This window comes from Narcine bancroftii, chromosome 8, assembly GCF_036971445.1.
Source record: "Narcine bancroftii isolate sNarBan1 chromosome 8, sNarBan1.hap1, whole genome shotgun sequence".
Lineage (NCBI taxonomy): Eukaryota > Metazoa > Chordata > Chondrichthyes > Torpediniformes > Narcinidae > Narcine > Narcine bancroftii.
This window is the reverse complement of record NC_091476.1, coordinates 37,940,896-38,405,785: the sequence shown is the minus strand read 5'-3', so window position 1 is coordinate 38,405,785 and position 464,890 is coordinate 37,940,896. Positions and strand designations below refer to the sequence as shown.

Sequence of the window (464,890 nt, the reverse complement as noted above, 5' to 3'; positions counted from 1 at the left end):
GAGTTAAGGGTAAGGGGGCAACACTTTAGGAGAAATATTGGAGGTGACTTTTTCACTTAGCGAGAGGTGGCAGAATGGAATGAACTTCCGAATGAGATTGTTGTGTCAAGATCCCTTCCGTCATTTAAGAGAAGGTTGGATGTGTACATGGAGGTGAGGGGGTTGGAGGATTATTGGCGGTGAGTGGGAGGTTTGAGCTAGTGGAGTAGTTCTAGTGAACCGGTGCAGACTCGAAAGGCCGATATGGCCTGTTTCTACTCCGTAGATGGTTTTATATATATGTGTGTGTGTGTGTGTGTGTGTGTGTGTGTGTGTGTGTGTGTGTGTGTGTAGATATATATAAATATATATATATATATATATATATATTTGAAAATACATGTGGTATGTAACCTAATCCATCCCTCTCTCCCTCTTCACCACCTGCCTCCCTCCTGAATTCCCTTAAGAAAAGAAAGGAGATTATCAAATGGATATATAAATTCAAATCAACCACTGTGAAACCGAGAACCACTACCAGGATGAGCTATTGAGAGCTTAAATTTTCAAACCAACATGTTGTAAATATGGGCTCCATATTTTCAAAAAGAAATGATATTTATCACATAAATTATGTTATTTTTTTCAAGAGGAATACAAGATCTCATTTCAATATGCCATCTCATTGGATCTTGCTTAACTTTCTGATCTCAGTTTCAGATTAGTCCATGGCTTCATGAAGAAATCTTTCATGACAACTGACAGGATTGACGTTTCCCATGTCAGGAGTCTCCAAAAACGGTGATGTGGCCTCAAATTAAGGAGCACTCAGGACAAAATATGAAGAGCTGTCTTCATGCACAGGATACTAACTACAGTATAATACCTGGTATTCAGAATTTAATTAATCAACAGCCTCAAGCAAACGGCAAAAAAAAATGATGGAGAAAAAAATGCAAGTTTAAAATTGGCATGCCTGGCCATTAGTTTGCCAATCCACACAACCACACAATCTCAAACAACCAGAAAATACACTTATCTGGCATCTACCAATCCCCATATGTGAGACACCAGAGAGTTTACTATATTTGGAATTCTCTGTTCAAGAGGGCTGTGGTTAATGAGCAGATTCTCTGACAGAAAACTCCTCCCCTCTCAAAATGAATCTCCTTAATCCCCTTAGTTAAATGAATTCTCCTGCTAAACAGGTGGGGACATTTTTTGACATTAAATGCAAATAGATTTATTGAATTCCCTTTCACAACTTCCAACAGTAGATTCTGGATTTCCTGCTTATGGCAGGAAATGACGGCAAAATTGAAGTTCCCCATCCGAGACTTTGTTTCAAGCTTCAACAAGCTTTCACTGCAAATATTATTTGCTTCATGCTTCATTTGTTGAGTTTTTGGATGATCAATTTATTATTAACAATATAAGAGAACAATACATAGAAAGCCATTTAATTGTGAAATTATTATCTCCACATTTTTCACTTGTACAGTACTTTGCAACTACATCAGAATCAGATTTTATTGTCATGAACCCATCATGAAATTAATTATTTTGCAGCAACAATCACAGGTGAAGATATTCAATACAGGTGCAAATATTCATTACAGGGGTAGATATGCAATACAGGTGTAGATATTCAATACAGGTGCAAATATTCATTACAGGTGTAGATATGCAATACAGGTGTAGATATTCAATACAGGTGCAAATATTCATTACAGGTGTAGATATGCAATACAGGTGCAGATATTCAATGCAGGTGCAAATATTCAAAGCAGGTGCAAATATTCAATACAGGTGCAGATATTCAATACAGGTGCAGATTTTCAATACAGGTGCAGATATTCAATACAGGTGTAGATATTCAATACAGGTGCAGATATTCAATGCAGGTGCAAATATTCAAAGCAGGTGCAAATATTCAATACAGGTGCAGATATTCAATACAGGTGCAGATTTTCAATACAGGTGCAGATATTCAATACAGGTGTAGATATTCAATACAGGTGCAGATATTCAATGCAGGTGCAAATATTCAAAGCAGGTGCAAATATTCAATACAGGTGCAGATATTCAATACAGGTGTAGATATTCAATACAGGTGCAGATATTCATTACAGGTGCAGATATTCAATATAGGTGTAGATATTCATCACAGGTGCAGATATTCATCACAGGTGTAGATATTCAATACAGGTGCAGATATTCAATACAGGTGTAGATATTCAATAAAGGTGTAGATATTTAATATAGTTGCAAATATTCAATACAGGTACAGATATTTATCACAGGTGCAGATATTCAATGCAGGTGCAGATTTTCAATATAGGTGCAAATATTCAATACAGGTGCAGATATTCAATACACATGCAGATATTCAATACAGGTGTGAATATTCAATACAAGTGCAGATATTCAATACACATGCAGATATTCAATACAGGTGTGAATATTCAATACAAGTGCAGATATTCAATACAGGTGCAGATATTCATCACAGGTGCAGATATTCAATATAGGTGCATATATTCTATACAGGTGCAGATATTCATCACATGTGCAGATATTCAATACAGGTGCAAATATTAAAGCTATATGTTAAAAAAATAAATTTTGTGCAAAAAGAAGAGAAAGTGAGGGTCATTATCCATTCAGAAATCTGATGGCAGAGGACAAGAAGCTGTTTCTGTGCCACTGTGTGCTCATCTTTAAGCTTATGTACCTCCTTCTTGATAGTAGCAGTGTGAAGAGGGCTTGGCCTGGGTGGTGATGGTCCTTAAGGATAGAGGCTGCTTTCTTAAGACTCCCCCTCTTCTTGATGTCTTCAATGGAGTGAAGACTGATGCCATGATGGGTCTGGCCAAGTTCGTAATTCTCTGTAGCTTTTTCCTGTCCTGTGCATTGCTACCCCCATTCTAAACAGTGATGTAACCAGTCAGAATGCTCTCCACAGTACACCTGTAGAAATTTTCAATCGTCTTTGGTGATCAACCATATCTCCTAAAACTCTTCACGAAGTATATTAATGAAGCATGATTCTTTGATTTTAAGGATTAGCAGTGATAGTAGCTGTTGCCTTATTGATGACTTTAATGAAATACAGGGGTCTTTCTCTGTAAACAGGCTGCCCAATATAGCCCAATGCATCACAGGCAAAACTCTCCCCACCATCGAGAAAATCTGCATAGAACACTGCCATTAGAGAGCAACAGTAATCATCAAAGATATACACCACCCATCAGGAAAGTGGTATAGGTGCCCGAAACTCGTACAATCAGGTTCAAGAACATTTGCTACCTCTCCACCATCAGACTCCTAAACAACACTCAATTGGGGACTTATTTAAGGACTCTTATTTTGCACATTATTTATTCTTCAATATTAATTTTTTGTATGGTTTATATTCCCTTCTTGTTCATATTTTCCTTCTTTTGTATACATATCATTTCTTGAGTAAAATTTCTTTGCACTACTGATAAGTAAAAATTCTGGATGGCCCGCAGGAAAGAGAATTTTTAGGTTGTATGTGATGTCATGAATGTACTCTGACAATAAATTTGAACTTGGAATTGGCAAAACAAAAGGGCTTCCCAACAGGGATTGTCATAAGCTTGTTTATAATGGCCTTTCGCAATGTCACTTGCGCAGAGCTCATGATTGCACAAAACCTTCAGTATCACATTGCGAAGTGTGTAGTTTCATTACCATATGTCAAAAGCATCTTCTTGTGAGATACACAGATGTCCATGATGCAGGTCTAACGATCAGATCTTGCTCTTAAATAAAAAGAATCCTACTCACTGTGATTTCTGTACTTGCTCTCATAATACCTCTGAACTTGATCATTTTGTGTAGAAATGTCAGGATAAATGCTCGTCTTTCAGTTAATATTCAAAGAATGTTTTTGTTTCTCCAAGTGTCTGACTCCAAAGGCAACTGGTATTATAAAACGTTACAGAATTTAGTTCCTGCTTTTTATCTTCAGTGCCAATTCTATTCCTGTCCTCTAAGCCCTAATCCATCATTTCATTTTTTTAAATTTTAACAATACCACATGGTAAAAAGCCATTCCAGCCCATGAAACCCATGCCACCCAATTACACCCAATTAACCTACCAACCCCATACATTTTTTGGAAGGCTGGAGGAACTCAGATAAAATCCACACAGGTCACAGGAAGAACGTACAAATTCCTTACCCACAGTGACAGATACAAACCTGGGTCACAGGCGTTGTAACAGGGTTGCGCTAACCACCACACTAACGATGTTGCCCACTTTTTATCAGGTTCGCTCCAGTCCTCGCACTATTGGGGCACAGTTAGCTTAACGGTTGGAGCAACGCTATAACAGCACCAGCGATGCAGGTTGAATCCGATGCTGTCTGTAAGGAGTTTGTACATTCTCACAGTGTCTGCGTGGATTTCTTCCAGTGGCTCTGGTTTCCTCCTACCCTTCAAAAACATATAGGGGTTGCAGGTAAATTGGTGTATTTGGCCGGCATGGTCTCTTGAGCCAGGACGACCTGTTACCGTGCTGTATGTCTAAATTTAAAGAAAAATTGAGCTTCCTTTTCCTAGAATTGTAAAATCAAATCATCAGAGAGTTGCACAGCTTGGAAATAGGCCCTTTGGACCTTCTTGACCTTATTTTCCCTCCGTACTTATCCCATTTACCTGCCTTCAGACCTTATCCTTCTGGGCCTCGCCAAGTTCACTGTTTACCTAGCTGTCTCTTAAACAAAGTGATTATATCTGACTCCAGCACCTCCTCTGCCACTGAGTTCTAGATACCCTGTGTTAAAAATAACTCCTTGGATTCTCCTTATTATCATTTCCTCTTACCTGAAATCTACATCCTTTTGTTTTTGTTATCCCCTACCATTGGAAAGAAAAATTTGACTCTCAACCAAATCTATGCCTTTCATAATCTTATTTATTCACTTAAGTAACGTTTCTCAGTCTGTCACCCTGATTTCTTTCTGCACCTTTTCATCTCGACTCGAGTTTAATTTACCCCTTTTTAACTGATTATTTCCTCATTTTCTATGATGAACTGGTGTCTTTACTTCCTCCTTTTGACCTGTATCCTTTTCACACTTCTTACACTTTGCAGCAGCTGACATTTGGCCCTCAATCTCTCCCCCCCACCTCCCCACCCACCTGGGCACAGCAAGATCCCACCCGGTTGGAAAGAAACTGTTCCCTCACCACACAGAAATTACACCAGTTGTGGTGATACAACCACCAGCCTACTGCAGGGGCTGACCTTTGTACCTGTAGGAAGACCTCCTGGGAGGCTGACTCCACCTGGCTGGCTGTCAATCAACCGACCTGGATATAGACCTTGAGCCAGCCCCTCTCGGGCCATTCACCACGTGGAACCATCAAGACTGAAACTGGTGCACAAGACTAAATGGTTTAAAGCCTGTAATACAGCCTTTCTGTGTTTTGTGTCTGCTTGCTGACACACCAATGTAAACCTGAATTATCAGAGATGTGTTTTAGGTGTGGTTTAGTGGTTGGTTCTTTTTTACATTCTACCTGGCTTTGCATGAAGGCGAAGACCTTCTGCTATGACCTCTGTGACACCTTAACCAAGATCATGGGAGTCACCTTCCCAGTCAATCCAGACCTTTTTCTTCTGGGGAACTTTACCACGGTTGGTAGATCACTAACCAATTCTCAAATTAAATTCACACAAATTGCCTTATGTATGTCCAGGAAGTGCATAGCAGAAACATGGAAGTCTGATACCCATCTACTCATGGATAGGTGATCTTTGGAGATGAATAGTTGCATCCCACTTGAAAAGGCCTTATTTAGAGCAGCATATTGGTACCTCTGGCATTAATATAGGGATACCATCAGTACTGGCTATCTAGTAGACCTCTATAAAGTTTTTTAACACTGCTGTATTATTGTGTCTCCGTGTGTTTTACTGTACACACCGACAATGGGATGCTCTTTCCTTTTGTGTTTTTCTTTGTTCTTTCTCTGTTTAATAGAGGGGAGGGGATGGAGGGAGAGGTTCTCTCGATGTTTTGTGTTTGGTATGATTGTTGATTGTTAAATATATTTAAAATGATAACTATTACCAAAAAAGGAAAGAAGCTGTTCTTGAACCTAAAGGTGCTGGTCTGCAGGTTTCTGTTCCTTCTTTCCAAAGATAGCACAATGTGTTACAATATATCTTTCTGACTTCCCAATTGTAATCTGCCATTGGGACCTGTTGAAGGTAGGCAGGAGAGACTACCTAAAGTTCTGGCCAATACTCTCATCAGGCACTTTTTGAAAGGAAATCATAGCACTCTGTTTCATAACAAGCTCGAACCATCATGAACAAACAAATATTATGCAATCACCACAGAAATGATTTACCAACTATATCCTGCCACATTCGCAAGATATTTCACCTTCCATTGTGTCCTCTGTAGTAAGAACTCTATCTCTGAATTAAAATACCATGAGTTCAAATCCCACTCCAGAGAATGGAACTTCATTTCAACACTGATATGCTTTGGTGGAGACTGATAATTCAAGGCTACATCTGCCCACTCAGACGCACGAGGTTTTGTGGTCCTATTTTGAGGAGCTGGATACTGGATTACATTTGTCTTCAATCAACACAGGTCATCATCATTTCCTTCCAGTAAGATCTTGCTGTGCACAAATTGGCTGTTTATGTCCTACAACAGTGGCTGCACTTTAAAAATACTGCTTTGGTTGTGAAACACATACGTTATCCAGTCCAGGTCCTCTATGTCCAAGAACAATTTCTTTCAATGGCCATCAGGCTCTTGAACCTCCCCTTATTACGTTAATCAAAATATACTCCAATACCACACAATAAAGATTACCTGAACTATTGCAAAGTGACTTTTCTTTCCTTGCACCATGGCAACCACTTAATCTGTTAATATTTATCAAACCCTACCCTATTGTAAATAGTGTATTGTAATATTTATCATCGTAATAATTGTATTTGTAATATTTGCATATTACAATCGTGTATGGTAATATTTATCACAGTCTGCTACTTTTCATCCCTTGCAATCTGGTAATTTATCGTTCTGTGAATACTTATCATTGATTTGTTTTATGCATTTATTGTCTACTCATTCACTTTTATTATAGTTTACTCACAAATAACACAGCTGCAGCAAGAATATCAGGGCATAGGTATACTGTACAATGGATATGACAATAAACTCATCGTCATATTCATAACCGCAAATATTTATTATCTGAAGAATCTTCTGTAAATTATTATCAATTTAATTCTTTTTAATTCAATGCATACTTTTGTCATTTTTTTTAACGAAGTACCTGTTCGGCTGCAGCAAGTAAGAATTTTGGTGCATATGTGCATTGTACAATGTGTATGACAATAAACTCATGATCTTTATCCTGAAATGGCAATGGATGAAGGCAAATCTTTCTTTTATGATCTTGCCCATTATTCCCTGATGGTGATTTTATCCATCTTGTTATTTTCCTATCAATACTTTGACATGTTGGAGGTTATAAAATTGTGGGGCGGGAGGGGGGTTTAAAAAGACAGATGAATTTGAAAAGTTTGGAGTTTGGAGGGCTACAGGAAATTGGCAGAGAAAGTAAGATAAATACTGGGACAGATGAGCTATGGTGATGTTGGATGGCAGGGCTGGTTTGAGGGGCAGAGTGGACTCTCCTGCCCACATTTTTTGAAGTCCCAATGTTGTTTTTCTGTTCGTTGTCTTTTGTTCTCTTATCCTTGTGCAGCTGAGATCTGAATGTTGGTCCAATCACTCACACAACTTTTAAAAGTTGCTTTTTAGACCCTTGCAAATCTTTATCTCATGAACTCTCCCTCAAGCACCTGTCTTTCCAATGTTTCAAGTTCAAGTTCATTGTCACAGGCTTCAAACTACAATGAGAATGTTTGTTTGCAATCAGTTCAGCCAGTCAACCCATATATATTACTGCAGAGGGCAGAGTTACATCAGGAGTTCAGCTAGAACAGGAAAAGGCAACATTATTTTATTCGTGTGAAATTCATTCAAGAGTCTGTTAATGGCAGGGAAAAAAAAAACCTGTTCTTGTATCTGATGGCAAGCAATCTCACACTTGTGAATCTTCTTCCTCGAAGGAGAAGTGAGCGTGGCCGGGATGAGTCTTTCAGATACTTTGTCTGTTTATCTAAGGCTGCAGGAAATGTAGTCAGAGTCGACAGAGAGGAGGGGGGTTTGTGTGATGGTCTGGGCAGTTGTTCGTCTATTTTTTTTTAAACCCAGTTTTTAAAAACTTTGAAAAAAAAGCCACAATGTCACAGCTTGGAACCAGTGATAAAAACAGCTGGATAACGCATGTTATTAAAGAGTAAATCAGACTGAATTACCTCACTGCCTCAAGAGTTTGTAGTAAAACACACACAAAAAAAAATGTGGGTCCTGTCAAGTATAAGCCACACTGGGTAAAGCTGTGGCCTACATCAAGAGGACTGGAGTACATGGGGTCAGAATATATAGCCTCTCCTAGACTCCTGTGCTGCAGGGACAAGCCCCAGCCTCTTTTGACTCCCCTCATATCTCAAACCCTCCAGGCACAATCTTGTAATTCATATCAGATGCCTCTCAAATTTAATCCCGTGCTTCCCAAAGCAATAGGAAAGAAGAGGTAAGATTTGCAATTATGCAATTTGTTGCGGAGATACCCAAATTGGCATCAATGGAAAGGAGATCAACCACACCCAGAAAAATTGGATGCAATCCAATTTCAGGACTGGAACGCCTTAAATAGAGGGTGGAAGTCTCCAGGGCTCGGCGTTGGATTATTAAGATGTCAAGCACTGTGTTCTTGGAAGTTGCTTCAAACACAAGCAAGGGACGGGAAGGAAAGGGAAGGGGGTTGTCTTGGTTTTACCAGCACAGCGACCGAGGAGAATGATCTGAGGTCAGCCGCGTGTGCTCCACCAGCCCTCCTCCTGTTGGCCACGGGGAGTTGCCCAGCGAGAGAACAGAGTGTGTGTGTGTGTCTCGCCTGTTCCTCGCTTTCTCGTCGGGGAAGCTCGCCAAGTTCAAGGTGTTCTCTGCTGTTGCCGTGAAGATTTCGGGCCGGCCCGTTGGTTTCTTTCCTCCGGTTGGGTTTTCCGGGTTCTGACTCTTGTGTGGATGCCGGTTTCCTGGCTGCGTTGTTGCAACTGGGCTCCGGCGACTGGTGGCGCAGAGCGAGAAGTTCAGCATGGACTGACAGCGCCGAGGGGACCCTCTCTCACTGCTCGCCCAGGTGGAGGGGGGGGGCAGGGGCAGCCTCTCCTTCTTTCTCTCTCCCCCCACCCCCTCTCTCTCGTCTTAGAGGATCAAAAGTGACCTAAAGATGGCTAGAGACCTTCCAGCCAGGAGCCTCGATAACATTGATCTGTCGTGCTTGCGGGTAAGTTGCATTTAAAAGTTTAGGTGCAGTTCTAGTGAGAAGACCTGAAACTCAACTCATTGATCCGCAAGTCTGTTTCTGGGTAAACTTGAACTGTATCTGCCATGGTCAAGGCAAAGTGTGTGAGATTTTAAGTGAGTCACCCACCCAGGCGTCAGTGTTTGTCAGCAGGCAGCCCTTTCAAAAATGGGGCTCACTTTAATTGATGAGCTTTTTAACAAGGGCCATGCTCTCCCCCCTCTTAGCTTGCAGACTCTTCTCTGCTTTTCAGTGATCTATTAACCTCAGCGATATTCATGTATAAGAGACGACCCACTTTGTTCGTAGAGGGTCCCGACCACAAATTGTGAACAGGAATGCATCCTGGAGGCAACTGAAATCAGCTGTGATTTATTCGCCAGTATTTGCTGGCCATCCCTTATTGCCCAATGACTGTACAGGTGGGTCTGGAGTAGGCTGGGCCAAAATGAGTACAAATGGTTCATTTCCTTTCCCTGAAGCATATTGGTGAACCATGTTTTCCCCCTGCTTGTGTTGAGTGGAGTAGCTTTCAGGTCTTCAAGAATCGTGGCGAACCAGCCTGGTGTTTGAGAATGGGGAGGCCATGCAGTCTCTTAACCACACATGTCAAACTCTGGCCCGCGGGTATATTTGGCCCGCAAGATCATATTAAATATATATTAGAGTTGGCCCGCTGGCCGCCGCGCCAGTATAGCGCATGCACACTGAAGGTGAAAATGAAGACGTCGGAGGTGTGGAGGGATCTCAGAGTCCCGAATCCTGGGGATCGGAGCGCCGCACTCAGCCCGCCCGGCTCCCGGACACACAGACACGGCTGGAGTTGGGGACCATCCTCGCTGGGTCTGCACTTCAGCGGTGACGCCAGACCGAACGTCTCGTTGGCGATGCCTTCCCCCTCGCTCCGTGCGTGGTGGACCCTGCCTCCCGCTCCTTTTGTTGGAGACGAGCCCGGCGCCGTGAGATCGCAGTTTAATCCCTCTCCAACCATGGGAGGGGGGTGGGAGCAACGCGCTCTTCTCAGCCAATTCCTCCACCGCCCCGGACGCCGGCGTTTCAACAGGGGGTTCGGGTGCCTTCGTCAGGCGTCCGACCTGTTGGTCCAAGACAAGGGGAGAGCGTACAAACTCCACACAGACAGCACCTGAACTCGGGTGAATGTGGAACTGCGACCCCACATTCCACATCAGGACTGTGTGTAAGATTGGGAGCAGTGAGACGGAAGCTTATTTTGTTCCTGTGATTTAAGCCTTTCTTGGGGTGGGGGGGGGGGGTCCTTCTCTGACCACTTGCCTAACAATTAACCTAATCAGATGTGGAGTTACCACAATACAACAGTTCTCAACCTTTTTCTTTCCACTCGCGTCCCTGTGCCATTGGTGCTCTGTGATTAGTAAGGGATTGCTTAAGGTGGTCTGTGGGTGGAAAGAAAATGTTTGAAGACCACTGCTTTAATCATCCCTCATTGACTCGTCATGTGCACGGTTTCAGAACGCCAAAGGAAATGGGCAAATGACAATGAAAGAGTTTATCCAAAACTATTATTAAACATTTATTTTAATAAGAAAAAGTTTAACATTACATATGTTGAAAGAAGAGAAAACATGCAGATGTTGTTGAAAATTTTCAATAAATATTTAGTTCGGCCCTCGACTTAGTCCAAGTTTTTAATTGTGGCCCTCCGTGAATTTGAGTTTGACACCCCTGCTCTAAACGATCATGTATTTTTAATAAAAACGCCTTCTTTCTGATTGTCCGGCGACACTCCTGCACTAGTTCAAGTTTATTGTCACCTGTACACAGGTGTCATGATAAGATTTGTTTTGCAGGCATCCAACTACACTTCTCATGCATAATAGAGCAGGTAAGACACTTCAGAGGCGTAGAGTTACAGAGAGATATCAGTTGGCTCAAAGAGAGCAGAATTTGACTCTTGTGAGAATCATTTTGGAGACTGATTACAGCATTTGATATTTGGAAAATTTAACCGGACATCAGGCCTTGGGAATAATAAGGCCATAAGGTAGAGGTAGGCCATTTGGCCCAGTGAGTCTGCTACACCATTCTGTCAAGACATCTTGAAGGAGTAAGGGAGAAAACAAACTCCGGGGAGGGTAGAGAACAGCTGTGGTCACAGGCAAAAGATGCAAACGCAACAAGGACAGTACTGGATGTCAGGATCAAACCAGGGTTGCCTGTGCTATTGCAGACAGCTGGACTACCCACTCAGCTCTGGATTATTTTCCCCTAACTATTCGGCAATTTCCTACTCTCTTCTCCCCCCTCAGATCCCCAGTTATAAAACTGTTGAACTTTTGGCCTCTCTTAAGTAGAATGGCGCTGCATTTGCACTGTTTTAACTAAACATTTTCCTCCGTAACACTGCACTCTGCATTTTTTTTGTCATTTTTCACCAACTCGTGTATTCAAGGATGGGTTGACTTGCATGGATAGCAAAAATAAAAGTTCTTCATTGCATCTCTGTACACCTGACAATAAATTCAATTCCATTCATTGATTTTATTCTTTATAAGTCTTTAATTACATGTATTCAAATTTCCCAAAAACCTGGTGGATTCAAATGTATGAACCTGATTCTATACTTGGAATTCTGGCTTGAATCCAGTCTCACCTTGGTTTGATGTACCCATGTCTGGTAGAGCAGATGTGTGTTTAGTTTTGGTCATGAATTGGGATTATCTATGTCTGTCAACAGATGTTGGTGAATGAATTGTTCTTCCACGATTTAAATGTAGTTTTCTTCCCTCAGGACCCTGCAGGAATATTTGAGCTTGTCGAAGTAGTTGGCAGTGGGACCTATGGCCAAGTCTACAAGGTTAGAGTTTGTTCTAATTTACAGTAAGAGTGTTGGCTGAAGTAGTTTGAGTTTAATCAGTGTAATATGACAGATTCTTACAAATGTGTTTGTCGATAAATCAGCCTATATTGATAAACATGTCTTGATGAAGGGTCCTAACCAAATATGCTGACTGACAATCTCTAACCATAGATGTTTCTTTACCTGTTGAGTTCCTCCGGCTTCTTTGCTCACTTGATTAATTGGGTTTTTTTTGTGTATTTTGCCTTGTTGGTGATTCTGCACGGAGGGATTCAGAGTGTGAGGCAATACACATCCCTTTGACCGTTGACTCCTCAATGCGAGATTGGGCATATTCTTGGCAGTTTTGTCAATTTTTTGCCCTTGTTGGTAACGCATGAGATTTTCCTGTTAATGTGCCATTTCCAATAGGAAGTGTTCAATGAACATGGGATATATTGTCTACATGGCTTGTGGCTATCTCAAAAATCAGAATTTATTGTCAGGAATAGGTCACAAAATTTGCTGTTTTGCAGCAGCGTCACAGGTGAAAATATTGCTATAAATTACATTTCAAAATAAATGTATAGTATAAAATAGGAGAACATGAGGTGGAGTCTGTTTCATGGTCTATTCAGAAATTTGATGGCAGAAGGGAAGAAGCTGTTTTTGAACTGCTGGATGCTTGGTTGTAGTGTGAAGAGGGGATGGCCTGTGTGGGGCGGGGGGGGGGGGGTAGTCCTTGATGAAGTGCTGCTTTCTTACGGCTCCATTTCTTGTGAGTGAGTTGAGGCAGGTATTCTCACAATGTTGAATCACTTGATCCATGTGCTGGTAAATAGGATGGACCCTTCATTGTTGGGATGAAGGGTCTTTTCCTCTGCTCTGAGACCTTATTACTGTTTGTGGGAATCAAATGTTCAATCAATTCATGCCACTGTTTTAATGTGTTTAAATGGCCACTTAATACTTGATGCACACAAGCTTGAGTATGTTTATTGTACTTGTGGATGTGGGAATGTAGAGATGGACCAAAATTCTTACTTGCTGCATCCCAACCAATGTGTAGGATGCACCAATGGCGAAAGTACAGATTAAAATTACTACAATTTGCAATGAGAAAGATAATAAAAAGAAAATGTTGGATCAATCAGCGTTTACAGTTGCAATTCATGCAAATAAAAAGTGCATCGTTAATGCAGACAGATCTTCTGGGGGTCCCAGAGTAGTTTGTTAGAGTGGCAGCACAGTATATCAAAGGGAAAACTCTCGCCACTGTTGAGAAAATCTGGCATTGGAGAGCAACAGCAATCATCAAGGATCGACACCGCCCAGATTTCAGATTTAGATTTATTGTCAGAGTACATACATTACACCAAATACAACCCATGGATTCCTTTTTCATGTGGGCTTGGCAGAATTATCACTAATTGGTTGTGCAAAAAGTAAACTGTACACCAAAAAAGTAAACAATCAAAAGAACTATTAACAGGTAACAAATGTAAACAACTCTCTGTACAATACAGAGAGAGCAAAGAAAAATGAATAAAGTGCACAAGTAAGAGTCCTTAAATTATTCTCTTAATTGACTTTGTTGTTGAGGATTCTGATGGTGGCGGGGTAGCAGCTGTTCCTGAATCTGGTGATGTGAGTCTTGTGGCACCTGTACCTCTTTCCTGATGGCGGTAGTAAGAACAGAGCATGTGCTGGGTGCTGTGGGTCTTTGATGATTACTACTGGCCTCCGATGGAAGCGCTCCCTGAAGATGTACTCAAGAATGGGGAGGGTTTTACCTGCAAGATCCTGGGCTGTGTTTAGTACCTTTTGGAGGGCTTTGTGCTTGGGTATTGGAATTCCCATCCCAGACTATGATGCAGCCAGTCAGCAAACTTCCCACCACACATCTGTAGGAATTTGTCAGGGTTTCTGGTGTCATACCAAACCTCCGCAAACTCCTGAGGAAGTAGAGGCACTGAAGTGCTCTCTTCAAGATGCCATTGGTGTGTAACGTCATGCTCTGTTCTCGCTGCCACCATGAGGAAGGAGGGATAGATTCCCCAAGACTAGTACCAGCAGGTTCAGCAATGGCTACTGCCCTTCCAAATAAAAGACTTGATCGAAGACGTATTTAAGCACTCTCTTTGCACAATATTTAATACTGAACATTCATTTGTTTTTGTATTGCAGTCAGTTTGTTTGCATCTTTCTTTGTTTACATTTTTGTTTTGTATTTGTATCTTGAGTGCAGTTTGATCACTACTGATGAGTAGAAATTCTGCCTGACCCACAGGGAAAAGAATCTCTGGATTATGTGGGGTTGTGTATGTACTTTGACAATAAATTTGAACTTTGAACTGTATGGGGAGACTCAAGATCTTGATAACTGTTGGGAAGGGGAAAAAGTCTTGAACCTAGTGGTGCTGGACTTCTCCACCTGCTTGGGTTGTCTTTAGAGTATAGGAGGCTGAGGGGAGACCCGATAGAGGCATTGATAGGGTGGGCAGTCAGAATCTTTACCTCAGGGCAAAAGCATCACCCTTTAGGGGATGTGCCTTTGTGGGGTGGGGGGGGGAGGGCAGTTTAATGGAGATGTGCAGGGCCAATATTTTGCACAGACTGGTGAATGCCTGGAACGATCTGCCAGGAATAGTGGAGAAAACAGATACAATGATAGAACCTGAGAGGCTTCCAGATGTATCCATGAATATGGAGGGGAAGGAGGGATATCTATCATGAGCAAGCAACAGTTTTAGTTTGACCTGGACATCATATTTGGCACAGACCTGTGAGCTGAAGGGCCTGTTTCTATGCTGTACTGTTCTGTCTGAAGATTGCAGTGGGAAGAGATTGTGACGAGGGTGATGATATTGCCTTTATTAAACTGAACACGTTAATGTACAAGGCACCCAATTGGAGGCGCTTTAGCTTCTGAGTCAGATGATGTCCCTCACGAGCAAGTTGATACCATTTAGGCTCGTGCTGTATGTGATTTCCTGTTGGAAATTCAGCTGATAAAATAACTCTGTTCCATTGAAACTCCTTTAGCCAAATACCAAATATTTGTAGACTGAACAATGTTAATCAACTTCATCAATAAAGGATAGTGTCAGTCTCTTAGAATAACTTATGTGAGAAAGAAATACAAGTAGGAGTTGGTCATTCTGCCCTGCGACCTGCTTCACCATTAAATAAGATTCTGTTTGATTTGCCTGAGCTTAATTTTCCTCCCTTGAACAGCATAGTTAGCTAACCGACTTTGCTTTTTGTCCTTGAACAACTGCGGCATGGTTAACGTCACAGTTAATGCATCAATACTACAGCACCAGTAACTCTGGTTCGGATCCAACACTGTTTGTAAGGAGCTTGTACATTTTTCCAGTGTCTGTGGGTTTCTTCCAGGTGTCCTGGTTTCCTACCACCTTTCAAAATTTACAGTGGTTGTGGGTTAATTGGGGTATTTGGGCAACATGAGCCTTTTACCATACTTTGTATGCAAATTTAAAAAAAAAACTCCAATATCTCCATCCCTGCAGGAAACTAATTTCTAAGGTTCACTATCCTTTGAATATCTCATTTCTTTTCACCTTTGCCCTTTTGGATAGTAGGAGAATTAAGGGTTCTTGGGAACAGGCAGGTAAATGGAGCAGAGTCCATGGGCAGATCAGTTGTGATCTTATTGAAAAATGCAACAGTCTCGACAGGCTAGTTGGCCGAGTCCTGCTCCTATTTCTGGTGTTGCAATGTCCTTTATTGTTCTATCAAGTATATAACTCCAGTAACCAAGCAGATCATTCTCCCTGATTCCACCCCACTAAACTTTTTATAGCATGGTCACCTCATACCTTTCTAAACTCTAAAGAATAGAGGTTTTGCCTATTAACCTTCACTACACATCCTCTTTCTGCATCATGTCCTCATTCAGGTTAAAAGATCATAGAGGTTGTGCACCATGCTCCCATCATGGTCTTTAAAGACATTATTAATGCCCTCCATCAGCTATGTCACGCAGATTATCATTTACATTCTTGATATCAGGTTCCCAAAAGAGACATTCTACATAATGTTTTGTCATAGGAAGAGATTATCTAGACGGGGTGGGGTGGGGTGGGGTGGGGGTGGAGGAAATCAAGAGTTTGTTCAAAGATAAACAGTCTGCTTGAGGAACTCAGCAGGTTGAGCAGCTCCAGAGACTGATTGACTCATTGAGGTCCTCCCAGACTGTTTCTCTCATCTCCTGTGCTTAAACCTGCTTTGAGGAAGTGCAGCACCTCCACTTTCCAGGGATCCTCTTCCCCTGGTTCCTCATAGTGGAGAAGGAGCATTCTGGATGGCTAGGGAATCTCAAGGTTGCGCTTTGGGAGCACAGAGGCTCTATGTAAGCAATGGAAGAAGCAGCGGGTATGAAGCTGGATGAAGTATTTATTTAATTAGTTGTCATTTCTATATCTGCCAATGTAAATTCTCTGATCTCTGTCTGTAAACAACTTCTATTTATCCATGCCAGTCTTTTGTGGTATTGTTTGTAAAACTTGCTTTGCATAAATTGGAAACAATGTGTCCTATTTTACAACAGCTCAGAACTAATTCGCTGACTGTGAAATTTTTAAATTAAACTTAGACGTGCAGCACAGTAACAGGCCATTTCGGCTCAGGAGTCCGTGCAGCCCAATTTACACCCCATTAACCTACACCACCCCCCCCCCATACATTTTGAATGGTGGGAGGAAACTGGACTCGCTGGAGAAAACCCACACAGACATGAGGAGAATGTATAAACTCCTTACAGACAGCGCAGGACTCGAACCCCAGTCTTGTCCCGATTGCTGGCGCTGTAAAGGCATTGCGCTAACTGCTGTGCCAAGTCTGCTGTCCCTTATTGAGACATTTTTAAAGATCCTATGCAAATCCTTCACTTTATTAAATTGTTTTGACACATTGTTCTTCAGGAAATCTCAATATTTCAATACTAAATTTAGAGGTACAGCATGGTAATGAACCCATGGACACAGCCTCACTTTTCCTTTTTTTGCTATATAAAATTGTATTTTATAGTAATTTTGCCCCTTGTTCTGCACAACACTGCTGCCACAAAAGAACAAATTTCATGGCATGTTTGTGACCATAAACCTGATTTGGATAATTGGCCCTTTTAGCCCACGAGCCCACACTGCCCAAATATACCAGCGCAAGCAATTGACCTGTTAACCCTGTATGTCTTAGGAAACTGGAGGAAACCTACATGCTTATGGGGAGAATGTCCAACACCTTAAAGATGGTGGCGGGTTCAGAATCAGTTTTTATTTCAGAATCAAGTTATTTATTTTCCATTTTTCTCACCTGCTTTGCTACTTTCTGCTTGGCCCATATTGGGATATTGTTTCTCTGTTTCATCCGTGCTCCTGGCTGGGTAATTGTCTTCGCTTAACTGCCCTCTCGAGAGCAGATATGCTTGCAATGCTTGTGGCACAGTCATGGCTTTGTAGCTGTATTGCACATGTCCTTCTTTCCTAACCCCTGCCACCCTGGTCCTTTTTTTTCCTTCTCCATCAGCCAAGCACTCACACACCCCCACTATTCCCAAATGGATGCCAGTCTCTTCACTAGCTTTCTGTGGCCTCTTCTTCACCCCCCTTCCTGATTCCGTAACCTTCCACCCTTCGCCCTTTATGTGCTTTGATCTATCACACTCCTGCCGTTATCTCCCAACTCCCTGAAGCCCCTCCAACTGGTTGATCGGTCCATCATCCTCCACCAGTCTTGGGTCTGCTAATCACTGACTGACCCCTCCCCCTCTCTCTCTTTAATAGTGCCCATCTTCCCTCTCCATTCTCAGTCCTGAAGCAATGTTTTGACCCAAAATACTGACTGGCCATTTCCCTCCATGGATGATGTCTGACCCAATGAGTTCCTCCAGCGGTTTTTTTTAACACTCCTATGCACCACTGTGTACATTGATGACAGAGTATGGTCTTTGTAAGACCATCTGTTGTCAGAACCCAAGTCAGAATTTATTGTCACAGACATGCATCATTAAACTTGTTGCTTTATGTGCAAAGATTGCGATAAATTATTTTCGCTGTATGCTGCTAGCTTTCAAAGAAGGGGCAGGCAAAAGTTGTAATCGTGTCAGTGAAAACTAAACCTTAACTCTCCTATTCTAAGGTAGATAGTTGTTAACACTGTAAAAGGTCCCAAGAGACTGGGAGATGATCACACTACTGTTTTATTGTCGGAGTATGGGCTTTGCATTCTGGGGCAGCATTTAATTGCCTATCTCTAATTTCCTTCAAGAAGGTGATGGCTTATTATACCGCTGCATTTCCGGAGGTGTGGGTGCACACACTGCTGTTTGTGAGTGAGTTCCTGAATTTTGACCCAAGGCATGGTAAAGGAAGTGCATTATTGAACATAGAACATTACAGAACAGAGTAGGCCCTTCCTTAATGATGTGCTGATCTATTTAAACCTACTCCACAACAATCTAATTCTTTCCAACCTTGCACCCAGAATCCTAGATTTTTCTTACATCCATATGCCTGTCTACAAGTTTTCCAGCAATGTATTCCAATGTATGCCTCTCTTGCATCTCCCCAAAATTTTCTCCACTTACCTTAAACAGATACCCACTGGTATTTGCTATTAGCACCCCAAGAAAAAGGTGCTGGCTGTCCACCCTATCCAAGCCCTTCATTATCTTGTTTATCTCTACTAAGTCACTTCTTGTCCTTCATTGCACCAAAGAGAAAAGTCCTAGTTCAGCCGAGCTCGCTTCAGAAGATATGTTCTCCAATCCAGGCAAGATCTTGATAAATCTCCTTTGTACCCTCTCTAAAGCTTCTACATCCTTCCTGTAATGAGGCGACCAGAACTGAATGCAAAACTTGCTTGAATGCAAAAGCAGTCTCGTTTTAAATCTGCCTATATTTTTTTAAATTCTCAACTCCTCCACCTCAAAATCTATTTTTAAAAAATAAAATTGGCTTTGTTTCTCACTATGATGTAAGGGGAGGCCATTTAATCCAGACTGGCTTCCTGCAGTTAGACCCATCAGACCCATTTCCTTCTCTTTTCACGCGACAGCACACTCATCCATTCCAAGTTGGTTCTTTGGCCCCTTGCCTACACTCAAGATGTAATACTTTATTATTTAACCAACAAGTATATTGTGGGATGTGGGAGAATGCTGAAAATTAGGGGAAACCCATGCATTTCCATGCAGATGTCAGACAGAGAGCACCCGGTTCTCAGCAGCCATAGAGCTGCGCCACTCCTAAACATCTTTCAGGATTGTTGTAAGTTTCAGTTAAAATTGTTGTGGGTGACGCAGCCAGTCAAGCTATTATCTCCCAATTCTAGTAACCTGTGTTTAATCCTTGTCTCTGATCCTGTCTTGTGGAATTTGCTCCCCGTGACTGCCTGAGTTTCCTCCTGGTACTCTGGTTTCTTCCCACATGACAAAGACATGAAGGATGATGGATTCAATTTTTTTTATCATCATGTAATATAGAACATGTAACATTACCCAAATTGCCTTCTGCCTGCTGTAAGGCAGACAAAATTGCCATTAGTGGCACCTGGTACCCCTTGTATGAGAAAATTAGTCCTTTCAGAGACACTGAGTATCTGTGGATTCACCTCCAGTGCTCTGCAGCTGACAAACTCCTATTCCATTCATCAGGGACCTGAGCTCCAAATCCAAACCTCTGATACAATCAGGAAGCTTTCAGCACCTGAGGCCCTTTGGGAGCCCTTCTTTAGCTCAGCATCCTCTCAAATCCTGGCTCTAATTCCTGGTTCCTATGAGACGGTGTCCTGCAGTCTGTGTGGGTCCTTCAGTCACCGACCAACCCCCTGACCCTCGCTGGTTAGTTTCTGCAGTCACTTTCCCTATAGAGCCGCCTCCTTTGCTCCTTCCCAACAGGGCAGCGTACTCACTGTTTCTGGTGCCCTGCACTGGTCCGCTGCTCCCCTGAAGTCTGCATCCTCTCGTGGTGGCTGATGAGCAGAGGCACCATCATCTTGGGCACAGACACTTGTGGTTGCAGGATTTGACTTACAAGCACTGTCAGCTCCTTCAACAGGCCGCTTAAAGCCTATATGGTGTCACTAGCATTAGCACCAGGCTGTTGAACCCTTTGGAGCAGCACTGTCTCTGCTCTTCTGGGTCTGCACCACTGGCAGTGCTGTCTGGTGATGATTGTAAATTGCTTCTGATGTGTAGGTGAAGAGTAAAATCCGGGAGGGAGAGAAAGGAATGTGGAGAGAATTGGTTAGCATGAACTTAAATGGGCTGAAGGTTATTAAGACAGTGGCATTCAGACTTCATGCCTAAACTTAAATCTGCACATACCCTTTTTCTTTCTTCTGTGAACCATTGCTTCATAGCCAATATACAATAATCTTGTTTTTTCCTCTGTCCTAATTTTAAACCTGATGCTGTGTTTGGAATACAATTCAGTAGCGTTCTGTTTGATTGTTTGCTCAGATTGCTGTTTCCTTTCCCATTCGACTGATTGTTGTCCCCGGGTCTTCGTTCTCCTTCCTGAGTTTGCATTGAGTGAAGTTAAGTTGTTCTGTTCAACTCATGCTCCCATCAAAGGGAATTGAGTGTTGATCACCAGTCTGTGATTCAGACCTGCAACATATCCCCTGAAATATCCAAAAGCCCTCATGAATGGGTGCCCTGGAACTCAAACAAAATAGGTTAAGCAAAGTTTTTGTTACTGTTGTGGCATGGAAGCAAGAAAGGCATTTTGACAAGATTGAGTGGAAACGGGAACACTCTGTCAGAGGAAAAATTTTCTGTACAGTTGCAGGGAATGTTCAGGTTCAATATTATCTAGCTGTCTATTATCTTCATCTTCTTTGGCTTGGCTTCGCGGACGAAGATTTATGGAGGGGGTAAAAAGTCCACGTCAGCTGCAGGCTCGTTTGTGGCTGACAAGTCCGATGCGGGACAGGCAGACACGATTGCAGCGGTTGCAGGGGAAAATTGGTTGGTTGGGGATGGGTGTTGGGTTTTTCCTCCTTTGCCTTTTGTCAGTGAGGTAGGCTCTGCGGTCTTCTTCAAAGGAGGTTGCTGCCCGCCAAACTGTGAGGCGCCAAGATGCACGGTTTGAGGCGAGATCAGCCCACTGGCGGTGGTCAATGTGGCAGGCACCAAGAGATTTCTTTAGGCAGTCCTTGTACCTTTTATTTGGTGCACCTCTGTCACGGTGGCCAGTGGAGAGCTTGCCATATAACACGATCTTGGGAAGGCGATGGTCCTCCATTCTGGAGACGTGACCCATCCAGCGCAGCTGGATCTTCAGCAGCGTGGACTCGATGCTGTCGACCTCTGCCATTTCGAGTACTTCGACGTTAGGGATGTAAGCGCTCCAATGGATGTTGAGGATGGAGCGGAGACAACGCTGGTGGAAGCGTTCTAGGAGCCGTAGGTGGTGCCGGTAGAGGACCCATGATTCGGAGCCGAACAGGAGTGTGGGTATGACAACGGCTCTGTATACGCTTATCTTTGTGAGGTTTTTCAGTTGGTTGTTTTTCCAGACTCTTTTGTGTAGTCTTCCAAAGGCGCTATTTGCCTTGGCGAGTCTGTTGTCGATCTCATTGTCGATCCTTGCATCTGATGAAATGGTGCAGCCGAGATAGGTAAACTGGTTGACCGTTTTGAGTTTTGTGTGCCCGATGGAGATGTGGGGGGGCTGGTAATCATGGTGGGGAGCTGGCTGATGGAGGACCTCAGTTTTCTTCAGGCTGACTTCCAGGCCAAACATTTTGTCTATTATACAACCAGACAAAACACCATTTCTCTAATATAATTTTAAATAAATATTTTTGGTTGGTTTACTCTGTTCCAGGAGAGGATATTGTTCATCAATCTCTCAGCCTACAGGAAAAAGCTATTTTCCAGCATGGCGGTCCTGATTTTTAATTAAATTAATTTAGAGATGCAACACAGTAACAGCCTTTCTGGTCCACCAACCCATGCTGCCCAATACACCCATGTGGCCTCCCTTTGGAATGAGGGAGGAAATTGTCACACCCGAAGAAAATCCATGCAGACACGGGGAAAATATACAAACTCCTTAGACAGGACTGGATTCAAACTAGGTTTGCTGGTGCTATTGTCCCCTTTTTGATGGCCCTGTACCACATCCTTGATGGTAGTGGGTCAAAGATTCTGTGTGCTGGATGCAAAGGGTCTTCTCATTGTTGGAACCTATTGAAGCAATGCTCCTTGTAAATGTTGTCAATAGGGGTAAAGGAGGCCCCAGTGATCTTGGCCATTTTAGTTATTCTGTTTATTGACTTCTGGTCTTATTCTTTGCTGTCATCATACCACACAAAGATGCAGCCACATAGGACATTCTCATTTGTGCTCCTGTGAAATGTTATCAAGACAGGGGCTGGTTGCTTTGTGCTCTTCAATCTCTAGGAAATGTGGGTCCAGGGTAGATCATCTTTTATATGCATACCTGTGATAGTACAGATCTATCACCAATGTATATAGTGTATATAGTTACAGTATCTAGACTGTGCTTACAGCGATTGGCTGAGAGCTAAGCCACGCCTACTGTCTGGGCCTTAAAGGGTTGTGTCCCTAGCCAGGTTGGATCATTCCGGACTGGTCGGTCACCTGTGAAGAGCTCCTGTCGTTTGCTAATAAAAGCCTTGGTTTAGATCAACGTCTTTGATTCTTTCGACGAGCTCTACAACACCAAAGAACTATGTGTAATAGTCATTAATGTGATTTGAGAGAAGAGGGCGTGTGGTTGGAACCCAATTCCATCTCGACAAAGTTTGGAAGTCGAACTCTGCCTTTATAACTGCAGAAAAAAAGACCTCCCATGTCCAAAGTGTTCACTAATAGTGCAATTTCTAATGGAGTTAGCAAGTTAACAGAATGAGTGCTCTTCCAAAAAAATTGTATTCACATTGATGGGTGGCACAGTTAGTGTAGTGGTTAGTGCAATGCTGTTACAAATGAGTTCCATTCCTGTGCTGTCTGTAAGGAGTTGGTATGTTCTCCCAATGTGTGCATGGGTTTTTCCTGATGCCTCCCACAGTTTGAAATGCAGCAGGGCTGGTAGCTTAATTGGGCGGCATGGGCTTGTGGGCTGAAATGGCCTGTTACCGTGCTGTATGACTAAATTTTTTTAAAAATTAAATTTAAAATTAAAATGTAACCGAATAAAGCAGGAGTTTCAATAAGACCATTTTCCTACAAAATTGGCAAGTCCACAGAAGACAGGGTAGTGGTGGAGCGCTGTTAATCCAGCTGGAAACTTGCGGCCAATGGTGTTCCGCAGGGATCGGTGCTGGGATCCTGTTATTTGTGACTAAGTTTGCAGATGATGCAAAGATTGGTGAAGTTGAGGACAATGTCATGGTCTATTACAGAATATAATGGGAGGCATTTCTTCACTCAGGGTTGTGGGCATATGGAACAACAAAGAGATGGAGGCAGATACATTGGCCTCCCATAAGAAACGCTTGGATAATTGCATTGTTAGGAAGGGGTACAGGGCTAATGTGGATGCAGGACAACAAGGCTGTTTCTTGGCTGCATGGTTCTAACATGAGTCTTCCTCTCTGCAAATTAGATACACTATCCACCTTCAACACTGGTTTACTCTGTAAACACAACAGGACATCAGTAGATAGCACTGAATCCCATTGCCCTCTGAGTCACAGTTCTTGATGGAGGATGGCTATGAGAATGAATTCTCACAACCGAGTCCCCCAGAAAAATCACGCAGCATACTATCTTGTGCAATTTGCTTTTAAAATGCTTGTCATCTTGATTTCTCCAGGTAAGATGATCAATATCTTGATTTTAATTTTAACAGACAGCACAGAAGGCCCTTCTAACCCTTGAAACCCATGCCACCCAATTAACCTATGTTTTAGAAGGGTGGGAGGAAACTGGTGCACCTGGAGAAAACCTAAGCAGGTCATGGGAGAAGAACATACAAACTCCTGACAGACTGCAGATTTCGAAGCTGGGCTGCTGGCAATGCAAGGGCATTGTTAAACTGCTACGCTAACTGTGGAAGAGTTGAACCAGTTGAAGAGAAATGAGGAAGGCCCTTTTGCTATTGGTCCCTGATGAAGAATATGTACATTAAAGAGGCTGATGTCATTGGAAAACTTCCGTGAAACCTCTGGAAACCCCCACACCAGTTGCACCTGGGAAATTTATTGCATTTGATAAATAATTATTCCAGAATGGAATCTGCTGGCAAATTTTGTTGCACAGCCCCCACTTTCAAAAGGAAGCATCCCTGTTCTTGAAGGAATAATTAACAAGAGGGTTGTGGGACAAAGAGAATATCTATGACAGGTTGAGGCCAAGATTGGCATTATGATGAGCTGTCAACAAGTACACCCAATGCAAGCACTCTCTACCTGCTCATTACTAGTTCTACGAGGGAATCGGCTTGTTTTGTTGTCAGGTGAGAATGATATTACATAGTTTAGTGCACGTTGAAAGAATCAGACTTGTTGATCCGAACCAAGGCTTTTATTAACAAAAGACTGGAGCGTATCACACGTAGGTCCACCAGTCCAGTTTGGCTAGGAGCAACCCCTTTAACACCTGCCAGTAGGTGTGGCTATGCTCTCAGCCAATCACAGTCATCCTATACTCTTTGGCTTGGCTTCGCGGACGAAGATTTATGGATATACAATATACACATAAGTGATAGAATCCGTACTATCACATAATCCTCTATTTTCTTCTTTATCTAATAGTTGCTGATTATCAGCTGTCTGGGCAAACATTATCAGACTGACTGTGTAGTGCACATTGGATGAGGTGTCACAGGAACATAGAATTATCACATAGGAGGAGACCATTCAGCCTATTAACTTTTTGCCAACTCAAAATAGCAAAATCCCCCTCTGCCACATTGCCTGGGCTGTTCCCAGATTCCTGCAAGTTATTTTCTTAAGATTATCTATCCTGTCAACACTTGAAAGCCCTGAGTGATTCTGTTCCCACAGTCAGCATCTTTATGCAACTGAGTGTTTCATCACTTTCTGCATGTATCTTTTGCCCAAAATATATTGCTGCTTGATCCTTAACCATAGGGTGACATGATTAGAGTAGCCCTTTTGCAGACTGTAAAGGAGTTTGTGCAAGGCCTGTTCCCATGCTTTATCTCCAAATTAAAATTGAACTATTGGGTGATGTGCACAGCTTGCCTCTAGCTCAACTATCTTGCACACCACTATCAACCTTCTTTGCTCCATGGAGAATGCCCCCATTTCTTCTCTTCAGTCTTACTCTGTAATAAAAGGGACCAAAGGTTTGCTGGTGTTTATTGGGAGTAGTTCCCAGCATGGATTTGATGCCCACAGGGAATGGAACGTGTGAATGATATTCCTGACCATCAATTTGTTTGGCTGCAGTTCTAGAGTTCTTCCTTAAAGATCTGACTTTGTTCACAAGAACTGCAAGTTGAATAAGGTTTGTGAGCATTTATTATTAAAATGTCATCAAACTAGCCTGAATTAAACTGCAATGTTCAATGATCCTTTGTTTTAATAAATGCCATAATTATTATAGTTTATTGCAAGAACCCTGGAACTGCATATGTGTTTGTGGAGTTGAAGACTGTGAGCTAGAACCTCAGTGATTTCCTTAAATGTTAGAGAATGTGCCTCAATTGCAGCTCGACATTGTTTGAATTAGGTAATGGCAATGATTTGTGTTGGCAAGCACCATTCACTCTGATGCAATCCTTTGGTTGATGCTCTTAAATTGAGCCATTATTCTTCTTTCAACACATCTGGCACGACTTTCCTTTAAAGGCAGATGAACAGGAAACAAGGGGCGAGCTGTTGGTCACTGGTGACTGTAGAAACAAAAGGGTGAGAAGTTTGATTTGGCCAGGAGGTTCGGAAACGAGCTGAGCGTCAACTGGCTTTATTTTTTTCTGTTAATTTCAAACATAAAGCAATACAATACAGGCCCTTCAGCCTGTGATGTGCTGACCAATGTAAACTTACTCCACAATAATCTAACCCTTCCCTACCTCACACCCATAACCCTCTATTTTTCTGGCATTAATATGCCTATCCAAGAGTCTTTCCTATGACCCTATTGTACCAGCCTCCACTACCACCTCCAGGAATGCATTCAGGTGCCCACCACTCCCTATGTATAAATAAAATAAAAATAATGCATTTTGAAGTCCTTCCAGTATTCTATAACTCTCAATCAAAATTATCAGAACAGATTGGTTTGCCCTTTATCTCCTTGCAGAATTAAAAAAAAAATTAAATGGTATTTACAGCACAGTAGAAGCTGATTCTGGCCATTTAAATCCATACCACATCATTAGACCCAAATTGGCCACGTGCGTTTTAGAGGGCGACTACCTCCATGTTTCATGGGATAGACTGATAAACAGGGCCTAATTACATTCCCACAGCAATGTCAATGGCTGTCTCTTTCACTCTAAGTCCTGAGATCACTAATCTCTTCATCTTGCTTTTTGCCTCCAGTGTATCTAATCGGTGTCTCCACACCAGTACCATGAAGGTGAAGGTGTTTTCCTCATTCCTTTACTGTTGACTTTCCTTGACAAGAAAACTCATGAATTTTCCATCCACTTAACAAGACTTTCTGCTCACCAGTTTGCAGAGCATGCTGTCCTTATTCAGGAATGTGCTTTGCACAAGTAGAACCGGGTGAATGCCTGGAAAGTAAAGATGCCAATAGCTGACTATTAACCAGGTGGGGTATTGGGATATCTTGAGAATGTCCTATCCATAAGCAATTGCTTCTTTAATGTCTTCCTTGTGCTCCATGCAGTTTTTGTTTGCTTTTGTTCCACAAGTTCTTGTATTTCGTATGGTATTATGCAGCTTGTCTATGTAGTTCGTAGTCCAATATTAACATATAACAAGATATTATAATTACCTTAAAATTATGTTATTTACCAATAAATGACTTCTTACAAATGCTTTCACTCTAATCTGAAAAGAGCGATGTTTACATGTTCCTACAATTAAATGTCCACTCTTTGCTTTTGGATTCCTGATGATTAAGATATCAGCTATCCTCAACCATTTTTTGGTTACGGCCTCCTTAGGACTCTGCTCAAAGTTTGAGCCCCCTTCCCTGTGAAGCAGTTGGTTTCATCTGTACTTCTCTCATAGCAACAACATTAAAACATTTAAAAGTATTTTATGATTTCAGTCCATGCCCACTCTTTTACCCCCACCCTTAAATGTGCTGGGGTCCCGGGGGTGGGGAGGCGTTTAGCAGTATAATTGGGCAATATGCAAAATCACCTCCAAATAGGAGGTGATTTATTTTTCCCGGAGTTGAGTATTTATCTGTGAGTGTCCAATTTATTTCCACTGTAACTTGGAGATGCATTTTGAAATTTTGCAACTTTGGAAGCCAAAGCAAATGGCAATTGAAATATTGAGTTTGGCATGGAGCCACTCATTTCATTGCCAAATGGACTAAAGGGAGTGGCGGTTAGGGGCTTAGCATTGATTCAGTGTTTATAGTTTAATGGTGAGAGCTATAATGTAAAGTTTGTCACAAGGAAGCATGATTTAATTGGCACTCTAGCTCAAAACTTAATCTCTAGTAATGCTTATTATACTGGAATGCATGCTCTTTTTCTAAAATGTGCTTGGCACCTTGATTAAAGGCTTGGCACATCAAGATCTTCATGACTATTTAAAAATTTCATTGAGTGCACTGGACAATTTTGAGCAACCCCACAGACAAGAACTTGCAACATTTTTTTGTAACATCTTCAACAAAATAAATGCATTCCAGGGAGTTTCACAAGACTGTTGTCAAGCAAAAATGTGCTACCATTTAGATTGATTGTCAAGGATGGTTGGCATAATGGCACAGTGAGAGGAACCACTTCCTCATAATGCAAAAGACCTAGGTGTAATATTGTCTGTGGAGTTGGAATGTTCTCGTTGTAAGGACATGGATTTCTGTGAGATGGTCTGGTTTCCTCACATATTCCAAAAGATCTACAGCCTTGTAGATAATTGTCCACCTTAAGTTACTCAGCCTTTATTTATGTGCATACTTTTATATTTGTATATCCATCTGTTATCCTCATCTATTGATAAAAGTACCACCAAATAAGTGAAATTGACACTCTCTCACTGGCAGCAGTGTGGCTAAGGGAGCTTGCTGAGGAAATGTCAGAGGCTATGACAAGGGCATCAATGCTGCTCCCTCCAAGCCCAAATAAGATGCCTTCATGGGTGGGGGGAGGGTGGTGGGTGGTCCATGCTGAGGAATAGTCAGTTGGGAGGCATTTGTGACCATGGTGGAAGCTGAGGAAGCAGAAGTTATCTGGTAATCTGGATCAGGGGTTGAGGAAGGAGAACAGATGTGTGCAACCAGGCCTCTGGCACCAATGACTTCCAGGGATTGGGACTGAGGAAATTCATTGGGGTTCTAGCTGTCTGTTGGGGGCAATGGAGGTGGCTTCATCAGAGGAAATGTTGGCTTTGTTCCCTAGATCAAAGGAGGCTGGCTGAGGTGAAGCTTACACGTATGAATCCATGAGGTGCATGAAAGTGAACTTTCAGCCTTTTTTCCCCCAAGGTGGATGATTCGAGAACTTGAAGGCATAGGTTTAAGATAAAAAGGGAGATGTTTAAGAGGGCCTTGAGGGCCAGATTTTTCATTCAGTGTAGTCAGGATCTGCAATTCTGTTCCATTGGCAAATATAGAAGCAGGTACAAATACAACATTCAATTTGCATTTGGACAGATTTATGGGTAGAAAGGGCTTTGAAGGATACAGACCAAATGCAGGTAACTGGGGCTAGCCCAGAATACCAACTGAAGAGCCTGTTCCATGCCAGGTGATTCCATGACTGAGACAACTTGATAAGTGACCACTCATTGTCTTTGGACTTTCTCTCCTCTCCCCACCTCTCTTAGCAAATTGTGCTGAGTGTGGCAACACTGTCAGTATTTGAAAGCATGCAAAAGAAAGGTTGTCTCTGTTTCTCTGTACACAGGCAATAATAATAATATAAATCGAGTTACATTCAGTATTACTACCAATAAAAGGCTAGTTATAAATTTGGTACTGTATTTCACATTTTGTTACAGTCTGATGAAACCATGAGGAAAATTATGATAGATCTACAATTAGACTTGAATGGACTTCCATCCATCCATTTATTTTGGTGAGCCATCTGGAATATCACAATATACCATAATCTAAAGCAATTATACAGGCCCCTGCCCCAACTCCACCCCACACTCCAGGGTAACAGCACATTTCAGGGGGTCCTTGGACTGAAATCATATTTCTTTTGGGTAGTTAGTTGGAGAGAATTGTAGAAGAAACCAACCAAACTTGACTGCTTCACAGTGAAGGGTGTCCATCAAATTTGAGCATAGTCCTAAGCGGACCACAGCGAAGAAAAAAGGTTGAGTATGGCTGGTCTAAAGCACATTTTGTATATACAGGCAGCTTGGAGCATCAGGCCATTTATATTTTACTTTAATTATATTTTGGTAAACTCAGGAACTTGTGGAACGATTTGAGTGTAAAATAATGAGCCAACATTTCTGTTTCAGGTCAGCAATGCCCATTTACAGAGACAATCTGTTTAGGGTCAGTAGAGGAAAGTTTAGGGGAGATGTCAGAGGTAAGTTTTTTTAGAGTGGTAGGTACCTGGAATGCATTGCATTCAGGGGCTGGTGGTGGAGATTGGTACAATAAGGACGTTCAAGAGACTCTTAATTAGACATATGGATGTAAGAAAAAAAAATCAAGAGTTATTGGCTGTGCAGTTGTCAAAGTAAATGGCAGTCAATGTTTTGGGCCTGGATAGGAACAGTTTAGACCAGGGTGGGAAACCTTTTTTGAAGCTGACATGCCACTTTAAGTATTCCCTCTGCCATAAATGTTCTGTGATTGGTAAGGAATTGCTTAAGGTGGTATTTGAGTTGGGTGGGGGGGGGGGAGTGGAGGTTGAGAATCACTGCTCTAGACCCAATTGTTTCTGAAATATTTTGCTTTGGGAGAAATTGCCATTGGCCTATTTTCTTTGAAGTTATAAAACCAGGCACCTAATGAGTCAATTAGGTACAATTAAAACAGTGATTTTTCAAATGTTTTTCTTCCCACTCACATACCACCTTAAGCAACCCTTACTAGTCGCAGGGAATACTTAGTGGTACATCAGTTTTAAAAATAAAAGTTACCCACCCCTGGTTTAGAGGGATGTGGGCTGAATGCAGGAAAATGGGACTAGCTTGGGTAGACAAGTTGATCAGTGTGGAGAGGTTAGGGTAAAGGACCTGTTTCTATGCAATAAAACCTGAAGACTCTTGACAGAAATCTGCTTCTTATGGCTGCACAAGTAATTGGCTGCATTGTGCCATGGCTGATGACTACAGACCTGCAGGATGCGACCCGTTGACTAATGAATCCTTTGTTCTGACTGCTTTCTAATCTTTAAATCCTTCAGAGATGTGTTACAGCTGACTCATTCCTTTTAAAAGCTGAAATATTTTCTCTCAAAGCTTTCAAATGATTCAACAAGTCATGGTCTTTGGGGGACGTTTTTATTTCTACATATAATATACACAAAACTATTAAATTGGTGTCCATGAATCTTACCCAGATCCCATTATATTAAAAAAAGTAACAAGAATTGTAATTGCTGGTGATTATTTTAAAGCCTATAATTTTCTGATACATTTCACTCCTAGGTTTATTACCTTAATAGATTAGTAATTGCATTGATTAATAAAGTTCTTGAGGTAAATCACGAAAGTCTGCCAACGCAGTGATTAAAGTAAAGACACAATGCTGGAGAAATTCAGCAGGTTAAACCGTGTACTTTATATAGCAAAGATAGATCCATAAATGAATTTTGGGCTTAAGACCTTCATTAAGGTATGAGCAAATTGTAAGCAGGCGCCTGAACAAACTGGTGGCGAAGGAGGGTCAGGGGGAGAAACACAGTCCCATAGGCAGACAGTAATGGGTGGATAGAGGGGACAATAGAAAACAGGAGGATTGAAATTGTTCTGTAAATGGAGAGGGAAGGGGTTGGAGAGCTGGAAGAAAGGAGACAGGAATAGGGAAGAGAGAGAGAATGGGGAGTGGGCTAGCAGAAACTGAAGTCTAAATGTCATGAAGTTCCTGTACTGTTACTCCTTGGATTCTTTTTAAATTCAGACAATAGGAGGTCCAAAATATTGTTTGTAGAAACATATAAAATGTTTATGAACCCAAGTCAAAAAGCTTTAGAAAATCATAAAGAAAGTTTGTTATGATGTCAAGAATTTCAAATGCACTTCCATTTTTTTTAAACTGCAAAGATAAATTAGTTGATAATAATGGAAAATACACTTTACAGATTTTTAAAGTATGATGTGATTGATTCCTTTAATGTAAATCTGCCTTAGTTTAACTTGCCAAGTTGACTCTTTTTGATCCTTGACCCACTTTCTCAGTTAATTGCAATATTATGACCTTAGATGACCTCTCTCTATTACATCAACAATTTTGGTCTTGTCTCCAAACTTACTAACCATACTGTTATGAGCCCAGAGAAACCCAAAACCCAGCAGCAACAGAGATGCACTAAGACAAAAGTTGCTTTTAATTATCTTTAAACATGAAAATAGAATCACACTTTAACTTAACTAAACTAACTTAACCTACTTCTAATTCTAAACGCACGAGTATGTAATGTGTGTGTAAGTTAGAAAAGTTCTTTGATTCACAGTCCAAACTCACTTCTCATTCCTCCAAGTTCACTGGTTGCAAGCGATTCTTATACTATGCACAGAATTTAACATGTATCAAGTTCACCAGGCTTTGGTGCTTGAAAGGTAAATGGTTACTGCTCAGGAAGGTTCTTGTTGGTTTTCAGAGAGAGATTGGTTGTTCCTGAAAATCCACAACTGATGTACTTCCATCAGTGTCTTGCTGACGAAACTTGCCTCTTTAGGGTTCTCCAGATGATGACCTCTTTCTTTCAGGTCACCACAGAGTTCCTTTTTGTTTCACTTATTCCAAGTGAAACATTTGACAGCCAGTCCTCTCCTCTTGCATGAACCACAAGAGCTTTAACCATCTTCCAAATGGGCTGTCCACAAGCTTGTCTTGTTTCGGTCCCAGCTACTGTTACTAACTGTAACACTGCTGAACTAGTGTGTGTGTGTGTGTGTGTGTGTGTGTGTGTGTGTGTGTGTGAAAGAAAGCCTGTTTGACTCTGCTTGCAAAACCACATGACCCTCTTACAACAGCAAACTTTCCTCCAGACAATGAAGCTCCAAAAAGCTCTTTCATCTGTTGCCTTTTGTAAACAACAATCCATTAGTGAAGTGTCTTGAGCATTCTTCAAAGCTCTTGAAAAAGCTCTGGAGCCGATACATCTACCATGGGGCCGAGCTCCAGTATTTTAAATAAGATCTGTTTTAGTGTTTGTATGTGACCTACTCTAACAAACCTTTCCCAATTTATCTCCAAAAACATATATACACACTCTGTCACAATACCAACTATGCTTTCATCTAAGTCATTAACATAGAAGACAAGCAGCAGTGGACCCAAGAGAGATTGCTACTGCACACCACTGGTAACAGGCTTCTAATCTGCAAACAGTCGTCCACTACCGTGCTCTAATCAAGCAGCTGAAGATCGAGCAACCCATTCTGGCCAGAGGTAGGAATTGGTGAATAGGTTGCAAGGGCTGTGGTTCTTGAAGCTCACCACTGAACCTGGTTGCAGTTGCACAAAGCACTTTTGGTTAATGAATTGTACGCATGGGACTTGGTTCATAGGTTATAATTCCTCTGTTTTCATGAGATGCCCAAGTGGACTTGTTCATTCCTATACCACAAGGTATCTGGTGCATGCGTTGTGAGAGTTTGGTTCAAGTTGCATGAATGTCACTTGGAAGTTTGTATTCAATTGATCATCTCAGCTTGACCACATGTGATCTTGCCTTCTGGACCAGCCTTGTGGGTGGACCTTGTCAAAGGCCTTGCTAAAGTTAAGTTCATAAACTTGCACAATCATCATTTAATATAGCAAAAACAAAGTGCTGGTGTTGGAAATAGCAGGTCAGACATAACAGTTCAGAGGGAAATGTTGTTTCAATAAAATAGTCTTTCAACAAAAGATATTACCACCCTCCCTTTATAATCGTGTGGGCAACATGCAATGTCGTTTTTAACTCGTTAAATGAATAGTCCATACTAAAGTAGCATTGAGATTTTGTTTTAAGCTTTATGTGATAACTAAATCAATTAAATTATCCTTAAAACAGTTAATAATATGGACAATAAAATATTAATACTCTAATACTTTCAAAAGGACAGTCAAATAAATTATCTGGGCTGTCTACATTTTTGCCCTGGTTCTGAACAGTACAAAAGCAAATTCAAACTAAACTGTTTATTATTAAACACACAGAAAGACCTTGGCTCAAAAATCCTTTACTATGGAGACATACTTTGGAATTTGAAAACAATATTTAGCTGCTTGCAACTTGCAATTCATTTTAACATACAAAAGATACAGAAGGGCAGATAATGGTGCTTGGGCTGGAAATGTTGCTGCTTTATCTTTCTGCTGATGCTTGTTGAGTGTTTCCAACATTTGATGTTTTATTGAAATTTCTGTTAGGATCATGATTCAATTCTTGCTTTTGCACCAACAAAATGGTGACAAGATCATAGCAGATCCAAGAAATCTACTTTGGTGGGGGAGGGGGTGGAATTGTTGTTTGTTCAATGTAGTGGTAAATGTATTGCCAATTTTGCTGGGGATTTTATGAAATTGCTTCATTTACAAGGTCCCAACATGTGTGAAAACCTCCCTCCACTGTCCAGTTTAATTGTCTACCACTTTGTGTCTGTTTCCAACTTCCCTCCCTCTCTCCATTGTCATCAAAGAAAGAAATATTAAAACAAGTTTGGAAGTGATGAATTGATTTCACTCTTCTGGAAATGTTGCATGTGGAGTGTGATTGGAAGAGTTGTTTAGGATGAGTTCTTTTCTAGGTTCCTCGTGTCTTTTGTGGATTGATGTATGATTTTAGACCAGCGTTTCTCAATGGGGCCCATATGGTCCCACTGAGGGTTGTAGCAAATTTAAATGGAGTAACTGACTGATATTGTAAAACTTTTTTAGTTTTTAAATGTCACTTAGAGAGAAGAACAGAAACCAACTAAACTTGACTGTTTCACAGGGAAGGGAGCCTATAAACTTTGAACAGAGTCCTAAGGTGGCTATAGCCAAAAAAAAATGACTGATTTTTAAACTTGTGGAATATTTGTCCTGCAATTTCAAAATAAAATTCAAGAAAATTTGGCTTCATTTATAGAGCATTTTTCACAACACCAGAAATGTTTTGTAACCTACACAGTGTAGAAATGCTTCTCTGAGAATGCAGTGAGGTAGGTTCTTTGGAGTGAACTTTGACTGTCATCTGCTGGTACTGTTATTGGATCTGGGTACTTTTTATTAAATCACTCTTGATGATTATGGTTGATCAGGGAACTTGAAAACTAAAATAAATTTGCCAAATGCTTGCTAAATTGGCACACACATAGCCAAGGTAAAAGTTCCCTCAAAGTTGATCGATCTTGAGATCAGCACATGAAGCTCCCAAAGCTTTGAGTTCTTTGAACAAAGCAGCCAGTGTTGCACACTTGACACTGTCATACAATTCCTTATTATTCTAGTTAATGCTTTAATGAGTGATGCAGTTTTCTCAAAGCTCTTTGGAAGTGGGTTTTTTAAATCTCCACATCTTTGGCTTGGCTTCGCGGACGAAGATTTACGGAGGGGGTAAATGTCCACGTCAGCTGCAGGCTCGTTTGTGGCTGACAAGTCCGATGCGGGCAGGCAGACACGGTTGCAGCGGTTGCAGGGGAAAATTGGTGGGTTGGGTGTTGGGTTTTTCCTCCTTTGCCTTTTGTCAGTGAGGTGGGCTCTGCGGTCTTCTTCAAAGGAGGTTGCTGCCCGCCAAACTGAGGCGCCAAGATGCACGGTTTGAGGCGATATCAGCCCACTGGTGGTGGTCAATGGGGCAGGCACCAAGAGATTTCTTTAGGCAGTCCTTGTACCTTTTCTTTAGTGCACCTCTGTCACGGTGGCCAGTGGAGAGCTCGCCATATAACACGATCTTGGGAAGGCGATAGTCCTCCATTCTGGAGACGTGACCCACCCAGCGCAGCTGGATCTTCAGCAGCGTGGACTCGATGCTGTCGACCTCTGCCATCTCGAGTACTTCGACGTTAGGGATGAAAGCGCTCCAATGGATGTTGAGGATGGAGCGGAGACAACGCTGGTGGAAGCGTTCCAGGAGCCGTAGGTGGTGCCGGTAGAGGACCCATGATTCGGAGCCGAACAGGAGTGTGGGTATGACAACGGCTCTGTTTACGCTTATCTTTGTTAGGTTTTTCAGTTGGTTGTTTTTCCAGACTCTTTTGTGTAGTCTTCCAAAGGCGCTATTTGCCTTGGCGAGTCTGTTGTCTATCTCATTGTCGATCCTTGCATCTGATGAAATGGTGCAGCCGAGATAGGTAAACTGGTTGACCGTTTTGAGTTTTGTGTGCCCCGATGGAGATGTGGGGGGGCTGGTAGTCATGGTGGGGAGCTGGCTGATGGAGGACCTCAGTTTTCTTCAGGCTGACTTCCAGGCCAAACATTTTGGCAGTTTCCGCAAAACAGGACGTCATGCGCTGAAGAGCTGGCTCTGAATGGGCAACTAAAGCGGCATCGTCTGCAAAGAGTAGTTCACGGACAAGTTCACATCTCCACATAACCACAAGCAAAATTCCCCTGTTAAGTCGTGAGTTAATGACAAAAGGATCTTCTTGGTCTCCAGAGTGTTTGCTCAAAGTATTGAACGGGCACAGAGTAAAATTAATCTTTTTTTTTATTTCTTACTCAAAACAAGGAGTTATTTATGAAGGAAATGGCTTTGTATTGTTCTCCTTTTCACCAAAGGTGGCCTCTCCATTACCTCTACATTGCAGTCCAATCACTTCCATGGAGCCTCTTATTAAAGAGTTGGGGGGAATCTTGTATTATATTGTTGCAAGCCCAGAGGACCCATAACCCAGCAGCAATAGATATTCACCAAGACAAATGGTTACTTAAACAAAAGTTGCTTTTAATTCTTTAAATATGAAAATATGAAACTTTAACTTGTCTATTATTAACTTAACCCCTTTCTAATTCTAAGTGCATGTGTGTGCAAGTTCAGGAAAGTTCTTTGGTTCACAGTCCAATCTCACTGCTCATTCCTCCAAGTTTGCTGACTGCAGGCAATTCTTGTACTGTGCACAGAATTTAACATTTATGAATCTTCATCAGGCTTTGGTGCTCAAAATATAATTGTTTACCGCTCAGGAAGGTTCTTGTTGGTTTTCAGAGAGAAGTGTTGTTCCCAGACATCCACAACTGATGTACTTCCATCAGTTACCTCTGTCTTGCTGACAAAACTTGCCCTGTCAGGGTTCTCCAGATGATAACCTCTTTCAGATCATCACAGAGTTCCTTTCTGTTTCACTTATTCTAAGTCCAACCTTAGACAACCAGTCTTCTCCTCTTGCATGAACCACAAGGGCTTCGACCAGGCTGTCTTCCAACAACTTGCCAACTTGTCCTGTGCCCTCAATGAGGACTGGGTAATGTTCCCCTGACTTCCTTCTGAAGTCCACAATCATTTCCTTGGTTTTGCTAAAGTTGAGCGCAAGGCTATTGTCATTACACCATTCAACAAGCTGATCTTCCCCCTCCTGTATATTTCTTCATTGGAGTTTGTGATTCTGCCAACAACAGAGTCATTGGCAAGCTTGTGGATGGTAATTGAATTGTGCTTGGCCACATAGTCATGCGTATTTAATGAGTAGACCAATAGGCTAAGTAAGCATTCTTGAGTTGAGCCTGTGTTAATAATCAGTGAGGAGATGTTTTCATTTCATACTAACTGTGGTCTTCTGATGAGAAAGTCAAGGATCTAATTGCTTAGATGTGAGGCCTAGAATTTGTAGCTTCTTGACCAGTGCTGAGAGAATAATGGTATTGAAGGCCAAGCTGTAGTCAATGAAGAGCAGCCGTATGTATTAATTGCTGTTTTTGAAGTGATCCAGAGCTGAGTGGAGACCCAGCGATATTACATCTGCTGTGGAACAATTTTGACAATAGGTGAATTGCAGTAGGTCAAGATATTTGAGTAGGTATGTGTTAATTCTGGCCATGACCAGCCTCTCAATGAATTTCTTCACAGGAGAAAATAATGCTACTGGATGATAGTTGTTGAGGTAGCTCATAGAATTTGTTTGTTCTTGGAGTGTCACTTGTGTTTCCAGCAGACTTTTTCCAATTCCTCTTCAGTATTTGACCATCCTCCGTTCTGGCATTGTAGGATCTTAGATTTACTTCTTCCAGAAGAGTAGCCTTTTTGTTCCAAGTGTTAGAATCTGAGTCTCACTGTTATTTTGTGCCAGTGGCCATAAATGTCTTGCTGACTTGTCATAGTTTGCCTTTTGTCTCCTTTGCCGATGCTTTTGTTTCCGTTTGACACCTGTTCTTGTTTGGGTCTGCAGAGCAGGGAAGTGTGGTGTGTAGTCTAGGTCTCATCAGGAACTCAGTGGGTGAGATGCCATGTTCAAGTGGTGAACCTCAGTAATACAACAGCGAGATAAGAATCTGAGCCATTGTCTTGTGCTTTCCTGATCAGTTGTTTAATTATGTGAGCTGCTTGACTGGCAATGCAGAGGACTTGAAGTCACATGTCAAAAATCATACTCTTCTGCCAAGTTCCAAAATTCTCTGCAATTGTAGCCTGGTCCATTGTCACTGTAGACCATTTGAGGAATTTCATGTTTTGCAAAGATTGATTTCATATATTTGATCATGCAGGCAATAGCAGCAGATGTTAGGAAGCAGTGCTATCTCAGGATAGTTCAATAGATGGTCAATAAACAGCAGGTAATTCTTTCCATCCAGCTGGAATGGATCACTCCTAACTTTCTGTCATGACTCATCTGGTAACTTATTTATGATCATGGGTTCCTTTGGCTGCTTGGCCTGATGTTTCAGACAGGACTCACAACTTGAGATGATCTGTCAAATGTCAGCATTTATCCCTGGCCAATAAACAGTAGTTCTGACCCTCCTCTTGCATTTTTCCATTCCAAAGTGCCCCTCACGCAGCCTTTTCAGCATCTCTTGTCACAGTGAAGGAGGAATGATAATTTACTGTCTGAGTAGAAGCCAATTGACAATACTCAGCTCTGAGATTCACCTCTAGGCCAACCTTCATTCAGGTTCTTGACTACCTTCTGTAGAACTGTGTCCTTTACTGTTTCAGCTGCAGTTTGCTTGAATTTCCTGTCAGATACAGGAAGCGATTTAGTGATCAGGTTCACATGAAGATTCACATCTGTCTCCATGGAACTCTTAATGTGCGTTTCACTCTACATCATTGCCCTGGATAGTGCATCAGCCAGTACAATACGATTTCCTAGTATGTACACCAATTCAGTCACAATGTTGTAGCTTCATCAGACTTTGGATTTGCGGTGACATCTCACTGAGATTTTTCTTGATTATAGCTATTTATGAATTGTGGTCTGTCTCCGCCGCGAATGTTAGTAGACCATAATGTAGTGAAATCACTTTTGCATGTAAATAACATGACCTTGAATGTTTGACCCTGCTCTCATTGGCTGGCTCATGACTCCTCCCCTTCCTCCACCATAATGGCTGTCATGCCACAAACCTGTCCCCAGTTAGAGCCTGGGTCTGGGTGAGCCAGCTGTCCATCTCTTATTAATAAAAAGCCTTCAGTTCCTGTAACTGCAGTCTTTTTGTTAATTGATGGTGCATCAATTTTATTAGCAAGATTTTGCTTCCTCGGAATATGGACAAGTACTGGAAGTTGGATCGCCAAGAAATCAACCCAAGGGAACCCGAAGCAGCCGACAAATTTGCTTTCTGGCGTTGCTGCTTCAAAAGATTCCTCTCACCCTCTGCAGACAAGATCCAGGAGAACAAAGACGACCTCCATCCACTATTTTCGTACATCGGGCACTGGATGGTCTGGGACTGCCAGACTTGTGGGAACACCAAGGATATCCTTAAAAGACCAGTACAAGGTCTATGGACGACGTGTGCTCCACTCACGCAGGCAGTGAACCAGTGAGACATTTAACAAATTTGTCAGGGCCTTGTAGGAGCTTGTAAGGGACTACAACTGCCAGGGTGTGAGTGTAGAACAGGACGCACAGCTGCTGATCAGAGACTACTGTGTAGAGGGTGCCTGCTCTGACTACATGAGGCAAAGGCTACTCAAATAGAAACAACTGAGCCTACCTCGAGCCATCGAACTGGCAAATACCCTGGAAGTGCGCATCCACAACGCTGAATCGTTCTCCAGCGAGCAGGTGGCTGCCTTGTGGGGAACACTGCCTTCGCTCTTTTGGGAGGCAGGATCGCAAAAAACCCCACCCCTGTTCCGACCTAACTTGCGCCACTGTCAGCGACCACCCAACGTGCTACTTCTGCAGGTAGGGCAAGCATTCGAGGAAATGCTGCCCTACCAAGGATGCCACCTGCACCAACTGCGGGAAGAAGGGACACTTTGCCAAGGTCAAAGTAAAATCAGCCGCAGAGTGTGCGAAAGTGTGTGCACAGGCACTACCACTGTGGCTTCTGGGGAACTGGGATGCAACCCTGATAGTCCAGGGCACACTACACACTGACTTTACGTTCCTCGTACTGCCAAAGCTTTGTTCACCCATCTTCCTGGGGTTGGACTTCCAATGGAATTTAAAGTCCGTCACCATGGAGTATGATAGGCCCCACCCCCTTTCACGATCTGTAATGAATAATTTGTGAACTGCCTGCCCCCTCACCATGTGCTTGACCATGCTTCGGATTCCCTTTCCACCCCTGTTCGCTAATCTCACCCCTGGCTGAGCCTGTTGCCACTAAAAGTCGGTGGTATAGCACTTGGGACAGGGCATTCATTAAGTCAGGTTAGTCGCCTCCTCATTGAGGGGGTGATAGAGCAGAGTACAAGCCCCTAGAAAGCACAAGTAGAGGTAGTAAAGAGCGGGGAGAAGCATGGACTACTCGCACATCATCATCAGGTTCATCCAGCTACCTTACCCCGCATCGCCGACATGATGAACCAGATTACACAATGCAAGGTATTCTCAACCATCAACCTTAAGTCTGCATACCACCAGCTCCGCATTCGCATCTAGGACCACCAATACACCGAGGTGGAAGGTGGACTTTACCATTTCCTTAGAGTCCCTTTTGTGGAAACGAACGGGGTGTCAGTCTTTCAAAGGGAGATGGATCAGATGGTGGACACGGGTTGCAGGCCACTTTCCCACACTTTGATAGCATTATTATCTGTGGCCATGACAACCAGGACCATGACAGGAAACTTCAAAAGTTCCTCCCCACTGTGAAGCGTCTCAACCTGATGTATAACACAGGAAAGTGTGTCTTCAGCACACGTCACCTGGCTATACTTGGCTGCGTTGTGGAAAATAGTCATCAACACTGACTGCTTGCGCCCACTGTCAGAACTTTCCTCCCACTGCCTCAAGGCCCTGAAAAGGTGCCTGGAGCTTTTCTATTATGCCCAGTGGATCCCCAGCTGTGCAGAGAAGGCCCCGTCCCCTCAGCAGAGCCACCACTTTCTCCCTATCGGCAGAAACGTGGGAGGCATTCGACTGGATCAAAGCCTACATTGCAAAGGCCATGATACATGCAGTGGACAAATCCCAACCATTGCAGGTGGAGAGTGATGCATCAGACTTTGCTCTGGCTGCCATACTTAACTAGGTGGGCAGGCCCATAGTGTTTTCTTTCGTGCACCCTCCAGGGTCCTAAGAACCTCCATCAAGAAAGAGGCCCAGACTACTGTTGAAGCGGTGTGGCATGGGGAAATTACCTCACTAGTGAGGATTTTATCCTGGTGACCGACCAACGGGCAGTTGCCTTCATGTTCAACAATCAGCAGTGGGGTAAAATCAAAATCTATAAAATCCTGAGGTGGAGAATCGCCTTTAACTATAACATACTGTACCAGCCCGGAAACCTCAACAAGCCTCCTGATGCCATGTCTCTAGAGAAATGTGCCAGTGCACAGACAGACCAGTTGCAGGCTTCTGCCACCCTGGGATCACTTTTTTCCATTTCATCAAGGCCCAAAATCTCCCCGACCAAAGTTGCTGGGTATGTGTGGAGTGCAAAATGCCCTCCTACTAGCCCAACAGGTCACACCTGATCAAGGCCACTCACTCCTTTGAATGTTTGAGTATAGACTTCAAAGGGCCTCTACCCTCCATGAACAGCAACGTGTACTTCATTAACATCATGGATGAGAACTCATGGTTCCCCTTTGCCATCCCCTGCCCGGACATGACCACTGCTACTGTCATAAAGGCTCTCAACAATCTGTTCACCATTTTAGGATACCCCTGTTACATCCACAGTGATGGGGCTTCATCCTTCATGAGCGATGAGCTGCATCATTATTTGTTGTCCAAGGGCATTGCCTCTCACCGAACCGCCAGCACGGTCTGAAAGGCAGTAGTACTGGTTCAAGGACCTCCTCATCTCCTCTCCCCTCCCCATTTGGCAAGAAGTCCTCCCAGAGGCCCTCCATACTATCCAGTCCCTCCTGTGTTCGGCCACCAGTGAGACACCTCATTAGAGACTCTTTACATTCCCCAGGAAATTGGCATCAGGAGCTACCTTACCCACCTGGCTGACGTTCCTAGGTCCTGTCCTACTTTTCAAGCATGTGAGGACTGATAAGTCCAACCCCCCCCCAGTCGAGAGGGTCCAGCTGCTCCACGCTACCCACAGTATATCTGTGGCTTTGCCAGATGGACGCAGGGAGACAGTATCCATCTGGGATGTGGCACATGCAGGACATCTGGACCTGCACCCCCCTCCAGCTAGCCGTCAGGTACACCCCTCCCTAGCTCTCTGGGACCCCAGATCTCTTCCCCACCACCTTGGCCAACCCTCTGGCCAACAAGCCCACCACCTCAGCGCAACCAAGCCCCCTGGACAGGCCTACTGAGATGGAGCAGCCACAACTGACGGAGATCACTGCAGACCCCAAGATGGGCATGCCAGTCACAACGCCAAAGGAGGCTGCAGGACAGACTGAACTTATGAGGGGCGCCTGACTGCATGACACCCACCACCCCCCACCCCCTGGGACTTCTTTTAAAAAGAGGGGGTGAATATGGTGAAACTACTTTTTTGTAAATAACATGACCTTGAATGTTTGACCCTGATCTCATTGGCTGGCTAGTGACTTCTCCCCTTATCCATCATAAAGGGTGTCATGCCACAAACCTGTCCCCAGTTCAAGCCCAGATCAATGTGAGCCAACAGCACAAGGGATGCTGTTCATCTCTTGCTAATAAAAAGCCTTCAGTTCTTGTTACTTCAATCTTTTGGTTAATTGATCATGCATCACATACACATAGCATTGGAATTTTCAAGTCCATAGTCACTCAATCTGCACGTATTGACATTCAGATGTCTCCCTCAGCCGGAAGTACGAAGGCACGTCTTCCATCTTTTGAAGCAACTGTAAATATTTTTGTCCTCTGGATGGGTCAAGATCGTCAAAAGCACTGGTTCTGTAGTTAAAATTGTCTTCAGTCATCCCCATTCTCCTCATGGTTGGCTGTCCATTTGAATTTACATTTGTCATGTAACAACTTCCTCAGGCGCATGGTTTTGGAAGACAAATTTGGTGCAAATTTACCAATGGAATTGATCATTTCCTGACACTATCAATATATACCCCTTTTGTCAGTGGGTCTGGGCATCTCTAGAATTGCCTTCACCTTGTTCTTGGCTGGTTCCACACAAGGCTCTGACAGCTTATCTCCTAGAAAGGTGATTTGCTTTACACCAAACTAACATTTTGCTCTGTTTGGCTTTAATCTATACTTCTAGATGTCTTGTTGCACTTTGAATAGACCTTTATGTTGCTCCTGTGTGGATCCCCAAAAGATAGTCATCGATGTACTCACGTACCCCATTATGCCTGTTATGATGTGCATTGTCCTGTGGAATACTTCAGGAGCTGAGGAAATTCCCAAAGACGTACTTAAATAGGAATATCGGCCGAATAGTATACTGAATGTATGGTATTTTCTGCTATATTCATGTTGTTTTTATTGCCAGAAGCCCTGAGATGCATCCAATCTGGTGAAAAACTTTGCACCAGACCTCTTGCTTGAAATTTCATTCCTGGTTGGAATGTGATCATGTTTCCTCTTTGTATTGGCATTCAAGTCTTTTGGGTCCATGCACATGCGTAGGTCACTGTTCTTTTTTACGCACCATTGAATCCACACATTTTATGGGCTTCTTCAGTTTATTTATGACCACTAGTGACATCATTTGGTCAATTTCTGATTGAGCTTTTATTTTTAAGTGGTGCAAGAACCCACCTTGGGGCATGCATTACTGACTGTATCTTACAGGTGAATGGTAGAACAGCAAACCCCTTGAAGACATCTGCCAGCTGATCCAGTATTTCCTCTATGCTGTTAATCCTGTACACCCTCTTGAACCAGGTGAGTCATGTCCATCTGGGATGACTAACAAACATCAGGTGGTGATCTTTAACTTTCACCATGTGCCTTTTATGTGAATCTGCTGCCTATTGTAGGCCTTCAGTTGAACAGAATTTGGGTGGATGTGTGGGTTTATCATCTTTGCCCTGATGTCACACTCAGAGATCAAATTGGCCTTTGACCCTTTGATCCAGTTTGAAGAGTATCTGCTCCATTTGCAAGCAGTGTCATAATGTACTTGTTCAACTCTTCTAGCTTGGCTGTTCTGTGTCTGTTGGTTTGAAACCTACCTGTGCTACCATGCCCATGAAGAATGCCTCCCAGAGGGCAGTTTCTTCTGTAGTGTGCCCACTTTCACTTTTTTGTTTCCCTTTGGGGAAAACCATTGCTTTGCATAGTGATTCTGTCCTTTGTATTTGTTCTACACTTTCCATAGGCTGGGCGTTGTTTCAGTGCATGTGAGTACCGAATCGTTTAAGATTGAATGTCTCTGCGTCTTGTTTCCTATGTCTCATTCTCTGTTGATGTGTGCATCCAGACACTGGCCTCAGCTGTGCCTTCATTTTACCGGTGATTGCACTCTCTCCAAACTTATTCTCGTGCTGCAGAGCAACATTACTCATGAGGCATATCTTATATGAAGGTAAGGTAAGCTCCTTTTTTCGTAACAACCTCTCTCACTTATCAATATTTCTGAATACAATTTGATCACGGATAATCAAGTCTTGCAGTGATCCAAAATTGCATGTTCTTGCTTTCAATTTCAAGTCCATGTATATATTTTTTAAAAGCTCTCTGTGCACGAGTGAAATGCGTGCTTCTCGAACATTTCATTTTTTTTGGTGAATAGTGTTCATCAAACATCTTGATAACCTTTTCAAACTTGCCTTGGTCTTCTATCTCAGCAAAAACAAACATGTTGGAAAAACTCTAGTGCTTGAGGTCCCACCACAGTAAGTAGCAATGCAATCTTCCATTCATCCAGTTTGCTATAGAGTCCAATGGTTTGCAGATACAGCATGAATCCTTGTTTGAACAACAGCCACTATTGATTGACATTTGCAGTCCAATTCACTTCATCAGGAGGGCTCACACTTTACATGTCTCCTGCTGATAACCATTCTGGGTACCATGTGATGTTTCTTTTAATGTAATAAAGAAATTTGAATTGTTTTGTAGTAATGATATTTTATTAATAACTCACAACCTTGTGGGACATCAATTTTGCATCTAATCCAAGCTGGAACCTTCAGTGGTCAGGAGAATTGCCAATCATCATATCAATGTAATGCAAAGAATCTGTTTACGTGAGCTGCATTTATGGCTTGTTTTCATCTATCCTGTCTAAGCATGCTCAAGCCTAAGACAGCATTTGCATAGCACCTGCATTGACTGCATGCCCAGGCATGCTTGGACTGACCAAAACAGCTTGCTTGATGGGCAATATATTTGTCAACTTAAAATATGACGGGAAATGACAAAAAATAGGTCATATCTAAACAACCACATGTGTAGGAAATTGTTACGGTGTTTTTTTTGTGCGATCAGCAGCCTAAAATACACCAAAAAGTGTCATTGTCCAATATAACCTCTCATCCTCCTTTTCTCCAAAGAGAAATATCTTAACTCTGTTAACCTTGCCTCATAATAAATGTTCTCCAATCCAGGCATAATTATGGTAAATCTCCTCTGCACCCCTCCATGGTTTCCACATCCTTCCTGTAATGAGGTGACCAGAAGTGAACGTAATATTCCATGTTTGCTCGAACCAGAGGTTTTTTAAGAGCTGAAGCATTCCCTCTTAATTCTTGAACTCAATCCCCTGACCACTGAAGGCCAGCATACCATAAGCCTTTTTAACTACCCTATCAATCTGAGCGGTATTTTTCGAGAGAGCTATGGATTTGGACCCCAAGGTCGCTCTGATCCTCCACACAGTTCAGAATCCTCCATTAACGATGTACTCTACCTTCAGGTTTAACCTTCCAACATTCATCACTGTGCACTTACAGTATCTGGATTGAACTTCATCTGCCACTTTTCTGCCCAACTCCGCATCCTGCCTATATCCCTGCTGTAACCTATGGCAACCTTCTACACTATCTGCAACACCTCCAAACTTCATGTCATCAGCAAACTTACTGAGCCATCCTTCCACTTTGTCATCCAAGTCATTTATAAAAATCACCAAAGAGCAGGGTTCCCAGAACAAATTGCTGCAGAGCTCCACTAGGCACTAACATTTGATGTAACTTGTCAAATGTGTAAACCATTTCTAAGAGGATTCAGCAAATATTGATCCAGCCTTCAAGACTGGGTATTCAAAGGGTGAATCATTTATCTTTTGTACTATATGTACTGCTAATTTTTTTTAATACTCTCCTTGGGGGCTGAGTTTTAGAAACTGGAGGGGTGTGCTCATTCAGAATAATGTGAGTGAAATATATCAGGAAGGATCACAAAGATGTTTGATCTCAATGCAGTAAGATTATTGCAGCCTGGAGCTGAGATCTGAGGCAATTTAGGCTGGACAATGAGGAGTGTTTAATTTTCTCACATCAGGTGCTGTATCCCAGAATCGTAGAACATTGTGCATGTGAAGGCCATTCAGCTCCTCAAGCCTGAATGACCATTTATTACAATCCTGGTTAATCATGAGACTTCAGTCCGCTGTTCTTGTTTTCTTTGCTCTCTATTGAGAAAGTGGTTGGAAGTGCATTCAGTTATGTTCGAGTTTGCTTATCATCCAATTGTATCAGTTCTACCTGATTTTAAGTGTTATTTGATCCACAGTGCAAACACATTCAGTTGAGTACAGTATATGTATACATATTTAAAATAACTATTATTAATAAATAGTGGAGACTCAGTTATTTAAGCATTTTGTCAGTCATTCAGCAAGCTCCCTGCCCATAAGTTGTTCCTCAGCCTGCTTGATTTTGCTCTAATGCTGCTTTATCTCTTTCTCGATGGGAGCTACTAGAAGATGTGTGTGTGGTGGTAGGGGTCCTCACTGATTTATCATGAGCCATCTTTAAATAATGATCCCAGAAATCTCATCAATGGGGGATGGAGACTCCAGTAATCCCCTCTGCTGGTTTTATGATTGACCACTGATCTGATGCTCTTCAGCAACTGGACCAGACTGTGATGCAGACAGCCAGGATGCTCTCGATAGAAGGTTGATAGAATAGTGGGCGGTGCCTTCCACCTTGCCCGCCTCTTCCTTTGAAGAAAATGCTTTTGCTGTTGCGCCTTTGTGACCAGTGAGAAGTTGTGTGTCCAGGATAGGTCACTTAAGTATTCTCTGAGGAACTTGGTCTTCTCTACTTTTTTCACCACTAATTTTTAATGTATAGTGGAGGGTAGTTGTCCCTGGTCCTCCTGAAGTCCACAATCGTCTCCTTCATCTTGTCCATGCTGAGGCTCGGGTTGTTACTCTTGCACCATTTCATAAGATTTCCCACTTCTCTGTGTGACTCATCATTGTTGCTGCTGAGGTCCAATGCTGTCATGACGACTCCTTTGGAGCTGGATCTTGGGTTGCAATAATGGTTTAGTTATTGTCGGCATGGCTTTCCCTCATAGTCGAGGATGATGGCCTCCATTCCATTGATCCGCAGAGGGATCAAAATATGTGTGTATTTCTTTACCGTGTACTTAGTGTTGCACTCAAGAAGCACACAATATACACAAATAAACCAACTAATTCCAATGGCATGAAAACCATGATGATTGGACCTGATGGATTAGTTGCAGCCTTTGTCTGTTCCACCATTGAGGACTTGGTTGAATTGTTCTTTGTTAAGGACCTCACCGTGACCCTACCAGGAGCATGGCTCCAGACGGCATCACTCAGGATCACAGGACCACACCAGTTTCTCCACAGAGACATGGTGACAATCCATAGAGATTGGTTCAGTTAGTTTGAGCAAGAATAGGCTAAGCTTGAGGTCTGCCATTGCTCAGCATGGTGGTTCTCAGCATTGTGCTGCCAACCTGTACAGACTGTGGTCTTTCTGTTAGGAAGTTCTGAATCCATTCAGAGAAAGGTGTTGAGTCCCAGGGAGGACAGCTTCTCCATCAATCTCTGGGGTATAATTGTGTGAAAGACCAAGTTGAAGTCATAGAGTCTTGTATGGGCAATTTGTATCCAGTCAAGGGTGAACACTTGCTGGACTGTGGGAAATGTGGGGCAAGGTAAGCAGTTTTTTTTTATGCCAACAAAGTTGAACTCTTCCTGCTTCTGGTCTGATGAATCCAGGCAAATTCTATTTCCAGAAAATTGAAACATCTAGATCTTTTCAACACTAATTTGAACTGCAGTGAGATACTGAGTTGGGTTGAATTGCATTGACTTTCACTTGTTTTACTCCAGGAGCATGCAGAAAACCTACCAGGGTCAGCACTGTTTTGGGGGGGGTGGGGGCATTTGTGGGGATTGCACCACCTAACCAAATGAGGTATTGTAACCCACAGCTGCTGGTGATCTCAGCGGGTCACAGTGGACGGTTTGGCATTGCAGTTGGAGCAGCCAGCCTCCCATTCGATGAAAGTAAGGGGAGGGGGACACAAAGTAACCCAGTGGTTTTCAACCTTTTTCTTTCCACTCACATACTACTTTAAGTAATCCCTATGCCATCGGTACTCTGTGATTAGTAAGGGATTGCTTAAGGTGGTATGAGTTGGAAGGAAAGGTTGAGAATCACTGCTCTAGACCCAATTATTACTGAAATATTTTGCTTGGAAAAAAAATAGTAATTGGTGCATTTCCTTTGGAGTTGTGAAACTGTGCATATAACGAGTCAATTAGGTACGATTAAAAGCCGTGGTTTTCAAACTTTTTCTTTCCACCCACATACCACCTTAAGCAATCCCTCACTAATCACAGAGCAGCTGTGATTACTTAGTGGTATGTGAGTGGGGGAAAAAAAGTTGAGAACCACTGATACAATCCCAAAGTCGGCTGAAGATCACACCTAGTCCACAACAATCCGCCACACAACAAGTAAGAACTACATTCATCTTCTCAGCACTTTTCTCATCTCGCTAAAAATGAATGTTGTCTGTGCATTTGGAAGCACAACATGCAGACTCGGGAGGGTTGAAAGGGGCGTTGGGGGCTCATCGACTTTGTGCGATCGGGCTAGAGAATGGCAAAAACACAAGTGCCGGAGGGACTCGGCCAGTCTCACACCATCCTTGGGGAGGGTTATACCTGTAACCAACACTTCATGCATACTTCATGAAGGGCCCAGGCCCGAAAATTTGGTTATTATCTGTACCTCCTTTGGATGCTGCAAGACCTGCTGAGTTCTTCCAGCACCTTTGCGTCTACTACAATCGCAACATCTGTAAAGTTTCGCAGTTCACCAGAAAATGCCACGCTACTTTTCCGCAAGGTTTGCGCTGATGTGGAGACCGAAGGATTTCGACCATTGTCTGTTGGGTATGTCCAAACCGATGGACGGTTTCACAAAATAACTCCCACCCCCAACCCCTCCCATGCAACCGTGTCAGAAACCACAGCGAGATCTCTATACTGAGTCTTTCCAACTATTGCATTCCAGTTGGATTGGCTTGTTTGCCATATTCAGCCCAATCTCATGTGCCACCCATACAGATGCGCTCATTTTACGGAATCTTAAAACCATTGGGACTAACCTTGACAAACACGGGAACCAAGATAGAGTTCTGCTAAATAATGTTTGTCCAACTAGCTCTTAAGAAGATGGTCAAGATTGCTCCACGATTCATTAGAAAAGATTTGCTGTTCATGTTTTCCAAAGGGGAGTTTTGAGTTGGTGCAATTTAACGACTTTGGCCACAACCAGAATCGGTCTTCAATTGATGACCAAAGTCTCCTCTCATCGACTTTCACTGAAATGGTCTCATTCTTTAACAAGGTTTTTGTTTATTTTAAAAAAACATGATGGGTACAGTCAGCATGCATCAGTTGCCCAAAGACTTGTAAATGAATAGAATTTGTTTCCAGATAACAATGCCTTAAAGGCACATCATCCTGTTCAGAAAAGCAATCAAGCATTTTCTAATCTGGATGCCCCAGATGTGGGGTCGTGTTAACAATGGCCAAGGTGTAAAGATCTTCAGTTTCTTCTCTGAACCCTTTCATTCCTCCACTGCCTCTCTTACCACCTCTTTCAACCTAGCTTTTTACCCCCCCCAACTGCTGAGTGTTTTTGAACTTCAGATTGTGCCTCTCCCCCCCCCCCCCCCCCACTGCTAAGACTTGTTCTGACACCAACCATGCAGCCGACGACCTGTTCTCTTAAACTAAGTTAAGCAGCAATTCTGATTCATGGTGTGGGTTGAATTGTTGGATCTGATTCATTAATGACTTAATAACCCTTCCAACTTGGATCATTTGGGTGTAGTCAGAACTAATATCGTTGGGACTGCGAGATGTGATGATGTCTCTGACTAAACTTGTTTGGTTCATTGGAAGATTTGGTTTGGCATTGATCTTTTGTACCTTCATCTGGATTTGTAATGCTCCAGATTAGACAGAGAAGAATTACAGTTGGGACATTTGTAACCAAGGGTTCTACAATGTAGTTCTTTGAGATGTTAGATGTGACTTGATTTCCGTCTTCATTTTCTGAGGGTAGATTTTGTTCTGAACGTTTTGTAAATGTTCTTTGTTTTTGCATCGTCTTCTCCTGTTCCTGTTATTTTTGTCCCCCCCGTAGATTAAATTACAAAACCAGGTTTCTTAAACTTTCTATCCTTCAAGTTTGGAAAGTTAAAGTTGAGTTAAAACAGTGCTTTTCAAACTTTTTTTTTTCTTCCACTCACATACAACCTTAAATAGTCCCTTTTGGCATAGGAACTACTGAAAATGGCGTGTGAGTGGAAGAAAAGGTTTGAAAACCTCTGTTATAATCGCACTTAATTGACTTGTTCTGCGCACAGTTTCGTAACTCCAAAGGAAATGGGCCAATGACAGTTTTTCTCAAGCAAAAATTTTCACTAGTTCTCATGCTTCCCCCCCACTCGTACACCACCTGAAGTAGTCCCCTACTAATCACAGATCACCTATGGCATAGGGATTACTTAGGGTTATATGTGAGTGGAAAAATGTTTGAAAACAACAGTTAACTGAACTATTTGAAATGATTAAGGTGTTTAATCTGACAGACACGAAGATGCAACTTCCTCTGCTTAATGGAATCCAGAATGAGGAAGTAATAATTGAAATTCAAACTGAACCATTGACTAGTGAAATCACAATCTACTCTCTCCACGCCATGTATGATTAACACTTCTTTGAGAGCCAACAGTATTGGGAGATTGGGGTAAAATTAGATTATTCCAAAATATTTATTTGCATTATATCTTAATGTATGTCTTTTTTTAATGTGCATGCACCATGGTCCAGAGGTATGCTGTTTGTCAGTTGATAATAAACTTGACCTTAATGGAATTGCTGGAGGAAACTGCTGTGGGTTGAGGAGTAAAGAATTGTTTAAGATCAAGATCCTGCACCAGAGTGGAGAGGGCAGGTGGCCAGTATAAAGAGAAGGGTTGCGCTGAGACCGAAGTGGGTAGGTGATTGGTCAACCATGATGACTGGCAGGAGGAGGGAGGGGAAGGTGAAGGTAGAGACACAGGAGAGGGTGATAAACAAAGGCTGCTGGTACTGGAATCGAACCAGTAAGGAAGGTGATAATGGGAACACACCTGAGAGAGATGAAGGGCAAATGTAATTAGGTGGAGAAAGGGATCCAGGGGTCATAGGTGCTTTGGACTATGGCAGTGGAATGCTGAATATGGGCGATGGTGGAGTGGTATGGGAAAGGAGGCATTAATGGGAGGGCCAGTGTGGATTGGAAGGAGAGAGGGTGGGGGTGAACACAAGAGATGAGAGTTCCTGAAAGTGGAAGGTGTTTGAACAAGACCTCCTATTCCATCAGTGTAGTTAACAATCCAATGATGTGAAGGTTGAATTCTCCAATGTCATAACCCTTACCTCCTGCACCTTGCTCTCACTCTCCCTCCCATTTTTAACCCCCTTCTCAGTTCCATCCATCTACCACCCATTCACTTTCCCCACCATCCCCTTGGGATTCCCAAGATACCAGCCCTAGTGGCTGTTGTGTCCCCACTTGACACCCTCAGCACCTGTCAGGCACTCCCTTCCCTCTCTCCATCTATCTTTTGCTTGCCTCCATCTATCACTCACCTGCCTCCTATTCCTCCATTCCTTGGTCTATCTGCTCATCACCTACACCCCTCCTTGGTCCACCAATTTGCTTACCGGCCCCTGTCTCACTACTTCCTTTCACCTAGCTATCATCCCTCTCCCCTTTCAGTCCTGATGCAGGCTCTTGACCTCAAATATCAGCATTTCCCTCCACACGCCCTCACAGATGCTGCTTGACCTGCTGAGTTCCTTCAACGTTTTGGGTTTTTTTTCGCTCTAGAGTCCAGCTTCTGCCATCTTTCATGTCTGTAAAGGCGTACAAGTCGAGTCGATTCAGAACAGATCTGAATTTTTGGCACAAGTTTTCTCACACATAAGGAAAATGAATAGAGAACCATTTTCTATTTTTTAAAAAAAAAGCTAGTTTTGATCCAAAATTAATTTGGAAAGGGGTGATGAAACTGATAGAGGCCTTCGAAAAAGAGCTAGATTGGCATATGAGGGTGGCATGGCTAGTGTAGCAGTTAGTGCAATGCTCTTACCGTGCCAGTAACCCAAGTTTGAATCTGGCGCTGTCTGTAAGGAGTTTGTACATACTCCCTGTGTTATGTGGGTTTCCTTCAGGAGGAGGAGTCCTGTTGAGAATGGCTGGTGTCTTGTATGGTCCTAAGATGAGGAAAACAGTCCAGTTATTGCCACATCTCTTGGGGACTTTGCCTCAAAATTTAGGGGGTAGAGGAAAGAGAGAGATGAGGAGGAACTGGTTCATTCAGAGAAATAGTGACTATGTGAAATTGTATGCTCAATGAAGCAGTGGAGGCTGCCTTATTGAATGCATTCATATACACTGACAGGGAATGGGGGGGGGGGGGGAGAGAGTTAAGGGTCATGGGGAACAGGAAAGTGAAGATGAGTCTATGTCCAGATCAGACATGAAGTTTGTGAAGAATGGAGAAGGCTTGATGGGCCAAATGGCTGACCCCTGCTCATATTAGTTGTCTGAAGGAAGCTTGATTACCACAGGAATATTTACAGCACTTGGTGATGGGGTTCTTGAGGTGTAATGTGGCTGACACATAGGAAAATTGATAGGCTTTTGTGTGCAGCAAGCACCTACAGGGTGAAGATGAAATAATGACAAGGTTAATAACTGAATAGGATAGTTTGATGCCTTGTGCTCTCCCATGAAGGTGGATAAAAGTAACACCTGATGCAAGGGCTGGGTGACATTTCCTTTGTCCTGCACCAGAAGGCTGGTTTGGGTTTTGTACTCATTCCTGAAATAAGGCTCACCCCTCAAATCTTCTGATTCAGAGGTGAGAGTGCCACTAACGAGCCAAAGTCACTCAACAACCCATGAAATTATACTGCTGGTCAGAATGAATTTGATTGCCAGATTGCATTGAGTGGAGGCAAGGACTTCAACTGCATGGCTGGGATTTGAACTTGACCTCAAGGTTTCCAGATCAAAATCTGGTACATCGAAGTATGATAGCACTGGCACATTATGCATTTGTGCTTCTCAACTGCTTGTGATTCATCTGTAGAATTTGGGTTTTTTTGTTGTTTTGCTCATTTAGGAGGCATTGATGATTTTGGCAAGGCTGATGGGGTTTTTAAAAAAAAAAACATTCTCAGGTATCTAAGAAGGTGGGTATGAGCTGCCATCCTGAATTGCAGGAGTCCATATGGTGAAGGTTCTTTTTCCTGGTCTTCCCCACACACCCCCCACCCCAAGGATCTTGACCCAGCAATTGAAAGGGAGAAATTTTGCTAGGTGAAGCTAGCATGTGACTTAGAGAAAATCAGACAAGTGGGGAAGTCTAAAACTATCTGTCACCCCTGTCCTCTCAGTCAATCTGTTGAAGGAGTTGGTGCAGTACATGCTGTAGACAGCATACCTTTCAGGCACACACAGTTTTGCAGGAATGATAGATGGAGTGTCACCCAACTAGCTTGATGGATTCTGCATGGTGCGATTGGACCCATGTGCATGACCATATAAGCGTGGAGTATTGTGATTGGATCTGTGCACGTGTCCACACGAGTGTGGATTATTCCATCACACTTGTGATTGTGCTTTGCATAGAGATGTGAGGACTCTTTGAACTCACAGATTGACAAAGACATGTTGTTGGTATCACTCTTAATGAAAATGTTCATTGTTCGTTGCAAATTTTGCTTCCCAATATCTGCTCATGCCTGGATACTGGCCAAGTCTTGTTGCATTTGCAGACCACAATCCTTTCATCACCTAGGATGTTGCAAATCAAATTGAACACTGCCATTCATCAGCTAACATCCTCGTGACTTGATGATGGAAGGAAGGCATTGATGCACATTTTTACTCAGTGCTAGGTGCCGGGGTGCTGGTGGAGTCTGGTACAATAGCGACATTCAAAAGACTCTTGGGCAGGCACGTGGATGTAAGAAAAATGAAGGGTTAGACGTGTGAGGCAGGGAAGGGTGAGATTGTTGTGGAGTAGGTTTGCATAGGTCTGCATAGCATTGTGGGCTGAAGGACCTGCACCATTCTGCAATGTTCTCTCTATTCTATCTCAAAGGAACATTGAATGTGACCATAATCCCATGGTCAGGATCTGCTTGCTACTCTGGTCCTGGTTGTTGCTCTGGGAACTGGGAAAGTGGCATGAAAGAGGAGCAGGAGGAGGGAGAGGGGAATGTACTTATTCCAACTCTTGGCTCACTTTTGTCACCTTCCTGCTTAAGAACATGAAATAGGTGGAGTGTCCAATATAGTGAAAGAGATAACAGGAAATCCAGATGTAATGAATCTATCCCTGGCAATATTTGCACAATTTCCTTTCATTACTTCTCCACTATATACTCCCTGAATCATCATTTTTAAACTGGAAACAAAATCTGAAATATTAAGTCTGGAAAAATCAGCTTTTATTTGTTGTAAGTTGTGAAACAGAAAGGCAAAATGGAAGTGTCATTCACTTGAATATGATTTAATGTCAAACCAGGAAATTGGTGATTTCCTTTCATAGTGTTGATCTTGGACTTGGGAAGCAAATGTAATGAGAGGGAAAATAAAAAGGGTCCTCCCTATGACCCCACAATACCTTACAGCCAATAAAGTTCCTTCATGGCATCAGCATAACTGTTGTGCAGGAAAGTTTCCTATTTGCATATAGCCTGGCTCCATGTCTACAAGATGGCAATAACCAGTCATGTTTTAAGTGCTTGGGGCAAGTGTTAGGTAGTAACAGAAATGGCTGGTGCAGTGGAACGTTGAGCTATTGGCTCATGGGTCCAGTGACCCACCTTCAATTCTGACCTTCAATGCCATCTGGGTGAAATTTGCATGTTTTCCCTATCACTGTGCAGTTTCCCTCAGAAGTTTTCAGATGACACCAAAGTTTGGTTCGTGTCCTGAAGAATATCCCAGTTTATAACAGGATCAAGATTGGGTAGGAAGGTGGGCCAAGGAGTGGCAAATGGAGTTTAACCCTCACAACTGTGAGGTTTGCACTTTAGGAAGTTGGAAGATGTGCACAGTATATGGCAGGTCCCTGGTGGGTGTTGTAGAGCAGAGAGACCAAGGGATAGAGGTGCATGTTTCCATAAAGGTGGTCTTTCGGATGGACCAGGTGGTGAAGGGGAAATTGGCAGGCATTGGGTGAGATATTTCAAAGTTTGGAACCACTTGAAACACCTATACAAATCATTGGCGAGATGAGGAATACTGTCTGGTTATGGGCACCCAGCTATAAGAGGGATATCAATAAGCTGGAAGAGGTGAAGAGGAGATTAACCAGCATATATCCAGGATTATAGTTAAAGAGAGATTGGAGAGGCTGTGTCTTAATTTCTCAGTGTAGATGGCTGAGGGATGACCTTACAGAGGTTCATATAATCATGAAGGGCATGGGTAAAGTGAGTTATCAGATTTTTTTTGCCCCAGGGATTCTCGAACATGAGGCCATAGTTTAAGATGAAAGGTGTAACCGGACATTGGTATGTTTTTGGGAGATAAATTTGGGCAGATTTTTTTTTTAGTGTAGGTTACACTTCAAAACAGATTTCATTTAAAATACTGGAGCTCTGCTCAAGCAAGACAGGCTGGCTCCAAGAAACACAAAAGCTTTGGAAAATGCCCAAGAGACTTCACTAATAGGTTGTTGTTTTGAAAAGCAACAGATGAAAGAACTCAAAGGATTAGGTTTGGAGTCGCAGTCCTTCTGGGAGTGCTGTTTGATGTTCTAAGAGGGTCCCGTGGTTTTGCAAGCAAGGAGGGGGAAACTCTGAGAAAGAAAGATCAGTTCTGCAGTTTTATTGTCAGCTGCAACAGCTGGGACTGGAAAAGGACAAGCTGGAAAACTTGTGGAAAAACCCCCATTTGGAAGAGGGGAGTGCTTAATTCAGCCTGGTCAAAGCCCTTGTGGTCCATAAAAGAGAGGACTGGCTGTCCAATGTTATACTTGAAATAAGAGAAATAAAAAGGAACTTTGTGGTGACCTGAAAGAAAGGCATTATCATCTAGAAAGCCCTGATGGGGAAAGTTTCTTTGGCAAGACACTGAAGTGGCTGATTTAAAAGGAATCAGTTGTGGGTGTCCAGCGAACATCAAATCTCTCTCTGAAAACTGGCAAGAACCTTCCTGAGCGGTAACCATTTACCTTTCAAGCACCAAAGCCTGGTGAACTTCATAAATGTAAAATTCTGTGCACAGTATAAAAATTGCCTGGAACCAGTAAACTTGGACGAATGAGAAGTGAGATTGTAAATCCAAGAACTTTTCTGAACTTGCACACACATTACATACACGTGCGCTTAGAATTAGGGGGTTAAGTTAGGTTAGTTAAGTTGATAATGATGAGTTAAAGTGTGATTCTGTTTTCATGTTTAAAGATGATTAAAAGCTACCTTTAAGTAACCATTTGTCTTGGTGAATAGCTGCTGCTGCTGGGTTTTGGGGACCTCTGGGCTTGTAACAAAGGAAAGAGTTTTAAAAATGACCTGAGTAACTTTTTCACTTGTAGAGTACAAAGTATCTGCAAACCACCTCTATCCTCAAAGACCCTCACTACCCAGGCTATACCCTCTTCATGCTGCTAACAGTGAGGGGGGGGCTGGTAGCAGCATGAAGACTAGCACCTAACGGCAAAGGCCAGATTCTTTCCTCTGCCATAAGATTTCTGAATGCACAATGAATGACAGACATGACTTCATTTTTTTTCTCTTCCTTTGCACTAATTTATTTAAATGATGTCTTTGCAGAAATGTAATTTGCAGCAATTTTGCCCCTGTAATTCACAATAGTGCTTCTGCAAAACAATGAATTCAACCCCCCCCCCTTATAACAATGCCCACTGGTTACTATGCAAATTTCTATTACAGTGTAAAACTAATAAATTCCCCAGCCTAAATATAACATACATAATCAAAGTCTAAGCTACACTTCCAACCAGCCCACAGAAAAACTTAGACACAAAACACACAAGACTCAAAACTTCGATCTCAACTGAAGCAAAGATCATAAACAAAATTCAGTTTGTTTGGTAAACTGAAGCCAAAAGATGTTTGAGAGAGTGCACAAAATTCGAACTTCTCTTGTGTGAGAGGAACCACTGGCTTGGTCCGGATCCTTCTGGCTGCCTTCAGAATGTTCATCCCTTTTAAAATGCCCAACATTCTAAACTGTCCTCCAGACCATGACTCATTCTCTGGGCCACCTTCCACTCCACAGCACCAACCAGTGGTGGTTTATCGTCCAAGTCCAGCAATTTTTAGGTCATTTTCTTCACATGCCCAGTCCGTCTCCCACTCTCTCAGCAGTCCACCTTCACCTTGGCTCTTAAAGGCAAACTGTCACTTTTTAAACATAAAACCACAAAACACATAGGTCAATACAGAACTCTGTAACAATGTTCATAACAAGAAATTTGGATACTGATTCTTAACGAGCTACCAGAATAAGCGCAGGAGGCGGGTATAATTACAACATGCAAATAATATTTGGACTGCTATATGGATAGGAAAGACTTGGAAGCATATGGTCTAAATGGGCAGTCAGAATGGATGATTTGGCCATAGGGGCCTTTTGTATGCTGCATGCACTCAATGGCTCTTGTAAGCCTTCCACGATTCTATCAGAAACTCCAAGCAGAATACAATTGATATAAAAATTGAATTATGGATATGAAAGGTTCAGATGGACATGGGCCATATGAAGTCATACAAGGCCAACTTGGGTGGACAACCTGCCAAAGTTGGTCCAAAGATCAGTTTCCATACTGTAACTCTGTTACAGAAACTTGCATCCCAAACTTATGGGTTGGTAGGTCAATTGTCCAGTGTAAGTCAACCTGAGTATGCATGCAATAGCTGGGAGAGGTTGATGTGGAGAGAAGAGGCTTTTCCTGAAAGAAAGCAAAGCCAAGGTGACACCTTTCTATGATGTGCAGAAATATAAAAACATGGGGATGAACTCCTCTGATCTTTGGGCAGTACTATGCAATTCTCAACATCCCTTTGAAATGGAACATCGGGGGCTCGATTTAAAATCCTATCTGCAAGGTGGTCCTTCAGTCAGTTCAGAACACCATTACAGCACGGGATTCTCAGCATGCATTATGCTCTCGTCGGCCTTGAACCAACATAACTCAGACTCTGCACCCAGGAGTACTTCACACTTGAAGCCCAACGGTGTTTACTTAAAGAATAAGTGTGCGGAAAAAAACCCAATCAGCAAGTTTAATATAAGATCCGATCAGTATTTCCTTAGTCAATGTGTTTCCTGGAATGTAAATCCTGAACAGAAGTTTGTGGCAGAGAATTATGGGAGCAACACAACATTCTTTCACTGGTGAATCACTTTGCTAAATGTTTCTTATTCCAACGTGAATTTGAGCCACTCACCAATTTAATGCACCATCATATTTTGAAGTGGCAGTATTCTAATTTTCAAAATTCAAGATTCCTTTATTGTCATGTAATTAAAACATGTATAATATACATTAAGTAAAAACACAAAATGCTGGTGAAACTCAGCTGGCCAGTGTCCTTTACAGAGCAAGGTTTTTTTTTAAAAAAAACCTTTTTACCTTCGATCCCAAAACGTTTGGGGCTTGAAGGTAAAAAGGTATTTTTTTAACCTTCGTTATGTAAAGGACACTGTTTGACCAGCTGAATTTCTCCAGCATTTTGTGTTTTTACTTCAACCACTGTCTACAGAATTTTGTAATTTACTTTTGTAATATTACACTGAATTTACTTTAGGCTACCGTAAGGAGTCCAAGAAAGGGAAGCGAAAGAGTCACTGAGAGTCTGTGCATTCGTCTGCAGCACTCTCGTAGCCTTTGCAGACACGAGGACACCAGTCCAAACGTCAACAGCCGAACACCAGATCTGAACCTCCAACAAAATCAGGAAGCCTTTGGCACTCTTTTGCATCCGGGTTCCAATACCTAGCATTCCTTTATTCTGTTCATCAGAAATCGCCCATGATTAAGGCTGATTGTGAGCTACTTTAATCTTAATCTAGTTCTCTTGCATTTCTCAACTTGCGGTCTGGAGGTTTTAAAGATTCAAATGTTCCTTTACTGTCATGTAGTAATTAATACATTAAAAATGTAAGTACATATGATGTACTTCAACTTTTGTCTGCCGTAAGGCAAACTGAGTCATCATGAGCATTGCCTCGCACCTCTAACAATGGGAGAAAAAGAAGCAAAAGAAAGTCCCTGCAGAAACAGCATCCATGAATTCCCTTCCAGTGCTTCGGGAGCCGCAAGGACTCCATTTCAAACTATCGGCAGCACGAGCTCCAGATCTAAATCTTCAAAAGGATCAGGAAGCCTTTAGTGTCTGAATTCCTTCTTGCTCTTGGCATTCTCTTGCAGTCTCTTGCAGCTTGGTGTGAGTTCTTCGAGTGCAAGCAGCCCGCAGCCTGTGTGGGTCCTTCAGCTGCTCAGCCCCTCGCTGCTCTGCTGCCCTGGTCCCTTTCCCTGTAGGGTAGTCTCTCGTGCTTCTCTATCCCAACTGGGGGGGTGTTCTCCCTGTCTCTATTTTCTGGTGCCCTGTGGCAGTTCATTGCTCTTGGAATCTACAATCCCTTGTGCTACACTTGCCCAGCACAGGTATTGCCATCTTGGTTGAAAGATCACAGACCTTCGTGGTTGCAGGATTTGTTTTTAAAGTGCCATTGGTTCCTTTAACAGGCTGTTTAAAGCCTGAATGGAGTCAACTGCCTAACAACTGCACTCCCTGCTTTCCCAGGGTCCACTGGAAGACGAGGCTGCAGAAAGTGGCAAACCTTGCCAAGGCAATCACAAGCATTGAAAACATTGAGGTGCTGCCTCAAGAAGTTGGCCAGTATCATAAAGGACCCTCATCGCCCTCTCCTTGCTGTTATCTTCAGGTGTAGAAACCTGAAGTCTAGCACATCCAGATTCAAGAAGTTTTTTTTCCCAAAAACCATCAAAATTCTTCAAGTTCCTTTTACTACCCTTCTCTTTGGCTTGGCTTCACGGACGAAGATTTATGGAGGGGTATGTCCACGTCTGCTCATTGGTGACTGACAAGTCTGATGCGGGACAGGCAGGCACGGTTGCAGTGGTTGCAAGGGAAAATTGGTTGGTTGGGGTTGGGTGTTGGGTTTTTCCTCCTTTGTCTTTTGTCAGTGATGGGGGCTCTGCGATCTTCTTCAAAGGAGGTTGCTGCCCGCCGAACTGTGAGGCGCCAAGATGCACATTTGGAGGCGATATCAGCCCACTGGCGGTGGTCAATGTGGCAGGCACCAAGAGATTTCTTTAAGCAGTCCTTGTACCTCTTCTTTGGTGCACCTCTGTCTCAGAGGCCAGTGGAGAGCTCGCCATATAACACGATCTTGGGAAGGCGATGGTCCTCCATTCTGGAGACGTGACCCACCCAGTGCAGTTGGGTCTTCAGCAGCGTGGATTCGATGCTTGCGGACTCTGCCAGCTCGAGTACTTCGATGTTGGTGATGAAGTCATTCCGATGAATGTTGAGGATGGAGCGGAGACAGCGTTGATGGAAGTGTTTTAGGAGCCGTAGGCGATGACGGTAGAGGACCCATGATTCGGAGCTGAACAGGAGCGCGGGTATGACAACGGCTCTGTATACACTGTTCTTTGCGTGTTTCTTCAGGTGGTTGTTTTTTCCAGACTCTTTTGTGTAATCTTTCAAAGGCGCTATTTGCCTTGGCGAGTCTGTTGTCTATCTCTTTGTCGATCCTTGCATCAGATGAAATGGTGCAGCCAAGGTAGGTAAACTGGTTGACCGTGTTCAGTTCTGTGTGCCCGATGGAGATGTGGGGGGGCTGGTAGTCATGGTGGGCATCTGGCTGATGGAGGACCTCAGTTTTCTTCAGGCTGACTTCCAGGCCAAACATTTTGGCAGTTTCCGCAAAACAGGACGTCATGCGCTGGAGAGCTGGCTCTGAATGCGCAACTAAAGCGGCATCGTCTGCAAAGAGTAGTTCACGGACAAGTTGCTCTTGTGTCTTGGTGTGAGCTTGCAGGCGCCTCAGATTGAAGAGACTGCCATCCGTGCGGTACAGGATGTAAACAGCGTCTTCATTGTTGAGGTCTTTCATGGCTTGTTTCAGCATCATGCTGAAGAAGATAGTAAAGAGGTAGCCAAAACACCTATCTGCACTATTCAAACATCACTTTACACTAACTTAAGCTGATTATATTTGTATATCCTTTGATATTTATTTGTTTTGTTTTGGCATATTATGGGAAGTTAATTTATACTGTTGTTGTATTTTATGTACTTGTATTGCAGCAGCAAGGAAGAATTTCAGTGCAGCTCCTTCATACATACATACATGACACCGTCTCATTCATGATGTATAGTCTCATGCATTTAAGATAATTGGTGGATGAAAAAGTTGAGAACCATGAAACAAGAAAATTGCAAAGAAAAACCCATCTGATTTGCAAATGGCTTAATGAAATCTTTTTCTTGCTCAGGTTGGCTAGCTTCTGTTTGTTTAATTTAAAAAATGGAGTATTGTGGGCTATGAAGGGAAGAGATAGATTGACTATGGCGTATGTTTATATTGGTTGGCACCATATAGGTTGAAAGGCTTGTACCAGATCTGCTGTTGTGTTCTATGTTTATTTGGCTTTAAACACTTTATCTGAAAAGGGCAAACGAGTCAATAAGTGCACAGACTGTTGGAAGTGACCAATTAATGAGCCTGGTGCCTGTGAGCAAATCTGACCACCAGAAAATATTTTCAAAAATTTTTTAAAAAGTCCACTGGTTAACTTTGTATGCCAGTTGCATGTAAAATGAAGTTTGTGTACGAAACAACCCACAGGAGGAATTCAACAGGTGAAGGAGCATCAATGGTAGGACAATGGTCAACATTTTGAGTCCAGTGTCTTCAATGTAGACTGAGTGCAAGGGGGTGGTAGCCACGGTAATGAAGACGAGGTGAGAGGGATGTGATAGGGACCAGTAGGGGATTTGTAAATCAGGGAGGGGTGAAGAATAACAGACAACCAGATGCCAGGCAAAAGGACAGAAGAGAGAGAGAGAGCACGATGAGAATAGAGGGGCTAGCTGGAGGAAGATGCAGGGAGAAGAGGCTGATAAGTGAAGACAAAGGCTAGAAGGGGACCATCATGGTGAGGTAAAGGACAAAAGGGGTCAGGTGGAACCATGATGAGCCCACTGTGAAGTGTTTGTGCTCATTTCTGGCTTTTGTTTGCCCTTTGGGAAATTGCCCTATGTACTTCCTGTCATGATGCATCCTACAATTTGAGTCATTTCAGGCAGCAGTTCACAGTGGTGTCCAAGTCTGCTGTTGATGAAACACAGCACCTCATGGGTGGCCAGTTATGGGCTATGTCTCATGTTCTGTTTCTCTGCCATTTAAGATTCATTTTTGCACGGATAGCCCCATGTTTAACTTGACCAGTCCAGTGGGAAAATAACTGTGTACAAATTAGTTTCGGCATGGCAACTGTGACCACAGATAAAAAATTACTGTGGCCGAGCACTTTGAAATAGTTTGAATGGGAAACTGTATAAAATATAAGGCTTTTACTTCATTGAATCATGAAGCAGGATTTTTCCAGTCACTTAAAATGCAATGGAGTTGGCTTAAGTTATTTGTTCTGCCCAAATACATTTCTGTGCAAATCACAATTGAAGGAAAAAAGAACTTGTGATCCATTGACAATAACAAGAACACATTGGCTTTAACCTTACTCCAGTCAGATTACGTGTGTAAAAGAAAAAAAAAACCCACGTTTATTAGACTTTAAATAGAAACATACCAATTTAAAGGTTGTAGCTTAGGAAGTCAATGTATTTGAAGCTTCCGCTCCATATTTTTTCCTCTTGATGTTATCAGCATTTTTTTTTTAAATCTTAATCCTTTGCCATTTGGCACCTATTCAGTCGTGTCCTGCCAAGTAACATTGCAGTCCCTCGTATGGCCACCTTTAGTCTTGTTGATGGAGTACAAGATGTTGACCAGGAATTCCTAGAGGTGGGCATCTTGCAGACAGTGCTGCTGGATTGGATTTCTTTCCTCCTTCAGCTCTACATAATGTTGCCCTGCAGGTTGCTGGAGTTGGTCATAGTGTAGGAAGGCATCTGGGTCCCTGCTTAATAATGAGATCAGCAAGTCTCATCCATCACTGAGATGCAAGGATGAAGAAAGAAATTCAATAGAGAATGGAAAAGGAAATCGGGTCAATTAGAGATGAGTTGGAGGTAGAAAGAGACAACTGGGTAGGGTGGGGTGATGAATCCATTCTACATGTTTGGATGAGACATCCAGAAAAGAAGCTGGAACTGATGCAAATTTCAAGGGGTCAGAGATTGCATTTTTTTGATGTTTAATTGGAACAAAATGCAGTTAGTGCACACTACCTCAGGATCGGTGACCCAAGTTTGAATCCAGTGCTATCTGTAAGAACTTTGAACGTTCTTTCTGGATTTCCCTGCGTGATACAGTTTCTCCCACCCTCTAAAAACAAATCAGGGATACATAGAACTTAAACCAGTACAGTACAGGCCTTTTAGCCCACAATATTGTGCTGACCTTTAGACCCTGCCTCCCATAAAACCCTTCTTTAAATTCCTCCATATGCTTGTCTAAATTGGTAGATTAATTGGGTGGGACCGGTTTTAATGGCAATAATTGCCTTCTGCTGTGTAGAAAATGAATTAAAATATTGCTTTCAAGTGATTAGTCTTGTACAGTTACCTTTGGTGCTAAAATAAAATGCAAACAAGGTGCCAGAACTTCTGTGTGACTCACGGTAAGTAATCAGACTTGCAGTGGTACAGCTTCTCAGGAAACCAGTCTACTTACTTAACCAAACCTGCAGTAATGCCCCATGATAAAATCATGGCTCCTTCACCTGAAGGTTGAAGTGAGCATTGATGCATGATGCAAATTAGATGTCCAATATCTATTCTAGTCTCTGCATTATTGATGAATTAATCACCCAATTATTTGCATGTTCACATGGGGAAAAATGGTGTTATTCTATCCATCCAAGCTCTACATAGAACAAGTTCAATTTCATTGCAAAGTTAAACATTTCAAATTATTCCAATCCAAGATTTTCAGTGATGTAAGGAGTAATTTAATAATGCCCATTTAAAATCTGATCATTGCTTTTAATAAAAAAAATAATTTGGTGTCATGGGGAACTAGAATTTACAAAAATATAAGTTTTATTTGCTCTCATAACACCAGAATGTGTACTCCTAACATAATGAGTATTCACATCAACAAAAATTCACTCTTTGACTTCCTTTAAGCTCATGGTTCTCTCATACTTTTGTTACAGGGCCGCCATGTGAAGACTGGACAACTAGCAGCCATTAAGGTCATGGATGTCACAGAGGTGAGCTTGCAATTTTTTTGATGAGGTTATTGGACCATGAATTGTCGTATGGATTACATTTAAAATGCAGCATTTGATTTCTTTGCATATTATGGAAAATGCAAAAATAACTGTTACATCTCCCAATATCATGGAATAAATTGTGCTGTTTCGACAACTTTATTTTGGAACAGGTCATTTTGGCCATCAAGCTCGTGCCCCCCCCCCCATACCCTAATTAACCAACAAACCCTGTAAGATTTGAAAGGTGGGAGTAATCTGGCCCACCTGGAGGAAACCTATATAGACACAGGAAGAACGTACAAACTTCTTACAGACAGCGCTGGATTTGAACCCGGGTCGCTGGTGCCATAATAGTATAGCGGTTCGCGCGATGCTAATCTTTTACCTGGGATTCCGAAAAATGGCAGCCTTCAAAAAACTGGCATTTTTTTCGGTAGAAGACATCTGCTCATCAAAGATGGAGTTTGGCACCAATCGTGATCCAATGCGACACTCGCTCAACTCTAGTGTATCCTGTCACGTTTCACATTGCTAATTAGTGGTATTATTACTTTAAAAGTACCCCCTACCTGTCAAGCATGACCCATATCATTCTGCTACTTTATAAATGCCTCTGAATAGCTTTATACTAGCGCCCATCCAGTGTCACAACACTTTCAGTAGAGCCGGTGGCAGTGGCTCAATTGCTGTTGCCACTACTCTTAATTGCCCACACAGCTGAAACCATTGTGCTAGTGCAGGGGAACTGAGAAGGGGGCTCTTCCCTTGGCGCTGGTAGTGGTTGGGGGGGGGGGGGGAGGAAGAGAGATGGCAGTGCAACTCGAGCCGGGGGGAGAAATGGCAGTGCGACTTGGGTGGGTGAGAGGAAAGAGACAGCAGTGTGACTCGGGTGGGTGAAGGGTGACTCGGGCAGGCAAGGGGTGGAGGGAGAGAGAGACTAGTGCCACTTGGGTGGGTGGGGAGAGAGACAGTACCGCGACTCGGGCGAGTGGGGATGGAGAGGGATGGCAGCGCAACTCGGGCAGGCAAGGGGGGGGGGAGAAGCAGTAGCGCGACTCGGGCGGGAGGCAGAGCAGAGAGAAGGCATTGCGACGTGGGTGGGTTTAAAGGGACTGAAGTCAAAATGATTCTGAAATTCAGAAGATTTTGAACCACAGCAGGTGTCCACTCCCAATGATCCGGATGAAAGGTTAGGCACCTATAATTCTCAAACGTCTCCCAAAATGAGGGGAGGCAAGCCTAGTGAGAAGAACTTGACTGCTTTATGAACAATGACGTAGTAGAAATTAACTTCACTTGCAATTGAAACACAGAATTCCACATTGCTTCATGTCCATGTGTCATTTCTTTCAACTTAAACCAAAGGTTTTCATTTTGTCTTCCATCAGCATGGAGAGGGGGGATTGGCCAGAACTCTCCCTTGATGCCACCACCTTAACTACCCCCCCCCCCCCCGCGCAGAGAATTTTCAGTCAGCCATTTAGATGAGGAAGGACTGGGAAGGGTTTTTCTCCATGATGATGGAATTGAACACAAAGGAAATGGATTAAAACACAAGTGTCTTCAGATGCAGTATTTGAAGTTAAGGCACAATGCTGCCAAAACTCAGCAGGTCAAATAGGAGCTTCAGCCATTCATCTAGGAATGAGCAAAATATAGGCAGGCTCCTGTATAAATTGCTGGGGGTGGAGAGCACCACAACCAAGAGATGATAGGTGGATAAGAGAGGGAGAGCACGACAGGAATCAGGGAGATGGGGGGTGGAGGGATAGATCTATGATTGGAGGGGGAAGGGGTGGAGAGCTGGAGGAAAGGAGACAGCTGGATAGGGAAGAGGGAGAAAGGGAAGTGGTCTAGCAGAAACCAGAAGTTGATGTTAATGCCATCTGGTTGGAGAGTGCCAAGACAGAAGGGAAATGGGTATTGCGCAGAAAAGAGTTCCGCCAAGTTCTTGCAGTATTGTGGGACGGAGCTGATGGCCAACTCTTGGCTGAAATCTTGCCAAGAACAATTCAATATTCCAAAGGGTGAACATTTGTACAGGCTATTGAGTATGAGATAACTGTATCCAATCTTCCTGTGCCATTGGTATTGAGTACATATCTAGCAGATGCCTTCCATGTGAATCCTTCCTTTATTAACTGCTGCTAATCAATTTTGTTCAAAAGCTTATCTCATTAATGTAACTTGTAAAACTCCTTTTTAAACATGCTACCTCCCTTTCCATCTTTCATTTTAATGAAGGGTTCTGAACTGTAACTCTGACACTTTATCTCCAGCTGCTTGACCCACATCCCACTAGCTCCTCATTTTTTGCACCTAGATTCTAGCATCTGCAGTTCTTATAACCATATAACCGATTACAGCACGGAAACAGGCCATGTCGGCCTTTCAAGTCCGTACCGGTTCACTTGAACGACTCCACTAGCTTCTCCGCAAACTCCTGAGGAAGTAGAGGCTTTCTTCATGATGCCATTGGTGTGTTGGTTCCAGGAAAGATCCTCCGATGTATTCCTTTTCTCTATTATATATACAAGCCTGCGTCATTGCCCACCGTCCCTCCCCCATCTATAAAACAAAATTCGTCCATACTACAATGTCAATAACAATAACAAACACTAACATTAAGGAAATGAATAAGAATGCAAATGATAAAAAGAAATGAGAAAAGAAACAGGGACTATCATGGCTCAATGGACAGCTTCCGGGCTTCTTTCTCTTAAAACGAGAGAATCAATTTCTTTGTGTTCCATTCCAAATGGCTGCATTGTTGGCGAGGCTGTTAATGTAAAGCCTTCACAGGACCAGTGATCGGGACTTGGGTTCAAATCCCACGTTGTCTGAAAGGAGTTTGTACGTTCTCCCCGTGTCTGCATTGGTTTTCCCTGGGGTTTCCTCCCACCATTTGAAATGTACTGGAGGTTTAGGTTAATTGGGTAGTACAGACTTGTGGGCCGAAATGGGCTGTTGTCGTGCTATATGTCTAAAAGTTTTTTTTAATTTCAATGAATAGCCTAGAGAAGTGGAGTCTAAAACTAAAGGGCATAGCACGGAGGTGAGGGAGGCGATGTTTAAAAGGGACACAAGAAGCAATGTTCTCCACAGAGGGTGGTGGGTGTATGGAATGAGCTGCTGGAGAAAGTTTTACAAGATTCATTTTTTAAATTTAGACATTCAGCACAGTAACAGGGCCACTTTTGCCCACGAGTCTGTGCCACCCAATTTACACCCAATTAACCTAAGCACCCGATACATTTCGAATGACATTTTGACGGGTACACGGATAAGAAAGGTTTGGAGAGAAATGGTCAATTGCTGACATGTGGGATGAGCCAAGAGTGACACGGATGAGGGCTTCTGTGTTGTACAGCCCTGTGACTCCTCAGCTGCATGTACTGCTGCTAAGAAGTTTGAAGTTCAAGCATATGGACACATGTACCAGGAGGCAGTCTTGGAGGTTGCTTGGTGAGCAGACAAGTTAGACACCTTAGGCATGGTCAACAAGTAAGAAAGAACAAGTTGGAGAGAGATCAGTTGGTACAGTTCAAAGGCAACATAACATTACTATTTTGAGGTTTATTCAGACGTCTGATAACAGCAAGAAAGAAAATATCCTTGAATCTGGTGGTTTATGATCTCGCCCACTGTGACGCTGCTTATTTTGCACGATGGTGACTGAATACTCATCTTTCTGTTTTAGGGTTTAATATTTTTTAATGTATACCATGAATGTGGTGATCCTTCTGAGCACTAGAGGGTGTGGGAAATGGAATGTCCTACCTCAGGTGAGATGCACAAAATGGATGTCTCACAAGGTCATGAATTGATAATAAAATATAAGTAATCCAAAAGATCCCAAGTTTCTTTATCACAACAGAAGAAACATCACATGGTACCAGGTGTGCTTATCAGCAGGAGACATGGAAAGTGTGAAGCCTCCTGAGTCTCTAAATTGGACTGGGAATATCAACCACGAGTCGCGGTTGTTCATACAATGATTCACGCTTTATCTGCAAGCCATTGGACTCAAAACCAAAGCGGATTCATGGAAGATTACATTACTACTTACTGTGGCGGGACTCCAGCACTAGAGGTTTGCAACACTTTTTTTGCTTTGGCCAAGGCAGCTGACCAGGGCAAGTTCAACAAGGTTATCAAGATGTTTGATAAACAATGCTTACCAAATAAACATTAAACATTCAAGAGGTAATTGTTTCATTCGTGCACACGGCTGCAGGCAGAGAGCGTTAATATTTTTAATGGACTTGAAATTGAACACGCAATTTTGGATTTCTTCAAGATTCAATGATCAAACTGTGCTCGGAATTATTGATAAGAGGGTAAGAGAGAGATTGCTGCAAGAGATGAAGCTTACCTTAGCTGGAGATGTTAAGATATGCAACGCGAGTGAATTAGCTCTGCAGCAGGTGAAAAAGTTCGATGAGAGCAATCACCGGTAAAATGAAGGCACAGCTGTAGCCACAGTGTCTGGATGTATAAACCGAGAATGAGACATGTGAAACAAGAAAAAAATGGAGAGACATTCAATTGTAAAAGATGTGGTACTCGCATGCATCAAAACAACATCCAGCCTATGAAAAGTGTAGAACAAGTGCAAAGGGCAGAATCACTATGCAATGGTTCTCCCAAAGGGAAACCAAAAAAGTGTGTGCACACTACAGAAGAAACTGCCCTCATTGATGCATTCTTCAAGGGCATGGTAGCACAGGGAGGTTTCAAACCAACAGTCACTGAGCAGCCAAGCTTGAACAGTTGAGCAGGACAAGCAGACAGTGATATTGCATGCAAATGAAGCAGGTATTCTTTTCAAAACTGAATACCACCAGATCAAAGGCCAATTTGATCTGTGATTCATCGGCAAAGATGATGCCACGCATCCATCCAAATTCTGTTCAACTCAAGGGCTACAATGGACAACACATTGACGTGAAAGGCACATGTAGACTCAAGGTGAAAGTTAAAGGTAAAGAGCACCCCCATTTTTTTTTAGTCGTCCCAGATGAACATGACTGACTGGTGACAAAGTATGTGAAAACTTAGGCCTGGTCAGGAGGGTGTATCGCATTAACAGCACTAATGAACAGAACAGTATAGGTAGAAATACTGAATCAATTACTAGACATCTTCAAGGTGTTTGGTGTCCTACCATTCACCTGTAAGTTATAGTTAAAGGAGGATGCACAGCCTTTTGTGGTACACACCCCAAGGCAGGTTCCTGCACCAATAAAAGAAAACCTCAAAACTCAACAGAATGACGTCACTAGTGGTCATAAAGAGGGCGGCCCCACAAAATGTGTGGATTCAATGGTGTGTCAACAAGAAGTGACCTATGCATTGTGCATGGATCCAAAAAACTTGAATGCCAATACAAAAAGGGAACATTATCAGATTCCAACGAAGGATAAAATTACAAGTGAAATGGCTGGTGCAAAGTTTTTCATCAAATTGGATGCATCTCAGGCTTTCTGGCAATTAAAACTGCATGAAGATAGTGTAAAATACTGTACATTCAATACACTTCAGCCGATACTCCTGTTTAGGTCTGCCTTTTGGAATTTCCTCAGCTCCTGAGGTGTTCCATAGGACAATGGAGCACATCATAACAGGCATAAATGGATTACACATGTTCATGGATGACATGATCCTATGAAGTTCCACTCAGGAGCAACACAATGAAGGCTTATTAAAGTTTGACAATGCATCCAGAAGAATGGATTAAAGCTAGAGCAAGATCTCAGATTGGTGTGAAAGAAATCAACCTTTCTAGGAGATGAGCTGTTAGAGGTAGGTTTGGAGCCAGACAAGAATCAGATGAAAGCAATTCTAGATGCCTAGTCCCACTGACAAAAAGAGCATATTGAGAGTGTTGGGAATGATCAATTTCATTGTTTTGGAAGACCGGTTTGGTATGAATTTACCAGTGTACCTGAGGAAAAAAAGACACAAATACTGGAGAAACTCAGCAGGTCAAACAGTGCCTTTATGTAGCAAAGGTAAAGATACATTTTCAACGTTTTGGGCTTGAGCCCTTCCTCAATGTACCTGAGGAGGTTGTTACGTGACAAATGTGAACACAAGTGGACGGCCAACCATGAGGAAGAATGGGGACAACTAAAGACTATTCTAACTACAGAACTGGCACTTTTGATGTTCTTTGACCCATCCAGAAGGATGAAAATATCTAAGGGTGCTTCAAAGAATGGAACATGTGCTGTACTACTTCAGGCTGTAGGAGACATCTGAATGTCAATATGTCCAGATAGAGAGAGTGCCTAGTTCTAGTCTATGGACTCGAGAAATTCAACAACTATGTGTATGGTCTACCTACCAGCAGAGACAGACCACGTCATTAATAGCTAAAATCAAGAAAAATCTTAGTGAGATGTCATCGCAAATCCAAAGTCTGATGATGAAGCTACAACATTGTGACTGAATTGGTGTACATACTAGGAAATCGTATTGTACTGGCTGATGCGCTATCCAGGGCAATGATGCAGAGTGCAACACATTAAGAATTCCACAGACAGATGCGAATCTCCACAGGAACCTGATCACTAAATCTTTTCCTGTATCTGACAGGAAATCCAAGCAGACTGCAGCTGAAACAGAAAAAGACACAGTTCTACAGAAGGTCATCGAGAACCTGTAAAATGGCCTAGAGGTGAATATCAGAGCAGAGCTGAGTGTTGTCAATTGGCTTCTACTCAGACAGCAGAATTATCATTCCTCCTTCACTGTGACAAGAGATGCTGAAAAGACTGTATGAGGGCACCTTGGAATGGAAAAATCCAAGAGGAGGGCCAGAACTACTGTTGATTGGCCAAGGATAAATGCTGACATTTGACAGAATGGTTTCGAGCTGAGACCTATGTGAAACGTCATGCAGAGCGGTTAAAGGAGCCATGGCAGACAGTTGGGACTGATCTGTTCCACCTGAATGGAAAGAAGTACTGATTATCGACAATCCTGAGATGGTGCTGCTTCCTACCATGTCTGCTGTCGACGTGATCAGATGCATGGTTGATCATTAAGAGACATGGAATTCCTCTAATCATCTACAGTACCGATGGATCGTACTACAGTTGTAGAGAATTCCAGAACTTTGCAGAAGAGTATGATTTTTAACATTTGACTTAGTCTTCTGCATCCCCAGTCAAAGGAATTCACATAGTTAAACGATACAATAGAATCCAAGTTTCTTTATCACAATAGAAGAAACAATGCAATCAAGTGCCTGTCGAGGTACAGCATGTCAGAACGTCAGCACCAATGTGCATTTTGAAATGTATTTGACAATGAACTGGCTCTCATTTTCACTTTCTTACTGACTGGAGGGGAGTGAAGGGAATGTGGCTAGGGTAAGATGAATCTTTTTGTTGCTTTACCATGGTTTCAGAATAATGATTTTGAATTTTTTAGGCTTGTGGAAGAGCTTAAGTACAACTGTGTTCTAGATTCAGGAGTTGTTGAAATGCAAACCAGAAATTCTTGCAAATGAAAGTTACTTAACTTTAGATCTTTGACAAGGTGGATGCCCATGTTAACAACGGCAACAGTTTGAACTTCTCCAATTTGGATTTCAGATTTATTGTCAGAGTACATGTGCGACATCACATTCACCCCTGAGATTCATTTTTCCCGCAGGTGCAACAGAATTATCACTAATTGGAAGTGCAAAAAAATTAACTACACAGTGTAAACAAAAAAACTAAACATGACAAATGTAAACAAACTGTGGGCAATACAGAGAGAACAAAAGAAAATCAATATAAAGTGAACAAGTAAGAGTCCCTGATTGAATTTGTCGTTGAGGGGTAGCAACTGTTCCTGAACCTGGTGGTGCGGGTCTTGTAGCACCTATACCTCTTTCCTGATGGCAGCAGAGCAGTGAGAACAGAGCATGTGCTGGGTGGTGTGGGTCTTTGATTGCTGCTGCCCTCCAACAGCAGTGTTTCCTGTATTTGCACTCGATAGTGGGGAGGGTATTGACTGTCCTGGGCTGTTTCCACTACCTTTTTGGAGGGTTTTCTGCTTAAGGGTATTAGTGTTCCCATACTAGACTATAATGCAGCCGGTCTATGGTTACCACTGTGAGAAACAGAAGTACCTTCACGGATTTCGCTCGAGACAAAAATTGAGAGCAAAGAACATTTATTGTACAACAGTGCAAAGTTGGGTGCTTCCCCTTACCATGGGAATACACAAACATACTGGGACTCACCCAATTTTTATACAGTTCATTTCAGTGTAGAGGTACCCTCCCCTCCTTAACATTCTTCTGCCTCCTGGATTGGTTTGGCATTTGGTAATTCTGTCTGCCTAAGTCCAGTTTCTGTAAACTTGAAAGACCATGGGGTATCCTGTCTGGGTCCCATCATGTTATTGTCCTTATTAATGAATCTGCCTTTGTCCTTATTCACACATCTCAACCCCCAGGACTTACTAATTCTGCAGAACTTGCTAATTATTTCTATCACTATAAGGCCCTTATTCTATTATACTTGCGTAACCCTTCCTCACCCTCTTATCGGAATTCATCCTTACTTAACTTCCTCTAATCTAGTATTCCTTATTTCATTCACACTAGCTTTACTTCCTATATTCTATTATCTCTCACACCACCACAGCTCAGTAGAAATTTGCCAGGGTTTATGCTGTCATTACAAACCTCTGCAAACTCCTGAAGAAGTAAAGGCACTGATGTCCTTTCTTCACAATGCCATTGATGTGTTGAGTCCAGGGAAGATTCCCCCAAGATGGTGACTCCCAAGAACTCTCTCCACCTCTGATCCCCCCAGTGATCACTGAATTGTATACCTTTAGCTTTCCTGACATCAACAATTTGTTTTAGTGACATTGAGTGCAAGGTTGTTGTTGTGCACCATTCAGCCGAGTTTTCAATCTCCATCTTATTTGATGAATCTTAAGTACTGTCATATTTCCATGTAAAGTATTACAGATACTGAAAATGTGAAAAACTCAGAAAATGCTTGAAAGAAGCAAAGGTGATATTTCCCCTAATATTGAACTTGTTTCACCTTCCAGTAGCAGTGCCTAATCTGCTGAGTTTTTCCAGTATGTTCTGTTTCAGAAAACTTCTGCATTTCCTTCAACAATCTATGTAAAAAAATAAAATCGTGTGCTATTTTGCTTTTTTTTTTGAAAACACTGCCATAAATTTAGAATGACAAACAAGAAACAAATTCAAGAGATCTCATTGGCATTTTGCATTCAACAAGGTGCCTTGTAATGCAGACCATATTCGAATGCAAGAAATTTGCCAACTAATTTACTCAGGGCCAAGTCATAGAAGTTAGTGAAATAAATGGTTAAATGTTGCTCACTCTTCAGGTGGGTCTGCTGAGGGATAAATGATTGACAATGCATTGAGATAAATCTTCTGCTTTCTATCCAAATATTTGTAAAAATAAAACCTCTAGAAATTGGAATCCATCAAATCTATTACCTTATCCAAAGAATGATTGGTCTGCTACATCTCAAATTTTTGGAGTTAGATTTCAACCCTAAATCTTTTTGAACTTGAGGGTAAATATGCTGCTAATGCAGCACCTTAAAAGTATTCCTCAACCTTTCACATCAACACAAGTCCCTTTGCCCAATCTATTTTTTATTCAGAGGTTGATGCAAGATTTTAAGTGAGGTTGGTTTGTGAGGTGGTGGGGCCCAGGTGAAAGTTGGGACTGACCAAATGAAAAGATGAAGCTTCCTCTCCTGCAATGTGTGCAAGCACGAATTGGAGAAAATTCAAAATGTTGAGTTGAAACAAATAGTGCATATTGTTTGCAGGTGTTGATGATTGTTTTAATGCCCATCAAAGGGAACTAGACCATGAAGAGGTTGTGAGATGTGGAGTCTAAGTTGGATAGAGAGAAATGCAGCATGGCAGCGGGCACTTCAGCTTTAACCTCCCAGTTACACCAATTCTTCATTCATCCTCTATATTTTAATCTCTACATTTTCCTTAGTTTCCTGCCAGATTCTACCTCTGACTGACATTACTCCAACCAATTAATCTCTCTCTGTAGCTATACTTCTGTACCATGTCTACTTGTACTGTGTATGAGACGTCCATTGGTCTGCTCACAAAACCTTGATCTCTGCAGTTTTGATATATAAAAACCATAAGCAAGCTATTCTCATTTTTCTCATTCTGATGAAGGGGTCATGAAGCATTAATTCTGTTTCTCTCCTTTCAGATGCTGCCCGACTTTTCTGGCAATTTCTGTTTCCATTACTTCCAGCTTTTACTTCCAACAACTGCAGAGAATCCAAATACTATAAGATCCTTGTGATCTCGAATTCGAGCAACCGGTAGCCTCAAGCAACTTTTTTTTTAAATACAGAAGTTTAAAGTTGGTGCGCCTTGCCATTAGTTCACGCTACATTCAATCTCGATCAACTGGAAAATTCACTCGTCCGTCATCTACCACTTCCCAAAGGTGCCAGATACCAGGAGTTCTACTATCTGTACCATGGCCAAGAGTTGTGACTAAATTTATGGCTTGAAGCCTTTTTATTCCTTTTATTCTTAGTCTGCTTACAGATGAAAGTGAATCATGAGTTACTGCTGCAGCAGATTGCTTCTGTCTCATCATTTCCTCTTGATTGAATGCACATTTCAATGCCTTTGCTCCTCGATCTAACACCGCATCCTTCCTCTCTTTCACAGGAAGCAAGGATCTGGGTCATTTTCTTCTCTGCTGAGTTCATGGGAAAGTGGTTAGATTGGTGTTTTCAGATGATTAATTGCTCCCAATATTTTAATTGCTTTGGACAATGCAAGGATCATTACCAACGAAGAGAAAGGTTGCAGAACCACCTTCTGTAACTGAAGCATCCTGCAGCTGAAAGTGGTTTACACGCATGCATTCCAGTTTAACCTGGATGAGAGTTACTCATCGGCATCCATTTCCAAGTGCTTGACTGCTTGTGTCCGTCATCGTGAATTGAGTGTGACAAGAATGGTGGGGAGGCAGGAACAAGGCATTAATTTAATGCCCTCTTGTATCTCTTCACTCTCAACGATGATCAGTGAGGTAATCTCTTGTGCAGGTCAAACTGAAACGTGAGCGATGAATCCAGTCACAATGCATTTTTATCCAACTTTAACTAGCTTTTGATTATCTCGCTCTCAATTTGGCTTTTAAGCTTTTTAACCTCAAACCTCCAAAGTAAAATTAAAGCCACCATCCAGTTTGGTTATCCTTATTACACTATTGAGCAGAGTTATTGAGAGAATCCAGTTATAATCAGTTGTTGTTTTTGTGTTTTACTTTACAACTGATCAAGCCATGGAGAACCATTGAACATTGTAGCACAGTTATTACTCTGCTTCATCCCCATTGACCTACACCTGGACCATAGCCCTCCATATCCCTCCCATCCATGTTCCAATCCAATTTTTTTCTTAAATGTTGAAATTGAGCTCGCATTCACCATTTCAGTATTTTTTTTACACTCTCACCCCTCTCTGTGTGAAGAAGTTCCCCAAAATGTTTCCTTTAAACATTTCACCTTTCACCCCTAACCCAGGTTCTCTGGTTCTTCTCTCCCTTACTCTTAGTGGAAAATGTATGTTTGCATTTATTTTCTCTATTCCCCTTTGTAGATCAGAGATTTGGAGCACTGATATCCAGTTCCCTGAAGGGAGTGGTGCAGGTAGACAAGGGGGTGAAGGAGGCATTTAAAACTCTTGCCTTCACCTGTCAAGGCAACAAGTACAGGAGTTGATGTGACATATTACATCTGTTGAGGATATTTGTAAAGCCAAGTTTGGATTGCATGGTGCACTTCTGATTACTTTGCTAGTGGAGGGATGTCGTTAAAGCGGGAAAAGTTTGGGGGTGTGGAAATAAAATCACATGAATGTTACTGGGACTGAATGGCTAAATTATAAGGAAAGACTGGATTCAAGAGGACTTTTTTCTCTGCAGCATTGGATGTTCATGTATTGCCTTGTGATGGTATATAAAATGGAGGGAGCATAGATAATGTACATGGTCTTTTCCCTACAGTCGTGGAGCAAATAAGTTTAAGTAATGGGAGAAAGATTTAAAAAGAGCCTGAGAGGCATTTATTTTCACACTGAGGTTGGTGCAGATGTAGATCAGCTGCCAGTTGTCCAAGAAAGGATAGGGTAAGAAAGTATGAGCCAAAAACAGGCAAGTTGGACAAGTTTAGTTTGGCAATTTAATCAGCAAAATTGAGTTAGGCTGAAGGTCCTGTTTCCATGTTGTATTATTGTCAATCAGAGGACAGCACGGTCGGCATAGTAATTAGTGCAAAGCCTTTACAGCACCAGAAATCAGGATCAGGGTTCAAATCCCGCACTGTCTTTAAGGAGTTTGTATGTTCTCCCCGTGTCCAAATGGGTTTTTCCTAGGGGCTCTGGTTTCCTCCCACCATTCGAAACATATTGGGGGTGTAGGTTAATTGGGTGTCAATAGGGCAGCATGGACTCATGGGCCGAAATGGCCTTATTACCGTGCTGTAATTTAATTTAAAAATGAGGCATTCTCAAACTTCTTTAGCTATGCCCTCCCCGCTCCAACCCCCAACCCTGGATTCTGCTTAAATTTTATGGTCTTCTTCCATGAGAAGCAGTCAAGTTTTGTTTTTTTCCATATTCTCTCCAATTGACTACATTAAAAAAATATTTATGTGAGATGAAAAGAAAGCAAAGCTTTTAAATATACTATGACCCCTAGTTGGGGGGGTGGGGTGGTTATGTTGCTGTAGGGCCCCCATTGAGAATGGCTGGTCTATAAGATCCTCCTTCACTCCAGGGAGGAAAGTCTCAGCCTATCATAATTCAAGCCTACCCATTCCATAACATTTCATGGATCTTTTCTGCACCCTTTCCAATTTAGTTGTATATTTCCTATTACTAGGCAACCAGAATGACGCACAATACACTAAGTGTAATCTCACCAATGCCTTGTACAGTTCTTACGCAAAATCCTTGCTCCTGCATTCATTGCCCTGACTGCAGGCCAAACACGACCTTCACCACCCAGTCCACCTCCCTCTCTTGTGCTCCTTCCCAGAAGCACCACTTTTGGTTTGAGTTCACTGCCTTGCCCTATTTCTCAGGGTGGACACTGCAGAAATCCAAGGGTTAAATCTATGCCAGGAACATAAGGAAACACTGATGTGTATGGTGTTTACATTGAGAAGAGGAACAGGATATGACTAACACAGAACATGTTAAGAGGACTGTTCCTTTGGTACAACGTGGTTTGTTTATGAGCTAAGAGGAGTTGAAGAAGAATCTGGAGTAATTCCAGTCCAGACACGTGGTGATTCACCAGATGCATGAGGGAATTAACATTTCATCTGAATAATCCATCTTTTGCATTTTGTGTTTATGGTACTGCCGATATAAAGGATTGAAGTAGGATAGAGTAGATGGTCTTGTTTTTTGGAATTATACATGTGGTTGAAATTACCAATGGCTTATGATTGAGGCACTTGTGAGAGCTTGTGCAAGGATAACTGTATCAGTATTGGTTTCTTTTACTTCAGGAAGGGTGGTCAGTATTTTGGAAGAAATTCAGAGAAGGTATAGATGAGGTGCTGAAGAGATTTACCAGGATGTTGCCTGGATTGGAGAACATGTCTTATGAAACAAGTTTTCCAGAGCTAGGGCTTTTTTTTACTTTGGAGTGATGAAGGATAAAAGGTGACTTAATAGAGATGTATAAATTATAAGGGGCATAGATTGGATGAACAGCCAGCATCCTTTTACTGTGGTGACCATTGCAAATACCAGATACATCCATTTAATGTGACTGGAGGAAAGTTTTTTTTGTTTTATGTAAAGAATGGTGGGTGCCTGGAATACATTGCAGGAAGTGGTGGTGGAGGCTGGCAGAATAGGGGCATTTAAAAGACTCTGAGACAGGTACGAAATGGATGCAAGAAAAATACAGTTATTGGTATGAGCTAGGGAAAGATAAGATTATTGTGGCATAGGTTTACATAGGTCATCATGGGCTGAAGGACGTACTTTGCTGTAAAGTTCTATAAGGTTCAGTGCAAGACTGATGGAATGGGAATTTTACTGTATGAGGAAAGGTTAGACAGCAGAGGCTTGTAACTGGTGGAGGTTAGAATATTGACGGGGCTTGCTGAGAGGTCTTGGCAGGGGGTTATGGAGGGATGGAGAAACTAAAAGTGGGGGGGCACCATTTAAAAAAAAAAAGTTTGGCATTTCAGGTAGAATTGAAAAATTGGTCATGCATTTCCCCACAAAGTTTCAGATTTATTGTCAGAATACACACATGACATCACATACATCCCTGAGATTGTTTTTCTGTGGGGAAGGCAGAATAAAATGAGATGGAAGCAGTGCCTATGAATCTAGATTCTTGTTAAGCAAGGATGCTGAAGGCCATTGAGGATTAGTTGAGACCAACCATGATCTTGTTGAATGGAAGAGCAGGAGTGAGGAGCTGCTTTGCCTACACCTGTTCCAGAGTTGTAGGCTTGTTTGCCTATGTGGATGCTGTCAGGGGGAATACTGTGGAAAAGAAAAATCAATGCTCGTGACTATCCCAAAAGAAGATGCACCATGACCAAGTGGTGCTGAGGAATTTCCTTGAACCAATGTGTGATGAAGGTTGTGTATCTGAGTGTCCATTTCAAAAGCAGTTTAAAAATCAACCACACAATTCTGCACCTGAAATCACAAAGATCAGTCTCTGAGAACTTCCTTTAAGTAACATTGGTGAATAGATGGGATTTACCAGTTCTGAAACTGACCAATAAATACACTGCTATCTCACCTGCCATTCTGGTTGCATTCCCAGAATGAAAGTATGGGTGTAATCAGCATTACAAAGTTTTCCTTGGTGTTATTTATAGGGAGGTGCGTAATTGCTAATGCTGTGGTGCTAAGAACCTGGCTGGGCCCTCCATTGACATTTCTGCAGCAATAAAATGGTTAGTGATCACATTGCTGCATGGTTTGCTGTGGACTGTGCAGAGGCTTCCTGTGTGTGCTGGGATTGGGTAGGACAGCATGATAGTATGAACGTTTAGTGCCAATGGGCTGAGAGCAGTGATTGGCCTATGGCTGAGTACTAACAGTACCTCCTCCATGTGTGACACACCGGTAGGACCTTGCACTCTCCCTCATCAACTCCTAGAAACTCTTGTCTCTTGTTTGCTTGCACAGCTCTTCCTAGCCCAGAGATTCCTGGACTAGAGTACATCAGTGAACCTTGTATCTTGGCACTAGGCAGTTTGCCCCAACTTGCCCAACTCCAGTCCTCCTCTCAGGCAGGCTCTGCACATTGCAATTCTCCATGTGATTAGATCATTGCAGATTAAAGGCGGGGTTTATGATGGGTTGCCCACACTGCAGTTTGTAGATGTACATGAAGACTGATACTAATTAAGTGTTTGGACTCTAGGATGAAAAGTACTGTAACAAATAGTGTTCTGCAGGATATTGGTGTATAGGCTTACACATCAGGATAGGCTTGAAAAAGCTTCAAGATCCACCAGGGAGAGAAGAGAGGACCTAGACTTGATACAGTGTCCAGCAAATAGTTGTATTTTAGTTTTGCAGTTGCTTTTTATTACAAAGTACCTGTTCATCTGCAACAAGTAAGAATTTCTGTGTGTATACTGTATATGAAAATAAACTTATTGTCAACTCTAGCAGTATTTCCCTCTTCAAGGGACATTTGAGGACATGTGAAGTCCATCACATCCCCTAAGTAAATGAAGAAAAATAATAATGTGGGTGATAACGCAATGTGAATGAGCAAGGTGCCAATTGAGTCTATGTGAGATGGGTGTGAGTGGGCAATGAAGGAAATGGGAAGATGCGAAGCCTGCCAAACGTGGGCAGAAAACCTGCTCAGCATACAAAGTAATCGAAGCCATCATTCGGTAACCCCATGCAAAATGCAGCAGTGCAAGGTATTCCAGCATTTCATTACAAACCATTTTAAGCAATACTTTTTTCATTAATGGAAATCAATCCATCTAGGGTACTCTATTTTGCTTCTCTTCTGTTATTGGGGGGGGGGCCAGGCAATGCTCATGGCAATTCTTTGTTTGCCTTGCAGCAGACAATATATCATATGTATTAGATTTTTAATGTGTTATTACCTGACAATAAAAGAACACCGAAGGGTGAGAGAGAAGTGAGAAGAGTGATAGGCCTGGTTCTCGTTACCTGAAAGTGAGATTGAGGTTGAAATTGCAATAATTATCAACACATGCTTCAAGAGTCATCACATACAAAACTAGGGACCAAGAGCTTGAAATTACATTAACCTCATGTTCAATCTTGGCTGGCAGGAACATAATTGGCCAAATCACCTCCTGCAATGTAAATGTCAATAATTTGAATGCTTGTTTTTAACCAATTCTGATATCAAAAAATTAGAAAGCTATAATGGCAGGAGTGGACTATTTGGCCCTTCATGCCTGCTCTACTATTCAATAAGCTTGTAGCTGACCTTTTCATTCCATTTCCTGCATAAAGTGCAATTCCTCTGACTTTATTAATCACCAAGAATAACAGTGCAACGCCATCACAGCACCAGTGACCCAAGTTCGATCCAGCTGCTGTTGGTAAGGGGTTTGTTCTCCCTGTGACCTGTCCTCCCACACCCCCAAAAAAGCACATGGGGCTTGGTAGGTTAATTGGACAGTTTGGGTTTCATGAGTTGGAAGGATCTTCTATGCTGTATTGTTAAAATTAAAACTTTTTTTTTAAATGTAAAAATCAAATTGTTGTAAGGCTGTGAAAAGAGCTCTGTCGAAGGAAATCTATGTGCTTTTGTTAGCAGTTTTGGCATCCAAAGTGTGAGTTTTTTCTGTCCTTGAAGTCATTCAAAAGGTGATGTGGTTAGCTGTGCAGTTAGCGCAACACTATTACAGCGCCAACGACTCTGGTTCGAATCCAGTGCTGTCTGTAATGACTTTTTACATTTTCCCATTGTCTACGGGTACACCACCCTTCAAAAATGTATGGGGTTGTATGGTATTTGGGTGACACAGGCTCATGGGCTGGAAGGGCCTGTTACTGTACTGTATGTCTAAATACTTTTTAAAAACCTGGTTTATAACTGTTATTAATTTTTAATTTCCTTAAATCAAATTATGTTGTTCAAAATGGACATGGGCTTGGATTCTTCTGTAGTGGGTATCATTGCAAGCAGTGGAATTGTAGTGAAATGTCCTTTGAAGAGTAACATCTGCTATGTTCATTTCAGCTCGTCACTCTTATTCCACATTTCAGTCCAGTCACACCTTGGCCACGTTTCCTCGTCCCAGCTCCAAAATCATTAACATCTGACTATTTGTATACAATCTGATGAAGCAAGGTCTCTCTGGACCATGATGCATACACCTATCACACAATATATGGTCCATAATAATCACATATAATCATAGATATAATTGGAAAAAAATACACACATATTTTTCGATGATTTACTTTGTAGTGGGTCAAACATTGTGTGTTGAATGGAAAGGGTCTTCATAATTCTTTTGAGCCTTATGTAAACAATGCTCCTGGTAAATGTTGCCTTTAGAGAAAAGGGAGACCCAGTGATGTCCTTGGCAGTTTTGATGATCCTGGCCCAAATTCCTGAGCCCTGGTTTTGACTCCTCCTGGCCTGTGCTCCCAATAATAGACAACTGATCTCGTAAGTGAGTGCATCATGGGGAAGTTGTCTCAATGAACATTAAATCCGATGGTTCACAGTCAATGTTTTAATCTGGATTTTGTCCATAAAAATCATGAAGTAGAAGCAAGGAAACCGAAGGGAAAAAAAAATACCTGAAATACGTTGGTTTTGACTGTGGAGAGAGTAAAAAAAACTGCTCAAGTAATTGGACACATTTTGCATGTTTTTTGTGTGTGCAATTTTCAAAAAATGTACTACGTTGTCCCTTGCCCATCTGGATATTGGCTCAGGCCATTCCTACTGGGAATCACCTTATCTCCTTGCAGGCTTCCTGGCTCTGGCTGCAGGGCAATGCCATACCCATGCTTTCTCTGCTGGGGAAATGGGAGCTCAGGAAAAATCACCAGTTTCCACAGGATTCAGGTCACTGCGTTGTGCACTGCATCTCCCAGCTTTCCCTCAAATGAATGAGCCGATAAAACATTCAGATGTTCCATGTTAACATGTGGAACCTGCATGTTGTGTGCAGTGACTCTGTAATCAGCCTGCAGAATCACAAGAAATGGGAGTGATAATCTGCCTGTCAAGCCCTTTCTAATCCACTATGATTAGGGAGTGGATTCTACTCCACTTACCTGCCCGATCCTCATAACCCTTAATTCCCCATCTGTGCAAACATCTAGCTATCTGTGCCTTAAATACACTTAATAAGGCAGCCTCTGCTGCTTCACTGGGCAGAGAATTCCACGGATTCACTATTCTCTAGGCAAAGCAGTTCCTTCTCATCTGTCTTTGATCTATTCCATCAAACCATGAGGCTATGTTCTCCTGTTCTAGTCAAGTCTGTCAGTGGAAACTGCCTCCCTGCTTTTCTCTGTTCCTAATCTTGTATATTTCTGTGATTCGTACTTCAAACCTTTAAGTATAGTCCCAGACTACTCGCTCTCTCCTAATAAGCTATCCTTGTCATTTTCTTACTTAACCTGGGGAGCCTCCCACCAAGGCCTTTCTCTAGTTAAAGCACAAGAACTGCATATCTAGTACTCCCAGGTGCCTCTGGCTCTTAAATCCAGTCCCTCTAGTAATGAAGCCCAATCTCTCATTATCCTTCTGAATTACCTGCTCTCCCTGCAAGCCAACCTTTTGCGAATCATATACAACAAGTTGCAGTGCTGTGGGCCACTCACAGTATGGTAATCATATGAGGAGCGTTTGACAGCTTTTGGCCTGTATTGGAATTTGCTCTAATGAGAGGGGGGGATCTCATTGAAACATTTCAAATGCAGAAAGGTGTGGACAGAGTAGATGTAGAAAGGTTGTTTCTCATGGTGGGAGAGATGAGGACACAATTTCAGGATTGAAGGCATCCACTTACAACAGAGATACAGGGGAATTTCTTCAGCCAAGAGGTGGTGAATTTGATGCCACAGGCCATTGTGGAGGCCAAGTCAAAGGGTGTATTTAAGGCAGAAGGTGATAAGTTCTTGATTAGCCAGGACATCAAAGTTTATGGGGAGAAGGCCAGGCAGTGGGGCTGAGTGGGAAAATGAAACTGCACATGATTGAGGGGGGCAAATTCGATGGGCTGAATAGCCTATAGCTGCTCCTATGTCTTCTGATCATGGTCTAATCAAGACATGAATGGAGCTCAGACATGAGAGAGCACCATTCCCTCACCTCCTTCCATGACCACATCCAAAATTTTCTCATTTCCATGCCAGTCTCTTTTTGAATTTGCACTGGCGAGCAGTTCCCAATGATCATCACTGCAATGTCGGGTCTGCAAAGGGGTTCCAAAGGGAACTGCATGGGTGCTATTTCAGTGTATAAATTTGTCCATTACGTGCCATTGGGCACAGAGAGATGAAGAGATATAACAAGAACAAAAATGACAACAATCTATATATAAAGAATAAAGTATAAGTAAGAACTAAGAAGAGAAAGAAAGGGAACAAAGGAAGTAAGGAGGGAATTAAGAGAGTGAGCTTTGATATATATGAAGATTAAAATCTTTTCTGGGGGGCTGGGTGGGGAAGAATAACAGTCACTGCGAAATCAGTTGACGCTTGCGAGTGGGTTCGCAAATCCAAATGAAGAGGGGAGATGTGGTTGCCCAACAAGGGACAAAGGGCAACTCAGAGAGGGGAGGGACTATTAGGGTTAAAGGAATTTTACATATGGGAATAGTGGAAATATTTTATGTTTTAGAAATGTTGTCTTACAATGTGTTCAAAAAAAACCAGAAATGGATAAGAAGGGAAGGTAGTGATGAGGAAATGGAAAGGAAAGATAAACAAAGTATGAAATGGCCATGTTGAACTATATGACTTTAAATATTAATGGAATACATAACCAAATCAAAAGGAAGAAGCTGCTAAATTTACTGAAGAAAGAAAAAAATTGATATAACATTCGAGCAAGAAACACATCTAACTGAAGTGGAACGCAAGAAATTAAAGAGAGATTGGATAGGACATTGGATAGGACGTGTAACAGCCAGAGGAGTAGCTATATTAATCAATAAAAATGTACCAATCAAAATAGAAGAGGAAATAATAGATCCAGCAGGGAGACATGTAATGATAAAATGTCAGATATATTCAGAATTTTGGAATGTACTCAATGTATACGCACCTAATGAAGAAGATCAAAAAAATATATCTTTTTGAAGATCACAGATATGCAAGGGAATATACTAATAGGAGGAGATTTTAACCTTAATTTGAACTCAAACATGGATAAAACTGGAAGAAAGACTAACAGAAAGAACAAAGTAACCAAATTTATAATGAAATTGATGCAGGAAATGCAACTTTTGGATATATGGAGGAAACAACACCCAAAGGAAAAGGAATATTCATATTATTCAGGTAGACATAAAACATACTCAAGGATTGACCTATTCCTGTTATCAGCCCACATTCAAGGAAGAGTTAAGAAAATGGAATATAAAGCTGGATTGTTATCGGATCACTCACCCCTGTTATTGGCAATAGAGCTAGAGGACATTCGACCAAGAATGTATAGATGGAGATTAAACTCCATGCTACTTAAAAGACAGGATTTTAGAGAATTCATTGAGCGACAAATTAAAATGTACTTTGAAATAAATATGGAATCAATGCAAAATAAATTTATACTATGGGACGCAATGAAAGCATTCATCGGAGGACAAATAATAAGTTATGTAACTAAGATGAAGAAGGACTACAATCGAGAAATAGAACAGTTGGAAAGGGAAATAACAAATACAGAAAAAAGAATTAGCAATAAAGGAAGATACAACTAAAAGAGAAGTGACAGACAAGAAAATAAAATATGAAACACTACAAACATATAAGGTGGAGAAGAACATAATAAAGACAAAACAGAAATATTATGAGCTAGGAGAAAAAACGCACAAAATACTAGCGTGGCAGCTTAAGACAGAACAAACTAAAAGAACAGTATTCACATCAAGGGAAAAGGACAAACAAATTACATATAACCCAACAGAGATCAACAAAAACTTCAGGAAATTCTATGAACAACTATATCAAACTGAAAACGAAGGGAAAGAAGACAAAATAGATGAAATTCTAACTAAAATTGAACTACCGAAATTACAAAAAGAGGAGTAAAATAAATTAATAAAATCATTTGAAATAGAAGAAATACAGGAGATATTAAAAAAAACTACTGAACAATAAAACACCGGGAGAGGATGGACTCCCAATAGAATTCTATATTCTAAATAAAAAAACACACCAGATTCATGCAAAACAGCAATAATTATAGTAATACCAAAGACGGGGAAAGATCCACTAACACCAGCATCGTTTAGACCAATATCTCTACTTAACTCAGATTATAAGATAATAGCTAAACTATTAGCAAACAGATTGGCCGACTGTGTACCAAAAATAGTAAAACTAGACCAAACTGGATTTATTAAAAAAAGACGAACAACAGACAATATCTGTAAATTCATTAACAAGGAAACAAAACTCCAACAGTAGCGGTTGCTTTAGACGCAGAGAAAGCCTTTGACAGAGTAGAATGGAATTATTTATTTAAAGTACTACAAAAATTCAACCTACCAGAGAAATATATTAATTGGATTAAAGCATTATATAAGGGACCACTGGCGAAAGTGACAGTATATGGATATATATCAAACCAATTTAAATTAAGCAGATCAACAAGGCAGGGATGTCCACTATCTCCCTCACTGTTCGCGTTAGCTATAGAACCACTAACAGAACTGATAAGAACAGAAAATAAAATAAGAGGGATAAAAATAAAAGAGAAGGAATATAAAATCAGTCTATTTGCAGATGACATTATAATATACTTAACAGAACCAGAAATATCAATAAAAGAATTACATAAGAAATTGAAGGAATATGGAGAAGTATTGGGGTACAAGATCAATGTAAATAAAAGTGAAGCAATGCCAATGAATAATGCGGATTTCACAAAGTTTAAGAAAGAATCACCATTTAGATGGCAAACACAAGCAATTTGATACCTAGGTATACAACTAAATAATAATCTCAGCCATGTATATAAACTAAATTATCACCCATTAATGAAAAAATTACAAGACAAAGAGCACTGGAAAGACTTACCAGTAACACTGATAGGAAGGATAAACTGCATTAAAATGAACATCTTCCCAGGGATACAATACCTATTTCAATCATTACCAATTCACCTAACAGAGAAATTCTTCAAGGAGCTAAAGAAAATAATAAGGAAATTCTTATGGAAAGGGGGGAAAATGAGGATAGCACTAGATAAATTAACAGAATGGTGCAAACAAGGAGGCTTACAACTACCAAACTTTAAGAATTATTTTCGAGCAGCACAATTAAGATACCTATCAGATTTTTATCAAACAATGGAAAAATCAGATTGGACCAGATTAGAGCTAGATAAAATAGGGGAGAAGATACCTGAACATATACTAAATAAGTGGGATGAAAAATTGGTGCAATGTAGGAATTCATCAGTATTGCACCATCTGCTCAACATTTGGAAGAAGATTCACGTAGAAAGGAATAAAATAAATTATCAACTACCAAAATTTATTTTTGACACAAAATCAACTAATCCCTTTCACAATAAATAACCTTTCCTTCAGAGAATGGGAGAGAAAAGGGATCAAAAGCATAGAAAATTGTTTTTCGGGAAATAAATTATTATCTTTTGAACAAATGAAGGACAAATATAATATAACACACGATACAAGGTTTGCATACCACCAACTGAAAACCTACTTGAAGGACAAATCGGGAAACAGTCTGAGGTTACCAGAAGGAAGCAATTTTGAATATGTGATTACAGACACAATGATAATTTAAAAATTTATAACAAACATGTACATCAAACTGCAAGAAAAGGAGAACGAGGAAACAAACTGTAAACCTAAACAAAAATGGGAACAAGATCTAAACATAAAGATAAAGAATAAAACATAGGAAAAGCTATGCTCCGGAACTATGAGAAATACAATAAACACGAGGTTACGCGTGATACAATATAATTGGTTACACAGGCTATACATCACACCCCAAAAGTTAATTAAATGGGACCCAATAGTATCAGACAGATGTTTTTGCTGTAAAAAGGAAATGGGAACAACAATACATGCAATTTGGACATGTGAGAAAGTGAAAAAATTTTGGGAAGATCTAAATCAGATATTAAATAAAATCACAAAAAGCAATATACCAAAAAACCCAGAGATCTTCCTTCTAAGTAATATAAGAAATAAAGAATTTGGACTCGATTTGGATGAAGCACAAAAAAAGATTTGTTATGATAGCCCTAGCTGTAGCAAAAAAATCTATTATGTCACCTGGAAATTAGAAGACAACTTGAGAATACAACAATGGTACATAGAAATAAATAAATGTATTCCATTAGAAAAAATAACATATAATTTAAGAAATAACATCACAATATTCGAACAAATATGGGAACCATACATGAAATACAACAGAGAAATCCTACCATGGACCTCCACCACCTAAAATGACAGAAGGAGAAGACAACGAAATGAACTGACTCAGTATATAAAAGTAAAAGATAAAAATTTCTTGTTTATTTTATTAAATGACGATATTGTTTAACGGATTTAATGTATCTTATAGATCCCATTTGAATAAATGGGATGAGGGGAGAGGGAGGGAAGGGAGGGGGGAAAAGGGGAGAAAATGACACTATATATTCAAGAGAAAATGTCTGTATGTATTTTGGTCAGTATGGTTTATAGTGTGAAAAATAAAAAAAAGTGCCATTGGGCGACGGATAATGAGATGAAAGATTATTATCATACACTGAAGTACTGTGAACAGATGTACTGAACCTCGTTCATTCTTGCTGCAGCCACGCAGGTACCTAAGATGCACCAAAAACAGTAGTAGAAATTAAGTTACCACTCTATGCCAAGGCAGAAAAAGAGATGATACTTTGCTCAATTGTGCACATTTTTATTGTGGGAAGTGCAAGGATAACACTGTACATAGCACTCGGCAAATATGCCAGCAGAAAGTGTTGTTCAGCCTCAAGGCATAAGCATTAATGCTTCAGGGCAACATTCTTCTATTAAAATAGAAGTCACTGACCTGAAACGTTACAGATGGCTTCCTGTACGATTGGCAACAAGCCATTAAAAAGAATCCACCAGATTGTCTTGTTTTAGACCCACAGTGCACACTTCCTTTCCAACTCTCCAACCCTCTGCTGAAAGACCTCGGCTTTATCCCCCCCCCCCCCCCCCCCTCACCCCTTTCTTCATCCTTCCCCATCTGTCTCCTGTTGCATTTATTTTTCTTAAAGCCATCCAAGCCATTTGACTGTAAGTGACACAGTGGGACAGCGAGTGCAGCCTCACTGCAGCCATCGCCTCGATGCAATCCCAAACCTGTACAGTTTGCATGGAGTTATTTCTGCGACTATATGGATTTCCTCCCTGTTCTCCATTACCTACCCACATCCCAAAGACAGAAAGGCTGTTTAGTTATAAATTGTTTCAAGTGTGAATGTGAGTGGTCAAATCTACAGGGTATTGATAAAGAAGTGGAGATCATAAAAATTGAATTAACGTAGGATTGCTGCAAGTGGGTGGATGATGGTCAGGGTAGAGTCGATAGACCGAAGAGCCACCTCTTCCATTCTAGGTTTAAATTTAATTGATTACAATCAATCAAGATTGGAATTTCCAAAGTTTTGGACTTTCTTTTGAACAAGTTCAAAGCCTATTACAGCTGACAGTTAAGTTTCACACCATCAGCTGACAGTCTTGGTAATTATGAAATCCATGCTGTGACCATCATGACGACATTGGAGCTTGCTGCAGCAAGTTGAGCATCAATGCCTCCTTGTTCAGGAATCCACTGGAGGCACTGTGCCCTATTTGAGTTGCAGCGAGAAGGCTGTCTGAAATTCTCCTGAGCAGAAAGAGCAGCAAACGTTCCCAAAGACTCCGTCCGCTCTTGCTGCAACAGGGCCGATAATAGTTTCTGACCTCTACTTGCACTGAGAGGTCTTTACACTTTATTGGCCAGTGTGAATCTTGGGATATCTTGCTGGCCACTGAAACTATCTAATTGATGATCTGAGGACCAAACAGTGGAAATAATGAAGGAAAAGATGTAATTCAATTCAAGCCTCGCATAGCAAAGGAGGAAATTTTGGATTGAAATGAAAAATGAATATAAAACACAGCTTATAACTTGAGCAATCAAAACCTGAAGGAATAAGGTTTCCGATTTTATTAATTATTGTTCTGTCCCAGAAAGGATAATCAGCAATAATGAATGGTTGTCAAATCATAAGGAAAATGTGCTTGTAATTGTACAGCCAAACTATGCCAAGTTGAGTTTGTGCTATGAGCAAGAAAATCTAGCCACAGTACATTGAGCTGGGTGGTAGGGTGCTGTGAAGGAGAGCGGTATCTTCACTCCCTGGGTCCGCACCGGCGGCAACACTGCCATTACAGCCGCTCCGGCAGGGTCACCTTTTTTTATATTGCAGCGTACATCTACACATAAGGGAGGAGAAGTAAATGGCTGCCCAAGCTTTAATAAAGTCACAACTTCACCTCCACATCCTCTCAGTGAGCTTCCATCACTTGCTTCATCAATTTCTTTACCTGCTTATCAATCTTTGCTTTTAAAAAAAATATATTCAAAATCTCTGCTTGCAACTGCCCTTGACAAAGAATGTTCTCAAGACTCAGCAGGCTTAGTGAGAAAAGGTAGACATGCCTCAAATCTGTCAATGCAACCCCTTATTTTTATATAATGACTCCCTGTTCTGAACACTTCCACAAGGGAAAACAAATTCAACACATACACGTCTTTTTATAAAAATGAAATGATTGGATGTCATCTTGTCTATTTTCTCCATTTTCTCCAACCCCTTGGTACAGTATTTGGAATATGTAGGGTGAATATGGAAGACTAACTTAAATTTCTTACCAATGTATTGATATTGATAACTTATCCTAGTGTATTGATTGTGTTGGCAATTTCCTCACTGGTTTACTTTTACCTCTGTCTCATAAGTGATGTTCAGAATAAGAAGGTTCTCGATCCAATATGTTGTCAGAATGGGGTATTTGCTGCATTTTGGAGCAAAGATTCTTTGTCATGTAGCAAGAACACAGGCCCTTTTTGTGTGTATTTTTGCTCTCATTTTACCTTAACTCATTTTATCCTCCCCACATCCCCGTGAATTGGGTCTAGATTCTACCACCCACCCATTGCACATCTCTCAAGGGAACCTCAGTGCTCAGAGGTCATGGGGTCACACAGAGGACATGCAATCTCAGCATGGGAAGTCAAGATTGAGCCCAGGTCACTGGAGCTATGAGGGGAGCGGCTCCCAGCTGTGCCACCATCACACCCTGTACAACTGATTTGGAGAAGACAGTGTGATTAACATAGCTATTGGAGCAACAGTATCACAGTGTCAGTGACAACGGTTCAAATCTAGCACTGTCTGTAAGGAGTTTGTATGTTCTTCCTGTGTCTGGGTTCCCTCTGGAGCCTTCAAGAATGTATGGGGTTGAAGGTCAATTGGTGTATTTGGGTGGTACAGGCTCATGGGCTGGAAGGGTCTGTTACCATGCTGTATGTCTAAATTTTTTTTTTAAAACTTTGAATGCACCTCCCATCAGCAAGTGAGGACTTTTGGTTTATCTGTTCATTGCTCTAAATAAAACTTACCTAGGAGAATTGACATGAGGGAACTAACTTGGCCAAGAACCCTTTCCTCAATGGTCAAGCTTGATGCAATTGCAAGCAGAAGTTTTCCATTGTTCTTTTCCCATCATTGGGTGGAGCAAGTCTAAATAATTATTTCTGATAAATGAAATGAGGAAGTCATTTGGTACTTGTCTAAATGTAAACACTGTGGTTTTGAGACTTCAGCAATTTGGGCCAGATTGTTTGAGGAAAAAGTCACCACTAATTTACTCATTTCATTGCAGGAATGGGAGTAAGTTATTCAGTCTCCATTGCCAGTTTACATGTTGATATATAATTAAGTGTATCAGTGTACAGTGTATCACATGGTATGTCATCAATGCATCATTGCACCCCAAATTATTTTGCAAATGAGTGCCTTCAACAAAATAAGCTCTGTTGCTCACGGTTATTGCAGGGCGAGGTGATACTTCCAGCAATGAAGAAGAAATACACAGGCACTGCACATCTGATTGTTAACTTTATCTATCCTCCTGGCTCCACAATATCATTAGTAAGCAAAAATCTATCTCAGATTTAATATTATTAATTGAGCTCACATCTACTATTTTGAAAGGAAAATACATTTGTACTCCAATTGTTTTCTGAAGAAACAATTCAAATTTTTTTCTAGAAAAGCATAACTTTGATTTTTTATATATATAGGTTATGAATGCTAGTCCAAATCCACCTCAAATGATGGGAAAAGTTTCCATCTACCCTGCCAACTTCACTTAACATCCTGAAAACCAATCAAATAACCCTCTAAGCTTGTATACTTTAGGGAATGCTTAAGACTTGGCTCAAAAGAAAGATATTATGACAAATGCAGAAAAACTGGAGGAACTTAGCAGGTCTGGCAGCATCCGTCAGAAGTAAAGATACATAATTGCCATTGATACTTTGAAGAAGGGCTCAGGCTTGAAACATTGGTTATACCGCATATGGATGTTGCAAGGCCTGCTGAGTCCTCCAGCATTTCTGTATTTTTACTACAGTTGCAGTGCCTGCAGACTTTTGTGTTTCACAAAGATGGGACAAGAAGTTTATGTAACTACTTTTTATTGTCTAACCTTTAGAACTCGAGTAACACTGGACAACATTTTTTTTCCCCAAAAGGTTTGCTCCCTGAAAAATACTTGGAGATTATGAAAGACAACTTCATATCGAACACAAAGATAACTTCAGATTTGCTATATCACGTAGGAAGCTGGAGAAAAATTAAATTAACTTTTATTGAATTTAGCATTAAGCATATACTCACCACATGTAACAGAATGTGTGGCAGCTTTTATGACATTGACAAGACGTTTCTGCTGTATTGAATCAGCCTGATGACTATAGAATTCAGATTTATTGTCAGAGTACATACATGGTATCCGATACCACAATGAGATTTTTTTCTGCAGGCTTTTGGTATTGTTAAGTACTGTAGGCTCACTATGCTATTACCTAAAGAACATGTACATCAACATGTGTTCAATCTACATCAATGTAATGCATGGTATCTATATATGTGAGCTGCTTTTATTGCCTGTCTGCATCTATCCTAACTAAGCATGCCCAGGCTGAAGACAACATTTGCATAGCACCGTGCCCAGACATGCTTGGACTGACCAAAACTCCTTGCTTTGTGGACAATATACTAGTAGGTTTAAAATATGACAATAAATCACAAGATGGGTTATATCTAGAAAATGGGACACAATAGGAAAACTTCAAGGTGATTTGTGATTAGCAGTCTAAAATCCATAAAATATACCCCAAAAGTGCCGAGAAAGCAATATATCTCTTGTCCAGTGTAATTACAGATGGGATAAAACTGAACTTCGAAAGTCCCAGAAAATTGCAAAAAAAAGTTGTGGGATTTCCCTGGAAATTTAGTGCTCTTTAACTGTCAGGTTCATTACTTGCAAGTATTTCAACAGAGATGTTGCTGATGCAATCAATTTTTTTTTTAAAAAGTTCCTGAGATTTTGGAGGCTCTATTGTTTAGAATCGTTTAGTATGGCATGTTGAAGAAATCACCGCAAGCTCACTGTGATCAAAGCTTTGGCTAATTGGTAAATTAATTTAACTTGAACAATATAACCTATTTCCCTTTTGTAGCAAATAGGGTGGAGGCTCTTGTAAGTGCATGAGGTCTGAGTGCCGCTCTTCTGTGGACCTTCACTAGCCCCATGGCAAGCCCCACGAGCCTCTACATTTCCATTGGATCTTTTCTTGTGGGAACTGTTTTTCTGTGAACGTCAAATTGAGATTGTTGGTAGGAAGCCAGGGGTTCACAACAATCTGTAAAAAGGTGTTCCTGAATCAGACAGATTTTGATTACAATGTATTCCAGAAATAGATTACATCAAAACCCCATTTTGTTGTTTCTATGCAGTCATGACTTGAGTATTGTGATACAAATTTGTCGGTTTAAAACTCTATGAATTTTTGGGCTTTCCAGTTTCAATGCAGAAAACAGGCAATGTTTATCCCTGTGCAATTCAAGTTAGCTTCAGGGAACATTGGAATAGAGGATTTCCCTACTGACTGTTCAGTAGTTTCAATTGTTTTGTAGATGAATATCAGCATTGGTGAATGAAGGTCTTTCTCTCCATTTTAACACACTTGGAGAATTGTGTGGAGCTCTGGTAGCCATACTAGAGTATTAATGTGGTTGCGCTGGAGAAAAATACAGAGGAGTTTCATCGGGATGTTGCTTGGATTTAATTTTAAATTTAGATATGCAGCACAGTAAAAGGGACCCTCCAGCCCACAAGCCTGTGCCACCCAGATGCACCAATTAACCCTCAACATTTTTAAGGGTGGGAGGAAACCAAAGCACCTGTAGGAAACTCGCATAGAAATAGGGAGAATGTACAAACAGCTTACAGACAGTGCCGGATTCGACCCAGAAGGCTAATGCTGTGATGGTGTTGCACTAACTGATCATGAGTGGAGGAGAGCAGCAGCAATCATCAAGGATCCACACCACCAAGCACACGCCCTCTATCTTTACCTCCTTTAGATGCTGAGATATCAACTGAGTTCTTCCAGCATCTCTTTTTATTGAAAGATGCAAAATTCTTGAGGAATTAATGGGGGAATGCTGAGATTGCGTTTCTCCAACTGGAGTTACGTTGAGCTAGAGGCATTGTTTCCATATTAGGTATCTCCAATATCAAACAGATATGAGAGGGTATATCTTTTTTTTCAGATTCTGGATTCCTGTGACCCAGAGTTCTGTGGAGATTGAGTATCTTCAAGATAGAGGTTTACAGGCATTTGAGCAACATAAGACTTGTGAGATGTGAATGAGAATGATAAAGTAATGTTGAGGCTATGAGTGTATCATCTATGATAAATTCAGTGCAAGAAACTGAATGACCAGTTCCTGCCAATCCTTTTTAATTCTTTGGTGTGAGTTTCACTGAAGGCCAGCAAGGATCCTGATCTGAATCCTTGACAAATCCTTTCTCTCCCTGGATGCTGCCTGACCCATTGAGTCCCTTCAGCTTCTCGTGGCTTCTTCAGGATTGTCGCATTTGCAGCTCTTGTGTGTCTCGGATATTTGTGTGAAGAATTCCTATTTTGACACTGTTACATCTGGTAGCACTTTCTGTGGTCTTGCCATTCCATTTTTCTTCCCTCCGTGGGAAACATTTGAAGACTCGTGATTTAAATGTGTCCTGGGCCAGCCATGTGATGTGGTGTCTATGACGCATGATGCTGCTTTGTGACATTCAAGAGAAGGTGACTCCTCATCTGCCCTCGTGTGTACATAGCTTATTATTGTTTTCACCAGACATAACAGATGGTCTGGGTTCTTAGACACAATTACAAAGGGTTCAAGCCAAACTGCCTCACTTAAGGCTCAAGCTTCCATTGTTGTACATCCGAGAAGGAACAAAGAAACGTCACTCTTGCAACCTGCAGATAGCATCACAGCTGCATTTTAGCAGTTTGCTGATTTTTTTTGGCACTGAACATAGACAAGATCTGTTTTTTTTTCTCTGAAAGGATTGCCACATTGCACTCGCAGCTTCTCATAAACTAAGAGCGAGGTTATGCAAGGAGATCTAACCCACCATTTACACAAGCCCCTACATAGCATACCCAAGGAACCAGTGTGGATGGAAGTGAAACTGCATGCCCCTTCCTGATCACAGCTAAAGTGGCATCTGCTCCCTTGTAGAAAGCTAAAAGAAAGGAAGTGGAAGTCCTAGGTATGGCAGTTTCATTTCTGTGCATGAACCATGAAAGTTCAAACTTTTTTTTTGCAATTTTCTCATGGGTTGTCCAATTCCATCATTTTTGCCAAGTGTCTGAAAGCTTGAGAGGCAGGGAATGATTGCTATTGCAAAGGTGATCAGGGATCACTTACAGGTAGCCAGCAATATATTGCAGATGAAAAACACGAAAACTGTTGTTTGCTCAACAGGTCAGGTAGCATCCATGGGTAGAAGTGGTCAGTTAATGTTTCAGGTTGGGTCCCTTTATCAAGACCAAAGATCAACACTAAAATCAAGGCCTCCTCTTCCTACTTTCGTCTGGGGTGGCATGGTTAACGTTGCAGTTAGTGCACTGCTCTTACAGAACCAGTGACCCTTGTTTAAATCCAGTGCTGTCTCTAAGAAGTTTGTAATTCTTCCTGAGTCTATGTGAATTCCCTCTCGGCATCTTCGTTTCCTCTGACCCTTCAAAACATACAAAGGTTATAGGTCAATTAGGTGTTACTGGACAGCATGGGCTCATGGACTGAAAAATCTTGTTACCGTGCTGTATGTCTAAATTTGTCAAAACATTGATTGAGCATTTTTAACTATGGATGCTCTCTGGCCTACAGAGTCCTTCCAGCAGCTCACATGTTGCAAACTTGTTCCAGATAAAGGAACCTTGACCTTTGCTTTAGAAAGTAGCAAATGCCACTCTGCCCTCTCAGGATCCAAGTCTGGCAGAAGTATTCACAGCCTCATCGGTTGTCAGTTTGTTAACTGACATAGTTAATAAGAGTTTGGTATGGAAATAACACCCTCAGCCCATTGAGTCTGCACTGTTGGAACTGTTCTTGAACCTTGAGGTGCTGGTCTTCAGGCTTCAATAACTTCTGCCCGGAAGCTAGCAGTGAGAAGAGATGGTAGCCAGGGTGATGGGGGTCCTTTATGCTGTTGGCTGCCTTCTTGAGGCAGAGCTTCACATAGATGTCTTCAATGGATGAGAGAACTGAGTCAGTTTACAAACCTGGTGATGTTTATAAGCTTTTGGAGCTTTCCTAGGTATTTGAATTACCAAACCAGGCTGTGATGCAACCAGTCGATGTGCTTTCCTTGGAGTGCCTATAAATGTTTGATAGAGTATTCAAGGACATTTCAAATAATCTCAGAATCCATGGAAAGCAGAAGCACTGGTGTGCCTTCTTCACAGTCACCTCATTGTGCTGGCCCCAGAAGAGAACCTCCAATGTATGGACTCCCAGAAGTGGCCTTTAAATAAACTTGAATTCAGTGGAAAGAAAATTGAAACATTCATAGAAATTTATGATGCAGAGTGCATAATCCTGCAAACTCTGTGCATATTCAATCAAAAATTATTCACTTTAGTTAATTCTCCTGTCTTCGTGTATATCCCTTTACACTATAGCTCTTCAAGAGTTTGCCCAGATGCCTTTTAACTTCAGTAGAGGGTCTAGACTTCCACTAGCCACTCAGGAAGTGAGTTCCACAACCCATCTCTCTGAGTGACAAAGTACGGTCCTAGTCTTCCCTCCAGTTCTTGCACCATATAACTTAAACCTTCTTATTTCTGCTAAAGGAAATTACTTCTTTTTATTCAGTCTAATTAGATCATTCATAATTTTATAAAAGCTCAATGAAATCTTCCCACTGCCTCTTTTGTTACAAATTTGTCTCCCCTCAATTTCTGGTAACATCTTCATTAATCACCCCAGTGTTGCACACAGTTCTCCATTTTATAGCCCAACCAATGGGAAGGGGTGAACGGTGTTTGGTGAGAGTGATGTGCCAAGCTGTTCCTCGGTATGGCCAGGGTGACCATTCACATGTCTAGACCCATCCACCCTTTCCGCCTGAACTCTTTACAGCATTATGTTCTTGACCAGATGTCCTCGAAGTGGGTGCATGCAATGATCTATGGACGAAGGACATCATCTTGATTCATGTATTTTTTTATTGTTTATTTGTGGAATGAAATAATTAAAACCTTATCTGCACATGCCCTCAACAGAACATGCACTCACTCAGCTAGAACATCACTTCAGTGATAAGGTGACTGATTACCAGGTACCTATCCTTCATCACAGCTGACCCAGCATCCAGCAACAGTGTGAGAGGACTCTCTGATCTACAGGCTGTTCCTGGGGATGCACACAGTTAGACATCCAAACCTGTTGGAAGACGATCAACTCAGTGAAGGACGTTCTTTGGTCTGCTTGAAACCTATTGGTCTTACAACATACTAAAATGTTGGTCCGGGAATGCTGCAGACTGGCTGATTCCAGGCTGCAGGAGTATGGGCTGAGGGATGTCCTGAGGCTTGGCGCAACTAACATGAGAGTGCTGTGGGGAAAGTCCACAGTCTAGAGTCCTCTCATTCATTGGCATTGAGGTTTTGAGACCAAGAAGAAGCCCCTCAACAGCAGAGCAAGGAAAAAGGATGAGATTCTACAGTGGTGGTAAGGCTGTAAATAGAAATGATTGTAACAGTGTAAGTGATCGAAATTCATGGACAAGAAACTAAGGGTGAGAAGGGACTTTGAACTGTTTTCCATTTGTAAATAATTTATTTTGAATGAAGTCTATTTTTAGGACAAAAAAAAATGAAGAATTGAGAGACTTAGTTTGTGCGAGAGAAAGGGTTTGCCTATTAGCGTGGGAGGATTGCACATCCTTGTAACAGGATATGCGTTCAAGGTCTTAAGGGTGTGGTCTTAACACTCTAGCATCTTGATCAAAAACTGATCAGGCTTTTTATTAATGTGGTGAAGTCATTTCTCACTTCATCATCTTTATCTTGGTGTTTTTAAATTTTAGACAGCACGGTAACAGGCCCTTCCAGCCCATGAGCCCACACCGGCTAAATACCCCAAATAACCGACAACCCTGTGCGTTTTGGAGGACAGGTGGAAACTGGAGTGGCCAATGAAACACACGCAGACATGGGAAGCATGTACAAACTCCTTTCAGACACCAGCGGATGTTACCATGCTGTATGTCTTTGTTTTTAAAAAAGGAATTTCATTGACTGCCAAATGCTTTGGAACATTCCAAGTTTTTTAAAAGCACCTATAGAAACATTCTTTCTCAATTTCTTTCTTTTTTCCTTCCTTTCTGTTTCATCGGCATTAAAAGTAACCACTTGCTCTTCAAAGGTACTCATCACACAGTGAATCTTCCCAAGATGCAGCACATTTGTCCCATCAAATTAGGTTTTATGCTTCACTCCTGTGCGAATAATTCTGACTCAAAGTCCTCAGACTGTATAACAGGCTTTAATCAGCTTAAACTTGTACACATCAGGTCTCGGTTCGCTCCTGGGTGTACGTGTCTGACTGCTCCCAAAGGGGCCAGTGATTGGCAGTCGGCATGTTGGGGCCAGCCTCCCAGGTTGTCTACCTGCAGGTACAGTGGATGCCCCCTGCAATAGGCTGGTAGGAGTGCAGCCAGTGTAGTGGTTGCATCACCACAGCTACTTTGGATTTAAGTGAAACACACAAGTCTGCAGATGCCATGATTGTAGTAAAAACACCAAAATGCTTGAAGAACTCAGGTTTCACATCATCTATAGGAGGTAAAGATGTATTATATTTCAGACCTGAGCATACCTTGAAGAGGGGCTCAGGTCTGAAACATTGGCAAGATATCTTTACTTCCTTTGGACATTGGGAGACCTGCTGAGTTCCTGTGGAATGAAAGATGTGGCCTTCCGATAAGAAGTTAGGGTATCTTAAGAAACGAGGAAGCAGTGGAGAGATAGAAAGGATTAAGAGATAAGTATGACTGCACCTAATGGCACGAGTGCCAATGACAGAGCAGATAAAATCAGGTGTTTGCAAGAGAATAGAATTGGAAGAACACAGATATCAAGGTGGGTCACAGATCAGGAAGAAATTGGAGCAATAGAGAGGATCAAAGAAGTTGAGCAAGTTGGAAATAACAAATAGAATTTTAAATCTGATCTCTTGTTTAATCTGAAATATAAACTGAAAATGCTGGAACACACAGCAGCACCCTATAAAGAGAAATACAGAGTAGCAAGTAAACGGTCATCAGTGTGAAACCTTATTTGCTTCTGTTTGCACAGAGGCTGCCTGACCTTCTGAGTGTTTCTAGGGTTTTCTGCTTTTGCTTCATATTTCCAGCCCCTCCGTCCTGATTTTCATATTGCTGAATCTTTGCCCCGCCTCTCTCTCTCTCTCTCTGCAACTGCAGCTGAAGTCATCTGTAAACTGATGTAAAAGACGTGTGTGTTTTCTCCAAAGCCAGCTTGAACAAGCTATCCATCCTAACAGCACATTCAGGCAGCCTTGTGGGCAACAGCACATTGAGTAATTATCCAATCAAAAATTTTGGGCTAATCTCTCAGTAAAAATATCAGCAGATTCATTATTTTAAAAGGTATTTGTGTGTAAGTGCTCTCTGGATCATTTGCTCATTCCAAGAATACATTTAATCCTTGGAAGCGTAAAACCATTAAGCCCTAGTGAATTCAAGCAATCCCTAATAGTATATAATGCTGGAGAAAGTTTACTGTCATAAGTGTCTTGTAATGTGCAATGGTTGCCCCAAAAAACATCATTGAAATGAGCTTCTTGCCATGTCGTCATGACAGTCTGTAGCAGTGCAGCATTATCTTTATACTCAACCAGAAGTGTAGCTGATTGTGTTCACTGACCACTTTTGTAGATGGTGGGTTCTTATGATGATAGTGACACACCCATGCAAGCTCTGGAAGTTGATTTTTGGTATGTCATACTGTCAGACCACAAGATATAGTCACTGAATAATGTTTTTTGGACTAATGTTATTCATAAATTGTAATTTCTGTATCTCACTGAATGTAATGGAAAAGGTAATGAGATAAACAACGAGCAAAATTAAAAATGCACCTTTAAATATCATACACACAGCCTAGCACCGACTATAAAAACACCAGCAGCAACAAAAACAACAGCGTGTGCTTGTAGCGCATGCAGATGAAAGCATGTGATTCGAAGCATCGTTGTGATTGGGTAATAATGGAAGTTCTGACTGGAGTGCATTAAAAGGTTCAAAAAATAAATTAGCATGGAGTTTTAGCCTTGTACTGATACCTGGGGTAACGATAAATGTTTTTATTGTTATGACTAACGACACGGATACTTTTATATATATATATATATATATATATATATATATATGTATATAAATTAATTTCTGCTGAAGCACTCCACAAAAATTTTAGTCATTTTTGTGTCACCCCCTCTGATGATGTCACCTGGTGGAGTCTGCATCCCCCCAGTGATGTCAATATATAGGAGTTTGGAGGTACTCAGCCCATGAAGTTCACTCCGCCATTCCACCGTGACCTGATCCATTCTCCCACTCAGCTCTGCTCCCTGGAACCCTTTTAATCCTCACTATTCAGATACCTCACAATTTCTGCCTTAAATAGAATCAAGAACCTGGGCTCCACAGCTACCTTAAAGATGTCCACCCCTCTCTGGGTAAAGAAATTCCTCCGCTTCTCTGTTTTAAATGGGTGCTGTTCAGTCCTGAACGTGTGCCCTCTTGTCCTAGACTCCCCCATCATGGGAAGCAACTTTCACTCATCTATTCTGTCCAGGCCATTCAACATTTCAAATGTTTCTGCGAAGTCCCCCCTCTCATTCTTCTGAACTCCATGGTTTATAATCCAAGAGCCATCAAACATTCTTCGTATGCTAATCTATTCATTCCAGAGCCTTCTCCAATGCCAGCACATCCTTTCTTCCATAAGGATTCCAAAACTGTGCTATGTACTCTAAGTGAAGCTTCACCAGTACCATACCATCACTAAGGAAACAGACTCCTTTAATTCACTGTGCCCCTGCCAGAAATCAACATCCTATCTTGATTAATCCCAATGAAAATCAGAATAATAAAAATAACGTGCAGGAAATCGAAAATAAGATGGTAAGAGACTCAGACATGAAATATTAACTGTTCCTCTTTCCACAGGTGCAGGCTGGCCTGCTGGGTTTTTTCTGTTTCTGCTTTGTACCCCCATCACCCCAACTATAGTGTTACACACTTTGGTATTTCAAGCAGCTTGGTTAGCATTGCGGTTAATGCGATGCCGTTACAGCACCTGCAAACCGGGTTCGAATCAAATGCTGTCTGTAAGGAGTTTGTTTGTTCTACCCGTGTATGCCTGGGTGCTCCAGGTGCTCCGGTTTCACTCACCCATCATGACGTGCATAGTTGCAGTTTTACTGGGTGTAATTGGGGAGCATGGATGACCAGAATAATTTTCTATGGTGTTTTAAGTAAAATTTAAAATTGAGAGTGCTTATCTAAATGCTTCTCAAATGGTGTGACAGTCCTTGCCTCTCCCTAACCTTCAAGCCGTGCTTTCTAAGTTTTAACCAACCTCTGGATGAGATAAATCCTCAGATTAATTCCAAACTTCCTATCCTTTGCCTTTAAATCTACGACTGCTGACAATTGGCACCTCTGGAATAGGGAAAGGTTTTCTCACTTATCCACCATAATTATGAACTAATTTTTGAAGAATTAAATTGTTTCTGTTATTTCTCTGCCCCTCTTCCCAACTGAGCAGTATTGTTCTGTAGCTGAAGACTATCTTTTAAGAAGACTGTCATCAGCTTACAAATCATATCTCTGTCATTCACATCCAAATCGACAAAGGCCAGATTCTTCTTACTGAAGACAATGTGACTACATCAAATATACTGCTCTAATTGACAAAGTCACTTCCTCAAAAATGTAATAAGATTCATCAGACAGGTCCTCTGATCTATCACTGCCTCTCCCAACTGAAGATCAATTTTATTCCTGAATTTTTTTCCCCAATAATTAATTCAACCTGTAACTACCTGGTACAGGTAGCTACTGATTAAAGGCTTCACATTCATTGACCTCTCGTCATTTGCCGATTTTTTTTTCTCTCTCTCTGTAACCAGATTCAAAACCGTTGGAAAAGATTTGAAAATTTCTGCCAAAGCCCCAGGTCTCCTGGAGCGACCTTTGGACACAACTCATCAAGACCTGGGGATTTATCCACCTTTCGACCCATTAGACCAGCCATTCTCAACCTTTTTCTTTAGGCTACGTCTCTTTCTTTCCCCCCACCCCACCTCCCCAAGGACTCCGCTTAAACTTTCTGGGTCTCCTTCCCTGTGAAACAGTCAAGTTTTGGTTTCTCCCGTACTTCTGCCAACTGCATAAAAAAAAATATTTTTGTTTACGTGAGGTGAAAAGAAAGCAAGGGTTTTACTTAAATGTGGTGTGGCCCTTGTTGAGATTGGCTGGATTTAATTCCTTCCCTTTTGGGCAGCAATTTATTCAAGAATTCCACTAATTCTTCCCCAATGCCCCCCCCCCCCCAACCTTCCTCCAGTATAGGAAACAAAGAAAAGTATTCATTTAAAACCTTGAGTGGAACTCAAAGTGACCTCACCATGAGTTCAAAAGCAAAAGTGTGAAATGCTAGAACATTGAAATAAAGTCAGCGAATACAGGAAACACCCAATATATTCTACAGAGTTAGCATTTTATCCTTTAGCCCATTTGAGAACCTTAAATTATCTTGAAATGTATACACTAGGTAGTGCTTTGAGACATTATTTTTTTTTTAACCTTCCTTTCTGGCTCTACTCTCTCTTCAAGAAAACAAGTAAAATTCAAAGTTCAATGTTCAAATTTATTATCAGAGTACATATGTGACATCACATACAACCCTGAGATTCTTCTACCTGCAGGCCAGGCAGAATTTCTACTTGTTGGAAACTGTACTCAAGAAGAAAGAAATAGATATAAAAGAAGGAATGTAAACAAAAGAAAAAAATGTCAACAAAATGTGCAAATACAGAAAATAAATATTCAGTACCAAATAATATGCAAATTAAGAGTCCTTAAATGAGTCTCTGATTGAGACTGTTATTCAGGAGTCTATTCTTTCAATGAATGAATAATCAGTATATCCATGACTAAAATGCAAACACATTCACTCCTTTAAAATTTAAGTGATTAACTTTGACTTTCATATCGCTGTTTCTATTGTGTTGCTACAGTCTGCATTTATTTGGACCAAAAAAGTTAACGTTCATTACATTCCAAAATGCCATACAGTCCTGGGAATGGAGGAAGTTGCCACTTACACTTGTTGCATGAAGTGACTGCTGTTACAGTTTATCCTGCTTGGTTCAATTTTTCCTGGCCTGTACTTAACTCTCAGCTCTCACTGCTAAACAGATTGGTTTTTCTGATATTTGAAGGAGTTTCTGAATTGCCATCCCTGCCCCACAGTACTTCAGAAATCCTTCATTGGGTAAAAAGTGCTTTGACACAGTTGAAATTGGTATAAGCTCCGCAGAGGTTCAAGCCTTGCAGTTGCATTGCTGCTCTGTTCAGCGAATAAGATTAATTAACTTTGGTGCACTTTTTTTCAATTAAATAGGACGAAGAGGAGGAAATTAAACTGGAGATTAATATGCTGAAGAAGTATTCTCATCATAGGAATATTGCAACATATTATGGGGCTTTCATACGAACAAATCCTTCGAGCCATGAAGATCAGCTCTGGGTAAGTGCTTTCCGGGTTAAACACAGTGCAGTAAAGCTGCCAGAGAAAATGGTAGAAAGGGAGACAATTATAGCATTTAAAAGACATTTTGCCAGGTAAATGGATAGGAAAGGTTTAGAAGGATATAGAAAGATATGGCCCAATTTCAGGCCATAGTTTTGACGGCATGGACAAGTTGGGCTGAAGGGCCTATGGTGTAGAACTCTATGATTCTCAGTACAGGTGATCTTTGATTCCTGACATCTCCACAACTACAGTATGTCCTTGCAGCTGGAATCATAGGAATTTCATTTTCTTCACTGAATATTAAACCTTGTTGAAAGTAATGGTGTTTTTAACAACATTCTAAGCCATGAAAATATTTTTAAAAAATGCCGGAAACACCCAAGGGAAATATTATGGAGTTAATAGTTCAGATCATGGACCCTTCAGAGCAGAAAAGGTTAGAGAACAAGCATGTTACGTTTAAGAGAGAGAAAATTAAAGAGAACAGAAAGAATATTGAATTGAGAACAGTACACACAGGAAAGCAGCACCACCCTCACTGTTTTAAGGGCCAGCCAATTCTGGATATAAACTCACACCTCACCCTGGATTGCATACATCTGCACATTCTGAATCAGCCTACCATCAAACACCTTGCTCAAGTTCACGTGTAACACATCCACTGCCCTACCCTCATCAATTGTCTTTGTCACCTCCTCAAAATGATAAGACGTGACCTGCCACGTACAAAGCTATGTTGACTGTCCCCAATCTGATCCTGACTTTCCAACTGTGCTCAAATCTGTATCCTTTCCTATAGTTTCCCTACCACTGATGTGAGGCTTGGTCAAGTTCAGAACAAGCTGTTAATTCAGTTAAGAATTTTACTTTATTTTTCAGTCACTTTTTTCAAAAACATTCAATCATCGCTGCATCTGCAGGTTCCTCCCTCTCCACAAAGCCACCTGCTCTGCAGAGACTGGACTTGCAGGATCTTCCATAATTGCGGGAGAAACAGAAGAAAGGACTCTTCTGTTCACAATCATCACTCACCCTCACTCCATTATCGTGAAGAAGCTCACAGAGGAAGCAGTAGCAGCACATACAAATTTGACATTCAAAGGACATTTCGATAGATATTTGGTTTGGAATGATTGAGAAGGATATGGGCCAAATGGAGATAAATGGGACTAGCCTAGATGGTCAACTTGGTCAGCCTGGTCAAATTGGCCTCTATCATTCTATGGCATAGGGATTACTTAAGGTGGTATGTAAGTGAAAAGAAAAAGGTTGAAAACCACTGCTCTAGACCCAACTGTTACTGAAATATTTTGATTGAGAAAAATTGTCATTGGCCCATTTCCGGTGGAGTTATGAAACCGCATACATCACGAATCAATTAGGTATACTTACAACAGAGGTCTTCAAACTTGTTTTCCCCCACTCACGTACCACCTTATGTAATCCCTTACTAATCACAGACCACCTATGGCACTTAAGGTTGTATGTGAGCAGAAAAAAAAAGTTTGAAGATCACTGCTCAAAATGAAACAAGGTACCAAACTGGAACTGAAATAGCCTGAAACCTCCATGAAGAGGGGAAAGAAAAGTTGGTTACTTGCAATTTTGAAATTCAATATCGTCTCTGAACCTACCAGAATGAAGATGAGATGTAGTTTATTGATCTTATATTGGGCATGATTTAATTTTTAATTTGGAGATATTGCATAGTAATGTGCCCTTCCAGCCCACAAGCCTGTGCCACCTAAATGTGGGAGGAGACAAGGGGAGAACATATAAACTCCTTACAGGCAATGCCGGATTCAAACTCAGGTCACTAGCGCTGTGGTAACCACCAAGCTAACAGTGGTACCTTGTTGGCATCTTTAGCCCATGCCCGCTTGAGCTTTTGCCATTGCTCTGCTTCCCTTCCATACTCTGAGGGCATACCGGGAGATCAATTGGCTGTTGTAAATTCCCTCTAGTGTAGGTAGGTGGCAGGAGAATTGGGGAAGTTAATGGGCGTGAGAGAATGAACAAGTTGCAGGGTAACAAATGGGATAATGGGTCTGATGAGAATGCACTGCTAACTGGCAAAGACTTGATGGGCTGAATAGCCCTCATGAGAAAAATGGAAACAATGTAGGTCAAAATAAGTGACTAAGGAGTGGGACAGTGAATTAAAATGATAGCCCTCTAGCTCTGCCATAAATTTGTGCACACCTTTATTCAAGGACATGAGCAAATACAATCCCTCCCCTACTAACTACAAATTTCGATATAAAGCTTTGAGAACTAACACTGATCCCTGTGGAGACCATCTAGTTTTAAAGTTCAAATTTTTGTCGGAGTAGATGTATGACATCATATACAGCCCTGAGATTTTTTTTTCCTGTGGCCCAGGCAGAATTTCTAACTGTAAACTGTACTCAAAAAGAAAGAGGTGTATACAAAAGACAGAAAAAAAAAATAAATATTCAGTAATAAATATGATGCAAAGTAAGAGTCCTAAAATGAGTCTCTGATTGAGTGTTGGTTAGGAGTCTGATGGTTGATGGGTAGCCACTGTTCCTGGTGGGGTGAGTTTTGTGGCACCTGCACCTCTTTCCTCATTGGTAGCAACGAGAACAGGGTGCACGCTGGGCGGCGTGGATCCTTGATGATTGCTGCTGCTCTACAGTGGTGGTGGCGGTGTTTAAAGTAGATTTTCTCAGTGGTGGGGAGAGTTTTGCCTGTGACCTACTGAGCTGTGTCCACTACCTTTTGCAGAGCTTTTTGCTCAGAGGTATTGGTGCCCCTATACTAGGCTGTGATGCTTTCCATTGCACATCTGTAGAAGTTGCCACAGTTTCCGAATACAGTAATCCAGTTGTCCCCACTCGCCATTTTCCATGAGTTAGCTTGTTCATGTTAATATATTATCCGATTTCCATGTGGTCCTAGTTGAGGAGATGTCACTTTTGATGTAATAAAACTTTTAAATGTTCAATTAGTACCATGAATCTGAAGATTGCAATAATGCATTTGTCTGTATTGCTTTTAATTACTTTATATCTATTATCACATAAATTATCTGTGGAAATATAGTTTCACTCTTCCCACATCAATTTTGGATTATTGATGCCAATTCCAGGCCTGACAAGTAATAGTTACCTTACAGGAGAAATTACAACTTTGAGACTATTCCAAAATAAACACAAACCTTACATTTGTCATCCTTCACTCTTTCTTCCCATCACTGCACCATCAATTCTACCAAGGGCTCCACTACATAGGGAAGATTGAGCACAAACTGGGATATAGCTTTGTTGAGCTCCTTCTCTCTCTCCGCTGCAACAGCAAGGAGCTGCCAGTGGCCAACCAGTTCATTTCCATTGCCAAATGTCTGTCCAAGGCCTCATGTATTGCCGAGGCCACCTGCAAGTTGAAGGAATAACACCGTTTCAGCAATCTCCAACTAGATGGCATCTATATATCAACTTTTCCAATTTCTGTTAACCCCCTTCCCCATTATCCTTCTGTCTCCCTTCCTCCAGCTTTCCAGCCCCTTCCCTTCCAAAAAAAGAGCTATCATTCTTAGTCCTCAGTCCTTTACTCCCTATTACTTTGAAGTACTTTATCTTCTACCCTCCAACTGACATCCACCTCTTACCTGTTAGCCTCTGCTCCTTCTCTTCCCACTCCTTCCTTTTTAATTCAGATGTCCGTCTGACTTTTGACATTCTTGATGAAGGGCACATGCCCAAAACATCATCCGTGGATGTCGCATGACCTGCTGAGTTTCTCTGGCACTTGTGTGTACTGCACCAGCCCCCTGGATCCACAGACTCTCTTGTTTACCTCCATTAATTCTACCCCTTCCCGTCCCCACCAGCCTCCAAGTCTTGGAACATTTGACCATCCCTTCAAGTAAAAACAAAATGCTGGAGAAACTCAGCTGGTCAAACAATGTCCCTAATATTAGCAAGGTTAAAAAATACATGACTGATGTTTTGGGCTCGAGCGCTTCATCAAGGTATGGAAAATTATTAGCGGGCATCCAAATAAAAGGGTAAAGTGGAAGGTGTGGTCCTCTTCCTTTTATTTTTGTTCAGATGCTTGCCGACATTTTTCCATACTTTGATGAAGGGCTCAAGCCCAAAGCATCGGCCATGTATTTTTATCTTTGCTCTATAAAGGACACTGACCAGCTGAGTTTCTCTAGCATTGTGTTTTAACTTCGAACCATGGTGTCTACAGGCTTTCATGATTTACTTCTGACCATTTCTTTAACCCATTTCTACAGCTACAGCGCCTTGCATCCCTGAATTGTGGCCATTTGACTCTGTCTCTGAGGTTTTAAAGAATAAATAAACAGCTTTCAAAATGTAGTTCTGGTTCACTGCCCTGGAATTTGGTGTATGAATGTCATCAGAGCAATGAAGGAAATTTCTGTGAGGTGGCTAAAAAAAAAATTAGACCTTATTTTCATTCAGCCATCCAGCAATCAAGAACTATTTACACTCAGCGGTTAAATGGCACATTTCTTCCGCAAAATCCCTTTTTGTAGTGCAACCTGCTTTACTTTTCAGGCTCAGATGTGGCCATTTTTTTCATTTGTTAGTGAGCTGAAAGGATCAATATTTTCCCCATTGTTCTGAAAACGAGGAAACATAAGAACTTTATAGATACAACTCCTTAAGCTCCATTATTGTCCTTGATGCCTTGCGACCTGCATCCTTTATTTTATTGACGTGGTCGATATAAATGGCTTTATCTAAATCACAGTTGCATGGTTTGCAACAACAATTACAGCGGTTCGGGGAGAATTGGTTTCAGTTTTTCAAAATATCAGATCAGATCTCCTTCATAAGAACTACTTTGCAAAAGTATACCACTCTGCAATCATCTTGCCTTCTGTTAAACAGATTTTCTTTGCAGGCTCGTTGGCACTCGAAAAAAAAAAATTGCTTTCCTTTTTGATAGTCCCAACTTTCTCAGGAACTGGGCTTGTCCAAAAATTACATGGTGACAAGGCCTTTTTACAGATGCAGACATAGTTCTTCACTGAACTTCTTAAAGGGATATCATGTTTCTGTGGCTGGCTGGATCACATGAGGGAGCTGGAAAATCTTGAATAGTTGTGTTGTCTTTTAGCAAATGCCTACATAGTCATTAACACACTAGCTATGCCCACAGCAAGACCAAGTTTAAGACTTTGCTCATTTTAGGGCTGCAAGAGAATGTGAGGGAGCTCTTCAAAGTCACTGATTTGTCTTTCCTTGTTTGATTACCAAACTTGTCCCTCCATTAGTTCAATGACAGTCCAATCAAAGTCACAAAAGAGACCCTCTTGGACTGATTATAGCCATTGTATCACTGAAGGTAACAGCATGGGAACATAACCTTCAGCTCACCATGTGTGGACCAGCCATTAAAGACCCACCTCACCAAACCTACCTCAACCTAATTTGCTCTCCCCACAGTCAACTCTTCTTCTCCCAGTTTCTACCACTCACCCTCAGATTGGGGGCAATTCACCAACTAATTCACACATTATCATTAGAATGTTGTAGGAAAGTGGGGCACATGAGACATACCCATGCAGTCACAGGGAAAACATGTCATTAATTGTGAGGAGGTCAAAAACTATGAATCTTAATTGCTAAGATACTCAATACAATGTTCAGGTAAAGTGTGTTTCTCAGTGTGCTGTTGAAAAGTGGTATCAGTTGTGAGTTGAGATGAATAGGACTGTATTTAAAGAGTAGCTGGTTCACTCATTGAAGACCAATGGAATGGAAGAATAGAGTTGGGAATAATGGAGGTTCTTCTGGAGACAGCAAAAGACTTCCGATGCTGGAATTGGAGCAAAAGAAAACAATCTGATGAAGAAACTCCATCAGTGGAAGTTAAAAAAAAAAAATCGTCGATGTTTGAAAATAGAGCCCTTCATCAAGACTGAAAGTGCAGAGGGGAGATGCCCCATATAGGGTGGGAGATGTTAGATAGCTGTTAGTAGGAGATTGGTGAATCAGGAAGAGCTGAAGGATGATTGACAGATTGTGAGGGCGAGATGAAGAGTTGGGATAATTGATTGGTTGGTGCCAGACAAAGAGAGAGAGGCAAGAGGAGAAAGGGCAGTGGACGGGTGTCAGGAGCAAAAAGACGGATCATAGGGGATGAAGCTGGTGACAACTGATGGAGGGATAACAAAATATAGGCACTGATGAACAAAGGTAATAATGATGATTTAAGGAAACTATTGGGGAGAGGTTAGAGGTTCCAGATCGATGATGAGTCTACCTGTGCTGCAAATTCTACAAGGTTGTAATTTAATTGTTAAAATTGGAGCTATAAAATACCAAAAACCCTTCCCATCCAAATACACCCATGAGACCAATTCACCAACTAACCATGTACAACGTTTGGATGGGGGAGGAAAATCTGTCCGATTGACATCTCGCTGTACAATTGAAGCTCACTGTTTCTTCCCACTTTTACTTTCTAATTACAGTTAGTCATGGAATTCTGTGGAGCAGGCTCTGTCACTGACTTGGTCAAGAAAACAAAAGGCAACAGCCTGAAGGAAGATTGGATAGCATACATCTGTCGGGAGGTTCTGCGGGTAAGTTGGAGCAGGAACTGGAAATCACGTTGCGTCAAGCTCCTCCTTCAGTGATGGTTCATTCAGGCCTTTTGTGGGTACTGGATACACCTATGAATTTTACCAGTGTGTCTCATGAGGCGTTCCTTACTGGTGCATGAAAAAAAAAACACAAAGCTGGGGGACTCTGCAGGTCAAACAGTGCCCTTTATAGAGCAAAGATAAAGATACATAGCCAAAATTTGGGGCTTCAGACCTTAATCAAATTGTAGGCAGGCACCTGAGATTTGGTACCTCTGATTCATGACTTGTGACCTTTGACGTTTGGTTTCCCGCCACCCCTCCCTATCTATCCCTATTTATTCTTTCCTCTAGCTCTGTCTCTCTCGCTTTCTTTTTCCCTCTACCTCCTTTCATTCAGATCTGTCTTCACAGAACCACCCATTCCCCCCAATCAATTCTCACCTTTCCTCTCCTGCCCTCCTACCATGTCTCAACATCTTTTGCTTGTTGGCCTGTGATCCTCCCCCTCACCTTTCTTCCTCTCCCTAGCCTTTTAATTCAGTTGCCTGCCTGCTTTTTATTCACCCCTTGGAGAAGGGCTCAGGCTCGAAATGTCGGTTATATATCTTTACCTCTATAGACGCTGGGGGACCTGCCGAGTTCTTCCAGCATTTCTGTGTTTTCACTGTGATCTTTGATTTCTCAGTAGATGAGTAATCATTGACGGGCAGAGTATTTGTACTGAGAGAATAACCCAATGTTTGATTGGGGTTGTTGAGAGGTTCATTATTCTTTGGGTGAGCAGAAGCTGTGAAGTAGATGTTCAAAATACTCAACTGAAGATCTTGTTACCAATTAATCCATCTTTCCTGGTTTGGATACTAAAATTATCCCCACTTTAGTTTAAATACGAATCCAGTCAGTCATAAAGTAAATCCTCTTCCACTGATTTAGTGATGGAGTCATATAGAGAAACAACATGCCCTTCAGTGCATGAAGTGTGAACAAACAATTAAATTCCCATTTACACCAACCCCACCTCAACCCTTTTCTTCTCCCCATGTTCTACTCAATTTCCGCCCCCCCCCCCCCCCAGGTTCTACCTCTCACTTATGCAATAGCGACATTTTACAGGAGCCAATTTACCTACCAATCCACACGTCTGGAATGTGCAATGCAATTGAGCTTCAGACAGCCCTCCGTGTTTGAGAGCCCATTAAGGGCCTGGCATATAAGGAGGGGCCATTTTGAAACCATTTTTGAGGAGGGGCTTTCTCATCACACTAATTCATGAGATGGCAGGCCGGTAGTATGAGGAGAAATTGGGTCAACCAGATGTAAACACTAGTTTCAAAAAATGCGAAATCTCAATGAAATGTGAAATATTCTGATAGTACTGGATGCAAGTGGATGTTTCCGTTTGCTTGGTGGTGGGGAATGGGAGGAGGGTGGGGTGGTTCTCAAGATCAAGGGTCATGGTCCCAGGACATGGGTTAAGAATCTTGCACTGAAATAGGGAGTGAACCTCCGAACTGCTCCACTACAGAAGACTGTGAAGCCTAAGTCATTGCATGTTTCAAGTTCAAGCTTATATATCATCCAATTGCACAAATCCAACCCGACATCTTTGGTGCAAAACATGCAAACGCACAACCAGGCATAACAAACATAGAGACTTGCACTGTGTCACTTCATTGAATTGTACCTACAGGGACTGGCTCATCTTCACTCCCATCGCGTCATCCACCGTGATATCAAAGGACAGAATGTTCTATTGACCCAGAATGCAGAAGTAAAGCTTGGTGAGCATTTCTTCAAGATATTAGAAGCTTCATTAGTTTTCTTGTAACTGGGAAACAATGTCTAAGTCTGCCACCTAGTATGTCTTTCAGTGAGCATTTGATAAATTGCAATTTTAATTGGCTCTTGTTCATCCTGCAAATATGCTGTATGACTGACTCTTCAAAAAGTAATTCATACAGACTAAGGTCCTTCCAGTCAACCTGCTTCTTGAAAAATAATCTATAATTGAGTGAGTTTATGCAATGGAGCAAATTAAATAGTTTCTGAAGAAATACGGTAATGGTGGCAACTGGATGAAGAGGCAGGGTGGGAGTCTTGCGGTTGCAACAGCTCGGGTTCCATCACAACCTCCAACTGCTTTTGTGGAGCTTGCACACCCTCCCTGTGATCATGTGAGTTTCCATGAGTGCTCCAGTTACCTCCCCCATCCCAAAGGTTGGTAGTTTAACTGATTACTGTAAATAACAGCAAGTGCAAAGGGGAGGTCGACAAATCAGGGTGGAGCTGGTGGGCAGGTAAGAACAAGATACAACAAGATGAGAGTTTATTGTCATATTCATAAGTGCAATGTACAATGTACTTGCATTACTTGCAGTTATGAGAGAGACACCAAAAAGAGTAACATCAATTATTTATGATGTGCCATGAGACAAAAAATAAACAACAAAATATAAAAGGACATAAATGAATATTCATGATTCTAGTTGGTGCAAAAAATATTCACAATCCCTGACAGATATTTTGGTGAATCCAGAATAGTGTGACCAAAATTTACAGGGGATTATAGGTTAATTTGAGTGGCACAGGCTTATGGACTGGAAGGCCTGTTACCATGCTGTATGTTTAAAAGAAAAAGAAAATATGTTTGTTAAGGAAGACCAAGAGCCTGATATCTAGAAGTGTCAGTCTTCAGGTTTCTGTTCCTTCTAGCTGAGGAGAACAGTGAGAAGGGATTGTGATCAGGGATCCTTTATGATGTTGGATGCCTTCTTGAGGCAATGTTTCTCATAGATGTTTTCAGTGGATGGAGTGTAAATGTAAAAAAACGTTGGAGGGAAATGGTGGCAAAATGTGATTGATGGAATTGTTCTAAGAACTGGCATAAAATCTGCAGGCTGAATAGCCTCCTTTAACAATGAGGGAAAATATGAAGATGTGTCTATTGGTTTGGTACTAAGCTTCAATCATTAAACAAAGACTGGAAATGATGAATTTATGGATGTTAGGCTGAGAAAGTCATCAAGTTAAATTCCTCATTATCTTCTAATTGGCAGAGTAAGTTTGATGGCAACATAACCAACTCCTGCTTGTTTGAATGGTCAAGTGCCAGAGGGGTGAAACATCAATCATGCAGTTTGATTGGTCAAATAAAATTGGCCATATGGCCTTCTCCTCCTTCTGTCCTGTATATTCTTGTGACTCCAAGTTTTCCTTTAGCCGCATCTGTTCCAAGATCCTCTGGTTATGATTTCACAGGAACCATACAGAGTAAAAAGGGGTCATTTTGTTCATTGTGTCCAAGATGCAAACTCCTTACTTGTCCTTTGTTTGATCAAGATGACATGGATACTCTAAGCTTTTATTTCCTTTGACCAAGTAGACCCCAAAAACAGTGATTAAAGAGATATTAGAATTGCTGAGTGATGGGGGCTCATTGGCTGCATAACTACCATTGAGTGTGTTAAGACTGGGAGGAGACAGTAACTGACTGTTCACTTGTTCTCTCTGCAGTTGACTTTGGAGTCAGTGCTCAACTGGACAGAACCATGGAGAAGCGGAATACTTTCATTGGCACGCCATACTGGATGGCACCTGAGGTGATAGCATGTGATGAAAATGCAGATTCTACATACGATTACAGAGTAAGTAATGTGCAAGATACAAGAACACCTTTCAAAGGTATGCTGAGGCAAACATTAAGGGTGGCGGAGTTAGTGTAGCGGTTAGCACAATGTGATTACAACACCAGCAACTCAGGTTCAAATCTGGTGCTGTCTGTAAGGAGTTTGTACATTTTCCCCATGTTTGCATGGGTTTGGTCTGCATGTTCCAATTTTCTCCCACCGTCCAAAATGTTCAGGGCTGTAGTTTAATTGGGTGGCACCGGTTTCAATGGCCAGAATCGGCTTCTTCCATGTTGTAAATAAATTTTAAATTTAAATAAACTAGTGAACGAGGAGTAGTGTTAACATCTGGCATGATCATGTAAGGCATCAACAATAAATTTGTGGAAATGGATAAGTACTTTAAAAAAAAAGAGGAACAATGGACAAGGATGAATTGAAGAACTTCCACAGAGTCAACACACATGATGGAAGAATAAAGAGAAGCTGGAGGGAGTCAATGGTCAGGCCGCATCCATGGTGAGGGTCAGTCAGCGTTTCAGGATCCCTTATCGAGGACCGTGGAATGTTGGCTGACCATTTCCCTCCATGGATGCTGCCTGACCCACTGGAATCTCTCTCCTCAATATTTTCTGTAATTTCTCTGAATATTTCCCATCCAAAACCAAACACAATGTTCAAATAGGTAGCAATTTTCTCCCTCCTGAAAAGCCCTTCCAGCTTTCTTCATTCCATATTCCAGCATCTGAAGCTCATGTGTTTGTCTACTCACGATGGGTTGAGTGGCTTCTTTTGCGGTCAATGGCTACCCAATTCAGATTATTTGTTCCTCTCATGGGGACCAGCAAGTGTCATTATTGTTAACAATTGATCAGAAGTAGACAGTAAACTTACAGACATCAGAATGTTAGTTATGGCACTGGACTGACCAAATTATGGTGAGTTCAAATCCAAGTCAGATGAATCAACCATTGGTCACAGGGAGAGCAGAGCTAGTTCATTTGTGCCTTTCAGTCTTTTGAACCTGCCCTTCCCACCTGAGATAAATTCACTGTGTCCCGAGTTATCACGATTGACTTATTCAGCTGAAGCGTGGCACGGCTAGCGCCATGTTGTCGCAGGTCCAGTGACTTGGGTTGGAACCCTGAGCTCTCTAAGGAATTTAATCATTCTCCCTCTGTTTGCCTGGATTTCCTCCATGTGCTCTAGTTCCCCCCCCCCTTCAAAAAAAATGTATGGGGGTGGGGGGGGTTGTAGGTTAATTGGGTGTATTTGGGTGGGGAATAGTCTTGTGGGCCGGAAGGGCCTTTTACTGTGCTATAGATCTAAATTTCAAAAAAATATCCAGACAAGGCTGTGCCTTGACAGGTCTGCATTAATATCACTAAGTTACTTAAGAAATGTTAAGATGGGAATTTACCAGGGTATCTTGATCTACTGCTTGCAAAGGTGCAAAAGGTGCAGTGATAACTTGATCTACTGCCTGCAAAGGTGCAAAAGGTGCAGTGATAACTTGATCTACTGCCTGCAAAGGGCAAAAGGTGCAGTGATAACTTGATCTACTGCCTGCAAAGGTACAAAAGGTGCAGTGATAACTTGATCTACTGCCTGCAAAGGTACAAAAGGTGCAGTGATAACTTGATCTACTGCCTGCAAAGGTGCAAAAGGTGCAGTGATAACTTGATCTACTGCCTGCAAAGGTACAAAAGGTGCAGTGATAACTTGATCTACTGCCTGCAAAGGTGCAAAAGGTGCAGTAACTTGATCTACTGCCTGCAAAGGTGCAAAAGGTGCAGTGATAACTTGATCTACTGCCTGCAAAGGTACAAAAGGTGCAGTGATAACTTGATCTACTGCCTGCAAAGGTGCAAAAGGTGCAGTAACTTGATCTACTGCCTGCAAAGGTGCAAAAGGTGCAGTGATAACTTGATCTACTGCCTGCAAAGGTACAAAAGGTGCAGTGATAACTTGATCTACTGCCTGCAAAGGTGCAAAAGGTGTAGTAACTTGATCTACTGCCTGCAAAGGTGCAAAAGGTGCAGTGATAACTTGATCTACTGCCTGCAAAGGTACAAAAGGTGCAGTGATAACTTGATCTACTGCCTGCAAAGGTGCAAAAGGTGCAGTAACTTGATCTACTGCCTGCAAAGGTGCAAAAGTTGCAGTGATAACTTGAATATATGGTCATGGACTGCACCTTGTAAATTTGTAAATCATAAGACAAGGTCTCCACTACATAGGGAAGACACTCACCATTCCATTCAAATGGAAGTGTACAGCCTGGTACAACGTGGAGAGACACCAAAGGGCTGTGTTTCGGAGATAACAGAATGAGGCTTTAAAATCTGAGCCTGATTTTAAATGTTTCATCTGTACTACTACTGATGAAACCTGTATTCGTAGAGATAACATGGCATATGCTCTGAAATGCCAAGTACTGTTTATAAACAAAAGCAGGGAGATGATATCCCATAGGAGATGCATGTCATTCAGATAAAATGGCTTGAAACCCAGACATGTACTGTAAGTGATAGAATCTTTCTTCCTGTCAATGTCAATACAACTTTTTTTTCCAGTCATTTTTTTAAAAAAAATTAGGCATACAGCACATTAACAGTTCCTTCCCACCCACGAGCCTGAGCCCAAAACCCCAATTAACCTCCAACCCCTGGTATGTTTTAAACAGTGAGAGGAAACCAAAGCACCCGGAGGAAGCCCAAGCAGACGCAGGGAGAATGTACAAACTCCTTACAGTCAATGGCAGATCCAAACCCGGGTCACTGGCACGGTAATAGCATTGTTTGCCACAATGCTGACCGTGCCACCCCCACAGCACTAACCGTGCTACCCTAACCAATTCATTTTTAATCGATTGATTCTACTATTTCAACAGTGGGTGGAGAAATTTGATAGAAACATGTTAAACGTTCTTCAGCTTATTTCAGTGACAATTGTTTTGGTTCATTGTTGGAATTTAGGAAGTTCACAAGATCTTTAGGGATTAATGTGACCAGTATCTAAACAAGAGGAACTGTTGGATTAACTGCCAAGGTCAGGAAAATAAATTAGTTTTCGGGTTTTGCTGAATGTACGAGGAAGTTTCAACACGTGATATTTAAAAAGGTGCTTCTTTATCTGAGTGGAGAAGGAAAATATTCTGAGCTTACAGGATCAACAGCAGTGATAGAAGCTCGGCAATAGAGCCAAACTCTGTGGAAGATGAGCAGGTCACCATATTATCTTTCCAGTGACTATGGCAGACTAAATCCTCCTGTGTCATTGAGTGAGCACCACTGACTGGATCGCTGTCAACAGTTTTCCATGGAGAACTCGGATGTATGTTCATTAAGAGTACTTGTGAGGTGATCCAATATAATGGAATATGTGGCAGAATAATCTCTCCTCACTGAGAGAATACTAAAGTTTTTGCGAAGAATATTTGAAGATGGGACAATAAGTAAACTGCATTTAGGAACTGGGAATCTAGGTTTCTTTGTGAAAAGGAGGCATTGAGTAGAAAAGGTTATTGAGCCATGTGGCAGGGAACAGGGCTACAGCCCAATTTGTCCATACTGACAATATTGGACTCACCCCATCTGCCTGCGGGTAACCTGCATCCTTCTAGCCATTGGAGATTGAGCTGAAACCTGAAATTTCAACTTAAAATTTAAATTTAGACATACAGCGTGGTAACAGGCTATTTTGGATGACGTGTCTATGCAGCCCAATTTACACCCGATTAACCTACACCTCCAGAACGTTTTGAATGGTGGGAGGAGCCAGAATCCCTTGGAAATCCATGTAGACACAGGGAGAATGTACAGTCACAGTCACAATCACTTGCACTGTGAAGGCATTGCACAAACCGTTACGTGAACCGTGCCAGTTTGAAGAGGATTGCTGACATCACACCTGTATTCCTTTCTTCTTTGTATGATATTGGCTTCATTCTGTAAGCTTCCATCTAGAATGAAATGAACCTCCATTACTAGCATGGGAGTAACACTTCCCCTCAATACCACATCCTCTGCTATTACTGTTATTTTCTCTTTTGTTTTCATTCATTTACTAGCGGTTGTGTGATAAAATTGTTCTCGCCAAGCTGCTTTAATAGTAAGAGAGAAAGGACACAGAAATTTAACTCAAAAACATTTTAGACTTGGACAGTAAAAGAAACACTTTAACTAATGTTATTTAAAGTTGATTTGCTGCTTGGATACAAAGGCAAGGACTGAGCAAGACTGAGTTGTTCTTGATGTGCCTGACCAGGATCCATACAAAGAGTTGGGTATCAACACATGGTTGGTGTACACCCATGTCTTGATTGTTTGAATTAACCTACCTTTAAGGTTTCTTTCAATCACATCCTCCATCTGAAGACAAATTGTGATGAAAATTACCATCTAGTTACTGCCCATCCCCAGTCACTCTCAAAGCCCAGGCAGGAGACTCAGTCTACTGATCGTCAGTCTTCTGAGAGCACAGAATGGTTGATGTTGGCATACCCTACAATGCCAGCAGTAACCAAATTTCTAGCCTTTTGCATCTGATTCTGAACACTCCAGGTACAAGCCGAAAGAATCAAACACAAGACTCTCATCTTGCACTCAAGTCCATGTCACCTTGTCATGGGAGGGCTGCTCTGTCAGAAGTGCCGTCCTTTGAAAGAGGTTAAGTTGTGATCCCATGGCACAGCTGAGCTCCCTCTAATGAGCATCTCTCAGTCAATGTTGTGAAGTGAAGGGAACTCTGATAATCTGGCAGATTTGGGAGGTAGATAATGAGAATGAGTTTATTGTCATGCACAGAGTGTGAATAGTCACGCTCCTGTCAAGGTACTAAAAGTACCACTAAGCCACACAGTACAATTCAAACAAATTTTATTTGAATGACGCCAGTGGGAATAAGCAGGCATTAGTGTTGGGTTTTTTCCCTTTTTTCCCTTGCAACCGCTGCAACCGTGTCTGCCTGTCCCGCATCGGACTTGTCAGCCACAAACGAGCCTGCAGCTGACGTAGACTTTTACCCCCTCCATAAATCTTTGTCCGCGAAGCCAAGCCAAAGAAGAAGAAAGAAAAGGTACAAGGACTGCCTAAAGAAATCTCTTGGTGCCTGCCACATTGACCACCGCCAGTGGGCTGATATCGCCTCAAACCATGCATCTTGGCGCCTCACAGTCTGGCGGGCAGCAACCTCCTTTGAAGAAGACCGCAGAGCCCACCTCACTGACAAAAGGCAAAGGAGGAAAAACCCAACACCCAACCCCAACCAACCAATTTTCCCCTGCAACCGTGTCTGCCTGTCCCGCATCGGACTTGTCAGCCACAAACGATCCTGCAGCTGACGTGGACTTTACCCCTCCATAAATCTTCGTCCGCGAAACCAAGCCAAAGAAGAAGAAGTGTTGGGTAGACAAGGTCACCTCACTAAAACTCTTTTGATTTTTTGGGCTTTGATCTGGAGTGTTCAGAATTAGATGCAAAAGGCTAGCAATTAGGTTACTCATTAAAAGAACAAAGTCATAGGGTACAATATTTAAGGTATTTTCCTGCATACAAATTGGCTATCATTTCTTATGTGTTTTTTACATTTTGATATCCTCTTTGTAAAGATAGGGAAATGATTTGTTGTCAGTTATATATTCTCATGTACAAGACCTCCTTCTTGTTTACAAAAATCAACAGAAGTCTGGAAGGGTTGCTCTCAGTACACACCAATATCTGTTCTCTTCCTGTCTGATTTCTGGTTTCCAATTAACACATGCAAATTGATGGTTTCACTGTAATCTTAAATTATTAAAGTTAACAATGGTGGGCAGAAATAATGTTAACCAGGGACTGAGTGGCACCATCAGTGTTACTGGATGCTTATTGCAGCCTTTGACAATTTGCATCACATCTAACCGATAGTAACTCACTCAGCTGCATTTGAGCGAGAAACCGATTTATGAATGGGCTGCCTTTTGACAGCTCCTTGACTCTATAAGTAGTCAGTTAGCACTACTGAGTTATAGATATCAGGCAGGCATCAGGATATCTGGAGCCTGGGGGCTCTGTAGAAGAGGTGAGAATTGATTGTCTGGGAGGTTTGTTAGCTTTAAACTTACACCCTGTTCTCTGGAAGCTTCTTGACTGAGGAAAACTTAAGCTGGTTTGATTCTTGCTGGCGCCAAACAGGTACTTTCATCAAAAAATAGTACACATCAAATTACCGCAGTATAGAAAGATATAATAAATAAATAAGATCATTAAATGTATATTCTCAGTAACAGTGAGTGCAATAAAAAAGTAGCTTTTGAATCGCGCAGGTCCAGTAATAGTTTTGCTGGTGTTGGACAAGCAGACATTTTAGAATATTTTCTCAATTAACAATCTAACACAATTCATTTTTACTCATGTTACACAAAATTACTAAAAAAAAATCCAATGAAGCAGATACCATTCTACCCGCCTCCACATCCAACGTATTATCCTCCGCAATTTCTGCCACCTACTATGTGATCCGTCCACCAAACCCATCTTCCCCTCTGTGCTTTCCACAGGGACCACTCTGTTTGTGTCTCCCTCGTCCACTCATCCCTTCCCATTGTGAGAGATGGGAAAATTGATCTAAAATTATGAACATGGAAGAAACTAAAGTTCATCAGTAAAATGGCTGTAACCAGTTCAAACAGGATAAGCTTGGGGCTTAGGATGCAGGAAAGCAGAGTCAGCACGATTAACATAAGAATCTTCTAGTCTTTGTGACAAGACCATAGGACTAAGATAAGGAATGGTAAGGTACAATAGAATGTAGGAAGTTGAGGTAGTCTGGATCAGATAAGGGTCTCCTAGCCCTGGACAGAAGTACCAAGTCATACATTTCTAATTAGCTAACCATACACAGATTTATACATATGAAATTAGCCAACCCTAGATAGAATGAGTCAACTCTGCATATCAAGAGACTGTAGCCCCGAGAATCAGGAAGGTGTGAATAAGGACAATGACATGAAGGGACACCGACAGGATACCCCCCCTGGTTCTCCAAGTATACTGAAATTGCACGTAGGCAGGCAGGATTGCCTAATGCCAAACCTCTCCAGCAGGAGGCAGAAGAATGTAAGGGGGAGGGTATTCCTACACTGAAATCAACTGTATAAAAGTTGGGTGAGCCCCAGTGTGTGTGTGTATTCCCAGGGTAAGGGGAAGCACCCAACTTTGCATTGTTGTAGTAATAAATGTTCTTTGTTCTCAATTTTTGTCTCGAGCAATTTCTTTAAAGGTACTTTAATTTCTAACACCACCAATAAAATTAACTCCAAACAGGTCACTTGTCAGTCTCGAGAGAGCTTGGTAAACTGGTCCTCGGAAAAGAGTTGAGGTCCAGGACGATCCAGATGGGTCAGATCAGATAAATGGGAACAGGAACACCAGTTAGATGTAAGGGAGCACAGAAAACATCACCTAGTTGGACGAGAAAACTTGCAAATATGGGTCAAAAGGCAGGCCTGAAACATTTGTGGCACTTCCCATGGATGCTGGTTGATCTGCTGAGTTTCTCCAGAATCAGAATTTATTGTCATGAACATGTAATGAAATTCAATGTTTTGTGGTAGCATTATAGTGCAAATATACCTGTAAAATTACATTTTTAAATAAATGTGCAAAAGTAAGAGAAAATGAGGTAATTAATGTCTACGATTCATTGTCCATTCAGAACTCTAATGGTAGACAGGAAGAAGCTGTCCTTGTGCCGCTGGGTGCTCATCTTCAGGCTCCTGTACCTCCTTCCCAATGGTAGCAGTGTGAAGAGGGCATGGCCTGGGTTGTGGGGGTCCTTGAGGATAGAGACTCCCTTTCTTAAGACGTCACCTCTTGTAGATGTCTTCGATGGAGTGACGACTGATGTGCATGATGGTGTTGGCTGAGTTCACAACTCTACCATTGTTTTTCTTGTCCTGTGCATTGGCATCTCAACACTAGACAGTGTTGCAACCAGTCAGAATGATCTCCACAGTACACATGTAGAAATTTGCAAGAGTCTTTGCTGACATACTGAATCTCCTCAAACTCCTCACGAAGTGTAGGTGCTGGCAAGCCTTCTTCATGAATGCATGAGCACTGAGGCCCCAGGACAATTATGTTGACACCCAGGAACTTGAAGCTCTTAAAACCTTTCTACTGCTGACGCCTCAGTGACGATTGGCTTGTGTTTTGACTTCCCCTTCCTGAAGTCCACAATCATCTCCTTGGTTTTACTAACTTTGAGTGTAAGGTTGTTATTGTCCAGCACATTTGTTTCTAGTAACTCAAGTTCCCCTTCACTCTTCCTCCATATAACTCAGGCTGAGCTGATAAACTGGACCATTTTACTGCTGGTTTTCCTAAGTTCTTTGGCTTGGCTTCGCGGACGAAGATTTATGGAGGGGGTAAATGTCCACATCAGCTGCAGGCTCGTTTGTGGCTGACAAGTCCGATGCGGGACAGGCAGACACGGTTGCAGCGATTGCAGGGGAAAATTGGTTGGTTGGGGTTGGGTGTTGGGTTTTTCCTCCTTTGCCTTTTGTCAGTGAGGTGGGCTGACTCCAGAGTAACTTAGGAAAACCAGCAATAAAATGGCAGCTTGCCCAGGAATGTCTGAGCCCCAAGATGAGAAAAATTCTACCGCTTAAGCCAATAACTCAGCAATTAACCCAATGTAAACTCAGGCACTGTTATTTCCTGTCTAAACTCTCCTGACCCAATATCTGATCCCGGGAACAATGTAAAATGGATGGCAATTTCTACTGAGTATGTGTTGCCAGCAGAAATAATTGCCATCCATGGGGGGAATGCTGCCCCTGTTTCCCCGAATGTATGTGGCCTGCTGGGCGACTTAACAGAGGAACACACGAGTTTTAGTCCCATTGTATCCACAACATCGTCCAGCACACCTGAAGCTCTACAGCTTGTCATATTAATAAAGAACACAAGCAAACTGACTTAGCTCTCTCCTAATAAAAAAAAAACTTGGGCACAACAAGATGGAAGTGTCACTCAACAGCAGGTAACAATTAAGGCCAACTAAAGTAAGTGGTATTGGTCATGGAACCAGTCGGCACAGAAACAGGCCCTTCAGTCCATTACTGAGCAATCAATAAGATTGAAAGTGTGAAAAGAGGATTTATAAGGATGTTGTCAAGATTTGAAGAGTTGAGTTACAAGGAAAGATAAACAGGTTAGGACTTTATTCTCTGGAGCATCAGAGAATGAGGGGAGATATGGCAGAGATACACAAAATTGTGAGGAATATAGATGGACTAAATACAAGCAGGCTTTTCCACTGAGGTTAGGTGTGACAATAACTAGAGGTCATGGATAAGCCTGAAAGGAGAAACGTGTTGGGGGGGATATTTGGGAACTTTTTGACACAGAGGGTGGTGGGGGTGTGGGATGAGCTGCCAGTGGTGAATGTAAGTTTAATTTTGACATAAGAAAAATTTGGATAGGTACATGGAGGGATATGATCCACATGCAGGTCAATGGGACAAGGCAGAATAATAGTTCAGCACAGACTAGATGAGCTGCAGACTAGATGTGCTGCAGCGTTCCATGGATTGATCTCTGGTTGCTCTACAAGCTGTGCCATGGTACACTTCTAAGATAGGGGGAACAAGGAGAGGAAACTTCTAAGATAAGGGGAACAAGGAGAGGAAAGCAACAATTGTGTGTTTACATGGTGTCTTTCAAAGTATCAGATGTCCCACAAAGTAGGTTAATTCTTCTTTGACATATTGCCTCTATTATAATACAGAAAACAGTTTATGCACCAAGCTCCATACTTTGATAAATAACTAGATAATCTGTTTTGTTTTATCTCGGATGAGAGATAAATATTGACCAGAGCATCCTTATCTTTGAAATAATGCCCTGTGGCTCCTGTCTGCAAGAAGCAAACAGAACCTCAGCCTTATGTTTCATGTGAAGCTCCGCCTCTTATGAAAACTTTGTCATTTCAATTTTTTTTTAAATTCTGAGCTTTTTTGAACAATGAAACAGCCACAAGTTCACAAAATTTAACTTCAAGAAGAAAAGTCAAATGTTGAGATGTATTTCATCTGTAATCCAGATTGACACACAGAGGTTGACGAAGATAGCTCTGATGAGATAAACGCAGGACAAAATATAAATGCTTTGTGGGATAATTGGATTGGAGCAAAATCTGATTTTTACACGCTGTCAGAAGGAGAATGGATGGAGTGAAGTTCGCAGATGAACATGCTGATTAAATCTGGGAGAAAAATGATTTCAGGCAAAGATTCATTATGACTGACTCCATCATTTATTATTGTGAGCTGTTCACCTACATTTATCTTTCATTTATTTTCTTGGTTCCATACTATTAAAATGGATTCTGAGCTATGAAACCATTATGGATGCAAAGCTTTACATTCAGGCAGCGGCGGGCTTTCAGTGAATAGATGGGCCTTTTTTAAATGGAAATTGTGGCATGTTGTCATTGGCAATATGAAATCTGCAGAAATACATAATAAATGGAAGATCCTGAAGCGTACTTGCCTTGATCCTCACGTGACTTTTAACAGACTCACTGACGTGGTAGTAAAACGCATCACCGTGCTTGAAATTAAAACAGGATGTTGGAGAAACTCAGCGTGCACTTTATTTTAGCAAAAAGATAAGAGTCACGCCTGAGACAGACACCTGAACAAAATGATGGATGGGAGGGACAGGGGGAGGAGCTCAGGACCACAGGCAGGACGTAATAAGTGGATGGGGGGGGGGGCACGGCAGCAAACAGGGGAACTGGAGGGCAGATGGCTCTGTGAATGGTGGAGAGCTGGAGGAGAACAGGGAGTAAACGGACAGGAACCGCAGAAGTTGATGTTAATGCCATTTGTTTTCACTGACACATTAGTTGGAATTCCACCATTTCAGAATACATCGTATTATTCTGTTACTTCCTTTGAAAGCAAACTGTACCATTGGGTGAAGCAAAGGATGTGTGAAGATGCCACACCCAACAAGCTCTTTCTCACTTCACCTAGTTTCTTTAATAGGCATTGTATATATCCTAAATCTACTGTCCGTCACATTTCCTCTGATATTTCAACATGTTAGCAGGACTGTGGCAGTGCAAGCTGTTAGGTACTGAAAGAATACACCTGTAAGGAATCTCGTAGAGCAGTGGTTTTCAAACGTTTTCTTTCCACCTTAAGTAATCCTTATCCCACAGGTGCTCTGTGATTAGTAAGGCATTGCTTAAGGTGGTAGGTGAGTGGAAAGAAAAAGTTTAAAAATCACTGCTTTAATTGTACCTCATTGTCTCGTTATGTGCGCAGTTTCATAACTCCAATGGAAATGGGGCAATGGCAATTTTTCTCAAACAAAATATTTCAGTAACAATTGGGTCTAGAGCAGTAATTCTCAACCTTCCCTTCCCACTCACATGCCACCTTAAGCAATCCCTTACTAATTACAGAGCACCTATAGCATAGGGATCACTTAAGGTGGTATGTGAGTGAAAAGAAAAAAAGTTTGAAAACCACTGTCTTAGAGCATAGTATCCAGCTGAATGGAAAAGTCAATCTGCAACGTTTTATCAAAATAAACAATGTTTTAATACAAGAGGGGGTCATCAGCTCACATGAATTGTGGCTATTACTGGGAGTGTGATTGATGTGTATAAATTAAATGGAGTTGGAAGGATGATTCAAATAATTTCCCATTAAATGCCCTTAATTTCTCCCTTTCCTCTGCCTCTCCCTATTTCTCTCTCTCTCTCTCTTTCTCCCTCTCACTTTCCCATCTCTGTCTCTCTCTGCCTCTCCATATCACTTTATCCCTCTCTCTTTCTCTCTCTCTGTCCCTCTCTGTCTTCATCACTCTCTCTCTCCATAATGGTCTCATTTTAATGCTGAGCCACTTCCTTTTTCCCAGTATGACCCTTGCACTGAAATCTGCTTTATTTCATATATTGCATAGTTTTTTTTTTGTTACATTATCCCATCACATATCTTCCACTCTAGATAAATTCAGAAAACACAGACACAATCACAGCATCAACCATCAGCATTTTCATTTAATGTAAGCTATATTTGTTCAGACCCAATAGAAGTTCATTGGCCTAAAATATTACTTCTGTTTCTCTCTTCCCATCTAATCACAATAATGTTTATTGTCATACACATATGTACAATGTACTCATGCACTGAAGAAACGACCACATAGTAGACATTAGATTACTGTCATAGGGGAAAAGATCATAAATAAGATAAATATTCACATTTACAGTACAGACTGATCATTTGGTGGCCCCAGAGTACTTTAAAGTTAAGGTAGTAACAGGACATACAAGAGCCTGATAGCCATTGGGGGAGGGGGTGGTGGAAACTGTTCTTGAAACAAGAAGTGCTGGACTTTAGTTTTCTGACTTTATTCCTGACTATAACAGTGGGAAACAGTTGTGACCAGAGTGACGTGGTTCCATTATGATGTTTGCTACTATCTTAAGGCAGCGTCTCACATAGATATGGATGTTTTGGAGAGGGTGAAGATGAGATTCACCACGATGTTGCCTAGATTGTTGAACATGCTAGGGTGAGAGGTGACTTAAATGAGGTATATAAGATTATGATGGGCCCAGATAAGGGTGGATAGCCAGCACTTTTTTTTCCCTGGGGCAACAGTAGCAAATACCAGAGGACACCTGCTTATGGTGAGGGAAGGAATATTTTCTATTCAGAGGGTGGTGGGTGGCTGGAATGCATTACCGAGAGTGGTGGTGGAGGCTGATACAATGGCAGTGGTCAAAAAAAACTCTTAGGCAGCCAAGTGGAGGAAGAAAAATAAAGGGATATAGGCATGAGGTAGCGAAAAGTTAGATTGTGATGGAGTAGGTTTACACAAGTTGGCACAACATCATGGGCTAAAGGGCCTGCACTGTGCTGCAATGTTCTAGGTCTTCAATGAATGGGAGGTCAGAGCCCGTGATCCCGACACCCAACAGAATGGTTCAAATATCTGTATTCTTTTTTCAATATTTTGACTGCAAGATTGTTCGATCTTCAAAAACTACCACATGTGAACGGCAGTTTGAATGTTATAAGGTCAGGTGTAAGAATGAAACTTGTGCACTAACTGCCTTTGGACGGGAACTTCTTGTGGTTGACTTTTTTTTGGGCTAAGTCATGCTTACAAACATTCTTGAAATTAGGTAACAACAGGTGTTCATGTAAATTGTTACTGGAAATATGTTTTATCACGATTCACAATCAAGCAAAGTTTCACATGAAGTGGAGGAATGACACAAAAGGAATCGCAACAAAAAGAGCAGCAAACAGTCAAAATGTCCTGGGGGAGGCCCTTCTGCCCACCCTCCGCTGCTGACTGAAATATTTTGAGCCCGTACTGCCCAAATACCCCAGAAAACCCACAAACCTCATATTTTTGAAGTATGGGAGGAAACCGGAGCACCTGAGGAGATTCGAACCCATGTTGCTGGCGCTGTAATGGTGTTGCGCTAAGTGTTCTTCCCTCTATCCTGCCCTAGGACAGATCCTTTTGGCTATTGACTCATCTTTATTTTCTCTGTAGTCTTTTATAAGTGTATATATGATAATTATTTTGTTCTCTGACACACAAGTACAATGTACAGGTATACCAAGATTCTTACTTGCTACAACTAAGTAGATACTTTATATAAATAAATTTCTATATGGAAAGAGATTAGAAATGTAAAAGCTAACTAGGAAGTCTCTTTTTAAAATAAATATTGTATCTGCTTCCTAAGCATAAAGAAAAATACTGGAGGAACTCCTAGCAACAGAGGGGTTTGAAACGTTGACTGTCTATTGCCTTCCATGGATGTTGCCTGACTCGTTGAGTTCCTCCTGTACTGCTGATGGATCTGTGCAGGTCAGGCAACATCAGTAGAGGAAAATGGGCAGCTGTGTTTCTGGTTCCCAGCCCTGTTTCAGGAGGGAGAAGATGAAGGTGGCTGTGGGAGGTCGGGTGGTGGAAGAGAATGTCGGTGATCAGGTGACAACAGTAGCAAGAGGATGTACTGCAGGGAGGTAAGTATGGGTGATGGGGAAAGAAAAACAAACTAGGGTTGAGGTGGGGAGTTGTGTGAGGGGATTATATTCATGTCCCTATGTTATCTAAGAGTCTTTTGACAAAATGGAAAAACTCAGTATATCTGCTTCCTCCAACCAATCAAGGAGATACACAACTTACTAGAGCAGAAATGCTCTCTAAATTTGCCCTTCTAGTCTTTTTTTATTTTAATCTGATTACAAATAGTTTTACTCTGAATTCATTTTAATCTTCAATGTTGAAATTTTTCTAAACAACTTTAGGGGGAACAAAAATAAAAAAGAATGTGCTTTCAGTGTACGATTAAAATAATTTACTTTGCTACCACTCTGATATATTTTGTGTTGTGATTGGTGCAAAAGGGAAAAAAAAAACACACACACAGAAGTTGTGAGTGAGTTGAACCAACCAATTGACTTTATTGGAACTCTCCAAGAGCTTATCAGCACCACTCCCATGACCCTTTGTGCCCCCCCACCCGGTCAGCGCCGCCACCACCAAACCCCGCTGGGACATTCATTGCCAAATATAACATGGTGGCCACCGAGGCCAGCTCTCGCGAGACCACCTTCTCGCCCTTTATTTGGACACATTTTTAATTTCATTTTGGGTAGCATCTGTGCAGCCTGCCATTCAACCGCTGACATGCCATCTGGCCCATATATGGTAAAAGATTGCCCACCCCTGGTCTAGATAAATGTGGATGGGGTGTGATATGGCTGCTTTGTCATCAGGTTTCAATGTGCCTACTATTTTGCTTTTAAGGAAGGTGCTCGACTTACCATTTGTTTCATTACCCACAGAGTGACTTGTGGTCTTTGGGAATCACGGCAATTGAGATGGCAGAAGGAGCTCCTCGTAAGTAATTGTATTCAGTTTTCATTGAGGGGGCTTTAGGGCAACTAAAGGTTTACATTTGCATGGTGTGTAGGGTCATAACAAAATTCAGTGGGTTGATGTATTTAGAAACATTGAATTTACACCATAATATAGGCCGTCTGAACATAGAATATTACAGCACAGTACAAAAATTTCAGCTCACTGTTGTGCCAACCGACATAAATGTACTCTGCAACAATCTGATCCTTCCCTACCTCCCACCCACCACCCTCTATTTTTCTTATATCCATGTCCCTACGTTATCTAAGAGTCTTTTGATTGTCCCTATTGTACAGCACCCACCACTCTCTGAGTAAAACACGTACCTCTGACATCTCCCCTAAACTTTCCTCCACTCACCTTAAACGGTTATTGTTGCCCAAGGTAGAAGATGCTGGTTGTCCACCCAATCTATCCACCTCACAATCTTAGATACCTCGACTTAGTCCGGAATTGAACTGTTGTCCCGGCAAACATTTTGGAATTTATTGTTACTATACAAACTAATCACTTATTATACAAACAATCAATTAATGAGGCCTTGCCCATAATTTTGACTTAATCAATTAATTTTTAATAAACTAATACTTTAATTAATAATTTTTATGGCAAGTGAATTGTTTTTAATGAGTGCTTTTAATTTTTTTAAATAATTTTAAATTCAATTAATTATATATTCCATTATATGTAATTAAACTTACAATAACAATAATAACTATATCATTATAATTTATCAAAAGTTCTTGTTTTTGTTTGCATCCTGTCTGTTTTCAATAATTTAAATATATTGCTATAAGCTAAGTAAAGCCCTTGTTTGCCGGGAGGGACTGTTTCCAGGGGGCAGAGAGTTTCTTCAACTCCGGGGGTTCAGGCAATGTGGCAGAACGGAGTCGGCCAGCAGGCGGAGAGCGGAGCAGGTGGGCCAAAATGTCAGTGCCAAACTGTGGCCGCCAAAATGTCCGCCACCAAATTGTGGTTGTCAAAATGTCCTAGACCCTATTTAGTCACGTCTCATCCTTTGTTGCTCCAAAGAGAAAAGCCTTAGCTCTGCCAACCTTGCTTCATAAAACATGGTCTCCAACCCAAGCAACATTCTCCTTTCAGAGAACTACCCCTGGCCCTTTCCACCAATTTATTTATCTTCTATCCTTCCACCTACATCCACCAATGAACCTCTTAGCTGTTGGCCTGTGTTACTCCCCCCTGCCCTTTTGTCCCTCCTCTCCTCCTTCCTCTGTCGATCTTTTGAGTCAGGCCCCTGCCTGTGTTTGTTTTTACCTGGCGAAGGGTCCAGGATCGAATTGTTGGTCATCCTTTATTTCTTGTGAATCCTGCGTGACCTGCTGAGTTCACTTGTGCATTGCACTCAACCCCAACACCTGCAGTCTTTCTTGTTTAACAGCATTTGGTCCCTCATATTCTTGCAACAGGAACTTGTTTCCATTGTTCTTCACCTCACGATTTGTTGCTGTCTCCGTGTTTGCTCGCTTTTTATGTTCACCTATACTGCAGCATATGGAAAATCAACTCTCTTGAATGAAAAAAAAACTCCTCTAGAATTTCCCCACTTGATTTTTTTTTTGAGAACTTATCTGTACCTTCTTGAAGTTTGATTAACCCATATCAAACCCCTACACAATTATACAACCTCTTTTGGGTAAATCCACAATGGTACCTAGTTTCTTATGCCATAAAATCCATTCCAGTTTATAACTAATAAAATCTACTTTTAGTGGTATTGAGAGATCCTTTTAATGATTTGTCAGTCAGTTTATATGAGTCACAATTATCGGATTATTTCTCCACCAAAAAAAGTAATAAATCCTGTTTGGTTTTTACTACAGTCATTAAATATATCACCTCTCTCTGTCTTCCAGCACTCTGTGATATGCATCCCATGAGGGCACTTTTTCTCATCCCACGGAATTCTCCACCCAAATTGAAATTAAAGAAATGGTAAGTCCATATTTTGGAGGGGGAGCATTACTCTGGAGTGGAAATGAATCACATGTTGTTGGGCCATAACCCATTTCAAGCTAGGTAGTGCAACGATGACCTCAAAAGTACATCTTCAATGAAAGGTAGTATCTTCAGGTTCAAATTTATTGTCATCTGATTGTACTTATAAAGCACAACAAAGTAGCGCATCTCCAGACCATAGTGCGCACACACACTATGCACACAAATGACATCTACATAGCCATCCAAAATAAATATACTGTTTTTAAAAATAATTTGTGGGTTTCTACGATTGTTCAACAGTCTCACTGCCTGCAGGAAGAAGCTGTTTCCCAGCATGGCAGTGCTGGTTGTTATTGCTTCTGTACCTCATGTATTTGAAGGTAATGCTCAAAGATACTACCGGCTAGATGGTGAGAGTCCTCAACGATTCTCTGACCGCTCTTTGAGCACCACTCCCGGTAGATATCGTGGAACTATGTTCTGTTAAGTTGGGGATTCAATTGGTGATTTAGAACCTGACTCTGCTTCCATGCGTATAAAGAAATCCAGATGATCTGGAGCCAAGATGAATAGATGGAGTCATGATACAAGCCAGCCATCATCTCACTGAATGAAGCAATTTCAATTAGCTGTGTGGCCTTGGACTGTCCCTGTACTCCCATGCTGAATTATAGGATACCTGAAAACACTGACCCTGCAATGCTGCAATAATGATAATGAGTTTATTGTCATTCTTATGAGTACAATATGCATCAAAATTGATTTTTACTGTGACCAAACAGGTACTTTTTGTTTAAAAATACTACAATAATACATGTTAAATTGCTGCAGCATAGAAAGAGATAACAAATATAAAAGATAACAATTCACAGTTCCATTTAGTGCAAGAAGGAAAAAAAGTGTTGTTTCAATAGTGCAGACAGGGCTTTTTTTGTGGTCAGGGTAGTAAAGGGAGGTTCACAAGCCTGATGGCTATCAGTATAAAACTGTTATTGAACCTGCTGTATCTACTGCCTGAAGGTAGCAGTGAAATGATGATTAATGGACCAAAGTGATGACAAGCCAACGCTGAGTTGTAAAACTCTGATAGATTAACATTTTCCTCTGAAGTTTTTTCATAGAACATCAGCGCAGGAGTAGGTAACCATTCAAGCCTGTTCTGCTGCTCAATAATACTATTACTGATCTACCCATGGACTCAGCTCCACCTATCTTCCTTCTCCCCAAAACACTTAATTTTCTTACTTCGCAAAAAAAACTATCTATCTACAATTTGTCTGTGCAGAGAATTCCACAGATTCAGCACTGCCTGGGAAAAGCAGTTCTGGACATTTAACAACTGCAACCCATTTGAAAATTAAAAAGGTTAAAAGCTATCGCTGGAACAATGGAAAGCAAGTTCAGCCAAATCTGTTCAGCATTGTTGCACATTAGCAGTTAGTGCAAGACCATCACAACATCTGTGACCTGGGTTCGAATCCAGCACTGTCTGTAATGAGTTTGTACATTCTCCCCGTGTCTGCTTGGGGTTTTCCCGGGTCCTCCGGTTTCCTACCACTCTTCAAAATGTAGGGCTTGTTAATTTGGTGTAATTGGATGAAATGGATTTAAATTGCTTCTCCTGTGCTGTAAATAAAATAATGAAATTATATTCCATTGTGGAAAGGTCGATTTACTTTCTGATCCAAATGGATTCTTATGACAATCTATGTTCAATTTATCAAGTGTAGATTGTGATGTTGGCCAGTATAAATTTAACTTACAACATGGTAGAAGCTGATTCTGGCCATTAACCTACAACCCTGCATGTTCAGAATGGTGAAAGGAAACTGGAGCGCCCGGAGGAAAACCCATGCAGACTTGGGGAGAATGTACAAACTCCTTGCAGACAGCACCAGATTCGAACCCTGGTCACTGGTCCTTAATAGTCATGCTGCCCCAGGAGTAAGCATCCACAGGCAATATATAACATTCCTGGATGCTCTGGCTTAATCCTAGGCTCATGAGCAATTTCATACTTCACTTTTATTTTACATGTTCCAGTCATCTTCTGGGCCAAGAGAGATTCTTATCATTGAGTTCATTCCTTGTACTGGGTCCAAAGCCAGTTTGAGCTGTGAACCGAACTATCCTGGGCCCTCTCCCTCTGTCATTTCTCTTTTCCTCTTCTACCCTTCCACCTGTATCCACCTGTGTGCCTGTGCACCTCTCCTCCTGCCCCTTCCTCCCTTCTTTCTTCCTCTCACCCACCTTTTTAATCAGGAGCCTGACTGTTCTTGCTCAGACCTGACGAATGGCCCAGGTTACCCTTTACTTCTGACCTGCTGAGTGTCTCTAGCATGTTTGTGTATTGCATTTGCAGAATTTTTTTGTTTAAAACCAATTTCCTTGATGTTTTCTTTATTCCTGTGACTCTTTTAACATTTATATTTAGAAATGGGGTGTAGTTATTAAACTTCCAAGAGAAAGTGGAAGTCCAATCCCAGATCCCTCCAGTTCACTGATGTTCAGGAAAGGAAATCTACCTCCCATTCCAGGAGTGGCCGATGTTTGATTCTGTCACCACGTCAACATGATTGACGCACACTGAAATAGCAGCGTAAACCCCTTAGAGTAGGCATTAAACCCATCCAACTTTTCAATATTTGGAAAAAATGAGAGCAGAAGTTTTTTGTACTACCAATAAGTAGCAATTCTGTCTCGCTCACAGAAAAAGAATATCAGGGTTGTCTTTGATGTCATGTATGCACTCTGAACTTTGAGGTATCAAATGACCTCCTCAAACTAACACCATCAAAAGATGCATTCTATTTCCAAAATCTTGCTGGCCACCTTCAAATGCTAACATTGGGTGTGTTTAGAAGCTATTTAGTACATGTAAAGTGGCTGTTACAGAACTGCAGTTTAATGTTATTTTTATCCCTTATCGTCCAAGCCTGATTTTCATCGTGCTGCGTTATTTTTTTCCAGAACAGCTGTGGAATATTTTCTTAAATGAATAGCCCATCCGAGCTATTACTTACCTTAAAGAAAGGTCATTGCCACTGAATTTGAAGGGGGGAATTTGTCCAGGGATGTGCTATTTGTTCTGGCTGTTATGGGAAACAGAAACTATCTCAGCTTCCCCAATTGTAACCCATACATTAGTGGCAGAAGCAAATGCAACAAGATAAGTCAATGCTCAGTGATCACCTTCCTTTTCTGCACTGTGTTTGACATTTCGCAGCCTGGTGCCACATCTATTGACAAACCTAAATTCATTATCAGTAAGAAGACAATAATAGATGTTGTTTGATGTACAAAGCTTCTTCCTGATTAAAGGAACTGTTGAATTGGGATGTGATTAATAAATTCTAACCTATCTGTAATGTACAGAGTCACAACCTGACTGAGAACCAACAAAGATACCCAAGTACATTGAAAACATTTATTCTTTCCACCTGATCCACCACTTATAGAAAGAAACATCTCCAGTGCATTCATTAAAAGTGACCTTCTTGAAGTTCTGTTTTGGGTAGAAAGAACATGACAATCCACACCATTGGCAAATCCACCATTTATGTTATATCGGTTTGTTGTCAGTCATGGCTCACTATTTAGTACATCACGGTTCAGAGTCCAAAGGTTGGCAGTTCAAATCCGGCTGATAACTAAGGGTAGAGGTGTGGAGATGCTTCATTGCTGGAGATGCTGTTTTTCAATGAGGCATGGGCAGATGAACGTAAAAGACCCCATGACTCTTGAAATGGTGGGTGGGGAGGGGGGCAGGAGCAACAGTTTCTCCACAGTATCCTGGGTGATATTTAACCCTCAACCAACATCTCATCAACAAATTATGTGCTGTCACTTTGCACTTATGGGAGTTTGCTGCGTACAGTTCGATTTCTAACAGTGTTAGCAAATACTGAACTGGTTGTAAAGTACTTAAAGCAATAAGATTCCTTAAAGGGTGTTATTGTAAACACACAATTTTCTTCTGTTAGCTTATGGCCATTGCAGTTTTACAGCCTGGTTAAACCACATTTCCGTTTCTAGGTATGACTGTGTTCCATTTTTACTGAATTCTGCAGCTTCTGTAAAGCTGTGGAGACACATTATGGTTATGGTTCCTCCTTTTAAAAATGTAAGGAGAGCATTACATGATCAGTGAGATTATTTGCCTTGGGGAAATGTTTTTGCATGAATCTCTTACTTAATGTTATTTTTAATTACTGTAGCATTATGAACAATAAACTTTAGAGCTAGCCCTAATCTAAATTTAGAATTTACGATGAGGTGGAGATGTATTGTGTTAATTATGTACCATTAAATCTTTCCAGCACAGTGGTTTTTTTTAAATTCTTTCATAACAAACATGAATTGAATCATGGCCCTTGTATGAATTCAGACGTACCTTCAAATAGATTAAACAACTCTTGTTCCATAACATGTTTTAAGAATTAAAATCTGCAGGATTATGTCATACGTTTAATCACTTTAATTCTGCAAAGAGCATAAACTATTACAGCGATCTTGGTTCGAATCCATCTTTGTCTGTAAGATGATTGTACATTCTCTCTCTGTCTGCGTGGGTGATCCGGTTTCCTCCCATCCTCCAAAAACTTACACGGATTGTAGGCTAATTGGTGTATTTGGGGGGCATGAGCTCATGGGCCAGGAGGGCCCTATTACCAGTGCTTTTAAAAGAAGTTTTACTGTTCAGGACAATGGAGAGCCCACATATGGAGTATTGTATGCAGTTCCGGTCACCCAGTGATAGGAAGGGTGACGATCAACTGGAAAAGGTTCAGAAAAGATTGACAATCATGTTATCAGGAATGGAGGGATGAATCACATGGAAAGACTGGATTGGCTGGGGAGCCATTTTTTAAAAATCCTGGAGCATAAGAGGCTGAAGAGTGACCTTCTAGCATTTCATAGAAATCGTGAGGGGCATAGATAAGGTCATTAATTATCATATATTTCAGCATACAGGTTGAGTCTTTAAGCCCTCAAAAAGCACTCAAAAATCAGGGGTCTACTTGCATGCCAGATACAAAAATGAGACCTTAAATTCAACTCAAAAAATTGGCATATAAGATGACACTGAAAGTACCTCCCCTCCGCCCTAACCCACCCAGACATTTTACATTGTAGAGCCCAAGATCCCCACTGCTGCCCGGGAGCCAACATGTTGCTATGGTTCCTGCACTAGCACACTTGGGCTGCGAGGTGGCCTCTTCAATGCAGATGGCACCTCACCCAATGTTGAGAATGGAGTCACCAACTCCAGCTACAGCCAATGTGGAAGACTTTGACCCAGTTCCGTTTGGCATCTTCCCAGCCAGAAACAAAAGTGTTTTATTCTTAACTTTTTTTTTACTTGCTTAATTTACAGATTTGTTACTTGGCAATTGGGGCATTGTAACAAAGTATGGCCTGTTGCTCGGAGGCCCGGACATCAGTCTCTGGCACATTCCTTGCAGAAAATTAGGGGTTCGACTTATACACCCGATATATGATAAAATCATGAAAATGAAGCTGAATATGGGGAATCATCTAAAGGTCGACTTATATGCCAAAATATACCGTATACCATTTTTTTTCCTTGGGTAGGAGAGTCTAAAACTTGATGGCAGTTTAAGGTGCGAGAAGGAAGTTTAAAAGGGACTTGAGGAGCAACTTTTAGACTCAGAGGCTGGGAGGTGTATGGAACGAGATGCCAAAAGATATGGTCGAGTAAGATACATTATCAATGTTTAAAAGACAATGAAAGGAAAAGAAGATTCAGAGGGATAAATGATCAAAACACCAGCAAATGGAACTATCTCGGGTAGACAACTTGGTCATTGTAGAAATAGTTGGAACAAAAAAAAATGTTTTGCGTCATCTAACTTCATGGCTCCATTGGAGCTCGATCCAGCAGTGATATCAACTATGCAAAGTTAATCCAGCTCTTCGTCTTACTGAAAACTGTTTAACTTGGTGAAAAATGCAGAGTGCAGATAAATGTCCCATGCACCTGCGCAACAGTCCACTTCCTGAACATATTGTTAATGCAATGCCGCTCATTACTTGCTTGGAGTCAAAAATATGGTGGCATTACATTGATAATCATAACATTTCTATAACTATGTGGGAGAAAAAACAGCAATCATGTTTCTGGAGCAGTTTATCTCTCCGCATTGATTGTCCTTTCAAGAAACATCAATTTGCATTTAAATAGCACAACAAACAGAATAAACATTCCACGGCCCTTTGCAGGACCATTACCAATCATAATTTGGCACTGAACCAATTTAAAAGGTATTAAAACAGGCAACCCAAAGCATGATAAAAGAGTGAGACTTCAAAGAGTACTTTAAAAGAATGAAGCAAATGAAGACACGTTTCCCGAGGAGAAAATGAGGGTGGGTGCAGCAAGCCAGAATTGGGGAGCAGAGAGACTGGGGAGACATTTGAAAACAAACTATGATTTTCCTGCTGATGTTGATAATCAGTGGCAAGCTTATCCTGCACCAAGAAAACAAACTGGAAAAGACAAGTTTTGGATGAGCTGACTGCAGGCAAGTAGGATGAGATTGATCAGCACAGACAAGTTGACCCAAAGGTCCTGTTTCCCTGCAGTAGGACTCCATGGACCATGGGATGATATCATGTTTTTGTTCATCTTCTAACTTCGACAGTAGAGCGTACGTTGTAAACTCTTTCAGACTTGACATTCTGTCAACAATTTGGTGGAATGGCCACCACTGCCAGCTGAATTTTGCCTGCTTTAATAAGCTTGTATTGATCATTTTTGGTGGGCCATGAAACATGAGGTTTTCTCCCTTAATAATTAGTCCATGAACAGCCTCTGAGATGGTTACTCATTTTATACAGCAGCTGTCCGGAAGGATGCGATGGAGAGGATATTCATCAGTATATCGACTGCCATGGGCATTTCAGTCATGAGGAGAGACTAGAGAGGCTGGTCTGTTTAACCTGGAGTGGGGCAGGTCCAGAGCGGACATTATTAAGCTGTATAAAATTGAGGGGTATTGACAGAGTAGGTTGAAGGAATTTTTTCCCCATAACAGAGAGAGAATAAAATTGGAGATCATTGGTTCAGGGTAAGGGTAAAACATTTTGCAGCGATCTAAGGAGGGTCTTTTAATCTAAATAGTTGGGAGTACCTTGCCTTGTATCAGCATAGAAAGATTAACACTGAAAAGGGACTTCTCAATGCTTAGAAAGAGTCTCATTAGGCTACCTCCTTCATTCTGAATCTGCAGACATCAAACTCATATACAGTAAAAAAAAGTGTTTAGCACCTGCGGCAATTGGTAGATGCTGAATAAGTTTATTTGCCAATTGCTTGAGATTGTGCATTGCGTGAATGGTGAACTAACCACTAGGGGGTGCCAATTTTAAATTCTTGTCTTTTTTTACCTATTTATTTTCTGCAATTATTTTGCCAATTGCTTGAACTAGAAAACATTTGGTAGCAAGACCTGAGAAGGTGTATTTACCAAAAGAAAAAGTGTTTAATAGTGATCAGACCCAATGAATATCCAAGGGTTCTTCACATGGAGTCCTTCCAAATGACGTCAGGGCCTAGTTGAGGAAAAACCAACTAAGTGGAATGTTCTTTACCTTCCTGGTGGATTTCTCACATATAAGGTGGCAACTTTCTCTAGAAAGTTTTAATCATTGAATCATAGAGTTGGACAAGACAGAACAGGCCAGCCCAACTCATCAATGCCAACCAAGATAACATTCTGGGCTTGTCCCATTTGCCTGCATTTGTTCCTTCTATCTCTTAATATCCATACATCTGTCAAAATTTATTTTGATCATCAAGATTGTGCCTGTCTGATAGTTTACTTTGGCAGATTATTCCACATATGGACCACCGTCTGAATGGAAAAAATGTAGCCCCTTAGATACCTCTTAAATCTCTCCCTTCTCACCTTATACCTGTGCCATCCAGAGTCATAAAGTCATACAGCACGGAATAGGCCTCTCGGCCTAACTCATTCACACCAACCAAGTTGAGAGTCTGGCCCAGGCCCATACCTGGATTTGGTCCATATACTTTCAAGCCCTTCCTATCCATAAATCTGTCCAAATGTCCATAATTTTCCCCAAGGCTTTTCAGGAGACAAGGAACAATGGGAATAAAATCAGAAAATACCGATGATCAGGTTTGACAACACCCGTGGAGCAGGAAACAGAGCTAACAAGGTAGATTATTCACCATGGTCTCTAATAGATCTGCTTGTGGATTTGCCACTGCTCAATCGTTCCCAACTGGAGGCAGTGGTGAGGTTTCGAATCAGCAGAGCAATGTTCACTGCTCACCTGCACTGGTCCCACTCTTCTTGAACTAATAAGGTGGCAGAAACTCTGCAGAGGCAGAGAAACTCACCATCAGATCCACCGGGCCTGCAGCAAGCTAACCTGGAAAAAATTCAGTGGTCCATTAAAATCAAAGGAAGCAGACAGTTTATTAGAGAAAACAAGCAGAGCTTATGAAAGCAGAGAACACGGGAAAAACTCAGCAGGCCAGGAAGCATCTGTTGAACAAGAAATCAAGTAAATGTCTTGGGTCAAAGATCCAGTCTTCACTGATAGTGTTTCTTCTTCGATAGATACTACCTGACCTGTTGGGACATTCCAGCAATTTTATTTTTATTTTGGATTTCATCTTCAAAACAATAAATTTCATGACATGATCATTTCGAGATTATTACTGGCTGTAAGTTATTTTCAATGTTTGGATTGTTTTAAATGCCTGTGCTTGTTATTACCCTTTGAATGTCAGTTCTTTTTCACCATTTAAATTTTATTTAAACTTCATTGGACATTTCGCCAACTTGTGAATGATAATGTGAACCAAAACAGGCATATAATTTAAACAAAAGCCAGTACATTTGGGTCGGGATCTTACTGGCTGTCATTGTGGTTCTATAATTGTATTCAGGGACAAGTGTCAGAGTTAAACAGGAAAGTCTTCAGACACTGATTGTAGTGTAATATGCAACATACTGAAGAAACACAGCAGGTCACACAGCATCGAGAGGAAGCAAAGGGCTGTGCCCTGAAGAAGTTCTCTTCCCTGCTTTTTACCAATACCTTGAAGCAGGGCTCAGGCCCAATACATCGGCAATATATCTTATGGATGCTGCGATACTTTGCTCCAGCATTACTATTTCTTTCTTCAAAGGGAGTTTCTCTCACTGCTCTGGATCCGCCATCCCAGCTGCTGTCAAGCTCAATGACCATGCACGCACCCAGACTCACTTCCTTTAGGCCTGTGCACCTCCCTAATTCCCTTTCCCCCTGCCTTCAGGTTCCTTCCATCTTTTTGCCTTTATCTTGATGAAGGGCTCAAGCCTGAAACATTGGTAATATCTCTTCGCCTCTTTCTGACCTGCTGAGTTTACCCAGCACATTTGTGTATTGCATGTGTCAGGGACCCTGCCCTATTGTACATTGCCATTCATCTGGCCAGGCAGACCACACAGTAAGGAGTCCTCTGCTCAGGTGGCAAGTGAACTCTAATCACAGGGCAGGGAGATTGATAGGTTCTTGAGAGAGTGATGGGTTCTTGATTAGCCAGGGCATAAAAGGTTATGGGGAGAAGGGAGGGCAGTGAGGCTGAGTTAGAAAAGGAATCAGCTCATGATTAAATGGTGGGGCAGACAAGATGGGCTGAATAGCCTATTTCTGCTCCTATGACTTTTGGTCTACCACTTCTGGTTGATGGTCTGTCATCAGAACACAGTTGTTGCTAGAATTTGCATGTTTTATTTGTATTTATTTGATGGCAATTGCAGCTTATGCCAGCATTTATTGTTCCTCCCTGAGAAAGCAGAGTTAAGAGTGCTAGTTGATCTGGATACACATCTCAACCAAAAGTGTGGACATCACAGTTAGTGTAATGGTTTGTGCAACGTTATTACAGTGCCAGTGATCAGGTTCGAATCTGGCACTGTCTGTGAAGAGTTTGTACATTCTCCTCGTGGCCTGCATGGGTTTCCTTCAGGTGTTCCGGTTTCCTTCCACATTCCAAAGACGTATGGGCTCATGAACCAGAAGGGTCTGTTACAGCGCTGCATCTTTAAATTAAAATAGAAGGAGATAAACATGGTTAATTTCCTAACATCAAGGATGTTGTTAGTATTCTTATCATAATTTGATATTTTTTTTTATCTGACCGAGAATAACTTTTATTTAGTTCCACATTGAGACTCGTAATGAGATACACAATAGGCTCTTCACCCATTAAGTCTGTGCTAACCATCAACAATCCTAATTCTACTTTAATTTCAATTTTAATTCTCCCACATCTCCTAAGATTCTTCCACCAGCTGCATACTAGGTAGGTAAATTAAACTCTTTTTTTCTTCTTTGGGATGTGTGCGAAACTGGAGCATTGGAAGAAACCCAGACAATCACTGGCAGAACTGTGTAAATACCTGAACTTAAATTTCCCAACTTCAATCAAATGATTCAAAATCATGAAAAATGTGTGTGTTACACTCATTGCTTCACTCTGCTACCATTGGGAAAGAGGTACAAGATCCTGAGGATGAACTCCCAGCACAAGGACAGCTTTTCCCCCCTGCCATCTGATTTCTGAACAGTCATCGAACCACAGACATGACCTCTCACTTTCTCTTCTTTTTCATTAATTAATTTATTTTTAAATGTAATCTTATTGCAATATTTGACTGTAATGCTGCCTCAAAACAACAAATTTCATGACATGTTCAAGGCAAGATGGAGGAGAAAAGAAATTATTTAATAATTTATTCAGAGCAGATAGATTAAAAAAATTCAGTTCAAAACAACGCCTGAATTGAAACCAAATTTGTAATGAATTTTTGACAACCTAACTGCCTATTAATTTATTTGCCTTTGCCAAGTAGAATAGCCAGAGCAAATTTGTTAAAATCTTTCAGCTCCGTGGATGTCCATTTTGGGCAGCCTGATTTATCTATGTAATGATCGCGTTTTTCATAAATGGGGAGAAAAGGATATCATTTCATTTTTTTACTTATTTGTAGATGACTATTTTATGACTTTTGAGCATTTGTCACATAAACTTAATCTCCCTAATTTCCATTTTTTTAGATATTTAAAAGTTAGATATTTTCTGAGAAACCAAGTTCTCCTATGATAATAATTATATTGACTTTTTTTTGTTAAATTCTTGTCAAAAGTGTTTAATAGGAATCATTTATGCATTAGTTTCTAAAATGCATTGTGTTTCTATGAATAAAATTAAGAGCACTTCGGAGAGTGACTTACAAACTATTCTTTCTAAGGATATATGGACCAAGTGTTTTAAAATTGGTCCATTCCTCTTCCATTTGTACACGACATTTACTTATTCAATTCAAGAGAGAACATAGAACACATTTATTCAAAGATAAATTAGCTAAGATTTTTCTACTATCAACCCTTTATGTGACAGGTGTCATTATGGGTTTTCCTCCTTATTTCATATGTTTTGGTCCTATTCAGCATTAGATCACTATTGAAGGAAATTTTTAATGCATTTTCTCATATTTTCTCAGTTACTATTCAACCTCATCCCATTACAACTTTATTTGGTGTGGTGATAGAAAATAGTCGATTATCGGTATTGGATTGCAATGTGATAGCTTTTTCCACTTTAATGGCTAGAAGATGCATTTTGCTCAGATGGAAGGACTCTGTCACTCTCAATGATGCACAATGGATGACCCAAACCTCGAGAAGATTAGATGTAATGTTTTGAAGACTGAAGTTAAGTTTGATAAAATGTAGCACACTTCTATTGAATATTTTAATGCTTAATGAATAATACAATGACTTACTATTTAATATATAACATATGAAATGTTTATGATCACTTCCTGAACTTATTTACATATAAGGTGATTCACCAACGTACCGTTACCCTTTTGGTGATTTAAGTTGTCCCAGCGGCTTTTTCTTTCTTTTTTTTAGTTTAGGGGCTATAGATTAAGGATTAGTTAGTTATAGTCTTGTTTCTTTTGTTTTTTTATCTGCAGGAAAAAATAAAATTAAAAAAAAAATTTCATGACATGTTCATGACAGTAAATTCAGATTTTGATTCTGACACGAGATAATCGGTGGGATCCCTGCTGAATCTTGTCTACGTCCTTTGTCATAGGTCAAGGAAGTTCATGAATTTTGTAGAAACCTGCCTGGCGAAGAACTACCTGCACCGCCCTTCGACTGAAACCCTGTTAAAACATTCATTCGTTCGTGACCAGCACAATGAGCGCCAAGTTCGGATAATGCTGAAAGATCATATTGACAGGACCAGGAAGAAGAAGAGTGAGAAAGGTAACACGTTCTCAAACTGAGCATTTTAATTCTCATGTTAACCTGCTCTTCCCATCACACATGTAAATAAAAATCAAAAAGTTCTGACAAAGGATCTTGGACCTGAAATTGGGTCAAGATTAGATTGTGCAGCCTGTAAACTCCTGAATGTTCTTTGAAATATATATACATCAGCTGACATGATAAAACTTAACGTATCGAGGTATTGTTTTTCTTTCAGTGATTTTTGCCTGAAATGCTCTCCCTGCTTCCACCAACTCAAGCAGAGTTTTTGATCTGTGAGAGTGGGAATTTGTTTGAACTGAAATCTCAGCTGCATTTTCACTTTAAGATATACAGCACAATTTCAAACCTATTTTTTTTTTATTCAGCCTCCAAATCTGAGTCAAAAAGCAAACCCTAACCCACTTGCTTGTAACATGAATTAAACATATTGGTTATGTAAATCCATATATTTTCAATGTGGCAAATCTGTGCAGGTCTCTAGACAGAAAGGTTACACAATAGTACAAAAGATCAACATGTTGCAGCTGCAGGAAATCTGAAATAAAAGCTGGAAACACTCAGCAGGTAAGGCAGCATCTAGGAAAAATTAAATTGGTTTAACATTCGAGGCCACACTATTCAGAAGAAGGTTCAAAGTTCAAAATGTATTGTCAGAATACTTACAGGACATCATACAGAACCCTAAGATTCTACTTGTAAGTTGTGAAAACTGTACTCAAGAAAAAAATACATTATTTTTAAAAATGTAAACAATCTGGCTGTGCAAATACAGAAATAAAATAATATTGTGTAATAATGTGCAAAGTAAGACCCCTTAATTGAGACTCTGATTGAATTGTACCACATACCTTGGTACAACATTTGACAAGGACATTCATGGTAGGTTGATCCAGAAGGTAAAGTTGCATTGGAATCTCAGTGAATTGTTTGGATTAGGACCTGGATGGCTTACAGAAGACAGAGGGTAGTGGGGGAGGGTATCCCCCTGGCTGGAGGTCCATGACCAATAGTGTACTGTTGGAAACCACGCTGTTTATACACACACACACACATAAAATCACAGACAACCGCATGCACACACATAGATAAATGCGCACGCACACACACACACACACATATGTATGTGTGTGTATTATATAGATATATCTTTGGCTTGGCTTCGCGGACGAAGATTTATGGAGGGGGTAAAAAGTCCACGTCAGCTGAAGGCTCGTTTGTGGCTGACAAGTCCGATGCGGGACAGGCAGACACGGTTGCAGCGGTTGCAGGGTAAAATTGGTTGGTTGGGGTTGGGTGTTGGGTTTTTCCTCCTTTGCCTTTTGTCAGTGAGGTGGGCTCTGCGGTCTTCTTCAAAGGAGGTTGCTGCCCGCCAAACTGTGAGGCGCCAAGATGCACGGTTTGAGGCGTTATCAGCCCACTGGCGGTGGTCAATGTGGCAGGCACCAAGAGATTTCTTTAGGCAGTCTTTGTACCTTTTCTTTGGTGCACCTCTGTCACGGTGGCCAGTGGAGAGCTCGCCATATAACGATCTTGGGAAGGCGATGGTCCTCCATTCTGGAGACGTGACCCATCCAGCGCAGCTGGATCTTCAGCAGCGTGGACTCGATGCTGTCGACCTCTGCCATCTCGAGTACTTCGACGTTAGGGATGAAAGCGCTCCAATGGATGTTGAGGATGGAGCGGAGACAACGCTGGTGGAAGCGTTCTAGGAGCCGTAGGTGGTGCCGGTAGAGGACCCATGATTCGGAGCCGAACAGGAGTGTGGGTATGACAACGGCTCTGTATACGCTTATCTTTGTGAGGTTTTTCAGTTGGTTGTTTTTCCAGACTCTTTTGTGTAGTCTTCCAAAGGCGCTATTTGCCTTGGCGAGTCTGTTGTCTATCTCATTGTCGATCCTTATATCTGATGAAATGGTGCAGCCGAGATAGGTAAACTGGTTGACCGTTTTGAGTTTTGTGTGCCCAATGGAGATGTGGGGGGGCTGGTAGTCATGGTGGGGAGCTGGCTGATGGAGGACATCAGTTTTCTTCAGGCTGACTTCCAGGCCAAACATTTTGGCAGTTTCCGCAAAGCAGGACGTCAAGCGCTGAAGAGCTGGCTCTGAATGGGCAACTAAAGCGGCATCGTCTGCAAAGAGTAGTTCACGGACAAGTTGCTCTTGTGTCTTGGTGTGAGCTTGCAGGCGCCTCAGATTGAAGAGACTGCCATCCGTGCGGTACCGGATGTAAACAGCGTCTTCATTGTTGGGGTCTTTCATGGCTTGGTTCAGCATCATGCTGAAGAAGATTGAAAAGAGGGTTGGTGCGAGAACACAGCCTTGCTTCACGCCATTGTTAATGGAGAAGGGTTCAGAGAGCTCATTGCTGTATCTGACCCGACCTTGTTGGTTTTCGTGCAGTTGGATAATCATGTTGAGGAACTTTGGGGGACATCCGATGCGCTCTAGTATACACACACACACATATATATACATACACAGATGCATACACACATATAAATATATGCAAATACACACACACATATATATATATACATATATACGTATAAATATACGCACATACACACACATATACACACATACACATAAATATACACACACACACACAGATTTACATATACACACACAGATACACATGCACATACATGTAAATATACGCGCACGCACATACGCATATACACACACACTATATAAATGACTTGGCTTGAAGAGTCGCCAGGTGGGTTAGTAAGTTTGTGGATGGCACAAAGATTGGTGGAGTTTTGAACAGTCTACAAAGCTATCAGAGGATGCAGTAGGATAGGTTAGAAAAGAAACTTACCAGGATGTTACCTGGATTAGAGTGTATGAACTGTCAGGAGCAGTGGACAAATTTGGGTTGTTTTCTGTGGAGCATCAGAGGCTGAGAGGAGACCTAATAGCTGAATGACCCAACCTTTCCTCTATCCATCTCTGCAATTCTCTCACTTCCTCACTCATTCTCCTCCCTAAAATTTTGTCTTTCCCTCGCAACCCTTCCCTCATCTCCATCACCTTAATTGTGATCTTTTTCCAAATACTCCCACCACACCAGTCTCATCAATCCCTACCCCAAGATCCTCTTGCCTCCTCTCCCCGCTCCCTCACCACAACTTTAATTATTCTTCCCTCACTGATGTGTCTTTGGAATGTGGAAGGAAATCAGAGCACCTGGAGGGAACCCATGCAGAAACACAGAGAACATTCAAACTCCTTACAGACTGTGCTGGATTCTAACCCTGGTTCCTGGTGCTGTAATAGTTTCGGGCTAGCCTCTACACTAACCATGCTGCCTTGAGAGCAGCCTGAATTTGTCTTTTATTTTGTTGGGGTTCATACATTGTGTGCCAATGGGGTTCTCTTGCGGGATTAATTGGTGTCTGAATGATTCCTGGTGCAGATGGGTGGGGGAGAGCCACAATGGAGTTGATGGGCAAATGAGGGGGTGCAGGTTGCAGGGAAATAACTGGGGAAATGTAATTAGTGGAATTGCCTTCAATGGGCTCAAAGTCCTCTTTCTTTGAATATGACAATGCAAATGCCCTGCTGTTATCTTGTACTGCACTGGATTTACCTTGTTCCCCACGGGTTTACTGTGACAGGTACTATATATGAACAGGGTGTCTCAGCTCGTTGAATGTCTCCTTCCTCTGATGTTGAATTTAGTTGCTTGCCTCTTCTTTCCAATGCATCAGGGTGGAATGAGTCCCCAGTGCAGTATTGGTAAAACCAGACAGATTGCACAGGAAGGAGCAGAACACAAACAAACCTAATCTTCAGATCGTTCAGCTGCTGTTCTATGGCTTATTGTTGCTCTACACTGAGTAGGGCTTATTAAGTGCCAAGTCTATTAATTCCTCCATATCTCTTTTATTGTCAACTTCAACTGTGCCAGCAACATTCGTAAAGTCTGTTTTAAGACCTTGTTTTTGCCTTTGCAGTAATCTTCAATGAATTTAATTTGCACACTCTTTGACAGCTTTGGATCATTGAGTAGCCCGCATGTCCTGGGGAATAGAGATAATGATTTAAACCCACTCTCCTCCAAATCTGTAGCAACCCAAGCACAAAGAACTTGTACTGCACTGTTATGTTCAGAATAGGTTTGATGGGTTAAAAAAAATCAAGGCTGAACATGTGTTATGTACAAATAGTGGTCTTTATTTACACACAGGGGAATTCACAATATGGGCACACACTCACAGACTTGCATACACAGCACACAGGCATAGTGTACCGAAAAACGAGGGTTAAACCTGTTCAGTGCCCACCACCAACAGGCACGGTATACTATAAATGAGGGTTTAACTTGTTCAGTACCCACCACCAATAGGCACGGTATACTGATAAATGAGGGTTTAACTTGTTGAGCACCCACAACCTACAGGCACAGTATACCATGGAACAAATAAATAAGTACATACACATAAACCTAGTCTCCAGTCTAGTTCCTGCTCATGATCTGGGATGGGCCCAATGCTGTCGGCACTCCAGAGCTGCCTGCAGCGTGGAGCCTAGCAATGATCGCAACTAAGAAGAACATACATATAAACCTGGTTTCTAGCATTGACCATGTCTTGGGATCCAGGACTGGTCCATTGCAGTTGGCCCTCCAGTGCTGCCTGCAACCTGGGCTTCAGGGATGATTTGAAGACAGCAGCAAACAAGGAGAAAGAGAAAACAGAATGCACATGCTACTTTTTGAATGTAGGACCTGCCCACGTTCGGCTGCCAGAGCCAATCGTGCGTCAGCCTCATGGATGTGCAGATCTGACCCTTAATTGGCTGGTGAGGTGACTTACCACAAGGCTCCAGCAGGAGAGGTCACGTGACCTTATGCAATCCACACTCCAACCAGGTTCCAGACAGAAAGGCTACATGACCCTCCACAATCCACACCACATACACTGAGAGAGGTGCATCATTGCTGCACATTGGACGTTCACCTGCTCTTTTAGATGGGTTTAGAAGTCCACAGATACTGTTCAAGAGAGGAACAGGGGAATTATCCCTGTGATCTTGACTGATATTCATCTCTCAATTAATATCACCAACATACTGGTGTCTTCCAGCATCAAAACAGGTTCTTCATACCATCTTATCCATATCTATCATGTTACCTTCCTGAACTTGTCCAATTTGCCCACATTTGGCCCATATTCCCTCCAAACCCTTCTGATATATTCACATCTTGAAATATCTTTTAAGTGTTGTAATCAAAACTGCCTCTACCGCTCCTCTGGCAGCTCGTTCCATACACCCACCATCCTTTGTATGAAAAACCTGCCACACTTTAATGTTTGCTTTCTCACCTCAAACTTATGCCCTCTCATTTTAGACTGGGGAAAAAAAACTGTGACCTTCCACCTTATCTCTGCACTAGCTCTGTAAAGTCACCCTTCTCTTCTCTCTTGAGGGAAACAGACCCAGCCTATGCAGTCTCTCCTCATAACTCACCCCTTCACACTCTCTCATTCCCTCCCATAAGCCTATGCTCTCTCCAGTTGGCTTGTTCACCTTGATCCCATGTCCTTTTCGTAAAATATTTTTTGCAGAACTAGTTTGCATATTTTTATATTCAGCCATATATCCTAGTTTGCAGACACTGCCTATTCCAAAAAGAGGAGGGTTATTGCAGATGGACAAGAGCTAACACAGCTGATTAAAGCCCAACCTTAATTTTTATTTTTTTTATTTTTCACACTTTGAACCATATCAATCAAAATACACACAAACATTTCCCTCTTGAATATACACAGTGTCATTTTCTCCCCTTTTTCCCCCTTCCCTTCCCTCCCTCCTTCCCACCCCCCCCCCCTCCAAACCCATTAAACGTTCAACATATACAATACAATAAGCCCATTAAACAATGTCATCACACTGAAAATAAACAAGAAAATCTACTGTTACACACTTGGTCAGTTCATTTCGTCTTCTTCTCATTTTATCATTTTAGGGGATGGAGGTCTGCGGTAGGCACTCTCTGTTGTGTTCCATGTACAGTTCCCAAATTTGTTCAAATAATGTGACTTTATTTTTTAAATTATATGTTATTTTTTTCCAATGGAATACATTTATTCATTTCTATATACCATTGCTGTACTCTCAGGCTCTCTTCTGATTTCCAGATTGACATTATACATTTTTTTGCTACAGCTAAGGCTATCATAATAAATCTTTTTTGTGCTTCATCCAGTTCGAGGCCTAATTCTTTACTTCTTATATTACTTAGAAGAAAGATCTCTGTATTTTTTGGTATGTTGCTTTTTGTGATTTTATTTAATACCTGATTAAGATCTTCCCAAAACTTTTCCACTTTCTCATATGCCCAAATTGCATGTACTGTTGTTTCCATTTCCTTCTTACAGTGAAAACATCTATCTGATACTGTTGGGTTACATTTTATTTAACTTTTGGGGCGTGATATATAGCCCGTGTAACCAATTATATTGTTTCATGCGTAACCTCATGTTCATTGTATTTTACATAGTTCCGGAGCATAGTTTATCCCATATTTAATTTTTTATCTTTATGTTTAGATCTCGTTCCCAATTTCGTTTGGGTTTACAGCTTATTTCATCATTTTCTTTCTCTTGCAGCTTGATGTACATGTTTGTTATAAATCTTTTAATTATCATTGTGTCTGTAATCACATATTCAAAGCTGCTTCCTTCTGGTAACCTCAGTCTGCTTCCCAATTTGTCCTTTAAGTAGGTTTTTAGTTAGTGGTATGCAAACATTGTACTGTGAGTTATGCCATATTTGTACTTCATAATAAATTATTTCCCAAAAAACAATTTTCTATTCTTTTAATCACTTTTCTCTCCCATTCTTTAAAGGAAAGGTTATCTATTGTGAAAGGGATTAGTTGATTTTGCATCAATAATAATTTTGGTAGTTGGTAATTTGTTTTTTTCCTTTCTACGTGAATCTTCTTCCAAATGGTGAGCAGATGGTGCAGTACTGGTGAACTTCTATATTGCACCAGTTTTTCATCCCACTTATAAAGTATATGATCTGGTACCTTCTCCCCTATTTTATCTAGCTCTATCCTGGTCCAATTTGGTTTTTCCCTTGTTTGATAAAAATCTGATAGATATCTTAATTGTGCTGCTCTATAATAATTCTTAAAGTTTGGTAGCTGCAAACCACCTTGTTTGTACCATTCTGTTAATTTACCTAGCACTATCCTCGGTTTCCCTCCTTTCCATAAGAATTTCCTTATTGTTTTCTTTAGCTCATTGAAGAATTTCTCTGTTAAGGGAATTAGTAATGTTCGAAATAGGTATTGTATCCTTGGGAAGATATTCATTTTAATGCAATTTACCCTTACTATCAGAGTTAGTGGTAAATCTTTCCAATGTTCTAAGTCATCCTGTATTTTCTTCATTAATGGCTGATAATTTAATTTGTATAGATGGCCTAGATTATTATCTAGTCTAATACCTAGGATTCGGATTGTTTGTGTTTGCCATTTAAATGGTGATTCTTTTTTAAACTTTGTGAAATCCGCATTATTCATTGGCATTGCTTCATTTTTATTTGCATTGATCTTGTACCCCGATATTTCTCCATATTCTTTTAATTTCTTATGTAATTCTTTTATTGATAATTCTGGTTCTGTTAAGTATACTATGATGTCATCTGCAAATAGGCTGATTTTATATTCCCTCTCTTTTATTTTTTCCCATTTTATTTTATTTTCTGTTCTTATCAGTTCTGTCAGTGGTTCTATTGCTAAAGTGAACAGTGAGGGAGATAGTGGACATCCCTGCCTAGTTGACCTGTTTAATTTAAATTGGTTCGATTATATATCCATTTACTGTCACCTTCACCATTGGATCCTTATATAATGCTTTTATATAATCCTTATATAATCCTCAACATGATTATCCAACTGCACGAAAACCAACAAGGTCGGGTCAGATACAGCAATGAGCTCTCTGAACCCTTCTCCATTAACAATGGCGTGAAGCAAGGCTGTGTTCTCGCACCAACCCTCTTTTCAATCTTCTTCAGCATGATGCTGAACCAAGCCATGAAAGACCCCAACAATGAAGACGCTGTTTACATCCGGTACCGCACGGATGGCAGTCTCTTCAATCTGAGGCGCCTGCAAGCTCATACCAAGACACAAGAGCAACTTGTCCGTGAACTACTCTTTGCAGACGATGCCGCTTTAGTTGCCCATTCAGAGCCAGCTCTTCAGCGCTTGACGTCCTGCTTTGCGGAAACTGCCAAAATGTTTGGCCTGGAAGTCAGCCTGAAGAAAACTGAGGTCCTCCATCAGCCAGCTCCCCACCATGATTACCAGCCCCCCCACATCTCCATCGGGCACACAAAACTCAAAACGGTCAACCAGTTTACCTATCTCGGCTGCACCATTTCATCAGATGCAAGGATCGACAATGAGATAGACAACAGACTCGCCAAGGCAAATAGCGCCTTTGGAAGACTACACAAAAGAGTCTGGAAAAACAACCAACTGAAAAACCTCACAAAGATAAGCGTATACAGAGCCGTTGTCATACCCACACTCCTGTTCGGCTCCGAATCATGGGTCCTCTACCGGCACCACCTACGGCTCCTAGAACGCTTCCACCAGCGTTGTCTCCGCTCCATCCTCAACATCCATTGGAGCGCTTACATCCCTAACGTCGAAGTACTCGAGATGGCAGAGGTCGACAGCATCGAGTCCACGCTGCTGAAGATCCAGCTGCGCTGGATGGGTCACGTCTCCAGAATGGAGGACCATCGCCTTCCCAAGATCGTGTTATATGGCGAGCTCTCCACTGGCCACCGTGACAGAGGTGCACCAAAGAAAAGGTACAAGGACTGCCTAAAGAAATCTCTTGGTGCCTGCCACATTGACCACCGCCAGTGGGCTGATAACGCCTCAAACCGTGCATCTTGGCGCCTCACAGTTTGGCGGGCAGCAACCTCCTTTGAAGAAGACCGCAGAGCCCACCTCACTGACAAAAGGCAAAGGAGGAAAAACCCAACCCCAACCAACCAATTTTCCCCTGCAACCGCTGCAATCGTGTCTGCCTGTCCCGCATCGGACTTGTCAGCCACAAACGAGCCTGCAGCTGACGTGGACTTTTTACCCTCTCCATAAATCTTCGTCCGCGAAGCCAAGCCAAAGAATCCAATTAATATATTTCTCTGGTAGGTTGAACTTCTGTAATACTTTGAATAAATAATTCCATTCTACCCTGTCAAAGACTTTCTCTGCATCTAAAACAACAGCCACTGTTGGCGTTTTATTTCCTTGTACTGCATGGATTAAGTTAATAAACTTACAAACATTGTCCGTTGTTCGTCTTTTCTTAATAAATCCAATTTGATCTAGTTTTACTATTTTTGGTATACAGTCAGCCAATCTGTTTGCTAATAGTTTTGCTATTATCTTATAATCTGAGTTAAGTAGAGATATTGGTCTATACGATGCTGGCGTTAGTAAGCCCAAACTTCAGGCAATAATTCGTTCTAATTTATTTTCTTTTTTTTTCCAAATATTTTTATTGATTTTTAATACAGAACTTATACAGATAATATAATTCAATAAAATGATATGGATAATTGTACAAAATTGATAAAACATTCAGTATAACCAAAACATACTTAAGTTGTAAATCATATCAATAATTCGTATTCAAAGTGCTAAAGAACTAATAACAAAAAAAGGAGAGAGAAAAGCACAACAAAAAAAGAAAAAAGAAAATAGTAAAAATGACAAAAACTCAAGCCTCTGCCTAACAACATTGCCAGATGCTGAATGTGATTAATAGAAAAGAAAAATGTAGGTCGAAAAATAATGAGGAAAATAATGGAAAAGCTATGAGTCAGACAATTTAATTACATTGAGATGAAATTATAAAGTAAGAAAGTGAGTCAAGAATGACCCCTGTAGTGTCTAAAATCTTATATTTGAATTATTATGGACCCTAGAAGCTATCTTACACAGTGGTTCTTGACACTGACACCAGCTTCACTGTGGTCCTTTCTCTTCACTAGATGAAACAGAGTACGAATACAGTGGAAGTGAAGAAGAGGATGATGGGTTGAATGAAGATGAAGGAGAGCCAAGGTAGATGGTTTATTCTCTCCTATGTGTATTCAGTTCCTTTTTGACTTATTATTAAATCTGTTCCATGCAGTATTTTCCAGCCCATACCAGTTTGATTTGGATAATGAAGGAAATTCCCAAATTTCAAGTGAATTATATTCACAATTCCATATGAGATTGTTCAGTGATTCAGGATTGTACAAGGGAACTGTTTGTTACTGAGGAAATGATCAACAGTAGAAGAATATACAGTTCCTAGTGGTGAGGTACTGAACAAGTATCCTGAGACCTAGATTTAATCTGGAGACATGATTTCAAATCCCACCATGCCACTCTGAGGAATATAAATCCAATAATTTCATGAAACTGAAGATTAAACAAATGCTGGGATGGTAGGATTTGAAATCATGTCTCCAGATTAAATCTAGGTCTCAGAATACCATTTTTTAAAAATGGGACTATGGCAAAAATTTGGTTGCTTATTGATTTTTCAGGGAGGGGGGATCAACTGATTAGCTCATTGGTAACTCCAGATTCACTAATATGGTTCACTATTTTCTGAAATGGCCAATTCAGAAAGAATGCATGAACATTAGCCTTTCCAGTGAGAAATGAATAAATGGCGGGAAATATTTTTCATCTGATCAGATTAGTTGTGCTTGAGATTGTTTGTTCATTGTTGTTGAATGCAAGTGATCTCATAATGAATTCACTGCATTTGAAATGCCATGAATATTTCCCTTTGAGGACTGAAAGCTAAAAGGAAATTAAATGAAAATATTTACAATTATATTCATAGAGAGGCACAGTCGCAGACCCTTCAGCCCACTGAGTCTGCACCAGTCATCAAGTTCTTCTACCAATTCTATCTAACCTCTTTATTCTCCTGACATTCCCATCAACTTTCCCCCAGATACCAGGCATCACCGACTCCACCCACTTAAGGTGCCTGACCTACCAACCCATGTATTTTTTGGAATTTGGAAAGAAGTTGGAGCAACATATGGAGTCACATAGAGATCATGCATACTCCACATAGGCAGCACATGAGTCACGATTGAGTCAGGGTCACTGGAGCTATGAGGCAGCAGTGCTTGCAAGCTACATCAAACTGATACGCAGAACACAATGCATCAGAGGACTCGGTGGATTGAACTGCATCACAGGTCTCGTATCATCCACAGGAGGCAAAGATATATTACCAACGTTTTGAGCCTGACCACTTTGCCAAGGTATAAGCAAAAAGCAGGCAGGCATCTCAATAAAGACAGAGAGAGAAAGGGGGAAGAATAGGAGGGGGAGGAGTCCAGACTAACAGACAAAAGGTGTTAATTGGACATGATAGGAGGAAAGGTGAGAATTGATTTTGGATTTGTGAATGGAGGCCAAGGTAAAAGGGAAGAGAGAACTAAAGGAAAGGAGACAGGGGGATGAGGGTGGTGGGTGGTTTTACAAAAACCAGAGAAGTAAATGTTAATGCCATCTAGTTGGAGGGTGCCCAGACAAACAATGAGGTGTTTTTCCCCCAATTTACGTTTGGTCGCTGTCTGGCACTATATGAGACTGTGGGCAAGCATGTCAACAAAGGAATAGGATGGGAAAATGAAATGGGTGGCCTCTCCCCTTCTCTGCCCAGTTTGTCCTGCTGCCAAACAAAGGCCTTATTTACAATGCTTTACACTTAACTTGTTTGGCATGACTTAGTTGATCCTAATCATGAGTGTTGAAGGTATTTCTATCTCCAAGACTGATAATTATGCTCAATAACCAAGCTCTCAAAGCTTGCCACAATGTAGGGCCTCACAGGCACCTCAGCCACATCTATTCACTCACTCACTGATGCACAGCTGAGGCAGTGTGTATCATCCATAGGGTGCAGTCGCAACTCACCAAGGCTACTTCCAAACCCACCACCTCCACCTACTGGAAGGACAAGGTCATGAAACACATTGAGGCCAGCACCCCTGTGGAAATTCCCCTCCAAGCCACACACCGTCCTGTCTTGGAAATAAATCACCATTCATGCACCATCACAGGATCAACACCCCAACAATATTGTGATTTAGTCTCTGTAGTGGTTCACGAAGGCAAATCCTCACTGCATTCTTGAGTGCATTCAGGCCTGAGCTCACCCTGTGAAGACTATGCACCTTGAATGAGGGAGAGAAAAAAATAAAACTCTTTAAAGTACAGGTTCCTGACCACCCAGTCCTGAGTGATTGCACCACAGCCAAAATAAGCCTTCCAAAGCCTTGTGCGATTGGTGTGAGGACATTTAAGTGAATTGGGCAGCACTCCCCTCAACCAGTATCTGTACATGTGCGCTTCTCTCAGGCTAAAGAATTGTGGATTAATTCTCTCATGCCTGTAGCCTTTCCCTTGGGGAGTGTTTCAGAATCGAAGAAATGGGCTCCCACACTGGTTATGTTGATTCTGAAATGGCTGATGGGGATTGTGAGGGACCAGACTCTGAGATGGGTTGTTTGCATGAGAGGTTGCTGATGGCAACCCCTGAGCCTCTGAACCACATTCCACAGGCCAGGTCTGAAAGCTGTGATCTTCTGGAGCCACAGCAGACTGTATGTGATCTTCAGGTCTGCTTGCCTCAGATGTTCATTGGATAATTTTGCTGGGTATTCAACAAGAACCCAAAACTAAGATAAACGAACCCATCCAGAGACCATCTTACAGTGCACAAAAGTTGATTTTTTTCTTTGCCCATCGACCCTGAACCAGCTCTCAAAAGGGAGTCTCCATTTGGTTCCCCTCCTTCCCATACTTCTTTACACAGAGACTAGTGGGTGTGTGGAAAGGGGTTGGTTGGGGCAGGTACTATTGCAACTTTAAAGAAAAAAAATTGGACCGAAACTGGATGGGATGGGTTTAGAGAAATATGTTCAAACACAGGTAGATAGGACTAGAGTAGGCAAGTTCAGCTGAAGGGCCTGTTTCCACATTGTATGACTCTCTGACACTATGGCTCCTTATCACTTAGCCCTGCATATGTTCAATTCTCTTTTCAAGTTAATCTGTCACCAGAGAACTGGGGGGTGAATGAAGTCAATAAACAGTCTATGCTTTACATCCATGAACATACTGATCAAGGAACAAGCTTTTCTTCTAGATTTTAGTGAATGTTCTACTCTAATTCAGTTCTACCTGAAATGCTGACACCCTCGTTTATTCCCGTCCATGGTTAAACATTCACCTGGTACAATATTAACTCCGCAGCCAAAGCGCAGCAAAATGTAGACATTTTTGCAGAAAACTGGATAAACTTCCAGTGTGAATGAAACATTTGAAAATATATATTATCTTTCCAGTTGTTGGATCATTTTATAGAACCTAAAGCTAGCATTAGTAGTATTCAGCTTCCTACCAACCACAGCCCCACACCCGTGAGGTCCTCATTATGTCCTGAATGTTGCCCACTCTGTTCTCTCACCATCTGGATAACATGGTCTCTGCTGTCCGCTCAGCTCCATCGTGAACCAGCCGGGCGAGTCGACCCTGCGGCGAGAGTTCCTGCGTCTGCAGCAGGAGAGCGTGAGCCGTGTGCCATCGCAGCAGCAGCTGAGGGATCACGAACAGTACAAGAAGCACCTCTTGGCGGAGAGGCAGAAACGGATTGACCAGCAGAAGGAGCAGAGGAGGTGGCTGGAAGACGTAAGGATTTAACCATGGTGCTCCGTTCACTCTGGTCTCACTTGTTTTGGTTTTTTTTTAATTTACAATACGGTAGAAGATGATTCCGGTCATTGAAACCTGTCCCGCCCGACCCCTGTGTGTTTTGGTGGGTGGGAGAAAACGTGAGCATCTGGGGAAAACGCTATTGCGACAAAGGGTGGAAGAAAAAAACTCCTTTCCGTCAGCACCGGATTCTTTGGCACGGTAATAGTGTTATGCTAACCACTAAGTTAATTTTGCTGCACTTCATTTAGTCTGCTGTTGGGCTGCTGGTCCACCAGCCTAGTGTAGAGAAGGGGTGGGTGATGCCACCTCCCAGTTCGCCCCTTCTCCCCAGTATGTCTCATGTCAGATGAGAGGATGAGAAATTCAAGTTGCATTGTGTCCTGTCAACAATAACTCCTGCCTTTGTGTTTCACCCCCACTGGATGTTAAATCAAAACTCATTTGAACAAAATCATACATAACTTCCACATCCACCTCAAAGAAATCCAAAACTATTATTCAACTAATAATGTATTTCTGATGTATCGTCACTCATCCATTGTTGAAGATCACCCATCGTAATCAATATTTAATTCATTCTCTTTGGTTCTTTCAAGCACCCACCATTTTTTTTCCAACAACTTTAAACTTGTTTGATCACTAATTTTTTTTTAGATGAAAGCTCATCAATTCAAAATGTTAATCCTTCTTCATCCAAAGATCCTGCCTGACCTGTTGAGTACTTTCTGGGTTTTTTTTTAATTTTAATTCATCATTTTTTTTCTTAGACGTGATGCCTTATAATTTGCCTCTTTTAGAAATTAAACAATACAGGAGTCTACAATCTCTCCGGACATGAATCACAAAATGTTATGAAGAATTCTTTTCGTGGTTGTGAGGGGGAGTTGTGAATGATGGGACAGGTTTGTCTGTGGTGAGGAGTTGCTGTTGTATGGCAATGCACTGCAAGTCCAACTGGCTGCCACGTGATGCAGATGTCTCTTTTGTCAGTCAATGCAAGAAACTGCAGGTGTAATCGAAGAGAAGCTGGAGGAACTCAGTACAGTACCTCTCTGTACAGGATCTCAATCCGAATCATTGACTGGCATCTCTCCATGCTGAGTCCCTCCAGTTTCTCATAGGTTGGTCCCTTCAGTGGGTGCCTGGCCTTGTCATTGGCATTCAGATATGAGCAAGAATGACAGCACTTGACCATTAGACTGAAGCAGAGGGTAACACAAGAAAATTGAGTGCAGTGACACACTGAGGAACTTACAGATGTGCTGGAGAAACTCAGCAGGTCACGCTGCATCTTTGCAAACATGCATCTCTGTTTATGATCTTGGATTTCAGCTGTGCCAGGTCATTGTGTACCCTAGCACAACAAATCTTGTCTCCACCAAGATTATTCAACAACATGGGCAGCAAGGGGTAGTGGCTCTGCATTCACTAGTGTCACAGTTTTAAATTATTTTTAAAATGTTTAATTTTTAAAAAAATTGACATAAACTCAATTAACCTACAAACCAGAGCATCCAGAAGAAATCCACGCAGACACGGAGAGAACATACAAACTCCTTTGTGACAGTACCAGATTTGAACCTGGATCACTAGCGCTATAATAGCATCTCACTAACCGCTACAATAACCATGCCAGCCCAAATTCTCAGCCTTGTTTCAGATCGATAACACGTGTGACTGGCAAATATCAAGAGTTCTAGATTCAGGACATGTGTTTTAATCTCAGCAAAATCACTGGGGAATTTAAACAAAATTCTTGCATTAGTAACGCAATAAATGAAAGTGCTGGAGAAACTCAACAGGTCACACTGCATTTATGGGAAGATTTGGGCCTGAGCCCTACATCAAGGTATGAGCAAAAAGCAGACAGGCGCCTGAATAAATTATTGCGAGGTGTAAAGGAGAAGAGGGAGTGAAGGGGCATGGAGAGGAGGGCAGCCAACAGGAGGCTGGGAGAGAACAAAAAAACCTGAAAAGTTATAGTGGGATGGGGCAGCTCTCTGAACAGAGACGGAAGGGGTGGGGGTGGAGAACTGGACGAAAGAGACAGGGACAGGAACGAGAGAAACTCCAGAGAGGGTATAACAGAAACTAGAAGTTGATGTTAATGCCGTCTCGTTGGAGAGTGGCCAGACAGAACAGTAAGTGTTTCAATCACAACATCTGCAGACTTTTCTGTTTAACTTGTATTTGGAAAAGCTGTCATAAATCTCCAGATTATCACAACCTGCTTTATCATTATTCTTCTGGCATCCTTACTGAGATTTCCTAAAACAAGTGGTTGACTTCAACTTTCTCCTTAGTTTAGGGATAACAGAAGATAGGCACTAAATATTGGAATTAACGATGATTCCCACTCCTCATTAATAAAAAAATATCTAAATAAAACTTGTCATTTCAAAACACCATTGAAGAAGATAGCATGAAGCTTCAAAAGATAATTTAATGCATTTTTAAAAGGTAGGAGGATTATGTTTTGTGGATCAGATTAAAATCAAAAATTTGCTTGGATCTGGTTGTTTTTATATTATCCAAAAAAATTCCACTATTATCCAGAAGCAATTGCACCCCAGATTCAACTGTAATGGGAGATAAGAGGGCTTAGTCTAAGATAATGACAAAGGTATATCGTACTTGTATCTCAATATTAATGATAGGATTCCTCGTTACCTTTACCCTTCATGGTTTTGGATCTTCAGATTGATTTCCGAACTGCACGAGCTCTGGGTTTTGCCCTCTGTCCATCATGACAGATTAAGCTCTGATGCTTCTAGACTGTTTGCATGAAGTTACACTTTTGTGCAATTTAATGCCCTCTTTACAAACCATAAAGCCTTGTGATGGTGTTGCTGATGAGGTGAGCTCCTTAACGTGGACTGAAGAATCGGATGTAGATTTCCATGTACCAAATCGGGGCATCCCAACTTTGACCACTGAAACCCAGTGTCTTCTTGTTTGGAGCAGTAAGCTTTGCTCCACTGACCTCTTTGCCAAAGGAAGAGCTTTCCAAGCCAGTTATATGCAGTGAGCTTCTTTTCTCTGAACTCAGTTCCTGTGGATGTTGCGTGACCTGCTGAGTTTCTCCTGCACTTTTGTACTCGACCCCAGCATCGGCAGATTTTACAATTTTACTGCCCTTTACTAACACAGAGCTAGACAGTGGAGGGGTACAGCATGGAAAGACACACCCTGAGTGATCCCATTGTCCGTCCGCTTGCACGCATCATGCACCAATCCCAGTTCCACTTGTTTTCATCAAATATTACCACTCATTTACACACAACGGGTAATAGAGAATTGCCAATCAACCATTCTTTTTTTAAATGGTTTTAAATTTTTCACACTATGAACCATATTAACCAAAATACACACAAACATTTCCATCTTGAATATACACTGTGTCATTTTCTCCCCTTTTCCCCCCTTCCTTCCCTCCCTCCTTCCCAACCCCCTCCCACCCACTAAACGTTCAACATATACAATACATTAAACCCATTAAACAATGTCATCACACAATGAAAATAAACAAGAAAATCGTGTCATCTACTTTTACACACTGGGTCAGTCATTTCATCATCTTCTCATTCTGTCATTTTAGGGGGTGGAGGTCCACGGTAGGCCCTCTCTGCTGTGTTCCATGTACAGTTCCCAAATTTGTTCGAATACTGTGACATTTTTTTAAAATTATATGTTATTTTTTTCTAATGGAATACATTTATTCATTTCTATATACCATTGCTGTACTCTCAGGCTCTTCTGATTTCCAGGTTCCAATCAACCATTCTTGAGATAATTTGGCTTTTGGACAAAGGCTTCCAATGGACAGAATAAATTATCTTGAATCCATCCTGGTCATCACTGCTGTGGATTCAACCATAGAGTTTTAAAGTCAGTCTATTTATCTGCAAGACTGGAAAACCACCTTGGGCTCTGGAACATGTGTTGACTATGTGGTGATATGACCACCTACCTACTTCAGGGGGCAATCTCTGTACTTGCACCTAAGGGCTGACTCCACCTGGCCGGCTGTCAATCAGCCGACCCGAATATAGACTGGAGCCAACCCCTCCTGAGCCAGTCAGATGGGAGCCACCAAAGCATGAACCAGTGTTCAGACTTTTAACTGAATAAATTATGATGTGCTGAGGTAGCAGCGAACAAGCACAAAACTCAAAGACTGTACAACAGGCTTTATTCAGATAAAACTCTGAACACCAGTTCATGGTTCAGTGGCTCCTGTGTGACTGGCTCAGGTCTATATTCGGGCTGACTGATTGACAGCCGGCGAAGGTGGAGTCAGCCCTTAGGTGGTCTTCCTGCAGGTACAGAGATGTTGGTCGTATCACCACAGAGTAATGATGAAATTACTCATGTTCCAGTGCCCAAGGTGTAGTCCCACTAGTTTACCAGCCTTGCTGATGAATAGACTGGCTAAATGTCACTGACCTCATGTTCTCAGACCATTGTTGTCTTTCCACTGACTTCCACAGCACCATAAAAGGGAAGAGGAACAACGAAAGCATCAGGAAAATGTAAAGAAGCCCGAGGTGAAGGAAAAGCACAGAAAAGAACAGAGAAACAGAGGAGAAGAGGAAAGGAAGTGGGCAGAGGAGGAAAAGTGGAAGATAGTGGAAGGGAAAAGGAAAGCTGACAAAAAGCAGGTATGTTTGAGAACCTGAACTTGCTCGCACCGCGCGAGGAGCACTGTTACGCGCACACCGACTGAGGACTGCGACTGAAGCAAAGTGGCAATGCCAAAGGACAAGGAGAGTTCAGATGCTGGAATCTGGAGCAAAACAAAACAAATGCTGGGGGAGTTCAATGGGAAACGGAAAATCCAGGTTTTAGGTCGAAAACCCTTCATTGAGTCTTGCAGATAAATAGACTCTCCATTTCCCTCCACTGATGTAGTGTCTCTCACTGAGTTCCTCCAGTGATTTGATTCAGCTTCTTTGTTGAGGTACTGTTATAAATGTCCAATGGTGACACACAAGTTCACCACACCGAAACAGGCCCCCACCTTGCCCTTCCTGTCCATGCTGAGCTGTTGGCCAATAGCTGGCTTTCTTAAATAGTTCTCAGCAGATATATTTCTACCACACCTTAAAGTTGATTCCAGACAAGTAGTTTGTAAGGTAGATAACACATCGGCCAGTTTGGATCCAGTGCACATGTTCAAACTTAATAAGGACTGAGCTATGAAATGCCAGCATTGAGTCCAACTCAGTGTTGAGCCCTGACTTCACACCCTCCTATTCTGCCAGCGCACCCTCACCATGCCTGCCTAATGACACTCCCAATCACCAACCTAATCGTGAAATAATTGTGCAGAAGATTCAATTTGGCTCCCAGATACCATCCCAAGTGCCCAAACCATAGGCATGCAAAATCAGGATTCCTCATGTCAAATATTATCCTCAGTGAGATTGAACCTGCTCCCACAAACCATTTAGTGCATTTGTTCATCCACTTTGAGTGGATTTATGTCAATGTTGCCTATCCACAGGCAGGTGATCTTTCAGAGTCTTGGATGAATGGAAAAGCAAAGGATGTTCCTCGACAGCAGGTATGGAAGCACAGATTTCTGATTCGACTGGTATCTCCTCACTCTGCCCTCTGGCCGTGACTGGGGTCTTAATGCATAGGAGAAAGTCCCTATAACTGTGCCCTTTGTAGAGCTGCTTCCTCATACCTCGGATGTCACAGGTTTGGTCCTGACCTCTGGTGCTCTTTGTGGGGTTTGCACATTGGGACTATATTTGCTGGAATTCAGATGAATGACCGGCTTATAAAGTTATGAAAGGGTAGATAAGATAGAAGCAGAGAAAGTTGTTTCCTCTGGTAGGTGAGATTAGAACCGAGGTACTTCAAGATTCAGGGAATTGATTTGGGGTATTGATGAGGAGGAACTGCTTTTCCCAGAGAGTAGTGAATCGATGGAATTCTGCAAGGAAGAGTTGTGGCTGCCTCATTTCATGCTAGATAAGGTTAAATAGATTTTTTGCATCATAGAGGCATTAAAGGTTATGGGGAAAAGACAAGCAGGTGGAGCCTAGTCCACAGCCATGACCTTTTTGAGTGGCAGAGCAGGCTTGACAGGCCAGATGGCTGACTCCTACTCCTGATGTCTTATGTATGTGACACCACATCAGATTACTGCAGATGCTCCTCTCACATCAGGCTTGGGGCCTGACAAGAGGTAGAATCCATGCGGAACGGATAAGAGTCAGGAGAGAATGAACTGGATCAGGGTGGGATGGGTGCAGACAATGAGCAGAGGGGACAGTTTCCATGCTGTACCAGTAATGAAAAGATATTTTCTAATGTTTATCTGGCAGAATGCAACAAAAGGAGATGACGAACGATCCCATTGATTGGAATAGAGTTATCCCAGATTGTCTTCATTTGCACATGAGAGAGGTCAGAGTTCAAACAACAAACATGAGAAATGCTTCACGGGTTGGGCAACTAAACAGAGTTCATGAAAAATGATAACAATTACGATGCTGAAATGAAAAAGAAACTGGACTAAGTAAAGTCAGACAACATCTGTAGAAAGAGGAAGAGTTAATATATCAGACAAAATTTAGTCTGTTTTACACTCCAAGATGTTACCTGACCAACTGATTGTTTCAAGCTTTTTCAGTTTCTAAACCATCAATACACCAGATCAATGTGCTTTTAATAGTTTGATTGATTAATGTAGTTGGGAATAGAGATAAACAGTAAAAACAGAAAAAGGTTAGAGGAATCAATGAGAGAAAAAGGATTATCAATATTTAAGGCTGGAACTCTTCATTAACACCAAAATCTGCAGACACTGCAATTGTAGTAAAAACACAGAATTGCTGAAACTCAGCAGGTCTCACAGCATCCATATGAGGGAGAGATGCATAACCGAAGTTTTGGGCCTGAGTCCTTCGTCAAGGTAGGTCTCAGGCCCGAAACATCGGTTATTTATCTTTAACTCCTATGGGCATTGAGACACTTGCTGAGTTCCAGCCCTTCTGTGCTTTTACTCTTGAGATAATGAAGTTTGAGATAAAACAAGGGTCATAGAAACATAGAAGATAGGAGCAGGAGTAGGTCATTCGACCCTTCGAGCCTGCACCGCCATTCAACGAGATCATGGCTGATCTTAAAGTTCAGTACCCCGTCCCCGCCTTCTCTCCGTAACCTTTAATACCCTTATACTGAAGAAATATATCTAATTCCCTCTTAAATATATTTAATGAACCTGCCTCTACTGCTCTCTGTGGCGATGAATTCCACAGATTCACCACCCTCTGGGTATAGAAATTCCTCCTCATCTCGGTCCTAAATGGTTTGCCTATTATCCTCAAACCCTGGCCCCGGGTTCTGGATTTTCCCATCATTGGAAACATCCCATCTGCATCCATTCAGTCCAGTCCTGCCAGAATTTTATAGGTCTCTATAAGATCCCCTCTCAATCTTCTAAACTCCAGCGAGTACAATCCCAATTTGTGCAATCTTTCCTCATAAGTCATTCCTGCCATTCCAGGTATCAGCCTGGTGAATCGCATCTGCACTCCCTCCATTGCAAGAACATCCTTCCTTAGATAAGGTGACCAAAACTGCACACAATACTCCAGGTGGGGTCTCACCAAGGCCCTGTACAGCTGCAGTAAGGTATCCTTGTTCCTATACTCAAACCCTCTTGATATGAAGGCCTACATACCATTTGCCTTTATAACCGCCTGCTGTACCTGCATGCTCACCTTCAGAGACTGGTGTACAAGTACCCCTAGGTCTCTCTGCACTTCCCCATCTCTTAATCTATTGCCATTCAAATAGTAATCTGCCCTCCGGTTTGTTTTACCAAAGTGGAAAACCTCACATTTATCCACATTGTAGTGCATTTGCCATGTATCTGCCCAGTCCCTCAATTTATCCAAATCACACTGGAGCTTCCTGACCCCCCCTCTTCTGTGCGCACAACCCCTCCTAGCTTAGTGTCATCTGCAAATTTGGAGATAGTACATCCAATCCCCTCATCCAGATCATTAATGTAAATTGTGAACAGCTGGGGTCCCAGTACAGATCCCTGTGGCACCCCACTGGTCACCGCCTGCCACTCAGAAAACGAGCCATTTATCCCAACTCTCTGTCTTCTACCTGCCAGCCAGTTCTCAATCCACATCAATACTTTGCCCCCAATCCCATGAACCTTGATTTTGGAAGACAGTAGTTTATGCGGGACCTTATCGAAGGCCTTTTGGAAGTCCAGGTACACCACATCCACTGGCTCTCCCCATCTATTTTACCTGTCACCATCTCAAAGAATTCCAATAGATTTGTCAAGCACGATTTACCTTTTGTAAATCCATGTTGACTCCGTCCGATCCCTTCTCTGCCAGTCATATGCTCCGCTATTACATCCTTAATAATGGATTCCATCATTTTGCCCTCTACTGATGTAAGGCTCACCAGCCTATAATTCCCCGCTTTTTCTCTACCCCCCTTTTTAAATAGTGGGGTAACATTAGCTACTCTCCAATCCATGGGTACTGATCCTGAGTCTATTGAGTTCTGGAAAATAATTCTTAAAGCATCTGCTATCTGAATGGCCACTTCCTTAAGTACCCTAGGATGTAGATTATCAGGCCCTTGGGATTTATCTGCCTTCAATCCCATCAATTTCCCCATGTCCTTAGAGATACTGATTTCTTTCAGTTCCTCCCTTGCATTAGTCAAGGGATGGAGAAAAGTGATGGAAGGAAGGAGAGGTGAAAGGGACATTACATTCAGTGAAATGAGAACACAAGCAAAGGATGGATACAAATAGAAACAGCAGAATCATTGTGTTGTGTTACATCTAATAATGAATTCAAAAGTAGAAAACTTTCCAAAAGGAGCGTCACAAGGCAAGAGGACAGTGGTCAGAGCGTCAGGTGAGAAAATAAATGAACTAGGGATTGAGAGGGAGAAAATGAGTGCAACATGATGACAATTAATATAAAAGGCAGGGACAGGAGAGAATAGGATGGAACGGATGAAAGCCCTTCATGTTTAAGGCCACAGAAACGGAGCTGTATCAGTTCAAGTGCACCACAAGGATGGATGCCTTGGTGAAGCGTTTGAAAGTGCTTCGCAAGGCCAGACGTTAGATGAGGAATATTTTTTTATTGTTCACACCGTGTGGCTGTGGTATGGAATGCAGACCCTGGAAAGGAGCTGAAGGCTGATTCACCAGGAATTCTCAAAAGAGAATGGGATAACAACTTGAAAGGAAAGCATTTACAAAGCTGCGAGAAAGTAAAGCATGGGAACATCGAAAATAGAAGCAGGAGTCAGCCATTCAGCCTTTCATCCGGGTCTCTTGATCTTTCATTATTATGATTGGTCATTTACCCTGTTTGGGTGCCTTGATTTTTGATTGGATTAATGAAGGATTTGGTACAACAGCTGACCTTCAACCATCTTATCATCTTTTGCCCCTTCCCCCTCTTCTCTCTCTTTTTTATGCCTGTCTGACCTGCTGTGAAAAGGCAGTCCACTCCCAATACCATTGGATTGCTGTAGTTGCTGTGATCTTCTGGACCTATTTTAGTGCATCAGTACATTGTTGATGTGACAATAAACTCCATTTTATCTCATCTTAATGGGCCATGCCCTTCCATTCAGATTACACAACTGCGATTCATTCTCCAGCCTTTTAATGCCTCGTGGGCTTTGTGATGCACACCTTGAGAGTTTGACATGTCAAAAAACTCTCCAAATTCAAGGCTTCCTCGAAAAAGAAATCTACAGCACAGTACAGGCCCTTTGGCTCACAGGGCTGTGCCAACATAATAACCTACTCTCCCAGCTACTACTAGAATTTCTTTAATGTAAAGGGCTGCAGATGCTGTGATTGTTGTAAAAACACACTGAAATGCTGGAGGAACTATATCTTTCCGACATTTCATGCCCCCAGAAAAACTATCTTAAATTAAATTATAAAGCAATAATGAGAGTTCATAAATATTCATTTACCATGGTGCAAGAAAAAAAGTAGTGTTATAATCGTGCAGTTAGTCCATTTTGCGGTTTTAATTTGATGTTAATTTTTAATGTAGTGATATGTATGGTAACAGGCCCTTCTGGCCCATGAGCCCATACTGCCCAAAAGTACCCATGTGACCAATTAACCTACTAACCCCATCCGCCTTTAGGATGTGGGAGGAAACCCACGAGCATACGGGGAAATTGTACAAACTCCATACTCCGCCACTGAAATTGTGTAGAGTTAACTGCTGCACTAACTATTGGTGCCGAAGCAGTCAAAGATTACTATAATTAAGTTCAAGAGCCTGATAGTCATTGGAAAGAACATGCTCTTGAATCTGGTCAACATGGAGGAAGAACTGTTGTACTCTTGCTGAAACCTTTCTCTACCTTCTACCTAGGGAGAAGAAAGACAGAAGAAAATGGATGATGGATTAGCTCTGTGCCACAGTAAACTGAGCAAGACAGGTCCTGGGCCCCCTGTACCAGCACACTGTGACCCCACACCTGGATACAGAGCAAGTCTCCACAACTCTGCTCTAAAAAGCCCCACGGATCTACAGGTAATTCAATTCTCACATTTGCAAGCATTGGAACAGGGAATCTCTTTCATCGAGTCATACAGCACACAGCACATCCTTGGCTCAACTTGTCCAAGTGGCCAATCTGAGCTTGATCTATTTGCCCATTTCACCCTAACCCTTAAATGTCTTTTAAATGCCACAATTCCTCCCAATGGTAGCTCATTCCACGTGCTCACCACCCTCTGTGAGAAATAAATTGCCCTGGGGTTCCTTATAAATCTTTTTTCCTCTCACTTTAAAGCTACTGCTTCTAGTTTCAAACTCCCCTACCCTGGGTAAAAGATGTTGGCTATTGACCTTAACATGATTTTGTATAAGATCGCTCCTTAGGCTCCTATACACCAGTGGAAAAATCCTAGCCCCTCCAATCTTATGGAATCTGTTTATGCTTGCTCTCTCCTCTTTCCATTTTAGCCTTGACAAAGGGTCTCCAGCCAAATTGTTGACTGTCCATTTCTCTGCGTGGACGCTGCCTGAATTCCTCCAGCAAATGGTTTGCCTATATTTCCTGTGGATGCTGTGTGACCTGCTGAATTTCTCCACCCAGCGCTTTTCTCTATTGCTGTTTCTCCAGGTTTTTTTTCCATCTCTCTTGTTTACATCCAGCCAGGTCCTGTTTTATTCTGGACCTTGGACCAGGTATGGGGAGGAATGGTGGATGGAGCAGAAGGGAATTGCTTATCTGTCAGAACTACATCAATGTGGAGGGCTGTCATTCCCTGCTTCCCCCTGATGACTCTGCAAAGAAGCAGCAAGTCATGATTCAAGAATATACAGAAATCAGAACAGACAAAGACATCTTCAATATGTAGCGCAGACAGAATTGGTTGAATGGCCACAGCTTGTCTTCTTCAATTTTGTGCTTCATGTATAGTGCCTGCAGCAAAGAACCAGGCTACTAACCCCGACTGGTAGATACCCACTCTCTGTGGTTTGCATCAAAATTCATCTCATTTTATCTGTGTGGCTGAAACAAGATCATCTGCAGAAGCTGTGATTGCAGTCAATACATATAATTGCTGGAGAAACTCATCAGGCCCCATAAAATCCATCGGTGGCAAAAATACATAATGAATGTATTGGGCCTGTGGCCTTCATCAAGGTATGAGCAAAGAGCAGGCAGACACCTGAATAAAGATGTTGGGGGAGGGGGGAGGAGCACAGGTCAACAGCTAAGGTTGGACCTGGATAGGAGCTAAGGAGAGAAAAGCTGCAAATTGATCGGGTAAAGGGGCAGCTCTGTGAATGCAGCCGGAAGAAAGGAGACAGAGGGATGGGAACGAGAGAGAAGAGGCTGTTAAGAGAAACCAGAGAAGTCAAGTTAATAATATCTGGCTGGAGAGTGCCCTGACAAAATATGAGAAATTTGTGTAAGGTCATGGACAGACATGTCGGCGTGAGAATGGAGAATTGAAATATCAGTGCAATTCCTTTCAATTTCAAGGAGTTTGTGCATTCTCCTCGCTTCTGCATGGGTTTCCTCCCACATTTCATAGACGTAGTTATTCACAAGGGAGCATTTGGGTGGTGTGGTCTTGTGGGCCAGGAGGGTAAGTTACTGTGTTGTGCCTCAAATTTTTTTTTAAAATTATATCATAAAACAACCACCTGCACATGGAAGAGGCAGTAAAATAGGACACAGGGTGGATTAGAGAAAGGGAAATGGGATAATAAAAACAGATGTTTCTGGCACTTTTCCTGCGCATTGAGTGGAACTGAAGCTTCACTTTTTGAGACATCCGTCATTTGGTACCTAGTGCCTTCAACTTGCAAAATTCCTCAGCTTAGTTCAAGTTCATTATCGTCCGATTGCAAAATTACAACCCAACGAAACACCATTCTCTGGTCCTCAGTGTAAAAACATTCACAACACACATCTCGACATAACACACATACAAAAAAAATTATACATTTGCAGTACATCTATAAAAACAAATAAATATTGTTTAATTAATAGTAGAGCCTCGGAGGGTTTCTATGAGCAGTTCATTCAGTCGTTCAGCAGTCATGCATCCATCCACTTCCCCTTCAAACACATCTATGTCACTCCCTTCAACTGCCCTCTGTGGCAGAGTGACCTTACCACTCTCCAACCAGATTCATTTGTAACAGTCTCATACTTACAAACCTTATCTTTACCCTTGCCCAGCAATGAGAGTCTCATTCAGGCAAAGCGTGTCACAGGTTCGAACTTCATCTCTGAATTTTATCTACTAATAAAGAAAATTTGCAGTGTCCACATAATATTTACTGAGCTCAAATTTATAAAGAGAGTTTCTTGATGAGATACAACACCACGATTATAATTTCAATATAATATTGCAGAGTCTGCTCCTCATTAAGATCATATTTACCATTAAAATTGTTAGCATTCTTCAGCAGGGAAAATCTCCTGGTGAGGACCAAGGAAGATCATTGTTCATTCAAGGAGTATTGTCAATAGTTGGCATAATGAAATGCCATCACTGACTAATTAAGAGTCGCTTTTGGAAGCTAAGCACAGAAACCAGTAAGAGAAGTGTATGCTACTCAGCATGACCATTTGTTGAAGCAGAATTCAACTCACTTGTGGTACAAATAATGCACTCAATTCATGCATCTCAGGATAAATTCTATCCTCTCTCTCTCTCTCTCTCTCTCTCTCTCTCTCTCTCTCTCTCTCTCTATATATATATATATATGAGAGGAATGGTTACAATCTTTTTTCCCCCAGGTTAAGCACTGTAAAACAAGAGGGGACAGCTTTAAGGTGAGGGAGGAAAGATTTAAAAGGGACCTAAAAGGTTTATTTTCACACAGAGGGAAGTGGCTTATGTGGAACGAGCTGCCAAGGAAGCTGTGGAGGTGATACAATTAAGCCATTTCTAGGCATTTAAACAGGTACATGGATATGAAATATTCCAGGGGAATTGAAAATGTTATGGACCCAGAGGACCTCAAAACCCAGCAGCAATAGAAATTCACCAAGATAAATGGATTCTTAAACAAAAGTTGCTTTTAAATTATTTTTAAACATGAAGACAGGATCAGACTTTAACTTAATACTATTAACTTAACCCCCTTCTAATTCTAAGCGCATGTGTATGTAATGAGCATATAAGTTCAGAAAAGTTCTCATTCCTCCAAGTTCAACAGTATCAGACAATTCTTATACTGTGCACAGAATTTAGCATTTATGAATCTTCACCAGGCTTTGGTCCTTGAAAGGTAAACCTCCTCAGGAAGGTTCTTGTCAGTTTTCAGAGCTAGAGATTTGTTGCTCGTTGGACACAAACCGATTCTTTCCGATCAGCCACGTCAGTGTCTTGCCGAAGAAACTTGCCCCATCAGGGTTTCCCAGATGATAACCTCTTTTTTTCTGGTCCTGTTCTGTTTCCCTTATTTCAAGCAAAACATTATACAGCCAGCCATCTCTTTTTGTAAGGACCACAAGGGCTTTGAACAGGCTGAATTAAGAACTCACAACCCACCTTCAAAATGGGGCTTTTCCTCAAGCTTGCCAGCTCGTCCTGTTCCAGTCCCAGCTGCTGCTGCTGAACTGTAGAACTGAATTCTCTCTCTTGAGAAAAAAAAAGCCACATGACCCTCTTAGATCAGCACTCTGCAATCTTCAAGTTTGTTTATCTGTTGCTTTCCAAAACAATAATCCATTACTCCACAGCATGTCCAATTAACCTGCTTGTGAAGTCCTTATAGGCATTCTTCAAAGTTTTTGCAAAGGTTCCCGGAGCCTGGACTGTCTGGCTTGAGCAGAGCTCTGGCATTTTAAATGAGATCAGTTGCTAGTGTTTTTATCTGTGTGTGACCTAACTAAAACCCCCACAATTTATCTCCTTTAAAACATATCTATCTACAATATAAAATATAACATAATCCGTCACAAAAGAGTATGGCCAATGTCAGACAAATGGGACTAGCTTTTGTGGACAACGAGGTGAGATGAGCTGATTTCTGTTTTGTTTGACTCTGAGACGAGGACTTCAAACCCTCTATTGGCTTTCTAATTGCAACAAAATTTTTAAAGCAAGATCTTCTCTTATTCAGCTGCCTTTACACAGAGAGTCATTGGTATATGGACCTTTTCAGCTCAGAGAATAAACAAAGGGCATTTATAAGCAGCAGAGTTAAGCATGAGAGTTGCACATTGGGCTGGATGAATAAAATGAGATCAGTGCAGTTCTTACTGCCTTCCATTGCTAAAGTGAATCTCTTTACATCTCATTATTGTCAGACATCATCTGCTGACATATATCTCACGTGTCAAATATGTGCACTTGCGTTTAAACAGGTTTAAAGGAAAGTAAGTAAACATTGAGAGAAATAATCTTTATATCGAGACATCAGCATCCATAATTTTGAACTCTATAGTCAAGGCAACTTTATTTCCTTGCTGGTATTAACTAGTAGCATTTGTGGGAAAAGCAACAGTGGATGTTTCAGGTCAGATATGAGCAGCAGGTGGTCTTAAGATGTAGAGAAGATAGCAGGAGGGATGAATATGGCGGCGGTAATACCTGTGATAGGGTGAGACCAAGCCAAATGGGTTATGGCAGCAATGAGAGAGTGGTTATGTTTCTTTATGTTGATGTTGCTCACGGCTCGGCAGTAAGATGTTCCCAGCAGGTCAGAAGTTACAAATGGAGAGGAGAGAGAAAACTGAGCACTAATCACATGTGGATAACTTGCAGCAGAAAAAGATCACCTAACCTGAGGAAATTGAATATTTGAACCATTGAGAAATGTAGTATAGAAACAGGCCCTTCAGCCCATCTAGAGCACACTGAACTATTATTCTGCTGTCCTATTGACATAGTCCTCTAAACCCCTCCCATCCATGCACCTATCCAAAGATGTGTTTAAATTTCAAAATTCACCACTTCAGCTGGCAGCTCATTCCACACTCTCATCTCTCTCTGCATGAAGAAGTCCTCCCCGCCCCCCATAAGAACATAAAGAATAGGAGCAGAAGTAGGCCATCCAGCCCGACAAGCCTTCTCCAACATTCCATAAGATCATGGCTAATCTAATGATCAGCTCATCTCCACCCACCCGCCTTTTTCCCCATATCCCTTACTATGTACAAATCTATCCAACCTTGTCTTAAAAAATATTTACTGAGGTAGCCTCCACTGCTTCATTGAGCACAGAATTCCATAGAATCACCACTCTCTGGGAAAAGCAGTTCCTCCTCATCTCTGTCATAAATCGACTACCCTGAATCCTGATGCTGTATCCGCCTAGTTCTAGTCTTACCTACCACTGGCTACAACTTACCTACCTCAATCTTATCCATGCCTCTCATAATTTTATACATTTCTATGATCCCCTCTTATTCTTCTGAATTCCAGCGAGTACAGTCCCAGACAACTCAATCTCTCTTCGTAGGCTAACCCCCTTTTCTGTGGAGTCAACCTGTTTAACCTCCTCTCCACTGCCTTTTTCTGTAAACATCTTTCTTTTCGCCCTTAGCACATTCTCTAGTTCTTGTCTCCCCTAACCTCAGTGGAAAAAAAGCTTGCCACATCATTCATTCAGGTGCTTTGCTGTTCGACATGGGTGATCACAATCTCTGACCTTCCAAATTGTAGTTGTTGCCTCCCCCGTTCTCCTTTGGTGAAGGCTCCATCTTTGAGCTAAGACCATAGTCGATGTTGAATATACAAGGGAAAAATACTGAAATGGTTTCCCATTACCTTCTTCACACTGGACGGATAACCCTGGCCATTGATCAGCAGATTCATCTGCCCACCATATTTAGTTTTACAGCCATATATTCCAATTTGTTGAATCTGCTTGTAAAACACCATCCACCATCTGCAATCCATGGCTTCATGTGACCCTGACTGGGAGGTTAAATGGGTACTACACCTTGCCCAAGGGTGACCTACAGGCTATTGGATGGAAGGAGTGCGTTATACCTCCTTTTGCTGAGAAATTGTGCAGCACCGACTCTCATCTACACCTCATAATTGTGTGTACAATGTTGAGTTCAAAAAGCTGCAATGTGTGTAGCTCAGGTGTTTTTCAAGCTTAAGCAGGAACTTCATTGTAACTGTGCAGAAAGGCAAGGACAGACAGCTCGTAGTAGGAAGATTGAAAGTCCCTCCTGTTCCATAATACTTCAAACTCTATGTTAACCACATCCTGTTCATCAAATACTGAATATCCTCTTCATGCTCGTCACAATGTTCCTAAGCCACACTGTAAAACACTGAATTAATGAGGCTGTTGTTGGTATTGGAAAGTCTGCTATGCACAGCATCCATCTAATTATCCAACAGAAGTAATGGACAGTCAAGAAGACAGTGGAAGTTAACAAGCAATATTTGAATAAGATATTGCCCCAATAATCTCGACACTCAAGATAATCACCAGCCCTTTTTGACAGTAAGTGTCAGAGCAATATCCAAAGATCCAATTTGTGCTATTATTGAGAGAGATAATGACTTGAAGCCTCTTCTCTGACAATAGAAGTCAGGAAAAGGTACGAGTTCCTGATTGATGGGGTGGAACATCAGCCCGATTTACCTGTGGAAAATGGGCTGGAAATTCTTCCTCTGCTGCTTGTGTTAAACATGTCATGTGGTTTGAAGCAAAACACTGCAGATGCTGGGCATCTGAAATAAGAATGGAAAATGCAATCTGTCGCAGACACCCTCTTCTCTGCAATGCAAAGCTTGCTTGTGTTTGCAACTCTTCAGTTCTGGCCGGGATGGAGATTTAATGTGCATGTTGCACCACCACATCTTGTCAGATCCTGTAAGATTTGCACCTTACCAAACACTCCATCTCCTCTCCCTGCTCAATACAGCCATGCCCTGAAACGTTGACATGCCATTCAGTCTTAGTTGGAAGCACCAGAGATTGCAATGGATTGATAATAAACTTGAACATGTTGTTTGGTGCCAAAGGGCAGAAATCAAAAGACTAAAAAAAATGACAGGAAGATGCAATTAAAGGTGTTTATAAAGGACAGCTGTAACACAATCTGGTATGAGAACTGAAATCAGTTTCACTTCTTGCATATTGCTGAACAATTGTCCAACAATTGCCAAATTTGTGCTGTTTGACCTTCATATTGTAAGGTCCCTCTCTCGGTGGTAGATTATTGAGGGAACATGAGGCTCTAGTCAGCAAAGAGGAGGAAACTACAATGGAAATATTTGGATATTTCATTTTAAGAGTTTGACTGTAACTTGACTGATCTGCTGCTTCTAAATGAAACGATATCTTTAATTATATATCAGTCATAATTTAATGGTAATATATTTATCATCTTTACATTTAGCAATGAAGGTGTTTATCTTACTTATTATTCAACTTTTCTTAGATTTGAAGGTGTTTATCTTACTTATTATTCAACTTTTCTTAGATTTTATGATCCTAATTAATACTAAAATGTACTCTCCACAGGATTTGAGCCAAAAAGTACCTAGAAACAATCTATTCAGTTCTATTTCCATAATTGACGTGGGCTTGACGTCAACATCGCCTGACCCAGATGATGTGTTTTGGGATGACGGCATGCCTGCTCCAAAGGTCTGGTTATAAGGACACGGCCTACATTGTTTTTTCATTAATTTAAATTTAACCATGCAGCACGGGAACAGGCCATTTCGGCCCACGAGACCATCCCACCCAATTAACCTACACCCCCGGTAAGTTTTGAACAGTGGGAGGAAAGTGGAGCCCCGGGGAAAACCCATGCAGACTTGGGGACAACGTAAAACTCCTAACGGACAGCGCGGGATTTGAATCATAGTCCCGATAGCTGGTGCTGTAAAAGCATTGTGCTAACCACCAAGCCAACCGTGCTGCCCCCTAACCATGGCTCAGCGAATTACAGAACTCTCTAGCTACCTTTTGTGGAGCCTCTACCAAACTATGGAATACGTTGGTTCCTCTCGGTCTCACTTCAAATCATGCCCTTTCAAAGTTAGACCTTGTGGAAGACTCCCTGAAGAATGTTCATGGATGTGCCATACACAATATTGTTGGCTCTTGACAAATTATAGAAGTGGCGGTTGGTGATCTGATGAAACAGATTGTATGTGGCACTAACTTGGAAGCAAAATTCTTTTCCTTGCCCCTCATTATTCATGTTCAGGTAACTCTCCCTTGAACAGATTTTGGCAGGAACCAATGTATATGCTGGATTAATTTAAGGAGTTACAGATAACTCAGTCCCTTTAATGATGTGCCTTGTTGTAACTCACAACTCCACATTGTTAAGAAGGTTTAGATAAAGTTACAATGGCCTCCATGCTCATTTAAGGGAAAAGGAAGCAGTCATGGGCTAGATCAACTTTAATTCACCAACCCAAAATGTTCCTGAAGAAATGGTGATGAACCACCCTTTTAACAACTGAGGTCCATCTGATGAAAGTGTTACTGGTTCTGTTCAGTAAGAATTTTGACCAAGTGATGGAGGAATGGCAATACAAGGATGGTGTGATCAGCCTGGCACTATTACAGCACCATCGACCCGGGACCGAATCTGGCGCTGTCTGAAAGGAGTCTGTACGTGCTCTCTGGGTCTGCGTGGTTTTTCCCTGGGTACTCCGGATTCTTCCTACCCTCCAAAATGTGTGGGGGTTGTCGGTGAATTAGATATAATTGGTCAGCACCGGCCCATGGGCTGGAAGGGTCTGTAACTATGCTGTACATCTAAATTTAAAAGTTTGGTTGATGGACCATTTGAAACAAATTCTACTCTGGCTCATTCTTTCCAGTTTGATAATAAATAATTAGGTAGATAATATTACTACTCTGCTTTTATATCTGAAGTAACAGTGGTGGCCTTAATTAGATTGATACGTGTTGTTATTTTAAAGCAAAAAATAATGGAAATACTCAGCAGTTCTGTCAGTATTTGTGGAAAGAGAAAAGCAAGGTTAATATTTCATTATTAAAATCAGAAATTAAACATGTAGCAAGACAGCATTTGCCAATGTGGTATCATGGAGGACTTAATGAAAGGGCACCAAGTAGAAGGCTCTTCAGTGGTTGAACCTATAGCTCATGAAAGGAAAGATAGCAGCAGCTGGTGGGAGCTTAGTGTCATGACCCAGAACACCAGTGCAGGGGTTTCTCAGAGAGTTCAAGGCCCAACCATATTCAGTAGCTTCTCAGTCGACCATTTTCCTTTATAGTCTGGCCAAGTCACACTTTCAACAATTTCCCATGTAACAATAGCCAAACACACGACTAACAACAAAAGCTAGGATTTACTTGAGTAAGGCAACAGAGGTAAGGGACTGAATGAATTAGGTTTCTAGATAATTGATTAATGAATTTCAAATTACAACCCATTGTGGCAATAATCTAATTTTGATATTTGGTATAACCTATGTGAAATCATTATTGTGTAGTGCAAAAATAGGAATGTAAGTAGGTGTAAAATTAATGTATTAAAATTTAGTGATTTATTTTTGCATAGAATTAAGCTTAATTTTTTTTCAGGGTTGTACAGTAATGGCACCTTCTGAAAACATTGTTTTCGTGTTTTTTTTTTTAACTCTTAAGGTTCCAGAAAGAACTGTGTCTAAATCCTATAGCAAAGACCAAATAAACAGTCATGCTGGCCAGAAAAGTACTTCCAGGTGAGTGAAAACAGGCTAAATAGAAGTAACTGCAATCAACCTCCTGATTCAATCCAAGGATCAGCGCAATGCATTTGTACATGAGTAACAATCTGATGCAGGAACTCAGCAGGAACAGTGAGAGAAAAAGAATGGTCAACATTTTGGTTCGGAACCCTTCAACCGAACCAAAGCGTTGATTATTTTTCTCCTGCTGATGATATTTAACCCGCTGAGTTCCTCCTGCAGATTAAATGTTGCTCCAGACCCCAGCCTCTGAAGTCTCCTGCACACTTAACCTTTACACATGAGTTGAACGTGTCCAGCTGTGAACAGCTGGTCACACAAAAAGGACTCCAGTGTGAATTCAAGCTTTGCTTCTTCTTGGAGATGCACAGGAAGTGGTGGAACCTTAAGCCCAAACACAATCTGCAGGAGGATCTCAGCAGGTCCAGCAGCTGAAGTTGGAGAAAAAAGAATGGTCGTAGTTTTCAGCCAAAATTTGAGAGTTTCCCATTTGGGAAATATGGAACTTTTACGCAAAGAGGTTGAAATATCAGATTGGTAATTTATAGTTCGGTTTTCAGATCAATATCATTTCAGTGATCGCACATATGATATCACTATAAATAAGTGAAAGCAGATCAGATTCAGATTGAGTTCAGATTCTGATTTATTGTCAGAATACATACATGACATCATACACAATCCTAAGATTCTTTTTCCAACAGGCCGGGCAGAATTTCTACTTATTGGTAGTGTAAAGGTTAAAACCTTGTGTTTTTGATTCTTAGTTAATTTTGTGCTGATCTCTTTCAGAAAGACTATTGTTTGTAGTGTTACCATAGTGACTATGGCATAATATGTCATAATATCCACGCAGACTAAGAGCTTGCATCTCATTCTTCGATGAACTGTGAAGGGAACGTGAGCTCAAGATAATTTTATTTGAATTGTCTTATTTCTTCTTGTAAATCTCTTTAAAGTTCAATATCATTATATCTTCAAATACCTTATATTCATGATTAGGAAAATTTTAATGCAAAGTTATGAAAAATGTTTATCCATTTTATCAATGAATTAAAGCTACATAAAGCCACATCTACAAAGTTTGGTTTATTGGATTAATAAGATAGTTATATGGAATATCATCCCCACATTTCCTTGAAGATGACACGTTTTGAAATTAGGAAATACTAGAACCTGGAAAGTGTTGTCTATATTTTGATTCAAAGAAAATGATCTCGAGCTCTCGTTCCCTTCATAGTTTGTCAAAAAATCTGTACACAAAGGAAAGAAACAAAAGAGAGAATTAAAACAAAGAAAGAAATGTAAACAATCTATGGAATACAAAGAAAAATAACAAGCAATAAAGTGCAAAGTAAGACCCCTTCAATGAGTCCCTGATTGAGTTTGTCGTGGAGGAGTCTGATGGTGGAGAGGTAGCAGCTGATCCTGAACCTGGTGGTGGGAGTCTTGTGGCACCTAGACCTCTTTCCTGAAGGCAGCAGCGAGAACAGAGTGCATCCAGGGTGGTGAGAATCCTTGTGGATTGATGTTGCTCTCTAATGACGGTGTTCCTTGTAGATATTCTCGCTGGTGGGGAGGATTTTACCTGTGGTTCTTGACTGTGATCACGACCTTTTGCATGGCTTTCCCCTTGGAGCTATTGCTGCACCCATACCAGGCTGTGATATAGCAGGTCAGCAAACCTTACACTGCACATCTTTGCCAAGGTTTTTGATGTCATACCAAACCTCGGCAAACTCTGGAGAAAATACAGGTGCTGATGTGCTTTCTTCATAACTTTCATGTGTTAGGTCCAAGAGAGGTTCTCCAAGACAGGCAGTTTGAAGGATCTCTTCCCTTTTTGTTTTAACTATTGCTAGTATATTTTGATGGAAGGATCTCTTCCCTTTTTATTTTAACCATTGCTAGTATATTTTGATGGAAGGATCTCTCCCCTTTTTGTTTTAACCATTGCAAGTATATTTTTATGGAAGGATCTCTTCCCTTTTTGTTTTAACCATTGCTAGTATATTTTGATGGAAGGATCTCTCCCCTTTTTGTTTTAACCATTGCTAGTATATTTTGAACAATTTGCTCTGGTGCAAGTCATATTGAAAATGGACTGATTTATCAATTATAAACATTTTTAATAGATTTCATTCTGATCAGGTAGAATCATCCTTGCAGTTTAGATAGCATGATACAAAGGAGTTGCCTTCAGTAAGTTCTCCCCATGGTCTTATTAACAAATAGACAAGCCCATTTTATTGGCGGGTCAATCACAGTACTTTTTCCAGGCATTTATTTAAATAAATACTTTCTCTTGAAAGTCAGAGGGTTGGGTTAGCCTTTAAGAACAATTTCTGATGTCACATGCTCAGTTAAATAAGAATAAAGCTTGAAAAATTGCTGGTGTACAAGATTTCTTGCTGAGAAAAATAAAGCAAGGAAGGTAGCCCCTTTTCGATATTGTGCGGCTTTGAATGATTTCTTCAGGCATTTTAATAGCACAGAGTTGGCACATTTTCCTTTGTTCAGCAAATGAATAAGAACTCCTGAGCCTGAAGAGATGATACAGCTCACCTGCTGCACTTGCTGGCAATTCATGTGCGCGGCCTCATGAGTAGAAAACCTTTTTCTGTGTATGTCCAAAGGATCATTTTATTGCCACCTAATATATCATGAAATATGTAATATACATGATATGGTGCAACTTCTGCATGCCGTAAGGCAAACCAATAGTTGCCATCACCATGGCCCAGCACCCCTAACAATAAGAAAAATAAACAAAAAAGAGTCCCTTCAGAGATATGGAGTGTCCTTGGATTTGGATCCAGCGCTCCTGCAGCCTCTGCAGGTGCACGGACTTCAATTCAAAACATCGACAACCTGAGCTCCAGATCCAAACCTCCAATATATTCAGAAATCCTTCAGCACCATTCGGGAGCCTTTCTTGCCCTCACGCTCGCTTCCGGTCCCAGATCCCATGAGCCAGTCTCCAATAGCCTGTGTAGGTTCTTCGACCACAAGTCGCCTGCAACCCGCGACCTGTATGAACCCATCAGCCACTGAGTCCCTCGCTGGTCTGCTGCTCTGGTCAAATTGCTGAAAGCTGAACGTGGTCGGGTGTGCTGAGCTCTGCTTTCCATTGGAACCAGTGGAATTAAAGTTTAGAAGTGGACTTTAACCCACACACATCACAACATGATGTGATTAGCACGTGCAACAGAGGATTCATTTAAATTTTGCTCACTGTGTTGTATTCCACATGTAAGTCTTTTGCTAAAAAGGAATTTGCTACTGATTCTCACTAATCCCAACCTCACTATAAAATTCTTTCCTGTTTAACTTGCTACTAATTTTCTTTTTTTTTAATTAATTGCATAGTGCAAGCAACCCCCCCCCCCCACACCCCACCCCAGAAATGATCTATACAATAGTAAACTCAAAACAAAGTCCTTCACAGAATATATCATTGCCATGAATAAAATTGTCCTCAAATTGTGTCCCATCCAGGTTATTTCAGAAAGTAGTTAAGAGTTATTCTTGGGTTGCAGATGGACTGAACCAGGTCATTTCAGAAGCTATACAGTACTCCCTGAAGAGTGTTAGAGAACCAGACAGATTTCTCATCAATCCAGCAATTTGCATTCCCATCCTAGCTGACTGAATATTCAGTTTTATTGATGATACAATGGATATTGGTCAGAACTCAAAGCTGATCTCCCCTGCTGTTCCTTGTCATTGCACTGTATATACACCCATGTGGGCAGACAGGCACTCAGTTTATGGTCTCTGAAGGAGAGCACCTCTGAGCACATTGCACTCCATCAGTGTAGGACTGGTCTGCTTTGTAATTCTGTCCCTGAAGTGTTGCAGGATACTTGCCACATTTCCAACTCTGTATGATATCTTTTTGAGCACTAAACTGTCAGTAAGCCTCCCAATATTCCTGGTTCTGGTCATTTAAATTCTTTGTGTGAGCAAAGTATATGTCAAAAAATTGCTTGGATATTGTGATCTCCTCTGAATTATTTGTCCTCAAAAGTTTTTTTTATCAACATCATTGAAAACAAGTTTCAGAAAAGAAATTGGAATACAGTGTTACATGATGGGTTGTGCAAATGTAATAGAAGATGACTTTCTTGACCACACATCTGTCTGCACTGATGGGAAGGAGGTGGAGAGAGTCGGAACCTTCAAGTTCCTAGGAGTCTATGCATCTCAGAAGACCATGAAGAAAGCCTCTATTTTCTAATAGTGTGAAGAAATTTGGCTTGTCATTGGATGTTCTATCAAATCTTGACAGGTGCTCTGTGGAATTTATACTGACTGGTTGCATCACAGCCAGGTTTGGCAATTCAAGTATCCAGAAATGCATAAGGTTGGAGAAATTAACAAACATGGTCAGGTCCGTCACAGGCTCCAACCTCCCAAACATTGCAAAAATCTATGTAAGGCAATGCTTCAAGAAGGCAACCAACAACATAAAGGACTCCTTGGTCACAACCTCTTCTCACTGCTACCTTTGGGCAGAAGTATAGAAGCCTTAAAGCCAGCATCTCTCTAGGTTCAAGAATAGTTTATTTCCAATAGCTAACAGGATCTGAAACCTTCCATTAGTTCTGTAATCACTATTGCAAGATGGGTTTTTTGCATTAGGATTAGTATGAATTTTATCCATCTTAGTTCAGTTAGTTTAGAATTATAGTTTTTCTTTATAAGTACTTTTTCGGCTGCAGCAAGCAAGGATTTTGGACGTAGGTACATTGTACAATATGTACAGCAATAAAACTCATTATTGGCATATTATCTTTAGTCTAGCTCCAGTTCCTTTTTTTTTGTTTGATTTTCAAAAAAAGGCCTGGAACTTTGTTGGGTCGCATTGCCATTTTCACTGTAATTACAGATGTAACCAGAGCAGAACCAAGTGAAATTTAAAGGATAAATTATTGAATGAGTTTTGAATTATTGAATGGATGATTGAATTATTAAATGATTCTTGAATGGATCTCACACTGCCAAAAAATGATGGCCTTGTGCAGTTTTTTTTTGAGCCATGCTATTCCCAACTTCCTGCACAATGCTTTTTGCTTTTTCCACATCCGGCACTAGTTGCACACTATTCCCGATGCTTATTGATTTGTATGAGTTGTTTGTCTGTATAGCATGCAAAACAAAGCTTCTTACTGTGACAAATAGACAATTTAAATTACGCTCAGCGTGAGTTGCAATTCCACAATCTTTTATGCCGCTCTTAAAAATTATCGACAAGAACCAAAGCACGTTATCACCCCAGTTTGAATTGTCGTCATTAACAAGTCTCTGAGATTCCAAAAAAAATTGGAACGCAACTTGGAAACCTTTCAGTTCCTTGAAGCTCCTCACCATTCAAGACCTTCCTGGTCGTGTGCCTCTCCACTGTCACTGTGTCACCACAGGCTTCGATTTCCTTACTGTCCTTTTAAAAAAAAATCTTTTGACAGCTCTATGAAGGTGTGGGTGGGACAGAGCTGCAGCTCCATCATTCCAGGTAAACTGACCTCTGGTGCTCTTGGTGTGATGTGTGGTCTGTGACAGCATTAATTGCTGCCAAGGAGTTCCGATCTCTTCCAGTTCCAAAAGCATTGAGGTTGGTTGGTTAACGGTTCCCTGTATAAGTGAGTGAGAGATTCCAGGTGAAGTTGATTGGAATGTCAGGAAAATAAAATAAAATGGGATACTATCGTTAGGTGGTTCCTCATCATTGTTGACCCAGCAAAATTAGGTGTCTATGCACTATGACTCTATGACACCAGTAAAACCTTGGCAGTTTTAACTTAAGGCTCCAAAAGCTTTACAATTTTTTTGATATATTTTAATTTTAAGTCGCCAGTCTTCTCCAATAGTGCATAAGAAGAATTTTAATAATATCAGAATTCTAAATTTTGGCAGTCTGAGATGGCAGATGTGATTGTGAGTTTTTTCTCTCTCTCTTTTTCATCTGTATTAAGTAAAATGCCACCAAATTATTACATTCAAAATCATCGAACAATATTTTTGAAAGAAAAAAAAAATCACAAGTGAATTACTTTGTAAATGCTTCCCTTGAGCTTGGAACTCACTTGTATCTGAGATTGGTCAGATTATCCGGCTGGCGGGAGAAGCAGAGTCTGCTGAAATCAGCTGAGTTCGGGGCAGCAGAATTGAGAGCTTTAAGAGAAGGTGCCTCAAGGACCCTCACCACCCAGGCCATGTCCTCTTCTCGTTGCTACCATCAGGAAGGAGATGCAGGAGTGTGAAGATGAACACTCAATGTTACAAATGCAGCTTCCACCATCAGATTTCTGCACGGACAGATAGACACTGCCTCGCTTTTGCTCTTTTATACACTAATTTTTGTTTAAATCTTGTATTTAAGAAATTGTAATTTATAGTAATTTTGCACCATGTTCTGCACAATCCTGCTGCCACATAACAGCAAATTTCATGACCTGATCCTTATTCTGTTTCTTCTTCAGAATATAGTTCAGTTACCATATTTGATGACATATAAGACCTCTTTTTTTCCCCCAATAATAGCTCAAAAAATATCCCCCAAGTCTTGTATTAGGGTGATAATGTTGAGTAGCGCCAACCGTGATCATTGTCGCTGAGTGGCCCATTAGATTTACTGCCATCTATCATTGGAGACTGGTGGTGGGATGTCAAAGGGGGGAGAGAGCGGGGCAGTGGGATTAGTGTGGGGACCCGCTGTTGGTCCCCTCACTGATCCCACTGCCCCACTCCCGCCCCAACAGCTTCCACCAGTCCCCACACTGATCCCACTACCCCACTCTCCCCTCCGAGAGCCTCAACCAGTCTCCACACTGATCCCACCGTCCTGCTCTGCCCCCAACAGCCCACCATCATTCTCCATGCTGATCCCACCATCCTGCTCTTCCTCCGACAGCCCACCACCAGTCCCCACACTAATCTCACTGCCCCACTCCCCTCTCCAGGAGAGAGCAGGGCAGTGGAATCAGCATGGTGACCGACAACGGCAGTTTGTTTTTAGAAAATGTTTTCTGCTATAGCTAATCTGCTTTTGTTTTCTCTTATAAATTACATCAGTATTATTATTAAGAAGATTTTTCCCGTTGTCCAAGTTGCATGTTTTGACCAAGATTATTTTCTGCTTTACTGTAGCAGCATTTCAATAACATTAAATGCTTACCCACAAATATACTAAAACAAAATTCTTAATTTTCCCTGCTAAAATTGTGGTGGGGGCTTATACTCCTTTAGTTCTTTTACGGCATCGAATATGGCAATTTCAGACAGTGCTGAGATGTTGCTTTATGCAATGAATGAATGAATGTTACCAGAGGAATGTATCTGTGATTACTTTCACTAAGTGAATCCTTGATAATTGCCTGCTAGTTGTAATTACCTCCACATTATTGACAGAACTGAGTGTGTTGTGGATACAATAGTCATACCCACATTTAGCCCGGTGACAAAGGGCATGTTTCTCCACCATTAAGTCCTGTTTTTGAACAGTGGTTTAGTCAAAATGGTTACTTGGAGGGCAATCAGCTTGCAAAATTTACCTGTCGGTGGTGAGAGATTGCTGTGTGTGGCTCGCAGAATGTCAATTATTTCTGTTTCTCTTTGCCAGCTTTGAACTGCAGCCCCAGTGGGAGAGGGTGGAGGATCCACCAGCCAAGCACGCCACAGGCAAATCCCGCGACAACAGCACACAAATAGGAGTTCAAAGTTCCCGGACAGTATCGGGTGAGTCCACAGCCTTGGCATAAGCTTGCCTCTGTAAACTTGTTTGAGAAGGTGTGTGTCTTGCCGCTTATATTTGGTGATCAAAGAGGAAGTTACAGAGTTATATCCAGCAGTCTTTTCTTTATATTTTTCTTCAAGATTTTTTGGTACCACACTTAAAATGTGAAATATCTTAAAAGGGAAGTTCTTGGGTGTGCCAACAAGTTCCCAGGCTTTTGATTATGCTGTTCTCCAATTAAACTTATGGAGTTATCTCCACATCAAAACTCAAGGAACCTGCGACTTGAAAACAGGAAGTTTGATCTGATGATGTTCTGTTCCATGTGACCTCTTCCCATACCCTTTCATTTCTCATCTGTTCACCATCTAATCTTCAATCACTGACATTATTACTGCCTCATGCATTAACAGTGAACTTCACAACTCTTGAATGCTTCTCGTTAAGAATATTCTAAGCCTCCTGCACTTAATGCTGTACCTATGGCCACTGGCTGCTGATCGTTAGCTCTCGTGTCCACTGTAAGCATAGTTTAATTTTCTATCCTTTCATTAAATAACTCTATTTTCCTCTATGTTGATGAAATAATTTAAACATTTCAAGTAGTTATGTTGATATTTTGTGTTGTGAGAGACTATTATTATGACCTGCATTTAATCTCTTCTGAAGACCTAATATCTTTAATATGCCATGGTGCCTTCATCTGCAGGCAGTGCATCAGCTGAGATCTTATTAATGTTTTCACTTGCCTTTCTCAAGTCACAAGAGTCTGAAAGTCAAAGACCATCCATTGAGTCCTAAAGCAGGATTTTGATCTGACAGGCCAACTGCCCATTTCCCTCCCTGCATGCTGCCTGGCCTGCAGATTTCCTCCAACAGTTTGTTTTGTGCCCTTGATATCAGCATCTGTAGGCTCCTGTGTAAACTATCCACACTAATGCCCTTTACTCCCAGTGCATCTTCTGTGGCCTATTGTAACTTGGCCAAGTTTATTTCCATTTTGTTGACAGTCCCATATTGTAACACCCATCTTACCTGGAATTCATTGATTCTCTTAAATCGGACTGATGCTCCCTGTACTTCCATCAAAGCCACTCATGGATGATTGGAAGAACATTATCAACCCCATTTCATTCTTCTCTTACCGTTCACAGTCTTTACCAAGTTTAAACACACCCTCATCTTGCAGCACATTTCATTGCTGTGCAACTGAGCAGAGCTACATTGACTGCCTCTTTTTACCCTCTCTTCATGTAGCCTCCGGTGACTGTCATGGAACTCCCTTTCCTGCCTTGTGTCCAAGCTTTTACACAATTCCAATGGATCACTCCCTCAATCTACTCTCTGCAAATGTTTAAAGTTAGGCAAAATCCTAATTTGCACTTTCAACTGCTGGCCTATAAATCTACACTGACCTCACATTGGGCATCTGCTCATATTCAGAATTCTCACCCTTCTTTTAAAACCCCTCCAATTTCACATCTTATCCCTGCTCCACCTATTTTAAGTTCTTTGGAATCACCATCTCGGAGGGATCTTTACCAGAACCAACACCTCAATGGCATCATGAAGAAAGCACATTAGAGACTCTACTTCCTCAGGGGTTTGCAGAGGTTTGGCATAACATTGGAAACCCTGGCATATTTCTACAGATGTGTGGTGGAAGGTGTGCTGACCTGCTGTATCATCGTCTGGTATGGGGACACCAGAACCTCTGAGTATAAAGCCCTGCAAAAGATAGTGGGCGCAGCCCAGGACATCACAGGCAAACTCCTTCCCACCATTGAGAACATTTGTGGGGAATGCTGCCGTCGGAGAGCAGCAGCTATCGTCAAGGATCCACACCACCCAGCACCCACTCTGTTCCCGCTGCTGCCTTCAGGAAAGAGGCCACAAGACTCGCACCACTGTTACGAGCCCAGAGGACCCCAAAACCCAGGAGCAACATATATTCACTGAGACAAATGGTTACTTAAACAAAAGTTCCTTTTAATTATCTTTAAGCATGAAAACAGGATCACACTTTAACTTTTCACTATTAACTAACTTAACCCCCCTCTAATTCTAAGCACATGTGTATGTAATGTGTATGCAAATTTAGAAAGGTTCCTTGATTCACAGTCCAATCTCACTTCTCATTCCTCCAAGTTCACTGGTTGCAGGCAATTCTTACACTGTTCACAGATGAAGTTCACCAGGCTTTGGTGCTTGAAAGATAAATAGTTACCACTCAGAAAGGTTCTTGTCTGTTTTCAGAGAGAGATTTGTTGTTTGCTGGACACCCACACCTGATTCCTTTTAATCAGCCACTTCCATGTCTTGCCGAAGAAACTTGCCCCATCAGTGTTTTCCAGATGATAACCTCTTTCTTTCAGGTCACTATAGAGTTCCTTTTTGTTTCTCTTATTTCAAGTAAACATTAGGCAGCCAATCCTCTCCTCTTGTATGGACCACAAGGGCTTTGACCAGGCTGAACTATGCACTCTCAACCCATCTTCAAAATGAGTTTTTTTCCACAAACTTGCCAACTTGTCCTGTTCCAGTCCCAGCTCTTGCTGATGACTGTAAAACTGCAGAACTGATCTCTGTCTCTGTCTCTCTGTCTCTGTCTCAGAGAAAAGCCTGTTTGACTCCCTCTCTACTTGAATCAAAACACATGACCCTATTAGAACAACAAGCAGCACTCCCAGACGGCCTGCGGCTCCGAACTACGAGTTCTTTCATCTGTTGCTTTTCAAAACAACAATCCATTAGTGAAGTCTCTTGGGCACTCTCCAAAGCTTTTGCAAAGGCTCTTGGAGCCGGCCTGTCTGGCTTGAGCAGAGCTCCTGTATTTTAAATGAGATCTGTTTTGAATTAGTGACCTACACTAAAAAAAACCTGCCCCAATTTATCTCCCAAAAGCATATTTATAATCTCACACCACCAGGTTCAGGAGAAGCTGCTACCATTCCACCATCAACCCCTCAACAACAAACATAATCAGGGACTCATTAAAGGACTCTTACTTTTGCACTTTATTGATTGTTTGTGTATCAATGTGTACTGTTTTGTTTTGCACTACCAATAAGTGGTCATTCTGCTTGGCCCTTGGGGAAAAGAATCTCACGGTTAGATTGATGTCATGTATACTCTGACAATAAATCTGAAATCCATTATAACCCCTCAAATGGCTACATCCATCCAGTCTTGCTGCATGGGCATAACCAAATGTATTCAGTGCCCCGATAATATTTTAACATTAGCTGCCCAGAGTTTTTTTTAAAGTCAACATGTGTTGATTTCTAAATATTTCCCAATCTTCTGATTAATCTTTGCAATGTCCCCTTTCAAGTTTACACTATTCCTAACTCCCTTTTACAGCAGTCTTCTACTTGAGATTTTATGTTGCAATGAAATACTCTATATTTATGTTGAGAAATAGGAAATATGATCTTAATTGTGGTCCACTACTGTTGCATTAAATTGCAATTTATTTTCCTCCAATATTGCCTCATACCATCACAATGACATATGATCTACAGTGAAGACCCAAGCCTCAGACTTTAGTCTCCCTCTCTCAAATTTAATATGAAATTCTAAAGCATTATGATGAGACCTCCCTTTATTGTCAAATCATCCTGTTTCACTGTGATTGACCTGGCTGGTTTCACAATGGATTATTCTGCAATACAACAAAGCAGTAAGCCCCTCTGTTACAGCGCCAGCGCCAATTCTGTTACTTTCTTGAATACTAAAGTGTTATCAGCAGGGAAAGTGAAATAATAAGCAAAGCCCATATTGAGCAGGACTGATTTTGTTTGTTGCTTGAACGAATGAATGAAGAGTTTATTGTCATGTACAAAGGAAATAATCATCAACTTCAGGAGGACCAGAAATGACCATCCTCCACGACACATCAACAGCTTTGTAGCAGAGAGAGTGGAAAACACTAAGTTCCTTGGAGTTCACTTGACTCGTGACCTATCATGGATGCACAACATCTATCCCTTGTCAGGAAGTTGCAATAGCAACTTCACTTCCTGAGAAGACTGAAATGGGCAAGGCTACTGGCCACCGTCATGTCAATCTTTCACAGGAGCTCTATCAAGAGTGTCCTGTCTGGTTGCCACACGTGTAGATCAGAGGCCAATCGACAGGACCATAAGAGTGGCAGAGAGGATCACTGGAATCTCCCTCCCCCCACCCCCATCAATGTCATTGTCTGAAGAGGGTGCAAAAAATCATTGAGGACCCATTCCACCCTGCACATAGCATCTTTCAGCTGGACCCATGGGGAAGGAGATACAGGAGTATCAGAGCCAGCACTACGAGGCTGAGGAACAATGACTTCCCACGGGCAGTGAGAATGCTGAACGATCAAGGGAGCTGCTCACAGTAACCATCTGAGACTCTCATATTGTTGAAAAAAAATATTTTTATTTATTTGTATATATAAATACGTCCTGCCTATGTATTGTTTGTCAGTATGTGTACTATGTCTGATTTGTGTCTGCGTACTTTGCACCGAGAACCGAAGAACGCTGTTTCGTGGGGTTGTACTTATGCAATCAGATAACAATAAACTTGACTTGATATACATAAGTACAATGTACAGATGCTGGTAGGTCTTACTTACTGCAGCTTCCCACGTACGTAAAACATACTAATAACAATTTAAGTAGAATTAACCCAAGGGAAGATGCTGCAAAGAGAAAAAAAATAATAAATATTGCTGTTTTAAATGCTATTGGTGGATAACCAGTGTTAATCCATAAATGTGGACTTGATGTGGCTGATCCAGGAGTCATTCCAAATCAAGTTCAAGTTTATTTGTTATCCGATTGTTCCAGTACAACCCAATGAAACAGCGTTTTCCTGTCCATGGTGCAGAGCAGTGCAAAACTCATGTACAGACACAACAAACATACACACTAATGTACACATATTAAAATAAATTTTATTAATAAAATCATAGAGTTGTTTTAGCAGTCGTTCAGTAGTTTCAGTGCCCATAGGAAGAAGCTGTTCCTCAGCCTGGTGGTTCTGGCATTGATACTTCTGTATCTTACAGTAATCCCGGTAAATCCTATTAATGGGAATGGGGAGGGGGAAAGCCCAGGAATTTTATGGTCCTGTGGATTGACCTCTGATCTGATGCTCCATAGCAACTGGACCACACTGTAATGTAGGTTGGCAGGAAGTTCTCAATGGAGCTCCTGTAGAAAGATGACAGAATGGTCACCAGAAACCTTGCCCACCTCATGCTTTTAAGGAAATTTAGTCACTGTCGTGTCTCCTGACAAATGAGATGTTATGTATTCAAGGATAGGTCACTTTTTAATTAGACTCTATGGTACTTGGTGGTCTCCACTCCTATCACTACTGAGCCTTTAATATGCAGTGGAGGGTGGTCATCCCTAGACCTCCTGAGATCCACAATCATCTCCTTTGTCTTATCCACATTGAGACTCAGGTTGTTACCCTCTCACCATTCCACGAGATTTTCCACCTCTTCTCTGTTGTGCAACTCACCGTTGTTGCTGATGAGGCCAACTTCGGTGACGATGCTCAGCATTCTGCTACCGACCCAGACATACTGTAGTCTTTCCGTTAGGAAGTCCAGGATCCAGTTAGAGAAATGGGTGTTGAGGACAGCTTCTCCACTAGCCTCTTCACAGCTCAGTGTTCACCAGTGACTGATATGCATTTGTCCTGGTCAAGTTATGTATACTTTGGCTCCATATCAAACTTTTCACTCAACAAAGAGATGGATTCTTTAAACTTATGACTTAAACATAAGAAAATGTTGGAACTTCTTCCTACTGCTATTATTGGTGTAAAAATAAATGAAGCCCAACCAGATTGCAAACCTTATGCTCTGCCTTTTCAGTACCAATGTTGAAGGAGCTGAGCTTGTAGTCTTAAAGGAGTTACAAGGCTAAAAATTGTGCCCTGAAATATTGTGAAAATCCTGATCCTTCAAAAAAAAATACTGGCTTTCTCCCTACAAGCTAAAGTCCCCTTCCTCACCACCCTGGCCTGCCAGCTGGCTCCACTAGAATTTCTTGCCTTCCCAACTTGTGTTGTACCGTGACACCTCATTTCTACCATTAGCTCTCTGGCAACATTTAAAAGAGACCTAAAGATGAATTTAGAACATTGAATACTGCAGCACAGAACAGGCTCTTCAGCCCTCGACATTGTGCTGATCAATATATTCCTCCTAGAAAAAAACAAGCCCCTTCCTAGCTTGTAAGCCTCAATATTTCTTTCATCCATGTGTCTAAGAGTCTCTTAAATGCCCCTGACCTTCCAGCCTCCACCACCACCCCTGACCATGCATTTCAGGCACCTGCAACTCTGAGTTTGAAAAAAAGCTTACCCTGATGGTTCCCTTAAACTTTCCTCCCTTCACTTTGTACAGATGTACCCTGGTGTTTACTACTCCTACCATGGGAAAAAGGTGCTGGCTATCCACCTTATCCATGCCTCTCAGAATCTTGTAGACCACTATCAAGTCACATCTCATCCTTCCTTGCTCCAAAGAGAAAAGCCCTATCTCTGGGAACCTTGCATCAGAAGACTTATTTTCTAATCTGGGCAACATCCTGCGTAATCTCCTCTGCAGCCTCTCCATAGCTTCCACATCCTTCCTATAATGAGATAACCAGAGCTGAAAATAATATTCTAAGTGTGGTCTCACCAAAGATTTGTAGAGCTGCAGCGTGACTTCTCAACTCTTGAACTTAATTCCCCAACTAATGAAGCCTGGCATCCCATTAACCTTCTTAATTATCCTTTCAGTCTGCACAGCAACCTTGAGACATGTATGGATTTGAACACCAAGGTCCCTCTGTTCTTCCATAATGTTACTCAGGCTTCAAGTTTGACCTTCCAAAATGCATCACCTCCATTAGCCAAGGCAATGATCACTCCACTGACTTAACAGTCAGTTTCAGCACGTGAAATCCTGTCCTCTTTCAACCTAATGGATAACTGAAAAGCATTTTTTCTCTCATTGTGACTTTAAAGCCACTAGGTTGCTATAAAAACTCAATTGATTGATAAATGTTGATGAATATCCTTTGGAGAAGGACATTTGCTTATTTTTTGTTACGTTGTCATGTCTACATGTGGTTCAAGTCCCACAACAGTGTGATTTGGTGAATGGTGTAACGACAATAACCTTGCACTCAACATTAGCAAAACCAAGGAGATGATTGTGGACTTCTGAAGGAAGTCAGGGGAACATGACCCAGTCCTCTTCAAGAGCTAAGTAGTGGAGAGGGTCAGGAACTTCAAATTCCTAGGTGTCAACATCTGCCAAGATCTGTCCTGGAACTTCCATGTTGCTATAATCACAAAGAAGGCTAGCCAATGGCTTTATTTTGTGTGGTGTCTGAGAAGATATGGTATGTCACCGAAAGCTCTCGAAAACTTCTACAGTTGTACCATGAATAGCTTTCTGGCTGATTGCTTGGTATGGAGGCACCAACTCTCTGGACAAGAATAAACTCCAGAGGGTTGTTACCATAGTCTGAAACATCACAGGCACCAGACGACACTCCATCGAGGACAACTACATGAGATGGCATCTTAAAAAAGCAGCCTCTATCCTCAAAGGCCTCCACCACCCAGGCCACATCCTCTTCACTATGCTACCATCAGGGAAAAAGGTACAGGAGTCTAAAAACCAGAATTCAACAGGAACACTGCCATCAGATTCCTGAATAAGAAGGAGAAAAAGAATAGTCAACTTTTTGGGCCAGAACCCTCCATCAAGAGTGAAACATTGGCCATTCCTCTTCTGTCACTGATCTTGCTCAAATAGAGTTTCTCCAGATTCCAACATCTGCAGTCTCTCAAGCATCTTCAATAAATGTTGGCCAGGCTTTCATGATCTTGATACCACATCTGTGTTATTAAAAGAAACAAGGCTTGTCAATTATTGGGATCCTTGTTTTCAAGTTTTATTGGGCATGACTGAACTCTTCCCACTTCAATGGTGGCTGTAGCTTTTGGAAAATAAATGAGTAAGTGACCACATAGAATGTCAGGGAAGAAATTTGCAAGTGAATGATGATGAAGCGTTTACTTTTTGCATCTTGTGCTTCAATTTTAAAGCTCTGGTGATCAAAATAATTAAACTCACTAACTAGTCCAAAACATATGAAGACAATTCTCCCAATTTTGCTGCATTTCCCACCCTCAATGTAAGATATTCCATAGGCGAAACAAAAATGAAAAGGTGTCAGGGAATCAAAAGCTAACTTAATTGTTCTTAACTGACTTTAAAAGGAACACAGATTATGAAACACACTTGTTGGCCTTGTTTCCATGGTTACACATTTTATGTCATGCAGTTACTTGGCACCAAGGTTTTCATATGTTGCCGATGCACTTAGTTTCTTCAGCAATCTGTACAGCAGCAGGGATCCTGTTTCCACAAAATGCTGATGGCTCCATGTAAAGTAATTGCATTACTGTTCCATTCACTCTAATGTAAAGTCCTGTGGCATAGTAAATGCTGGAACTGATGGTCATTAAGGTTTGGTGCATGTTACTTTTGACCTGTCCTATTTTGGAAGCAGATCAGACTGAAATGTCAGTCACACTGGAGTGTCTGTGCAGGTACACCTTCCCCTCTGTGCTTGACTGAATAGCTGTGCTCAAATTACTAAATTTTTTTTCTGCCGCTTAGCTGGCGAAACGCCGCACAGATCTTTGCATTGACTCCGTTCCTTTCCTCCAGCATCCGTTCGAAGTGTATCTGCTCCAAATTACCAGCAACAAAGTAGGAAGTGTGAAGAGAAAAGGAGTTTTTCCATGTCTGGACATCGCCTGGTGAGTTTCTATATTGAAAGCATTCAGCCCAGAATTGCATGTTCCTTCATCTGATCAGTTCCTCAGCCTTGTGCAAAGAATAACACTGGAACTTGGTATCTTGTAAAAATCAAGAGACATTTCCTCACCATTTATTCTCTGGATCATAAGATTCTAACTCTAATCTTGGGGCTGAGACAGATAGAACCCACTCAGCTCCTCACATTTGTTGCACCATTCCAATAATCACAATATCTCTGATGTTGTGGGATGTGGCAAGCAAATAGGACCTGTTTGGACATCATGGACAAGTTGGGCCAAAGAGCCTGTTTCCATGCTGCAGCACTATATAAATCTAATAGCATGGTTAGCATAGCAGTTAGCGTGATGCTTCTACACCACCAGGGACGCAGGTTCAAATCCGGCACTGTCTGTCAAGCGTCTGTATGTTCTCCCCGTGTCTGCATGGGTTTCCTTGGGGTGCTCCAGTTACCTCCTAACCTCCAAAATGGATGGAGTTGCAGGATAATTTGGGCGTAATTTGGTGGAATTGGTTGGAATTGGCTTCCACTATGTTGTAAAAAAATTTAAATTTAAACTTGCTGTGGACCAATTGATCATTATGTTTCCTCCATAAACATGTTAAAAGCACTTTATTGGCTGTAAACCCCTTTGGGATATCTTGAAAGATATAAAAATCTAAGTCATTTCTTTTCAGGCTGACGTGTTTTCTCCAGTAACCTTTCATTTTTCTCCTGATGGTGGAAGGTCCTCACTACCTGCATTTGTTGAAGTGGATGGAAAAGTTTTCTCTCTTTCACAGCAGCGAGCTCAGACCATCAGATTGTGGCACTGCTAACCAATCTCAGAGATGGCTCCAAGGATCTTGATTGGTTGACTGGCAATAAAGAATAAATGTTAGAAACTTGAAGTGTATGGAGAAGGTTATATCGGGACCAATATAAGCTATTGCACTTAGGATGGTCAAATATAAGGGGAAGGTTAACAGATGTGCAGTGGGATCTGGAGGTTTAAGTCCGTAAGTCCTTGAAAGTGGTCACATTGGTAAATGGGATGGTAAATAAATACGGGATAATTGCTTTCATTTGGCAGGGCATTAAGTTTAAATGTAAGGAAATCATGTTGCAGTTGTATAAAACTTTGGTTAGGCTGGAGTTGTGGACTATTACAGGATGGATGTGGAGGCTTTGGAAAGGGTACAGAAGAGGTTTACTAGGATGTTGCCTGGATTAGAGAGGTAGACAAACTTGGGTTATTTTCTCGGGATCGTAGGGTGCTGAGGGGAGACTTGAAAGAAGTTTATAAAATCATGAGAGACATTGATAAGATGGACAGTCAGAATCATTCCCCCAAGATACTAGGGGACACATGTTGAAGTTGAAGAGAGAGGGTTTAAAGGAAATATGTGGAGCAAGTTTTTAAACAGTGAGTGACAGGTGCCAGAAGAGGCTGTTGGGATAATCGTGAAATTCCAGTGTTTAAGGAGATTCCAGATAGACACATGAATATATCAGGAATGGGGGAATATATATCAAATGATAGCAAAGGAGTTGAGTTTATTTTGGGTGTCTTGTTCAGCACAGAAACATGAGCTGAAGGCCCTGTGCCTGTGGAGTATCATTCAATGTTTCAGAGTCAATGAACTCCATCAGGATCGCCGGGATCATTTCTAACCATGGAATAAGGGGAAAGAATGTTGGATTGGGGTAAATAGATGGAAAGAGGGAAGGGAATGTGTGGGATGCATAGGGCAGGAAGGGTTCATTGTTAAAAAGAACAATGATGCTGGACATTGACAATAAAGTGGGCTGATAAGGGTGAAATAAATGAAAGGCGGAATGAGATGGGAATAGTAGGACAACAGAAAGATGGAAGTTCAGGCTGCTTGGCAAGCAAGAAGCTTCTAATCTGCAAAAATGTATTAGTTAAGAATTAGATCTTCTCTTGAGGATAAAGAATCCATAAAGCAATAATGAATGGGCCGGAGAATATTGTTCCTGAAAGAGGCAGATGGATTGAATGGTCTTAGAGGAAGTTCAGAGAGCTTGCTAAACAGGAGGCTTGATGTAATTATGTGCAGGGTGTAGAACGGAAGGGTTGACTTCCAGAACACCCTCCAACTTGTGCTCTGTCCACAAGAAACAATAATGGATTGTTATTTGGGTAGGAGCTGATCTGTAGAGATTTGAGTTTCCAAGTGAGAATGAGCTGGTCACACGGAACTGGCTCTGAGCTTGAAGCTGCGGAGATTTCTTTGAGTTGAGCTGATGCAATATGTTTGTGAATTAGCAGGAGGTCATCACACCTGGCAGAGGAAAGATTGGCTCCACACCCTTTTTCACTGTAACAGATTACTCCTCATCAAGTGATGAAGTTGGCAGTACTGATGAAGATGATGAGCTGAACCACACCAAAATTGAGCCTTTGCAAGGCAGATACAGGTATGTCAATTGAACAAGGCATTTACTGGTAAAAAATTAGCTCTTGAGTTCAAAAGATAAGGGTGCAAGCCAAACCATAGGTCCTGAAAGTTGTTGCTGTCGTTCTGAACTGAATGAGTGCCAGTTTGCACAACATGACATTCTCAAATGAGGCACTCACTCCAGATTTAAACTGACAGAAACAACCATCCATTATCATTTTGTCTGTTGAGTCTCATCCCTTTTCCAGTCCTTAAAGTGGAAAAACAAAGTCTGCAGACACTGTGATTATAGTAAAAACACAAAATGCTGGAGGAACCCCTTACTCAACCTTGAAGGAAGGGTTCGGGCCCAAAATGTCAGTTATATATCATCATCTCCTCTGGACACTGCGAGACCAGCTGAGTTCCTCAAGCATTTCTGTGGTTTTACTTTAAATGGAATCTCAACAATATTGGAGAACTTTCACATCATCCGAGATTTTTTTTAAAAGACCACTTTCTTCTTTAAACATCAGCACTGTCTTGTAGCATTCTATATGTGTAGAATCAGTGAGTTGTTACATCGCAGGCCATTCAACCCATCAAATCTATGCTGGCTATTTGAAAACCAATCCATTCAGTCCCAATCGACATGATTTTGCAAATTATTTATCCTCAAGAACCTACCTAACTCTTATGTAATTCCAATTCAAAGGCTTGAGTTACTGCCACCTTTGCAGGCAGGGAAAGCCGAATTACATTCACTCAGTGTAAAAAAAAATTGCCACTAGAAATCCTGTCATGTAGTACGATGCTATTAAATCTTCTCTTAACCTTGCATTAAGAAGAACAAGATCTGATCTTACAGCTGAGCTCTCTCATTCTGGAAACATTCCAGTCAATCTTCCTAAAGTGTGTGGTATAAAATTCGCTGCAGTTCTTAGTCAGGAAGGTGAACTGTATTGTGGTAGGATTCAGAAAGGTAAACAAAAATGTAATTCATTTGGTAGCCTTTTGAAAGGTACAAGTGATAAGGACTGGCCAAATCTTTCTTTCTATATATTTTTAATGTCCAAAAGTGAGTCAGAAAGTTTTTTTTTAAAATCCTGATGAAAATATGTTAATGTCCCAATTGGCCCCATGAGCAGGGGACTATCAAATAATCAGATCTGGACTGATTTGATTGTAACATTGACCTCAGATTCTGGGATTCAAGAGGGTGCTGAGAGCAAGGAGGGCACCCGAAGGGCCTCGAGCACTGAAACCCTTCTGATATTGTAAGAGGTTTGAATCGGGTTGTGGATGAAGTGAACTGGGGTCTGTACAGCAGCAGAGGCCGTGAGAACGCTGGAAGCGAATCCACGGACACTCAGTGACTGAAGGGACTCTCTTTTTCTCATTCTATCAGGGGCACCGGGGCCACTCTAATGGCAACTCTTTGTCTGCCTATGGCAGGCAAAAGTTAAAGTGCATCATGTACAGTATGTTGCAGTTTTAATATATTACATGACAATAAAAGAAACCTTGAAAATTTAAAATTCAGTGCACTCGTGATCTGAAATTGATATTCCCCAGGAACGGGCAGGAATTCCCACTGGAGACAGAATTCATGTGAACCCTTTGATGATTGCCCCGTAGAGTTTGGATATGTCGCTGTATTGAAATGGAGGAAAGATTTGCACATGAACTCATTTGGGGATCAGCAGAAGGCTTTGACTGATAAAGTGGGCCGCACTATATCACGAGCTGTGGATGCAGCCAACTCACAGGAGGAAACAAGTAGACAGACGGAAATGATGAACACTTTGAGTCCAATTTAATGCAGGAGCAGCGATAACAAGTATAAGAAATAGGAGCAGAATTTGGCCATTCAGCCCATCAAGTCTGCTCTGCCATTCAAATCACGGCTAATGGTATTTTTCTTCTCAACCCCATTCTCCCGCCTTCCCCACATAATCTTTGCCACCCTTGCTAATCAAGAGCCTCCTATCCTCAAGTATAACATGAAGCTCTTCAAACTGGAGCTTTTTCAACATTCAACCAGGGCTGCAGTCCCTGAGCTCACAGCCATGATTGACTCTGGTAGAACTCCAATGCTGTCACTATTAGAGCGGGTGATTCTGTGTGTCTGTGGCCAAAATGAGGGAGCCATCGGACATGCCAGGATTTGTTACCCTTCGAGAAGATGATAGTGATCCACTGAAGCCTTGGGGTGAAATTGCTCTAACAATGTGACTGGATAATTATACCCGGCAATGCAGGATGGGATCTAATTTGTGACCACCGAGAAGGTCAAGGGTGACAGAACCCCCTACCACCCAGAGCTCTCCCTCCTTGGAAATAAAAGCCCTTTAAAGGTGCTGAATTTAAATCCTAGATTTCCCTCCCTCACAGCATTGTAGGAGTTCACCAGAAGGACTGCAACTCACCATTTCAAGAGGCCTTGCTGATGAGCAATAACTTCTGACCATATGGGTAACACCTGAATCCCAAGAAAGGAATTTAAAATTCTCGTCTTTCATCGCAGGCAACCTGCCAATTCAGGCATCAGTGACATGCAATGCCCCAGCACAAAGGTTCCAGATGGGATCGAGCTGCAGCCACACAACACCTTGAATGAAGAGCAGGTATTAATTATCTTGTATTGTACAAGGCGTATAGGGAGAAAAAGAGCTTGTTGATATAGTCTCTGGTCTAATTAGAGATAAATTGCAGGATGTCTGAGAAGTTTCTCACTGGCCAAGTTTAATGATCAAAGTGTATTTGTTATCCTATTATTTTCCACACTGTTTATTGTGAAAAAAAGTTAATTTTATGCACTTTTGATCAAGCTCAAGAATATCAATGCAAAAGCAGATGCTGGAAATCTGAAATAAAACAGAAAATACCAGAAGCATTCCACATCTGTGGAAAGAAATGGAGTTAATGTTTCAGGTCATTATGTTTGATGGTTGTTGACCGATCTGAGGAAAGGACACTGAGGTTAAACATTGACTTTATTTCTTTTGCCACAAGTGCTGAGCAGGTGATCTTAAAGGAAGGCTCTGCAGAATCCATTTGGGACTGAGATGAGAAGAGACCTCTTCAGTTGGAGAGTTGTGGAACTCCCTGCCACAGAAGGTTGTTGAGACCAGGTCATTAGATATAATCAAATGGGCTGAAGAGACCAATGGGTCTGGAGAGAAACCAGGAATGGGATACTGAAGTCCTATGATTGGCCATGACTATTGAACAGAAGTTTAAGCTCAAAGAGATGAATAACCTTCTCCTGCTTTTATTTTCTATGGTCCTTATCCCACAGTCTCCACAAATTGTGGATTAACTCCTCAGCACCAAATCCATAGGAAAGATTATTGTTTTGTTTCATCAACTTCATTGATACTTCTGTTCATGATAAAAAAAAATTGGAGTTGAGTCAATGGGCAGGAGGGAAGACTGAAATAGGATGTGGGACAGTTGGTGGTGTGAATTGACATCAACCACATCAATTTCCCAAAATCATTATTCTCATAATTTTAAGACCCAGATTACGTCACTCTTCACCCTCCTTTTCCCAAGAGAATTAAGTAAATTGTGGGCTGTTGATGCTATCAGAGGTCACAGATCACAGAGTGTTGTTTGAGTGCTGGTCCTCTCAGTAAAATGGTGTCATGGGGACCTTCTCCCGTGCCATTGTCCAGGGACATACACATTTCTGCCCATTGAAGTAGCATCTCACTTGCCACTTCTAGTTCATTGCTTGTGATGTGGATCTTCTTTTCACTAGGGAGAAAGATGATACAAAAGTCAGTGGAGCAGGAGATGGTGTAGAGGAAACATGGAGGCTGCAGAAGAACTGACAGATTAGGAAAATGGGCAGATGAAATATAATTTTGGAAAGTGTTGAGTAGTTTAAATAAATGGGCAGACTATTTTTTAATGGGAGAAAAATTGAAAATGCCACGATGCAAAGGGACCTGAGAGTCCTCATGCAGAATAGCCTGAAGATTAACTTCCATGTTGAGATGGTGGTGAAGAAGGCAAATGCAATGCTGGCATTCATTTCCAGAGGAATAGAATATAAGAGCAGGGATGTGATATTGAGGCCTTATAAAGCACTGATGAGACCTCACCTGGAGTATTGTGAGAAGTTTTGGGTTCCTCCTTTAAGAAAAGATGTGCTAATGTTGGAGAAGGTTCAAGGGAGGTTCACTAGGATGATTCCAGGAATGAAAGAGTTATCACATGAGGAGCATTTGACAGCTCTTGGTCTGCATTTGTTGGAATTTAGAAGAAGGAGGGGGGATTTCTCATTGAAATATTTTGAATGTCGAAAAGCATGGATAGCGTAGATGTAGGAAGGTTGTTTCTCATCGTGGAAGAGTCTAGGACAAGAGGGCACAACTTTAGGATTGAAGGGTGTAGGTTGAGAACAGAGGTTGGTAAATCTGTGAAATCTTTTGCCGCAGGAGGTTGTGAAGTCCAAGACATTTGGAATATTTATGGCAGAAATTGATAGGTGGTTGATTAGCCGAGCCACCAAAGGTTATAAGGAGAAGGCCGGGCAGTGGAGCTGAATGGGAAAATAGATTAGCCCATGATTAAATGGCTGGGCAGACGATGGGCTGAATATCCTTTTTCTGCTCCTATGTTTTTGGTCTTGCACCAAATGTAAATCAGATGATGCTGAGCTTCCATTTTCTGATGACACTTCTCCATCCCACTCTCATACTGACTTAGTTCCTTTGGTCTTCTGTTCAAATGAAGTGCCATAAAAACTCAAGGAAAAGCACCTTCTCTTGCGAAGTGGCAAATTACAGCCTTCCAAACTCAACACTGTTCAGACCTATCAGATAACTGACCATCCTTGCTTTGTATCTTTCTTTTCTAGCTTTGTGTTAATTTTTAATATCTACTTCTGCTATTCCAGATTTTGTTTGACTCTTCCTGTTTACACTTCACCCAGACATACTTTTCCCATTTCCTGTGCACCAGTACCCTGCTAAATTTCATTCTCCAAGCTCCACGCTTCTCTTTTGTTCTTATCGTGCTTCTCATCTTTCATGCAACTTAAAAACGTGGCTTCCCCTCTACTGCCATTAATTCAGCCCTCACCCGTGTCTCCCCTATTTCCCGCACACCTGCCCTGGTTCCTTCTCCCCGAGACATAACAATGACAGGAATCCCCTTTTCTTCACCAACAACCTCACCAGCCTCCACATCTAACATTTTATTTTTCACAATATCCACCATCTACAAATTGATTCCACCACCAGACACATCTTCCCCTGATGGTTACTTTTCTTTCCCTCTCCACTTTCCACTGGGACCACTCGCTCCTTGACACCCTGATCTACTTATCCCTCCACACTAATTGCCCCCTTGCTACACTTGTACCCACACTTTCTATCTCACTACCGTTCGGGGCCCCAAACAGTCCTTCCAAGTGAAGCAACACTACCTGTCAATCTGCAGGGGTCATTTACTGTTGCCAGTACACCCAATATGCCTTCTGTACATCGGGGAGAGTGGACACTGATTGAGAGATCATTTCATTGAACACCTTCGCTTTGTCCACTGAAACAGCAAGGACCTCCCAGTGGCCATCCATTTTATTTCCAATACCCCATTGCTGCACTGACATGTCTGTAGATGGCCTCATGTACTGCCAATTTGAGACCATCTGCAAATTGGAGAAATGTATTCCATCTCAGCATTCTCCAACTCGACTGCATCATTATTGACCTCGAATTATTGTTAATCCCCTCCATGGTCTCTCTCTTCCCCAACCCCTTCCTCCGGTTTACCACCCTTCAGCTAAGAGATCTTTCTTAGCCCTCTGCCCTCTTCCACAATCTCTTCTCACTTTCTTTCTCTTTTACCCCTCTCATCTGTATCCATCTATTACCTCTTATCTGTTAGATTGTGCTCCTCTCCTTCTCTTCCCCCCCCCCCCCCCCACTTTATTATTCAGGTAGCTGTCTGTCTGTCCACATTCCTGATGAAGAACCCAGGACCGAAACATCCACAGCCTTTTACTTCCTCTGTTTGCTGCATGACCTGCATTTCCCCAGCAGTTTTGCACATCGCACAAGGAGGTTATTGGACAGGCAACTGACTAGTCAAAGAAATGAGATCTCAGCAGGGTTGAGAAATAGAGAGGTTAGAATTTCGAATTGGAGTTCCAGAGATTACAGCAAAATATTGCATCTTAAAGAATATCCAGCAGAAAAGTCTGTATAAATGTGAGGGGAAATTAGGAGCTCGGGCAGCATCCTAGGCAATTGATTGTTTGCCATTGACCCTCGTGCTATGAGCGGTTGCAACCCACTGCAAGATGAAAGCTCACGTAGAGGATAATAACAACAGCGTCCAACACGGCAGTGAGAGTAAGAAACTGGAGGGACTTGGCAGGTCAGTCAGAATCCATGAAGGGGATTGGGCAGTCAGAAAAGACTCCCAATCTAAAACGTTGACTGTCCACTCCATTCCACGGTTGCTGCCTGACCCCAATTGAGTTCCTGCAGCTCCCTCACTGTTTGCTCAAGATTCCAGCATCTTGTGTTTCTCTTGTCTCCCACCATCTGGTAGCAAAGAGATCTTCTGATCTTTGTCAGCACAAAATAAATAATCCTGGTAAGGACTGTGGGCAAAATTTTGATAGCCCTTTGGGGACAGACTCTTTGCTGAACTTCCAGTGGGGCCTTTCTTTTATTGTGAGTGAATTCACTATTACCAGTAGTACTGCAGATATCAAGCTCGAACCCAGGGGATGAGCCACACAATGCAGAGATGCGAGTTCAAAGTTCACCATGGCAGATGTGAAATATCAATTTGATTAATAATCTGGAAATTAAAAATAGCTTAAATAACAATTAGCCTTGGTAATGATGATCATGAACTTAGCAGACTGTCCTTCAGGATAGAAAATCTTCTCTCCTTCTCCTATGTTTGACTTTAGAGCTGCAGTTACTGATAAGTAATAAATTGTGGCCGACCCAACGATGCCCATATCCTGCAAAATAAAAGAATAAATATTTATAAAAATAAATGCGGCTAAAGATGTTATTGGGTGCATTTCTGTCGCTAGACAAATGTGCAACCTGTTAAGATAAATCACACTTAGAGTTGTCATGGGCCAAGTTGCTGATGGTTACTTCTCTCTCCCTCTCCACTTTCCAATGGGACCACTCACTCCTTGACTCCCTCGTCCACTTACCCCTCCCCCCTCATTGCCCCCTTGGTACCTGCTCCTGTGACCACAGGAAATGCTACACTTGCACCACACTTTCTATCTCAGAAATGATTGTTTATTCAAACTAAGACATGCAGGGTTTGTGCAATAATCCTGCTTCACGCCTTTTATGATATTGCTTCTGGGTCTGCTCCTGGTGATTAGGACAATCCTAGAATATTTTCTGAACCAATGAAGACAGCCTCATTGCTCCAAGCAAGTGTGTTTAATTCTGAGCTTGGCAGAGTGGATTGTGGCTTTGTCCACTTTCCCATTTCCTCCCATATCTCAAAGATGGACTGACAGGTTACTTGGCAACTGTAGGTTACTGTTTAGTGGAGGTAAAGGGCAAAAAGAGTCAAAGGGGAGTTATCACACATGTGAGAGAGAATCATTTATAGGCTGCAAGAAAATCGGAGAGATCCTTGGTCCCTGAGACTCAGCATGGGCCCAATAACCTGGAGACTCCTTCTGCATTGTTATGAATGCAGAAGACACAGTTAATGCATCATTGTTACAATGGCAGTGACCCGAGTTCGAATTTGGCACTGTATGTAAGGAGTTTGTACGTTTTCTCCGTGTTTTCGTGGATGGTCCAAATTCCTCTGGCCCTTCAAAATGTACTGGAGTTGTAGGTCAACTGGGTGTAGTTGGGTGGCATGGCCTTGTGGGCCAGAAAAGCCTGTTACAGTGCTACATGTCCAAATTAAAAATTAAAATTAAATGTAATATTCATCTCCAAAGGACCCAAACCAAAAAAAGAAATTACTTGAAACACCTGGATAATACACAGCCTTTTACACAGATCTCATTGGCCATCATGAGGCAGGAGTGAGGGAGAGCTGCATTGTTTGAGATGTTGCCTTTTGTTGAATTGTCGACCCATCCACTATCTAAGGGCCATGCTGGAAAAAAAGGCGCAAGGATTTTTTCACCCCATATGTCCTAACTAATATCTGTTCCTCAATCAATATTACAAAAAAAATATATAATTGAAGCCAACTGAATATTAAAAGGCTGGATAGAGTGGTCGTGGAGAAGATTTTTTTCAGCAGTGGGAGAGCCGAGGACCAGAGAGCACAGCCTCAGAATAAAAGGACTTCCCTTTAGAACAGAGGAGAGGAGAACTGTGTGCAGCCAAAGAGTGGTGAATCTGTGACATTCATTGCCACAGGTGGCTGTAAAGGCCAACATTGGGTTAAAATGGGGCTTCTTGATTTGTAAGGGTGTGAAAGGTTATGCAGAGAAGGCAGGAGGATGGGGTTGAGTGGAAAAATACATCAGCCATGATTTAAATGTTGTTGCGGATCAATAGACTAGATGGCCTAATTCTGCTCTTACATCTTAAGGTCTTTTTGGTCTCTCTCGGCCAGTGATTCTCAACCTTTTTCTTTCCACTCACATACCACTTTAAGTATTCCCTATGTCATAGGTGCTCTGTGATTAGTAAGGCATTACTTAAGGTGGTATGTGAATAGAAAAAAAAGTTTAAAAACCACTGCTTTAATCATACCTCATTGACTCGTTATGTGCACAGTTTTGTAACTCCAAAGGAAATGGGGCAATGACAATTTTTCTCAAGCAAAATATTTCTGTAACAACAGTGGTTCTCAACCTTTTTCTTTCCACTCACATACCACCTTAAGAAAACACTTACTAATCACAGAGCACCAATGGCATAGGGATTATGCTCTAGGCCGTTTTATAAAGCAAAATAAATCCAAATGTAAAGGTGGAGATTCTCTGCCATCACGTTGGAAAACTTAACTTCATAAATGGCCCGTGAGCAGCTCCAATCCCTCTCCAAAGTACCCCTCCACCTCACTGCATCAAGGTACATCCACTGCAAGTGGCTGGCTAGGGGCAGGCTGATGAAATTGCAATGATGCCATCAGCTCACGACACAATTCACTTCTCTCTCTCCCACTCACTCAACCTTCTCCCTCCATGACCGCCTCAGGGCAGGGATGGCCTACAGGGGCCATCAGGGAACGGGCTTCCGACGGGGGCCATCAGAGCAGGGGTGGCCAGTGGGGGCGTCGGGCGTCAGAGTTGTCAGGGGGTGGCCAGGGCGGGCTGCGACAGCTACGCTGGCTGCTCCAGCCTCCAGCACCTCACCGAGCTGCTTCAGCCTTCGGGGCCACTCATCGGATATGTGGCAGAGCCATGACCATCTACCCTACCCATAATCCCCCACACAACTGGAACTATTCTGGGAAATGCAGAGCAGTTTCCTCTGTACATTGCTCTGCCATGTACTTAGGACGGGCAGTACAACTGCAATACTCCCCCCCACCCCCCGCCTGCAGCGGATCCGGATGACGCACTGAGGCACTGCTCAGCCTAAAAGCAGCACTGGAGTAGTCTTTTAGGGCTGCTGCATGAAGAGGTACATTTAAAATCTTTATCCACATTTGAAACCAGCCTCGAAGCAGACTCCCGGCATAAAAACACCTTCTGATCTTACTGTTTTTGGGTGCTTGCTGTGTGCAGATTGCCTGCTTTGTTTCTTGCATTCCACCCATGACTGTGCAGCAGACAGACTTTACTGGCTGCAAAGCATTTAATGAAATGATGAAAGATTCTAAATAAATACATGTCTTTCTTTTCCTCAGCTGTTGTCAAAAGTAAACCAGAGCATGTGTGAAAAGATAATGCAAGACCAAAGAAATTTCTGCTGGAACTGATGCTTCCATTATTATTAGCCATTCACTGTGGATTTTATAGGAAATGTCTAAATATGACGGATCTCCGGCAATTTGAGGTTAAGAGCTGTTGAAAGTTAAGATAGTGAAGCAAACAGCACTGCTAATCTGGTTAAATTTAAATTGCAGCTATTAAAAAGTTATGGATCTGACAAGAAGGAGTTATTTTAATTAAAAACCTCTATTTATACAACTCCTCTTCTGATCTCAGCACCTCCCAATGTATTTTGGAACAAATTCAGTGTCACTAAACTAGTCACTACTGTAAAGTCAGAATTATAACGAGCAATTACCCCATCAAAATGTCCCTAAAACAGCAATATGACAAGAGATTACCCTGAGAGATGTGTTACATTGGCCAAGATTCAGAGAGAACTTTCATCTCTTCTTTATAACCTCTATTCAGCTGTGAGAGAGACTAAGGAGAATAAATGAGTTTATACTTTTTTTTAGATGAGCCCATGGCCCATGTGACCAATAAACCTTCTCACCCCATATGTCTTTGGAACACGGGAGGAAGCCACACAGGTCACAGGGAGAGTGTCCTTATGGACAGTGTCGAATTTGATGCCAGGTTGCTGGTACTGTAATAGCATTGTGCTAACCGCTATGCTAACCCGAATGACTGCACCTCCAACAGGGCAGTGGTCCAATTTGTACTGGGTTATGAACTCAAGTTCCCAGAATAAAACCTAAACCAACGGCCATCTACCTCGGGGTCCTAAGTGCGGACATTTAGTAATGGCTATTAAGTGAGAGCTTGGCTTTCATGGATAGATGGTGGCTAATTGAGGCATGTTTTTAACCGAGGTGGTGAATCCTATCTTCTGCTCTGCATGCATGATCCATGCCTAATGAAGTGTTATTCTGTGGGCTTTTTAACGTCCACTCAAAAGTCAGGAGGAAACCTCAGGTTTATTCCTGATGATCAGCAGCTCCGAGAATTTGGTAACTGTGCCCAACTCTGGCATGCTTCGATTTAAGAATGATCAAGAGGCTAGAACTGGTGGATGCAGGTTTCTCAGCTAATTTTTGATTTGGAGGAGATTACAGGGGGAAAGCCAAGGAGAATTTTAAGATAAAAAGAGAATTCTAAAATTGGAGAGGTGTTTAACCTGGAGCGAAGGTAGGTTATCTGTGGGTTGAGGTGACAGAACTCTGGTTGTTCTAGCAGGAAAATTGGTCATTCATAAAACAGAATAGTGGGACCATTACCAAACAGAAGAAGACCATTCAGCCCCTTGAGTCTTTGCCAGCTTCTACCAGGACCATCTCATCAATCCTTTTACCCTGTATTTCTCCTGATCCAGCCTCAGTTGCCTTTTAAAAGTCTTGACAGAGTCATATTTTTAGCAACATCAAATATTAAGCCTGCAATGATGTAACTTGAGGATTTACATTGCACTAACTTTCGTAAATTGTTTAGTTCTATATTAGAACATTGAATTTAAGGCATTCACTTTACCTGACAATGTAATCCTAGGACACTTAATCTGAAGTAAAGCACAAAAGTCTGCAGACACCATGATTGAAGTAATGCTAGGGAAGCTCAGCAGGTCAAACAATGTCATTTATGTAGCAACATTAAAGATTCATACCTTGATGAAGGGCTCAAGCCTGAAACATTGGTTATATATCTTTGTCCTTGCTCTATAAATTACACTATTTGACCTACTGAGTTTCCCCAGGTTTGTGTTTTGACACTTAGTTTGAGCCAGCCTGTGGACTCTGATCTTTGATCATTGGGAATTCTAGAAGGAATGTAACTCAAAATGCTTGTACTTTTAAACATTTAGGGCAGAACGGTTAGCGTAGTAGTTAGCGCAACGCTGTTTCAGAGCCAGCGGTCGGGACCTGGATTCGAAACCCGCGATGTCTGTAAGGAGCTTATAAACTCTCCCAGTGTCTGCATGAATTTTCCTCGGGGGCTCCAGTGGGTGGCATGGGCTAAAAGGGCCTCTTGCCATGCTGTATATCTAAATTCTTTCTAAAAATAAATTTTTTTAAATTAAAAATAATTTTTTTTAAATTAAAAATAAATTTTTAAAAATTAAAAATAATCATGTCATAAGTTTCCCTCTCTCCACAGATCCGCTTGTCCCTTTCTATTTCAATCTGTTTCTCTTTTCCTCTCCTTTCTCCATCCAAAAGGTTTTTAATTATTGTTATCAGAACCCCACTCCATCACACTGTCCTTTCCACCGCTCTCTCCCTCTGCAACTAAAAACACTCAATCTTCTTGCTTTCCCAGTTCTGATGAGGGATCCTTGACTTGGAACAGTTTCGTAGTTTCCCAGATATTGCTTGAGCTATCGAGTGCATCCAGGATTTTTTTGTGTTTTGGAGGAATTTCTCTTAGTGACGTTATCTCTCATCTTTCTCACTTCCAGAAAATGTGAACAAGTTCTACTCAATCTCACCTCACTGGGCATTACATTTATAGCTCTATTTCACAAAACAATTTTTTTTTGGTATTAAAGTATTTCAGAGTGTCATGAGTTTGTAAAAGAACTTGAGTCCTACCAAAAGAGTGAATAAATGAGTAAAAATCATTTTTCTTTCTCAACAAACGCACAATTTTAGTGGCACAGTGTCTCACATTTAAGTTCCAGATCCAAAGTTTTGGATACTTAAACAAATGATCCGGTATTGTGAGCTCAAATCCCTCGACAGCAACTGGAGAGGCGTTTATTTATTAACTGAATAATTGAGATTTGCTGTAGATTGTTGTAAAAACTGACTTAGTTCACATCTGTCATTTTACATCTGACATCCTTACCCATATGGACATAATTCTGGACTCCCAGTAGTCAAGTTTACTTTTCCTGAAATTACCAGAAAGTCAGTCAGTTCATGGTCAAACAGGGGAAGATCAAGTTTAATTGACATACGATTATACAAGTTAAACCTCGCATTCTCCAGTCCTCTGTGCAACCATTGCAAACAGTATGTAAGGTAAATAAATATTAATGTTAAATAAATAGTTGAGTCATTGGGAGTGGGGAGAGTGTTGTATGTGCAGTTCATCAATCATTCAGCATTCTCACTACCATTGGGAAGAACTTGTTTCTCAGCCTGGTGGTTCTGGCTCTGATACTCCTCGACGGGAATAGCTGAAAGATGCTGTGTGCAGGGTGAAAAGGGTCATCAATGATTTTGCGCACCCTCTTCAAACAATGATCCCCGTAGATCACATCAATGTAGGTGGGGAGGTATACCCCAGTGATCCTCTCTGTTGCTCTTATAGTCCTGTGAATTGACCGCCGATCTGATACTCTATTGCAACTATACCACACTGTAATGCACCCAGTCATGACACTCTTGACAGAGTTCCTGTAGTACGTTGAAAGGATGGTGGCCGGTAGCCAAGGTAGTAAGGCAGTGAGTTCTGGCCTTCCTGACAATGACCATGCAGCCTGTCAATGCCACTGATGGGCCTGATGATTGCCGCACTGCTCTCCTTGGGCACCACTAGCCACAACTCTGCTCATAACGTGCCGTCAAGTGTGAATTGAATGCTTGGGACCTCAGCTGGCACTAACAATTTCCTTCCTCCTGTGCCATGTGTATTGCTTCCGGACAGAGCGTAGCAGGGCAGGGGCGCAGCAGAAGGTATGAATGCCCAGGTCTCTTCCACCTGACCCAGCACCTCCCAGACCTTCTCCAGCAGAGCCACTACAACACCTCGACTGACCATCAGGGATCGGGGCAGACCCACCACCACAAGATTGCGACTGACCAGGCAGGTGTTACAAAGAGAGGCAGAAGTCACCAGAGATGGAAATTAAACAATGTAATGTGGATAGGTGCATTGAAATGGAAAAAAAAGGATCTTTAAATTTATTCTTTGCTCATGTGGTCTCTAATGAATATGGGAAAGTTGAATTTAAATTGTTTTGAGTTGTTCTGCTTTCTCATGGCTTTCACTTGTTAAAGCTCCCAAATCTGACTTGTCCTGTTGTTAGTATTCAGAGTCAAAAAGAGGGTACCCCAACAATAGGATTTAGAGTAAATATATTTCTATCATTTAGAAATCAAACCTTTTTTATAGTAAGATGAACTGTTAAGTAAATGTTTGAATGACTGAGAATTGGGATTAATTATACAAAGACTTCTCATATTGATGTTCCAGTACACAGAACAGCTTAAAGTCTATTCTTCCAAATGCATTTTGAGTCAGATAAACCTGCCTCACAATGAGCTGGGATTTATTCATCCACAGGCCACTCACAATACTGACATTTATTCTAACCCCTAAATTGAGGTGGGAATGAAAAGTTAACCACATAGGTGGGTTTGGAGTCAGGTATAGGCCAGACTGGGTAAAGGTGGCAGATTTCTTTCCATGAAGAATGTTAGCAAACCATCTGGGTGTTTTTACAGCAATCCAGCGGCTTCACAATCTATCATTACCTAGAATACTTTATTCCATATTTTTTTAATATAACTATTTGAACTTGAAATCCCCAGCTGCTGCAGTAGGATTTCAACTTGTGTCTCAGGAACGATAATCCAGTGATAGCCACTAACTTGCTCACTATCCCTGACACTAATTTCCCATCTCTGATCTGAAGTAGACAGTGGCAGATTAGCACAGTTCAAGAGTCAATCCTCAATCTGCAGGAGAATGTTTAATCTCAGTGACAAAATTCTTGGAAGAAAATAGTTTGTCATGCACTTTAAATCCCTTTTCCAAACTTCAGGATGCCCCATCGAATGTCAATGTTGTCACATCCGAAGCAGGCCAGACAGCTTGCAGACATAACTCCCTTCAAACTGTAACATGATAATGATAGATTGGATGGTTTGGACAGTGAGCTAGGACTTATGTAGGCTGGCTGCAGTACGATTGTGAATTCTGGATGTTAGCGCTTGTACACTGAGGTCAATTCCACCTGCACCTGACCTTTCCCTTTACCTCTGGATTCACTACTGATTCCATACCTTACTGAGCAGAGGCACTGCATACACTTTACATCTGGCCCCTCAGCTACACTGGAGCCTCAAATGTGTTACTGGTGCATTTAACTGTAGTTGCTGAATTAATCTAACATAGTGATTGAGGGGATTTGTTTTAACTAAAATCATCGTTTTACATTTGATAAATTATCATAATTATGTTTGTTGTATCTAATTTTTGTTATGATTATTTTAAAATTTAAATTGAGATATATAGCACAGTAACAGGGTCTTCCAGCCCATGAGTCTATGCCTCCCAATTATACCCAGTTGAATTATAACCCCCCCCCTACCCCATACATTTTGAAGCATGGGAGGAAACCAGAGAACCCAGAGGAAACCCATGCAGACATGGGGAGAAATGTGCAAGCTCCTTAAAGACAGCGCCAGATTTGAACCTGGGCCACTGACGCTGCAACAATGTTGCGCTAACCATGCTGCCCAAGTTTATTTAAATTAGGTACATAATTTTCAATTGTGTTTAAAGTTTCTATTCAACAGAACCCTTTTTGAAACATTGCTAAGCCCTTCAACAAGTATGGTCTGTTAGAAGGGCAGCAGAGTGATCCAGGATTGGTCTTTGCATTGTCCCTTTTCCCAGGTTGCTCTGCCTCGGAGGCAGGAGGGTAGGGAGGAGCATAGCAAAGTTGCAAAAGCAAAAAGGATATGGTGTGTTCATGCAAAGTTGGCCAGTTCATTGCAACTGCCTTAATTATCAACAGTTTATCTTCATTGTTTGAGCTACCTTCACTCACCACTAATCTGAGAAGAGAGATCACATTTTTTTCGCATCCCCTTTGAATTTATTGCAGAGTTTTGTCAATTCTAAATTCAATGTCGATTGAAAAGTATTGCTCAGCTCTTTGGTTGATTCAGATGGTTGTGGGTTCAAATCCTACATGGGGGACTTGAGACCAAAATGACTTGAGTAGCATTCCCAGTCGAGCAGAGTAGTGGGGCCCACTCCAAGATTGGCAGTGAGTCTACCCCACTACCACAGATCCTGACTCTGATCTATATCACCATCACAGCCATTCATGAAAGTGATGAATTACAGAAAAGCTTTTAGTTCAGCAAAATTTTGGAAATCGAAGAGGTTGGACAAAAAGCACTTTGGCAATTTTAATAATCAGAGAGTGAAACACTGTTAATCACAGCAGAATATAGTTCCATTAAACAAAGTAATGTAGCTCAAAGAGTCAATGGCACTATCTTTGGCTTGGCTTCGTGGACGAAGATTTATGGAGGGGGTAAAAATGGCACTATAGCCAAAGTCAAAGTGTCCTTCACTGTCATTGGATCTAAATCTTGGAACTCCCTTTTCGTAAATCTTATCACAGAGCAACATTTCATCAACAGCTAATCGACCACTCCAGCTGTGACAGCTCTTTTCCACTAAGAAATGGGCAGCACCGTTAACCTAGCCCAATGCCAGTACAGCGACAGCAACTCAGGTTCAAATTCGCCACTGTCACGTAAGGAGTTTGTACGTTCTCCCCCGTGACCTGCGTGGGGTTTTCTCTGGGTGCTCCTGTTCCCTTCCACACTCCAAACAAACTGATAGTCAATTGGGAGTAATTGGATGGTGCGGGTTTTATGGGATTTCTACTGTGTTGTATCATTAACGACAAATTGAATTTGAATGCCTCCAATTCAAAAAAGATTTAAAACAAAACCTTCAAAACTGATGAAAAATTAATCAAACTGTTAAGCAATCAATTCTAAAAAAATCAAATCACTGAATCACCAAAATATGTTTTCTGAATATGCTCAATTAAAAAGTTCTAAAGAATGGTAATACTTACTTTAATTCTTTGCAACTATTTTTCTTCTTCACAATCAATGGAGGAGAATTCCTTTGTCAAATTCATGTTCCTTGTGAGTATATTTCCAGCTGTATGCAATGAAGAATTCTTTCAGCTTTGAATAATTGGGATATCTCTGGCAAAAATCACAACCAAGCTTGGAAAGTTTATATTCGCAGATGTAGGTTCAGAAATTCTGACTTTGAAAATACTAACAAATCCCTTCAGAAATGGACAGGTAAGTATCGGGCAGCCTGCTGGGGTTTATTCCTTCTACAAACGCCATAAGAACGTCTACCTGAGAGGTCAGATAGGAGCTCAGTTCATCTGAAAGTCCGCTCCACCAACACTGCAGCAGAAGTGTCTTATAAATCTTTGTCCTTCAGTTTATTGTGAGATATGAACCCTCAACTTTCTCGGTCAGGCAAGGAAATGAACTGATACTATCATTCTCTATCATCGTGAGAGTTGTCAATGCTCCAAGATTGTTATGGGCTACAAGAGTTGAAAATTAATTTCCAGCTCTCAGACTCTGTATTGATTACACATGTGTCATACCCACAGACCTTTTACTGCATTGGATACACGAGGAAATGTAAACATTCTCATCCTGAAACAAACCTTGCATTTGGTCTGTAAAATAATGAAAAGTGTGGAAACAAAGAAGATTTCCACAAGGGTCTAACTAGAAACTACTGATAGTCACCAAAAAATCTGTTGTGAGATTCAGGAGGTACTTGTTTTCCCAAAAGGATTGTGAAATCTGCTCCCACAGGAGGGGTTGAGATTAATTGAACAGATGCCTGGATAAGCATGTAAGGGAGAAGGGAATGAAAGGTTACACTCATATTTACCAAGGAGAAGGGGGTGGACAGCCATCGGGAGAAGAATGTGGTTTTCTTGTGTGTTAGGGCATTTTGAGATCAAGAAAGGTGGTGTTGGGTCTTTTGAGGAGCGTGAAGCTGGGCAAGTCCCTTGGGCCTAATGGGATATGTTCCAGGTTATTGTAAGAGGCAAGTGAAGAGATTGTTGTGGCTCACTAGTAATCCTGAAGAAAGCAAATTTTCCAGATTATCTCTATCGATCCTAATATGAGATGATGTCTCCTTCTTCGGAATCCCATCAAGGTCAATCCTATTCAGTTATTTTTAACTTTGCTCCCACCCCAAGATCCTATCTGACTTCCAAAGTGTTTTTGCAATATTTTCTGTTCTCATTCCAGATTTCCAGTGATTTCAATTTTGGCTCAAGTTCATAGGCCGTGTAAGTTGTGTTTATGTGCAGATTGTAGCACCAGGGAGCGATATCTAAACCTGAACACTGGGGAATTGGCTCAGGCTTTATTTCTTCTTATTTTCAGGGTCAAATATTGGAAAGCCCATCACCAAAAAGTAGCTGTTCATCCTCCTCTTCATTCACAACCTTCATTGACCCAAGGCTCCTGCAAATATCTCCGTCCAGTCCCACAGGAACTCCAGGTATGTATCAACAATGAAGGAACAGTCCCTCAGAAGCTGTCTCAGTGAATTAAACCTTCCTCTGTTCTGTCCCCTGATCAGGAAGCAGTAAATCAGAGCCTATCCGAAGAGACAGTGCAAGAAAAGGATCAGTTGTAAATGTCAATCCAACTAATATACGGCCACAGAGCGATGCTCCAGAGATCCGCAAGTACAAGAAGAAATTTAATTCCGAGATACTTTGTGCTGCTTTATGGGGTAAGGGATTGCTGATATTTTTCAAGATGGAACAAAACTTAAGATCTTATCTTTATGCAGTGGGTGATGAAACTCTGGAAGTTAGGATGTGGGTGAGACAGACATATGTGAGAATGGTGTGTGGAATTGAAATTGATGTCCTCTGGGATATCCTTGCAATTGCAGCAGGCAGAGTGAATGTGCTCAATGAAATAATCTGCCAGTCTGTGTCCAGTTTCCCCGCTGTAGAGGCAGCCAGAACAGGAGAAATGGATGCAATAAATGACCGTTATAGATTTACAAGCAAAGTGTTGCTTCACTTGAAAGGACTGCTTGGGGTGAGAGAGGAGGTGTGGGTGCAGGAGTAGAATTTCCTGCGGTCACAAAGCTACATGCCAAGGGATCATTCGTGGGAAGGAATGAGTGGACAAAGGATTCCTGGAAGGAGTGGTCCCTGCGGAAAGCAGTGGAGGGAAAGCCATATTTGTTGAAGGAGGACATCTTGGATGTGCTGTAGACCTTTGACACACAGGCATTTTACTTTGCCTGAAGAAATTTGCATCAGCTGTAACATCAACCACATGGAAGAAAGCAGAGGGGATGTTTTAAATTTCATTTAAATATCTAGCTGGAAGAAAATGTATGTGCCCATCATATCCAGGTTGATTACAATAAGAGTTGCCAAGTGCAAGGTGTTTGTACTTCTGTGATTGAACTTGCATCCTGGAAGCATAGATTAGGAAAATGAGATGAAGGTCATCTTGTTTTAACATCAATGAGCTCCCTGTAGTACTCTGAGAAAGAAAGCAGAGAACTCAATTTTCACTTCCAGTGGCCATCTTAACACACTAATCAAGTTTCATCCATCTAACTTGATAGAATTAGTCCCTCCTTTTCAGAACGATGTACGCCTAATCTCTAGCTCACCATTGAATGCATACCTTTGATTGACACCTCTGTACAGCTGTAGCGTCATGGAGTCATATAGAGTCATGAATTTCTGCACCATTGATATAAGCCGTTTTGTCCACTCACCCTGTTCAAGCCATCAAGCACTTATTTGCCTGAACTGTGCATTACTCCCATGAACTTTCTTCCCACATTTCCGTCAACCATACAAGAGCAGGGAGGTTATGGTTAAGCCACAGCTGGGGTATTGTGAACAGTTCGGGTCTCAATGCTGTCGGAAGGAGTTAATTGCACTGGAGAGAATGCAGTGCAGATGCACCGAGGATGGATTATTTCTGTTATAAAAAGAGACTGGATAGATTGCATTTGTTTTCTTTGAAGCAGAGAAGATTGGGGTTTCTGATAGAGGTATGCACTATAAAGCTATAAGGAGCATAGAAAGGATAGATGGCATGATACTTATACCAGAGCAAAAATGTGTTATTCTTTGAAGTGAAAACAGTTTTCAACCAGCACCTTGTCTGCCTGCCTGGAAGGATGTAAGAATTATCATTGCAGTAGCACCATGAAGTCTCATAGAATCTTAGCCAAGCAACGTTGCCATTTATCTGTTTTACTACGCACAGAATAGAAGCCATATGTGCTCTTCTGTAATCATTTCATATTTCTTTGATATGGAAAACCTAGAAAATATGATGAAATACCTTCAGTGAATTTGATTCAATAGATTTCACAGTTGGTTCTATTTTACAATCAAGGGAAGGGCATTGTATTTTTCTACTCATTAATTGAATTATGAACCATTTTCCATAGGGAGCTATCCCAAGTCTCTAATTCTAGTGAATTTCACAGAGTTAAATATTACAATAAACTGCTTTTCATCTTCACAGGAGTTAATCTACTGGTGGGCACAGAGAATGGTCTCTTACTGCTGGACAGAAGTGGACAAGGCAAGGTTTATTCCCTTATCACTCGAAGACGTTTCCAGCAAATGGATGTGATGGAGGGGCTGAATGTACTCATCACCATATCAGGTTGGGATACTTCATTCATCATTTTACAAATGCAATTCAGAGTCTGTCATATTGTTGCCTACACCCATGAACTAGTTCTGCCCACCACATCCTCTTTAAGCTGACAACTGAGTCTCTTTTAGAGCTTTCTCATAGAGTGTGATATGTGATGATCATACCTTGCTGAACAATTAACAAGAAAATATACTGGGAATTGGGTTGTCTGTCTGGTCAGAGGTAAGGGTGGGGGGGGGGGGGGGGGGGAGGGTGGAAGAGAGAGAGAGCGATCTTTTCACACTATTGCATTTTCCAATATCCGTGCTGAATTTCATCTCCTATTCCGTTATTCATTTACAGAAATAACATTTTCTGAGCCCCAACCTCCTTTTTGTTATGCCCACCATTTAACACTCAGATTGAAAAGGCTGGCTGTTCATGGAGTGAGTACTGAAAAGCTCTTTGCCTGTCTGGGAAATCTAGAACTAATGCAGGGTCAGCCATTTATAAATGAAGAGAAATATCTTCACTCAGGAAAAGGTCTGTGAATCTTCTGGAGTTTTTGATTCCAGAGAAATAAAAATGCATAGGGTAGGTTCAAGATCAAGATTAAGATTTTTTTGGATATTAAACAAATCAAATAACGCTGGGATAAAGTTGAAAATGAATAAAATCGATAAGACATCATGTTTAAAACTGCGAGTGGTCATCCATCCAACTTCTGCTTCCATATCTTGAGTTCATCTATATCATTTACCAATCTGATCATTTTGTATTGGGCTTCTGGAACTGAGGAAAATGCCACAAACAATTCTCTGAAGCATTCGCTTGAGAAAGTACTTGGCAAGAGTATCACTCCTCCTTCAGCAAGATAGAAAATCACATTCCAGATCTGAGCGAATAATGAAAATCTGCCATTTTTTTAAATTTAAATTTATTAATTTTTAAAATTTAGACATACAGCATACAGCACAAGCACATGCTGCCCAATTACACCCAATTGACCTGCACCTCCCCCCCCCCCCCCAGTGGGTTTTGAAGGGTGGGAGCAAACCGAACACCAGGGGGAAATCTACGCAGATCAAAGGGAGAACGTACAAACTCCTTATGGAGCACGGGATTTGAAACCTGGTCCCAATCGCTGGCACTGTAACAGCATTGCACAGACTGGGCCACTTTCATAGGACACTGCAAGACCTGCTGAGTCCCTCCAGCATTTCTATGCTTTGACCACATTCAAGATACACCCACACGTTTTATTTTTAATAACACAGCCATAGTAAGAGGAATTTTCAAAGGCTACAAAGAAACAGAAATTGACCACACTCCATGCATCTTGTCCAGGGCACTGAACATATTACTTCCTCAGGGAAAAATAAGCACTTGAGCCAACAGGTCTCCCTGATTTAAAGCCACTTTTGTTATTCTTCACAAGGGTAATCATCAGGTGAAAATTGATCCTTTCAATTTCCCAGAGAAAGACTGAAGCGATGAGATTTTCCTGTATCAGATTTGTTCCTTTCCTGGGTATGATATTGGGATTTCTACCTTGACTGAACTATACCGTGTCAACTGTATATTTATCATCACTACCTTCCTCCTTAGTCTTCATGTCAAAGGACATCACTCCCATTCCAGGGAACTCCATTTTGATAAGCATCTAGAACCTGGTTAATTAATCCAGTAAAATCCCCATTGACATATTCAAGCAACTGGCAGAAAAAATTGCAGAAAATAACCGGGTAAAATATATGAAAATTTAACATTTGCACCCCTAGCGGTCAGTTTGCCAATCTCAAGCAACCGGAAGATTCACTTATCCTGCATCTACCAATCCCCATGTGTGCCAGTACCAGGGTTTTTACTGTATCAACATTAGTCCTTGCATTGCCAAATTTTTCCTATGGTCGTCTCAAGTGAGATAACCATTAAGAGTATTCATTAACTGATCTATTTCAAAAGGTTCTTTCCACTGATATACACTTAACCTTGATTGCTTTTGACTTCCACGGCTACATTCATTTTCTATTCCCTGGTTGTCCCTGTCATCATTCTTTTAGGTAAGTTTCCACAATTCCAATCCTCTTCTCATTCTCGTCACCCTTCTCCCTTGGTTAACGTAGCACAGTACAGACCCTGCAGCCCAGGATGTTGTACCAACCAATGTAAACCTACTCCACAAACATCTAATTTTTCCCTTCCTGACACCAATAACCCTTGATTTATTTACATTTAGATGCCTACCTAGGAGTCTTTTGAATATGCCTATTGTACCAGCCTCCACCACCTCTTCCATCAATGTATTCCACTCACCACTCTCTGAGTAAAATACCTCTGACATCTCCCCTGAACTTTCCTCCATTATCCTCAACCAAATGTCCTCCGAAATTTGCTATTATCACTGCAGGAAAAAGCTGCTGGCTGCCCACCCTATCTAAGCCCTCATAATCTTAGATTTGTGCCTCTATTAAGAACTCTCTCATCCTTTGTTGTTCCCAAGAGAAACGCCCCAGTGTATTCTCCACTGTTAAGCCCCTTTATCTTCAATTCTTCCCTCTGGACTGTGGTGGTGATCCATTTAGGGTCAGGTATTGGCATATATACATGTGGACTTCTGCTGTGCATTGTCAGCTGAGACCTAAGTAAGTTGTTTCCTTTGTGTTAGCTCTCGAGCCCTTGGAATTTGCCAACTTATTGCATTTGCTCAAGTGCTCCACATCCCCTATCACCTTCGAATGAATCTTGCTGTAATTGAAGTTACCCCAAGTGGGGGATGAGTTGCATTTTCTTCAAGCAGTCGGGTTGCTTCCTTCACTGAGTAGAGTATAGAGCCACTCCTAGCAGGTTCTGTGATCCACTGGCCCATGAAGCAACATTGCATATTTATGCTGAGCAATCAAAATGCTTACGTAGTTGGCAAAACTACATACAGCTCACAACCTACTTTGCATCTTCGCCTTGTCACTGGATTAAGTTTGAAGCTTGGCAAAAAAAAAATGATGGTGCAGTTGAAGCTGGTACAGACCCAGGATGGGGTGGGAGTGGAGACAGAGTATTTCTCCGCAGCCTTCTACCACTCATCAAACTACTGATGGCTCCATATAGGCTTTAAACAGCCTGTTAAAGGAGCCAATATTGGTTTATTTTAAAATCCTTGATGATGGGGTCTGGATGCAAGATGGCGGCACCTGTGTTCGTCAGTGGCTTCATTGGTGTGGGGGGAGTGTTACAGATTCCAGTGAAATAGAGGACTGGCACAGTGCATTAGGAATGGGGAGACCATGTCCCGTTTGAGAAGGAGAAACAGAGGAGTCAACCCTATGGGATGGTAATCACGGCGGCGATCCAATGAGGGGCTCTGCATCTGAAAAATGCATACGAGGTGGGCCGTCAGTAACTTGAGGCAAGAAGCCCATGCAGGCTGTGGGCTGCTGGCAACTGCAGTCAAGGGACACCAGGCTGCGGACAGCTGGAGAATGGATCGGGACGGGCTGAAGGGTAACAGGTACCAGAACCAGGATCCGAGAGAGGGCCAAGGGCGCTGAAGGCTTCCTGATCATGTCAAGGTTTGGATTTGGAGCTCGGCTTGCTGATGGTCTATGCGGCTGCAGAAGCTCTGGAAACAGTTCCACGGACACAAAGAGACTCTAAAGGGACTCTCTTTTGATTTTCTTTCTCTGACTGTAAGGGGCAGTGGTCAATTTCTGCTGATACAGAATCTTTGCCTTACGGTAGACTAAATGTACTTTTGTGTAATATTTTATTACATGACAATAAAAGAATCTTGAATCTTTATTTTGAGCTTGCAAAACTCTCATATTTTGGTGGCTGTTTTATTTTCTGGGTACTTTGCTCCTGACGATCTAGTTCATTTAATTCCCAGTTCCCTCTGGCATGTACAACAATTTGTCAGAGCTGTCTGAATGCGTACTTCCATTCTGTTGTATTTGTCTCCACCTGCTGGGGTAATCCCACTCCTGTTCTCAGAACAGGTGCACCTTCCGTGGATCCCATGCATTCTCCCTTTGATGGAGAAAAGTGGAGAGGGTTATGGGTGTGATGAAGGGAAGGATTAGATTGTTGTGGCACAATATCATGGGCTGAAGGGGCTGTGAAGACCCACACCATCAGGTTCAGGAACAGCTGCTACCCCTCCACCATCAGACTCCTCAACAACAAACTCAATCAGGGACTCTTACTTGTGCATTTTATTGGGTTTTTTTGTTCTCTCTGTATTACACAGTCAATTTGTTGGCATTCATTATCTGTTTACACTCCTTTATTTGGTTACATGTGAACACTGTGTACAGTTTTTTTTTGCACTATCAATAAGTGGTAATTCTGCCTTGCCAGCAGGATAAAGAATCTCAGGGTTATGTAGGTACTCCGACAATAAACCTGAAATCTGTCCCCAAGATGAGGTCTTCTCATCCAGAGCTTCTGAAATGGCTGCCTTCTTCCACAAACGCGGCTTCCCCTCCACCACTATCAACTCAGCCCTCACCCACATCTCCTCCATTCCCTGCCCATCTGCCCTGTCCCCCTAACCCTAACCAACATAGAATCCCCTTCATCCTCCCTACCACCCCACCAGCCTCCGCATCCAACACATCATCCACTGGAATTACTACAGGATTCCACCACTAGATACATCTTTCCCCTCTCTCGGACTTCCACAGGGGCCACTCCCTCCGCGATTCCCTCATGCACTCCTCCCTCCCCACACATCGCATCTCTGGAAACTTCCCCTGTGCCCACAGGAGGTGCAATACTTGCACCCTCACCTCCTACCTCACCACGGTCCGGAACCCAAACAAGCCTTCCATGCTAACTAAAACTTCACCTGTACATCCAAAGGACTTATTTACTGTATCCAGTGCATCCTTTGTGGCATTCTCTACATCAGAGAGACTGGTCACAGACTGGGAGATTGCTTCACTCAGCACCTTCTCTGTCCAAAACCACAGCAAACTCCCAATGGCCAACCATTTCAATTCTGGGTCACACTCCCGCGCTCACATGTCTGTCCATGGACTTGTGTACTGTCCCACCCTGACCACCCGCAGATTGGAGGAATATCACCTTATTTTCCATCTTGCCACCCTCCAGCCAGATAACGTGAACATTGACTTCACTGCTTTCCATTAAACCTGCTTGCCTTTTTTCCCCCTCTCCCATTTCCTGCCCTTCCAGTTCTTTCAGCTACACAGCCCTGCCTTACCACCCCCTCCTCCTCAGTGTTGCTGTCCCCTCCCTCCCTTTTCCACCTATGGTCTCCTGCCCTGCCACCCCTCCCCCCCCCACCCCCCCCCCACCCCACTCTTTTATTCTAACACCTCATCGACATTTTCTCATACTTTGATGAAGGACTCTAGCCCAAAACATCAGTTGTATATCTCTGCTAATAAATGATACTGTTTGACCTGCAGAGTCTCTAGTATTGTGTGTTTTTACTGAAATCTGAATCTGGTCTGTGCTGCAGTGGTCACCGTTCTATGTTCCAAATCTCTCTACTAGAGTTTCCACACCTAGTCTTTCTCCTCATGAATCAACATTAAACCTGTTGCCTTTTCAATTGATGTTTAAATGTCATTGATAAACAGCTGTAGGTTTAAGATCCTTCAATAATAAGGCACTGTAGTAATACAACCACGACACTGGCCACATTCGTACTGGCCTACTTCAGGGTGCAATCTCTGTATCTGCAGGGAGGCAATCTGACCCACCTGCTCGATGTCAATCATCAGCCCGTATAAAGACTCGAGCCAGCCCCCCTTTGGCAGTCATACAGGCATGTGGAGCCAGGAAGGTACAGAGGCTTTGTGTGTGTACAAGTTTAAGCTGATTAAAGCCTGTTGTTCAGTCTGTGACTTTGTGTTCGAATTCTTCACACAGCAGCGCTCACAACACCATTGATGAATGTCTTGCTCAATGCTGTATTATACAGAGATTTAACCCCCAGTAAATGGGAGTCTATTAACCTAGGCTTAAATTTCAATGAAATTGCCATCACAGAAATCCCAGCATCCTGGAGTAACTGTTGACCAGAAACATCATAACTCCTGTGAGCTTTACGGGGTCAGAAGATGGACATCCTGCAGTGAGTGACTCATGCCCTGATACTCCAAAGAACGAAGCACAAATCAAGATCAAGATTTTATTTATTGTCATATCCTTTCTTTTCCCTCCAAAGCCCATGTGAAGCCATTATCAAGGTTAGAAGTCAAGGTGAAATAGAGTCCCTTCAGAAGCAATGTGTGTCCTCCGATGTTACCACCTCCTGTGCCCCTGTAACCTCTAACCGCAAGGCCACCTGTCCCGACCAGTGGTGAACCCGATTTCCAGGTGTCCGAGTCACCCTCCTTGGACACTGGTTCTGAACCCCCGAGGCGATTGGGAAGCTGTCAGAGCCCGAGGCTCTTCAGGAGCCCTGTTAACCAGCGACGCCCTCATGGATCCTGGTCCCGATCCCTGGTTCCCAGAAGTCAGATCAGGAATATGACGGAATGCTCCCCTCTTTCCTGGATGAGTGAAACAGCAATGACATGCAAAATTCTCACCACCATCCAGGACAAAGAAATGTGTTTGATTGGCAGCCCACCCTCCACACGAAATATACATTTCCTCCACCGCTGCTCCACTGTGCCTGCAGTGCACCCTGTACAAAATTATTCCAGCAACACATCTCCCATGTGTCTCGCTGACAACCAGGAAGATGAGGACAGCTGGTCCATGGGAACAACACCAGTTTGAAGAAAACGCGTTGTTGTGCAGTTCTTCTGTGGACACAGGTGACTATGCAGTCCCAGTCTGGAAGGGCAGAGTCTAGCACAATGGGGGCACTAGGAGTCTGTTTTTGTAATAACTGTGGCTGGTGCTTTGTGATGCCGTTAATGGTTTTCCATCAGTTTTTGGCAGTGTCCGTCGTCAAAACTGGTGTAGGCTTCATAGCACAGGGCTCACCAGTGGGATCTGTCAGCAGCTGTAGCTTCTAGTTCTCTTGGCTGGATGTCACAACAGCTTGGGGTTTCCTTTACAGTGTCTTTATAACGCTTGCGTAGATGACCTTGAGGTTCCTTCCAGTCTTCAGTTTACTATAGAGTAACTGGCGAGGCGTATGGTGGTCGTCCATTCTGATGACATTCTACCCACCACATCTGGGCTCCGATGATCAGGGAATCGATGCTGGCTACCCAAGACTTCTAGTTGGAGACATGATCTTGCCAACGAATGCCAAGGATGGAATGGAGGGCGCGCATGTGGAATTTCTCCAGTTGTTTGATGTGATGTGATGTCAGTACAGAGTACAGAGTCCTGCCCTTGTTGATCCTGCAGTCAATTTCTTTTGTCCAAAGACCGATCACTCAAAATGATTCTCCCCAAGTATTTGAAGCTGTTTACCTTTGCCAGCTGGGTTCTATGGTGTTGGTGTTTGGCACGGACTGATGGAGTACTTCAGTCTTGTTCAGGTTGATGGTCAGGCCAAAGAGCGTAGCAGCGTCTGAGAATTTGTTCAGCGTTAACTGTGGATCATTATCTTAGTGTGCCAAGAGCAAACAGCCATCAGCAAAAAGTGTTTCTTGAATGACTGTGTAGAGGCACTTTGTCTGTGTGTTCAAGCAGTGACAGTCAAAGAGAGAGCCATCCAGTCAGTACCTGATGTACACCCCCTCCTCCCGACCTTGGACAGCACATGACAACATGCAAGTGATGAACAGATTGAACAAGACTGGTGCTAGTACCCAGCCCTGCTTCATCTCATTAGAAATGTCAAATGCAGCTGATGTATCACTATTGCAGGGGACCTGTCCTGTCATTCTGACGTGGAGCACCTGAATCATCTTTATGTATTTCCTTGGGCACCTGTAACATCTCAGGATGTTCCAGAGAACCTCCCTGTTTACAGTGCCAAATCCGTTGTCAGGCCAGTGAAGACAGTAAAGAGGCTTGTTCTGCTCGATGCACTTCTCCTGAACTTGTCTCACGTCAAATATCATGTCCTCTGTACTCCATTCTGACTGAAAGCCACACTGCGCCTCCGATAGATTCCTTTCCGAGACAGTGACAAGTCTGTTCAGGAGGATGCGGGTGAAAATCTTGCCTGTGATTGGCAGCAGTGAGATCCCCCTGTAGTTTCCGCTGTTTGATTTGCTTCCCTTTATTTTTGTAGAGCGCCATAATGAGGTCATCGCGGAAGCCGTCAGGCATCTCCCCTGTGATCCACGTGTCTTCCAGGGTGTCTTGGAATGCCTGTAATGCATTTGGGCTAAGAGCTTTGCAGATCTCGGTAGGAATACTATCCTGCCCTGTTGCTTATTTGAATTCATCTGCGAGGTCACTTTATTGATCTCACCAGTAGAGGGCGACAGGTCTAGGTCATCCAGGACTGGCTGCTGAGTGATGTTCTGTAAGACATCAGGATCAACTTTGGATGGATTATTGAGTAGGTTTTAGAAGTATTCAGCCCAGCGTTTTTTCCAGTCCTACCTGGGCCATGTGCGGCCCGTCTGATGACAGCAAGGGGGAGCATCCTGATTTAGAAGGACTATAAACTAACTGTCTTTATGGTGCTGAAAAGCTCTCTGGTGGCTGCATGTCCGCCCAGCGTTCCACCTGCTCAGCCTTTCCCTGCCACCACTTGTTCCTCATTTCTCGCAGTTCTGCCTGGACTTTGGTCTGCAGACATTTAAACTTGTCTTTCTTTGAAACGGATGATGAGTCAATTTGCCTGTCTATATAGGCCTTGTTCTTGGCCCTAACAACTGCTGAAATGGTCTCATGGTTTCGATCAAAACAATCTTGATGCCCTCAGGTTTTTATTCCGAGTATAGTTGTTACAGTCTGCCTGACAACATCTTTGAACTGCATCCACTTTTCAGAACAAGTTCTGAATTCACCCATAAGCGGTGAATTGCTGGAGAGCTTTTCACGAAGTACATCTTGAAAACATTGGATTTGACCTGGATCTTGCAGTCTGCCGATGTTGAATGACACTCTTTGATTGGTTATGATGCAACGGGGTGAAGTGCAGGTTGAGGACTGACTGAACCAACCTGTGATCTGTCCGATCCTCAGCTCCTCGCATGGCCCAGGTAATGGTGACGTCTTAAAGGTCACGCTGGCATACTATGACGTAGTCAAATAGGTGCCAGTGTTTGGACCTAGGATGCATCCAAGTTGTTTTGTACTTGTTTGCAAGTCTGAACATCATGTTAGTGATGCACAGGTGGCATAGCAGTTAACATGATACTATTACAGCGCCAGGCGACCTGGGTCCAAATCCAGTGCTGTCGAAAAGGAGTTTGTAGGCTCACCCTGTGTTTTCTGGGGTTTCCTCTGGGTCCTCCGATTTCCTCCCACACTTTAAAATATATGGGGGTTTGTAGATTCGTTGGTGCATTTGAGTGCTATGGGCCCATGGGCCGGAAGGGCCTGTTACTGTGCTGCATGTCTAATTTTTTTTAAATTACCGGTTAAGACAAAAGAAGATATTTGAGTGAATATAGCCTAATTTCCTAGGTTAGGGTTGGGGCCTTTTCCATGCACCATAGGAGACCTTGAAAGATGTGTAAAAATTAAGAGAGGGCATCAATATGATGAATGGTCAAAGTGTAGGAGAGCCCAAAACTAAGGGGATAGATGTAAGATAAGGGGAGAAAGGGACATGAGGGTCAATGTTTTTACACAAAGAGTTGAAGGTAGGAGGAACATGCTGCCAAAATAAGTGGCGCAGACATGTTCTGTTGCAATATTTAAAGGCAGATAAGTCACAGACAAGAAATGTTTCAGGAGCTGCGAGTCAAGCTTAGGAAAACGGGACTATGTCAGGTAGGCAACTTGATCGTCATGGACAAATTGGGCTGAAGAGCCTGTTTTTGTGCTGTAAGAGGTCAAGAGCCTAAATCTAGAGCGAAGTGGGAAGGATGCAGAGATAAGTGATGTTACAATTGCTGTCAAATGAAGCTAACATTATGATAAATAGGTTTTAGGCACCTCTGCAAGTGGGATCAGCTTGTCGCTTCAACCAACACTTCAAACAGGTACAGTACCCTAAATCCAAAATGGGACCAGACTTTAAGTTTTGGGTTTTTTTTTCAGTTTTTGAAACAAAACTGAAGAAATGCAAAAATAGCCCAGTAGCAACAGCAGAATACTTATATCAGCGATTAAACAGCAACAAACGACATGACAAGTGGAAAATTTACGTGAAATAATGTTTCATACGTACCCAAAAAAAATCTCTGCTCACAAAATAAGATAAATAAGGCACCAAATACTAGTAATACTCCTCGATGGCTTTTTCAAACCCTTCCTCCAGTGTCATCTGCCTCATTAACAATTATGTTTATCTTTTGCCGCCGCCAATCCGTCCATAGTCCCCACTCCTGCCCGGGAGCCTGAGGTGACTTCTTCGATGTGGACTGCACTGCACCCGATGTTGAGAATGGGGTCGCCATCGCCGACTCTGGCTGCAGCTGACGCTGAAGACTTGGACCCAGCTCAGTTTGGCATCTTCCCGGCCAGAAGCAAAGATTTGGGGATATTTTCTTTTACTGTTATTGTAATCAAACTGGTACCAACATAGCATCAGAGCCCCACATGGGCAAGTCAGGTGTTGATTTTTTTTTTTCTCACTTGTGTCGTCATGTCAGCGCCTAAAAAAAAGTTTGATTTTTGGATCTTTTTGGTTTTTGGAACTTCGGATAGGGGGAACTCGACCTTTACTTGTATGGTCTCTGCAGTAACTTGTTAACATCTAAAGGTCTGCATGGAATTCCTTTTAATATTTAAAAAAAAGCCTTCCTAATGGTAACAACTTAACAGACTAAAGCAAAGAGCTAAGAATTGTCTTGGGAATGTTGCTCCGCACTTTGAGTACAGCCTTATTTGTATTCCTTGAGCAGCTGCAGCAGCAGACCTGATTCCCATTACACCTGGTGCTGGAGCACTGTAACCAGCTGGTGGGGCTGTATACCATGCAGCCATCGTCACAGCACATCTCTCAGACTTCAAGCTGGCAAGGCACGGCAATGAATATTCAAACAGAACATGCATTATGAATGCTCATTCCTACCCAACATCTGGCCATTACTTTTCATTCCTCCAGCAAGGAATTGTGGCCAGAGTCCAGTCCTGTGTCAGAGTGGCTGGGTGCAACCGATCTTCACTGAGGTCTGGGTAGTAATTAAATGAACATCAATGGTTAAATAAGGCATTGCTGCATTTTAACTGAAATCAGAATGGCTTTAAGAGGTGTAAAAATATCAGTTCATCAGCATTTGGTGAGAATTAACAGATTAAGAATTATAATTGAAGCATAAGATCTTTTCACCTGTGAAATGTTAATATCTGCTCTTGATTCAGCTGTATAAAACTTTGGTTAGGCCACACTTGGAGTACTGTGGGCACTTAGCAGGTGGCTTAATGCAGGTACATAAGATTATGAGGGGCGTAAGTAGGGCTTTAGTTGCCCATTCAGAGCCAGCTCTTCAGCGCTTGACGTCCTGCTTTGCGGAAACTGCCAAAATGTTTGGCCTGGAAGTCAGCCTGAAGAAAACTGAGGTCCTCCATCAGCCAGCTCCCCACCATGACTACCAGCCCCCCCACATCTCCATCGGGCACACAAAACTCAAAACGGTCAACCAGTTTACCTATCTCGGCTGCACCATTTCATCAGATGCAAGGATCGACAATGAGATAGACAACAGACTCGCCAAGGCAAATAGCGCCTTTGGAAGACTACACAAAAGAGTCTGGAAAAACAACCAACTGAAAAACCTCACAAAGATAAGCGTATACAGAGCCGTTGTCATACCCACACTCCTGTTCGGCTCCGAATCATGGGTCCTCTACCGGCACCACCTACGGCTCCTAGAACGCTTCCACCAGCGTTGTCTCCGCTCCATCCTCAACATCCATTGGAGCGCTCACACCCCTAACGTCGAGGTACTCGAGATGGCAGAGGTCGACAGCATCGAGTCCACGCTGCTGAAGATCCAGCTGCGCTGGATGGGTCACGTCTCCAGAATGGAGGACCATCGCCTTCCCAAGATCGTATTATATGGCGAGCTCTCCACTGGCCACCGTGACAGAGGTGCACCAAAGAAAAGGTACAAGGACTGCCTAAAGAAATCTCTTGGTGCCTGCCACATTGACCACCGCCAGTGGGCTGATAACGCCTCAAACCGTGCATCTTGGCGCCTCACAGTTTGGCGGGCAGCAGCCTCCTTTGAAGAAGACCGCAGAGCCCACCTCACTGACAAAAGGCAAAGGAGGAAAAACCCAACACCCAACCCCAACCAACCAAGTAGGGTGGACAGCCAGCACCGTTTTCCTGGGGTAGCAATAGAAAATACCAGAGGACATCTGTTTAAGGTGAGAGGAAGAAAGTTTAAAGGAGATGGCAGAGTTATGTTTTTGTTTTACACAGAGATTGGTGGGTGCCTGGAATGCATTGCTGGTGATGGTGGTGGAGGCTGGTGCAATAAGGACATTCAAAAGACTCGAGAGATAGGCACATGGATGTAAGCAAGATAAGAGGGTTATGCGTGTGAGGCAGGGAAAAATTAGATTGTTGTGGAGTTGGTTTACATTGGTTAGCAGAGCACCGTGGGCTGAAAGGCCTAAATAGTGCTATAATGTTCTATGTTCTAATTCTGGTGCCACGTTACAGAAAAGATACAAAGCCTTTGAAGAGGGCACAGAAGAGATTTACCAAGATGATGCCTGGATTAGAATGTGTGAACTATAGGCACATGTGAAAGATTTATGCTTCAATTATAATTATTCATCTTTTAGTGGTTCTAACTGCAGAGCTCAAGAAACAACAGCTACCAGAGAAAAGTCAACTACCAAATGGTTTTTACTTTAAACAATCGCGTGCCTCATAAAGGGGAGAGATGTCAGTGCGTCTCAAAGGGGAGTGATGTCAGCGCGCCTCACAAAGGGGAGTGATGTCAGCGCGCCTCACAAAGGGGAGTGATGTCAGCATGCCTCATAAAGGGGAGAGATGTCAGCGCGTCTCAAAGGGGAGTGATGTCAACGCGCCTCATAAAGGGGAGAGATGTCAATGCGCCTCATAAAGGGGAGTGATGTCAACGCGCCTCACAAAGGGGAGTGATGTCAGCATGCCTCATAAAGGGGAGAGATGTCAGCGCGTCTCAAAGGGGAGTGATGTCAACGCGCCTCATAAAGGGGAGTGATGTCAGCGCGCCTCACAAAGGGGAGTGATGTCAGCATGCCTCACAAAGAGGAGTGGTGTCAGTGCACCTCACAAAGTGGAGTGATGTCAGTGCGCTTCATAAAGGGGAGTGATGTCAGCGCGCTTCATAAAAAGGGAGTGAAGTCAATGCGCTGCAAAGTCATCATCATGCCAGCAGAGAAGCAACACACTTCATCAACCCACATGGATCTGAAAACGTGGGCTTCTCCTGGGCAAAGAAGAGGAGCCTGCTCCATTCTGTGCTGGCCACTCGGTGCAGCGATTCTGCCTGTCCATCTGTGTGGTCGCTCAGTCTGCCACATCACCCCTTCCCCCCACCGCCCAAGAATCATTGCACAGCTGCAATGTTTCAACTTTGGGTATTTTAGGAGGGCATCCTGGCACTTGCGAGGTGGGACATGCACAGGTTCAGCAATGTCCATATGTGCAGGCTTCAGTCTGTCTGGTGTAAAAATTTTTTTTTTAAATTCTGGTCGATCACCAATGTCCAATAGCACCACAGATCCATTGTGCTGCAGCACTTTATAAGGCTTATCAAGATGTAAGAAGTAGAGTCGAGAGCAGCAGGAATATGTGTAGGTGGTGATCCATGACGAGTTGCTTGAACCGGACCCAGGGAACCCATCTTGTAATTCCTCTGTAACCGAGGATCTGTCTTTGGCTGGAGAAGGAGTGATGTCTGCCGGTACTAGGAGTGGAGTGCCGTAAACTAATTCTGCTGAAGAGGTCTCCAGGTCATCCTTCGGTGCCATTCTAATACCTAACAGCACCCACGGTAATTCATCTGCCCACTGAGGCCCATTAAGTCTTGCCCGCAAGGCTTCTTTCAGATACCGGTGGAAATGTTGCACTAGCTCATTAGCCTGTGGGTGGTACGCCGTAGTTTGGTGTAATTGCGTACTGCAAAGTCTCGCTAGGTTTGCCCACAAGGTTGAAGTACACTGAATTCCCCTGTCAGAGGTTAGATGCACTGGTACTCTGAAACAAGTAACCCAGGTCGAGAGAAAAGTCCAAGCATACGCTTCAGCCGTGATGTCCATCTTGTAGCTTCCAGTCAGCAGGTAAGACGGACAACCATTGTTAATATATATCATTGACCTCTGGACATGGGCAGCAGGCCCACAATGTCTATGTGTACATGCTGAAACCTTTGAGTTGTAGGTGGAAATTGTTGAAGCGGTGCTCAGGTGTGCTGTTGGACCTTAGCTGCCTGGCAGGAGAGGCATTTTCATGCCCAGAGAGTGACCTGCTTCCTTAAGCCATGCCAGATATATTTTGAAGATATAAGCTTGAGAGTTGTGCGGACAGATGGATGGGACAGGCCATGAAGGTGGTCGAAAAGCTTCCTCTGCCAAGACAGTGGGATGATTGGTCGTGGGTGGCCGGTTGAAGTGTCACAAAGTATGTTCACCTGGTCGGGGCCCAATGGAACATCGGCTAAGAGCAGGTCTGTAATAGCTGTATGGAAAGCTTACCTCTGTCCTTGAAAAGGCATCAGCTACAATATTGTCTTTACTGGACAAATGCCACACATCAGAGGTAAATTCAGAAATATATGCTAGATGCCTCTGTTGTCGTGCCCACCAGGGATCCGTAATCTTGGCAAGGGCCAATGTTAGAGGCTTATGGTCAGTAAACACAGTAAAATGCCTGCCCTCAAAAAAATATCTCAAATGTTTGATGGCCAGATAAAGCGCTAACAACTCCCGGTTGAAAACGTTGTACTTTAATTCAGTAAGTGGTGGATGAAAAACGCTAGGGGTTGCCAGTAAACACTGATTTTCTGTTTTAGGACCACCCCCAAGGCGATGTCTGATGTGAGCGCAAGCAGGATGTTCATATGGGGGTGGACCAACATGGTTACCTCTGAAAGTGGTACCTCTTTGGCCTTGGTTTTTTTTAAGTTTGCCGGTGAGGTTGTGGAACAAGGGCTTCATGAACCTAGCAGCTGCTGGAAGGAACCTGTTATAAAAGTCAACCATTCCCAGGAATTCTTGTAGCCCTTTAACTGTAGTGGCCTTTGGGAAGGCCCGAATGGCTGATACTTTGTCTGGAAGCAGGGTGGTGCCTGTGTTCGAAATCCTGTGTCCCAAAAAGCCAAGTGTGTGTTTGCCAAATGCACACATTGCAAGGTTGATAGAAAGGCTGAAATCCCGAAGCCTCTGGAACAATTGTTACAGGTGTTGTCTGTGCTTTTGTGTTGACTCGCTGGATACTAAGATGACATCGAAGTAGACAAAAAGGAAAGACAAATCTTTCATGATGGCATCCATTAAACGTTGGAACATCTGAGCTGCATTCTAAAAGGCTGAAAGGCATCCTCAGAAACTCAAATAGACCAAATGGAGTAATAATGGCCATTTTGGGGATGTCCTCCTGGTGGTCAGGAATTTGGTGATAACCTTTTACTAAGACTACCTTTGAGAAGATATGTTTGTCATAGAGGTTGGTGGTTAAATCTTGAATGTGTGGTATGGGCTACCTATCCAGCATGGTTGCGCCATTGAGGCATCGATAATCTCCACAAAATGGGCTGTCCTACGGCCACTAGTGTGCAAATTCAGCGGTAAAGTGTGTCTCCTAATACCAGTTGTATCGACTTGGTACCATAACTGCTAATCGTAGTGCCATTGGTGGCACACAAGTCGGCTTGAGGCACTTGAGACACCCACTCGTAAAAGGATGGCGGGAAGATACTGAGCTGAGCTCCGACGTCAACTAGCAATTTGCATTCCATGTAATGATCAGTGGCAGATTACAGGCCAGTCTGGTCGCCAATCGCCGAGGCCATCAGTGGTAGTTGGCGTTGTCGTTTCCCTGGGAGTCAACCACGTAACTGCACGGTGGCACAAGGCAGCGCGCATTCCAGCCCAACTTTCTGTGATTTAAACACCACTCACTGTTCTCCAATGGCTTTTTCTTCCTTGTTAGCTTGTGGAGGGCCGTAGAACTGGCGGCTGCCTTGACTTGACTGTCCAACGTGACCTTTTGAAAATTTGCCATGGGAGCCTGCAGTACCCTGTTAAGTCTGTCTTCCTCCCTCTCCACTTCACTTGGTTTGGGGAAGTCAGCAGAAGAGAGCGGCAGGGTGATGTCACGAGGGAGCCGTTCCAAGAAGGCTGCCTTGAACATTAAGCAGTTGAAATGGCCATCTGCTAATGCAAGCATTTAATTCATCAGTTCTGATGGCCTTCTGTCCTCCAAATTGTCAAGGTGCAGTAAGTGCGAGCCTCTTTCCAGGTCAGACATGCCGAAATTCGTGAGGAGATGTGCCTTAAAAGCACTGTATTGATCCTCCTCAGGTGGGTTGTTGATATGGTCATCTACCTTGGCAGCAGAATCTTCATAATGAGGTGACTACATGCCAGAATTTGGTGGCTTCATTTGTTCTGTTCCTAATGTGGAACTAGGCCTCATCCTGCTGGAACCATGGACGTGGTCTGTGAGGCCAGAAAGTGGGCAGTTTCACAGCCACCACGTGCAGTGCAATAGTGCCATCCATTCTGTAGGCTTTCTCACTATGTTTCAGTTTTGGGGCTCAAAAGACGTTGAGCACCCGTCGGGGTGACCAATTTAGTGGGATTAAATGCAGAACTCAAGAAACACACCTTATCAGAGAAGAGTCAACTACCAACTGGTTTTTATTTTAAACAATCTCACGACATATAGGGGAGTGATGTCAGTGCACTTCACAAAGGGGAGTGATGTCAGCACGCTGCAGCGTCATTGTCTCTCTGGTAACATGCCAGCTGGGAAGCAATGTGCTTCGTCAACCCACGTTGGTCTATAAACGTAGGCTTCTCCTGGGCAGAGAAGGGGAGCCTGCACCATTCTGTGCCGGCTGCTCGGTGTGGCGATTCTGACTATCCAGCTGTGCAGCCGCTTGGTCCGCCACAATCTGTTCATTTTCACCAAATGCTGATGAACTGGTATTTTTTTCTGAGCTTTACACCTCTTAAAGCCATTCTGATTTAAGTTAAAATTCAGAAATGCCCAATTCTAAGGTTTCTAAAATCGGGAGAGGCATTGATAGCAGGGGTAGTCAGAATCACTTTCCCAAGCTAAAAACGTCACATACCAGAGGATAGGCATTTGAGGTTGGGGGAGGAGATTTGAAAGGAGATGAGTGGCGCAAGATTTTTACAGTGAGTGATAGATGCTGCTGGAGTGGTGGTGGAAACAGATATGACAGTAATGTATATAAAACCTGCTCATGTACATGAAAATGAAGGGAATGTCCCATGTATTATGCAAGTAGCAGTGTATGTTTTAGGCTGAAGGGCCTTTTCCTTTGCAGTATTGATCTAGGTTCTACATTCTATTATTCAACTCCAAACTCACCAGCTGAGTGTTTCCAAATTTAACGTTTCTAAATTCCATATCCACATTTGTAGATGCTTTGCTCTTTCCCTGTTGTTAAATGTCCTTGGACCATGTTTCATAACTCTCCCATTCCCCTTTCTAATCCTTGGTGGCATGAGCTGTGAAAGGCAAATGTTACTGGTGATCTGGGGACTTGGCTGGTAATACATGGGCGTGACTTCAGATCCCACCAAAGGGCAGGCAGAAAGGGTGGCAAAGTGTTTAGCGTAAGATATATTATTCTTTGGATCCATCATCAGGAACATCTGGGTGCTTTAAGATGGATTAATTTAGAAATTAAATCTACTAAAAAAGTATTCTCTTATTTTGATGCTCGGAGCCCCGTTACCTTTCTCGGCTTCCAAATTAACTGATAATTTTGTGGTCAGACGTACATTGAGAATTTGGTTTCAATTCATGAAATATTTTGGGGACCATAGATTTTTATTAATTAGTCCTATTTTAGGTCATTCCTTCTTTTAACCTTCGGTTCAAGATATCGGTTATCATCAATGGTCAAATTTAGGCATCCAATCTTTTCTAATTTTTTTTAATTGAGCAAAATTTTGATTTTTTTGAACAATTATACATCAAATTTATAATTCCTAAACATCACTTTTTTCATTATTTACAGGTTAGAAGCTTCTGAATTCTTTAATTTTGAGGCTCCCTCAAGACCTAGTACCTAATATGATAGGGAAGATTTATAATTTTAAACCTGACCTTAAATGCTTGCTATCAGTTCTTTATGAACTACTTTAAGATCTAGGGATAGTTTCCTGGGCAGAATTTTTTTTTTAAATATGGGAACAAGATTTTCAACAGTTAATTTCTGAAACTACATGGAATTCAATTTTGAAATAAATGCATTCATCCTCTCTTTGTGCTTGGAACTCATTATTACGATTTATGGTAGTACACCGGGCCCACTTTTCCAAAGTCCATTTGGCTAAATCCTCTTCTAATCTCTCTTCTAAATGTGATAAATGTATAACTGAAAAGGGTGCACTGTATCATAGGTTCTGGTTATGTCCCTATCTTTCCAGTTTTTGGGAAGGGGTATTTCATGGCTCGTCTTTAGTTCTTAACATTACTTTGACTCCAAATCCTTTTCTTGCGCTTTTTGGGATAAGTGGGCTAACGGGTCTGATCTTGATGGCTTCACAATCCCATGTTGCCTAGAAGGGCCATATTAATGAGATGGAAAGATGCTGTCCCTCCCACTCACACTCAGTGGTTGTCTGATATGATGGCATGTGTGACTTTGGAAAAAAAATAGATGCTCCGTGACTGAAATAAATCTTAATTTTATATCCTTATGGGTTTCTTAATTATTTTCAAAATTTGTAATGTTTTGTTTACTTTTGGGCTTTGTGACCCCATTGATGACTTTCCTTTTATTATTAGGTGGTGGACTGTTTATGTTTAGCCAGTAGCCTCTGAAGAGAGGGGGGGTTGACAATTAGAATCATGTTTTTCTTAAGGTTTTTTTTCTTTTCGATGTAAGATAGGTCTTGTTACCATTTTTATTAATACTTTACTTTCTTATCATGTACCTGTATGATATTTATTTGATGAAATTAATAAAAAATATTGGAAAAGAAGCATAGTGGTTAGCAAGGTTGTTCGAATCCGCCACAGCCTCAGGAGTTTGAAAACCTGCGTGGGTTTTCTCCGGGTGCTGCAGTTTCCTCCCACCCTCCAAAACATATGGGGTTAATCAGTTGTAATTACTCCTGCAACAAAGAGCTGGGGGAATCCAATGGGTCCGACTACATCTGTGGAAATAAAGGGACAGCGGATATTTGAGGTCGAGTCCCTGCTTCTGGACCGAGAGTGGGTGGCCCTTTAATCCTCCTGTCTTTGTAGTGAGTTCAAGCCTCTGCTTTAAAGATTGTTTTTATGTTGCCCATCAGATGTTTAGAAAACCTAATTGTGCCTTGTGGAGTTCTGTAATCATGGGCAAACATTTCCAGTGGAAAGGCTTTGAAGGTGCAAGATCTTCTTGTGTTGCTCAGTTCAAGCGGAGACTAACGTTGTTTCTGGTTTTCTTTCTGATTCAGTGCAACCTGTAAGTGAATTTTATATCCAAGGTTTCTAAAAAGTTACGGAAGTTTCCCAGTGGATCTGTCCAGTGAAGTTTCCTATGAATCACCTCCACATCAAATCTTTCAGCACTGAAATTAGAGAAGCAAATGGTGCACGTACGCAGCAGGTCAAGACAGCATCAGTGGAGAGAAAGCAGGGCACCAAATCAACCTGATTTGGTTGCCCTCTCCGCAGGTGCTACCAGAGTGCTGAGATTTTCCTGCAAAGTCCTGTCTTTGTTTCTGGTTTACAGTTTTCTTGCCCTTTAGCGGCTGAATAATGCTGGGATGTTCAATCGGCACGTTGCAGTACTCACTGTGATGCTGTTCAATCCCATAGGAAAAAAAAACAAGCTGAGGGTTTACTACTTGTCGTGGCTGAGAAACAAGATCCTGCACAATGACCCAGAGGTGGAGAAGAAACAAGGTTGGGTGTCGGTCGGTGACTTGGAAGGTTGTGTCCACTACAAAGTTGGTAAGTGCTGGCCTTCTGGAAGGTGGAGCCATCCACTACTCTTGTCTTTGTAGCTGGTTGTTACTTCTGCTCTGAAGATTGATTTGATGTGGCCTGCCTGCTATTTAGAAATGTTAACTGTGCAGTGTAAGCTTCTGTGACCAGGGGATGGACTCTTTCATTGGGAAAGGGTTCAGGATGCAATGTGATGCCCAGTTCAACTGGAGACTAATGTAACATTGTGTTGTTTTTGTTTCTGCATCTCTTTCACCTCAGTACCAAGCAGTAAGTGAAATTCATGATACAGGATTTTTTGAAAAGTTACTGATGTTTGGCTTTGACATGTTTCTGTGCCCACCACGGTATTTGAATTTTAAATTAAATTTTTAAATGTAACGGTACAACACGGTAGAAGCCAATTCTGGTCATTAAAACCTGTGCTGCCCAAATCATCTGCCAACCCAGATGTTTTTAGAGGGTGGGAGGGAATCAGAGCACCTGAGGGAAACTCTGTAGGCCTCGGGGAGACCGTAAAATCTCTTTACTGATGGATTTTGACCAGGGCTGCTGGCGCTGTAATGCCATTGTGCTGACCATGCCGCACTGACTAATAGTCACTATACGGCAGACTAACATTCCTGAGCAGGTCATGCACTCTCTCAGAGTACCACTGAAGAGCACATAGGTAGAAGAGAAGAGGCTCAAGGTTCAAGTTGTTTTGGGGATTATTTGTTTGGGTCAAGGTTCCCAGAGATCAGGAGTTCCTGGATTAGTTAATTGGGACTTGGAGAAGCCAAGGGGTGCTAGCTTGGGAGGAGGACTGCCGAATCAGAATGAGGGAGTTGTGCTTTCCGCAAAAAGGGAACCTGGTGTGTGCAGGAATTGCTTCTCACACAGGATGATGTACCACTGGAATTCTCTCACAAACAATGAATTGCCAAGCGGACCAAGAGGATCTGCTCATGGAGCTAACCGTAGATCAGCCCATGGAGCTTCCCAACTGAAGCAACTTGCCAACTTTTTGAGCAGCTGGAGGAACTCAGCAGATCAGGCAGAAATGGTCAATCAATATTTAGGAGGACCCTTTATTGAGACCCGAGCCCACCCGAAACACTGACTGGCCATTTCTACCTACAGATGCTGCCCGACCTTCTGAGCCCATACATCAGCTCCTTGTTTGCTCAAGGTCACAGCATCTGCAGTCTTTGTAAACCTCTGAAATTCTTTTCCCTGGACAGTTATGAAGAAAAATCATTTGGAGGAATTTCAGAAGGAAGTAGATCATTTTATTAAAGATTGGAGATTGAAGACAATAGGGCACAAGGGGACAAGCCCTGGGGTAGATCACCCATAACCATATCACAGAACATAAAAGTACAGGGTCTTCCATCCATGATGTTGGGCTGACATAGAAACCCACTCACCAAATTAATCCTTCCCTACCTCTATTATCTGTCTAACTGTCTAAAAGTGCCTCACTTGTATCAGCCTCCACCACCACCCCTGGTAATGCATTCCAAGCTTTTTAAAAAAAAAAACAACTTTCCCTGATGTCTTCCCTAACCTTCACCTCCACCCCCACTTCCTCACCTCCCTGTGGAGCAGGTTTGAGGGACTAGGGTCTACTTCTGCTCCAGTTTTCCTGAGATCAATTGGGAGAAGATCATGAGCAGTGTGACAGTGTTCACTACCGAGCACAGGCCCAAGAGAGGACAGATAAGCTAACTAAAGGGAATCCACCCAAGCTAACTGACCCCTTTCAAATAACTCCATAACTGATAAAACTTTATTCTGAGCGTGCCCCACCAGCAGACTAGTCTCAGTAACCTGATTTCAACTGCCTTTGCATGTGGAATATTTCAGGGTAAATAAAAGAATGATTCATGAACGATCGTATTTCCAGAGTGGAAATCTTCCCACAGATATGATCAGAATTGTTTTGACTGTGGAATAAATCCATTTTTAATTGGCGTAAATAGCAGCACTAGGTGTTCATTTTTTTTTTGGGTTCTTTTAACACCAAGTTGTTGTACCTTCATAGGTATTAACTGCAAGAGAAACCTGAGCGACTGCACAATAACTTTTCAAAGAGAAATGGATAAAGAATTGAAAAGAGTGATTGCATAATGATGGGGAAAAAGAAGGGCATTGAGATGCTCATCTCTCAGGGAGATGGCAGGTCCATGTAGCCTGTTGCAGAGCTTTGTTATCGCATCATTTTAGTCCAGAGCACACCAGGTTCAGATTCCCTGTATTTCACGCAGAGCTAAGGTTAGGACTGACCTTAGCTAAATGATGTGACAAATTGAGGGCAGTATGGAAGGAAGCAAATATAGCTCCAAATTCCTGATGGCAATTCTCTCATGCCCAGAGCGCGGTTTATGGATGTACAATTTCCCACTCGTATGAGCTTGTATTGAACACGTCCCTGTCTAACCAAGAGTCTTGAAATCAAGACTATGCATTTCCTTGAAAACCAACTCACTCATCTTTCTCCTGAAACAGTTCTGAACTGGACTTGTCACAAATAATTTGGAATTCATCCATCCTTGATGTCGAACATTATTTATAAAGCAAAGGATTCATATTCTACAATTGAGTTTCATGGAAACAAAATTATCCACGCCAAGATGATAATGAAAGGAATGATTTGGCTACAAAGGGCTTCTGTAACTCACTCAGTGAAACAGATTTTGGCTCATGTACCTCATGACAGATGCTTTATGTATATCCTGATTGTCTTTATTAATTGCTGAATTTTATCTTGGCATTGTGGATTCAGAATTAGCTTGTCAGCGGACAGCAGAGGGTATTAGTAGATGGAACGTATTCTCTCTGGATACCAGTGACTAGTGAAATTCCGCAGGGATCTGTTCTGGGACCCCTCCCTGCTCTGTGATTTTTATGTGACCTGGATAAAGAAGTAGAAGGATGGGTTAGTAAGTTTGCAAATGACACTAAGGCTCGAGGTGTTGTGGATAGTGTAGTGATACTCTATCCTTTGTCCAACAGGATAAAGACAAGATGCAGATTTGGGTGGAGAAATGGCAGATGGATTTAGATCAATCCAAATAAATGTAGTGATGAATTTTTAAGGTCAAACTTGAAGATGGAGTACATGGTCAAAGGCAGGATTCTTAACAGTTTGGGAGAACAGAGGGAACTTGGATTTCAAATCCATAGATTTCTCAAGGTTGCCGTTCAAGTTGATAGGGTAGCTAAGAAAGCTTTTGGTACGCTTGCCTTCATTGGTTGGGGATTCAAGAGCAGTGAAGTAATGTTGCAGTTCTATAAAACTAATTAGACCACACTTGGAATATTGTATTCTGTTCTGGTTGCCTCATTACAGGAAGAATGTGGAAGCTTTGGAGAGAGTGCAGAGGAGATTTTCCAGGATACAGTCTGGATTGGAGAACATGTCTTATCAGGCATGGTTAAGAGAGCTGGGGCTTTTCGCTTTGGAGCGAAGAACAATAGAGGAACATAAGATTATGAGAGGCACAAATGGGGTGGACAGACAACATCTTTTTTTTTCCTTAGGGCAACAGTAACAAATACCAAAGGACATCTATTTAAGATGAGGAAGGCAAAGTTTATGGGAGCTATTAGGGGTAAGTTTATTACACAGAGAATGGAGGGTGCCTGGAATGAATTTTCAGGTGGGGTAGTGGAGGCTGGTACAATAGCGACATTTAAAAGACTCTTAGACACGTGCATAGATGTAATAAAAATGGAGGGTTATTGGTGTGAGATCAGGAATGTTTAGATTGTGGAGTAAGTTTACATAGGTCATGGACTGAAAGGCCTGTACTGTGCTGTAATGTTCCATGTTCTATGTACCTGAGGAGATTGTGGGGGGGATTTTGGCAGTCTCCATTGCAAGAAACAGCCTCACTGAAAATCATTGGGAATTCCAGAATGTCCATGCTCAACTCGAACTTTAATTGTCATGCAACTCATATTCAGGACAAATTCCACGTGACCTCATGCATGTGTCCTTCATTTGTAAATGTTATTTACTTTGAAGGTTTAACAGCCACTATGGGAGCTGTATTAGTGTGAATTCCTTTAAATTTATACTCTGGTTGCAAATATGGGGATTTGGTACAGTTGCTTTAATCAGGCTTACACCTCTGGGTCTAAATATTGTGGTTGAGTAGTTGTCCTGATGAAGGCTTCTAACTCAAGACAAATCATTCCTTTTCTCTCACTGATGCCACTTGACTGCTGAGTTCCTCAAGCAAATTTTATAATTTGGCTAAATATTGTAGTACTCCATAATACACATGGTGTATGGTTGATGCATAATGCACAAGAACAGTTTCAGTTACAAGTCCTACATTGCAAATTTCAATGGAGTCAGGTGCAACTGAATGTGAAGGGAAGCTTTCAGAACCAACGCCAAGCACAGGTAATGGAGGGGAGAGTATAGGCCATTTGGAGACCAGGTTGGGCCTTGAGAAGGACATGTTCAGCTGGCTGGAAATTAGCTTGGTGATAGGGTTTGCCAGGGGGCATCCTGAAGGAGCTGGACAGGAGGCTAGTGATCAGGGCATATGCAACCACAGGAGATCCACTTAAGTGAAGCAGTGGTGCATATTCTTCATGAAGGACCCCTTCCACCCTGCACACAGCATTTTTCAGCTGCTCCTGTCGGAAAAGAGACACAGGAGTATTGGAGCCAGTACCACCAGGCTGAGGAACAGCTTCTTCCCGTGGACAGTGGGAACACTAACCATCCAAGACTCTCATATTCACAAAAGAATATTTATTTTGTATATGTATTGTTTGTCTGTATGTGTGTTATGTCAGATTGTGCGTGTGCATGTTTTGCACTGAATGCTGTTTCATGGGTTGTACTTGTACAATCAGATGACAATAAACTTGACTTCCAAACCAGTGTAATCTTCTCTGATTGACTACACACTTTGCAAAGAATCCACATTCAGTCCACAGGAGTGCCTCTGAGCCACTTTAATTCCACATCCCACTCCCACTCTAATTAATTTTTCATTTCATTTCATTTCCATTTTTAAACATTTCAGCTTAATTTAAAGATAAATCAAGATTACAGGGCCTTCTTCCCCCCCCACCACCCCACCCCACCCCCCCATGAGTCAGTACAGCTCAATGACATCCAATTAACCTACTAACTCTACATTTTTAGAGCACTTGGAGGAAAGCCAAGCTGATATGGGGAAAAAATACAGACTCCTCATTGACAGTGGCAGATTTGAGCCCAGGTCACCGGCACTGCAATAGTATTGCGCTAACCGCGCTGCCTTCTCTGGCCTCTCCACCTGTGCTCTCTGTGTTGTTACAACAAGGCCAGCTCAAACTTGAGCATCAGCTCCTTCTCTGCCACCTGGGCACATTGCAACCTTCTGGACCCAGCACTGAAGTTCCAGAGAACTTTCTTTCTCTCACTATGGCAAGATGTTCACTCAGTTCTTGTCTTTCCATTGGTGGAGCCTGTCCCAATGCCCTCTCTTTGATCCACACGCTGCACTTATGCATCTGACTTAAAAGTTCAAAGTTCAGATTTATTGTCACCGTACATACATGACATCACATATAACCCTGAGATTGTTTTATCCAAGGACTGGGCTGAATTTCTGCTAATCAGTTGTGCAAAAAACCTGTACTCAAGAAAAGATATGCATGAAAAATAGAGAAATGTAAGTAAAGAATGCAATAACCAAAAATAAGTACAATAATAAATAATGTGCAAAGTAAAAGTCCTTAAATAAGTCTCTGATTGAGTTTATTGCTTAGGAGTCTTGACAGTGGAGGGGAAGCAACTGTTTCCGAACCTGGTGGTACAAGTCCTGTGACACCTAGACCTTCCTGATAGCAGTGGCGAGAACAGAGCGTGTCCTAGGTGGTGCGAGTCCTTGATAATTGTTGCTACTCTCCAATGACAGCATTCCCTGTAGATATTCTCGCTGGTGGGGAGAGGTTTATCTCCATTAATTGATCCCATTCACTCATTTGACCAGACAACACCTTCAACAAGGCTCACCCATTGCAGATGTTTCCTCTGTCCTATCCATCCCTCTGCCCATCTTCCCTGCAACCTAAAGCAAACCCTTTTATTTCTCTTTCCCAGTTCTGCTAAAGAATCTTTGAATTGACTTGTTAATTCTCTTTCTCTTTCCTCAGATGCTTCTGGACCTGCTGAGTGTTTTCAGAACATTTTAGTTTTTTTTATTTCAGGGTTCCAGCATCTGCATTTTCCTTTATTTTCAAGTTGATTAATGAGCATTCAGTCCAAAGCAAATTATATAACATAGGCTTTAGGTTCATTTAAGGAATGGGTCTGGGATTTGACTCCAAAGTGTGTGCTACATGTGAATCAGATCAGTGACAAAGGCACAGTGGATACCAGCTCAGTCTCACTGGTGTTGAACTAATTCTTGAACTAATCATTGCTAACATCAAAAAATCTTGTTAAGTCGCTTCTGATTGTCGCTGACCCATTTCAATAATGTATTTTGATATATTGCCTCATTTTAATACCAAAATGACTGCTACATTAACCCTTTTTTTCCAACAGTAAAATATGAAAGGATAAAGTTCTTAGTGATTGCGCTGAAGAACTCAGTGGAAGTCTATGCATGGGCTCCTAAACCATATCACAAATTTATGGCATTTAAGGTAAGAAAATTCACAGGCAAACTTGTTTCATGTGAACCCACTGTGAAGTTTTTACCAGGACAATGATGAAAGATTGTCAGTTGCCTTAGGCTTGATGTGAGTGCATTGTATTAACATGATTGTCTACTCCACAGAAAAGGAGGCTCATGTTCACAATGCACTGCATTGATGCAGAGGTGGTTACACGAGGTCACTGGCCCGAGTATCCCCATGACTCCTCTAGAAAAGCATAAATAACCACTCTTTGAGTAATCACAACCTGCACCTGCAGGGCTGCAACAATGTGAATGTTGTCAGAATCAAATCGCTGATTACGTGGAATATTCCAGCACAATGCAAGCTCTTCAGCCCACAATGTTGTGCCGGCCAATGTAAACCCACTCCACAGCAATTAATTTTTCCCTACCTCACACCCATAACCCTCTATTTTGCTTATATCCACGTGCCTGTCGTGCACTTACCTTTGTTGGGACGGAGCCGGCCACTGATGATGATGTAAGCGATGCGACGCATGGGGGTAATAGCGCGCACGCATCAGTAGACGGGTAATGAATCTCAGATGCAGGAGGAAAATCATGAGAGCTACCAATGAAGGTAAGTGCCAATGTCATTTGAATGTCCTGAGTGTACCAGCCTCCACCACCAGCATTGCATTCCTGGCACTCACCACTCTCTGTGTAAAAAAAAAACTTACCTCTGACGAATCCTCCAAACTTTCCTCCCCTCACCTTAAAAAGATGTCCTCTGGTATTTGCTATTGTTGCCCCAGGAAAAATCTGCTGACAGTCCATCCTATTTAAGCCCCTCAAAATCTTATATACATTTCTGAGACCCATACACATATGTGTGTGTGTGGGTGTATATGTATATGTATGTATATATGTATATGTGTGTGTGTGTGTGTGTGTGTGTGTGTGTGTGTGTGTGTGTGTGTGTGTATAATATATATAGGTTATTTTGCCCTCGTATATGTTAGGATATTTAGTTCATTAGTGCTCACTCCCATAGTGAACGTATAATAAAAGGCAGATTGGTAACTATGACCTACAAAAGCATATACCATGTCAACACTTAGTCCATGTCTTACATCTCTTTCTGATTCCCTCTTGATCGTTGTTTTTGTCAGCAGGCTTTTTTGAGCTCAAAAACTTGTTGAAGCCTTTAGTAAGTAAATGAAATGCAGATGCTTGCGGGGGATAAAAAAGTTAAAGAATTATTTTAATAGCAAGCTACATTAACAATAAAAATGTGTAGTAAACCATTGAACTTCTTAAGCCGTCAATATCATCTGTTCATGACCTACTTTTTTAAGTGCATCCTTCTTTGTGGTCTCTCAGTGTTAATGCCCAAAAATTCTGGAACATATTGGTTGAGAAATGTTCCACTTTCTGAGTCTATTAATTCCCCACCTTATTTAGGTCAGCAGAGCTGAGAAGTGGAACAGGCTGTGAGAAAAAAAAGAGTTATGTTGAACTCTTTCAAACAATGGCCCTGCTTGATAGGTTTGAAAGAAATATAAGGATTATGACACTCACAATAAAGCTAATCTCACAATTCAAGATATAAATTGATGAGTTCATCACAGTGAACATGATAAATAAATTACATGTGAATAGAATCGAGTCAGAATGCCAATTAGTATCTGCAGGGGGAAAGTCGAGATTCAGAAACAAGTCCAACACCTTCTAGCAGGCACAATTAGTGTGACTCTGTTCCAGCGCAGGCGACCCGGTTTGAATCCAGAGCTGTCTGTGAGGAGTTTGTATGTTCTCTCTGTCTCTCCATGGGTTTTCTCCAGTTTCCTCCCATCCTTCAAAACATATGTGGGGTTGTACGTTAATTGGAGTATTTGGGCGGCAGGGGCTCACGGGCTGGAAGGGTCTATAACTGTGCTGTATGTCTAACATAAAATTGAAATATTAAAATTAGAATCACCTGTCCATTTGTTTAGCCTCCTTTTCTGTGTTCAGATACTGCTAGATCTGCTGAGTATTTCTACCATCACCTTATTAATATTGCATAAGAATGGAACAGTAGCAAAAGGAAGCCCATTCAGGGACTCAAATCCTCAGTTAGATCACCGTTCATTGCCCCAATATAACCTTAGCTCACTATCTGTTGAGCCAATAATCCTATTATAGGATTGAAATAGCATAGAGGAGGCCGTCTGACAATCCAGTGTGTCTCATTCCCTGTATCTCTGCAAATTATTCCACATTCTGTTCCCTTCTTAGATTCCTGACTGATTCTGTTCCCATCTCCCATACAGACACTGAGTTCAAGACCATGCCAGACAATAAAAAGCATCCTCGTATTCCTCCTGTTTCCTTTGCATAATGTTTTGAAACTATGTCCTTGGGTCCTGATTCTTCTTGCTATTGGGATCTGATTAATGGAAATGAGTCTTCAGTGGAGACAGCAAAGACATTTGTCTTGCATGACTTGATATTCATTATGCTCAGACTTGCTGGATGTAATGAAATACAAAAACATTCTGTCCGCAGACTTGCATGTTTCACCCTTACTAAAGTAAATCACCCTCCAGTCTCCTCCCACCTCCTTTTCTCCAAGGAGAATGTCTGCTTTCTCCATGGCAGCTGAATTCCTTTAGCTTCCTGATCACATCAAAGGTTTGGATCTGGATCTCGGGCTGCCGATTAATCAGACTGGAATCTGTGCGGCTGCAGAAGTTTGGGAGCGCTGGAGGTGAATCCACAGATACTCAGTGACTCTGGCAGGTCTCTTTTGCTTCCTTTTCTCCTGTTGCTGGAGCACCGGGCAATGTTCATAGTGACTCTTTCTTTGCCGTATGGCAGGCAAAAGTTGAGGTATATCATGTATATTAATTACATTCTTATGAATTATTACGTGACAATATAACAAACGTTTGAACCTATATATAACTGCCATTATTCTGCAGACCCTCTCCTGCACCATCACTGGGAACTTCTGAAACCTTTCAGAGCACGAGTGCAGTATTCCAGTGGGGTCTTACCACTCATCTCCAAAAGAAAATACAACAGAAGAAAATTTAATGGAGATGCATTTACCACTTCACTCCAAATAGCAACTGCGGGAGTTCTTTCTCCCTGCTGGGCTACATTCAGCGAGCTTAAACATAATGAACCACATCAACTCATCCAACGATGAATCTCTCACAGCCCACGCTAATGGCTCATTTCCATAAGGAAGAGAGCCCCAGAGCAAAGATTTCCTTTGCTGCAGAAAGGATGCTTTATTATTCTTTACCAATAAAGTAAAAATGCATTTGAGCATAAGGCTGATTTGAATTACAACTCCTGGTTAGCACTGGAGACAGTTCAGAAGATCTTCATACAGAGAACACAGGAACAGTCCCTTCAGCCCATATGTCTGCACTGAACATGACTCTCAATGTGAACTAAACTTTGCTGCTCACACCTGTGTCGGTCCATTTCACAACTACAACCATATAAAAATTACAGCAGAGAAACAGGCCAGCTTGGCCCTTCTAGTCCATGCCGAACACGTTCTCCTACACTGACCTACACTCAACCCCTAACCCTCCAATACTTTCCTGTCCATGTACATATCCAACTTCTCCTTAAATGCTAATATCGACCCTGCCTCCGCCACTTTGTCTGGAAGCTTGTTCCGCACACCCACCACTCTCTGAGGAAAGAAGTCCCTCCTCATGTTTCCTCTAAAATTTTGCCCCCTAACTCTCAACTCGTCATCTCATTTGTATTTCCCCCTTAAAGGAAAAAAGCCTCTCTCTCCAGGTCAACTCATCCAACGATGAATCTCTCACAGCCCACGCTAATGGCTCATTTCCATAAGGAAGAGAGCCCCAGAGCAAAGAGTTCCTTTGCTATACCCCTAATAATTTTAAATACCTCAATCAAATCCCCTCTCAACCTTCTACGTTCCAAAGAATAAAGATCTAACTCATTTAACCTTTCCCTATAACTTAGACCCTGTAACCCTGGCAACATTCTAGTAAATCTTCTCTGCAATCTCTCTAACTTGTTGATATCTTTCCTGTACTTTGGTGACCAAAACTGTACACAATACTCCAAGTTTAGCCTCACCATTGTCAGCCTGTTTCAGGCACCCACCACTCTCTCTGCTAAGATGCTTGCCCTGCGCATGTCCTTTAAATTCCTCACCTTAAACGTATGTTCATAAGACCAGAAGATATAGGAGCCAAACTAAGCCATTTGGCCCATTGAGTCCACTCTGCCATTCCATCATGAGCTGATTCATTCTCCCATTCATTTATCCCCAAAACCATGGATACCCTGATTATTAAGATGTCTATAAATCTCTGCCTTAAATACTCCCAACAGCCACCCATGATAGCAAATTCTACTCCCTAGCTAAAGAACCATGGAAACAACTTTGCCACATCTACTCAATCCAAGCCTTTTAACATTAAAAATGCTTCTATGAAGTTCCCACCTCATTCTTCTGAAATCCCAGGAGTACCGTCCAAGTCCCATCAGATGTTCCTCATATTCCTTCATTCCAGGAATCATTCTTGTGAATCTTCTCTGTACTCTCTCCAATGCCAGCATATCTTTTCTGAAATAAGGAGTCCAAAACTGTACCATTTACTCCAAGTGAAGCCTCACCAGTGCCTGCTCTTGCATTCTCTTAAGTCCTGAACATTTTACATGAGGAAAATCAGTCTGACTGTCAGCCCTAGCCATTCTCAACCTTTTATCAGCTATGGCACCCCTAGGACTGTGCTCAATATTTATAGGCCCCCTTCCCTGTGAAGCAGTCAAGTTTTGGTTTCTTCTGTACTTTTCTCCTACCAACCACATAAATAGCATTAAAAATATTTCTGTTATGTGAGGCAAGAAGAAAACAAGGCTTTTACTTAAATGTGCTGTAGCCACCCCCTCCCCCGCCCCCTCACCAGAGGGCCAGCGTTGAAAAAAGCTGGCTCTCAATTTTTTATTAACCTATCCGGTTTCCTGATAGAAATCATATTGATAACCTTTGGAGTTTAGGAGAACAAGGGATGATCTCAGTGAAAGTTCACAAGGGGGCATGGCAGGGAAAATGTTGAGATGCTTCCACCAGTAGGGAAAATTCCACAGGATGTTGTAAGAGGTAGGCTCATGAAATTGAGGTGCGTTGGAATTTCTTGCAGAGGTTGGTGAATATCTGGAAGGATGGAGAGGTTAGATCACTGGAGGTCAGCTTTTGAAAGGTTGCAGTTTGAGAGTCGAAGCCTCAATAAAGGAATTCGCTGAGGGGCTGTCATCTTCAAATGGAGAATACTCCAGGAGATCAGTGGAAGGAACAGAGCTGCAAAAACTTCTGCAACTGTATAAAAAGGGTGGTGCAATTAATGTAGCCATTAGCAAGACGCAATTACAGGACCCAGGTTCGAATGTATCGCCATCTGAAGGGAGTTTGTATGTTCTCCAGTGTCTTTGTGGGTTCCCTCCAGGTGCTCCAGTTTCCTCCCACTCTCTAAAAACATACAAAAGTTTGTAAGTTGATTGGTGGATTTTGGCAGCATGGGTCATGGGCCAGAAGTGACTGTTTTACCTTGCTGTATGTCTAAATTCAAAAGATAGCTAAGATAGATATCCTCACAGTGTAATATTGGATATGGCAGCAAAGTGCAGATTTAGAATTATTACAGCACAGCAACAGGCTTTTGGACCCTGATGAGATTACAGAGTACTCGTTCACTCTGATTCAACTTTATACCCCCACATTTCCATTAACTCCCTCCTGATTCCACCTCTCAGCTGCACACACCAAGGGCAATTTACACTGGTGTTAAACTACCAATCAGCCACACCTCTGGGTTGTATGAGGAAACTAGAGGACCCGGAGGAAACCCACACAGAGTACATGCAAACTGCACGCAGACAGCACCAGGAGACAGGGTTGAACTCGTGTTGCTGGACCTATGGGGCAGTGGCTCTACCAGATATGTCGCTCTGCTGCCCATTTTACATAATCTTAAGTCTGTGGAGGTTTGACAATGAACAAATATGAGAAAAAGTACATTCTGATTTTTATTTTGGAATTCTGCATGCAAGTTCAGAACATAAGTTTCCCTCAAGGTGAATTCATGATTTTTTGGGAAAAGATATGGGAAACCATTACCTCCAAGCACCAGGATTGTAATCCCCAAATGAAGGTGGATGTTACAAACTTAGTGACTCACTATTTTGAAAAATAACCTGTTAGAACTGTATAGTTTGGAGTTCACTGTTCTAGGAGTTTGATTGTATATCTCTAATTTACAATTATCCTGAGTTTAATACCACCTTACACATGGAGCCTTCAGACTGCCGGATCCAAGCTATCTCTGAGATGAGTCAAGGATTGATAAGATGTTCTTTAAACAACTTAGAAAACTTCCTTGTGCTATTGAGTGAACATGGTCTTTTTGCCTGAAAGCGATAGGGGATGAAGGGTGTCCTGATGGAAGTGTACAAGATGCTAAGAGGCATTGATCATGTGGATGGCCCACAGAGTTTTTCTCAGGGCTAAACTAGCTAATCTGAACTGGCATAGTTTTAAGGCGCTTCGGATTACATTTAGGGAAGATGTAAGAGTGGTGGGTGTATGGCATGAGTTTCCAACCACAGTGAAGGAGGCAGGTACAATTGCATCCTTTAAGAGACTGTTAAATAAGTAATGGAACAGAGAAAAATGGGGGGTTATTCAGCAGGAAAATTCTGGGCAGTTATTAGAGTAGGTTATTAGGTCAGCACCACATTGTGGGCCCAAGGACCTGAACAGTGCTGCAGATTTCTTTGTTCAATGTTCTAGTTACAGAAAACAACAAAATTGCTCAACCAATGTCTAAGCAGAGTTAGCTGGAAGAGAATAACCTGTAAAATAAAGGTTCTGCAGCAGCCTATTTTCAAGCATTGATATTTGATCAGAAATAATTGAGAGAAAAAAATGAGAGGTTCAGAATAAATCTAAATGCAAAAAATGTCTTCACTCTCTTTACTTATTTGGAGACACCAAATAACATGATGAAGGATTCCGGCCTGAATCGTCGACCATTCTTTTTCTCCCACTGATGCTCCTTGACCTGCTGAGTTCCTCCAGCTGATTGTATTTAATTATTTAGAGGTTGTATGAAATGTTTAACCACCATGTGATTTAGGTTTTGTTTGCTCATTTGACTCAGTTTTAGCACTTTTTTGCAAAAGTTGCTGTTTAAGGTTTCCATCCAAAAGTTGTACCTCAGCCTCGAGCAGTAATCAGGGTGCTACACTCTCAACGGCACTGTTTTCCGATGAAACATAAGAACAGATCGCATGGAACTTGATCCTTGCCAGAAGTGGAGGGCCGATTGAATTGGCCCTCTGCATGTGACAGCTGTGCTGTGATCGCCAAATAGACCTTGGGCAGCACCTCGTTGAGGCCCCTCCCCGAGACACTGATGTACATTAACAGCTCACTGGCAGTCAAAGGCTTTTGAACAATATTCAAATTTTCTAAGAGTTGCATTTAAAAACTACTCAAATAGATTTGAATAATTTAAAAAGTAAAATATATTAAAATTAAATTTATATGCATTTCATTAAATAACTAACAAATTATGTAGCAAAGATACAGCAAAGTAGGTTTAGTCATTAAAGCACAGACCTGCACTGAGCTTCCAGCAGATCCATATACCTCCCCTCTTTGGTTCAACATGTACCTCCAATCTCTTCAGCACTCTGCATCTGGGTCGAAGGTGAGTCCAAGGGTAGAGTTGCCAGTGGGATATGCTGGCACTGGACTTGCGATGAATCTCGGACTCTGCAGTTGACCACTCAGCAGTCCAGGACACCCCATGACACAAGAACCCAGGAGCAAGTGATTCCCTTCGTATTGGCACGAGTAGATTGATTAAACTGAGGGTCTTTGTGAATAGTTTTAATGTGTTCCTGAAATTCTATTCTCCCTGCACTACTGGAATGTCTGTGTGGTGCCCTGTTTGCCAGAATCAGACACACACAACATGCTTTAATCCACAAAGACTTCCACAGAGCCAGCCTGGCTGTGGCTGCAGCAACTCTGAGTGAGGCCTCGGGAGGCCGGCACAGTCTTATATCCCGGAGGTTGATTGACACCCGACTGAGTGGGGCGTGATCCACTCAGGCCGACTGACTGGCAGCCGCCCAGGTGTTGTCCTGTCTCCTTACATTCCTGCAGGTACAGAGGTTGCCCCCTGCAGTAGGCCGGTGGTGTACCACCACAGTCTGTCTGGTCATTGTCACGCTGGTGTTGCTGGGAGCTTGCTGTGATCACACTCACTAATGCATTTTTTATATTGCAACACTAAGGACTTGTCAGATTTCAGATTTATTGTCAGATTACATACATGATATCACATACAACCCTGAGATCCTTCTTCCTGTGGGCCAGACAGAATTACCACTTGCTGATAGTGCAAAAAATAAATGGTACGCATATAAAGAAATGTACACAGGTAACGAGAATAAACGAACTGTGCAACACAGAGATTATTTTTTTTTAATGAAATGCACAAGTTAGAGTCCTTAAATGAGTCCCTGATTGAGTTTGATGTTGAGGAGTCTGATGGTGGAGGGGGAGCAGCTGTTCCTGAATTGGTTGTTGCAAGTCTTATGGCACCCATACCTCTTTCCTGATGGCAGCAGCGAGAACCGAGCATATGCTGGATGGCATGGATCCATGATCATTGCTGCAGCTTTCCTACGGTAACGTTCCCTGCAGATGTTCTCAGTAGAGGGGAGGGTTTTGCCTGTGATGCCCTGGTTTGTGTCCACTGCCTTTTGGAGGGCATTATACTCAGGAGTGTTAGTGTCTCCATACCAGGCCATGTTGCAGTGAGTCGGTACACTTTCCACCACATCTGTAGAAATTTGCTGGAGGTAGTTTCTTGTCAGTGAAATGCTTTAAGTTTCAAAATAATTGCAAATTCTTTCCTTACAATTATTTCATGGGAAAATGTCCCAAAAAGGAGATATTTGTAGACATTGCCCTGTCAGTAGCAAAAAAAAATGTATTGCAATCACCTGGAAGTCACACTTCCCCCTGCTCATCACTCGACGGTCCACAGAGATGCACCACTGTGTGCCCATGGAGAAAATAACATATAATTTAAGAGATAAATATGACTCTTTTGCCAAAATATGGCCACCTTATCTAGAGCACTTTGGTGCCCAGTTATAATAAAAGCTCACAGATCTAAAAATCTGATAAAACATGTGAAGACAACAGCCATGAAGTACCTCAAAGAATGGAAGTAGATGCTGATTTTTTTTTTTAACTTTACTACGTTCTGTCTCTACATTTTTTTTTGCTACTGACAGGGCAATATCTACAAATTTAATTTTGAATTTTGTTAATTTTCTGCCCACATCTACCAGGTTTCCAAAAAAAATACAACTCTGGATCCAGCTCCCGTAATCCTATTTAATATATTAGATAATTCAAGCCAAAAGGGTCTCACCTTCGCGCAGGTCCACGTGGAGTCTATAAAAGTATCAATTTAGTTGTTTTGTTTTCTTGATGTGAAGGGGAGGAGGGGAATTACAAGTAAATTGATCTTGTATCTGAACCTCAGAACCGAATTGTTCTGAAAGAATGTGTAAATTGAGTAAAAATGTCTGTGTTTTCAAGTACAATATTGAAAAACGGTAAAATAAAATTTTCAAGCAAATAGAGAAAATGCTGGAAAATCTTGGTAGAGCAGGCACAATTTTAAGTATTATCAAATTAATGACATCAGAGATGGCAAAATCTCACATTTTGGCCATGGCTCTGTGATAGATTTAAATTTAGATTATGAGAGGCATTGATGGAATGGACAACCAGCCCCTTTTTGCCCAAGGACACAATGGCCAAGACCAGAGGACTTTAAGGAGACTGGAGGAAAGTTTAGGGGAGATGTCAGATTTGATTTTACACAGAGAGTGATGTGTGCCTGGAATACATTAGCGGTGTAGTAGTGGAGTCTGGTACAATAGGGGCCTACAGAAGTCTCTTAGATGGGTATGTGGATGAGGATTATGGGTGTAAGGTTGGGAATGTGAGATTGATCTGGAGTAGGTCCACATAAATATGCACAACATCATGGGCCATAGGGCCTATATTTTGCTGCATTATTCTGTGTCCTAAATCATGGAATTTTTTTCTCACTTGCTGATTGTTGTGGAAAGTTGAGATTATAGAGGATGGAGGTGACAAGTTACCAATGGTATTGTGTTAAAAATTGCCATGACATGGTGGTCTCAGAATGAAGTGACGTGGAGGGTCGCGGGATGAGGTAACATGGAGGATTGTGGAATGAAGTGGTGTTTTCAGAAGGATTGGGGATTATACTGGAATTTGCAACCTGACATTGCCGACAATACTGAAGAAGGTTTGAGCCAGCCCTGTCACTGGCTGTAATAATGAAAGATCACTGCCAACCTGAAAGGACCTCAGAAAGAGACAGAAACACTTTTAAATAAAGATGAGCTGAAAGTGTTCACCTTTAATGATAATCCTAGATATCTATTCTCGTCTCAGACATTTCAACTCCTACCAAAGTACAGAGTTTCCTTGATCTTCTCATTTAGTTGTATTGATGTTAAAGTAAGTATACTCCACAAGATAAGTTGGAGACTAGTTGGCCTGAGGTGCTGTATGACTTTGACTTGTGTCCTTTCTTCTCTTGCAGTCCTTTTCGTCTCTCCCGCATAAACCACTGGCAGTGGACCTCACTGTTGAGGAAGGTCAAAGGCTAAAGGCAATCTATGGATCCTCATCAGGGTTCCATGCCATTGATGTGGACTCAGGAACAGTTTATGATATCTACCTACCAACTCATGTAAGAGTTTCTGATCTTTTAGATACCAGGTCCTGCAAGGGACTTGGTTTTTGAGTGATGATGTTGGAACAAGCAGGCGGTTCTGTTAGAAGCATTATATTTGTGCTTGTACACCAAATCCACAGCTCAGGCCATGGCTCCCAGGAGAGCTGGGGGCCTGACGACTTCCAGAGGAATTTGACTTAGCCCACACATGCAGAAGCACATGCACATGTGCGCACACACACACACAAACACACCCATTCACACTGCACGTACACCCACTCACACTACACATACACCCACACACTCACTCACATGCTCACACACATTCACCCATGCACTCACCCATGCACACAGACACACACTCAGTGAGATAGTATGGAAAACAAGCTGCTAATCTATTCTTCTGTATATATGATCTCATGAAAGTCATTTTATTGTAACTATGATCATTGTAAATATCAGTATGTCAATTATCATTTGGGAGCTATTCTTTGGCTTGGCTTCGCGGACGAAGATTTATGGAGGGGGTAAAAGTCCACGTCAGCTGCAGGCTCGTTTGTGGCTGACAAGTCCGATGCGGGACAGGCAGACACGGTTGCAGCGGCTGCAAGGGAAAATTGGTTGGTTGGGGTTGGGTATTGGGTTTTTCCTCCTTTGCCTTGTATTTTAGGTATTTACACATCAGTGTTTAATACAGTTACTTTTTTTTAAACACCTTTTATTTAACCTTAAGTCTTACTGCATATCTAAGTTTCATCATTTTCAGAGAGCACGGGATAAAAACAAAAACCCCTAGAAACATTCAGGCAATATCTGTAGAAAGAGATTGAAGGTAATCACCATTCGGGGAGATGCATATGCAATAAATGAGAGGATATTAAGAAGAAGGGAACAAGAGGGAGATTTGGAAATGTGGATCTAGGGATCCATGGAGAATGCAATCCTGACATTCATTTCAAGAGGAATAGAGTATAAGAGCAAGGATGTGATGTTGAGGCTTTATAAGGCACAGGTGAGATCTTACTTTGAGTAAAATTTTGGGCTCCTCAATTAAGAAAGATGTGCTGGCATTGGAGAAGGTTCATAAGAGATTCACAAGAATTTACTGGAATGCTTGATGGCAAGAAGAATGCTTGATGGCTCTTGGCCTGTACTGATTGGAATTTAGGGGGGCAGGGGGGAAATCCCATTGAAACATTTTGAATGTTTAAAGGCGTGGACAGAGTAGATATGGAAGGTTGTTTCCCAAGGTGGAAAAGTCCGGGACAAGAGGGCACAACTTTAGGATTGTAGGGCAACCGCTCAGAACAGAGATGCGAAAGAATTTCTTCTGTCATTAAGGGCAGAACGGTTTTGCGTAGCAGTTGGCACAGTGCCTTTACAGTTCCTGCGATCCACTGGACCTGGGTTTGAATCTCCCGCTGTCTGTAATCAGTTTGTACGTTCTCCTCGTGTCTGTCTGGGTTTTCTCTGGGGGCTCTGGTTTCCTCCCACCCTTCAAAAACGTAGCAGAAGATTTTCCATCATTTGAGAATCTATAACGAGGGGTCAGAAATTAAAAATAAGAAAATGCCCCTTTCAGGCACAGATAAGGCCATTTTTTTTTCTCCCATTGGATCATATATCTTTGAAACTCTCTTCCTTTAATGGCAATGGAAGCAAAGTCACTCAAGGCAAAGGTGGAGAGGTTGCTAAGTAAGTGGCAGAAGGGTTATTGAGGATATGTGGGAGTGTGGAGCTGAGATCAACTACAATATGTTCTTGTTGAATGGTGGAGCAGGCTTGATGAATTCCTACTCGTAATTTGTACGTTTCTATTTGTTTTCATGTTGAAATGGTAAACTGCAGAACATCATTGGTTTTCACTACAGTGAAGTAAATCATTACTTTCAAATCCTCTTTCCTGGAACAAATGATGCTATTTATACTTAACAAATTCTAATATTCTATGAATACATAACAAAGCCCATAAAAGGAGCTTCACAACTTTTATTGCTTTAAGATTTCTTACCACTGCTCACTGTGGGAGGTGAAAATTCGACACATTCCCTGCATGCTGTGTAATTAAGTTTAAAGTCTTGTCTTTAACACATCTGTGCTCTGTTAACAGAACTACATGTGGTAACCACTGTTGTATTCTTTGTACAGTCTGTATGTACAAAGTGCCCATGTACATCTTCTGCTTGCACATTGTAATTATCTCATCTTCTTGTCGTTCTCCATGGACTCAAACACCGCGTAGGTTCACGAACTCATCATTTAATGGGATTACATATAGCTCATCTATGTTTTTATTCTTCCACTTCGAAAATCATCAATACTCTTGCACTCTTAATAATTGCTTCATCAAAATATAAAAGGCTCGTTAATCAACTTTAACTTCACCAGCATTTCAGGGCAATAGTTTCTGGTTTCTGCCATTTATTCTGTATAAAACATGTCATCTCTCCTGGGTCTATTTTAATCTGAGATTTATGAGCAAATATCTAGATGGATTCTGGAACTGCAGTTCAACTCTGATTGTCCTGAATGGTCAGGACCAGGCCAATGTCAGATAAATCTTTTTTTTTCAGATAACTGGTCATTTTTTTTTTAAACAGCCCAGTAGCAACAGTAAATCATGTATCAATGTTTAAACAACAACAAACAAGGGAAAGCTTTTTAAACATTAAAATAATGTTCAATTCTCACCAAAAAAATGCTGGTCACGCCACTGCCGATCATCGAGACTTCCCAACTGCCATCATCAGTCCCAGACATGTCCCCACTGCTGGCACTGATTCCTAGGGAGGCTTCCCAGGCCAGTGGAACATTTACTGAGGAGTCAGCGCCTCCTGTCTCCTTGGTCACCGGAGCTCCCGACGCCCAGGTTCTGACTCCAAATTCTCCCGAGGCATACCGCACACCTAGGAGTCTGGTGTGTGTATGCGGTAGGAAGCCTCTCCGGGGATCAGAAGCAGTGATGGGGACATGCTGAGGATTGGTGGAGGGAGTCTCGGTCATTGGCGGTGGAGTTGTGGACATGTCAGGAATCGACGGTGGTGGTTGGGAAGTCTTGGTGATCAGTGGCAGAATGGTAGACGTGTCGGGGATCGGTGGTGGTGGTTAGGAGGACTTGGTGATCAGCGGTGGAGTTGTGGCCAGCATTTCTTTGGTGAGAATTAAACATTTTAATGCTTAAAAGCCTTCCCTTGTTGTTTGTTGTTGTTTAAACATTGATCCAGTGATTTGATGTGGCTTCTGGGCTGTTTTTAAGAAATGACCAGTTATCCAAAAAAAAAACGCTTATCCCACATAGTCCCGGTCCCAACCATTTCAGATAATAGGAGTTGTCCTCAATCACATGAGATTTCTCTTCCTGCAGTTCTAGTGTCCCTTCAAAGAAAGATTCATCAAACTCATTGGCTGTGTCTTAGCTTAATAAACATTCGCATTATTAAATGAGACATTGAACTGAGCTTTTAGCTGGTTTCTTAATCACACACAAAAGATTCGCCCCTCCGTACCCTAAAAGTGATGGGAAGGTCTCAGTGATGTCCCAGAACCAGATCATCTGGTCACTGTCACTCTTGTGCAGGCACATGGACCATGGCACCTCCTACATCATACATTGATTTAATTTCAAAATTACCTGATGTCTTTTTGGGCTTGAATATGTCAAATGAATTCAACATCTTTGCATGGAATGAATTTATTAATCCCAATCTTAAAACCTCCAGTTGACCCAGAATCCAGTGTTTGAGGGAAGGAAGTTTAACTTTTGTTCCTTTGACAATACTGCTTCCTGATTTTACACTGAATGATCAGGCTCTAATGCTAAAAAAAACTCTGTCCCATTAGGGCATTAAGTTAAATTACTGGACTGGTAATCTAGAGACCTGGACTAGCAATCTAAAGATAACTAGTCATCTAGAGAAGTAATTTTGGGGACCAGCACGCAGGAATGCTGGAATCTGAAGCTAAACACATTCTGCTGGATGAACTCAGTGGGTTGAACAGCATCGGTGGGAGAAAAAAAGATGGTCAATGTTCTCATCAACCTGGGGATATGGAGAAAAGAAACTTGTTTAAAGAGGACAGTGTGGGAGGGGTCAGACAGGGACCCCATGTGGGATTGGTGAGTGAGGGAGAGGTCAAGTATAGCAACCTGAGGTAGTAGATTGGCAGGTGCCAGACAAATGCAGAGAGAGGCAAGAAAAGCAAAGGGGTCATTTGGAGGAAGATGAGTCACACATGGTGGAGTGGGTGTTTAGAAAACACAGGTTGTCAGTGCAGGAAATTGATAAGGGGATAAAGAGGGCCCAGATATTGGTAAATTACAAAAGTCTGCAGATGTCATGATTGAGGTAAAAACACAAGGCTGGAGAAACTCAGCCAGTCAAGCAGTGTCCTTTATATAGCAAAGATAGAAATATATAACCAACATTTCTGGCTTGAGCCCTTCATCAAGGTATCTTGATGACAATGTCAATGAGTTTATTGTCATACACATTATATAATGTACATATGCACCAAAATTCTTACTTGCTACAGCTGAACAGATACTTTACAAAAAAAAACTATTACAGTAAATTAAATTAAAAAGAGACAATAAATACTAAAAAAAGATAATAAATATTCAATCATCTATTACAAAAATAACTTCAAGACAGGAAATTTAAATTCATTAATTTACCATGCCCTACAGTGATCTTTGATAATAGACAGCAATTAGAAGTGTCAAAAAAAAACTATTAGAGAAATTGAATTAAAAAGAGACAATAAATACTAAAAAATGATAATAACTATTCAATCATCTAGTGCAAAAATGACTTCAAGACAGGAAATTTAAATTCATTAATTTACCATGCCCTCCAGTTACCTTTGATAATAGACAGCAATTAGAAGTGTGTCAGATGGGGATATTAATATTGTCCAATATGATATAAATTAAATAATCAGGAGTGGAGGAAAAATTTCACATTGCTGCTCGTCCTAGGAATGAAATGGTTAAGCTCCTCCAACTGCAGCATAGAACTCTGAGGCAGAATGATTTGTTTGATCTGCCCTTGTTATTTCCCCCCTCCCAGCTTTCATGGGCTCCAAAAATAATGCACCCCCTTGATGCCTTGATGCTACGTGGCATGCTGCTGGTGTGGACTCCTCCAGTGGCAGGCTATCTGGCTTTGGATATCACCTGATGGCAAGGCAGCCTTTATTAAGCTGGCTTGCTGTCAAGTCTCGCAGTCCTGTTTGCAAGCCCGGCGATTGAAATTTGAGAACTGTCCTTGCTGCCTTCATCACACATACCTCATGAGAATAACAAGGCAGCGGATGAAAATTGCCCTACGACTCTGGATGCCTGTCCTGATGGTGAGGATAGTGGCTGCTGAGAAATGGGATTCCACCACCTGCTTAAACACACACAGCCTGGCAAGTAGAGAGAGAAAAAAAACAATTCAATCTCTTTCCCGCTCTGTTCGATGACAAGACTTGTTTTAAAAAAGATTCTAAGTAATGAATATTATTGTAACGTTCTTGTGCATGAAATGTTGTGTTACTCCCTCTGTGGCCAATGTGTTTGCAATTGCCATGCAGTTCATTTTCTGGGAAAATAGTAATGTTTCACAATTCAGATTCAGGGCAGTATCCAGCCACATGCCATCATCATCCTTCCCAACACAAATGGAATGGAGCTGCTGATTTGCTACGAGGATGAAGGGATCTACATTAACACCTATGGATGGATCACAAAGGAGACAGTCATGCAATGGGGAGAGATGCCCACCTCAATTGGTAAGTCTGCCCGTAGTCCTTGGTTTATTTATGTTGCCTGTCTTGAACTCTGTACTATTTCTACCAGGTAACTGAAATGAATTGTTGTCACGTGAAGCAGGATGCAGAAAAGCTTTGTTTTGCATGCTATCCATCAAGTCACCCCATACTTAAGTGCAGCAGATAGTGTAATATCAAAACAAAGTGCAGAATATCGCGATACAGTAATCAAGATTGCAGGGTAGAGTGCTCCAAAATTCAGGATGTAAAGAAAACTACAGGACGCAGGGAAAACTACAGGATGCAGGGACAACTACAAAAAGGATGTGGATGCTACAGAGAGGAGCAGAAGAGATTGACAAGGATGTTGTCTGGATTGGAGAGCTTGCCTTGTGAAGATAGGATGAGTGATCTTGATATTTTCTTCTTGGAATGACGGAGGATGAGGAGTGACCTGATAGAGGTATAAGATGAGAGGCATTGATTGTGTGGATGGCCAGAGGCTTTTTCCCCAGGGCTGAAATGGCTAACACAAGGGTGCATGGAATCTGCTGCTGGGACCGATGGTGGAGGCAGGTACAATAGGATCTTTTAAGAAACTATTGGATAGATACATGAAACTGAAAAATGGAGGGTTAAGCAGTAGGGAAATTCTAAACAGTTCTTAAAGTAGGTTAATAGGGCAGCACAACACTATTGGCTGAAGGGCCTGGCCTGAGTTGGAGATTTTTGTGTGATTAAAACATTTCAGGGCATCATCTTTTAGCAATGAGAGATCTATCGAAGGTCTTCTAAAAGCAGGAAAGAAACAATCCTTCAATCTGGAGATTTGTGTTTTCAAGTTTGCGTATCTTCTTGACAAAAGGGGTGTTGGGGGGAGATAGAAGAGAGGGGGCTGAGATAGGAGAGGGGGGGCCAGGCAACTTTCCCAATCTGTTGTTCTAAAAGATGGGAATGCAACTTGTACCTATCGCCCCACAAACCAGAATTTACCTGCAGCAGTAAAGGTTGTATTTCTTTTGATTGAATCCCGATCATTTGGAGCTTTGACCATGACCATGGAGGCAGAAATAGGCCATTCAGCCCATCAAGTCTGCCCAACCAGCCAATCATGAGCTGATCCATTTTCCCATTCAGTCCCTCTGCCCGGCCTTCTCCCCATAACCTTTGTTTCCATAGCCAATCAAAAACCTATCAACCTCTGCTTTAAATACACCCAATGATCTGGCCTCCACAACCGCCTACTCCAACAAACTCCACAGATTCACCACCCTCTGGCTAAAGAAATCTCTCCGCATCTCTGTTCGAAGCGACATCCTTCAATCCTGAAATTGCACCCTCTTGTCCAAGATGCTCCCACCATGGGAAACAACCTTTCTACATCTACGCTATCCATGCCTTTAGTCATTCCTAAATTCCGCTGAGTACAGGTCAAGAGCTGTCAAACGTCCCTTGTATTGATAACCCTTTCATTCCTGGAATCATCCTTGTGAACCTCCTCTGAACCCTTTTTAATGTCAGCACATCTTAGTTGTATTCGTTTAGTGGATTTCTGATTTATTGTCAGGGAACATACATGATATCACTTACAACCCTGAAATTCTTTTTCTTGCAGACAAGGGAAAATTACCACTTGTTGGGGGTGCAAAAAAATAACTGTACTCAATGTATACATGCAAACAAATAAACAAATGTAAACAACTGACTGTGCAATACAGAGAAGTTAAAAAAAAACAAGCAAGAAAGTGCAAAAGAGTTTGTTGTTGAGGAGTCTGATGGTGGAGGGGGAGCAGCTGTTCCTGAACCTGGTGGTGTGAGTCTTGTGGCATCTATACCTTTTCCCTGATGGTGGCAGTGAGAACAGAGCATGTGCTGGGTGCTGTGGATCCTTGGTGATTGCTGCTGCTGTCTGACGACTCCACGTTCTCGTTGGTGGGGAAGGTTTTGCCTGTGGTATCCTGGGCCATGTTCACTACCTTTTGCAGGACTTTGCACTCGGGAGGTGGGGGGGGGGGGGTATTGGTATTGGCATCCTCGTAATCCTTCAAGTGAAATATAACCCAGGAGCGAAGGAGTATGCTCATGACTTTGAGGTGTGACAGGGACACTCACTGTCCAGGAACAAGTGCTTCTGATTGTGTTCAGGTCGACAATAATCCCTCTTTATTAAAGCTGGGTTGAGGTTGATCATGAACAAACAGAGAGATAAATAAAGATGTTTTTTTAGAGAGGAAAGGCCAGGGTATCAAGCAATGTTTGAGTTTTAGCCAGAAGTAATATAACCTCAAAATTCACTCCTGAGAAATGGTGTGCTCATGTGAAACTTACTGAAAGCTCCTTCCTTAAATTCACCTGCCCCCTATTTCCCATACTTCCTTAAAACCCATTAATGGCCCATTTCCTGCATTGCTATTAAACTCAGCAGGGCCCCTTTTCTCATGCTCCCTACTGATTTCATTGAAAATAAAATTTCAGTATCCGAAAACAAACTGCATGAAATAGTGTTTTGGAAGAATAGGGAAAACATCCAATTGTCAAGAAGCTCTGAGTCAAGAAGGGTGCTAGTGTGCTGGATTAACAGTGTGTTGCTGTGAAGTATGAGATCAGTCATGATTGATCTCTTTCCAAATAAAAGTTAAGGTGATGCCTCAGTCAAAAAAAGCAGAAAACGTTGTCAACCCCAAAAATTCAGGCAATGTCCACGATTATCACATCTTTGCAGCTCACTTGATGAAAGAGGTGAGCTTTTGAAGTGGCATTTTTCAGGAAGAAAGACAGGTAGAGATGCTCAATGAAGGAATTCTAGAGCCCAGCTCCTGGGCTGCGAGAAAGTCCGGCCCAGGTGGAGTTACCATTTTGCTTTTACAATTCCCCAAAAGTGTTGGAGAAACTCAGCATCCATAGAAATGAAGGGGAACCGGCATTTCGGCCCTGTGCCCTTCGTCATGAAACGTGCGTTACCCTTCACTTCCTGTGGATCCTGCGTGACCTCCTGAATTTCTCCAGCACGTTTTTGTATTGCACTTGACCCCAGTATCTGCAGATTTTCCTGTTTAACTCCTATCCCCTTTATTGTCTCATTATAACGTCACTCTCATTTCACTGCCCACTGTTCATCATTGGGTAAACGTCAAATTTTTGTCACGTGATACTACATTTAGAATGTAACATACATGAAATTCTTTAACTTTTGTCTACCGTAAGGCAGACAGAGAGTCACCACTTTGTTTAGTGCCCCTCACAGAAGCCTACAGCACCTGGTGTTCCTAGGCGGACTTTCCTCCAAGGCCTGAGCCTGTTTAGCTTCCAAGATCAGAAAATCTCAGGCATATTAAAGCTATTAGGCTCCTGAGAGGCAGCAGATCTACTGGCAGCACTGACGCAGGCAGATCCACTGCCTCTCAGTGATAGAAACCCATGTTTAGTCCTGGCCTCGGGTGGAGTTTGCATGTTCGCCTTGTGACTGCTTGCTCCAGTTTCCTCCCACACCCTGAAGATATGCATCTTTAAGTTAATTGGCTGTTCTAAATTGCCCCTGGTGAGTAAGTGAGTGGTAGAATGTGGAAAATGCTGAAGGCTAGTGCTGATTGAATGGGATGAAGGGCCCTATTAGGAGTCTCTTCATCATGCCCTACATGAATCCTAACAACCTGATGCAGCAGAATCTCTTCAAGCTCCACAACTTTACTTCAAATTTTAAGGCTCAAAAAAGAACCAATTAATCTATAGTGTGTCTCCCAGTTCTCGGAAATAGCAATCCAAGCTTCACCAAATCTTTTCCTATAGCGTGGCATTTGAAAAAAATTTCAGGTGTTTATCACATTCTCGTTTTAAAGAATCTCCCTCCACTCTCATTTTGAGCTGAGCATATCAAGTTGCAGTGTGATTCATTGGTGCTTACATTAAGCAGTAATCTCATCCACTAACAATAGCAGCTGACAAAACATCACCAGCAAGTGAAGTTTGAATACAGGTAGTTCATGAGTTACATAAGGGTTCTGTTGCTGAGAACTATCTATAAGCCGATTTCTCCGTAAGCCAGATATATCCATTTTCTGTGCTAGCCCATATTGAATCACTCCACATATTCTTGCCATAATTCTTTAATTTCATCCTTACATAAATGTTACGAGCCCAAAGGACCCCAAAACCCAGCAGCAATAGACATTCACCAAGACAAGTAGTTACTTAAACAAAAGTTGTTTTTAATTATCTTTAAACATGAAAACAGAATCAAACTTTAACTTATCTCTATTAACTTAACCCCCTTCTAAATCTAAGCGCATGTGTATGTGATGTGTGTGTAAATGTAAGAAAAGTTCCTTGGTTCACAGTTCAATCTCACTTCTCATTCTTCTAAGTTCTCTGGTTGCAGGCAATTCTTATACTGTGCACAGAATTTAACATGTATAAAGTTCACCAGGCTTTGGTGCTCAAAAGGTAAATGTTTACCGCTCAGGAAGGTTCTCGTAGGGTTTGCAGAGATTTGTTGTTGCAGGATTTCCACAACTGAGGTGCCACCATTAGTCACCTCAATGTCTTGCTGATGAAACTTGCCCCTTCAGGGTTCTCCAGATGATAACCTCTTTCTTTCAGACTATAACAGAGTTCCTTTCTGTTCCACTTATTCCAAGAGAAACATCAGACAGATAACACTTCTAGTCATCTGCTGCTCTGGTGTTTGTTTCAGTTCCAACCAGCTTCTGCTTGTTTCAGCAGTCTCTCTCTCTCTCTCTCTCTCTCTCTCTCTCTCTCTCTCTCTCTCTCTCTCTTACTCTCTCTCTCTCTCTCTCTCTCTCTCTCTCTCTCTCTCTCTCTCTCCAACTGCCAGAAAGCCCATGTGACTCTCATTTGCAAAACCCCTGACCTTCTCCAACAAACAATAGGAGTTAGTCTTCTTGGTCAAGCTGCTGTTTTTAGGTAAACAAAACCCAGGGGTGACCTTTGAGTGAGCACTTTGCAGAACGATCAGGTCTAGTAAAAATGTTCAACACAGCCAACCTGACTCCAGTCCAAGACAATGGTCTATTCATTTCTTGACATAATTTTTTATTAGCACCTACTTGTGAACTGTGCATAGCATACTCCATAGTTTCTGTAAAGTTAACTGAATATGAATTCTTCGTATTTCAAATAAGATCTGTTTTAAAGTGTATGTATATAACCTACTCTAATTTTACTAATGTATCTCCCAAATATTCCATTACAGTACTTACAATTAAATTGATGGAACATACTGTATGTAGATATTAATAAATACCATGAAACATTTTATTATTGTTATTATTAGCTTGAAGAAAGCTTTTACAATGTATGGAAAAATTTGTGTGGTCAGATTTCCATAAGCTAGACCATTCATAAACTTGAGGAGTCACTGTATCCTTGAAGGATATTTTTCAAATTGAAACTTTCAAAATTGGAAAGTTTGGTTTGTGATCAGTTTTCACAGTGCCAGCAGTTGGTTCACTCAATTGGATAGAACTCTTCTGGAAAATAACATTTTAATTACAGAGTGGTAATAATTGGAGATGTGTCATGAGATGACCATGACAGACAGCTCTGGTCTCCAACACTGAAGGATTTGGTGAGTCTTTTTTGAGTCTGTTGCCCACTACTTGTTAGAGATTAATTGTTCTGATTAGACCACTTCTCCATCAGTGATCATAACATGACCACCAGAATGGGAGAAGGTGAACAAAATGTACCTCAGTAATTTCTCATCTAGTAATGTATGGCTACCTGTGCAAGTGAAACTCTGGGCAATTGAATTTGACAGAAAAGATCAAGCCCAGTCTTGTTAATTGGCAGAAGGGTTGAACGATCACCTTCTGCTCCCATGTTGAAAGGCCAGACTGAATCCTGAAGATTGGGGATTGCAAGCAACTGTAGGTGTTTGAACAAACAATAAGAAGGTTAGGAAAAAGTATTAAAAGTTGAACTTCTGTTTAATCCAATGTTGTTTTTATTAGGAGAAATTAAGACAATTGTTTTAAGATTAAGATTGACTATGTATCAAATTGAATTTTTACATTTAACTTTGACTGTATCTAAGAAACGTTTGGCTATTACTTGGAAACCTGACTTAGTTTTAGGAATGGAAAGATGGCACACTGAAATGAAATCTTGTATTCCTCTTGAAAAAATAACATAATTTGAGGGATAAATATCATTTTTTTATAAAAGTATGGAGTCCATTCTTAAAAATTTGAACTCTCAATCTATTCTGGTGTGGAGTCTTGGTTTTCACAGCTGAATAGTTGAATATTTGTATAATTCATGATTTCCTTTCTTCTTTCTTTTAGTGGGTAGATATAGGGGGAGGAGGGTGGGTATTAGTGGGGACGGAGAGGGAGGTTGGAGGGGGTTTGTTATTATCTATATATTTTCTGTATATGAATTTATTATCATCAATGTTATTATGGTTTTAAAAATGTTAAATAATACATTTTAAAAAATCAATAAGTTGGAGGGAATCAGTGGGTCAGGCATGGAGATCAAAGGACAGTCAAAGTTTTGGGTCAGGACCCATTTTTGAGACATTGCCCATTTCTCTCCAGGAATACCAGAAATGTTCAGCTTGTTTCCATTATTGCATTCACATCAACAATTGTTTTTATTTTTAAGTGGTGGAGTTCAGAAGCTGTGAATGAGGAAACAGCTAAGACTGTTGCATTGTCCAGATGTCAACTGAGCTAATTTTATAGATCAGAGATCCAGATTCCCGCTGATGGTCCAGCAACTTATTACTATATTACTATATGCCCATTGTTGAAGGCTACAATAATTCCCCTCAGCACTGGCCTAAATATTTGCTCTTTTAAATCTCTCTCCATACTTACAGCTTCAGCTTCCAGCACACCCCCTTCATTTGATGAGTTACCAGGAATTCTGACAGTTGTGTTTCCAATCTCAACTGTTTAAAGCAACCTGAAATTCAAAATGATCACACATGTAGGTTAGGAAAAAGTAAAATACATTCTATCTGATCCAAAAATTGAATTGATGCTCAAATTTCAATGTTGTACACCAGTGCCTGCTGCCTCGTTTAGTTATTCACTGGTTCTGCTCCAGTAATCCCAGTATTTGGGAATTTTTCAAAAGGAGGAACAGAACTCTAGTCCTATTTGCAAAGGAGCTGTTTTAATGAGTTGGCTCCTGAGATAGAGATCATCAATAGCAAGAAAGAGAACAACTGGATTTTTGTTTGAAGCGAGATGGGGACTGACAGATCTGGGACACAACACAGAATGCTGAAAATATCATTTCATATTCAATTTATGCACAAATCCTCCTAACGTATTCATCGGTCACAGATCTAAATGCACAAAATGTGAGCTACAGCAAAATAAAAATGTGCAGTGAAACCGGGGGGGGGGGGGGGGTCTACATTCTTCCCTGGTTTAATCCATCAAGCCAGTGTTCTTTATTCAATATAATGATCACTTCACTTATTTTTTGTTTTGAAATTCATTCTGCCAAATAACTCATTGTTGTTGTCTCTCTTTAATTTGATGGACTACAAACCATTAAATGTTGGCACATCTGGTCAGTTAAGCTGTGTCGAATGGGAAACTGTAATCGGTAAATATCATGGCCTCAGTGTAAGATAATTTACATACTAATACAGCTCAATTGGTCCACAAAACCCAGGGAGTTAACTGCCCCTGGGTAAAAGCACACTTCTGCACTAATTTCACAGACATAAGAATATTTTTTTTATATAGAACTGTTACAGGCCCTTCTGGCCCATGAACCTGTTCTGTTCAATTAACCTACAACCCTGTACATTTTTGGTAGGGGGGGTGGGGGAAAAATGGAGGAAGCCCACGCAAACACAGGGAGACAAACTCCATACAGATAGTTCTAGATTCAAACCCGTATCGCTGGCACTGTAATAGCATTGCTATTATCTGCTATGCTGATACAGCCCAATGTTATGTTAGTAACAAGATTCTGAAAGTAGATGTGAAAAGTTTATATGCAATCTGGAGGAAGGGCATCAACATTTCTTGTGACTTATAAATTAATTTGCCTCATTGAGGCAAGGTGTTTCATGGCACATTAGATCTGCTTAGGTCCTGGATCAATATTCATTGGAGTTAAGAAGGATGAGGGTGATCTTCTGGAGATGTATAAAGTTATAAAAGGAATAGATAAGATAAAAGCAAGGTAAGACAAGAACTAACAGCATCAAGATCCTTAAGAGTAAATTTAGGATGGAGAGGAGGAGGAACTGCATCTCCCAGCGAGTAATGTATCTATGGAATTCTCTGCCCAAGGAATCAATAGAGACTGCCTCAATTAATGTATTTAAGACATAAATTGATAGATTTGTGGCAAATAAAAGAGCTGGGTGTTATGGGGAACAGATAGTAGGTAGGGAACAGGTAGGAGGAGCTGAGTCCATGGCCAGATCAGCCACGATCTTATTGAATGGCAGAGCAGGCTCGACGGACCAGAGGACCGACTCCTATTTCTTATGATCTTTATGAGCAATATTGGCCACTGGCCAAGACAAAGACCCTGATGAATAACTTTTATTCATCTTCCTTCTCCCTCTCAACTTCTGTTGAGTTAGATCGGTGAGCTCAGGGAATTGAGTTAATGATCAAGTTTGGTCGATGTTAGATCAGGCAAGGGAAAGGTAGCAACTGACGCTCCTGGTTTATTTCACTTCCTTCAACAGGCAAGTGAAGAAAAGTCGAATCATCTGTTAGCTGAAGAGAAGAAATATTAAGTCTCTGGCAGAGCCCTTACACATGAAATATTATTATTTTTGTATTTTTTGCATTTCTTATTTTTACAGCCTACATCCAGTCAAATAAAATCATGGGCTGGGGAGAGAAAGCAATTGAGCTGCGTTCTGTCGAGAACGGACGACTTGATGGTATGTTCATGCACAAGAGGGAACAGAAACTGAAGTTCTTGTGTGAGAGGAATGACAAGGTGAGTACACACTGTTTAAGGATTGAAACATTTATTGTCCACATTGGGCCAGAGGTTTCTGGGTCGTTGACTTAACCATCTTTGTCATTGAATCTTCATATAATACAAGTGCTGGAGTATGACAAGAGGAACTCGATGTTCCAAGTTATTTCCCCTTTCTCAGTATTGGTCCAGTAAAATGATCTGTTTTCCGTCAACCATCAACTCAGCTTGAAGAGTTTCCAAATCAGTAAGCTGATGGTTTGAATCACATTTCAGGGATTTCTTTTAATGATGCAGAAGGAGGCCATTCCACTCATCATGTCCATGCTAGTTTCCAGGGAAACTGTCCCATCAGTCCCATTCCTCCTCTCCTTGTTTTTTCAGATTTTTACATTTTGACATACAGCACAATAACGGCCCCTTTTGGCCCATGATCCCCCGTGCCGTCCAATTACACCCAGTTGACCTAAAACTCCCAGTACATTGAAGGGTGGGAGGAAACCGGAGCACCCAGAGGAAATCTACGCAGACACAGGGAGAACGTCAGCACCGGATTCAAACCCCGGTCACTGGCACTGAAACAGCGTTGCGCTAACTGCTACGATAACCATGGCGGCCTTTCCTGTGGCTATGCAATTGTTGCTTCTCACACATGCCCATCCACTCCCTTTAAATTCTCCTTGTCACTGACCCACAAAAGGATTCTAGTTTAATTTCCCAACTCACCACAAGGGGGGAAACAGGAGTGGTTTCTACAAACCAATAGCACCTGAAATCAGACCGTGATACCTTGAGCTGCTTGTGACATCTTGATTAGCATTGATCCATTTTGTCTATTCCTTTAAACTTGATTGAGTGATCATGTATTGATTTTATTCACTTTTTGCTGATACATGTATCCTGTTAATGTAAGAATGAGAAAAAAGGGTCTCTACATTGATGTTGATATGCCATAATATGATGAGTTTATTGTCATTAAACAGATTTGCAATGCCCCAAACTTGCTACAGCTACAGAGATATGTAAGATACACCAATAGCAACAGTATAAATGAAATATAATTCAGAGATAGTTGAAAAGGTTGGATTCTTTTCCAAACAACATTATTCGGAAAAGACAACAGAAGTATTCAAAAAACTTTATCGATGTTTATCGATGTAATCTTTAGGAAGAAATGTTGTATTGGTTTGGAAATTAGAGGATATAGTTTGTTTGTTTATTATTATCATTCAATTGCATACGTACAACTGGACAAAACAGTTCTTCAGTCTTCAGAGTATAAACATGGAAACACATATATAGACATAAGACACATATTTACAAGCAATTTATATGCAGTACATATATAAAACTAAATAGATACTGTTAAATAAATAATAGTCTCGGCGGGATTGTTCATGAGCAGTTCGTCAGTCATTCAGCAGTCTTGCTGCCTGTAGGAAGAAGCTTTTTCTCAGCCTGGTGGATCTGTCTCTGATACTTCCACATCTCTGCCGACGGGAGTCGCTGGTAGATCCTGTGTGCAAGGTGGTAGGGTCCTTAACGATTTTGCAAGTCCTCTTCAGCCAGTAGATTACACTGATGGAGGCAAAGGGAGACCCCAGTGATCCTGCAGATTCACCTCTGATCCAATGCTTTACATGGTAACTGTACCACACTGTGATTCAGCCAGTATAAAGCTCAATAGAGCATATTTATATGTATATATGTAAATAAAATATGTGTGTGTGTGCGTAAAGAATTTTGTTATTTTACTCAGTGAGTAATGATGCACTTCCTGAATGGATCCTGGAAGGAGAATCTTGAAAATGAAGACAATAATTGCAAGGCAGTGGAGAAAGGAGAGGGGAGTAGATTTAATGTCAGACACTCTCATGCTGTGTGGTTGTTTGGAACATTAGGAGGAAATTAAAGCCTTTAGATAAATGCCAGAATTTCTTTCAGTCTTGCAGAGGCAGGATGTAATTGACAACATCTTTCACCGATACAGCCCCTATAATATGGCGAATGTGCCCAGTGTAAATATTCCAGGTTGTGCATCCAGGTATAATGATGCTATACTTTTGTGGAAGGCTGTGGCATGTGACGATTCAATTAACAGTTTCCCAGGAGGATTAAATAGGAATATAAATGTTACAAGGTGAGCGGCTGGTTGAGCTGATGAAGAGTATGATGACCTTGAACTAATTTATGCACTAGTGCTTTAATGCTTGTTATTTACAGTCTCTATTTAAAATAGGTAGACTTCCTCACTGATCATTAACACTCTCCCACTTTATTCCCTTTTTAGGTGTTCTTCGCCTCAGCTCCATCTGGCGGAAGCAGTCAGATTTATTTTATGACACTTGGTCAGAACTCACTCATGAGCTGGTAGCCTCGAGGAGTCCTGAATGCACGTTCTGTATGTGTTGGATTGCACTGAAGTGATCTTTTCCAAATACTCACACCACACTGGCTCTCAACTAATTGTGCCAGCTACATCTGTTACAACTCGGAATGAGAGCTTGCCACCTGTTTAACCTTGACTAAGATTGGTTTGCGTAATTCTACTGATTTTATATGTATTATATTGAAAAAGGTCATGGTTGTATTGCAACCGGACAATGTTTTACTGTAATGTTAAGCAAGACATAGTTCGGTGTACCAGCCGTGTGTAGATATACATGTGCACAAGCCTTTTACACGGTCACGTCTTTACAGTTTACGTCCCCAACAAACAATTGAGCAGTCTACCCCAGTATTTTGTATATTCAGTGTAAATGGCTTTAATGTTGGTATTCTGATAATAAGGCAATTAATGTACTGTACTTCATGTGAAAAAAATTCTCCAGCAGTGCACCTTTTGAAAAAAATAGCTTTCTGGCACTTCTGATGTTCCGAGCAATGTGATTGCCTGTTTTGGAAGATTTGTAATCAGAACGGCTTATTGGTTAATCAGTTCTAGGCAATCAATGAGTTGGGATTTTAAGCAATCATGTGGGTGGAAAACAGATGTTAGAATTTTTTTTTTAAAAGGAGGAAACTATTCAAGCTCCTGAGTTGGTTCCACTATAGAATGACCTAATCTGTCCCAGCGTGCTGCTACCTTTATACCATCTACTTTGACAGAACAAGTGAAAAACCCTCATTCATGATGTAGCCCCTGACATATGGGGCTGAAAGTTCCCACACCTCAACCTTACTATGCAAACAGTTCTTGCTGTGTTTTTTTTTCTATTGAATGTTCATAGAAAATAGCTCTTGGAACAAGTCATTTATTTCCTTTTATGACTTAAATTCACTGGGTATGGGCATCATTGACAAAAATATGTCCCTTTATTCTTGAATTTATCCAACCACAGCAAATACTTCTTCCTTCAACAGTCTGGTTTTACATATCAATCAGTAGACACTAGTATTGTGCAATCTGAACTGCAGCTAATCAAGCCCTACATAGAAGATCAAGTTAACAATAATTTCTAAAAAGGTTTTAGTATTTAATTTTCCATTTCCCTGTCATTTTCTCAAGTCCAATTTAAATTGGGTTTCTGTGTAAATTCTCCCATGCAAAAGATTAAAATAAGTCTGGATGATTAAAAAAAACCTTTGTCCAAGGGGTGATTAAGTCATTTGAAATGTGGAGAATACTTCAATGCTAAATCCCTCATCTGATCAGCTTTCAGCAAATTATCTGTCCAAGAATTATGATCAGCCTTAACTAATTCCTTATATTCCATACTGCTTATATTTGTGAAGGTGGGTGTGTGACAGGGGGATTGGGTGTCATTATCTGTGTTTGCATGTGTCTGTGAGTATTTGGTGTACATTTGTGTAGAATGGGTACATCTGCAAGTTTGTGTGGGTGTATCTTTGTATGTGCATCTGCATGCAGACACACCACACACACACACACACACACACACACACACACACACACACACACACACACACACACACACACAGAGGTCAGACTGGATAAGAAGGATGACTTCACCTCCTGAAGGACGTTAGTGAACCAGATGGAGTTTTACAACAATCTGGTAGTTTTATGATCTTTATTACTGATATCAGCTTAAAAACTGAGGAATTTTAATTCCTCACTTTTTCAATGCTTATTTCATTATTAATGAGGCCCCTGGATTACTTGTGCCATGACAGAATCACTGTGCAAATATAATTTACTGATTAATATGTTGATGTCATGACAATAAAATCAAGGGTTTGTAGTGTTCCCAAGTTCTCACTGATCATTCTAAAGATGTGAAAATAACATTTTTATATTAAGCAGAACAAGCCCACTCACAGCAAACACTGTTATTTCTTTGGATGTATTTTTTTACTGATATTTGTATCTGATCAAATGTTCAAATTTGAAAATCCAAATATCTCCAAACAATTCAACTTCTTTATTTTTTTAAAACTATGCACGAGACCTCTGTGTGTCCTAAAGGTAAAAAAGTTAAAAGTTCCATTATTGCACATATTACATTTTGAATGTAACATACATGAAATTCTTTAACTCTGTCTACAATTAGGAAGACAGTAAGTTGCCACTTTGTCTAGCACCCCTCACAGAAATGAGGCCCCAGCGAGGAATAAACTCGTGATCCCTGGTTTACAAGAGCTATCAGAGCCTAGATGCCATTTCACATGTATTTTAAATATAGGAGTTTCTTAAAATATATGCCCAATCCCTTTGCATTTTAAAATAAGGTTGAGATTTAAATAACTGGTGTTACGTCTGTCTGCTAATTCTTTCTTCCCCTGCACCCCATCTCACCAGAAAGGTTGTTGCTGTCCAGTGGAACCTGACCTGATTACCAACCACAAGGAGCTTGATTTTTTTTCCCTCCACACTGAACCACTTGTCTAAAATCTGATTAATTGTTTGTAATGTTGCCTTTGAGAGAATGTGCAGGAAGGAGAAAAAGAGAGGAAAACACAGTTGGGAGATAGCTCGAGAAAATGAAGGAAAGAATAACAAAGGGAATGAAAGAATAAAGTTAAGCAAGAATGAGTTGTACGGACAGAGAAAGTGAAAGGAGGATTGAAGAACTGGAGAGAAAATGAAGTGAAAGAGATGAACAAGTGAAGAAGAGAGTTCATAACGCTAAGTGTGAAGTGATGCACTTTGGAAGGTCAAACTTGAAGGTGGAGTACGTGGTTAATGAACAAGGGATCTTGGGAGCAGAGATATGCCAGAAATTGCCTGGATTGGAGAACATGTCATATGAAGCAAGGTCGACAGAGCTAGGGTGTTTGGAGTGGCAAAGGATGAGAGATGACTTAGTAGAGGTATATAAGGGACAACCAGCACCCTTTTTCCTGGGGCAATGTTAGCAAATACCAGAGGTTATTGGTTTAAGGTTGAGATTGGGGGAGATGTCAAAGGTACGTTTTTTACTCAGAAAGTGGTGGGTGCCTGGACTGCATTGCCAGGAGTGGTGGTGGAGGCCGACACAATAGGGACCTTCAAAAGACTCTTCGATAGGCACGTTGATGTAAGAAAAATTGAGGGTTATGGATGTGAGGGAGGGGGAAATTGTTGTGGAGTGGGTTTCCATAGGTCGATACAACATCGTGGGCTGATGGGCCTGTACTGTGTGGTAATGTTCATAAAGTGAAGAGAAAACAAAGGGAACGAGTCAGGAGAAAAATGAGGGAAGCAGGATGAGAAGATAAACAAACATGAGGCAGGAGGGAAAAGGTAGAGAAAAGTAAAGAAATGAAATAAAATGAAAATCAAGCAAAAATTCAGATCTGCCTATAAAAATAATATTTGCATGGTAATGTCAGGGACTTTGTTATTGACAAGAAGTATCTAATTTGACCTGATGGCTGTCATTTACTGTGCATTCTGTGGAGACTGCCTGAGAAGTATAGTTCCCATCATCCATCCAAACAATGACAACAGAAAATTAGCTAATTTTTGAATGTCTTGATTGATGTTGAAGGTCAAATTGGGATGTTGCACAGGAGTAAAATTGAGTATAAAGGCTGGTCCAGCTCTTTGGTCACCAGTGCTGGTTGAGTGTTTGGACTGCATTCAGCATTTTCTTCTGTCCCTCTAATTCCTTCATTGACCCAGAGGTGGTTTGGTGGTCTTCACTCCCTCACCCAGTGAGCCTTGTGAAAGCATTCAAGGTCAACTTCAGGGGATTTGGTGCAACAAATAATCTGGCATACCATTACCCCATCAAGGGAGAGCAAGTGCTGCCTGTGATCCAGTCTGTCAAGTGAGGTCTGAAACTGGGATCACATCCAGGGGTCTTAACTATGAGCATGGCAGTCTTTTGAGGTTCAGCATGGCAAATGATAAATCTATGTTTCCATGATTGGCATTCAACACTGTGAAATTTCTCATGCACCTGATGGGTGCAGTCATATGAGTACACATGATGATTCTAGGCCTGCTGCTACAGAGTTCAGGATGACCCAATTCCTAGGGTCTTCCCACTACAGTTGCCAATCAAAGCTTGGTAGGTGTCCAGGGCTTCAAGGCAGAGAGCGCCAGCCACTATTGCCCACAGGCTGGGCCTCAGGACAGGCTGGCGAACAAGATACTCGGCCAAATAGATATGCAGGATGGATTGGGGCTGGAGCAGGGTTCCAGCAGTTTGATCAAAGGAAGAGAGCATTTTTGCATCCAGCAATTACACAGTTTCTTGGGAAGCAGCTCTGGGCACAAAACAGGAGACTCTCCAATGGGCTGTTGGAAACTTGCAGAGTTATTGTTCCTGGAACATCAGAAGATCAGGAATACGTGGGCAGTTCAGGTTTGAGCTTAACTGGGTTGGGGAGGTGGCAGTAAAGAAAAAGATTAGGATCACCACTGAAGCTGTGTAGAATCTTCATTGGACAACCGTGTAATCCATACAATGGTCTTGATCTGACACTGTGTGGTTATGCAGGGCAGTGAAGAGGATTAGTGATGCCAGACTGGCTCCTGGAAAAAGCCCGTTTGTTGAGCAGCATCAGTGGGAGATAAAGGATGATCAAGCTTTCAAACCAAAACCCTTTATTAAAATGTTGACTGTTCTTTATCCCCTACTGATGCTGCTCCACCTGCTGAGTTCCTCCAGTAGATTGTGTATGGCTTCCAATGCCAGGATCTGCTGTCTCCTGTGTGTCTCATAGGATTAGTGCAGTTGGCTGTTCAACTGTTGGTGCAGTCGTGATGGTTTCAAGGGCCTGCTTCCATGCTCTACAACCCTCTGTTACTCTCTCACCTGTTCATGCCAAGTATGACCAATGATAAATTCCCTCCAGAACAAATAAGTCTAGTTTCCCCAGCAGCGCTCAAATGAACATTGGATGGGGGACTAGCATCAACAATTTTGCCTTGACATTAAGCTGACGTGGACAAATCAACTAAAGAAATTTCCAAAGTGGTGTGAAATGATTGAGAAAATGTTGCTTTCACTCCAACTCTGATGAACTCAACCACTGCTGTGGTTAGGGGATGTTTTGACTTTTGAGTGTTGGTGTAAAATGTGCATCCTCAGCTGGTCAATTCCAATAAACTTTGCTATAAAACTCGGATAATTGGGTGAAACAAGAAGATTTACTTTTCATCTCTACGACTGTGATGGAAGCCATTTTATTTATTGAAAACATTTGGGTAGAAATCTGGAGACACACAGGAGACTACAGATGTTGGAATCTGAAGCCAAACTGAAAGTTTTGGCTCGAAACATCAACCATTCTTCATCTCCCAAGGATGGTGCTCAACCCGCTGGGTACCTCCAGCAGACGGTGTTAACCTTGAGTAGAAATCTGATTCTTCAGTTCTGTTGGTGTGACAATTGTGTGACTGCAAGTGGTCTCTTCCCAGAATAGGACACAGGACCTTCTGTTTCTCTGTTGTCTGGAGACACTTCCAAAATTCAACCAGGTTCTTTCTGACTTGAGTCACATTTACACTTCTGACACATTTCCCTCAGGCACGATCAGGTGACTGCTACAAATCTGGATCAGCCATCATACTCTGCTGGATTGGAACCTCACTAAAGTCTGTACTGTTATTTAATTCTATCCATTGGCTGGTTATCTGAATTCACTAATCTAGTCCATTGGATATATGAGTCATTAACTGATATTTTTGTGGATATATAAACTATCACAATTAAGACATACCTCCATTTAATAGATGACAGAGGGGTCTCATAAATGTCTTCCCACCTTCAATTTCAAAGGTAATACTGTTCAGATATGCGGTGGGTTAGACTTTAACACCAATGTAAATGGTCCTGTAATATGAATCACATGAACAAGTCATTCCTGGGATAAGAGGATTGTCCTGTGAGATGTGATTGTGTAGAATGGCCCTGTATCTTAGAGTTTGGAAGAATAAGAGTTGCCTCATTAAAGTATAAAATTATGTACAAGGTTGACTGGGTCAACTGTTTCCTTTGGATGAGCAGTCTAATCTGAGAAATTTTGTTTTAAAAAGTGAGCCAGTTGGGATAAGCAGAAATTCTTTTACTCAGAGGGCTGTGCATCTTTGATGTTCCCAGCCTCAGAGGGTGTCATTGAGTTCAGTTGAGTTTTGGACACCTTGCAATTCCAGGTATGGTGTTTGGATGGGAGTGTCGATGCAAGGTGAAGATTTAGCAAAGATGTTATTGAGAGAAATCAAGGTATGTGTGGTTGGAGCAGGCAAGTCCTTCTGAAATTAAACAGGTCACATTTAATAGTGGACCAGGCATGAGGGGCTGAATAGCCTAATGTTGCTTCTACTGCTTATGGTCTTGTGGACCAAGACCTTTAGACTTACCCCTACTTCTGTTTCCTCTCTCTGAGGCTTGGGGGGAGGGGAGGGGGGGGGATGGTGGGATCAATTTGTCTCCAAGGACAATTTCCTTATCCCTATCCTATTCACCAGTTTCAAATGGCCAAAGTTTCTCCTCTCCCACTCCACCATTCCACCACCAGGGTCAACTCACTGGGTTGAAGGTTTCTGTTTGAGTTTAGCACTGAAGCATTTCATGGGCAGAAATGGAGGAACTATCCATGACGTCCAGGAACTCCTACTCCCCACCCTTCAGTCCCTGAACCACACTATTGATCTGCCTTCAATTTTCAAGTCCATGAATTTGAAGTCCTATGATTACTTGAGAAATAATCAATGAACATGGATGGGTTTTTTTGAATTACATTTGTAATGAATGTTTTACATGTGATTAAAATTGTTAAAAATATCAATAAATTTGCTGTGTTGAGTGTTTCCATATTTCAACCATGTTTGCTCTCTTAAATATTACAATGCATGCCTCTTTCCCAATGAGGGAATTTTAGTTCACACGTCAACAATTCCCAGCTACAACTTGGTTCTCTCTTTATTCCATGTTTTCTGCCTCTTAGTTCCTTGTGTACCAGGCATTGCCTTGGTTGTTAAGACGGAATACACTTCTCTGTCAGAACCCAAAAGCTGTCATTCACTTGAACTTTGTGAAATGTCACTTCCGTGAGGGTTCAAAAGAAGATGCGAGTCATGAAAATCTTTCCAAGGAATGGGACAGAACACATACCTTTTTGGATTGCTGAGAATACCATTGCATCTCAGAGATTACATAGGATAATAACGCCATCTATCAAGCATGGCCCAACTAATCCATGTCAAGTTGTCTACCTAACCTAGTCCCAATTGCCAGGGTTTGGTCCATATCCCTTTCACCCTTTCTTACACATGCATCTGTCCAGATTCCTTGTCAATGTTGTAATTGTACCTGCTTCCACCACCTCCTTGAGCAGCTCATCCCACATTCCCATCACCTTGTGCAAGAAAATGTATCACGTCAGCTTCCCTGAAAACCTTTCCTCCCGTCTCCTTAAATTTGTGCCCTTTAGATTTAGGCCCTCCTAAACTGGGGAAGTGTCTGGGATGATTCACCTCATGATTTTATAAACTTCTATAAGTGACACAGTTAGTGTTGCAGTTAGTGCAACACTCTTAGAGCACCAGCGACTGAGGTTCGAATCCAGCGCTATCTGTGAGGAGTTTGTCATTCTCCCTGGGAGTTTCATTGCATGATTCAAAACATACCGTGTTGTAGGTGTATTGGGTGTAAGAGGGCAGCACAGGATCGTGGGCTGAAAGGCCCTTTTGTCTAAATTTTTTTTAATTAAATTTTAAAATATATAATGTAACCCATCAGCTTCCTAAACAACATGGAAAACAATCCCAGCCTATCCAGCCTCTCTTTACAACTCACCCTCCAATCCCAGCATTAATCCCTTTTGCAGCCTTTCCAGATTAATGGCATGGTCTGCTGCATGTACAAGAGACAGTAGCCATTCAGATCATCATTCCCAGCGGAGCAATCCCAGAAGTCTCATTCCCCCTTCTTATATCTTTGTATATCCTTCCGGCAATCACAGTGTGGTACGGTTGCTGCAAGAAATGGATCAGAGGTAAATCTACAGGACCATAAGAGTGGCAGGGAAAATCACTGGAGTCTCCCTCCAACCCCCCCGCACCCCCCCCCATTAACATGATCTACCGAGATCATTCTCTGAAGAGGGTGCGCAAAGTCATTGAGGACCCCTTCCATCCTGCACACAGCATCTTTCAGCTGCTCAAGTCGGAGGGGTATCAGAGCAAACACCACCAGGCTGAGGAACAGCTTCTTCCCACAGGCAGTGAGAATGCCGAACAACCAAAGGAACTGCTCACACTAACCATCCGAGATTCTCATTTGTGCAAAAAAAAGTTTATTAATTTTCATAGATCTTACACTTGTCCTGCATATGTATTATTTGTTTGTGAGTTGTGTTTCTGCATGTTTTTGTACCAAGGACTGGAGAACGCTGTTTTGTCGAGTTGTGCTTGAACAATCAGATGACAATAAACTTGACTTGTCAATGCCTTTCATAATTTTATCAGCTTCTATCCCCTCTGTCTCCGAAGTTCCAGAGATTCTTTCCATAGCCAGAGATCTGGAACCTGGACGGGTTTACATAAAACTAAACCTTGCATGAAAGTTGTTACAAATCTGGAGGGCTGACTGCTGTATGTCATTGTTGCCTCAATATTACTGGTCATTCAAGGAGGTGGGATGAGTGGAGTAGAGGGCATTCCCCAGAAATGGTGGTTCATGACTAAGGCACAGGACCGTTGAAATGAAAGATGACGACTTCAAGAACAGGAGCAACCCTGGTTATTCGGCCCATTGTGATAACATCCTAATGGTGATCAGTGGTTTTGTCAGAAAGTTGAATTAGGGAAGGCCTAAAATAAGAGGGACTGGCAGCTTTGGAATCCGATACATACGTGAGAGACAGCAGATGTTGGAATCTGAAGCCAGACACAATCTGCTGAAGGAATGCATTACACCAAAGTGCATTTTGCTCATATCTTGACAGAGGGGTCAGGCCCAAACTTTCTGTAGATGCTGCAAGACCTGCTGAGTTTCTCTAGCACTTCTGTGTGTTGCACTACAATCACAGCGTCTGCAGATTTTTCTGTTTAACTCAGTGGTTCTCAATCTTTTTCTTTCCACTCACATCTTTGGCTTGGCTTCGCGGATGAAGATTGTTGGAGGGGTAATGTCCACGTCAGCTGCAGGCTCGTTTGTGGCTGACAAGTCTGATGCGGGACAGGCAGACACAGTTGCAGCGGTTGCAAGGGAAAATTGGTGGGTTGGGGTTGGGTGTTGGGTTTTTCCTCCTTTGTCTTTTGTCAGTGAGGTGGGCTCTGCGGTCTTCTTCAAAGGAGGTTGCTGCCCGCCGAACTGTGAGGCGCCAAGATGCACGGTTTGAGGCGATATCAGTCCACTGGCGGTGGTCAATGTGGCAGGCACCAAGAGATTTCTTTAGGCAGTCCTTGTACCTCCTCTTTGGTGCACCAATGTCTCGGTGGCCAGTGGAGAGCTCGCCATATAACACGATCTTGGGTAGGCGATGGTCCTCCATTCTGGAGACGTGACCTACCCAGCGCAGTTTGATCTTCAGCAGTTCACTCACATACCACTTTAAGTATTCCCTACGCCATTGGTGCTGTGTGATTAGTAAGAGAATGCTTGAGGTGGGATGTGGATGGAAAGAAAAAGTTTGAAAACCACTGTCTTAATTGTACCTAATTGACTCATTATGTGCATGGTTTCATCACTCCAAAGGAAATGGGCCATTGACAATTTTCTCAAGCAAAATATTTCAGTTACAATTGAGTCTAAACCAGTGATTCTCAACCTTCCCTTCCCACTCACATCCCACCTTAAGCCATCCCTTACTAATCACAGAGACCCGATGGCATAGGGATTACTTAAAGTGGAATGTGAGTGGAAAGAACAAGGTTGAGAACCCCTTGAACCCCACGTTGCTGTAGAAACTCAGCAAGTCAAGCAGTATCAGTGGGAGAAAAAGAATAGTCGACATTTCAGACTAAAACCCTTTATCAGCACTGAACAATTCTTGACAGTGGGTTTCAGCTCGAAATGTTGACCGTTCTTTTTCTGCTGCTCAGCTCACTGAGTTCCTCCAGCAGATTGTGTTTAGCTTCGAAATCAGTTCTGTTGCACTAAATCTTCCAGAGGCCCCTCTGAAATATTTCTTCCACTTTTTATAATGTAATAATGTTCGCTTTATGATTTTATTTTTGTAAACATTCCAATTGTGTCTCATAAGAAAGTGCTGCATCGTTTATTATTAGGTTAAAGACATTTTATATACATTTATTCATGCACTGTGTCATTTCCAATGTTGAGTCATGCTTATATTTAATTAAGCCCTCTAGGCAAAATTCCTTGGCTATGACCAATCAGCTTTATGCCAGTGGATGGATGAACAGCTAAACACCAACCTTCCCCTCTCCTCCCATCACCATCAACCTTCTTTGTTGATTAATACAGAGAATGGTATCAGACTAAATTGAGAAAAACTCCTTGGGACCACTCATTATGTGAAACACACAATCTAACGTAAACTTTGTTTTCTCTCTCTGACGCAAATCTGAATGGGCAAGGGTTTGGCTACATACCAAAGAAGGAGAGGGACATCAGCACACACTAACGGATAGGAAAGGTTTAGAGAGATGTGGGCCAAACACCGGTGAATGAGACCAGCTGGGTTAGTAAACCTGGTCGTTAGGGACCGGTTGGGCTTAAGGATTTGGTTCTCTATATAAATTAGTGGTCGAGTCATACAGCATGGAAACAGCCCCTTCAGCCCATGCCAATTGAAAGAGTCCACTCACACCTGTCCCATCTACATGTGTTTGGTCCATTCCTGTCTAAACCCCATCCTATCTTTTTATCTGTACAATTTTCCCTGCCTCAACCACCTCCTCCAGCAACCCATTCCACACACCCACCACCCTCTGTGTAAACAGCTACACCCCAGATTCCTGTTAAATCTCTCCCCCCCCTCATCTCAAAGCTATGTCTTCTGGTAACTGATTACCCTACTCTGGGCAAAAGACTGGAGTTCATCTTTTCAAGACTGAAAAATCCCCTCATCTTCCTGCGCTCCAAGAAATAAAGCCCTAGCCTGCTCAACCTCTCCCTGTAGCTCAGGTCCCTGAGTCCTAGTAACATCCTCTTAAATCTTCTCTGCTCCCTCTCCAGCTTGAAAGCATCTTTCCTGTAGTCCGATGACCAAAACTGGGGCCTCACTGCTGCATTATATACCTGCAAGATGATCTCCTAACTTCTATAGCACTCTGACTGATGAAGGCCTTTCTGCCCTTCACACTGGGCAGAAAGCTTTGGAAAACTTGTAGCATTTTGGAACTTGATGACAAGACAGCAGAGAAAAGGGTAATGTGTCTAATGACTGCTAGCATGCTGGTCTTATGCTGCACCCCTGTACATTTGCCTTTGCAAAGTCACAATCCTAATTCAGGGATAGGGTGACAGTTGGTTCTGCTACAGAACAGCTACAAGAATGCAGCTTCGACCCTGACTTCAGGAACTATCATATGGAGTTTGTATGTTCCTTAAAAAGTAATATTACTTCAGAATCAGGATTTATTGTCATGAACAAGTCACAAAATTCGGTGTTTTGTGGCACATCATAGTGTAAACATTCATCTTACGAGGTGCCTTTGGTTCATTGAATATTTAGGAATTTGATGGCAGCGGGGAAGTGCCGCTGAGTGCTCGACTTTAGGCTCCTGCACCTCCTTCCCAATGGTAGCAGAGTGAAGAGGGCATGGCCTGGATTTTGGGGGTCTTTGAGGATAGAGGCTGTTTTTTTTGAGACATCGCCTCATGTAGATGTCCTCAATAGAGTGAAGTCTGATGCCTGTGATGTCACAGGCCGAGTTAACAACTTCTGACATTTTTTCTTGTCCTGAGATTTGGCACCTCCATGCCAGGCAGTGATGCAGCCAGCCAGAATGCTCTCCACATACACCTGTAGAAGTTTTGGAGAGTCTTTGGTGACATACCAAATCTCTTCAAACACCTCAAAGAATAGACACTGGCAGACCCTCTTCATGATTGCATCAACATGGAGGCTCCAGGGCATAGCCTTGGAGATGTTAACACCCAGAAATTTGAAGTTCTTGACCCTCTCCACTACTGAGCCCTGAATGAGGATTGGGTCATATTCCCCTGGCTTCCTCCTGAAGTCCACAATCATCTTCTTGGTTTTGCTAACATTGAGCACAAGGTTGTTGATGTGACACCATTCAACAAGCTGATCCATCTCCATCCTGTACACTCGCTGTGATTCTGCCAACAACTGTGGTGTCATCGGCAAACTTGTAGATATGATTGGAATTGTGTCTGGCCACACAGTCATGGGTGTATAATAAGTAGAGCAGTGGGCTAAGCACACATCCTTGGGGTGCACCTGTGTTGATAATCAGTAAGGAGGAGACGTTGCTTCCAATTCATACTGACTGTGGTCTTCTGATGAGAAAGTCAAGGATTCAGTTGCAGAGCGGGGTGCAGAGGCCCAGTGTTTGTAGCTTCTTGGTGAAAACTGAGGCAATAATGGTATTGAAGGCTGAGCTGAAATCGATGAAGAGCAACCTTCAAGGACAAGGTTCAGGGTTCCTTTTATTGTCACATAATAATACATAAGAATGCAGTATGCATGTTATACTTCAACTTTTGTCTGCCCTCGGCAAACAAATTGACATGAGCATTTCCCACCATCCCTAACAAGCAGAGAAAGAGAAGCAGAGTCCCTTCAAAGTCACTGAGTGTCCAGCGCTCCTGCAGTCTCAGTCCTATTCAAAACCATCGACAACCAGTTACGTAAAACAGTAAGACCTTTTTGGAATTGACTAACGGAATTTTTAGACGGTATTTTGAAAGTGAAATTTTCATTAGATCCTTTATTTTTTTCTTAGGTAATATTAAGAGGTTGAGTTTAGAAGTAAGATTAAATAGATTCCAAATTGCATTTTTGAGATTGGCTTTAGCTGTAGCTAGAAAATGTTTGGCAATTACTTGGAAAAATTAGACTGATTTGAGTATACAGAGACAGCATTTGGAATTGAGGTCTTGTATTCGATTGGAGAAGATAACATATAATTTGCGTGATAATTTTTTTTATCATAAAACTTGGAGCCCTTATTTGGATTATATGGATTGGAGTTTTTGAGTAGCGGCATTACTCCAATCCATGGGAATTAATTGATGAATTCTGATGTTATGGTTGATCTCTTCTTCTTTCGCTTTCTTTCTTTCTTTTTAGTTTGGGGTAGGTTAGTGGGGGTTGGGTGGGTGGGTTAGGGATGGGGGTGGGGGGTTGTAGTTTTTTGAAAATACCATGTATGTATTTTTAAAATTGTTTTTGTTTTATTCATTAATTGTGTTTCAAAATAAGGCATCATGATTTAACTAAAATTTTCAAAAAAACCATTGACTACCTGAACTCCACACGATCAGAAAGACTTCAGCACCCGAGGCTCTTCAGAAGCCCTTCTTACCCTCAGCACCCTCTCAAATCCTAGTTCCGATACCTTGTTCCCATGGGCCAGTCTCCAGCAACCTGCAGCCTGTGTGGATCCTTCGACCGCAAGTCGCCTGCAGTGAAGAGAATAGTAACAAATATGTTAATCAATGGGAACTGTTGCTGAGACCACACATGGACTAAATGTGCCATTGTGTTCCCCCAGGAGAGGCTAGATAGGTTAGGGCTTTTAACCCAGCAATGGAGGAGGCTGAGAGGTGAACATCATAAAATTATGAGGGGTAAAGTGGTTGATCTTTTTCTGAGGGTGGCGTAATCTAAAAGTAGAGGGCATAGATTAAAGGTGAGAGGAGCCATGTTAGAGATCTGAGGGGCAGCTTTTTTTGGAGAGAGGATGTGACGATCTGGAACAAGCTGCCAGCTGTTACTTCATTGACTTGAATTGTTTATTGCCGTGTCCTGAGAATACAGTGAAAAGCTTTGTTTTGAGTGTTATCAGTATGGAATGCAACAACAAATGTGTAGAGTGCAATGTGGCAGTAAGTTTAAAATGGTAGGGTTTATGGTGTGACTCAGACAAAATGCAGGATATAAAGAACAGTTAAAATGCAGAGGCCTTCAGCATTTTGTTATTTATAAATTCAGTGATAATAGGCAACCAACCTTGTGGTTTAAAGTAGAAAATTGTGTGGTCATTCACTGAATTGTACAGAACTTGTTGCAATATCAGGCAGCAGAATTTGGTGACATTTCACAGAACGTATACATAGCCTGAATGGCCAAAATTGTGAATTCTATCATATTGCTGAAAATAAATTGATTTATTTATTCAGAACCTCTGCATCTAACTGAATAATTAATGAGCCCAATTTAATCAAATTAGTCAAACAGGGTCTCCTCTTTAATAAAACCATGCTGGCCATTCTTGAACAATCCTTGCTTCTCTAAGTGCTGAAGGTCCTAATCCAGTAATTTCATGACCACTTATATAGGATCACCTGTAATCACATGGTGATTATCCTTGCTGTTCTTCTTGAATGAAAGCAAAGGACATCATTGACACTTGCCTTCGAGGAGAACGAATCCAGAGACTGACATTTTTTTGCGTCCAAGACCTAGCCTTTCCCTAGCAGCCCAGGAAACATCTCATCAGGCCTTCAGAGTTTTTCTACTTTCAATGCCACAATAATGTGTATCAAGACCTTTTTGATGGTGGTTTGAAGTCAAGTTTTTTGTCATCTGATTGCACAAGTACAAACCAACGAAACAGCAATCTCCATTCCTCGGTGCAAAACACGCGCACACACAACCAGACATAACATGCATACAAACAATAGATATGCACGATAAATATTCATATATGCAAATAAATAAATATTGTTGCGTAAATATGAGAGTCTCAGGTGGTTAGTGTGAGCTGTTCCTTTGGTCGTTCGGCATTCTCACTGCCCGTGGGAAAAGGCTGTTCCTCAGCCTGGTGGTGCTGGCTCTGATACTCCTGCTTCCCTTTCCTGACAGGAGCAACTGAAAGATGCTGCATTCAGGATGGAAGAGGTCCTTAATGATTTTGCACACCCTCTTTGGACAATGACCCTGGTTTATTCAAGTACTCCACCATTGGCCTTCATAAATTCTCCAAAACGAAACACCTTCCTCCAAAGTGAATATAGTTGACATATTCCACTTCTAAACCAGGAGTTTTGAGTCCATTTGGAGGGTTTGTTCAACAGCTGAAGAAAGGTTGAGTTGTCTGAAAGCAAAGAACACCATTAACACCTGCCTTCAAGGAGAATGAATCCAGAGATCTGGGAAGTGATCCACATGTTGCAAGGACTCACCATGGACTTTATTGTCGGACTACAGAGGAGGAGCTACTTGGTGGAGGGCAGTTTTTTTAACATCGATTCTAGCCTTTGAAACCTATGCCACTCAATTAACCTTGAACCCCTTATATTTTTGGAAGGTGGGTGGAAATCAGAGCACCCAGGGAAAACCTACCAAATCACAGAGAGAATGCACAAACACATTACAGACAGTGATGCTTTCGAACCCAGGTCAATGGCTCTTAATAGCTTGTAGCATTACACTAACCGTGGTGACCATCTTCAACCAACAGATCTGGACAATCGAATCCCTAAGTAAATGGTTAAACCATGATTTGGAGCTGACCACGTGAAAAACTCTCATCTCGTTGAGGCAGTGTCCTTGGTTCAGTATTTCCAGTTGAGTGGTGCCCAACCTGGCAACCTGCCTGACCATAGCGCATTCCCTCACTGAAATATTTGTCCATGATCTCAAACATTACCAGACTAAGACTACCCCTGCAAATTGGAGGAACAGCACCTCATCTCCCATCTGGCCAACTCGATGGCATTAACATCGATTTCTCCGGTTTCCATTGAACCACACCACCCTCTTCCCCCAACTCTGTCTGGCTCTCTCTTCCCTTTTCCCAGTCTCCTTTCACAGAGCCCAGATCAGTTCTCACCCTTCCTCCTAAAATATCTAGTTAACACCTTTTGGCTGTTGGTCTGGACTCCTGCCCCTTTCCCTTTTCAGTCTTTATTCAGATGCCTTCCTGTTTTGAATATTCCTTGAAGAAGGACTCAGGACCGAAACCTCAGTAATAAATCTCTACCTCCTATGGACGCTGCCAGACCGGCTGAGTCCTCCAGTATTTTTATTACCGTCACAGCGTTCGCAGACTTTGGTGTCTCATTCCAACGTGTCAATTTCACCTGGGTGGAAACGACACAGGCTCCCTCCTGAGAAAACAACCAAATCGAGTGCATTTCGAGCAAATGACAGCAGACACTGTATGAAGTCGCTGGAGGGCTGCTCGAACCTCACCAGGCGAGGATGATTCGGGATATAACCCGGCTCTGCTCGACATGTCAGTGTTGTGCATTGCACTGGACCTCAGCATCTGCACAAGTTCTTGTGCAACTTCTTTCAATTCCGCCTAACAACTGAATGCAACAAAAAAAACCTAGTGGCTCGGGGAACAAGTGTCTGAGATTCACCCAACCTTAATCAGACGATGGGCCACAAACAAAATTATCAGCGCTTTGACAGCACCTCTAAGGGTCGGCGCCTTTATGCTGACAATGTAACGTTTTGAGTGATTTGAAACAGAGAGTCCGGCGCGGCGATTGGTCCATTGTGTTGAGCAGCAGTAAAACCGGTTCCTATTGGTTCCTTGTTCAGGCATCGAGCACGGATCGCGGAAGCTGGAATGTAGAAGGTCCGTGGTTTCTAGGTGTCGGGGCGAAGCAGGAGACGGGGGTGAGTCCGGGTAGTCATGTTCTGTCTTCATCCCAGGGTCAGCCCGGCCGGTCAGGGTCGGTGTAATGTTCAGAAGCGTCCGCACCCTCCCAGTTACATTCCCAATTCCCCATCCCAAAGAATGGTGACATGCCTCCCACCCCCCCAGAGACATCCCACCATGACATCCCCAGTCCCAGTGATATCCTCACCTCCCCCCACCCCTTGACATCCCTTCAGAGGCATACCCTTCCCCCCGAGACATCTTAACCCGCCAGTGACATCCCCACGCACCCCGTGACATCCCCCAGTGACATCCCAACCCCTCCAGTGACATCACCCCAGTGACATTCCCCCAGTGACATCCCCCAGTGACACCCCAACCTCTCCAGTGACATCCCAATCCCTCCAGTGACATCCCAACCCCTCCAGTGATATCACCCCAGTGACATCCCCAACCTTCCCATGTGAGTAGTGAATATCCCCTCCCAGTGACTGAACTACAGTTACATTCTTACCTTCATGATCAAGTTTATAATTATCCAATTGTATAAGTAAGAAACAGTTTTTGAGTTACTGTAACAATCCCTACACAGATTTCTATTGTGTGAAGGACAGTAACATAGAACATTACAGCACAGTACAGGCATTTCAGCCGACATTGTGCCAACCTGTGTAAACTGCCTCCACCACAATTGTAATCCTTCCCTACCACACACCAACAACCTCCATTTTTGTTTACATCCATATGTCTAAGAGTCTTTTGAATATCCCTATTGTACCAGCCTCCACCATCATCCCTAGCAATGCATTCCAGGCTCCCACGGCCTACCATTCTCTGTGCAAAAAAAAATACCTCTGATGTCTCCCCTGAACTTTTATCCCCTAACTTTAAACAGGTGTCCATTGGTATTTGCTGCTGTTGTCCTATTGACAATTCTACTGTTCATAACATTGCTCCAGGACCAAAGATCTGTCTGCGCAAGCATAACATCATATTTCGCACTAACTGCCCCATGAATATGTATCCTTTTATATTTGTAATTTGTTTCTTCACGTGTCATTTAATTTATTCTCCGGGGAGAGGTTTAAAGGATGTGCAGGGCATGGTTTTTTTTATGTAGAAAGTGGTGGGTGCCTGGAACAGGCTGGCTGGGAAGGAGGTGGGAAGCAGATATGACAGCTGTGTTGGAGAGACTTCCAGAATATTCAGGGATCTTTGGTCAAGTGGAAGCAGCAAGAGTTTTAGTTTAATTTGGGCTCCATGTTCGGCACAGACTAGTGGGCTGAAGGGCCTGTACCTGTTGTATACTCTGCTAAGGTCTGTGTTTGTGCATTTTATGTTACTGCAGGAAGCAAGACTTTTAGTGCAAAGCATAGTTATTACAGCTTCAGTGACCCAGGTTCCAATCTGATTGAAGTGCCAGTTGATGAAGTAGGCAAAGATGATGTGGCCAAACCATAATCATGGCTTTTATTAGCAGAAACTCATGGTACAATAATGAAAGACAATAGATGCATATACAGTTATACCTAAGGGGAGTGTCCTTAACAGTAGAGATAATGCACAGCCAATGTTAGTACAGCAAGACTTGCCAGAGGGGAGACAGGCAGCTTGGCAGACATTCACCAGTCTCCCTCCAGCAGAAGAAGGGTTAAAATCAAAAGGACAGCTGCTAGGAAAGACTGAAGCAAGCGATACATGGATACCATGTTTGGCCTTGAGATACTCTAACAGCCAAAATACGCCAGTATCTAGCAAGCAATCGAAGTATAATGAGATGTTTTATGAATATGTCAGCTTATCAGGTTGTTTACGAATTCTGGTGCTTCGTCTCAAAACAGATGGCTCCTTTGCAACCTTGGGAACTGGTACAGGTCCTGGGTCTGTAGTGTGGGAAGGACTGGCTTCTGGACCCACTCCAGAATCACCAGCATGAGGCAGTGGAGCCTCAGTGTGGTCATCTGAAAGCTTACTAGGGGTCACAGGCTGGGTGGGGGGGGGGGGGGAGTGAGTCCAACCTCTCAGGCTCACTCTGAGTAGGGGTGCAAGGAAGGAGCGAACCAGGTGAGGCCTGATCTCTTTGGGATACAATGTCGGTACTCCCGTCTGGGAATTTAACATGAGCGTAGTTGGGGTTAGTATGCAGTAGCTGAACTGGTTGGACTAGGGGGTTTGTTTTAGGCCCCCAAGCATGGCTCTTCAGCAGCACGGTTCCAGGCTCAGATAAATAGGCTGGCCAGTCCATCACAGTTCCTGATTTCTTAGGAAAGGCAAACATACGTTCATGAGGTGTTTAATTTGTTGCAGTACACAATAAAGACCGAATAGAATGTAGTGCCTCAGGCAGCATCTTCTGCCATCGGGTAACAGGGTAACCATGTGTTTTTAAAGCAAGATTAACAGTCTTCCAGACTGTAGCATTCATTAGCCCTTTTAACCTGCCCATTGCCCTGCGGGTTGAAGCTCGTGGTACAGCTGGCGTCAATCCACTTTTGTAGCAGGGCTCGCTGCAGTTCAGAGCTCATGAATGCTGAGCCCCTATCAGTATGAATGTAAGTGGGAAAACCAAAAATGCTGAAAATTCTGTCAAGTGACTTAATGACAGACGCTGACGAGATGTCAGGGCAGGGTATCGCAAAGGGAAACCTGGAATATTCGTCAATTACAGTAAGGAAATATACATTTTTGTTGTTGGAAGGTAACGGCCCTTTAAAATCTAAGCTAATCCTCTCACAAGGTTGGGTTGCCTTGATGAGAGTGGCCTCTGGAGCTTTGAAGTATTGCGGTTTGCATTCTGCACAAACAGGGCAGCTTTTAGTCAGTTTCCTGACTTCTTCCACAGAGTAAGGAAGGTTGTTAGCCCTTATGTAGTGGAAGAACCTCGTGACTCCTGGGTGGCACAGTCTGCTATGGATCTCTTTTAGCCCCTCCAGCTGAGCACCGGCAGCAGATCTGAGAGTTCTATTCGAGAGTTCTATTCGCCAGCGTGCCATCTTATTGTTCTTGATTTAACTTTTGTGTTTAGTACTGAACGTGTCGGCTACAGATTTCTGATCAGTGACGAGTAAATTTTCTGCCAGCTAGAAAGTGTCTCCAGTAGCGAACAGCTTCAATAATAGCCTGGGCTTCTTTTTCAATGGCAGGATGTTTAAGTTCAGATCCACGTAACGTGAGGGAGAAGAATGCCACAGGCCTGCCCTTTTGAGGCATCAGTTTCCACTTGGAATGGGACATCCTCGTCAATGGACGAGAGTGCAGATTTGGCAATATCAGCTTTAATTCTCTCGTAAGCCTTCAAGGCCATTGGAGAGAGAGGAAAATATTAGTGTCAAACAGAGGGCGTGCTTTCATAGCGTAGTGCCGAACCAATTTGCGGTAGTAGGAAAAGAATCGCATACACCTTTTAAGGGCTTTTGCTGAGTTTGCGGGTGGCAACTTCTTAAGGGGGGCCATTCTTTCCTTGCGGACAATGTAGCCCAGAATGGGTAGCTCTGTCGCGTTGAACACACATTTGCCCTCGTTAAATGTAAGGTTGAGTTCTTTAGCTGTTGCTAAAAATTTATTTAAGTTGTTGTCGTGCTCAGCCTGTGTTTTCCCCACAGATAGTGACATTATCCAGATAGGGAAACATACCCTGTAACTCATACATCCTAACAATCTTATCCAATTCCCTCTGAAACACTGACACACCATTAGTTACTCCAAAAGGTACCCTTTTAAACTGGTATAACTCCCCACCCCCATCAGCCTCAAAGGCTGTATAGGGTTCCTTTTTTTTAATGGGGATTTGGTGGTAAGCTGCTTTGAGGTTGATAGTGGAGTACACTTTGTATTGCACTATCTGGTTAATCATTTTATTGATGCGTGGCAGGGGGTAGGCATCCAGGTTAGTGTAACGGTTGATTGTCTGGCTGTAGTCAATAGCCAGTCGTTTCTTAATGTGATTTTTCACAACTACCACCTGGGCTCGCTATGGACTCTTACTGGGTTCAACTACTCCCTCTTTAAGCAATCTCTGGGTCTCAGTTTTGATAAACTTACGATCCTCTTTGCTGTAAGAACAGCTATTAGTGGCAATCATCCGACACTCGGGGAATAAATCACTGAAAATGGAGGGAGCTTTGATCTTTAATGTGGACAGACCACAGTAACTAGTGCAGGGGATGGTAAGTGTGGGTAGTGGCCCACCAAAATTTAACACTACACTGTTCATCTGAGATTGAATATCTAACCCTAGTACCACAGGGGCGCAGAGCTCCGGCATAATAAAGAGCCACACATCAGCCAGGCAATGTCCCTGCAAATGTAAAGTAACTTTACACTTGTCCCGTACAGTTTTTGTAAGTTCACTACAAGCCATCGATATCTTTAGGTTCGCTGGATATCTCCGCAAATTTAAGGCTCTGGCAACTCTCTCGTAGATGTAGCTGTCAGCACTCCACGAGTCTATTAGACAATCAAGAGTCTCACCATTCACCTTCCCCCTCATAGTCGACCATTCCAGTCCGTAACATCCCCCAAGCTTTGGAGTCAATTGAGCTATCACAGGGGATCTCACCTCGCCGTCACTTGAAATCGATTCAGCCTGCTTGTCTGAAGATTCCCCCTTTTCACAGTTGTCTTCCATTCCTGCAGCTCCAGGACGCATTTTCTTGGTGCTTCTCTTCTTCTTCTTATCAGTGGGAGTACTTTTCGCCTTACTCGCTTTAGCAAAGTGGCCGAGTTTCCCACAACAGCTACAGGTAGCATGTCGAGCCGGGCACTTCTGTCTGGGGTCCCAGCTCTTATCACAAAAGTAGCATTTTTCAGGAGTTTGCCCTTTTCTTTCCTTCGGGGTTCCAGCACTCCTGGATGTTTCCTTTTCGGTTTCTAGCACTTCACTGGACTGCATGGCACTTCTCAGTGTTTTGGTTAGAATGAATGCCCGGTCGTAGGATAAGGGCTCTGTCTCCAGCAGCCTCTGTCGGATCTAACTGGAGTTAATCCTGTTGACTAAAGCATCCAGCTTCAAGACATTGCAGTGTTGTTGCGCATTGACTGCCCTGACATCACATTCATTTGCCACCGAGTCGAGGGCCAGTGAATAGGCAACATCACTTTCCCCAGGTTTCTGGCGTCTAGTCAGCAACTGGTGTCGAGCAAGCACCACATTCCGTGGCACTGCCTAGTAAGCAGTCAGACATTCCCGGGCTATAGCCAGAGTGGTAGCTCCTTGCGTTACGGTGAAAGGGACCTCACCCAGCAGAGAGTTCAGGTGGCCCCACTATAATCGCCTCATCGACCACGTTGTTTCGAGCCAAGAAGTAATCGAAACAAGCAATCCAGTGGCTGAACATTTCTCTGGCCCTCGGGGCAGACTGGTCAATTATCAGCCGCTCTGGCTTGAGAGCTGCATCCATCTCTGCTAATAAAATTAAAGTGCCAGTTGATGAAGTCGACAAACAATAATCATGGCTTTTATTAGCAGAAACTCATGGTACAATAATGAAAGACAATAGGTGCATATACAGTTATACCCAAGGGGAGTGTCCTTAACAGTAGAGATAATGCACAACCAATGTTAGTACAGCAAGACTCGCCAGAGGGGAGACAGGCAGCTTGGCAGACATTCACCACACTGCTGTGGTCCGTAAGGAGTTTGTACATTCTCCCCATGTCTGCGTGGGTTTGCCCTGGTCACTCCAGTTTCCTCCTGCCCTTCAAAACATATGGTATTTGGGTGGCACAGGCCTGTTTTAAGAAAAAAATCACTTACAGCACCAGTAACCCAGATTCTCATCCACAATTATCTGTAAGGAGTTTGTACATTTTCCCCGTAATCTACATGGGTTTCTTCTGGGTGCTCTGGTTTGCTTCCACCCTTCATAAATATACGGGATTGGTAGGTTAATTGGGTGGCACAAGCTCATGGATGCGAAGAGCCTATTATCGTGCTGTATTATTAAAATTTTTAAAAATTAAGTTTGTACATTATACTTGTTAATATTGAAAGAGTGCAGAGATTTACAAGGATGTTGCTCAGTCTTGAGGAGCTGAGTTACAGGGAAAGGTTAAACAGGTTAGAACTTTATTTCCTGGAGTGTAGAAGAATAAGGGGAGATTTGATAGAGGTATTCTCCAGAATGGAGGACCATCGCCTTCCCAAGATCGTGTTATATGGCGAGCTCTCCACTGGCCACCGTGACAGAGGTGCACCAAAGAAAAGGTACAAGGACTGCCTAAAGAAATCTCTTGGTGCCTGCCACATTGACCACCGCCAGTGGGCTAATATCGCCTCAAACCGTGCATCTTGGCGCCTCACAGTTTGGCGGGCAGCAACCTCCTTTGAAGAAGACCGCAGAGCCCACCTCACTGACAAAAGGCAAAGGAGGAAAAACCCAACACCCAACCCCAACCCACCAATTTTCCCCTGCAACCACTGCAATCGTGTCTGCCTGTCCCGCATCGGACTTGTCAGCCACAAACGAGCCTGCAGCTGACGTGGACTTTTTACCCCCTCCATAAATCTTCGTCCGCGAAGCCAAGCCAAAGAAAGAAGATATAAAATTATGAGGGGTGAGGATAGAGTAAATGCAATCAGCTTTTTCCGCTGAGGTTAGGTGAGACAAGAACTAGTGTACATAGGTTAAGGGTGAAAGGTGAGATGTTTCAAGGGATATTTGGGTGAACTTCTTTGCATAGAGAGTGGTGGGAGTGTGGAACGAGCTGCCGGCTGAAGTAGTGAATACAGGCTCAGTTTTGATATTTAAGAAAAAAATTGGATAGGTACATGGACGGGAGAGTTATAGAGGGCTATGGTCCGCATGTAGGTCATGGGACAAGGCAGAATAATAGTTTGTATGCTGTACTCTGATTCTTATGTGTTTGGCAATCAGCCATTCTCAACCTTTTTTTGGACAATGCCCTCCTCCCACCCCTCCCCCCCCCCTCACCCCCTCCAGGACTCTGCTTATGGGCCTCCTTCCCTGTGAAGCTGTCAATTTTTGGGGGGTTTTCCCATAATGCTCTCCTTCCAACTACATAAACCACATAAAAATATTCACGTTACGTGTGGTGAAAAGAAAACAAGTCTTTTAGTTAAATGTCTTGTGGTCCCCGGGTTGGGGTGGGGCTGGGCGCGCGGGGAGCACCCCTATTTATAGATCACTGGAACAATGCCTCCAAAGCTCCACCGTCATCCTTTCAACTTGTTCTCTGTCCTGTTTAGGTGATGGCAGCCGATTTGTCTGTTAGTTCTCCCCAAAGTGATATTGTCGACTCTACTGCTGATGAAGGGTGCTCCTCTGTCATCTCGAAACTCCTTTTCCAGCTCGTATCTTCCTTCACCCCAAGCTCAGCCGGCGCAACCGGATACCTTTTGGTTTTGGCCATCCGTCGCTACTTGGGGGAATGGGCCAGTGAAGGCGGTGGACAGCCCTCCTCCTGCTACCTGTACGATGTGACTGTGAGCGACGGCGGTTGTCAGGTGAGGTGTCACCTGTCCCCCGAGCTGAATTCCCTGGTGCAGCGGAACAATTTGAGAGCTGGCTGCATGATCCACATCACCCGCTGCAGCTTAGTCTACGATGAGAAGAGGCTGGGCCACTGCTTCCTGCAGATTGAGGCACTGGAGCTGGGGTTCGGCGATCACACATCTTACGTGGATGTCACTGCCCTCAGCACTGCATCCCTGCAGGACCTTGCAGCAACCCAGAGAGGAAGGGTCCTGTTGGCCGCTCTGCAGTCTGCAACCCCCTTGAAAGAAGGCAGGGCCCATTATTTACCCTTGTGGAATAATAGCGACCCTGCTGGTTTAGAATGGAGCTCACCAAAGATATCGCTTGCCTCAGAAGTTCCTTTAGATGGTAAGTCTAACTTACTATCAGCTTGTGATGTCCAGTTTTACTGAATCAAAGGTTGAAAGGTAATCAGATAAAAAATGTAACATTCACAATGTACTTCAACGGCAAGGTTAGCATAGCCATTACAGAACCAGTGACCCAGGTTCGTATCCAGTGCTGTTTGTAATGAGTTTTTATGTTCTCCCCGTGACTGTGCGTTTCCTCCCACCCTTCAACTTACCGGGGTTTTAAGTTAATTGGGGCATTTGGGCATGACAGGCTCATGAACTAGAAGGGCCTGTTATGGTATAGTATGTCTAAAACAATTTTTTAAATTTCCTGCCATAAAGACCAACAAAGAATCACTATGAGGATTTTCCAGCAGCCCCCAAAAGGAAGAGAGGCCAAAGAGAGTTCCTTCATATACACTGAGTGTCCGTGGATCCACCTCTAGCACTCCTGCGTCCTCCACAATAACTTAGACTCCATTTCAAACCATTGGCAACCCAAGCTCCATGTCCATACCTCTAATAGAATCAGGCAACTTTCAGGACCTGAAGCCCTTCAGGAGCCCTTCTTGCCCTCAGCAACCTCTTGAATCCCAATTGTGATACATGGTTCCCTTGATCCATTCTCCAGCCGCCTTTTTAATTCGGATACCTGCCTGCTTTTTACTTATATCTTGAAGAAGGTCTCAGGCATGAAACATTTGGTTTCCTGCCTCCTATAGATGCTGCAAGGTCTGCTGATTTTCTCCAGCATGTCTGTGTTTTTACTTCAATAACAGCGTTTGCACATCTTCATGTTTATCTCTAGCAGTGCATAGCCTGGTGTGTGTCCTTCGACCACATTTGATTCTGGCTTTCAGTGTCCCTGTCCCCATTATGACTGACTAAGGGTCTTGGTTTGAGTCAGCGCTGTTCTGAACTCTCACTGATCTTTTGAGCACCACCCAGATTCGGACCATGGCCTACCATCTGCAGGCCAATGGCCTCGTTGAGCGTTTCCACCACCAGTTGAAAGCAGCATTGATAGCAGGAGGCGATGCCTCTCAATGGAGCAAGTGTTTATCCATGGTCCTCCTTGGTGTGAGCACTGCCGTAAAAGCGGGCCAAGGTCGTTCAACTGTACAACTGGTATATGGCACCACACGGTCACTACCTGGCGAATTTGTTGATCTGTGTACTGTGGGCTGCGCTGTCTGAACCGTCCGATTGCTCAGACCAACACCCACGCAACGTGTCCACTGCAGTGTATGTACTGGATGATTTACAACTCTACACACACGTGTTGATTCGACATGACTTCATTCACCAGCCACTCCAGCCTGTTTACAAGGCCATACAACACCACCCTAAAAATTTTGTGATCCAGCAGAATGTAAAGGCTGACTCTGTCTCCGTTTGTCCGTGTGCAGCCGGCATATATCGGCGATATATTGGCATATATCAGTGATCCACTTTCTTCATCATTACCAACACCAAAGAAACAGCTGGAGCCCTGTCAGTCAGAACATCAACCACCTGCCTTGCAGTACCAGACTAAATTAGGCCGGATTGTCAGCCTGCTGGACCATTAGGTAGCGGGCAGATCCAATCATTCGCCTCCACATATGACTCAGAAGCTAGGGCAGTAGTTCTCAACTTTTTTCTTTCCACTTACCTACCACTTTAAGTATTCCCTCTGCCATCGGTGCTCTGTGATTAGTAAGAGATTGCTTGAGGTGGTATGTGGATGGAAAGAAAAAGTTTGAAAACCACTGTTTAAATCAAACCTAATCGACTCGTTATGTTCATGGTTTCATAACTCCAAAGGAAATGGACGATTGACAATTTTTCTCAAGCAAAATACTTCAGTGACAATTGTATCTAGAGCAGTGATTCTCAACCTTCCCTTCCCACTCACAAACCACCTGAAGCAATCCCTTACTAATCACAGATCACCGATGGCATAGGGATTACTTAAAGTGGTATGTGAGTGGAAAGCAAAATAGTTGAGGACCACTGGGCTAGGGGGATTGGGATTGGGGAGGGCTGTCACGGTCACGTACGTACGTGGGCCTAGAGTAGAGCCGATTGCCACTGGTGATGTAACGCACATGCGCAAGCCGGCTGCTGCTGAAGACGCATTCGGGGCAATGCACAATAAATGTACTGTGCATGCGTAGGCCCGGAACAGGGAGTTTGAACAGTGTGGTAGTTTACACACATGCACATGGACTAGGGAGAAGAAGGTGGTTGTGAAGGGAATAATAAACTGTCATTGCCATTTTCTTTTGTATTGAAGAACGAGTAAATGTGTTCTTTTAACATATATCTGGCAGTCTCCACAAACTTGTCCCCCGAAAGGGCAGCGCGGTTACATACCAGATAGCACAGGGGACCCAAACTTTTTAGGCCATCAACCCCTTCATGAAATCCTGGATCCCTCATAGATTCCCCCAAGGCATGAACAAAATAAATAGATTTTCATTACTTGAAAATAAAGCTGAGGCTTTACAACAAGCAAGTGATTACAATAAGATTTATAAAAAAAGCCCCTTTGCTTCTGGCCGGGAAGATGCCAAATGGAACTGGGTCCAAGTCTCCAGCATCGGCTGCAGCCAGAGTCGGCAACGGCGACACCATTCTCAACATCGGTGGCAGCGCAGTCCGCATCAAAGTCACCTCAGGCTCCTGGACAGGAGCGGGGACCTTGGGCTTTACAATTCTTTCAACCCCAAACGTTCATTCAACCCTCTCCCCCCACAATGTTCATCAACCCTCTTTCAACCCCCTGGCATTTTTTGCCCCCCCACCCCCCAGGATCAATATCCCCTAAGCTTGCACAACACTTTTGCAGCACCGGCAACGCTAGTTCAAATCCGGCGCTGACTATAAGCATTTTGTACGTTCTCCCTGCATCTTTGTGGTTTTCATCGGGGTGCTCCGGTTTCCTGCAACCTCCAAAATAGTCAGGGTTAGTAGGTTAATTTATCACAGGGATATCTGGGCAGCCCAGGTTCAAAGGTCAGAAAGATCTGTTGCCATGCTGTATCTTTAAATTAATAATTGTCCCTCTGTTCCAGTGTTCTCTAATAGAAAGCTACACCACCTCATTCCATCTTCCACCACTTGATCCTCAGTACTTGGCTGTGTTCTATAATCTCCTCTGCTGAAACTCATGTTGACTGTCTGATATTTGTCCAGATTGATGTATCTATTGCCATAGAGGATGCCAGTTTTCGTTAAATGTTTTATTCCCCTTGTTTCCCAGCAGCTTCTGGACTTGCTTCTCTCCAACAATTATCCAGGACGTGGAAGACAAAAGTCAACTATCCACACCTTCTGGTCCGGGTCATGTACAAGTCCCGGTTACGCTATTACGGGCGGCCTGGCACAAAGGTGGACTTTCCTTATCAGGTCCGTGACCTCTGAATTATTTGCTTCTCAATTATTTGCAGACTGTGCCCTGGAACTTTGTGTGTTTAGCAGCTTTGCTGTTGGCTTCTTGGTTCCAGTTACTTCAAAGGGGCAAGCAAGGCTGGAGACAGACCAGGTCTTTGGCAGGACTCTAAGGACCTCCCATTCAGGACCAAGGTGTTGTCAGTTCGAGCAGCTTCTTTCGATGAGGGGACACCCAGTTTGGGAACTTGGCTGGCAGTAGGCAGCAAAGGATCATGAAAGGTTGACACTCTGGGCAGTGGTGAGAGGAGGCTGAAGCCTTCTAAAAGGAGCTAAGATCTGGCAATGGTGTGGTCACCACCCTTCCTTCTCCACACCTAGAAGAAGCAGAAATTGATAAGGATATTGCTGGGATTTAAGTTACAGGAAAATGTTGAACAAGTTAGGAATTTTTTCCTGGAGCACCGAAGAATTGATAGAGATATACAAAATTATGAGTATAGATTGAGTAATGGCAAGTAGGCTCTCTCCACAGATGTTGGGCGAGACAAGAATGAGAGGAGATGGGCTCAGGATGAAAAATGTAATGGAAACGTTTGGGTGAACTTCTTCATACAGAGAATAGAGAGAGTGTGGAATGAGCTGCCAGCTGAAGTGGTAAATATGGGCTCATTTCGACATTTAAGAAAAAATTGCATAAGTACGTGGAGGATTGGAGGGCTATGGTCCAGATGCAGGTCATTGGGGCCAGGCAGAATAATAGTTGAGCACATACTAGATGGGCCGAAGGACCTGTTTCTGTGCTTAAACAGTTACTCACCAGCAGGGGTCAGCACCTGCCACCATCCATTCTCTGAGGGACACCACCATATCCGCTGTGGCATTCTTCCCATTTTGTATCTTAGCCCATGAATCGCCATCCCTGCACACCCCCATCCCACCTGATATGGTCGGAGGGGAGCAGGAGTGGGGTGGGGTGGAGTGGGGGGGGGGGGGTTGTATTCTGGGCACTCAGTTGCCCAGAAGGTCAGACAAGCTTAGTGGCTGAATAAGAGATGAATCTGCAGAACCAGAGTGTGAAACCTTCCGGCTCCAATGCAGCACATTTCAACCGGTGATTATATAGTTATGCAAATTTACAAGGGAACAAGGCCATTTGGCCCACTGTTCGTATGTTGTTCGGCAGAAATTCACCTGGCCTAATTCCACCCTCCAGCACTTAGCCTGCAACTCTTTCAGTACTTTTTTTTAAAATTCAGTTAAACATTTCTGTTCTAAAGTAGCAGTTCCAAGCTTTGACCTCCCCTTTGGGTAAAATCATTTAATCTTATCTCCCTTCTTCTAATTGCTTTAAATCTGTGACTTCTGATTTTTGGCCAAGGGAAATAGGTGTCTACAGGCCTTATAATTTTGTACTCTTCTGTTAAATCACCCTTTAGCCACCCTAATCGAAAGATTAGGGTTGTTTTCTGATTTCTACACAGGTATTTCTTCATGTATTTAGCCATGGCAATCTGGTTACTGTTTTTCAAAGGTACAGTATCGGCACCTATGGGGATTGGTAGATGCCAGATAAGTGAACTTTCTGGTTACATGAGATTGTATGTTACACGATTGGCAAGCTGACTGCTTGGGGGTGCCAATTTAAAAACTTTGATTTTATTTTTGCCTATTTACTTTCCACAGGTATTTTTTGACAGTTGCTTGAATTCCAAATAACAGGGATTTTTATTGTATCTGCGATTAGGGAGAAAGGTTTGATCTTCATACCCAAGTATTTCTGTTTAGCAAGGCAGGGTTTATAAAAGAACAGAAAATGTTGGTCAGAGAGCATCAATGGAAGAAGTATCAGAACAAACCTTTCAGATCCGAGACCTTGAGAAGTTATGAGAAAGATTATTGGGCCTGAAATCTTAACTGGGTGTTGCCAGCATTCTCAGAAGACAGGGTTTATATTTAGCTTCATTGGGAATCGGAGCCTGATCTCCCTATGAAGCTTTCTCTATAGTGAGGGGTGCGAAGTAACCTTGGCTGTCTGTGCTGTACTGACCTGTCCAGAGATTATCGACTCAGCAACGATGATGCACTCTGTGTCGTGGCGAGGATTAACCCTGGCTCTCACTGTAGGCCTACCTGGAAGTGGCAGACCATTCCGGTATGATGCCAGTAGTCCTGTGGAACTCCTTGTGCCGAGACTGGTACCAGTCGCTGCATGTTGGTACAGTGCTCCTTCTCCATTGCTACACCATCAAGCAGAGTTACCAGAGAAGAACGTGGGCCACTCCATTTGACTCACAGATGAAGAGTTACCGGTTCATAGGTAAGAGTTCCAAATTCATGGCTCTCTTATTGATATCTACATAGATGCTTTGTTTCATTTTGTTTGCTTGTAAAGGCATTCAGGGAGGTGCCATTGGTCTGGTGGCCCTGCCGAAACGTGAAAAAGAAGCAAAAGGGAGTCCCTTCAGAGACAGAGTGTTCCCGTCATCTCCTCCAATGCCACCGCCTCCCGTGCTCCCGTAACTTCCGTAGCCGCACAGCGACCTGTTCTGTCCAGTGGTGAATCCGAGCTCCAGGCATCCAACTCGCTCTCCTTGGCCCCTGGTTCCCAATTCCAAATATGATAATGGAGCTGTTAGGGCCCGAGGCCCTTTGGGAGTGCTGCTTGTCATCAGCACCCTCACAAATCCCGGTCCAAACACGATTCCCGATCTCCAACAGCCCATGCCTGAGGTGAGTCTTTCGGACTTCAAGAGCCTCGGTGGTCCTGCTGCCATGGTCTCCCACCCTGTAGGGTCCTCCTAGGGTTCTCATTTGGGGTAGGGGGTGGTGTTCTCCCGCTCTGGTGCCCTGCACCAGTCCACTGCTCCCTTGGAACCTACACCCTTTGTGGTCTGGGCTACCAAACATGGAGCTGCCATTTTGCTGCAGACCTTTGTGGATACTGCAATTTAAAAAAAAAAATATAACACTGTCAGACTCGTTCTACAGGCAGTTTAAACCTATAAGGGGCTGTGCAGGAACGATCGAGCAGTAGGACCCTGTGGTGCAGCGCTGGAGGATGTGGCTCCACTCCCGGGTCTGCATCAGCTATAGACAAGTAAATGTGAACAACAGGCTTGTTTGATCTGCAAGTTACTTACAGTGATGTAGAAGAAGGCCATTCATCCTGTCCATTCCATGCTAACTCCCAGAAGAGGAGTTCCTCAGCCTCATTCCCTCTCGCCTTGTTTCCCTGAAGACCTGCACCTGCTCTCTCTTTCATCTGCTCATCAACTTCCTCATGCCTGATGAGCTTCACTGACGGGTAATATACATGACAGTAAATGCTGAGCTGCCCAGCATTGCCCCGATTCCAGAAATTTTAAAATACTCAAATGCATGCTCACAAATTAATTGGTGGCTGCAAATTACCTCTATTGTGGCTAAATTTTAAAAGAATCAAAGGGGATGGATGGGCATGTGAGAGAGGACATATTGCAGGATGGAAGGAAGTACCGAGAAGATCAAAGTGCTGGGATCTGATCAGCTTCTTCATTCCCTTCAGTGTCATGAGATGTAAGCACATAATCCCATGTTTAAATATTGGGACTGTGCAGTACGGAGCATGTATCCAAAGTCCTGGACTGGAGATACAAGTGGGTGAGGAACTACTTAAATCAATCTGGAATCAACGGTAGCGACCTTGAATCTTCTGGCTTGTCAAAGGATGCACTCGATTCATGAGCGACCTCACCAGAAGACAACACAGAGGCGAAGCTGGGAGAGTCATTGCCTCACAGTGCCCGAGAACATCTGTGGGCGGAGTTTGCATGTTCTCCCCGCATCCGCGTGGGTTTCCTCCGGACACTCCAGTTCCCTCACATGCCCCAGTGGCGTAGGTTAATTGGCCCCTGTAAATTGCGATGAGGTCATAGATGAGTGGTGGAATTTGCGGGGAATTGTTGAATCACAGAATATTGATGCAGGAGAAGGCCATTCAGCCCTTTGAGCCCATACTACTATTCAATACGATCATGGCGCTCATGCAACCTCAGTACACTTTCCTTCCACTCCCCTTGATGCCCATCGCCATAGTGTCAGATTCAATTCCCGATTGAATGTATCTAATGAACTAAAGCGATTCCACGAGTTCACCTCTCCTTGAGTGAAGTAAATCACAAAATTCTGTAGACACCATGGTTGAAGTAAAAAACACAAAATGCTGGAGAAGCTCAGCAGGTCAAAGAGTGTCCTTTATGTAGCAAAGGGAAAGATACAGAACCGATGTTTCGGGCTTGAGTCCTTCATCAAAGTATAAGAAAATGCCAGCAGGCATCCAGACAAAAGAGTAGGATGGGGGAAATGAGGGGGGTGGCAAAGGCATGAGATAATAGGTGGAGAAAGGAGGGAGGTGACAGCAGCCATGAGGGGGAGGGGTTAGCTGGGCTGGGTGAGTGAAAGACAAGAAAAGGGGAAGGGGATATAAAAGGCAAGCAGGTTTAATGGAAAGCACTAAAGTCAATGTTCATGCCATCTGGTTGGAGGGTGCCCAGATGAAAAAATAAGATGTTGTTCCTCCAATCTGTGGGTGGTCAGGATGGGACGGTACACAAGGCCATGGGCATACGTGAGCACGGGAGTGTGACCCGGAATTGAAATGGTTGGCCACTGGAAGGTGCAAATGCAGTGGAGATGCTGAGCAAAGCGACCTCCCAGTCTGCACCTGGACACTGATGTAGAGAATGCCACAAAGGGTGCACCAGATTCAGTAAATAAGTCTCTGGATGCACAAGTGAAGTGTTGCTACACATGAAAGGCTTGTTTGGCCCCAGACCGTGATAAGGGAGGAGGTATGGGCACAAGTGTTGCACCTCCTATGGGCACAGCAAGTTTCTCCTCTTCTCGGTCCTAAATGATAAATGCCTTCTCCTCAGACTGTGACCCCTTGTTCGTGACTTCACCAACATCAGGGGCATTGAAACCTGCCTCGAATCTGTCTATTCCTTTCTGAATTTTACATGTCTCAATGAGATCCCCTCTTATGCTTCTAAACATCGTTAAGTACAACCAATCCATTCGCTTTTGAGAATGTGGGCTGGTCTAAGTGGGTGGGTTGATGATCAGTGCAGTGAGCCATGTTCTCATTTCTGCTCTATCTCCCTAGGACTCTACAACACAGGAAATCTGCTATTCCTATCAGTCTAGAAGGTTCAGAAAACAGCCCAGTAGGCTTCACAGCCTGTGAATGAGTTTAGAAAGTAACTACATTGAGCTCAGTGTCATTTTTATTTAGAGGCAAGGTCAGGGTTGGTGGAATAGCCCAGGGTGATGGGCAATGCATCGTTTACTCACATTTTGTGCTGAAAGGTGCATCTGCTCGAATTCCCAACTCTGACTTGATTCTCGTCCAGCCACACCCAGCTCTCTGCAAGTGGCCAATCTCTTCCCCAACTCAAATCGTTGCAGATTGTGGGTAGTGTCATGCACAAGTTGTCTTTCCTGTTTTTTTACATTGCAGCAATGACTTCAACTCAACTGTGCTTCATTGGGGGTTGTATAAATGAATACCTTTCTTTAAATTGGGCCTCCCTCAACTCCAAAATGGACATGCCCAAACTATGTGTGCCCCCAACGGCTTGGTTCAGATATTTTCTTCTGAACCGAGAGCCTGTTGTCTTTATATCTTCAGTAGAAGTGCGCGCGTTTGTGATGCTCCAGCTCCTTTCTGTTGGACGTGATGTTTTTCAGAGATCTGCCTCAATCCACGTAACCCTTGCGCTGAAATCCAGATAGTGCCACCTAAGCAAATCAGAGCAGAGTGGAGATTGCCCGACATCAAGTATAATTTCATCACCAGGTACTTGTTCAGAATGAGATGGTGTTTGTGTCAGCTCCCTACAGTTGTACTGCACTTGTACACGTGTGTGTGAATGCGGGAATGTCAGCGCACGGGTGGGTGCGCTTGTGCATGTACGTGTGTGCGTGCCTGTGTCATTGTGACAATAGAACATAGTGCAGCACGGGAACAGGCACTCTGATATCAACCCAAATTTATCCCTTCTGCCCAGATGGGGATTCTATCTCTCTGTTCATCTATTTGTTCCTTTAGAGTGGAGCTCGATAGTCTGCCAGACACGTACACTTGTGACATTATTGGAGTTGTGACCTTTGTTGGAAGGTGTGAACGAAGAAGGAAGGAAGGTAACCTTTCCAGTCTTGGCTGGTGGCAGAAGCTAGTGGTGGTAAATTGGCTGACATTTCCTCACAATTAACAGGTGTGTGTAACTTTTGTACCTGTCTGTCTCCATGCAGAGGGAAGTGAGGATTTCTACCTGTACCGCTGGGTACATGCTGTAGATGGCAGCACCCAGCAGCCTTTTATCCTTGAAATATTTGAAACTTCACAGCCTGAAGCTTTTCAACAAATTCACCCAAGTAAGAAAAAATTCACTTCAGAGACCAGCCTGCATATGTTTGGTGCCATTATCAATAACATGTTTCACTTGTAACACCAGCTTATATTTAAATACCTCTTACAAGAGCAGCTGGCTTTATTGCAGTACCTTTACAGCTTTGTATGTGTGACTATATGTTTGCTCATAGCTTAGAACCGAACAGGGGAGAGTTGAGAAGGTACTATTCTAAAATGTTTGTTCTATGCCACAGAACGCTGTGAAGGCTAAATCACGGAATATATTCAACAAGGGAGAAGATCGATTTCTAGATACAAAAGGCATGCAAAGCAACAAGGAGAGAATGGCAGTATGATGTGTTGAGTGTCATGGTCGGTATGCTGTGTGCAATCAGGAACCTTGATGCCTGCAGTACCAGTGTTCAGAAACCTTCATTGGCTCTGAACCAGACTGAGGTGTTCTGGAATTTCTGTAGAAAGCCAAGGCAATCAACTAACGTCCAAAGGTTTCTTCCCACAGTGACGTACCTAGTGTGCACACAGATGAGAGTGGTGCGAGAATCCAGTGTTCCCTACCTCACAACTTCCAATGAAAGTCAGATATCCATTACAGGTGGGTTATGGTGGAAATAGGGACATCCTATGATCCTTTATTGCAGTGCTAACGTTTAACCATATCCAGTCTTGTCTTCTGACCCCAGAGTCCTATTCTAATGTAACCACCACACCCCCCCCCCCCCACAAAATGGCATGTTAATGCAGTAATAAAGTGGCTTGTAATGCATTCATCAGAGTTTGATCAGGACTTCAGATCTTAGAGGTGTTTACACATCCTACTTGTTCTCTGGCTTCTTCCCACATGCCAGAGGCCTGCTGGTTGGTTAATAGGCTCCAGTAAATTGCCCCTTAGTACAGGGATGAAGTCTTACATGGGAGGTGATGGGCTGCAAGAGCTACATGGAAATAAGGAGAGAGGGAATGGGGCCAAATAGTCTCCTTCAGTGTAGTGCAAGAAACTTTGGTAATACAGGCTGGACTGCTATTTTCATTGATGGGGATCCAGTATTGACTGATGGAGACTCAACAATTCCTCACATTTCTTGCAAGGCATTGAAGGTGCTCAGATGAGTGGGGTCTGGGACCAAAGGGGTGCTGCTATTGAATTTATTGAGCAGCAGAATTGGGATGAAGTTGACTGCTCCAACCTTCTGGAGATCGTGCAATGTTCTGCACAAATATTGCACCTTTAACATAATCGCGAGCACCTCAGAAGAAGGCTACTGAGCACGAGGAGACATTGAGGAACACAGCGGACTGTTTGGCCACAGAACTGGGTTTTAGGGAGAATCTTAGAAAGAGGAGAGAATGAAGCGGGTCTTAAGAGATTTCATAGTGGAGGGGTAGAGTACTGAGTTTGGTGGATGTTGCCACTGGGCTAGGAGCCAGTGGGGTTAATCGTGATGCCTTGGCATTGGGCTACCTAGCAGACAATGGGGCAACTACCATCCTGCTGCCCGCCGATATACACGTGAACCAGAAGCACAAAAACTGCAGGGGCTGCATCTGTGAGCAAACAGTGAGAAGCTGGAGAGACTCAGCAGGTCAGGCAGCATCCTTGGAGAGGAATGGTCAGTCGGGGCCCCTGATCGAGAATAGTGTAGGAAAGAAAAAAACACGGAAGTCTCCAGACACCGTAATTGAAGTTAAAACACAATGCTGGGGAAACTCAGCAGGCCACGCTGTGTACTTTATGTAGCAAAGATAAAGGTACAGAACCAATGTTTCAGGCTGAGCCCTTCATCAGGCAAAATGTAGGTAGTCTCTGTTGTATTGGGAAGAGTATCAGATTAGGTAGGTTCACAGAGAGACGAGTCTGGACACAAGTGTTACAATCGCACGTAACTTTAATTAACACACGAGAGACAAGCAAGGGAGAACGTTAAATGGTACTCAATTACTATTTCACTTAAGCAACGATATAGACATTCATCTTGAACCTAGGTTGGAGTCCAATAATAATGAACCTATACTCGACACACTTACACGTTTGAGTACACACACTACAAACAGGGATTCTTGCTCACACCTGGTACCAATGGGGGTGCAGCTCTCTGCAAGTATTGATCTAATGCAATACTATGCTCAGCTTCGGTATAGGGCAGTGCACACCTTACCCGCAACACTTCAAGCGATGTCCACTGTAGCAACCTGACATGTGGCTTGGACCACGAGGCAGAGAGGAAGAATGTGGTGTGTGTTGGTATTATATACAGTTCTGATCTGGGCATCTAGCCTATAATGACCCTAGGTGGTTTAAATTAGCCAACGGTCAGGTGTGCATTAATGGGTGGCTGGAGTCCAACCTTGATTGACAGATTATGTGATTTCCCAATAAGTTTCAGACAGGGAGGACACGAGACCACCCACATACGTGCATTCCAGGCAGGCAGGGAGGCCACACTTCCTCCACACACAACAGGCACCCAAACAGATATAAAGGATGAAAGAAAATAGTGGGAAGAAGAGGCTGAGGAGGGCTTAGACATTGGTGTGGGGAAATGGAGAGACCACTGGATAAGAGTGGAATATGGAAATGGAGCAGGCAAAGAAGAGATTGAAACAGTGGAGCTAAATGGAGGCGGGGTTACCTAAAAGAGAAATCGATGTCGTGCCTTTGGGCTTGAGGCTGGTCCAGGAGGGCAAAATTTCTGGATTGAAGGGCATCCATTTAAAACAGAGATGCAGAGGAATTCCTTTTGCCACAAAGTGGTGGACGTCTGGAATTTGCTACTACGGGCAACTGTGGAGGCCAGGATGTTGGGTGTGTTTAAGGCAGGGATTGACAGCTACCTGAATATTCAGAGTATCAAAGGATATGGGGAGAAGGTAGGGGAGTGGGGCTGAGTGGGAGAATAGGGCAGACTTAATGGGCCAAATAGCCTTATTCTGCTCCTATATCTTAGGGTTTTATGATGTGTTATTCCTCAAGTTTGCATTTGTTCTTCATGAACTGTTATTTTCCTGCATTGTTAACGTAAAATGGAGAGAATTGTGTTCTGTAGCCACCTTGTTATTATCCTGTGTCAACCTCGAAGCTTTTCATGTAGATGTTCTTTGTTTACAATGCATTGTGTTTGTTTCATAGAATTGTAGAATGATTCATGAGTGAGATTGATAGGCCCGTTTTATCCCTGCTAGCTGGTCCTAATTAGTTCTACTGCTTCATATGTTCTTGTGCCCTGTTTGCAAGTATTCTTTTCCCTTTTGAGATTCTATTGAATCTGCTTCCATCTGGATTCAGGCTGCACCTTCCAAAACAGAATACCTTGCCGTGTTTTTTAAAAAAAATGCAGCATCTTTCCTGCTCTACTTAAATCTTTTGATACTTGGGTTCTACTCAACAAACTACATTGCCAAAACAGGCCAGATTAGGAAGGGCTGATTGACTTTAAATTTATTTCACTAGGATTAAGACTTTTCAAGTTCCAAGTTTATTTAATCATCCTATTTTACAAATACAACCTGATGAAACTCTGTGTCAAACACTGTGAACATGCATATAGACAAACAATACATATGCACCGTACATTTATACAAATAAATGAATATTATTGGTGAATAAATAGTAGAGTCATGGAGGATTTGTGTGAGCAGTTCAGCAGTCTTTCTGCTGGGAAGAAGCTATTTCTCAGCATTGTGGTTTCTGATACTCCTGTATCTCTTTCCTGACAGGAAAAGATACTTTGCAAAAAGAATTACGGGCGAGTTTTTAAACCCATCAATAGTGTAATACCAGGACATAAAAGCTGCAGCTGTTGGAATCTTGGGCAAAGAAAGAACAGCTGGAGTCACTCAGCAGGTCAGGCATTGTTCATCAGCAGTAATAATAGTGTTGGTTTTCACCTGTAACTCAGCTGCCTGGGTGATCCTGCACAGTCCATTTTGTGCTCAGATCACAGATAAGTTATTGATAAGCAGTGGATGGTGAACAGAAGGCTGCAATTTATTCTGAGGACTCAAATATCAAATGATTCATCTTCCCTGCTGTTGATCAGTGTTGCCATTTGAAATGATTAACCAATTATTCCCTTCCATACCCTTTAGTAATTGCTTTCTGCTTTCGAAATTCACAGCTTTGCACCACAAAATAAATGGCACTGCAAGAGAATCGGTCCTCCCTTTCTCCGTTACTGTTATGTACATGGGGTGGCTTCGATATTTGGATCATAAGCCAACTGCTGGAGCAACTCATTGGGCCAGGCAGCATCTTCAGAGGGTGAAGGGATGGTCAACATTTCAGATCATGATCCTGCATCAGGAGTTTAGTTTGGGAGGTTTCTTTCAAATTCTATTTGTGAATCAGCTTCTTTGTTAATCAAGAATCTTGAATCAAGAGTTGCATCAATTTCTGGACACTTGAACGCACTGTTAAATCAGATTTGGAAGTGATAATTACAGACTGGATCAGGCACTTGCTGAATTATTTCTCCCCCTCAATTTTTGTTTCTGTTCCCTGCAGCACTTTCCCATATTAAAGGAGCCGTCCCACCCTGTCCACCACCCCCCCACCCCGACTTCTTTCAATGGGCAGAAGACACCTGAGGTCAAAACCACAAACCACTGACGGCCCCTCCACAGATCAGTAGGATTGGGCATGGTCTGAACGAGCACTGTGAAAACTGCACGGCATTCACGAAGCAACATCGTTGATGGTGTGATTCTGCATGGTTGACAAATTTTAACTAATGAAATAAAAGCAACCTCTCTATTCAGCAAATACTTTTGGGAAAGTTTCCTTTTGTTGCCTCAAACCTAAAAATTAAAACCTGTTCGTAAGTTGTCATAAATAGATCTGCCCATTGTAAAGCTTATCTATGGAATATTACAACACAAGACTATTTGACTGATTCTGGCTGTCTTGGTCGGTTCTCCACTTCTTTTCCCTCTGGTCTTTGCTAAAATGTTTTCTTTTCAACTTTACATCAATTTCCCTTTTAAATCTATCTTCACCCTGTTTTTGGGCAGCGCTTTCTGGTTCAACACAACTCACTGCATTTAGATAGATGAAAAAGTTCTCAAATTATCTCAATGATGTGAAATCTGTTCCACTTGTTACCATCCATCCCTTTGCCATTTAATGAGATGACAGCTGATCTGATCTTAACCTGCACTCTGTATTGTGAATCGAATCGTTTACTGTCATAGGAAATGAGATATGATGAAAAGCTTAATTTGCTATCCAGGCAAGTCCACTCGTACTAAAGTGTAGAAGAAAGTACCATAATACAGCAAAAATGTAGATTATAGTGTCACAGTAAGTCAAAATGTGCAGGATATAGACAAAAGAATGGGTAAAAGAGTGTAATGGCATCATCTTTTACCATTTAAGAAAGAGTCTGATAACAGTATGAGAGAAATTATCCTTAAATTTGGGTTGTGTTTTCTCTGTTGAAAAGGAGAAGAGAATGACACGGTGGAACGGGTCCCTTCATCTGTTGGCAGTGAGAGGTATAGACGGAGTCGAGGGACAGGATTATGGCAAGAGTTGTATTCACAACCCATGACCTCTCAGTAGATCAAGTATCCTCCCTCCAGTCGAGACAAGTTGTTAGAATAGTTAAGAAGCCTTATGGTATGCTGGCCTTCATTAGTCAGGGGATTGAGATCAATTGTTGTTGCAGCTCGATAAAACTCTGGTTAGATTATTCTTCGAATGTTATGTTCAGTTGTCGTTACAGAAAGGATGCGGAAGTTATGGAGAGGGTGAAGAAGAGATTTACGAGGATGTTGCCTGGATTGGAGAACGTGCAAATGAGGCAAGGCTAGCAGAGCTGGGACTTTTCTCTTTGGAATGAAAAAAAGGATGAGAGGTGATTCATCGAGGTCTTCAAGATCATGAGAGACATAGATAGGGTGAACAGCCAACATCTTTTTCCCTAGGCAAGACTAGCAAACACTGGAGGACATCTGTACGTCGGTGGGGGGGGGATGGAAAATGGTGAAAATACCATGAGAAAAGTTGTCACAATGTGGGGGAAACATTGTGAAAAAGGGTAAGTGGAAAAGGAAAAGTTGCCACAAGCAACACAGTTCAAAATAAAAAGAATATAGAATGGTGGAAATACTGCAGAGCCCATTCAGCACCTGCTTGTCAGGATGACTCTATTCCCTTGATTCCAATGAGCCAGTCTGTAAAGGGTACCTTTATGTTCATGAGCTAAAGTTATTGCCAGAGCTACAAACGTACCAGTGTTCTGATCCATCGTGTTGATGCCACTCAATTTAATTTACAGGGCATCACAAAGGACAGCCATATACTAAAGATCCAAAGGTGAAAGGTTTCATTCAGTGGATGAAGGGACAACGTGAGAAGGATTTGCTGAAAAGATCTGTCATTGGTGGCTATTACTCATTCCCTCCAGCACCGAGCTTATTCCAGGATTACTGCAAAACCATGAACGGTAAGAACTAAATGCACCTTTGACCTCTTGTTATATTCAGGGACTTATCAAGTCACCGGCCCAGAATAGACTTTCAGCTCAACATGTCTATGTCAACCAAGTTGGATTTCTGGGTTGGTCCGATTTGCTTGCATTTGGTCAAAACCCTTTCCATCCATATTTCCAATTGGACCCACTTCCATAGTGCTTATTTCTGCTCTTTCCATGTATCAACCACCCTCTGAATGAAAACAATGGCCCTCAGGTCCTTCTTAAATCTCTCCCCACTCATCTCTCATGCCTGCTCATTCCAGAGTCATCCACCCTGGAAAAAGACTGTGAGGATTCTCTCCATGTTCCTTTATAATTGTATAAACCTCTCCAAGATCAACCCTCTGCCTCCTATGCTCTACCGAATAAAATCCCAGCCTCTCCCGATAACTCAAGACTTCCAGTCCCAGCAACATCTTGGTGAATCTCCTCTGTACCTGTCCAATTTATCCATGTGCAATCAAGCTGGTGATCCCTAGGATTAGGTGGAGATAAGAGGAACTCTCCATAGCATCTGCCCACTTCCTTGCTCCAAACGTTCCCCCTTCCAATAACATACCAAACCAAAATCTCCATGGCTTCTTGAATGCACGTAACAAGTCCCATGACAGTGGTGCTCTGGAGTCTGGATGAGAGTGAAGCTAACCCATGTGGTCTTTCATATCTGCCTGATGGATCCAATGACCAACACTCTGGTGACCCTTGTTTTTGGAGTAGGGGTCACTATTGAATAGGGAAATGAAGGGTTCTGGGGGAAAGGTAGGTAAGTGGAGCTACATTATGTTCACAGCCCATTCTTATTGAATGGCGGAGTATGCTCGACAAACTCTATGGCTGACTCTCCTATTTCTTGTATTCATGTAACCCATGTGGTCTCTCATGTGGGCATAATGGATCCAATGGGCCTGACATTCTATTCAAGAGTAGAAGAATTCCTCCAAGGGCTTGTGAACATTCCTCATTATCTGGGAGGGATCTAGGAGAGCACCTCAGCTCTCTCTGCCGCAATAATGGGTATTTCACAGTGGCCACCCATTTCAAATTCCCTGCCTCATTCCCATGCCAACGTGTATGCCCATGGTCTCATGCACTACCAGACTGAGGCCACCCTCAAATTGGAGAAAGAATACCTCATATTCCCTTGGGCTCCCTCTTACCAGATAGCATTAACAAACACTTTGGTGATTTCCCTTAGCCCTACCCCCAAATCTATCCGTATTTTTCCTTTCCTTTAGCTCTGTTTGTCTCTCTTTTCTTTTCCCTCTGTATCTTTTTATCCAGCTTAGCGTTCAAAGAGCCACCCCCTTCCCCGATCAACTTTCACCTTTCCTCTCCCATCCTCTCCATGTCCAATTATTTCCTTTTCTCTTTTGGCCTGTGCTCCTCCCCCTGCCTTCCCTTCTCCCCCAGCCTTTTAATTGAGATGCCTGCCTGCTTTTTACTCATACCTTGGGGAAGGGCTCAACCCCAAACCACCTATGGATGTTGCGAGACCTGCTGACTTTCTCCGGCATTTCTGTGTTTTCACAATTACAGACTTTCGTGTTCCACTTACTTCCCAACTTAGATGAAATTAACTGTGGAAGCTTGTACCATCGTGAATGACCCTGTTAAAACATGTAGCACTTACTTTCTCCAAGAGTATGAACTCAGCAACAAGCTATCTGTGAGGGGAACTCAGCAACAAGCTATCTGTGAGGGGAACTCAGCAACAAGTTATCTGTGAGGGGAACTCAGCAACAAGTTATCTGTGAGGGGAACTCAGCAACAAGTTATCTGTGAGGGGAACTCAGCAACAAGCTATCTGTGAGGGGAACTCAGCAACAAGCTATCTGTGAGGGGAACTCAGCAACAAGCTATCTGTGAGGGGAACTCAGCAACAAGTTATCTGTGAGGGGAACTCAGCAACAAGTTATCTGTGAGGGGAACTCAGCAACAAGTTATCTGTGAGGGGAACTCAGCAGATCAGGCAGCATCAGTGGGAGATAAAGTTTGGGACCAGAAAAGTCAACCATTCTTTCTCTCCCACTGATGCTGCTCGGCTCACTGAATTTCGAGTTTCCAGTGGCTGAAGTTTGCTGTATGTCTTCAGCACGAGGTTGGGAAGGGGGTAGGTTACATGACTGACCTCCCTGCGTTTTCACTACAAGAGCATGAAGACATACAGGTTCCAAAGAGAAAAGTGTGTCCCCAGATATTGGCTTTCAGTCTAACCCACGCAGGCTTTGGGCTCCCATCAGATCCCAGATCTTTCACCAAATATCTACAGCTGGGGGTGATGGTGTGCTGTGTTGCTGTGCTCCATCCTGCCATCTCCACATCAACTTGGTTGGCCTGTCGCACGAGGGCAGGCAGTTCAAGAAGTTGTTCATCTAGGAAATGGATCCTTCAGCCCATCGGCTCTGTGCTGACCATCAGACCACAGAAATAAGTCCTTTCAGCCCACCTTGTCTATGCCAACCTTGCTGCCTGTCTATGCTAATCCCCTCTGTCTGTATTGCGCCTGTATCCTTCTACTCCTATCCTCTCCAAATCCAGGTATACCCCGCTTTATGAAACTAGGGCATTCCTGTGAAACATTTCGTAAACTGAAATGGCATAAAGCAAAGACCCATTCACTACTATTGAAGGCTATTTTATAAAACCAAACACAAGTGTCTTTGTAAAAGCGAATTTTGGTACAGTGAGTATTCGTAAAATGGGGTACACCTGTATGTGTCCAGTGCCTTTGAAGTACTGATGTAGCTGCCCCCGCCTCTGGCATTTCATTCCAGATATTCACCAACTTCTGTGTGGGGGAAAAAGATTCCTCGGATCTCCATAGATTTCTCACCTTAAACCAGTTCCTTCTAGTTCTAGACCTGAATTATATTTACTCAATTAATGGTCCTTTTAATTTCATAAACCTCTAAAGGATCATCCCATAAATTCCCATGTTCCGGATTGTATGCTTTAATTGCTTTTTTATTCTCCCCACATTTCCATCAGCTCTCCCCAGATTCCACCACTCACCTACATGAGCTGCAGTTTACAGCGACCAATTAGCCTCCCAACCAGCACATCTTTGGGGTGTACGAGACACCTGGGGGAAACCCTTGCTGCCGCAGGAAGAAGGTGCGTACCTCCCATACACAGCTGCCAGGGCGAAGGACCTAACCCAAGCTGCTGGGGGAGGGAGAAAGCGGCAGTACCATGGAGATGCCTTCTTTGCCGACAGTGCTCAATAGATGTTATCGTTTTACTCTACGTCCTCATCATGAGGATGTACCATAAAATCCCCATGATCCGTAATTCAAGCAAAAAAATTACAGAAGATAAGTAGGTAAAAAATAGGAATGTTAAAAATTGGCATCCCCTCGTGATTAGTTCACCAATGTCAAGCAACAGGAAAATACACTTATCCGGCATCTACCAATCCCCATAGTTGCCAAATACTGGATCTGCAGCTGCCACAACACCACAGCTGAAATGCTCCATATACATGTTCTGCACTGTTGGTTTATGACATAGAACATTATACCACAGTACTGGCCCTTCAGCACATTACGTTGTGCCAACTTCTCTAAGCCTACTCCACAACAAACGAATCCTTCCAGACCTCACACCCATAACCCAGCATTTTTCTTACAATCGGGCCAATCAAAGAGTCTTTTGAATGTCCCTTACTTGCAGGTGATTTGTTGGTTTCTCTCGTGAATGTATTGATTTTTAATTCCCCAGCTGAGGTTGTGTTGACCTCCACCAGTGACCTGCAGAAGGTGATTGCAGGTCTGCACTACAAAGAGAGCCGGCGGATCACCTTGCAGGCAACCATCGCTGCTGTTCAATTCGTTTCAGAGTCAGTAGGTGGGCACGGAACTGGCCCCGTGCAGGTACACGCTTCTCGTGCATGTCTGGCTCACTACTTCTTCCTCAGGTGCCTCTGCATTGGCTGCTGAGAGAAAGACTTTCATTTACATAGCATCCTTCATGTCCCATACAAGCAGCGCAGTTAGATTAATAGTTAGCGCAACAATATTACACTGCCAGCAACCTGGGTATGATTACGCTTGTAAGTTTTCCCCGTGTTTGCGTGGGTTTCGTCCCACCTTCCAAAGACGTACAGGATGAGTAGGTTATTTGGTCAATGAGCATATTTGGACTTGTATTTGCCTGAGAGGCCTGTTACCATGCTGTATCTAGTTTTTTTTTTAAGTTTACAAAGAGTGGCCAAAGCATTTCATACTCATCAAGGTACGATTGAACTGGAGTCATAGGTGATATGTTGCAATCTACAAGATCTTGGTGAGACCACACCTGAGCAACGTACCAAGAAAAAAAATATGCTTGCAAAGTTCACCAGTTCGCAGGGAGTGTTGTTTGAGAAGAAGTTAAATAACGAGATTTCTATGCATGAAAGCTCAGAAGAAAGAGACAGGATTCAATTAAAACTCAGGAAGTAGTGAACCTGTGAAATTCACCTCACAGAGTGCTATGGAGAACAATTACTCAATATTTTTAATGGGATAGATTTCTGGAATCAAAGAGCATCTGGGGTAGGGGCAAACTCATGAATATGATATTGAAATGTGTATGCAGTCAATGGCCGAATGGTATACTGCTGTTAGTTTCTCTATTTTGATGTGGGAAGTGTGGTTGCCATGGTTACACAGTTGCATAATAACCACAAAGATTTTTAGCAAGGAAGAAGACAGTCCCGGCAAACAATAGTGTCAAGGAGTCTAACTGAGAGGGACTGGAGCCTTCTCCTAACTTCTCATCTGTTCCTAACATATAGTGCCAAGGGATCTAATAGATTCACCCAAGCCTCCTCCTAACATCTCGTGAATAAGAGGCACGTCTAGCAATGCAGCACCCCCTCAATAAATATGGACATACAGCACGGTAATGGGTCATTTCGGCCCGTGAGTCTGTCCCACCCAATTTACATCCTATTAACCCACACTCCTGGTACGTTTTTGAATGGTGGGAGGAAACAGGAGCCCCTGGAGAAAACCCATGCAGACACAGGGAGAATGTACAAACTCCTTACAGACAGCATGGTGTTTGAATCCCAGTCCAGTCCCGATCGCTGGCACTGTAAAGGCATTGCGCTAACCACCACACCAACTGTGCCGCCCATTACTACCCTCGTGTTCTGGTTTCTGAAAACCTGTAAATCCATAAAACCGACTCCGTGACTATTGGGGGATGTTTTCATGGTCTCAACAAGAGTGAACAATTTAGTTGCACCTGTGCAAGCAATAGGTTACATGGTGTTGGCTCAGAAGAGTCGGCAGGAAGGTGAGGGCTAATCTGAGCCAGTTTAAAGGCGGGACAGTTAGCATGGTGGTTAGTGTAATGCCGTTACAGCGCCAGCGACCAGGGTTCAAATCCAGTGCTGTCTGTAAGAATTTGTATGTTCTCCCCGTATCAGTTTGAATTTCCTCCAGGTGCTGTGGTTTCCTCCCTCCATTCAAAAATATACCAGAGTTGTAGGTCAATTGGGTGTAATTGGGCGCCACAGGCTCGTGACCCAAAAGGGCCTGTTACTGTGCTGCATGTATGTATGGCTTAATGGTGAACCTGTGCAGAACTCAAATTATGAATTTGATGCACCAAACCAGAACATAGTGAGCAGGTCCAAATAGTAAATGGTCGTAATAGTGATCTTTTTATTTATCTCCAGTTCTAAATGCATTGTCCCATTGTGTTGTCTGACAAACACTCTTAATTTTGTGTGTATCTTCACCCTGAATAGAAAGCTGAGGACCAAACCAGCCTGTTGCTGAGGGAAGGTCACACCTCCTCATTGTTGCCTCCAGGGCCAGTCCTACCCGGGAAACCTCCAGAGAAAGTTCAAGCTGTGCCTTCCAAAGGCCAACAAAGGCGCAGGTCACCAGTGCTGAACCACTATGCATTAAGGTGGGTCAGATTCCAGGTTCACTTCTCATGAGCAGTGAGGAATGGGAAACAAATACAGCCATGCCTTAAACTTGAAATAAAGAACATCGAGAAAAGTGCCATGTCCAGCTTGAGTTAAGTTTTGGGGATACTGTGCGTGTGCTGGCCTTGAGCTGACCCACCCATATGATATGCTCAAGGTCACAGGCTTAATCCCCACCAGAACAACTTGGCTGATTTCCTCCTCCCACCAGTGGCTCCTGTCTTTCACGGAAGGCATTAAATGGAGATCGATCAACAACTTCCGCTGTGCACCAAGAACCCCAAGTGGTGAAGATTATCCCCCTACTTTCCTTGCCATTGTTTACCTCCTCTTGAAATTGATCGCAAAGTTATTATCCCACTACAGTTGGACAGGTTAGCTGTAGTGCTTCCTACATCACAACAGATTATAGCCAAATATTCTTTGTCTCCTCACAACTCTTAAGTAAGCAACCTAATTTTGGGGAGTCTAATGTAATGAGGCCACTGATGAACACCCTGCTTAAAGGCCGACTAGAAAGCCATGACTGTAGTTGGCAAGGTACAGAGTGCTTGTCTCTCAATCAAGCCCAGGATATAAGGCCAAAAGGGATTTGACCATCTACTCCGATTCACAATGAGGACATGAGTTCTGCGAATCTCTACAATGTGAAAGAAGCAACAAGAATGCAAGACTTTCCCAGTTTGGATAAAACCAGCCCTGAGCTGCTTCAAACTTGGTTCTGATTTGCCACTCCTAATCAGCATCTATTGACTTCTCTGCTGTTGTCCCTTGAAAGAGAAGAGAATTGCAAGCTTAGGACATTGAGAAGCACTTTAGACTCAATGAAGGCATAATTGGACACATTGCAGAAAGTAGGCCCATAACAGCATGACTGCAGAGTTGGTTTTAAACCTTGTTAATTGACGGGTAAATGTTAGTCAGGACAGGAGAGGTGATTGTGTGAGATTTTTGTGTATCAAAGGGAGTAGACAAAGCTCCTGGTAAGATCGCTCCAGAAAGTTGGAAGTTCTGACAGTGCATCATTCCCACAGAACTGCACTGGGTGGATCAGGCACATTCCTGCGGTGGGGGACACAGGAGACTGCAGATGCTGGAACAAGAAAAAGTCTGCAGGACGAGCTCAGCAGGTCAAGCAGCATCGGTTGCTGTAGAGAACCAAATCAGAGGTCAATCCACAGGACCATAAGAGTGGCAGAGAGGATCATTCAGGTCTCCCTCTCACCATCCTCGCCCAACCCACCCCCACACCCCATCAACATGGTTAACAAAGATCATTGCCTAAAGAGGACACGCAAAATTGTTGAGGACTCCTACCAACCCATGTACAGCCTCTTTCAGCTACACTTGTCAGGAAAGAGATATAGGAATATCAGAGCCAGCACCACCAGGCCGGGGAACAGCTTCTTCCCACAGGCGGTGAGAATGCTGAATGACCAAATGAACTGCTCACACTAACCATCTGAGACTCTACTTTTTAGTGAATAATATTTAGTTATTTTTATACATGTATATTTGTTTTGCATATGTATCGCTTGTCTGTATTGGTATTATGTCTGGTTGTGTGTTTGTATGCTTTGCACCGAGCACCACAGAATGCTGTTTCATTAGGTTCTAGAATGATAGAACCATTGAACATTACAGCACAGAAACCAGGCCGTATGACCCTTCCAGTCTGTACCAAACTATGATTCTGCCTAGTCCCACTGGCCTGCACCCAGTCCACAGCTCTCCATATCTCTCCTATCCATGTACCTGTCCAAATTTGTCCTAAATATTAAAATTCAGCCCACATTCACCACTTCAACTGACAGCTCTTTCTACATTCCCACTACACTCTGTGAGATGAATTTTCCCCTAATGTTCCCCATAAACTTTTCTCCTTTCACCCTTAACCCACGTCTTCTGGTTTATATCTCACCTCAGTGGAAAAAGCCTATTTATATTTATTCTATCTACACCCCTCATAATTTTAAATACCTCTATCAAATCTCCCCTCATTCTTCTAAGCTCCAGGGAATAAAGCCCTAACCTGATTAACCTTTCCCTGTAACTCAGTTCCTGAAATCCTGGCAGCATCCTAGTAAATCTTTGCTGCACTCTCTCAATCTTATTGATATTTTTCCTGTATTTAGGTTACTAAAACTGCACACCATACTCTAAATTTGGCCTCACCAACTTTTCTATAACATCCCAACTCCTATACTCAATAATTGGATTTATGAAGACCAATATGCCAAAAAATATCTTTACAACCCTGTCTACCTGTGTCACGACTTTCAGGGAATTATGTATCTGTATTCCAGATCCCACTGTTCTACCACACTCCTCAGTGCCCTACCATTTACCATGTATGTCCTACCTTGGTTTGTCCTTCCAAAATAACACCTAATACTTGTCTGCATTAAATTCCATCTGCCATTTTTCACCCAATTTTTCCAGCTGGTTCAGATCCTTCTGCAAGCTTTTAAAACCATCCTCACTGTCCACAACACATCAATCTTTGTGTCATCTGCAAATTTGCTGATCTAATTTGCCACATTATTATCTAAATCATTGATATAGATGACAAACAACAATGGTCCCAGCACTGATCGTCGAGGCACACCACAAGTCACAGGCCTCCAGTCACAGTCCACTACCATTACCACTCTCTGGCTTTTCCCCAATAGCCAATGACAAATCCAGTTCTGCCTTGTGTATGAGTGGGTTTCCTCCGGGTGCTCTGGTTTCCTTCCACCATTCAAAATGTACAGGGGGTTGTAGGTCAATTGGGTGTAATTGGGCAGAATGGACTCATGGTCTGAAAGGGCCTGTAACCATGCTGTATGTCTAAAAAATGTTTAAATTTAAAATTTCGGAGCTTGTGACTCAAGGGGCTCCAACTTTTATTCTGATAACAGCCTTGTCAGTTCTCATCTGATTGCAATTGACAGCCCAAACCGTTGCTGAGTTTGAGAACCTTGTGATTGACTAGTGTATGCAAAATAATGTGACTAAGAAATTTTAAAAGTTACAATTAACACCAGTACTGTAGAATCATTAAGCTGTACAACACATCCATGATGACCAGCTGGTTGCCTGCATTGGATCCATATCCCTCTCAACCTTTCTGATTCATCTTCTACTCTGAGTCATAATTTTAAATGCCAGCTTTCTCTAACAGCTCATTCCACAAACCCACCACCCGGTGAGGAGAAAAGTTGCTCCTCATACCCCTTGAAAATCTGTCCCCTCTCATTTTTAATCTATGCCCTTTCATTTTAAACTACCCTATTCTTGGAATAAGACTGCCACATTCACCTTACCAATGTCCCATATGATGTTATAAGGTTTTCCCTCAGCCTGTGCTCTAAATAAAATCTCCTAGCCTTTGCTTGTAACTAAAGTCCTCCAGTTTTTGTAACAACCTAGTGAATCTTTTCTGCACCCTTTCCAGAACCACTCTAATAAAACTAGCAGTTACACAGGGATTAAATGCTAATACTTCCATGTTCTTTCAGGCACAGATATCCTTTGAGGGATTTACAAAAGACTGATACAAGCAAATGGCAAGCATCAAGGTATGTTACTGCAACCCTCACCCACCTTGGCTTGACTTTCTGCTTGACTCTGTACTTGTGTATATGTCAATAACCTTCCATCTCCCCTCCACCTGTTCCACCCTCCTCTCCCATCATGCCGTCCCCGTCATCATCTGCCACTCTCCTCCCTCCCACCTGCTTCTTCCTCTTTCCCACCTGTCTGCCCACCCCTTCCTCCCGGCTGCTTTCCTGACTCCTCCCCTAACCTCTGCTGCTTTCACACCCCCTCCCTCCCTCCCCCAAACACAATGTGGTTTGGCTGTTCACACACCTCTTCTCTGTCACCCATTGAATCAAGGGAGAGGTCGCTGAATGCTGCAGGCGTACTGAAGAAGAAGAAGCAACCGAAAAGATTGAAGGCCCTGGAACTGAAGATGTTGTGTCAGAATCCAGTGATGACCACAGCTCATACGCGGTACATGGCTGGCAAGTTCTTTCTTCCATCTGTAGGCTAGTCAGTACCTTCCTCAACCACCTCCATTGGCAGCTCATTCCATACACCCACTACCCTCTATAAAAATTAAAAAAAGTTACGCCTCAGGTTCCTGTTAAATCTCATCCCCTCACATTAAGCGGTTACCCTCTGGTTATTGATTCTCATACTCTGGGGATCTCTGAATTCACCTAATCTATTCCTTTCATAATTTTTCACACCTCTATGAAATCACCCTCATCCTCCTACACTTCAAGGACTAAAGCCCCAGCCTGCTTAATCTCTCCTGATAGCTCAGGCCTCTGAGTTCTTTCAATAGCTTTGCAAATCTTCTCTGCACCCTCTCCAGCTTGGCAACATCTTTCCTGCAGCACGGTGACCAAAACTGAACACAATACTCCAATACTCACCAATGTCTTACACAACTGCAACATGATCTCCTAATTTCTATACTCAGTACTCTGACTGATGAAGATCAATGTGCCAGAATCCTTTTTGACCACCCTGTCTACCTGAAATCCCACTTTCAAGGAACTATGTACCTGTACTCCTAGATCCCTCCGCTCTACAGCACTCCCCAGATATCACAACTTACCCACGTTAGATCTCTCCAAGATGCAACACCTGATCTTCTCTGAATTAAATTCCATCAATCATTCCTCTGCAACCCTCCCACCCCACCACCCCAGCCGATCAAGATCCTATTGCAAACTTTGGTAACCACCTTCACTCTCTACAATAGTAGATACCTTAATGTCATCCACAGACTTGCTAATCGTGCCATGTATATTTTCATCATTGATATAGATGACAAATAGCAATGGGGTCTGCCCCGAAACCTGTGGCACACCACTCATCACAGGCCTCCAGTCTGAAAAACAACTTAACACTCTGCTTTCTACCGTGAATCCAATTTTCTATCCATTCTTTATCTCACCTTGGATCCCATTTTATCTAACCTTCCAGGAAGGGCGGCATGGTTGGCATAGCAGTTAGCGCAATGCCTTTGCAGCGCCAGCAGTAAGGTCTGGGCCGGAGTTTGTACTTTCTCCTCGTGTCTGTGTGGGTTTCCTCTGGGGCCTCCAGTTTCCTCCCACAGTTCAAAACGTACCGGGGGTGTAGGTTAATGGGGTGTAAATTGGGCAGCACGGACTCATGGGCCAAAATGGCCTGTTACCGTGCTATATGCCTATATGTCTAAAAAAAAATAATTAAATTTAAAATTTAAAAATTTAATTTAAGTCTATATATACAGTGTCTGCAGGTCCACCATCATCAACCTTCTTAGTCACATCTTCAAAAAAAACTCAAGTAGTTACCAACCTGTGCTGACTATCCCCTAATGAGCCCTTGTCCTTTGAGGTAGATATGTATCTTCTCCCTCAGAATACTCTCTGGTAACTTACCAGCACAGATGTTAGACTCACTGGCCTGTAGTTCATTGACTTTTCCCTGCAGCCCTCTTGAGTAGAGCCACAACATTTGTAACCCTCCAGTCTTCTGGTACCTCATCTGTACTTAATGACAACTCAGTGCCCCTGGATAGATCTGCTCATGCCCAAAAGATTTATCTACCTTCATACACATCGGGACCTTCAGCACTTGTTCAACTGTAATACTAATTGATCTCAAGACACTACCATTGACTGCCCTGAGTTCCCCAGTCTTCATGCCTTTCTCCACAGTAGAAACAGAGAAGTATTTGTTGAGGACCTTGCCCAACTCCTGTGGCCCCACACAGAGTTGACCATTTTGATCCCTGTGGTGGGGGGGGGGGGGGTCCCTTTTCTTTATGTGCATAAAATCTTCTGGGATTATCGATTATGTTATCTGCCAGAGCTAATTCCTGTCCCCTTTCTGTCCTCCTGATTTCCTTTTTTTTTAGCTTCCTCATCAGTTCCCAAAACACCACGAGGTATACACTTGATCCCAGCTACTTGTATCTTCCCCAAGCCTCCTTGCCCTTGAAGAGAGCTTGAATTTCCCTCAGCATTCAAGCTTCCCTCCCCTTGCATGTCTGACCCTCCACTCTAACAGGGACTTGAATGTCCTGGACTCTTGTTGTTTTTATTTTTATTTTTTTGTTTTTTTTTCACACCATAAATCACATTAGCCATGATTAACACACTTTTAGAAACATCCAATTTTTCTGAAGGTTATTAATGACAATCTGGTAGTCCTAGAGTTAGTTATACAACATGCTGGAGCGGCATTGGCGACTGAGTTCTCCCCATGTCTGCGTGGGTTTCCTCTGGGTGCTCCAGGTTCCTTCTACCTTCCAAAGACATATGGGGTTAGTAGGTTCATTGATCACATGGGGTTATTTAGACAGCATGGGCTTGTGGGCCGGTAGGGCCTGTTACTGTGCTATATCTCAAAATTAAAATTAAGTAGACTCTTTGGCCTACCATCAGGCCTATCTATACTCATCCTACTTGCCTACATTAATTCCATATCCCTCTGTGTTCTGTTCATTCAGGTAGGTGTCAAGATGGCTCTTAAATGTGGTTGCTGTTCCTTCTTTCAAAAACTAACCACTTTTGTGTGAAAAATGTACCCTTTAAATCTTCATGAGAGCTTCATGGTCACATTTACTGAACCATGTTTTTTTTTAAATTCCAGATTTAATTATAATTTATCATTTATTTACAATGCAGTAGAATCCAATTCAGGCTATTTAAACCTATATGCTGCCCAAACTTATGTTATAGAACAATTAAATTCCTCTGCCATTGTCTGGCAATTTGTGTTTGTGCCTGTGAATTAGTGGCCTGAGTCTCAAGGTTATGACTTCAGTAACTTAACTTTCTATTTGGACCTGAGCAGGCCAGTACTTTGGTCTTTCTCAATGGCTGTAAAACCACCATTCAAGATCAGAGAAGGCAGGATGAGGAACTCTAATCTCAGAGGCATTTTTTTCCGTAATTTAAGTTTTGTCTCCCTTGAGTAAAATTCAAGGCAAAATTCAAGGTAATTCAAGGTAAAATTCATTGCAAAGGTCAGGGAAAATCAAAATACTGTGGTTAGATTGGACAGGGTAGGACAGATATTGTTTGTGTTTTTATTTTGCCATTAGTTCCCATTTGCTTACGAGCAAGGATTGTTTGTCTACTGGAGGCAAACAGAATATATGTAAAGATTGATATGTAGTCAGGCGATGGAGTCGAGCCCAAATCAACAGTGATTTTAATAATTAATTCTTTGGGAGTGATATTTCTAAGAAACCTGATGAGGTTTTTTTTTCTGAATTCTCTCACTTCCAGCTCTCCCCAGAGTGAATTTCACATTTGCCTAATACTCCTGGGTCCTGCAGGGATCTCACCTATGCAATCCATCATCTTCTAGGAGATCAAGGGCAGATGGGGAGTGGAGTAGAAAGTCTATAATTGTATTTTGATTAATATGGTTCATAGTGTGAAAAATAAACAAATTTAACTAAGCAAGTCTATAATTCAGCCTTCTTTCTGATCCAAGTGATTGTCGAAAGGAGGCAGAAAAAGTGACCACTTGGAAAAATTCCACAGAAAATCTTTTTAGAATTCCTTCTCAGGATGTTGGAGTTGATGGGAAGGTTATTGCACTCAGAGGCAGAGCCACTTAAACGTAGCAGTGAAACAAAGTAGCAGAAACACAGAAAGGCTGGAGGAACTCAGCGGGTCCCGCAGCGTTCATCGAAGGTAAAGATCATTAACTGACATTTCGGGCCTGAGCCCTTCCTCAAGGTAAGAGCAAAAGGCCGGCAGGCATCTCAATTAAAAGGCTGGGGAGAACTAAGGAAAGGGCAGGGGGAGGTGTACAAACCATCAGACAAAAGGTGTTAATTGGATATGGATAGGAGGAAGGGAAACAGGAAGGGTGAGAAATTATTGAAGGAGGGGGTGTTTGGCTCTGAATGCAGAGATGGGGGAGATGGAAAAGGAAAGAGAGAGAGGGAGAGAGAGAGTCATAAGGATAGATTGAGGAGAGGAAGTAATGGAAACCAGAGATGTCTATGTTAATGCCATGCAGTTGAAGGGTGCCCAGATGGAATGTGAGGGGTTAGCAAATTTCCCCCATTGATTCCTTTGTCCCCTTTCCTCTAACTCTGTCTCTTTCTCTCTCTTTCCTTTTCCCTGTCTCCTTTCACAGACCCAAGCAAACCCCACCGCCCCCCCCCCCCCCATCAATTCTCACCTCTCCTATCCACATCTAATTAACAACTTTGTTGATCTGTGCTCGTCTCCCTGGCCTTTTAATTCAGCCACCTGCCTGCTTTTTAACTCATACCTTGAAGAAGGCCTCAGGCCTAAAACATCAGTTATATTACCTTCTCTGTATGCTGCAAGCCCTCCTGAGTTCCTCCTACAAAGCAAGGATATTGGTACTGTTGTGCTATTACACCAGCTGAGGATACTGTACTGCCATGTGATGAAATCACGCCCAACCTGATTGTAACCTCAACTCCTTTCATTCCTTTGCCTCAAAAAAAATGCAGGAGCAAATGTTCTTGTAGCGTGACACAGCGGATATCAATTTTTAAACAAAAATGCATCCTCCTTACAGACCTTGCCTCTGAACCCCTGGTTCTAATTTACAAAACTTTTAAGATGAATGCAAATCTCAAACGCCACTTGGAGTTTGTGAAACGTAATTTTGCTCTTAAGCTCGTGCGTCTAATGTAGAACAGCTTCACAATTGCATCACTATGGGACAATTTGCACTCAAACACACAGAGTTTTGTACATGAGGCATACAGGTAGAATACCTTGCCAAGCAAAAAAAAACAGCGATTTCTTCACACAGAGCCTGGTGGGTATATGGAAGAAGTTGCCGGATGAAGTGGTAGAGGCGGTGTCAATGGTAACATTTGAAATATATTTAGCCAGGTACGTTGACAGGAAAGGTTTCGAGGTTTATGGATCGAACGTAGGCAAATTAGACTGGCTGAAGACCCTGCTTTTGTGCTATAAAACAGTAAGGCATCAGCACTAGATCTGTATCTGAGGGCGAACAAAAAGATGTGAAGTTGCTGTGTCAATGAAGCTCAGAAAATGAGTGCAAAAGTTGACTGGACTGAAATTGGGCGTTCACTTTTTGGCTCACACTGTCAGCAGTCCCAACTGGAGCCTTACTTGAGGCCATGCTCTTCTGATTAATTGAGCGTGGAATCTGAGCTGTCAGCCAGTGCAAGATCAGAGGGTGCTTTGTTGTTGGAGACGGGGACGTCTGCACTAGATGATCATGCTGAGACACTTGACTGCGTGTTCCTTTCATTCTAGCCCCACGTTAAAGATCGCACAGCATCGCACTGAAGTTTGCCCCTCGCGCAGGGCAAGCAAACCATAAATTACCTGGTGAGTCATCACCTGCCAGGATTGTTGTGTTTGGGAACCTGCTGACCAATGGCTGTTCTCTGCTGGGTCAGTTGGCTGAGACTTATGATGAGGTGCATTCAATCCTCATAGAGTCACAAAGCACCAAACAGGCCCTTGGGCCCACCTTATCCATGCTGACCAAGTAAGTATTCTGGGCTTGATTTGGTCCATTTGCTTCATTTGGTCCATTTTCTTTTGAATATGTCCTATCTATCTATGTGTCCAAATTGTGCATCTTCATTCCATGTGGGGATGGGGCATTTAGTCCATCAAGTCTGTTCATTACCATAGATTTCTACACAGCAAGATCCCAAAGGCACCAATGACCAGGTAACCTGTAATGGTAATGCTGAATGATTGATAAATATTGTTTGGAATATAGTCCTTCTTTTCAAAAGAATACAACAGCATCTTTTTTTGGTCTGCCTGAGAGGGGAGAGCATTTTAACAGCTTGTCTGGCATGGTATCAACTGTACTAGCTGACCACTAGCCGCTGGGAGGGTCAGCCGTGATTTTTGCGGCTAGGTCTCCAGAATGTGACATATAGCTACAGAGCAGTGGTGGTGGGTCACAGCTGGCATCTAATATCTCAATGGCGTTTAAGGGGTCCTTCTTGGAACAAAAAGCTGCTCCCACAACCCCCTGCCTCACCCACCCACATTTCTTCACTTGACCAGAAGATGTAAAAGCAGAAATAGGCTATTCAGCCCATCGAATCTGCCCCATCATTCAATCATGAGCTGAATCATTTTCCCACTCAGTCTCCTCCTTATCACCTTTGATGCCCCAGTTAATTTAAAAAAAACCTATCCCTCTCTGCCTTAAATACATCCAACAACTTGGCCTTCCACAACTGCCTGTGGCAACAAATTCTACAGATTCACCACCCTCTGACTAAAGGAATTCCTCTGTTCAAAGTGGATGCTCTTCAATCCTGAAGTTGTGCCCTCTTGTCCTCAACTCACAGCATGTGAAATGACCTTTCTACATTTACTCTGTCTATGCCTTTCAATATTTGAAATGTTTCAATGAGAGTCCAGTTTGTACAGTACTTGTTCAGGCTGAAATTTGGCCTGTCTTGTACACTGCCAATGCTGTCAGTGTCTGCAGCTGACACTGGGTTCCATTCATTTCAGTAAAGCTAAATTTCCGAGATGTGGTTACAATCACAGATTACTACATCAAACATCTTGTGCACATCACACCAGATTAATTTCTACCCAAATATCATTTCAGTTGTCTGGTTAATTGGAGTCTTGTGAAACCAAATGATGGGATGGAAAGGTTTTTCTGGAGTCCACTTGATCAGATCAATTTCAAGTTTCTGGCCATCCCATGTTCTGGTAACTGGGGATTGGGTTCGGTGGATGAAAACTTGATTTTAAAATTCCATCATTGATTTTCACACTCGCTACCCTTTCCCCTCACACACTCTATCCCCCACAACACTGAAATATTATGAAAATTCCACACTCCTCTCATGCTGGCTCCTTGGCTCTCCCTTGTTTTGATTCTTCTGTTACTGGCTTCAGCTGCCCAGACTTGAGAGTCTGAATTCTCCCTTATCACTTTTCTTTAATAGCCCCCTGAAAACTTGCCTCACTGCTGGTTACCAGTATAACAACTACTGCGTCTCAGTATCAAATTTTCTCCTGACAATTATCCAGAGTGCTTTACTATTTTAAGATGGTTTTTATCTGCAGGCAACTGTTGCTTCAGTGCTGATTATGCCCAGTTTTGGTCACCAAACGACAGAAAAGTTATCAATAAAATTGAAAGAGTCCAGAGAAGAATGACAACGATTTTGCTGGGACTTGAGGAGCTGAGTTACAAGGAAAGGTTAAACAAGTTAATTCCCTGGAGCGTTGAAGAATGAGGGGAGATTTGATAAATTATGAGGGTTAACAATAAATGGTAAATACAAGGAGTCTTTTTCCACTAAAGTTAGGTGAGAGACCAGGACGAGAGGACATCAGAATCAGGATTTATATTCACAAACTAATCATGAAATTCTGTGTTTTTGTGGCAGCATCAGAAAGCAAACATTCATATTGTAACCATCTTATGACATTACTATAAAAATAAAATAAAATGATAATAAAAGTAGTGGAGCATGAAAAGTAAAGCAGCGTCTTTGGTTCATTGATTATTCAGGGATCTGATGGCAGCGGGGAAGAAGCTGTCCTTGTGCCGCTGAGTGCTTGTCTTTAGGCTCCTGTACCTTTTCCCCAATGGTAGCAGAGTGAAGAGGGCGTGGCCTGGGTGGTGGGGGTCTTTGAGGATAGAGGCTGATTTTTTAAGACTTCGCCTCATGTAGTTGTCCTCAATGGAGTGACATGGGTTAAGAGTGAAAGGTGAGATGTTTAAAGGGAACATGAAGGAGAACTTCATGCAGAAAGTGTTGGAAGTGTGGAACGAGCTGCTAGCTGAAATGGTGAATGTGGGCTAGATTTCAATATTTAAGAAAAATTTGGATCAGGGCATGAATGGGAGGGTTATGGAGGGATATAGTCTGGGTGCAAGTCAATGGGATTAGGCAGAATTAAGCCCAAACTATCTACACTGACTAAACCAGTGCTGCTGGTTCAAATGCTCACATTTATCCACTTATCCTGCAATTAGATTTGGAGGGTTTTGCTGGAACCTCTCCAATGCTTGAAGATTCCTGCTGTAGTTGGACTAACCCTGGGGCATACAAGAGGGCTGGGATCAACAAAGTGCGGGAGGTTATTTATCAAAACTTTCAGTGCTCTCTTTCCTGGCCCTTTACAGAACAGTTTGTGAAAACACAAGTGGCAGCCATGAATTATTGCCAGTCCAAACTTGTCCTGAGGTTGTTGGCATTAAATTTGCGTAGATGCTGAAAACCTCAGTCAAAGCAGAAAATGTTAAACAAGAAGGTCTGTAGATTCCGTGATTATAATTTAAAACTCAGAAATGCTGGAGAAACCCAGCAGGCCACCCAATGTTCTTAATGTCGCAAAGCTACATAACCCAATAACCCACATTTTGGGCCTGAGCCCTTTGTTAAAGTATGAGGTGCCTTATTAAAATGGTGGGGGGGGGGGTGAGGGGCAGTGGGTGGAGGCAGCACAGGCTCACAGGCAAGAGATCATTGATGGATATGTTTGGGAGGACACAAGAGAAAAAAGCTGGGAAGTAATAGAAGGAGGCGATTGCTCCCCGAATGGAGAGGGAAGAGTCACTGTTTATTGGCAATGCAATAACCTAGTTATTTATCTGAATTATTTGAAAAAATAGTGAGAAGCTGGATGGGCTCAGCAGGTCCGTGGAGAGACATGGCCAGTCAGCATTTTGGAGCAGAAATTTTCTCAAAACTAAGGTGGGGGAAAGGTGAGATAGCAAGCAAAAAAAAAGGAGGGTCGGGGAGCTAGGATCCCAGCTCAATTTTAAATAAAGGTCCTGACCCGAAACTTTGACCATTTCTTTCCATGGATGCTGTCTGACCTGCTCGGTCCCTCCAGCTTCTCTTTGCTTGCTCAGGATTCCAGCAGCTGTAGTTCCTTGTGAATCTAGTTATGGTGAAATCCCCGTTAGCCGGATTTCGAGCAACCAGCAGTCTCAAGCAACTGGCAAAAAAAATTTTGGAAAATAAATAGGTAAAAAATACGGAAGTTTAAAATTGCCACCCTCAAGCAGTCAGTTCACCAATCACGCAACACACAATCTCAAGCAATTGGCGAATTCATTATCAGGCTTCTACCAATCCCCATGGGTGCCGAATGTTGGGGTCTTACTGTACTTCGTGTCATATCAGTAATTCAAAGAGCATGTTTGCACCCAATTCAATAACTGCAATAAATAAAACTGAAAAATGCTAAAAAGAATTTAGCTGGGTGGAAAGAGAAGAAGGAATTGGTACTCAACATCTTTCTCTGCATATACAACCTGGTTTCTACCTTTTTATTTCCGATTTCCAGTGTCTGCTGTGATTTGATGTTAATAATTACCCCCAAGCTGTACGACTCTTGATTGCCAATTAAGTGGACATGTTTTGCATCAGTCATTCCCCTTGGAATCCTATCAATTACTAATTCGTGTTCTTCCCAGAAATCATTTATTCTAATTTTATGTGTGGAAGAGTAACAGCCATGAGGTGCCACCCACGGTCCAGAGAATTGGCTATGAAATCAAAGGTGGAGAGGGGAACATTGGCCAAGGCAACTGTTTACTCTTCTTTTCCCCATGCTGAGACTTTTACCAATAGCAACTTATATCCACACAGCTCTATAAGCATCACACAGTGCTCAACGATGTTTCAGTCAAACAGTACCAATAAAACCTGACACTGGGCTTGATGAGTAGAGGGCGTGGGGAAAATTAAAACAGGGAATTGTGTTGGAGGTTTAGGGAGAAAATCCTCAAGTGTCCCACTGCATCCAACAAACCTTGGGCATTGAAGCAATTATTTAGAAAAGATGATGGGAAGAGTGTGGAGAAATTGACAAGGATCTTGCTGAGACTTGAGGAAGTGAGTTGCAGGTTAACCAGGTCAGGGCTTTATCCCCTGGAGCTTCGAAAAATGAGGAGAGGGGGACACAAAATTATGAGGTGTTGAGATGGAATAAATGCAAGTAGGCTTTTTTCACTGAGACAAGAGCTGGAGGACTTGGGTTAAGAGTGAAAAATGAAATGTTTAAAGGGAACATTAGGAGGAACTTTTTCATGCAGAGAATGGTGAGTGGAATGAGCTGCCTACTGAAATGGTGAATGTGGGCTCAATTTTGACATAAGAAAAATTTGGATAGTTCCATGGATTGGAGGTGTTTGGAGGGCTATGATCTTGGTGCAGGTAAATGGGACTAGGCAGCATAGTGGTTTAGCACAGAGTAGACAGGCCAAAGGGCCTGTTTCTGTGCTGTAGTGTTCCATTTATTGTTTTATGATCTATCTTTAAGCACAATGGTAGTGGGGGGCGGGGTGCAGATTAAGGCTCCCTGCAAAAATCATACTGACAATGAACAGAGAGTTAAAGAGGGAGCTTGTACGTGGACCACACCAGCTGTGAGTCATGATCCAGAAACAACCCTCATCCTCCCCTCACATTATGGTGGGGGGGGGGGGGGAGCTGGTATTCCTGGAAAATATTCCGTGTCAGCATTTTTCGTTACGCAAAACCGCACCAACTGCACGTGTCAAGGAAGGCAAGTTGACATAAATTTTTATTCATTTACTTTTTCCTTCCCCCACTCCCACTCAATGAAAGTGAATTTTATTCCATGCTCTGATTTTTGAGGGGTAAATCGTGAAAGGTTGCAGAAGCTGTGATTGAAGGAGAAACACAATGCTGGAGAAACTCAGCCGGTGAAACAGTGTACTTTATATCGCAAAGTTAAAGATACATAACCAACATTTTGGGTTTGAGCCCTTTGGGAGTGGTTTGTGAATTCTGTAACCCGATTGGCCATAATCCTGAGGATCTCCTGCAATGCAATTTGTTCTAATGAAGGTTGAGTTTATTATTATCTGACTGTACATATACAACCCGATGAAACAACGTTTCTCCAGACTATGGTACACATACAATACCAGCCTCAGCTAAATGCCCAGTGTGGTGCTCTGATCTTTTGGGTGTGAAGGCACTGAGCCAAGGCTAGTGCTGAAAGATGGGCCAGCAGCCTTTGTGTCACAGGAACTCCTTTCTGCTTGCCGTTGATTAATCTTCCTGTTCTGTCTTACAGAAGAGCAAGTGATCGGGTTGCTGAAGACTCTGCGAAAGACAAAGGACCCTCACAAGATACAGAGGAGCCTGTGGTGGCTACAGCAGGTACTAATTTTACTGGAGACTGCCAGGGATGGAATCTGGAGCAGCACACAATCTGCTGCAAGGAACTCAGTGGGTCAGTAGTGATGAAGGGCTCCGGCTTGTGACATCAACATTTCTTTTTCTCCCATCGATGCTGAGTTCCTTCAGCAGATTGCTTGTTGCTACAGATGTACTGCCTTCACTCACCCCCAGCACAACCAAGGGACTCTTGTTAAAGAAGCACTCCAGCTTCACTGGCATTAAGAAGAGTTGTCTCCTTGTGCCTCAGTGGCCATCAAGGTCATGTTTTACAAATCACAAATGAAAGACTGTTCAGTTGGTGCCAATTCTAGTTACGACTCTCTAAACAAATGGCAGTGCAATGTCCTCAGACTTTTCTAATGAACATAGCAGGAAAGGAAAAGAATTCCTGCTGATAGAGTTGTTTATCCATCTCAGGAAGGGACATTTGATTTCCTTTTTGTTTGAATACGGTCGGCCTGGCTAGTGTAGACGAGTGGCCTAGTTAACATAGCCAGGCAGCGCGGTTAGCGCAATGCTAGGCACTTTCAAATTGCAGCACCCGAGTAGCCCTCCTGAGACCCGGATGAGATTACTGGGTAGCGTGTGCCTGCTATTACAGCACCGGATTCAAATCCAATGCTGTAAGGAGTTTGTTTGTTCTTCCCATCCCTGCATCGGCTGCCTCTAGGTCCTCTGGTCTCCTTCCACCTGGCAAAATGTACAGGGACTGTTGGTTAATTGGGGTATTTTGGTGGCACAGGCTCTTGGGCTGGAACGGCCTGTTACCGTGTTGTGTGTCTAAATTTAAACCTGCTGCATGGTTTGCCTGGTGTTTCCCAGCACCGAAACACTTCCATCTCTCTCATCATTGTTATCCATCTCGCATACCTGGTTACAGCTATGCTCATGTTAAATGTTTACTGAAAATTAAACTGAACTGTTGAGTTTAATGTGGATGTTTGCAGTGACTAGTGCAGAGGTACCAGCTCAGTTTCCATCAGCTTTATTGCAGCAGTTCATACATCATTAAAAGTGTTTGCAATGCATGATTCGGCATTCACTTTGAAGGGGTGATTGTCTTTCCTGAATATTCTTGTATCAAGTGCTTCCTAATCCCATTAACCCTTTAAATGCAAACAGGATTGCTTGGAGGAAAGGATGTGTAATTTGAAAATTATTTTTTATATATTCTTTTCATCCTACTCTCAAAAGATATTAATAGATTCCCTTTCACCCATCTCTGACCCAGTTTCAAACAAAGGGCCATTCATTAAGAATGACACAGCAAAATGCTTTGTATGCATTTAGGCACATCTACGTTACCACCGCTGGTGTAATTTCAGCTTCTCTCTTCATCACAAGGTGGGAGATGAATCAGAATCAGAATTTATTGTCATGAAGAAGGCTGGAAATTCAGTGTCTTGTCGGAGCATCATAACACAAACATACATATAAACCACTTTTTACAATGATAAATTAAAAAATATAATAATGCACAAAAAGTAAGGCAGAGTCTTTATGCCGGCCTCCGCTTCGAGGCCGGCTCCATCCACGGAGGAAATAATTGAACTTGCCTTTTTATGGACCAGCTCTAAAAGAATACTTCAGCGCCTCGTCACATTCTCTGGAACATATGGAGGTAGGGCGAGTGGCACAGTAGCGCCACCCCTTCGCCGTCAGGTCTAGCATATGCACTGAGCCGTTCCAGCTGTGTGGGGGATTATAGGGAACGAAGACGACCATTGATCATTCTTCTGCCTGCGCTGCCAGACGCTCAAGTCCCAGAGACTCCAGTATTAGTTATCATTGCTGCGCCTGACACCGACTGAAATAAGAGACTGCGATTGGAATTTTATCTTCAGTGTGTTCCCCTAGAGCTTGCCCGTGCATCACCCCCTGTTCAGGAAAGTATGATAGCTTCTCGCCCAAGATCACCATAATTAAAGTTTAAGCAAGTCTCTGTCTCTGCCTAATGCTTTCTTTCCATTTTGTGTCTCCCGTCCCAACTTATTCTCATTTCTCCATCTCCGTGCTTCTACCTTTGGCATTTGTCTGAATTCTTCATACCAACCTTTCCCTTCCTTTTGTCTCCGGTTCATTTTATCCATCTTCTTCTCTCAATCAGAGAACAGGGCGCACAGCAAACGGAAAGTGGGGCAAAGAGAGCAAAATGCTCAACAATTTGATATAATGTACCAGTTCATGTCCTGGTTCTTTCTACTCGATTCTACCTCCCTCTGATACCTGCCCCATTCAACCTCTGCCTCCTCTCCTCATTGCCGGTACCCCCAATTCTTTTCCCTTGCACCTCCCCTGTCCACTTCCTCCTCTCTCCTTAATTTTATTTTCCAGGTTCAATATTTAATTCTTCAATTTCACCTTAAACTTGTTATTTTTTTTTCACTTGGTGAGTCTTGAACATTATGTTCAGATATGAATGTATGCAAGGAGGATTGGTGACATCGCTGATCTCAGCCTTGCCAGATCTGCCCTTCTCTCTCTGTGTTTGATGTTGAGTTGGGGGTATTCTTGGGTTGCTGGTTCTTGGTCCAAACTGAGTAGAGTCTATTGGAAAATGTATGTAGTATTCATTCGGTATGTAGAGGCCCCATCTTCTACTGGGTCCTGGGTCATGGGCTGACAGCATCATCGCGACGTCATCAGCCCGTCACTAGCCAGCCGCTTGCAGCGACAGTACATTTATGAAGCGAGATGGAGCACTCCACTCCACCGCTGACACTAGGTTGAAGAGGGATTGGAGTCGCCACCTTGGAGCCGCTCACAGCATTTATGAAGGCAAGTTTTGCGACGTAAGGGCAGAGAATCTCTGCCTTTACAGTCGCATTTTTTAACTATAAAAGGGCTTTTTGGTTCATTGATTATTCAGGGATCTGATGGCAGCAGGGAAGAAGCTCTCCTTGTGCCGCTGAGTGCTCGTCTTAAGGCTCCTGTACCTTTTTCCCGATGGCAGCAGAATGAAGAGTACACGTCTTGGGTGGTAGGGGTCTTTATTAAGACACTGCCTCTTGTAGATGTCCTTGATGGAGTGAAGTTTGGTGCCTGTGATGACACAGGCTGAGTTAACAACTCTCTGGAGTTTTCTTTTTGTCCTGAGAGTTGGCACCTCCTTACCAGTCATTGATGCAACCAGCCAGAAAGCTCTTCACGTACACCTGTTGAAGTTTTCAAAAATCTTCTGTGACATAACGAATAAGAATGACACAACACTGATGATTGCACAGTAGACACATATAGAACAGTACAGCACAGAAACAAGACCCTTCAACCCATATCTATGATAAACCCACTGACTCTCACGCCTCTTCCCATCTAGTTTTTTTGTAAGGACCCCATCTCTTCCTTACAATTCACATGTTAAGGCTACCCAGGAGGAATATGAAGTGTTGTTCTTCGAGTTTACATTTAGCCTGACAACAAATGAGGCCGAGGACAGATAATGTCACTGTCAGAACGATTCAGGGAGTTAAAATGGTCAGCTACTGGAAGCTCAAGTCTAGATCCGCAAACAGAGCCTAGGTATTTGGTGGAGCAGTCACCTGATCTGCATTTGGTCTCACCAGTGGAGAGGAGGCCAATCCAGGCACACTGAGTACAGGAGATTATGAAACAACATGCCTCTCCTGCAAGCTCTGCTTGTGACCCTGAATATACAGGACGGGGGAGGTGTAAGGACATGTTCTGCACTTCCTACGGTTACAGCAGCAAATGCCTCAGTGAGGGGGGCTAGAGCAGGCTCTTGGGACACTACCATCTGCAATTTCCCTTCCAAGTCATGTAGCCATTCCTTCATTGTCACTGGTTCCCTGAAATTTCTTCCTAGCAGTGAAGTTTGTGTCCCTCCTGCCACCATCTTCCCCCAAGAGCAATCTAGGATGAAAAGTAAATGAATATTTCATTGGCTATACGATGCTCTGAGATATCATAAAAAGGGTCAAACCAACTGCACACCACAATTCTCTTTCTTTCATAAAAGTAGACGAACCAACTTAGCAACTACTGGGAAACCACACAATCCATGGCATCTTCCATCTGCCCTTTACATTGTACTTGTTTAATTAGCTCTGTGCATAGGATGCACGGCACAGGTGGTGGGTCAGGAAGCAATGGTAGAGATGTTATAATACCATAGGAAAGGAGCAGAAATAGGCTATTCAGCCCATTGAGCCTGCCCTGCCATTTAATCATGAGCTGATCCATTTTCCTCCTCAGCCCCACTGCCCGGCCTTCCTCCTTAATGCCCCGGCTAATCAAGAATCTGTCCATCTCTGCCTTGAATATGCGCAATGACCCGGCCTCCACAACTGCATGCAGCAACAAATTCCACAGATTCACCACCCTCTGGCTAAAGAAATTCTGTTCTAAGCAGACGTCTTGTCCTAGACCCTCTCACCATGGGAAACAACCTTTCTACATCTACTTTTTTTCCATACCTTTCAACATTTGAAATAATTCAATAAGATTCTCCCCCCCTCCCCCCTCATTTTCCTAAATTCACATGAGTACAAGCCAAGAGTTGTCAAAAGCTCCTGTGTACCTCTGCTGAACCCGCTCCAACGTTAGCACATCCTTTCTTAAATGAGGAGCCCAAAACTGTGAAGTCTTGCTAGTGCCTTATAAAGCCTCAACATCGCATCCCTGCCTTTATATTCTATTCCTCTTGAAATGAGTGCCATCATTGCCTTCTTCTCCATCATCTCGGGATGCAAGTTTACCTTCAGGCTATTCTGCACGAAGACTCCCAGGTACCTTTGAATTCTCCCCATTTAGTGTTTCTACCATTGTGTAATACCGTACATTTTCCGACATTGTCTTTCATTTTCCACTTCTATGTCCATTCTCAATGTTTCCACGTTTTTGGCTCATACGGTAACACTCTGAGATAAAAGGAATTTATTTCCCACCTCTGAAGGCTTGAGCACCATAAATCTTGGCTGATGTCCTCATTGCTATATTGAGGAGCATGTGCAGTGTTGGAAGTTGTGGCTTAGTTTAGAAGCCCATTGCTTCCCCCCACCACCCCCTCTGGAAGATGGAAAAGATCCTATGCCCTCCAGTTGATGAAGAATGGGGACTTTGTGGACTACGTCCTGACCAGCAGTTACCACCCAGTCTGAATCATAAAATGACATATAATCTGACAATTACCTCTTGCTGCTTTTGCGAGCTTACTGTGCACATCTTATCTGATGCATTTTGTACATTTCAGCAATGACCGTATCTCAGGGTGTCCTGACGTTGTGATAGATACCTCAAGTCTACTCACCCATCTTTTCTGGAGAACCTAAAGTTAACAAGAGAGTGTCCTCTTCGTCACTCTTGAGCAGTCAGAGGAAGATTTTGTAGATTTATGTGAAACTGTTTAACATTGGAGATAATTAAATTCTGCTTCTGTGTGAATGTGCAGAGGTGATAAGTTTGCTTTTGATTTGTTTACTGTTTCAGGTGAACATGAGAGAAGTGGAGAGAAGGATATGAATCCCTTCTCTCATTATTTATGGAAAAGCTCTCTGTGGCCAGGGATTAGAGGACACCTGTCAGCGCACTTGCACTTTGGTCAGCTCCTCTCGGAGAGTGTTCCACGGAAATTTCACTATCTACACAGAGACTTCCTGAAGGAGCAATATAACCTCCAGGCTTCAGAGTACAAGCCCCCTATAGCCACCTCTAAGATGGACCTTCAGAGATTTGACCCAGCATGCAACCATGGCTACTACAGTGTGACAATAGTTGGTACGTACTTTTCCGCAGGTCATGAGAATGGGTTGTATTATTTCCACATCAAGTGCATTGTAATGGTATAAAGCAGGCATTCTCAACTATAATAAAACCTCGTTAGAACACGATTCGTTAATCCGCGGAATCACTTATAGCGCGGGTGTCTGTGGACCCAAAACTTTGCAATTAAGTTGATTAAAATTCAGAATACTAATATTTAAAGAATGTGCTTGCTTTCTTTCATTGAAATTGTTAGTTCTAGACAGCGGACTCTTCAAAAACTGGTAATATTTGGGTTTGATTATCCGTGGGCACTCTGACATCTGTTCCACGACTCGGCTGTAACGCGTTATGAAATCTTCGACCCCACTACCGCGTTCTAATGAGGTTTTACTGTATTTTTTTTTGGTTATGGCCCCCCTTAGGATTCTGCTCAAAATTTATGGGCCCCCTTCCCTGTGAAACAGTCAAGTTTTGAAAGTTTCTTCAATTATTTTCTCCCCTACTGACTACATTAAAAATGTTTTTAAAAATGTACGATTTCACTTTGTGAATATCCCCCCCCCCCCACTAAATGTGCTGTGGCCCCTGTTAAGAATGGTTGGTAATATGGGTGGCAAACTACTGTCTGAGTCAGAAAGTTGGGGTGCAAGGAACTGCACACCAGCACTTGGGTGCAGTGCTGATGCAGTGCTGCTCTGTTGGAGCTCAACAGCAACTTACTATGATGAGTGCAGGTTCACAACCGATGAATACAAAAGATGCTTCAAGCCAGTTGAGAACCATTTGGATCAGGATGATTAGCCTAGTTTACATGTCCTCCTCTTTCCTTCGTCAGTAGATCAGTAGCAACACACACCCAGTATCAGAGGGCTTGGAGAGAGGTATAAAGCTCTGGTTGGGTTTGGATTTACCACTGTGAGGTTGGATTTTAATTTTCTACATGAGCTGATAACCACTCAAATATGAACTGGGAGGAGAGGTGGACAGACTGGTGATTCAAAGACTGAGGGGAGACCATAGCTGAAACTCTAAATTAAATTGAAAGTTAAAACTGCCTTCTTCAATAATTTGTAGCCAAATGAAGGGAGAATTTTTACTCAACTTGCCAGAGAATTTGATGTGTCTGTAATTGAACAAACTATTGTCACGGTACAGGTATCAATCACCAGGTAGCAGTTGATGTTGTGTTTCTGCCAGCCATGGCGAGCCACGAAAGCCTCTGCACATTGGGCCGACCGATGCCAAGCCATGACAACAAACTCGCTTCCATTTTGGCCAGTGGATACATCTGTGATGAAGAATCTGCAAATGATGGTCAGCAAGGACAAACTTCTCCCTCTCCAGGTAAGGGTTGTGACCACAGCGAGACCTGGGCTATGAACACGAGCTTGCACAAGGCTGGCCTGTGAGATTCAAAGCAGGTCCCAGTAGCCTGCACCATTTGCTGCATCACTGAAGCATGTTTAGCCACTCAGGGGTAATGCACTCTTCTCCAGCAAGGTTGTGGGTTCAAATCCTTTTCAAAGAACTTGGCCACAAAACACAGGCTGCAGATCAGCTGGAATTCTGAGGCATGTAAAGTGTTGCTCAGAGCAGTTCCAAAAGTTGCATAGATTTTTAAGTCAGTGTACAGATTCCCCGACCGCCTGTCATTTCTGCTTCTGATTATCCATCGCCTACGAGAATCACAGATGTCAGATATGCAAATTTTCCAGTTGACTGAGAATCGCTCTTACCATGCCAAATCTGCATTAACAGTTCACTGTTTAAAAGACAAAAAGTGCAAAATGTGAAGTGATTTGAAAAAAAATCAGTATTGTAGTCTTTAATTATGTAAAGTTCACTTTAATCAACTAATTCCCATAGTTTACAAAACTTAAATTCGATCCCTGATCATTGACGCTGTAACAGCATTGTGCTAACCCATTTCGCTAACTGTGCCACCGTTATAATTAACTCCCTTCCCCCAGGTTTACAGATAAAGCCTCACTAATATACCAAATACTAATAAAGATATAGACTGTTACTAGGCAGGGATAGGGAGACACTTTGAGAGAGTTCCCCCAGTGGTGAGCAGCATCGACCTGTTCTTCCTCCTAGTGACCTGGTCAGACCCTTGGTGCAACCCAACTCATGTCCATGCCAGTGCATCGTTTCAGGCCCTCAGTGGCCCCTCCTTGTGCTGACAACCTGACTCATCTCCACACCAATATCCTGGTCAGGCCCTCGGTGCACCTTCCCTGGTCACCTCCACACTAATGTCCCAGGCAGCCCCTCAATACAACCTAACTCACCTCTATGCTAGTGTCCCGGTCAGGCCACCTCTATTAGAATATCTGAAGGGGATGCTTCTCAAGTTCTAGCTACACTTCAGTCCTATGCTCCCGATCTTCGGTTACCCTATGAGGAGAGGATGATCAGAGAATCTCCTGGTGGTTTTGCTGCTGGGCTTGGTCAAGGTGGCAAACCACATGTTTAAGCAGCAGGCAGTAGAGGACTCAACCTGGTCTGATTGTCCACCCTCTTCTGGGGTTATGTTTGTGCCTATGAGTCCATAGAGAAGGAGCATGTGGTTTCCACAGCTACAGTGGGGGATTTCCAGAACCAGTAGGTTCCACAAGGGCTCAAGTGTGTTCAGGAGAGTGATAACCATATTATAATCTGATCTTACAAATAGCAAATAACTGGAAGTACTGTAATGCTGCATTTAAATGATCTGTCATTAATGAATAAACCTTTGTTCATGGCACTAAACCAGTGGTTCTCCACCTTTTTCTTTCCACTCACATACCACTTTAAGTAATCCCTATGCCATCGGGGCTCTGTGATTAGTAAGGGATTACTTAAGGTGGTATGTGAATGGGAAGGGAAGTTTGAGAATTACTGCTCTAGACCCAAATGTTACTGAAATATTTTGCTTGAGAAAAATTGTCATTGGCCCATTTCCTTTGGAGTTATGAAACCATGCACATAACAAGTCAATTAAGTATGATTAAAACAGTGGTTTTCAGACTTTTCCTTTCCACCCACATACTACCTTAAGCAATCCTTTACTGATCACAGAGCACCGATGGCATAGGGAATTCTTAAAATGGGATGTGAGTGGAAAGGAAAAAGTTGAGAACCACTGCACTATGTCAACCATGCTGACTTTATGATTCCTGATTTCCTGGTTTTAGCCAATTATGCCCCCCCCCCCACCCCCCTGCTCACTGACCTTTTGGAGTGAGGAAACCATTTCCAGGCGATAGAGACAAATTCTCTTCGCTAATAAGCAGACTCCTTGTAGTTGTGAACCAGACTTCCGGAGACTGGTACAATCAGGACCATCAGAAGACTCTTAAGATAGGCACATGGATGTAAGATAAATACAGTGTTTTGGTTGAGATTAGACTGTGATAGAGTAGGATTACATAAGTAAGCACAACATTGTGGGCTGAAGGCCCTATCTATGTTCCATGTTCTTTTGTAGGCGTGGATCTTTTGCAGTTTGCTTGCCAATGTTTGCAGTGTGCTCGTCCATGAGACAAGTGTGTAAATGAGACTCTCCGTATTTTTCTCTTGTAGATCAGATTGTAAGAACAGCAGCTGAGTTGGACAACCTACACGTTGTCTGTGTCCTTGACCTTTGCCATCATGGTGGGGACAAATCTGAAGTGATTTTAAACAAAATATACAGGGTGACTGAATGAATTCATCAGTGAGCATTAATAACAACCTCACTTCAGGAATATCCATCTTCTGCTCACAGATTTTGGATGTTGATCCAGGTTTTACCTCTACAGTAACCAACTTGATTCAACTGTCAACAATGAGTATTATGTGGTAAATATTTGCAGTAATATCTTATTTAATCTGGGGTTTTTTTATCCAGTGGGTGTGTATGCCTTCAGACGTTAATCTCTCAAATAAATCTATGGATTAAATACAGCCACCAACCAAACAAATTTTCTTCAGAGTTCTGAGAAACAGATCTTAGTGTGAACCCAGGCACTCATAGTACAGTATCATGGATTTAAGATGGGTGTCAATCAAATGACTCTTAATGATTGTATTTTCTTGCCCAGTGAAACTAGCTGGTGAATTAACTAGGAAAATCAAATTCACAGTCTTATAGTACATTTATGCTGATCCAATTTATGTCCAGTACATTGGGAAGATTCTTCTCTTGCTAATCAAGTTGTCTTAGTCATTCGTGTCACCAGCAGATGCTGTCTTGGACAGAAGCTTGATATTCAGCTGAATCCCTCAGGGATTCTCTCTCACTCTCTCTGTCTATTTCTTCATATCCCTATCTCTTTATCTGTCCATCTCCCTTTCTCTATCTCTCTCTATCTATCCCTTTCTCTCTATCCCTCTATTCTCTCTCTCTCTATTTCTCTCAATCTCTTTATCTGTATCTCTTGCTTTATCTTTTTCTCTCTCTCTTTTGCTCTCTCCATCTGTCTTAGTTCCATCTGTCCAGATGCGTTTTGCTTCTGTCTGATTTACTTAGCCATAAAATGCTAGGATAAGATGTTTGAGTCGCTGAAACTTGCTCTGCATTTGACAGGTCAGCTGTGAGGGAGCAGGCACGAGGTTGAGTATTTGTTGTTACATTAGGGGAATGAGCTTGAGAATCGCAATGGCATCGAACATAACTAGTTTGGCTGAACCCTATGGTGAAGGTCTATCATCACCACACTATGAACAGCTGGCAATTTGCAGTCAAAGGGCCCACACAGGCTTCAGACTGCTGGAGACCGGCCCTCAGGAACCAGGTATCGGAACCGGGTTTCGAGAGGGTGCTGAGGGCAAGGGCTTGCAAAGGCCTCAGGTGTTGAAGGTTTCCTGATCATAGTGGAGGTTTGGATCTGGAGCTCAGGCTGCCAATGGTTTTAACAGGACCCTGTATGGCTGCAGAGGCTGCGGGTACACTGGAGGAAAATCCATGGACACCTCAGTGTCTCCGAAGGTACTCTCTTTTGCTTCACTTTCTTTTATTGTTCGGGGGTCTCTTATTGTTAAGGGTGCCTTATAGCAGACAAAAGTTGAAATATACATTCATATTATATTTTTATGTGTTGTTACATGACAATAAAATGAACCTTGAACTTTCTCATCCCTTCCTATCTATAAATATGATCAAATGTCTTTTGAATGCTCCATTTGAACCCACGTCTATAATTTCTTCTGGCCGCTCATTCCAGACCACCTTCTGAGTGAAAATGTTGCCCCTCAGGTCCATCTTAAATCTCTCCCCTCCAACTTTAAACCTTTGCCCTCCTCTAGTTCTGGAATGTTTGCATGGCAGGAGTGTTAAGTGTTATGGGGGAAAGGCAGGTAAGTGGAGCTGAGTCCATGTCAAGATCAGCAATGATCTTACTGAATGGTGTATCAGATGGTCTTTGCCAGCTTGTACTATGTTAATTTATTGTTAAAATGCTTCTGTAAATGTGGATAATGTCCAAAAGCAAAAAGTGGACCTACCAAAAAAGATAATGGTTGCAACAGAGAGAGTGTAGATAAGATGGACCAGGATGTTGGGTGGAAGAGAGGGCTGTAGTTCTTAGAAGAGGCTGGGTTCATTCTCATTGAAATGTAGGAGTCTGACGGGTGATCTTGGAAGTTTATAACATTATAAGTGGCATAGATTAGCTAGATGGTCAGGATCTTTTTTTTTCCAATGCAGGGGAGTCTAGTATGAGAGGGCAGGGGAATATAAAACTAGAGGACACAGAGAGGAGAAATGTAATGGAGGTCTGATGAGTATATTTTTCACGAAGAGGATGGTGAAGATCTGGAACGAGCTGCTAGAGGCACTGTTAGCGCAACACTATTTCGGCACCAGTGACATAGGTTCAAATCTGGCGCTGTCTGTAAGGAGTTTGTATGTGCTCCCCGTGACCTGCCTGGATTTTCCCCAGGGGCTCTGGTTTCCTCCCACCCTCCAAGAACATTTACAGGGTTGATTGGTTAAATAGGTGTAATTGGCGGCACGGATTTCAATGGTCAGAATCGACTTTTACTGTGTCGTAAGTAAATTTAAATGTACAGTTTCACTGTTCAAAATGCATTTGGACAGGTACATATTGTTGTTGAGGAGTCTGATGGTAGAGGGATAGCAGCTGTTCCTGAAACTGATGGTACGAAGCATTTCATCACAGTATTGGGCGGTCGTTGTAGAGGCAGCTCACACTACTTTAGCTGGGCATCGGGATGATTGATGCCCTTCTGAAGCAGGTAGGAACGTCTGACTGCAGCAATGAGAGGTTGAAAATGTCTGTGAACTCTCCGGCTAGTTTGTTGGCGCAGATTTTCAGTACCCTGCCAGGTACGTCATCAGCGCTCATTGCTTTGGAGGCTATAATGGCCTGCACTCCCTGCCATATCTGGCTGTATCTGACTCTGCCACCCATAAGGTTAATTAGATATAGATTTATTGTCAGAGCACACACATGACATCACATACAATCGAGATTCTTTTCCCTGTGGGTGAGATAGAATTACCACATACTTGGTAATGCAAAACAGAGTGATGAATGAATGATGAATAGTGAACCATTTTGAAAGACCACAGCCCTCACTGGTGACCATATAGACCACTGGGGTGTTCAAGTCCAACAATATTTGGGATTGGCCAGATTTAGCAATGATGAGAGAAAGAGTGGGGTCTATAAATATGGTTTGCTGGGTGGGGGGGGGGGTGGTGTGGGGGGGCAGTGGGGGAGGGTAGATCCCAGCCAACTGTTTGGTTCTGACTGCTCCCTCTCTCACTCACTCTCTTAAGCAGTCCCTTGCTCCACATTTTGGCATGAACCCATTCACTGAACACAACCTGCACCAATCAATTTAACAAAACATATCTTATAAAACTTTCAAGACAATCACGCAGTGTCCTAATTTAATGTAAGAAAAATATGATTTGAACTCCAAAATTGTGGCTGAGAAACAGCTTCTTTCTACGGGCAGTGAAAATGTCAAACAACCAAAGGATCTGTTCACGCAAACTATCCGATACTCTTATATGTACAAAACAATATTTATTTATTTGTTTGTATTGATGATATGTCCTACATATGGATTATATGTTTGTTATGTCTGGTTGTGTGTCTGCATGTTTTGCATCGAGGACCGGAGAACACTGTTTTGTCAGGTTGTACTTGTACAATCAGATGACAATAAACTTGAATTGACAATCACTATAAACTTGACTGAAGGGCAATTATTTCTTTAAACGAGATTGGAAAAGGCATGGTTTGCTATCAGAAGGATGGACATGGAAGGAATTCTAGTTTTCCCCACCAGCTCAGCAAGGAGAAAGTCAATAAAAATCTGCAGATGCTAGAAATCTGAAATAAAACAAAAATAGAAAATGTTGGAAATGGTCAGCAGGTCAGGCAGCATCCACGGGAAGAGAAGCAGGGTCAACTTTTCTGTTTGGAGGCTCTTCATCAGGTGTTTCCAGCATTTTTGTTTTGGGTCACTAAAGAGATCACGAAAGAGATGTGACCAAGGAAAAGATGTGGAATCCAATGTGTTTTCTAACTGCTGCCACATATAAGTATTTCCATTTGCACTTTGATTTGAAACTCCCTTATTTCTCTGAATGAACAACTGACAGTGTTGTGGAGTACCTCTCTGGGTTTCCAGAAGTGAAGGTATAAAAATGATTATCCAAATTCTCCTTGATAAACGTTCCACCTGAAAGGCTATCCATAAGATAAACCCTGGGAATTAATTAAATGCTAGCTCAAAGGTTAAAAAACAAAAGCTTATCGTTACAGAAGGAGGGGAAGAGGGAGGGGTGTGTTCTATATGGAGCTTTCTCATTGATATCTGTAATGTGGTTTGGAAAACCTTGATGTAAAGTGCTCCAAATGGAAAATTTGGAATTGTCGCAAAGCTTCCAGGACTCGATTTAGAGAATGAGTTCAAGAGAGCAAAATTTGTAATGCACGTGTTCCATGAACCCTCCTGAAATAACAAAGGAGGATATTGACATAGACTTAAGTGCTGGGGGTTTGAGTAACCACCTCTAATTGTCGAGCAAAAGCCAATAACCCAGAATACTGCCAACCATAGGAATCTGATCAGATAAGGACGTTTGCATTTATTTAATGTCACAAGTACCTTGTAGCCAAAGAATTGAAGACATCTGAGGTCTTGATCTTTCTTCTCTCCTGAATGTTAGTGGTCAAGAATTCACAGAAGTATTGCAGATGTTGGAATGTTTTGTGATTGATGTCCTAGTGTTTACAAGTCATTCAGTCATACAGCAAAGAAAAAGGCCCTTCAGCACAACTTCCCCACACCAACTGAAAAGCCCTAGCTACATTAGTTCCACTTGCCTATGTTTGGCCCATATCCCTCTAAATGTATCCTATCCATTTATACATTCAAATGTTTCTTAAACATTGCAAAAGTACCTGCCTCAAGTACCTCTTCAGGGAACTTGTTCCACATACTCACCACCCTCTGGGAAAAAAAAAGTTACCCTTTAGGTTCTCATTCAATCCCTCCCAACTCACCTAAAACCTATCACTTGCCAGCTTTTGCCCATTCTCCCCCCCTCAGCCCCTGATACTGGCTATTCTTGACCCAAAACATCCACTGTCCATTTCTCTCCATAGATGCTACCTGAGCATTGTTTCCTGTTCCTAACATAGCATAAGAAGCAGGAGCAAGAAGTAGGCTATATGCCCTGTTGATCCTACTCTACTGCTCAATAAGATCATGGCTAAACTAAACCTGATCTGAAGAGAAAATAGAAAGCATGTTGTAGTGTGAATGTTGACTGTTATATGTAGATTCTATCCATTTGTTCCAATTCAAGACAATAAGAGCAGTCAAACACATAAGTGGCACATAGACATGTCTGGTCCATTTTCCCAATGGGTATCATTAGCTGAAAAAAAGATTGTTAAATGATCAAACTCAGGTGAAATCACTTTCATGCATTACTAACCAAATTTCCAGGAAAACCTTTCTTGTTTAATGTCTGTGGCGATCAAGTTCAAGTTTACTATCATCTGATTGCATATTTAGAACCTGACAAAACAGTGTCTCTCCAGACCCTGGATCATGCACTAAAACATACAATGCACAGTACATAAATAAATTTCTAAAATACTTGAGATGATTGCCTCAGTTAAAGGATATTGTTAATTCGTTACACAGCCTGTGAGAAGAAGCTATTCCCCAACTGAACAGTCCTGATTTTGATGCTCCTGTACCCTCTTTTTTGATGGCTGTGGGTTGAATATACTGTGTGCTCGATGGAAAGGGTCTTCTATAATTTCTTGAGCCCTCTATAGGCAGGGCTCCCGGTAAATGTAATCTATAGTTGAGAGGGAAACCCCAATGATCCTCTTGGTGCTAAAATGGTCCTCTATATAGACTTCCAGTCTGATGCTTTGCATCCACATAATGACACAGCCAGACAGGTCACTCTCCTATAAAATATTGTCAAGATGGGGGTCGGTAGGCTTGCCCTCCTCAGCCTCCTTCAGATGTGTAAGTGTTGCCACGCCTTACTGCCTAATGAGGAGCTGTTGAGTTCAAGATGATCATAAATCCAACTCATCTGCCTCATAGGTAACTGGCATTCCAGTATGCCTGCTATGATGTTTGCCATTTGAAGGAAAACATGAAGGCGCTCAAATGAAAGAATGAAATAGTTCCCAAAATTTGAGTCACAGCTGTAAAGTTTTTGTGGATATTTTTTCTTATACTGTATTCCTCAGGTGCATTCAATTGTTTTCCATTGTTACTGTTTTTCTATATGTATAATTCCCAGTGTGGATCTATTGAACTGAATAAAATGTTTTCCTAATTTCGATGACGTGTCTCTTTACAGCTATTAACTTAAAATGTGCAAATACTGTTTTGAAAGGGAAATTAAAAATTGCATTACTATTGAGTTCTTTGACTTTAACAGACATTGAAACAGAAAATACTGGAAATACTCCACAGATCAGGCGGCATGCGCGAAAAAGGAAAGTTAACCTCTCAAGACAATGACCTTTCATCAATAGATTGAAATATCACAAGTATGGAGCTTGGTAAATGGAAGAAACCCACACCATTCATGGAAAGCAGGAGAGAGAAAATGAGGAGTGGTGATGCTGCAAGGGAGAAAGGGCATGGTAATGGATTCCATGCAGAAGCAAGAACTGGCTTTAGAGAAACAGGCTTCTAGCCTTCTCAATATTTTGCTTTTAACCCAGTTTTAACACAATCAGGTATAGGTGTGAAGGTGAGAGATGGCCAACTAAACTTGGATCTCTCCTCCTCAACAGTTTCAACAGCACTAATGGGTTAGTGAAAGCCAGAGAAGTTGACAGAGATAGTGACAGTGACTTCTTTTGTTAAGGCCCCCCCCCCCAACTTCCACTGTCGCCTTTTTCAGAGTCATCGAGTGTCCATGGATTCATCTCCAGTGCTCATGAGGTGTCTGCAGTCGCACAAGATTCCCGTTTAGTTCAAACCATCAGCAACCCAAGCCCAGATCCAAATCTCCAAAACAATGAAGAGGAAGTGGAAAAAGTGGGTACAATTAAAATTAAAAGACAGGTAAACAGGTGCATGGCTAGGAAATGTTGAGACAGAGGGGTATGAGCCAAATAGAGGAATTGAGGCTAGCTTCAGTAGATGCCTTAGTGGCATGGATGAGTTGGGACAAAGGGAAACTTTTTATGTTGTCTGACTCTAAAATGACAGCCAACATAAACTTACACAACAGCTGTTAAAGTATGGATAAATGTCAAAGCATGAATATCACTGCCAGCTCCTACATCATGAACCCCAACAACAGTTCTGATGATGGGTCATTGACCTGGAAGATTGACTCTTTTTCCTCTAAAAAGCATAATGCTGCAAAAACTCAGCGGGTCAAACAGTGTACTTTATATAGCAAAGATACATAACCAACATTTTTGGCTTGAGCTCTTCATCAAGGTAGGAGCAGAATGTAGGCAGGCACCCGAATAAAACGAAGGGTGGAGGAGCACAGGAGGGAAGGTAATAGGTGTATAATGGAGAGGGGGTGCAACAGAAAGAAGTGGGGACCATTCCTCATTCTCTCTCTCTTCCCTATCCCTGTTTTCTCTCCTCCAGCACTCCACTCCCTACCCTCATCACTGAGAGCCAACCCCCCCCCCCCACCTTTATGCTGTGGTGCCCTCCATCCCTTATCCTTCTTGCCTGTCGGCCTGTGCTCCTCCCTCTACCCCATCTCCCCACTATTTTGTTTGGGCACATGTCTACATTTTGCTCATACCTTGATGAAGGGCTCAAGCCTGAAACATGAATTATGTATATTTATCTTTTCTATATAAAGTACACTGTTTGACCTACTGAGTTTGCCCAGCTTTGTGATTTTGTTTCAATCAAGGTTCAGCAGACTTTTATGTTTTACCCTTCTTTTCTCTCTCTAGGGATGCTGCTTGACCTGCCTAGTATTTCTGGAATTTTCTCATTTTTCCCCATAGATCAGTTGGTGGGAAACATTTTGACAAAACTTGGCAAGTTGTAACACATATGCTTGTTTTTAAAATTTTCTATTGTAATGGGACATGAATGGTCCAAGAACAGATATCTGAGAACAATTTTTGGATGTGGCATTAACCAAAGGTTCAGGTTATAATCACAGAGTTTTACACCAAGGAGACAGGCTCCTTGGCCAACTTGTCCATGCTGACTTCAGGAGAAAGTCAAGGGAACACAACCCTGTCCTCATCGAGTGCTCAGTCGTGGAGAGGGTCAAGAACTTCAAACTCCTGGGTGTCAATATCTCCGAGGATCTGTCCTGGATCCTCCATGTTGATGTAATCACAAAGAAGGCTCACCAGTGGCTATACTTTATGAGGTGTCTGAGGAGATTTGGCGTGTCACTGAAGACTCTTGTAAACTTCTACAGGTGTTCCATGGAGAGAATTCAGTCTGGTTGGTACGGAGGCGCAACTCTCAAGACAGGAATAAACTCCAGAGGGTTGTTAACCCGGCCTGCGATATCACAAGCACAAGACCAATCCATCGAGGGCATCTACATGAGGCGGTGTCTTAAAGAAGCAGCCTCTATCCTCAAAGACCTAAACCACTCATGTCCTCTTCACTCTGCTTCCATCGAGGAAAAGGAACAGGAGCCTAAAGTCAAGCGTTCAGCGGCACAAGGACGGCTTCTTCCCCACTGTCAACAGATCCCAGAATAATCATTGAACCAAAGACACTGCCTTAATTTTCGTGAACTACTATTTTTTATATTTATAGTAATGTCATAAGATGGTTATAATATGAACATTTGCACTATGTCGCTGCCACAAAAAAACATCGAATTTCATGACTTGTTCACGACAATAAATTCTGATTCTGACCACATTAGCCAAGTTCATCTGATTTACCTGCATTCAGCCCCTACCTTTCCAAATCTTTCCTATCAGTGTAGCCGTCCAAAAATCTTTTACATTTTACAATTGTATCGGATTCGACCACTTCCTCTGAGCAGCTTACGGTATACTCACCACGTTCTGTGTGAAGGAGCCTCTGTAGCGACGGTGCTGCCGCTGATGTGGACCTGCAGAGAGTGAGGGAGCGGAGTCGCAGTACTCCTGCGGTGTCCAGCCACCCAGTCGACAGCCGTCAGCTCCTTACGGGCTTTGAATGGCCCATTGAGGGAGCTGATGGTGTTTTTATTTGAAATCTTGCAACCGTGATGGGGCGCCCATTAATTGGCAGCAGCCACAAGGGGCTGCAAACTCCAGGAAAGCGGAGGACTGGAGCAGGGCACCAGAGGATGGGGAGCACACACACACACACACCGTCTGAGAGGGAGAACACGACCCGCGGTGACGGTGACCGTGGCAGCAAACCAGTGAGGGGGCTCTGCGGCTGAGGGACCAGTGCATGCGGAGGGCTGCCGGCGACTCGAGGCAAGGAACCCATGGAAGCTGTGGGCTGCTGAAGACTGCTGTGGGGAGGGTCGTGCTTGGCTGCGGACTGCAGGAGACTGGCTGGAGGGGTAACAGGCATCAGAACTAGGATGTGAGGAGGGGGGAAAGACTCTCTTTTGTTTCTGTCTGACTGTAAGAGGTGCTTAGGCAATTCCTGCCTGAGGCGAATCTGTCAGCCTTGCAGCAGGCAAAAAGAAATGACAATAAATTTAAACTTGATCTTTAACACTCTCTCCTATGCACTCTAATTTTAGATACTCCTACCCTTAGGTGGAGGGGGGGGGGGGGGGGGGGAATCATGACTGTTTAACATATGTAATGCCAACAACCAACAGCACTGTGACAGGCCCTTATGGCCCGTGCTGCCCAAATACTCCAATTAATCGTACGTTTTGAAGGGTGGGAGGAAACCGGAGCACCCGGGGAAGAACAAACTCCTGACTAAGACAGCGCCAGATTCGACCCCAGTCACTGGCACTGCAACAGTAAATCTTTTCTGCACCCTTTCCAGTTTAATTACATCCCTCGGATCGCTGAAAAGAGCAGAAATGCACACATTAATGGCAATTACGACTGTCAGGTGGCGAGGGATAATTTATGGCCTCTGTTAACCACCAAGAGGGAGGTCCCATGCATAATAGTTGCTCCCTGCTGGGGAAAATCTTGGAAAGGATTAATTTCTCTTTACTGCATTGGTTTTGATGCAGGCCCTTCCACCTGAAATGGTATTATTCCCCTTTGCAGGGGTGCTGCTTAATCTGCAGGGTTTCCAAACGTTAAGCCCCCGCATAACAGAGGTGAACGTGCTCTCCAGAGGGGAAAGTTTGCATTGCACCCTCCCGCTTCCGGGTTTTCCTCCGCGTCGCCCAGGTCAATGTTCCCAAGCTCCCGAGGAGGTGCGCCCTACCGCCAACCCCAGCAGCTCTGCACGGGAGCTGATTAGCCGGAGGAGTGTTGCGGGAGGGGACAGCGGGCTGCCTGCGAGGGAGGAGGAGGGGGAGGGAACTGGACTGCCGGTGGGAACACTGCCCCAGGCGCCTTCCATCTCGCTGCGGACAAAACAATCAGTGAACCCATTCTTAAGGGTGGATGGTCAGCTCCGACTGAGCGCTCCCCCCCCCCCCACCCCACCCCCGGCGAGGATGTGCAGCGCCAGGAGCCCCCTCTGGCTCTTCATCCTCGTCCTGCTCCACCCCATGAGCAACGCGCATCAGTCCTCCTCAGCCATCATCAACGTGACGGCCGGCCGGCCGCACTCCAACGCCACGGTCACGGAGCTGCCCGGCGTCTACGGCCGAGAGTCGCCGCGCGAAAGGGTCCGCGGTGCGGTGCGAGTGCCCAGTTCGGGCGATGCGCTCGCCTGCGGGCGCGACGTGGAGTTCGGCGGCGGCGAGTCGCCGTGGATCGCGCTGGTGGAGAGGGGCAACTGTACGTTCTCGCTGAAGATCAGGAACGCGGCGAAGAAGGGGGCTAAGGCGGTGGTCATCTTCAACGAGGTCGGCACGGGCAACGCCACCGCCGACTTCAGGCACAATGGTAAGGTGGTACCGGACTACAACAGTCTGGAGACACTGTCGTTGAAGTACAAACTCACTGCCTGAGGGGGCGGCAGGTCAGACAGGTGGGGGGATCCGACCCGACCCGGCAGGTCAGACAGGTGGGGGGATCCGACCCGACCCGGCAGGTCAGACAGGTGGGGGGATCCGACCCGACCCGGCAGGTCAGACAGGTGGGGGGATCCGACCCGACCCGGCAGGTCAGACAGGTGGGGGGATCCGACCCGACCCGGCAGGTCAGACAGGTGGGGGGATCCGACCCGACCCGGCAGGTCAGACAGGTGGGGGGATCCGACCCGACCCGGCAGGTCAGACAGGTGGGGGGATCCGACCCGACCCGGCAGGTCAGACAGGTGGGGGGATCCGACCCGACCCGGCAGGTCAGACAGGTGGGGGGATCCGACCCGACCCGGCAGGTCAGACAGGTGGGGGGATCCGACCCGACCCGGCAGGTCAGACAGGTGGGGGGATCCGACCCGACCCGGCAGGTCAGACAGGTGGGGGGATCCGACCCGACCCGGCAGGTCAGACAGGTGGGGGGATCCGACCCGACCCGGCAGGTCAGACAGGTAGGTGGGGGGATCCGACCCGACCCGACAGAGTGCTTAATATCACATAGATACATAACCACCGTTTCTGGCTATACACCTTCAGCACTGCTGAACGGTGCGGAGCTATCTCGTCCCCCGGGTGGTCGTCCTATGATGCAAACTTACCTTGGGGATGGGTTGATCCTAAGAACCTCAATGATGAGATTTTTCTTCCCATTCCCCTCTCCTCCACCCTCCCCCCCCCCCCATTCTTTAAAAGTTCACATTTATTGTCAGAGTATGACATCCCCTCCCACTTTGAGATTCTGTCTTTTTCTCCAGGTGTCACATTTGTTTTTCATAATTCATTGTCTATTCCAGAGTACTTTTATTATGGAGCCTTGGAAAACATTACTCCAGACATCAGCAGATCCTCAATAGAACAGTTGAGTGAAAAGTTGCCTGGACCATTTTTGCCTGTTCTCTTTTTATACTGATATTAAGTCTACAAAAAAGTCGTGTTGAACTTTATATTAGAATCTGTGGAAACAAGTTAAAATATGGTCAAAGTTCCATGGCATGATTAGCAAGTTTGTGGATGGCAAGTGTCTGGTACAAGTTTCTGTGTTTTCAATGTCCATCGTCTTTACGTTGAAGCATACTGTAAAATATTGGTTTTCAGCTTCTGTACGAACAACAGGTTGGAGAAGCCTATGATGGAATCATGCTTCCCTTCTTTGAGCATATGTTTGAAAATCTCTTGGTTGTCAGAAATTGAAGCAGGGGTTTGATCAGGTGAGCAGTGGAATTGTAGATGGAATTTAATACCGAGAAATGTGAGGTGTTGCATTTTGGAGTGACTAACATGGGTAGGAACTACCTAGTGAATTGTAGGGATCTGGGAGTGTTGTAAATCAAGGTTACCTATGAGTACAGATACATAGTTCCTTGAAAGTGGTGTCACCGGGGGATCGGGTGGTCAAAAAGGCATTTGGCACATTGACCTTCATCAGTCAGAATGTTCATAGAAGTTGGGAGGTCATGTCACAGTTATATAAGACATTGGTGAGGCCCTATTTGGAGTATTGTGTTCAGTTTTGGTCACTGTCATACAAGAAAGATGTAGTCAAGTAGGAGAGGGTGCAGAGAAGACATAAGAGGATACTGCCAGGGCTTGGGGGCCTGAACTATAGAGAGAGGTTGAGCAGGCTGGGGCTATATTCCTTGGAGTGCAGGAAGATGGGAAGAGGTGTACAAAATTGTGAGAGGAGTAGATTAGGTATATGCAGAGAGTCTTTTGCCTAGAGTTGGGGAATTGGTTTCAAGAGGTCGTAGGTTTAAGGTGTGGCGAGGGAGATTTAATATGAACCAGAAGAATCCATGAGGCTGTACGTGCCCTGATGGTGTATGTCAAGTCATCAGTATATTCTCGTTACCATATGTAGGACATTACAATGTTTAGTTGGCTGTGGCAATTTCCAACATAATGATTGTGAAAAATTTTCAATATTTATTTTCATTCAGCCAACTTTTATTTCTTTAATAATGCATGTTCTCTCTTCTTTCAGAGGATAATAAATTGTTATGACAATAAAGGGCTATTGGGCCAATTACGTCTGTATTGATCCCTTGTACAGAACCTATGCAGTCCTCTTTTCCCATCTCCCTGTAATTACTTTCCATCAAAAATCTATCTATCTCCCCTGACCTCATTTCCCCAGCCCCAGAGAGCATGATTTTCAGACGATGACCAATTTCTTGGCAAGCAAAAACAATCTGCTGATGGAATGCTGTGAATCAAACAGCACCTGTGGGGGAAGGAGAAATTGTTGGTGTTACAACAATGTTGTTAGTGCTTCGTCAAGACTGAAGTTCAATTTCCTCCAACAGATTGATTTTTTTTCTTTGCCTCCAATCCAAGGCATCCCTTGTGCCTTCTAGGTAACCAAGTTCTTCTTCCTCACATTCCTTGATAATTTTTGCCCTTCACTCAATTTGTATCATCTGATTCTTGAATCTAATGGGATAATTTAATCTGATGATGCTTATTGAAGCAATTTGTGTAACAATGTGCCATGATTTTAAATCATTAATCAAATTCCCTCTCAAAGTTCCCTGCACAAAAGGACAACAACCCATCTTGCTCTGGATTTTCTTTTGAAAACTTTATTTTTCATTTGCATCCATAACAAATATATTTCTCCATAATCATACACAATAATAAATGATGCAAAAAGAATACATCATGTTATATTTTCTCCCCCCTCCCTCCCCAAAAATGTAAGAAAAAAAGCCTACCTGAATTTGTCATATATCATTCATTCATTAATTAAATTTCAAATTGACAAATATAATCTCAAACCTCTAAGTTAACTCGGGCAATTTGAAGCGGGAGTGGTGGACACTGTAGATGAACTTTTGACAATGAATTCCATACATGGTCTCCAGATCTTGTAAAAGACGGTCCTTTATCCTTTTTATCCCACAATTATACTAAATGTCAAAATATGAATTATTAACTGTAAAAGGAATGAGGGATTTGCTTAGTAACAGCTTAGCTATTTGATAATTCTTCCATCATCTTTCTACATGGATTCCATTCCATACTTTTAATATATGTTTCAAAATTGGTGTATCTAATCTCCCTTTCCATCTTGCTCTAGTTGATTACTTCGGCTGAAATCCCTCTGGCATGTAAATTTCTTCTGCATCTTCTCCAGGTTTTTCTATCCTTCAGTCACCAGTATGGAGCACAAACTCTGAATTTGTCCAAAATGGTGTCTTATAAGTTTTCAACCACCTCCCTACATTTGTACAGTGTGTATTTTTTGTTTAATGGAGCCCAGAATCCCTTGTGCTAGATTAAACAGTGCCTTAAAATATCCTGGCTTTTTCAAAGATTTCTTCAGAAATATAATTTTTCCTGATCCTCTGCATTCGTTCAAAAGTACATTCACTCTTTGCCTTGGAACTGGTAGCTATGCCATTGTTGATTTACTGCTTTTTATCTTGTCCTGAGACTAAGTTGACGTGGATAACAGGGTGTTTAAGGTTATTAAGCTTATTCCTTTCATAAGTCTGAAATAAGGATATCAACTGGAAATGAGGGACCTGCATGCTGTTCTGATCTCTGTACTGTTTGCCTGGAGCTTGCTCGTTCTCATGTTCTAGTTTCCAACCACATCCCAAAGATGTGTTGGTAGGTTGTTTGTCTTCATGTAAGTAAATAATTGTCTTTGTGTAGGTAAATAGCAAAAGAATCAAATGGTGGTTGATGGCAAGAATGAAATACAGTGAAATAAAGAGAGGAGAAATGGGACAGAAAAGATTAATCTGTTAGGAGTAGGCATGGACCTGATGGACTGAATAGTCTGTGTTCGTAAAGTTGACTTAAGCAAGATATCGTGGTGGTAGCATGATATAAAAGATCTGATTCAGAGTAGGTCTATATTTTACCAAGGCAGTTTAAAAGACTACAATAGACACAAAGAGCATAATCTAGTGAAGATATTGGATTGCAAACCTCATTGATGTTCTGTTGGAACTGCTACAAGATGCAGAGAATGGTAAGAAAATGAATATTATTGAATACATCAAGTTCAAATGATAAAATGCATCCACCAAATAGTTTAGCAAGGGATAAATCGTTCATCAGAAACTGAAGATTCTCTAAACAAAAAAGTCAGCTAGAGTTAGAGACGCTGACCCACGCTGAATGTTAACAAGTTTCTCGAGGCTTTGGGGTTCCTTAAAGCTTTCAGACATTGATAATAAAACCTGAATACAATTATTATTCTCAATAGGAAGAAATTAAACAAAGTGAAGGAGAGAGTTACATACAAAATGAGGCACATTACTTATCCAAGTCAACAATTAAACCAGAGTACAGTCCCACAGGTGAATAAAGGAGGGAGGGAGGGCACAGCAGCAAACAAGGGAGAGCAGATAGTTCTGCGAATGGAGAGGGAAGGGGTGGAGAGAAGAAGGCAGAGGGATGGAGAAGAGAGAGGAAGGATAGGGAGTGCACTAACAGAAACCAGAGAAGTCAACGTTAATGCCATCTGGCTGGACAATGCCAAGATGCAAAATTAGGTGTTGCTCCTCCAATTTATGATTGGTCTTCGCTTTACAGTACATGAGACCATAGACAGATATGTCAGCAAGGGAGTGGGTCACAGAATTGTCGTTAGCCACTGGGTGATCCGCATCACTGATGGAGACAGACCAAAGGTGCTCAGCGAAGCAATCTCCAGTCTGCATCCTGTCTCTCCGATGTAGAGAAGGCACAATGGGAGCACCAGATGGAGTAAATGACTCCATGACTCCCATCGATACACAGTGAAGTGCTTCTCTACTTGGAAGGACTTTTAAGGGCCCCAAATGGCGGTGAGGGAAGGAGTGTGGGCGCAAGGGCGGCACTTGCTGCAGCTGCAGAGGAAAGTGCCAAGGGAGCGATTAATGGGAAGGGATGAGTGGATGAGAGAGGGAACGGTCCCTACGGATGGGGGAAAGGGGAGAGGGGAAGAAATGTCTGGTGATGGGATCATGATGTAGGTGGTGTAAATTACGGAGGATATTGTGTTGGATATGAAGGCTGGTAGGGTGATGGGTAAGGACAGGGAGAATCCTGTTTTTATTGCATCTGGGGACAGAGGGGACCGCGCAGATGAGAGGGAATTGGAGGAGATGCAGATGAGGGCTGAGTTGATGGTGGTGGAGGGGTAGCCACGTTTTTGGAAAACCTCATCTTGGGAACCGATCCAATAGAGAAATTTAGAGAAAGGAATAGAATCCTTGTAGAGGACTAAGTTTGAAGAAGCATAGTTGTGGGAGTGTGGGCTTGTAAAAATTTTCTTTGGAAAGCTTGCCTCCCAAGATGGAGACTGAGATCAAGAAAGTGGAGAGGATCACCAGGGATGGACCAGGTGATTTGAGGTCGAGGTGAAAATCGACAGGAAAGTGAATGAAGTTGACAAGCTCATCACTGGTGCGTGAGGCAGCTCTGATGTCGTTGTCAATATTGAGGAGGAAGAGTTGAGTGGCCTTGCCTGAGTAAACTTGTAGCATAGATTGCTCCACAAAGAAGGAAAATAGGATAACGTGAGGTAAATTCTGTCGATCATTGTCCATTCAGAAATCTTTTGGCAGAGGGGAAGAAGCTGTCCTCGTACCAGAAGGTGCTTGTCTTCCAGCTCCTGTCCCTCCTTCCTGGGTGATGAGGGTCCTAAAGGATAGAGGCTGCTTTCTTAAGACACCACCTCTTGTAGATGTCCTCGATGGTGTGAAGGCTTATGCCCATGATGGCGCTGGCTGAGTTCACCACTCTATGTAGTCTTTTCTTGTCTTGTGCTTTGTTCCTCCACATCAGACTGCGATGCAACCAGTCAGAATGCTCTCCACACCACATCTGTAGAAAATTGCAAGAGTCTTTGATGACATGCCAAATCTCCTCAAACTCCTCATAAAGTATAGATACAGGTGAGCCTTCTTTGTGATTGGATTGATCTTCAGGACAGATCTTCAGAGATGCTGATAGGAATTTGAACCCTTTCCACTGCTGACCCCTTGATGAGGACTGATTTCCACCTGCTGAAGTTTTCAGTCATTTCCTTAGTTTTGCTAACATGAGTGCAAGGCTGTTGTTGTCACACCACTCATCTAGCTGATCTATCTCATACCTGTACGGTTCCTCATTGTCATCTGTGATTCTGCTGACAGCCGTGGGGTAATGGGCAAGCTTGTAGGTGGCTTATGAATTGTGCCTGGCCACACAATCATGAAGTTACAGGTTTTGATGATGTGGAATAAGAACAGCAACACCTGCATTTATGTAACACCTTCCACAAGACTACAAGGTGAAAAAAAAACAGAAAGACTTGGAGAGAGTCGAGCAGTGGGCTAAGCATGCATGGGTTAAAGGTGAGAGGGGAAAAATTTAAAGGGGACTGGAGGGGCCACTTTTTAACACTGAGAGTGAAGAGTAAATGGAACGAGCTGCCTGAGGAAGTGATAGAGGTGGGTACAATTCTAATGTTTAAAAAAACATTTAGATAGATACATAGAAAGGTTTGAAGGATGTGGTTCAACACAGGCACAACACAAGCTTGGGTAATCAGCATGGGCGTTGAGCCAAAGGGCTATGAAGATTGAGGTACTTTAAAAAATATATATTTTTGTTTTTTTTTTAAATATATACATAGTAAAATTTTAAATATATAATATATTAATCTTTTTCTCACAAATACAACGAACAAAAACAAAACACTCCCTCCTCTCCCCCCCCCCCCCCCCCCCACTTCCAGACATACAGATCTGGTCACCGTCTGAGCTTGCATATATTTCAAGTATATCGAGTACAGTTGGGGAAACTGCAAGGTTGAGGTACTTTTAAAAATAAAGTAAGTATAAAAAGGAGGAATAAAGTACAAACAGACAAGTTGATGGGATTGGGAGTAGGCTCATACACCAGCATGGACCAGATCATCTGCATCTCCTTGTTTCTGGATTGAAGATTTTGCAAATAAACCACAAAACTCAGGTGCATCTTGTTCTTCATGCATAAATATGTGCTGTGGGTGAATAAATAAATTATTACACCTTAAAAAGATTTGCAGATTGGACATTCTTCTGTCCAGGTTGCATTTGTACCATTTTCTCCAGTATATTTCAAGGTGTAAGTCTTTCTGTTTTTTTGTTCTCCTTGTAATCTTGTGGAAGGTGTTATACAAATTCAGGTTGGTGTTGTTATTCCACATCTTCAAAATTCATATTTGGAAGCACAACGGTACAGAAAATAAGTGAAAAGTTTTGGGTTACAGATGTAAAAAGATCCATCTCACTGATGCCTGAAACTGAATACTTTGAATTACTTTATGAATTAACCGTTGACCTTTTTCAGCTGATGAGCTGGAGTTTCCAATTCCTTGGCAAACATCTCTTTGTACAGAGCTTTGTACAGTACCCAACCCAAGCCCAAGGGAATCAAGCATACATGTTTGGCTATTGTTAGACCTGGACTGGTGTTTTACAGATTAATGTACTCACAATAAATGTTTAAAAGTTTGGTAAACAAACACAGGCTTCCTAATCATGTAGAAAGTTTGGATCTGGAGTCTCGAGTTTACTGTGTGGCTGCAGAGGCTGTGGGAGCATTGGATGTAAATCCACAGATGCTCATTGACTCTGAAGTGTTTCTCTTTTGCTTCTCTTTCTCTCACATAGGAAGGGGCACCTAATAGTAACTCTTCGCCTGCCTTTTGATAGACACAGCACAATTTTGAGTTATATTATATGTTCTGTACCATTGCATGACAATAAAGAAATCTTCAATCTTGAGTAGTTAGTGCCTTCAGTGGTGGGCATCTGGCTGGGTGCTGTCATTGTAGATAGGATTGATGGTGAGAGTCAGGTTACGTTACAAAACCCCTGGGGGCCAACTTTGGATTGGTATTGGTCTGATAGTTCATTAAGTTTGAAATGTGGCATGCCTCTATTTGCAACTGTATTCACAAACCTCACAGAAGGTCTTAATTTAAATGATGCTTCAATGCTTTTTACCAACAAATAACATGTCCTTCAATCAACAGTATAGAAAAATAGACTGGCGATGCAAGAGGCTGCAGGATGCTGGAATCTGGATCAAAAATCAAACTGCTAGAGAAACTCAAGGGATCAGGCAGCCCCTCTGGAGATAAAGGGATGGCTGGATTTGGGTCAGGACTCCCCACTTTCCTATTGGTTCCATCTGCCCATCATCCTCCAACTCACCTGGTTCCACCTATCCCTACTTGTCCCCGTCTTATCATTTCCCTTTAACCTCTACACTGGCTATCTTAGGGTCACAACCAAAAGCATCATTTGTCCCTCCACAGATGCTGTATGATGAATTGAAATTTTCCAGCAGTTTGTCTTTATTGCAGAAAAATAGGGGTCACGTTGCTGTTTTGTGGAAGCTTTCTGTGGCTGGATGCCACAATTCCCATATCACTGGACTCTATCTTATCTGCTGCTTATCAACTGTTTTGGAGAGTCTTCAAAGGATTTGTAGTCAGAGAGTGCTTGAACAAGGAAGCAGAACCCTCGGCCCCTCAAGATAACGCTATCAATGCCAATGGGGAAAAAAGTCCAAATCTTTCATTCCAATTCTTACTTCAATTTATTTCCCTGTGTTTTTTGAAGCAAAAACAACTCTGATGAACTTTTAAGTTGTAAATATCATTCTGAGCCAGCTTTGATCTTGGACTTGCTGTTTCTATTTCATTTTCTTTGATATATATTTCATTCTCCAAGCCTTAGTTGGATTTTACTTAGTTTCATTTAATTTTAAATTTCTTACAATCATGAAGTTTCCTGAGATTTTGCAAACCTGCTTCAATGCTTGTGTCAAAGTAGACTCCAAATTTCCTTATACTACAGCCATTGACTGGAGCCCTTTTTGACACAAGCACTAGTACGTACGCCTAATGCCGTTCCAGTGAGTGAGTAAATACGAAATCTAATGTAGCATCCTTCACACCTAACCAGTTTAAAGGTCACATTATCAGGTAGTCAGTGATTACCCATATAAAATGACACACTTTCATCCTTTCTTTCAGCTGTTCAAGCTACTGACTCATTTTTTCCATGCTTGTTAATATTACTTCATGTTACAGAGTATGACTAGGTCATTTTCTTAGAGTAGCCCGAGGAAGTTTCTATCTTGTAGCTTCAAGCCCTATTAGTCTGAGCACTTACCCACTTGCTCGGGTAGTGGGCATCAGCGAGAACTTGTTTGTTTTTAGTACCCCTTAGAAAGAGGCTGGTGAGAATTTGAAGGAGGGGATGTGGTGGGGAGAGGTGGTGCATGCAAGGGATATGCAACACAAAGTACTAAGCATGACTACTTTAATATTCATATAATATTCATAATATAGTGCCCTGAAATGAGGGGACAATGTATAAAAAGTTATACATGGTCAAACCAAAATGTATGCAAATTTCCTTCAATAAAATCTGCATGTGCACTTTAATCACGTGAATTATTTGATACAAATTTAAAACTGTGAAGCACAGGGGCAAATAAAGGGAAAGGTGTCTTTGTCCCAAACATTGTGGAGTTTACTCAGGATGACCAGATAATTAGTGCAACAAATCAGGAGAAATTATGTCCCAACTGTGACTTAGATGAAGTCTGTAAAATCTTATTGGAATAATAATAGATTAGTTAGAAGAATTTTAATTTTTTTACGGTTAGTAAATGAACATGCAACAAATTCCTTACAGACAGTGTGTGGAATGAGCTTCCAGAAGAAGCAGTCGAATAAGGTAAAATGATAACCTTTAAAACACATTTGGATAGGTCAGGTTTACAAGGATATGGGACAAACACAGACAGGCAACTTGGTCAGAGAGGATAGCATTATAATCTTACCTCACCTAGGCTCTGCACAGCAACACTCAACAGACACCCTCCACCACCTAGACATTTGAGAGCGGAATGCAGAAATGTACCTGATTCTTCTTTGTGCTGGATGGGTTTGAAATCCTGGGACCCCCTACTTCATTTGGAAAGTTTACAGAAGATGCCAGGCTACATTTGTTTTCTCTCCACACAGAGGGTGGTAGGTGCCTGGAATGAATTTCCAAGAGTGGTGGAGACAGATAAAACAGGAACATTCAAAAGACTCTTAGTTGGGCACTTGGATGTAAGAAAAATATAGGGTTGGGAAGGATTAGATTGAGAAGTAAGTTTATGTAGGTTGATACAACATCATGGGCTGAATGCAGTGCTATATTGTCCAATATGTTCTTTATCCTGTGAGAGCCCAGCAGCAGATGGACAGCAGAAGTTCCAAGAGAAAGCACCACCTCTCCCCACCACATCCCCTCCTTCAAATTCTCACCAGCCTCTTTCTAAGGGGTACTAAAAACAAACAAGTTCTCACTGATGCCCACTACCCGAGCAAGTGGGTAAGTGCTCAGACTAATAGGGCTTGAAGCTACAAGATAGAAACTTCCTCGGGCTACTCTAAGAAAATGACCTAGTCATACTCTGTAACATGAAGTAATATTAACAAGCATGTAGTCAGTAGCTTGAACAGCTGAAAGAAAGGATGAAAGTGTGTCATTTTATATGGGTAATCACTGACTACCTGATAATGTGACCTTTAAACTGGTTAGGTGTGAAGGATGCTACATTAGATTTCGTATTTGCTCACTCACTCAATGCTAGATTCTTTTTTTTTAAACTTTATTTATTTGTTCAAAATACAGATAGTAAATAACATATACAACAATGAACCATAAATATGAACGTTATATTTTATAGAAGAAAAGAAAAGAACCCCCCTCCCCCCTTCAGCCAACTCTCCTAAGGAGAGCCATAAAGGAAAAAAAAATTAAGGAAAAATTAAACATACATATTAAGATCTAATCAATGTAAATCAAAATGTAAATATTCTGAATATAACAACCACATTAATAAAAAAACTATAATTATCATGCAAAAATTATGTAATTTTTCCATTATTAAACAATATTTCATCTCATTATGCCATCTATTAATATCAATCATATTTGTATCTTTCCATGTACTAGCAATACATTTTTTCGCTACAGATAATGCTAAATATACAAAAGCAAGTTGAAATTTATCTAATCCCAAACCTTTCAGAGGTTGCAAACTGCCCAATAAAAATACTGTCGGATTTAAAAGTATTTTAATCTTATACAGGTATTCTAAAAATAATTGAATTTTCTTCCAAAAAGATTGTATATGTATATACATGACCAGACAGCGTGAAAAAAAAGTTCCAACAGAATTACCACATCTAAAATGCAAATCTGATTCATGAAAACCATACTTTTTTAGTTTTTCAGGTGTTAAGTATAATTGATGTAAAAAAAATTATAATTAATCATTGCATAATGTGCATTTATCAATCTAGTTACACTATCATAAACAAATATCTAACTAATCATCCTCAGAAAAAATAAAACCAATATCCACTTCCCATTTACTTTTAGATCTATTCCAACCCTTTTTATCCATAACATCCTGTAATATTTGATACATAGATGAAATATAACCCTTCTCTGGTACCTTCATAAGAAAAGTCTCAAATTTAGTCATTTCAGGTAAAATCATATCTCTACCAAACACATGTTTTACCAAAGATCGAATTTGATAATAAAGAAACAAAGAGTTCTTATCAATACCATAACTGTCCCTCATCTGATTAAAAGATAAAAATTTACCTTCTTTAAAACAATCTCCCAAATTTTCCACACCTTTAAATCTCCAATGTAATAAACTTCGATTGCATATTGAGAAAGAAATAAGATGATTATTATACAACGGAGTCAAAGCTGATAATTCACCCCTAGAACCTATCATTTTCTTTTTCTTTGTCCATAACTTCATTAAATGTTTTAATACAGGCACATTATATTGCTGTAACAAGTTTATATTCCATCTAAACAAAAATTAATGTATTTCAAATTCAGAAATATTTGCCATCTCAATTTTGGCCCAACTAGGGGGATGTTCCAAATCTATCAATGAACTAATAAATTTAAGTTGGGCTGCTTCATAATAATTTTGAAAATGTGGTAAAAGTAGTCCCACTAACTCATATTTCCAAGTTAATTTATTCAAGGCTACTCTTGAAAATTTACCTCTCCATAAAAATTCCCTAACCATTTTATTCAAGTCTCGAAAAAAAAATATTATCAAGTAAATACGGAATAGATTGAAACAAATATTGCATATGTGGAAAAATATTCATCTTAATTGTATTTATCCTACCCAATAAGTTAATAGGTAAATCTTTCCATTTAATCAAATCAGTTTTAATTTTTTTAAATTAACAGAACATAATTTAATTTATATAAAGATTGATAATTAACATTCAAAATTATACTCAAATACTTAATTCGATCCGTCCATTTCAAATTAAGAATATTCTTATAAGCCAAATAATTTCCTTCACTTACCGGTAATATTGCACTTTTTTCCCAATTAACTTTATATCCAGAAAGACATCCATATTGTATCAGACACTCTTTCAAGTGTAAAAGTGATTGAGTTGGATTTGTTAAATACACCAATACATCATCGGCAAATAAATTAATTTTATATTCCTCATCTAAAACTTTCATACCTTGTATCTGTGTATTTTGTCTTATCAGCTGTGCCAAAGGTTCGATCACTAATGCAAACAAAGCTGGTGATAAAGGACAACCTTGACGAGTTGATCGAGTCAATTTAAACGGTTCCGAAATCAAACCATTCGTCAATACTCTAGCTACCAGTTTTACTATATAAAGCCTTAATCCAACCAATAAAAATAGGACCAAACTTAAATTTCTCCAGAACTTTAAACAAAAAATTCCACTCAACTCTATCAAATGCTTTTTCTGCATCTAAAGAATATCCCCATCGGGTGATCTAAAGTTTGTCGAAATATATTAATCAAACTAATCACATGCAGAATATTATCTGAGGCATATCTATTTTTTATGAAACCTGTCTGATCCATATGAATCAACTTAGGTAAAAGTTTAGCTAATCTATTCGCTAAAATTTTAGCTATTATTTTATAATCTACATTTAACAACAAAATTCGTCTATATGAAGATGCTTTCAAAGGATTTCTATCTTTTTTTTTGGATTACTGTAATTAAATCACTAGAACAAGACTCAGGTAATTCATAATGTTCTCCAACTTGACGTAATACATCTCCAAACACTAGAAAAATCATCATAAAAATTTTTATAAAATTCAACCGAAAATCCATCGTCACCAGGCAATTTACCATTCGGCATTTCCATCATAGCCATTTTAATTTCCAAATCAGTAAATGGTGCTTTCAACTCCTGTATATCTGCATCCTCTAATGTCAGTAAATTCAACTGTGATTAAAAAAAAAGATCAATCGATCCATTTTCTTGTTTTCCTTCAGATGTATATAACTTTTTATAAAATGAACAAAATTCATCATTAATCTCACGAGGTTTATAAGTGATAAGCGAATTCCGTCTAACAGCATTAATAGTTCTCGAAACCTGTTCTTTCTTTAATTGCCATGCCAATACCTTATGTGCTTTCTCTCCCCATTCATAATACCGTTGTTTAGTCCTATTAATCATATATTCAAATTGATAAGATTGCAAAGTATTATATTCCAGTTTCAACCTAGATAATTCTATTTTCTGATCTTCTGTAGCATCTTTCTGAAATTCCTTTTCTAACTCATCAATCTGTTTCTCTAATTCAAGACTCTGATTTAATCTATTATTTTTTATTTTAGAAGTATAACTAATTATTTGTCCTCTCAAATAAGCTTTCATAGCATCCCATAATACAAACTTACTTTGAACAGAATTAGAATTTTCTTTCAGAAAAAAATTAATTTGTTTTTTCAAAAAATCAATAAATTCCATATTTTTTTAAACCTCCAACGATAGGCCACTTGAATTTTCTCAGACGTTGCATATGTAAAGTATAACAAAGAATGATTTGAAATCACCCTACTTTTGTATTCTGCTTGTTGTATTTTCCCTTGTAAATGTGCCGATACTAAAAAAAAAGTCAATCCTTGAAAACTATTCATGTCTGGATGAGTAAAAGGAGAAATCTTTCTCTGTCAGATTAAGACGTCTCCAAATATCTACTAAATTAAGATCTTTCATCAATGCTTGAACCTGAACTGCCATTTTAGATTTCTTAACTTTCTTTGGAGATTTATCTAATAAAGGTTCCAAAACACAATGAAAATCACCGCCAACTAAAACATCATTAGCCTGACCCAGATATAAAAATGCATCTGAAATAAATATTTCATCATCCACATTTGGGGCATAAATATTGAGTAAAGTCCAAAATTCACTAAAAATCTTACAATTCAATTTAAGAATACATCCTGCCTTTTCCTCCATTGATTGTAATTCAAAAGATAAATTCTTATGTATCAAAATTGCTACACCTTTAGCCCTGGAATTAAATGAAGAAGAATATACATGGCCTACCCAGTCCCTCTTCAATTTCATACTTTCTTTGACATTCAAATGTGTTTCTTGTAAAAAAGAAACACCAATTTTCATTTTCTTAATATACGCCAAAATTAGTTTACGCTTAATCGGACTGTTTAAACCTCGAACATTAAAAGTAGCAAACCTCAACTTTGACATATCTACTAATATTACTAAAGACCAATAATATCTTTATATGAAAACTCAGATCAACATATATAGGCCCTCCAATAGAGAAAAAAAATCACAAATCAAAAACTAGATAAAATGAAAATAAAGAAATAAAAAATAATTAAAAAAAAACAAATAAAAACTACCAAAAGGTAGTAATCCCTAAACAAAATTTGGGTGTGGATCACCCACCAGTGGCTGATGACTAATAGAACTTAGAGCAAATCTCTCCCTCCCCAGCCGAACAAAAAATACCTCAAAATATCATAATAACATAAAAAGTAAAATAAGAATAAGAAGATTCTTCTATTCATCCAAGAGATTCCAAACTCAGAGATCCCATTTCAAAAGAAGTTGGACTCTTTTCATTCCCATTTTTCCCATTTCTGCCATTTCTTCCATTTCCAGAACAACCAGGTTTTTCTTTAGGAGACAATGGTGGACTGCGTCTTTGTCCTCTTATATCTGGCAATGAATCAGCAAAAATCATTGCTTCACGATCATTCTCAAAAAACCAAGATTGATAGTCTCCATGAAACACCTTCAGCACTGCCGGATAGTGAAAGGTAGACTTATAACCTTCACGCCACAAAACTTCTTTAACTGGATTAAATTGACATCAACGTTGAATGACCTCTTGACTCAAATCAGGATTTAAAAAAAAACTCTGCTATTCTGAATCAATAACGAAGTTTGTTGTTGTCTTGCATTTTGCACTGCTAGTCGAAGTATTACTTCTCTGTCCAAATAATTCAAACATCGAATTATTACTGGTCTCGGTGGTTGACCAGGTAAAGGTGTTCTTCTTGAAGCTCTATGAACTCTTTCCAGTACCAAGCCTCCAGAAAAAAATTCTTTCCCTAGTACTTGTGGGATCCAGTCTTTAAAAAAAAACAAAGAGGACCTTGTCCTTCCATACCTTCTGGCAAACCAACAATTTTCACATTATTCCTTCTACTTTGATTCTCCAAATAGTCTATTTTCCTCTCTAACTCCTTCTCACGTTCTTGCAATTCTATAACAGATTTTTCAACCTTCAACACTTTTTCTGTATTAGAAGCCACTTGCTGTTTACAGTCCAAAAAAGCAGACTGAAATTTTTTTAAATCTTCACAAGATGCTTCCACATGTGCTTTAACTGTATTGAATTCTGAACTTATACTAACATTCATTTGAGCCAGCTCTTTCTTGCATTATAGGCTGAATGACAGCATTTAACTGCTTATATTGTAGCTCAGAAAAGCTCAGCCCTGCTTTCTCTGACGTAGTGGCAGAACCAGGTAACTGCAGCTCCTGCTGCAACTCAACAAAAGGGATTTTACTGCGGGTCTAGACTCCCAGCGACAGCACCCTGACTTCCTCAGGGAGTTGCCGCTGGCCTCCCACCACAGCTCATTGTTTTTCCACAAAATCACAGAGGAGATTGATATCTTCAGGTTGGAGTGATGCCTGAAGCATTTCAGACAATGGAGTCGTCTTCCTGCGTGCTCCCTCCGTTAAAATCGAAAGGCTGCCAGAATCGGGATCCACTTCTTGGGAACACGCACCTTCCTCCAGAGAACGGGTAATTCTAGCGCTACCCTTCACTTGGTGAGTAGTAGACATTTTTTTTTCAGCCCCCACAGGCAGTCTTTGTGGTTTAGGCACTAAGGAAGTTAAACCTGAAGCTGTAGCAAGTTGTTTAGGCCCCAAATCTTCAACACTTCGAAAATGTAACTTCTTCTGCACTTGAGGTTTAATCTTCTTACCATTAATGGCCATAACAGTTCCTTAATACTTTAAACTAAAATTTTAAAAGTTTAAAATTGAAAACAAAGGGTTAAAAACGAATACTTAAAAGTCCCGCCAGAGAGGTCGAGATCTCACGTCTAGACTCTACGCCATCTTGCCACGCCCCCCCGACCGCTAGATTCATGGAGATCACCAGATGCTGAGTATCTTCTCTGGTGATGCTCTGCCAGGTCTCTACTGCAGCCACCTTCAGCTCCTGATTGTTTTGGGGGCTTATTCCCTTAAATTTTCTCTTCAGCAGATGGAAGGCATGTTCAATTGGATTTGGATTGGGTGACTGACTCGGCCAATCAAGAATTTTACAGTTTTTAATTTTGAAAAACTTCTTTGTGGCATTAGCAGTATGTTTGGGATCATTGCCTTACTGTGGGATGAAGTGCCATCCAATGAGTTTGGAGGCATTTGCTTGAACTTGAGCAGATGAGATGTTTCTCTACACAGAATTAATTTTGCGACTGTCATCAGCAGTTATAAGATCAACGAAGATAAGTGCGCCAGTACCTGTGGCACCCATGCCACAATACCTCCACCACCATGCTTCACAGGTGAGGTGGTATGTTTTGGATATGGGGCAGTTCATTAACATCTCCACACTTTGCTCTTGCCATCACTTTGATGCAGGTTAATGTTGATCTCACCTGTCCACAAGATGATTTTTCAGAATTCTCCAGGCTCTTTTAAATAATTCTTGGCACACTGTAATCTGGCCATCCTGTTTCTGTGGTTAACTAATGGTTTGCATCTTGCAGTGTAGTCTCTGTATTTCTGTTCAAGTCTTCTTCAGAGAGTAGCCATTGACACATCCACACCTGCCTCCTGAAGAGTATTTCTGATCTATCGGACAGGTGTTTGGAGATTTTTCTTCATTATGATGAGAATTCTGTCATCCGCAGTGGAGGTCTTCCTTGGCCTACCGGTCCCTTTGCGATTACTAAGTTCACCAGTATGGTCTTTCTTCTTAATTATGTTCTAAACAGTAAATTTTGGGAATCCTAAGGTTTGGGTGATATCTCTTACAGTTTTATTCTTTTCAGCCTCATAATGGCTTCTTTGACTTCATAGGCACAACTCTAGTCCTCGTGTTTATAAAAAAAATGGCAAATACGGACTCCAAAGATGATCAAAAGCTTAGAAGCAAGCCAGCTCTCTTATTCCTGCTCCCATGAAGCAATTAAACATATCTGAGTACTCACAAACACCAGTGAAGTGCAATGTCCCAAATATTATGGTGCCCTCAAATGGGCAAACTGTATAAGAAGTGCTGTGATCAAGCCAAAATGTATGCAAATAACCTTCAATAAAATCTGGAATATGCACTTTAATCACATGTGAATTGTTTGATTACAAATGTAAAACTGTGTAGCACAGGGACAAATAAAGGAAAAAAAAGTGTCTGTCCCAAACATTGTGGAGGGCACTATAAGTTGACGAAACTGTGACAAGTCAGCTGAATAACAAAAAGGCAAAGTATGGTGTATTGGGGAGTAGACTAATGATACCGCAGGAGTATGTGAACTGGCACTTCCATGTTCCAAAGTCCCAGCTTGTGTTTTGGAGATTGATTAGTTAAGCTGTGGTTTATCTGTGAGATAGCTTCAACTTCCTTTAACCCTCTGTTGTCACTGGCAGATGCAATTACATCGTTTGAAAGACATATAGACAGGGACTGTGCATGGATAGAAGCCTTAGAGAGGTAAGGGTTGAAAATCGGCAAATGGGACAACCTCAGGTAGACAACTTGGTAAGCAAGGACAAGTTAGTCTGAATGACCTATTTCTCTCCTGTAAAACTCTGACATGTCAAATGTTCTGCTTTGCTCAGTCAACATAAATGCAAGTAGGCTTTTGCCACTGAGGTCGGGTGTGACAGAAACCAAAGGACATATGTTAAGGGTGGAAGGGGAAAAGTTTATGGGAACATAAGGGGTCATTTCTTTGGAGAATTGTGGGAGTGTGGAGTGAGCTGCCAGCTGAAGTGATGAATATGGACTCAATTTTAACATTTAAGAAAAAAATTAAACAGGTACATGACTAGGAGGGGTATGAAGGGATAGGGACCAGGGGCAGATCAGTGGGATAAGGCAATATAATAGTTCTGCACAGTCTAGAAGGGCCAAAGAGACTGTTTTTTGTGTTATAATGTTAGTAATAAAGGTTCTCAGCCTACACTTATAAATGGAATTACTCGTGGCAACCTGGCAGCGCACGTGATGATTCTGGAAGACAATTCACCACAAAACACCACGAATAGATCTGGGAATTCTTTCCTTCAAATTTTTATTGTTGTCATTTCTGAAATTTGCGATGTCCGCAAATTGTGGTCAAATCAAAGTTTGAGGGCAATAGGTTGTTTATTATGAAATAACAAGAACCTACTTATGTTGGAAACCTGAGATTAAAAACTGATAATTCTATAAACAATTTCACAAGTCAGGCAGCATGTGTGGAAAGACAAATAGTTCATTTTATCAGAACTGAGACAGTTAGTTTTCAGAGAAGGTGGGGGAGGAATGGATGGAACAAAGGGAATGCCTCTAATAAGGTGAGACCAAATGGGTCAATGAGGATATTTACAAGCACTGTTCCCTCTATGCTGTTCATGTGTGCACGCCTGGCACCTCTTTTGTCTTCCTGATGCAAAAACAATAATACTCTACAACATTAGCAACATGTTACACAGACAAAGAAGTTTAACCATCCCTTATTTCATCCTGTCTGACCAATAGAGTTTCTCCAGCTCTTTGGTGCACTGTAAAGGAAATTAATGTGTGCACGAAAGGTTAGTTACCTAAAATAATGTAGTAATTAATAATTATACTTGATGAAAATAAATCTATTAGCTAACTTTTCTATATTAAAACATGCCAACAGTTTTATTAGCCATGAGGGATTGGCTGTGCCAAAATGATCTTGAAACAATTTCAAGTTGACATTTGCGCAAGTATTCAGTGCGCATATACTGTTGTCGCAGGAAAAGAATTTGCACAATAGAAGATTTTTGCGCACACCGACTACTGAAAATTAGAGGGAACATTGGCTGGAAGCAGAATATGATTTGTTGTTTGCATAATGTATTGTTAGTTGTGAAACTGTGACATGCCCAGCAGCCAGACTACACTAATAGGGAAATAATAACAAAGCCAAAATGATGAGACAAAATCGGTCAGTTTCGATACGGAGGGAAAGGTCAGAATGTTCAATGTTCAGATTTATTGCCAGAGTACATGCATGACATCACATATAACCCTAAGTTTTTTTTTATCCTGCAGGCCAGGCAGAATTTCTATTTTCTAGTATGGCAAAAAACAACTGTACTCAAGAAAATATATGTAGACAGAGAAATGAATACAAACAGGAAGTGTAAACAAACTATTCACCACAGAAATTAAATATTCAATGATAAATGATGGGCAAAGTAAGACTCCTTCAATGAGTCTCTGATTGAATTTGTTGTTGAGGAGTCTAATGGTGGAAGGATAGCAGCTGTTCCTGAACCTAGTGGTCTGAGTCTTGTGGCACCTATACCTCTTTCCTGATGGTGGCAGTGAGAACAGAGCATGTCCTGGGTGGTGTGGATCCTTGATGATTGCTGCTGCTCTCTGACGGCAGCGTTCCACATAGATCATCTCGAAGATGACAAGAGTTTTGCCTGTGATGTACTGGGCTGCATCCATTATCTTTCCAGAGCTTCCGTTCAGAGCTATTGGTTTCCCACCTGCACCCCCACCCCCCACCCCCACCTACTCGATATCAGCTCATGATGCAGTTGGTTAGTATAGTTACCACTACTCATTGGCAGATTTTTTTTGAGGCTTTCAATGTCATACCAAACCTTACAAACACCTGAGAAAGTAGGGATACTGACATGCTTTCTTCATGATGACATTCTTGTGTTAGGTCCAGGAAAGTGACTCCTAGAATTTTCTCACCCTCTCCACCTCTAATCCCCCAATGATCACTTGATCGTACACCTTTCATTTTCCCCTCCTGAAGTCCAAAATCGGCCTCTTGGTATTGGTGACATTGAGGGCGAGGTTGTTGTTGGTACACCAGTCAGCCAAGTTTTCAGTCTCCCTCCTGTCTGCCGACTCATTGCCCCTGGTTACACACCCAAGTACTGTGGAGTCATAAGGCATATTTGTTGATAGTGTTATTGTCGTACCGAGCCACACAGGTGTAAAGGGAGTAGAGCAGGAGCTAAGAACGCAGCCCTGTGTTGCTCCGGTACTGATGGAGATTGTGGAGGAGATGTTGTTACTAATCCTCGCTGATGGTGATCTGAAGGTGAGGAAATCCAGGATCCAGTTTTGACCTGGGTCAAAAACACAGGTCAGTTTTAAACTCTGGCCACTGTACCTGTGGGGCAAAACTGCCAGCTGAATCACTGTGCCACCTTCAGTCTTAAGGGACTGTCTAAGGGGAGAATGATATTGTAAACAGATTCTGTTTACTGAGTATCTTGACTTTATTTGCTATGATTCAGATACCCTGACCTACCTCCAACTCATTGGGTTGTGCAGATTGTGTCAGCATCTGTCACCTCTTTTGTCTTCCTGATACAAAAATAACAATACAACATTAGCAACATGTTACACAGACAAAGAAGTTTAACCATTCCTTATTTAATCCTGCCTGACCAGTAGAGTTTCTCCAGCTCTTTGGTGCACTGTAAAATCTGCTTTGAGATTTAGAAGATGTTGCAGCTTGATCAATACCTGAAGGCTTGAGGGAGACCAAACAAACCTTTGTTATACACAAATGTGCTGGAGAAACTCAGGAATTGTGTTGATTCAGGAATTGTGTCCTGCTGAGTTTCTCCAGCACATTTGTGTATTGCACTTGCTCCCAGCATCTGCAGATATTCTTGTTTAACCTTTTTAAAGGCAGACCTTTTTCACCCAAGTGAGAATGAAAGAGTATGACTATCAGACAAATAATCTGATGGTCATCACCAAGTTGCATCAATATTGAGCGGTCAGGTATTCATTTATCCTCTCAGTGCAGGATTCTTTTATTCATTCTGGGGACATGGACTTAACAGGCTAAGCCAGCATTCAGATTGCCCCTGGGAAGGTGGTGGTGAGTTGCCTTCTTGAACCACTGCAGTCCTTAAGGTGTGGATACACCCACTACCCTGTGAGGGAGAGTAAAAGGATCTTGATTTTATCCTGTGAAGGAGAGTAAAAGGATCTTGATTCTGTGATGGTGAAGGGATATTTCTAAGTCAGGATGGGGTGTGGCTTGGAGGATGAATTCACAGTCAGGAAATACAAGATGAAATCAAATTGTCTTTGTTATCTTTGCTGAAGGCAAATTGAAGGAAGTTGTTCTGGAAGAACTTTGTTCATTGCTGGGTCGTGGGGGGTTCTCCCTACTGAACAATATTGTCTGAGGTTTGGAGTCACCTATGCACAACAGATTTACTTCCCTTGGAGGGTATCACAACTTGGAAAGAATGCAATAGCATTGGAGAGGCTGCAGAGAATATTTCTGTGATGTTGCCTAGATTGGATGACTAGTTAGTTATAAGGAAAGGGTGCAGATATGGAATATGATCCCCCACACACGTTGCCCTTGAGACATCTATGATGTGGAGGAGATGGTTGGCCTCCTCTTTACAGACTACATTTGCTAAGAGTGTGTGGAGAAAGATGCAAAAGTCCTTGTCACTGTTCATCCCCAGCAGCAGGGCTCTTACTTGCCGGCTGTTCCGGGGATGCATCCAGAAATCACCATCTCGGTGAAACACACTTCTGGTCACCCCAGAATCTATTAGTCTTCCAACACACTGAAAACTCGGTGAGGTAAGTCTGCCAACTGACATATTCCAGGCTGCAGGAATGGTGCAGCTAACACTTGGCTGTTGTGGGGAAGCAATACAATGTTGGGTCCACCTGCTACCAGGCATTGAAGGGCTGAGACTGGTGAGAAAGACTCTCAAACAATAGAAGGAGGAGTAACCCAGGGAATGGTGTGCTAAGTGTGTAAAGCTACAAGTTAAAAACGAATATGACATGATAACTGTGAAATATTTAAAAAGTGTGAATAATGGGTTGGGTATCTCCGAATTGTAGAAAGCTGACCTGATACAGGCTTGTGAGGGGTATCTTTCTTCTTCTTTGGCTTGGCTTCGCAGACGAAGATTTATGTCCACATCTGCTGCAGGCTCGTCGGTGATTGACAAGTCCGATGCGGGACAGACAGGCACGGTTGCAGCGGTTGCAAGGGAAAATTGGTTGGTTGGTGTTGGGTTTTTCCTCCTTTGTCTTTTGTCAGTGAGGTGGGCTCTGCTGTCTTCTTCAAAGGAGGTTGCTGCCTGCCGAACTGTGAGGCGCCAAGATGCACGGTTTGAGGCGATATCAGCCCACTGGCGGTGGTCAATGTGGCAGGCACCAAGAGATTTCTTTAAGCAGTCTTCAGCAGCATGGATTCGATGCTTACGGACTCTGCCAGCTCGAGTACTTCGATGTTGGTGATGAAGTCATTCAAATGAATGTTGAGGATGGAGCGGAGACAGCGCTGATGGAAGCGTTCTAGGAGCCGTAGGTGATGCCGGTAGAGGATCCATGATTTGGAGCCGAACAGGAGCGTGGGTATGACAACGGCTCTGTACACGCTGATCTTTGTGTGTTTCTTCAGGTGGTTGTTTTTCCAGACTCTTTTGTGTAGTCTTCCAAAGGCGCTATTTGCCTTGGCGAGTCTGTTGTCTATCTCTGACGATCCTTGCATCAGTTGAAATGGTGCAGCCGAGGTAGGTAAACTGGTTGACCGTTTTGAGTTCAGTGTGCCCGATGGAGATGTGGGGGGGCTGGTGGTCATGGTGGGGAGCTGGCTGATGGAGGACCTCAGTTTTCTTCAGGCTGACTTCCAGGCCAAACATTTTGGCAGTTTCCGCAAAACAGGACGTCATGCGCTGGAGAGCTGGTTCTGAATGGGCAACTAAAGCGGCATTGTCTGCAAAGAGTAGTTTACGGACAAGTTTCTCTTGTGTCTTGGTGTGAGCTTGCAGGCGCCTCAGATTGAAGAGACTGCCATCTGTGCGGTACCAGATGTAAACACCGTCTTCATTGTTGAGGTCTTAGATACAAGGTAAATAAGCAGATCCTTTGACCTGCATTGGGGTGCCTCAGACTGGAGGGCACATGCTTATGAGAGGACATGCATTGAAGTTTGGGGTGGAAAACTTAAAGGTATTTTCTGGGCAATTTTTACAGAAAGTGTTAAGTTCCTGGAATGGGCTTCCAGGAGAAGGGGTAGAATACAAGAGTAGCATTTAAGAAGCTTCTCGATCAGCCGTTCTCAATCTAATTTTTTGGCTATGGGCCCCTCAGGACTCTTCTAAACGTTTATAGGCTTCCTTCTGTGTGAAGCAGTCATGTTTTCATTTCTTCTGCACTTCTCTCCTATCAATTATATTAAAACATAAAATAGTTATGTTACATGAGGTGAAAAGTAAACAAGGCTTTTACTTAAATATGCTGGGCCCCTGGGTTTTGGGGGGGGGGGGGGAAGGTGGGTGGGGGAAATAGGGCTCATATTGAGAGTGACCGTTCTAGATAGACAAATAAATATTGCAGGGAATGGAAGCATATGCAGCATGTGCAAGCAGCAGTTTTGGGTAAATTTGGATGTCATGATGGGTGCAGAAATTGTGGGTCGAAAGGCTGCAGTGTAGTGCTGTAATGTTCATTGTTTAAGGTGAGAGATGGGAAGTTTAGAGGGGTAGGGTGGGGGGAGGGAGAAGTTCAATCAGTGGGTGGTTGGAATTTGGAATATGCAGCCTAAGGAGGTGAGGAAGTAGGTGCAAACACATTTAAGAAGCAACTAACCAGGCAGAGTGGGCTACGGATCTAACGTGAGTAAAGAAGGCCGCAATAGTCAGCATGGATGGGGTAGGCTGAATTTCACGATGTTGCAACTCAATAATTTGGGTTTTCCAACAATCCAGATGTTTCATGGTCACCAACATTTTATTCTGTACTACTTTTGCTAAATGATATTGTTTTCAGCTGCTGTTGATAAAATGTGAACTAATTCCTCGAATTGTTGATCCAGGAACAGAAACACAATGCTGCTATCCGCCAAGGCTAAACATGTTGTATTTTCAACATAAAATATGGTTCTTTTGGGAAAACACAGTGGAAAAAAATAACTTTTTTTCTAGAAAGCAATATTTTTGAATTTATTTTATAAAATAATGAGGGCCATCGAAAAGCTAAGTAGTCACTCGGGTAGGGGAATCAAACCATAGAGGGCCTGGGTTTAGTTGAGAGGGGAAAGATTGAACAGGAACCTGAAGGCTTCTTTTAAGAGGGTGGTGGATTTTTGAAACAGAATTAAGTGGTGGAGTCAGATATAATTGAAATGTTTATAGCATATAGACGAGTACAGGTAGTCCCTGGGTTAAAAAAGTCTGATTTACGAACAACTCGTACTTACGAACTGACAAGACGGCCGGACGAAGAATGCCGTGAACTTCCAGTTTGAGCATGGTTGAGTCAACATCGTGAGAGAGTATGCTGTTCGATACTCTTTTTTTTAACGTGCAGTTTTAAATTTGCAACGTTAAAGTTTTATTGTTGTTGCTATTTAAACCACGTCATAATACTTTGCAAGACTCGAGTTTAAAATATTTGTAATCTAGGCGCTGAGCTGTGGAATAGAGAGAGGTGACTGTGTTGGATGTTATTGCTGTCCCCACTGTGATCGGGCTCCCTGCACTATCCCCCTCCTGCTGGGAGCCTGACTTGTTTAAGATGTTGTAATGTATTTGGAAGAGTTTCTTAAGTGTTTTACGTTCACATAAAGGTAAAATATGTTAGACACTAAGATAAACGTATGACGAACTGACACTAAATAAGGACCATATGTACTTATTTTGGCTTAAATACAAACTCGAGTTAAATACAGACCTAGGTAAAATTGACCTTTTTTTAAACCCAGGAAATGCCTGCACATGGATAGGAAAAATTTAGAGGGCTATGGGCTGAATGCAGTCAAATGGGATGCGAGAGCTTGGTCAGCGTGAAGAAATTGGGTCGTAAAGACAGTTTCCATGCTGTAAAACTCAATGACTCCACTAAATCCTTGCATAATCTCTCAGCACGACCTTCAGACCTGGATACAGTTTGTTAACTCATGATTTTAAAGTTTAATATTTAGCCCTGTCCTGTGTTTTAAACAATAGAGGTCCATTGAAGATAGGCCAGCAGTTATAATTTGGAATTTTAAAATATTTGTATTTTCACTGTCTCCCAAATAATGTGCATCATTTTCAATTGTCAACAAGTGCCTGATTTTTAAAGGCTTTCATTCCTCAAAATTGTGTTTTTTTTTAAATGGGGAATTTGTGGAATTGGAAACAAAAACCACCGAGAAGCTGAATTTTTGCAATCTGGAAAGGAGTACTTTACAGGATGGTGGAAGCAGACTTCACTGTAACGTTCAAAAAACTTTCAGCCTGAAATGTCCACCATTCTTTTTCTCCCACTGATACTACTCAGCCCACTGAGTTTCTCCAGCAGTTTGTGTCTTAAGTTTGTTCATTTGGCACATTATATCTAGAACAGTGAGGTGGGCTTTTCTATGAACAGACAGGCTATTTCTGACATTAATATGGCCATGTAAAGAGCATAATTTACAGAGCATAGGATTCCCATGAAAAGATTGATCACTTAACATCAAGCTAGTGTACCGTTCAGGGGTCTGATGGCCCTGGAGAAGAAAACTCATTTTGGTGTGTGCTTTCAAGCTTTTAATCCTTCTCCCAATGGGAGGAGGGAGAAGAGGATGAGTTGGGTCCTTCAGTCTGTTGGCTGCCTTTGGTGGGCAGCAGGAGCTGTAGGTGGAGTCCATGGCGGGGAAGGGAAGTGTACGTTATGTTCAGAACTGCATTCTCTACCTTCTGTAGCTTCTTCTGATCATGAGCAGAGGAGCTCCCGTGCCACGTTGTGATGCCTCCAGCAAGGGTGCTGTGGATGCTGGAATCTGTATAGAAATAAAAGAGAACATAAGAAGAATAATCAGGCCAGGCAGCAACTGTAGAAGCAAAAGGTGCAAGTCAATATCAGATCAAGAATCTGAATCCGGACTGAAAGGAAAAAAAGGAAAGATAGCCAGAATACAGTTGTATGAGGGGTTAGGATGGGGGATTGCCAGGTGATAAATGGAACCAGATAAATGGGCAGATGGAAACTGGTAGGGGAGAGAGGCAAAGTCAACTGGAACTTTGCATGGTGTAGTCCATCAAAAGTAAAAGGAAATGTTTGATAAAAGTAGCAGTGTTTGTAAGATAAGAAGGGTGATAGAGAATCCGATATTGTGACCTGGAGGTTGCAACATATCAAGACAAATGTTGTGGGTGCTGTTCCTTGAACTTTGGCCTTTATCGTAACCACGCGGGACACCACGGAGAGGTCAGAATAGGAGTGAGAAGGAAGTGGAAGGCAACTGGGAAGTTCAGCAGCACTCTTGCAAATTGAGCACAGCTGCTGAAGATCTCCATTCCATATTGGAGAGTTGGAAGATACCTGTGAATGAAATCCTTTGATAAGGGAAGGCTGCTGCTCACCAGTTTCTGCAGGCCCTTGTCAGGGACTAATGAGCACTGCAGGTGTGGAGCCTATCCTGGATGAAGAGAACAATGAAAAATTAGGAAGTTGGTTCGGATTAAGGGGGGGGACATTTACTAAATTTAAGAAGCAAAAAATGGATGATGTATGATTATTACATAGATTGCAGAAAAAACCTGAAGAAGGAAAGTAGAAAGGCAAAAGGAAGGTATGAGGTGTCAATAGCTGACAAGGTAAAAATGAATCCAAAGGGTTTTTAGAGATATGTGACTAGTAAAATGAGGGTTAAGGATAGAATAGAACCTCTGGAAAATGAGAGCAGTGAACTGTGTGAGGAACTGTATCAGATGGGAGAGATATTAAACAATTTTTTCTCATCTGTGTTCACAAAGGAAAAGGGCATTGGACTGTGTGAGGTAAGTGAGGCAAATGACTTAGTTATGGAAAAGATAAGGATTAGCAAAGAGAGGGTTTTGGAGCTTTGAGGGTCAGTAAAAGTGGATAAGTCTTCTGGACCTGATGGGAGTTTCCCCAGGACGTTAAGGGAGGTCAGGGAGCAAATAGCGGAGGCACTGTCCGTGATTTTTAAACAATCACTGGAGGAGGGTGTGGTGCCGCGGGATTGGAGGGTTGCTAATGTAGTTCCATTGTTTAAAAAAGCCATGAGGTGCAGGCCAAGTAATTATAGGCCTGTAAGCTTGACTTCGGTGGCAGGGAAAGTTATGGAGGGTATTCTTAGAGATGGTGTGTTTAAATATCTGGATAGGCAGGGATTGATCAGGAGCACCCAGCATGGGTTTGTGAAGGGGAAGTCATGTTTGACGAACCTTGTTGAGTTTTTCGAAGAAGTGACAAGAAAGGTGGATGAAGGTAGGGCAGTTAATGTAGTCTATCTGGATTTTAGCAAAGCTTTTGATAAGATTCCATATGAAAGGTTAGTAAGGAAGGTTCAGTCACTAGGAATTAATAGAGAAATAGTAAGGGGTTCAGAGGTGGCTGGAGGATAGACAGCAGAGGGTCATGGTGGACAACTGTCAGGATGGAAGTCTGTGACGAATGGTGTGACTCAAGGATCGGTGCTAGGTCCCCTGTTGTTCATAATTTATATTTAATGATTTGGATGATAGGGTGGTTAACTGGGTAAGTAAATAAGCAGACAATACGAAAATAGGGTGAGTGGTGGATAGCGAGGAAGGTTTTCAGGGATTACAGAGGGATTTGGTTTGTCTGGAGAGTTGGGCTGAAAGATGGCAGATGGAATTTAATGTAGAGAAGTGTGAGGTGCTTCATTTCCATAAATATAATCAAAATAGGACATATGTAGTAAAGGGGAGGACATTGGGAATGCACAAGAACAAAGAGATCTTGGAGTTATGATGTAATGTTCCTTGAAGGTGGATTCCCGTATTGGCAGGGTGGTTAAGAAGGCATTTGATATGCTAGCCTTCATAAATCATAGCATAGAGTATAGGAGCTGGGAAGTGATGCTGCGACTGTTTACGGTAAGGCCAGGTTTGGAGTATTGTGTTCAGTTCTGGTCTCCAAATTATAGGAAGGATATAGATAAGGTGGAGTGGGTGCAGAGAAGATTTACAAGGATGTTGCCTGGCCTAAAATACCTAGAGTACAGGGAAATATTGAAGCGGTTAGGACTTTATTCATTGGAACGTAGACAGTTGAGAGGAGATTTGATAGAGGTGTTTAAAATTATGAAGGGAATAGATAGACCAGATGCAAGTAGAATCTTCCCCCGGAGAGCAGGGGAGGTTGAAACAAGAGGACATGAGTTGAGGGTAAGGGGGCAAAATTTTAGGAGAAACATTAGAGGATGCTTCTTCACTCAGAGAGTGGTGGCTGAATGGAATAATCTTCCAGATGAAATATTTGAGGCAGAGTCAATCCTTTCATTTAAGAGGATGCTGGATATATACATAGATAAGAGGGGGTTGGAGGGTTACGGGCGGAGAATAGGCGGGGGGATCTAGCAGAGTTGTTTGAGTGAACCAGTATGGACTTGAAGGGCCAAGCTGGCCTGTTTCCATGCCATAAACTGTTATATGGTTACTTCCATTTAAGTTCAAGTTTGTTATCACATACACTGAGGCACAGTGAGAGCGTTCAGTCTAGTAAGTCAATGACACTGCAACAGTAAAAACACAGTGGAGATGACAGTTACAGAAAGAGACCCGTGTGACAGGGCAAGGACAATGTTATTTTAATAATTTAAGTTTTGGGTTAAAATTTTACATAAAATTATTTTTAAAAAGGAAATGGGGTCTGGGGATAAAGACAGAAATTAAAATGTGGTATTTTTACTGTGTGAGTGTCTTGATCCAATCCAGTGACAAAGTTGTCCAGCCAGCTGGAGGCTAGATTCTGCTGTGAGCACACATATTTACGTCCTAAATTATCCTTCATTCATTTCTTCCACCTAACCTCTTTGAATGAGTGACTTGGTTCTGGATTTTCCTTTCTTGACACTGTGCTTCACTGAAGTGACTGTTAACCTGGTGATCACACAGGCACCCTTCAGAACAGTTCACAGCAGCTGCAGGTGGTTAGCTGTGATGCACGGTGGCTGCCCTATTGTCCGAATGGTGTAGCTTTATGAGGTTGCGGAGCAGGATTGATTGATTGATGAGGGACTCTTCCCCCACTTGTTGCTCCGGTTAAACAAGCAGCTTTTTTTTTTAATTTCAAAAACAAACCACTGTTATGCTATGATTGGCTGCTGCCGGCTGGACACTCCTTCTGAGACCAATCCTACCCATAGCCCTTTGCATGCTCCCCATTTCACTTTGCCTTGATTAGTCAATGAGGCTGATGGCTGCTCCAGTCTATAGCTAATAAAAGCCTATCAGTTTCACACTTCAGTCTTTTGTGATTATTGATGGTGCATCAATCAATTTTTGAAAAAGATACAAATAAAAAGCATAGTGCAAAAGCTCCTTGTATTCTTAGTGCTGTTCTGGACATAGAAGTGTTAACTTTGTTCTTTCACATTTTATCATTGCTACTAACATTTCCCCTGAGGGTCATTCACTCTTCAGGCAGTATTGCTGATATGTCAGCTAACACTGACAGTGATTCAGGAACTGAGACTGGATGCTGGAGAGATTGCCTTGGTTGAGTTTTGATAAGAGTACAGACTTGGCTTTTTTTCCCCCATTGCCTTCATTTGCCAAGTTGCAGAGGAGAGACATTGCTTCTTGGCTTTTGGTACTCAGGAGCACCAACTGGACTTCAAACGGTCGATGCGAGGACCTTGGGTTCACCGCTGGAACAGGCAGGAGGTGGAGGTTAGGGAAGGACAGGCATGTGGTGGCATCAGAGGAGATGGTGGGATCCACGGACACTCGATGTCGACGAAGGGACTCCCTTTGGCTTCTTTATCTCTTGGTTGGGTTGCTGGACTAGTGGAAACTCTTTATGTGGCCAACCATAGTGAACAAATGTGTATTTATGTAAATGACAATAAATGGACCTAGAACCCCTGGCTGACAATGTTGTTGATGAAGGGACTGGTTGACAAACCAAACTACAACCCATAGAAATATCTGTCCAAGGCTTCAGAAACATTTGTAAAAGTAACTTTCAAACTTTAAAAGAAAGCTAGTTCTTCATACATTCCAAGGCACAAATTTTCCACTTATTCCAATCAGAAACTTAGACTTACTTCCTCCCCATTCACCTTCAGTGACCCATTGTACTTCTATCTGTACTTCTGTAGCTCTAACAGGAGTAAGTTTGGGACGAAGGCCAAGACAGGGTTAGTAGTTTAAGGAGTTCCACAACTCAATATGCCTGCACCAAAACTCTGAATTTGCAGCTAATGGCACTGAGAGATGTCCCCAACCATTCTCCATCCCAGTGTTACACAGTGACAGTCCTATCCCCAACTGTACTGTACCTCAGTGACAGTCCCATCCCCATCATTACTGTACTTCAGTGACAGTCCCATCCCCACCAGTATTGTACCCCAGTGTTACACAGTGACAGTCCAGTCCCTACCTACTGTACTCCAGTGTTCCCCAGTGACAGTACTATCACCACCAGTACTGTACCATATGACAAACTAGACAAGACTGAACCTCTCTGCGGGGCAGCTGGAATTGCAGGAGTCTGTGGCTGTGGCCTGTGTGGACACATCTTGAAGAATGGGTGTGACTAAGTGTTGGACCATGGACTTCGAACAAATCTCAGTGGCGTGCTTACTTCTTAGTCAAAAGGCTTGAAGGTCAAACCCAAAGCTGCAATTGTGTTTACCTGCTTTGTGTAATTACTGAGCTTGGTGGGAAAACATTGAAATTGACTTTCCAGTATTGCCAATATTTGCTATTCATTTTGGAAAAAAAACCTTTCTGAGGTTAATTCCAAGGATTTGGAAAGAATTCTACAGACGAGAGTTACAAGTGAATTCTGAATGTTGACAAGGTTGAGAGCACTACATTTTAAAATTGGGGAAAAAACAAGTAAGAACTGCCAAAGAGAATGCAAACTATCAGCTATGCATCAGCTATGAATAAATGTTAAAAAAGAAAAAAATATCCAATATATGGGAAAAAAAAACATTATAGCTCAGTAGAGGCCCTTTAGCTCTCAATTATATACCGACCTATGTAAACCTACTCCACAACAATCGGATCCTTCCCTGCCTCGTACCCATCACCCTCTATTTTTCACACATCTTGTACCTAAGAAATTTTTGAATGTCCCTATTTACACCAGCCTCCACCAGTACTTCCGGGCTATGCATTCTGGGCACCCACCAGTCCCTGTGTAAATAAATAAATGATAAAACTTATCTCATTTTGGGTCCAGTGATTATAAAGCCATTACTTTTAAATTAATTATGGAGAGAGATATGTCTAGGCCTTGGGTCGCGATTCTAAATTGGAGAAAGGCCAATTTTGAGGAAATGAAAGGATCTAGAATGCGTGGATTGGGATAAATTGTATTCATACAAGGATGGGCGAAGTCAGTGGATGACCTTCAAAGGTGACATTTTGAGAATACAGAATTTGTATGTTCCTGTTAGGATCAAAGGCAATGTTAGAAGGCATAAGGAACCTTGGTTTTTGAGGGATATTGAGAACTGGTTCAGAAGAGGAGAGGAGGCAACACAGAGCAAATTAGGTTCTTGAGAAGTATATAAAATGCAGGAAAAACTTCAAGAAAGAAATCAGGAAAGCTAAAAGAAGACAAGAGGTTGCTTTGGCAGACAATGTGAAAGAAAGTCCTAAGGGTTTCTACAGGTATATTAAGAGCAAAAGGGTAGTAAGGGACAAAATTGGTCCTGTTGAAGAACAGTATGCTTGGCTTTGTATGGAGCCAAAAGAGATGGAGAGGTCTTAAATGTTTTTTTTTCAGCACTCAGGAAAAGGGCACAGAGTCGTTGGAAGAAAGGAAAACAAGCATTGAAGTCATGGAACCTATACAGATTAAAGAGGAGGAAGTGCTTACTGCCTTAAAGCAAATGAGTGTGAATAGATCCCCAGGGTCAGCCAAGATATTCCCTTGGACCCTGAGGGAGGCTAGTGTAGAAATTGCAGGGGCTTTAACTGAAATATTTAAAATATCCTCAGCCACGGGTGTGGTGCCAGAGGATTGGAGGGTAGCTCCAAAAGTAACACTAGAAATTATGAGCCAGTGAGCCTGACATCAGTAGAAGGTAAATTGTTGGAAGGTGTTCTAACAAATCAGATATACAATTATTTGGATAGCCAGGCACTGATGAGGGATAGACATGGTTTGGTGCGTGGTAGATCGTGGTTAACCAATCTTATAGAGTTTTTCGAGGAAAGTTGATGAAGAAAAGGCTGTGGATGTTATCTACATGGACTTTAGTAAGGCCTCTGAAAAGGTTCATCAGGGAGGTTCAGATGCTAGGTATTCCTGGTGAAGTAGTGAACTGGATTTAACAATGGTTGGACGGGAGAAACCAGAGAGTAGTGGTGGATGACTGCTTCTTACATTGGAGGCCTGTGATTAGTGGTGTGCCTCAGAGATCAGTGCTGGGTCCATTATTGCTTGTCATTTATATCAATGATCTGGATGATAATGTAGTAAATTGGATCAGCAAGCTTGCAGATGACACTAAGATTGGAGGTGTTGTGGACAGTGAAGGTTTACAAAGTTTGCAGAAGGATCTAGACCAGCAGGAAAAATGGGCTGAAAAATGGCAGATGGAATTTAATGCAGACAAGTGTGAGGTGTTGCATTTTGGAAGGACAAACCAAGAAGGGACATACACGGTAAATGGTAGGGCACTGAGGAGTGCGGTAAAACAGAGAGATTTGGGAATACAGATATATAATTCCCTGAAAGTGCTGTCACAGGTGGATAGGGTAGTAAGAGCTTTTGGCATATTGGCCTTCCTAATTCAAAGTATTGAGTATAGGAGTTGGGATGCTATGTTAAAGTTGTATAAGCATTGGTGAGGCCAGATTTGGAGTATTGTGTGCAGTTTTGGTCACCTAACTACAGGAAAGATATTAACAAGACAGAAAGAGTGCAGAGAAGATTTACTAGGATGTTGCCCAGACTTCAGGAACTGATTTACAGGGAAAGAGGTTAAACAAATTAGGAATTTATTCCATGGAGCGTTGAAGAATGAGGGGAGATTTGATGGATTTATTTAAAATTAGACGGAGTAAATGTAGACAGGTTTTTTAAACCACTGAGTGTAGGTGAGATACAAACCAGAGAACATGCGTTAAGAATGAAAGGAAAAAGTTTAAGAGGAACATGAGGGGGAACCTCTTCACATAGAGAGCGGTGGTGGGGGGTGGAATGAGTTTCCAGCTGAAGTCGAGGATGTGAGCTCATTTTTAACATTTAAGAGGAATTTGAACACATACATGGCATATCAGTGGGACTAGGCAAAAAAAAAATGCTTTGGCACAGACGACAAGGGCCGAAGAAGCCTGTTTCTGTGCTGCAATGTTCTATGGTCCTTACCTCTGACATCTCTCCCCCCCACCCCAAACTTTCCTCCACTCACCTTAAACAGATGTTCTCTTGTATTTGCTATTATTACCCCAGGGAATTCAGTCAAACTAAATCTGATATTTTACTGGAAGTCTTGGTTTTAGTGATTTGTCACAAACACAGTTAACTAGGATGTGATATCAGAACTGCAAAAAAAATGTAACATGCAGAGAGGAAAAGGGAAATCAAAGCAAGCAGCTCAGGGATTGAGTATGCAACACAATACATTGGGGTAAACAAAAGGTGATGAGGAAATGGAAGATAAATATTATCAGAAAACATGTTTAAATTACTCTATCTCCTCTTAACCTATATTGCTCACTTCAATCTTTGTGACAGTGAGCTCCCCATAATTAATTTCCATAAAAGGTCTCCATCCTGCTATTCCCACCTCTTTTATGAAAATCTATGAGGCATTAAATTTCTTGTTGTGCTGGATGGATAACCACAAATTCCAGGAATACAGACCTATTCACAACAATTTGACAAAAATGCTATTGAAAGATTGTGGTATCGAGAAATCCAGAAAAATCACCTCAGTATTCAATCAGGCTGCTCAAGAAATCATGCAAAGATTGTCAATGGTAACTGCTTCATTCATAAATAATGATATGTGGTGTTGGTGCAGGCCATGAGGTCTCTAGATTTTAATGTAGATATAAATGCAGGACAGTAACTGGCTCTTCTGCCTCAATTAAACTACAACCCCTGTACATTTTGAAGGGTGGGAGGAAACCGGAGTGCCCAGAGGAAACCCATACATGTGAGAACACAAACTCCATACAGACATTGCCAGATTCAAACCTGGGTCGCTGGAGCTGTAATAGTGTTGCTCTAACTGTTGTAACATAAGGAATCATGACGAGCGATAGCATTCATTATTAGAATCAGAATCAGAATTTGTTGTCTTTATTGTTGAAATTCAATGTATTGCAGTAGCATATAGAGCAAACATTCAAATTATAACCATCTTACAACATTACTATATAAAAAGAAATGCATGAAAAGTAAGGCAATGTCTGGTTCATTGATTATTCAGGAATCTGATGGCAGTGGGGAAGAAGCTGTCCTTGTGCCATTGAATGTTCATCTTCAGGTTCCAGTACCTTTTTCCCCAATGGTGGCAGAGTGAAGAGGCCATGGCCTGGGTGGTGGGGTTCGTATTTTTAGACACTGCCTCATGTACATGTCCTCGATGGAGTGAAGTCTGGTGCCTGTGATGTCACAGGCTGAGTTAACAACCCTCTGGAATTTATTCTTGTCCTGAGTGTTGGTGCCTCCATACCAGGCAGTACACCTGTAGAAGTTTACGAGAGTCTTCGGTGACATACCAAATCTCCTCAGACACCTCATAATGTATAGCCGCTGGTGAGCCTTCTTTGTGATTGTATCAACATGGAGGCTCCAGGACAGATCATCTGAGATGTTGACACCCAGAAATTTGAAGTTCTTGATCCTCTCCACTATTGAGCCCTTGATGATGGCAGTTTTGTGTTTCCCTGACTTCTTCCTGAAGTTCACAATCATCTCCTTGGTTTTGCTGATGTTGAGCACAAGGTTGTTGTCATTACACCATTCAATAAGCTTATCTATCTCCCTCCTGTATCCTTGCTCATTGCCATTTGTGATCATGCTGACAGGTACATAAATACTTTTATGTACAAGCACATAAATACTTTTATGGGATTCAGTTATAAAGCTATAGAGCACATAAATAGGCCCTTTGACCCAACTCATTCTTGCCGTCCTGATTGTCCATACAAGCTGGTCCCATTTGCCTTCATTTGGCCCATAACCCTCCAAATCTTTCCTATCGATATCCTGTATCTGCCTAAATGTCTTTTAAAATGTCAGAATTATACCTGCTCATTTCAAATACTCACCTCCCTCTGTGTGAAAAAAGTGCCACTCAGGTCCCTTTTAAATCTTTCCCTTCCCACTGTACCCGAGTTTTGGACTTCCCTGCCTTGGGAAAAAATATTGTTATTATTTCCTTTATCTTGGCAGCCCTCTTCCCTCCCCCCAACCCACCATGATTTCAATGAACATAACAGGGTCACCCTTCAATGTCCTACACTTCAGGAAAAACCAGCCCAATCTATCATCTCTTCTTATAAGTCAAGCCGTTCAGTCCATAAGGCCATAAAACATTGGAGCGGAAATGGGCTATTCAGCCCATCAAGTCTGCCCCACTGTTTAATCATGAGCTGATCCATTTTTCCACTCAGCCTCACTGCCCGGTCTTCTTCCCATAACCTTTGATTCCCCTGGCTAATCACAAACCTATCAATCTCTGTCTTAAGTACACCCAATGATTTGGCCTCCATAACCGCCTGTGACAACAATTCCACAAGTTTACCACTCTCTAGCTGAAGAAATTCCTACACATTTCAGTTCTAAGCAAATGCCCTTCAATCCTGAAGTTATCCAAGACTCTCCCGGTAATGGGAGGCAGCATTTCTACATCTATTCTATCCATGGCATTCATCATTTGAAATGTTTCAATAAGATCCTGCACCCCCTCATTCTAAATTCCAAAGAATACAGGCCAAGAGCTGTCAAACGTTCCTCAGATGATAATCCTTTCATTCCTGGAATCATCCTTTTTCTTAACAAAGGAGCCCAAAACTGCTCACAATATTCCAATTGAGGACTCACCAGTACTTTATTAAGCCTCACCATCGCATCCCTGCTCTTCTATTCCTCTTGAAATGAAGGCCAGCATTGCATTTGCCTTCTTCACCACCGTCCCAACATGCACATTTACCTTCAGGCTATCCTGCACGGTGATTCCCAGGTCCCTTTGGGTATTTCAAATTTTCTCTATATTTTTTTTAAAGTCTGCTTGTTTATTTTTGACTGTACACATTTTGACATTTTTTTTTAAATCGCCACTTCTCTGCCAAGTCTCCTAATCTAATTCCTTGTACACGACCTGCTCCTCCATCTACCCTTGTATTATCCACAAACTTGGCCACCAAGCCATTCATTCCATAATCAAAATCATTAATATACAACATTAAAAGAACTGCACCCAAAACCACCCCCTGTGGAATACCACTAGCAACTGGCAGCCAATCAGAATATGATCCTTGCATTCAAACACTCTGCTTCCTGCGAATCCATACTAGTATTTTTGTTGTTATACCTTGTTAAGTAGCCTCAGGTGTGACACCTCGTCAAATGCCTTCTGAAAATCCAAATACACATCTACTCCCTTATCCAGCCTACCTGCCAATTCCTTTAAGAATTGCAATTGGTTTGTCAAGCAAGATTTTCGCTCAAGGAAATCATTCTGGCTCTGGCGTATCCTGTCATGTGCCTGCACGTACTCTGTAACCTCATCCTCGAGAAAGAACTATCATCTATCAATCCTCTCTTGTGTACGGGTTGGGTAAGGTTACCTGTGTTGAGTCAAATTGACTCCCAGCATCTTTCCAACCACTGACATCAGGCTAACTGGACTACAATTTTCTTTCTCCTACCTTCCTCACTTCTTGAATAGTGGGGTGACATTTGGGATTTTTCAGTTCTCTAGGACCATACCACAATCTACTGATTTCTAAAAGATCCTTACTAATGCCTCCACAATCTCTACCACTACCTCTTTCAGGACATGAAGTGCAATCCATCTAGTCTGGGAGACTTATCCAATCTTGGACCATTCAGCTTTCTGAGCATCTTCTCCCTTGAAATAGTAATCTGCACTCACTTCCCTTCCCTGATATCTTTCAACATCTGACACACTGCCAGCGAAGATTGATGCAAAATACTTATTTAGTTTATTGTGCTCTCTCCTTGTCTCCCATTATTATTTCTCCAGTGTCATTCTCTCGTGGTCTTACCTCCTTTATTCTTTATATACTTGAAGAAGCTTTTCATATCCTCTTTGATATTTTGCTAGCCTCATTTCATCCTTTATCTTTTCCCTCCTTATGAGTCTTTAGTTACCTATAAGTTTTTAAAAAAACTTCCCAATCCTCTTACCTTCCCACTAATTTTTGCTTCCTTTTGCTCTAATGTTGGCTTTGAGTTCCCTACAGTCAGCCACAGTTGTGATAATTTTCTATTTGAATATTTCTTTTTGTTTGGCATGTATTTATCTTGAACCTTCCCCATTTCTTGCAGAAACTCCATCCATTGCTGCTCTGCTGTCTTCCCTACTGGTGCCCCCTTTCAATCTACTTTGGCCAGTTCCTCTCTCATGCCAGTGTAATTCTTTTTACTCCACTGAAACACTGACATATCTGACTTTATTTCTCCTTGTTAAATCCCAAGTTGAATTCAATCATATTGTGGTCACTGCCCCCTAATGGCTCATTTACTCTAATCTCACTAATTGCCACAGGTGCATTACATATCACACAATCCAATATAGCAATCTCTTCGTCGGCTCATCAACAATCTGCCCAAAAAATCCAATTTGTAGGCTTTCGACCAAATCTCTCTCTTAAGATCCAACCACAACCTAGTTTTCCCAATCTAGTTGCACGCTAAAATCCACATGACTACCATAATATTGCCTTCTGACACACCTTTTCTCTCAGCTACTGCTAGAATGCCTGTACATAAATGCCAATAGTGTATTTTTACCCTTGAAATTCTTAACTCAACCCACAAAGATTCTATATTTTCTGATGCTATGTCACCTCTTTCTAATTATTTAATGCTGTTCCTTACCAACAGAGCTATGCCACCCCCTCTGCTTACCCACCTATCCTTTTGATACACTATGTATCCTTGGACATTGAGCTCCCAATGACATCTATTCTTTAGCCATGACCCCATGATGGCCACAGAATCATATATGTAACTGTACTCCAAGGTCATTCACTTTATTTTTATGCTATGTGCATTTAATTACAAAACCTTTAGCCCTTTATTTGTTACATTTGATTCTGTATCCTTGTTGCATTGCAAAGCATCCACATGATGGCAACTTTTCCCTATTTGCCTTCACTCCTCCTGAAGCATCTTTAGTATTAGTTTTAGAGATAAGGACAGCAATTATTGCCCAGCTCTCACTGTCCTTGAGCAATGTTATTGACGCACAGTAACTCGAGAGACTGAGACACTGATCTATAGGCTTTTATTCATGATGGACAAGGAACTCATCCAGTTCTATGACCCAGACTTTCTGGGAAAGGGTCAGGGTGTTGATGGCTTTAAACAAGATAAAAAGAGGGAGGGGCCGCGGGTACAGCCATAGGATGGGGTGGAGCCAGGTAATCAGAAAATCAGGAATACAATACAGTTCAGCAATTCACCATGTTCACCCTTTGTTTTTTTTTAATTGTCCAGTTGAGTGATGTGGGGCACAAAGTCTTACAGGTTAAGCCAATTCGGTTGCTTGATCTTCTGTACTGACTGGTAGAGTGCCATTTGTGGGGTTGTGGCCAGGGCTGCTGTCTCATCCAGATCCAGCACTGTGTCAACCTGCTGGGGGCATGATGGCTCTACCAGAGTGACTGAGGTGGGGGGAGGGTGCAGCGGTACGTATTGCATGTCTGAGGAAGGAGGGGAGGTGCTGTGTGGTTGGTGTACTCCTCGGGGGGCCCCCGCGTGCGTGAGGTCCTGGAGAGAGACCATTTCTTCATGCCCATCCAGATAGGCTAAATATGGGTATTGGGGGTTCATATGGAGGACCGGAACCCTTTCAACTAGGGGGGTTGGTTTTATGGCCCCTCACGTGTTTTCGTAGCAGGACCAGCCCCAGAGACGTCAGCCAAGAGGGTAGGGTGGTCCCTGATATGGACTTCCTGGAGAAGGAGAAAATTCTTTTGTGAGGTGACAATACATAGGAGAGATTGAGAGGCATGGAGCCCCTCTAGAAGGACCTCCTGCCATTGAGGCAGGAGGTCCCCTGGACTTTATGGCAAGGAGAATGGCCTTCCACACTGTGCCGTTCTCTCTCTCTACCTGACCATTCCCCCAAGGATTATAACTCGTGGTTATACCCCTGGCCTGCAGGAATTGGCACAGCTCGTCACTCAAATGAGAACCCCTAGTCATTAAGGATGTATGATGGGTACCCGAACAGGGAGGGGGGTACCCATCCAGCTGCTTGTAGTGATTAATGGTTTGACTATAATTGATCACAATTCTGCGTTTACTTCTGCCCTTGACCACCACTACCTGAGGTCTCCATGGGATGCTGCTGGCCTCGATAATCACCATGTCCAGGAGTCATCGTACCTCCGCTTTTATAAACACCCTGTCCTCCTCTCTGTATTGCCTGCTTTTTGTAGCGACTGGCTTACAGGTGGGGGTAAGATTGGCGAACAGCAGCGGGGGGGTTGATGTGGAGGGTAGAGAGACCGCGCATCATTTGGCCAGCAGGCAAGAGGGAGGCGGGAGGGGGAGAGGAATAGGGCAGCCAGTTAAGGAAGAGTGGGTTGCTGATAGTGAGGGGTGGGAGGGAGCTGTCATATTGTACTGAAAGCATAACCCCTACAGTACCGGCACATAGAGCTGAGACATAACGAGAAGCTTAAAGTCTCTAAGTGTCATGCCCCTGGTCATTGATGGAGATGTCCATCATGGAGTGGGCGAGTTGGTGAGGGCTGTTCTGGTCCAGCACCACCGAAGCTAGGGTCAGTTCGTGGTCTGAACCACACTGAGTCTCAGTCAAAGGGTATGATGGCAGCGCCTATATGGCAGCGTGTGTCTCCCAGGAAGTCAGAGGCATCCAAGATGGTGGCCCCCATATCACGGCATGGTCATCTCTGGAAGATGCCGGTGTCCAAGATGGTGGCTTCCACACCACGCACGCAGTGGCACCGGGGCTGGAGGGCTGAGATCAGCATGCTCTTGAGTAGTGGCCCTTCTTCCTTTGCTTTGAGCAGTCACATCTCTTGTCGGGCAACGTTTTCAGGGGTGTTTTGCCTGGCTGCAGAAGTAGCACTTCGGGTGTTTCTGGGAGACAGTGGCTGTAGTGGCCTCATTAATCGGGCACAGTCGTGTACCGGTGGCCTGTAGACCCGCGTCCCAGGATGGTGACCCACATGTGGGCATTCATGTTGCAGAGGGCAATCTCCAGCAATTTTTGCAAGATCCATCACCCCTTTTAAGTTTAACTTACTTTGCTCGAGTAACCTCTGGTGCAACATAGGCGTCCTGGATCATGTCCTCTGTATTTTGGGCGGCCAATACTGCCTGGAAGTTGCACGCCCGCCCACGTCCTCGCAGGGCCCAGAGGAACTCATCGCCCGATTCACCCAGTTGCTCTCTGCGGGTGGTCAGCATTTGTCTAACTTTCTCCCTGTATTGCCCCTTGAGTATATCCATTGCTTCCACGTAGGTGGTGGTGTCCCTGATCATTGGGAACACTCAGGGTCCAACCTGAGAGAAGAGAAGATGTAGTCTCTTTGCGTCTGTGGTCACGATACCAGCTGAGTTTTGAAGGAAGACCTATATACGGCGTAGCCAGAGTTCAAAGCTGTCTGAGGCATCAGGTGACTGTGGATCGATCTCCAGCTTGTGAATAAAATTGACACACAGTAAATAACTTGGACAGCTGAGACTGAGCCATTGATCCACAGGCTTTTATTTACAATGGACAGGGACCTCATCCTGCGCCGTGACCTGGGCTTTCTGGGGGAAGGGTTAGGGTGTGGTAGGCTTTATACAAGGGCAAAAGAGGGAGGGGCCACAGGTACAGTCACAGGACAGGGTGGAGCCAGGTAACCAGGAAATCAGGAATACAATATAGTTCCGCAGTTCACCACAGTTATATTTTAGAGTGCAGTTTAAAGTCAATTTCAATGATTGGGGTCTGTGGTTCTCATAAAGTGTAAACTGGGCTTTGCTGGATATTTCTTTAAGGAGTGCTGGGAAACAAGGTGGGGTTTCATTCTGGTACTTTCATGCTCACAATTCCCATATTTCCTTGCAACATAGGAGAAGGCCATTATACACTTTCACAGAGCAGCCCTTCCCTCCATAGACGTTCATTGTAACCTGTCTCCTCACATTCCCATCAGCTCCCAGCTAGGAATTTCTCCAGCAACTTTGTGAATTGCACATTTGCTTGTTTTCCTCCATTTAGTTTCTCCTAGAGCCCACTTCTTACCTAAAAATAAGAAAACAAAATTACAGTGGCCAATTAACCTAATCCATGTGGGAGGGAGCTGGATTCTTCAAGTTGTCACAGGAAGAACACGCAGACTGCCCAGGAGTCAGGGTCCGTAGATCCATGAGGAAGCAGCTTCATCAGCCATTATTGATAAAGGTGTTCGGCACCTATTTAATTAACTCGTTTCTCAATTTACAAAGTTCTAAATAATAAGTCAAACTGAGTTTTGGCACATTTAGTTACCAATTTGAAATGATGGTCTGATAACAGTTGGAGAATGTACCTGTGCATTTGGCATCAAGGGTATTTTTGAACCTTGAGCTGTTGTGCACCATCTGCTCACTTGTAAGTGTGGGGTTGGAGGTGGTCATGACCCTGTCCTTATGTCATTGTATAAAAGCCACAAAATTTCAGGACTTCACATAGAGATAAATCATAAAAATAGATTGGTGGGGTTACTGTAACAACCCTGGCACATTGCTATCTCTTAGGAATCTTCTGAAGATCACATACCTGTTTGTCTTGTCTGGACAGAACCCTGCTTCAACCAAATAACTTAAGAATGTTGGTGTAAGTCTGTGCTGAGCTGGGGGTGGGGAAAAAAGACTGAAAATGCTCTTGTTTTCCTCAGCTTGGACAACTTAAACACGATGGGGACGAAAACCCTAACCTGCTGCCTGTTAAAAATATGTATTTCATCTTTGACCTCACATTGCCTTTCATTCTCAGGTTAGGCATCGGGCCAGCTCTGGGTTTGTGAACTAATCCCAGTGGGTGGGCCACACCATCCACACAGCACAGCTGACACCACACCCTCAGAACAACCAGCAAAAAAAAATGCTGTTGGAACTCAGCGAGTCAAACATGTATGGTTAGGAATGGTCAGTCAATATATCAGGTCGGGACCCTTTATTGACACTAAAGTGAAAAGTATTATGTACATAAAGGGGGAATGAAACTGGGGAGGGGCCCAGAGGTGATAGGGTATGTCACACAAGGGGTAAAAGATGGAGATTCATGTAGAGGGAGAGACCATTTTGAATGGGGAGGGGAAACTAATGGCATGGACATCCATTTTTCCATGACCTCTATCTGGTTTCCAATTCTTCTTTACCTAATCCTGTTCTTTTTTTTCTCTCCTTTTAATGTTCTTCCTTCACTCTTCCTAATGGGCTCCCTCTACCTGTCTCTCCTCCTCTCATAGCATCTGTCCGATACCCTATCAGCTCTTGGACCCTCTACCAAGTTTTTTTCCCCTTTATTTCATAATTTCATCACCTTTTCACTTTAGATTTGATGAAGGGTCCAGACCCAAAATGTTAACTGACCATTTCTACCCACGGATGGTGCCTGACCTTCTGAGTTCCTCCAGCAATTCTTTGCCTGCTCAATACTGCACCTGTGATTTTTGTGTTTCTCAGAACAATTTCTCTACTCTGACCTTCATCGGCAGAATCAGAATTTATTGGCATGAGCAATTTGTTGTTTTTGCTATAAATTACTTTTCAGAAATAAAAAAATAGTGCAAGAAAATAGGATAAGTGTCCATGGTTCACTGTCCATTCAGAAATCTGATGGGAGAGGGGAAGAAGTTGCCCTTGTGCAATTGGGTGTTCATCTTCAGGCTCCTGTATCTCCTTCCTGATGGTAGCAGAATGAAGAGGGCATGGCCTGGGTGGTGGGAGTCCTTGAGGATAAAGGTTGCACGTATGAGTGAATAAGGATGTATTGTCATCTACGCGAGTACAATTAACAGTTGCAACAAAATCCTGACTTGCTGCTGCCACACAGACTTGTAAGATACTCCAAAAACAATTGTGTAAATTTATTTGTTACTTAATGGAGATTTCCAGGATGGAAGGATCGAGGAAATGCTTCAAGAATATTCTCAAAGCCTCCTAGAAAGGAAAATGTAGCTTCCTCACCAGCTGTTGGAAAGACCTGCCTCATGACCACTGGAAATTGACTCCTAGAATCCAACAGCCTGATAACAGGAGACTCGAGAGACTGCAGATGGTGGAATCTGGAGTTAAAAGCAATCTGCTGGAGGAACTCAGCAGGTCGAGCAGGATCAGTTGGAGAGCAAGAATGGTAAAAGTTTCAGTCCAAATCCCTTCATCAATCTGCTGGAGGAACACAGCAAATTGTTTCAAGTACGGAAACTGGCCTTTCGGCCTGACTCGTCCATTTTTCCCAAGATGCCTGTCTTTGCTCGTCCTGTTTTCCTAAAGGGGCATCCATGGAGAGATTGAGAGTCTCGTATGTCTGTAACATTTGCCAAAAGTGGGTGGAGTGCAGAGCCTCCCACGCAACCTCACCACTAACACCACCTGCCCCAGGTGAGGCAGGGTCTGTAGATCTCCACACAGGACTGGAGTGAAAGATAATTGTGCTTGGCTTTGAGAGATTGCCTCAGAAGAAGAGACACTGAGTTTGTATCAATTAGTTCCATTCCATCTTCTGCCTCCTCTGCCTTCTTACTGACCAGCTCCTGTCATTCACCCTAGCAGTGTTAAATCGCCTGCCTGTTACTCCGAGAATCAGTGCACAATAATCTTTATCATAAAAATGTCCCACCCAGGGGTGCAGTGCTAATTTTTTTAGGTACCTGAGGTGACAAAATACCTATATCCTCTGTCTATATACATCAGAAATATATGAATTCCAGAGCTCCACAGAAATATAGTGATGTTTAAGACATTAAACAGATTATTGCCTATCCCTACACTGCAGGTACAATACAACACATAATACCTAATTTAATAATATGACGAAGAATTGTATGGTTGAACTCACTAATTATCATAAAATATAAATATCAACAAGAAAAAGATGGCAATCATGCATTTTACCAATTTAAAACTAATTACCTAGTTTCGCAATAATTTCCACAAAGGGTCAGGCGTAATATGTTTTTGGGGTCTGAAGCAACCCTTGTCCTGGTGTCATCTTCTGATCTGTGGTACCACAGCCATGATGTGGCATACAGCTCTGGATTTCACTGAACTAGAGGACTGTCAATTGTTTATTGTGTAGTTTAACAAACATAAGTGCTGATAGATGATTTATGAGAATTTTTGAGCATGTTGTTATTATCAAGTTCACGTGACTGAATCCCCTCTCACACTCAGCAATACTAATAGGAATAACTTGTGAACAACTTAGTAATGGGTGTAAATTTGGGGGGGATGAGGCGTCAATGATCCTCCCCATCATCTCTGAAGGCATTTATTGCAGAGGGAGAAGAAAGTTAAACGTCTTACCGAGATGATAGTGTGGAATTAGGGGGCACTTCAGCAGGCTAGAAGCCTTTATCAAGGACACACATTTCATTCAGCAGAGATTTATACAGACTTTGAGGTTCAGAAGTTTGAAAACCTTTCAAGGATGTTGTCGTGAATGCAAATTGTTTATAAGACTAGTAAGAAACTGTAGATAATTAATGGAGACGATTTTGTTGTTGCTTGTTAAGGTCATTTCTCCAAATTTCCCATTTTCAACCGCCTCTTGAGCTTCTAGAGTTTTTGTAGCAGGTAGCCCTTTCAGTCCATGCATTGGATCACTTTGTCTGCATAAACAATTGTAGAACTGTGTTTCTGTAAACACTCTGACAGTAAACCAAGTTCATGCAACGTGTCATACACTAGAACTAAGTCCAATCAAAACTGTTTTAAAGAGAGTCTTTTCAACTGACCTTCATGGGTTTTTCTGTCGCTCCCAGATCTTGTTTCATCCTTTATTGCTTTTTCAAAATGAAAACACTGCTTCATAATTTTGCCACACTGCTAAAACTGTTCAAAATGAGCTAACTACCCACCTGGTGCCCAGAACACGGCCTATTTTGCAAATGTGTTGTTCTAGTCGAGAGGTGCGTTCAGACAGTTCCTTTTGATTGAGAGGTGATCTATTGTAAACAGACTACAATTTGTCCATAAATGATTGAAAACTGAACTTCTCTCACCGAATCACCTACTGCAAGTTCTAATTTGTGATTAAGACAGTGCCAAATAATCACACCAGGGTAATGTTTCTTGAGATATTGTAGCCACACCAGATTTGACACCAAGCATTATGCTCGCCCTATCACTCGCAAATGCTACAAGGTTCTGTTTCAAGTAAGAGTCATCAAGCCCATGGTTATTGAGATAGTTCATTGATGCTAAGCAATAATTGCAGCTTTCTAATCAGGCAGTTCAATTAGATCTAAAAACATAAGATGGGGATCTCCATCCTTATCACTTTCACATTCAAGTAAACTATTAGGATGGTCTTGATGCTCAGGCTCGTTGATTCATCAATGAGAACAGAAATTTTGCCATTTATCTGCTTGATGTGCTGGCAAATTTTCTTTTTCATATTAATGGCTGTGATGAATTATCTCTGTAGCACTCGTGCGGGAATACAGCCCAATTCCAATGTCAATACCGTTTTTGTTTTGAAGTTCCAGTAACCCAAAGTAATCAGAGTATGGTCTTGAGAATGTTGCTGGCGCCAATCATGAGGCAGGTGGCCTGGATGGGGTAGAAGACTCTTGGTCTGCTGGCTGATAGTTGGCCAGCTCGATCAGCTGCTCCATCTCCTTGTCCGCATGCATCTGCTTCAGCTCCTTCAGGATGCGCGCCATGTTGCGCCTCGACTCTTCCTCTTTGTCCCTGGCGCCTGTCCGCCACTGCCACGGTCACCACTGCCTCAGGGATGTTGGCCTCGTCGCCAGCGACAATGACCATGGTGGCCAACACTTCGTGCGAGTTGAGCATCTTGCCATCCATCTCAATGTTGGTCTTGCTGGGCCGGTTGTCCTCACTCTCCACAATGATGCCGCGGTCCTTCTTGTAGAAGAGCAGGCGGCATTCAGCCACCCAGGGCAATTTTCGCTGATAGTGAATCTTTGTCTGCCTTTTGGTGGACTAAAGGAAATTTCATGTAATATCACATTTTCTGTTGTATTACATGACAATAAAATAATCTTGAATCATTGGACTCAGCTCTCGGTTTATGGAACCCCTTCCCTGTGAAGCAGTCAAGTTTAGTTTCTTCCATACTTCTCTCCTACCCGACTACATAAAAATATTTTATGATTTCAGTCCATGGCCGTCTTAAATGTGCTGTGGTCCCTGGGGTGGGAGAGTGTTGTTGTATGGCTCCTATTGTTAATGGCTGGTGTAGATAAATCTTTTTAATTTATGTTACAGTCATTCAGGGAGGTGCTGGACTTCAGGCATCTGTACCTGCTGCCCAATGGTAACAGCAAGAAGAGGTGGTGATCAGGGTGATGAGGGTCCTTTGTGATGTTGGCTGCCTTCCTGAAGCAGCGCTCTACCTCGACTTATTCAATGGAAAGGAGGTCAGAGTCTGTGATGTGCCGTGCTTTGTTTGCTACCTTCTGGAGCAGCCTGTGCTCCTGGAGACTTGGAATGACTTCTCACACACACATAATCTCTCTTCCAGGCTTTGATGCAGTCAGTCAGTATACTATCCACTATGCTCCTTTAGAAGTTTGATGGAGGATTGAACGACGAGCTAAATCTCCTTAGACTTCTTAGAAAGTAGAAGCATTTATGTCCCTACTACATGGTTGTCTCCATGTGCTGGCCCCATAATAAGGCCTCCAATGTATGGACTCTTGGAAGTTAAAGGTTCTGACCATCTCTACCACCATCCCATCAATGCAGACAGGTGTCAGGTCCCTCTGCTTCTCCTTCCTAAAATCAACAATAAGCACTTTGGTCTTATAGTTGAGAACTAAACTGTTGTTCTGCATATCTAATGAGCTATTTGTATTGACATTTGGAATCAGTGATGAGGTTTTTTTAAAAAAAAAACAGCTTGCAGCTGGGAGCCACTTGATACAAGTGGTCTGGAAACAGATCAATGTATTTACATTATGGTTGGTTCCTCAGTGTGCTTCCTAAGTGTGCAGGTCTGCTGAAAGAACCAGCAGGTAACGTGGACTCCGATGAAAATTCAACAAAAAAAAGTTGTTGTAAACCTTCCAGTTCCAAGACCCCTCTGAAGGAAGCTTCTAATATCTGGACTTTAAAAAAAAAGACTGCAATACAAATAGAAGATGCTGGAAGAGAGCAAGTGTACTTTCAACAACTCTGAGTGTTTGTAGCATTATTGCAGTGCAGGCTCTGAGTGGATGGAGTTGGTAGATTTGTTTTCCCAAAGGATCCAAATAAAATTGAAGGGATTGCACCACAACCCTATCATTTTACAGCCTGCAATACTAAGACCAACTACAGAGAACATTCTACGTGGCGCGGTGAAATTCCCAGCTGCTGTGTCCCGATCGATAGCCAGGCCGCTGGATTGTATCCACTCACTTAACCACTGTACTGCCGGTTTCGTACATTCGTTTTATTTATAAAACTACATGTATGTATATCTTCAGAAAACGGGAAATTGATTTAAATATTACCAATGGATGGGGCAGCTGACTTCCTGGTTCGAGACTGCTGGGAGGGAGAGAGTGAAAATGAGAGCGATATCAAAAGTGAGAGATGAGAAAGAGACAAAGAGAGTAAGAATGAGAGGAGAGAGAAAGAATGAGATAACAGAGAGAATGAGTGCGAGAGAATGTGTGCGTGCGAGAGGGTGCGTGGGAGAGGTAGAGAGAATGTGTGTGGGAGAGAGTGAGTGGGAGAAAAGGAGTGTGTGGGAGAGGTAGAGAGTGTGTGTGTCTGTGTGTGTGGGAGAGAGAAAGTGGGAGAGTGTGGGAAGAGGGAATGTGTGTGGGAGAGGAGTGTGTGTGGGAGAGAGGGAGTGTGTGTGGGAGAGAGGGAGTGTGTGTGGGAGAGAGGGAGTGTGTGGGAGAGAGAGAGAGAAAGTGTGGGTGTGTGGGAGAGAGAAAATGTGGGTGTGTGGGAAAAAGAGAAAGTGTGGATGTGGGGGGGAGAGTGTGTGTGGGAGAGAGGGAGTGTGGGAGAGAGGGTGTGAGAGAGTGTGGGGGGGAGAGTGTGTGTGAGTGGGAGAGAGGAAGTGTGGGGGTGGGGGGAGAGTGCGTGGGTGAGAGTGTGTGTGTGGGAGAGAATGTGTGTGGGAGAGGGAGTGTATGAAAGAGAGAGAGAGAGACTGTGTGTATGTGTGAGAGAGAGAGAGAGAGAGAGATGGCGCTGGAAAGGGGAGGAGACATTGCCTTTTAAATGATTGACGGGGAGGAGATTTTAACTAGGCGTTCACCAGACTGAGGAGAAGATCGCCTTACCTGGGCAGGTTGGAGTGTCTGAGGAAGGTTTTTTCGAACTTGATCGCAGCCGAAGGGATCACACGGGAGGAGGGAGTTGCGATCAGGTCTCATTGCTGGAAGCAGCCTCGACCCTCGCAGCGAATCGGCGGGAGCGATGCGGGCCACTCGGCGGGGCTTCGCTTGCCTGGCGTCCCCTTGGACGGTCACCCTGACGGCAGCGCAGCTGCTGTGGCTGCACTGCTCGCTGGCCAGCTCCTTCTGGACCGCCTACATCAACGTGAGTTTCACCGACCCCCGAACCAACCGGACTTTGCAGGAAAAGACCGAGAGCGGAGTCTACGGACAGGACTCCCCGCTGGAGAGCGTCCAAGGGCTGGTGGGGATCGCCGAGTCTGTCCGCAGCTTTGGCTGCGACCCCGGCATCCCCTACTTCCGACCCAATCTCCAGCAACCTTGGGTGGCTCTGATCGAGAGGGGGAATGGCTGCACTTTTACGGAGAAGATCCTCAACGCTGCCAAGCATGGGGCGAGTGCGGCTGTCATCTTTAACTACTGGAGCCCGGCCAACGAAGTGGTCCAAATGTCCCACCGAGGTAAGGTGCAAAGCCAAACTCCGCGCCCCGTCCCAGTGACGGGACATCGCTCTCATGTCAGTGCAGGTATTTTTTAAAAAAAGACCCTTTCCCAGGGTCGGAGAGGGGTTTGCTGGGTGGGGAATTGTGATTTCAGTCCAACATTGGAAATGGGGGAATGGGTTTCTAGATTTGGACGATGTGTGTGTGTTGCGTAAAACTCTGCTTTGTTCGCAGAGTGTTTTTTATTTGAAACTTTTGCCTTTCATCGCCGTTCCAAAGGCACCTTGTGACAGGCGGCTGGGACTCTGACATTCGAATGCAAACAGCGAGAGGGCTGCTTTTATTGATTTAAAGTTGTGCGTGGATGCAATGCCAAGAGAAATCCCAAGGTTGGAAAGGAATTTGCCCGGCGCGGCTCCTCTGCGCATCTGTCTGTTAACTCGGCACTTGCGAGAAATCCTCGGGCATGAATACATTACTCGTCGTCCGACATCTCCCGTCTTCTCTGATTTCCCCCCTTTCCCTTGAACCTGACTTCTACTATTAGGAGCCCAGAGGACCGCAAAACCCAGCAGCAACAGAAATTCACCAAGACAAATGGTTACTTAAACAAAAGCTGCTTTTAGTTATCTTTAAACATGAGAACAGGATCAAACTCTAACTTATTACTATTAACTTACTTAACCTAACAACCCCCTTCTAATTCTAAGTGCACGGGCATGTAATGTGTGTGTAAGTTTAGAAAAGTTATTTGATTCTTAGTCCAATCTCACTTCTTCAAGTTCGTCGTTGCAGGCAATTCTTGTACTGTGCACAGAATTTAACATTGATGAAGTTCACCAGGCTTTGGTGCTTGAAAGGTAAATGGTTATGCTCAGGAAGGTTTCATGCCAGTTTTCAGAGAGAGATTTGATGTTCGCTGGACACAAACTAATTCCTTCTAATCAGCCACGTCAGTGTCTTGCTGAAGAAACTTGCCCCATCGGGGTTTTCCAGATAACCTCTTTCATTCAAACTACCACAAGAGTTCCTTTTTGTTTCATTAGTCCTCTCCATTTGACCAGGCTGAACTAAGCACTCACAACCCGTCTTCAAAATGGGTTTTTTCCACAAGCTTTCCAGCTTGTCCTGTTCCAGTCCCCGCTGCTGCTACTGCTGAACTGTAAAACTGCAGAACTGAATTCTCTCTCTCTCTCCATCCCCCAGAGAAAAGCCTGTTTGCAAAACCACATGACCCCCTAAGAACAGCAAACTGCACTTAGACAGCCTCTGGCTGCGAACCTAATCCTCCAAGTTCTTTCATCTGTTGCTTTTCAAAACAGCAATCCAAATTATCTCCTTTAAAACTTATCTATTTACAATATAAAACACAATATAATCTGCCACTTTACAGATTGTTTGACATGCACCCACCTACCTTCATTTTTTTTTTAAACTTAGTTCTTTGGAATGCAAAATTTTCCCTCATTTGTAAGTTCACTGAATGATAACAGAAAAAAGAGGTTTTTTGGCCCATTGATGCTTTCACTACTCTTGGGCTGGGCTGGATCAATGGTAACTGAAAATTGAAAAACAGCTGATTGCCCATAGCTGTGAGCTGGGAAGCTCATTTCAACTTACTGGGAAAGTTAATCATGCTTTTAAATTGGGAACCATGAGGTTAAACATGAAAGTCTGCGTATGCTCTAGCCTTATTTATGGAGCGACACCGCATTGAAGCTGGCTCAAAACAACGGTGGACTTACCTGTTATGGAGAAGGCCTATAAGGTTGATCCAGTATTGCTTTTATGGAGAGTGGTGTGGGAGGCAAGGCAAATGGTACAGTAGCACCGCCCATCACCATCACATCAAACATGCGCTGAGCAATGGCCAGCTTTATTACCCATAATCCCCACACAGCTGGAACTGCTCTGTCAGTGCTAGGGAAGGACAGAGGCATTGATCCTGCATTAAAACGAAAAAGAAGTTCTTGCTATAAAACCTGAGGCTCCTTCTTCTAGCTCTTTGGCCCGGCATTTCCAGGTGGCAGCTTGAGTTATTTGAGGTTATTTCACTTTTGCGATCAATCTGATTTTCTGCCATTTGTGGTATTTAATGTGCTCTTAAGTATTTTAATAAAACATGGATCAACACTGGAACTAAGGCCGAACTCCACAGTGGGACACACGCGAGGGCCCTTAGCCCCTTCATAATCACCAGCCCGCCACGCTGCGGCCCTCCAAGGCATCCCCAGCACCAATCACCATGGGATCCCCGGTTGGTGGCTGCTGCATCACTGGCTGATGGCATCATCAGCCCTCTCCTTTACAGTGGCTTGCAGCTGCATTGTCTTATGGAGTAGATGGAGTGGCTGCGCTCCATCTCTGAGTGTACACTCAGGACGGATCAGACTTCACATCCTGGATTCGCCCTCTGAGCTTTTATGAAGGAGAATATCCACCTTTACACTGGCTTATTTTCTCACTATTAAAAGGCCTTCTGATTGTAGTAAAAACACAAAAAGGCTGGAGGAACTCAGCAGGTCTCACATTGCCCATATATATATATATAAAACCAATCTTTCACGCCTGAACCATTTGTCAAAGTGAGATCTCTGCATATAAGTGAGTAGTTCCGTGAAGGTGGCAACTCAGTTGCACAGGGCTGTGAAGATGTTATTTGTCAAGCGTGCTTTCATTGGATGGGGCTCAAGTACAAAAGTTAGGAGAATGGGGTACTAGTTAGGACTTGAGCATAGGAGACTGCGGTGGGGGGGGGAGGCATAGGAGGGATGAGAGAGGGGAGATTTAAAAGGAACCTGAGGGGCAAATGTTTCACTCGGAGGATGGTCTGCAAATGGAACGAGAAACCAGAGGAAGCTAAATAAGCAGGTATAATAAATACAATGTTCAAAAGGTGTTTGAACAGTTACGTGGATAAGTAAAGCTCAGAACCAGATGAGCCAAATGCAGGAAAATGGACTATTCTGGAATACCAGATTGGTTGGCATCAACAAGTCTGGCCTGTTCTGTGCTATGACTCCACTCTGCAATTTTGTCTGTAATATTTTTAAACCTTCCACCCCCTTTTGCACAATGTGTTTACTTAAATGCATGGTCTATTGAGAGAGTTGTGCCGTCTATTTTGTCATCCGTTTGTTTTGGCAACCACCTGACCTCAAGTGTGTATTTTTTTTAAAGTGACTGGGCGTCTAAGAAATGTTATGAGCCTTGTAAGAGGAAAGCCAGGTCCTACTTTCACCAGTACAGCTTGACTCTGGGATTAAATTCCTTTCTTAAATTTTTGAAAAAAAAATCTGTCTTGAGGACACAAAAGTCGTGGCAACTGCTCTAACAGAACGACCCTCCATGGTGTTTGTTTCTCTTAGAATGACGGTTACTGCTCTTCCTTGCTGAATGATGATGGTGGTGTAACTAATTAATATCCACCCCCAGTGAGTAGCTAAATAAATTCAAATTCTGTAAATAAGTCTGCCATGCAATAGAGAGAGAAGGCCCTTGGGATCCGCCACTTGTAAAGTGGTGAACCCTGAGGAAAGACCCACCTGTTCTTGAAATGGTGGAAGATAAGGTCGCTGCTTAGGTTAAGGGGAGAGGCAGGGGAGTGGGGCTGAGTGGGAAAATGGATCAGCTCATGATGGAATGGCGGAGTAGACTCAATGGACCAAATGGCTTAGTTCTGCTCCTGTATCTTAGGGTCCTACAGTGAAAAATTCCTGATGGTAGTTTAAAGGAGTATGTGTGACAGACTTCTGGTCTTTCCCTGACCAGAATGATGTCATCTTGTGACTTAAGGTAACTGGAAGTTATTTGATCAAAGTTTAAGGGAGTATGTCCAATGAGCTTGTGATCCTTCCCTGATAAATTGTTATCTGATATGACTTGTGGTAGTCATAGTTATTAGTTTATCTTCCACTTTAATGATGCCCTCTTAGTCTTGTGAAATGTGAGAGGTTAATTTAGAAATTTACAATCTTCAGACATTCAGAGCCACATTGTAATTCAGACTATGCTTCATTATCAAAGGTCAAACTTGAAGTTGAAGAGAAACACACAGACTGCAGATGCTAGAATCTTGAGCAAGCAATGTGAAGCAAGAGGGACTCAAAAAAAAAATGCTTCAGTGAACCTAAAATTGTGTTTTGGCCAAAGACTTTCATGAACAGATAGTTGATCAGTGTCCAAACTGTGACAAATAGACTGGCTAAGTTGAGTGAGAATGAAGGTAGTTTCTTGCTTCCATGAATACACTTGGCAAATGCAACAACATGCTAATGTTTGGCTGCCTTCTGTTGATTTTTGGTCATTTATCTTCCTAGCACATACAATGCCAGGGACATCTTTTGCATATGGCCTCATCAAAATGACAAAGAAGCCTGTATTGTGTGTAACTGTTTGGTCAATGAGGATTATATTGGAAGCACTTCTTAAAATTCCTCAGTGCAATACACAAATGTGCTGGAGAAACTCAACAGACCATGCAGCAATTGGTAAGAAGCAAAAGGTAACCAACATTTCAAGATGGGCCTTTCATCAGGTATCATCAAACTTTGACAAAGGGCTCAGGCCCAAAATGTTACTCCAGCACATATGTGTATGCATTCAACCTCAGCATCTGCAAACTTTCTTGTTTATCTTAAAATTACCCAGGTTGGGGAAGTGTCACAGTAGATAAATTGAAATTCTATTTCATTACATTAGAAAGCACAAATAACTTCAAATCCAAGAAAACAGAGGGAAACTGAAGGGACTCAGTAGGTTAGGTAGCATCCGTAGAAGGAAACGGTGAGTCAACATTTCGGACTGGAAGCCTTTATCGAGACAAAGTAAAAATAGGGTGATATTATGCATATAAAAGGGAGAAATAAGCTAGGGTAAAGTTCGAGGTGATAGGATATAGGAAAATAGGTGTCAGAAGTGGAGAAACAGGTTATGAGAAAGACCACGAGGAAGAGGGAGAGAAGGAAAAATGGTACAGGAAATGGATGAGGCCTGAAACGTCTGTGTGGGAATGGTGAGGGAATTGGGCAAATGTCTGGCAATTGGAAGCTCTAGTTTGGTCATGTGGACTGAGCACAGGGACTTTCCAAAGCTGTTGCACAATTGAGATCAGTCCTCACCCATGGGTCCCAACCCAAAACTTTGACTGAGTATTTCTACCCATGGATGCTGTTCAGTATAGATTATTACACTTCGCTGTTCAGTTTTATAGTATAGAGAGATTAGGATATTTAGTTAGCCAATTGGAGGAATTCTAAGCCAAGTTCACTTCCATTGCCAAGTGTGAAAAGATGCAGTGATAGAAGTCAACTTGTGAGCAGACCAATTAGACATCTTATACATAGTACGAGTAAATTCACAGAAGTGCGGAGTTACAGAGAGAGATCAGTTGGTATGGAGCAAAATAGCAATTTATAGCAATTCATCTGTTCTTTCTGCATGAATGATGATAGATGATATAAATGTATTTTAGTGCATTCCTGTCTCTCTGTTGTAATTTCATTCCCTTATCAAGAATTGACCCGCTCTTGCCTTAAAATATTAGAAAGCTCTGTTCTCGCCTTCCTTTGAGGAAGAGAGCTCTTGTAACTCGCAGCATCTTAAAAGAAAAAAAAGTTCCAGTCTGTTTCTGTCTTTATCACATTGAAAAAAAATTTGATGCTTTTAAAAATCACAGATCCATGTGTTGACTTCAGCAGTTTGCTTATGTTATGTATTAACTGGGGCCCCGTTCTATGTGTCTAATTGTCATTTTTATCCTTCCATTTTTTTTCTTGGCTTCCTTTTTATCTGGTCTTCAACTTTTTTTTTCCTTTCTTGCCAAACTTGAATCAGAAGAACATGGTTTCAAATTGAATTCCAGAAATGAGAGAACAAACAATAAACATGAAGGGGAGCTGCCTGATTGGAAATGCCATCTCTTGGATGAGATTTTAACTGAGGCTTTGTTTTTGCACTCAGGAGATAAAGGGCCAGTCACATGGTGGTCCATTGAAGAAATCAAGTGCTTTGCCCAATTATTTATCACCCAATCAAATAGCACAGAAAATACTGCATTTACTTTAGTCAGATGTCTTCTCTGGAAGAAGAGATTTGTTGCAAATATTCTTTTTTCAAACATGCTGCTTGCCTTGGCATTTCTGCCATTTTCTGTTTTTAATCAAAGTTTTCCAGCATCGGCAGATTTTTTTTTGTTCTTGTGTTTTCACGTATTTCATGTATTTGTGAGAACTTGTGAGGAAATGATCACGTCCGTCCACAACAGTAGTAGCTGGTCTTGACTGTTCTAAGTGAAAGAAAGGAAATGTTTCTTCTTGTATTGAAACTATATTTCTGCAAGTTTTATACTGTTGTGGTTCTTTGCAGGTTTAATTTGCTTCACATTAAGCATGGAAGAAACTTTTTTGCAAATCCCATTTTTCATATTTCAACGTAACATATATCACATGACTGTTTATGTTGAGTCTGTAGACAATAAATGTAATTTCAGTACAATTGGTGGCTCTAATTTTGACTTGAAATACTTACTTTCGAACACTGTTTACATTGATGCTTGTCAGAACCTAATGGATTCTAACATTTTTTAGTATTGGTGCTTTTCATTATGATCTAAATTGAAGCATTCTGCAGGAATGGCTGCTCCATTTTTCATCAAACCACCAAGCATTTGCATTCACAAAAAAGTCAGAATTGGAATCTTAGTCAACGATGGTGGGGGTGGGGGGGGGGGGTGGTGGGTTTTGAGGAAATAATGACTCTGAATGACATTCATTGTTGCAGTTCAACTTCAGCTATATTGAAGACAGGAAATGTTGGAAATACTCTACAAGTTGGCACCATATGTGGAGGGACAGGCAGGGTCAATGACCTGGAACATTAACTTTGGTTTCTCTCTCTCTGCAGATCTGCTGAGTATTTCCCACACTTTCTGCATGCATTAGAAGTCTATAATAGAGTTTTGCTTTTGGGCTTAGGTTACTCACAGCATTGATGCTTGATTTTGCACATCTGGGTAATCAGATACATTCCCACTGTTATCAGACGCATGAATGAACCTCACAATATTAAAGTTATGTTGCCTCTGCTCCATACCAACTGATCTCTCTCTGTAACTCCGCACTTCTGTGTCTTTACTTGTACTATGTATAAGATGTCTAACTGGTCTGCTTGCAAGCCGACTTCTATCACTGCATCTTTTCACACTTGGCAATGAAAGTGAACTTGGCTTAGAATTCTGCTTCCAGTTGGCTAACTAAATGTCCTAATCTCTCTATACTATGAAACTGAACAGCAGGGTGTAATAATCTAAAGATTTAGAGTGCAGTACTAGACAGAATAGGAAGGAAAAATTCTGTGGTTTATTTTTGCTTCCTAGTTCCTTGTATGCTGGTACAGAGAAAAAGCAAGCGATTTGAAGCTGCTTTTAAAATAGTTTCTCAGTCAAGTCATCAATTGTGAAATGGCAAGAAACCGGTTCAATCAAACCCCATAAACAAAACTGAGTCATCGATAGCTTCCAGTGAGGTTCCACTCTGTTTTTTTTCCATGTTCCCAGTAAATCTATAACAAAATGACTTCAAGAGGAGTTTGTAATTTCCACTATTTGAAATGGATCTTTGTTTTTTTTTTCCCCAACTTAATAATGCCAAGGAAGTGCTGAGATCCAGAGATGGGCTTTAGCAATAAAATTGTCAGGAAAAAAACCTTAAACACCTTAAAAGTTATGGCATCACTAGAACTTGAAAAGAGTGAAAGAGAAGAGAAAAGAGTATGAAATAAACAAATTATTCCTTGGTGTTTTTGCAACCTCTGTGTGAATAACTTCTGTTTAAGGATTCACACACTCAAACTGTTCTATCACTTTCTATTTCCAGTCCTGATTCTGGTCTCTGTACTGTGCTGCCAACTGATTGGCACTAAATGCTCGAATTCCTAATTTCAATCCTTGGCACCTCTTTCCTATTTTTAAGATCCCCCTGAAAACCTACCACTTTGAAGCTTTTGTCATTCAACCTCAGCTGGGTGGTTTATTGCTATTTTGTGCTGTTGTTTGGGGAAGTTGTAGAAGCAGAAATTATGTGGTAAATTCTCAACTCAGCCAGCTTCTGTTAGGGGTGAATGTTTTTGCACTTCTATTTGTGAAGGTCAAATCTCAGAAAAGTTAAGAGATAAAATTCTGGATTTTAGAAACCTGTGCGTGTGTGTGTGTTTTTTTTTAAATGGGGGAAGTTGAGAGAATGTTACAAGAAAGTGAAAGAGAAGGTCTGTGATAAGTTGGAAAACAAAGGTTGACCCAAGGCAGTCTCAGTGAGACAGAAATTTGTGGTGGTGGGAATAGAAGCAAATGTTTATCGGCTGAAATATTGAGAGCATGGGGAGGACAAATTGTTTCATTCCAAGGCTGAGTTTGAAGGAATTACATGCGTGGGTCTACCTTCTGTCTGAAAGCTACTACAGTTTTTATGAAAGTAACAGTGAGAAGAGGTTGTGAACTAGTTGGTGAGGGCCCTTTATTATGTATGCAGCCTTCTTGAGGCAGTGCCTCACATTGATGTTTTCAATGGATGGGTCAGAGATTGTGATATATCTGGCTATGTTTGCTACTTCTGCAGCTTTCTGTGTTCCTGGGCACTTAACTTACCAAACTAGGTCATGATTCAATGTCAGTTTATATTCCAATGTATACTTGTAGATGTTTGATAGAGTACTCAAAGACATGCCAAATCTCAGAATTATTTTAAATTAGAGGCATTGGTGTGCCTTCATCATGATTACCTCGATGTGCTGGCTTCAGGAGTGGGTTAGGAAGTTACTAACCCTCTCCACTGCTGTCCCATCAATATGGACAAGCATTAAATTCCTCATCTCCCCTTCCTCAAATCCACAAAAGCTCCTTAGTCTTGTTTACATTGAGGGAAATGTTGTTGTTCCAGCACCACCAAACAGAATCTCAATCTCCATCCTGTATTCTGTCTCATAATTTCCCATTTTTCAGCCAACCATTGCTGAAGCGAGTGGGTAGAAAGTCTTTGAAGATCAAGACCTCAAAATGGGCCTCAAGCTCATGGTTTAAGTGACAGTGATCTCTTTGTCTCCTGAATGCATTGAAGAAATGAGAGAGCTCCCAGGAAGGATTGGAGTGATATCACCAGGACCCTGCAAAATACTCCATATCCACAAGTGGGAAAGGTGAACCATTGTCAGTGTCCTCTTCCAGGACACAATTCTTGTAACGGAGATTGAGATAAAGCTTAGCCAGCCCCAGCAGACAGACCACCTCATGTCAATCCCTAAAGGAAATTCCATATTATGAGTTATGCCAGAAGATTTTCAAGGGAACAAGGGAAATGGTTCATGAATATTTTCAAAGCATCCTTGGAAAAAATGTAATTTCCTTATCAACTCTTTGTAATCTCTATCCCAAGACTTGCCCAAACAGGCGGAGGAAGGTCCAGGGACATAGTGAGGATTTAATAACTTTTCATCGGCAGCACATGAAGGCTAGGTACAAACAGTGCCCTACCCTTCCACCTGATACATACTTACCTACCCCACCCATGGCAGGGTCTGTACATCCAACTTGAATTAACTGGGCAATTCCACAGAACTGGTGGGGAAGTAAGTCTGCCTTCTCCACCTAAGAAGCATCTTCTGCAGTAAATTGTCAAGGTGAACAGGAGTGATTATTTGTGGGATTGTAAAAGTAAGCCTTGTGGGTGTGAATGTTGTGAAGGGAGGGGAATACTTGCTCACAAATGACATCACGTTGGAGTGTTGGTGATTGAATGTGCAGGAGGTTTATGGGATAGAAAGAGGGTAAGGACAGGAATTCTGTCCCAGTTCTCACCAGCTCAGGAAATTAGAAAATACTGTAGACTCTGGCTGTGATGTTAGTAGTGAGTTCATGGTTGAGGGAAAGGCTATCTGAAGGGCAGCACAGTTAGCATAGCGGTTAGCGCAATGCTATTACAGCGACAGTGACCTGGACTTAAATCCAACATTGTCTGTAACGAGTTTGCATTTTCTCCCCATGACTCCATGGATTTCCTCAGGTCTCTTCAGTTTCCTCCCACTCTTCAAAGCATACCAGAGTTGTAGGTCAAATGGGTGTAATTGGGCAACATGGGCTTGTGGGCCAGAAGGGCCTGTCAACATGCTGTATGACTAAACTTAAAAATAGCATTGTCAGAGTTAATGTGTGGGAGGAGAAGGGAATCAAGGGATGCTGAGAGCAGTTGGCCTTATTGAAGTGTTAGATGTTCAATAGTTCAGATGGAGCACGGTATATATGTTTGCATTACTTCTGCTGCTTGAACTTTTTTTTTATTGACATACTAGATACAGTAAAACTGGCTGCACACTGGGTATGTTGTTTGAAGACAGAAAAAAACATTGTAAGAAGTGCAGCTCCACTCCCTGATGAGACAGTTTTTAAAGAGCTGTCACGTGTCCAGCTAAGATTTATTCCTCAGTCATCTCCATTAAGAATTTTAAAAAAACTTTTAATTAGTCATTATCATATTTGTGCCTGTTGAAGTTTGCTTGGTGTAAATTGGCCACTGTTTCCCCCATCACAAGTGATTAGACATTTGAAAGTACTTTATTGGCGGCACAGTTGGTGTAACTGTTAGTACAACACCTTTACAGCACCAACGATTGGGACCGGACTTGGGTTCGAATCCCGCGCTGTCTGTAAGGAGTTTGAACATTCTCCCCGTGTCTGCATGGATTTTCTCCGGAGGCTCCGGTTTCCATCCACTGTTCAAAATGTATTAGGGAAAAGGTTAATGGGGTGTAGATTGGGCAGCATGGATTTGTTGGCCAAAATGGCCTGTTACCGAGCTGTGTGTCTAATTTTTTTAAAATTAAAAATTGCTTGTCAAACACTTGGGAAGGGATGCAAAAGGCATTATATCAATACATAACTTTCCTTATTTTCTTTCTTTTACTTAACGTGGAAGATACTTAGTCAAAATTGAATATTTTAGAGAGTGTCAGTGTTCTGTCATGAGCGATTCAGAGGTTTATGAGATTTGTATCTGGAATGTGCATGTGGTGTTCTGAGCAAATGTTGGACCAATAGGGTTGTATTTGCTGGAATTTAGGATGAGAAGGGGCTTGATATGAAATTGTGATAGGTCTGGATGGAGTTGATGCAGAGATGTTTCTTTTGTTGCACAACCTGGAATCAACAGGCACCGATATATAACATGTTTTTGTTTGATGACAGAGAATTGTTTATTTTTTAATATTTATCTCTATTCTTGGAGGGTGGGGAACAGGGGCCTCAAAATCTTTTTAAAGCAGGGGCCTGAAAAATTTCTGGATGGAGAATTGAGGATAGAATTGGATCAGTCATGAGGTTGCTGATTGAAAAAAAAAGTTCAGTCACCTCCCCTGCTTCTTACTTGTATCTAAATTACTCAGATTATTAATTTGTGGAGTTACAATCTGGGGCCTCATTTTGGAGTGGGATGGGAGGGGGGTTCGCCTGGCTCTATAGCTTGTCAGGCGGAAACTGCTGTTTTAGAGCATTGAATGAATTGTGGTTTTTAGACTGCAGGCATGTAGTGGCAAAATCAATGAATTTTGCAGTCTAAAAAGGAATTTGCAGGAATTTTGAGTCAATTCCTGTACCGCGATTTACCTGTTCTGCTTTTAAGGGGAAACCTGCAGTCTAAATTGCATTGCAAAACTCACCTCATGATTTGACGTCCAGCTGATGACGCGCTAAGCATGTGTTTTAAATATTCTGAAAGCAAGTATCAGCCTGGTGCCTTCTTGGATGCAGATTAGTGACATCAGCGATGACATCATGTATCAGACGTTAGTTTCAGATGCAGGCCACGTTGCTTCACGTACAAGCAATGGGACTAACATGCACAGGAACTTGTAGTCTAAAAAGGCGTGCAGTGTAAATGACCACAAGGTGAGTAATTTTTTTCCATGATTTTCCAATCTCTGCAGTCTAAAAAGACACTAATGTGTTTATTGAAGATGCATTATCTACTGCAGCAATTCTCAACTATTTTTGACTATGCCCCCTTCGGACTCTGCTCAAAGTTTATAGGCCCCCTTCCTTGTGAAGCAGTCAAATTTTGGATTCTTCCATACTTCTCTCCTACCAACTACATTTAAAAAAAAATACAAAATATTAATGTTACTTGAGATGAAAAGAAAACAAGGCTTTTATTCGAGGTGTAACTGTGGCTTGTGATTCCAGAACAATCAAATAGGAAATAGTCCCCTTATTGAAGATACAGGAAAGAAGAAAACATGAACATATATATTACAAAAAAAAAAGATTCTTCGAGTGCAATGGTTTGCAAACAATGAATCATTAGGGAACCTTAAGCATAAACTCAAGGATGTTAAAACTTGATTGATTAAAAAAGAACGTTAAGAAATAATTCTTATAAAATGAAAATTTTAGTGAGATTCTTGTGTAAGTTTTTTTGATGTCAGGCTCCAAATTGGATGGTGATAATTGAAGGTCACCTCTTGTGATATATTGTCTGTTCCTGGTTGTAGTCTAGGAAACTAACGTGCTGAATCCGCATTCAGCTAAGTTTGTTGAGGGAAAGGCAATGAATAATATTTCGGCCTTCTCCCATAGTTTTGGAAATATGTTCAGCTGATCATGCACAACCAAAAAATATTTTTTTTAAATTGATTGGAATTTACAGCATGCAATTATATCTCTCTGAAGATCAATTAACTTCCCTTGAATTTCTGCATCAACATCAGTGAGCTATTCCTCAAATGGATCAACTATCAAATATGAGATATTGAGGTTTAAATCTTTCTTGCAGATCTGTGTGTATTTGCTTAGTGTTTCACATAAACAGTAATGTCATTGTCCTTCAGTGCCTCCGAGTTCGTGTTCAGATTTGGAAATGGTAAAAAAAAATTCCAATGTCTGATATTGCTTTAATAGACTTTGAACTTTTTAAGGAAAAAAACAATGGCTTCATTACTATCCATGAGGTTATTCTGTTTACCCTGTAAGCTCTTGTTCAATAAATTTAGTTTGTGAAAGATATCTGCCAGATAAAATATGTCCTCCTTTGCATCAATGAGTTGTTCTCCATGAGAAAGAAAGGAAACAATCATGTCCCAGAGTGTAATCAAATGACAAGAGACAATTTCCTGTGGACCACCACCTCATTTCGGTGTGCAGTAGTAGCATCTGGGAAATGTTTGTCTTCCTCCTCACGCAGCTGCTGGAATAAATGTTCTTGACAATTGTAAGCGAAGCTTAAATTTGAATGTCCAATTTAAGTTTTTAGCCTTAAGTGCTCCCTATGAATGATGTAATGAACAGTAAAGACTGATGGTATAACATTTTTCAGGTGTGATGAACGCTCTGTATCGTCCAACCATTGAAGCAACACTATCAGTTGCACAGGCAATTATGGTCTTGAATGGAATACTGTTCTTGTTTATGTAATTCCTACCTTCTTTGAAAATAGTCAGTCCCTTCGTATCTGTTTTAATCCTTCCAGCAAACAACATCTCTTCCATCAGATCATTTCCATTCCAGAATCTGGCTTAAGCATTGTTCTCTTGCAGAGTGGATTCATCCAATTGTACAGAGAATTTTGTGGATTGTAATGAAATGACTAATTGTTTTTCAGTCCCTTGCTGTCTCATCAATTATTCTAGAAACTGGAATTACTCGAAGGAATTGCCTGAGTAGTTTCTGTGGCATTGAAATTCATGGCGTCATATATTATTATGGATACTGAAGGCAAAATAAGTGACTCAGAGGCATTATGAGCATTTCCACTTTTAGCAATCAATTCAATTATCTTGTATGATGCAAGAAGACTCTTTTCTAATTTCTGTGATGTTTCAGTAATCATTTGTCTAAGCATTCGCCTTCTCTCAAAATGATCTCGAACGGTTTTGAAGTAATCCAAGGATTTATCATTCTTCTCTTTATGTATGGGGCAATAAGCTTGCTTGGCTTCATCCTTTCATTTGAAAATGTATTCAAACAAATCAAGCACATGGGCCAAGAATGGAGATGTAATGAAACTTTACAATAAGTATTCCACTGAATACTGCTAACACTTCTTTTTTGATGAGGAACTCATGGGTAAAATTATTTCTGAAAGTACCAAAAATGAACTATTTCAAAACAAAAGGAATTCTTAGCTCAAAAGTCGGCTTCAATTTTATGGAAAATAATGAACAATATCTTTGGCTTGGCTTCACGGACGAAGATTTATGGAGGGGGTAAATGTCCACGTCAGCTGCAGGCTTGCTTGTGGCTGACAAGTCCGATGCGGGACAGGCAGACACGGTTGCAGTGGTTGCAGGGGAAAATTGGTTGGTTGGGGTTGGGTGTTGGGTTTTTCCTCCTTTGCCTTTTGTCAGTGAGGTGGGCTCTGCGGTCTTCTTCAAAGGAGGTTGCTGCCCGCCAAACTGTGAGGCGCCAAGATGCACGGTTTGAGGCGATATCAGCCCACTGGCAGTGGTCAATGTGGCAGGCACCAAGAGATTTCTTTAGGCAGTCCTTGTACCTTTTCTTTGGTGCACCTCTGTCACGGTGGCCAGTGGAGAGCTCGCCATATAACACGATCTTGGGAAGGCGATGGTCCTCCATTCTGGAGACGTGACCCACCCAGCGCAGCTGGATCTTCAGCAGCGTGGACTCGATGCTGTCGACCTCTGCCATCTCGAGTACTTCGACGTTAGGGATGAAAGCGCTCCAATGAATGTTGAGGATGGAGCGGAGACAACGCTGGTGGAAGCGTTCTAGGAGCCGTAGGTGATGCCGGTAGAGGACCCATGATTCGGAGCCGAACAGGAGTGTGGGTATGACAACGGCTCTGTATACGCTTATCTTTGTGAGGTTTTTCAGTTGGTTGTTTTTCCAGACTCTTTTGTGTATTCTTCCAAGGGCACTATTTGCCTTGGCGCGTCTGTTGTCTATCTCGTTGTCGATCCTTGCATCTGATGAAATGTTGCAGCCGAGATAGGTAAACTGATTGACCGTTTTGAGTTTTGTGTGCCCGATGGAGATGTGGGGGGGCTGGTAGTCATGGTGGGGAGCTGGCTGATGGAGGACCTCAGTTTTCTTCAGGCTGACTTCCAGGCCAAACATTTTGGCAGTTTCCGCAAAACTGGACGTCAAGCGCTGAAGAGCTGGCTCTAAATGGGCAACTAAAGCGGCATCATCTGCAAAGAGTAGTTCACGGACAAGTTTCTCTTGTGTCTTGGTGTGAGCTTGCAGGCGCCTCAGATTGAAGAGACTGCCATCCGTGCGGTACCGGATGTAAACAGCGTCTTCATTGTTGAGGTCTTTCATGGCTTGGTTCAGCATCATGCTGAAGAAATTTGAAAAGAGGGTTGGTGCGAGAACACAGCCTTGCTTCACGCCATTGTTAATGGAGAAGGGTTCAGAGAGCTCATTGCTGTATCTGACCCGACCTTGTTGGTTTTCGTGCAGTTGGATAATCATGTTGAGGAACTTTGGGGGGCATCCGATGCGCTCTAGTATTTGCCAAAGCCCTTTCCTGCTCACAGTGTCGAAGGCTTTGGTGAGGTCAACAAAGGTGATGTAGAGTCCTTTGTTTTGTTCTCTGCACTTTTCTTGGAGCTGTCTGAGGGCAAAGGCCATGCCAGTAGTTCCTCTGTTTGCGCGAAAGCCGCACTGTGATTATATATACCTTCAATAAAAGCCAGCAAAAGGAGGCATACATTCACAACTCATCTCAAAGCAAAATAGGGCACCCGCGAATGTGAGAAATATGGAGCAAAGCTTCTTGGCCTGCATGCTTATTTCTTGGAATTGAAGATGACAGAAGAAAAGAGGAAAGCTACATGGAAGGCAATTCGTAGACAAAGCTGATTCCATTCCAGTCAAACGCAATCATGTCGAAGCAAGGAATGCTTTGAAAACATTCTAGATTTTCCACATTTATGTAGTTCATTCTAGGCTGTCTCTAAATGCTTCAACCTTGAAAAAAATCTTGTGTTACTTGGCAGCTATGCAGCAAAGCCTAGCAGCAAGGTCCTTAGCTTCCTCAAAAAAATGTTTGATCCCTTCTGTTTCCCTCTACACTCCTCCCCCCCCCTAAGGATTTCAGTCAAGGTACCCCATCTTAGATGTTCTGTGCCCCCCATTGAGAATGTCTCATCTAGTGTTTCTGCATTTTGAATCTTTTGCATAATGCAAACTTCAGTTCAGTTACAATATAGTTCCATGCTATGTTTGACAAACATTTATATATTTTGTTATGCTGCATTATCTTGTCATCATTAAATCCTAACAATTTGCTCACATGGGCTTCATCATAAACAAAATGTTGGCCTGATGTTAACGTTGATCACAGTATAAAAATGCATTGTGCTTTGCTGGACCACGACTCATTTCCATCCCCAGATTACTTGATAAGTACCAAACTTTATTGGCTGCAATGCTGCACTCATTTAGTTTGCCATTATTTTCACACCATTGTTTTCTGGCTTGTGCTTTTTGGTGATTATGACTATGTGAGAATAGGTATCACAAATTTCTGTAACAATAATTCTATGATAATACATGCAAATATTAAAAAATTAAATATCATTGTTAAATTAATATTAGAGTCATGGAGGGTTCTGTGTGCATTCACGTGCATGTCAAAGAGTCTTTTGAATGGTCCCATTGTATCAGTCTCTTCCACCACCCCTGGAAATACATTCCAGGCGCCCACCGCTTTTTGTGTGTGTAAAAAAAAAAGAAAGAAAGAAAGCAATCTGGCCAGTTTATTGTAATGTACATAAATGCACAAAATATTTTTGCCCATAAAGTTACGCAGAGGCAGCACTAGTGCAAAGACCCTACCATAGACATCGAGTGTCCCACTGCTTCCTCTGAGTCATCATCTCCTGTGCTCCCTTAACCTCCGTAGCCGCAGGGAGTCCAGTCAGCGGTGATCCCAAGTTCCAGGCATCCAAGTCACCCCTGGTTCCGAACCCATGATACATTTAGGAAGTTGTCAAGGCCCTTTGTGAACCCTACTCTCCCTTGGCACCCTCACAATTCCTGGTCCTGATATCTGTCTCCCGCAATGAATTGCTGGAAAAATTCAGTGGGAGGTGGGATATCAGGCAGCATCCATGGGTGAGAATGATTGATTAGTCAATGCTATTGGTTGGGACCCTTTATTGAGACTAATGTGGGAAGAGGAGATATTGATTAAAGCTGAGGAGGGGCTGAGCTGATAGAGCTCCCCTTCAGAACGTGGGAGGCAGGAAGGAGAGACCAGTGGTAAGGGGAATGGGAGGGGTTGATGTAGGATTAGAGGGAGAAGTGGTTAAAGAAAAGAAAGTAGTAATGGAATCAAATAGAGGTGATGTTCCCCCAAAAAATGAGAAAAATCAATGTTGATGCCTTTGGATTGATAGCTGTCCAGGAGGAATATAATTTATCTGTTTTATGTTTGACCTCACCTTGGCAATGGATGAGACTGAGAGCAGATACATCAGTGTGGGAATGGTGAGGGGACTTAACTGGTTGGCCCCAGGGAGTTCTAGCTTCGACCCACAGACAGAGCGCAGATGTTTGGCATAGTGATCATCCAATGCACATTTGGTCTCACCAAAGTAGAGAAGGCCACTCCAGCTGCACCGAATACAGGAGACGAGGTGGGTGCATAAGATTTCAGCCTCTGCAGATTTTGCGTTTCTCTTTTCTATATTGACTGACAGTGTATCAACAAGAAACTCAATCAGGGACTAATTTAAGGACTCTTAATTTTGCACTTTATTGATTTTTTTCCCTCTCTGTATTGCACAGTTTGTTTGGATTTCTTTGTTTGTTTACATGTGTATGTTGAGTACAGTTTGCATAAGCAGTAAGTGGTAATTCTGCCTGGCCCACAGGAAAACAGAATCTCCGGGTTGTATGTGATGTCCTGTATGTACTCTGACAACAAATCAGAAATCTGTTCTGAAGACCAGAAACATTTGATTTCAAGTTCTGATAGGTCGAGAGAGATTTTGTTTTAGAGAAAAAAAATGGTACCATCCTACTTTGATTATTATGTTTTAAATTAATATTTTATGGGGAAAGCATTCACGGTGGTTGGGAGCTAATGCTTGCTGCTTCCACTGGCAAAGGTGCAAGGATTCATCTGCAGTGCAAACTGACAGAAAATCTGAATGCAAGCTTTGTGCTGCTGGCAGTCTCCCGGTCCCCCTCAGTTACAGTGTGTTGGAGATGCACTGTGTATAGAGGTGGAATACCGGTCTTTATTCACCTCCCCCAAACTAGCTGGTTGGAATCGTATTGATTCTGTTCATGTCACAGTAATCCTTTGTACGTGTTCCAACCTTGTCAGCTCCACTTCAGTCCTGGAAGTGCCACATTGCAGGGTGAAACCTCCCCCAAGCACACTGGCCACTGTTACCCAGTGCAATGTGAGCGTGTCTTTAGCTGGGTCTCTTGCTGCCTTTCCAAGCATTCATTCCTTTCACAGGACCTCTTGCATCGTTTGAATTTTAATTTTTCCAGAGATGTTTGTTTTCCTTGTTCCAGTTGGTCAGAGCTTACTCCCTTTCAGAAAGAAACAAATGACTGGATTCAGTCATTCCTTTACATTGTAATTTCAGTAATTAACACCAGATCCTCAACTTTCCTTTTACATTGTAAATTCAGTAATTAACACCACATTCACTAGTCAATTATGCAGAGCATCATCTGGACTTTGGAACCAGACAGTTGCCTAGAGTGTGATGGGACTTTCAGTATGTTGGCCACCTTTCCTCGGTGGCAGGAGGTACAGGTATATGGAAGGGAGGGGTTTATGTGATGGTCTGAGCTGCATTCACTACATTGCACAGAGCAGCTCCTGTCAAACTTCCTTAGTTTTCTCAGAAAGTAGAGGTGTTGGTGTGCTTTCTTGACTGCTGTGTAGGTTTGCCAGCTGTGAAAGCTACGAGGGCTGCTAATGGTTTGAAATGGATTAGTGGCAGGAGTGTGAGGGTAGGAGGTCTTAATGTCATTGGCTGAGTCACAGACTCAATTACAGCCATTCTGACCTTCACATCCATGCTGGCCACAGGATTATTTGAGTTAATCCCAGCTCTCTACCCATGGTATTCAAAATATACTGGGTTGTAGATCGATTGGGTGTAAATTGGGCGGCATGAGCTTGAGGGCCATAATGGCTTGTTACTGTGCTGTATCTCCAAATTTAAAAAAATACTGTTGGTTATGAACTTTTCAGGGATCAAATGGGGTGTTTTTTTCTAAAGTTCCAAGTTCAGATTTATTGTTAATGCCTGCATGACATCACACACAACCTCGAAACTTTTTCTTACGGACCAGGAAGAATTTCTACTTATCAATAGCACAAAAATAAACTACTCAAGAAAAGGTATTTATACAAAACAGAGAAATGTCAACAAGAATTCAGTGCAAATACAGAAGATAAATATTTCACAATAAATAATATGGAAAGTATGAGTCTTTAAATTAATCTCTGATTGAGTTTTGAAGTCTGATTGGATTTGGTCTGCGTCTTCAGGCAGTGAGGACTAAGCCCCACATTTTGGATGGAAACCTTTTTCCACAACTCAACCAGTTGATACATTTTTCTAGATCTGTGCCCTATGACTTATCTGACAAGGAAGATGGGTCTTTTCACTTTTCTCAACTTTCCTAACTTTATACTCTACAATTAAATTTGTTTTTAGTCCTCTTTTGTACAAAAGCAGTGGTTTTCAACCTTTTTCTTTCCACTCACATACCACTTTAAGTAATCCCTATGCCATCAGTGCTCTGTGATTAGTAAGGGATTGCTTAAGGTGGTGTGTGAGTGGAAAGAAAAAGTTTGAAAACCACTGTTTTAATCATACCTAACTTGTTATGTACACAGTTTCATAACTCCAAGGAAAGTGGGCCAATGACAATTTTTCTCAAGCAAAAGATTTCTGTAACAATTGGGTCTAGAGCAGTGGTCGTCAACCTTTTTTCCCCACTCATTTACCACCTTAAGTAATCCCTTACTAATCACAGAGCACCTATGGCATAGGGATTACTTAAGGTGGTATGTGAGTGAAATAAAATGTTTAAAAACCACTGTTCAAAAGTAAGTATCTGATTGGCCTTGCCAGATAACTGGTCAATTTCTGCATCTGACAACGTCTTCTCAACAAAGGCAAAAAAAAAGTGCTGGAGACATTCAGCAAATCAGACAGAGTCTGTGGAAAGTGAAACTGAGTAAATGCTTTAGGGTGAAGAACCCGGATCCGTGGATCCTGCTTGACATGCTGAGTGTTTCCAGTGTTTTTATGTCAGATTTTCAGCATCTGCAGTTTTCTTTTGTATTGTAGCCTCTTAGTATATTATCCCTGCACCCTTGCTAGTGTAATTACTTCCTCCCAGCATTGTAATTACAGGAATGGATAGATAGTGCATGTGGTTTTGTGCAATTTCATTTCCACAGCTTAACTAACCTTTCTTGCACATTGCACCATTTCAGCATTTCGGAAGCATCTTCCAGCTAATGAAGTAGTATTTGAAGTGAATTCACAGCAGTAATAATAAAATGCATTGTGAGGAAGACTGGATAACTCTTGCCTTAAATCAATTGAGAGTGGTATCAGCTGGGCTAACATCTACGCCTATTACTCTATTTTTTTTATATATTGTGCCATGACACCTTGTATATCCACTTGAGAGAACAAACAGCAAGTCAACTCCTCTGAATGATTTTCCACCACTTTTCTGGAGTGGCATGTTGGATGTGTGCACTCATGTCTCTGGAGGAGAGCTTGAACAAACCAGCTTCTAACTCTGAGTGAAAGCATTGTTCTCAAAGCATCTGGGAATTCATCTGAATAACCATAGTTGCTGTCTTTCAGGATGATACTTAATAGAGAATGTTTCTTTTTAAGTGTAAATTTCCAAGTCTCTTGACTTAAATCGCTCCCTCAGTCAATCTTGGTGAATTTGCCTGACCTTTTTTTGACTTCTTGATTTTCCATTTAGCTTCTACACTTACATCCAATGCAATTTCAATTCTTTTTTTCCCCCCTCTTCCCTGTTTGTCTGATGTACTACTTTCCGGTGTGGCACTGTTATTGGAATGGTCGTGTTGCTGTTATCCTGCAGTCATCTAGAGCCCACACACCACAGGATTGAGATCTTTTTCACTGCCAACTTCCACTCCACAATTTGAAGTTTTGGACCTCATGACCAATGGCAACAGTGGCAGTAATCCATGATGACAGAGCAGAATTAGGCCTTTCAGCCCCTCCGGTTTACTCCACCATTCAAATTATGACTGATATTGACAAATTCCATTCAATGTCCCTCCAATTAAGCAATGTTAGTTCAGCTCCAATCGTTCCCATCTCAAGTGGATTTTAAACAATTAAGATGTGATACCATGCAAGAAGGCTCAATGGGTTTTTAATCTGGGCACCTCTGGGTGCGTTTGTACATTTTGAACTCGTGCATATGTCAATAAACTCATATTGACGTGATGCTGACATGTGTTGTTGACTCATTTCTATTCATTCCGGTCGAAAAACAAAAGTGCAAGTTTCTTGGCTGAAATGTTCATAAAAGATTGTTTCTCAATGGCCTTGAAATGTTTGCATGCTCAGTATCTGCTGAAAATAGAGGCATTGACTTTAAATAAATGTAGATGCCCCTCAAATTGTCTCCTTTGCACCTAATACAACCCTCAAATATGATCTTAAAAGTATGAATACCCATGAATAAATATTGAAAATTCAAATACATATAGCTACGGCCACAAGTGACTTTTTGTTTCAGTGATCTCAAAGCTGTTTGACAAATGTTAAGGAAGTTTGCAGAAAAGTATAAATGTTAGACCATAAGACATTGGAGCAGACATAGGCTATTCACCCATCAGGTCTGCTCCACCATTCAATCACGAGCTGATCCATTTTCCCACTCAGCCCCACTGCCTGACCTTCTCCCCATAACCTTTGATGCCCAGCTAATCAAGAACCTATCAATCTCTGTCTTAAATATGGCCAACAAATTGGGCTCCACAACCGCTTGCGGTAACAAATTCCACAGATTTACCACCTTGTTTGTTACAATATGAGCAAAAGTTCACCTTGTTGCTCTTTCTTTCTTTGGCTTGGCTTCGCGGACGAAGATTTATGGAGGGGGTAAAAGTCCACGTCAGCTGCAGGCTTGTTTGTGGCTGACAAGTCCGATGCGGGACAGGCAGACACGGTTGCAGCGGCTGCAGGGGAAAATTGGTTGGTTGGGGTTGGGTGTTGGGTTTTTCCTCCTTTGTCTTTTGTCAGTGAGGTGGGCTCTGCGGTCTTCTTCAAAGGAGGTTGCTGCCCGCCGAACTGTGAGGCACCAAGATGCACGGTTTGAGGCGATATCAGCCCACTGGCGGTGGTCAATGTGGCAGGCACCAAGAGATTTCTTTAGGTTGTTAATTAGCATGGGATGCTGTTGGCACAATATCACTTTTGATTAATCAAAATGGCAAGCATTTATGTAATGCTTTGGATTTGTGGCCAAATCTGGATCATTCTTCAAGCTTGGTGATGTGCTCCTACTGGCATTTCAGTGTTGATGAGTAACTGAAAAATTGCTGAACATTCAGATGGATACAGATCAAGAATTGCGACTAATAATTATTACACCATGTCTTGTCAAGGCTTTTCCACTGCTTCATGTTTAATGTGAGCAGACTGCTTTTCTTAAAAAGTGTGATAATTGAATAACTTCCACTCCCTGAAGGGTTATTCTTGAGAGCCCATTTTAAATTGCAACCTGCCACATCCGCAACAATTCTCTCTTCTCTCTGTTGTTTTGAAACTTTCACTGCCTCCGCTGAAATCGAAGGCCAGAAATTCAGCAAGCAGCAGGTGATAGTGTCATAGGGAAACACAAGACCCACAGCTGCTGGACTGATGAGCAGAACAAAGAATTGCTAGAGGAACTCAGCAGGTCAGACAGCATCTGTGGGTCAGAATAATCGATATTATGTTCATCAGTCCATCAGTCTGTAAAAGGTAGCACTGTCTCTCTATCTCCTGCATTCCTACAAAATACAAGGGATAGATTGTATTATCTTGAGGATAATCGAGCTAATCTTTTGAGGTTTTATTTTGGCAGCTCCAACTGTATGGGACTAAGTGTCCGTTCTGGAAATATGCATCCAGGTCAGAGTAAAGTGGTTCTTATTGTACATTTGCTCTATTCCTTATCACTAGGTATATGCGTACCCTTTTCTGCTCACAACTCCAGGGCCAGGTCCAAATTGCAGAAAACATAAAAACCGGGGTGGGGTTGTACTACAGTTTATTTTAATCTGAACATCTTTGTTTTTACAAGTAAATCAAGGTATTGGCTGGGTCTTTGGAAAGGATTCATTGGGTGGTTGGGAATGGCAGTGAGGAGGGGATGAGTGCAGAAATTTAAGGTGTTTATTGCAGTGTTTTTGGAGGAACATCTCTCTCTCGACATTCAACAGTCTTGTGGACAGTTTCCTCTTTTGTTCTTTGTCTTTGCAGATCTTGTCTACTTTGAATTTCCTCTGCCATATCTGTTCAACCTGTTCTGTAATCTCAGTAATGCCATGCTCATTTCTGCTGTCTTTCCCGATTTGGAGTAATCTTTTATTGTAATCCGCCTACTTAAATGGCGGTGGTCCTTCTCATCAAGATAAATCCCGCAACTATGCTGGTTAAGAGCTCTGGGATTTAGACCGAGCGGTGAAGAAGGAATGGCGTTTAATTTCTAAGGTGGCATGAAGCGTGGATGGGAATCTGAAAATTGTGCTGGTTCCCATTCAGTATTGATGAAGAGTCTCAACCCAAAACATCAACTCTCTATCTCCCTCCACTAACTGGTGATTAGTGGATTGAGGAGGTGTGAAGGATGAAGGATGATGGACTGAAGGAACTGTGGGAGGAAGGTAGATGGCAGTGAGGTTGAGAGACAAATGAGTCCTTGACAAACAAGTGGGATAGGAGAAATAAAATGGGGAAGATGAAGCCAGATGGGGAGAGAGATAGCTGCTACCAGTGTTGGTATCTGATAAGGAAGGTGATCATGGGAATTATAAGGGGACAGGGTCGGACTAAGGTCAACTGATGCCCTAAGCACAGCCCAACAATGGTTCCACCTCGACGCTTCCATTATCTAACTGACAAGACATTAAGATTCAAAAAGTGCAAAATGTGAAATGATAGATTAGATTAGATCCAGGCCAGACCATACAACTATATTAAATATAAACTGTATATATATTTTTTTTCATTTATTGTGGGGGGAAGGCTTTTTGTGGGGCCCTAGTTTAGCTGCACCACACTAGAAAAAAACTCTGTGGTTTCCCCTTAATTTGGTGCCCTAAGCATGTGCTTATTTTGCTCTATGGTTAATCCAGGCCTGTAAGGGGAAGAGGTGAAGGGGAGTTGGAACCAAATGGGGATAGTGGTTGTAGCTGGACAGATCTAAGAAATGAGCAGTGCAGGTGATGGAGTATTGAAGATAAGTGATATGGGGTTAGAGGTATGAGAGAAAGGGAAGAAAAATGGAAAGAGAGTTGGTTAGGAAGGGAAGACACAGGAGGTAAGCTTTAGGGTGTTATTGTTGCACTCCATTTTGTAGATGGCACATTTTCCAGCTGCTTGAAAGAATTGGTGTTTGAAGTGATGGGTGGGTACTGTTAGGTCTGTTTTGTTCATGAATGAGTGAGACAAACACCAGGCTGAGTCGAAATCAGGGTTCTTTGTTCTTTATTACCGGATTGTAACACTTGCGACTAAACATGTTAGTCAGAGAATGCATTCTGCCGTTATCAGCAAAATGGTGATTTTTTATACCCTTGGATACATGCTTAGAACATCATCATATCATTACTTGTCCAATGACTAAAACTGTTGCTATCCTTTCCCTGCTAGCTTCCTGCCTCTCAATCCATCAATGTCTCTCTTATCTTGTAAGTACAAGGATGCATTTACATCTTGTTACAGCCCTGTACAGGGCAGGGTAACTCCTTACACATTCCCATCTCATGATGTTTTACCTTACAGTACCAAGCAAGTTGGCATCTTCATCTGGGAGCTGCACTCTCTATGAAAGTGGAGAATGTTCCATTGTGGTTTTGACCAATGCCTTCTGGAGGTTGGAAAGATTATACAAAATAGGAACAGGAGTAGGCCATTCGACCTGTCAAGCCTGCTTTGCCATTCAATGAGATTATGGCTGATATTATGATAGGCTCATTTCTACCTACCTGCCCCATATCATTTAATTTCCCCTCTTAGTAAAAATCTATCCAACCTTGTCGATAGATTCGCTACCTTCCGGGAAAAACAGTTCCTCCTCATATCTGTCCTAAATCTACTACCTTGGATCTTGAGGCTATGGCCTCTAATTCTAGTCTCCCCCACCAATGGGAACAATATGCCTACCTTTCATTATTTTATACATTTCTATAAGATCCCCTCTCATTCTTTTAAATTCCAACAAAATCAGTCCCAGATAACTCAATCTGACCTCATTGGCTAAACCCCTCATCTCTGGAATCAACCTGCTGGCAAACTTCCTCTGGACCGCCTCCTAAGCCAGTGCATCCTTCCTCAAGTAAGGAGACCAGAATTGTATGAAGTACTCCAGATGCAGCCTCACCAATACCTTGTACAGTTGCAGCATAACCTCCCTGCTCCTAAATTCAATCCCTCTCACAATGAAGGCCAATGTTCCATTTGCCTTCTTGATAGCCTATTGCACCTAAAAACCAACTTTTTGTGATTCTTGCACAAGCGCATGCAGGAATCGCCTGCCATTTAAATAATATTCTGATCTTCCATTTTTCTTTCCAAAGTGGATTATCTCAGGGAGCACTCACTGCAGGAGAGGCAACCTCTGTGATGGGTCAGCGTGTGCACTGTTGGGAACCTACGAGCAGTGCCGCTGATGTCTGATTACTCTCCAGAGCCAACTTCTGGCACTGATTCTCCCATTTTATGCTGCCACAATATATCACCTCCATGCACAATCATATACCAATTTCTATCCTTGTCAAATTTTTCTCCTCTAATACACCTGTTTTATTTTCCACTGCAAATTCCATCTGACTTGCTTTCCAGGCCTTTTGTTTAACAATATATCCTATTTTTATGCTTCATTTTAATGTTTCTATTTATCTAATGATTATTTAATGTTTTATATTGATCCACGGGACTGCAACCTTTTTTTTCTTTATAGGACTATGGCTATGTTATATCTTAACGTGATTTTCCTCATGATTTTACAGTGAACCTGTTTTGCAACCTTTTTATTGAATTATTGCTATGGCTCAAGTCCAGAGGTGAAAGAACATCCAAATGTGCCAATGACCAGGTAGTCAAAAGTCTAATTCCAATACATTTATACCTGTAAGGAATTAATACAATGATACGAGTAAGAAATAATTTACTTTGCATCCCACCTAGTTAATTTTTTTAAATCTTATTGAACTTCAACTTTTACCAATCTGTAATCAATATATCTGTTGACATGAATATGTCTCTTCCATTTTTACATTGAACTTAACTGTGAGTGCTACTCCCCGTTTATCCTTGATAGAAAGAATTGAATAAAAAGAGACCAATTAATTGTTACGGCTGTACCAACCAAGCTGGTCAATTACCCTCTTTTTCCTTCAAGAATTGCAGGTAATTCCTTATCTATTGTGTGTATTTGTTCCTCTGGTCTTTGCCTTGATACTTATTTGATTATATTCTTTTACACAGTGAGCTATCAATGCTCAAAACAGGGAAGAAAGTATTGAGTCTAAATCAAGGATCCCAAGCTAAATCATCACCTGTCCCTTCAGCTCCTCATGGCTTGCTCCAGATTTCAGCATCTGCAGTTTTTCTGCTTCACGATTTCTTGTGGGCTCATTACTCAAGGCAGAACAAGTTGTTCTTTTGTTTCTTTAAAAAATTGATCAGAATGTGGAACCTTTTGCCAATGCCATGTAAATTCAGCAGGTATAAAGAAACACAATGGTGAATGAAGACAGTCCAGGAAATGTGAGTGGGCTGCTTAGAGACAGATAAGTTCCTTTCTGTTTTTTGTCTCTGCATATAAAAGGTGTCTATGACACTTGGGCTCCCAGCCAGTTCACTGCCATTGTTCGTACTGGAGAGAACCAGCTTCACTGGTTATCCTTGAGGTTATGAGTTGCAGATGTAATACCACTTCATTTTTCCATGGTCCATTTCTTCTGCCGGCAGATTAACATCTTTATTTTGTACTCTGTCTCCAGTTACACTAGTTAACTTTTATTAGCTGGGTCAAATGATATCCTTTGTGGAAAAAGTGAGACTTGAGACTACAGTTGGGAATAAAGAGATTCCATTGAGCTGACCACATTGCCCTAATTTATTTATTGTTTAAATAGTTTATTTGGAAATGTAATCTTTAGTAGTTTTTGCACATGTAATGCACAATAATGCTGTCACAAAACAACAAATTTCATGACACATTCATGATAATAAATTCTGATTCTGATGAGACCTTCCTGATGTTGGCGACCTTGTCTAGGAAGTGGGAGGTGTAGATGGAGTCCATGAAAGAGAGAGAGGTATCTTTGATGTTCTGAGCTGCTTCACCACCTTCTTCTAAGCTGGGCAGAGAACCACTGTACCTGATTGCGGGGTATGCTTTCGATGGTCCACCTGTTGAGTGATATGGGTGACATGCCAAAGTCCTCTTTAAAAAAAAAAGTAGAGGCATTGGTATGCCTTAATGACCATTACTTAATCATGGTTGGTCCAAGTTAGATCATTGGCAATATTTTCTCCCAGGAACATGAACCTATCTACTGTTTCTATTCCAGCACTAATAATATGGACTACAGTGTGGGCTCTACCTCCTCATCTGTAGTCTATGATGAGCTCCTTTGTCTTACTAATGTTGAGAGACAGTTTCTCACCTAATCACAGTGCATGTGAAATATAAGCTACTGAATGAATTCCAAAGACCCTGCCTGTCTTGTCAGTATTTCCAGCATTTTCTACCTTTGTTTCACATTCACAACATCAGCAGTATTTTGCTATTGTTTAGGCAACAGAATTTTGACATATGGAGTAACTGCTGGATTTAGCTTCCAAGCTGTTGAATTTAGCTGCAGAGTAGATTGATTGCATGTCAATTTGTAAAGGATAGAATTGAATATTTTGGCTTCAGCTTCTCTCTGTAATGCTGCCTGTCACCTCAGTGCTCTATTCCTGCTTCCTCTCCATAACCCTTGATTCCTTTAGCCTGTCTCCAACCCTCTTGAATATATCTAATGAACTGGGCTCAACTTTCTGTGGCAGGGAGTTCCACAAATTCACAACTCACTGAGTGATGAAGCTTCTTCTCCTATCAGTCCTAAATGGCTTTCCCTTTCTCCTCCGAGTGTGCCTGCCTCGTCCGGGACTTCCCCAACACTGGGGGCATGCTTCAACAGGAAAATGCTTTTCTTTGCTCAGTAAATACTCAAGGAAACTTGGATGGCTCCAAGGGATGAGTCATGAACAGTGAAACAGTACAGGGGACTGGAAGTCTTACTTTAATTTCTTGCATTGTTTATTATCCGAACCAAGCTGCCTTCAGGCAAAGCAGTTCTGTGCAGAAACCAAACTATTCGAGCTGGTTTAACTTGTGCAGCTGCACCTTTGGCTTTCAAACTTATCTATTTAAATCTAACGTTTTATTAAAACCCTTGCAAAAACAAATCTTGTGTTATTTTGATGTTTTGGATCCTGCACAAGCAGGCCCATGCTCACAAAGGTCCAGTGCCTGTGAGTGGATACCAGTTCATTGGGACCAAGGTGTGAATATAACATTGGAGGAGGGGCGTACAGTTGGAATGGGTGGGTACTCTTGGCTTGCTTCCAGTTCCAGTGAATGGTCACCTTGATAGTATCTAGGGTGTAGGAGGGAGGGGAATGTCTCTAGACTGATCTGTCCCCCCTCCTCCCACCCCAATGGATGCCCAAAGGTTGGGAGTGTGGACTAAAATTCATGTAAGGCCTGTCAAAGAAGCCTGCTCAAATATTTAAAGAGGGGAAACAGCCTCTTGGATTTGATAGACTCTAGTTCCATTCGCACTGGCACTTAACCCAGTAAATTAACCGCCAATCTAACATGCCAGCGTTGACACTCACGAACCAGCACGCCGGCTTCAGATTGACCCGGGGATGAACTGCCTAGGGAGAGTGTATCGTCGCCAATTCGTTTTGATCGGCGTACCAGTTATCCCAGTGTCAAAGGGTCAAAGGGTATGCTGGGTCTAATTAGTGAGGATAGGATAGTTGCCCCTTTGCCCTGGGATGCTGGGTGGTGAGTGTGAAAGGGTGCAGAGAACTAATTAACATTGGTCAAGTGTGAACAGCAAAAATGCTATCTTGAACCGGTTTGTTGAACTGCCAATTTAACAGTTAACCAATGTGAAAAGGGCTTCTGTCCCTCAATAATGGTATATAGGAATGAATAAATGTATTCCATTAGAAAAAATAACATATAGTTTAAGAAATAATATTGAAATATTTGAACAAAGGTCAAAGGCCTTACATGAAACACAATAGAGAAAACCTACCGGGGACATTCACTACCTAAATTAACGAAAGGAGAAGGAAATGAAAAGAATTGACTCAGTGGAATTTCTTGTTTATTTTTATTGAATGACAACATTGCTTGACTGGTTTAATGTATCCTAGATTTTGTACTTTAAATGGATGGGGGGGGGAGGTAGGGAGGGTGGGATGGGAGGAGAGAGTGGGGGGGGAGAAAATGACACTGTATATATTTGAAAAGGAAAAAGTATGTATCATGGTCAATGTGGTTTATGGTGTGAAAAATAAAAAATTAAAAAATAAAAATAAAAAAAAAAGTAATATGTTCTGGGAATCCACTAAGTCCAACATATTCAGCCCCAGACTTTAATTCACGTCTGATCATAAACCCCAGGTTTTTGCACATAATTGATTGCGGGTATTGTAGCCCTGTAAATGCCTTCATTCTGATTTCTTGGTTTTAAAATAATTGCATCCTATCTCCCCCTTAAGTCTTTCCAACTGCCTGTCTTTGCTCATCTGTACCCCCCTCTCCCATTCTCACTTCCTTATTCATATACTATTTATAGCTGTTGTGTTTACTGAAGTACAATGAAAAGCTTTCCACTATGTGCCATTGAAAGGCTGCCAACGTGTGTCCACACAACCTGTGCTACCTAATGGGGAAATGAAAGGGAAGAAAGGACATCCCCTCAGAGCCATTGAATGGTTGAATACCTCTCCTCTGATGTCACTGTCTCTGTGGCCCCAGGATACCAAGATTGAGCTTCCTCCAACACCCCCCACCAGCCCCCCCCCCCACCCCCCAGTCCGTATCCAGATGCCCAGATCTCCATCCCACTTCCTCGACCCCTGGTCATGATTCCCAGAAGCCAGCAGAGCACTTGACCCATGCCGGCTTCTGGGGCCCCTGTGAATCCCTGCTGCCTTAACTTCCCGACTACTTCTTAGTATGGCCCACAGGTAGATTTGGTGGACTTCTAATATCAGTCCCCTTTGAAAGCTCGGACACCCGATATTCAGCAGTATGCAGTAACTAGTGTGCATCTGACCTTGTGTGGAATACAGATCAATAGGAAGCAAGGCTAACTTGAAACCTGGCAGAGAAACTCCATCCGCGCACTGTAAAACCTATAGCCGATCTGTCTGAGTGTTTGGTTTCATTGAGCTGTTCCTGCTTGAGAACATGACGATGGGAGCATACGTGGTGTCCCTTGAATCTGCCCTGCCATTAAATCGATCATTGGCTGATGTTCCAGCAACATCTTTCTCCCTGACCCTTATATCCCCAAATTCTCTTTCTGATGAATGTTTATTGACCTTTACCTTGCATAATCATCCATGCCCACCTCTCTCGTATTGAGATCTGCTTCCATAGTGGTAAAATTGCTGGAACAATACCTAAGTTCTGGACCATTGACCCTCAGGCATGGATTTGAATCTCACCAGAGCAGCAGGGAAATTTGTACCTCAAATACTAGAATTTAGTGCATTCCACAAACATGCTGGAGAAACTCAACATCCACAATGTTTCGGACTTCATCGATGTTTCATCTATGGATGCTGTATGACTTGTTGAGTTTTCCAGAAAGTTTCTGTTTTGCACTCGACCCTAGCATCTGCAGGCTTTCATGTCTGCCTACTTCAATTTAGTGTTGCTCCCTTGTTAAGACTTGGGTTCGACCCAAACCTTGTATGTGATCTGTCTGGACTCAAAAGGTTCTTTGGTTTCATCCTGCATGTCAAACATGTTGGTAGGTTTAGTAGTTGGTTATCAATTGCCCCATTGTAGATCAGAAGTCAATGGATGATATATGGAATGTGCTGCAAGATGAGACAGTGAAATAAGATGCAATCTCTATGTTTAAGAGTCATTTAGACAGGAAACTTCAGCAGGACACAGAGTTTTGGTATTGATTGGGACAAATTAAATCAGTGGAGATGGCCAAAATAGTTGGTGAGGACATGAAGGGGTTAAGATTTAAGATACTGTGCTTTATAATCAAAGTGTTGATGGCATTTGGGAGGGGAAAAGTAAGGAGAATTGGATGATGGGATTGCTCAGCTGGTCTGGGGTGGATGAGAGCAATAGCCTCCTGTGCCATAATAAATAAACAAGTAGTCCTGGAATTAAAACAAGCTTTGGTTATGTTGAATATCCAGAGAGTTTGGCCCCTTCAAAACACTTGACTCTTACCCACTTCTTCAATTCAGTTGGAATTAGGGATGGACATTAAAACACCAGTACTGACCATATCCTCTGAACCAGTCATCATATTCTCTCTCACCAGTGTTTTTGTTTTCCCTGTAATCCTTGAGAATTCGTCACTCAAGTCAGTGATGACTCGAGACCTATTTTGAACCAGTCATGGTCCCAAAAGAGTTCACTCTTTTATAGCACAGAATGGAAAAGAAGTATTGGAAAGCAAAATTAATTCTCCATCTATTAGCAGGAAATAGATGATGGCAAATGATTTTCCTTAGACTATAATAAGAAAGGAAATGTTTAAATTATCGGCACAAGATTGTTAGGCCATGAACCAGTTCAGTATTTGCAGAGATCCATCAATTGATTTTTGTCCATAATTTGTAAAGAATTGTGGTAATCATTCTTCCCTAGTATTCTGATTAATTAAATCAAAACCACATCAGATTGATAGAAAAAACAATTGCTAAAAGTAGAGAGTGAGAATGAAGAAACTAATTCTGCCATTCATATGTACAAACATGACAAATTAGAATTTAATTATATTAGAGGAGTTTGTTTATATGTCATGGTGTCCAAAGGTCAAGTGTTTTTCACCAAAGGATGGCTTAAAGTGATTCCATCCACTTGAGAATGTTTTGCCCTGTCAGTAATGTCTAATATGAAATCTTAATGATATCGCGCGATTTGTTAACCTCAGAGGTCACAAAAATCTCCAGGATGAAGGTGAAGGATAGAAAAGTGTAAAATGCTGACTGTACATCCTTTCTCACAGGGACTGGCAAAACGGTAGCCGTAATGATTGGCCACATGAAGGGCCGTGAGATTTTTGAGCAAGTGAAGAGTGGGATTTCGGTTTACATGGTGATTGAAGTTGGAAAGCAACATGGACCATGGATGAGCCAGTATTCCATCTTCTTCGTCTCCATTTCCTTTTTTGTGGTCACCGCTGCCACAGTGAGCTACTTCATCTTCTACACCGCCAGGAGACTACAGTTAACAAGAGCCCAGTTAAGGAAACAGGTCCGTTCCTCTGTTCTGCATTCATGTGGGTGGTTGGTCATCCTTTGTCAAATGGATACAAGGAATTTAAATTGGGAGGAGAAAAATCATAAATGTATTTGGCTGTAACTGTAAAATAATATTAGAACTTCCAAGTCACAATTCTACAATGAATCAATGAATTACCAAGTTGTGATCTAATGTCAGGAAATTAAGGCTCAACAATCTTGACAAATCATTGGTTTCATTTATGTTCAAGATTATATAACATAATTTAATTAATTAACTGTCAAGGTTAATTTTATTGTCATGTAATAACAAATGTAATATACATTTGCCATAAGGCAACCAAGGAGTCACCATGAGCTTTGCCCAGCACCCCTAACAAAAGGAGAGAGAGAGAAGAGCAAAAGAGAATCCCCTCAAAGACACCATGAATTTGCTTCCTGCGTTCCCACAGCCTCTGCAGCCACACAGACTCCTGTTTAAACCATTAACAACACAAGCTCCAGATCCAGTCCTCTAATATGATCAGTAAGTCTTCAGTGTCCAAGGCCCTTCAGGAGTCCTTCTTGTCCTCAGCATCCTCTCTAATAATGATCCCAATACCTGACTCCCATGAGACAGTCTCCAGCAGCCCGCAGTCTATGTGAATCCTTTGACCACATGTTCGCCAACAGCCCACAGCCTGTGTGGACCTTCAGCTGTTGAACTGCTCACTGGCCTCTGCTGTGGTCACCTTCCCTCTTGGGTTGATTCCCTTGCTTCTCCTTCTCAACAGGGGTAGGTGTTCTCCCCATTTCTGGTGTCCTGTACTGCTCCACTGCTCACCCAAAGTCTGCAACCCCTCGTGGCCAGCTGTCCAGTACAACCACCACTGTCTTGAGCACAGACTCCGAGATTGCATTTTGCAAAAGAAGCATCATCGGCTCCTTTAACAGGTCATTTAAATCAGTACAAAGCTGTTGGCATCAAGACCAGGCAGAAGGACACTGTGGAGCAGCTCTGTGTCTCCACTCTCCACTCTCCCAGGTCATGGTGTGATATTATGTATATTGTAAAACTTTGATGTTTGCATATTGATTATAATGGCTAGGGTGGGTGACCAGCTGGCAGTTACATTGGATACATTAAGACATTTGGTGGAGTTTTTACAGAGCTGGTTTCTGACCTTCTCGCATTTACCTGGGATGAACCTGGAAGCCCCATTGAGCTGGTCCTCTGCATGCAGGTGGCACCCAGCCAAACCACGAGGGTGGTGGAATGCCAAGTCCCAGAGCACCCTGGCAGTCATCTGTGTGAAGCAAAGCAGGGGTCAAATGTCAATGGTGTTATTTCACAGAAAGTAAAGGTAATAAAAGCTGTGAATGTTGCTGTGGATATTTAATAAAATTGAATTAAAGGCATTAAAAAAATAAAATAAGTAAACCTTTTATATCTTTTCTATTAAAATCCAAGTGAATGATTCTCACTCATAAGTGGGGTGATGAGCATAGGATCAGAGTTATTTCCCCCATTGTTACTCTGGTATCTGGGCCATGTCCAGGGCATGTTTACACAGGAGTGCAGTTTGGTACTGTTTTGTCCTTCCCTCTTTCGTGCAGTTTGATGTGGGTAGCTTTTCATGTAAGTATATACAATGTTACGATACAACAAAATTCTTGTTTGCTGCAGTTACATTCGTGCATGATATACAAACAATAGGTATATATAAAGTTAACATTGTGTACCACAAGAGGAGAAGATTTTTTTTAAAAAGGATAGACTTTCACAATTGCAGTCAGAAAAGTTGTCAAAATAAGAGGTGCTGTGTGCGTGGAGTTTGCATGTTCTTCCTGTGTAGCTTTTCCCTAAGTGCTCCAGTTTTCTCCAGCTTCCTAAGACCCTGTAGTTTAATTGATTGCTGGGATGGGCAAGAAGTGCTGGTTTCATACTGTGAACAACAAACATTTTGCTTTTGGTTGTATTTTATGGATTTTGGGCTGCTGATCACAAAAGTCACCCTAGAATTTTCCTATCCTTTCTTTAGATATAACCTATTCTTGTGATTTCCTGTCATATTTTTAGTCTATTCTTATGTTGCCGACAAAGTAAGCTGTTTTAGTCAGTCCAAGAATGTCTGGGCATGGACTCAGTGCAGATACAATGGAAACCGGAACACCTGGAGAAAACCCACACAGGTTATAGGGAGAATGTGCAAACTGCTTATAAGCAGCGGCAGATTCAAACCCATTCCAAAGATGTATGGGATCAGTAGGTTAATTAGTCACATGAGTGTATTTGGATGGCATGAGCTTATGGGCCAGAAGGGCCTATTGCTGTTCTGAACCTCTAAATTAAAAATTTAATTTCAAAAAATGAAAACAGTGGAAGGGCAACATCATTTTACTAATGAGATGTCAGATCAATTGTCTGATAACAACAGGAAGAAACTGTCCTTGTATCTGGAGTGAAAGTCTACGCACACTGTGATTGTAATAAAAACACAAAAATTCCGGAGGAACTCAGCAGGTCTCACAGTGTCATGGGAGATAAAAGATATTTAACCAACATTTTGGTCTGAGTTCCATCAGCAATTTTGTGGTTTTACTTGAATCTATGTTTGACCTGAACCATCCCTATCCTTTTGCCTCTCCAGTGGTTGCCTGGCCCACTGAATCATTCCCGCAGCTCATTTCCTTTGCTACGTGGAACTGTGGCCATACTTTGAAAGTGCATTTTGGTGTGTATCATGGTAGTTAAAAGCACGTTATATCTACAGATCAGTTGAAATAATTGACACTTCTTTTCTCTGAATGCCTGTAAACCGATTTAAGACACTGTGGTTATTGAAGATTATTACCATACAATAGTCAAACAAGAGATAACTAATATGCAATATTCAGTTTTAACCCACAGAAGATTTTTGCATTGGTGTAAGCATAATCCTGTGAGTAGGACACATGCAAACTGTACTCTCATTGTGGTTCCCTGAAGATTGATCTGTTCATGCCTTCGGGTTTGATGAATGATGTGATGAGTGTTTTCTTAAAGGCTTGAGGAAGTCTGATTTGCCAACACCAAAACTGATCATGCATTGCTTGCTTCAGGATTATTGAGATGTGTAGAAACATTTCACTTTGCAAACAGCTAAGTAGCCTTCGGCGTCATGTGCATTGAACAAGGAAGATATTGTCTCTTCATCACCCACATAGCAGTTTCATCGTAAAATGTTATTTGCACGCATCATTGTTGCATAAGACATTTGTTTAATGAGTCGTGTTTTTTTTTAAACAAATGGACAAACAATCACATCAATGCATCATTAGTCCCCTACAGGCAGGCGTTGTCCTGGTGAAAGTATTTGTGTTGGCTGATCCTACAAGAGTTTGCCAGACTAGTTTTGATGATGATACACTTATTGAAAGGTTGGGGTTAGTTATTGTCATGGCAATCTCTTTTAAGCTTGGCTTCGCTTCGTCAATGAGGAAATAACATGTTGGCGGTCCAAAACAATGCCTTAACAGTTTGGGCTACTGATTTTTTGAGCTGTCAGCAAGCAAATCTTGCATAGCCACGAGGTATAGAAGGCTCTCAGGGTGACATTTTCCAAGCATAAAAATAGAAAATAGAAGGAGAAGGCCATTCAGCCCTTCTAGGTTGCTCTAGCAAGCATTCGACCTCAGTACTCTATTCCTGCCTTCTCTCCATACCCCTTGAGCCTTTTAGCCAGTAGGACCACATCCAATTCCTTTTTGAATCTATCTAACGAACTGGCCTCATCAACCTCTGTGGCGATCAGCTCAGAATGTCCATTAGCAATCGCACTAATTGGGCAGTGATACATTCTACTGCAGGTTGTCAACGTTTCTTAAATGTGGGGCTGCTTCATTGCCTGCTTCAGGTTATTTGCTGAGAGAGAAGTGGGTCAGAATTTACCACATAATTGTCCATATTTCCTTATTTAAGAATGGATTTATGATCTTTGGGAGCCCTTGCAGAATATACTCAGAAGATTGATTCCATAACAGAGTTAAGTGGATTGGGTAAAGTCTCTGGCACTCAGAATGAATAAGAAGCAACTTTTTTTAATTATATATATATTTGAGATTTTGGTTGGGGGGGTTCAGTAAGGGAGGGATATTTGGGTGCATAAAACATGCAAACATATGAAATTGGAGTGGGAAGTAGATCCTGGTCTACTACGTAATGGATCATGGCTGATCTGATTGTAATCCCAACATTGCATTCCTGTGAACATGCAGTGACCTTTCCCTGCCTTATAATTATCTATCTATCTCTACTGTGTCATGGGCAAATTCAAGGTCGGTCAATCATAAAACTTTGCAGGAGATTTGTTATGAAGCATTTCCTTAGATGGACACCAGCCCATCCAAAAATTCCCAAAACATTTTAGTTTTTATTTCAAAAATCAATTATTTTCTGCAGATATGTTTAATATAAATATAATAAAATATATAATATATTAGCTCCATATAGTAATTAATAGGTAATATATAAAAATGCCTTTCTTTATATTCAGCATGTCATTGTGAATACATTCCATTTACAAAGAACTAATGCTTTTCCAGGCCTCTGAACATTAAAAATGCTTACAAGGTTGTTCCATGGGACCCAGTTCACCTGTCTCCAGAGATGGCAGGACTTTATATTGCAGTCCTATCCCCAAAAACTATTCATAGTACCCTGGCAATAAATGTACACAGTCCAATTTCTATAGGAGCATACAAGCTCTCAATTCTCCCCTTTGGTGAGAATGAGAAAGTTTAGTATCATACAAGTGTAGATGCAGTGAAAGCTTTAGTTGTGGTAGCTTTAGTAAAATGATGTTGCCCTTCCACTGTTTTCATTTTTTGAAATTAAATTTTTAATTTAGAGGTTCAGAACAGCAATAGGTCCTTCTGGCCCATAAGCTCATGCCATCCAAATACACTCATGTGACTAATTAACCTACTGATCCCATACATCTTTGGAATGGGTTTGAATCTGCCGCTGCTTATAAGCAGTTTGCACATTCTCCCTATAACCCGTGTGGGTTTTCTCCAGGTGTTCCGGTTTCCATTGTATCTGCACTGAGTCCATGCCCAGACATTCTTGGACTGACTAAAACAGCTTACTTTGTCGGCAACATAAGAATAGACTAAAAATATGACAGGAAATCACAAGAATAGGTTATATCTAAAGAAAGGATAGGAAAATTCTAGGGTGACTTTTGTGATCAGCAGCCCAAAATCCATAAAATACAACCAAAAGCAAAATGTTTGTTGTTCACAGTATGAAGTTTATTACATAATTCTCAGCATATAATCACATATAAAATATAATGTAGAGTTAAATTTTATGCTGAAAGTGTCTGCTGATTTGTGCTTAAAGATTATTTCAGCATTAATGTCCAGGCCAATGCAACAATTCAATTCAAAAAGCTAGGAAGAAAATTGCCATTGACAAGAATGTGAGCTATTTGTAGCTGTTGTTATGTGTTTAAAAGTTGGAGGTTTTCAGTTCATCTACCCACTGGGTATGCTGCAGTGTGTTTTACTGCATTAATATTTATCACTTTGCTTCTCCTCCATGAATTCCCAGCCACATTTATGGATGCTGATTCAACAAGTAAATATTTCAAAATTTCCAGGGAACCACAGAACCTGAGTATGCTATAATTTGTTAGTTAACTCCATTTAACCCACCAACCCCATATGTTTTGGAGGGTAGTGTGCAAAATTAAAATGAGTCTAATCCAGATGAAAGGTTTCCAACACTTCAAATGTTTAAGATTGACTTGCAGTGATGAGAAAATGTTGCCCTTCTCTTACAATGTTTTTTTTAACCCCAAATTACCCTAACTGAGAATGTTAAAATAATGACTTTGTCTATAAAGTAATTATTGCTTTTATCAGTATCCATCTGAATTTGAAGACCATTTATGGAATAGCTGGCCAGTGCCATTTATTAACAACTGGTGACTTCATGTTGAGTTATGAGGTGGAGCCACTTACACAAAAGCCGCTCAAATTTTATATTATTTATATCAATACAACTTCATTATTGGTGATGCTTGCTGATAATGGGAAGGCAGAATTGCCTTCAATATCAATCGAAGACAAAAATATATGTCCCTATAGGTCAGAATGGCTTTTGTTTTATCTATTCTTGGCAAAGTGTCATTTGGGCTCATTCAACATTTTAGGACATGGACCACTAATTGAGTGCAAATTGCCCAATTTTAGGCTGTCAGGACCTTTTTAGCATCAGTGACATCTGAGAGACATTTGAGGCTAAGGTTCTAGATGTGAAAGGTCATTGGCTGATTGGCTACAACTAAAAACAATGGGTTTAAAATTAACTTTAAATATTTAAATCTTTAAATATCGATAGTTTTGGCAACTGTCCCCATTGGAATTTGAACATTTGTCCCACTCTTGGTACAAAACAGAAACACGCAGTCCCACTACAAATATGAGTCAACACCATGACTGCTCTAAGAAAAAACCCACTCTAAAATAAGAGGTGTAAGTAAAAAAAAATGTGTTTAAAAAAAAAAAGAATACCTCACCTACGATTTTTATAATTAGATTTTGAATACATTCAGTAGACACGATGGGCTGTTTACATTGTACTGTGGGCTTGGTGAGTCATGGCACGATGTTGCCATCGCCCAGCATCGCGAGAGAGTACCATACTAGCGTACCATTTATAACAAGCACAGGAACAGATCAGAATTTGAAATTGAAAGTACAGATTCAAACCATCGTAACTTTGAAAAATACTAAGTTAGACCATCGCATTGGTTTGCCACTGAGTCTTGCTGCGGGAAAATTGTATGGTAAAAATAATCATTCTGGTCCATCGTTGTCAGATAGAATGGATTCATATTCTGTAATTACAAACCTTAGTTCATTCCATTGCTGAAAAAATATGAATTCTTTGGAATAATTTAGTATACAGGCAAGAAAGTACTTAAGCCAAAACCTGTTGTATTGAGAAAGTCTTTTTGCAACTTTTCAATTGTTAAAAGTTCCTCCTTTACTCTGCCTTGCTTCATGATTTATAAAAGGAAATTAGGCAAGAAGCAAAACAGCAAATATTTTCTCATATTTCCCTCATAATATGTAGGGGATTCTACCAGAGGCAGTGTTAATATTCATTTAGATTACAAAAACTAAGAAATAGGAGTAGGGGTTGGCTACCTGGCCTGTCGAGCCTATACTGCCATTCATTGGATCGTGATTGATCTGGCCATGGACTCAGCTCCACCTCTCTGGCTTTTCTCCAGAACCCTTAATAGCTCTACTATTGTAATGTGGACATAATTTCCACAGAATGTTTAAATAATCAAAGCAATGTTTAATGAAAGTGTAAATAGAGAAAAAAATATGAAATGGATAGAAAACCTTTTGTTCATCTTGTTTGCCCACTGCCTCCACTTAGATTGTTGTCATTTAACCTCCCCCATCTGCATACAATCGCAGACATTTCCTTTAGTTCGCTCTGCCTCTCTTCCCAGGCATGCACATGCTCCATTTTCTATTTTTACTTCAGATTTACAGCATCCACAATATTCTGTCCAACTGGGAATTAATTTCCGAAGAGTGTGAAAACTGAGTCAGGACTTTCAATAGGGAATGTGTGTCAACGAGGGAGAGAAAGGGAGGCCTCTGGGGAAAGAAACATAAGATGGAGCACCTTGGCCTTCTCCACTGCCAAAGTGAGAACAAATTGGGTGGCACAGACCATGGTTAGTGTGGCAGTTAGTGCAACACTATTACAACAATACGATCACTTTTCACCTATCCTTTCATTTATGTTATCTTTTTCTCTTGTGGTGCACAAAGTGAAATTAATTTCTGCTTTTTATTTTTCATTGTGTAGCTGCAGCCAGCAATAATTTCATTGCATTTGTACATGGTACTTGTGTGTATGTCAATAATCTCTCATACTCATTGTCAGAGTCCCTGTCTCCCCCTCAGAATTTGCTGTGAAGCACATGAGGCATTGTGAGAATTTGAGATACACTGTTTAAAATGCAAATTTCTTTCCAAATATAAGAAATAGGAGCAGGCATCCGCTATCTGGCCTGTCGAGTCTTCTCCGTCATTCAATGAGACCATTGCAGCTCCACCTACCCACCTTCAATTTTGTCTTGTATATATTTAGTGAGGAAGCCTCTACTATTTCTTTTGGCACAGAGAGTTACTTGCATGAACAGAATTCCATATTGTACCTCCTTGCATTAAAGCAAAGTTGGTCTTCCAGCACACAAAGATGTCAGTGAGGGAATGCTGCCGACTGGCACATTGTCGACTGCAGGCGTACATGCTGAGGGATGCACTAAGGCTTGGCGCAGACAATACAAGGTTGCTGTTGGAAAGGACCACAATCTAGAGTCCTTCCATTACTGGGCATTGATGGGCTGAGACCAAGAGGAAGCCTCTCAAACAACAGAGGGGGAGTAATGACAAGATGTCATAGTGGTGGAAAAGGTGTAATTATAAATGAGGGGAAGGATGTACACTGATGGAAATGTATGGATACAAAACTAAGCGTAGGAAGAGACTTTGAACAGTTTTCCTTTGGTAAATAATTTTTCATGAATAAAGTCTATTTATGATTTTGATTCTGCTTCCTTGAGAAAATGTCCACCACAAAGAGGAAGAAGTTATGTTCTGTGATCGTTTTCTTCTTCCCATAAAATGCCATCAAAAACAAAATGATCAATTGATTTTTCTGTGTTTGTAGATTTTGCTTTTAATATTTGTTAATTCATGGTATGTGAACATCGGGTGCAATCTACTCTTCATCCCTCATTGCCCATGAACAGAGGAGATCTTTAAAGCCAACCAAATAGCTTGCAGAGCAAATGCTTGCTCTTTAAAGCGACTCAATGCACTAGTTCTTCTTCTTCTTTGGCTTGGCTTCGAGAGAAAAAGGTGCTGCAAAAATATAGATCCTTTTCACTCTTTTGCAACAATTAACCATTCATTGCTTTTCTTCTAAAATTATTATTTTCATGCTGGAGCAGAGTTTTGACTGTCCTTAGTCTAGGTATCACACGGGCATGGAAGATGTGGGTTTGGAATGTTGCTTTGTCAAGATAAACTGTAAAATACTTTTATAATGAATCATTCAGCTATTGAAAAGACTTTCCTGGGGTGCAGAGTACTTTGCTTCTCTGAATATGAATGAAGGCATATTGCAAATGGGTTTTGGGTGAGTCAGTATTAATGATTTTAATATTTTTTTAATAGAATCAACTGAAAAATGAAGCCAAGAAAGCCATTAACCAACTTGATCTACGCACCTTGAGGCAAGATGACCAGGTTTGTGCTCTCTGTAGATTACATGGAAAGATTGAAAGGGGGCCCAAGGGTGGATAATAAATTGGTGTCAAAATACAAAGCCAATTGTTTTAAGACCTCTTACTGTAATGTTCCTCTCATTATCATGCAGAAGCAAGAGATTTATTCTGAAGGAGGCAGGGAAACAAAAGGATTATAAGTGATTTTCTGTTTAATAGTTTGAATCATTGTACATTGAACCTGAAATCAGAAGTTGGTCTCTGCAACCCTCTGTAGCAATGTTCTCCAACTGAATGGTAGACTAGGCTTTGACTGGCCTTTCCATATTCTTTGGATCGCAAGGTGGGAGAAGTGTTGTATTAGATCTAGGACTGAAGTACGAGTACACACACTGTTGTGATATTGTAAAAAACTACAGCCCAGAAGGAGCCTATTGGTTCCATTGATACTGAACTAGCCCAAGAACAAAGCTACTTGAACTGATTTCATTTCTCAGATCTTCACCTTTAGAGCTTTTATCCTGTAAAATTGTATAAATGGCATTTGTACTTTCAATTGGATTAAATAATATTTATTGATTTTGAACGTGCACTGGTTTGAGTTAATGTTGATGTGGCCACTGCATGCTAATTTGCAAACAGCGTGCTTGCTCTTGTTGACACCTGGTTGGCGTCTTCACAATAAACTACCCACAATGCTTCTCAGCTTCTTTCTCTTCCACCCTCCCACCTGCATCCACCTATTACCTCTTATCTGTGAGCCTGTGTCCTCTTCCTTCCACTTCCTTCATCCCCTCCTCTCCTCCTTCCCCTTCCACCCCCCCCCTCCCCAACATCCCCACATTTTAATCCAGACAGCCACCTGTTTTTCCTGACAAAGGGCTCACACCCAAAATACTGGTTACCCGTTACTTACTGTGGATGCTGTGTGACCTGCTGAGTTCCTCCAGCATGTTGTGCAGAGCACTCAACCCCAGTCTGCAGACATTCTTCTTTAACATCATCCACAGTGCGTCCTGCCATGTTCAAGGCTTCCATGCCTGTACACATTATGACGTTGACCCTACAAGGGCAGATGCCAGCAGATGTTACCTTTCACCACTCCACCTGGTTCACTGTGGAATCAAGGGGCAGTTCCTCAACTTCACAGAATGAGATACAAATCATTTGTTACATCATCCACCTATCTTAAGTTCCTTTATTCATTAAAACAATCAGTGGTTCTCAATCTTCTTTCCTTAGGCCCCAATTTAATTTAAAAAAAATATGCCCAACTATTAGTGTAAAAAAGTTATATATTCAAAAGAAGTTTTAATTAAATCATTTTCTGTAAATGTATTTCAATGCAATTAAGGTTGGGAATACACTGGAACGCATTTCATATTCAACTACTACTTCAATATGTCAACCATCTCAAACACACATTCAACATCTATCGTCACTTCAGTGGGAACCTTGCCCCTGACGCTGGGTGCAGATTTTTTGATTCAAGGGACTAATTTTGTTAGTTTCAGCCTTAAAACTTCACGTTTTGCAATTTCCAGTTGGTTTATCTTAGCTTGTAGCAAATCACTGACAGCACTGAAATCACATTCTACGAAATAAGATGATGGAAAATGTATCAATAGTTCCCTTGCTAAAGTAGTTGAGTTTGGGTATTTCTTTTCAATCTCGTTAGACAGCCACATTATGGTTCCTTTCACAGATTCATCATGTGGCAACTCAGATTAACTCCTCTTGGTATTGCACTGGAACTTCAGATAAGTCCACCAGCAATGGCTGAATTAAACAAGAGGGAAAATCCATTGCCTTTAAATCACAAAATCTATCATTGAAGTTGTTAACCAACATTTTCAAATAGTCAACAATGACGTTTGTAGCAGCATTAGTTACCTCGCACCTATTCAACCAATAGAATTGACTGGCGTTCCTTTTTTTTCCAGATTTTGGCAGGACCCCCCCCCCCCATCAATACGTTAGTGCATCAAGATACATACATATGGTCTCACTCACTACTGAACTGTAAAAGTAAAAGGGTATGGATGGAGACAAGTTTTTTTAAGATAATTTGCAATCCTTGTTGCAAATGAAATAATTTAGAATGGATGATAATAAGACTGGTCAGAAAAATATATAATATTAACCAAGGATAACAGTTAAAATAAGAGAAACATTGTAAGAGCAAAAACATGTTATGAAAATAAAAAGAACGAAGTGATTTTACTTGGAAGTTACCAAAGTTGTGTTTTACTGACAGTGTTGCCAAGACACATTTTTCACACCAACATAATGAGTTTACTTTTTTTAAACCAACTTTTAAATTATTTCCCAAAATATTCTTACGCCCCACTAGCATATTCTTAAGCCCTGCGCCCCACCAAAATATTCCCATGTCCCACCGGTGAGAATCTATGGTTTAAATGAAAGAATTTTGCTTGTTACTGTTTAATGTTTAATATACGTACTTAGATTGTGCAGTCAAAAATATTTAATAATGTTTCTAAAAAATTTAAATATCAGGTAGTTGAAAACACATTTGACAACACAAACTATCGATGTACTGGGATTTACTGACTGGATAAGAGGGATGGGCTATGAGGAGAGGTTGGACGAACTCGGGTTATTTAATCAGGGGTGCTGGAAGCTAAGGGGAAACCTGATGGAAGTTTGCAATATTCTTAGAGGCATAGATTGGGAAGACAGGCAGAATTGTTTTCCCAGGACAAAAATGTCAAACGATATAGGTCAATGTGAGGGTTGAAGGAGAAGTATGGGGCAAGTTTTCTTTTACACTGAGTAGTAAGTGACTGGAACGGGCTGCCAAGGGTAGTGGTGGAATTGGACATAATGGTAGTGTTTAAGAGGTTTCTGGATAGACACATGCAGGAAATAGAAGGATATGTATCATGTGCAAGCAAAAGAGTTTTAATTTAATTTGGACATCATGTTCGGCACAGACGTTGTGAGCTGAATGGCCTGATCCTGTTCTGTTCTCTAATCTGAACTGATGGAAGGCTATATGGAGGTCCAAGGGTGGATAGAGGGCAGCCACGGTGAACTCTGACTCATTGCTGTGCTGGGCTCGAGAAACAACAGCACATATCAGAGAATGAAATAGCCCAGCTGCTGCACTTGGGCAAAGATGACAATCAATTGCTGTGTTTTATTTTCTTTTCACCCTATCTGTTGCTGCTTCCCCCCTATCTGTTGCTGCTTCCCCCCAATCTTCAGGAGACTGGCCCAGATGCTGACACCTGTGCCGTATGCATTGAAGCTTACAAACCCAACGACGTTGTTCGCATCTTGACTTGCAAGTAAGTAGATTATCATCATGCAAGTCCTTCAAAGGCTGATGCAGGATGTAAAGGTATGATGACAGTGGGAGAAATTAATGGTGCACATGTTGAATGAGAAAAAGTGTATCATATGCTATTGAAAGGGAAACTTGGGTAAGAGCTTGTACAATATTCCTCTGTTGCTTCTCTTCATTCCCTTTTGGGTCATAGAGCATAGAATAAGCCCTTTGGCCCATGCTAACCAAGTTGACATTCTGCACAAGTCCCATTTGCCTGCATTTGGACCATATCCTTCTAAATCCATCTGATTTGTAAATCAGTCCAAATATCTGGAATGTTGTAATTGTGGCCACTTCTGCATTTTCCTCTGGCAACTCACCCACACTAAATTTAAAAAAATCCCTCTCTGTTGCCTCCTTAATCTCTCCCTCTCACCTTAAACTCAAGCCCTTTTGTTCTAGACTCATCTACCCTGCAAGAAAAGACTATGAGAATTCACATTATCTGTCCTCACATGAGTTTGTAAACCTCTGTAAGATCACCCCTCACCCTCCTTCATTTTAGGAATAATGTCCTTGTGTATATAAACTCTCCCCGTAACTCCCTGGTGAATCCCCTTCAAATTTATTGATGTCTTTTCGATAGACAAGCGACCAAAACTGTACACACTACTCCAAGTGTGGTCTTACTAATGCCTTGATCATGAGATCTCAACTTGTGATTGCTGAAATATGTTGAAAATACCAAGGGTGAGTCAAAGTGCAAAGAGATTCTGTAAGAGCGATGTGTACAATATTTGCCTTCCCAAGACTGTTCCACCGACGTCATCAGGGTCCAAGATCTGGTTCCCATTTATCATTGAATTTCCTCAGAGGTTCCTAATATTGGGATGTGGTGACATCTGAGATAATAAAAAGTATTGCAAACATTGATGGTTCTCAGATATCTGTAACACCTAGTCTAGATCTGAAAGTCTGTGCGTAGGGGAACTTGGACAGCAGAGTTTGGTTGACATATGAGCAGTGTTGGTTATGCAGCATATTTACATCAGAAGATCATCTCCCAGAATTGAGTAGAATCAGAATTTATTGTCATGAACATGTCATATGTTGCTTTGCAAAATTGCTATAAATTACATTTTAAAAAGTAAATAGTGGGATGCTTGACTACTTGGGATGTATTTCCTTGAATAGTGTGAGCGATGAGGGATTGTAGGTGCTGGGTGAGACTGGAGAATCTGAAGTAGACCTCTTTGCAGCAAAGAAAATTAATTATTAATTTGCTGCAAATAGAATTGCTCCAGTGAAGGTGTTCAAGTGTTGTTAATTCTCTCCCTTTAGTAAATCATTCAAGGAGCAAAGTGCACAGATCAAATGTGATGATTAAAATGACTCAAGGGGAATTTGAGGAAAAACTTTTCTGCATGAAGTATTTCATTTTTTAATTCAGAATTTGCTGACAAAAGTATTGAAAGGATTAGTCAGTGGGGCTCTCAAAATGGAATTTTATGGGCACTTAATATTATGTTGCCTTATTTGGATAAATCCGAATGCTCTCTGGGGAGCTCCTATAGGCTTGACAAGACCATAATACTACCTTGTGTCATAATGGTTCCAGCAGTACCACTTACTCTGAGTGCTATCTCTTCTTTCTTTGGCTTGGCTTCGTGGACGAAGATTTATGGAGGGGTAATGTCCACGTCAGCTGCAGGCTCGTTTGTGGCTGACAAGTCCGATGCGGGACAGGCAGACACGGTTGCAGCGGTTGCAAGGGAAAATGGGTTGGTTGGGGTTGAGTGTTGGGTTTTTCCTCCTTTGTCTTTTGTCAGTGAGGTGGGCTCTGCGGTCTTCTTCAAAGGAGGTTGCTGCCCACCGAACTGTGAGGCGCCAAGATGCACGGTTTGAGGCGATGTCAGCCCACTGGCGGTGGTCAATGATATCTTTAGGCAGTCTTGGTACCTCTTCTTTGGTGCACCTCTGTCACGGTGGCCAGTGGAGAGCTCACCATATAACACGATCTTGGGAAGGTGATGGTCCTCCATTCTGGAGACGTGACCCACCCAGCGCAGTTGGATCTTCAGCAGCTTGAATTGAGTGCTATCTACAATTGTGCTTAACTACCAATAGGCTTCTTGTTATCCCATCTGTTTTAGATGTTATTGTTCTTTGTGATCATCTGTATTGTAACTGGTTTGAAGGGTATTTAAAAGCCTGTTTTATGTGCAATCAAATAAATATCTGTAGTTTCCAACCTCTGAATTGTGTGAAGGATCCTGCTGGCAAAACAGATCTATTTTGTAATGGCCTCATCTGTTCTTGTGATCTAAACAAAAACATGTGCATTAACTTGGGGCCTGAACTTGTGACTGAAGGTATTGTGAGTGATCAACTGACTTAAGGTATGAGGTGAGAGATCTTGTGACCGATGTGCAAAATATCAGAATCGATCAGGTTTATAATCATGAATGTGTGTCACAGAATTTGTTTTGCGGTAGCAGTATTGTGCATTACAGGTGCAAAATTGCTGTAAATTATGGTTCAGTTAATACAATATTTAAAAATAAGTAGTGCAAAAAATGTAAAGAAGTGAGGTGGTGGTTCATTGTTCAGAAATCTGATGGCAGAGAGAAGAAGCAGTTGTTGTAACGTCAGGTGTTCGCATTCAGGCTTCTGTACCTCCTTTTTGATGGTAGCAGTGAGAAAAGGGGAGTAAAATGAAATAAATGTAAACTTGTCATTCCACATTTGGTTCTTTAATTGAGATGTTAAATGTGTCAATAAGTGAGAGAATTGGTGTGATATCTGCCCATCCAAAGCACCCCCAAAGTATCTCCATTTGGTCTGTCGTCATTTCCACAAGACTCCACACCTCTGTTTGTAGTGATAACTGTGGCAGTTCTAGCAGTTTGTACTGAGTATTGACCACATTCTGTGTGTGTGTGTGTGTGTGTGTGGGGGGAGGGGGGGGGGGAGGGTGGAAAACAACCCTTTGAATCTTCTTTCACCTTAACCTCTAGTTCTAGATCCAACTTCTATCCTATCTGCCATTATTTATAGACCTCCATAAAGTCTCCCCTCAGCTTCTTAAGTGTTGAGGGAAAATGCCGCCTATCTAATCACTCCCATTCCAGTCAACATCCTAGTGAATCTCTTTTGCACTCTCTCTGTTTCTGTCACATCTTTCCTGTAGCGTGGGAAATGTACACTGGGAAATGTAGTGCAATTGTAACATGATGTCCCAACTCTTGTGCTCAATCCCTCAGCCTATGAAGGTAAGCACACCAAATGCCTTTTTCACTACCCTAACTATTTTGAGGAACTTTAGACTTGCATGTCAAGGTCTTTCAGTGACATCAGTGTTCTTGAGGTACCTGCCACTTACACTCTGTCCAAACAAAGCTTGACCTCCCAAGGGCATTACCTCACACTTGTCTGGACTAAATTCCACTGGCCACTTCTGCAAATGATCTTTATCACTATCTCCTTGGACAACTTCTTCACCATCTCCAACTTTTGTGTCATCAGCAAACTTACTCTCTACATTAGAACCATAGCACATTAAAGCACAGAAAACAGGCCTTTCAGCCTTCTCTTCTGTGCCGAACTATTATTCTGCCTGCTCCCACCGATCTGCACCCAGTCCTCTATACCCTTCCCATCCATGTACCTGTCCAAGTTTTTCTTAAATATGAAAATTGAAACATTCTCATATCTATCAATCTCCCAGAGAGAGAGAGAGAGAGAGATGTACACACATCACTCTAAAATCTGCACCGTTTTCCAGTCAGAAAGACATACACGACTCTCTATCTCCTATCACCAAGCTGATTTTAATAGATATATTTTTTTTAAAATTAGAGATACAGCATGGTAACAGGTTCTTCTGGTCTATTTATAAAAATGACAAAGATCAGGGGTCGCAGAATGGATCCGTGCAAAACTCCAGCAGTCACTGACTTCCAGGCAGAATATGTTCCCTCTACCATTGTCCTCTGCTTTCTGAACTTGACGACTGCAACAATGTAGGAAACACAGCCAGAAAAATCCTGACAGAAGGACAAAATCTCCGAGATGCTCGAGGTGATGATATGACCGGACCCTGGGGATAATTTTCTGCTTCGCTTCTGCCATCGCACGTGTATACAAAAGTCCTAAAAGTACTGTTTCAAAATCTTTGATACCCATGTGAGAAGGCAGATAGACCCTGATCTAAAAGGCAGGACTTTGCTGGGGTGTTGATTCGTTAACTGAAATGCCTCCTGTTACATGGGTTTTTAATTGATTCTCAGGCTATGTGCGCTGTAAAGGCTACCCTTGTCACTGCTGTCCCTTCTGTTCTGTCCTACTTCCAGATCCTTGTCTCACTTTGTAAGCAGTCTCTTCCCAGAAAATGTCTTGGGGTTGCGGAGGTAAAATTTCAGAAATGGGAAATCCTGTTATGATTCTTTACACAGACTGCATTCTGGAAAATTGGGAACAATTTCCTAGAACACAGTGGTTGTCAAAAAAAACATAAAGGAATTACTGGGTAAAAGGTGTATGATGTTATCCTGGGCAATCAGTTATAAAGAATGGTTCATATTATCCTGTACCACCAGATCTATACTACAGAATCTGATACCATTTATTCTGGGTTATTATATTTGTGTTCAAATATCACAGATAATTTTAGCTAAGTCCTCTTTCAGTTTATCACAGAAAATCTGAGAAGTGCAGGTTCAGTTTATCCCATATTATCTGTGGTTAAAAGTCTAGTCAGTTTATCCTAGGTAATTAATGGAAAAGAACACACTTTTTTTGAATATTGTTTGGAAATGTAAAGTGGCATTGGTGCGTGAATTTTGTCTTTGCTTCCTCAAAGATATCAATTATGCAATACTGAACTTGGGTGCTATAACTCATTTGGAGGGGTCATGAGGAATAGAAGACTTATTCATTTCTTTTGTAGTAAGTCATACAAATTTGAGTTTACAGCTATGCATTGAATTACTTAAAATTACAGGAAATGCATTACAGGAATAAGCCCTTCATCTACAATCTTCAAACATTTCTATGACTGATTCCACCTGCATTGAATTCGTCCATCGTTAATGAATGAAGTTCTACCGGGACCAATGCCTGAAGAGGGCGCACAAAATCTGAACCGGTGCGGACTCGAAAGGCCAACATGGCCTGTTTCCGCTCCGTAAATGGTCTGCAAATACAGGAATATGATAGGATGATAATGGTGATCTAATAAAAGCTAATACAGCTTAGGGAATTTATTTTAAATGCATATTTTATCTTTCTTTCAGTCACTTTTTCCACAAAAATTGTATTGATCCTTGGCTTTTGGAGCACAGAACCTGCCCCATGTGTAAATGTGACATCTTGAAGGCTCTTGGAATAGAGGTGAGTTACTCATGAGTCTGTCCTTTAACCTGTTATGGAGGTTCCTGTGGGGAAAGGTGAATGATACAAGGTCACACACTTGATATTCCAGAGTGCATTGTATTGAAATGCAGTCAGTGTTGTAAGGCAGGGAACACTACAACTTGTTGGACCTCAGAAAGCTCCCACCAACAGCAAAACCATAGATAATCTTTTTGATGCAGGTGTTTGGAGGAAAATCATTGGACAGCGCCCAAATGTCTATGACAATGTGGTTGTATTTTTTTCAATCTGGCATGGATTAATAATTCACGTGAGAGATCTTGTGCTGTGACTGCACATCGATCTCTTAGATTGGATTGAGAGTGCCCAACTTATTTTGCAGAGATTAGCAACTAAAGTACAGCGTGTCAGCTTATTGAGTTTATATACTATCCTCACACATGCTCTCAACATCAGTAAAACCAAGGTGTTGATTGCAGACTTTAGGGAAGGGAGGTCAGCAGTCCATGCACCTGTCTTCACCGAACAGGGCAGCAGTGGAAGGTTAGTAACATCAAGTTCTTGGACATCCACAAATCAGAGGACCTCTCCTGGGGCCAGGACATCAGGACACTCATGGTAATAACACACTAAAGCCTTCACTTTTGAAGAAGTATAGGGAGATTTGGCATGTCATTGAATACTCTCTATCGAATATTTTGGGAGTCCTCGTTGACCAGAAGGGACTGTTACCATGCTGTATTTCTAAATTTAAAACTTCTATGGGCATACTGCAGATAGAGTGACTTGTTGCATCATGGCCTGGTTTGGAAACCTGAATACCCAAGAACACATAGAGCTGCAGAAAGTAGCAGATATAGCCAAGTCCATTATGGGGACTGACCTCTGGCCTTTGAAGACATCTATGTGTGGTGCTGCCTCAAGAAAGCTGCCAACATTATAAAACCCCCCCCCCATCACCCTGGCCATGCTCACTGCTACCTTATTTTTATTTTGAGATGAAACACAGTAATAGGCTCTTCTGGCACCACCCAAAAACATCCCTGTGACCTTCAGGCACCTCTGGGTTCAAGAACATTTTTTTCCCCCAATGATTATTAGGTTAGTCAACCTGATTGCCTCATGAGAACACTGCTTGGAAACCACCACAAATCCATCCAACTCAGCATGCTTTTTTGGCACTTTGACCAACTGTGAAGTATTTATATTAATTTCGGTTCTTTTCCCATTGTTTTTCTATTAAATGTGCTTTATGTACCTAGGAAGCTGTAGTAAGTAAGACTTATTACTTCTTATTGTACTTACAGTATGTACAAGATAATAAACTTCACACCTTCATGATGAATTTGATTTCTAATTGGTACAGATTGATATAGAAAAAGCTGAAGAAACTCCAGAGCTGAACCAGGTATCCAGCAATCCCCAAAGAACTGGGCAGGATAGAAACACTGAAGTTCCTGAGCGTGCCATCTATACCCTACCCTCGGGTCATGGGGTTCAACATGTGCAGGATGAATCTCCAGTGACAGAGGACAATCCTCATTTCAGTGAGTAATTCTTAACCTGTCCAGTGTATTCTCTGTCAGCTTGTCTCTTACTATGCCCACTGTCTTGGTTTCTTTTAATCTACTTCAGATCTATTGCCCTTTCAATTTCAAATTGATCACAGAAAATACTGGAGATCAAGAAGACGATGAAGAGAGACCCAGAATTAATGTTTCCTGTCAAAGACCCTTCATTGTTTAGTTCTGACCAAAGTTTTTAACCTGAAGCATTTAATTCTGTTTCTCTTCCCACATTGGTTGTCCAGCCTGCTGAGTGTTTATGGTAACTTGTGTTTTGATTTCAGATTTCCAGACTTTACATATACATATACATATATATATATATTTTGTGATGAGACGTAAGGATACAATAGCTGTCACTGAAGAGGTAGTGCAATGCTGAGCAAACTGGTAGGCTGAAGAGTGGATAAGTTCCCTGGTCCTGAGTAATGCATCCCAAGATACTGAAAGAAATGTCAAAATTATAGTGGAGAAATGTGCGATAGGCAAAGATCATCTACTTTGGAAAGAAAAACTGAAGATCAAAGGAACTTGGAAGTGCTTGTACATGAATCTCAAAATGTTAATTTGCAAGTGTAGCAGGTTATCAAGATGGCAAATGGAATGTTGAGAGAGGGATTGAATTGAAGATCATGGAGGTTTGCTGCAGTTGTATACAGGTACGCCCCAATTTGTGACCTATGCGACTTGCATCCATCTGCACATAAAACCAATTTTTAAAAAAAGTAAAATATAAAATTTACACGTTTTATGTTGTATTTGACAAACTATAACAGGGATACAGGGCATGTAAGAACCAAATTGTGTGTACTTACCTTGTTAGTCGGCATCTCGGTGTCCATAGGCTGGGCAGGGCCATCTTGATTCTTGTGTGCATGCACAAGCCTTTGGGTGGTAGATGCACGGCGGGTTTGCATATCGGAGTTTGGTTGGCACATGCGCGAGAGTTAAGAGCGCAAATTTAATATCATTAGGGTGCTTAACTCTCGTGCATGTGCCATCCGAACTCCAATATGCCAAACCAGTGTGCATGCGCCTACCGAAAAATCACGCATGCTCACAGGAATCAAAATGCCTAGCCTACGGACCCTGGGACACTGACTAACAAGGTAAGTACACATTTCCAACATGCGTCTATTCCAAGATATGACCAGTCGTCCAGACTGGAACACGGACCTATGTCAGGGAGTACAGGTACCTGTACTTTACGTATGAGGCAGTATCTGAAATGCTGCATACAGTTTTGGTCTCCTTACTTGAGAAAGAATGTGCTGGCTTTGGAGGCAGTGCAGAGTAGGTTCAGCAGGTTGATTCTGGTGATAAGGGGGCTGGTCTATGAGGAGAGATTAAGTTGCCTGGTACTCTACTCATTGAAATTCAGAAGAATGAGAGGGGATCTATAGAAATAAATAAAATTATGAAACAGATGATGGTGGCAGAAACATTGGTTCCACTGATAGGTGAGACTAAAACTAGGAGACATAGCTTCAAGATTTGGGAGATTAAATGTAGGACAGAGATGAGAAGAAACTGCTTTTCCCAGAGAGCAGTGAATCTGCTCAAGGAAACAGTAGCGGTCTTGTATATTCTTTATATATTTTTAAGAAACAGATCAATTTTTGCATGGAGAGGAATTGAGGGTTTTGGGGAAAAGTGGGTCAGTGGAGCTGAGCACGTTCAGATCAGCCATGGTGGAGCAGGCCTTGATGATTACTCCTGCGATTTCTTATGTTCATTTACTTTTGACTTTTGAGAGGAGCTAAGGATTTAGTAGAATTATTTTTTAGAATTCATTTTAAAGAAGCCTTGCAAGAAGTTGTATTGTATTCCTTATCTGTTTTGGCGTGTGTAATTACCTCTTTCCTTTGCGTAGATCAATGTTTCTCTGTGCTCTCCACAGGTGAAGAGCAGAGTCTCTTTAATAATGATGCTCGAGGGAATGCTCTATCTGTACATGTTCTGCCACAGGACAACCCAGCCTACGAAGAGATCGATCTGCGTGATGAAGTAAAGTCTTGACTCATCCCAAAGTAGTCAAACGCTAAAGATGACGTCAGCCACCAACAGATATAGAAGGATTCTCCTTCAAGCGAACATATTGTTCAAAGTCTTTGGACCGGCTCACAATCTATTTTCTGCTGCATTTTTTATGCCAATGTTTTAAAATAAAAGTCATTCTAAGGTAGTCTAAATATAATGGACAAACTTGTGATTAGTTACTGGTGCTGAATTCTCAGGATTTCATGCAATCAGTTTGCTTAATTTACCTGTGGTCCCATGACCACAGGAATGTAGCAAGAGGCAGAGATTATTGATCATCACCTTTAACCCTTGGATGGTGCAAGTTTTGAGGCCATTTCAACCTCTGGTTTCCAAAATTGAATGAGCTGTTTGTCCCATGATAGCTGACCTCTTTGCTGGATTCTTAATTTGTAATGGTCCTCTCTGGCTCTTCTCTGCTGACACCTGCACTAAATTGCACTACATTTTTGAAAACAAAATGCAAGCAAAAGGTTAAATACCTATCCTATTAATACAATGCTACTGCAGACAAAATATGTTGTCAGTTGGTGGTCTTGCTCCTGGAAAATTGGATCCTTTATGGTCAAAAAAAATCTTTGATTTATCATTTGCATTGATATGGCAGTGTTGCTGGTATACTTCATAATTAATGATACATTTACCACTATTTTACTTTTCTGGCATTAATGATTTTTTTTTTAATTTGAGAGAAAATGAAATTAATCATAAAGACGAGTTGGTCACCCCAGTCTATGGTCCTGAAATAAACTGAACCTGCTTCTGAACAATTAGACCCCTGACGGCAGTTGTCTCTAATCAACCTTTGCAGTCAAATTGGCTTCCTTTACACTGATTTTGTGTTGAAAAGCAAACTTTGCAATAAAGTTAATCTATTTTGGAGATAAAACAGGTTTGCGTATATATTATTTGAGGAATTTTAGCAATTATTTGCTCTTACTGTTGAACAAAAGTAAAAGAGAAACATTTGGGGAGGAAGTGTTCATAAGTGTCAAGGCAAGAATCACCACTGGCAGGTCGTAGTCAACGTCGCAGGAATTCCTGGAGTGGATTTTTATGACCTATTTTAATTTTTAGCAAACTTTTGAAATTTCTAACTTTTGTATTGTGCTCTAAGAGCACATCCACACAATTGAATGCCAACTGGTCTTAGGATGATGAGCTGTTTGCCTATCACACAACCACTTCACAATGACAGGTGACATTTATATTCGATCTCTACCCACCTGGTGTTTTATTGCAAATAGTTTATTATTAACTTTGGTATGGGTTACAATTGTCCTACCACTGACTGAATCACCCACCATTGCCCCTTGAAAATAGAAGCTTGGAATACTTATGAAAGTCCAGCACTATTTGCTATTGCAAAAAATAAACCCCTGGAGGAACTAAGCAGGTCGAGCAGCATCTGCAGGAGAAAAAGACTGTTAATATTTCAGGTTGGAACCCTTTATCAAGATCCCAAACATTGACGACGCTTTTTTTCTCACTGATGCTGCTGAGTTCCTCCAAAATGTTGGTTTACTGCAGATACCAACATTTGCAGCCTCCTGTGTTCACAACTTGCTTTTGCGATTCCAGAAATAAAAATGGTCCTTGCATTGTATTATTTTGGTAGTCTGAGATTCTGCTAGATTATCATTTCCTTAGAAAGTACCACATGTACTTAGTTTTATGACAAGCCTCACAAAGATGTTGGAAAAATATCATTATCCACTGATAATTTTGCTGTAATTGGAGTGCTGTAGCACCTTTACATTCCAACCCTTCATCAAAATTATTCCTCTAGGCATGTGAACTGCATGGAAATCCAAGTTCCTGATTAACAAGCAAGTTTAAAATTTAATCCATTTTAATGCAATGCAACAAACAGCTTTTCAAAGTATCAGTGTCTTAGAAAGACACCAAGGTTTAATAAAATCAGCTTACTCCATTTCAGTGAATGGAAATTTAAGCCTCTCAAAGAATGTTTCTATCCATCTCTTGAATAATTTAGGTGGAAGGAAAAGATCCCAGGCCGTTAGTTCAAAGCACAGCAGGTGAGTTGTCCACATGAACCAGGCTAATATTTATCCCTTAGTCAACCTAATACAAATGATCTGCTCATGGTCATCTTGACATTTGTGGCAATATGCAAACTGTCTGTTGCACTTCCTATGTTATAGTAGTGACAAGAAAGTGCTTTGCTGTAAAGTTATTGGATACCCTGATAGAGCAGAATAGTGCTGTGGTGAATGGATCTGCTGCCTCCAGCGACTGAGGTTCATTTTTGACCTCTGGTGCTGTGTAGAGTTTGTACGTTCATTCTGTGACTGTGTGGGTTCCACCCACCTAGGATGCTCTGGTTTCTTTCCACAGCAGTCCACATTGGGAGAATAATTGGCCACTACAAATCGCCCCCAAGCGTGTTGATGAGTGGTGGAATCTGGTGAGAGTTGACGGAAATGCGAGAGAATAACCAACAGGGTCATGTAATGGGGAATCTGCGAGCTAGCATAAACTCAAAGGGCCAAAATGGCCAATGTCTGTGTATAAGGAAACATGGTATAGGGACAAGTTTAATCATGGGAATATTAGAAATAGGTTTATTTTATATGTAACTGACGAATTTCATGTTTTCTTGTTGATTTGAAAATATAAATGAAATAATCAAAAAAAAGGTTTTAAATATTTTTTAGACATACAGCCCACAAGTCCATGCCACTCAATTTACACCCAATTAACTTACAACCCCAGGTACGTTTCAAACAATGGGAAGAAACTGGAGCCCCCATGGAAAACCCACACTGATACAGGGAGTATGTACAAACACCTTTCAGACAGCGTGGGATTTGAATCTCAGTCCCAATCGCTGGTGCTATAAAGACATTGTGCTAACCACTAATCCAACTATGCCATTTTGGATCTGGAATTTTGCTTTTGTTAGTTTGATCTCACCAAGCTAGTTTCATTAGGCACAATGGTGATCCAATGCATGAAACGTGTCTCTGCTATCCCACAAAATAAAAAGAGTCATGGATCCACAGAGCATGGAACAGGGCCCTTGGGCCCAAGTTGTCGATGCCAACCAAGTTGGCAAATTGGGATTGTTCCATTTGGCCCATTTCCTCCTCCACCCTTCCTGAGATCTGTGTTTCACCTGCTGTAATGCTCCCTTATTCCGTTTACCTTGTCGAGCTTACAATTATGTAGTTGGAAGGTTATAAGGCCTCGTAAGAAATAGATCACTTCTTGAGAGGCTGCCAACTCCTGGATTTGGTGTTATCTTGGCATCACTAATGAATTAAAAGATACATCAACATTAATGTTGCAACCATGCCATTGCACTTAAGAAATTAGCATGAATGTGTGATGGACAAATTCTGCAGGTGTTCTTGGGAAGTAAGGCAAGAACAAAATTGAGGTGTGTGGACTTTTATCCCCACTATTTACTTTGTTGCAGCAGTGGTAAAATCCTGCTGTTCTTACCAAAAATATCCAGCTCCAGGCACCTTTACCAAAGCGACTGTACGTGTTCATGAAAAGTACAATGAGGTGGAATGCAAAATGTATTGCCCTAACCCAGTGCAATTCTCAGAGCAGGAGGGATAAAAGTCATCCCAACCTCACACCAAAAGCACAATCCATGAATTGCAATCAATTTATCTTCTAATTAAATGTTAGAATAGGATTCAAAGGCCTTAATTATTTATTTCAAAGACTCATAAAATCACATGTTAGAGTAATAGGGGCAACATTGTTCACATTAACCTCTTGCACTTTATTTTAGGTAACTGAATAATTCTTTTCTTAACTTGCCTCCTCGGGGGCTCTGGATTAAGAATGGTCCACTTGGAACCACATGAACCCAACTTATCAAAGAACTTAGAAAACTTAATGATTTTTTTTAAGGCATTTAAAAGTTAGGGAAAATATTTCAATTTGTACCAGAATTTTCTGTTTGAGAATTTATTGTACATATTATTTCAAACAAAATGTAAGAATTTCTTTCTCAAACTGTAAATTCTGATGCTCTAATAAACTATTCCTTTTAGATTAACTTCTCTTAATGAAACCAACATGTTGGTTGGTACACCACTGCTGGTTTAAGGCATGGAAGTTTAATTACATTCGGTCAATCAGTGTTGTACATTTTAGACAGCATTTATTACTAACTACAGTAATACCCCTCTTATCCAGCACCTATGGGATTGTGGATACTTAGCATCACAAGTAGAACTTCAGAGCCTGGTTGTTGTTTAAGTAAGCTACAACTTCCATTAAGCAGTGTAAAATGTTGAGAAACTTTGTGGGGGGGGAGGGGGGTGGAACACCAGTACTGTAGTCTTTAATTATTCACTTCAATCAAATAATTACTGTAACTTATAGAATACTTTCTTTTCAAAATTCACTAAACAGATGATTTCAGTTTACACTGAACAAACTTCACTTGCTACTTGAACTTGATAAACTTTTTACAATGTTAAATTCCTCTGTAAGCACTGACTGTGACTTTCACCTTTTTTCCAGTCTCTTAACCATCTCCATCTTCTACTTAAAGGAAAGCATTGTACGTTTACATCTGCCTGAGTGTTTTTTTTTCTTTCGGCATGGTAACAGTTAGGAGTACATCTGTCCAAAATGATGTCCTGCATCACAGAATCTAACAGGCATGAACTAAAAAAATTAAAATTGGTGACCCATGCTGTTTGCTTGCCGATCCACTACTCATGTGCCAGGCAACACCTGCAACCAGCATGTAAAATACACCAGCTACAATAGTATACATTACATTACAATAATAAGCCATGAGATCAGAAAAGAAATAATAAATATACGGATATATATTTAGAGTTTTAGTTAAAAAAATAGATTTTCCAGTAGTGCAGACATCCATTTGAGGTTCTGGAGTTGTTCATGATAGGGTAGTTTGGGGAGGTTCAACAGACTAGTTATTGTTGGGGAGAGAAAAAAGTGTTCTCGAACTGAGGTATGCCAGACTTCAAGGCTTCAGTGCTTTCTGCCTGAAGGTAGCTACGAGAAGAGATTGTGACCAGGGTGATACTTTCTTGAGGCAGTGCCCCATGTAGACTTCAGAGGACAGGAAATTGGTGCCCGTGATGGACTTAGCTAGGCCTGTGATGGACTTAGCTAGGCCCGTGATGGACTTAGCTAGGCCCGGGATGGACTTAGCTCAGCCCATGATGGGCTTAGCTAGGTTTGATGGACTTAGCTAGGCCTGTGATGGACTTGGCTAGGTTTGACACTTTCTGCAGCCTTCTGCATTCATGGGTACTTAAGTTTCCAAACCAGACTGTGATGCAATCAGTCAGTATGCACTCTACGATACATCTATAGAGGTTCGATAGAGTACTTGCCATATCTTAAACTTTTTAGAAATAAGATTGTATCTCCTTGTCCATGTCAGAACCGTCTGTGTTCTCAAAGTGCCAGACAAGAATTGAAGCATGGCATCCTCAAACCTGATTAAATTCCCATGCTGGAGGAACTCAGCTGGTCTCGCATTGTCCATAGGAGGTAAGATATATTGCAAATCTTTTGGGCCTGAGCCCTTCTTCAATGGATCTCTGTGCTGATTTGATCTCCAAAGAGTGGTGGTCATCAAACAACTGGTGGCCTCTATGTTAATGTTGGTCACCTTGTTCCTACATGCTGCCTTCTTTGGGGCAATAGGTAACACTGGGTCTCTGTGACAGTCCTGAGTCTACCAATCAGTCAAAGAGGGCAGACAGTTGCTGTTGTGCATGCATACACAGGACCCTGCAGACATTCCTGTATACTGAGCACCCTCCCAGGTGGCACATGTTGACCACGTACTTTCTCTGACTTCATGAGGGCATGCGATTACAGGTGGAAAGTGTCAGCCATACTGTTCCGCAGGGGTTGTCCATCTACTTCTGGGACCTACTGAAAGCCTGGAATATAGTTGCCTCAGGCCAAGACACCCCACCATCAGTAGGGAGCAATGTCCTGGCTGTGGGAACAACCTGGCCCAGGGAAGAGGAGGACAGGTTGGGGGAAGTGATTCCATGTTGGCTCACCTCAGCTAGTATTGTACATTGGACCTCAGGATCTCACCCGGGAACTTGTCCCACACAACGTGATCCATCTCTTGTCAACACCCACTGTGCTACTCTGAGAGGCTAGTAGGAGGTACCTTCATCCCTTCTACTTCCTTGCCCAGGTTCACCACCCAGACATGCCCTGGTGCTTGGCATTACCATCTGCCAGTCAGTGGGGTCTCTCAATGCAGGGATCCAGCCCTTGTACACCAGGATCCTGGGGTGGAGGATACTGCATCGAGTGGTGCCCTGTAAGTTGGTACATGGATCTCCCAGCTGCATCCCACTTCTGCAGTCTGGAGGGGATTGAGTACCACATGTACTTTCCGAAGAGGCTGCTTCCCACATTCTGGTTACATTTTAGCACTACCCTCTTTATCCTTGGCCACTGTAATGCACTGTCATGATAGTAAGCAGACACAAGATTCAAAAGATTGAACAACAGGCTTTATTCAGCTTAAAGTCTCTGCTGTAGCAACCTGTGCCCAAGTTACTGACCTCA

General features: G+C 42.1%; 3 protein-coding genes across 12 annotated transcripts; all 3 read left to right on the top strand.

Moving 5' to 3' along the window:
* The first annotated feature begins 8,767 nt into the window (after positions 1–8,767).
* Positions 8,768–278,771, top strand: LOC138740600 (mitogen-activated protein kinase kinase kinase kinase 4). Of its 6 annotated transcripts, none has more exons than XM_069893466.1 (31): positions 8,772–9,403; positions 12,192–12,257; positions 64,842–64,898; positions 104,494–104,619; positions 111,101–111,211; positions 112,905–112,995; positions 114,728–114,858; positions 129,719–129,773; positions 131,672–131,750; positions 143,905–144,080; positions 154,121–154,193; positions 157,652–157,838; positions 162,356–162,526; positions 163,372–163,431; positions 168,275–168,436; positions 175,871–175,996; positions 177,983–178,059; positions 185,687–185,802; positions 194,535–194,626; positions 196,919–197,067; positions 199,555–199,654; positions 210,529–210,687; positions 215,070–215,187; positions 215,269–215,424; positions 217,203–217,346; positions 237,334–237,468; positions 244,004–244,104; positions 254,768–254,917; positions 260,518–260,677; positions 269,463–269,602; positions 271,875–278,771. In XM_069893466.1, the coding sequence occupies exons 1-31, from the start codon at positions 9,347–9,349 to the stop codon at positions 271,956–271,958; spliced, it is 3,609 nt and encodes a 1,202-aa protein (XP_069749567.1). In that variant the 5' UTR covers positions 8,772–9,346; the 3' UTR covers positions 271,959–278,771. The 6 variants fall into 6 exon arrangements, with proteins under 6 accessions (XP_069749571.1, XP_069749568.1, XP_069749567.1 ...); XM_069893465.1 differs by having other exon boundaries at positions 196,916–197,067; XM_069893467.1 differs by lacking the exon at positions 163,372–163,431 and having other exon boundaries at positions 8,771–9,403; positions 196,916–197,067.
* Positions 278,772–288,619: 9,848 nt separating this feature from the next.
* radx (RPA1 related single stranded DNA binding protein) lies at positions 288,620–349,429 on the top strand. Of its 4 annotated transcripts, XR_011343061.1 has the most exons (18): positions 288,620–288,712; positions 295,903–296,539; positions 299,771–299,916; positions 302,026–302,218; positions 305,629–305,737; positions 305,990–306,081; positions 306,193–306,315; positions 306,813–306,905; positions 312,586–312,753; positions 316,504–316,655; positions 318,524–318,687; positions 322,213–322,272; positions 322,592–322,708; positions 333,784–333,869; positions 339,336–339,623; positions 340,767–340,955; positions 343,179–343,436; positions 348,771–349,429. XR_011343061.1 is itself a non-coding variant. In XM_069893472.1 (17 exons), exons 2-17 carry the CDS (start codon positions 295,906–295,908, stop codon positions 343,301–343,303), a joined length of 2,736 nt encoding a protein of 911 aa, XP_069749573.1. In that variant the 5' UTR covers positions 288,620–288,712; positions 295,903–295,905; the 3' UTR covers positions 343,304–343,541. The 4 variants fall into 4 exon arrangements, 3 of the variants coding, with proteins under 3 accessions (XP_069749573.1, XP_069749572.1, XP_069749574.1); XM_069893472.1 differs by lacking the exon at positions 348,771–349,429 and having other exon boundaries at positions 299,774–299,916; positions 343,179–343,541; XM_069893471.1 differs by lacking the exon at positions 348,771–349,429 and having other exon boundaries at positions 343,179–343,541.
* A 4,104-nt stretch (positions 349,430–353,533) lies between these two features.
* LOC138740598 (E3 ubiquitin-protein ligase RNF128) lies at positions 353,534–459,215 on the top strand. 2 transcript variants are annotated; one of them, XM_069893464.1, is made up of 8 exons: positions 353,534–354,076; positions 436,532–436,779; positions 437,990–438,109; positions 446,004–446,075; positions 449,285–449,367; positions 454,643–454,739; positions 456,088–456,268; positions 458,187–459,215. In XM_069893464.1, exons 1-8 carry the CDS (start codon positions 353,683–353,685, stop codon positions 458,303–458,305), a joined length of 1,314 nt encoding a protein of 437 aa, XP_069749565.1. In that variant the 5' UTR covers positions 353,534–353,682; the 3' UTR covers positions 458,306–459,215. The 2 variants fall into 2 exon arrangements, with proteins under 2 accessions (XP_069749565.1, XP_069749564.1); XM_069893463.1 differs by lacking the exon at positions 353,534–354,076 and adding an exon at positions 403,274–404,015.
* The last annotated feature ends 5,675 nt before the right edge of the window (positions 459,216–464,890 follow it).

What these genes read in the sequence shown, in the direction of transcription:
- LOC138740600 (XM_069893465.1), top strand. Translation starts at nt 9,347, where the DNA reads ATGGCTAGAGACCTTCCAGCCAGGAGCCTCGATAACATTGATCTGTCG. An exon ending in GAATGCAGAAGTAAAGCTTG is followed by an intron (nt 112,996 to 114,727) that starts GTGAGCATTTCT and finishes TTCTCTCTGCAG; the next exon opens with TTGACTTTGGAGTCAGTGCT. An exon ending in GAAGAAGAAGAGTGAGAAAG is followed by an intron (nt 144,081 to 154,120) that starts GTAACACGTTCT and finishes TCTCTTCACTAG; the next exon opens with ATGAAACAGAGTACGAATAC.
- radx (XM_069893471.1), top strand. Translation starts at nt 295,906, where the DNA reads ATGGCAGCCGATTTGTCTGTTAGTTCTCCCCAAAGTGATATTGTCGAC. An exon ending in GAAGAGTTACCGGTTCATAG is followed by an intron (nt 302,219 to 305,628) that starts GTAAGAGTTCCA and finishes GATGTTTTTCAG; the next exon opens with AGATCTGCCTCAATCCACGT. An exon ending in TTACTGCAAAACCATGAACG is followed by an intron (nt 312,754 to 316,503) that starts GTAAGAACTAAA and finishes TTAATTCCCCAG; the next exon opens with CTGAGGTTGTGTTGACCTCC.
- LOC138740598 (XM_069893463.1), top strand. Translation starts at nt 403,577, where the DNA reads ATGCGGGCCACTCGGCGGGGCTTCGCTTGCCTGGCGTCCCCTTGGACG. An exon ending in TTATTTCACAGAAAGTAAAG is followed by an intron (nt 438,110 to 446,003) that starts GTAATAAAAGCT and finishes TTTTTTTAATAG; the next exon opens with AATCAACTGAAAAATGAAGC. An exon ending in TGAAGGCTCTTGGAATAGAG is followed by an intron (nt 454,740 to 456,087) that starts GTGAGTTACTCA and finishes TAATTGGTACAG; the next exon opens with ATTGATATAGAAAAAGCTGA.